This window comes from Dipodomys spectabilis, unplaced genomic scaffold (assembly GCF_019054845.1).
Source record: "Dipodomys spectabilis isolate Male_0828 unplaced genomic scaffold, ASM1905484v1 ptg000569l, whole genome shotgun sequence".
NCBI lineage: Eukaryota > Metazoa > Chordata > Mammalia > Rodentia > Heteromyidae > Dipodomys > Dipodomys spectabilis.
Window position 1 is genome coordinate 616079 of NW_024871246.1, and position 576716 is coordinate 1192794.

At 41.8% G+C, this 576716-nt stretch overlaps 2 protein-coding genes and 1 pseudogene across 2 annotated transcripts; 1 reads left to right on the plus strand and 2 right to left on the minus strand.

The window, feature by feature from the left end:
* Positions 1-423990: 423990 nt before the first annotated feature.
* On the minus strand, positions 423991-429500 carry LOC122100192. Its single transcript, XM_042670549.1, has 2 exons — positions 429305-429500; positions 423991-426940 (listed from the first exon to the last, which is right to left on the minus strand). Exon 2 carries the CDS (start codon positions 426203-426205, stop codon positions 424124-424126), a length of 2082 nt encoding a protein of 693 aa, XP_042526483.1. The 5' UTR covers positions 426206-426940; positions 429305-429500; the 3' UTR covers positions 423991-424123.
* On the minus strand, positions 426927-429317 carry LOC122100193 (endogenous retrovirus group K member 5 Gag polyprotein-like). The gene is made up of 2 exons (XM_042670551.1): positions 427780-429317; positions 426927-427701 (listed from the first exon to the last, which is right to left on the minus strand). Exons 1-2 carry the CDS (start codon positions 429218-429220, stop codon positions 427697-427699), a joined length of 1446 nt encoding a protein of 481 aa, XP_042526485.1. The 5' UTR covers positions 429221-429317; the 3' UTR covers positions 426927-427696.
* Positions 429501-464271: 34771 nt separating the features above from the next.
* LOC122100194 lies at positions 464272-472761 on the plus strand (annotated as a pseudogene).
* Positions 472762-576716: the final 103955 nt, after the last annotated feature.

The window sequence follows — 576716 nt, forward strand, 5'->3', positions numbered from 1 at the left end:
CATTCACGTATTCCTAAAATAAAAATTATAAGAGGGAAAAAAATGTTACTGGAAAACAATTATTTTTTCAAAAAAGGCAAAGATTAAAGATTAATAAAAGTTTTAGAAAAGGAAAAAAAAATTTTTATATATATAAGGTACCAAAAAAAAAAAAAAAAAGAAAAAAGAAGAGAAGAAAAAAAAGTTCTTTGATTTTTTTTTTTTGATTTTTTTTGGGAGGGGTGGGAAGAATCCTGTATCTCCCTTTTGTCTGTAACCAGCCTCTTGTTGGAGTCTCTGGTCAGCTTGAGGTCCTGTGGCTTGATTGGTTTCTTAAGTCAGTTTCTTCGAACAGGCAGAAAAATGCTCTGCTTTACCCAAGATTTTGAGATCCCCCTCCCAGGTTAGTTTAATGGGAGGGTGATCTGCTTTGAGAATCACAAAAGAGGGGTGATGAGGCTAGGTTCTGGTAGAGTTGAGGCCTTTTAACAAACAGTAGCTTTTCCCTGGGGCTATTTTGTGAAAAATTCACAGAGCCCACCCTGGAGCCATTCTCAGGGTTTCTGTTTTTCATTTGATTGTGGAGGCTGCTAGAGGGAGGGGCAGCCTCTGGCTCTGGTTACCCAGTGAGGAAAGCCACTCCAATGGCTGGTGCCTGAGCTGGGTGACTTTTCCCTGGATGGAGCTGAGTCTGGCAGGTCACTTTGACGTTAAGTTCTTGTGACCTGTTAAATGACTCGTTTTATTCCAAGGCCTGAGTTGGAGCTAGCAGTTCCTCCGAGCTTTGTCGGTATCCAAGATGGAGATCACCGGTGCTGGGGGGGGAGGGGTGGCCTTCCCTCCTCTGCTCCCTGAGAAGGAGTGAGGATGTCGGGCTTCTACTTATGCCGAGTCTTGGATCCTGGGTCGTCTCCGGTCTGCAAAGTGCAGGCTGAAGATGTCCGCTCCTTGTCGGTTCTTGCTGGTGTTGAGTAGAATCCTCTCGCCTCCTGCGTCTGGCTCCTTCGTCCCGGACTCTCTGTGTGAGCGCTCAGGTATGGCCGCGGCTGTGGTCGCCGCTGCGACCCTGCCGCCACCGCGGCGGCTGCTGGCAGGCGCTCAGATGTGTCTCCTTGTCTTGGTTTCCCCTCTCTTGTCTAACTGTCTGTCCTGTGATGGCACACTTGGTGTGATTCTCTGGCTTAGGACTGTTCACTGGAACTCTAAAACTGCTTTCTATGCAAGAGCTTGTTCAGATTCCAGCTTCTCCTCCGCCATCTTCCCGGAACACCTCACCTATATAATATTTTAAGCATTTTTTTAAGTTTTTCACATCTTCTCTATGTCCCTACCCTTCTCTCAATATATTCACATTCCTTTCTAAATAGATTGACTTTAATCTCCATAATAATATTAATTTTTATGTTTCTATTTTTTTCTGGTCTCTTTTCATTTCCCTTTCCCTTTCTTCTTTTTCTCTCCCTCTCTACTTGCATCCTACCCAACCTATTTCCTGCATTGAGATTAGGACATACTTAACTCTCCCTGCGCCTCCCCACACCAATCTATTCCTATTTTTTACCCACATCTCTCCCTAACCCTAAAAATTTCTGGTTTTCCAAATTCTTCTCTGCGGTTCGAAGCCCATTAACATATAGTTGTTTGATGTTGAATAGATGTATCTGTTGAACTAGATTGTATCTGTAGACTATTGACTGTACAAATGCAAACTTTGGTTGATGGTTGCCTTAAGATAGTGTCCTAGCACAAAACTGGTGCTATTTTCATCTCAAATGGGCAGTGTAAGCCGGAAAAACACAAGAAAAATGGCAAATCCGGGTATCTCAATTCCCAATCTTGATAATCAGGGGTCAGAACAAATAATGAATAATCCAGAGGAGAGTTCTCAAATAGCTCTACAAACACTGCTGGCAAACATGATAAATGAGAAGTTTGACAACTTACAAAGGACTCTGTATGAGCGTGACAGGGAGAGAGAGGAGGCATCCCAAAAGTTTAAACAGGAATATCATAAGCATGAGGAAGCTACTCAAAAACTGTTACAGGATTTGCGTGAGCAACTTGAGAATACTCAAAGAGTAATGGTGTGAGCAGGCTGAGAACACTCAAAGAGAACTACAGGAATCCCACGAACGGGAGGAAGCTAATCAAAGAGTAATACAGGAATTGAGAGACCAGGTAGAGAATACACAAAGATCACTAAATGCATTCATGGAATCCATTAACAAAGAGCTGAAGGAAGTCAGGGAGACCACAAAGGGAATGCTGAATAGAACCCAACAGAAGGAATGGGAGTCCAAAGAAACCATGATCAATCAACTAAGTGGTTTGAGAACAAACACTGAACACCAAATTACAGAAGTAAAGAAATTCATACAAGACCTAAAACAGAGCTTCAACAAAGAATTTGAAGCCATCAAAGCTGACCAATTAGAAGGAAAAGAGATAAAAAACAAAGTAGAGAGTCTTGACAGCTGGTTAGACCATGCAGAAGATCGAATCTCAGGGATTGAAGACAGCCTAGATATTATAGAGAAAGAACATACAACCATCCAAGACAAGTCCAAAAAATATGATAGATCAATCCAACCCCTGGGAGACACAATCAGAAGGCCTAATCTAAGGATAATGGGTGTAGAGGAGCACCTAGAAACAGAAGTTAATGGTCTAGGAAATTTGTTTAACAGGATCCTAGCAGAGAACTTCCCAAACATGCAAAAAGATAGGCCTATTCAGATACACGAAGATTTCGAACCCCAAATAGACCAGACCAGAATAGGACATCCCACCGTCACATTATAATCCACACAGGATCAACTCAGACCAAGGAAAAGATCCTTAAAGCTGTCAAGGAGAAAAGACTATTCACCTATAAAGGTAAACCAATTAAAATCATCTCAGATTTCTCAGCAGAGACAATCAAAGCAAGAAGAGCTTAGAATGATGTATGCCATGCCCTAAAAACAAACAACTATCAACCAGGAATACTGTACCCAGCTAAACTCTCCTTCATAACTGAAGGCCAAATAAAAACCTTCCATAGCAAAGAAAAATTGAAACAATACATCTCAACCAAACCAGCCCTACAAAAGATTCTTAAAGATGTCCTACACATTGAAAACCAACAAGACCACAATAAAGGCCAAGAAACTGCACCCAAACTGAGAATCCAAGAACCATAGGAAGAACCCAGTTTTCGCAGCCCCCAAGCAGGTGGATTACATGGCAGGAACTCCCAAATACCTCTCAGTCCTATCTCTTAAGGTTAATGGACTGAACTCTCCAATTAAGAGACATAGACTGTCTAGTTGGATTAAAAAACAATAACCTTCTATCTGCTCCCTGCAGGAGTCACATCTTGCCCGTAAAAACAAACACATTTTCAATGTTAAAGGCTGGAACAAAATCTACCAAGCAAACGGCCCCCATAAACAGGTGAGAGTTGCAATCCTAATATCAGATAAAATAGACTTCAAATTAAAATTCGTGAGAAGAGATAAGGAAGGTCGCTACATACTAATTTAAGGATCTCTGCTTCAGGAGGATATTAAAATTCTAAATATCTATTCGCCAAAAAATGGAGCACCCAAATTTATCAAAGAAACACTACTTTCCCTCAAATCCAGTATAGATTCAAAGACATTAATTGTTGGGGATTTTAACACACCACTCTCCCCACTAGATAGATCAACACGGCAAAAACTCAACAGAGAAACCGCAGATCTAAACAGCTGCATAGATCAACTAGACTATCGAACATTTCACCCAGCATCATCAGAATACACGTTTTTCTCAGCAGCACATGGAACATTTTCTAAAATAGACCACATTTTAGGCCAAACTTGTCTAAATTTAGGCAAACTTGTCTAAATTCAGAAACATTGAATTTATACCTTGCATTCTCTCTGACCACAAGGGAATAAAATTAGAACTCAACACCAAAAGCCACCAAAGAAAGTCCGGTATCATATGGAGGCTGAACAACACACTGCTGAATCATGAGTGGGTCATGGAAGAGATTAGAAAGGAAATTCAAATGTTCATGCTATTCAACAAAAATGAACACACAAATTACCAGCTCCTCTGGGACACAGCAAAGGCAGTACTCAGAGGCAAGTTTATAGCTCTGAGCTCCTACATCAACAAATTGGAGAGATCTGAAACTAGCAATTTAATGACACATCTAAACCTCCTTGAAAAAGAGCAGCAAGATAAACCCCAATCCAGTAGACGGAAAGAAATAATCAAAATTATATCAGAATTAAATGAATTAGAATCCAAAAAAACTATAGAAAGAATCAACAAAACAAAGAGTTGGTTCTTCGAAAAAATTAACAAAATTTCCAGACCCTTAGCAAATCTTATCAGAAAAAGAAGAGAACACACCCAAATTAATAAACTCAGAGATGAGAATGGAAACATCACCACGGAAACAACCAAGATTCAGAACATTATAAGGGAATACTTCTCAAAACTTTATGCTAATAAGTTTGAGAACTTGACAGAAATGGACCTTTTCCTAGCAAATACTGATATGCCAAAACTAAACCAAGATGAGTTAAACTATCTTAACAGGCCCATATCAAGCATTGAAATAGAAACAGCAATAAGAGACCTCCCAGCTAAGAAAAGTCCAGGACCAGATGGTTTTACAGCGGAATTTTACAAGGCCTTCAAAGCAGAGTTCACAACAATACTCCTCCAACTCTTCAATGAAATTGAAAGAGAAAGTTCACTACCGGACACATTCTATGAAGCCATCATAACCCTCATCCCAAAACCAGGCAGGGACTCTTCAAAGAAAGAGAACTATAGACCCATTTCTTTGATGAACATTGATGCAAAACTTCTGAACCAAATTTTGGCCAATCGACTTCAACAATTCATCCAAAAAATCATACACCACGATCAAACAGGATTCATTTCAGGGATGCAAAGCTGGTTCAATACACGCAAATCAATTAATATTATTCATCACATCAACAGGAGCAAGAATAAGAACCACATGGTTATCTCAATAGATGCAGAAAAAGCATTCGACAAGATCCAACACCCCTTTATGATGAAGGTTTTGGAAAAATTAGGAATCCATGGAACATTCCTCAATACAATAAAGGCTGTATATGATAAACCTACAGCCAGCATTATACTCAATGGTGAAAAACCCAAGCCATTTCCTCTTAACTCAGGAACAAGACAAGGATGCCCACTCTCTCCACTTCTCTTCAATCTAGTATTAGAATGCCTAGCTAGAGCAATAAAACAAGATGCAGACATAAAGGGGATCCAAATAGGGAGAGAAGAAATAAAACTCTCCCTCCTTGCAGATGACATGATCTTGTATTTAAAGAATCCCATAGACTCCACTCCCAAATTACTCAAGCTGATTCAAAACTTTGGCAAAGTAGCAGGTTATAAAATTAACCCCCCAAAATCAATGGCTTTTCTGAGAAAAGTGTGGCTGTAATAAGGAAAGCAACTCCATTTGTAATAGCCCCACAAAAAATAAAATACCTAAGAATTAACTTAGAAGTGAATTAACAAAGAAGTGAAGGACCTATGTGATGAAAACGTTAAAATCTTGAAAAAGGAAATCAACACAGAACATAAAAAATGGCAAAACCCCCCATGCTCCTGGATTGGATAGATTAACAAAATTGGTTAACTACTTGTAGAAAACAAAAGCTAGTTCCTTATATATCACCCTGCACCAGAATCAACACCAAATGGATCAAAGACCTTGAACTCAAAGCAGACACTCTGAAAACATTACAGGATGGAATCGGAGAAACCCTAGGTCTCCTTGGCTCAGGCCGAAATTTTCTGAATAGAGACCCGGAAACACAACAAATCAAGGAAAGGTTGGACAAATGGGATTGCATAAAGTTGCAGAGCTTCTGCAGGGCAAATGACATAGCTAGCAAGATCAATAGAAAGCCCACGGATTGGGAGAAGATCTTTACTAGCCATACAACGGACAAGCGTCTCATATCTAAAATATACTTGGAACTAAAAAAATTAAACCCCCCAACAACAAATCCTCAAAGAAACAACTGCCCAATAAATAAGTGGGCGAAAGACTTAAAGAGAAACTTCTCTGAAGAAGAAAGAAGCATGGCCAATAGTCACATGAAGAAATCTTCAACATCCCTAGCCATATAAGAAATGCAAATCAAAACAACATTGAGCTATCACCTCACTCCACTTAGAACGGCAAAAATCAAGAACTCTAACGACAGCAGATGCTGGAGGGGATGTGGACAGAAAGGAACCTTACTTCATTGTTGGTGGGAATGTAAACTTGTTCAACCACTTTGGAAAGCAGTATGGAGGTTCCTCAAATGACTTCACATAGAACTCCCCTATGACCCAGCAATCCCACTTTTGGGCATTTACCCAAATGTTTACAAACAAGACCACACTAAAGCTACCAGCACAACTATGTTTATTGCAGCATTATTTACCATAGCTAATATATGGAACCAACCCTGATGCCCCTCAGTAGATGAATGGATCAAGAAAATGTGGTATATATACACAATGGAATTCTATGCCTCCATCAGAATGGATGACATTTCCCCATTTGTTAGGAAATGGAAAAACTTGGAAAAAGTTGTATTAAATGAAGTAAGCCAGGCCCAAAGAAACATAGGTCCCATGGTTTCCCTTATTTGCAATATCTAGTATATGTATGAGTCAAGCGGAAAAGGTCAGATAATGTGATGTCAGGATAATGAACCCTTAGATATGTATTTTAATGTTTTTTTCTTTCATGCATGTGTTTCTAACGCATTTATAAGATTATCTCTTTGTTGCTTTGTATGTCCCTCCCCCACAGTATAATCCCTGCTTTCACTATATTTGATGTCAGTATAACTTGTGGAGAAGATGGGGGAAAAGCAGTTGTTTAAGGATACAGGTGGACCTGTTGCAACAATGAGAAGTAAAAGTTGTCATGTCCACAATGAGCTTTACAACATCGGTTCGGGGGGGGGGGTGGGAAAGGGGGAGAAGGAGCAGGATTGGGATTGTGGGGGGAGGGGGAAAGCTGGGATGGGGTGTGAAGGGTAAACAAAGGAGGAGGCTGCAATGCTTGGTAAGAAATGTATGCATTATCCTGCCCACTTAATTGTAACCCCTCTGTACATTATGTTCACAAATAAAATAAAATAAAATTTAAAAAAAAAGAAGTCTTGAAGGACATTGCCTAGGCCCAGAGTTCAGGCCCTTTGACTGGCCAAAATAAAAACAAACAAACAAACAAAAAAGCTTCCAAACATCTTTTCTTATAATTGAGGAGAGCCTCCTTTTATAGGAATTCTCTTTATGTAGCTCAAGGTCATCAGAACTTCAGTAGATTTTCCTGTTGAGATGTAATGCACCTAACTCTACTGAACCTAATCATGGTTAGGAAAGTATGGACATTGATACGTTTGCTGTATTTTTCCTTATGAATATATAATTCTGTCAGCTATTATATATAATATAATATACAATATATTATATATTAAATATATTATAATATAATATATATGATGTATTAACAGACTTCCTAAATTTAGAGTTAGGAACAAGCAACATATTGAAAGAAAAATACTTGAATCTCTGAGTAATTTCTCTACCACAGGACAATACCAGGTTTCATTCTTATTACCCAAAGAGCAACATCGGAAAGCGATGGGCAGATGCGCATGGATGTGATTCTCTGCATTTTGGAAACTGTGATCAATATATATATATATGTGTGTGTGTGTGTGTGTGTGTGTGTGTGTGTGTGTGTGTGTTTGTGTGTGTGTGTACATATATTAAGTATTGTTTTATAATAGTGAATGTGTAAAACTATAGCAACAGATAAATAAGTGAACACCTATGTGCACACACACTCAATCACTTTCAAGTGTAAGAATTTCTATGCTCCCTATCCACCTACACAGAGAGTACATGAGGTGCCCTTGAATTGTTCTGGAAGTTCTTTATCTGGCTAGTGTCCCTTCACATCCTTTGTTCTCTAAGTAGCCAGATGTTATGTATTCAACAATACTTGCTACAGACAAAAGTATCCACCTTGGCACACAGAGGAACTTAGATTTCAGAAATGCCACAAATAAGTGGGAGGTACAGCAGTACTTTTCAAAATTGAGTAGATAACATATTTATTAGAAATCTTGTAAGAAAAAAACTTCACTGTAGAATAAAATACTTGAAGAAAACTACACTTTAATTACACATAGCCAGGTGCTGCAATAGAATATAAATAAAAATAAAAAAATAAATTACATATAATTTATTACCAAGTCTGTACAAGGAAAATAGGATATGACACATGGCCACATATGACTTCAAGTTACAAAATTCCAGGGCATTTCCCCACTCTTGAGAACTAGGATTAATCCATATTAAAAAAAAAAAAAAGACAAACATTTTATTCCAAATTTCAAAACATACAAAGTAAATGCAATAAGCATGCATTTCATAGTCTAGTAACATCATATGGTATAAAGAATCTGATTAACTGATTCATAAAAATTGATACAATGCAGTTAAAACATCCAATATCTCAAGTGTCAACTTAGCAGATTACTTTCAATCTATGATGTCTATTTTGTATATTATCCAGCCTTATCCATCCCACAATGGCAGAAGAATCTTCCTGAGAAATTCCAGAGACCTGTCTACTGTGAGTGCTCAATGTAGACCTGTTCCCATTCTCTATTATTTGGGCATGTAATAGACTGAATATCTGATAACTTGCCAAAAGCAAAATTTGGGCATGGCTTCCAGTAATGAAATTTTGGTTCTCAGAATAAAAAAAGGAAAATTGAAGACAGATTGAAAATCTATCAGATCCCTGAAAGATTTCTATCATTGTACTAAAACTGTACCCTTCTATTGACACTTGAACAAACTGCAGTAATTGTCACTCCAACCACATGTCCAAAAATTGGCTTTCCAAATATTGGCCTGTTTTCACTTTGGTAAATCAAGACACACTATTGTGGCCCCGTTTTACTTTAATTATCAGCTATGGTTGGCCCAAGGTTTAGTTGACCTTACCAATTTCTTAAATTTTAGGTCATCACACAATCACTTCATAGGCCATAAACATTAAAAATACCTATCCATATAAGTCTGCATTACGTACTTATTACTGTTTTTCTTCATTTGTCATGTTTTACATATTTGTATCCCAGGGTTTAGGTCCATAATATTCCTTCTCATGGCTGTTACCACTGAGTATATGTAATAATTTATTTTTTCTCCAGCTCTGTTCTTTCTTTAATTCAAGTCCTTAATAGCATCCTGTCTACTGAAAACTCCTAGCTACTGATTTAAACAAACTATGAAGATCCCCAAATGAGCTTTGATCTTTATCTACAAACCAATCCTTCATTACTATTTGATTATCAAAATACCTCGGAGTCATTTCAGACTTACATACTTTTGCACACCTCATATTTAAACTATGACCAGGTTTCGAATACTTTAGGAACCATATATATATATGGTATATGTGTGCTAGTACTATGACTTAAATTTGGGGCCTAGATTCTTTTATTTTTCTTTTCTGCTCAGGCTGGCAGTTTTCCATTTGAACCACAGCTCCACTTTTACCTTTTTGGTTCTTAGTTGAAGATAAGTGACTCATGGTCTATTTACCTGTTCTAGCTTGAAACTATGATCCTCTGTTTTCAGCCATCTAAATAGCTGGATTTAAATAGCTCTACTAAAACCACCCCTATTATATTTGAATTAAAAAAATCAAAGAATGAATATTTGTAGTATTTTCATATCAGTATGTTTTCATTTACCGTAAAACATATTGCCTTAAATGTTTTTCATTATTCCAGCTCACTTGCCAAGAAAGGAAAGCAAAATTTCACAACCAAAGAACTTCTGAATGTACCAATGTTCAAGCCTGCTAGCCACAATTTCTTTGCTGGGAAATAACAAAGGATGATACCATCTACAGGCTAAGCAGGAGAAAATGCCCTGCATTGAAGTTGCTGAAAGGTTGATGAGGATGAGGACAAGCAACTTTATCCAGAAAGTACCACAAAGTGTTTGCAGTGGTAAGCTGACTCTAGTGGATAAGTGTAGCCAATCTTAGAAGATGTTTATAGCGATGAAGATTGTACATGTGCTTACTTGAAGATATATTTTTATAGCATAGTTTGTCTACCGTTGAAAATGAGAAAGTTAAGATAGGAATATTGTCATTCCATCTATACTTCACAGTATAATATTAAAACCAGTTTTATACATATATTATTTATAGTAATTATAGAATATCACTAATTATGCATATATTATAAATGTATCATTTACATGTTATGTAATATATTATGAACACTTAATTTAAATTTTCTACTTGTCTGTCCAGGAATTAAACTAGCAATATCTTTGAAAATTGATAGTAAAGTAGGGTCCTTACAATTTTTATTGCAATATATAGTTTTACCCAATAAGTAGTTATTTATTCTGAATTGGTTTAGAAATGAAATATCATATCATAATATAATTTAACATTCAAAAATAATTACATAAGAACATGCCAAGGATGGAATTAAAAAAAAAATAATATGACTCATGTCTGGAATCCCAGCTACTTAGGGGCTGAAATCTGAAGATAGCTATGTGAAGCCAGTCTGAGTGAAATGGCTCAGGGAAAACACGCATACCATAGTTCAAGCCTCAGTATTGGCACACAAAAAATGTGACTAAAGCATACAAATATATTTATTTAAATAAAGTTGTCATTCTTTGTATCCTTCACAGTATAATACTAAAATCAGTTTTATACATATATTATTTATAGTTGTTATAGAATATCAGTAATTATACATATATTATAAATATATCATTTATATGTTATATAATATAGTACATTACATATATTATTCATGCATAATTTATACTGATAGCACTAATATCCATTAAATTTATATATGTTTTAGAATAGGAAATAGATTTTCTTTGGTACAACAAGAAAGTAATTACTCACAAAAATTATTCCTTTTGGATTATATATCCATAACAAACTATACCCTGTGTATTCAAGGTACTTAATAATAAAAAGCCTGTGCTCATCAGCACAGGTGTCTTTTACATGAATTTGTTCTCCTTAAGTAATCACTCCAGGAATGCTAAACAGTGGAAGCTGAATGATGTTCATTCAGGTATTTCTTTAGACGTTAAACTGATCTTTATTTGGTATAAAGATCACATACAATGTCATTACCCACACACTTTTCATTTTAAATATATATATATATATATATATATTCTGTAGCAATGTTATTGCCGTTATAACCATAATTAGGAAGATAATGTGGGCTCATCTGCTCCATAGGTCTTGAAAGATAATGAATGTGACACTTACAGAATATCCTCAGATATGTCTGGTGGAAACCTGGATTTGAATTATGGGTCTACAACTGATCAGTATTAGGTACTTGGGAAATTTGTTTGGTCTTGTTGCCTACTTCTGTTTTTAATAAATTACTTAATTAATTTCCTAACTTGAAGAACTGTCAAGGGCACTAAAGTTACCCTAATGCAGGTGCAATGTTTGGAATGGTGTCTGCACATAGTGTAGTAGGTCCCAGAGAAGTCAGCTTCTATCAACATGGTCACAGCATCCTTCCTGAAGGCCTTAAGAAATATATAGCCAATTGATGTTAATAACTGTGAAAATTTGCCTTTACTAAAAAAAGTCAGTAATATTGGAGCTATTCTGTGGCTTTTACTCTGGAGTAGTTTTATCTAAATTTCATTCTTACTCTATTAGTAGTAGCAGTAGCATTCTTTAGTGCTACTCTTCATGTTTCTAATTCTGTGTTCCATTTGGAATACTATTGTAACTTAGTTTATAATCTTTGTTATCAGAATAAATAAACTACAAGTGCTGAAGTTTTCAATAAAGAGAAAATTTTAGGTATGCATTACATTTTATGTGCTGAATAATTCCCTAAAATTATTCATTTTAGGTTATATATCCCTAACAAATATTGTTTATGCTTTCTTATATGATTTATATAGATTTTTATATGATTTTTATGTGATTTCTTAGAGATCCATAAATAAAACAGTTCAGAAGAGGAAAAGAGTAGGTAAGAAGTCATAAAAATTACTATTATGGTGTTTTTAATGGCTAAGTATAAAGAACATGTAACAAAACAGTTGGAAGATTCATTTGCTCTTTTTGCTATGCTCTCACCCTTCTTGGAGAAAGGTTTTCACTATGAAGTGTCAAGTGGTCTGAACGTTTCAAGCCTTGTCTCAGTGACAGATGTGATGGGATTTGGGATATGTGCTCCCATGACAGACTTTTAGGAAGTTCACAATAAAGCAATACCAGTACATATAAAGAAACTTTTGTGAGTGATGTGTATTCACTTCTTCAATTGTCAAAATTAAATTCATATGTCAAAATTATTTATATTAGATGCAGTTCAACTGGCATCACTAACACCTCCATAAATCAAATGCAAACTAAAAGTTCTACTTCAAAAACCAACATCTAAGGCAGTGTTGGAAATACAAGAATATACACAATAAGTCTAAAGGAGTAAGATCTTTAACTCTGGCAATGAGCAATGATAGCTGAATTTTTAACCAGGCTTGAAAATTTTAGGTGTCCACTATATGATTAGAGTTGCGGAGTTGACCTTGGTATCAACATTGGAGGTAAAATTCAAGGACAGCTAAGGTTGCTGCAGTATTGTAGCTAGGTAGAGTGTGACTGTCCCTGATAATGGTAAAACACAGAGTAGAAGCTAAGTCAGTAAAATGTATAGGAAAGATTCTCCACTGAGAATAATTGCAGGGAGTGATCATCACACTTGCATTGAAAATGTACAGCTCATCATTTTAGATTAAGCTCTAGCATATTTCTGATCTGAAGACAATTATAACACACCAATGTCCCATGAGTGCTGAGCAGTGTAGGTATATAGTACTCTAATATATGTGAAATCCTTAGAAGTATGGAAAGGCCTGACCCTCACACTTCATTCTGTGCTGTTGAGTTTCATGAAGAAATGTTCATAATTAGGCAATTCACACTCATCTAAGTCTGAATCAAGCAACTGAGATAAGACAGGGTCATCATTCCAGTGACGAAGTTTGTGACCTATAAAATAAATAACATTATTTCACAATGTATATGAATCCTGAAAATTTATGCAATACCAAATAACAAATGTACAAAAGGGACAATTGTCCATCTCTTATATTATTAGAAGTAAAAATACTCCTGAATTATACTTTATTGCTAGAGGATCACAGGATGACTGCTGATGTATGGTATCTTTCTAGGTGCTCCCATAAGTTTGTGATTCTTCTCTGAGGAAGTGTTTTTCCATAGTTTGTTTTGAAGTGTTCAGAATATCTGTACTGTCACTAACCTCAACCATGGAACAGCAAAGATGGTGGGATACCTGGCCAAAGAACTGAGAAATCACAGGAAGTGATAAGAAAGAAGACACCAGAGGATCCAAAGCCTCATTGCTAGATTCTGGATCCCAAAATCCTGCTTAACATGTTTTACATTCATTCTACTAGAGTGGTGGAAGGTGAGAGGCTACAGGTATGTCCACAAACTGAGGCATCAATCTAGCTTGTGGTTATAACTTTTTTTGGGGGGGTCCAGTCGTGGGGCCTGAACTCTGGGCCTGGGCACTGTCCCTCAGCTCTTCAGCTCAAGGCTAGCACTCTACCACTTGAGCCACAGCGCCACTTCTGGCTTTTTTCTTTTATCTGCTTATGTGGTGCTGAAGAATCGAACCCAGGGCCTCAGGCATGCAAGGCAAGCGCTCTATCACTGAGCCACGTTCCCAGCCCCTACTTGTGATTATAACTTTTAACATGTGTTATTGTTTGTATACATATTGATCATTGAATCCGTTATTGTTAGGGAGCAGAAGGGAGCAATAGTCATTACAACCATAGCACAGACATCCATCTTGTCTCCAAATTCTTAAACTTTTAGTGTCCAACAGATCTAACTTAAATACTCTTGAGGTAATAAATCATACCCATGTCTTCCCTTGACTGTTTGACCTTTCCAGAGCACAGCTCTCAGCCTTTTGATTGCTGTTTGAGATGGCTTCTCAATCTATCCCTTTCCAGGCTCTAACAGCTTGACTCTAGAATCCCTCACAAGTACAGTTACAGATGTATTATTTTGAAAAGGATATTTTTTCTAGGGTAGACTCACTTTTAAAATTTTTATTTTATTTAAAGGTAATGTACAGAGTGGTTACAGTTACATGAGTAAGGTATATACTTGTTGAATAGTTACCCACTCTATTGTTGTCCTCCTATCTCTTTGACCACCCCACCTCCTCTGACCCCAAAGTTGTTAATTCATGGCCAGTATAGAGTCTTGTGAATATCATTGTTACAATGGGTCACTCTTGGTACTTCTTTTATTATTATGTTATTTCCCTTTCCTTCTCAAAATCAGATAATGTATATACAAGATGGAAGGTACCAGAATCAAGACAGAAATTGCCAGGGATAAGCCAATGGCAAAAGACAAATAAAATAAAATAAGATCTAGATACACTACTTTAGCGACATCAAGGTTGACATCTGAAAAAAAAGACTTGTTGATTCCATGTCTTGGAGTTCATTTCAATTAGCATCATTTTGTATGGTCAAATGTACCTAACCCTGGAGCCAGCAATCCCACTCCTGGGCATTTGTCTAAATGATCTCGAGCTAAAACACACTAAAACTACAAGCACAACTATGTTTTTTGCAGCATTACAACCATAGCTAAGATATGGAACCAATCCAGATGCCCCTCAATAGATGAATGTATCAAGAAAATATGGGGCTGGGAAGGTGTCTCAGTGGTAGAGTGCTTGCCTTGCATGCATGACGCCCTGGGTTCGATTCCTCAGCAGCACATAAGGAAAAAGAAAAAAGCCGGAAGTTGTACTGTGGCTCAAGTGATAGAGCGCTAGCCCTTGAGCTGAAGAGCTGAGGGACAGCACCCTGGCCCAAAGTTCACGCCCCACGACCGGATCCTCCACCCTCAAAAAACAAAAGAAAATGTGATATATATCCACAATGAAATTTCATGCTTCAATCAGAAAGAATGACACAGCCCCTTTCTTAAGAAAATGGAAAGTCTTGAAAAAAATCATATTATGTGAAGGAAGCCAGACTCTAAGAAACATAGGCTCTATGGTTTCCCTCATTTTTTATTAATTAAAATATGCTTAGGATAGTCCTGCATATAGGTTCACTTTTTAAGCACATAATATTCCTTTTTTTCTCTCCCTCTTCCTCTCCCATTTCATGTGTGTGTGTGTGTGTGTGTGTGTGTGTGTGTGTGTGTGACTGACTGAGTCTGTAATATTTGAACCAAGCTTTCACTCTGTTTGCTTGAACAATTGAACATAAATGTTTCGTGGATTGCTACCCCAGCTATCTGTGAATCATGATCTTCCAATATCAGCCTCATGAGATGAGATACTGGCATCCACCTCTATTGCCAAGTGTCATTTGCTTTGTATTGTTTTTGTTGTTGTTGTTGTTGTTTTTGTGCATCCAAAATCTGTAAGGAAAACAAATCTTTTATAATCAGGACTATTCACCTAAAATGTGTGTTGTTTACAGATTGCTTTAATAATGTTTCCCTTTTGCATCCACATTATATGATTTGATTATTTTGAACTCTATTCTTGCAGTCAAGTCATTTATATATAATTTAAATTGTCTTTGTTTTGTAGTGTGTTAGGTGTTTCAAAATAGAATTTATCAAGGTTTAACTCTGCACTACTGAAGCAAGACCTTTATGGTTATTCAGTGTCCTGTAAATCATAAGTTTATCACTTCTCATGGCACCATTTGAGCACAAGTAGTTTCCCATAATATCTCCACATATTTTAGACCACAATGCCATGCACTCTACTGCCAAATATGCTAGGGCATCCTTTGTAATTCTCCTTGGATTTTCACTGTTATTCTCTCTTCTCTCCAGTGCTAAGTCCAGTGATGGTCATGTTGATTTTCTCCGCTGTTTCATTCATCATTGCATCTTGGGAACTACTGGAATGCACTAATGTACTTCTGTCTATTCTCCTTGTGCTTTGACTTGTACCCCTCTCAACTCGAAGGGCCAGAAACTGGGGATATTTTCTTCAATCTTTATCTCAGACATCTATCTTTACTTTCTAGCAATACATTCATTGAATTCTTCCTGTAAGCTCTAATGCCTTGAAAATGATTACTGCATTTTCATGTCTTTGTTATTTGGCATTAGGGAAGAACATACATCAGTAACTGTAACAGGTAAAAGAAGCTTATGATCATGCCTCAATAGATGTTGTTCATTGGATAATTTTACCTCAAGGTTTGCCTACCTGATTCCTTTTCATTGTTTTGTTTATTTTTCAATGTAGACTTTTCTTCTGGAAAATATTTATGGGCCTAGTGAAGATCAATTCCTACTGTAATTAGTCATTAATTTCATTACAACATCATTTCATAGATCCTTCTGAGTTTCTTCAGGGTCTGTATAGTAGTGCTTCACATTCTTAGATATGTTTTAACATCGATGTATCCAATGATAAAGACACATTGCTTAAGTCACCATTTTGATGATGGAAAGGAAACCATGCTGCAATCTCACTATATGATAATTTTCTAGTTTTAAATTCTTTTACATTAAAATTGATTATGGAGAACAAACATTCTGCATACAAATTTATATTTTCCTAATTATTTTTAGTATACTTGCCAATATTATATAAAGTTAAAACATTACTTCTTACTTAGTATTAGGATTTCTAAAATGATCAGAGTAAAAGTTCTATTCATTCACAGTTTTAAGACAATAGAGTGTCCATTATGACCAAGTGAGTCATTTTAAAATTTTTATTTGTGGTCCTTAAAGGTTGTGCTTGGGAACCAAGTCCAGTGCTTCCTGTGTCTTAGTCTACTTTGTGCCTCTGAACCTGATGTGATTTTATTTTCACTGAACTGGAATAAAAAAATTTCACTAGGAAGGAATTATTGCCTGGTTACTTTCTCCAATATCTCTCGCATACATAAAAGGAATATAATTCTACACTGACAGAAAATGGTGATCCTATTAAGAGTAACTGTTTATTTTTTGTAGCCTCACTCTTCACTCTCTTGCCCCTTTCCTATTCCCCCTTCCCATAGAAATTGACTGGATCCTCTGGAAACCCACTTCCAGTCAGCCTCTTCCTTAAAATCCCATCCTTAACTAACCTATCCCCTAGTAGTCCTGCTATAAACTTTCAAAGGCCTGATTGCAGCCAGACTCCTTCCTGAAAGCCCTCCTCTGCTATAGGGAAAGCTTTCTTCTACGCCCCTTCCTGGAATCCCTGCTCTGCACCACCAGAAACCAGGCCACATCCATATCTCCTCCTATGTCCCGAATTGCTGCACCAAGCACCCCACCTACATCAGGCTCATCCCTCAAATCCTCACTTCATCCACCAGATACCCCACTCCTAACTACTCTAGTCACTCATAGTCCCATTACTCCCATATCCTAGTACCTCCAAGCTCCTCCCTTCCCTACCCTACCCCCAACCAGAGTTCTCCCTCGAGCCCCTCCTGGTTTCATCAGAAACTCTGCCCATAAGTAGGCTACTTCTAAGTGGCCTAACCTCTCAAACTCGGCCTTGAAACTACCTCTTCCCACAAAGCCCATCATGCTACACCAAAAACCCTCCACCTCACTATAACTGTTCTTAAAGCCCCCCCCCTCTTGTTTGGCTAGAAGCTTCTCACACAGCCCATCTCCTACCAGGAAAACCAGCCCTGCTTCACCACAAACCTCTCCACCTTCCATATCTACTCTCTCAATGCCCTGTATTGCTCCCCAGATAATCCCGCCCCCTATTGCATCCTCCCTCAGATCCACACCGTACTCCACCAGATACCCTCCCCATAATTATCCTACACCTTTGTAGACCTTCCACTCCTTCTCAAAGCCGTCCTCCAATTAGCCCCATGGCTCCAAGTCCTGACCTGCTCTAGAAAACCCTCACTAGAAAATGCCCGTCACACTATCTCATCTCTCAACACCCACATTGCTCCACTGTAAACCAATGCAACAGTTGGCCTCCATCTGGAAGCCTCACCAAGCTCAACTGTTAATCCCTGTCCCACTGAAGTCCCTTTTTGAAGGTTGTCTTGCCCTACTGGAAACCCTGTCCAAAATCCTTTTCCTGCCTTGCAACACTGAAATCCCCACCCAAACTTACTCCTCTTTTCAAAGTGGTGACTGGCTACACCAGAAAGCCTATCCTAACTAGTCTAGTCCACTGGATCCTATCCCTGCTCTCACAAAGCCCTGGTCCTGAAAAACTCCTCCATACATTATGACTACATCCTGTTCGGCCAGAAACCCTACTTCCACCCTCACACACTTCCCAAAGGCCTGCCATTTTCCACAAGAATCCCCTCCCCTTACTAGCTTACTTCTTCCTAGCACCGCTCTGCCCTCTCAAACCAGACCCTGAAAAGCCTCTCCCTCATAGCTCCACATTCTGGCACCAGAAACCCCACCTTTTGTCAGCCTCTTGTCTCCATACCCTTCCCTGCCTTATGGGAAACCCTACCCTACATATCCCAAAAGGGCTCACAGTACTCCACCAGAAACCCTCCTCTAAGTAACCTCCTCCCTTGTAGCCTTGTTCTTCCTTCTCAAAGCTTTGCCCCAAAGAGCCTCCTCCCCAATGACCCCACTTTCTTCCACAGAAAACCCATCCACCTGCCAGCCTCCATCCTAAAGTCGCACCTACTCCACAAGAGACCCTGCCGCTAACAATCTAGTCCTTCCTGTCCCCTCCCTGCTGTCTCAAATCCCTACACAGATGCTTTCACCCTCAAAGCCTTGCCCTACTCCACCACAGATGCTCTGCCAGTACCAACTCCACCTTTGAACCAGACAGGGCTCTATCAGAAACACCACACCACCTCATCCATGAATGTCCCACCTAGTAACTTTTATAACAAATGTGATTTTATACTGATCATAGAATTTATACTAATCAATATGATAAGAAAGCAGTATTGCAAAAAGACAACAAAATTTAGATAGCTATTAGCTGCCTTAGTCTCGCTTGTGGTTCTGTTACCAGGCAGATTCACATTGTGTGAAAAAGTGTGAAGATTATTCCTCTAATTGGAAAGCATTTTTTGAAGTACCAGTAAGGTTTCATGAGTGATCATTTTATTTCTAGAAAATTCGTGCACATTTGTGCCCATTAACATAAAAAATATTAGTTATTTTAAATCCTCTGGTTTTGTTGAGGAAAGAGTATTAGTGTGTAAAATGTTGAATTTCAACTCATCTCTTCAATGAATAATTTTGGATTTGCTTGCCTTACTATTCCATTGGTTCTGAGGTCTGTTCCTGTACCAATACCAAGTTGTTTTGATTATTATGGCTTTATAGTAGAGTTTGAAATTTGGTATTGCTATTCTTCCAGCACTGTTATTTCTGTTTATGATCATTTTTGCTATTCAGGGTCTTTTATTATTCCATATGGATTTTTGGATTGACTGTTCTATTTCCTTGAAGAATAATGTTGGAATATTGATAGGTATCGCATTGAATTTGTAGATAGCCTTTGGCACTTTTGCCATTTTCACCATACTGATCCTTTCAATCCAGGAGCATGGGAGTTTTTGCAACTTTCTAAGTTCTGTTTTGATTTCTTTTCTCAAGTTTTTAAACTTTTCATCATAGAGGTCCTTCACTTCTATGGTTAAGTTACTTCCTAGATACTTTATTTTTTGTGGGGCTATTCTGAATGGAGTTGCTTTCCTAATTTCAGCTACACTTTTCTCATTTTTGGCATGTAGAGAAGCCATTGGTTTTTGCGGGTTAATTTTATACCCTACTACTTTGCCAAAGTTTGAATCAGCTTGAGTAATTGGGAGTGGAGTCTATGGGATTCTTTAAATAGAAGATCCTGTCATCTGCAAAGTGGGAGAGTTTTAATTCTTCTTTCCCTACTCGGATCCCCTTTATGTTTGCATCTTGTCTTATTGCTGTAGATAGGCATTCCAATAGTAGATTGAAGAGAAGAGGAGAGAGTGGATATCCTTGTCTCCTTCCTGTGTTAAGAGGAAATGGCTTTAGTTTTTCACAATTAAGTATAATGCTGGCTGTAGGTTTGTCATATATAGCCTTTAGTGTATTGAGGAATGTCCCATGGATTACTAATTTTTCCAGAACCTTCATCATAAAGGAGTGTTGGATCTTGTCAAGTGCTTTTTCTGCATTTATTGAGATAACCATGTGGTTCTTATCCTTGCTCCTGTTGATGCGATGAATTATATTAATTCATTTGCATATATTGAACCAGCTTTGCATCCCTGAAATGAATCGAGTTTGACCTTTGGATGAATTGTTGAAGTCGATTGGCCAAAAATTTGTTGAGAAGTTTTGCATCAATGTTCAACAAAAAAAAATGGGTCTACAATTCTCTTTCTTTGATGAGTCCCTGCCTGGTTTTGGGATGAGGGTTATGATGCCTTCATAGAATGAGTTCAGTAGTGAACTTTCTCTTTTAATTTCATTGAAAAGTTGGAGGAGTATGGGTGTGACCTCTGCTTTGAAGGCCTTGTAGAATTCCACTGTAAAACCATCTGCTCCTGGGCTTTTCTTAGGTGGGAGGTCTCTTATTGCTGTTTCTATTTCAATTCTTTTTTTTTTTTTAATTTAATTTTATTTTATTTGAGAACATACTGTACAGAGGGGTTACAATTACATGGGCAGGATAATGCATACATTTCTTACCAAGCATTGCAGCCTCCTCCTTTGTTTACCCTTCACCTCCCTTCCCAGCCTCCCCCCTCCCCCCCACCCAATCATACCCCCCTCCCCCCCCACACCGGCAATTCTTGATATGGGCCTGTTAAAATGGTTTAACTCATCTTGGTTTAGTTTTGGCATTTCGATATTTGCTAAGAAAAGGTCCATTTCTGTCAAGTTCTCAAAATTATTAACATAAAGTTTTGAGAAGTATTCCCTTATAATGTTCTGCATCTAGGTTGTTTCTCTGGTGATGTTTCCATTCTCATCTCTGAGTTTATTTATTTGGGTGTGTTCTCCTGTTTTCTAATAAGGATTTGTTAAGGGTATGCCAATTTTGTTAATTTATTCGAAAAACCAATTCTTTGTTTTGTTGATACTTTCTATGTTTTTTTTTTAAATTTTAATTCATTTAAGAATTTTTGTAGGGTTGGTTTGGTGGAGATATGTTTCAATTTTTCTTTGCTATGGAAGTTTTTTTATTTCACCTTTGTTATGAAGGAGAGTTTAGTAGGGTACAGAATTCTTGTTTGATAGGTGTTTGTCTTTAGGGCCTGCATACCTCATTCCAGGCTCTTGTGGTTTTGATTGTCACCGCTCAGACATCTGAGGTGATTCTAATTGGTTTCGCTTTATAGGCTATTGATCTTTTCTTCTTGACAGCTTTAAGGATGTTTTCCTTGGTCTGAATTGATCCTGTGTGGATTATAATGTGATGGTGGGATGTGCTATTCTCGTCTGGTCTATTTGGAGTTCTAAAAGCTTCTTGTATATGAATAGGCTTATCTTTTTGCATGTTTGGGAAGTTCTCTGCTAGGATCTTGTGAAACAAATTTGCTAGATCATTAATTTCTGCCTTTATATCCATTATCCTCAGATTAGGCCTTCTGATGGTGTCTTCCAAGTGTTAAACAGATCTATCATATTTCTTGGATTGGTGTATGTTCTTTCTCTACAATATCTAGGCTGTGTTCAATCCCCGAAATTTGGTCTTCTGAATAGTCTAACCCTATTATCAAGACTTTCTACTTTGTTTTTTCTTTTCCTTCGAGTTGTTCAGCTTTGATGGCTTCAAATTTTTTGTTGGAGCTTTGTTTTAGATCTTGTATGAACTTCTTTACTTCCTTAATTTGGTGTTCAGTGTTTTTTCACAAATCACTTAGTTGATTGGTTATGGTTTCTTTGAACTCCCATTCCTTCTGTTTGGTTCCATTCAGCGTTCCCTTTGTGGTCTCCCTGACTTCTTTCAGCTCTCAGTTTATGGATTCCATGAATGCCTTTAGTGATCTTTCTGTATTCTCATCCTGCTCTCTCAATTCCTGCATTACTCTTTGATTAGCCTCCTCATGTTCATGCAATTCCTGTAGTTCTCTTTGAGTATTCTCAGCCTACTCACGCCATTCTTGACTTTCTCTTTGAATGTGCTCAGCCTGCTCACGCCATTACTTTATCAATCTTTGAGTAGCTTCCTCATGCTGATATTCCTGTATTGACCTTTGACCTCCTCTCTCCCTATCACGCTCATACAGAGTCCTTTGCAGGTTTTCAATCTTTTCATTTATCATGTTTATCAGTAGTGTTTGTTGAGCTTTTTTGGAACTCTCCAATGGATTATTCACTATCTGTTCTGTCCCGTGATTATTATGAGTGGGAGTTGAGATAACCGGACTTGCCATTTTTCTTGTTTTTTTTTCCGGCTTACTCTGCCCATTTAGGATGAAAGTAAAACCAGTTTTGTGCTAGCACACTATTTTAAGGCAAGAATCAACCAAAGCCTGTAGTTGCACAGTCAAAAGTCTGCAGATACAATCTAGCTAAACAGATATAGCTGTTCAACATCAATCAACTATGTATTAATGGGCTACGAACAGCAAAGAAGAATTTGGCAAACAGAAATTATTAGGTTTAGGGAGAAATGTGGTTAAAAATAAGAATAGAGGGATGTGGAAAGTCCGAGGGAGAGTTTACTTAACTAAGTCCTAATCTCAAAGCGGGAAATAGGTTGGATAGAATGATAATAAAGAGAGAGAGAGGAAAAGAAGAAAGAGAAAGAAAAAAGACAAGAAAAAATAGAAAAACAAAAATTAAAAAGTGCAACATTTACAAATTATGCAAAATGAATATGTAATATTCAGAGAAGACTGTGGATAGGATAAGAGAAGGGGAGGGATAGAAAGGGGACATGTAAAACTCAAAAATAAAAATGTTTGAAATATTATATAGGTATAAAGAGGTAGTACTTCTATTAAGGAATTTAAGTCTAAGAGGTTTTAAATTGAGTAATAAATTTCTGGATTAAATGTATATACAACAGGGAGTTAAAGTCTAATAATCTGCTATGGGTTTATCTGAAGATGAGCAGAACAGCAATTAAGTCATGCAAAGAAGAATGAAAGAGAAGAAAAAGTGAAAAGAATGAGAAGGAAAGAAAAAAAGGGTCAAAAGGTCAGTAGAGCTAAACAAAAACAAATTTTCATAAAGAAAAAAAAGTACACACACATATACCCCTAAAACAAATGTTATAGGAGGAAGAAAAAAAAGTTAATAGAAAACAAAATTTTTTAATGTTAAAAATTAAAATTTTAAAAAAAATTAGAATTTTTTTTATAAACGGTACAAAAAATGCTCTTTGATTTTTTTTGGGGGGGGATGGGAATATCCTGTATCTCCCTTGTGTATGTAACTAGTCTCTTGTTGGAGTCTCTGGTATGCTTGTGGTGTTTGATTTTCCTGTGGCTTAGATGGTTTCTTAAGTCAGTTTGTTCGAGCAGGCAGAAAATTCTCTGCTTTACCCGGGATTTTGTGATCCCCTCCCAAGTTTGTTCAATGGGAGGGAGATCTCCTTTGAGTATCTCAAAAGAGGGTGATGGCTGTTTCCTCTAGTTTGAAGATGCTGTGTTGAGGCTAGGTTCTGGGTAGAGTTGAGTCCTTTCAGCAAACAGCAACTTTTCCCTGAGGAGTTAGCTCCTGAGATACTCACAGAGCCCAGCCTGGAGCCATTCTCAGGGTTTATGTTTACTGAATTTCAATTGGTTGTCAAGGATGCTGTAGGGAGGGGCAGCCTCTGGCTCTGTTTACCCAGTGAAGAAATCCACTCCTGGGCTGGTGGAGCTTGCTCAGCCAGGCTGGGTGACTTTTCCCTGGGTAGAGCTAAGACTGGCAGCTCAGGTTAGGTTTCTGTGACCTGCTAAATGACTCTTGTTTTCTTCCAAGGCCTGAGATGGAGCTAGCTACTCATCCAGACCTTTGTCAGTATCAAATATGGAGATCTCTTATAGTGGGGATCTGGAAGGGTGGCCTTCCCTCCTCTGCTCCCTCAGAATGGGTGAGGATGTCAGGCTTCTACTAACGCCGGAGTCTTAGTTCCTGGGTCCTCTCTGTCTACAAATTTCAGAATGAAGATGTCTGCTCCTTGTCAGTTCTTGCTGGTGTTGTGTAAAATCTGCTTGCCTGCCACATTTTGTGCCTTTGTCCCGGACTCTCTGTGTTACCGTTATGGTGGCAACAGCCGCTGCTACTGAGGCTACAGCCGCGGCTGCTGGCAAATGGTCAGATTTGTCTCCTTGCCTGGATTTTCCCTCTCTGGCCTAACTCTCTGTCCTGTGATGGCACACTTGGTGTGATTCTCTGGCTTAGGACTGTTTCCTGGAACACTAAAACTGTTTTCTATGTGAGAGCTTGTTTAGCCAGCTTCTCCTCCTCCATCTTCCCAGAACTCCCACCCTATTTTTTGTACATGCCTTTCAACCATGTATGGCATGGGCAGCAGTTCAGTAAATAAACTACTTTACCAGACTGAATTCCGTGTGGTGTTCCATTCATTGGCTATCTTATGAAACTCACCTAATTAATATACTTAACACTACAGAATTTCTAGTTATAAATCCATGGATATTTTTGTGACATATGTAAGATCAGTATCGACAAAATATATGTACTAACTCCTCGTTTAACAGTATAATTCTGCCTGGAATCTTCAATAGCAGCTTAATTAACCATAAATTCTATTTTGTACTAACTCATCGTTTAACAGTATAATTCTGCCTGGAATCTTTAATAGCAGCTTAATTAACCATAAAGTCTATTTTGTTTGCTTTCCTTTGTTTTGTTTTTTGCTTAAAGTAATATAAGAGTGGGTGGGATAATCTGAAAGGATCTCTAGCTTCATATTTTCTCATTACCCTCTAAGGACCTCTATGATGAAAACTTTAAAAACCTGAAAAAGGAAATCAAAACAGAACTTAGAAAGTGGCAAAACTTCCCATTCTCCTGGATTAGAAGGATCAACATCGTGAAAATGTCAATACTTCCCAAGGCTATCTACAAATTCAATGCGATAACTATCAATACTCCAAACTCATTCTTCAAGGGAATAGAAGAAGCAGTCCAAAAATTCATATGGAACAGTAAAAGACACCGAATAGCAAAAATGATCCTTAATAGAATGAACAGTGCTAGAGGAATATCAATACCAAATTTCAAACTCTACTACAAAGCCATAGTAATCAAAACAGCTTTGTTCTGGCACAAGAACAGACCTCAGTTCTAATGGAATAGAATTGATATCCCAGAAATGAACCTACAGACCTATAGCCATCTAATCTTCTGTAATGGAGCTAGAAAAATAGAATGGAAGAAAGACAGCCTTTTCAATAAATGGTGCTGGCAAAATTGGTTATCTACTTGTAGAAGACTAAAGCTAGATCCCTGCACCAGAATCAACTCCAAATCGATCAAAGACCTCGGAGTCAAAGCAGACACTCAAATAGTAATTTTTAAAATAATGAACTGCCTAGTGCCTCTGGCTCACATATATAATCCTAGCTATAGTTAGGATTACAGGTATGAGAAACAAACACTAGGTGCGTGTTGTTCATGATGGTTTGTATTGGCATGTTTTAATATTGTTTGTTTCTTATACTACAATGCTCTTATTTTTATTTTCACTTAGGTGGGGGAGTGTTGAACCTTCTTTGGTTGAGATGGAGCCATGTGGAAGTTCTTGCCTAGTATAGCATGGAATTGAAATTCTCCTGCTCTAAGCTGCCAATGGACCTGGGATGATAGACGTATTCCATCACACAGAGCCAGGGGTTGTGAAGCATTGCAGGTAAAACTACACTGGTCTTGAAGTGATGTCCTAAATAGCTAGCTTTACAGGCATATGTCTTCAAAACCTTGTTGTATTTCGTTTCACTTTGAAGTAGTGTTTGTACATACTTAGAGATACAATGATAACAGACTACATGTTTAATATATAAAATAGTCAATATAATTAGCAAGTTTATCTCCTAACACTTTGAAGCTAATATATTTTGGTAACTCCTGCCTCTGATAGTTATTTTTTGGAATATACCATAAACATGAATGCATTGATAATGTGCACTTGAAGACTGGAAGTTGATAGAGATAGACAAGTTAAACTATGTGCAGTAAATATATATTTATGTATTGCTGTTTTGAAGAACATTATCATATATTCACCATAATAATACCACCATATATTAACCATGACAATAATTTTCCTGCAGTGTAGAAGTTCCTATTTCATAATCTGCCATCTTTTATCATTTTTACATTCTCCTTATGAGTATGAATGTTTTCTTGTTCCCTCTTATTAAGATGGAATTAAAAAATTTTAGAATCTACTGAAATTATCTAATTTATTTGGTTTTGTGTTGTTAAATCATTACAACCAAGGTTTCATGAAAGTTATGCTAGCAGACTATATCACTAAATTTTATTCTAATTACATCTTATTATTGTATTTTGATATTGGGTTTTGCTGTTGTTGTTTTATGATATTGAGTGTTGTGAAGCTGGACTGAAACATGCAACCCCACTACCTCCAGTAACAATGTTTTATCACCAGGTTTTGGAGGCTCTCTCCTCTACAGTTCACTACAAAAACTTGCAGTGGAACTTTGGCACAATTGGTAGAGCACTACAGTGAAGGGCAAGATCCTTGGGATTGTCATATAGTCCTTGCTCAAATCCTAAAACACCTTTATGCACAGACACACGTTCACCAACATACACACACACACACACACATACACACACATGTACACGCACAAAATGGCAGGCAATGTTTGTTGTCTCTTAAATTCTTATCCAGATATTGGACAACATCAGACTTATTTGTGAAGGGTTTTCCTTGATCATTTTGAAGGAGGAGGATAGTTCATGGGACACAAACGACAAGACTTTAGTGAGGAATGCTTTATAAATGACTAGCTTATAAAAAGAACAGGAGTACAGTTTTTATCTTTAAATATTACATTCCTTCAAATATAGCATTTTAAAATAGTAACCATTGAATTATGAGAAGACAATGCAGCACCTCTTCCCTTCTCCCCTTCCCCTCGTTCATAAAATATAATAAAAGTTTCAAAAATGCTCTTCTGTCTTACAAAATGTTTGACTACATGTATAATGTTTGTTTTTCAATACTTTTTTGATTTTCCCACCTCTAGGTACTTAGCTTTTTTCCAGGTGACAGCACACAGAGCCTTTAAGAGCAAACAGAAGATTAGGAAACAAAAAACCTAACAATGTCCTAGGAAGTGGATGTAAAAATACATGCAAGAAGCACATGGCAGGCTGAGAGGGCCCTGAGAGGCAAAATGATTTGTGAAGGATGAGAAGAATAATGACAAATAAGGCCTGGATCTGAGCTAGGAAGGGCTCTTTGAGGCTGAGACCATGACTTTATCTAGGCCTAGCTGAGGATGTTGGGATTTGACAATATCCACATGTGTATAGAGTGATGTGGGAAGGGAGATTTTAGCCTACAGTTTGTCTTTGGGATGGTCTTATGTGAGCAAGCAGCTTAGATGATTAGGCTCTGAGATATGACACTACCTCCCTCATAATGGAATAGAATATGGAACTTATGACACTACCTCCCTCATAATGGAATAGAATATGGAACTCTGAGAGCCAAGCAACTGTAACTAAAAGTCAACTCAAGCCAGTTCACTTGGCCTGTGGCTCAGGAACAAGAAAGATGCTCCTGTGTTGTTTTCAAAGTTCAAGAGATTCAGGTCTCAGGCATGAGTTGTGTGAGTGCCTCACTCGATGCTGCAGACATTGGATCAGTGCTAAACCACGAAACCAATGTCTCAGGCCTTGTTATAAGAAGAAACCAAGGGAAACACCAGGCAACTCCGGCAAGGTAAAACTATGAAGGAAACCTATTTAATCTCATCCTAGCCCACACTAGAACCTTCTTCTTGTGTGCTTTTATATGAGTAGACTGAGAAAATATTTACTGTATAGTTTTCAATCCACTCTATTATAATTACTCAATTTAAGTGTACTCCCATTTCCATGTTTCAAAGATCCATTCTTTTTTTACCACCTCAATGTGACAATGAGTCAGCCCAAACCCTGAATATGTCTTATAATATATGGTGCCTGGACTCAGGTTTGCTGGAAATTCTAGTAATGGACCTGGTCCCTGCCTACCAGAAAGGTGATCTCTTCTATGTTGGAAACTTCCTCCACCACTATAGAAAGCGGGGACAATAGAGCAGTTTGTTGGATATTCTGTTTAAAAAGTGAGTGTTCCTAAGCCGGGTGCCGGTGGCCCACACCTGTAATCCTAGCTACTCAGGATGCTGAGATCTGAGGATCAAGGTTCAAATCCAGCCCGGACAGGAAAGTCCATGAGACTCATCTCCAATAAACCACTAGAAAACCGGAAGTGATGCTGTGGCTCAACTGGTAGAGTGCTCACATTGAGTTGAAGGCTGAGGGATAACATCCAAACCCAGAGTTCAAGTCCCACGACTAAAAAAAAAAGTGAGATTTCCTCCTTCAAACCCAAGACTGATGAGACCCCCTCCAGAATATTGGAATAATTGGTACCTCTCTGAGACTGTTTCACTGGGGTCTTATCAAAGGAGCTTGGCTTGAGACAAAGAAGGGCAGTCTTCGACTAATTCCTTAGGACTGGGCTGCCAGAACATTTCATTTGCCTCATAAGCTAGTGGAGCCTTAATGATTTTCTTGCTGAAAGAATAGGATTAAAGGAATGAGCCAGTTTCATCCAACATCCACTCTCACCTAGGAAATCACTATCTTGGAGGCCTTTGAAGGAATATAGACAGAAGAAAGGATGAAACTTGAACTTGAATTTGGGGCCTGAGTTCTGTAACATTCGTAGCACTCTACCAATTGAGCCCCAAGTCCAGTTCCGGCCTTTGGCTGGTTAAATGAAGATAAGTGTCTTTAGATTTTACAAACTAGACTGGGTTCAAACTGAGTTCAATCTGATCCTCAGATCTCACCCTCCTGATTACTAGGGTTAGAGGCATGAACCATTCTGCAGTTATTTGGAAAGATGTATACTCACAGATAAGCATACTCACAGTATTTCCATGAAATTGTATAGACATATCTTCACTTTTTGTCTGTCATGTTTACATTACCATTTGTGACTTAGACAGTCCCATGTGTGTCCTGTTCAGAACAGGAGAAACAAAGAGTTAACTTCCTTCTCCCATTGGTACAGATCCTTCTACCGTAACTAGAAGGAAGATGAACAAGTGAAAAAATAAGTGGACATTGGCACAAAGAGAAATTTTGTCCTTTGAAACTTGGTATCTTTGACGTTTCTGAATCAAAGTCAATTTTCTTCTTTGCACACCAGTTGTTATTTTCATCAGAGGGTTGAGGTTTGGCACAACAGTGGATAGCAGATTACACAGTTGTGGATGTGGTTGTGGTTTTGGACTTTCATGGATGCCAGAGAGGGCTGTATATAACAAGTCAGATCCATTGGGGAAACAACTTTCTCTTCCTATCACAGGGAGAAATTTTTAAGATTATATTTGAGAAATTTCTAGAAGTGGGTTGTTAGGAGCATCCTGCTTGCAGGAGTCTCTTCCCACTTCCCAACATGCAAGTCCTGCCAGAGAGAGGCTATAGTACAAGGTTCAGGATGGAGAGGGTGGGCTCTCATTTTCCTTGTCACTAATCTTCCCACAGCATTGTTTGTTCTATCTTCCCTATGTGGATGGACTTCTACCTTGATTATTTCTATGTGCCTAAGAACCATGACACCCTGAAAGAACTTACACAGAATGTCAAGATCAACATGGTCTCTTCAGACATATTCTTCTGGACCAGCTGGAGGAACCCATGACCTGTGAGACCAAGAAAAAGAGGAAGAACTTGTTTAGATGCTTCAGGGCTCGTGAGGAAGGATGGAAGCTGGGTCTCTAGGGATGGGCCCAATTGGTCACGAGACCTTAGTACTCCTCAGTTTGGCAAAATGTCCTTTTATGGATATTCTATGCCAGGTATAATCTGTTCTCCTTTTGAAAGAACTTGGAAGTAGCCACTCATTAGAAACACCCTACATTCTAATCAGTGTTCAGTACAACCTCAAATTCTACAGCTTCTCCCATTAGATCCTCAGAAGTTTAGTCACACCTTAACTTCTAGGGTCTACTCTAAGATTTCTGTACCTATTTCCATTCTCAGGTTTGCATCACCGTAAAGCAGCTCCTGCAGAACTCCAGATAAAGAACCCATCAGTGATGTCGTCTATGGTGACTGACTGAGATTGGAAGATCTCCAGAAAGCATGTGAACATAGAGGTTTTTTTTTTCAATTTGTAGAAAGGCCCAAGTAGGTTTTCAGTCCTGTGGACATCCCACTGGTTCTGAACCCCACATGTGATGCAGGCGTACCTGCACATAACACCAAGGACGAAGACAATTCAGAATGTCTTCCATTGATGTTCACAATCCAAGTAGATCGCCACCAAGCCAGTAAAAAAAAACACGTCTTGGTGTGCAGGGTAAATGTGTGCTAATGGAAAATGACCCCAGTCTATGTTCAGGAAAACCAATGAGTGAGGTCCAAAATCTAGATTCAGTTGAGGAAAGGGAATCTTTCCTCACAATACCCAGACCAATCTGACCTCTTGCAGGGGATTCAATTTCCAATTAAGAAATTAGAATCTGTCCCTACCTGGACTCAGGAAGAAAATCCTGTCTTTAATGAGGAAGTAGACCTCTTTGAGGACTCTGAGGGAGAATTTCTGATTCCTTCTCCTTTTCCTGAGACAATCCTTATTTTTCTTTATGTCCTGATGTAAAAGGTTCACCCTATTTATTTTTTAACTTTATTAAAATAATATTTTTGACATATTCTAAAATTCATGAATTCTAAATATATTTCTTTTTAATCCTACAATCTGAAACATTGTGCATATGTATTCTGGGGGGGAACACAGAGAGACAGGGGGCTGTATTAGAGAGCCTACTGGATATAATGGGAAATGTTAAATGCACAGGTAGTGGCAAGGAAGCCAAGCCATGCCTGCATGGGGTCATAAGGTGGCTACTAAAGGTCTAGTACATAGAAGATCAGATGTCCTAGAAGGCTATCCTGTCAAATGGGGCAAATGCCACAATATTTATAGTGGTATGTGGGCTCTCTGCCAACAGTGAGTTCGAATTTGAATACAACTTCATTGTGCTTTGGACAAATATGGAAGAAAAATTTGGCTCCAATATTATAAAATGTCTACTTGGGGCTGAAAATATTTGACAAAATATATCAAAATATGTATACTGGAAAGCAAAAGCCATAATAGGAAAAAGAAGGTTTACATAGATGAACAAATACAAAATCAGGAAGAAAAAATACTCCACATTTAAATCAGTTATATGTAAATATATGTTATATTCTTGATGTTATATATAGTATATTACATAATATATAAGACTGAATATGATTTTTCCAACTACAATGGCATTTAAATTTTAGACTTGAGTTTTTTGCACAAAATATTAGTGTAAATATTATTGGGGAAAGTAGTGATATAATTTGATTATAATTATAAGAATATATTTGTGTGTTTCTAGATATAACACTGATTATAAATAGATGAATAAACATATACATATATTTGTATATATCTGTCTATGATGTGAATAAAATGAAAGTGAATGTAATGAAACTGACTATAGTATGTATAAAAAAGTTGAGTCCATGAGACTCAGTCCTGTAATCTTAGTGATGTGGGAAGCTGGGTTCTGAGATTTAGTATCTCTTACAACCAAGTCGTAGATTTTCAGAGGAGGTCTGGTCCCTCCAGTGTAGCAAATAAACACATAGGCAGTGGGATCACACACCCTGACCCCAGAGGAAAGTCAGTAGAAATCAGGACAAGCCTCTTATCTTATGACAGTCTACTCAGTTCCTGTACCAATATGGCAATTTGTAGAACATCAGATGGAAAGTTGGCATTCCCTTCAAAAGGTTCCAAACTGTAGTCTCTGAGCATACTGAATTAAACTTTATTTCCCTTCCCAAGATGCAAACACATAGAAATATGGCAAGGGCTCAAGAGAGATGGTCAAAGACTTACAAATACATAAAATTATCTACTCTGTTTCAGTAATTCATTGACAAATCATCAAAGGCATGTCTTGAATTTTTTTAAAGGAAATGGAAACATACTCTGAGTTTATCAGGAACTGGGTGATAATTTGGTTGTTGAATTGTTGAATGCACTCCTGGGCAAAGGAGACACATATCTTGGGGAAATTGTTTGGGGGTTGGTGTCCTCACACAGCTTCACAATACAATGGCCAAAACTTCTATGTTGTCATAGCCATCTTTGCCATAGCAGCAAATAGGTCTCAGGCACTGATTTTGCCCTAAAGTGGGCTCAACAACAGCAAAAGGCACAAAGAATGAGAGGGAATGAATACTAGCCACTAAACTTCAGCTTGAACAGCTGTCCTGACCAGAATCTAGGATAAATTGAGCTGGGGAAGGCTGATCTCCATGTAAGGCCCCTGAGCACTAAGGACTAGGCACTATTACAGGTGTTGGAGAAACAGAATGTGGCTCTCTCCTCAGCAATTTCATGAGGTAAAGAAAACCAGAAATCATAATGATAATTTCTATATATCAGAGACATGAAATTGGTGATTTTGTGGCAACAACTTCATATTGGGGATGTTGATATGAGAGCCAACATCCAGGCAATTATCTAGGAGCAGTTACTCCAGACAGTAAGGACAGCAAATACATCGCCCATTGATGGGAATGGAGCTGATTTGGTTCAGAAAAGGAAAACAGCACTGACATGCTTGCTTGTGAAGAAAGAATGGAAAGGTACAAAGAAGAAAAAGATCCAAAATGAAGATAGGTATAAATTAGATAGATTTTGGATGCTGCCGGTTACAAGAAGAAAAGTTCTGATTTTAGTTTAAATCTAACAACCCACTCTAACCAAAGTGCTACAATAGTAGTCAGACACATCTGATTCAGTAAAGAATACTTTTAAAATGTGATTCTACCTGGGCTCTGGTGGCTCACAACTGGAATCCTAGTTACTCAGTTGGCTGATATCTGAGGATCAGGTTTGAAGCAAGTCCAAGGAGGAAATTTGGTAAGACTGATTTCCAATTAACTACAAGAAATATGGACATGAAGCTGTGGTTCAACTGGTAGAGCACTAGCCTTTAGGAAAAAACGAAAGGACAGCACCCAGGCCCTAGGTCAAATCCCAGGACTTCCAAAACAAAGAAGCCAACAAATAAAATTTGGTGCTGTCATTCATCACTTAGGATTCTAATTCAATATATTTGGTATGAGCCTTGGAAATTGTATCCTTAGCAAATGTTCGCCCCTGATATTTTGCTGCATTACCAGCTTTCAAAGCCCTGGCATCACCACTGTCTCCTCCTAGTTAGCATAGCATTCTACCACTGGAAATTTGAAGATATATTTTATTAATCAGAATTCTGATCATCTTTCCACATACATCAAATGAGTAATAGCCACATTCTACTATTCTGAATATTTTCAATCCTCCTTTGAGTTAATAAGCATTAAGGCTTAAAAATTCTACAGTGGTTATCAAGTTAATTCAATATTCATTCTTCCACCCAATCTTGTAACATATCTTTATAAAAGGCGAGACTATATGAAAGTGTGCACATTATACCTTCTTACTATAATACTCTCAAGAAGTAGGGTTTTACAGAAACGTCCTGATTGCTTTGCCAAATGAAAGTATAAGAGATTTAAATAAGCTACCTAACATCTAAGAAGGAAAATGCTATTGGCTTTACAACAAATTCATTTGACTGAGGAAATGGGTTTCAGAAATGCCAGAGGCAAAGAGTATTATTCAAATCACCTTATCATGAGGTACAAACAGCCTGTCTAGATCAACCTTCCAGGAAAAAAGCAATGAATGAAAAACAATTAATGCTTCTAAAACAAGCCAGTTGATGGTGGTTCATGCTTGTTATCCTAGCTACTTTGAAGTTTAAGAAGAAAGGATCTCAATTCAACGCCTGCCCAGGAAGAAAACCTTCCTCTCTGCCACCAGTAGACAGGAATCATCAGCTCTGTGCCTGAAGCCCAGCTGGATGGCCTCTGTCCACAGACATCCAGACACACAAGACCACCCCCATCTTAAGTATTATCAAAACATTCAAATAATATCTCCTGTTCGGGAGATAACATTTAAAAGATATATCAAAAACATTTCATGAGTTCCAGTTAAAATGTCAGAGTTAAAGTGGAAATATGTACTTACTCACTCACTTAAAGGAAAGTTACTGACAAGAATGGTGTTAATGGGGCTAGAGGCCCATTTGGTAACTTATCCACTCCACCATGTTTCCTCACAACCTGTCAGTCAGCCTGAACTGTGAAATTTTTGAGTGCAAGGAATGTGTTTGAGCATGTAGCTTGTGAAAGTAATAATGAAAAGCTAAACACTGGAAGCTCAGGCCTGTAAAACTAGCTACTCAGGACCCTGAGATATGAGAAACAGTTCAAAGACAACTGAGCAAAAAAGACTTCTATCTCCAATTAAACAGTAAATGAAGAAAGCTGAGCTGTGCTTCAAATGGTAGAGAACTAGAATCACATGAAATGCTAAGGGACAGTGTCTAGGTCCTAAATTCAAGAGACAGTACTGGCTCTCATACACAGCTCAGGAGGCTGAGATCTGAGGATCGTGGTTCAAAGCCAGCCCGGGCAGGAAAGACTGTGAGACTCCTATCTCCAATAAACCACCAAAAAACCAGAAGTGGCGCTGTAGCACAAGTGGTAGAGCGCTCGCCTTGAGCTGAAGAGCTGAGGGACAGCGCCCAGGCCCAGAGTTCAAGCCCCACTACCGACAAAAAAAAAAAAAAGAATCTTGAGGATTTATTAGCTTGTGTTGGCATCAAACTGTGATCCTCAGATCCTACCCTCCTGAGCATCTAAGATTACAGGCGTGAGCCACCAGCACCCGGCATCCTCAAGATTCTTATATTCAATTAAGTAGCAAAAAACCAGAAGTGCAGATGTGGTTCGAGTGACACAGTGACAGCATTGAGTAAAATAACCTAAGCAAGAGCTCTAGACCCTCAGTTCAAGCTTGAGTACTGGCCCAATGGTCCTCCAAAATTAAAAAAAAAACCCAAAACACCAAATCAAATATATGTCAAAATATTTTGTAACTTTTGTAGCAAAATCCAATGACACAACATAGTTTCTGGTTTGTTGAAGATTTGGTGGGAAAACCCCAAATTCAACATGTGTTTAAGTGATGTAACAAACAAGCAACCAAATAAAATTTCCCAGTAAAGAATCTTCCTTAGTATTCACTGGAACCACTGACAAAGGGATTTTTTCCTATGTTTTTTGAAAATCAGTGTTGTTTTTTTTCAGTAAGGGAAATAGTATAAACCTTTACTATAAGTTTAAGAGTCATTGGAAGCGCCAAGTGAAGTGAATGTACAACAAAAAGCATACAATATTATAATTTTCTATGCCTCTGTTGAGACACTACAAACCTGTCATAGTGTGGCCTCTCAGAAAGAGAAGGGGGATGCTCAGCATCACTGGTCATAAAAGAAATGCAAATCAAAACCAAAACCACATTTTGATGCCTCTTACCCCAGTTAGAATGGCCATTATCAAGAGAGCAAATAATAACAGATGTGAGGGTGGATGTGGCTAAATGGAAACACACTAAACTGATGGTAGGAATGTAAGCTGGTTCAACCACTCTGGAAGGCAGAATGGAGGTTCCTCCAAAGGCTAAACATAGAACTCCCCTAAGATCTGAAGTAGGTCCTGAGAGGAGACTTGAGCTGGTACAGTTTCTTTCATGGCTTCGCCTTTGTTTTAGGGATTTTAGAAGAAGAAAAACTTTTAATCAAGGTTTACTAGAACTTGGTTCCAACCAGCCCAGTTCCTGGAATGGACAGAATTGCCCTATGTCCCCTCCCCTTAACAACCTAAGTCACCTTGATTGTTCTGTTACAGACTGACCAATAAAACAGATAGATTGTAAACTGGCTCCTACTGGCAACATCTCGAGCTTACCGAGCTTACCGTAAACTGCACATTTTTCAAGTGCTTATGGTAAACTCCACTAAACTCCTCCTTTGTGTATTCTTACCGTAAACTCTGCTTTTTGCGCGTACTTCACCTTACCCACTGAATTAGTGAGTCATTTAAGCCAAAAGTTATAGGCGCGTTTAAACAGCCGTTACGTGACAAACTAACCTCCTTGGCCACCTCCATGTGGTCTAGTATAATTGTGCAATCTTTTGTATGTGTGTCAATCTCATTGGTTACCTGCATGACCAGGTTTGGCCTCCTGAATTTTGCCTTTAAAAACCAAAGTACATGGGCCCCTAGGGGTCACAGTATCAGCTCCCAAGCCTGTGCTGCGGCCCTGACCAGTCAGTGTAGGCGCCTTATTAATAAAGTCGCTTCTTTGTTAACAACTTTGTTGCAGTGGGCTCTGTCACTCTGGACGAATAGGTGGTCTGGCCTGCCTGAGTAGGGATCTTCCTACTACAGATCCAACAATCCTACTCCTCAGCATTTATCCAAATGATCTCAAACTAAGGCACAATAAGCTACCAGCACAACTATGTTCATTTCATCATTGTTTACCATAGCTAAGATACAGATCCAACACAATTGACTCAATAGATGAATGAATCAAGAAAATGTGGTATATTTACACAATGGAATTTTATGCTTCTATCAGAAAGAATGAGAGAGTCCTTTTTGTAAGAAAATGGAAAGACTTGGAAAAAAATCATATTAAGTGAAGCAAGCCAGGCCAAAAGCAACATGAGCTCTATGATTTCCCTCATTTGCAATGATTAGCACTGGCCTGTTACTCCTGAAAGGGGATTATAATAGCTCAGGAGTCATGAACATATATATGACCATACAAAATGATGCTAATTGAAATGAACACCAAGACATAGAAACAGCAGGTCTTCTTTTGTTTAATTGTCAAGCTTGATGTAGCCAATGTACCGCAGCTAGTTCTTTCTTCTTACTTTATGTCATTTTTCTTTTCCTATGTTTTATCCATGGCAATTCCTGTCTTTGATTCTGGTACCCTGCATCCAGTATGTGCATTTATTTGATTGGGGAAAGGGAAGGGAAATACCAAATTGCTGAAAGAAGTACAAAAGGTGAACCATTGCAACAATGATACTCACAGGACACTATGGTGGAAATTAACTTTACAATGTAATGGTGGGAGAGGGGCAGTGGGTGGAAGGGACAAAGGGAGAAAAAAACTGAAGTGGGTAACAATGTTCAATGAGAAATGTAACTAACTCATGTAAATGTAACCCCTCTGTACAGCATCTCTATTATAAAATATATTTTTAGAAATATAAAAATTAAAAAAGTGTTTTTCCCATAAAATCTCAATCTGATACCAATGGAACTACTGAGTTCATGTCAAAGAGTGTTTGGGGCCTTTTAAGAAGCTAGTACTAAGTACATATAACCACAATTAAGTCATAATAAGAAAAGTAGCTCTTTTTATTGTATTATATGAGTAAGGAAAATTTCATTTCTGTTTCCTTATAATTTATGTTTGTGATCTGTGTTGTTCCCAAGTCAGACTAATGTCTTGTTCTTCGCTTTCTTTGGTATGTATAGCTTGGACATGTAATCTGAGGTATAAGAAGTATTCATTGTTCAATTTGGAGGCCTAGCATAGAAGCACTCCTCCCTGGCGAAGAAGTTAGACTGGAGGACCCCTAACACTCACTGTGGTTTCTCTCCCACAGCTCACTGAGGAATTTAGAAGTTTGAGACTGTGACTGCTAATTAAGTGGCTCTTATGATTAAGAATTATTGGTAGAATTTGAAAACATATTTTGGTAATAAATAGACTAGAAAAAATGTTATTTGCTATTTTTTTATCACTGTATTTCTTTTTGTCTAAGTATAAAAGCCAGCCTTAAACTAATGGCCTAGAATAAGCAAAATGACTTATAGAGCTCAGATCATTTCTTTCCACAGAAGATGACAGCAGCAGAAGAAATACAGGTCCACAACTGGCACAAGGAAGAGAGAGTGATGTCTCCTTAACTCTTAGGATCGAATGCTCAATGAGGAGCATTCAGAACTGATGACAGCTTAAGGACCTAACATTCCCTGTGTTGTTCCATCATAGGAAGCAGTCACCAGTCTCCCATCATACTGTAGCTGCCACACCTGACTGGTGACCTTGGCTGTGTACTGAGAACTCCCAGCAGGGCTTTGTCATGGCCACTGGAGAGTCAGGATTGCACTCGAAGAGGACATAGAGGAAGGTGGTAACATGGCCTGAGTCAGAGTTTTGTCAGATATATATGATTTGTAACAGGCACTACTGTCTTCTGGCTAAGAATGTGGGGTCCTGCACATGAATTTATCACAAGTGTTAGCTTCCACCATTTCCTTATGAAAGCCAAAAGAAGGTCATTAATGCCCAGAGGGCATTATTTTCATCAATATTTAGTAGGTAAAAAGCTATATAAATTCAAGTTCATCATGAGGAAAAGAATCCAGATGAAAACCAAATTGCAGGAGCATTTACAAAAAAATGTTTTTCTGTACAAATCAAATGTGACAAAATATTTAAAGTTATTGAAGCTTGGAAAGTTAATTTGATTTCATTTTTACTATGATTGCAATTGTCTTTTATATTTCAACTACTTAACGAAAAGAAGGTAGGCCAAGCACCACCAGTGGCTCACACCTGTAAGTCTAGCTATTTAGAAATCTGAGATTTGAGGAAAGTGAATTGAAGCTAGACTAGGTAGGAAAAACCTGTGATACTTGATCTCCAATTAACCATTCAAAATCAAGAAGTGGAAGTTTGGTTCAAGTTGTATTCTTTTACCCTTGAGTAAGAAAGCTAAAGGTCAGCTCCTTGAGTTCAAGCCCCAGTATTCACACACACACACACACACACACACACATACACACACACACACACACTCACAGACCCTATCTCAAAAATAACCAGTGACCAGGAATCAGACACAAGATGGTATTTTTCTTACACTTTTCATTTTTTTGTCATTTTTAAAAAATTTATCTCTCTTTGAGAAGTTAAAGGATAATCATGTGAAATAGCGGTATTGAATTGGTACTATTTTGAAAATGATCTATGCAACTTGTTTGTGTGGAAGGATGGGAAAACTGGAAGAGATGAGAGAAAGGATGACATTGTCCAAAAAGAAATATCCTCAGGGAAGTAGAGCTGTGGCTCAATATGAGTGCCATTCATCAGCAAAAGAGCTCAAAGACAGTGTCCAGGCCCTGGGTTCAAGCCTCATTACTGACTAAAACAAAAACAAAGACAAAAGAAATGTAATCACTACCACATGAATGTAACTAAAACCTCCACAGCACAACAACAACAGCAACAACAACGATAATAGTAACAGAAGAAGAAGAAGAAGAAGAAGAAGAAGAAGAAGAAGAAGAAGAAGAAGAAGAAGAAGAAGAAGAAGAAGAAGAAGAAGAAGAAGAAGAAGAAGAAGAAGAAGAAGAAGAAGAAGAAGAAGAAGAAGAAGAAAGAAGAAGCAGAAGAAGAAGAAGAAGAAGAAGAAGAAGAAGAAGAAGAAGAAGAAGAAGAAGAAGAAGAAGAAGAAGAAGAAGAAGAAGAAGAAGAAGAAGAAGAAGAAGAAGAAGAAGAAGAAGAAGAAGAAGAAGAAGAAGAAGAAGAAGAAGAAAGTTAATAAAACCAAACCAATGAGAGAGAAAAATTGAGAGAGCAAAGGAAGGGGTGACCTTTCAAAAAAAAAGAAATATATCCATACCTGATTTATATTACTGTATCATCTGTGTAATTTACTTTTAGGATAATAATACAAACGAAAAAAAAATAGTGCGAGAGGCATAACTCAAATGGGAGGTCAGACTAATATGTATGTGATACCAACGTCAAACCCCATTACCAATTTCCCCTTCCAAAATGAATCTTCTCATCACTTGTGCTTTCCCTAGCTTATGAAAGGGAGTGCAAACAGTTAAAGAGAGAGAAAGATAATCATATAATGCTCTAAGCTGGGGCCACATACTCTTATGCACCAGCTGTAAATAGTCAAGCTTACACAGAAATTCAGTATCATCCAAATCAGCAAGCAATTCAGTCTGAAGGATAGGGATAATAGGTGGAGTAAAGCCAAGCTGATAGGGTGAATTTCTTACTCTAAACAGGGCAAAAGGAAGGGGAGATACCCAGTCTGTGCCAGTCTCCAAGGCCAATTTAGTTAAGGTATCTTTTAGAGACCGATTCATTTTTTCTACCTGCCCTAAACTCTGAGGTCTATGAGCACAGTGCAATTTCCAATTCATCCCCAGTGCTGCAGTTATTCCCTGACTTACTTTTGAGACGAAGGCCAGTCTGACCTGATGGTGGATGGGAAGCCATAAACCTGGGTAGGATTTCTTCCAGGATCTTCTTAGCCATGGCATTCAGGGTCTCATGCTTTTTTGGGTAGGCTTCAACCCATCCTGAAAAGGCATCTACGAAAACTAGCAAATATTTATATCCAAATTTTCCAGTTTTAATTTCTGGGAAGTCTACTTCCCAATATACACCTAGCCTATCTCCACGGAGTAGAGCTCCTTTTGCAGCTGGTTGATTAGGGGCATTGGTAAGCTGACAGGCTTTACAATTTTTAACTATGTCTTCAATGAGTTGATTTCCTTGCTTAATTTTTACTTCTGAGTGCCGGAGCAAGTCCTGCATTCTTCGGGTTCCCATGTGAGAGACCCGATGGATTCTCTTAAGAATCACCTTGCCCCATCTTTGTGGCAAGATAAGTTTCCCCTCATGAGTTTTCCACCAGTCTTTGTTTCCTTCTCTCTCCAGGGGTTTATAGGCCATGAGAATTTTCTTTATCCCGCCAAGTCTTCTTGGGAGTACTGAGGCTCAGAAGGCAAAGCTCATGGCCCTGGGTCTTCTAGAATCAATACTTCTGCTCTGGGCTGGAGGGCCGCCTCCCTAGCTGCCTGATCGGTCAAGTTATTTCCTTTGGTTATAGAATCAGTTCCCTTTTGATGGCCAGGGCAGTGCATAATGGCAATATTTGCTGGTTCCCATATGGCCTGGATGAGGCTTAAAATTTCTTGTTTGGTTCTAATAGTCTTCCCTTAGCTATCAGTAGCCCGCTCTCTTGGTAAATGGCTCCATTGACATGCACGGTGGCAAAAGCATACTGACTGTCTGTGTAAATGTTTAGTCTCTTCCCTTTTCCCACTTGTAGGGCTTTTGTTAGTTCCACTAGTTCTGCTCTTTGTGCAGACGTTCCCTGAGGGAGTATTTCTGCCCACACTATCTCAGTGTCCGTGGTGACTGCTGTACCCTTGTACCCTTCTCCATCTCAAATGAAACTGCTGCTGTCTGTGAACCAAGTAAGCTCGACATACGATGGTGGCATGTCCAACAAGTCTGGCCTCTTTTCTTGGCCCGGTCTCTCTTTTCACGTTCAATTTCATGTTCTCTGTCTTTCCTTTCCTGTCTTTGCTCCTCTGTCTCTCTTATTGTAAACCTTTTCCACCGCTGCTACTAGATCCCTAATACACTTTTTACCAAGTCTGTCTAGAGCCTGCAACTTTCGCTGTATATCTGGTGCAGCCTGATTTATATAGACAAACATAACCATCTGAGCCAACTCCTGGGCCTCAAGATCATATGGGGTATATTGACTAAAAGCTTCAATGAGCCACTCAAGATATGCTGCTGGACTTTCCCTTCCTCCCTGTCTAACATCATAAACTTTGGCCATATTTGTAGGTCTGCGAGCTGCGGCCTGGAGAACTGCCAACAGAGCCTGGCGGTAGATGAGGAGTCGCTCCCTACCTTCAACCTTATTGTAGACCCATGTTGGTTGGATCTCAGGAAAAATGGCAGCGATCAGGACAGGATCCATTATGGGCGCTCCTGTGGGGCCAGTGATATGTTTCTGGGCTGCCTCTCAGATACCGTCTCTCTCTTCCGTTGTAAAAAGGACCTGTAAAAGTTGACTACAATTATCCCAAGTAGGCTAATAAGTAAAGAGCATAGTTTCAAGCAAACAAATTAAATCCTGGGGTTTCTCAGAAAAGGGGGCATTTTGGGTGCACGAATTGTATAGATCACTGGTAGAAAATGGCCAATGTTGGCGTTGCTGTTGACCATCCACATCCACAAGACCTACAGCGCCTAAGGGAAAAACAGCTGCACTAGAAGGTGAGCTGATCCCATGGCATCGTCGAGTGACTGGCACCTCAGAAACTTTAAGGGCGGGTGCCGAGGGTTCGGCTGCTCATTCTACAGCTCCCTCCTTCTCTTGATCATTCTCCGGCTCTGCAGAAGGAACCTGGGAACGGGAGTATGGGGGAAGGAAACATTTCTTCTTCCAAGTTATCTCCCTGAAAAATCAGGGGGGAACAATTTCTTTTCCTCTTTCTTAGTTTCTTTTTGTAAGTCTAGGGGGCTAGATGGAGTGTTGCCAATGGTTTCCAGTACAGTCCAAAAAACAATAAACAGTAGAAACAAAAAACATGCAGGCCTGACGGTTACGAAAAAAAAAAACAAAAAAACTTACAAAGTGGAGATCTCCTGAATTGGTCCACTGACTCCTGTCACGTCGGGGTTCCACACCTACACCCCACAACAGAAGGAACAGACCCACAGTGGTGAGTTGGACCTCAGTTAGGAGGCCATCTTGGTCAATTCTGGCCCAACACAGAACCCACCCCCTCTCCATAATTCACACGGCGGGGTTCCAAGGACCCCCACCCCACATGGTGGGCTTCCAAGTAATCCCGCTCCACATGGCAGGGTTACTCCCGCACCACAATAGGATCTGGGATGTCTCCCAGTTCCTCCAAGGTTGTCGTGCAAGCAAGTACGCTTCCACAACCCTTTATGAATCTGAGGGCCATCCTCACAAGGGAAAACGAAAGTAAAACAGACAAATGACAGGTCAAGACAAATTAACAAAGACAGTGCTGTTTTACCTTTGGAGTCTGAGGTCTTGGGGGCCTTTGGGGGATCCCGGATGAGCCCCAACTAATATGTTGTTCCAAGCTCGCAGGACACCCACTAAGAAGACCATTGAGAGTCAGACTTTACAGCTGTTTTGAGGTTTTATTTAAATGGGCTGCAGTTCTTGCCTCGTCCTACACTCTGAAACAGCAGAGCCTAGGAGGAGAGCCCCCAGCTAAAGATTGGCGGGGGTTATAAAGCACACAACCAACCAGGTGTTTGGATTACCACCTTGTGTTGCTTGGCTAGAAACAAGCAACAAGTGGTCACTGCCTCAAAACTTTAACCCTTCATAAGTTTTGGGCCAGAGCCACAAGATTGTTTCTCAGGACCATAAATCAAGGGGGGGAATGAAGGGTTAAAGTACTTGAAGCAGTGACCATTTGTTGCTTGTTTCAGAGCAAAGCAACACGTGGTGCTAAACCACCTGACGGTGTGCCTTTATAAGACCTGCAAATCCTTAGCTTGGGGATCTATTCTTGGGCTCTACTGTGTCTGAATGTAGGACGAGGCCGAGCTGCAGCCCATTTAAATAAAACAGTCTGACTCTCAGTGGTCTTCTTGGTGGGGGTCCTACGACCTTGGCATAACAATTCTACTGAACAAAATTTAAATAAGATAGCTAGACATGGTACTATCCTACTATATGGTAATGCCAGCCAATACTCAAGAACCTGACACAGCAGAATAAGGAGTTGAGGAATTCTTAAATAGTAATCTACTATGAAACATACAATATCTTAAATTTATATAATGGAACAAATAGATCATTGTTAATGGAAGTAAAATCTTGGCAGAAATTTTAAATACATACATATGCATATATATTTAAACTTGGAGAAATAAAATTTCAAGTGGTATTATCTGCATCTTTCAGTCTACATGTCACATACATATTTACTGACACATTGGTTTCTGTTTAGTCTTTACAAAACACTGTTCTGTCACATAAGTTCACAAAATTGCAAAACAAAATGTACAAAAATGTACATTATCATAAATACAAATGTAGTTTAATCCCTACCATAATAATTTGGTGAAAATATGCATTAAGTTAATGGGATTGAATACTGTTCAAGAAGGGGAGTTCAGGAGAATGTAAATTGTGTGTGTGTGTGTGTGTGTGTGTGTGTGTGTGTGTGTGTGTGTGTGTGTGTGTTTGTTTTCTATGAGTAAATAATGGAGTTAGAATTAGACCTATTATTCTTGCTTTGTCTTTTTGCTCAAAGCTAACACTCTACCACTTGAGCCACATCTCCACTTCTGAATTTTGCTTTCTTAATTGGAGAAATATCTCAGATTTTTTGCATAGGCTGATTTAAACCTGAATCCTCAGTTTTTGATCTCCTAAATAGCTAGGTTTTAAAACATGAGCCACTGGTGGACAGCAACTATGTTAACATTTTTGCATGTTTGAATGAATTTTAAAGTAAGACATATATGTTACTTTTGAGAATGGCAGGAAATAGTAATTAATGTTTAACAGAATTTAAGACATACAAAGCTGAGAATGGCAAGTAGTTGAGAATAGAGTGGAATAAATCAAAATTACCTATGACAGTATTCAGTCTGTGCACAGAAATGATTCCATTGTTGGAGCCCAATGCCATCAGATAGCTGAACTCAATCTGGCTGCTATGCTTTTGAGGCCAGCTAGTGCTATTCACAAGAATCTGATGTTGTTGGATGCCAAGGATCAGCTTCAAGTTCAGAACCTGAAATATTTCTATTGATCTAGAAGGGGAAACATACCAGGACAAGAAATGTGATTAACAGTGCTGAATGCAAAAAACATCCAGTCCAAGGAAGACAGAATAGCTCCTTTCATTTTTTTTAAATTCAAGTCTTTTTTTTTTAGTTGTGATAAATTTCATACAGATGGGTTACAATTACATGAGCAAGACAGTGAGTACATTTCTTATCAAGCATTGTTGCCTCCTCCTTTGTTTCCCCTTTCCATCCCTTCCCCTCTTCACCCCCCTACCCCCACACCACCACCACCATCACTACCCCGCAACCTCTGCCAAAGTTGTAATCTTCTTTTTTGACATCTTGTACATCTCATTGTTGTAATGGGTTCACCTGTAACCCTATTCAAATGGTTTGTTTTTTCCCTTCCACTCCACAAATTATATCAACATCAAATAGAGTGAAAGCAGGGCTTATATCATGGGGGAGGTACATACAAAGCAACAAAGAAATCATCTTATAAATATATTGGAAACAATTGCAAGAAAGGAAAAAGAAAAACATTTGAAACCTGATCTTGGGGTTCATTTCACCTAACATCAACTTGTCTGACAATTTCTGTTTGTCTCAGACATATACTAGTTATTTTATTAAGTGAAGTAAGCCAGGCTCAAAGAAATATAGATCCCATGGTTTCCCTTATATGCAGAATAACTCTTTGTATATGTGAAAATTGTATTCTCTCGCAAAGAATCCTGAGCTGAATATGGTAACCATTGTTTGTAATCTCTGAACTTGGGAGGCTAATTTAGAAGTTAGCTTGAGACCAGCCTAAGTTTTAGGCCAACTGAAGGACATATAGTAAAATGCAACCTTAAAACAACAACAACAAAAGGCCCAGTGACTGGGAATGTGGTTAGTGGTAGAGTGCTGGCCTCGCATGCATGAAGCACTTGATTTGATTCATCAGTATTATGTAAGCAGAAAAACTGGAAGTGGTGCTGTGGCTCAATTGGTAGTGTGCTAGGCTTGAGTAAAAGAAGTTAAGAGAGAGTGCCCAGGTCCTGATTTCAAGCTCCACCTCTGGCAAAATTTAAAAAAAAAAAACCAACCAAGTGCAAAATGCAGTTTGTTGAAATAAATATGTTGAAGAAAATTGTGCTGTTGAGCATTCATAATGAACTTTGTTAGGAAAAATTAAAATTAAAATTAATTGATGAAATATTATCTGGCATTGGACAGAACATAGTGAGATCTAAAAATGATTGCTGCCTATGGTTACTTTGATACAACAACGTTAGAGATACAATTGCCAAATTGTGATTTTTTTAAGTATACAATCGTGGGTTTTTTTCTTTTTCAAAATAATTTTACTGCCAGGCCCCAGTGGCTCAACACCTGTAATCCTAGCTACTAAGGAGGCTGATAAGTGAGGGTCTCTGTTCAAAGCCAGCCAGGGCAGGAAAGTCTGTGAGACCCAGATCTCCAACTAAAGGTTCAGAAAATGTGAAGTGGCACTGTGGCTCAAGTGGTAGAGTGCTAGCCTTGAGCTGAAGAGCTGAGGGACAATACCCAGACCCAGAGTTCAAGCTCCACAAGAGACAAAAAACATAGCAATAATATTAATTTTATTGTTACTATTAAGGTGTTATATATAAAGGCTACCATTTCATAAGTTTGTTACTTTCCTAAAAGTAACACATATCCATCTTCATTGCCAAGAGCTAAGATTTGGCTATCTGCTTTCCAGCTGATCTCTGAGTGTAGAGGCAATGGATAATACAAAGCAATACAAACCAGTTCTGACTATAATTTTTCTTTGCACATCTTAAAAATCAATGCTGGGGGCTGGGAAGGTGGCTCAGTGGTAGAGCGCTTGCCTTGCATGCTCGAGGCCCTGGGTTCGATTCCTCAGCACCACATAAGCAAAAAGAAAAAAGCCGGAAGTGGTGCTGTGGCTCAAGTGGTAGAGAGCTAGCCTTGAGCTGAAGAGCTGAGGGACAGCGCCCAGGCCCAGAGTTCAGGCCCCACGACCGGACCCAAAAAAAAAAAAAAAAAAAAAAAAAAAAAAAAAAAAATCAATGCTGACAACATGAAATAAAAAATCCCTAAGTTTAAAACATTCTTCTAGACACATTGAACAGTGGGAACAAGTATTTTAAGAATAATGTCAGAGAGCTTGAACTCAGGGCCTGGGTTCTGTGTCTGAGATTTATTACTCAAGACTATCTCTGCTACTTTGAGCCATAGAGTGCCACTTCCAATTTTCTCGTGGTTAATTGAACAGAAAATCTCACCAAATTTCCTCTCCAACCTGGCTTTGAACTAGGATCTAGAGATCTCAGCCCTCTGAGTAGCTAGGATTATAGGCATAAGGGCCTGGCACCTGGGTAGAATAATTGTTTCCCTGAGACATAAGCCAGTTAGTATTAAATGTCAATCATGTTTAACTTTGTTAAATAAAGTTAACTGAAATGCCTTCCACTAGAAATAAGGAATCAAATGTGTAGGTGGGTTAAAAAGAGTTACCAAAAGATACATATTTTCCTTGTTGTGTTTTTCTTCCAAAATTGTGTGCTTTCCAGAATCAAACCTTCTCTTTCCTTGCTGGTTCCTTTAGTTTATTTCATACATGCCAACAGCTTCTTCAACTATCATTGATTTATGTGAAGAGCTTGCAAATATCTATTTTCAGTCCAAACACCTTGTATGCACCGCTCATCCATATATTCAACTGCCATAAAAAACTTGTGAAACAGTAATAATCTCTTACCATTACTGGATATTAATGTGTAAATAAAATGTACGAAAATAAAGAATAACATCAGGAAATATAACATGATTTTAATAGTAATGCTAACCATAAATACAATGTTGATTATTATCTGAGCAATTAATAAAAACCTCAAGAAAATATCAACTTTTTTGAGTGCTTATGTTATGGTTTAAACTAAGGACTTTACCTTCTTAATTAAGCTTGTTCCCTCAAAGGTTGTGCTCTGTATTTGATCCACAGCTCTCCTGCCAATTTGGGGGATTATATAGAGATAAGAATCTCATGGAATAAAAACTCATTTGTGTCATAACATCCTCTTATATGGTTATATGGTACCATGTACTAATTACTGCAAGTAAGGTTAACCATGGGACCTGTGGTTGTTTGAGCCTGGCTTATTTCACTTAATATAATTGTTTCTGCATCTTTCTATTTCCTAGCAAATGAGGCGATGTCAATCTCTCTGATGGAGGCATAGAATTCCATTGTGTGTGTGTGTATATATAAAGATATATATATATATATATATATATATATATATATATATATATATATATATATATATAATATCATATTTTCTTGATCAATTCATCTACTGAGGGGCAGCTGGGTTGGTTCCATATCTTAGCTATGGTAAATAATGCTGCAATAAACGTAGTTGTGCTGGTAGCTTAGTATGGTCTTGTGTATGGTCATTTGGTAAATGCCCAAAAGTGGGATTGCTGGGTCATAGGGGAGCTCTACGTGGAGTCTTGGAAAAAATTATATTAAAATCCACACACAAAGAAACATAGGTCCTATTGTTTCCCTTATTTGCAACAACTAGTATATGGCTGGACAAGCATAAAAGTTCAAAAGCTATGTACATATGACCAGATAAGATGATGTTAAGTGAAATGAACCCTAAGATAGGGTTTATAATCTACCATGTGATTTGTTTGTTTCTTTGTATGATCGTCCCCCATGATATAACGCCTGTTTTCACTGTATTTAAGGTTGGTGCCCTGCATCTTGTATACACCCTTCTCTAGCTTGGGGAGAGGAAGGGAAAAAAATGTTTAAATAGGGTACAGGCTGACCCATTGTAACAATGAGATGCACAAGACACTATGTTGAGAAAGGAACTTTACAATATAGGCGGGGAAGCAGGGATGGGAGGAGAGGGGGAGTGTAGTTGTGGAGGTGGGAGGGAAGGGAGGGTAGGGGAAAAACAAAGTAGGAGGTATATATAACACCTCTATAAAGTATTTTTACAATAAAAACCTCTTTTTTAAAAAAGAAGGTGTTATGTACACCAAATATTGTAGCCCACATCTGTAATCCCAGCTGATTGGGAAGCAGAAATGAAAATGATCATGGTCTGAGGCCAGGCCAGATAAAAAACTGCCATGACAGCCATCTCAACAAATGAGCTTGCCATAGTAGTTCACATCTGTAATCCTAGCTAATTATGTGGGAGGCATAGTTATCAAGTCTCAGTCAATCTAAGATCAGACCCTGGCAAAAAGTTCAGGACCTCAAGTAAATCAAACGGATTAGAAGTATAGCAAAAGTAGTTGAGCTGCTAAGTGCGATACAAGCAAATCCTATCTAGCAAGCAGAGAACCCCTGAATACTAGTAATACTTCTCTCTTCTACCAAAAAGCCTAAACAACTTTGTCCTATTTGAACATCTAATTTCAAGGCCACTGACAGATCAGAGATGATGACATTCTCTTCTTTAAAATTAGGTATTCAAAAGAGACAAAGTTATTTAGGTTTTGAAAAAATGAAAAGGAAGAAAAATGCATGTGATTTTTGTTAGCTCCATAATTTTGAAAACATAAAATGTACTCAAGTATTTAATATATATCCATATGTGTGCATATATCCATGTATGTATGTTTATATACATATATAAACATACAAGTGGTTCATCTCTTTTCTGTGTAGCAAATGGTACAAATGAATCTGTACAATAACTACTCAAAGGCATGAATAGACAAAGAGCATGAGCAGAAAACTCATATTCAGGAATGTATGGCTAGCCGATAACCTTGAAAATCTTTTCCATCAGTTTGCCTATGTTGGTTACTGCAGTACAGGGACAGTATGATGACAATGGGATACCAGGTAGATGAAATGAGAAATGAGAAATACAAATGGTAAAATATTCTTTCTGATCAATAAGTAGAATTTCGTGTGTGTGTGTTACATATACTTGATTCATTTCTCTCTTGAAGGCTATCTGGGCTGATTCAGTAAGCATGGTTTTGCTGAAACCTTTACTATATCCTGGTTTGTAATCTTTCAGGTAAATGCTCAGGAGTAGAGTTGCTGGATCATATGGAAGTGGGTAGTAAAAGAGGGGTGAAGTTAGAAATGGTAGAAGAATGAACAGGAAAAAGGGGGGAGGAATGCAGAGGAATCCAGTAAATATGTTATAAAATTAAGCAGAGTGAAGGAAGAGGTGCATAGGGGAGGGATGGATGAGAATGTTGAAGTGTTGGCATTGACCAAGGTATATTGTACGCATAAATGGCATTGTTTAATGAGAACTCCTTTGCTACTTAAACTAATAATTAAAAATCATGTCCCTAAAATGTTCTGCAATTAGAAGCAAAACATGAGAATCTCCTCAGATCATCTCTAGGGTCTATAAATCTTTTTTTAGTTAGGATAAGTTTTAGAACAACACTAATGATACATATCATCTGAAGAAAATTTAATCATTTCCAGCTATTTAAAATAATCATTTTTGGAGATATGACTCCAGTGGCAGTGCTACCTAGTGAGCAAAGCGGTCAGATATTGAATTTATGTCTCGATCTCGACCAAAAGTAAAAGCAATTAGTAAGTCAGGCACTTTCCTGAGCTCTGGTAGCTCATGCCTTTAATCCTACCTTTAATCAGAAGGAAGAGATCTGGGGATCTCAGTTCAGTGTCAGCTCGGATAGGAATGTCTGTGAGACTCTCATCTCCAATTCACTGCTAAAGAAAGCTGGAAGTGGACTCGTGGCTCAAGTGTAGAATGTTAGCCTACAGCAAAAAGCTCAGGGACAGAACCCAAGCCTTGGATCCAAGCCTTAGATAGTGCATATACATACACAAAGGAAATAAGGCATTCAAGTTCTCAACCTTCCATTGCTCTAATCCTAACTCTAATCCTGGTCAGAACCTTAAGAGTAACCTTAATGCTAATAGTAACCCAATCCTAAAATTAATGGAAAATACTCAAGTTTAGACACATCCTAACAGATGCTCATTGTCTTTGAAATGATTTGCAGTTTGCTCCAATTCTTATAGATTCCCTGAGTTGGACTCTGAAATCGTTCCCTATTATGAATCATTAGCCTCAAATCTTCATATCATGAAAAGTACCATAATTTCCACTGATCTTAACTTTTACTGAACTCCTAGATCTCCAAAAAGAAGTTGCAGATTTGCTTAAAATCTACTCTAGTTCCTAACCCTAACTATATATCTAAACCTTACTAGAAACCTAACTCTAAATTTAACCCTATTGAACCCTGTATAGGAAACAGGAAAACTCTGTAGTTTTTGTTAAATTTCAAACTTAGGTTAGCAGAAAACTGTTTTCCCTTAAAGCTTACCCTTTCCTAAGCCTAAGTCTAACCTGAACTAGAAATGTAACCATAACCATAGACCTAAATAGCGTTTGGATTCTAAAAGCCATACAAAGACATTAGTTTTTACTCATTCTAACTTTGATTCAATTCATCTTCAAAAAAAAATTGTTCATAGTTTTACTCAATATCTTGCCATTTTTTTAACCCTAAACCTAACTGGAATATTGAGACTAACCCTCACACTAATCATACTAATAATAATCACACTAATCATATTAATCATAATATTGAGACTAACACTCACACTAATCTGAATATTGTCAGCATTTTCCTATTTCACATTCATCCTAATTCTAATTCGATTTGTTATTAAAAGATTTAGTATCAGTTTGACCCTAAATTTTCCCTTTCCCTAACTCTAAAACTAACTCCAGCTGGAACTGAAACCTAACTTTCACGCTAATGATAGTCCAATTCTAATATTTAAGAATAATACTCTCGTTCTTATTCATTCTAATGAACACTCCAGTTTGCACTCTGGAAATGGGTTTCAGTTTTACCTAATTCCCACAATTTTCTGCCTCTGCCTCTGAAGTTATCTTCTTCCCTAACATGAACCATTATATTATTTGTCTTCCAGTTCTCTTATCAGGAAAAATACTGTAGTTTCCATCGATTGATACTACCTTTTCCTGGACCTCTGTACCCTAAATCAATTTCAGATTACTTATCATCTAGTCCATTACTTAACGCTAACTCTCAACCTAAACCTGGCTGGAAAACTCTCATTAATCATTGCAAGAATGATCACTGGGAAATAAATATAATGATAATACTCTAGTTACTATTCATTATCATTTTTCCCTCTACTTGTTAGTGAAAACTGAATTTTATACTAAAAGTTTTCCTATTTATAAAACTAATAATAATCAGAACATAATACTGACCCTAATCTTAATCCAAATTATATGTCAATACTAACACAAACACAAGTACACTAGTTTTCACTCATCCTAACTTGATTCAAATAAGCCTTCAAAAAATAGGTTTCAATTTTTTTTTTTGGGGGGGGGGTCCGGTTGTGGGGCCTGGACTCTGGGCCTGGGCCCTGTCCCTCAGCTCTTTAGCTCAAAGCTAGTGCTCTACCACTTGAGCCAAAGCGCCACTTCTGGCTTTTTTTCTTTTTGCTTATGTGTTGCTGAGGAATTGAAAACGGCCTTATACATACAAGGCAAGTGCTCTACCACTGAGCCACCTTCCCATCCCAGGTTTCAATTTTTTTTCCAATATCTTAGTCATTTTCTAACCCTAAACTTAATCTAAACTGGAACATTGAGAATAACCATAAGGCTAATTGTAAGTAGATACTAATATTAGTAGCAATACTCTAGTTCATATTCATTCTAATTCCTACCAGACTTATTCTAAAATTTACCTTCAATTTGACTCTCATTTTTTTTTCTCCCTTCCTCTAACTCTAACTATGGCTAGAATCCTAACCATATCCTTGACACTAATAGTATCCCAGTTCTAAAATTTATGAGAAATGCTCATTTTGTGTCATCCTAACTGAAATTCCACTTGTAATTCTTGAAATAAATTGCAGGTTTTCCTAAGCCCTACAGATTTTCTCACTCTTAACTCTGAATCTATCTTGTTCCATAACAGGCATCATTATATCTATTGATCTCAAATCCTGATATTATGAAATACATTGTACTTCCATTATCCCAGCTTTTCCTGCATTCCTAGAAAGTAAAATAAGTTCAGTTTTACTTAACATTTAACACATTTTTTTTTTCTTTTTGTTGGGCGTGGGGCTTGAACTTTGGGCCAGGGCACTATCCCTGATCTCTAGGAATGGATACGATCCCTGAGTTCTTAGCTCAAAGTGTTTGCTTTACCACTTGAGGCACAGCACCACTTTTTTGTTTTCTGGTGGTTAATTGGACATAAAAGACTCATGGACTTTCCTGCCTCCGATGGCTTTGAACTGGGTTCCTCAGAAATCAGCTTCCTGGGTAGCTAAGATAATAGGCGCGAGCCGCTAGTTTAACCAATTTTTTTTTTTTTAGGTCCAGTCGTGGGGCCTGAACTCTGGGACTGGGCGCTGTCCCTCAACTCTTCAGCTCAAGCCTAGCGCTCTACCACCTGAGCCACAATGCCACTTCCAGCTTTTTTCTTTTTGTTTATGTGGTGCTGAGGAATAGAACCCAGGGCCTCAGGCATGCAAGGCAAGCGCTCTACTACTGAACCACCTTCTCAGCCCATTTAACCAATTTCTTTATCCTATTCTCAACCCCCTTTAGCCAGAAATCTAATCCTAATCATAATTTGATGTAACACCAAATGGTTAATGTAAGAAAATTGTCTAGATTTTATTCAATCACACTTTATTTTTGCTTCTACTTCTTATTGGAAAACTAAATTTTACCGTAAAGCTTATTCTTCCCTAACCCTAACCAGAACAAAAAAGTAACTCACACTTTAAGCCAAATTATATCTGAATGTTTAATGTTACAGACAATGGTGTTCATTCATTCTAACCTGATGCCATTCATTATTCTTAAAATATGTTGCAGTTTTACACCTTTTTATATCTTAAATCTTATTTACACCTTACTTATATACACATTTTTATAACTTACATCTTTTTCTTATTCTAACCCCAGCTCTAACTGGAACACCTTTCCTAAGCCTAAGCCTACATATAACTGAATCATATTGTTAATAGCACACCTCTATTGCACATTTATTCTCTTGCTCAGCATATATATAGGTCTAAATTTTACTTGCATTTTGAGCATAAATTTTTAAGTGTTTTTCTATGTCCTGTCAGGTTTTCTTTGTTTTTTTTTTCTTTTTTTTTGTTTTTTTGTTTTTGTTTTTGTTTTTTGGTCAGCCGTGGGGCCTGAACTCTGGCATTGGGCCCTGTCCCTGTGCTCTTCAGCTCAAGGTGAGCGTTCAACTGCTTGAGCCACAGCGCCATTTCTGGTTTTCTAGTGGTTTATTGGAGATGAGTCTCAGGGACTTTACTGCTGGGCTGGCTTTGAACCATGATTCTCAGATATCAGCCTCTTTATTAGCTAGGATTACAGGCGTGAGCCCCCGGCTCTTGTCTTCATTTTTTTTAAATTTTATTTTATTGTAAAGATGCTTTAAAGAGGGATTAGTTACATGTGTAAGGTAATGAGTACGTTTCTTGTTGAGCATTATTAGCCCCTTCTTTTTTGTTCTCCTACTCCCCTACTTCTCTTACTCCTCCCTCCCCATGGTGTAAAGTTCATTTTTAACATATTGTCTTGTGACTATCATTGTTGCAATGTGTCATCCTATGTTGAAGTTAAATTTTCTATTTATCTAACCCTAATTCTAATTCTGTCTGTGATCCTAACCCTAACTATAATAATAATGATAGCTCAATTCAGAAGTTAACAAAAAATATTCAAGTTTTTATTCATCCTGTTAATCCACTGTCCTTCTTGAATGAAGTTGCAGTTTAGCTTAAATCTTTTTTTCCCCCAAATTAGATTATATGTGCTTATATAAAGATGTAATTTTATGTAAAACACAGAAGATTTTTGGGAGTAGGAGTAATGAAAAGGAAATAGAGGGAGTAAAATCAAATGCTTTAAATATATTATGGAATTGCCACTTCTGACAATTAATAACCATTAACAAAATAACTAAAATTTAATAAAAAACACACTGGATTCTAGCGTTCTTTAAGAGAGCCATGATATGTCTTGTGAATAAAATACTGTGTTAGGTAAACTTTGTTCTTGCATATTTTATATTATTATTGGCCAATTATTTAACTTAATCAACACAATAAGATTCCATGACAAAAAATATTAAACAATTACTTAGTAATTGTTTGAGAAAGTTATAATCATGAGTTTTAGGAAACTAAATTTCTATTTCCTTACAAAGCAATGATTTAGGTTTACTAATCTAGTACTTCTAGTAAGTTTAGAGAACATAACTGACATGAAAATCAACTAACTGTACATCTTGTTTCTTGAATGAGTGATATTTTAAACATTGTCTTTTATTAGGTTTAGTTATCAAAATAAATGCAATTTTATCTCCTTTCAGAACAAGTATTTTCCCTGCAATGAAATGTATTAGTATAGTCAGGTGTTTAAAAGCTAAATTTTCTATGTTTGATATGAAGCTATACATATTCAGAATGACACGATTTTTTTATTTGTAAATGTCTAACCTCTGGGATTTTTGCTTCATCAATATAAATTATCTCATGAGGTTGTTGTGAAGACTCCAGTAACCAGTGTGGTCAAAAACATTTCCTGAGTTCTAAATTTTAAATTTAATCATTTTAACCTTTGATTATATCACTTATTGTCTCTTCAGAGCAATTAAGCTAAAATAAATACTACTTTTTAATCATTTCACTTACATAGTAAATAATATCAACACACATCACAAAGTATTTCAGACTCATCAGATTTGGTAAACTTAGTGTGAAGAATGTAGAGAGTAGAAGGTTCTTATACTCAATATATATGTTTGGTTAAAGTAAATTAAATTATATATCTGGGTTTCTAATTTGAAGGTTAATCACATGGAAACAGGAAAATAATTTAAAAAGTAATTACTTTGGGACCATTTTTCTTCTTAAAATTATGAAGCAAAAATATCTCTAAGAAATATATCTTTCAATAAAATGTTTCAACCCTTTAGCAAAAGGGTTTATAAAGTTTATCTCAAATATAAATATATATATAAAGTTTATATATAAACTTCAATATAAAGTTTATCTCAAAATAGAAATTCTGCAACTAATCTAATGTATGTTTTCATGCACAAAATGCTGTGATTTCTAGTCTTGTTATATGATTTTAATTACATTTTTTAGTTGTGACATGATCTCTACTTATATTTATTACAAAATTTTGTAATTATGCAAATCATGTCTGTACACACTAACTTACATAAGATAATATTCAAACAAAATTATCTTTTTTCCTGTCTCCAACAGGGAAAGATGATGTGCTGAAGTATATTAAATGAAAGCACTCTAACAAAGAGTCTTTATAAAATCGAAATTTGCAATATGAGGATGGGAACAGGAGCACTTTCTACTTGGCTGAACAGGAATTCTTGTTTCTACAGTACTTTCTTACCTATTAATCACACAGGGAAAGCCATAAAATTTGAAGTTCATATGAAGGAATTACATTCCTAAAAGATGTGGCAACCCTGCTCAAAAGCTCCATCTTATCACTAGTTCTTTGTGCTTGTTGGCTGATCTATTTTTCTATCATATGTTTCATATTATCAAGCATAGTAGTAATTCAGCTGTAAGTACATTACAGAAGACTCCTGAAAATCACAGCTATTGTGGTGTAATAATCAGAAGAGAGATTATATCACTCTCCAATTCCTCCCTTTGGCATTCAATATGCCAATTAATTTTCAAAATAATCATGTATGATATTTGTATATATTTCCCTTTTTAGGGATTAAGCAAGTGCTTTTTGAAGCAAAAAGTGATGACAGTGGCATCAAAGCTCTGGTATGAGCACGTTGTCCCTAACAAGTAATGCTCTATGGGCTGTAAATATGGAAGCCACACTAAAATTCTCTACTCTCTCTGTCTCTCTCTCTCTGTCTCTCTGTCTCTGTCTCTCTGTCTCTCTGTCTCTCTGTCTCTCTGTCTCTCTGTCTCTCTCTCTCTCTCTCTCTCTCTCTCTCTCACACACACACACACACACACATACAAACACACACACAGTTGTCACCCAGACACATCAGAGATCAGTTCCATTCCTTTATTATGATAGTTGATTGATGTTTGCTCCATTTCTTTATCTCGACTACAAGGTCTTGCCTGGACCTTTATCTTTCCCTGAAATCAAGTCTCTAGTTCTTAGTATACTGTGTATCTGTGTATTCATAATATGTTCCTCGCTGCTTCAGGCCAATTAACAATACCCTGAATACAGTATCCTCAAACTTGACATTCAAGACAAACTCCATGAATTTATACTACTGTTTCAAAATACTAAAATTTATTCGATCTAGAAACCAAGAAAACACCCACCTTGTTACTTTAGTAGCAATTAACGTCATGAAAGTAGAGGAATATAGAGCAAGAACTGAGGTAAGGGAATTGGAGTATGTCTAAAATGTAGAATACTGGTTGTGTCTTACAGATACAAAATTATCATCTATAGGCTCATTTATTGAAAACTTGTCATCCTATATTGAATGCACAATTTACATACAGTTTTCCAGTTACTTTGCTTACCTATCACTTCTGATCACAAATCCTCTCATGAATTTTTATAGTATCTTTGAATAAATCACACAATTTGCATGTACTTATCATCTTAAGGAAAGACAGTCTGCTTTTACATCTTTCATTCTATATGACAAACCCTTATTTTTTTGTTTCCCTGTTTGCTGAATAAATGTATTCCTGGAAACAGGATATTCACATCTAATCTGGGTGTAATTTTCATTTTTAAAATTTGAAATATTATATAAACATTGTTGTGACTAGTCATGTTCTAAAAATGAGTGATATTCATGAACACTTATATTTTGGTGCCTTTAAGTAAATTGAGACTTGATGTGGTATGGTAGTTCTTGTGTCTAATTGACTTAACCATTAGATTATTCATGAATAAACATGTGCATTGCACTTTTTTATTTTTATATATAAAATAGTCCCCAAGGATTTACTTTAAAGTGATAAAGGGGGTTGTCTTCATGTTCCATACTTTATATTTATTTCAGTAAAAGTACTAGAAATACATGATGTTTACTAGAGCAATTTAAAAGATGAGAATATATTTCTAAAGAGAATAGATTTATTGATTAAAATATAGAAAAGAGTAAAATAGTCAGGTTTCTTGCTTGAGAATGTATAAATTTCATATGAATGTAGCTCAAGATGAGAATCAGAGATAAATTCATATTAATATTATTGAGATTTCAATCACATATAAGCAATATAGGTATTTTAAGGAATTGGTCATTCAAAGCCTTAGATTCCTAATGGATGAAGAATGGTATTGAAAACAACAGAGGAAAACAATTCAACATGCAGATATTATGATTTTATAATACTAATATGAAAGAAATGGAGGTTTTGCCTTTCTGAAGAAGAAAATTTAGCCAGTAATTTCAATGTAAGGCATCAATTGTAATGGGTCTAAAGTCTTTTCCTCCAAGATATCCAAGAGTACTATACTCATTCTCTGGAGTAAATAAGTAATTATTTTAATTAGCTTTGCTTAATATTAACTTACTTGTAGCAAATACGTTAAAATATCTGCTCGCTTTCTTTCAATGTAATAACGTACATTTTTGTACCTGTACTCGAGTCACCCCCACCCTGAAGACCACCAGAGACCACGACCAATACAAATAACAAAGGAGTCGTTTATTTGCAAATTCGAGGTTGGTCCTCCACGCACTCAGTAACCAGTGAAGCTAAGAGGCCCCCAGCATAGAATCAGCACAGTTTTTATAGTATTGAACAAACAACTTTAAAGAAGTTTTACATGAGAAATTACACGATTGGCTAAAATTTTAAGCAAACTAAGCTATGCATATGTGATTGGTAATATTATTATTGATGTTATTAATGGGAATTGTCTGGCCACTGGGTCACTGTGTCCTGCAAGAACACCCAGTGTTTGGTCAACGCATCTGGAGAAAATTCCTGTGGCTTTCCCAAGTATAGTTTATGTCTCAGTTGTCTGGGAATTGTTTTTTTGTGTCATTTCTGGGTAAAACCCATGGTTATTTTTATAATTCATACCTCACAAGATGGTTGCTAGTGTGTAATGGAGTTACTTAGGCCTTCATTGTGCCTCTTTATGCTTTAGGCTCTTCATTTCTCCCCTTTCTAATATGCACCTTAAGGGCCAATCATGGTCCTTACGGGGCTGCACTATATCTTTTGTCAGGAATCAGTTGATATTGTGTTCTCAATACCATCAGCTGCATGTTATTAACGCATTCCTTAACAAACATCACTAGTAGATTGACAACGCAAAGCCTTACTGTGAACACAAGTACCAGAATGATAATGGGGCCATCAGATTGGATATTAAGATGGTTATCCAAGGGGAATAATTAAACCATGATTCAAACCATCCTTCTTGTTTTTCTCTATCTCTTTTTCATTTTGCTAGTCCATCTCTTACTTTAGCTAAAGATTCTTTTACAATTCTGGAATGATTGGCGTAGAAGCATCACTCTTCCCCGAGGGCAGCACATAGACCTCCTTGTTGTAAGAAAATTAAGTCCAGCTCCCATCTGTTCTGTAACACTACCACAGCTAAGGAGTCATGTGATTTTTGAAGGTAGGCTATAGTGTTTTCCAGGTTTTTGATATCCTCAACTATAGTGGCAAGAAGGCTAACGTAAAATGTTCTCTGAGTAATTAGGGATGCCACCCAAGTTCCTAGTCCAGCTAAGCCCACTAGAATCTCAACTGTTACTGCTGTTCCTATTTCTTTTTTAGCTTTTCGTGGCCAATAGCTTGCTGCAGACATCTTTTTAATCATGTCTTCCTGAGAATGGTAGAGCAGTTGTGGGATAAGTTGTACTATGACACAAAAACTGTTAGTCCTATTTCAAACTTCTAAATGGACGCAGGGGGTTAGGCTAGTTGAACATGCCCACCAAGCATCTTGAGGAGGTAATAGGTATCCCTCCTCTGGAATCCATTCTTGAGTCTGATTACTTAAGTGAGTAAAGTTAGTTGGTAATCGTTCCACACATAACTCTTGTCCTATAACTGTCTGTAGAATAAGTTTTGCTTCCTTTTGTTCCCACCTGCATGATTTACTTGTTTTAACATTAGTCACATTCTATATCAAGGCAATACTCTCATAAAATGGAGGTCTCATTCAGAACACATCCAACCAGAGCTTGTAATATCAGAACAGGTCTGATTGATCACATTGTAAGTTTGAACCAACAGCTGCCATAGGGAATCCTCTGCCCAGGGGATGCACTCCCCACGTCTAGTCTCTCTTTTTCGAAGGAGATGGGGTCACTACAGCCCAGGGCTCTTTCTTGTTGTCTACTTTGGGCTTACGGCAGAGACTGGTTTTGGTCCCATTGCTGAAGGGGAATAACTGGCTGTGGCAATTGCTTGTAGGGTTATGAGAATGCCATCATGTGTCTCTCCCCATCTGTACAATCTTAGTCCCCAAGTCTTTCCAAATTCCCATCCTAGGGCTTGTTTACCCTTGTCTGTGAACTGAACTTGCACTCTGGCATCATACTCCTGGGAGACCCTAATTTGTTTACGTACAGACATCCCATTAAAATGGATGGCCATTGGTCCTGGTTTGTTAAACATAACAAGGTCTCCTCCTTTTCCTTTCCATTTTCCTGAGGTACTTGTTTTACAGCCCCAGCTCTTACAGTAAAAGTCCTCTGGTCCTCCCACAATTACTAGTCCTTCCTTGCCCTGGGCATACATACCATTGCCTCCATCTACATTTCATAAACTTATGTCCTTCCCATACACCATCAGCAAGCTGACACAAGTTAAATGTAAGCTTGTCGGGGAACCATAGGGACAGTCCCTCTTTCATGGCCAAAGGTAAACGTTTACCCATTACCTGATTACTAACAGTCTAAGTCCAATTATATGGGCAGTGGGGATTGCCGGCACTTACTACTATGCTAATACAATTTCCACTTAAGATATACACCAATAACCAATTCATGACTAAGTCCTTTTACGGTTCAATTTGAGCTTTAAAGGATTTTCTTTGGAGCACAAGACTTGGCACACTGGGTCCTCAACGAGATCTGCTATAGTATCTGCAGGCTTTGCATGAGAATGGTGGATCCAGGTAGTGATGCCATCGACTCTGAGGGCCGTTGGAGTCATCAAGACGATCACATAAGTTCCTTTCCACCTTGGCTCCAGGTTTTCCTGTTGGTGTCTTTTCACCAGGACCCAGTCTCCAGGGTGGAAGTGATGTGGGATTGGTGGAGGGCCCAACTTGTACAGCACCTTCAGTCCATCTGTAAGGAGAACAAAATTTCTGAGTAATCATCTTCTCTAAGCAACTGTTCTAACAAATTAAGAATTTTGGGAAAGGGGCACTCCGAATACAATCTCATAAGGAATTGCATACACTGTATAAGGCAAAGGGAAGGAGAGTTACCCAGTCACCGCCAGTCTCCATGGTCAATTTGTTCAGGGTCTCTGTTAGAGTTCTATGCATCCTTTCCATCTTTACTGAACTTTGGGGTCTACAAGTACAATGCAATTTCCAATCTCCCCCAAGAGTACTTGCAAGTCCCCGACTTACCTTGGACAAGAAAGCTGGTCCATTATCTGATCCTATCATAATAGGGAAGCCAAACCTGGGTAAGATCTCTTCTAGTAACTTCTTAGCCACCACTTGTAACGTTTCATGCTTTGTAGGAAAGGCTTCTACCCATACAGAAAAGGTATCTATGAAAACTAACATGTTTATATCCATACTTGCCAAGTTTAATTTCCGTGAATTCCACTTTCCAGTAAGTTCTGGGTCTATCTCCTCTTATTTGACTGCCTGTTCCTCTCTGGTTCTTCCTTTCATTTGTCAGTTGACATGCCTTACGGTCCCTGACAATCTGTTCTATTTTAGCATGACTATTTTTGATCCTAAGTCCAGCATTTCTCACCAGATCTTGCATCTTCCTAGCACCCACGTGGGTGCTTTGATGCAACTTAAGCAGTACTTTCCTCCCTAACTACTTGATAAGATAATGATGCTCCTAGAATCTCTCCACCAACCATTTAGGCATTGTGCCATCAGCAGTTGATCAATCCATTTCATGTCCTCAGTGGTGTATATTGGAGTGTCCAGAAGAGTTCTTGTACCAGAGTCTGGGAGGTTAATCATCATTATAGATTACCTTTGTATTGCCAACTTCCAGGCTGTTCTGTCGGCCAGGTTATTGCCTTTACACACAGCATCTTTAGGTATTTTATGTCCAGGGCAATGAACAATGGCTAACTTAGGCAGCCAAACAGCAGTAATTAAAGGCAAGATTTCATCTTTATTTTTGATGACTTTTCCTTCAGCTGTCAGTAATCCTCTTTCTTTGTAAATAACTCTGTGTACATGAGACATTGCAAATGCATACCGACTGTCAGTGTACACAGTTAGTCTTTTGTCCTTTCCCAGTGTTAGAGGTTGGGTCAGGGCTATTAACTTGGCTCTCAAGGTTGATGTGCCTACTTGTAGAGGTTCAGCCCAGACCACATCAGTCTCAGTCACTACTACCGCTCCCGCATAACTCTGTCTCTGATGAACAAAGCTGCTTTCATCTGTAAACCACATGAGTTCAGTGTCTGGCAACAGCTGGTTCCTTAAGTCCTCTTGGATATTATGGCCTTGGGCCAGGATCTCTGACAGTTATGTAGCAGCATGTTTAGGTCCGGATCTGGTAGCAGAGTCGCCGGGTTGAGAGCCGAGGGAGCCTGTAAATTGATTCTGAGAGGGTTGATTAGCAGTCCTTGGTAATGGGTTAATCAGGCATTGCTGAGCCACCGATCTGGTGGTTGCTTTAACAAACCCTCAATAGTGTGTGTGTGTGGGGGGGGTGGTCACATAGAGTTACTTTCCCATGGTTAGCTTATCTGTGTCTTTTTCCATCAGAGCAGTAGCCGCTATCATTCACAGACATTATGGCCATCCTGCTGTTAGTGAGTCTAATTTGTTTGACAAGTAAGCTACTGGTCTCCTCCATAGCCCAAATATTGGGTTAGGACTCCTTTTGCTATCCCATTATGTTCATTCACATATAAGTTAAAGGATTTAGTGGCATCAGGGAGTCCCAACACTGGAGCTGATAATAAGGCAGTTTTTATCTGTTCAAAGGCTCGTTCAGGTTCTTCTGTCCATTGAGACAGTTGCTTCTCCTTGGTAGCCTCGTAAAGAGGTTTAGCCAGCTCCATAAACCCGAGAATCCACAGACGGCAAAAGCTGGCTGATCCCAAAAACTCCCTTAATTGGTGCTGTGACCAGGGTGTTGGAAATTTAAGGACAGTTTCTTTTCTGGCTTTCATGAGCCACGACTGCCTCCTTTCAATAAATAACCCCAGTAAGTTACCTCTGATTTGCAGGTTTGAGCTTTCTTGGCCGATGCTCGTTAACCAAGGTTTCCCAAAGTCTGGAGTAAATTTCTGTTCCTTGCATGCATTCTTCATCGGTTTCAGTGGCAATTAATAAGTCATCCACATGTTGCAACAAAGTCAGACCAGGTTGGCTTCCCCTAAACTCACCCAAGACCTCATGCAGAGCTTCATTAAAGAGTGCTGGTGAGTTTTTGAATCCTTGAACGAGCCTGTCCAGGTCAGTTGTCTGTTGATACCTCCTTTGACATCTGTCCACTCAAAGGCAAAGAGATCTTGAATTTTGGGTGCCAAGGGTAGGCTGAAAAAGGCATCTTTTAAATCTAATATCGTATACTACTGCTTATTTGGAGGCAGGGTGCTCAGGAGAGTGTAGGGTTTGGGTACAGTAAGGTGAATTTCCTTTACCCTTTTATTGACTTCCCTTAAGTCCTGTACTGGCCTATATTCATTACACTTGGGCTTGCAGATCGGTAGCAGGGGAGTGTTCCACACCAACTGGCAGGGTCACAATATACCCAGTTCTAGCAAACACCTAATGTGGGGTGTTATTCCATCCATGCCACATGGACATAGGGTACTGAACCCTAACTGGGTCTGCCCCTGGTTTTACCTCGATGAAGAAAGCTGGTCTATGTTTCGCTAGTCCCACTCCGCCAGTCTCTGCCCAACCTTCCAGATACCTTTCCAGCCAATAGGTGATTTCTTGTTCAGGAGGCTGGGGTGGAGCAACCGGTACTCATCTTCCAGGTCCAGAGTCAATACTTGTATTGGTCTTCCTTGAGCATCCTCCACCTGGGGGCCTTCTGGATAGAAGTGAATCTGTGCCTCCACCTTGATTAATAAGTCTCTTCCTAAAAAGGGATAAGGGCTTTCTGGAATAACCAAGAATGAATGGGACACTGGTCCCATCCCCAGGTTCACTCTTCTTTTGGTGGTCCATGAGTATTGTTTAATCCCCATGACTGCTTGCACCCAAAAGGTTTTATTTGAGATTTTTCATTGAGGCTTTATTAAAGCCGAGTATTAAGCCTGGCTATCCATTAAAAATTTTACTGGAGTCCCCTCCACTTTTAGCGTTACCCTGGGTTGAAGGAGGGTAACTGAACCCTGAGGTCCCTATTCATTATTAGCAAGACTGTTAACCATTAGTGTCCAGGTTCTATGCAGCTGGCACTGCTTTGTTCAAAGTTCCCTTTTCTTAGGACATTCTTTGGCCTAATGCCTATTTCTTGGCAGTAAGTGCACTGATCTCTGCATAGTCCTCGACTATTTGGGCCTTGTAGGGTTTCCTTCCTTGCAAGACCATGTATAATTTAGCCAAAATGGTATGATTGCAGGCTGCTGCCCTGAGACACGCCATTAGAATCTTGCGATAGACCCATTATCTCCCCCTAACTTCTGCCGTGTTTTAGTCCCAACTGTTGCTTGGAGCCTGGTTAATGGAAAAGATGCATTGATTAAATTAGGATTAGCAGTAGGCTGCCCATCATCACCAGGAACTAGTTTCTTGGCCTCGGTTTGAATCATTTCTCTTTCTTTCGAGATGAGCAAGACCCAACATAACTGCTGGCAATCATCCCTGGTCGGCAGGTGCATGAACATTACACTATGTAGGAGAGAAATCAAATCTTTGGGATTATTTCAAAATTCTGCATTTTGTGTTTTCCAATTATATAAGTCACTCATTGAGAAGGGCCAATAGTGAAGACGGGGGTCTCCAGTTTCATCCAGTCGTCCAATTTCTCTGAGCGGCAGAATCACTGTGGTGTCAGGGAGTCTCAGGCTGGCAGCTCTCTGAATGTGACCACAAGTTCTTACTGCTGGCCCATCCAAGTTGCTGCTGGCTCCTTGATCCTTGCCTCCTGCTGCCTCCTCTTGCTCCATGGGGGGTGGAGGAGGCAGCAGTGAAGGGTATGGGGGGAGATCGGAGTCTAATGAGAGAAGAAGATCCTCACTCCCTTCTTGTAAAATGGGGTATTTGGGGACTGAGGGGGTAGTTGACGTATCTTTTATTGGTGCTAAAATCTTGTTTTTATCCACAGAAAGGGGTAGAAAGGGAGACAGACACTTTGGGGGGTTCCTAGACCAAATTCTGCATACTAAAGTATAGGGAATCTGATCGGGGTTCCCTGTGCTATCTGTTAAAAAAAAAACCCTTCGTTTAACCTTCCAAATAGTATTTAGACCAAAAGTTCCTTGGTGGGGGGGGCATCCAACCTCAAAAGTAGGCCACTCTGACTTATACAAAGTAAGTAATTTTTCTTTTTTAACTTCAACATCTAAATTGTTAACTCTTTCCTTATCATCTTTAAAATTAGCTGTCAGAAAGGTAAGAGGTATACTTTGGTTCTGACCCATTTCAACATACATCAATCCAAACACAAGACCAGAAAAAAGGAGGAAGGCAATTACAAATGTCACAAAATGAAACAACTTGTGCTTTCGGGGATTTAGGATATAACCACAACTCAGAGTGTCCCAAGGAGAAAAGTGTGGATTGGTTGGCCTGTCTCCAATCCCAAAGGGGTAGAGGGAGATACTTGATGTTTCAGCAGTGTCATCTGGTAAAAGACTACCCTACTCCCTCTTTGCTTCAAGTAGGCCAACTTTCTAAGACAAATTTCACCCTTCGAGGAGGAAGACAAGAGCGTCTGAAAGAGAAAGTAATTATTGTTGGACAAGGAACAGAACAAAGAGTAACAATTTTAAATGGAGGCGAATAGAGTTTCCAGACATCCACGTCAGAATGAATGTGAAAGAGGAAATGTTCCACGAAAGCCACAATACAGACAGACACACAGATATTAAGACAAGACACATTAACAGCATGTGCATGGTAGTCTGTCAGACAGAAAGTGATGGATTACAGACAGGAAAACTCCCAAATGTCCGCACTAGTGGACAGTCTACCTTGTAAGCTATCAAACAGAAATTGGCAGGCTACAGGCAGGCCCAAATGCCCGCACTAGTGGATAGTTTACCTCTCCAGGGCATCCAGAAGATGTCTCCCACTGGTTCTGTTGGCTGCTTTATAGTGCATCCACCAAGATTTCTTGCCAACTCCAATACCCAAACTGCAAGCTACTAAAAAATACCATACATGGGGCTGGGAAGGTGACTCAGTGGTAGAGCACTTGCCTTGCATGCATGAGGCCCTGGGTTTGATTCCTCAGCACCACATAAGCAAAAAGGAAAGAGCTGGAAGTGGCGCTGTGGCTCAAGTGGAAGAGTGCTAGCCTTGAGCTGAAGAGGGGAGGGACAGTGCCCAAGCCCAGAGTTCAGGCCCCACGACTGGACCCACCTCCCAAAAAAAATACCGGATAGTTACAAAGGGGCAATGCCTTAACTTACCAACCGTTCTTTGCTATTCCCTGATCAGGTGTCAGGGTGGGCTTATGAGGGAGATCCCGGATGCGCACCTATCTGTTGTACCTGGATTCAAGACCCACCGAAGACTACCAGAGACCACAACCAATTCAAATGACAAAGGAGTCGTTTATTTGCAAGCTCGAGCTTGGTCCTCCACACACTCAGTAACTGGTGAGGCTAAGAGGATCCAAGCATAGAATCAGCACAGTTTTTGTAGTATTGAACAAACAACTTTAAAGAAGTTTTACATGAGAATTTACATGATTGGCTAAAATTTTAAGCAAACTCAGCTATGCATATGTGATTGGCTAATATTATTATTGACATGTTATTGACAGGATTTCTCTGGCCACTGGGTCATTGTGTCCTGCATGGCCACCCGGTGTTGGGTCAACGCATCTGGAGAAAATTCCTGTGGCTTTCCAAAGGATAGCTTATGTCTCAGTTGTCTGGGAATTGTTTTTCTTTTTGTGTCATTTCTGGGTCAAGCCCATGGTTATTTTTATAATTCATACTTCACAAGATGGTTGCTGGTGTGTAATGGAGTTACTAGGCCTTCCTTGTGCCTCTTTAAGCCTTAGGCTCTTCAGATTTCATATTATTACTGTCTCTTCATACATGCCTGAAATCACTATTTCAAAGTAACACAAACAGAAAAACAAAAATACCCTGATAAAACCATCACAAATCCTAAATTATGTGAAAAAATTCACAATATAAAAAATAAACCTGAGGAAGAGGAAAAACAATGGCAGAATAACAACAGAAAATTACGCTAGCTCTCTCTAATGAAACAGAGATTTAGAGTCCTAGCAGGTACTCCAATTCTAGAGGATCACACCAAGTCAGCTATAATTATATGTAGATATAGAATCCAAAAGAAGATATTATACTGTCTTCACAAGCACACAAAAATCTAGGAAAAGTTACCCAGCCAGGAAAGTGACTGCTGTGACTGTGTTGGCCAACATACTCAAAAGCACAAATGCAGTGTGGAAATAAAAGGTCCACGTGGGAAAACATCACGAACAGAGTCAGTCATATTTAAACACAGACACAATTCACCTTATCACTGGACAGTCAGAACTGTCATTGGAACCACAAGTATTAACATCACAACATCTCATCACAACTGATCTCTTCTCCTGCACTTAATGGTCTAGACAAAAACCTAATTCCAGAAAAAAAAAATCACAACAGAAGACCAAAGCAACACCTGGCAATTCAACCAAGAACATAGATAGTCACCTGTTAAGATCATAGATCCCACAAATGAAAGCCAAGAAATCTTCCAAATGGACAGAACAAATCAGAAAAATATGAGGAAAGTGATGCCAAGGTAATATAATTCAGACAGTAAATAAAAAGGCATTAGAACAGACAATCAAGGACCTAGAAGATAGTTTTCAAAATACATTACAAATACTGCTGAAAAATATAGTTAATGAAAAGATACAAAACCTCTACAAGGAAACTTGTGGACAAGATGAGCCCTACCAAAGATTAGCAAAATAATTCATGGAGACTCCAAACAGAAAGAAAAATAAATTCTGAGAAAGCAAGAGTGTCCAAGGAAAAAAATAGATACCTAGTTAAACGATATGAGAGAAGTCACAGCTAAAACCCATATCCCCCAGCCCCCCACCCAAAGAATAGTTTAAAAAAGTCCATACAAGATCTAAAAAAAGCTTTACTAAAGAGATAGAAGCCCTAAAAAATAACCAATTATAAAAAAGGAAATAAAAATCAAAATAGAATGTCTCCACAGAAATAGATGATATAGAAGATAATCTCAGGGATCACAGACAGAATAGGTCTAATAGGAAAGAGGAAATAATCATTTAGAACAAATCCAAGAAATAAGAAATGATCTTGCTGGAAGTTCAAGACTCAGAAGATCAAATTGGGGGAGATAAGTATCAAGAAGATGAAGAGCAGGAAACTAAATGGATGGGAAACATATTACAGAATTCTAGCAAAGATCATTCCAAATATCCAAAGAGATAGGCTCATTCAGAGAAGAGAAGCCTTTAGAACACCAAACAGAGAATACCAGAACAGAACAAACCACCACCACGTCATAATCTATTAGAGGATCATTAGAGACCAAAGAAAGGATTCTTAAATCTATCAGGAGAAAAGACGGATTATTTATAAAGGATATACAGTCAGAATAAATACAGGTTTCTTAGCTGATATGGTCAAAAGGAGAGCCTGGCATGATATATGACAAACATTAAAAGCAAGCAACTACCAACCATGATTATGGTCCCAAGCCAAACTCTCCTTTACATTAAAAGGATATGTAAAAATATTTCATGACAAAGAAAACTTGAAACAATGTATCTCTACCAATCATCAGGATAGAAGTTATTCAAATATATCCTACATAGAGAAGATCAAGAAGAACAGGAACTGGTTATATAAAATGTTCCCTACCCGAGAACAAGGTAAATATATTAAGAGTAGATGAGGCACAGCCCCTAACAGCAGGTGCATAACATAGCAGGACTTATCAGATATTTCACAGTCTTAACCTTTAATATAAATGGACATAATTTTCCAATTAGAAAACATAGATTAAATATTAGTATCAAAAAAGATGCATTCTATCTAGTATCTACAAGAGACACATTTTATTGACAAAAACAAACACATACTTAAACTGAAAGGCTGTAAGGAAAATTTTCAAGCAAATGGACACCATAAAAAGGTCACAGAATTACTAACATAAGATAAAATAGAATTCAAATTAAAATTAGTAGGAAGAGACATTATATATTGATAAAAGCAACTCTCCATTAGGAGGATATAACAAGTCTAAATATCAATGTCCTGAATCCTGGAGCACCCCCACTTCATCAACCAAATACTACTTAACCTAAAAACACATCTCAACACATCATTGTTATCAATGGATAGGTCATCTAAGCAAAACTCAACCAAGAAACTGAAGACCTAAATAACTACATTGACCACCTAGCCCTAACAGATATCTACAGAATATACATTCAGTGTCAGAATATAAATTCTTCGCAGCAGCTCATGGAAGAGTCTCCAAAATAGAACATATCCAGTGGTAGAGTGCTTGCTTTGCATTCATGAGGCCCTGGGTTCGATTCCTCAGCACCACATAAACAAAAGAAAAAAGCCTGAAATGGTGCTGTGGCTCAAGTGGTAGAGCACTAGCCTTGAGCTGAAGAGCTGAAGGACAACGCCCAGGCCCAGAGTTCAAGCCCCACAACCGGACCCCACCACAAAAAAAAGAAATTTTATCTAAATTGAAAAAAAATTAATCAAATTCCCAAATCTTGTCAGAACACAACAGAATAAACAGAATTAAACAGCTAAAGTAAAAAAAAAAATTCTCAAACCCATGAAGACTGAACAACACATTGCTGAATGACCAATGGGGCACTGAATACATTAGCATGAAAATCTGAAAGTTTCTGAAATTTAACAAATTGAACACACAAAATACCAAGCCCTCTGGGACACAGAAATGCAGTACTTCGAGGAAAATTTATAGCTCTGAGTGCCTACATCAAGCAATTGGGGAAATCTCAAGCCTGTATATTAATTATATACCTCAAATTTCTTGAAAACAGGAATAAGCCCAAATTCATAGCAGTAGACAGAAACAAACAAAAAAATTAAATCAGAAATAACTAAATAAAGACAAAATAAAGCATAAAAAGATCAACAAAATAGAGTTGGTTCTTTCAATAAATTAACATACTTGACAGACCCTTGACAAATCTGACTAAGAAGAGAACTCTTATATATAGAAAGATAAATAGAAAGTCCACATATTGGGAGAAGATTGTTACTTGCTCTGCAACAGGCAATGGCCTCATATATAAAATATATTTAGATCCCCAAAAGTTAACCCCCCCAAAAAAACAAATCCTCAAAAAACAACAACCTTGGGCTGGGAAGATGGCTCAGTGGTAGAGCGCTTGCCTTGAATGCCTGAGGCCCTGGGTTGGATTGCTCAGCACCACATAGGCAAAAAGAAAAAAGCCAGAAGTGGCGCTGTGGCTCAAGTGGTAGAGCACTAGCCTTGAGCTGAAGAACTGAGGGGCAGCGACCAGGCCCACAGATCAGGCCCCACGACCGGGCACCCCCCCCAAAAAAAAGAAACAACAACCCTCTGAATAAGTGGACTAAAGATTTAAAGAGAGACCTCTCTGAAGCAGAAATATGAATGGCCAATAGACACATGAAGAAATATGCAACATTTCTGGCCATAGAAATGCAAATCAAAGCAACATTGTGATTCCACCACACCCCAGTTAGAATGACAATTATGAAGAAAATTAATAACAACAGATGCTGGGCTGGTGGGGATGTAGCCAAAAAGGAACATTACTACACTATTGGTGGAAATGTAAACTTGTTCAAAAACTCCAGAAAGAATTATAGAGATTCCTCCAAAGAGTTTCCCTATAACTCAGCAAACCCACTCCTGGGCATTTACCCAAATGACCACAAACAAGGACACACTAAAGCTACAATCCAACTATGTCCATTGTAGCATTATTTACCATAGCTAAGAAATGGAACCAACACAGATGCCCCTGTGTAGATGAATCGATCAAGAAAATGTCATATATATTCACAATAAAAATTCTATGCTTCCGTCAGAAAGAATGACATTGCCCCATTAGTAAGGAAATGGAATCACTTGGAAAACATAATAAGTCAAACAAGCCAGACCTAAAGAATCATAGGCTACATGTTTTCATTCATTTGGAAAAACTAGAATATGCCTAGGATATTCTTAGAAAAGATCACAATATCTTAATAGCTATATGTATATCACCATAAAAAATGATGCTTATTGAAATGAGCTCCAAGAAATGAATACAAGATAATTTTTTGTTCTAATTTCTTTTTATTTTATTTTTTTGTGAACATACTGTACAGAGGGGTTACAATTACATGGGCAGGATAATGCATACATTTCTTATCAAGCATTGCAGCCTCCTCCTTTGTTTACCCTTCACATCCCTTCCCAGCTTCCCCGCCCCCAACCTCTCAACTAATAAAGCTCATTTTTGACATGACAACTTGTGCTTCTCATTATTGCAACAGGTCCACTTGTATCCTTAAACGACTTGTTTTTCTCCATCCCCTCCACAAGTTATACTGACATCAAATATAGTGAAAGCAGGAGTTATACTGTGGGCGAGGGACATACAAAGCACCAAAGAGATAATCTTATAATTGCCTTAGAAACAAATGCATGAAAGAAAAAAAACATTAAAATACATACCTAAGGGTTCATTTTCCTAACATCACATTATCTGACCTTTTCTGCTTGACTCATACATATACTAGATATTGAAAATAAGGGAAACCATGGGAGCTATGTTTCTTTGGGCCTGGATTACTTCACTTAATATAATTTTTTCCAAGTTTTTCCATTTCCTAACAAATGGGGCAATGTCATTCTTTCTGATGGAGGCATAGAATTCCATTGTGTATATATACCACATTTTCTTGATCCATTCATCTACTGAGGGGCATCTGAGTTGGTTCCATATCTTAGCTATGGTAAATAATGCTGCAATAAACATAGTTGTGCTGGTAGCTTTAGTGTGGTCTTGTTTGTAAACATTTGGGTAAATGCCCAAAAGTGGGATTGCTGGGTCATAGGGGAGTTCTACGTGAAGTCTTTTGAGGAACCTTCACACTGCTTTCCAAAGTGGTTAAACAAGTTTACACTCCCACCAACAATGCAGTAAGGTTCCCTTCTGTCCACATCCCCTCCAGCATCTGTTGTTGTTAGAGTTCTTGATTTTTCCCATTCTAACTGGAGTGAGGTGATATCTCAATGTTGTTTTAATTTGCATTTCTTTTATGGCTAGGGATGTTGAGCATTTCTTCATGTGTCTGTTGGTCATCCTTTTTCTTCTTCAGAGAAGTTTCTCTTCAAGTCTTTAGCCCACTTATTTATTGGGCTGTTGTTTCTTTGAGAATTTGTTGTTGGGGGATTTATATTTTTGAGTTCCAAGTATATTTTAGATATGAGACCCTTATAGTGAACTGTTTTTAGTAATTTTTTTCTATTTACTTTTTCCCCTTTGGTTTATTCCCTTAAGTCACTATTTTTGATTTCTGTACCCTTTGTCTTATATATAAGTTAATCTGATTTGGGGAAGGGAAGGGAAATCACAGAAATGGTGGGACAAAGATTAAACAAAGCAACAGTGATATACACTAGACACTATGTTAGAAATGAAGTTTACAACTTTGGGGGAATGGGATGTCAGGGTTGGTGGAAGCAGGAAAAAAATGAGGAAGCAGTAACAAAAAATGTACTCATTACTTATGTAACTGTAATGCACTTCTCTGAATATCACCTTCATAACAAAAAACACCGAACAACCAATAAGAGAACTCAACCAAATATAGAAAACTAGAGAAAAAATGAGGCATCACAACATAAATAAGGAAAATTGAGAATATTATAAGAAAATACTTTGAAAACTGTATGCCAATCACCTGGAGAATCCTGGAGAAATTGATGCTTTCCTATTCTCGAGCTGAGCCAAGAAGTGATACACAAGAAGTAATGAAAATTAAATTTCAATAAAAAATTTCCCATACCAGAAAAATCTAGTACTCAATGGATTTATCATGAAATTAAGGGCTGAAAAAAACTTACAATACTCAGATTTAACTCTTCAATGGAATAGAAAGGGAAATGGAATTATTAAACCTATTCTATGAAGCTAGAATTAGACTCTTTCCCAAATCGGTAGGGACTCATCAAAGAAAGAGAACTATGAACCCAACTTCTTGATAAGCATTGATGCAAACTTCTCAATAAATTTCTCACCAACCAATTTCAGCAACTAACAAAAAAATCATATGCTATGATCAAACAGTATTCATCCTAGGATACAATTGGATTCAATATGCTTGTCAATAAACATAACACACATCATCAGTAGAAGCAGGGAAAAGAACCTCATGATCATCTATATGGGTGTAGAAATAGCTTTTAACAAGCTCCAATACCCCTTTATGATTAAAGGTCTGAGAAGCTAGGAATGCATGGAAGTTTCTTAAATATAATAGAGTATATGTATGATTAGAGATAATAAGCATGTTCTTAATGGTGGAAGCATGAAGACATGAAAACCAGGAATGAGAAAAGGATGTCCACTCTATCTACTATTCTTCAATATAGTAGTGGACTTTCTAGCAAGAGCAATAGGCAAGAGAAATACATAAAGGGGATCCAAATAGGGAAGAAGTAAAACTATCCCTTTTTTCAGATGAAATGATCCTGTATTTAAAGGACACTATAGCTTCCTCCCCCACGTTAGTAAAGGTGATGCTAACCTTCAGCAATGTAACAGGGTATAAAACCCACAACAATCAGTAGTTTTTCTTTGTTACCAACAATGGGAAGATCCATGATGAAATCAAAAAAACAACCTCATATGTATTAACCTCAAAATAAAATCAAATCTATACAAAACAAAACAACAAAACTAGGAATTAATAAATTTAACTAAAAATTTGAAAGACCTCTGCTCTGAAAACTTTACAACACTAAAATAGGAAATTTAAGGAGATTCAAGGAAATGGAAATTCTTTCAATGCTCCTGGTTGGAAGAATTAACATCGTGAAAACTGCAATACTGCCCCCAAACAATTGACAATGCAATACCCATCAAAATCCCAACAATATTCTTCAATGCAGTAGAGAAAGCAATCTGACTGTAATAAGAAATTACAAAATTACAGATGAAACCAAATGCTTAGAAATGAAATCATGGGCCAATTTACACACACACACACACACAATGGAATTCTATTCACCCAACAGAAAGGATGACTTTTCACCAGTCTTAAGGAAAATGAAAGTCTTGGGAAAATTATACTAAAAGAAAGGAATGCATACTCAGAGCAATATAGTTTTCATAGATTCATTCATTTATGGTAGCTAGAAGGTGCCTACAAATCTACAAGTACAAGACAGATTCTACATCGTCCCAGATAGAATGGCCATTTTCAAGAAAACTGACAATAGCGAATGCTGACAGGGATGTAACCAAATGGGAACTTATTACAAAAGGTGGGAAATTAAACTTGTTCAACCACTCAGGAATGTAGTACAGACGTTCCTCAAAAGACTAAACATAGATCGCCCTTAAGACCCAGTAATTCCTGTCTTGGGCAGTAATGCAATAAATAACAAGCAAGCTCACATGAAAGCTACCAGCATAACTATGTCCTGGGCCCCGACCCAGAGTTCAAAGACTGGAAAACAAGTTACCACTGCTGGCATTTTTTCCCGAAATAGGAACCTTTTTTGGGGGGAGGGGGGGTCTGGTCATGGGTCCTGAACTTTGGGCCTGAGTGCTGTCCCTCAACTCTTCAGCTTAAGGCTAGCGCTCTACTACTTGAGCCACAGCGCCACTTCCAGCTTTTTTTCTTTTTGCTTATGTGGTGCTGAGTAATCCAACCCAGGGCCTCATGCATATAAGGCAAGCCCTCTACCACTGAACCACCTTCCCAGCCCTAAATATGAATCTTTTGACATAAGATACCAAATCATTCTATTTGTAGCAGCTAGGATAGGACTTAAATGTACTGGGTGATAAAATGGCTTCTTTATTGAATGTTAGGAAAAGATGTAAGCAGTCCAAGAAAAGGGAGATTTGTTGTTGTTGTTGTTATAGGGGCTTGAAATCTGGGCTTAGGCACTGTCCCTGAGCTCTTCAACTCAAGGTAAGGGCTCTACCTTTTGAGCCACAGTGCCATTTCTGTTTTTCTGGTGGTTAAATGGAAATGAATCTCTGAGACTTTCCTGCCCATGGGGGCTTTGAACTACAGTCCTCAGATCTCAGCTTCCTTAGTAGCTAGGATTACAGCTGTGAGCCACTGGCAGCAGGCTAAAAATGGGAGACTTTTATAAAAGAAAATCTACCACTTCACCTGTGTCTAAACCTCAGATATCACTATTAGAACACTTCATCGTTGACTCATTTCATCAGACATTTGTAAATTTTCTCTTTTCCTTCATGTTGGAATACTGCAGTCAATATCAACTCAGCTGTGGGACTGGATCAATTGTATGGTAATTGCTAGCACCTAAATCAAGAACATTTACATCAAAACAAATGAAACCCTCATTTGGAATAATTGTTTTCTCTTTTTATTACAAATCTGTGCTTTATTACTTCCTAATGTGATATTGGAACTCCTAACAGAGTGATGATATTTTCTTTTTCTTCAGCAATTGGCCTTCTCCCAAATGTGGTCAAATATTTAAGAATTCAAAGATTTCCATTAAGCTGATGTCTAAGAAAATGTGCATATCTGGAATGTGGTCTGCTGTCGTCTTCTTACATGTACAGGACTTCTATGATTTATTTGTCCTACAAGGAATACTATTTTCCAATCTTTGTGTGACCAATTTTAATCTCTCTGATCAATCTTTCTGACCCTCTCTCTGGAGTCTCATTTCAGTCTGCCTCATCAAAAATATCTTATTTATCAACTAAATTACTCTCAGCTTCTGTTTTTTGCCTGACTTCATATAGGCTGTGATAGCAGATTTGACTGACAGTGCTTACTGGAGTTATTTGTTTGTTTGTTTTATTTTTAGAGGTCTAGGATTACTCTTTGATGTATTAGCTTCTCTGGGCCCCAGTGATCCGCTGGCCTAGAGTCAATGGGTTTTTCTCCTAAACATACAAATACAGCCGACTAAATTCCTGTTTTAATTGTCTCAAAATGAGGCAATCTGGCATCCTTGGAAATCCAGGAATAATCCATTGTACCACTTACAGAAATGGTCTATCAAGATGGCTTTTCAATGTTGACTGTAAAAAATGTTCATTTCCAACTCACCACCATAAAACAGATCACATCCCTGGGAACAAAATTTTGGAAAGAAGGTTCCCCTTCCTTCCTTCTCTTATGATAGATCAAACCATAATATTCTGCAGTTGTGGCCAGCCTGGAGCACATTTTCCCAAGAATATTCTGTAATGTAAAAGAGGATTAACTATCAAAATAAAGGTGAAAATACTTGTCTATTACAGACAGATTTATCTGGCTTATATCTGTTGTTATTTTCATTACTAAAAACACATGGATAATTTATATTGAGATTAGAAAAGTGGCAAAGGATGAATGGAATAAACATTGAGTTTATTTTCATATATCCAATATAATACACTTATCCTCTTATACAAAATTAAATCCAACTGTAGAAACAATGTCAGAAATATAAAATAAGCCTTAATACGTATAATCTGGCACACATACACCATCATCTACTCAGAAATTCAGTCTCTCTATAAATATTTATTTGGTACAAAACAATAAAAATTTAATTAATGAATATGACTTTTAAGTATCATCTGAAATACTCCTCGTGTCTATAATTGCATATAATTGTATAGCTCTCACCTAGACAAGAATTTAACATGCATGTAGAAATCAAGTTTCTAGAATATAAGCTAGATGAGAGGATTCATACCCTCATGTAATGTGTGGTGAATTTTTGCCACAATTCTGAACCGTTCCACCTAATACCAAGAGTCATGAGCAATAATTTATTATTTGATGTTAAGATGATTTCTAAGTGCAGAATACACTTTGAATTATTACATTAATTCACAGAAATGAAACAATAATGACATATTGTGTGTTAAAATTCTAATGCTTCTCAATTTTACAATTCATAAAATATATTGTTAAAATTAATTTCATTTTCTTCTTTTCTGTAGGTGCTGAAATTAAAATTATATATTTAACATTGAATATTAAGAAATCAATAATAAGTAACCTACTATTAAAATGATATACTATTAAACTGTGATTTGAATTATATTTCTAACAAATTGTGATGTAAACAACATTTGTCATTTGTTATTGTTAGTCCAAGTCATCTCTTCACCTTAATTTTTTAGTTTTCTATTTTATCTCTATTGGTTTGCTGATTGTGCATTTTATTTTCCCTTTTCAGTGACTGACATTAGGCTGAAAATCTGTATGCTAGTTTATTACTTCCTATGGTAAAGTCAAATTATTGCTCTCCACAGCTGTTCTACTCTACTATACTACAGTACTTCTCCCACTCCCATTTCCTGTATTGCTGCTCTCATATATTTTATTTTTATTTAAATTTGATTGTCAAGGTAATGTACAGAGGGGTTATAGTTACATAAGTAAAGTAATCAATTCATTTCTTTTCTAACTTTTTTACCCCTTCTCCAATGTCTCTCCCTCTTCACTGCCAACAACCCCCCCAAGATCATTTCCAACATATTGTCTTGTGAGTACATTGTTGCATAGGTTCCCCCTTTGTCCTTTGTCTCACCATTTTATTTTTTCCCTTTCCTTTCCCTATTTCCCTAGTTCCCTAGTTTTAATACCCAGGGTATCAAAATCAAATACAATGACTACAGGGGATAAACCATTGCTGGGGAAAACACAAAAGGATGAAAAGAAATCACGTAGTACATTAAGAACAACAATAACAAAGAACATGTCTTGGAGTTCATTTCACCTTATACAGTCATATGAACATAGCTATTGAGTTATTCTGCTCATCTAATAAGATTATCCTTATGTGCACAATAATGCTCCCCTTTTTACCCAATAATCCTACTTCTGGGCATTTAACCATGTGACTACAAACAAGACCACACTGAAGCTACCAGCACAATTATGTTTATCACAGTATTATTTACCATAGCTAAGATATGGAATCAACCCAGATGCCCTTCAGTAGAAAAATGGATCAAGAAAATGTGACACACACATACACACATACACATATATGGAATACTATGCTTCCATCAGAAACAATGATACTACCTTATCTGTAAGGAAATGGAAGATCTTGGAACAAATCATATTAACTGAAGTAAGCCAGACTTAAAGGAACATAGGTCTCAAGGTTTCCCTTATTTGTAATAATTAGTTTACTTCAAGGAAAATTTCCTTTATTTTAATTTGACATTTTGTTCTATGTTGAGCATACATTATTGCTATATTGTTTGTTATTATTTCCTTTTTTGAGGAGGCCTAACATTTATTTAACTAATAAAGTGAAGTATGTAGCCACTGTATCAGGTGTAATATAATATATCTTCTTAATATTTTTTATTGTGAAAATACCGTACAGAGGGGTTACAATTACATGGGCAAGGTAATGAGTGCATTTCTTATCAAGCACTGTTGATTCCTCCTTTGTTTCCCCTTGCCATCCCTTCCTATCACTCCCCCTGTCCTGTGCCAAAGCTGTAAAGTCAGTTTTTTGACATAACATCTTGTACATCTCACTGTTGAAATGGGTCCACCTGTATCCCTATTTAAACAATTTTTTCCTTCCCCTCCACAAATTATACCTACATCAAATACAGTGCAAACCAGGGGTTATACCGTGGGGGAGGGACATACAAAGCAGCACAGAAATACCTTATAAATATGTTAGAAACAATAGCAAGAAAGATAAAAAAAACAAAAGAGTTCTTATCTTGATGTACTTTTCACCTAACATCAACTTATCTGACAATTTCTGTTTGTCTCAGATATATACTAGTTATTAAAAATAAGGGAAACCATGGGACCTACGTTTCTTTGTACCTAGGTTATTTCACTTAATATAATTTTGTTTTTTTTGTCGGTCATGGGGCTTGAACTCTGGGCCTGGGTGCTGTCCCTCAGCTCTTCAGCTTAAGGCGAGCACTCTACCACCTGAGCTACAGCGCCACTTCCGGTTTTCTGGTGGTTTATTGGAGATAAGAGTCTCACAGTCTCTCCTGCCCGGGCTGGCTTTGAACCGCGATCCTCAGATCTCAGCCTCCTGAGTAGCTAGGATTACAGGCGTGAGCCAACAGTGCCCGGCTTAAATATCTTTTTTTTTTTTTTTTGGTCCAGTCGTGGGGCCTGAACTCTAGGCCTGTCCCTTAGCTCTTCAGCTCAAGGCTAGCGCTCTACCACTTGAGCCACAGTGCCGCTTCTGGCTTTTTTCTTTTTCCTTATGTGGTGCTGAGGAATCGAACCCAGTGCCTCAAGCATGCAAGGCAGGCGCTCTACCGCTGAGCCACCTTCCCAGCCCTTAATATAATTTTTTTCAAGTCTTTTAATTTCCTGACAAATGGGGCAACAGGCAGTTATACTTAAAGGCTTATGTTCATCTTATCCATTACTGAAGGAAGAACAACTGAAAGAGCAACCCCTATGAGGAAGAACAACTCCTACTTACTTATCTTCATTCCTATGTAAGGCCAGTGTTGTCCCCTGTATGTATCCTCATGTTGTATATTACAACTCTCTTCTTGGTCATCCTGTATATCTACTATCTTCTACATTGTGACCTAAATGCCCCAGCAATTCCACTTTGCTTTACTTTTTAAAAAATTCTCTCTAAATGTTTGAGGTTGGTGTGTGTGTGTGTGTGTGTGTGTGTGTGTGTGTGTGTTGTTTTACAAAGATAACGAAGACAATATTTTTCTTGATATGAATACATTTTTTAGGTTATTGTAAGTTGTGGCTAATGGGAGAAGTCTCTTGCTATTCTAAGTATGAAACAGAAAAATGTATTTGTGCATGCACCACAGTTGCTTTATTATTCTGTACTTGAACACTTAACTTCGATTTTTATCTTGGCTGTTGTTGTGAATAATGTGAATAATAATGAACTACAGATACATTTATCAGTTACCCATAGAGAAATAATCACATTATCAGTGGATCAGATGATATTTCAAGTTTGCATTTCTTAGAAAACTACATACTACTTTCTATAATGAGAATACTAACCTGTATTTTGACCAAGAGTGTAGAAAATTTTCTTTTTTTCTACACTCTCACCAACATTATTACCTTCTTAGTTTTTTGAAAGGGCATGTTTTTACTATGTGTAGTACCCTAGACTGGCCTTAGACTCAAATCCCCTTACTCCAACCTCTCAAATACTTGGAATTACAAGCCTTTACCACCACACCAGGTTCCTCTGATTTTTTAATGAGTATAATAGTTATGAAGTAGTATCATATTAATTTTGAATTGCATTTCTCTAAGGACTTCTGTTCAGAAAACATTAAGCCAGAATAGAAGTGGTATTAAACATAACTTTATAAAGCCACTGGCGATTTTCAGGCTATTGGAAAACATGTCTATTCAGAACTTTTGTCTATTCCTGTACATGTAAAAGATTGTAAAAGATTTACCTTTTCTTTACCACAAATAAATCAACAAGTCCCTCATCAGTGCTTCCAATGGAAGGTGTTGCCCCAAGGAATGATGAATTCCCCAACTATATGTCAGATATATGTTGATAAGGCCTTAAAACCTGTTAGACAAAAATGGCCTCACATTTATATTTCTCATTATATGGATGATAATTTATTTGCAGTACCAAATATGACAGAATTAGAATTGCTGTTACAGTGCTTACCCTCTATATTTAAAGATTTTGGATTAATAATAGCACCTGAAAAAATACAAAAAGATACGGTGGTAAAATATTTAGAATATGTTGTTTCTAGACAAACAGTGACACCTCAAAAAATTTCTTTACGACGTGATCAATTACATATGTTAAATGATTTTCAAAATCTATTAGGAGATATTAATTGGAAGCGAATGGCCTTAGGAATTCCTACTTATAAATTACATAATTTGTTTTCATTGTTACAAGGGGAGCCTGATTTTCATAGCAAAAGAACTTTAAGGAAGCTGAAAGAGAATTATAATTTGTAAAATAAAAGTAATGTTTTTACATCGAGTAACACTGAATCATCCCATAAATTTATATATTTTGGATACATAAAAATACCCAACAGGAATTATAGGACAAAATGAGCTACCATTAGAATGGATTTATACAAGGCATGGATTTACAAAAAATATTATGCCTTATGAACAACAGTTGGCAATTATTATTCAACAGGCCTAGCAATGGGTATTGACCCTATCGGGGTATGATTTATTTGAAATTATTTTCCCTTTGCCAAAAGACCAAGTAGAATATTTGTTAAACATTTCTGAAATGCTATAAATAGCATTAGTAAATTTTACTGGGCAATTTTGCTACCATTTTCTCAAAGGTAGATTGTGGGATTGCTGGCGTAAACAACAATTTGTCATTAATGATATAATTACCAAGACCCCTATTCCCACTGTTCTTACCATTTTTACATATGGCTCCAAAACAAAAAGTGCTTCCTGGACAACAAATAAATATTGAGTACAGACAACTACTTTAGCATCAGTTCAACAAAATGAACTTTTTGCTGTTATTAAGGTGTTGCAAGATTTTGTGGGAGATATTAATATTGTTACTGATTTTGCCTGTGCTGTAGGAATTGTGACTAATGTAGTCACTGTGACTAATGTAGTCACTGCTGTTACATACTCATCTAAACCCCAGCTAAATTAATTATTTAAACAATTACAAGCATTACTGCAACAACTTAATGCCAAAATATTTGTACATCACATTAGGGCTCATTCCTGGTTACCTGGGTACCTTGTATATGGCAATAATCAGGTTGATAAATTAGTTAGTTTTGCTTCTGCTGAACAGGATCATGCCCATTTACATACAAATGCTGGCCTTTTACATATTCATCATAAAATACCTTATTCTCAAACTAAACAAATTATAAAAAGGTGTCCTATCTGCAGACCAATACATTTGAGAGTTGTACCTGCTGGAGTAAATCTTCGAGGATTACAACCTAATGAGCTCTGGCAAATGGATATAACCCATATACAAGCCTTTGGCTGTTTTTCCTTTGTACATGTTACAATAGATACTTATTCCAAATTTGTTTGGGCTTCTGCCCTTACGGGAGAAACTATTAACCATGTAATAGAACCCTTATTGGAAGTTTTTGCCATTATGGGAGTGACTGCCAAATAAAGACTGATAATGGATCAGCCTATAAAAGTATCAAATTTAAATGATTTTGTGAACTTTATGATTTGGTACATACATTTGGAACAGAATATAACCCCCAAGGACAAGCCATTATTGAACATGTTCATGGCACACTAAAACAACAAATTAAAAAATGAAAAAGGAGGAAAAGGTTGGATGAAGGTATGGATATGTTGTGGTTTCGCATGCAAAATACTAAAATAATTTTACATCAAGCTCTTTTTGTTCTTAATTTTTTTAAACTTAGCACAAGGAGATATTTTTAACTAGAGCTGAGCGCCATTTTGAACAAATATCAGAAAAACCTTATTTAAATATTCCTGTATGGATTAATATTACATTGGACACAGAATGGCAACTAGGAACATTATTACATAATGGGCGATGATATGGTTTTGTGTCTACACAGGATGGCAAACAATACTGGCTTCCTGCCCGATGGATAAAGATGCAGCCAGTGAGGACAGATCTGTATCCTGTAAGGAATCGGCCGCCAGTTGAGGAAGAAGAAATCCCCACTGCCCACCTGGGGACAGGTAAAAAAGTTGACTGGAGAAGGAACAAAAGATGTTACAACACACTGGTAAACCTGTCATGGCCGAGAACTTGTTCCTGGCCATGTGTGCCCTGTTTACTGTAAACTCTGTCCATACTAATGCTAGGGTAAGTTATTGGGCCTTTGTTCCTTACCCTCCTTCATTGGAACCTGTTGTTTGTGGAGACATGGATATAACTGTCTATACTGTTTCTGCTGTTTTATCTCCTCCTTGGAATAATTTGACATTTTACAGTAAGGATGATGGTAGCTTTTTTAATTTTACTTACTATACTCATTCCTTGCCTGTTTGTCTGGGGCCTCTTCCATGTTTAGTTATAAATTGGCAACATTTGGTTTTACCTGGGAAACTCACTTCCAATTCTAGAACACAGCTGCAGTGATTAACTACTTGGTCCATTAATAGTAGCTGGGAAAGTGTCAATTTGATGGCGAGTTATCCTTACCTATGTGCCCTGATTTTACTTATATTGATTTAAAATATCAGCCTTTTGTGTGGCAACAGTGTAGAGGAACATTTGGAAAAACGTTCAATAATTTTACTAATTGGGGACCTTTTGGACAGTTTATTAACCCATGTTCAAAATGGAATATTACTAGATGTGATTTATCTAATGTTACTAGGATGTCAGATGCCGTTAATGGATCGCTTACTGGAGCTCGATTGATGGCCTGGGGAGAAGGAGGCATTGCAGATGCTCGATGGACTTTCATGGCTGCATCCACTGCTGTTCAGATTCATCTTTGGAAGGTCGCAGCAGAGCGGAAACCCATGATGCTATCAAATGGATTGTTTTCGGGGACAGCTAATTCTGGGTCCACTTATAATTTTATTTTGTACAAATGTTATGATGTAACTGCTTGTGTACCTCTGCCTTATGTATTTTTAGTGGGAAATTTTACATTATCTCCTACTATTTCTTGTTTTAATTGTCGCCTGTATTCTTGTGTTAATTCCTCTCTTAATTTTAATGACAGTGATAGTATTATGATTTTACAACAAAGAACTCATATTTGGCTACCTGTTAAATTAGGAAGAGAATGGTCCCAAAATCCTTTGGATAATGTTGTTATTGAACTTTTTACCAAACTACTAAAACGTACAAAGCATATGATTGGAGCCATTGTAGAGATGATTTTAAGCTTAATTGCTATTACCATTGTTGCTGCGGTGTCTGGAATTGCCCTACACACTTCCTTACAAATTAAACACTTTGTGGAAGAATGGCACCGGGAGTCACATGAATTGTGGGTCTCACAGGTAGAAATTGATGCTCGACTACAAACACAGATTAATATTCTTAAACAGACAGTGGGATGGTTAGGAAAAAAGTTATTGGTTGTGGAAAAACAGTTATTGTTAAAATGTGATTGAAATTCTACTACCTTTTGCATTACTAAAGTAAAATATAATGAATCTATTCAAGATTGGAATGTAATACAGCAGTATTTGTCTGGAAATTCTACTGCTGCTCCATTGATTGCTTAGTTACAATTTAATATACATGATATTTTTTGTAAACAATTTGCAAATGATGACGCTTCTACTATCACTGATGATGCATTTCTTAAACATTTGGAAGGGTTGGATCTGAAAGGAATACTATAAACTATTTCATATACTACTAGTGGCATGGGAATTATGATTGTTATTATTTTGTTACACTTGTACTGTTATATTTCATTTTTATGAATCCAATGCAAGCTTCTATGATAACCCTGTGAAAACCTTTACTTTTAAAACAAAAGAAAAAAAGAAACTGTGAAGAATCAGCGTTTATGTTGAAGAGGCAGAATGATGCAGGCTCCAGCCTCAGGATTATCTGAGGACTGTGTTTGAGTATTAGGAAAGCTCTTGGCATGCCAGGCTAGAGAGGGAAAATGTTCTCTCTCCCTATCTCAAAACACATGTCACAGACTCCTGGGAGCTGAGGAAGTAGCTCTTCTGCTTGCTTAAACACAGATGAACAGCTGGTCAAACATGTTCCTGATATTGGAAAAGTGGTTTGAGCTTGCTCTAATATAGTTTAGATAATAATATACCAAGATATTGTCTCATAGTTTAAGTAAAAATGTATCTGTTGAAATTTTTGTGTGAATGTCTTGTGACTAAATCTTGGCAAAGATCCTGCTTACTTGTCTTTAAATACCCACTAACAATAAAGCACAGCATGCAGTGGCAATTGCTGTTTGTACTCTGCATCCCCTGTGTTTTGGTGATTTCGTGACCCTTACCCAGGGACCCCAACGCACTAGACGTTGACTCCCCATGACTGACCAAAGAAGAGAAAAAAAATATATATACACACATATATGATGCGATGAATTACATTTAAATATAAATGAATATTTATGGTACACATTTAAATATAATTAATGTATATTCCCTTATATAAATAATTTACATATATAAGATCATATTATATTTATATGTTTATAAATAGATTTGTAATTAATATCCAAAGAGTACATCTGAAGATTTTGGGGAAAATGTAGAGTTTCTAAAGGCTTACTACTGACGCATCATACTTTCAAGCAATTTTTCCACTTATTACAATGTCTGGAGTACTAAGATTGGATGATTATGAAACAGAGTAGCTCTTTTATTCCTTATGATTTTGGATTAGAAACATCTACTTACTTGATATGAAACCTACAAAAATGTGATCTTGAAATCACACTCCACATACTGGACATATACATCAATTTAGCAACTTACAGGTCTGAAAACTTTATTTGAATCCTGTATCTCACATAAATTCAGATTCCTTAGAGTCAGCTACATATAAAAACATGCATGCATTTTCATGCTCACATACATCCCCACACTTACATGACACGCTAAATGTATCACTGTAATAGGTAATAATATAGATACTGAAAAAGAACACCTTTTCAAATGTAATTACATTTTATTTTTTAGATATAATACATTATTGAAATAGTTATAAAAAATCAGCTGAGATGATGTTTCAAATACTAGAGTGCCTGCCTAAAGAGCATGTTTCTCAGTCCAAACCTCATTATTTCCTTTCTTCCTTCTCCCATGTAAAAAACATAAATAACTACAGAATTAAGCTACATGTTCCTTAATCATTAATTGAATAAAGAAATTGTAATGTATATGCATATATACATAAGATATATTAGTTAGCCAGACATAATAATGAAATTATAGCATCTTAAAGAAAATAGATAAAACTGGAAACCTTCATATTGAAGCAATAAGCCATACTGTGAAAAACAAATACTAGATTTCTCATATGCAGACTCTAGACCTAGAAAATAAAATGAATGACTAAGATAAAAAGGATGGAACTGATTAAATTTAGAAAAAAAGTAAGAGAGGAGATAAAGAGAAATATTGTGGAGTATATATATTTTCAAATAGTTTATGTTAGTATGATGGCATAATAAAAGTATAAAAATAGGATTATGAAATTAATAAAATGAATAAAATTTATCAAGCTACATTATATGAACCTATGTGTATAACATAATAAAATACTTTTTGAAATTAATATTTGCTAATAAAAAGACAAAAATTCATTCCAGTTGTTATAGATTTATATGTTAATTTCCAATTTTTGTTCAGTTTTTTCCCTGATAAAGTGAAAGGAGAAATTGGTTTTGCTCCTTTAGAAAGATAATCTTGTCGATTTAGCATTAAAATATTCTAGTTAGTTGTTGTCAATGTGAAATTGGTCAATCCAATTAATTATTATATTAGAATATTTTCAATACACTCTTCAAAATATTATCGCTATAAGTATATACTTTTTGCTATTGAATATGTTTTCATTACTTAATCGCTACATACCATTTTCTGAATGTAGTTTGGTATATGCAACTAGGATATGTTATACCTGACATGGAAATCAATTAATCAAACAGTTTTTATCCAAAAAGCCTATAATGAAATAAAGAGGTACATCCAAATTATTTGTATTCAAAGACAATACTTGGTTAGTCTTCTTCTCACATTCCCATTTCCCGTATTGAGAATAATACACATTGTGAGGAAATGATAAGAATGTTTTGGGGAAATAGGTTGGCTTTAAACCAATGAGTTACTCTGTGCTGGATTTTTCTTTACTTTATATTCAGAAAAGCTAAATTCTTACCTTATCATTTTCCTTAGGCTTTATACTCAGGTTAAATCTCTGATGAGTGACAAAGATATAAACATTTTTTAACAGTGATTAAATTTAGGCTGAGGAACCTATGTACAACTATACTCATGCAGATCTGCCTCATCAGTCATGAGACCGTGATATCAAAATGTTAACCTATGCTTACTGAAATCATGCTTATGAGATTCTGTGTATTATAAACAGTGGTTATAAGCATTTGTTTTGTAATCAACATCATTTCATGGGTAGGAACTGAAGTGAGACATTATACTCAGAACAAAATTTAAGGAAGCATCCAAAATTAGTTACCAACTTATACACCATTTAACACAATGTTTTAAAAATGCAAGCTAAAGGAAATAATTTATGGAAAAAATTATTTAAAATAAATACTGAATTAGTATGATTGATTTTTCTTATACGCCAGTTTGCAATACAGCTTGCATGATAAGTTTTCTGATTATATGTTTAGTAGGTCTTGATATGTAGTTGGAGAAGTTATGTTCTTTCATATCTTCATTTGTCAGATCAAAGAGGAAATGAATTCCATGCCCGAGTCAAATCCGTAATAATGTTACAATTGTATCCTGCTACTTTGCCAAAGTTTCAAATCAGCTCGAGTAACTTGGGTCTTTTTTGGATATAACCAATTAGGTGTGCAATTTTGTCAGTGCTAGAAAGATTTTGACCACCATTTATTAAAATAATATTTTTCCAGAAATTACTTCTATTGTCTGTTTTCATTAGATTTTTTATTTCATTTATATCATGTGTTTATGGTTTCCTTTAGGTAACCCACATTCAGTCTTCTACACTGTAATTTAGAGTAGTTTTAAATTATGTACACTCATGTATGCTCCTCAGATTCTATCATTTGCTCATTTTGTTCTTGTTACATCAGTAGATAGTTCTCAATATGGATACTATTGGACTTATTCATTGCATTTCTGAACTTTTCAAGTAAGTCATGCTGTTTGTGATTTGATACTGTAGCATTTTTTCCTTTTAAATATGTGCAGATCTTACTTCACATAGTTACTTTTGTTTTAAACAATTTGATCCATTCAAGGGATTTGACATATTACGTTCATCTAGATGAATTTAATTATAAATTAACACAACCTTATTTCTGAGAGATAGTTATCCTTATACTCTACTCAAATTAACATGTATTTGAGGTTTTAGTACTTTAAAAAACTGGGTATAACATGTTTTTGTTCCTGGGGGAATTCCAATCTCTTGGAATTCCAATCTCCAGCTGTGGTGACTTCAACATATGTGTGCATTTTATTTCAATTGTTTTGTGTCTAAATTTTGTCTCATATAACACAAAGTAGAAAAAGAATCAGTGACTTAGAACTTTTCCACATAGAATTCTAAGAGAGACACTTGAAGTTCTGTGACAACTGGGACCAGGGAGGTCTTGTTAGTGGAAGATGAGGGAGAATAACAGATAATGTTTGACGTGATTTGAATTCTGCCTCCTCTTGCCTCATTATTCCAATGGTAATAATTTTGTCTGTATGAACTCAGAATTTTTGGTTTATTTGGGACACACTTCACATTTTTATTGGATTTTAACTCTAAAATCTTCTTTCCTTCATTTAAAACCACAGATGTGACTTTATAATGCTAAAATAGCATCTACTAATTTATATGAAATTATTCAAACTATTTTCTATTTTCGCTTCACATGATATGCAATATAGAATATAATAATAATAATGTGAGATAGTATGAAATAATTGACTTTGGAGAAAATCAATTACACTGGATTTTTGTGAGATACTTAGTAATAGTAAAAATTGTATTTGTTTCTATTAAAAAATTCCCAGTTACATCTAAAAATAACTCATAGTTATAAACTAATGTTGAAAAAATCGATTTTTATTGGAAAAAAGCCAGAAGTTTCACTAAGATTGCTGTTTAAAATTGACTTGGATCTGAGATTTGGTGGCTCATGCCTGTAATCCTAGATACTCAGGAATCTGACATCTGAGTATAGTGGTTCAAAGCCAGCGTGGGCAGAAAAGTCTGTGAGACAATTGTCTCCAATAAACCACCTAAAAACCAGAAACAGCATTGTGGCTTAAGTGGTGCAGTGGTAGCCTTGAACTGAAGAGCTGAGGACAGTGACCAGGCCCAGAATTCAAGCCCCACAACTGACAAAAAAAAATTGACATGGACTTGGACTTTATTATTTCATGATTTTTTATGAGTGGTTGTTCAGTGAAAATGTAATTAGTGTTTATATTTTGTGTTGGCATAAAATGAGCCTACTATTGTGTTAATTTATTCAAAAAAACTCTCTGATTATATGACAGCATAAACTTGGTGGATAATGATTAAAACCAGGTTGCTTTTCTGGAAAAAAATATTTATATCACCACCACAAAAAGAAGTACAAAAGAAAATATATGCCAGGAAACTTATTCTGTAAATCACAATGGACTAATATTCTGTTATTGGTGAAGATGTTGCCATTTGATTTTAGTATGCCCCAGAAAGACCTATGTGTGAAAGAAAAATGGCTTTCCATTCCCTCCCAGACTGTGGAGAATACCTGAATAGTTATTCTGGAGATTGAGTTCTTCAGAGTGAAACCCATGAAAACATAGTCTCTCATCTACTTTCTTCTTTTATATTTTAATCATTCTAGGTCACAAACATTTCTCTTTGACATACTCCCCACCTTGACATAGTCTTGGCACAGGCCACCAAAGCAATAAAACCAACTGAACATACACTGAAATCTTCAAACTTGTAAATCTGAGTAAGCCTTTCTGCTTAATACGTGGACAATATCACTTATTATGGTAGGTTATAAAGCTAACAGAGAAGTCTAGTCTTTCTAACAATGTAGAGTACATAAAAATGTGCCTCATTATAAAATATCTAACTGCATGTTGTATTATGTGTTTTTGTTTCTTTTGATCCTAGGGCTTAAACTCAGGGTCTGAATGGTGCTTTTGTGGTCAAGGCCAATGATCGACATACAATTTGAACTGGAACTCCATTTGCCTCTATGGTTAATTGGAGATAAGAGTCAGAAGAACTTTCCTACTCTTGCTGGCTTCAAATTGTAATCTTCAGATCTCAATCTCTTAACTAGTTAAGATTAAATCCTGGAACGACCAGTGCCTACCCATGTTGCATATTGTGTGTAATTCCAATTCTCAGCATTGTAGAGATGTTCCTACCACAATGTAAAAATACTTAAAACATACTAAGGGTATGTGTAAAGTATATTATGAAGAAAGAATTTTCATCCTTTAAAAAAATCTATGCAAAATCTGTGCTAACTCTTGATATTTTTCTGTACCTTTCCTGCTACCAGTGTAATATAATTTAATAATTGTCAGGTCAAGTTTCTCTATATTCAAATGGAGATTTACTATTTCATGCATGCAAATAAATGTATATGTATACGTATCTATCTATATATCTTCCAATGTGGATCATCAGATTTGATACTTAGCTTTGTTTTGCTGTTCAGCAGTTGAACCTGGTTGGCTCATTCTGTGAAAATATCTGTGCTCATTCTCATCATTCCTTATTACCACACCATCAGCCTTCTAAAATCAGCCTCATTTCCTGGAGAGGGTAACCAATCAGTCCAACCCACAGGGTTGTAATAAAGCAAGCTTTAAGAAAGGAAGTTAACATGAAGTGACAACTACAGAATTTCTACAGAGACTTAGTAGGTTATCAAAATTATATCTGACATCCTTCCATTTCTGCCTTTCTTCTCTTCTCATACTTAAGAAAGCATTGACTAACACTATAAATATATTGCATTTATAACTTAAGGATCAATTTTTTTCCAACCTGCAGCCTTTTTTCCATGATTTTTGACATAAACTTTTGGGAGATTTTTTTTGGATTCTTATGGAATTCCATCCAAAACAAAGCCATGTATATCAAGTAAACCAATGTTTTCAACTCAGAGTATTAAACAAAAGAGGGAGAAATTTAAGGTTAGTTACGTATGTTAATCACAAATATAGGCAATATCACGATATTTTCAAATAATATACTTTTACTGGATAAAGTGGCTCAAATCTGTAATCTTATCTACTTGGGAAACAGATTAGAGATTCCAGTTCCAGGCAAGCCTAGCACAAAAAGAAGTTTCAGAAACTCTAACCATTTGCTGGGTGCAATCTTTTTTACTTGTGTTAAGATTACCACAGTCCAGTCAGGCCCAGGCATAGTGATACTACCTCAAAATAAGCAATCCAATTACAATCTGCAAGTATGGCAGTAGTAGAAATGCTGTTTCACAAGTACAGGGTTTTGGGTTCAATCCCCCAGTACCGCTAGAAATTTAAGTGTGTGCCAGGGTAAGAATTTGGCATGTCTAAGGTCAAGACTTCATACTGGTTTGACAAGCTCTAATAAAACATTTACCTCTCCTGCTAATTGTTTTAAAAGTACAAACATAACTTCTGTGTCCAAACCAAATAATTTCTTATTAGAGATTTTCTTCTATCCATTAAGTAATTTGTTATGTGTTGGATACTGTCCCACTGACATCATACTAAAGATCAAAAACCCATTGCCTCAGAAAGTGACTGCATTTGGAAAAAGAATCTCAAAGGTAGCATTTAAGTTGAAGTGTCCTCCAAGAGAAGCAGAAGGCCTTGAATATGCCAAGGAAAGAGGACTCAGAAGAAGCCAACTCTGACGTTGGAGTTCTAGTTCCACAAACTCAGAGGCAATGTATTTACAGTGTTAACTCTACCCAATCTATAGTAGTTTATTATTACAATTACTAGCAAACATGTGGAATCTATAAGACATGAAAAGTCATTGCTTCTTGGGGTCCATGACTCATCTCTATAATCCTAGCGATTAAGAAGGATGAGACTTGGAGGATAATGGTTTTCAGGCTGGTAGTAAAGTTCATAAGGTTCTATCGCCAATTAACTACAAAAATTTCTGGGCGGGAGACATGGTTCAAAGGTAGACTGACTACTGTTAGCAAACAAACAGAGCATGAGGTATGTTGAAGCCTAAAAGGGAAGAAAGAAAAAGTCCTTAGAAGAATAGTATGAGAAACAGAGTTATGAATAGGAAAGCAGAACCAAAAGAAATAAACTTATTGATACAGACAAAGCTTCCCAATGAAATATGGCACGAACTGTAATATTTAGGGTTTTCCTTCCTATACAGTTGAAATAAAGGTATTTTGACAATGAAACTAAAGTGTAATACTGTAATCGCATTACTTTTATGTTTCCATAATTTAACTGGTTTCCTACAAATTTATAGAATACTGTAGCTATGGAAAAAAATCAATAAATATTGCATTTCCATATAAGATTACATATTCTTGCAAGTGTTGTCTAAAATTGATCTACAATGAAAAGATTGCCATTGATATCTTTCTGATGATTCCAAATGTTTATAATTTCAGCTTACCTTTCACAAAACTCATACCCCAAACATAACTTTTTAGTTTTTTCATGCAATCATATGAACACAAACATATGGCACAAAATGTTAATTACTTTTATCTGCTGTCATTAATGTAGTATACCTAATAGAATTTAATATATACCCTGAGCATAATAAGATTCTTCCTTCTAAACACAGACTTGCAGGCACACACACAGACACACAGATACACACACACACAAACACACAAACACACACATATTTATCACTCTGATTAGGTTCCTTACATTGGATATCAGACAATGTTCTAATAATCAAACTTTCCTGCCCAGACATAAAATACATTCATAATTCCACACATACAAAAAACACCAGATCATTCAAAATAATGAGAATATTTAACAAACCACCCAGCTCCTGAGCCATCTACTTCCTGATTTCATTCATTCATGACGATGCATTTTTCATATCATATTTAAAAATCTTTTTGAGTCTCTCTGATTAGCAGATAAAAATATGCTATCATATAATAAGAAATGTAGGTAAAATTACTTGTCCCTAGATAATCTTTAATATCTTATCAAAGACTTCTGTTTATTTCTTGCAGATTCTTTTTCTGGCATTTTGCTCTAATGTCTAATATTAAATTACAAAGTACATGCCATATTCCTTAATTCATTTTTCCTAAAGGTTATGCTATGGAGTTGAATCTGATTTGTTTGCTGATTGTAAATTAAATTTTCTCAAAAACTGGAATTATTGTTTATGTTACTCATAAGCCATTTGAAATATCTAAAAGAACTGCAAATTCACCTTGGCAATGATTTGTGAATGGCAGTAATGGTTGTGGGGAGATGAAGGACTTGAATTGTCTAGAGTGCCTTAAAAATGGCACTGTTGTTTAAAGGGCTGATCGTTTAGTAAGCTTTTAAAGTGTGGTCTTCATATTTCATCTAAGAAGAGAACAGTATGCTTTTCATCACATTCTTGCCTGCAAAGTAGTAGAATTATTTCCTTTGCACATTTTATGCCCTGCTGCTACTGTAATGAAACCAACAAGCAACTGCACAGCTGTGTTAGCTGCACTATATTTTGAAATTTCCTTCCAGTAGCCGTAGTGATTTTAGCCGAGATTCATGGGATAGTCACATAATCCACAATTACAAAGAACCACAATATACAAAGACCATTTCAAAATGAGGTTCAATTTTTATGTTTGTTGTTTCCTTTCTTATTGATTGTCTTTTAAAGAGCTAGGGGCTGATTATTTCTCATTATTATTGATGTGACTTAAATAAATTTACCATATTTTTGAAATAAAATAAAGAGATATAAAAAAACATATTTAGTCACAAAATAAAAGTAAATATTTGAGTGATTCTTTCCATTCTAGTCCTGTTCTCGGTTATCTTCAATTAACGTTGAGATGAGCAAAGCATATGTGTAAATTGACACGTATTAAGCACACAGGACACTGGAATCTTTGGGCTTTAATTTCTTTATCCACTTCACCTAGAAAAGAAAATTATCAATTGTTTCATGTGTTAAGTAATCTCGTTAAAACAAGTTTTATTAATTTTACCAATAGTTCTCATAACCTATGGAATTGATGCATTGCAATTGTATTTGATTTATTACTTCCACAAAATTAATATTACATTTATTTTACCTTTTTGTACATGAAGTTATTTAATTCTTGAGGATAAAACTTTCCTGTTTTTCATTTTGGCTGCCAAAATAGAACTATTAGACATTTTGAAAATTTAACTTTAAATCTAAACCTTCAGATTACACTAGGACTTGAATTGTGTTACACATTTAATGTTAAAATAAAAAGCATTACTTAAATAGAAAGTAAATTTATAAGTTATCACACTTCAATCCCTGAATTGACTTTACAATAAACAATAATTATATTTATATAACATGATTTACATAACTAAAACAAACTATGAGATATGGAAACAGAAGACTCCTTTTTTGTTTTGTGTCTGTTGTTGTTGTTTATAGTTTGTGATGATTCTGTCTTCTTTACCTTATGTCTGGTATATTCATTTTACGTCTTCAAGAAGGTGGAGGGTGGGCACAGAGCTTTAGGGAAATCGGTGACAAATGGCACCAGTGGAGTTCATTGAACATTGATGAAAGTGAACGATCTAACACATGGGTGAGGACAGTAGCGTAGGACTGGGAACAAGTAAAGGAACTGAAGACATTCCATAAAAGGAAATGTACTCATTACCTGACTCATATAATTATAATCACTCTTAAATCACCTTAATAATAAAAACAGAATAAATCTATTTAAAGGCAAACAAATCTTTGTTTCTTAGAATCCTAGTAGTTTGTTTTGTTCACTGGTTTGAGCGGTTGAGTCTATCTCTGAAAATAGCTACACTGACATTCATTGGGCAAATTTGTGAGCTACTAGTAGATAAAAGTCAATTATGATTATTTGTATGTTTTTTGAGACTCTGATTCATGTATTTCTTTAATCTAATTTGTATTATTTCTGTCTACCGTTTTTGGTTTGGTTTGTTCCTGTTTTTCAAGGACCTAGTAGTGCATCATTAGTGTTGATTCAAGATTGTTCTAGTTTGTTGCGACACATACTCAAAGCTATAAATTTTCCTCTGAGTATTGCCTGAGTTGTTGTGTCCCAGAGGAGGCAGTATTTTGTGTGTTCACTTTCACTGAATTCCATGAACGTTAGAACTGCCCTCCATATCCCATCAGTGACTCACTGATGATTTAACAATGTGTTATTTAGTCTCTGTGAGTTTCAGAATTTTCTGTGATGCCTTTTGACGTTGATATCTAATTTGGTCCCATTGTGGTCTGTCAGTATTCAAGGAGAATTTCATTTTTATTTTTGAATTTCACAGATTTTCCTTGTGATCTAAGATATGATCTATTTTGGAGAACATACCATGGGTTGTGGAGAACATTCCATGGGTTGCTGAGAGGAATATATATTGTGATGCTGCTAGGTTAAATAATCTGTAGATATCTGTTAGTTATAGCTTGTCAATGCAGTTATTTATCTCTAAAGTTTTTTTGCTAAGTTTTTACCTGGATGGCCTGTCTAGAAGTAAAATGATGTGTTCAATCAACCAACAATCTGTTTGGATGTATGCATGATTTTAGGGTAAGTGGTATTGGTACAAAAATTTAGAAGCTCTAGGATTCAGGGCATTGATATTTAGAATTCTTCTTTTGTTGTTGTTTTTTGGGTCCGGTCATGGGTCCTGAACTCTGGGCCTGGCACTATCCCTAAGCTCTTCATCTCAAAGTGAGTGCTCTACCACTTGAGCCACAGCGCCACTTCCGGCTTTTTTCTGCTTATGTGGTGCTGAGGAATCAAACCCAGGGCCTCATGCATGCAAGGCAAGTCCTATACCTCTGAGCCACATTCCCAGCCCAGAATTCTTATATCCCCCTGATGGAGACTTTTCTTTATCAATATTTAAGGTCCCTCTTTGCCTCTTTTTACTTTCATAGCACTTTTAATTTAAAGCTTATTTTATCTAATATTAGTATAGCTACTCTGGCCTGTTTATGAGGTCCATTTTTAATTTGTAAAAATGATGTACCGAAGGGATACAATTACATAAGTCAGATAATGAGCACATTTCTTTTTGAACAGTGTCACCTCTTCCCTCATCTTCTCCCAGTTTTTCCCTTTCAACCTCCCTGCCCCCAAGTTGTATAGTTCAATTTTAATGTAGTGTCTATTGAGTAGCACTGCTGCATTTGTTCACCCTTTGTCCCATCATTTCTGTTCCCCCTTGCACTTTTCAAACTTACATATAAGACCAAAGGTGCAAAAAAACAACCAGCTTCAGAAGACAGAAGGAAAAATCAAAACAATAAAAGAACTCTCATTATCATTTCTTGAAAGTCATTTTGATGAACATTATTTTATATGATAATAGTCATATAACTATTGAGAATTTGTGATCCTCTCCAAAGAGCATCCTCCTTTGAGCTCACTGTATAAATGTTTAGAATCTTTTGTAATTTATGATGTCTAAATGTAATGTTCTTTCTTTTACCATCCAACTGTGTTTACTTGTAGAATTATAGGCACATTCTAATACAACAAATGAGGGAAATCAGACAACCTATATATATTTGAGTCTTTCTATAAGTTTTGTTTTCTAAATTTTCTTTCTATAAGTTTGTTCCAAGTCTTTCCATTTCCTTATGATTGGTGTAATATTATTTTTTCTGGATAAATGGAATTGCTTCATACTGAAGTTGTTTCTTCATAGCAAAAGAAAAGTTAGCAGGATATAAAGAGAACAGAATGGAAGAATATTTTTACTAGCTAAGCATCAGACAAGGGTTTTCATAACTAACCCATAGTTAGAGATCAATAAGTTAAACCCAACAAAAATAAACCCTCAAACAAACAAGAACACAATTAATATATGGGATAAAGATTTAAAGATAACTTCTTAGAAGTAGTAAGAATGACAAATATACACATCTCTCTCCATAAAAGAAATGCAAATCCAAACACAACTGAGATTCATCTCACCCCTGTTACAATGTCATGAAAAAATGAACAATCACAGATACTGATAGGGTTGTGGCCCAAAGGAAACTCTATTACACTGTTTGTGGGAATGTGGTCTTGTTCACCCACTTTGGAAAACACTGGAAGTTGCCAACAGAACCGAATAGAGAGCTAACTAAGATCCAGCAATTCCACTTAAGAGCATTTATCCAATAGAGCAGAAACAAGGCCGCACTGAAGCTATCAGAACAAACATGTTTATGTTACATTATTTTCTGTAGCCAACATATGGAATCAGCTCAGATGACTCTCATTGTAAAAAGAGATCAAGAATTACATATGCATATATGTATTATATATACATATAAGTTATATATATATATAATTTTATTGATCCCTAATCACAAGTATGTATGTATATACATATATATGTATACATACATACATACATATATACATATGCATATATACACATAAATGCATACATATATACATACATAATGGAGTTCTGTTCATCCATAAGAAAGAATAATATAGCACCATTCGTAAGGAAAATGAAACACTTAGAAATAATCATATTCAGTGAAATAAAGCAGACCCAGAAAAACTTAGGTTGCATGATTTTCCTCATTTGTGGTAGGTACAACGTGCCTATTAATGTAAAAGTAAACACACTGAATGGTATGCAAGGAGGTACAAATGAATTATCTGAAGTGTCAGAGTTCATGGAGAGTGAAAATACCCTAAGTTTCTTAAAAGACTAATCAAAACCCAACAAAATAATTTCCAGTAAATGTGTACTGCAAGAGAGGACGGGGGGGGGGGGGCAATTTGAGAGGGGTAGGAAATTGAAGGTGAAAAGAATAGAATACAGGCAAGAATCCATTGTTTACTTCCCAGAATAGAAATATACAAAGGAAGGCATAGTGTTAAATGAGAGTGAAGATGTTGAATTGATAACACAATTCCAGGTGCTTGTACACATAAACTGCTTTGCTAAATGGCAAGTAATTCGATAACATAATATTGAGATATATAAGGACTTTTGTTGATTGGGAGGGGTGGATGAGAATGTTTAAAGTGATGACATTGATCAAGATGCACTGTATCCATAAATTTCAAATAATAAAATATTATGAATCCTTTTTTATCAGAATTTTTGATATTTAACTCAAACTACTGTGCTTTCTGTCAACCATTGGGGTTTTATAAGTGAATTCTTCAAGGTTTGTGGCATAAAACCATCAGAAATATATTACCTATATTCTAGAAGCTTGAACATTGATTATAAAAATGGTTGTTCAAAGCCATTCCTTGTCTTATGGGGTTCTACTTTCTGGTTCATCTTAATCTATTTGCTGGACATCCACATGGCAGAGTAATTATATTGGGCTCCTTTTATCAGGATGATTATTGTGGTGTCATCTATGAAAGGCTGATTCTAATGTCACCAGAAAGGGAAATAGAATTTCAACATGTGTAACTGAAAGGAATTACATAGTCCAATACACTTTGCAACTTTTGCTTTAACTCAGTGTAGTGTATCATTTGGATATTTTTTCATAGAAGATAATAACTTAAGGACAAGCTTATATCATGTGACTTAGTGAATGATTCTTCTTACAATGGGAATAATTATCGTGATGGCAAGGTGAAGTATGATAATTTAGTGGCTCTTGAACCACATTATATGTAGCCATGTTATGCCATGTACAGCCTTTCTAAGGTCCTTCTGATGTATTTGAACAATCTCCGATGAGTTAATTGCTTTCAGAAATATTCATTTGAACCAACAAATACAGACCTCCTTTGATTGTAATTACTTTCTACTATTAGGCCTCCCACAGACACCAAAATCAGAGGATTCTAATTTCTCTGATAAAATACATAATAAAATTTTTATAATTAATATAATATGAAGAGTGTAATATTAATAGCATTATAAATACAGTATTCACATTATATAATATATTAACATCCTTTGGTTACATCAATTTTTAGAATATTTATAACTAAGTGTAAATTGCTTGCAATGTATAGAAAATGAGAAAAAGATTCGCATGCATATTACTACAGATGCAAACAGATTCACCAGGATATTTATGATGCTTCATTTGTTGGTTTCATTCATGCATGGAGAACAAGAGAAGAATTGAAAATTGCAAACTTAAATTTACTAAAGAGTTACTTACATGAAGTTTATGTTGGACTAATAACAGATTTTATAAATTAAATTGTTTTGTCCCTTCCTTTCTCCCTCCCTTCCTTCGTTCCTTCGTTCTTTCATTCCCTCCTTCTTTCCTTCCTTCCTTTTTTCCTTCCTTCCTTCTTTGTTTCCGCCCTCCTTCCCTCCATCCCTACCTCTCTCTCTTTCTCTCCTTTCGTTCTTTCTTTCTTCCTTCCTTCCTTTCTTTTTTTCTTTCTTTCTTTCTTCCAATCTTCCCTTCTTTCTTTTACTCAGAATATTTCTTATGGCTATGGAAAAAATACCTACTGTTGTACTCCAAGGTGTTATGAGTAATTATATATATTAACTAGTTTAATATTAATTTTAATAACCTATGTTTATCTTAAGACAAATTATACTAAAACAACTTCACAAACATTGCAAGATATATGACAAATATTACTTTTCATGATATTGTTTATTTCTTCAAACTAAAATAAAAATTTTGGTATAATATTTTGTGTGTGTTTCTTGTGATTTGAACTCAAGACGTATCCCTTAGGTTTTTTTTTTCCCCCACAAAGATATTGCTCTATCATTTGTGTCACAGTTCCATTTTTGGCTTTGTGAATGTGTGTGTGTATATGTGTGTGTGTGTGTTTGTGTGTTGTGATGCATGTGTGATTTGTGTGTGATATATGTATGTGTGTTGTGATGTGTGTGGGCTTTGAACCCCAGCGTACTGAGTAGCGAGGATTATAAGCTTGAGACACCCATATTCAGCACAGATTTAATATATCCAAGACTAAATTAAATTTCATATTATTTGAGTTCTAAGGGCTCAAATTAACAAATTAACATTTAGATATTTATTGTTTTTAACCTGAACCTGCAATTTGAAAAATAGTTTTCATTTTTTTTTTAAAAACATACACTCAAAAGTTGAAATGACAGAATCTTTGGACAAATTGAAATATTCTATTATTTAAAAGCAAAAAAGGGATAGTTAATCAAATTTTTCATGTCAGCTAAAAGCAATAGGCTCTGTCATGCTGAATGAAGCAATTTTACATTGAATTAAATATTATCTACTGTGGTCACATGATTTTCTCTTCCTTTAAACCTAAACTATATTTGACATAAAAATGTAGATTCATAAAATTTTTGAGTATATAAAAATCTCAGTTATTGGTCATGTATTTCTGAGGTTTGAGTAACAAGTAATTTCAGAGAAACACTGAATTTTGTGTATTTTATGTCAACAGTTATTTTTATAAATTGAATTAATCTCAATATGAGATAACTAAAGCAAAATAATCCATCACTTATCCAATAATTCCAATAGACTTGAATATAACTTATTTTTGAATGGCAGGAAATTCATAATATGCCTGCTCTCTATAAAATAACTAAGAAATAAATGATCGTGATAATATTCACTTTTGTTTCAACTGGCAAGAAAGAACCTCACTATAGAGGACAAATACTTGATTGGAAATGCCATAAAATTATGAAAAATTCAAGTCATTATGAGTTAGATGAAATAGTCATTTTTGAAGGTTAAAAATGAAATCTCTTGAAGCTTCTTTATCTGTTAAATAAAAGGTATTTGCACTCAAAATATTTCATTCATCTCTCCAGCAATGATAAAACCAAACGACCTCTATGCCAAATAGCTTCTCTGCTTAATTCAAGTAAATATTTAGGTGTCCCTAAATATTCTGTTGTAGTTATCACAATTGTATAGAAATATTATGCACCACTCTAGAAATTAAATCTGAAATCATAAAGGATTGGGATTAATAATTAGCTTTCACTATGTTGCCATAAAGAGGTGAACCCTTTCAAGTGGGCATAGTCGTGGAGATTTGGTCACTGAGAAAGAGTGATCAAAAAGGATGCTAAGATCAAAATTCTTTCTTCCTCTTCCTTCTTTTACTTCCCTGTCTCCTTCTACCTTTCCCTCTTCCCCTCCTCCACTTTCTCCCTTTCCTGACTTCAATTCCTCCTCTTCGTTACTTCCTGGTTTCCGTGAATACACATACTCCATCACATGTTCCTGACATTGGGTAATGTGCCACCACCAAACCAAAGCAATGATGATAAGAAACATAAACTGAAATGTATAAAAGCAGAAGTCAAGATTAATCTTTCCTTCTTTTATGTTAATTATGTAAAGTATTTTGTTTATATTATTAGGAGATTGACACAGCATGCTTTCATTTATTATAAGGGATAAAATTTCCTGGAAAAAAATCTGACCAACATCCCCCTAATGGAATGATTGATTAAATTAATATTATATTAGGACAAATCTACTTTAAAATATTAGATATACTTCAATAAGAGGCAAACAATTCAACACTATTGTTTGCTATGAAAAGACAGCAGAATTCACCCTGTTCCTCAAGGAAATTGACCTATTATTGGCAGTATTGTCAATTTAATAAATGATGTAAGAAGACTGAAGAACATTTCAACCCAAACTGCATGATATAAAATTTACTTTGTCCCCTGTAAACAACCTTTTAATTCTATGTCTTGTTCCCAAAATGACTTGTATTTTATTCTAATCACATTTTTTAATTAACTTGAAGTGGTTTTATGGAAATTGCTGTTTGACAAAGCAGTTTATGAATAGTGTTTATTGAGGTTTTTTTTAATTTTTTTCTCTCCTGAGGTTTGAACTTTGGGTCTGGGCGATGTCCCTGAGCTCCTCTGAATGAACGCTAGAACTCTACCACTTGAGGCACAGCAGCACTTTCAGATTTTTCTGAGATTTAATTGGAGATAAGAATCTCACAGACTTTCCTGGCTGGGGTGGCTTCAAACCTCAATCCTCAGCCTCCTGAGTATCTAGGACAGCAGGTGTGAGCTGCTAGTGCCTGGCTTAATACAATGCATCTTTTTTTATTTTTAGGCTAGCCCTGGGGTTTGAACTCAGGGCCTTGGCAATGTCCTTGTGCTTCTTTTCCTCATGCTAACACTCTACAACTTGTGTCATAGTGCCAATTCCATCTCTTTTTTTTTTTGTTTAAGTAGTACTGAGGAATCAAACCCAGGGCTTCACACATGCAAGGCAAGCAGTCTACCACTAAGCTACATTCCATGGCCAGTACAATGCATCTTGATGATCATTATCCCTCATCCCTTTCAATTCTCTCTCATCCCTATATTTACATAATTTTTTAGAATATTCACTCACTCACAATATCATGTATAGTCACTCAGAGAATATATCACAGATCACATTTTCTTGATAGTCTCATTCATCAACATACTAAACTTATACATTACAGAATTCTGTGCTTTTAAATTCTAAATTATCACACAGATTCACTGACTACTATTCTAAAATTTTTCCTAAGGTTAATGCAAATATACTCTGTAATTCTTCGATAAAATACAATGATTCTTAGAATGTTAAAGAGTTGGTGTAAGAACATCACCCTCAGTTCTAGAACATTTTATCATCACTACTCTGTCAAAGTACTGCAATATTTATCAGTAATTACTTCCTGTCATTTCAACCTACCCTCCCCTTGAGCAGCTATTATTTCATATTCTACATCTACAGATGTGCCAACATTAAAAAGCTCATGTGATCAGAAAATATAATCTATTTTATCCATTTAGCCCATGTAATATTACTGTTTCCAAAGTAAGTCCATGCAAATTTTTCTCATGGATAGAGCATATTGTTTTATATGCATGTGTATATTGGTATAACATCTTCAATGGGGATTTCAATATTTTATTATATGGTATTGTAAAAAGTTTTGCTATGTATATTCTTGTACATGTGTCTCATTGGACTTATGTTGAAACATATTTTGTATATAAAATTATGATTCAACATCCTGGATCATAGAGGTAACTCTATGTGTACTCTATGTGTAATATCTTAAAGATCACCAGTATGTTTAAGAAACTGACTGTATCATTTTAAGTGTCAAGCACCAATGTATAAGGATTCCAATTTCTAAATAATGGTTGTGCAGGGCTATCTTATTGTTGTTTCTAATTCCCCTAATCTCTATATGTATGCAATGTCTAGGTATGTTATGATCTTTCCATGTCTCCCTTTGTTGTTGTTATATTACTATAGAGATATGTCTTTGGACTTTTTGATAACTTATTCAGGATGGCTAAAGTTTTTCATTGTCATTAATATGCTCTTAATATATTTCTGATTCGTCTCTTTAAATAAATGTATATGTATACATATTATGTGTACATATACATATATTCATACTTAATATGTGTATATATACAAATACCTATAGATATGTATACATATATATGAATATACAGATGTGTATGTACATGTATATAGACATATGTATATTATTATTTTCATTTGTCTGTAAGTTATCATTTAATTTTATTTGCCAAACATATCCTTTATTGATTTTACTTTATTTTATTTTATGGTTAAGATGTTGTACAGAAGGGTTACAGTTACATGAGTAAGGCAATGAGTACATTACTTGTTGACCATTGTTACCCCTTCCTTTCCTTGTTGTTGTCCCACTATTCCTTCCTTCCCCCAGCTCCTACATTCTTATCATCCCACCACTCGCAGCATGAAGTGGTGAGTTCGTTTCCAATATACTGTCTTTGTGGGTATTTTTGTTGCAGTGGGTCATCCTGTGTCCTTGTTTCAGCATTTTGGAATTCACCTTCCTCTCCCCAGATTTTATATGTGTGTGTGTGTGTGTGTGTATGTGTGTGTGTGTGTGTGCGTATACAAGATGCACAGTATCAAAATCGAGTATAGTGGCAACAGGGGATATGCCATAGGGGAAAGAACATACAAAGGAAACAACAAAAATGAATAAAATGACGTTGTACATTACAACAGTAACAATAAAGACAGAACGCTCAAACATGTTCTTTACTAACAAGGTAATTATTACAGTCATGTCCTTAACATTTTTGGAATTCGCAAAAATGTTTTTTAGCATTCCATGTGGACTTATATGTTCAATTTTTGCTAAATCTATTTACTCATAAGGTACCTGACAGCTCTCTTCTGAAACCAAAAAGACAGTCTTCTATAGCTTGGTTCCAAACCACTTCTATTTTTAACTTATACTAAGAATACTGTCTCAAGCCCAGTGCTGATCGCTCACACCTTTAATCCAAGCTACTCAGGAGGCTGAGATGTGAGGATCACGGTTCAAAGCCAGCCTGGGCAGGAAAAGTCCATGAGACTCTTATCTCCAATAAACAATCAGAAAACCAGATGTGGCTCTATGGCTCAAGTGGTAGAGCTCTAGCCTTGAGGAGAATAGCTGAGGGACAGCACCCAGGCTCAGATTTCAAGGCCCACGACCAAGACCACCACCACCAACAACAACAACACCACCACCACCAACAACAACAACAAAGAGAATACTGACTCTAAGAAACAATAGAATTAAGCAGTCTTAAAGATAGGCTCAAGTTTAACATTTTATTATTATCTTAGATACCAACAGACTTCTAGTCTGATGAGCCATGAGCCCTCAGAATGTTGACCAAATGTTTTAGTTTGTTTACACAATTACTATAAGTATTTGGACTTTTTGATAACTTATTCAGGATGGCTAAAGTTTTTCATTGTCATTAATATGCTCTTAACATATTTCTGATTCGTCTCTTTAAATAAATGTATATGTATACACATTATGTGTACATATACATATATTCATACTTAATATGTGTATATATACAAATACCTATAGATATGCATACATATATATGAATATACAGATGTGTATGTACATGTATATAGACATATGTGTATTATTATTTTCATTTGTCTGTATCTTATCTGTATCTTTCTTTCATTTCACCACAGAAACTATATTTATCCTTTATGTCATATTGAATACCAATGCCTTTGGAAGATATTTATTAATTGGCGTATATTAATTGTACAAAGAAATCTTATTGAAATATTTTACACACTCACATATTGATCAAGGGCCTGATTAACCTGTTTCTGTCTTTCTCCATTCCCATTGTCCCTTACTTCTCAACTGTTTACTGTGAATTTCTTTGTGCTAACTCTACACACTGTCAAAATGTATTAAAGTGATATTCACCCACCGTCATTGAAAATTATACAATGCTGAATATAAAAGCAAAATTAAAAAATCTAAATAAAAATCTGAATAAATGGGGATATATCATTTTTGTGGATTGGAGGATACAATTGAACAAAGATATAAATTGCCTCCCTAATTTTTGATCATTCATGGGGCTTGAAATCTGGGCCTAGGTGCTGTCCCTCAGCTCTTCAGCTCAAAGTGAGGGCTCTACCTATTGTGCAACTGTGCCACTTCTGGCTTTCTGGCGGTTAATTGGACGTAAGAGTCTTTCAGACATTCTTGTTCTGCAATCCTCAGATCTCAGCCTTGTATACAGCTCGAATTACAAGCATGAGCTAACAGCACCCAGCATCACAGTTTTATTTATAGGTTTATGACAATTTCTAAAAACACCTGACCAGCACTCTTTGACTCATTGACAAAGGAAAATAAACTGGAACATATTTCTCTGTCGAATATTAAACCTGTTAGCGTAAAATGTTATGTTTGTAGAGGAAAGATTACACAGCTCAATGTGTCTGTAAGGCACCATATTAGAACCACATAATTATTATCAAGGAATATTTAATAAGGGGTAAAACTAAGTATTTGTGGAATGAAATTCTCTTTAATAAGTGGTGATAGGTTAGACAGTATTGAGGAGAATTAAAGAGTGAAAATTGACTTATTGAAATATTACCTTCAAGCAGGATTTAAACATGAATATAAAACAAAAGGAGTGATGTAAACGTAAAGCAAAGAAAGATGTCTTGACAATTTTGGAGATGAAGCATTCTTAACTTACAGATTAAAATTATAGGAAAGGAAAACTTGATATAGTCGAACTCAATAAAAGTGTAAAATAATTTGGTCTGTGAAAGCTCATATACAATTAGTGAATAGAATTTGGGAGCAGGGTCTCATCAATTTCGTCCTAGCTACTTGGGACGCTGTGATTTGAGTATTGCTGTTTGAAGCCAGACCACAAAATAAAGTCCCTGAGAATCTTAACTCTGATTAATCAGCAAAACACAGATGTGAGGTATGACTCAAAGGGTTAATTGTTAACAAAATGCAACAAATCTCAGGGACCCTGAGTTCAAGCCCCAAGACGGTACATACATGTACAAAAGTAATGGTAGTAATTCTAATAGTGAGGAAGATGATGATGATGATGATGATGTTGATAATGATGATGAAGGGTACTCATAGTCAAGGATAAAATATTTGCAAATCTTATAACTGAAGAATGCCTCAAATCTAGACTGTGCATAGAACTCTCAAAAACTAATAAGAACATCAATTCAAAACCAGCAAAATACATCTTGTGTAAAAGAAACACAAGAAAAACATCATCAATCCTCAAATAAATGCACATTAAAATAAAATGACATCACAAAACATGTATGAGAATTACTTAACATAAAACAATAATGACCTTAATACTGATAGCAAGAAACAGAGAAACTGAATGCTGGTAGAAATGTCAAATTGGAAAGCTAATTCTGAAAACATTTTGACAGGTTCCTAGAATATGAAATATGCAACCACCCACACCATAGCACAGGAATTGAGCTCTTCAGGCTTTGTCTCATAGAAACAAAATGTAACATTCACCCAAAAGCCAAAACATAGGATAATAACAGCATTATTTCCTCTAGTCACAGGATAATAACAGCATTATTTCCTCTAGTCAAAGAAATGGAAATCAATTCAGGCTTTCTTCAGGTAAATGGGAAACGAATTTTGCTACATTCTCTAATAACAGAACCCAAAGGCAACTCGAGTGAGTACAATACAATATTAAGGCGTAAAATAACTGGGAATAATCTACCATAGATTTGAAGGTAATCTTAAAAGCTTATTTATTGCATGGTATAGAAGTCGGTTGCCAGGATGAAACAGGTTTGGGATGGGACAAAGAGAAGTAGTGGGTTTAATCATTAATGGGAAGCATGAAACAGACTTATTTTTGGTAAAGTAACGTATCTGTAGATATGGGATATTCATATAATTGATAAAAATATATTGGACTTAATATGTGCACAAAGTAATTAAAATAACTGAAGTATTTGTGAAATATTAATGTCATACTTGTGATGTCATACTATATATAAATAAGTTAGAAAAAGTATTCAACGGATTTATCTGTGTTATCATAACATCATACAGATCCATATTAACCTCAGTAGACTTTAATGATATCTAGAAAACAGAAGTCAACATTGAATGTTTACATTGAAAAATAGTCTAGGTTCAAGTTTCAGATGAATCATACCTTGCTAATCATAAGACAGATTTAGAAGACTGATATCAGGGCCAGTTTTGACAAAATTCATGAAAAATTACCAAAAAATAAGCTAGATATAGTGTAAATTCCCTGTTATCTCACACTTTTGGAAGCCATAGGTAGATATCACCGCTCATGGAGATTTAGCCTGAAAAATAATCTAAAGTGGTTAGATCCTTAGAAACTTCAAGCACCAGTAGTGCCAAAGGAACAAAGAAAAGAAGAAAACAGAAAGGAAAGGATAGAAAAGGAAACTATTTCCTCTTCATACTTGTAGTTTCATGTCGTCATTAGGTAAAGAATTAAGAGTATTTGTTTACTGTCTGAGGATTCAGGCCTCTCTAATATGAAAGCATTTATTTCAAATAATTATTGTATTAATACTATTTATTAACTTATTGTTTTGGAGATTGAACCCATGGCTTTGTACATATTAGTCTAGTTCTACAACTGAGCAGTATTCCAGCTCTCGTACAGTTTTGGAAATTGTTTATGAATTCTTCAATAGTTAGCTATTCTACTTTTCATCTTATCTTTTCTCTCCCACCTTTTCCACTACATATTTTAGTTCATGTGTTGAAAACTTTCCTCAATTTTATCTTCTATACATAGAATCTTGCTGCTGAGTTTACAGAGAAGTCGGTTTTTTATGACACCTTTTAAAAATATATACATATATATGTAATTCACATGTATGATTGATTCTTAGAGTTCATTACAATAAGCAACATTTATCTCATCATATGCACATTGGTATTGAGCCATTATGATCCTCTCGTAAGAATAGCTTCCCTTCTTCTTGCCATGCGAATGCTTAGAGGGCTGTTATTTAATCATGTCCAAGTGTAATTATTTGTCTTTTACTATCTGTTGTATTAAATTGTAGATTTATGGACATGGTGCAATTATTACAAATGAGGAAAACCATGCAGCATATATTTAATTGGACCTGGCTTATTTCACTTAATATCATTTTTTTCCAGTCTTTCCATTTCCTCAGGTATAGTGTAATGCCATTCTTTCAAATGGAAGCACAGAATTCCATCAATACAAGAGAATTGAAAACCCAGAAATGAATCCACTCCTATAGGCACTTAATCTTTAATAAGGGAGCCAGAAACACAGGATGGATGAAAGACAGCCTCTTCAAAAAATTGTGCTGGTAGAATTGGCTTTACTCAGAAAACTGAAGTTAGATCCTTATATATCCCCCTGCACCAGAATTGATGCCAAATGGATCGCAGACCTCAATGTAAGTCCAGATACCTTGAGAATGTTACAGGAAGAGTTAGAGGAAACTCGAGGGCCCATTGGCACAGGTCACAACTTCGAAAGTAAGTCTGGATAAATGAGATTACATCAAACCAAATCAATCATTTGTCAGACTCAAAAGCCATGAAGAAAAAAGTGATAGTGTAGCACAGATTTATTAGGGAGCAAACCTATAGATGAGAGTCTCAGCCAATGCTAAACCCTTACTGCATTTTATAACTAGGTTATTTATTATGGTTTTACATGAATACAAGTGTTTTCTGATGGGGATTAGTAAGAAAACAACTAATGCTAAAACTCAGATAACATGTAGAATGAGTTGTAGCTGGAGAAAGGGCGGGATTAAGGCGGGAGGGGGGGGGTGTAGTTCAAAGACTTGGTTTGGTGCCAGCAAAGTAATGTAAAGCTGCACAATGGAAGAGGTGTAAAGCAGGAGTGGTTATAAACAAAAGCACTGGTCTTAAGCTTCAAAATAAGGACCCCAGTCGTTTGAACAAAACAGTCTCTAACATGAGATTCTTTTTAAATTAACAAGAACGATTTTAGATTTTTAGAGTGGGATGGTGCATAGTCACAGGCAATGTTTGCTATGTCAGGTAATCCAGTCTGCTCTTTCAAATATTACCCAATAGCCAGATTTCAATTGAAATGACTACAATGAGATTGTACAAATGAGACTGTGACTTTTCCCTCTCATGAATCAAAATTCTGTCAAATGATTTCTGTCTTCCAGATGTTTGCACAACATTTCTCATGATCTTTTCTACTATTTTGTCTTCATTATTGATGTTCATAATATTTTTTGTAGTTGTCTTGTGTGTGTATGACATTTATAGGGCTTGAACTCAATGTTTATTGTATCCCTTGTATTTTTTTGTTCATGGTTGATGACAATCTTTTCCTTGAGCCACATCTTCACCTGCTGCTTCTTGTCTATTTAGACTGACATTTAACCCAAATCTACAGGTCTTAGCCTCCTGAGTTTCTAGGATTCTACACATGAGCCGCAAACACCAAGTTTTACTTTACCATTATTTTAATTATGTGTTAGAAGAAAGTGGAAGCATATTTGTGTTAAGTGTGCAATTTTCAAATATGAGTTTGAATCAATTTGATATAATATAACTGTTATCAATTTTAAGGTAAATCAATGAATATTACACATTCCCAAAGAAATATAATTGGAAACAAAAGGCATAATTTTGTTCTTAAAACAAGTAATGGAACCATTAATTTCTTTCACTTTACAAATCATGTTTTATATAACTTTAATTAGCAGACTTCCATGACTATAAGTAAATCTAATTATTGTATACCACAAGATGTAAAATGATTATAGTTAAGAGTAGATATTTCATCAGAGCCAGAAGATAAGGTTTTGAGCATTCTCACTAAAAAGAAATGTTACACACCATATACATGAATGGGATTACCATTGAATACTTCATAAATATGTAAAAACCAATTGTGTAGCTAGGTGCTAGCCGCTCATGCATGTAATCTTAGCTACTAAGGAGGCTGAGAGCTGAGAATCATGGTTCAAAGCCAGCCTAGACAGGAAAGTCCATGAGACTCTTATCTCCAATGAGCCACCAGAAAACTGGCAGTTGCTCAAGACAGAGAGCACTAGTTTTGAGCTGAAGAGATGAGGGACAGTGTCCAGGCCCAGATTTCAAGCCCCATGACTGAAAATGAACTAAAAAAGTTAAAAATAAACATATTTTGACATAAATATTAAAATATATTCTAAAAAATTTAATTTCCTTTTTCAAGTTTTTAAAGTTTTCATCATAGAGGTCCTTCACTTCTTTGGTTAAGTTAATTCCAAGGTATTTTGTTTTTGAGAGCTATTACAAATGGAGTTACTTTCCTAATTTCAGCCACACTTTTCTCATTGTTGGCATACAGAAAAGCCAGTGATTTTTGAGGGATAATTTTATACCCTGCTACTTTGCCAAAGTTTTGAATCAGCTTGAGTAATTTGGGAGTGGAGTCTATGGGATACTTTAAATACAAGATCATGTCATCTGCAAAGAGGGAGAGTTTTATTTCTTCTTTCCCTATTTGGATACCCTTTATGTCTGCATCATGTCTTATGGTTGTAGCTAGGCATTCTAATAGTAGGTTGAAGAGAAGTGGAGAGTGTGGACATGCTCCTGGATTGGAAAGATTAACATCGTGAAAATAGCAATACTTCCCAAGGCTATCTACAAATTCAATGCGATACCTATCAAAATTCCAACCTCATTCTTCAAGGAAATAGAAGAGACAATCCAAAAATTCATATGGAACAATAAAAGACCCAGAATAGCAAAAACGCTCCTCAATGGAAAGAACACTGCTGGAGGAATATCAATACCAAATTTCAAACTCTACTATAAAGCCATAGTAATCAAAACAGCTTGGTACTGGCACAAAAACAGACCTCGGTACCAATGGAATAGAATTAAAAACCCAGAAATGAATCTACAGACCTATAGCCATCTAATAGTTGATAAGGGAGCTAAAAAAATAGAACGGAAGAAAGACAGCCTCTTCAGGAAATGGGGCTGACAAAATTGGTTAACTACTTGTAGAAAACTAAAGTTGGATCCTTCTATATCACCCTGTACCAGAATCAACTCCAAATGGATCAAAGACCTCAGAGTCAAAGCAGACACTCTAAAAACATTACAGGATGGAATAGGAGAAACCCTAGGTCTCCTTGGCTCAGGTCGAAATCTTCTTAAAAGAGACCCGGAAACACAACAAATCAAAGAAAGGTTGGACAAATGGGATTGCATGAAGTTGCAGAGCTTCTGCATGGCAAAGGACATAGCTAGCAATATTAATAGAAAGCACACACATTGGGAGAAGATCTTCACTAGTCATACAGTGGACAAGGGTCCCATATCTAGAATATACTTGGAACTAAAAAAATTAAATCCCCCAGGAACAAATCCTCAAAGAAACAACTGCCCAATAAATAAGTGGGCTAATTACTTAAAGAGAAACTTCTCTGAAGAAGAAAGAAGGATGGCTAATAGACAAATGAAGAAAAGCTCAACCTCCCTACCCATAAAGAAATGCAAATCAAAACAACATTGAGATACCACCTCACCCCAGTTAGAATGGCAAAAATCAAGAAATCTAATAACAACAGATGCTGGAGATGATGTGGACAGAAGGGAACCTTACTGCATTGTTGGTGGGAGTTTAAACTTGTCCAAACTCTTTGGAAAGTATTATGTAGGTTCCTCAAAAGACTCCACATAGAGCTCCCCTATGACCCAGCAGTCCCACTTTTGGGCATTTACCCAAATGTTTACACACAAGACCACACTAAAGCTACCAGCACAACTATGTTTATTGCAGCATTATTTACCATAGCTAAGATATGAAACCAACCCAGATGCCCTTCAGTAGATGAATGGATCAAGAAAATGTGGTATATATCACAATGAAATTCTATGCCTCCATCAGAAAGAATGACATTGCCCCATTTGTTAGGAAATGGAAAGACTTTGAAAAATTATATTAAGTGAAGTAAGCCAAGCCCAAAGAAACATAGGTCCCATGATTTCCCTTATTTACAATATCTAGTATATGTATGAGTCAAGCAGAAAAGGTCAGATAAGGTGATGTTAGGAAAATGAACCCTAAGATATGTATTTTAAATGTTTTTTTTTTCTTTAATGCATTTGTTTCTAACGCAATTATAAGATTATTTCATTGTTGCTTTGTATGTCCCTCCCTTACAGTATAACCACTGCTTTCACTGTATTTGATGTCGGTATAATTTGTGGAGGGGAAGGGGAAAAACAAGTCGTTTAAATAAGGATACATGGGGACCTGTTGCAACAATGAGAAGTAAAAGATGTCATGTAGAAAACGAACTTTACAACTTGGGGTGGGGAGGATTGTGTGGGGAGGGAGGGAGCATGGGAAGGGATGGGAAGGTTAAACAAAGGAGGAGGCTACAATGCTGGATAAGAAATTTACTCACTATCTTGCCCATGTGATTGTAACCCCTCTGTACAATATTAAACTAAAATAACAAAAAAAGAGAAAAAAATATTCTAAAAAATTTAAATCTTCACTAGATATAATAGTTTATATAAATGTAGAGCTGTGTTTTCTGGTTTTAGTTGTCATTGAATCAATTGTGTAAATCACACATTTCTCAGTCAATTCATATTTGTATGTTTATACACTTATATGCCATAAGTATAATTAACTGATAAGCGATAGGCAGTGCTGTTTTATTAATCTCCCTAGGGTTTCTAACATTAACCCATCTACCCTAAAATCGATATGTCTTCAAACCTTGTAAAAGGTTTCATCTCATTAGATCAGAAAAGTATAAGCCATAATCATTGTTTGGAACAAGTGTAACATTTTACATGCATTTCACTTAGTTTAAGAACCAAAACATTCAAATCATCTTAACCATACCAGTAATAGCAAAATGTCTTCTGAGCTTTTCCGTCTCTTAAGAGATGAAAATCTTTAATTATACATCTTTTTTTCTGTCCAACATCTTATATCTTAGGAAGATCTTTTTGTGTAACCCTGTGTTCCTGATTAGAAGACTGGAACAAAGGCAATAATGAAAATAGCCAAGGAAAATACTTGAAAACAATGAAAAACAATCGCATACACTCCTGTTTTCACCGGTTTCAATGAGAATATGCCTTAAAGTTTCATGCTTTTTATTATCATTCAAAGAGAAATAATTAAACTTGAATTAGCAATGAAGAAGAGAAAAGAAAATTTTGTTTGAAAACAGCTTGACTGAACAATCCAACATAAGCATAATGAATTTATATTGTTTTTCTATGTTGTTGCCAAAATAATAGAGAGCAACACCCAAAAGCAGGAAAGTAACTAAGCCAAAGCAATAACGTTTTGCTATAAAATAATTGTGAGGTTCTGACTCTTTCAAAGTCAGGCTTGCAAAGAGGAAAAGTGTATTTGATTTAGTGTGAATGATAAAAAATATAAAATTCCTTTATTAATGTTTTACATATCTTGACTAGGATTTCTCATGTTGGAGAAGAGGAAAGATACGTAAAAGTTAAGATTGTTTGACTATTCCCCAAGATCATTCTTATTTATCAGCTATAGCAACACAAGTAGCTTTGGTTACTCTTAGAATCATGCTTGTTTACATTTAGAAGTTTTATTAGTTGCTGGGTTATAACTGCAAACCCTTGAGTATTAATAAAAAGTCATTTCCTAAGTGTGGAAAGTTGCTGTGAAAAGAAACATAAAATATCAAAGACTTAGCACAGTGGAAACTATTTTCTAGCTATATCACAATCTGTAGGTGTAGATTTTGTTTCACATTGTTCCAGGGGACCCATTTTTGTTATCTTCTTTTTCAACATCTAGTGATCCTATGACATCCTATGACATCCTGGGAATCTATATCTTCACTGGATTCTCTAATTTCTGTTGGAAAGTTAGGAAGAATAGGAAATTTAGTTTTTGTTTCTGTCATCATATTTTGTATTACTTTACACACTATAATTCAAAATGACATAAATTTTCTTTATAATATTAGGAGACAGATTTCATTTGAATATTCTTACGCTAGCCTTCTACATAAGTTTAGTAGTTAGTAATCCCAAAACGTGAAAATAAAGTTAGGGAGCTTCTTATTTGGATATTATTTAGAATTTTCAGACTTCATTAATGAAGGCCTTTAGTAGAATTTACATCATACACGTGTACAAAGCCGGTGGCAACTTTTTCTTATTCTCAGAAACTAGGACATGTGGTGTCCCTGTAGTTGCATCAGGAAAAGGCCGAAATTTAGTTAGTTTACAAAACCAAATCTCCTGCAAAAAAATTTCTACAAGTTAATTGGCTTGAATAATGAATATTTTCATTTTACACTTCTAAAGGACAGAAATCTAAAAGAAGTCTCACTAGATTAAAATCAAGCCATCTACAGAGCTAAAATATTTTTCAGATGATTCTAGTGGAAAAGTCATTTACTTCCTGTTCTGCTTTCCACAAACTTCAGAATCTGGGTGGTTTTGCTTTATCTTCTAATGTAGCATCATTACATCTTTCTGATGGTTCTTACCTAATCATGTCCCTTTGAACTGCAGCTGGGACTTTTAAGTACCCGTTTGAGTATACTTTCCCCATCGGATAATTATTCAAATTTGTGTTCCTTGGGTAATGAAAGGTGATTGTTTTACAAAATTATATATAAAATGTAAATCTACATTTGAGGGATTAGATGTATGGGGACTATGTATATTTTGGGAAGGTATTTTACTGCCTACCAAAATGAGTGTGTAAGCATTCTTTCTACTATCATATGTTATCCTTTCATTAATTTTGAACAACATATTTCTTCAATGAAATATAACTAGAAAAAATTTAGTTCCTGAAAGCATTTAATCCTGATTAAAACATTGCCATGTAAAAGAAATCTTAAACGCTAAAGAGCAGCCCTTGAAACAGTTCTGGAACTATCACTTTTTATACACTTTGCTTAAAAATCTCTTTTCAAGAGCATTTGATTGTTATTATTTTGGGATTATGGTTAATATTTATTTGACTGCTATTTTTAAAGAACGCACCACCCAATACTGGTTCTTTTCTTCTAACATTTTTGGGTCTAATCTAGTTCTGAAAGAAACAGTTATTTGAATTACATGAACTGCTTGTTGAAGTTGAATCAATGTGGAGAAGAAAAGAAGAAAAAAGATGTCTCTGTGTGTATGTCACGTTAAAAATGTATCTAAAAACTATGTATATTAAAATCATCTATTTTTCATTATGTTTAGATTCTGATAAAATTTAGCCTCTCAACTCACACAATGTTAATGCAGTCTTATTTCATACCTCCTAAAAGCAAACGACAAATTACTATTTATTTTAGAAATATTCTTTTTAATTTTTAAAATTCTATTTATTTAAAAAACTGTATTTTTAAAAAGTTAGCCAAAGCAAATGGTGTATTAGTTATTTAGAGTCATGTTCAGACTCTATGATGGAAGCCAGAAAGGGAAAATATTCATGTTTTTATTCTTCCTCTTGCCACTCTGATTTACTTCATCTATTTCTGAAAGAATGAAATTCTGGCTTTGAAGCCTTTTGCTTGATATCCACAATGTGTCATTCTTCCTTTATTAATAGGAGAATTTGGAGATAGGATGAGAATTCACACTAGAAAAAGGAGAAGAGCAAAAGAGAAGGTGAAATCTAAATATTTTGTTCTTCCTCATCTCAATTACAAGGTCTGGATAATGATTGTGGATATTAGATACAATGGTCTAAAGTGATTAAACACATTTATAAAAAAGTTAGCCCCACAAGTGATCACATAGATAATGCTTATTTATTAAAAAATGTAATGTAATAGCATAAAACAGAAAGTGTTATCTATTTGTTTAGTACTTATTTATTATTTGTTAAATTTTGGTGTGCTGTAGTCAACTATCATAAAGGTATACAAGAATGGTGAGAAACTAATATCTTATATATCATATTCTAATATTAGCTTAATTCTTGCTGTGTTTGAGTTTTGCCTCAATTTCACATGCGATATTCTCCCAGTATATAAGTTGAAAGAAGATTTCCTCTGTATATATGCTATTTTTATAGCTAAGCGAAAAGAAGTTAGTTCTTAGACAGAGACAAGGGGATAGAAATCTTCCCCTAGAAATAACCTTTGACCACTTCTGGTTCATTTTTGTAAGCTTAAGTATGTCACATGACCCATCTTGACATTGCAGAGTAGAGGTAAATCTCACCTACAAGAAGCTGATGCAGGACAGTATAATATGCCAAGGTATTCAACACTTGAGATAAAGAAGAAAAAGAAGAGAACTATAATACAATCAATCATACTTGCCATCACATGTCTTTGCAGGAAGGGAGGTATTATGTACCTTTGTTTCTAAAACTACTGATATCTTCAAATTATGTCTTTCATGCTTGGATATTACTAGAATTAGAGAACATTTTGATACTGAGACAGCGTAAAATATCAAAGAAATCTGGAGTAATCATTTCAATATTACATTTTTGTTTTGCTAGGAACAATACTTTGTACTTTCTTACCTAGTCTCTTTTGTTTCCAGAACTGGATTTTGTTAATATATGTGACTATCCACCAGAAGAAATATCTTCATTTATCTGCATCTTGTGCCGATAGCATAGCCAACTATATTTATGTGCGAATTCATCAGTAGCACTTTTTAAAAATGCAAAAAATGTGGACAGGGAGCCAATATACATATTTTCCCACCATCAACTTCCACATCCTCCTTCTTCCTTCCTTGGAATCACACTCAATCAATAAAAGGCTGAGATATTTGACTCTTTTTTATTTTTTTATTGTGAAAATACTGCACAGAGGGGTTACAATGACATGGACAAGATAATGAGTATATTTCTTATCAAGCATTGTAGCCTCCTTCTTTGTTTCCCCTTCCCATCCCTTCCCATCCTCCCCCAGCCCCCCACCCAATCCTTCCCACCGCCCCACACCAAAGTGGTAAAGTTCATTTTCCACATAACGACTTGTACATCTCATTGTTGCAAAGGGCACAGCTGTATCCCTAGATAAACGATTTGATTTTGCCCTTCCCCTTCACAAATTATACCAACATAAAATACAGTGAAAACAGGGGTTATGCTGTGGGGGAGCGACATACAAAGCAACACAGAAATCACCTTATAAATATGTTAGAAACAATTGTGTGAAAGGAAAAAAAACATTTAAATACTTATCTTGGGGTTCATTCACCTAACATCAAGAAAAAGTGGTATATATGCACAATGGAATTCTATGCCTCTATCAGAAAGAATGGCACTTGTTAGGAAATGGAAAGAATTGGAAAAAAATTATATTAAGTGAAGTAAGCCAGGCCCAAAGAAACAGGTCCCATGGTTTCCCTTATATGCAACAACTAGTATTTGTCTGAGTCAAGCAGAAAAGTTCAGATAAGTTGATGTTAGGGAAATGAACCCTAAGATATGTATTCAAATGTTTTTTTTTACTTTCATGCCATTGTTTCTAACACATTTATAAGATTATTTCTTTGTTGTTTTGTATGTCCCTCGTCCACAGTATAACCCCTGCTTTCACTGTATTTGATGTCGGCATAATTTGTGGAGGGGAAGAGGAAAAACAAATCATTTGGCTCTTGACCTTGAAAGTGAAGCAGTATGTTTTGGATATCGGAGATGACTGTTAAATGTTTTTTTCCCCCCCATAATAATGTTACATGAAACAGCCTTATGAGTCCTACAGTTCTTAACACTGTACTTCCTTAGTGATGTGATAGGAATGTCAACCTTACTGGACTTAGTATTGGTTTCCACTTCCTTTTCTACCATCCAGTCTAAATTAAAATAATGGAATGAAAAAGTAATGCCATCTTAAGAAAGTCATTTAAGGCTATGAAAATGTGGCTTCATGGCAGAGATTGCTTATCATGCATGAAGCCCTGGGTTCAATTCCTCAGTACCACATAAACAGAAAAAGAAGTGGTAATGCGCCTCAAGTTGTAGAGTGCTAGACTTGAGCAAAAAAACTGAAAAGCTCCGGGACAGTTCCATGGTCCTGAGTTCAAGCCCCAGGACTGGCAAAAAAAAGTCATTTAGCTAGTAAATGACAAATAAAGAAAGTATACTTGAAATATATAAATGTTCTTCCCAACTATGTCTAACAATCGTCCTTAATTCATATACTTTACCTATATTAGAATACTGTGTTGAAAACAAAATAAAAAAAGGTTTGCTAATAGGTCACGACAATTAATGTTAGGAATGTGCTTAGATATCAGGTGAGGATTAATCCTGGAAATTCAAAGATTCCAGGCTTCTGAGTGGTCACTGCTAATAACAATGAGGATAGTCTAAGTGAGATTTGGAAAACTTTTTGTTCAGTTATGGCACCAAAAAGCACAGGATAAGTAATAGTTTTGACAGAAGTGAAGAAATAACTCCAGATGGAAGAAATAAATGATAATAAAAAATAATTATACCGGAAACTGTTCTAGGGAACCAGTTTTGGTTATTGAAGAACTAGTTATCAACTATGCTTATTCCTCATTGCCTTTAGCATTCTAATCTCTTAAGCTAGTTCTTAATCTCTGTGGGATAAGTTGTATCTATTTCTATGTTGTTTTTTCATACCAGATCTTCTTTGCTTTCTAAAAATCTGTCTTTCTCTATTTCTCTATTAACAATTATTGATACTAAGTCCACATTCACAGACAGCAGAGGATGCTAATGTAAGAGTCCCATAACTCATGAGTCATTAATGTAACAACATGGAAAAGGAGGACATATTTATTGCTACCTCAATTTTTCCGAAAACCTGCAATGTTACATCATTTGATTCAAATTTCCATTCTTTGTCTACATAGTGTCATTAAGTGCACATAAATGCAAATATGAGCCGGGTGCTGGTGGTTCACGCCTGTAATCCTAACTACTCAGGAGGTTGAGACAAGAGGATTGTAGATCAAAGCCAGCCTGGTCAGCAAAGTCCACGAGATTCTTATATTCAATTAACCAACAGAAACTCGGAAGTGGTGCTGTAGCTAAAGTGATAAAGCACTCAACTGGAGCTGAAGAGCTGAGGGACATTGCCCAGAATCAGAGTCCAAGCCTCACGACCAATAAACAAAAGTGCAAATATGACATTAACTTTCCCCAAAAAGAACTACAAAGTCAATAGTAATCTTCCCAAGCAGAAAAACTAATTCCAAAATGATTCAGTGTACCTACTTTTGCTGTTATTTGTTATGGCTTCTTTGTTGGACATATTCTCTTCTTTTAAAAATTGTCAAATATTAGCTTTATAATAAACTTCATCTAATATTTCTCAAATGAGAAGTCCATATAGTTGATGTCACTTGGGTTTCTTACTATCACAGTTCAAAGCCAACCCTGGCAAGAGAGGTCTGTCAAATTCTTATCTCTAATTAAACACCAAAAAAAAAAACAGAAGTGGAGTTTTTGTTGAAGAAATAGTGTACTAGCTTTGGGGTCAGGTGGGCAGGAAAGACAATTGTTCAGGGACAGGGTCCAGCCTCTGAGTTCAAGCCCCAGAACTAGCACAAACTAAACAAAAAAAATAACGCCACATATTTCTTTGGGACCATCGTTTAACACTGTTTGAGAAGAGGCTCTTTTTGCTGATCATACACACTGCATCCTTCTTTTTAGAATCTTTATTGCTATGGCAAACTCAGGACCAGATTAGAGGAATGGATAAAGGACTTCTGCAACAAGACAATCATGTCAGGAGTGAAATATCCATGCATAAGAAATTTTAAAACCTCCATGTCTTTCTTTCTTTGCAGTAGAACACCTTAAAACAAAGTTATTTCGTGTTTTTTTTTCTATGCTGGCCTGCGAATGGCATATTGTTTCTTTTTGTAATACTCTCAACTAGAAGTTTAGAGAAAAGTTTTATATGAGTAAAGAACACACTCGAAAAAGTCAGGGACAGATTTTCCTTCTAGTCTTGGATTATTTTCTTGTTCAGTAAAAAGAACAGCACAAATTATCTTGAACTTTGTCATTTCTCTATGTTCAATTCCTGTCTTGGAATCATTTACCACTGCCCATAACAGTTCCTTCCATCTACTTCCAATAACAATCTATGATGCTGCTCCCAGTAAAAATGAATATTTTCTAGCTTCATTGAAATAGCACAAGTACATCTTTGGACATGAGGTAACACATGTTTCAGAAACAACTTAGAAATGAGAAAATATGGCATTTACATGGCTTATAAAAATTATCCATGTACATATCGCCATAGAAGATGATGCTAAGTGAAATGAATCCCAAGATAGGGACACAACTTTTTTTTGCTTTCTTGCAATTTTTTAATGTATCTAACATGTACTATGTCTTTTTTTGGGAGGGGGTTCCGATGGTGGGTCCTGAACTCTGGGCCTGGGCGCTGTCCCTCAGCTCTTCAGCTCAAGGCTAGCACTCTACCACTTGAGTCACAGCACCACTTTCAGCTTTTTTCTTTTTGGTTCTGTGGTTCTGAGGAATCGAACCCAGGGCCTCATGCATGCAAGGCAAGCACTATACCACTGAACCACCTTCCCAGCCCTACTATGTCGTTTGTTTGTTTCTGTTCTATTTTCATCCTCCACGGTATTTTTTCACTGTATTTGAGTTTGGTGATCTGCTTCTTGCACTTACATTTTCCTAATGTGGGGATGGGAAGGGAAATATCAAAATGCTGAAACAAGGATAAAGTATAATCAATTGTAACAATAAGATGAACAAGACACCATGTAGAGAACAAACTTTACAACTTGGGGAGGGGAGGAAGGAGTTGGGGAGGGGGAGAGAAAAGGGATGGCAGGGGGCAAATAAAAGAGGAGCTAACAATGCTCGTTAGATAATGTATTCATTAGCTTACTTATGTAACAAACCCACAATAAAAAACATGAAAGAAAACATTATCCTGGAGTACATTAAGTATAAATTTCCTAAATGCTCTGTAAATTAAGCCCAATATTAATTGGGAAGAAGGTTCTCAGAAACATTTTATTGTGAGTGTGGGTGTTGTTGATTCTTTCCCAAGGGTACATAGGTTAACATTAGGAGAAACAATAGGAATAATAGGAGAAAGAGAATTTCTGTGTTTAAGTATAATGGTTCAAACACTATAGAAGACTCTGCAAATAAGACAACTTTGAAACAATAAGGCCAAGGCCAACATGTCAATCTATGAGTGTGATATAGAGAAAGCATTACTACTAAGTGGAACATGACTTATGAGGCTCTTTCATCTCTTTCATCATGGTAGCTAATCATGTAAACTAGTGAAAATTACAGTGGAGGTATAATTTCGGTTCCTAGCAAGTCAGATATAAGAGCATGGACATAACTGGAACAAAAAGGCCATGTTGAGAGAGCAGGAATGATACTAGCAATGAACTGGTGGCTAAGATCACTTTTCTTTTTCTTTTTTTCTTTCTTTTCCTTTCTCTCTCTTTTTTATGGTAGTGGGGCTTAAACTCTGGGCTTGGGAACTGTCCCTCTGCTATTAAGCTCAAGGCTAGTGCTCTACCACTTGAGTCACAGTGCCATGTCAGGATTCTGGTAGTTAATTGGAGAAAAGAGTCTCTGGGCCTTTCCTAGCTGGGCTGGCTTTGAACCCCATCCTCAGATCTCACTGCCAACGGGCTTAAGATCACATTTTTAACAGTGTACACTCAGGATATGTAATGTGTATGTTCATCTATCTTTATATGTATTCTTGAGTTAAAAATTTGGGCTACAGCTCAGACTTTATACTCACAAAAATGTTTGTCGTTTAAAAGTTGATACTCCTGGAGAAATAAAACCTAAGACTATAAAGGAGTCTGGGAAGTTCAGTTTATATCCAGCCTGAGAAAACAGGCTTTGAGACACTACCTATAATTATCCAGGCAAAAGCTGAATTGGAAGAAGCGCTCACGAGATGGAATACCAGTCATGAGCAAGATGGCTGAATAAGAGATTGAGGCTTTTGCATACATACATACAAACATACATATACACATACACTTAGAGGCACTTATATGTGCACAAACAAATGCACAAATGAAACAACTCTCAGAATATGTAGAAAAGTTAGAAAACAATAGAAAATATTTCCTGAGTAAGACTAGAATCAAGTGATAATTTTTAATATTAGAAAGTATTCAAGTGAACTTCCTTCAAAAAAGTTTGAGACTATTACATAGGTAGGGACTAGAGATAGTAAGAGAGTCAAGTAATCATTATTAATGGGATCAGATCCATGGAGGAATGAATCAGAGACCCCTGCAGGTGCATCTGAAAATGTTCATATCTTGTGTCAAATGTTAGAACATCTTTCAAAACTGTACATAAACAGTCTGAGCAGTCAATCTCATGGATAATATCATCAGAGAAGTTCAGAATTGCTAGTCTGTATCTAGATTAAATAAACCAACAAACCATGGTAGGACAATGTGATACAAGACAAAAATTCTAGCACTGAGACTAAGACAGGAGATTAGAGAGTGGAATTACATAGCAATACCTTCCCTGGACCAGGTAGCATAATTTTGTCTCAATAAAACAAACCAAACAACAAGAAAGAAATACACAGTTTGAAGTTTGGGCTAATTTTGTCACTATGTTTTGAGATAAGTTTCCTATTGACATGCAACTCATATATAGTCCTCAGTTGTGTTTTAAATACTCTTTTCATTACAGAACAATCCCAGATGTAAAATGGCTCATGATTTCCAACGAAAAATTTGAAAAAGTAAGCATCATTCTGTTGGATTCCAAAGAAATTATGAAGGATTATGAAAGCCTAAGCCAGGAGAAATAGCAAAGTTCATCTAATGTTGGACTTAGTAGACCTGGCTAAATTAGAATTTAGATTTAAAATAATGTTTTTTGTTTGTAATTTCATATTCTATAGGATATTACAAAATGCTTTTCAAGTAGATGATTTAATCCCGTCCCTGGCCCCTGGCTCCTGAAGGCTTCTGGGTACGGACAGGAAAGTTCATTTATATCTGTCCCCAGAGGTCTCCTCCCATCCCAGCATGTAGGGCCATGCCCCAGCCATCACTCTGGGCCTGGAACTGGCTCCAGAGCCGGGCCAACCCACCCCTCCTTCTCTCCTTGTGCCAGGACTCGTGTGGGAGTTAGAGTCCACCTGGCCTTCTGTTTCCATGGCCTCATGCTCTCCAGCCATTCCCACCCCCTGTCCCATGCCCCCGAGCTTGGATGCAAACTGCTCCCCCCTTTCCTGTTTCTCCAGGCCCCAGTTCCTACACGTCCAGCAGTCCAGGCCATAAGTGTACCTGCCCCTAAGATAACAGGCCCACTGGAGCCTTCCCACACTTCTGTGCCCAGCACCAGATGGGGCTTTTCACAACTCTCTCCCTCCCCCCCACCCCGCCAGCTCTTCCCTGCTCCACTGCTGAGCCAGAGGGTGCTCCCTGTACACCATGCATCCATCCTCCATTGCTCCTTTCTGGGCTTGATTCTGCACTGTGCTCGCCCTCTCCACCTTCCCCGTGCAGGAAGGACCTCTCCATGGCTGGATAAGGCTTGTGGGACATGTCCCTGCCCCCTCCCCACCTAGGGAGCCAAAGGCACAATCCCACCCCTCCCTCCACTCCAGGGAGACAGCTCACTAGGAGAGATGGACTCCCTGGTGGGGCATGGGTAGGCCCAAGCACCTGGCTCACGTTTCCCCCTCTTCCTTCCTGGCCTGTTTCTGCTGTGGTCTCTGCAGGTGCACGTTGCCTCCCCCAACCCCTTTCCTCTGGAGATGCCTTTCCTCACCCCACATGGGGAGGTCACCAGCTGATTCCCCAACCCCCCCCCCCCACTCATCCCCAGCTCCTTCTTGGCTCCCTCTTGGCTGCCCAGCCCTATGCAACCAAGTCTGATCTGTGTGGGAAATCCAGAAGCTGGGCTGCATTCACGTGGGAGGCTCCCCCCTCCACTGCTCCCAGATATGACTTGAGTTCACTCCCCCAGGCTCGCCCATTTCCCCAGGAATGACCTCTCAATGCCATAGCCACACACAGAGCCAAGGCTCTCTGTTGGCTCCTGGGCCATGTCAGTCACAGTGGGTCTGAATTAGAGAGGCCTCAGGAGTCAGAAGGGACCCACAGGTTGAGGGCAGCCTTTCCTATCTCCTACATTCCCCCTTCCCAGGATGTTTTGCTGGGAGGAGGTAGGCCTCACCCACTGATGCTGCTGGTGCCCCGTGGCCCCATTGGTATGGTCGGATGTGCTGTAGCAAAGCCTGCTGGAGGCCTACCCCCCCCCCAGGCAGATGGCAGCAGCCCCGAGTTCCCCCTTCCACACTGCTGGGTTGGCCTGCTCCCCATTTGCTGCCCCTCACTGGCAGCCCTGGTTGGTTCTCATTGAGAAAGCCCAGAACTCCTGCCTTCCTCTTCCCCACTTGGCCAGCCCTTTCTCACTGACTGCTCCTGCCTCTCCTGCCCCGCCAGTCCCTCTCCTGCTTCTCCGAACCATAGGGGCCTAGGGGCCCAGCAGGCACAACACCAAGACTCCCTCCCCATCTGCTCCCTCCTTGCTCCTACATTTCCCCCATCGGCCCCACCTCCTCCATTCCTGGCCTACCCCTGTCCTAAGTTTCATGCCCCTTCCACTTATCCCAACCCTCCTGGGCAGCCCGGCCCTCTCAGAATGGCAAATGCTCCATGGGCCATCAAGAGTCCTGGAGCTTGCTCCAACCTCATCCCTTCCGGGCATGCTACTTCCAAAGCAGTCTTTCCTGGGGCAAAGTTTCCAGGTGCAGGCCCCCGTTCCCCCTTCTACTCCCAACCCACAAATCTCTACTGAGGGCCCCACTCCCCAAGGGTGCAAAAGCACACTTGGCTGGCTCAGCTCCTCATTCCTCTGTCAAGGGCTCTGTACCAGTTCTCACTGGGTCTGGATAGGAAAGCCCACGGGATTCAGAGGCCATGCAGGACAGTAGCACCATGGATCACCCATGTCTTACCTTCCAGCTTCCCAGCCTGTTCCCAGCATGACTTCCTGTGGTGCAGGGCCATATGCTGCTTTCCAGAAAATGACTTCTGGAGCTGTCCCACTCTCATGGGCTGACATGGGAAGGAGGAAGAGTTGCTGGGTCCTCAGCCTGGAGGTCTTGCCTGGGGTACCAGGGCTGCAAAAGGCCTCCTGGGAACAAGGCACTGGTTTGTGGGTCTTAACTGAGATCCGAGCAGCAGCAGGAAAAATGGGGTGGGACCAAGCTCAGGAAACAGATGTCAGCAAGCCTGAAAGGGCAGGGCCCTGGCACAAGTCTGTCCTGTGATGCAGGTGGGAGCAGGAGGAAGTGGGTGGGCCCGGTCAGGCTCCTGCATCTGTTCTGCTCTGAATCCAGGGGATGGCGGGAGACCTAAAGGATGAGTCCTGCCCAAGGTGCGGGTACTGGTGGGCAAACCGATGGGATGGGGCCCTAGTTAGGGTGCTGCCCAAGGCACTCCTGCGAGAGAGTCCCATGGCAGAAACTGCCCCAAGCACCTCTGCTGGCAAGTGAGCTAGGAGGCTGAGCCCTGGGGCTGGTCTTGTCAAATGATGCTGGTGCCTGCAGGCAAGAATGGATAGGTGGAGCCCAAGTGTCAGCAGGTGCCAGCGAAGGGGTGGAGCCCCATGCTGACTCCTCCAAGGCAGGGGATTCTGGAGGCTGAACTAGGGGGTGGAGCCCAGGTGTAGTTGCCGGTCCCTCCTAAGACACCTCTGCTTGTGAGTGAATTGAGAGGCAGAGCCCGGGTGCAGGTCCTGCCCCAGGCAGGGGGTGCAAGCAGGCAATATTAGGAACAGAGCCCCAGTGCCAGCGGGCTACATAAGGGACAGATCCCTACTGCGGGTCCCACCCTAGGCAGCCGAAGGGGCAGATTCCAGGTGTGAACCTCCTCTAAAGCGCTGGTGCTGGTGCTGGCAGGCGAACTAAGGGGCGGAACCCTTGTGCAGATCTCGGTTACTGGGCAGTGCAGGAATGTGAACAAATGGGCAGAGCCAAGGCGTGGATGTTGTCAAAAGGGCCGCTGCTGGTGGGCAGTCTGAGGGGCAGAGCCCCAGTGCTGATGTCGCCCAAGGCACCACCACCATCAACTGATTAAGGGGCGGAGCCCACTGGCCGTCTCTCCAGGTTGCCAGTACTGGGGGCTGAGCCAAGGGGCGGAGCCCCGATGAAGGTGTCACCCAAAGCACCTCTGCCTGCAGCCAAACAGAGGGGCGGAGCTCCTGTGTTAGTCCCACCCAAGGCGCCAGTACTGGCCATCGAATGGAGGGGTGGTGCAGGTCTTGCCCAAGGGTCAAGCCCCAGTGAGGGTCGTGACCTAATGCAGGGAGCAGGGGTGGTTGTGACTGAATGCGGGGAGTCCGCGGTTGGTCTTGCCAAAGGCCTGGGGACTGGTGGGCAAACCAAGTGGTGGAGCCTCCCTGCAGTTCTGTCAGAAAATTAGAAAACAATATAAACTTGAAAGGTTCATGGAACAGGGACTTTGAAGCCCCGACTGGATTCAAACTCCTCTCCATGTCAGCTTCCTGAGTAACAGTTTGGGTAGCAGGCCTGAGCAGGTTCAAATGTCTTTCCATACTACCACTTCTTTGAACTCCACTCTGCTGCTGGAACTCCCCTAATGTGCATGACACCAGGGCCTGGGTCCTGGGACTATGCACCTCTCTCCTCTCTCTATGTATATTCGCATCAATATATTTGCCATATGTGTATGTATTTATACATGCCCTTTTTCTGTACTGGACTTTTTTGACTTTGGTCATGCAGACTATAAATACACACGAGTATATATACATACACACATTCATGCATTTTGTCTCCGATGAATGATAGAAAAGTGAGGTTGCCCAACATTAGTAAGCTAGGACCCGACTTGGGTAGGGCTTTTCTCCCATAGAAACTCTGTAGGGGACTCAGGTTTCTCCTGAGATCTAAATATTGACAGGGAGAGAGTCCAAGATGACTGTGGACCTAGATCTTCTCTTGGTTCCATAATTAGGGATTCAGATGGCATTCTGAGGAGGTTGCCTGCACCTGCACTAGCCACTAATCCCAGTTCAGAGGAGAGAAGGCACTCAGACCTGATTTGCTTGAGCTCCCCCTTCCCCTCACCCCTCACATTGGCCCCTTTCAGTGGCCATGTCAAGTGGGTGCATTCCTTTACACCGGAGGGAGAAGGTCAGGGGGGGGGATCTATGAGGAATGTGCCTTTCCCCTCCAGTGACCTGAGCCCTGTGGCCAGTATGGGCTCCAGAACAGGACTGAGAAGGGCTAACACAAAGGGTCTTGCTCCTTGAGTCCTTCCTTCAGCCAAACAGACCTGTTTCCTTCCATGCTAGCAAGCCAACTGAATCACTTCTGGAAGAAACCCCTTAGAAGACAGTCTAGGATAGGGGCTTAGTTCCTTCTGGAAGAGAAAGACCAGCCCGTTGGAACACTCCAACTGGAAAGGCAAATGATAGAGAGATCCAGGCACCAGTTCTTGTTTGAAAGGAAGGGAGAGTTTACACACCAGAGATGTTGGAGGTCTTCTCTCTTTCTCTAAGAGTCCCTAGTGTTAGGATGGAATGGGATTGTATGAAGCCAAGCCTGACACATCTCTGAGAGGCCATGAATGTCTGAAATCAGGAATGGTATATCTCTAATTTCTGGGCAGGGTGTGTGTGTCTTAGCACCTCATTCTGCACAGACCCCCATGGATAGTTCTTCACTGGCCTCTCAAACTCTTCCACATGGCGACGCCGTGCTTTCCGACTGCTCCAGTGCATATACCAATCCCATATCAAGTAGCCTTAACTGGAGAAACCTGAGGCATCATGAGACCAGGAGGTGGTTCATGGTTTCTGAGCCAAGAAAGGAATTTAAGCTGAGTAAACCCAACAAGGAAGTCTGGATATGAACACATATGTTTTCATGAGTTCATGTGCACGTGTGCACATGTGCTAGTACTTGGACTTGAACTGAGGGTCTGGATGCTGTCCCTGAGCTCTTTTGCTCAAGGCTGGCAGTCTAACACTTGAACGATACCTCCCTCCACCTTTGGCATATATATGTGTATATATATATATATATATATATATATATATATATATATATATATATATATATATATATATATATATACTTGGTGCTTCATTGAAGAAGAAATACTTGTGAACTTCATTCCCTGGCTGGATTTGAACCACGATGCTCAGATCTCAGCCTGCTCACTAGCTGGGTATTACAGACACGAATCATCGGTGCCAGGCCATGTACATATGTTATAAGGGAGAAGCTGGTGGCCCACTGAAAAGATGCGGTTCAGGGACAGAAAGCTGAAATGAGATGTGCAGCCTATTAGAGTGCATGGGAGAATGTTCTAATCTAGACACCCAGCACAGATAGAGAACAGGCCCTCTTAGAACACTTGAGAGGAGCTTAGGGTTGGCTCAAAGGGCATGGACCATGCACTACACACCAGCAATCTGGTGAATGCAAGAATACTGAAGAGGGAGGCCTTTGGAATGAAAGCCCTGATGTAGGAAACACAAGAGGGCAGGGTGGGGCTCTAGAGTACCAGGCAAGGCTTCTGGGGGGACCAAAAGGAAAAAGGCCCAGCCACTAGGGCAGGATGAACTTTTCTGCCAGGGGCCTAAAGGTGCTTGCTTTTGAATTTCCGCCTTGTGAGCCACATCCCCAATATAGCTTCTCAGCCAACATGTCTGCCCATCTGTGTGACTGCTGATCATGGTAGTCACTCTGGTTGACTGTCATGTCTTTTTGACTGTTCAGGTACATGAGCCTTAGTCATGTCTTTTTGACTGTTCATGTACATGAGCCTTAGGTGTTAGCTGCAGGTTCCTTAAGCTTCCTAGCTGAGCTTGGTCTTACACGAACAAGGTTGGCACTGACTGGCAGTGTACCTGGGGGAAGCATAGCCCCACCCTAGGGAGACATAGAGAGGAGGTAGTGGCCTTCACATGGCTTCTGGGGGTTCTGCCTGGTTGTCTTCCCAGAGCCCACTGGGCCCACTGTCACCAAGAAAAGGCACCTTACTTCCCTCTCTCCTCCTTGAATTTTCTGGGGCTCTCTGAGTCTTTCATGACATGCACCTCTGCCATCTCTTGCTCTGTTTGTCTCTCCAGCTGATTGTTTCTGATTGGTCGGCCAGTGCTTTTTCTCTCAGTGCTCTGGCTGTCTTTGTCTTTGTCTCCCTGTCTGAATGCCTATCCATCTATCAATGAATGTTTTTTGTCTGTTCTCCTCTAATTGTGTCCCATCCATCTTGCTCCTGGGCCTCTGTTCTGTCTAGTTCAGTATGTGTCATGGTGTGTGTGTGTGTGTGTGTGTGTGTGTGTGTGTGTGTGTGTGTGTGTGCGTGTGTGTGTGTTTGTGTGTGTGTATTTTTCCCTCGTCTTTCTCTGTCCCCTCTCTGGGTGCCTGTCTGTCTCTTTCTGACCTCTGATGGGGCCCCACCTCCATGCCGACCTTGCCTTTAGCGCCCTATCAGGGTCTACAATGAATCCTAAATTGCCAGAGACCCGCATTCCAGATATTCATTGGGGTCCAAGTCTGGCCTGTCCAAATCATTGGCCGCCTCCTGGAGATTCTGGGTCAGGAAGGCCAGCTGGAATTAGGGTATCCCTGGGTCTTGGCGTGGGGCTTAGTCATGGGCTGTCCTGTCCTTTCCTTAGCTGGATTTTTGGCTGCGCAGCCCTCCCAGCAGGCTGGCAGTGGAGTGGGGGAAGGCAGGGGGATTGCCAGGGGCTCTAGTCAACTCAATCTTGATAGCTGACTGAAGACCACCCAAGCAAATAGGATCCAGTGCTACATGGGAGGTGAGGCCAAGGTGGCTTGGAAGTGTATCCGTAGGTGTCTAGGAAATGTCAGCATACCTTATCACAGGCAAGTCTATCTCCTGGCCCCAGCTGGGCCTCTCAGGTCCTTCTAGACATTTCCAGATGCCCAGAATACAGAGGCATAGACTTTAGATTCCAGGGCCATTGAACTGGGGAATGAGAGAGTGGTATGGACAATGCCTTAATTTTCTGGGGCATTAGCCTTGACCTGGCTATGCTCCCCTTGTGTATGCTCACTTCTTAACCCAGTGCTGGCCACACACCAGCCACTTCTGGCAGTGCTATGGAAGTGAGATCTAGGGTGACTGAAGTCTGGATTTATGGCCTGATTGGGGGTGGGGTGGAGGCAAAGGGTGTCTTAAAAATAATCTTAGAGCTGGAACTCAGGGTTGAGGCACTGTCCCTGAGCTTCCTTTGCTCAAAGCTAACAATCTACCACTTGAATCACAGCTCACCTTTCATCTTTTTTAGTAGTTTAGTAGAGAGAAGAGTCTCACATACTTTCCTGCCTAAGCTGGCTTCAAGTTGCCATCCTAAGAGCATAGTTTCTTGAGTAGCTAGGATTGCTTTTTTGACCACTTGGCACCTACTAAGGATGTCAGCGTGTGTGTGTGTGTGTGTGTGTGTGTGTGTGTGTGTGTGTGTGTGTGTGTGTGTGTGTGTTCAGTGAGGCTTGAACTCAGAACGTAGGTGGGTATCCTTTAGCTTGTTTGCACAAGGATGTTGCTGTACCACTTGAACTACAGTAGCTCTGCTTCCCACCTTTTTGATGATTTATTGGAGATAAGAGTCTGCCCAGGCTAGCTTTGAATCTTGATTGATCCTCAGGTGTAAGCCTTGGATAGCTAGGATGATAGGCATGAGCCACTGGCACCCAGCTGCAAGGATGTCTTTTCATCCTCTCTTCTGTTATAACAGCTGTCTACTTGCCCTGGCCTAGATCAAGGATGGGTATGTTTCATCTGAAGCCTGGGATAGGAGGGGTAGCTTTAGATGGGTGCTTGGCTGGGAGAAAGGTAGTGTGTTTTAGCCAAGAAGGAAAGCATGGCAAGATATTAATAGCTCATATTCTCATATTCCTAGCTCCTCAAGAGGCTGAGATGTGAGGATTGCCATTCAGAGGCAGCCCAGCTAGAAAAGTCTGTGAGACTCCATTTTGCAAATAACCACCTGAAAGCTGGAAGAAAAGCTGTGGCTCAAGTGGTAGAGTGCTAGCCTTGAACAAAAAACTATGGAACAGAGCTCAGGTCCTGAGTTTAAGCCCTAGTACCAAGATGTGTGCACAAGCACACACACACACACACACACACACACAGAGGAAGGTAGTAATGATGAGCTGAGCTAGAACTGTGGGCAGTCCTGAGGCATAGACATAGTAAACTCTCAAGGCAAATCAAGTAGTTTCTCCCTATCCTTTTTGGGCTGAGGGTTCTGGGCCACGGCAGTTAGTGCCATGGAACCTGCCCCTCAATCCATGCATGGGCCACAGGACCAAGGGAAGGACACTATGGATGCTCTTTGTAGTCGGCCCACCATTGCAGACCTTCATATACCCCCAAGCACTGGTGAGGAAAGCAGGGCTCTGAGCCCTGGGACTCCAGAGATAGCCACTGCTACAAGCAGCAGCCAGCTGGCTTTAGATTCCTGAGCCTAAAAGTCTATCATGAGCCCAACTTAACACCCGCTCAAGGTGTGCTTGATGATTCACACTGTTATGATACTCATGTGAGTGGATGTTATCTGTTGTGCCATTTTGCAGCCCTTGCCCCTCCTGGCCCAGAACTATGATCTGAGATGTCAATTGCATGGTCTGATGCACACTGCACCCATGACAGATGCCGTTCTGATGACCCGACTGATGACCTCCGTATCCCAGGGCTCGATCCTTCCCTGATGCTGTGGCCTGCTCTATAGGAAAAGGCTTCAGAAGAGGCTGCACTCAAGACTTGTAAGACACCAAGACATTGGGAGATCCTCAGGGGCCCACTGGAAAATACTCTGCCTAGAGTCACAGAGTGAGGTCCAAGAAGGCCAGGTGTTGGTCATGGGGCTTGAACGCTGGTCCTGAGTGCTGTCCCCCAGCTCTTCAGCTTACCACTTGAGTTACAGGGCCAATTCCGGTATTCAGGACGTTCCTTTTAGATCATAGTCTCCCAGAATTCCTGCCTGGGGTTGGTTTTGAACCCTGATCCTCATATCTCAGCTTCCTGCGAAGCTAGGAGGAGAGGTGTGAGTCACTAGCACCTGGCTGATCTGACCTTTCAGGAGCTCCCGAAAGTTTTATTTTTTAGGTGTCAATGCTGGGCTTGAACTCAGGGTCTGGCCTCTGGTCTCTTAACATTTTCCCTCAAAGCTGGCACTCTACCATTTGAGCCACAGCTCTATTTCTGGCTCTTGGTAGTTCATCGGCAAGAAGAGTCTCACTAACTTTTCTCACCTGAGCTGGCTTGACCCATGATCTCTGATCTCAGTCTTCTGAGTAGCTAGGATTTACAGGGGTTGAGCCACTTCTGGCATTGTGTTAGAAGCTTTTCTTAAGCAAGCATTCTTCCCTGTGTTTACTTTGAATCCTCCATGCAAAGGAGGCCTGAGGGTCAGGAGGTGTGAAAAATAAGCTTCCAGCCACAGGAAATGGCTGGGGTCCATGGTGAAAAACCAAGCTAATCTTCCCCCGGGCCCCATTCTGGTACCCCACCATTTGCCCTACCTGTGTCTCAACAAACCTTGACCCAGCCTTGAATGTTCTGCCAGAATGTCTGAAGCCACAGAACCTTCATTCCACCTACACCACTTGCTCCATACGACACCTAAGGACCGTTGTCCAGCCATGATGGACCTTCTGCCTGAGGCTCTCTGTCCTATTCCATGCCTTAGAACTCTTGTGGAATTTTGGCATTGGTTATATCACCTCCTGGAGCAAGTCGTTCCTTCCCTTCTACCTCTTTTTTTTTTTTTATTATTGAGTTGCTATAGATGGAACTTTGTGCAGGTGACTGGCAAATGCTCTATCTTGGTGTGTTGAGTGTGTGTGTGTGTGTGTGTGTGTGTGTGTGTGCGTGCATGCACACACACGTGCACAGGTGCGAGCATGTGCGTGTGTGTGTGCCAGTCCTGATGTTTGAATTTATGGCCTGGACATTGTCCTATCCCTAAGCTTTTGTGCTCAAGGCTAGCACTCTTCTACTAGAACCACTGCTCTACTTCTCGGTTTTTGGCTGTTTAATTGGAGAAAAATGTCTCATATAGACTTTTCTGTTTGTAATTGGGATCCTCAGATATCAACTTCCTGAGTAGCTAAGATTACAGGGGTGAGCCAGCAGCACCTGCCTTCTACCTTACCTCTTACCTATAACCTCGGCCCTCCTCTGTGTCCCAGAAGAATATGTCTCACCAGACTCACTTTTTTTTTCTTTTTGCCAGTCTTGGGGCTTAAACTTAGGGTCTGGGTATGTTCCTGAGCTTCTTTTGCTCAAGACTAGCACTCTCTCACTTAAGCCATAGTGCCACTTTTGGCTTTTTCTGTTTCTGTGGTAGTAAGGAATGGAACTCAGGGCTTCGTGCATGCTATGTAAGCATTCTACCACTAAGCCACATTCGCAGACCAAGGTTCACTTCTAACAGGAGTTATGACGGTGAGATTTATTGACTTACCCCTTTTGGCAAAGAAATCGCTGATTATTTCATGTTTATGCCAAGATTTGGGACTAGCCTTTGACTTGGCAATGAGGAATGATAGATGAGTGATAGCCACCAGGCCCCAGAGCTCTAGGCTCACATCCTGCAGAGGGATAGAGACTATGGAGAGAGAACCTTGGACAACTCCTACAGTTTACGGACTGTGGACTCTCTGGAAGCAGTGGCTGGCTGCAAAGTGTCCCAATGGGATGCTTCAGCCAGAACATTATGCACGCGTTCCACACACTAGCCCAGGCAAAGCCTTCAGGGCTTCAGTTATTAAATGGAAGAGGGTGCTTTCTTCAAGCTGCCAGCTCACACTTAGTACTCTATGAAGGCTTGTCCCAGTTTGCCCAGGTTGGGACGGCTGGGCATGGGCAACCTGCTGAATGCCCATCATCCATACAGAGATCCATGCATGGAGTTATTGCAGCCTTTTGGGGGGGAGGGCATGTACACTGCTGTACTATGATCCTAGCCCCTGTTCTTGAGTTCTTTTTTCTCAAGGGTAGCACTCTGCCCTTGAGTCACAGCCCTATTCATGTTTATTTTTCCGGTGATCTCTTAGAAAGAAGAGTGTCCTAGACTTTCCCACCCCAGCTGAATTTAAATTGGCATTTTCTACATCTCAGTATCCTGAGGAGCTAGGGTTATAGGCAGGAGCCACTGGCACCTTACTTTCTTCTTGTTGTTCTTTTTTCAATCATAACAGTCTGAAATTTTCAATGGGTCATTCCAATGGTTTGCATTCAAAGTAAACTACCCAGGCCTGGAGTTCGAATGCTAGGACTGCCACCCACAAATGGAGCGAGATCCTGACAAACTCATTCCTGTTCCTGTGAATGCTAATGGAATGTTATAAAAGTAATAAATGTGGGGCTGGGAAGATGGCTCAGTGGTAGAGCCCTTGCCTTGCATGCCTGAGGCCCTGGGTTCAAAGCACCACGTAAGCAAAAAGAAAAAAAAGCCAGAAGTGGTGCTGTGGCTCAAGTGGTAGAGCGCTAGCCTTGAGCTGAAGAGCTGAGGGACAGGGTCCAGGCCCAGAGTTCAGGCCCCACGACTGGACCCCCCCAAAAAAAGTAATAAATGTGCCATTGATTCATGATTTTATTTTAGAATGCCACACAAAAAATAGTGGATTGATGTCTTCCATTCTAGAACCATGGTATGATTAAGGATATTGAATAATTTTAATTAATATTTTTATAAGTATTCAACAGTGATATTTCATTAAATGGAGGCATAATTTAATAACTAATAATTGGTAATAATATATATAATTTAAATTCCTCACAGTCCCTCTCTTTGTGTGTGTATATATATATATATATATATATATATATCCATGTACGCATATCTCTATCTATATCTATCTATCAATCAACCTATCTATCTATTTATCTATCTATCTAAGTATCAGGCACTCCTGTGGCTTGATCACAGGTCCTCAGAACTTCCTGGCAGCTCAGTTTGCCAGAGGCTGGTCTGCTAAGACTGTGACCCCATTTATGGTTTGGGCATTCTAGGCTGTGAGTTGAAATCCCAGGATGGCTAAAAATTTATTCATGCAGTAAGAAGCCAATATTAGCACATTGTTTTCCTTTTCTGTGAAAGTCCATGGTCTCAGAATGATGTATAACCCATATTTACATATATCCTATGTGATATGATATAATAAAAGAAATGTTATATGTGTAATAATGCTAAATAAGTAAGGGTAATAAATGTCATATTTCTACAAAATTTTGGTCAATCGACTTCAACAATTCATCCAAAAAATCATACACCACGATCAAACAGGATTCATTTCAGGGATGCACAGCTGGTTCAATATATGCAAATCAATTAATATAATTCTTCACATCAAAAGGAGCAAGGATAAGAACCACATGATTATCTCAATAGATGCAGAAAAAGCATTTGCCAAGATCTAACACCCCTTTATGATGAAGGTTCTGGAAAAATTAGGAATCCATGGAACATTCCTCAATACAATAAAGGGTGTATATAACAAACCTACAGCCAGCATTATACTTAATGATGAAAAACTAACGCCATTTCCTCTTAACTCAGGAAGGAGACAAGGAGGTCCACTCTCTCCTCTTCTTTTGAATCTAGTATTAGAATACCTAGCTACAGGAATAAGACCAGATGTAAACATAAGGGAATCCAAATAGGAAAAGAAGAAGTAAAACTCTCCCTCTTTGCAGATGACATGATCTTGTATTTAAAAAATCCCACAGACTCCACTCCCAGATTACTCAAGCTGATTCAAAACTTTGGCAAAGTAGCAGGGTATAAAATTAACCCTCAAAAATCATTGGCTTTTCTGTATGCCAACAATGAGAAAAGTGTGGCTGAAATTAGAAAAGCAACTCCATTCGTAATAGCACCACAAAAAATAAAATACCTAGGAATTAACCAAAGAAGTGAAGGACCTCTATGATGAAAACTTTGCAAAACTGAAAAAGGAAATCAAAACAGAATTTAGAAAGTGGCAAAAACTCTGATGCTCCTGGATTGGAAAGATCAATATCATGAAAATGGCAATACTTCCCAAGGCTATCTACAAATTCAATGCGATACCCATCAATATTCCAACCTCATTCTTCAAGGATATAGAAGACGCAATCCAAAAATTTATATGGAACAATAAATGACCCAAATAGCAAAAACGATCCTCAACAGAAAGAACAGTGCTGGAGGAATATCAATACCAAATTTCAAACTCTACTACAAGGCCATAGTAATCAAAACAGCTTGGTACTGGCACAAGAACAGACCTCAGAACCAATGGAATAGAATTGAAAACCCAGAAATGAACTTACAGATTTATTGCCATCTAATCTTCAAAGAGGGAGCTAAAAAATAGAATGGAAAAAAGACAGCCTCTTCAGTAAATTGTGCTTGCAAAATTGGGTAACTACTTGGAGAAAACTAAAGCTAGATCCTTATATATCACACTGAACCAGAATCAACTCCAAAAAGATCAAAGACCTCTGAGTCAAAGCAGACACTCTGAAAACATTAGAAGGTATAATAGGAGAAACCCTAGTTCTCCTTGGGACAGACCAAAATTTTCTTAATAGAGACCCAGAAACGCAACAAATCAAAGAAAGGTTGGACAAATGGGATTGCATGGAATTGCAGAGCTTCTGCATGGCAAAGGACATAGCTAGTAAGATCAATCAAAAGTCCACGGATTGGGAGAAAATCTTCAGTAGCCATACAACGGACAAGGGCCTCATATCTAAAATGTACCTGGAACTCAAAAAATTGACTCCTCCAAGAACAAATCTTCAAAGAAACAACTGCCCAATAAATAAGTGGGCTAAAGACTTTAAGAGAAACTTTTCTGAAGAGGAAAGAAGGATGGCCAATAGACACATGAAGAAATGCTCAACCTCCCTAGCCATTAAAGAAATGCAAATCGAAACAACATTGAGATACCACCTCACCCCAGTTAGAAAGGCTATAATGAAGAACAATAATAACAACAGGTGCTGGAGGGGATGTGTACAGAAGGGAACCTCACTGCATTGTTGGTGGGAATGTAAACTTGTTCAACCACTTGGGAAAGCAGTATGGAGTTTCCTCAAAAGACTCCACATAGAGCCTCCCTATGACCCAGCAATCCCACTTTTGGGCATTCACCCAAATTTTCATAAACAAGACCACACTAAGCTACCTGCACGACTATGTTTATGCAGCATTATTTACCATAGCTAAGATATGGAACCAGCCCAGATGCCCCTTAGTAGATGAATGGATCAACAAAATGTGGTATATATACACAATGGAATTCTATACCTCTATCAGAAAGAATGACATTGCCCCATTTGTTAGGAAATGGAAAGACTTGGAAAAATTATATTAAGTGAAGTAATCCATGCCCAAAGAAACATAGGTCCCATGGTTTCCCTTACTTGCAATAACTAGCATATGTCTGAGTCAAGCAGAAAAGGTCAGACAAGTTGATGTTAGGAAAATGAACCCTATGATATGTATTCAAATGTTTTTTTTTTCTTTCATGTGATTGTTTCTAACGCATTTATAAGATTATTTCTTTGTTTTTCCCCCATGGTATAACCCCTGCTTTCACTGTATTTGATGTTGGTGTATTTTGTGGAGGGGAAGGGAAAAATCAAATCAAATAATTTAAGTAGGGATACAGGTGGACCCATTGCAACAATGAGATGTACAAGTCGTTATGTCAAAATACGATCTTTACAACTGTGGTGGGGGTGGGGGGCATTGGGGGATGATTGTGTAGGGGGGTGGGGGCGGGGAGAGAATGGGAAAGGACAGGGAGGGGAAACAAAAAAGGAAGAGGCTACGATGCTTGATAAGAAATGTACCCATTATCTTGCCCATGTAATTGCAAACCCTCTGTACAGTATTTTCACAATTTAAAATAAAAGAAAAAAGGAACAATTAAATTTTGGATTATATAAAATTATACACAACAGTTATACTACATTGACTAATTTTCAATTAATACTTTATTAGTTATTCAATCATGTTACTTAAAAAGGAAGGAACAATTTAAATAGCAATAATCGGTAGTAAAATTTTATATGAAATTTCCTAGTATACAGATATCTCTCTCTTGTTTTATACATATGCATCTATTTATCTATCTACCAATCTACATATTTATGTGTTCATACACTTGTCAGTCATGGGGCTCATTTGTAGATTGCTCACCTACTACGTACAAAGCCCTGGGTTCGATTCCTCACTACCTTGTGCACCGAAAAATCTAGAAGTCGTGCTGTTGCTTAAGCAGTTGAGCACTCGCTTTGAGCATAAAATCTTCGGGACTGTGTCTAGACCCTTTCTCAAGACCCAGGATTGGCACCAAAAAAAAAAAAAATAGAATGTTCTGACTGTAACAATATAAGGATAGTACTGCAAATACCTCATCACAGAACAAGCATGGAGTCTGGTGCTTGCAGCTGCCATCTTACCTGACTTAGCCAGATATAAACCACTGCAACCCAGCTCCACGGAACAAGAAGCTGCTGGTTCACTCACCACTGTCATCCAAGCTACTCGGGGGCTGATCTGTGAAACTCTGAGCTGTGTTTCACAGTAGTAGAGATCTAGCCTTGAGCAAGAGATCTTAGAACAGTACCCCCAAATTTTCAGTGCATTCCCCGTGGCTCCTTGCAACAGAGAGTTATGATCTAGACGTCTGTAGCTGAGGTCTGTCACCCTGCCTACTCAAGAATCTGAGATGTGAGGATCTGGGTTCCAAAGTATCCCAGACACAAAAGTTCCCATGAGACTATTATCTCCTATTTACCACTTAGAAACTTGAAATGGAAGCTGGGCACCAGTGATTAATGCCTGTCATCCAAATTACTCAGGAGCCTGAGAGATGAGGATCATGGTCCAAAGCCAGCCTGGGCAGGAAATTCCTTGAGATAGACAATTCTCACCAGTGACCCACCAAAAACCTGAAGGGGTGCTGTAGCTTAATTGGTAGAGTGCTTGGTTTTAGCTGAAGAGCTCTAGGATAGATGGCACCCAGGCCTAGACTTCAACTCTTCCAACTTACAAGAAAAGAAAAGAAAGAAAGAAACCTAAAGAGGAGGGTTTAGACTGCTTTGCATGTATGAATCCCTGGATTTGAATCCTCACTACCACATCACTAGAAAAAAGCCTGAAGTGGCCCTGTGGCTCAAGTGGTAGAGTGCTATCTTTGTACAGGAGAAACTCAGGAACCATGCTCAGGTCCTGAGGTCAAGTTCCAGGACAAGTGTATGCGTGCGTGCGCGCGCACACACACACACACACACACACACACACACACACACACAGAAGTGAAGCTGTGACACCAAATGGTGGTAAAGCACTGAGCTTCTCTTCTGAGCTCATGGTCAGCACCCTGGCCCTGTGTTCAACCCCGAAACCTAGCCATCCAGGGCTCAATTAGGATAGGTCAAAGGTTTCAAAATCTGATGCACTTCACCAGCCCTAGATGACAGGAAACTTTGGGATTTTGCACAAATGCTTAGATTAGCAAGCTTCTGGAAACCTAGGGATGCACCATTGCCAATTAGGAATCTTTTCATTAGGTTCAGCTCCCTTATTATCTGCAAGAAGGACCCATGAATTAATTGTAGCAGGTTATTTCAATACTGGAACATAATCTAACAAAGACAGGATAAGTGCAGGGAACTTGGCCTGTCACAGGAGGTGGCACAAATGAAAGCTTCCTGGGGAGAAAGATAGCTTAGAGTACAAAGAGGCCTTTTTCTCCTGGCCTTCAAATTCTGCCTACACTCTTCCTCACTAATTGGCTCAGATGGAGTCGTTTGTTACACAGCTGTACAGGAATGAGGCCTTTTTGTCTGTCTGTCCAGACCATGAGGCAGACTTCCTCCAATAGCCTGGAGTGCACAGAAACCCTCAGGCAACACTGGGAACAGTGAGGGAAGCCCCGGAACAGGCACTGTCTTGAAAGCACTCTCTGTGCTATGAAATCATTCTATTCAAAGCAAATTTCCTAGCTGGGTGCCTTTCAACATAGCGACTCTGGATCTTCACCAATAGAAATACATGCATACATACATGGGGAGACATGGATTTACTGGCTTTTTCTTTTTTGGCAGGTCCAGGGCTTGTACTATGAGCCTAGGCACTCTCCCAGAGCTCCTTTTGTTCAAGGGTGGTGCTCAGCCCTTGAGTTTCAGTCCCACTCATGGGTTTTTATATTCCTGTGATCCCTTAGAAATAAGAGTGTCCTGAACTTTCCTGTCCCGACTGAATTCAAGCTGCCATTCTCTAACTCTTAGCCTCCTGAAGAGCTACGATTACAAGTATGAGCCTCTGAGACTTGGCTTTCTTTTATTCTTGTTGTTCTATGTTTTATCATGACAATCTGAAATCTTCACAGTGTCATACTAATGGTTTGCATTTCAAAGTAAACTACCCAGGCCTGGAGTTCAAATGCCAGGACTGACACCTACAAATGGAGGGAGATCTTGAGAAAATAATTCCTATTCATGGGAGTGCTTAATGGAATGTTATAAAAGTAACAATTAAATCCTCAATTTTTCATGATTCTCTTAAAGAATGCCAAAAAGTGTTGGATTATGTCTTTAATTCTAGCACCATGGTATGATTCTCCTAATTAAAGAATACTGAGTACTTTTACATTAGTGCTTTAATAAGTATTCAACCATGATACTTCATTAAATGGAGGCTTAATTTAATAACTAATAATTCACAATATATGTTATTCAATATCCTCATATTGTCTCTCTCATATATATATAGAGAGAGCAAACTACACATCTATCTATCTATCTATCTATCTATCTATCTATCTATCTATCAATATCTATATTTAAATCTATATCTAGGCCACTACTATGGCTTGATCACACGTCCTCAGAACTGGCTGGCAGCTCAATTTGCCAAAGGCTTTGTCTACAACTGACACTTTCATGAATTGGGCATTGTGAGCTGTGAGTTCATATCCCAGAATGGCCAAAAGTTTATAGGTGGAGTAAGAAGCCTCTTTTGACACATTTTTTTCCTTTTCTGTAAAAGTCCTGGGTCTCAGGATGATGTAAAATCCACGTGCAAATATATCCATGTGATACGATTTAATAAATCTAATAAATATTATATATGTAATAATAATAAAATAAAGAATAAATAAATAAGGGTAATAAATGTCATATGGGGTAAATCCATGTATGTAAAAAGATCTCATACATGAATATTATTTTTTCCAGTGCCGTGGCTTGAATTCGGCCCTGGAAATTGGTCTGAATTTCTTGTTTTCAATGATGGTGAGTTTCCTCTCCCCCACAGAGCCACAGAGTTACCCAGACCCTGAGTTCAAATCCCAGGCCTGACAGAAAAATGGTACAAATTCCAACTTATTTTTCTTTGGCCAGGCCCGGGGCTTGAACTCAGCTTGTATCAACTCTGCCTCAGCTTTGATTATCCTAGGCTGTGGTGCAACCTCTGGACCCACAGTCCATCCTGAGATCCCAGGACCCAAGTTTAAATCTCGGGCTGGCAAAAAAAAAAAAAAAGGTGAAGGGCTGGGAACGTGGCTCAATAGTAGAGTGCTTGCCTTGCATGCATAAGGCCCTGGGTTCGATTCCTCCGCACCACATAAGCAGAAACAAGCTGGAAGTGGTGTTATGGCTCAAATGGTAGAACGATAGCCTTGAGCTGAAGATTTGAGGTACAGCGCCCAGACCCAGATTTCTGGCCCCACAACAGACAAAAAAAAAAAATAGATGGGGGAAAAAAGGAGAAGTATAAAACTGGGAAGTTCTGGAAGGCAGATTTACATTTTTTTTTCCTTTGCATTGTGACCATCCTGTGTCTAAATGACAGGACCCGAAAACTGTACATGGCCTTGCATTGTTGAAGTTTGGTGGGCTATCAGGGAAGCCACAGCCTGAACCAGCAACCTAGGTCCAGGGTTCGGATCCCGGGACTGCTACCTACAAATGGCAGGAGATCCTAAGAAACATATTCCGATAGACATTCATATGAATGGAATGTTGTAAAAGTAACAATTGTATTAGTATTTAGTATATGATTATATTAAAATTATACACAATAATCATAGTACATTGACTAATTTTCAATAAATACTTTATTATGTATTTAACCATGATACTTAAATAAAGGAAGAAATAATTTATTTTGGTTTAGTTTTCTCCATCATGAACATTCAACTTAGAGCCTAGGCATTGACTTTCCTCTTGGGCTCATGGGTAGCACTCTACCTCGTAGCTAAGGACCCCCTTGGAGCAAAGTGTGTCTTTAGCTGAGGTCTGTCCTCCTGCCTTCTCAGGAAGCTGATGATCTGAGTTCCAAACTATCCCAGACACAAAAGGTCCCATGAGGATATTATCTCCTATTCACCACTTAGAAACTTGAAGTGGAAGCTGGGCACTGGTGACTCATGCCTGTCATCCTAGCTACTCAGGATCCTGAGAGCTGAGGATCACAGTCCAAAGCCAGTCTGGGCAGGAGATTCGTTGAGATGCTTATCTCCAGTGAACCACCAGAAAGCCAGAAGGGGCGCTGTAGCTCAAGTGGTAGAGTGCTAGACTTGAGCACCCAGTCCCAGACTTCAACTCCTCCAACTACAAGAAGAGAAAGAAAGAAACCTGAAGTGGAGTGCTGGAAATGTGTCTTAGGGGTAGAGTGCTTTGCATGTATGAAACCCTGGGTTTGAATCCTCAGTACTTCATCCCTAGAAAAAAAAAGCCTGAAGTGGTTTTATGGCTCAAGTGGTAATGCACTATCCTTGTACAGGAGAAACTCAGGTACAGAGCTGAGGTACTGAGTTCAAGCTCCAGGACTGGTGTTTGCACACACACACACAGATACAGACACATACACACACCTACACACACACAGACATACACACACACACACACACACACACACACACACACACACACACACACACACAGATACCATAAGTGAAGCTGTGACACTAAATGGTAAAGAAAAGAGCTTCTGCTCTGAGCTCTTGGTCAGCACCCTGGCCCTGTGTTAAACCCCATAATATAAACACCCAGAGCCCAACTAGGAGAAGGCAAAGGGTTCAAAATCTGATGAGTTTCACCAGCACTAGATGACAGGAAGCATTGTGATTTTCCACAAGTGCTTAGATTTAGCAAGCATCCGGAAAACTAGGGAGGCACCTTTGCCAATTAGGAATCTTTTCATTAGGTTCAGCTCACTTGTTTTCTGCCAGAAGGACCCTTGAATTAATTGTAGCCGTTTTTTTCAACACTGGAACATAGTCTAACAAAGACAGGGTGAGTGCAGGAAACATGGACTGCCCCGAGAGGCAGCACAAATGAAGTCTTCCTGTCAAAACAGAGCACTGGGAGGAGAGATAGCTTGGGGTACAAAGAGGCCTTTTCCTCCTGGTCTTCAGAGTCTGCCCTCATCCTCACTCTTTGCTCATCCTCACTAATTGGTACAGATGAATTGTTTGTTACACAGATGTTCAAGAGGGAGGCCTTTTGTCTGCCTGTTCCAACATTGAGGCAGACTTCCTCCAGCAGTCTGGGGTGCACAGAAGCCCTCAGGGTACACTGGGAACAGTGAGGGGAGCCCTGGAACATGCACTGTCTTGAAAGCATTCTCTGTGCTATGAAATCATTCCATTCATACCTTTCTTCATAGCAACTCTAGATATTCACTGCTAGAAATACATGCATACATACACAGACACATGGAGTTACTGGCTCTATTCTTGTAGCAGGTCCTGAGGCTTGAACTGTGACCCTAGACACTATCCCTGAATTTCTTTTTCTCAAGGAAGCACCGTACTGTGTCTTAACCCATGATTACCCTAGGCTGGTTTGCCGCATTTACACCCACAGATGATCCAGTCATCCTAGGACCCCAGTTCAACTCCCAGCACTGGCAAAAATACATCAAACCAACAAAAATGGAGGAGGAAAAATCCAGCAAGTTTTACACAACCATTTTACCTTTGTTTCCTTTGCACTGTGACCACCACGGGTCTTAATGTCTCGGCTTGAAAATTGTTTGTGACCTTGCATGGCCGAAGGCTCACGGATTGTTCGTGAAGCCTGAGCCCAACCCAGATATCTAGACTGTGAGTTCGATCCTCGGACTGCCACCTACACACAACTGAAGATCCTAGGAAACTCGTTCCTATCTATAGGAACATTAATAGTATGTTTGACATGTACAAATTGAATTACTATTTAGCTAGACTTTCTAGTATAATATTGTATGCATAAATATATGGCATTGAATAATTTAATTAATAACTTATTAAGTCTTCTACCGTGATTAATTTATGGAGGCATAATTTTAGACCAACTAATTGGTAGTAATAGAATATATAATTGGTAGTAATAGAATATACAAAAATAAGATATAGACATCACTTTATATAGAGTTATACACTAGAATCTACATAAATGTCTGTCTCTTTATACAATTATTTATAGATCCATATTCATATGTAAATACACACACTGCAATCTACATATCTATCTTTTTATATATTGGCCACTCCTAGGGCTTGATCTCAGGTCCTCAAATTTGCCCGACAACTTCATTTGCATCAGACTGGTGTGCTAACATTGAGCCATTCATGAAGTTGGCCTTCTAGGGCCGGAGTTCAAATCACAGAACTACCAAAAACTTAATCCTGGTGGAAGAAGTCAATTGTCCCACTAGTTTTCCTTATGGGTGTCAAAATTCCTGGGGCTCAGGAATAATGTATAATACATAGGCAAATTTATGTCCTATTAATAGGATGTAAAAAATGTTATATATGTAATCATACTCACTAAAATACACAAGAAATACATAAAAATAAAATAAAACGAATAACTACACTAACTGCAATATAAGTAAACATGTGTATGCAAATATAAATCATGTATTTAAAATGTATATGAATATTACTTTTTGAGGGCTAAGACTTGAATTCAGGCCCTGGGAACAGGCCTGACTTTCTTGTCTTCCAGCACGGTGAGCTTCCCCTTCCCTGACAATCCTGCAGATTTACTCAGACTCTGAATTCAAATCCCAGGCCTGGCAGAAAAAATGGCGTGAATTCCAAGCCAAGGAGCCTCATAATTTTTAAAATATTTTTAATGAATTTATTTATATATTTTTAGTTTGTCAAGCACAGGGCTTGAACTCAGGTTGTGGCAACTCTGCCTCATCTTTGATCACTCTAGGCTGGGGTGCAACCACTGGACCCACAACCGAACCTGGGTTCCTGGGCCCCAAAGATTTACAGGAAAAATATAAATAAAATGACACAGATAAAAATCTGGCAACTTGCAGATGGCTGTCTGTTTTACATTTTTTTTTTTTCAAGGTGACCATCTTAGGTCTGAATGACATTGCTGAAAATTTTCTAACCTGATATTGCTGAAGGCTGGTGGGCTACCAGGCAAGCCATAGGTCAACACTGCAACATAGGCCCTGTGGTCGAGACCCGGTCTCGACCCCTACCAATGGTGGGAGATCCTAAGAGTCTCATTCCTATTCATAGGAATACTGATGGAAGATTATGAATGTCAAGATTAAATCAATTGTTCCTGAATGATACTACCATAAAATTAGTGATTTTAGGAGGCCGATGGATTTTAAAGAATATTTTGAAACATTAAAGAATACTATTAATTACATGGACACAATAGTTTTGTGATAGTGGTTAACTAAATTAATAATTCATTAAGGATGAACACAATAATATTAATTACATGAGGGCATAATAAATACCGAAGGATTGTTAAAAATGTAGTCTATTTAACTGAAGAATGTATAAACATCTCTGGCACTCTACAAAGATCTATATTTATTTGTGTACTACCATCTGCATGTCAATCTATCTTATTTTGTCAACCCCTGGGGCTGGATCTCAGGTGCTGGGAACTGCTTGTCAGCTCCATATGGCCCAGGCTGGCCATACTGACACTTACCCATTCTTGAATTGGGCCTTGTAGGCTTTGAGTTCAGATGCCAGCACTCACAAAAATTGAATCGTGGAGTAAGAAGCACTGGTGACACATGTTTTCCTTTTCTGTGAGTGTCTGGTGTCCGGTGTGAAGTTTCTTACATAGGCAAATCTATATCCCATGTAATAAATGTAATAAATGTTCTATGAGTAATACCAGTCAATAAAATAAATGGTAAATAAATGAATAAAACAACAAATAAAATGCATAACTACACTAAGCGCAATATGGGTCAACATATGAGGCTCAGTCTCATGGCATGGGAACTGCCTGGCAGCTGAATTCGCTAGAGGCTGCTGGGCTGACAGTCACACATTCATGAACTGAGCCTTCTAGGCCCTGAGTTTAGATCCCAGCCCTGCCAAAAATGCAATCTTGGTGTAAGAAGCTGAGAGTGACACATATTTTCCTTTTCTATGAAATTGCTCGGTGTCAGGTACAATGTATAATTCATATGCAAATCAATATGTTATGTAATAGGGTATCATAAAGGTAAAAATGTCATAGGTGGAAGAATTGTCACTATAATAAATGAAAAACAGATTGAATTAGTAGTGAATCATTCTGGGATAATATTAGACAAAATAATTATAGGATGTGGATTAAGTTTGGTTACTATATTATTAAGCATTAACAGAATGAAAAGTAAATGGAGACATAGTTAAATACCTAATAATTGGTAGTAACACATGATGCATAAATTAATTATAAACAGACGTCTAATTCTATAAAATATGTAATCCTATGTATGGATGTATGTACATATATGATAAACAATAACAGTATATCGAGTAATAATGAATGTTTTATTAATTGTTCAACTGGGATCCATCATTAAATGGAGACATCATTTAATACCTAATAATTGGTAGTACTATTAGCTATAATTTAATAATATGCATACCTCTGTCTCTCTTTATTTTTTTGGGGGGGGTCCAGTCGTGGGCCTGAAGTCTGGGCCTGGGCGCTGTCCCTCAGCCCTTCAGCTCAAGGCTAGCACTCTACCACTTGAGCCACAGCACCACTTCCGGCTTTTTTTCTGCTTATGTGGTGCTGAGGAATCGAACTCAGGGCCTCATGCTTGCAAGACAAGCGCTCTATCACTGAGTCACCTTCCCAGACCACATATCTCTTTTTGTATATATAATATTTATATACAGCAATTTCTATTTATACCTCATGCACTCCTGGGACTGGGTGATTGAGTGCTGGCCTAGTAAGCAGGAAGCTCTGGCTTCCATTCCTCAGTACCACAAACAAAGAAAAACCGGAAGTTCTGCTTTCTTTCAATCAATTGTGTACTAGCCTGGAGCACAAATGCTTGGGGAGAGTGTCTAAGCCCTTACTAAAGGCCCAGGACTGCCGCCAAAAAAGGTAGACTGTTCTAACTGCAACTATAGAAGGTCAAGACATCAAATACCTCATCACAGAGCAAGGTAGGAGTCTGGTGCTGACAGCTTCCACCTAACCTGACTTATCCAGATGTAAATCGCTGCAACCCAGCTCCACCGAACCAGACGCTGCTGGCTACCTCAGTCATTCTAGCTGCTCATGGGCTTTACAACCCAGCCCTGGCAGGAAGTCTGTGAGACTTTTCAAAACGTAGTTCCAAGTGGTAGGGCTGTAGCCTTGAGCAAATGTTATTAGAACAGTATCCCTATATTTGAGTTCAAGCCCCATGGGTAACCTCCCCCCCTAAAAAAAAACACCCCACTAAACTATTGGATGTGAACTTGTGTGGTTTGTGAAATGTTCCTCAAAGAATGGTGATACTGAAGAAAGCACGCTGATTTTAATGACAGCTTGTGGAATAGAGCTATGTGCTGAGTCCTTCATAGGGTGCTCTGTGCTGAGTAATGCACAGGGTGCTATGTGCTGAGTCCTTCACAGGTTACAGTGTGCTGAGTCCTGCATTGGGTTCTGGGTGCTGAGTCTTTCACATGATGCTGTGTGCTGAGTCCTTCAAACAGTGTCATGTGCTGTGTCCTTCACAGGTGCATTCGTTCATCTGGTTCTTATAAGAGCTCCATAACTGAGATGCTTACGCAGATAAGAATATTGAGGCTCAGATATATCCCCATGGAAGGGACAAAATTAAGTATTACTGAAGACTAGTCAGTTGTCTCCTGCAGACCATTGTTTTGCTTTGTTTTTTTTCTCAGTCATGAACCTTGATCTCAGGACCTAGATTCTGACCCTTACCTCTTGGGCTCAAGGCTAGCACTCCACACGTGGAGCCAAGGATCCCTTTGCAGCAGAGTGCCATGGCCAAGGGGTCGATAGCTGAGGTCTGTCATCCTGCCTTCTCAGCAAGCTGAGATCTGAGGATCTGGGTTCTAAACTATCCCAGACACAAAAAGTCCCATGAGACTATTATCTCCAATTCACCACTAAGAAACATCAAGTGGAAGCTTGGTGCTTGTGGCTCATGACTATCATCCTAGGTTCTCAGGAGGATGAGAACTAAGGATCATGGTTCAAAGCTGGAAAAGCTGTTGCTGCTATTGATGCATAACATACTGCTATTATTGGTCTATATATATAATTTGAATTTTTGGAAACTTTACCTGTGCTGTCAACTTTGGAAAAAGTATCCCAGTTTACCGTGTTGAGTTGGCATTGTACAGAAATTAATAGCCATATTGGTCTAGAAATGTTAAACTTAATTTTTTTCCATTTGTACAGGGGTAAATGCACTGTATTAAATATGTAAGGTCTTATCTACATGGGTTTGGTTACAGAAACTAATAAAGTATTCTCTAAATAAGGAGAAAAAAAAAGAACTAAGGATCATGGTTCAAAGCTAGCCAGGGCAGGAATGTCCTTGAGACACTTAGCTCCAATGGACCACCAGAAAACCTGAAGTGGAGCTGTGACTCAAGTGATAGAGCACAAGACTTGAACTGAAGAGCTCAGGGACAGCACCCAGGCCCAGACTTCAACTCCTACAACCAACAACATAAAAAAAAAAAAAACCAGAAACAATCTAACAAACCTGAAATACAAGGCTGGGAATGTGCCTTAGGGGTAGAGTGCTTTGCATATATGAAACCCTGGGCTTGATTATTCAGGACCACATCACTAGAAAAAGTATGAAGTGGTTCTGTGGCTCAAGTGAGAGAAGGCTATCCTTGTACAAGAGAAATTAGGTACAGTGCTGAGTTCAAGCTCCATGACTGTATGTGTGCACACACATGGACATACACACACAGACACACAGACACACATACACATAGACCAGAAGTGAAGCTCTGACACAAAATGGTAAAGCACTGGACTTCTCCACTGAACTTATGGTCAGCACCCAGGCCCTGTGTTTAACCCCCAAACCTACCCACCCAAGGCCCAATTAGGAGAGGTCAAAATTTCAGAACCTGATGATCTTCACCAGCCCTAGATGACAGGAAGCTTTGTTATATCAGACATGTGCTTAGATTTCTCAAGCTTCCAGAAAACCAAGGAGAGGTATCATAGGCCTATCATCGCCGGCAATGTAATATTTCATTATATATTTCATTATATATTATATGGAGCACTGTATCTGAGCACCAGAATATAGTCTCACAAAGGCAGGATAAGTGCAGGGAACTTGGACTGCCACGGGAGGTGGCACAAATGAAGACTTCCTGTAAAAACAGAGCACTGGGAAGAGAGATAGCTTGTAGTGCAAAGAGGCCTTTTTCTCCTGGCCTTCAGAGCCCACCCACACTCATCCTATCTAATTGGCCTAGATGGAGTTGTTATTACAAACTGTACAGGACTGAGGCCTTTTGTCTGCCTGTACAGACAATGAGGGAGACTTCTTCCAGCAGGCCTGGGATGCAGAGAAACCCTCAGGCTACACTGGGAACAGTGAAGGGAGCCCTGGAACATACATTGTCATAAAAGTAGTCTCTGTTATGAAATCATTGTATTGAAAAAAATTCCTTGCTTGGTGCCATTCATCATATCTACTCTGGAGATTTGCCTATAGGAATACATCCATACATACACAAAGACATGGAGGTATAGGCTCTATTGGGGGTGGGCAGGTCCAGGGGTTGAACATTGAGCCTAGATGTTGCACCTGAATTCCTTTTACTCAAGGGTAGTGCATTAACCTTGAGTCACAGCCTCACTTCTGGGTTTTTCTGGGATCTCTTAGAAATAAAAATGTCATGTCCTTTCCTATGCTGGCTGGGTTCAAACTAAGATTCTCTACATCTCAGCCTCTTAAGAAGCTGGGATTACACTGACACCTGCCTTACTTTTCTTCTTCATTTTTTTAATCTTCACAATCTGACTTCTTAACAGGATCATTCCAATAGTTTGAATTTATAAGTAAACTACCACAATATTCTTTATAGCTGCTTTCTCTGAGAAGGATTTTCTCTCCTCATCTTCTCTGGTCACAGATTTGAAGCCAAAAGTGAGAAATGAGTGTCACAGGATTTGGGAGCATATTCCACAGGACATGCCAGTTCTGTCACTTAGTATTGAGCTGAAATGAATTTACTGTCTCAAGATGAGAGGACCGAAGCTGGAGCGATCCTCATACTGTCTGCATTGCTCCTTTTGCCTATAAAATGATCTAATAATTATGAGTGTTTTGTGTCTCCAACCTTAAGTATCTGGAGAATACTAGAAGCAACTGCATGTTTCTGTTTTCTCTAGTACCTCCCGAGATTTAGACTAAGGGTTTGTGTGGAGAGTCTCCTCGGCGAATCCCTGAGAAAAGCCGCTTGAAACCTCCTCAGGAGATCGCCATCCAAAGCCAGCTCGACCAGGAAAATCTGTGAGACTCTTATCTCCAATAAACCACCAGAAAACCAGAAGTGGAGCAGTGGCCCAGAGGGTAGAGCTCGAGCTTTAAGAGAACAAGCTGAGTGGGAGATTCAGTTCAGACCAGGCAGGAAAGCCTGGGAGGTGCTTATGTACAATTAACAACCAGATGGCTGGAGCTGTGGTGGTGGTAGAGCCTCAGCCTTGAGCAAAACAGCTCAGGAACGCATCGGGCCCTGAGTTTAAGCCCTGGGATGGCCAAAAAGAAAATTCAAAAAGGGGAGGCCAAGTTTATGAATCAGTGCCCTACCTGCTTATGTGTGTAAATTACCTCCCTGAATGTAAACAGAGCACATGTAATGCTTCTGCTTTTATTTACTGATTTATTCTTCAGATATATTCATTGTGAATACTACATAATTCCCTTCACTTAAGGCGCATCTCTTTTCTCTTCTAGGGTTCCTGGCCTCTGTCTTTATATGATGCACACTTAAGCTTTTAGCAGCCTTTATTTACATTTTATTAAGAGGCCAATGCCACAAATTAGGCAGGGAAAGAGAAGATCAGGTTTCATAGTAGTAAACGGTATTCAGAAAATTAAACGTAAAATTAAACGTGAAATGAAAGCATGCTTAAGTAAAAATTACCATTAAGAAAAGATGAGGGGGCTGGGAATGTGGATTAGTGAGAGTGCCTAACATGCAAGAAGCCCTGTGTTTGATTTCTGAATAGCACATACACAGAAAAAGCCAGAATTGATGCTGTGGCTCAAGTAGTAGAGTGCTATAGACAGTGCCCAGGTCTTGAGTTCAACCCAAGAACTGGCAAAAAGATACCTAGCTGGCTAGGTAGGTAGATTGATGATAGATAGATAGATAGATAGATAGGTAGATAGATAGATAGATAGATAGATAGATAGATAGATAGATAGATAGATAGATAGATAGATACATAGATACATAGATACATAGATAGATACATAGATAGATACATAGATAGATACATAGATAGATACATAGATACATAATTACAGAGATACATAGATAGATGATAAATGAAGCTGATCTTGGTCGTTAGAAGGAAAGAAAGGAACAATCCTGTCATAAGGCCTTTTACAGTGTGCCAGGACACCAGCATCGCCTTCACACAATCACAGAGCAAGAAGACAATCTCTATCCCACTTCTCAGGCATCCGAAGGCCCCAGAGCCAAGAGGGCACAGCCAGATTCTAACTCAGGTGCTTGGAGGCAGAAGAGAAATGGCATTGCCTCTCCTTGGACTGGGGATTTGCATTAATGATGTGGAGAATGAAGGAAGGAGAATGGCCTGGAAGAGGTAGAAGAGGGCCTTCAAATCTGACAGATGGAGAGTCAAAAACCCACTCCCTAAGACCAGAGAGCATGGTGTTTCTACTCTGTTCCTGCCCTCTCCCCCACTAAACTGGCTCACTATTATGAACTTAATGATAGCTTGAAGCTCGGTTCACCTGAGGGAGGAAGGTTAATTAGTCATTGTTTGAAGAGGCTGAGAAAAGCCTGACCCTAGTGTAAGTCTAACAAATATTTCAGGTTTCCCCCTATCTGGCTGTGCCTGGAATGAATGAAGTGGTTTTGCAGCTCACTTCACTGTTGAGTGTGTACATTCTGCCTTGTAATCCTGCAGGCCTATGTCTCTTCACCTAGCCCGGCTTTTGAAACTGTTTACTGTCCTCCAAATATAGCATTTTAGTGGAGTTCTTCCTGCCAACAGGGCTAAGACTTGGATCCTGAGAACTTCATTTGAACCCAGGATGGGTCAATGATGTGTCCTTCCTGCTTCTATAGCTCAAGAATTCTAAGAACATTTAGAATTCTTGAGCTATAGAAGCAGGAAAGACACATCATAAGAACATTTAGAGTGCGAGTAACTTCTCATCACCAACCGAAACACAGGAAGCTCTTGAACATCTGACCTTTCAGAAGTGGAAGTCAGAGTGTCATAGACTTTCCTGCCCTGGCTGGCTTCAGCCTGAGACCTCAGCCTCATGTGCTAGGGTGATGGGCTTGAGCTACTGGTACTCTGCTAGCTTCAGAACTGTAATAGTAGTCAACTGCTTATCACAAAGGGCTTGGGGATCATATTAATCTCTTCAACATTGGACCTTTCAGAACCCTGTAGGACACAAAGTTATAATGCTAGAGTCAGAGAAGCTGGGTATATGGATGTGTTCACTTGAACCTTGAGCTCTAACTCCAATTCTGGTTACATCTGTGTTCATTTTCCACAGGATGTTCTCATAATTAGCAAATAGAAAAAGTACTTTCATTAATCCTCACTTTTTTTCCAGTTGTGTGTCTTGTATCAAGCCTGGGCAGTGTCCCTGAGCCCTTCAGTTCAAGGTGAACACTCTACCACTTGAACCACAGCACCATATGAAGCCTTTTGGTGGTTCATTCGAGATAAGAGTCTAATAGGCTTTCCTTGTGTAGGCTGTCTTTGAACTGTGGTATTCAAATCTCAGCCTCCTGAGAAGCTAGGTTTCCAGGAGTGAGCCACTGGCATCTAGCCTATTGTTTTTGACAGTCCTGGGGCTTGAACTTAGGGCCTGGGTACTGTCTCTGAGCTTCTTTTTCTCAAGCCTAGGACTGTACCACTTGAGCCACTCCACAGCTTCTGGCTTTTTCTGAGTATGTGGCTCTGAGAATTCAAATCTTGGCATTCATGCATGCTGAGCGAGCTCTTTACCACTAAGCCACATTTTAACCCCACCCTTGCAATTTTATCCCTCAATTTGCCTATCCTCAAGAAAAGGCTTCTGAGTATAAATTATGTAAAGAAATCCCTATAGGAAGATGTCCATAGATAAGTAAGACAAGGATCATACTGGGGACAGATTCTAAACATCTTAAGACTGTGACAAATACCTCCATTTAATTATGTATTTTGTTTCAACACGTAATATAATATTAATGAAAAATGAGTCAATGTCCTAATTTATTTTGTATATTTTTATAATACATGTACAACATGTAAAATATGTGTACAATAACACTAAATACAATAAACAATAAATGAATCAAATAAATACAAAATCAATAATAAAAATAATAATATGTAATAAATATACATATGTAAGTATATATCATATATTACACATGCATGGAAATATTTTTTCCATTGCAGGGCCTTCATTTAGTTCCTGGGAACTCTAGCCTGAATTTCTTTTCCTCAAGTAGAGTGAGCTTCACCTTCACCCTTGTTGCAAAAGAGTTACTGGGCAATGCAATCAAATCCCAGCAATGGCAGAAATACTGGCCCAGTTCCAAGACAGTGACTTGATTTTTTTTAATGGAAGGAGTTATGTTTCAGTTCCATACTGAGCATTAAAAGCAAAGCAGTGTAGAATTTTGTACAGCTATTTAGACATCTTTCCCTTACACCCCAAATGCTTCTCTGAGCATTATATTTTTTCGGGTTTTTTTGAACATTTTTAATTGTAAAAATGTTGTACTGAGAGTTACAGTTACATGAACAAGGTAATGAGTACATTTCCTACTGAGCATTGTTGCTTCCTCCTTTGTTTTCCTCCTACCATCCCTTCCCTCCAATCTCCACAATTGCTCCCCATGCCAAGGTCAGTGACTTAATTTTTTATTTTTGGCTTTGCATGGGGTTTGAACTCAAGTATTGGCAATTCTGAACCTTCCCTGACATTGCTACAGATATACCAAAACACTGAGTTCAAATCCCAGGCTAGGAAAGAAAATTAGCAGATATTTCAAACCAGGGAGATTTTTTTTATTTAGTTAAATAATTAATTAATTTTGTATTTATTCTTTTTGCTTTTGCCAGCCATGGGGATTGAACTCGGGGCGTGGAAACTCTGTCTCAGCTTTAATCACCCTAGGCTGGGGTGCAGCTTCCAGACCCACAGCCAGTCCTGGGATCCTAGGCCCAGAGGGCTTGCAGGACGAAATAAAAAGTGGGATAGCACAAAAAGTCACAAGCTGCAGAGGAATGGAGGTTTTGCTTTTTTTTTCTTTGCACGGTGACTCAGTTGCAAAGTGGACCTGACCTGCCATAGCTGAAGGCTGGTGGACTATCAGGAAAGCTACAGGCCGACCTGTCAACATAGGCCTCATTTTCAAATCCCAGTCCTGACAACTACCAATGGCAGGAGATCACAAGAGACTCGATTGAGAGAGTAGTTTGTGCATCACTCAAGTCTAAAATTGGATGCAATAATCCAAGCATGCTGATGGATCTTTTTTGGGGGGAGGGGGGGCGTCCAGTCATGGAGCCTGAAAACTGGGCCTGGGCAATGTCCTTCAGCTCTTCTCTCAAGGCTAGCACTCTACCCATTGAACCACAGCACCACTTCCAGGTTTTTCTTTTTTCTGCTTATGTGGTGCTGAGGAATCAAATTCATGCCTCATGCATGCAAGACGAGCGCTCTACCACTGAGCCACCTTCCGAGCACCTGATTGATCTTAATTAATAGTTTATTCCTTCAATGGCAGTATAATAAATACCTAAGAGTTGGTCGGAATGTAGTAGAGGTCATTCAGTCATAGATAGACAGCTCTGGCACTCTTTACCAATATATATTTATTTGTATACCACCATCTGGCTATTCATATATTGCTGTTTTGGCCAAACCTGGGACTCGATCTCAGTATGTGGGAACCACCTGACAGTTTCATTGTCTAGCTGCTGCCGCGCTCACACTCACCCATTCATGAATTGGGCCTGCTAGACACTGACTTCAGATCCCAGCACTGCCAAAAATTTAATCTTGGAGTAAGAAGCTGAGTATGATACATGTTTTCCTTTTCTGGGAGAGTCCTGGGTGTCAGGCATAATGGAGACCACATCTGCCAATCTAGATGCTATGTGATAGGATGTAAACAATGTAATAAATGGTATTGGTGTCATCAGAGTCAATAAGATATATGGTAAATAAATGAATAAAACAAGAAATAAAATGAATAACCACATCAAACATGATATGGACTGAATATCTGTATGGAAGTATAAATCCTATCTTTAAAATCTATATAAAGAGTATGTTTTCGAGGACTGAGGCTTGAATTCAGGCCTAGGGAACAGTCCTGACTTTTTCTCTTCAAGCATGGTGAGAATCTCCTTCCCCCACAGTGCTGCATATTTACCCTGACCTTGAGTTCAAATTTCAGGCCTGGCAGAAAAAAATACCACGAATTGCAAACCAGGGAGTTAAGTAATTTTTTTTTTTTTTTACTTTTTTTAGTTGTCTTATTTTTTTTTCTTTTTCCTTTTCTTTTTCTTTTCTTTTTTTTTTTCTTGGCCATGCATGTGGCTTGAACTCAGATCGTGGCAGCTCTGCCTAAGCTTCTATCACACTACCCTCCGGAACCAAAGCTGATCCTGGAATCCTAAGACCCGAGGTCTGACAGGAAAACAAAATGAAAATGGCACCAAAAAGAAAAAAAGCCGCGAGCCGCACATGGTAGGTGGTTTCTTGACTTTGGTTCCTTGCACGGTGACCATCATAGGTCTGAATGACATGCCTTCAACACAGAGGTGACCTGTCATTGCTGAAGGCTGGCTGGCTGTCAGAAAAGCCATAGGCCAACCACACAACAGAATGCCTGAGTTCAAATCCCCGTCCTGACACCTACCAATGGCAGAAGATCCCAAGAGACTCCTGCCCATTCATAGAAGTTCAGATGGAGTGGTATCCAACTCATGATTGAATGAGTAGTCCGTGCAGTGGTCTAGTCTCAAATTAGACACAATAATCCTAGGATGCATATTGAATTTAATTAATGGCTAATTAGGCACAAAAAGAATAATATTCCTACAATTGAGGCATAACAAATACCAAAGACTTGGTAGGAATGTAGTAGATGTCGTTGAATACTAGACACATGGCTATGGCACTCTGTACTAATACAAATTTATTGATATACTACCACCTGCCTATCCATCTATGGCTATTTTGGTCACCCCTGATGCTCGATCTCACCTCCTGACAAAAATTTCATCCTGGAGTTATAAGCCAAGTGTGACATCTGTTTTTCGTTTCTGTGAGAGTGCTGGGTGTCAGGCATGATGGATAACAAGTCTACAAATCTAAATGCTATGTGATAGGATGTTAGGTATACATGGTTAGTTATATAATACATGGTTAGGTATCATCAAAGTCAATAAAATTAATGTCAAATAAATGAATAAAACAAAAAATACAATGAATAACCACACCAAACATAATATAGAATGAACATCTGTATAGAAGATCAATCCTATCTTTAAAATATATATAAGGAGTATGTTTTACAGGGCTAGGGCCTGAATTCAGGCCTAGGGAACAGGCCTGACTTTCTGGTCTTCAAGCACAGTGAGCTTCCCCTTCCCCCACAGTGCAACAGAGGTACCTGGACGCCAAGCTCAAATCCCAGGCCTTGGAGACAAAAAATGTCACACATTCCAAGCCAGGGAGCTTCATTAGCATTTTTAATATTTTTTTAAAGTTCACTTTGCCTTTATTTGATACATTTTGATTTTAAAACATGAGAGTTTTTCAAAAAGGGGTTTAAACTTTTACATTTTAGCATAGCACATTGGTGTTTCTATTTTGGTCATCTGCCATGAAGGGTGAGAATGAAAATGAGGACATTATTTCTCCCTAGAAGGTTGGGAGAGTTGATGTTATTTCTTTTTTTTTTTTTTTGGTTGGTCCTGGGGCTTGAACTCTGGGCTTGGGCGCTGTCCCTGCACTCTTCAGATCAAGGCGAGCACTCTACCTCTTGAGCCTCAGCACCACTTCCGGTTTTCTAGTGGTTTATTGGAGATAAGAGTCTCATGGACTTTCTTGCCTGGGCTGGCTTTTAACTGTGACCCTCAGATCTTAGCCTCCTGAGTAGGTAGGATTACAGGCTTGAGTCATCGGCACCTGGCAACTGATGTTTTTTCTATTCAGAGTTACTTTTGTAATTATAAACTGTCTGCAATTTGTGTGAGTTTTCCTCAGTGCCTACCACAAAATACACTAGGGTGTCTTCATACCACAAAAGGTTGGGTTTGTGGATTAAAAACTCACTTGTGTGAGGAGAGTAGGAACTTTTAAGCATTTTGGGAATAAACTGGATTTTAAAATTAAAAGCAAAAACATTGGGACTGGGATGTAGCCCAGCAGTGGAGTAGTTGCCTAAGGAGCATAAGACCCTGGAAGAAAAGTTTCCTAAATCTTAGAACATTAGAATTTTTTATGAACAAACTTTTTCTTCGGTGGTGGGGCTTGAACTCTTGGCTTGGGCTTTATCCCTGTGCTTTTCAGACCAAAGGCTTGCAATCTACTGATTGAGCTACAGCACCACTTCCAGTTTTCTAGTGGTTTAATGGAGATAAGAGTTTCACGGCCTTTCCTGCCAGAGCAGGCCTTGAACCACCATTTTCAGATCTCTGCCTCCTGAGTAACTAGGATCATAGGCATGGGCCTCATGTGCCTGGCACATGAACAAACGTCTTAAAGATTGATTCTGAAGAAAGAAACTTGGAATATACTTTTAGTACAAATAATTTATAATGCCATGGTTAAGGCACTAATTCAGAAGTATTTATTCATTGGCTGGTTTCTTAGTTTATTCACATATATATACATTATTAATATATATACACAATATATACATTATTAACATATACATATATATTAGTAGAAACATAGCTTTGAAGTGTACCTAAGAACATATGTGATCATGTAAAGTTATACAACTGCACAAGCTTGATCTTTTTTTCCCTTTGTTTGGTACCCTAAATTAGGTGGGATTTGTGTACTGTTGTTTGTTCTCTGTTTTTGGAGGAGTTCTCTCCCCTTTATGCCCCAAACCCCCTCTCCCTGCACTTGAACTCAACTTGCTCTTTCTTGGCTTTGTTTTTCATAGCTGATTTTCTACCAATTCAGCCATCCCTGTTGCCTGGTTTTTGGCCAGTTAATTGGAGATGACATCTCTCAGGCTTTTCTGCTTGGATTGGCTTTGAAACTTAGTCTTCCACTTCTCACCTCTGAGTAGCTGGGATTACAGATGTGAGCCACTGGGGTACCTATGGATAAATTAGACTTTGGTTGATGTATTCATTCTGTTTTTCTATGCATGGGATGATCTACTGTAGAATTTCTGTGAATGTCCTGGGTCTGAATTAAGATATATAATGCATATGTAAATCTGTATAGTTCTCAGAAGAGGTAATCAATTTAACATATAAGTATAATAATAGTCAACAAAAATAATGAAGGAATGAATAATACAAAAAGTAAAATAAATATACTCAAAGCAATATGCAATAAGCATAAGTATGTAGATATTAATCATTATTTCAAATGTGGATGAATATTACTTTAACAGGGCTGGGGATTGAATTCAGGCCTAGGGAACAGGCCTGAATTGCTTGTGTTCAAAGTGGGTAAGTTTCTCTGTCCCCAACAGTGCATTAGAGTTACCCAGTCTCCGAGTTCAATTCCCAGGCCTGGCAGAAAAAAAAAAAGGCATGAATTCCAAGCCAGGGAGCTTCATTAGTAATATATATATATATATATATATATATATATATATCTCATGGGACTTGAACTCTGGCCTTGGAAGATGTCCTTGGGCTCTTCAGCTCAAGGCGAGCACTCTACCACTTGAACTACAGCGCTACTTCGCTACTTCGGGTTTTATAGTGGTTTAATGGAGATAAGAGTCTCAAGGACTTTCCTGCTCGGGTTGGCTTTGAACCGCAATTTTCAGATCTCAGCCTCCTGAGTAGCTAAGATTACAGGCGTGAGCCTTTGGTGCCTGACTATTTTTAATATTTTAAAATTATTTCATGTATTTATTCATTCATTCATTCATTATTTATTGCCAAGCACAGGGATTGAACTCAGGTCGTGGCAACTCTGCCTCAACTAATATCACCCTAGGCTGGGATGGTGCAATATCTGAACCCATAGCCCATCTTGGGATCCCAGGCCTCGGGGGCTGACAGGAAAACAAAATGAAAACTGCAGTGAAAAAAAGTCACAAACTGTGGATGGATGGCGGTTTCTTGGTTTTCCTTACTTGCATGGTGACCATCCTCGGTCCAAATGACAAGGCTGCAACCTGTATGTCACCTAGCATTGCTGAAGGCTGGCAGGCTGTTAACGAAGTCATAGGCCAACCTGGACACATAGGCCCTGAGTTTGAATCCCGGTCATGCCAGTATAAAGGGCTGGAGAGCCTAAGAAACTCTTGTCTGTCCCTAGGAACACCAGAGGAATGTGATCAATGTTATGTTTGGATGATTGGTTGAATAGTTCATAAATCAGTCTAGCATAAAATTAGACCTAATAATCACAGGACACAAATTGATTTTAATTCATAGTTTATTATGCATTAAAAGAATACTATTCATTAAATGGAGTCCTCACTAAAGACCTGAGAATCCGTAGGAACACAGAATATGTCATTTAATACAAGATAGACACCACTGGCAGTATGTAAATACCTAAATATATATTTATCTGTATGCCACTGTCTGCATAGAAAGGTATTGCTCTATTGGCCAAACCTGTGGCTCCATCCCAGGTCCTGGGATTCACTTGGCAGCTGAATGGGCTAGAGGCTGCCATGCTGACACTCAGCCATTCATGAATTGAGCCTCTTTGGCCCTCAGTTCAGGTCCCAGCATTGCCAAAAATTTCATCTTGCAGTAAGATTCCAAGTGTGATACCTGTTTTCCTTTTCTGTGCAAATGCTGGGTGTCAGGTATGATGTATATAGTATTAGTATGTCTGCAAAGCTACGTGCTATGGAATAGATTGGAATAAATGTAATAAATATTATAGGTGTACTCAGGATCAATAAAATAATTGGTAAATAAATAAATACTAAAATATAATGAAACACTCCAGCAAACACGATATGGACTGAACATATGGATGTTAGTATAAATCATATACTAAAAATTACTATAAATGTTATGTTCTCCAGGATTGGGGCTAGAATTCAGGCCTAGGGAACTGTCCTGAATTTCTTATCTTCGAGGAAGGTAAACTTCCCCTTTTCCCCACAGTGCACCAGATTAACTCAGACTCCGAGTTCAAACCTCAAGACTAGCAGGAAAAAAAAAGGCACAAATTCCAAGCCAGGGAGCTTCATTAGTCCTTTTAATATTTTTAGGTTTTATTTATTTATTTATTTATTTGCCAATCACAGGGCTTGAACTCAGGTCGTGGAAACTCTGCCTCTGCTAACATCACCCTAGGCTGGGATGGTGCAACCTCTGGACCCACAGCCCATCCTAGGATCCTAGGCCTTGGGGGCTGACAGGAAATCAAAATGAAAATGGCATTGAAAAAAACTGTGAACTGCGGATGGTCAGTAGTTTCTCGGGTTTCCCTTCCTTTCATGGTGACCATTCCCGTGTCCAAGTGACATGGCTGCAACCTGTAGTTCACCTGGCATTGCTGAAGGCTGTCGGGCTGTCAGCGAAGCCATAGGCCAACCTGGACACCTAGGCCCTGAGTTTGAATCCCGATTATGACACTTACAAAGGGCTGGAGAGCCTACAAAATTATTGCCTGTCCCTAGGAGCACCAAAGGAATGTGATCAATGTCATGGTTGGATGAGTAGTTCATGAATCAGTCTAGCATAAAATTAGACCCAATAATCACAGGACACAGATTGATTAAAATTCATAGTTTATTTTGCATTAAAAGAATACCATTGATTAAATGGAATCCTCACTGAAGACCTGAGAATCCATCGGAATGTAGTATATATCATTGAATACCAGATAGACATTTCTAACAGTATCTAAATATCTAAATTTATATGTATTTATATACCATCATCTGCATAGAGAGTTATTGCTATTTTGGCCAAACCTGGGGCTTGATCCCAGACACTGGGATCCACTTGGCAGTTGAATGGGCTAGCGGCTGCCATGATGACACTCACCCATTCATGAATTGGGCCTCCTTGGCCCTTAGTCTAGTTTCCATCATTGCCAAAAGTTTCTTCCTGGTGTAAGATTCCATGTGTGACACCTGTTTTCCTTTTCTGTGCAAGTACTGGGTGTCAGGTATGATGTACATAATATATCTGCAAAGCTACATGCTATGGAATAGATTGGAATAAATGTAATAAATGTTATAGGTGCACTCACAGCCCATAAAATAAATGCTAAATCAATCTATCAATAATAAAATATAATGAATCACTCCAACAAACACGATATAGACTGAATATATAGATGTAAGTATAAATCATATATTTAAGATGTCTATAAATGTTACGTTTTTAGGGCTGGTGCTTGAATTCAGGTCTAGGGAAGAGTTGAGAAGTTAATGCATGATTCACATAGGAAATGATAGACAAGACCTTTGGCACAATGATTATTTTAAATTAAGACTTCATGAAGTGTGACAATAATACTTACGTTCAGGAAATCAAGGCATTGGGAAAGATCCAAGAATCGGTACTCACATGGTAGATAGGATCCAACACAGTTCGCCACATCTCCTACTGTACACAAATAGGTATTTAGTAGCACACAAGTTTCAGCATAAGAATGGATGAATATGGTGCACCAGCCCCACCCTGGGGCTCAAGCTCAAGTTATGGGAACGCCCTAGCACCTTAGTGGCTCACAGGCTGATGTGCTCACCTTGACCCATTCACCAATTTTGCCTGCTAGGCCCTGAGTTCAAATACCAGTACTGACAAAAGATACATCCTGATGTGAGAAGTCCATCAATCTACCAGTTTTCCTGACCTGTGAAAGTCCTGCACCTAAGCGAGGATGGAGAATGCTATATAGGCAATTCTATAGCCATGGGAATAGGTTGGCATCCATGGCAGCACAGATATACCTGTCACCATACTCAATAAAATACACAATACATCCATGAATAAGACTGAAAATAAAAAAAAAAACTACATTGAATGGAAGATGCATACCACAACTGTATGTAAATAGAGATCTTATGTTTAAAAGAGATGAGCTTTATATTTTGTCCAGTGCTGGGGCTTCAAATCAAGCCCTGGACCAGGCCTGACATTCTAGTCTTCAAGGATGGTGAGCTCCCCTTCCCCCACAGTGTAATGGAGTTAACCAGACCTGAGTTCAAATGACAGCACTGACAAAAGTTTCATCCTGATGTCAGAAGCCAGTCATTGCACCTGTTTTCCTCTCATGTGGAAGTCCTGGGTCTCAGCTAGGATAGAGAATGAATACATAGGCAACCCTATAACCATGGGAACAGGTCATCATCCATGTCAGCACAGTTATATCTGACACCATACTCAGCAAAATGCACAATACCTCCATAAATAAGACCCAAAATAAGGAAAAGGAGTGCACTGAATGCAAGGTGCTGTTCACACATATATGTCAATATAGATCGATACTATGTTTCAAGCATGAATCTATGCCTATCCTGGCCCTCCCTGGGGCTCGATGTCAGGTCCTGGGAACAGCCTAGCTCCTCAGTTGCTCACAGGCCAGTGACCTCTCCTTGACCCTTTCGCCAATTGGCCTGCTGGGTTCTGAGTTCTAATCACAACAGTACCAAAACATGAATGCTGATATTAGAAGCCCATAGATCCACCTGCTTTCCTGTCCTGTGAAAGTCCTAGGTCTCAGCTAAGATGGAGAAAGCATAGGTAACTTCATGGACATGGGAATCGGTTGCCATCCATGTCAGTATAGTTATATCTGTCATCATACTCAATAAAATACAAAATGCAGTCTTGACTAAGACACACGCTGAAAGCATGAAGCATTCCACACATATATGTAAATAGAGATCCCATGTGTAAAATAAGTGGGCATATGATTTTTGCCAGTGTTGGGGCTTCAGTTCAGGCCCTGGGAGCAGGCCTGACCGTGTAGTCTTCAAGGATGGTGATCTTCCCCTTCCCCCACAGCGCAACAAAGTTACCCAGACCTGAATTTAAATCCCAGGTCTGGCAATAAAATGGCGTGAATTCTGAGCGAGGGTGCTTCATTCATAATTTTTTATTTATTTATGTTTTTTTCACCAGACCCAGGCCTTGAACTCAAGTCGAGGTAACACTGCCTTGGCTGCAATCATCCTAGGCTGTAGCCCCCGGACCCACCGCCCATCCTCGGACCCTAGGAGCCCGGGGCTTGCAGGAAAACAAAAAACAAAAAACGGCCAGAAGGGGAAAAAAGCAGCAGGAATTTCCACCTCGTGCTTGTACGTTTATTTTCCTTTGCATAGTGACCATGTTGGTCTGAACACGGTGGCCTACAGAGTGAAGGTGACCTGGCATGGCTGAAGGCCTGCTGGCTATCGGGGAAGTTACAGCCAACCGTGCAATGGAGGCCATGGGTTGGAATCCGGGTCAGCCCCCCTACATTGTGGGAATGGTGGAAGATCCTGAAGTACTTGTTTCCGGACCTAGGAAGTGTGGAATATGATCATCTCATCCTTGAATGAGTAGTTCCTGCAGGATGCAAGTAGGAAATGATAAGCAAGACTCATGGGGTATCCATTATTTTTTATGAAGGGTTGATGAAGTGTGACAATAATCATCACAGTCAAGAAATGGAGGCATTGGGGAAGATCTGAGAATTGGTAGTCACAGGGTAAATTGGATTCCATCACAGGTCGCCATGTCTCCTACTTTATTCAAATATGTACTTATTTGCATATTACCTTCAGCTTATAAATGGACAACGATTGTGCTCCACCTCACTCTGGGCCTCGATCTCAGGTCCTGGGAATGGCCTAGATCCTTAGTGGCTCACAGGCTGGTGTGCTCACGTGGACCCATTCGCCTATTGGGCCTGCTAGGCGCCAAGTTCAGATTCCAGCAGTGCCAAAAGATTCATCCTGATGTCTGAAGCCAATCATTGCACCTGTTTTCCTTTCCTGTGCGAGTCCTGGGTCTCCTCTAAGATGGAGAATGCATGGGCCACCCTGTGGCCATAGGAATAGGTTGTCATCCATGCCAGCCCAGTTATACCTGTCATCATATACTCAAGAACATACACAATACATCCATGAATAACACACAAAATGGAGAGGATAACTAACCTCAATGCAGGAGGAAGTCCACACATGGATGTGAATAGACATCCCATGTTTCAATGATGCATTGAGGATTATTGTGGGCTCCCTAGGGCTAGATCTCAGTTCCTGGGAAAGGCCCAGCTCCTTAGTGGTTCACAGGCTGGTTTGCTCACATGGATCTATTGGTCAGTTGGGTCTCCTAGGCCCCAAGTTTGAATCCCAGCCCTGCCAAAAATTCACCCTGATGTGAGAAACCAGTTGTTGCACCTGTTCTTCTGTGCTGTGCAAGTTCTGGGTCTCAGCTACGATGGAGAATGCATAGGCAACTCTCTACTCATGGGAATCAGTTGTCATCCAGGGCAGCACAGATATACCTGTCACCATACTCAATAAAATACAGAACACATCTATGAATAAGACTCAAAATTTTTAAAAAAACTACCTTGAAGGCAAGATGCATACCACCCCAGTATGGAAGTAGAGATCCTATGTTTAAAAGAGGTGGGCTTATTATTTTGTCCAGTGCTGGGGCTTCAAATCAGGCCCTGGACCAGGCCTGACATCCTAGTCTTCAAGGATGGTGAGCTTCCCCTTTCCCCACAGTGCAATGGGGTTACCCAGATTTGAGTTCAAATAGCAGCACTGACAAAGTTTCATCCTGATGTCAGAAGCCAGTCTTTGCACCTGTTTTTCTCTCATGTGGAAGTCCTTGGTCTCAGCTAGGATGGAGAATGAATGCATAGGCAACTCTATAAACATGGGAACAGGTTGCCATCAATGTCAGCACAGTTATATCTGTCACCATACTCAGTAAAATACACAATACCTCCATGAATTAGACACAAATTAAGGAGAAGTGCACCGAACGCAAGATGCTGTCCAAACATGTATATAAATAGAGGTCCTATGTTTAAATTATGAATTTATGCCTATCCGGGGCCTCCCTGGTGCTCAATGTCAGGTCCTGGAAACGGTTTAGCTCCTCAGTTGCTCACAGGCCAGTGTCCTCACCTTGACCCTTTCGCCAAATGGGCCTGCTAGGTTCTGAGTTCAAATCACAACATTGCCAAAACATGAATCCTGATGTGAGCAGTACATCAGTTCACCTGCTTTCCGGCCCTGTGAAAGTCCTGGGTCTCATCTAGGATGGACAAGGCATAGGCAACTCTATAGACAAGGGAATAGGTTGTCATGCATGTCAGCACATTTATATCTGTCATCATACACAATAAAATACAAAATGCATCTCTAAGACACACAATAAAATAAATAACTACACTGAAAGCATGATGCATTTCACACATGTATGTAAATAGATCCTATGTGTAAAATAGGTGGACATATGATTTTTGCCAGTGTTGGGGTTTCAATTCAGGCACTGAGAGCAGGCCTGAACTTGTAGTCTTCAAGGATGGTGATCTTCTCCTTCCCCCACAGTGTAACAGTTACCCAGACCTGAGTTCAAATCCCAGCTCTGGCAGTAAAATGGGGCGAATTTGGAGCTAGGGTGCTTCCTTCAAAATTTTTTAACAGACTCAGAGCTTGAACACAAGTCGTGGCAACTCTGCTTCAGTTCCAATCATCCTGGGCTGCAGCCTCTGGACCTACAACTCATCATCGCATCCTAGGATCCCAGGGCTTGCAGAGAAAAAAAGCCACGAAGGGGAAAAAAAAAGTGGCAGGAAGTTCCACCTGGCGCTTTTATGTTCATTTTCCTTTGCATGTTGACCATGCTGGGTCCGAACTCGGCGGTCTGCAGAGTGAAGGTGACCTGGGCTTCAATTCAGCCCCTGGGAGCAGACCTGACCTTGTAGGCTTCAAGGATGGTGAGCTTCCCCTTCACCCACTGTGCTATAGTGTTACCCAGATCTGAGTTGGAATCCCAGCTGTGGCAGAAAAAATGGTGCTAATTCTGAGCTAGGGTGGTTTATTATTTTTTTTTTTATTTTATTTTATTTTTTGCCAACCAAGCAATTTGAACTCAGTTCAGGGCAACTCTGCCTCAGCTTCGATCACTTTAGGCTGGTGGGCTGCCATAGGCGCAGAGCCGATCCTGTGATCCTAGGCCCGGAAGCCTTGCAGGAGAAAGAAAAAAAAAACCGCACTGGAAAATAGCTGCGGGATGGATTTTTTACATTTTATTCCTTTGCATGGTGACCAACCTGGGTCTGAATGACAAAGCTACAAGTTTATTTCACTTTGCATTGGCCAAGGCTAGCGGCCTATTGCGGAAGCCACAGGCCCATATGTCATCGAAGTCCCTGATATTGAATCCTGGTCCTGACACCTACCAGTGGGGAGATTTCCCAAGAGAATTGTTCCTATGCACGGGAATAACGATAGAATGTTTGCAAACTCATGAATGTATAAGTTTCTGCGGGCATCGGTCTAATCTAAAATGGGATGTAATGATCCTAGGATGCTGATTGATCTTAATGAATGGTTTATTAAGCATGAAACAATACTACTCCTTCAATGGCAGCATAATAATACATAACAGTTGGTAGGAATGTAGTTGATGTCATTGAATCCTAAGTAGATGTCTCTGGAATTCTATACAAATATATATTTATTGGTATACTGCCACCTGCCTATCCATGTATGGCTATTTTGTCCACCCTTGTGGCTCAATCTCAGGGACTGGGAACTGTCTGGCAGCTTCCTTGGCTAGAGGTTGCTGTGTTGAATTAGGTCTGCTGGGCCCTGAGTTCAGATCCCAGCACTGCAAACAATTGAATTGTGGAATAAGAAGTCAAGTGTGACACCTGTTTTCCTTTTCTCTGAGAGTCCTGGGTGTCAGACATGATGAAGAACACGTCTACAAATTTAGATACTATGTGATGGGATGCCATCAGTATAATAAATGGAATGCATATCATCACAGTCAATAAATGGTAAATAATTGAATAAAACAAAAATACAATCAATAACCACAACTAACAGGATATGGACTGAACATCTATAGTAAATACAAATACTATCTTTACAATAAATATAAATAGTATGTTTTCCAGGGCTGAGGCTTGAATTCAGGCCTAGGGACCAGGCCCAACTTTATTATCTTCAAGCATGGTGAGCTTCCCCTTCGTCCACAGTGCTACAGAGTTACCCAGACTCTGAGTTCAAATCCAAAGCCTGGTAGAAAAAACAGCGTGAATTGCAAGCCAAGGAGCTAATTTTTTTTTTTTTTTTTTTTTTTTTTGCGAAGCAAGGTCTTGAACTCAGGTCATGGCAACTCTGCCTCAGCTTCCATCATCCTAAGCTGGGGTGCAGCCACTGGAGCCACAGCCAATCCTGGGATCCTAGATCTCCAAGCCTTGCAAGTGGAAAAAATATGCACAGAAAAAAAGTGGCAGAGCCGGGTGCCGGTGGCTCACAACTGAATTCCAAGCTACACAAAGGCTGAGATCTGAGTATCGGAGTTCAAAGCCAGCCTGAGAAAGAAAGTCCGTGAGAATCTTATCTCCAATAAACCACTAGAAACCCGGAAGTAACACTGTGACTCAAGCGGTAGAGTGTTCGCCTTGAGCTGAAGAGCACAGGGACAGTACCCAGGCCGAGTTCAAGCCCTATGACCGACCAAAGAAAAAAATGTTGCATGATTGCATTTTTACATTTTCTTCTTTTGCACCATGACGATCTGGATCTGAATGACAGGGCTCCAAAGGGTACTTTATCTTGCATTGCTGAAGGCTAGCAGGCTATTGAGGAAGCCATAGTCCCGCACAGGAACATAGGTCTAGAGTTCAAATCCCAGTCATGCCACTTCCAAATAGTGGAAGATCTTAAGAGACTCATTCCCATCCATAGGAATAACGATGGAATGTTATCAATGTCACAGTTGAATGAGCTAATTGTGAATGCTACTCATATAAAATTAGACATCATAATTTCAGTACACTGATTTTATTTAATATGAAGCATTAAAAGAATATAATTTCTTACAGGGATATAATAATTTCAGGACCTTGATTTACTTAATAGTTTATTAAGGATGAAAACAATACCATTAATTACATAGAGGCATAATAAATAGCCAAGAATTGGTAGAAATGTAGTCTATATAACTGAATAATGTGTTGACATCTCTGGCACTCTATAAAGATATATATTTATTAGCATAATACCATCTACATGTCAATCTGTTCTTATTTTGTCAACCCTAGGGACTTGATCTCATACCCTGGGAACTGCCTGTCAGCTCAATTTGCCCCAGGATGGCGTGCTGACATGCACCCATTAAGGAATTTGGCCTTATAGGCTTTGTGTTCAGACACCAATACTCCCAAACAATGAATCATGGAGTAAGAAGCTGATGGTGACACATTTTCTTTTTCTGTGAAATTCCTGGGTGTCAGGTATGAAGTGGAATACATATGCAGACCTATATCCTATGTAATCAATGTTCTATGTGCCATAATACTCAATAAAATAAATGGCCAATACATGAATAAAACAAAAAATAAAATGAATAACTACACTGAATGCAATAAAGAGTCAACACATGTATGTAAACATAAATAATGTATGTAAAATATACATGAAAAAGATGTTTTCTAGTGCTGGGGATCAATTTCAGGTCTAAGAAACAGACTTGAATTTCTTGACTTCACAGAGGTGAGCTTCCCCTTCCCACACAGTGCAACAGAGTTACCCAGACCATGAGTTCCAATCCCAGTCCTGGCAAAAAAAATGGCACATTCATACAATGTGACACCCAATTCTTAGATATTTCATTATGCCTCCATTTAATGAATATGATTGTTTAAATGCTTCATAAAGTGTTAGTTTAAAATTGATCAGAGTTCTAGGATATAATTGTGTATTATTTTATCCTAGAATCGTTCAAGAACTTCCCATTCAATCATGACATATATCACATTCCATTGGTATTCATATGGATAGGAATGAGTTTCTTAGGATCTCCTGCCATTTGGAGGTGGCAGGAACAGGATTCAAACTGTGGGCTCCAGCTTCCACCATTTAATCCTCAGGATAGGGAACTCACAAGTCTGTCCAAGAACAACAGCAATACCAATGATTAGGCAGGCACCCATGGCTCTCAGTAGTTCTCCTTAATACTTACAAGTCTGTGATAGGAGGATCATGGTCAAAGTCACCCCTGTCCAACTTCAATGCCAACAAAGTCAGAAGTAGAGTCGTGTGGCTACAGAGGTTGAGGGCTAGCCTTGAGCAAAAGCAGCTCACAGACTGTGCCCAGATCCAGAGTTAAAGGTCCAGGACTGGCAACAAACAGACATACAGAACAATCTGTGCAGCCATCCAGCTAAAGCAGGTCACCTTCGTGTCCCCAGCAGGATTGGACAGTTTCCTTGGAAAGCAGCTGCTCTCATCTTGACTCCGCCCATTCTGCCTGCATCACAGTATTCTGGTCACACCCCCATTCTTTCATGGTTCTTTCTGAACAATGGGATACAAGAATGGTGGCCACACCCAAATTCCATGCTGCCTGGAAGCACCAGGATTCCCTCTGTTGGTTGACACCACTACTAGCAGTGAGGAAGGTAGAGGTGGCTAAGTGGTGAGCAAGAGACTCCAGGCGACTTTGGAGTACAGTACGAAATTGACATCCTAATCAGTGAATGGGAGAAGAGAGGATTTCCCAGAGCCTGGGATGGTGGCCAGCCCATCTTTCCCATCCCAGCTGTCAGATGTCTGAAACAACAAGACTCCATGAGAAAGCTGTGGGGATGAAACTGCCACCAGAACACCGATAGAAGAATCCTCCTGACAGACCTGCAACATTCAAGAAAACAAAAAACATGAAAAAGGGAAGGGTCCGGCCAAAGGTGATGCCCACCACGGGCCTCCCGTGCCTTTGGACACAGTCACAGCCACGAGGTTCCAGAATGTCAATGGTCCTGATACCACCAAGGATCTGCAGAGGTGCTACCGACACGTGGTGCCCACCCTGGACCCCAGCAAAAGAAGAAAACAGGCACTCTATGCCAAGATCCAACCACTGAAGCAGGAAAAGTCAGACCTGCAGGATCAATGGAAGAAAGAGAGGGAGAAGATAGCCCAGGTGCATGCAGCACCTAAAATGGAGCTAGAGATCCACAAGGCACCCATACAGAGGTTGATTTCTGCAGAAAGCAATTTACAATGTGCACCCGCCTGCATGCAGCAGGTGGCCAATGACACAGAAAGGGAGCACGAAGCTCTCACCAGCTGCCTGCAGGCCACAGAGCAGTGCGTGGCAGAGCTGGAGATGTCGGCTTCTGTGGTTACTGATCACAGAATGAGACTGAAATGTTCTTTGAACAGCTGCATGAGGTGACCCTTCTGCTAAAGGAAGGCGAGAAGCTTCGATGACCTGGAGCAAGTGAACTCAAAGTTACAGGAGAAGTTGGACGTGCTCTGGACAACAGGGAGAAAGGAATCTGCAAGTTCCAACAAGCACTTGTGGGGCATGAGGAACTGAAGAGACTACTAGACAACGTGAGCTGACTGGTAAGCACAGCGAATCTAGAGATAGACAACTTCACAGAAGACCTGAGCATTGAGAGGACCACGTGGAAGGAGGAGGCCCGGCAGCTGACCCAGCAGGTGAACCAACTGACCAAGGAGAAGGAGCAAGGGTCGAGGCAGGTGTTCGGCCTAGAGAATACTGGAAGAACCATGGCCCATCTCAGGCTGAGTGGCGGTTGCAGGCCCAGGCCTACTGCACCCAGATGGAGTTGAAAAACCTGGAGGAATAACTTCACATCCAGATCCAGGAAAACCAGAGGCTCCATCTCCAGAACGCAGAGCAGCAGGAGCAATTGTGCAGACTGGAGAAGGTCAAGGATTGGCAGGAGATCCCCGAGACCCCATGATGTGCATATGTGTGTGACAGACAGCTGGAGGAACAGCTGGCCCTGCTGTGGGAGGCTCTCCACAGGGTGAGTGGTGAGGAGGAGGAGCTCGCCAGTATCCTGGACACAGAGCAGCGGGTGAAGAAACACCTGCGGGAACAGCTGGTCCACACAGAGGAGAAGAGAGAGGAATGGAAAGAAGTGGCTGAGAGAGAAAGAAAGCCAAGCATCTCAGGACCAGCAGGAGCAGTCCCTGGCCCCGCTGCAGGAGCTCAGAGCCATCTATGAGCAGTACATCACCACCAATTAGTGGCTTAGCTCCAAGAAGGAGGCCCTGCAGCAGCACATAGAGAGGCAGACCCAACTCCTGGAGCAGCTGAAGAAAGTGCACAGCCCGACCAACTGGGGAGACCAGGTGGTGCCCTCAAAGTGGCAAGACACTCTCAAGTGCCTGAAAGTAATCAGACCACAGGAGGAGCGGCTGCAGGCCCAGCTGAGCTTCCTGGCGTTCCCTGGGAAAGAGGAAGTCTAAAACCCTGGAGAAGCAAAAGGTGAGGAGTCGACTCCCCCCGACATGACCATTGCAGAGGATGGAGACATTCCCCAAACCGAGAGGGACATGGATTTGTGAGCACTCTTAGTGGCTGAAATCCACAGGAGGAAACTCCTGCAGCAGGAGTGGCAGGCCTGCTGCAGGCACCAGGTTCACCTGGCAGTTCAGTGCCAGAGAAAGATTGAGCCACAGGCACTCCATCCATGTGCTGGCACCACAGCTGTGTGGGGATGGGAAACAGAACACGTGGGAGTCCGAGAAGAAAATATACTTTGTCCACTACCTGCCTGATAAGATGGACTTCCATAGTCCAGCGGGTGATCTTCAACATAGATGCAGCCAGCTGTCGGCACACATCGCACTGTTGAGGAATCCCTCGTGGCATGTAAAGAGCAGATGTTCATTCTGGCTGAGCTGTGTCAGAAGAAACCTGAGCGTGTGTACCAGCTGTCCTAGGAGAAGATGGAGAAATGGAGAGAGCTGTGGGAGCCGTTGTCACTCCTCACAGGGGAAGACATGGACAACAGGCTCCAGATGCCAGCACAGACTGAGCCTCCTGTCACTGCCGCCGCTTTGGATGACTCCAGGCTCCAGGGCTGGTGAAAAGAGGGAGGAGCAGAAAGGTTTTAAAGAATTGCCACTTCAACACAGTATGGAAACTAGCAGAAGGGAGATCAAGATTCCCAATCAGGACTCCCCCACAAAGCACATCCTGGCGCAACTGCCCCACATCCAGAGCCACCCACAGCTCATGGGCTCAGGTGAGGAACGGTCCCTCCCTTTCTTCTGTAGACTGATGTAGATGATGACTATGTGACATGGTGATTCTCCAAAGCCTCAGCAGCCACCATAAGTAGGTGGCCAGGTGGCCTTCTCTCAGGCCTCCATCTGCTGGGTCATGGAAAGGGTAAACTGTGGGTTGGGTAGGGCAAAGGCTGCTGGGAGGTGGCCCATATTCAAGGGACATCTATTGGTGGCCAGGGAAGAAGCCCATTCTATGCTTATCACAAAGAAGGAATTGTTTTCAAAGGGAAAACAAGCCTCCAATAAAGATTTGTTTTTCCAGTCCTGGAGCTTGAACTCAGGTCCTGGTCACTGTCCCTGAGCTCTTTCTCTCATGGCTAGCACTCTACCACTTGAGACACAGGGCCACTTCTTGTTTTCTGATGGTTCATTGATGATAAGAGTCTCACACACTTTCCTGCCCAGGCTGGCTTTGAACCGTGATCCTCCAGATCTCAGCTTCCAGATTAGCTAGGATGACAGGCATGAGCCACCAGTGCCCAGCATTTGATACCTTTTGAAGGCATCTTGGCGAGTCTGTAAAAGGAGACCTAAAGGGCCTGGATAGACCTTGACCCAGTCAAGGAGCTGGGTGGGCGAAGGCTGACCTTCTAGCCATTCTCTTCCCCAAAATTAAAGATGCCAGGTGGTGTTGGATGCATCAAACACCTAGGCCAATAGCCACCAATAGACTCAGTGGGGAAAAGGTAGAGAATACCCAAAGATTTCAGTGTAGAAATCTTTGATTTTGCATGCATGTGGTGTGCGCGCGTGCGTGCGTGCGTGTGTGTGTGTGTGTGTGTGTGTGTGTGTGTGTGTGTGTGTGAACTCAGGGCCAAGGCTCTATCCCTGAGTTTTCTTGCTCAAGGCTAGTGCTCTGCCACTTGTGCCGCAGCCCCACTTTCGATGGTTAATTGTAGGTAAGTCTCAAGGACTTTCCTGTCCAGGGTGGCTTCAAAGCATGATGGGAGCCCCAGGGAAACAAGAGTAAATACAACTGATACAATCCTTATGGTGGACAAATCCTGCCTCCTGGTGGCTAGAGGTGGAACATGCGTCCCTCTGCCATCATGGAGGACTATCGTCCTCTAGAGTTCAATTTGGGGAAGTGACCAGGGCCAACCTGACTTTCGCTCACCCTGAGTGATGATTCCAGAGCAGATCTGTTCCACCCTAGGCCAAGAGAGCTCCAGGAGGCCCTGCTCCCAGGGGCACAAGGAAGTGAGAAGTCAGCTCCAGGCCCAGCTAAGAGCCTTTGCCCAGGGAAACCCCAACTTGGCCTTCCTGATTACCATAAGGCCTGTCAAAGAACAACCCTCCAAAAAAAACAAACCAAAATTGGATCTGTGAATCAAAGTGGTAGAGCTCTAGCATTGAACCAAAGAGCTCAGGGACAGAGGCCCCAAGCTTTGAGTTCAAGACCCCCAGCTGACCTTCCTCCATATAAAACACACATTAACTAAATGTGAACTAGTAGGATTTGTGAAGTGTTTCTGAAGAATGATGATACTGCAGAAAGCACCCTAATTCTAATGACAGCTGAACTTGTGACATACAGGTATGTGCTGAGTCCTTCACAGGGTGCTGTTTTCTGAGTCCTTCCCACATAGGGTGTTTTTTCTGAGTCTTCAAATACCATTCTGTGTGCTGAGTCATCCCAAAGGGTGTTATGTTCTGAGTCCTTGAGAAGAGTAGGCTGTACTGGATTTTTCAAAGGGTGCTGTGTGCTGAGTCCATTACACAATGTACTTTATTCTGAGTCCTTCAAAAGTGTGGTATGCTAATTCATCCCAAATGGTGCTATGTGCTGACCCCTTGAGAAGGGAGGGACAGGTGAATTTTTCAATGGGTGCTGTGGGCCCAGTCCTTTACACAGGGTACTTTTGCTGAGTGCTTCAAAGAGGGTTGTGTGCTGAGTTATCTCAATGGGTGTAATGTGCTGCATCCTTGAGAAGAGAGGATGAGGTGAGTGCTATGTGCCGAGTCCTGTAGACAGTGATCTGTACTGTCTTTCAAATAGCGGTGTATGTTGAGTTCTTCCACAAGGTGGTATGTGCTGAGTCCTTCAAAACTGTGCTATGTGCTGAGTTTTTCAAAGGGTGCTCTGCACTGAGTGTTTTACACAGGGTGCTACATACTCAGCCCTTCAAAGGGTGGTGTGTATGGAGACTTAACACAGGATGCTCTATGCTGAGTCCTGGGAAAGAGTGCTACGTGCTGAGTTTTTCAAAGTGTGCCATGCACTGAGTCCTATACACTGCATGCTATGGATTCCCTCCTTCAAAGGGTGCTGTGTGCTGAGCCATCCCAAAGGCTATTATATGCTAAGTCCTTCAAAGGGCACATTGTGCTGTCTTTTACTCAGGGTGCTTTGTGATGTTTTTTGAAGTATGCTGTGTGCTGAGTCATCCAAAAGGGTGCTATGTTCTGATTCCTTGAGAGGTAGTTTTCCCCAACAATCTCTTTCAGTCTCTCAGTCTCTCTCTGTCTCTGTCTCTGTCTCTGTCTCTCTCTCTCTCACTGGGTCACTGTGCATGTGCTTGATATGTGGAGTGGAGAGGCTTTGAGGAGAGTCTCCTCTTGTCGTGGGGCTGAGGGGAGACTCGATCCCCTGAGCAAGTGCTAGGGTAGGTGGGGAGTGCTGAGCTGAGGTGAGGCTGTAATTCCCATGGCCTGGAAGCCTTAGGGCCCAGTCAGGGCTGCTCTTGTGGGCAAGGGTAGGGGGCGGAGCCAAGGGGAAGAGGGGACTGGGCCAAGGGGAGGAGGAGGCAGGGCTCAGGGGCCTCACTGTGGAGGCAGCAGTGGCCAGGGTCTCGCAGGGGCAGGTGCGCATGTGCAAAGGGTGTGAGGCAGCCTGCGAGAGAAGTGGAGTTAGAGAGAGAGAGCAGAGAGTAGCGAGGACAGGCACGAGGGGAAGTGGCTTCACAAGCTCTGTTCGTGGATCAATAGAAAAATAGCCAAAACGAGAAAAAGGCAACAAATGTACAGCCAAGAAGAATATAGTTAGAATAAAGGTAGAGGCAATAAAGGTGCAGCCAAGTGTATAGGAAGCCTTGAACCAACACCCCCCTCTTGCAGGCATGCTTCCATGAAGCTTATGCTTTGTCTGGCGTGATCTCTCACGTAGATTCAGCAGGAGGTGTCATGGAATTTCTTTCTTTTTTATTTTTTAATTGAAGCTCATGAATGTCTTGGTGCACAGAAGAGACAAATGTAAATATCATCCAGAAAATGACTGGAAATATAAGAATAAGAATTGGGTGAATTGATCTGACAATGGCAATTATAATTATTACATGAATCCAATCCAGAGGATTGAGGACCCCCACGTTATGCTTAACGCTGCCAAAGATTGTAAAATTTTTACAACTGAATGAACTTTACTAACTGCTGTAATTTTGTCCTGTAGATCCTCCATAACATTAGAGATATCTTTATCTATCCAAACTCTAACAAATGATTTTTGGTGGCATTCCAATTAAAAGAAAAGTTATATTTTAGAGCAGTAACACAGATATATTTAAAACTAGCCTGACATTTAACTGAGAGTTGTGTTTTTAAATGTTGAACTTCCTGACCTATAGACAGAACCACTTCCTCCAGAGCATTTATTTTCCTTTCTAACTTTTTATCTATAATTTATTGTTTTAGTAGGGCTAATGAAATATTTTTGCTTAAATCAGTAACAAAATGAGCAGTGTTTACTTCATTTACTAAGGCTGCTGTAGAAATCCCTAAAGAGCTAATTATTGTTATTAAAGCACTTATTCCTAAAATCAAGGCCGCAAAAAAGAGTTTTGGCTGCAACATAATATCCAGAGTTTTCAACATTTGTAAAGCAGAATTTTTAAACCAAGGGTCATTTTATAGATCTACATGTAACATTACATACGAAGGTCTTTTTAAAATAAAAATTACAGAATATGTTTTACCCAGAGAAGAAGTAAAACAATTAGTAAAAATAAAATCCTTACAGCTAATATAATAAGATTTTCCTTGATTAATAATGATTAAATTATCTAGTTTTCCAGCTAAAATTCCCATAGGATAACCCACACATGCTCTTACCCCAATTGCAGTACTCTTAGTTTCCTTGGGCTTTTTCAGTAAAATCATCTTTTTTGCTGCAAAAAGTCTGAACAAATCCAGCTGAATGCCCGTTTTATTGTGAAAGGGAGAGTGACTCACCAAAATGGAAGCCACCCACCCTGGATTGAGCCATCTTTTCAGGGGTTCCCCGTGCATATCAGGAGCATAGCCATTAAACTTTGATGAATTATGTTTTAAGTAGGAGGCATAATCATAATCAGGGTTAGCAATGGAAAAATCAAAAATACTATCTGGAGCCCAATAGGGTTATAAAAAAGAAGCCTTTTGAAATCCATATTCCGACCATTTTGGTGAGGTAATTAATGCATCCCCAAACTGATCCTTGTCATGATATTTTTGTAGGCAGTTACCTAAATGTATATTCCTCTTGGGAATGAAAAAGGATTCATTATAAGTATGAAAGTCTAATGTCATCATGCCAATTTCCCACATCAATCTTTTTTGAACTTTTTATCATTGGATTGATCAAGGGCATCAGTCAAAAAAGTTCTATATTTTATAGGCAAACACCCAGGGAGATTTTCTCCTCATAGCGTTATACAAATTGGAGTGGTATCTGTCATTCCTTCATAATTAATTGTTTGAGAAGTCATATGAGAATTAGAATAGTCCTCCAAACCCCCTAGCAGGTCACTATTATTTGTCATTACTTATATCTTCATCCCTCCCATCCCACGGGATATAGAAGAGGAGGATTAGGAACATATGCCCAGTATTGTTCTCCGGAAACAGACACTGACTGCATAGCAATAATGGCAAGCATAGGAAGAAACATATTTTCAACAGTGATAGTCTTTCCCGTAGAAACCACAATCTCCTCCGCAGAATGGGTGAGCTTCTTAATTTGTTCCCAGGTTGGTGGTTGAGCTTCTTTTGTTGTCTTTGCCTGTTGAGGAGAAAGGTGAAGACTTTTGAGCTTCTGCATCGTTTTCTTCATTTGCATCTTCTGTTTTTTTTTGTTTTTTGCTGGGTTTCTCTTATCTTTGTAGGGGTACACGAGTCGGTTGAGATTCCAGATGGGTGACTCGGCATCCTGTGGAAACACACATGTATACCCTCTTCCCGAGGTGATTAATACATCAGGCCCTTTCCAGGTGCCTGTGAGCAAATCTTTCCTTTTAACTTTTGGCTGAACTTTAAATCCAATTTCGCTCCAATGTTTTTGCATAAGTGTAAGTTTTTGTTCATTAGTATTAAGGTGATTAATTACAAATAAAGCATGATGGTTTCTCTAGTTAATAAGTCAGCCATCATATTTCCAAATGAAAGAGGTGGGAAACCACCATCTATTCCCTATAACGTAAGCTGGACCAAACTTAGTCAAACTGTTGTGGCAATCTTTCTTTTCCTTTTATTATCAGAGGTCCCTTTTTCTATAACTCTCTGTGCTTTTGGGATAAGTCCTTCTGGTTTAGTTTAATTCATTAATTCTGCCTATTGTAACATATCTGGAAATTTTATATTTCTATATTTACTATGAGGGAGCCGCAAAACTGCTTTTGAAGTTGCAGGAGTTTCTGGAGGCAGCGTCACATCAGATGATATATTGAATGGGGAATTGTCCACATCTAATCTTTGGTCCTAGTCTTTATTATTTAGAGAAGCCGTCTCTATTGGACTGGAAAGAAACAACATGCTCTGTTCGCGGATCAATAGAAAAATAGCCAAAACCAGAATAAAGGCAGCAAATGCACAGCCAAGAAGAATACAGTAAGAATAAAGGTAGAGGCAATAAAGGTGCAGCCAAGTGTATAGGAAGCCTTGAACCAACACCCCCTTTTGCAGTCATGCTTCCATGAAGCTTATGCTTTGCCTGGCATGATCTCTCAGGGAGATTCTGCGGGAGGTAATGTGGCAGATGGGGTCTGCTCTTAATCATGCAATAGGTGTGGGATAATGAAACAGAACATGGTTCTCTTTCATCATTACCCAATTTCTATGATGAAGGAAATCCTTCACTCTATTCAGTTTTGCAGCTGGGGAAAATGAGGCATGGAGAAGCCAGGTGATGTACTCATGACCCCCAGCGCACAGGAAGCTTGGCCTGACTTCTCTGCCATGCTCCCTAGGACAGTAGGTGCTATGCAGTCCACTTCTTATGGTGGGAAGTCCACTGCTTGTCAGTCGTGGGGCTTGAACTCTGGGCCAGGGCACTATACCCAAGCTCCTCAGATCAAGGCTAGTGCTCTACCACATGAGCCACAGAATCACTTCCGGTTTTCTGGTGGTTCTTTGAGGATAATAGTCTCACAGACATTCCTGCCTGGGCCAGCTCTGAACCATGATCTTCATATCTCAGCCTCCTGTGTAGTTAGGATTATAGGCCTGAGCCACTGGCACCGGGCATAAGTGTAATTTTGGCCTTATTTCTCTCTCTGTCTCTCTCTCACACAGGAACTGGTTGCATGGGTGTTGGAGCAGGTGGCCCAGCATCCCTATCTGGCTGGAACCCAAAGTGGACCTCTCATTCTGGATGTGGGCTGTGGTTTCAGGAGCTGTGTCGGTCACCCTGTTGAACCAGCTTCATGAGGTAAGCCCCTCTGTGCACTGGCTGGACCATGATGGTTATGCATTGTCCATCCCATGAGTGCTTCCCCAAATCCCTCTGCTAGACCATTGAAGGAAATTGGATGAGGAGGCATTGTCCCCCTACCCAGCACTATCCTGGGTCTCTGACCCTCACCCGCACCTATCTGGTCAGACCCTGGTTATAAGGCAATGAAAACACTCAGTGTCTACTATCCTTTGCTAGGGTGTGTCATTTCGGTTAGGGGGGCGGAGTGTAGAAAAAAAAAATCCCTAGACCTGAAACCTCCCGGGAGACGTTTGTTCTTGTGACAGAGCCAAGTCATTGCTGTGGATAAGGAGGAAGCCACCATCAGACTGACCCAGAACAATGCTCAAAGATAGGAAGGCTGTTAAAGTATCAAACCCACTCATGTCTGCTTCCCACTCCCAACAATGGGGTGCACTGTGGGTGGCTCAGCCCTGGGCCTAAGGGATTATAAATGGATGGTGGCGGTCAGGAGCTGGTGGCTCCTGCCCATGATCCTGGCTATTTGGGAAGCTGAGGTCTGATGGTCGTGACTCAGAGCCAGCCTGGGCAGGGGAGTCCGTGAGATTCTTATCTCCCAAGAACAACCTCCCCCTCAAAACCCACACACAAAAAAGCCAGATTTGCTGTTGTGGCTCAAGTGGTAGAGCCTCAGCCTTGAACAAAAGAAGCTCAAAGATAACCTGAATCCAAGCCCTAGGACTCACAAAATAATAATAAAATAAATGAAATGTGTATACCTTTTATCTGACGACCAAGACAGATGGATTCAGTCTTCTCGCTGGTACCTGTAGCCAAAGATAAGGGGCTTCCCTTGATGTTCCCCAAAACTTCTCTTTCTCTCCTTTATCTGTCCAGGTTCAGTTGCAGTGCATAATTCGGATCATCCCCCTGGATGTGACCTTAGGTACCCTCCCCCATTCGTCTTCCTTGGGGTGACTATTCTGGATGCACTCCCTGCTGGAAAGATGAGGTACCAGAGAGATGGGGGTAGGTATCCCTGACACACTCCCACACACCCACACCCACACACCCACACACACCACTAGGCCTACTCAGACTAGCCTTTTCCAAAGACACTTTATCTCCTTGGATTAACTGACCTGGGAGAGGATCTTGATCCCCTGAAACTGATTATTTTAACTTGGGCTTGCTAGTTGAAATGGGAGCAAAAAAAAAAAGCCTTTGGTGCCCGTCACCCGGGGCTAAGGCTCACACTGTCATCCTAGCTACTCGGGAGGCTGAGATCTGAGGATCACAGTTTGAAGCCAACCATAAGCTAGAAAGCCTGTGAGACTCTACTTTCCATGGAACCACCAAAAAGCCTGAAGTGGAACTGGGGCTCAAGTGGTAGAGCCCCAACCTTGAGCATGGAAATTCAGAGACAGCTCCCAGATCCTGAGTTCAACCCCACACAAATTGGCCCCATCTTGTTGCCCACAGACTGCCTTAGCTTCGAGGGCCCTATCTCGGAGTGTGGTACTACACCTGTCCCTGGGTGGTGTATCAGTGCCTTCAGAAATCCGGTGGTGGAAGCCAGCCCTTCCCCTTTGTGCATTCTCAACCCACACTGGACAGAAGGCAGGGTATGATAAGGCCAGAAGCCTGCAGAGCAGAGAGGTTCCAGCTCTGCCAAGGTGATCAGAATGGGCTTCTTAGAGGCATTACTTGAAAAGGGGGTCTTGCTTAACAAGGAGGAGCTGACAGGAAGCACAGAGAGCAAAGTTGCAGCAGATCATGGACAACATAGCAGAGCGTGTTCATTTCCAGCCAGGACTGTTGGTGAGAAACACGGTAGAGATGTGCAAGACTGTCTGGAAACAGGCCTGATGGGTCACAGAAGAATAGCTATGCAGGGCTGGGATTGTGTCTTAGAGATAGAGGGCTTGCCTAGCATGCAGGAAACCTCGGGTTCGATTCCTAGGTCCTGCATACAAAGAAAATCTCAGAAGTGGCATCGTGGCTCAGGTGGAAGTGCTCACCTGGAGCCAAAGAAACTTGAGGATACCACCCAGGCCCCAAGGCTAAGCCCAAGGGCTGTCAACATAAAACAGCTCTCCAAGGGACCTTGGTGACCGGTGGATGGCTATGCCCTGTAGCTCTTAATAGATCATGCATGCTTTGTGTTTCCTTCTTTGACAGAAGTGAGCTAGACACTCCTTCTGCCCTGGACACCCCGGGACACATTATCAGCAACCCTCCCCACATCTTCCACTGGGACATGCAACAGCTGGCCCCAGAAATTCTCAGGTACTGGTTGATTGGGGCAGGGGGATACAGGGAAGGCACCAGAACTCCTAGTGGGTCTGATCTGTCCTGGACAACCAGGCCATCGATAGGAGGCAAATGGTAGCTTAGACAGGGCTAGTGATGTGGATGGGGCCCTTTAATGCCCATGGCCCCACCCAGATTCTGAGCCTCCCTTTGCTATCCCTGAGGGAGGTAGAGGGGTGTCTAGGTGGTAGCATCTAGAGGAGGACTAGCTGGAAATTCTGAAGGACAAGACACCTTAAGCCGTGTGCAGGTGGCTCACACCTGTCATATCACGCCTGTCATGCTGGCCACTCGGGAGGCTGAGATCCAGAGGATCTCATTTCCCAGCCCAGGCAGGAAAGTCCCATGAGAGCCTCATCTCCAATCTGCAACTGGCAGTGGTACTGTGGCTCAAGTGGTAGAGCACTGGCCTTAAGGAAAATTAGAATTCAGGGACAGTACCGAAGCCCTGAGTTCAAACCCTGCAACCAAAAATCAAAGAAAGGAAGGAAGAAAGACACCCCTTCCTTGCTTGCAAAAGATGTTGAAATAGTGAGGTTGCTGTGGTTGGGAGACCAGGTGCTGGCCTCACTGTACAGACATTTCTAAGAACTCCCCAGGTTTGCCCCAGAGTGAAACCACAGTAGGATGGGTGGTGCCTTACCAAGAACTCCATAGGTCGTGGCCTGTGGCAGGCAGGGAGTGGGTGAATGGGAGCAGGGGTGGGATATTAGGGTCAATTATATGCTCTCCATCCATGGAAGAATGGTTTTGGATGCTGGTGTCAAAGTCTGAACTGAAGGGTTGCATGTGGTTTGTGGCCTGACCAGATGGGTTTTCCCTGGGTCTAAGAAGGTGGCTGAAGCCAGGCGCCGGTGGTGGCTCACACTGTGTCATCCTAGATACTCAGGAGGCTGAGATCTGATTGATGATCGTGGTTCAAAGCCAGCTTGGGAAGGAAAATCTGTGAGACTTTATCTCCAGTGAACCACCAGAAAGCCAGAAGTGGCACTGTGGCTCCAGTGGTAGAGGGCCCACCTACAGCTGAATAGCTGAGGGATTGTGCACAGGCCCAGAGTTCAAACCCCATGACAGACAACCAAAAATAAGGTAGCTGAGATTTCTGCATAGTCGTGTGTACATTTAGGAAATTCCAGGCTGTGTTATGAGCCATTCCAGATGTGTGAGAGGCCATGAGTTTTGTCTACAGTTGGTCTGAGGATAGTAGTACCATCTTCTTGGGGGTGGGATGTTCAGATTGCTCAGGGACTTCTGAGGCCTTGGGCTACTTGTGTGTGTGTGTGTGTGTGTGTGTGTGTGTGTGTGTGTGTGTGTGTGTGTGTGTGTATTTTCCCCTCTTCTTTCTCTGACCACTTCCTGGGTGCCTGTTTGACTCTTTCTGCCTCAGATGGTGCCCCTCCTCCATGACGACCTTGTCCTTTAGCACTCTATCAAGGTCAACAATGAGTCCTAAATTGCCAGAGGCCTGCATTTCAGCTTTACTTTGAGACCCAAGTCTGGCCTGTCCAAATCTTTGGGCACCTCCAGGGGATTCTGGGCAAGCAGGGCCGGCTGGCATAGTGTCTCCCCTGCCTCTGGGGGTCCTTAGTCATGCGATGTCCTGTTCTTTTTCTCAGCTGGGTCTCTGGCTGCATGTCCCTCTTTTTAGGCTGGCAGTGAAGTGGAGGAAAGGGGGTTTCTGGTGGCTCTGGCCAACTTGAGTTTGATAGCTGAATGAAGGCTGCCCATGCAAGGAGGGTCCGGGGATACATGGGAGGTGAGGCCAAAGTGGCTTGGAAGTTTCCGTTGGTGTCTAGGAAATGTCAACGTAACTTGTCGCAGGAAAGTCTAACTTCCTTCCCCAGCTTGGCCTCTCAGGTCGTTCTAGACTATTCTGGATGCCCAGAATACAGAGGCACAGACTTTAGATTCTACGTACAGGGAACTGGGGCATGAGAAACTGGTATGGCCAATACCTCAATGTTCTGGGGCATTAGCCTTGACCTGGCTATGCCCCTCTTGTTAAAAGTTCTCTTAATCCAGTGCTGGCCACACACCGGCCACTTGTGGCAGTGCTATGAAAGTGGCAGGAGTGGAAGTGAGATCAAGGGTGACCGAAATCTGGATTTATGGCCTGATTGGGTGTGAGGTAGAGGCAAAGGGTGTCTGTAAAAAAAATCTTAGAGCTGGAACTCAGGGCCTAGGCACTTTTCCTGAGCTTCCTTTGTTCAAAGCTAAAACTGTGCCACTTGAACCACATCTCACCTTTCATCTTTTTTAGTAGTTTACTGGAGAGAAGAGTCTCACATACTTTCCTGCCTGGGCTGGCTTCAAGCTGCCATCCTAAGAGCTCAACATCGTAAGTAGGTACGATTGCTGGTATGAACCATTGGGACCTGCTAAGGATGTTGTTGTGTGTGCATTTTTGTGCATGCGTGTGTGTGTGTGTGTGTGTGTGTGTGTATTTGCGTGTGTGTGTGTGTATGTGTGTGTTCGTGTGTCTACCGAGGCTTGAACTCAGAGTCTATGTGGTATCCTTTAGCTTGTATGATCAAGGTTGGTGCTCTACCACTTGAACTACAGTACACATCAGCTCCCAGCAGCCCCTGACTGTGTCTGGGCCATGGCAGTAAGTTCCATGGGACCTGCCCCTCCATCCGTGCACAGGGCCACAGGACCAAGGGAAATGTCACTATGGATGCTCTTTTGTAGTCGGCCCACGACTGAAGACCTTCATTGGACCTCATGCACTGGTGAGCCCTGGAACTCCAGGGATAGCGAATGCTACAAGCACCAGCCAGCCGGCTGTGGATTCCTGAACCCACAACTCTTTCATGAGCCCAACTCAACACCCACCAGAGGTGTGCCTGACAGATTTGCACTCTTGTGATATCTACATGAGTAGGCTTTACCTGCCATGCCACCTTCTTCTGCCCCTCCTGGCCCAGAACCGTGGTCTGAGACATTGATTTACTGCTCAGACCCACACTGCACCCATGACAGATTTCATTCTGATGAGCCAGACAATGACCTTCATGCCCCAAGGCTGGACACTTCTCTGATAATGTGGCTCAATCTGTAGGCAAAAGCCTCCAAATGGGCTGCTTTCAAGACTTGTAGGATACCTAGACATTGGGAGAAACTCAGGGGCCCACTGGAAAATACTCTGTTTAGAGCCACAAAGTGAGATCCAAGCAGGCCAAGTGTTGGTCATGGGTTGCTGTCACCTAGCTTCAACTTACCACTTGAGCCAGAGGGCCACTTCCAGGTTTCTGGAGTTTCAGACTCCCCGGACTTTCCTGCCTGGGCTGGCTTTGAACCGCGACCCTCACATCTCAGCTTCCTGAGGAGCTAGGCGGATTGGCATGAGCCACCAGTGCCTGGCTGATCTGGCCTTTCACAACAGTCGACTAGGAGCTCCTGAAAGCTTTTCTTTATTTTTTTGCCAGAACTGGCCTTGAACTCAAGGCTAGGCTCTGGTCTCCTAACTTTTTCCCTCGAGGTTGGCACTTTACCACTTGAGCCATAGCGCAATTTCTAGCTTTGGGTAGTTCACTGGCAAGAAGAGTCTCACTAAGTTTCCTCCTCTGAGCTGGCTTTGACCCACGATCTCTGAACCCAGTCTCCTGATTAGCTAGGATTTACAGGAGTTGAACCACTGTTAACATTGGGCTAGAAGCTTTTCTTAAGCAAGAGTTCTTCCCTGCGTTTGCCTTGACTCCTCAGTGCAAAGGATGCCTGAGTGTCAGGAGCTGTGAAAAATAGGCTTCCAGCCACAAGTAATGGCTGAGGTACATGGAGAAAAGTCAAGCTAAACTTCCCCCTGGGCCTCATTCTGGGACCCCATCCTCTTCCGTACCAGTGACTCAAGTACAAACCTTGACCCAGACTCGCATGTCCTGCCAGATTTGTCTGAAGCCACAGAACCTCCATTCCACCCACACCACCTGCTCTACACCACACCTCAGGACCTTTGCCCATGTTGTACCTTCTGCATTAGGCTCTCTATCCTGTTTCACGCCTTAGAACTTCTGTGGAATTTTGGCACTGGTTATATCACCTGCTGGAGCAAGTCTTCCCTTCCTTTTTCCCTCGAGATATGGAAATTGTGCAGGCTAACTGGCAAATGCTCTATCTTGGTGTGTGTGTGTGTGTGTGTGTGTGTGTGTGTGTGTGTGTGTGTGTGTGTGTGTGTGTGTGTGTGTGTGTGTGTGTGTGTGTGTCTGTGTGTGTGTCTGTGTGTCTGTGCCAGTCCTGGGGTTTGAATTCATGGCCTGGACACTATCCCTGAGTGTTTGTGCTCAAAGCTAGCACTCTACTCCTTGAATCCCAACTCTTCTTCTGGATTTTTGGGTGTTTAATTGGACAAAATTGTTCATATAGACTTTGTGCTTGTAATTGTCATCCTCAGAACTCAGCCTCCTGAGTAGCTTGAGATTACTGGGGTGAACCACAAGCACCTGCCCCTCTACCTCTTTCCTCTAACCTTGGCCCTCCTGAGTCCCAGAAGAATATGTCTCACCATGCTCCCTTTTATTTTTTTGCCAGTGTTGGGGCATGAACTCAGGGTCTGGGCATGTTCCTTAGCTTCTTTTGCTCAAGGCTAGTCACAGTGCCACGTTTGGCTTTTTCTGTTTCTGTGGTACTGAGGAATTGAACCCAGGGCTTCCTGCCTATTAGGTAAGCACTCTACCGCTAAGCCATATTTGAAGCCCAAGGCTGACTTGTAACAGGAGTTATGAGGGTGGGATTTATTGGCTTACCCTTTGGCATAGAAATCGCTGACTATTTCATAACTTTGCCAAGATTTGGGACCAGTCCATGACTCGGCAATGAGGAATGATGAATGAGTGAGAGCCACCAGGCCCCACAGGCCTAGGCTCACATCCTACAGAGGGATAGAGAATATAGATCCAGAAACTTCGACTACTCCTGGAGGCAGTGGCTGGCTGCTAGGTGTCCCAATGGGACACCTCAGCTAGAACATAATGCATCCATTGCACACACCAGCCCAGGCAAAGCCTTCGGGGCTTCAGTTATTAAATGGCAGAGGGATGCTTTGTTCAAGCTGCCGGCTCATACTTAATATTCTCTGAGGGCTTGTCCCAGCCAGCCCAGGGGCGGCTGGGCATGGGCAACCTGCTGAATGCCCATCATCCATACATCATCCATCCATACACAGAGACATGGAGTTACTGCTCCCTTTTTTTGGGGGGGGGGTGCAGGTGTGGTGTTTAACTATGAGCCTAGGCCTTGTCCCTTAGCTACTTTTGCTCAGGGGAAGCACTCTGCAACTTGAGCTACAGCCCCACTCATGGTGTTATTTTTTTTTCCTGTGATCTCTTAGAAATAAGACTGTTGCCGACTTTTTTGCCCTGGCTGAATTCAAATTGGCATTCGCTACATCTCAGCATCCTAAGGAGCTAGGATTACAGGCAGAAACCGCTGACACCTGGGTTTCTTTTCTTCCTGTTGTTCTTTTTTTAATCGTGACAATTTGAAATCTTCAAGGTGTCATTCCAATGGTTTGCATTCGAAGTAAACTACCGAGTCCTGGAGTTCAAATGCTAGGACTGCTACCCACAAATGGAGGGAGATCCTGACAAACTCATTCCTATTTTTGTGAATGCTAATGGAATGTTATAAAAGAAATAATTAAATTTGCAGTTAATGCATGATTCTATTTTAGAATGACACACAAATATCATTGGATTTATGTCTTCCATTCTAGCACCATAGTATGATTCCCGAAATGGAAGGATATTGACTAATTTTTAATTAATGCTTTTATAAGTATTCTACCATGATACTTCATTAAATAGTGGCATAATGTAATAACTAATTATTGGTAATAATATACATAATTGAATATCCTCACATTCCCTCTTTTTCTCTATATTACACACACACACATATATATATTTTTATATATATATATATATATACACACACACACATACATATCTATCAATGTGTATATTGGGCACTACTCTGGCTTGATCTAAGGTCCTCAGAATTTCCTGGCAGCTCAGTTTGCTAGAGGCTGGTGTGTTAAGACTGAGACCCCATTTATGAATTGGGCATTCTAGGCTGTGAGTTAAAATCCAGCAAGGCCAAAAATTTATTCATGAAATAAGAAGCCAATTTGACAAATTTTTGTCTTTTCTGTGAAAGTCCTGGGTCTCAGTATGATGTATAATCCATATGCAAATATAATCTAGATGAAATGATGTAATAAATGAAGTGTTATATGTATAATACTAAATAAATAAGGGTAATAAACCTTATACGCATTAAACCCATGTATGTAAATAGATCTCATATATGAATATTATGCTAAGGCTTTAATTCAGACCCTGGGAACTGGTCTGAATTTCTTGTATTTAAGGTCAGTAAGCTTCCCCTTCACCCACAATGCTACAGAGTTACCCAGACCCTGAGTTCAATCCCAGGCCTGCCAGATCAATGATGCAAATTGCACGCCAGAGCCTTATTATTTATTTATTTACTTACTTACTTATTTGCCAAGCACGGGGCTTGATCTTAGGTCTTGGCACCTCTGCCACAGCCAACCCTGGTTTCCTAGGACCCGAGTTCAAATCTCAAGGCTGGCAAAAATAATAAGGAAAAGGATAAAATTGAGAAGTTCAAGAAGGAGGTATTACTTTTTTTTTTTTCCTTTGAATTGTGACCATCCTGGGTCTAAATGACAAGGCCCAGAAAGTACACATGACCTTGCATTGCTGATGTTTGGTGGGCTATTAGGGAAGCCATAGCCGAAACCGGCAACTTAGACCTGGAGGTCGAATCCTGGGACTGCCACTAATGAATGGCGGGATGGTCTAAGAAATGCATTCTGATGTTACATCCGTACAAATGGAATGTTATAAAAGTAAGAATTGATTTAGTATTAGATAGCTAGCTCATTAGGTAGGTAGGTAAGTAGGTAGGTAGATGATAGATAGATAGATAGATGGATAGATAGATAGATAGATAGATAGATAGATAGATAGATAGATAGATAGATAGATGATAGGCAAATCTGGTCTTAGACATCAGGAGGAAAGAAGGAGACAATTCCCAGTCATGAGACCTTCTGCAGTGCTCTAAGCCACCAACATCGCCATCACACACCACAGAGCAGGAAGACTGTCCCTATCCCACTTCTCAGGCAGCAGAAGAGCCAAGAGGGCAGAGCCAGGTTCTAACTCAGGTGCTTGGAGATAGTAGAGAAAGGGCCCTGCCTCTCCTTGGACTGGGGATTTGCATTAATGATGTGGAGAATGAAGGAAGGAGAATGGACTGGAAGAGGTAGAAGAGGGGCCTTCAAATCTGACAGAGAGTCAAAAACCTACTCCCTAAGATCAGAGAGAAGGGTTTTTCTACTCTGTTCCTCCCCTCTCCCCCATGAAACTGGCTCTCTATTATTACTTAAAGATACACTGAGGCTCCCTTCACTTGAGGGAAAAATGTTAATTAGTCATTGTTTGAAGAGGCTGAGAAAAGCCTGACCCTGGTGTAACTCTAACAAATGATTGAGGTTTCCTCTTTGCAGGCTATGCCTGGAATGAGTAAAGGGGTTTTGCAGCTCACTTCCCTGTTGAGTGTGTACATTCTGCCTCCTAATCCTGCAGGCCTAGGTCTCTTCACCTAGCCCGGCTTTTGAAACTGTTTTCTGTCCTTCAAATTCAGTGTTACACTGGAGTTCTTCCTGCTAAAAGGGCTAAGGCTTGGATCCTGAGAACTTCATTTGAACCCAGGATGGGTCAACAATGTTTCTTTCCTGTTTCTATAGCTTGAGAACTCTAAGAACATTTAGAGTGCAAGTAACCTCTCATCAACAAGGGAAACACACAGGAAGCTCTTGAACTTCTGACCTTTCAGAAGTGGAAGTCAGAGTGTCGTAGACTTTCCTACCCTGGCTGGCTTCACCCTGTGACCTCAGTCTCCTGAGCTAGAGTTATGGGCCTGAGCTACTGGTGCTGTGCTAGGTTCAGAACTGTAATGACATTGACAATATAAGTCAAGTGCTTATCACAAAGGGCTTGGGGAGCATATTATGCCTTTCAACATTGGACCTTTCAGATCTCTGTAGGACACAAGGTTATAATGTTAGAGTCTGAGAGGCTGGGCATATGGATCTGCTATACTTGAACCTTGAGCCCTGACTCCAACTCTGGTGTATATCAATGTTCATTTTCCAGAAAATGTTCTCATAATTAGCAAATAGGAAAAGTACTTTGATTATCCCTCACTCTTTTTCCAGTTGTTTTTCTCATACTGAAGCCTGGGTGCTCTCCCTGCACCCTTCAGCTCAAGGCGAACACTCTACTACTTGAGCCACAGTGCCATGTGAGGTCTTTTGGTGATTCATTGGAGATAAGAGTCTAACAGGCTTTCCTTGTGTAGGCTGTCTTGGAACTGTGGTCTTCAGATCTCAGTCTCCTGAGAAGCTAGGGTTCCAAGAATTCCCCACCAGCAACTGGCCTATTGTTTTTGCCAGTCCTGGGGCTTGATCTAAGGGCCTGGGTACTGTCTCTGAGCTTCTTTTTCTCAAGGCTATCACTCTATCACTTGAGCCACTCCACAGCTTCTGGGTTTTTCTGAGTATGTGGCACTGAGGATTCAAACCCTGGCATTCATGCATGCTGAGCAAGCTCTATACCACTAAGCCACATTTCCAGCCCCACTCTGAAAATTTTATCCCGCAACTTGCCTATCCTCAAGAAAAGGCTTCTGAGTATAAATCATCTAAAGGAATCCCTATAGTAAGTTGTCAAAAGATAACTAAGACAAAGCTCACACTTGGGAGAGACTCTAAACATGTGATGACTGTGACTAATGCCTCCATTTAATTATGTATCATTAAATGTTTCAACATTTAATATAGTATTAATGAATAACAAGTCAATGATCTGATTTATTGTGTATAATTTTATACTAGATGTACAAAACATAATAAATATTATGTGTATAATAATACTAAATACAATAAATTATAAAATGAATAAAATAAAATAAATACAAAATCAATAATTATAATAATCAATATATAATATGCATGCATATGTACATATATATCATATATTACACATGTATAGAAATATTTTTTACATTGCACGGCCTCAATGCAGGCCCTGGGAACTCTAGCTTGAATTTCTTTTCCTCAAGGACAGTGAGCTTCCCCTTCACCAATAGAGTAAAAGAGTTACCTGGAAATGAGCTCAAATCCCTTCAATGGCAGAAATACTGGCTCCAATTCCAAGACAATGACTTTAATTTTTAATGGAAGCACTTATGTTTATTCAGTTCCATACTGAATATTAAAAAAAAGCAATGTAGAATTTTGTACAGTTATTCAGATATCCTTCCCTTACCCCCAAAGTGCTTCTTTGAGCACTACATTATTTATGTATGTTTTTTATTATAAAAACGTTGCACAGAGGGGTTACAGTTACATTAACAAAGTAATGAGTACATTTCCTATTGAGGATTGTTGCTTCCTCCTTTGTTCTCCTCCTACCTGTTTGATCTTCATCTGTCCCGCGGAAAATGAATGGGGTCCATGGAAAGGTAAGTGTGCTGCTAGCCCATTCACCAGCTTCCCGTATCCCCGGACACAGTCAGATGCAGCAGGGAGTCAAGTCAAGCAGGAACTCGTTTATCACCATGCAGCAAGCAATTTTTAAAGCAAAAAACCGGGTGGCATGGAAGGGGAAGAAAAGGAACCAACCAATCACTGTAGAGGTCACCCTATCATGCACCTAAGCTTTCTCGACTTTCTCTGCTGTCTTTCTAGCTATTCAACTACAGACGTCACTTTGCCTGGTTGTGGTACACAGTCAGATTTTAACATAAACAACTCCGACTCTGCCCACTCAACTGCCTCTCAGCGCCACCTTTGCTGTCCATGTGCCCTACAGATTCCCCCTTTTATAATGGCAAACCCACCTCTTTGCTGAGGTTCAGGTCAGGGCACCTCTTATGAGGTTCGCCCAATTGGCACCTCCTCTTTCCGTGGTTCACCTAAAATATGGAGTAATCTTCAGCACTGAGCTTATCATAATAGACACGGAGAGCCATGCGTTGGATCTCTTGGGCTCCACCCTTTTCGATATAACCGCAACCCCCACATCCTGCTCATCTCCCAGTTAGTTATCCTTTTTCCCTCCTCAGTAAAGTTAATAAACGTCATCCCCACCACAGTTAGAAATGTCCGAAGCAGTTCGATTACTTCTGGGACATATATAAAGTCACTATCTTATAAGGTTGACCTCTTTAAAGCATGGGAGCAGCCTGGATATTGGGGGTACCACACATGAGGCACAGTGTATCCTCGTGGGCCCCCACACTCAGGCCATCCTTGGTAAAGGGGGTCTCAATCTCCAACATCCCAGGATCCTCTAGCCAGGTCAAAGATGTCAAAATGAAGCCCAGGCCACCAGGTCGAAGGGACAGCTTCTCCATTGGTGCTGTTGATGATTTCTCCATTTGATCACTGCCCAGGTGAGTCATTGAGGTTGATGTGGATTCCGTAGCGCCATTGCCAGGACTAGGAGAGTCAGGACAGCCAACAGCTGGAGTATCACCATCTGCAATTGTTAAAGAACGCAAGAGCTTCTCAAGGGCTGATTGCCCTTGGAGATGGTCAGTAATTATCTTTTTAGCTTTCCCTCTTTTAAACACAAGCCTCGACCAGCATAGCCATTTTACTTTCCTTGTTGGTTAGTTTATCCTTGGGCTTCTTCCTGTATAGAAGAAATGGGTAAAACTTAAAGTTCCTGGCTGGGATCCAAATGGGGGCTGTCTCTACTATGGGAAAAACATATCTGAATCCCCTGCCCATGGTAACTAGGGGGTCAGGTCTGCTCCATTGTTGTGTCAGGGGGTCCTTCCACCTGACTTTCACTTAGGGCTTAGGATTTAGTTGTCCCCAGTGCTTCTAAAACCTGGATTCAATTGCCCCTTTTGAAAAATTTAAAATGTTAATGGTAAAGAAAGCTATCTGTAACTATATATGGGGGTTAACTCTCACTTAATTCTATAATTGTTTGGCCTTGGAGATTATAGGGATTTCTGTATGAGTAATATGCCATCTGTCAAAGAACTATGACATTGCTTTACTAACAAAACAATGCCCATTATAGTTTTAACTTGTGCTAGTAGACCCAAGGTAGCAAAGCATTGAAGAAAATGTGCTTCTGAATGTTTAGTTCTTTCTCCTGTATGTGCTGTAGCCCAACATGCTCCTGAATAGGTATCTATAGAAACAAATATATATTTAAGCTTACCAAAGGCTGGAAAATGAGTCACATCAGTTTGCCAGAGGACATTGGGTTTGAGGCCTCTGGGATTTACCCCTGGTGGTTGGAGCGGGGGTTCTTTTAAGAAGGGCTGGCATGTTTTACGGGTATGTACTATCCTTTTGAGGTCCTTTACAGGAATCTGAGGAAATCTATGTTGAAAACCTCTCCAATTATTGTGGGTTAAATCATGTAAACGGGTGGCCTCTTGTAACATTAAAGCTTGTGGGCCAGTAGCTAACTGGTCTGTCCAATTATTGCCCATAGATAGAAACCCAGGAAGTTTTGAATGCCCTCTCAAATGTTGAATATGAATAGGGGCTCCCCGTCCATCTAATAGGCAATTAAGGGTGTCAAAAATGGGAAAACAGGGTTTCCATCCAGCTTAATATGTCCCTGGGGAATATGAGGGAGCAAGTTAATCATATAAACTATCAGAATACAAATCAAGGGGTTTTTGAATGTCCTGAAGGACCATAATTACAGCAAACATTTCTTTTTATTGTGCTGACCCTTGACAAGGTTGAAATCTTTGTTGGCTTGGGGTCTTTTGCTCCTCCTCAAAGGCTGCATACGCAGAGCCTGTTTTACCTCCATCAGTAAAAACATGGAAAGCGCCAGGAATAGGTGTAGGAGAAAATAGAGAAGGCATTATGAGGGGAAGACACCATAACATGACGGTCCATTTAGATTACCCATTATGGCAGTCAATTTGACCTAGAAACCCTTCCAGGGAGAGAGCAAGTTGAGCATTGGCTCAAGTGAACACTCAACGTCTGCCATCCGAATAGGAAAAACAATGGAGTGAGGGTCAAGGCCATAATGCCTTTGGGATTGGGTCCTTCCCTTGACAATAGCATCGGCAAGTTGGTCTGCCTGAGAGTACACCTGAGGTGTGCCCCCAAGGGGAGTGTGAACCCACTCTAATGGCTCCCCCCCCTTTGACTTAAAACTGCAGAAATCAATGTGACACCTGCAAACAACGAGAGGGAAATGGGCTTAAGAATAGACTACCTTTTCAGGGAAACTTCATCTAGGGCTCTTTGGAACTGTAAAAATATTGCCCGATGGCTGCTTGTAATTATAATAACTTCTTGGGGTGTCCTGTCTTTTAGTAGGGTGAATAAGGGCACAAGACTATTTTAGGGATGGGAACCCATGGAAACAGCCAATTTATTTCCCCTAAAAGACTTTGAAGTTGGGTTAGGGACAGAGATGCTGGAATATCCAGCAAAGGCTTAAGGGGGCAGGCCTGAGTCAAGGTAAGGTGGGATCCGAACACCTAAAAGGAGGTACCATTTGAATTTTATTTAGGGCTATGGTAAAAACCCCCTTTTTTAATATGGTGAGAACCTGGGCTAGAAGGCCCTCCAGGCGGCCCAGGTCTTGGTGCCCCAGAATTATGTCATCCATGTAGGCATAGGCAAGGGAGGTGTCTGAACCCAGCACAGGCCCTAAAAGTGTGGCCAAGTATTATTAGCAAAAGGCCAGGCTATTGGCCATTCCCTGTGGCAGCAACGTCCATTCAAACCCCCGATCAGGATGGGAAAAAATTAAGAGAAGGGATGGAGAAGGCAAATTTCTTGTAGTCATCCAGATGCAAGGGGATCAAAAAAAAACTATCTTTAATATCAATTACAACCAAGGTATATTCTGAAGCGGGAGTCCAGGGCATTCCTCTTAGGGAATTCCTACTAGCTCTATCCTTTCAGTTACCTTATGTAGACCTTGGAGCATGAACTAAGCCCGGATGCTTTTCGGATAACAAATATACAGGTGCGTTCCAAGGACTCACAGAAGGAAGTATGTGCCCAAGTTTTATCTGTTCCTCCACCAAAAAGTGGCGTGCTACAAGTTTAGGTTAGGTCAATGGCCACTGCTCCACCCAAATAGGGCTTCTAGGTTTCCACCTAATGGGAGGTACTTGGGGGACAATTGCCTTTAGGATTGGGGGTGCACCCAAGTGGGTTCCTTATGTTCTTCTCTGTATTTATGGAATTTAAAAAATTCTTTTTCTTAACTCCCTCTAGATCCTGTTTAAGTCTTTGTGATTTTACTCCATCCAGGATATCATCATAGGATGCTCGATCGTCTGTAGTGACCACAGCATCCATTTGTCTTAGCATGTCTTGCCCTAGTAAATTGGCGGTGAGGTTTTTTGTCACTAAAGGGCATATCTTTCCCTGCTCTCCATCTAAGCTAGTCCATTTCATAAGGGTGACCAACTCTTTGGACTGGGATTTGCCCCCTACACCCAATATCGGGGGCCCGTGTGCAAGCTTCCAGTCCTAGGGAACTTCCTCCTCCCTGAGTATGGTTCAATATGCCCTCACGTCAATTAGGCAGTGAAACTGCTTTACACCTATGAAATTACTCATTTTAGGGTGGAGTCCTTCCCTCAGGGGGATGGTCCAATGGGCCTGGGTCTCCTGCCATGAGGCTGCCTGGGCCTTACAGCAGAGGGGGATCCTCCTTGAGCTAACGGGGCTGGAGGATGCCCCTCCCCTAGCTTAAAGGCTTCCTATCTAAATCAAATTTGGATCGACAATCCTTTTTCCAACGGTATCCCTTCCTGCACCTTTGGCAGGGTGTAGGGAGTGGTTTGGACCCCCCGGGCTGGTTGGCAATGGGTGGAGGGCAGGGGGGATTGTTTTGAACAGTCCCGCTTAAAGGAGACCTCCTGTTGGCATTTAAAACAAGTCCCTCTCACTGATGGCCTTGGGGTTCCTTGGCCCTGGGATGCCAGAGCCTGGGTAAAAGCCTGCAGATGTCTGAGCCTGTAAAGGTAAAGATAGTGATTGGGCCTGAGGCTGTTGTGTTCCACATCCTGGGAGGCCACCACCCATGTGCTCAGGGAACACTCTCTCAATCTCATGCAGGCTGTGTGGTGGTCTGCATTCATCCCTTCCGAAACCAGTAGCTTTACAAACTGATCTCGGAGGTCCCCTGCTGGTGACTTGCGGTGAACACTCTGTTGGACTCGGTCTATAATATCAGGTAGAAGCTCACTCAGGTTTTGTCTCACTCCTGCTATGGGGAACTTAGTGGGTCCTTCATCCAATTAGTACCACTCGGCAAGTCTGTCCTGCCTCACGTGGTCGCAGTACGGGCCAGTTATTGAGTGATGTCTGTATCTTATTTTTATATATTATATTATTACCAATTATTTGGTATAAAATTATACCTCCATTAATTAATCACAGAAGGAGACTTAATAAAGTATTAATTAATCAATGACCTATATTTATTGCTTACAATCATATACTGGAATGACTAGCTAATTTGTAATTTAATTAGTACATTTCAAACATTGTATTTGTATTCCTATAGATAGGAACAAGTTTCCTAGATCTTCAGCCGTGTGCAGTCCCGGGATTGAACTCAGGGCCTAGGTGTCTGGGTTGGACTCAGGCTTCACTGACAGCCTCCAGCCTGCGACCATGCAAGGTCATGTACAATTTTCAAGCCAAGTAATTGAGACCCAGGAGGGTCACAGTACTAAGGAATCAAAGGTAAAACTGTTGTATAAAACTTCCTGGTCTTTTCCTCCTCTGTTTTTGTTGGTTTGATGGGGTTTTTTGGGTTTTTTTTTTGTTTTGTTTTTGTTTTTGTTTTTTTGCAAGAACTGGGAGTTGAACTTGGGTCCTAGGATACCTGAATCATCTGTGGGTGTAAAAGCTGGACCCAGCCTAGGGTAATCATGGTTTAAGACACAATAAAATGCTTCCTTGAGCAAAAGATGCTCAGGGAAAATGTCTAGGCTCACAGTTCAAGCCTCAGGAATTGCCACAAAAAAAGAGCCAGTAGCTTCATGTGTCTGTGAATGTATCCATGTATTTGTATCGGTGAACATCCAGATTCTCTATGAAGAAAGGCACCCAGATAAGAAATTTGCTTTGAATAGAAAGATTTCATAGCACAGAGAGTACTTTCAAGATGGTGCATGTTCCTTGGCACCCCTCAATGTTCCCAGTGTAGCCTGAGGGGTTCTTCATACCCCAGGCTGCTGGAGAAAGTCTGCCTCATTGTTGGAACAGGCAGAGAAAAAGCCACACTCCTGTACAGCTCTGTAACAAACAATTCATGTGGGGCAATTAGTGAGGGTATGTGTGGGCAGGTTCTGAAGGTCAGGAGGAAAAGGCCTCTTATTACCCCAATGTTGGGTCTTCGTCTGTCCCACAAAAGATGGAAGGGGTCCTAGGAAAGGTAAGTGTGGCGCTCGCCCGTTCCCCAGCCTCCCTCAGCCCAGGAGACAATCAGACACAGCGGGGAGCCAAATCCAGCAAGTAGAAAAACTCTTTTATTCCATCCTGTAATGTTTTCAGAGTGTCTGCTTTGATTTCGAGGTCTTTGATCCATTTGGAGTTGATTCTGGTGCAGGGTGATATATAAGGATCTAGCTTTAGTTTTCTACATATAGTTAACCAATTTTGCCAGCACCATTTACTGAAGAGGCTGTCTTTCTTCCATTCTATTGTTTTAGCTCCCTTATCGAAGATTAGTTGGCTATAGGTCTTTAGGTTCATTTCTGGGTTTCAATTCTATTCCATTGGTCCTGATATCTGTTCTTATGCCAGTACCAAGCTGTTTTGATTACTATGGCTTTATAGTAGAGTTTGAAATTTGGTATTGATATTCCTCCAGGAGTGTTCTTTCTGTTGAAGAGCGTTTTTGCTATTTGGGGTCTTTTATGTTCCATATAAATTTTTGGATTGCCTCTTCTATTTCCTTGAAGAATGAGGTTGGAATTTTGAGAGGTATTGCGATGAATTTGTAGATAGCCTTGGGAAGTATTGCCATTTCCACGATGTTAATCTTCCCAATCCAGGAGCATGGGATGGTTTGGCTATTTTCTAAGTTCTTTTTCAAGATTTTAAAGTTTTCATCATAGAGGTCCTTCACTTTTTGGTTAAGTTAATTCCTAGGTATTTTATTTTTTGTGGGGCTATTACAAATGGAGTTGCTTTCCTAATTTCAGCCACACTTTTCTAATTGTTAACATACAGAAAAGCCATTGATTTTGGGGGGTTAATTTTATACCCTGCTACTTTGCCAAAGTTTTGAATCAGCTTGAGTAATTTGGGAGTGGAGTCTATGGGATTCTTTAAATACATGATCATGTCATCTGCAAAGAGGGTTTTCTGAATAGAGACCGGAAACACAACAAATCAAAGGAAGTTTGGACAAATGGGATTGCATGAAGTTGCAGAGCTTCTGCATGGCAAAGGACATAGCTAGCAAGATCAACAGAAAGTCCACGGATTGGGAGATGATCTTCACTAGCCATACAACAGAAAACGGTCTCATATCTAAAATAAACTTGGAACTCAAAAAATTAAATCCCCCAACAACAAATCTTCAAAGAAACAACTGCCCAATAAATAAGTGGGCTAAAGACTTGAAGAAAAACTTCTCTGAAGAAGAAAGAAGGATGGCCAATAGACACATGAAGAAATGCTCAACATCCCTAGGCATAAAAGAAATGCAAGTCAAAACAACATTGAGATACCACCTCACTCCAGTTAGAATGGCAAAAATCAAGAACTCTAACAACAACAGATGCTGGAAGGAATGTGGACTGAAGGGAACCTTACTTCATTGTTGGTGGGAATGTAAACTTGTTCAACCACTTTGGAAAGCAGTATGGAGGTTCCTCAAAAGACTTCACGTAGAGCTCCCATATGACCCAGCAATCCCACTTTTGGGCATTTACCCAAATGTTTACAAACAAGACCACACTACAGCTACCAGCACAACTATGTTTATTGCAGCATTATTTACCATAGCTAAGATATGGAACCAACCCAGATGCCCCTCAGTAGATGAATGGATCAAGAAAATGTGGTATATATACACAATGGAATTCTATGCCTCCATCAGAAAGAATGACATTTCCCCATTTGTTTCGAAATGGAAAGGCTTGGAAAAAATTATATTAAGTGAAGTAAGCCAGGCCCAAAGAAACATAGGTCCCATGGTTTCCCTTATTTGCAATATCTAGTATATGTATGAGTCAAGCAGAAAAGGTCAGATAATATGATGTTAGAAAAATGAACCCTTAGATATGTATTTTAATGTTTTTTTTCTTTCATGCATTTGTTTCTAATGCATTTATAAGATTATCTCTTTGTTGCTTTGTATGTCCCTCCCCCACAGTATAACCCCTGTTTTCACTATATTTGATGTCAGTATAACTTGTAGAGGAGATGGGGAAAAACAAGTCGTTTAAGGTTACAGGTGGACCTGTTGCAACAATGAGAAGTACAAGTTGTCATGTCGAAAACGAGCTTTATAACGTTGGTGGGGGGGGGGAGGGGGGAGATTGGGGCGGAGGCCAAGAAGGGATGTGAAGGGTAAACAAAGAGGTGGCTGCAATGCTTGATAAGAAATGTACGCATTATGCTGCCGATGTAATTGTAACCCCTCTGTACAGTATGTTCACAAAAAATTAAATTAAATTAAACAAAAAAGAAAAACTCTTTTATTAACAGAGAGCAGCCCTTTTTAAAGCCAAAAAGGGCGGGTGGCATGGCAAGGGTGGAAGACGAACCAATCACTGTCAAGGTCACCCCCTATCATTAACCTGAGCCTTCACGGGCTGGTTAGGCACTGATCGGAAGATCAATTTGGGCTCTGCCCAATCTACTCTCTCTCAGCGCCATCTTGGCTGCCCACGTGCACTACAGTAAATTTGGCTCTGCTCACTCTACTCTTTCCCAGTGCCATCTTTGCTGCCCATGTGCTCTACAGTAAATTAGGCTCTGTCCACTCAACCCCCTCTCAGCGTCATCTTTGCTGTCCATGTGCTCTACACCACAAGCTATCTTTCCTCCCAGTGCTCTGTTTTGACAGGAAGTCTTCATTTGTGCCATCTCTCGTGGCAGGCAATGTTCTCTGCACTCATCCTGTCTTTGTAAGCCTATGTTTCAGTGTTGAAACAAACTGCTACCACTAATTCAAAAGTCCTTCTGGCAGACAATTAGGGAGCTGAACTTAATGAAATTATTCATTATTGGCAACGGTGCCTCCGTGTGTGTGTGTGTGTGTGTGTGTGTGTGTGTGTGTGTGTGTGTGTGTGTGTGTGTGTATGTGTGCATACACCAGTCATGGTGCTTGAACTCAGTTCCTAACCACTCTGAGTTTTTCTCCTGTACAAGGACAGCACTCTACCAATTGAGCCACACAGCCACTTCAGGCTTTTTTTTCCCTTGGGATGTGGTACTGTGAATTTAACCCTGGGTTTCACACATGCAAAGCAGTCTACCTCTAAGAAAATTTCCCAGTGCTCCACTTCTGGTTTCTTTCTTTCTTTTCTTGTAAGTTGGAGGAGTTGAAGTCTCGGCCTCTGACCTCTTCAGCTCATGTGTAGTGCTCTACCACTTGAGCTACAGCACCCCTTTAGGCTTTCTGGTAGTTTATTGGAAATAACCATCTCAAGGAATTTCCTGCCCAGGCTGGCTTTGGACCATGATCTGGGATAATTTTGAACCAAGATCTTCAGCATCCTGAGCAGGCAGGATGATAGACCTCAGCTAAAGACACCTAAGCCTTGACACTTTCCTGCAAAGATGTCCTAGGCTCCACATGGTAGAACGTTAGCCATGAGCCCAAGAAGAAAGTCAGCAACTAGGCTCTGAGTTCAAGATTCATGATGGAGAAAACTAAACCAAAACAATTGTCTGCAGGAGACAAGTCACTAGAGCTCGGTGTACACATAAATTCGGCCCTGCCTTGTGGACATATATGAGCCTCTGCACAATTATCTTACTTCTGTAGCTCTTATAAGGACCAGATGAACCAATAAAACTCATGAAGGACTCAGTATATAGGACCCTGTGAAGGATTCAGCACACAGTACCCCATGAACGACCTAGCACCCCTGGAAGGACTCATCACATAGCTGTATCCCACAAACTGTCATTAGAATTAGGGTGCTTTCATCAGTATCACCATTCTTTCAGATACATGTCACAAACCACACAAGTTCACATCTAACGGTTTAGAAAGGTCTTTTATGTGGATAGGGTCATCAGCCTCGGGGATTGCACTCATAGGTTGGAGGTACTGTCCTGAGATCTTTTCCTCAAGCCTACATCTCTACCACTTTGAGGCATAGCTTATAGTCTGGCAGACTTCCTGCCAGGGCTGAGTTTTCAACCTACCAGTGTCTGATCTCATCCCCCGAGCAGCCAAGGGTGAGCCAGCAGTGTCTGGTTCCATGGTGCTGGGTTGCAGCTGTTAACTTCTGGCTAAGTCAGGTTAGATGCCAACCATCAGCTTCAGACTCCCAGCTTGCTCTGTGATGAGGTATTTGCAGTGTTATCCTTATATAGTTGCAGTCAGAACAGTCTATCTTTTTTTTATGCCATTCCTGGGTCTTGAGTAAGAGTCTAGACACAGTCCCTAAGCTTTTATGCTAAGCTAATGCTCGGCTGTTTGAGTAACAGCATGACTTCTGGATGTTTCTGTGCACACAGTAGAGAGGAATAGAACCCAGGGCTTTGTATGTACTAGGCAAGCACTCTACCACTGAGCCCCAGGAATGACAAATGTAGAAACAGATATATATATATATATATATATATATATATATATATATGCTTGTATGTATAAAACAAGACAAGGATATCTGTATATTATTTGATTTTATATACTATATTACTACCACTTATCGATAAATTATTCCTTCCTTTATTTAAGAATGGTGGTTGAATACATAACAAAGTATTAATTGAAAATTAGTCAGTGTACTATAATTATTGTGCATAATTTTATAATATAATCATACACTACTAATGTAATTGTTACTTTACAACATTCCATTCGTATGGATGTATATCGGAATGTATTTCATAGGATCTCCCACCATTCGTAGGTGGCAGTCCAGAGATTCGCACCCCGGGCCTAGGTTGCTGGTTTTGGCTATGGCTTCCATGATAGTCCACCAAACTTCAGCAGTACAAGGTCATGTACACTTTCTGGGCCCTTTCTGGGCCCTGTCATTTAGAAGCAGGATGGTTGCAATGCAAAGGAATAAACTATGTAAAACCGCCTTCTGGAAATTCTCAGTTGTATCCTTCTCCTTTTTCACCCCCACTCTTTGTTCTTCTTTTTTTTTTCGGTATTGGGCCCAGAACTCTGAATCTGGGTGCTGTCCATCAACTATTCAGCTCAAGACTATCGCTCTACCACTTGAGCCATAGCACTACCTCCACCTTTTTTCTGCTTATTTGGTGCTGAGGAATCAAACCCAGGGCCTTGTGCATGCAAGCTAATCACTCTATTACTGACCCACCTTCCCAGCACTTCTCCCTTTTTTTTTTTTTCCGAGTCCCAAGATTTGAACTCGGGTCATAGGGTCTTAGGATGGGCTGTGGGTCCAGAGGCTGCACCCCAGCTTAGGATGATAGAATTTGAGACAGAGTTGCCACGAGCTGAGTTCAAGCTCCAGGCCTGGTCAAAAAAAATTAAGGCCCTGGCTTGGAATTTGCACCATTTTTCTGGAAGACCTGGAATTTGAACTCAGGGCCTGGGCAATTCTGTGTCACTGTGGGGCAGAAGAAACTCACTATCATTGAATACAACAATTTCAGCCCAGTCTCCAGGGCCTGAATTCAAGCCCCCAGCACTGATAAATAATATTCATATATGAGGTCTATTTACATACATGGGTTTATTCCCTATGACATTTATTACCCTTATTTTTTCATGAAAAGGTCAGTGTAGAGAAAAAGCCCTTTGCAAACTGAGCTGCCAGCCAGTTCTGAGGACAAGCCATAGTAGTGGTTGATAGATATAGATATAGATATAGAGATTGAGATTGATATAGAGATAGATAGATAGATGTGTAGTTGGCTATATATGAGAGAGAGACTATGTGCGGATATTAAATTATATATATTATGAATTATTATTAAATTATACCTCCATTTAATGAAGTATCATGGTTGAATACTTATTGAAGCATTAATGTAAATGTAGTCAGTATTCCTTAATTGGGACTATCACACCGTGGTGCTAGAATGGAAGACATAATCCAATACTTTTTGTGTGGCATTGTATGAGAGAATCATGAATTAACTGCAAATATAATTATTACTTTTATAACACTCCATTAAACATTCACATGATTAGTGAAGATTTTCTCAAGATCTCCCTCCATTTGTAGGAGGCAGTCCTGGCATTCGAACTCCAGGCCTGGGTAGTTTACTTCAAAATGCAAACCATTATAATGACACTGTGAAGATTTCAGTTTGTCACAATGAAAAAAGAACAAGAAGAAAAGAAAGCCAGGTGTCATTTGTGCCTGCCTGTAATCCTAGCTCTTCATAAGTCTGAGAGGTAGAGAAAGCCAGTTTGAATTCAGCCAGGACAAGAAAGTCCACAGCACTGTTATTTCTATGGGATCCCAGAAATAAAAAAAATTGCCATGAGTGTGGCTGTGGCTCAAGGACAGAGCGATACCTTTGAGCAAAAGGAGCTCAAGAAATGTGCCTAGGCTCATAATACAACCCCTGAACCTGCCAAAAAAAAAAGTAACTCCCTGTCTCCCCATATATGTATGCATGTATTTCTATCGGTGAAGGTCCAGAATCCCTATGATGAAAGGCACCAAGCTAGGAAAATTGCTTTGAATAAAATGATTTGGTAGCACAGACAGTGCTTTCAAGACAGTGCATGTTCCGGGGCTCCCCGATACCAGTGTAGCCTGAGGTTTTCTCGACACCAGGGATTGCTGGAGGAAGTCTGCCTCATTGTTGGAACAGGCAGACAAAATCATCACACCTGTACAACTGTGTAACAAACAACTCCATCTAGGCCAATTAGTGAGCAGGAGTGTGGGTGGGCTCTGAAACCTAGGAGAAAAAATGCCCCTTTGAAACTCAAGCTATCTCTCTCCTCAGTGCTATTTTGACAGGAAGCCTCCATTTGTGCCACCTCCTGTGGAAGGCCAAGTTCCCTGCACTTATCCTGTCTTTGTTAGTCTATGTTCCAGAGTTGAAATAACTTGCTACAATAAATTCAAGGGTCTTTCTGGCAGACAACAAGGAAGCTGAACCTTATAAAATGATTCATGATTGGCAACGGTGCCTTCCCAGTTTCTGGAAGCTTGCTAAATCTAAGCACATGTGTAATATCACAATACTTCCTGTCATCTAGAGCTGGTGAAGCTCATCAAGTTTTAAAACCTTTGACCTATCCTAGTTGGGCCCTGGGTGGCTAGGTTTTGGGGTTGAACACAGGGCCTGGGTGCTGACCATGAGCTCAGAACAGAAGCTCAGTGCTTTACCATTTGGTGTCACAACATCACTTCTGGTATCTGTGTGTGTGTGTGTGTGTGTGTGTGTGTGTGTGTGTGTGTGTGTGTGTGTGTGCACGAATATGTGTGCATACACTTGTCCTGGAGCTTGAACTCAGGACCTGAACACTGTACCTGAGTTTCTCCTGTACAAAGATAGCACTCTACCACTTTAGCCACAAAGCCACTTCAGGCTTTATTCTAGTGATGTGGTACTAAATAATCAAGCCCAGGTATTCATACAATGAAAGCACTCTACCCTAAGACACATTCCCAACAATGGACTTCAGGTTTCTTTCTTTATTTTCTTGTAAGTCAGAAGAATTGAAGTCTAGGCCTGGGTGCTGTCCTTGCCCTCTTCAGCTAAATACAAGTGCTCTATCACTTGAGCTACAGCACCCCTGCAGGTTTTTGTTAATTCACTGGAGAGAAGCCTCTCAAGGAATTCCATGCCCAGGCTGGCTTTGGAAAGTGATCCTCAGCTCTCAGGCTCCTGAGTAGCTAGGATGACGGTGTGAGTTATTGGCACCCAGCTGCCACCTCGTTTCTAAGTGGTGAATAGGAGATAATAGTCTCATGGGACCATTTGTGTCTGGGATAGTTTGGAACCGAGGTTGTCAAATACCAGCTTCCTGAGTAGGTAGGATGACAGACCTCAGCTACAGATGCCTAGACTGTAACACTCTGTTGCAAGGGGGTTCTTGGCTCCACATGGTTCAGTGGCTAGGTCCTGAGTTCAAGGTTCACGACCAAGAAAAATAAACCAAAACAATTTTCTGCAGGAGACAACTCAGTAGAGTTAGGTACATACACAATTGGCACTGACATTGGGACATATTTGAGCCTCAAGATTCTCATCTGCACAATCATCTGACTTCTGGAGCCCTTACAAGGACCAAGTGAAAGAATTTACCCCGTGAAGGACTCAGCACACAACACCTCATGAAGGACTCATCACATAGCTGTATCCCACAAGCTCTCAGTGTTAGGGTGCTTTCCTCAGTACCACCATTCTTTCAGAAACACATAACAAACCACATAAAGTTCACATCTAATGATTAAGAGGGATGGGTTTTTGGGGGGAGGTGGAGTCAGCCACGGGAATTTCACTGAAAGTTTGGGAGTACTGTCCTATGATCTTTTGCTCAAGGCTAGAACTCTACCACTGTGTGCCACAGCTCAGAATTTCACCGACTTCCTATCAGGGCTGGGTTTTAAACCCACCAGTGTCAGATCTCAGCCCCCGAGTATCTTGCATGACAAAGGTGATGGAGCCAGCACCATTTGGTTCTGTGGAGCTGGGTTTCAGCCGTTTACCTCTGTCTAAGTCAGGTTAGATGGCAGTTGTCAGCATCAGACTTCTGGCTTGCTCTGTGATGAGGTATTTGCAGTGCAATCGTTATATAGTTGCAGTCAGAACATTCTATCTTTTTTTGGTGCCATTCCTGGGTGTTGAGTAAGAGTCTAGACACAGTCCCTAAGCTTTTATGCTCAAAGCTAGTGCTCCGTTGCTTGAGTGACAGCACAACTTCTGGATTTTTCTATGCACATTGTAGTGAGGATTGAACCCAAGGCTTTGTATGTACTAGGCAAGCACTATACCACTGAGCCCCAGTAGTGCCAGTAGTGACAAAAGGATAAACAGATCAATTGTGTAGATTGGTAGATAGATAGGTAGATAGAGAGATACATAGATAGATACATAGATAGATGTGTATATACATATATATGCATAAAGTGAGAGGGAATGTGAGGATATTAAATTATATACATTATTACCGATTATTAGTTATGAAATTATGCCTTCATTTAATAAAGTATCCTGGTTTTATACTTATAGAAGCATTAATTAAAAAGTATTCAATATCCTTCCATTAGGGGAAATCACAACATGGTGCTACAATGGCTGATATAAATCCAATAATTTTTGCATGGCATTCTAAAATAGAATCATGAATTAACTGCATATTTAATTATTACTTTTATAACATTCCATTAGCATTCACATGAATAGGAATGAGTTTGTCAGGATCTCCTTCCATTTGTGGGTGGCAGTCCTGGCATTCAAACTCCAAGCCTGGGTAGTTTTCTTCGAATGCAAACCATTGGAATAACACCGTGAAGATTTCAGATTGTTATGATTACAAAAAGAAGAAGAAGAAAAGAAAACTAGGACCCAGGGGCTCCTGCCTGTAATCCTAGCTCCTCAGGAGGCTGAGATGTAGAGAATGCCAATTTGAATTCAACCGGGGCAGGAATGTCCGCGACCCTCTTATTTCTAAGAGATTACAGAAAAAAAAAAAAAAAAAAAAACATGAATGGGGCAGTGGCAATACCCTTGAGCAAAAGGAGCTCAGGGACAGGGCCAAGGCTGATAGTACAACACGGAACTGCCCCCCCAAAAGGAGGCAATAACTCCATGTCTCTGTGTATGGATGGATGATGCATGGATGATGGGCATTCAGCAAGTTGCCAATGCCCAGACCCCCAACCTGGGCAAGCTGAGACAAGCCCTGAAGAGTACTAAGTGTGAGCCGGCAGCTTGAACAAAGCATCCTTGTATGCCATTTAATAACTGAAGCTTGATGTTCTGGCTGAGGTGTCCCATTGGGATAATTAGAAGCCGGCCACTGCCTCCAGGGAGACCACAGTTCCTAGACTGTAGGAGTTGTCAAAGTTTCTGGCTCCATATTCTCTATCCCTCTGTAGGCTGTCAGCCTAGACCTCTGGTGCCTGGTCACTATCACTCACTTATCATTCCTCATTGCCTAGTCACAGGCTGCTCCCAAATCTTGGTAAAGATATGAAATAGTCAGCGATTTCTATGCCGAAAGAGGTATGTCAATAAATCCCACCCTCATAACTCTCGTTAGAAGTGAGCCTTGGGCTGCGAATGTGGCTTAGTTGTAGAGTGCTTGCCTAGCATGCACTAAATCCTCGGTTCGATTCCTCAGTACCACAGAAACAGCAAAAGCCAAAAGTCGCATTGTGGCTTAAGTGATACCCTTGAGCAAAAGAAGCTCAGGAACTTGCCCAGACCCTGATTTCAAGCTACAAGACTGGCACAGAAAGATGTGAACATGGTGAGACATATTTTTTCTGGGACTCAGAGGAAGGCCAAGGTTATATGTAAGAGGTAGGGTAGAAGGCAGGTGCTGGTGGCTCACCCTTGGAAGTTACTCAGGAAGCTGAGATCTAAGGATCCGAATTGCAGGCCAGAAAGTCTATATGAGAACCTTTTCTCCAATTAAACACACCCAAAGTCAGAAATAGAACTGTAGTTCAAGTAGTAAAGTGCTAGCCTTGAACACAAAAGCTTAGGGATAGGATAGCATCCAGGCCATTAATTCAAACCCAGGAGAGGCACACACACACACACACACACACACACACACACACACACACACACCACACACACACACACACACACCACACACACACACACACACCACACACACACACACCAAGACAGAGCATTTGCCAGTCAGCCTGCAAAAATTCCATCTCTACCAACTCAATATAACAAAAGAGGTAGAAGGGAAGCAAAGACTTGTTCCAGGAGGTGATATATCCAGTGCCAAAATTCTACAGGAGTTCTAAGATGTGGATACAGGAAAGAGAGCCTCAGGCAGTAGGTACAGCATGGACAAAGGTCCTAAGGTGTGCTGTAGAGCAGGTGGTGTTGTTGGAATGAAGGCTCTGTGGCTTCAGAAAAGTCTGTTAGGACATTCAAGGCTGGGTCAAGGTTTGTACTTGAGTCACAGGGCAGAGGGTGGGGTCCTAGAATGGGGCCCAGGGGGAAGATTAGCTTGGCTTTACACCAGAGACCCCAGCCATTTCCTGTGGCTGGAAGCCTATTTTTCACAGCTCCTAACCCTCAGGCATCCATTGCATGGAGGAGTCAGGGCAAACGCAGGGAAGAACTCTTGCTTAAGAAAAGCTTCTAGCCCAATGCCACCAGTGGCTCAAATCCTAGTTACTCAGGAGACTGAGTTAGAGATCGAGGGTCAAGCCAGATCAGGAGAGGAAAGTTAGTGAGACTCTTCTTGCAAATGAACTACCAAAAACCAGAAATGGAGCTGAGGCTCAAGTGGGAGAGTGCTAACCTTGAGGGAAAAAGTTAAGAGACCAGAGACCAGACCCTGAGTTCAAGCCCAGTACTGGCACAGAAAAATAAAGAATAGCTTTCAGGAGCTCCTAGTCCACTCTGGTGAAAGGCCAGATCAGCTGGGCACCTGTGGCTCATACCTGTCCTCCTACCTCCTCAGGAGGCTGAGATCTGAGGATCGCAGTTCAATTCCAGCCTAGGCAGGATAGTCCGGGAGACTCTGATCTTCAAGGAACCTCCAGAGGACTGGACGTAGTTCTGTAGCTCAAGTGGTAAGCTTAAGAGCTGGGACAGAGCCCAGGTCCAGTGTTCGAGCCCTGTGACCAACACCTGGTCTGCTTGGACCTCACTGTGTGGCTCTAGGCAAAGTAGTTTCCTGTTGGCCCTCTGAGGTTCTCCCAATGTGTAGGTGTTCTACAAGTCTTGAGTGGAGCCTGTTTGGAGGCCATTGCCTACAGAGCGGGCCACAGTAACAGAGAAAGATCAAGCCTTGGGGCATGGAGATCATCAGAATTGCATCTGTCATGGGTGCAATGTGGATCTGAGCAGTAAATCGCCATCTCAGACCAGGATTCTGGGCCAGGAGGGGCAGGAGGTGCAAGATGTCACACCAAGTAACGTCCACTCATTCGGGTATCACAAATGCATGAATTTGTCAGGCACACCTTGGGCAGGTGTTGAGTTGGGCTCGTGAAAGCCTTGTAGGCTCAGGAATCCACAGCCAACTGGCTGCTGCTTGTAGCAGTCGCTATCCCAGGAATCCCAGGGCTCGGAGTCCTGCTTTCCTCACCAGTGCTTGGGTGCAGATTAAGATCTGAAATCGTGCGCCAACTACAAACGAGCATCCCTAGTGTCCTTCCCTTGGTCCTATGGCCCCATGCACAGATGGAGGGGTAGGTTCTATGGAATTTACTGCCATGGCCGAGACCCTTCAGCCCAAGAAAGACTTAGGGAGAAACCACTTGATTTGGCTTGAGAGTTTACTTTGACTATGCCTCAGGACTGCCCCCAGTTCTAGCTCAGCTCATCATTACTACCTTCCTCTGTATGTGTGTGTATGTGTGTGTATGTGTGTGTGTTTGTGTGTGTGTGGTGTGTGTTCGTGTGTGGATGAGCAATTATGCATCTTGGTACTAAGGCTTGAACTCAGGGCCCAGGCTCTGTCCCTCACTTTTTTCATTCAGGGCTAGCTCTCTACCACTTGAGCCACATCTTTTCTTCCAGCTTTCAGGTGGTTCTTGGGAGAGGAGAGTCTCACAGACATTTCTTGCTGCACTTCCTCTGAATGGCAATCCTCAGATTTCAGACTCCTGAAGAGCTAGGAATATGAGACATGAGCTATTAGCATTTGGCCACACTTACCTTCTTGGCTAAATCAGACTACCTCTCTCCCAGCTAAGCACCAATCTACAGCCACCACTCCTATCCCAGGCTTCAGACGAAACATAACCTTCTCCCCTGAGGACAAAGAAATGGGATCAGTTTGACCTTTGTGGTTTCCACACAATCAGAGGCTGGTGGGAGCTGTTATGGAGGTCAGAGATCTTGGCCAGGGCAAGTAGACAGCTGTTACAATAGAAGAGAGTATGAAAAGATACCCTTGCAGCTGGATGCCAGTGGCTATAATCCTGGCTACTCAAGGCTGAAACCAGAGGATCAATCAAGATTAAAAGCTAGCCTGGGCAGATTCTTATCTCCAATAAATCACCAAAAAGATGGGAAGTGAGCTACTGTAGTTCATGTGGCACAGCACCAACCTTGTGCAAACAAGCTAAAGGATAGCACCTAGGCTCTGAGTTTAAGCCCCGGGAAACACACACACACACACACACACACATACACACACACACACACACACACACACACACAACCTTAGCAGGTGCCCGTGGCTCATACCAGCAATCCTAGCTACTCAAGGGGCTGAGCTCTTAGGGTGGCAACATAAAGCCATCCCAGGTAGGAAAATATGTGAGAAACTTCTGTCTACTAAACTACTAAAAAAGATAAAAGGTAAGTTGTGTTTCAAGTGTTAGAGTGTTAGCTTTGAGCAAAGGAAGCTCAGGGACAGTGCTAAGCTCTGAGTTCCAGCTCTAAGATTTTTTAAAGACACCCCCCCCCCCCACCCGACTCCGGCCATAAATCCAGATTTTGGTCATCTTAGATCTCATTTCTGATCCTGCCACTTCCACAGCAGAAGTAGCTGGTGTGTGGCCATGGGCTAAGAAGTGAACTTACACAAGTGGGGCATAGCCAGGTCAAGGCTAATGCCCCAGTACATTGAGGTACTGGTACATACCAGTCCCTTATCCCAGTTACCTGGTCCTGGAATCTAAAGTCTGTGCCTCTGTATTCTGGGCATCCGGAATTGTCTAGAAGGACCTGAGAGGCCCAGCTGGGCCCAGAAGATAGACTTGCCTGTGATAAGGTACCTTGACTTTTCTTTGATACTGACTAACACTTCCAAGCAACCTTGGCTTCACCTCCCATGTAGCCCCAGATCATCCTTGCTTGGGCAGCCTTCAGTAAGCTATCAAGGTCGATCTGGCCAGAGCCACTGGAAACCACCCTTCCCCCACTCCACTGCCAGCCTGCTGGGAGTGGGATATGCAGCCAGAGGAAAATGACTGAACAACGCATGACTGACCCTGTCACCCCAGAGGCAGGGGAGAACACATGCCAGCTGACCCTGCTGATTCAGAATCCCCTGGAGGCGGCCAAAGATATGGACAGCCGGACTTGGGCCCCAAAGAAAAGCTGGTATATGCAGGTCTCTGGCAATTTAGGACTCATTGTAGACCCTGATAGGGGGCTGAATGCAAGGTTGCTAGGGAGGAGGGGCGCCATCCGAGTTCAGGAAGAGGCAGACAGGCACCCTGGAAGTGGACAGAGATGAGGGAAATACACACACACACACACACACACACACACACACACACACACGAGTAAGGCAAGGCCTCAGCAGTCCCTGATCACCTGAACATCCTAACCCCCAGAAAGATGGCTCTACAGTCCTCATATCAAATGTAGACAAAACTCAGAGTCTCTCACACATCTGGAATGGCTCATAACTCAGCACGGCACTTCCTACTGTACTCACTGCTATGAAGAAAAGTCAGCCACCTTATTTTTGGTTGTCGGTCATGGGGTTTGAACTTTGGGCCTGTGTGTAGTCCCTCAGCTCTTCAGCTGAAGGTGTGCGCTCTACCACTGGAGCCATAGCATCACTTCCGATTTTCTGGTGGTTCACTGGAGATAAAGTCTCTCAGACTTTCCTGCTCAACCTGGCTTTGAACTGTCATCCTCAGATCTCAGCCTCCTGAGTAGCTAGGATGTCATTTGTGAGCCACCAGCGGCGCCTGGCTTCAACCACCTTCTTAGACCCAGGGGAAACCCAACTTGTCAGGCCACAAAGCACATGCAACCCTTCACTTCAGACTTTGGCACCAGCATCCAAAACCATTCTTCCTTGGATGGAGAGAATAAAATTGACACTACCCTCCCACCCCTGCTCTCATTCGTCCACTCCTTAGGTAAGATAGGACACAACCTCTTGAGTTCTTGGTAAGGCAATGCACACCCTGCTGTGACTTTGCATTGGGGCAAACCTGGGGAGTTCTTAGAAATGTCTGTACAGTGAGGCCAGCACCTGTTCTTCCAACCACAGCAACCGCACTCCTTCACCATCTCTTGCAAGCAAGGGGTGCATTCTTTTTTGTTTTTTGTTTTTTGGTTGAGGGGATTGAAATCATGGCTTGGGTACTGTCCCCGATGATGATTTTTGCTCAAGGACAGTGCTCTACCACTTGAGCCATGGCGCCACTTTTGGTTGGAGATTGGAGATGAGACTCTCATGGGACTTTCCTGCCTGGGCTGGGAAACAAGATCTCTGGATCTCAGCCTCCCAAGTAACCAGGATGACAGGTGTGAGCCACCAGAGCGGGACTTATGGTTTCTCATTCCTTAGAATTTCCAACTCATTCTCCTCTAAACACTACCACCTAGACACTCCTCTACCTCCCTCAGGCATGGCAAATGGAGGCTCAGAATTGGGGTAGGGCCATGGGTATTAAAGGGCCCCCTTCACATCACTACCCCTCTCTAACATCTCATCCGCCTCCTCTGGATGGCCTGGTCTTCCGGGGCAGATCAGACCACTAGGTGTTCGGCAGCCTGCCCTGTATCCCCCCGCTGAACCCCACCAGTACCTGAGAATTTCTGGGGCCAGCTGCTCCATGTCCCAGTGGAAAATGGTGGGAGGGTTGCTGATACGTGGGTCCAGGAGTGCTCAGGACAGAAGGAGTGTCCAGATCCCCGCTGTCAAAGAAGGAGACACAATGCATGGATTGATCTACTAAGAGCTACAGGGCATAGCCATCCACCTGTCACCCAGGTCCCGTGGAATGCTGTTTTATATTGACAGTCCTGGGGCTTGACCTCGTGGCCCAGGCGCTGTCCCCGAGTTGCTTTTGCTCGAGGCCAGCACTCTTCCACCTGAGCCAAGGTGCGACTTCTGGCTTTTTCTGTGTATGCGGAACCTAGTAATCAAAACTAGGGTTTCCTGTGTGCCATGCAAGCCCATTACTGCTAAGACACAATCCCAATCTTGGAAAGCTGTTCTTCTGTGACCCCTTGGACTTGTCTCAGCACAGTCTTGCACACATTTACCGAGTTTCTCAACAGCAGCCCTGGCTGGAAATGAACACACTCTGCTATGTTGTCCTTGATTTACAGCATCTTTGCTCTCTGTGCTTCTTGACAGATCCTCCTTGTTAAGCAATACCCCATTTCAAGTGCTGTCTCTATGAAGCCCACTCCAAAAACCCTGGCAGAGGAGGATCTTTTCCACTCTGCAAGCTGCCAGTATTGTCATGCTCTGCCTTCAGTTGATGTGGGTTGAGAGCACACAAAGGGGAAGGCCTGGCTTCCACCATCCAATTTCTTTCTGAAGGCTCTGATATACTACCCAAGGACCGGTGCTGTATTTAACTCTGTGACAAGGCACTCGAGGCCCAGGCAATCTGGGGGCAACAAATGGGGCCATTTCTTTGTGTGGGCTTGAACTGAGGGTCTGGAAGCTGTCTCTCTGAGTTTTTGTGCTCAAGGCTGGTACTCTATCACTTGAGCCACAGCTCCACTTCTGGCTTTTTGGTGGTTCCATGGAGAGTAGAGTCTCACTGACTTTGCAGCTTATGGCTGGCTTCAATTTTTGATCCTCAGATCTCTGCCTCTAGAGTAGCCAGGTTGTTAGGTGTGATCCTGAGCCAGAGGTGATAGGCACCAGGGCCTTTCTTTTGAGATTTTGTTTATCTCATGTCAACTAGCAAGCCCTAGTTAAAATAATCATTTACAGGGGATCAAGTTCCTCTCCTAGGTCAGTTAATCCAAGGAGATAAAGTGCCTTTGGAAAAGGTTAGTCTGAGTTGGCTAGGTGAGTGTGTGTATGTGTTTGAGTTTCGGGGATACCTACCCACATCACTCTGGTGCTTCATTCTCCCAGTGGTGAATATATCCAGGATCTCCACCCCAAGGAAGGTGGGTAGGATAGGGTACATAAGGTCACACCAAGTATGATGATCTGAATTCTATCCCAGAACTGAAGCCGGGAGAGATTTAATAGAGAGAAGGAGAGGTTTAGTGGAACATCAAGGGAAGCCCCTTACCTTTGGCTACAAGTACCGGCGAGAAGACTGAATCCATCCTTTTTGGTTGTAAGATAACAGGAGCCCATTATTCATTTATTTTTTTTTGTGAGTCCTAGGTCTTGAATTCATGCCCTGAGCTTCTTTTACTCAAGGCTGAGGCTCTAACCCTTGAGCGACAGCACCACATCTGCCTTTTTGTGGGGGAAGAGGTGGTTTATGGGAGTTTAGAATCCCTCAGACTCTCCTGCCTGGGCTGGCTCTTAGTCATAACCATCAGTCCTCAGCCTTCCGAATAGCCAGGATGACGGGTGAGAGCCACTGGCACCTGACTGCCACCATCCATGTATAATCCCCTAGGGCCAGTGCCGGGCCACCCTCACTGCACCCACCTTGTTGTGAGTGGGAAGCAGACATGGATGGGTTTGATACTTCAACAGCCTACCTACCTTTGAGCATTGTTCTGGGTCAGTCTGATGGCGGATTCTTCCTTATCCACAGCAATGACTTGGCTCTGTCACAAGAACAAATGTTCCCCAGGAGATATTAGTTCTCAGGTCTTTCCGCTGCACACCGCCCCCCCTCCCCGAAACAACACACCCCAGCAAAGCGAAGTAGACATAGAGTGAATTCATTTTCTTATAAATCAGGGTCTGGCCAGATAGGTGGCGGTGAAGATCAGAGGCCTGGGATTGTGCTGTGCAGTTGGACAATGGAACACTTCCTCATCCACTTTCCTTTAAATGTCTTAGCAGAGGGTAGTGGGGAAGGTCTCACCAGATGGACTGACAAGGAATAACCATCACAGTCTATCCCGGGCTCCTCCTTGAGGAGCTTACCTCAAGGAGCTAGTTCAACAGGCTGAGTGAGACAGCTCCTAAACCACAGCCCACTTCCAGAATGAGAGGGACACCGTGAGGCACAGCCACATGGAGACCCTGGGCCACCTCCTCCAACACCCATTCAACCAGTTCCTGTGAGAGAGTGAGAGAGAGAGAGAGTCAGAAATACACTTTAGCCGGGTGTCTGTGGCACAGGCCTATAATGGTAATACACAGGAGGCTGAGATATGAGGACCATGGTTCATAGCAGCCCAGGCAGGAATGTCTGTGAGACTCTTATCTCCAAAGAACCACCAGGAAACCGGAAGTGGTGCTGTGGCTCAAGTGGTAGAGTGCTAGCCTTTATCTGAGGAGCTTGGAGACAGCGTCCAAGCCCAGAGTTCAAGCCCCACAACTGAAATTAAGTGGACTTCCCACCACAAGAAGTGGACTGAATAGCACTCATTGTCCTAGGGAGCATGGCAGAGAAGTCAGGCCGAGCTTCCTGTAAGCTGGGGGAAATGAGTAGGCCATCCAGCTTCTCCGTGCCTCGTTTTCCCCAGCTGCAAAACTGAACACAGTGAAAGATCCTTTTCCTCATGGGCATAGGGTAAGGATGAAAGAGAGCCATGTTTTGTTTCATAATCCCATACCTGCATCACGATAAATAATAGGCCCCATCTGAGCTCTTTCCAGGTATCTTCCTGTCATATGCTCACATAATTGCCAAGAACCATATCTGATGACCACTCCCTCAATGCCTGGTTCTGCCCCACAGATCCCCCTGTATTGATCCCTTCTTTCCTCACAACTGTCCTGTGAGGAGACTGAGGTCAGAGGGTTGAGGCCCAATGCAGAGCTTCAACTGTGGTCAAGAATCAGCTGCCATGGATTAAGAGTTTGGGACAATCCATCTAACCAACCGATGACTGAGCATGGCGTTATATGTCTAGCATCCCAACTAGAGAAGGACCAGGCATGGTGACCAATTCCTGTCACAGGAGGACCGCAATCCAGCCCAGCCTGAGCATATATTGAGTCTCTATCTCAGAAATGACCAAGACAGAAAGGCTTGGCTCCTGTGGTAGAAGACCTGACTGGAAAGCCTAAGGCCTTGAGTTCAAACCCTAATATACCGAAAATAATCAGAGGCCCTCTGCCAGAGGCTCATGCCTATAATGCTAGATACTTAGGAGGCTGAGATCTGAAGATCACAGGTCAATATTTAAAATAGGGTTGGCCTCTCCCATCAGACGTCATGATGAGAAGACCCAGAGTCTGACCCATGCAAATATGCTCCATACTAACGGGGCTCACATCCGTACTAAGTGCTGGCCAGGTTCCCTGTTGCCCTGGGGAGCCACCCCCTGTCGGCCCCAACCCCAGGTCCTCCCAATCTCCCTCTGTCACCAAACAGGCCCAAGGGAGTGAACAGTTCCAGGGCACAAAAATCCCTTCATCTTATAATTTAGCGGTCCTGAGTCCCCTTCAAGTCTCACCCTTCCAGGCCCCCAGACCTCAGCCATAAAGCCCATTCACCCCCCCAAAGACAGCGGTTAGAAGTTATCAAAGATTCAGTTGCTCCTTGTTACAACCCACTTCTACACACACACACACACACACACACACACACACAAAGCCAGCTCAAGTGGCTCCTGTCTGTCATCCTAGTTACTTAGGAGGCTGACATCTGAGGATCACTGTTCAAAGCCAGCTCATGCAGGAAAGTCTGTGAGGTTCTTTATCTACAGTGAACCACCAAATAGCCAGAGGTGGAGCTGTGGCTCAAGAGTCAGAGCACTAGCTTTGAGCACAAAACTCAGGCACAGCACCTAAGCTCTGAATTCAAGGACACTTTTTCTACCTCCAAACACACACAGACGCAGACACAGACAGACGGACACACACACACAGACATAGACACAGACACAGACACAGATACACACACACACACACACACACACACACGTATAGCCCAAGGCTTCAGCAGTCCCTGAGAACGGAACCATGAACTCCCTCCATTAGGGTCACATCCCATCCCCAAGAAGCTGGCACTCTCGACTTCAGACCCACTGTAGACAAAACAATGAGCCTCTCACATATCTGAAATATCTCACAACCCAGCATAGAATTTCCTACTATACACACAGCTATACAGAAAACTTAGTCACCTCTTATTTTGTTGTTGGTCATGGGGTTTGAACTCCAGGCCAGGGTAGTGTCCCTCAGCTCTTCAGCTGAAGATGAGCACTCCCCAATTGAACCACAGCACTACTTCCTGTTCTCTGGTGGTCCATTGGCCATCGAATCTCACAGACTTTCCTGCCCAAGCTGGCTTTGAACCATGATCTTTACAGCTTTATGAGTAGCTAGGATGACAGTTCTGAGCACCGGCGGTGCCCAGCTTCAGCCACCTTTATATACCCAGAGGAAACCCAATTTGTCAGGCCACAAACTTCTTGCAAACCGTCACTTCAGACTCTGACACCCAGCATCCAAATCCAACCTTCAATGGAGAGAATACAGACACAACAATCCCACCCCTGCACCCATTCACCCAATCCCTGCCTGCTACAGGCCACGTCCTCCTGAAGCTGTGGCTTCAAACTGGGGCAAAATTGGGGAGTTCATAGAAATGTCTGTACAGTGATGCCATCGCCTAGTCTCCCAAACACAGCATCCGCCTGCCTGCCCCCCCCCCACCTCCCCCACCCTTTGCAGGCAAAGATGTCTTACTTTCTTCCTTGTTTTCTGTTGTGGGGGCTTGAACTCTGGGTATGGGTGCTGTCCCTCATCTCTTCAGCTCAAAGCAAGCACTCAACTACTAGAGCTACAGCACCACTTCCGGTTTTCTGTCAGTTCCTTTTGACAAGAGTCTCAGGGTCTATCCAGACCCGGCTGGCTTTGACATATGGTCCTCAGATCTCAGCTCCTGAGTACCTAGGATGACAGCCATGAGCTACTGGCATCCAGTGAAAGATATTTTCCATGCTTGTCATCCTATCCCCTCAGGAGACTGAGATCTGAGGACTGTAGTTGCATGCCACCCTTGGCAGCAAAGTCCATGAGAACTCGTTATCTTCAATTAAACACCCCAAAAAAGTTGGACGTGGAGCTGTGGCTCAAATGGTAGTGTGCTAGCTTTCAGCATCAAAGCCAAGGGATAGGACCCAGTTCCTAGTTTCATGCTTTTTCTAGCAGAGACCCACCCAAGAAAGAGAAGCAGTTGGGCACATGGGAGCTCAAAGTTAACATATAATACTCAAAACCCCCAGAACAGGCCCCATCATGCCCTGATTCTTTAGATTGTATGTCCTACATCATGAAAGTCTTAGATGGGACTGACCATGCACCTAGTTAGGACATTCAATACAATCTCATACTGAGGATCCCCTGACCTTATCAAAGACTCAGGATCTCTCACTGTACTGCCTCAATACTGAGCAGTGAGGTGAGTTCTAGTTATCCAACCACAAGATGTGGGAACGAAAGGATTTCTGGGCCAATGGTCCCTCTCTCTTGGAAAGGAGAAAAGGGCTCATCCATCCCAGGAATGTTCCTAGGTGGTGAGTATCCTCAAAGAAACAACAATGCTCAGAGCCTAGTGCCTCTAGTTTTCCCACCAGCCTCTACCCAACCTTTCCCCACCTTCAGTTGGCCCTCTCTGAGTCCCAGATCTGCCATCTAGACTAAAGGCTGAGCCAGCAAAGACACCCACCTCTGCCTCTGAGAATGGCAATCACAGGGTCTTAACGCCCACTCGAGGAAGACTTGGGGCACCACTGAACCCGACTCCCTCCCTCATTCCCTGTCTGTCCTGTGCCAGTGGCATGCTTACCTCTTTCTCTGGTCGAGAAATGAACACCGGGGATGTGACCTTCAGATTGAGCCTGGAAATCCCAGTCCCCAAAGTCATACTGCACAGGCATCCTGAGGTGGATGATAGCCAGGTGGTCAACGGGCACCAAGACATTTAATTGCAATGTGGCTGGGTCAAAAGCTCTATCAGTGATGGTCTAGGTTGACAGGCGAAGTCCTGACACACCTGAACTGGGATCATCCTCTCTCTTCATCTTCCTTTTTATCCCTTGCTCCCCCCTCTTGACACTCCATCACCCCAACACCTCCCTAGCCCTTACACATTTCCTTCTTATCTGACCAGAAAATAAACTCCTTGGGGCCGGAGATGATTGAAACCTGGTGACCCACCCTGAGCCCAAGGGTCTAATCGAGGCTGCTTCCCTCTGCAGTCGGTGACCACCAGGCTTCTGGATGTTATGAAGTTGCTGAGGGGTCTGTGGTTTGGTCCTACATACTGCCTTTATGCTCTGAAACTGTCCCCACAGAGATGTGAATGGTTGGCTCCTTGATCCAGGGACTCCAAACCAAGGCTTGCATGTTCTTCCTTCTTCCTTCCTTTCTTCCTTTTCTCTCTCTGTAATTCCCTCCTCTTTCTCTTTCCTTTCTTTCTCTCACTCCTGGGCCTTGAACTCAGAACCTGGGTTATGTGACTGAGCCTTTTTACTCAAGGCCAACAGACTACAGCTTCAGCCACACATCCACTTCTGTTGTTTTCTTTTTGTTAGTTAGTTGGACATAACAGTCTTACAGGCTTTCCTGCCCCGGCCTTAAGCCTCTATCCTCCCATCTCAGCCTCTTAGTAGCTAGGATGACAGGTGTGAAGCATCGGCATCCAGCTCAAACCAAGGATTCTTCATGTACTGTGGAACCAGCACTGGAACCTTTCATTGTCTATGGACCCCCCCAGAGCCTGGCTCACACTCTAACTGCTTTTTGGATAAATAAATGAGCATCTTCCTACGACAATACTACAGAAAAGTCCCATCTGATACAGCTAAGCATCCTGGTGGGGGGGAAGCCTGATGTAGCTCTCCCACAGTTCTCTGTCCTCCCACTTCCCGCCATCCTGGTGCCACTGCACTTAACAGTTTTGGCTCCAAGGAAGTGAGCCACGATGTACTCGCTGGATTCCGGGGCCTCTGGGATGCCTATCTTCTCAAAGATCTCTGTCCAGTGGCTGAACATCTCTGTGGCACTCAATTCCCCACACAGGTGTGAACGAGGTTGCCCTGAGCTGAAGGCCTGGCTGAAGGGGCCTCCTCTTCTCCCCCTGGGGCTAGCCAGGATGGTCTACCATATCCGGCCCCCAAGATTCATGTTTCAGAGAAAGGATCCTCGAAGGATCCTGGGTTTCTGAATCTCCAAGAGTCCAGTGCAGATGCTGGGAATCATCTCTGCTCACAGCGGGCAAGCTGGGGATGGTGTGGTCACAATCTCTGCCCCCCCTCGATGTCCTCGATTTTGGTGGTCACCCTAGAGAGAGCAGGAATAGAATCAACAGCTGCCAGAGAAATGCAGTCAAGGCATGAGACCATGGTCTCATAGCAGGAGACCATCTGGCTAGGGAACTCTGCCTGTGGTGCTTTGAATGTCATTGTTTGGTGGCTGAAATGGTCAGTCTAATTTGGCCCATAATCCCAGGTGTTAGTGGAAATTGCCAGCTTCATGATAAAACCCTGGAAAATATGGTATTTAATTTGTCCCAATCAAAGGATTCCAAAGTCAACTGTCCCCTTTTCCTTCTAGACAGCCTACAGCAGGTTACAGAAACTGGCATTCAGAGGAGTTCCTGGAAGATGGCGGAGGAGAAGCTTGAGGCTCAACAAGCTCTCGCATAGAAAGCAGTTTTAGAGTTCCAGTGAACAGTCCTAAGCCAGAGAATCACACCAAGTGTGCCATCACAGGACAGAGAGTTAGGCCAGAGAGGGAAAATTCAGGCAAGGAGACAGATCTGAGCTCTTGCCAGCAGCGGCCGCCGCTTCCTCTGCAGCGGTGGCCGTACCACCATACCTGAAAGAGAGAGAGTCTCAGACAAAAGAGCCAAACGTGGCCGGCGAGCGGATTCCACTCAACACCAGCAAGAACCGACAAGGAGCAGCCATCTTCATCCTGCAGTTTGCAGACCAGAGACGACCCAGGAACCAAGACTCGGCGTGAATAGAAGCCTGACGTCCTCACTCCTTCGCAGGGAGCAGAGGAGGGAAGGCCACCCCTCCCCCCCCAGTACCGGAGATCTCCATCTTGGATACCAACAAAGCTTGGCGGAGCTGCTAGCTCCAACTCAGGCCTTGGAATAAAAGGAGTCATTTATCAGGTCACAAGAACTTAATGGCGTGAACTGCCAGACTCAGCTCCACCCAGGGAAAAGTCACCCAGTTCGGGTGCCAGCCTTAGGGGTGGTTTTCTTCACTGGGAAATCAGAACCAGAGGCTTCCCCTACCTTTAGCAGCGTCTACATCAGTAAACAGAAACCCTGAGAGTGTCTCCAGGCTGGGCTCTGTGAGTTTCTCACAGACTAGCCCCTGGGAAAAGCTACTGTTTGCTGAAAGGCCTCAACTCTACCCAGAACCTAGCCTCATCACAGCATCTCCAAACTTGAGGAAAAAGCCATCTCCCTCTTTTGTGATAATAGAAGCAGACCCCCCTCCCATTGAACTAACTTGGGAGGAGGATCGCAAAATCCTGGGTAAAATAGAGCATTTTTCTGCCTGTCCAAACAAACTGACTTAAGAAATCAACCAAGCCACAGGACCACAAGCAGACCATAGACTGCAACCAGAGGCTGATTACAGACACAAGGGAGATACAGGATATTTCCTAACGCTCCCCCAAAAAATCAAAGAACGTTTTTTTTCTTCTTCTTCTCCTTTATACGTTTTACAATTTTTTTTCTTTTCTAAAACTTTATTTTAATTTTTAACTTTTTTGAAAAAAATTGTTTTCTAGAAACTTTTTTTCCCCCTTATAATCTTTATTTTACTGATACATGTGTGTGTGCGTTTTTCTTTCTTTTTATTTCCCTTTAATTTTTTTTTCTTTTTGTTTTTTGCTTAGCTTGACTGAACTTCTGATCTTTTTTTTCTTTCTTCCTTATCTTTCTGACCTTCTTCTCTCTTTTGTTCTTCTTTATGGGAGATAATTGTTGTTCTGTATATCCTCACATAAACCCGTAGTTGACTCTAAAACCCTATCCCCCATTGTGTACACACTTAAGCCACAAATTTATTACTCAATTCAAAACCTCTGAGACTTAAATTCCTTAATAGCAGTACTACCTCTTTATAACTATATAATATTTTAAGTATTTTTATTTTTAAGTTTTTCACATCTCCTTTATATCCCTCCCTTTCTCTCATTATATTCACGTTCTTTGAATAGTTTGTTCTCGTTTCTGCATATTATTAATTTTTATTTTTCTATTTTTTTCCTGGTCTCTTTTTTTATTCCTTTCTCTTTCTTCTTGCTTTCTATCTCTCTACTTTCATCCTATCCAACCTATTTCCTGCTTTGAGTCTAGGACTTAGTTAAGTTACTCTCCCTGTACCTTCCCACATCACACTATTCCTATTTTTTACCCACAACTCTCCCTAACCCTAATAATTTCTGGTTTATCAAATTCTTAGTTGTGGTTCATTGCCAATTAATATATAGAAGTTTGATGTTGAATAGAGGTATCAGTTGAACTAGATTGTATCTGCAGACTATTGACTGTGCAAATTCAGACTTTGGTTGATGCTTGCCTTAAGTTACTGTTCTAGCACAAAACTGGTGTTATTTTCATCGCAAATGGGCAGAGTAAGCCGGAAAACCACAAGAAAAATCGCATTATAATCAGGGGACAGAACAGATAATGAATAATTCAGAGGAGAGTTCCCAAATAGCTCTACAAACACTGCTGACAAACATGATAAATGAAAACATTGAAAACATACAAAGAACCCTGTATGAGTGTGATAGGGAGAGAGAGGAGGCAAACAAAAGGTTAATGCAAGAAAAGATTGAAAATCTACAAAAGACTCTGTATGAGCTTGATAGGGAGAGAGAGGAGGCAATCAATAGGTCAATGCAGGAAAAGATTGAAATCCTGCAAAGGACTCTGTATGAGAGTGAAAGGGAGAGAGAGGAGGCAATCCAAAGGTTTATACAGGAATATCATGAGCGTGAAGAAGCTACTCAAAAACTGATACAGGATTTTCGTGAGCAGCTTGAGAATACTCAAAGAGAAAGGCAGGAATGGCGTGAACAGGATGACAACATTCAAAAAGAACTACAGGAATGGCATGAATGGCAGGAAGCTAAGCAAAGAGGAATACAGGAATTGAGAGAGCAGTATGAGAATACACAAAGATAACTAAAGGCATTCATGGGATCCATTAACAAAGAGCTGAAGGAAGTCAGGGAGACCACAAAGGGAATGCTGAATGGAACCCAACAAAAGGAATGGGAGTCCAAGGAAACCATAACCAATCAACTAAGGGATTTGAGAATAAACACTAAACACCAAATTAAGGAAGTAAAGAAGTTCATACAAGATGTAAAACAAAGCTTCAACAAAGAATTTGAAGCCATTAAAGCTGACCAATTGGAAGGAAAAGAAATAAAAAACAGAGTAGAAAGTCTTGAGAGCAGGTTAGAGCATGCAGAAGATCGAATCTCAGGGATTGAAGACAGCCTAGATATTATAGAGAAAGAACATCCATCCATCCAAGACAAGTCCAAGAAATATGATAGATCTATCCAACATTTGGAAGACACCATCAGAAGGCCTAATCTAAGGATAATGGGTGTAGAGGAGCACCTAGAAACAGAAGTTAATGGTCTAGGAAATTTGTTTAACAGGATCTTAGCAAAGAACTTCCCAAACATGCAAAAAGATAGGCCTATTCAGATACAAGAAGCTTTTAGAACTCCAAATAGACCAGATCAGAATAGGACATCCCAATGTCACATTATAATCCCCACAGGATCAACTCAGACCAAGGAAAAGATCCTTAAAGCTGGGAAGGAGAAAAGATTAATCACCTATAAAGGGAAACCAATTAGAATCACCTCAGATTTCTCAGCAGAGACAATCAAAGCAAGAAGAGCCTGGAATGATGTATGCCAAGCCCTAAAAACAAACAACTATCAACCAAGAATACTGTACCCATTCAAACTCTCCTTCATAATCTAAGGCCAAATAAAAGCCTTCCATAGCAAAGAATAATTGAAACAATATATCTCCACCAAACCAGCCCTACAAAAGATTCTTAAAGATGTCCTACATATAGAAAACCAACAAGACCAAAATAAAGGCCAAGAAACTGCACCCAAACTGAGAATCCAAGAACCATAGGAAGAACCCAGTTTTTGCAACGCCCAAGAAGGTGGATAACATGGCAGGAACTCCCAAATACCTCTCAGTCCTATCTCTTAACATTAACAGACTTAACTCTCCAATTAAGCGACATAGACTGTCTAGTTTGATTAAAAACAAGATCCATCTATCTGCTGCTTTCAGGAGTCACATGTTGCCCATAAAAACAAACACAATTTCAATTTTAAAGACTGGAGAAAAATCTACCAAGCAAACGGCCCCCATAAACAGGCAGGAGTTGCAATCCTAATATCAGATAAAATAGACTTCAAATTAAAATTCGTGAGAATAGATAAATAAGGTCGCTACATACTAATTTAGGGATCTCTCCTTCAGGAGGATATTACAATTCTAAATATCTATTCGCCAAACAATGGAGCACCAAAATTTATCCAAGAAACACTACTTTCCCTCAAATCCCACATAGATCCAAAGACATCAATTGTTGGGGATTTTAACACACCGCTCTCCCCACTAGAGAGATCAACTTGGCAAAAACTCAACAGAGAAACCGCAGATTTAAACACCTGCAAAATCAACTATATTTAACAGACATCTACGGAATATTTCACACAGTAACATCATAACACACGTTTTTCTCAGCATCACATGGAACATTTTCAAAAATAGACCGCATTTTAGGCCACAAAGCAAACTTGTCCAAATTCAGAAACATTAAAGTAATACCTTGCATTCTCTCTGAATACAAGGAAATAAAATTAGAACTCAACAGCAAAAGCCACCAAAGAAAGTCCGGTAACACATGGAGGCTGAACAACACACTGCTGAATCACGAGTGGGTCATGGTAGAGATTAGAAAGGAAATTCAAATTTTCATGCTATTCAACAAAAATGAGCACACAAATTACCAGCTCCTCTGGGACACAGCAAAGGAAGTACTCAGAGGCAATTTTATAGCTCTGAGCTCCTATATCAACATACTGGAGAGATCTGAAACCAACAATTTAATGACACATCTGAAACTCCTTGGAAAAGAGCAGCAAGATAAACTCCAATCCAGTAGATGGAAAGAAATAATCAAAATTAAATCAGAATTAAATGAATTAGAATCCACAAAAACTACAGAAAGAATCAACAAAACAAAGAGTTGGTTCTTCGAAAAAATTAACAAAATTGACAGACTCTTAGCAAATCTTATCAGAAAAAGAAGAGAACACACTCAAATAAATAAACTCAGAGACGAGAATGGAAACATCACCACGGAAACAACCAAGATTCAGAACAACATAAGGGAATACTTCTCAAAACTTTATGCTAATAAGTTTGAGAACTTGACAGAAATGGACCTTTTCCTAGCAAATATTGACATGCCAAAACTAAACCAAGATGAGTTAAACCATCTTAACAGGCCCATATCAAGCATTGAAATAGAAACAGCAATAAGAGACCTCCCAGCTAAGAAAAGTCCAGGACCAGATGGTTTTACAGCGGAATTCTACAAGGCCTTCAAAGCAGAGCTCACACCAGTACTCCTCCAACTCTTCAATGAAATTGAAAGAGAAAGTTCACTACCGAACACATTCTATGAAGCCATCATAAACCTCATCCAAAAACCAGGCAGGGACACATCAAATAAAGAGAACGATAGACCCATTTCTTTGTGAACATTGATGCAAAACTTCTCAAGAAAGTTTTGGCCAATCGACTCGAACAATTCATCCAAAAAATCGTACACCACGATCAAACAGGATTCATTTCAGGGATGCACAGCTGGTTCAATATACACAAAACACTTAATATTATTCAGCACATCAACAGGAGCAAGGATAAGAACCACATGGTTATCTCAATAGATGCAGAAAATACATTTGACAAGATCCAACGCCCCTTTATGATGAAGGTTTTGGGAAAATTAGGAATCCATGGAACAATCCTCAATACAATAAAGGCTGTATATGACAAACCTACAGTCAGCATTATACTTAATGGTGAAAAAATAAAGCCATTTCCTTTTAACTCAGGAACAATACAAGGATGACCACTCTCTCCACTTCTCTTCTTCAATCTAGTATTAGAATGCCTCGCTACAGCAATAAGACAAGATGCAAACATAAAAGGGATCCAAAGAGGGAAAGAAGAAAAAAAAACTCTCCCTTTTTTGCAGGTGATATGATCTTGTATTTAAAGAACCCCATAGACTCCAATCCCAAATTACTCAAGCTGATTCAAAACTTTGGCAAATTAGCAAGGTATAAAATTAACCCCCCAAAATCAATGGCTTTTCTGTATGCCAACAATGAGAAAAGTGTGGCTGCAATTAGGAAAGTAACTCCATTTGTAATAGCCCCTCAAAAAATAAAATACTTAGGAGTTAACTTAACCAAAGAAGAGAACGACGTCTATGATGAAAACTTTACAATCTTGAACAAGGAAATCAAAACAGAACTTAGAAAATGGCAAAACCTCCCATGATCCTTGATTGGAAAGATTAACATCGTGAAAATGGCAGTACTTCCCAAGGCTATCTACAAATTCAATGAGATACCTATCAAAATTCCAAACACATTCTTCAAGGAAATAGAAGAGGCAATCCAAAAATTTATATGGAATAATAAAAGACCCAGAATAGCAAAAACGCTCCTCAAGGCAAAGAACACTGCTGGTCGAATATCAATACTAAATTTCAAACTCTACTATAAAGCCATAGTAATCAAAACAGCTTGGTATTGGCAAAAGAACAGACCTCAGGACCAATGGAATAGAATTCAAAACCCAGAAATGAACCTACAGACCTATAGGCATCTAATCTTCGATAAGGGAGCTAAAATAATAGAATGGAAGAAAGACAGCCTCTTCAGTAAATGGTGCTGGCAAAATTGGTTAACTACTTGTAGAAAACTAAAGCTAGATCCTTATATATCACCCTGCACCAGAATCAACTCCAAATGGATCAAAGACCTCGGAGTCATAGCAGACCCTCTGAAAACGTTACAGGATGGAATAGGAGAAACCCTAGGTCTCCTTGGCTCAGGCTGAAATTTTCTTATTAGAGACCCGGACACACAACAAATCAAAGAAAGGTTTGACAAATGGGATTGCATGAATTTGCAGAGCTTCTGCATGGCAAAGGACATATCTTGCAAGATCAATAGAAAGCCCACAGATTGGAAGAAGATCTTCACTAGCCATACGACGGAGAAGGGTCTCATTTCTAAAATATACTTGGAACCCAAAAAATTAAATCCCCCAACAACAAATCCTCAAACAACTGCCCAATAAATAAGTGGGCGAAAGAATTAAAGAGAAATTTCTCTGAAGAAGAAAGAAGGATGGCCAATAGACACATGAAGAAATGCTCAACAACCCTAGCCACAAATGAAATGCAAATCAAAACAACATTGAAATATCACCTCACCCCAGTTAGAATGGTTATAATCAAGAACTCTAACAACAACAGATGCTGGAGGGGATGTGGACAGAAGGGAACCTTACTTCATTGTTGGTGTGAGTGTAAACTTGTTCAACCACTTTGGAAAGCAGTATGGAGGTTCCTCAAAAGACTCCACATAGAGCTCCCCTATGACCCAGCAATCCCACTTTTGGGCATTTACCCAAATGTTTACAAACAAGACCACACTAAAGCTACCAGCACAACTATGTTTATTGCAGCATTATTTACCATAGCTAAGATATGGAACCAACCCAGATGCCCCTCAGTAGATTAATGGATCAAGAAAATGTGGTATATATATTCAAAATGGAATTCTCTGTCTCCATCAGAAAGAATGACATTTCCCCATTTTTTAGGAAATGGAAAGGCTTGGAAAAATTGTATTAAGTGAAGTAAGCCAAGCCCAAAAAAACATAGGTCTAATGGTTTCCCTTATTTGCAATATCTACTACATGTATGAGTCAAGCAGAAAAGGTCAGATAATGTGATGTTAGGAAAATGAACCCTTAGATATGTATTTCAATGTTCTTTTTCATGCATTTGTTTCTAACTCATTTATAAGATTATTTCTTTGTTGCTTTGTGTGTCCCTCCTCCAGAGTATAACCCCTGCTTTCACTATATTTGATGTCGGTGTAATTTGTGGAGGAGATGGGGAAAAACAAGTCGTTTAAGGATACAGGTGGACCCGTTGCAACTTTGAGAAGTAGAAGTTGTCATGTTGAAAACGAACTTTACAACTTTGGTGCGGGAGGGGTGGAGTGGGTTGGGTGGGGGGGCAGGGGGAGGTTGGGAAGGGATGTGAAGGGTAAACAAAGGAGGAGGCTGCAATGCTTGGTAAGAAATGTACTCATTATCTTGCCTATGTAATTGTAACCCCTCTGTTCAGTATGTTCACAAAAAATAACAATTAAAATTTAAAAAAAAGGAACTGGCATTCAGAGAGCCCTTGCTAACTGCCACGGCCTGATACTGGGTGGGCTCCGCAGGGGGAATGCACGTGCCTACCACTGCCCAGCTGGAAACTGCCCAGGCGGGACAGAGATTGGAGTTTTCAGAACCCCAGAGATGATTGACCACTGGTACAATGCCGCGGGAGGGAATCCATGTCATCAGTGGGGGTCCAGAGCTCCCTGCCCAGATTCCCACGGACACAGTCAATGCCCTGGGTAAGTTTGCCTTCTCATCCTTGGTCGTGGTGAACCATGTGCCATGTCACACCGTTCACCACTCTCCAGACCCTCCTAGCCTCACAGCCCCTGCCCTCCTCACCCCCCCCCCGCATTTAATTCCTTAATTATGTTTGGCAGACACATTCCCAACCCTTGAATTAGCTCCAACTATACACACGAGAGCAGACTGTCTGGCTAGAAGAGTATGGCTGCATTCACACTTGCCTCATGATCCTTCTGGCTGAAGACAGAAGGACAGGTGTCCACTCTGGTCTGTAATTCACACAGGCCTCCTAGCGGAGACCCACACAGGCCCAGCAGCTACTGTGGGCTAGAGGAAATAGGGAAGAGGTAGGTGGAAAGGAACGTCTACTGAAAATTTCTCCAAAGGAGCCATGAAACGTTCAAGGAGAAAACAAAAATTATGGCTGGACTCATATTTGGCATTGATGAAAAAAGAATACACACATACACACATACATATAAAATGTTTTTGCTATTTTTAGACACAATGACTTAAATATGTTTTCATTGTTCTCCCTGTTCTCCGAACACACACACACACACACACACACACACACACACACACACACGCATACACACGTAAATCCAGACCTGTGACAGAAGACTCCTCCATGCAGCACCTGCAATTTGCCAACTGATCACTCACCTGAGCACAGACAGGCAAGTATAAGGAGAAAGATGATCTCTCTCTCCTTCTCTCTCTCCCTCTCTGTCTCTCTTCCTCTCTCTCTCACTCTCTCTCTCTGTCTCTCTCTCTCCCTCCATCCCCCTCTCTCTCTTGCATACACACACACACACACACAGACTCACACACAAATAGACCCAGCAGTGTCTCTCCTGAGTTTGTTGGTTCCTCCTCTGGGACAAGGTACAAGCTGGAGCACAGGGATTCCCTTGTCAAACTAGTGGCTCCCACCCAAAGGAGCACCGCTCTAATAACGCAGAACCACTCTGCCTCTCCATTTCTCAAGGTTGTTCCCTTGGGAACAACCAGCATTTACTCACCATTCACCCAAATCCCAGGCCAGGATTCTGTGTGAAGGTGTCCTGAGATAGGTGGATCCTCAGAGCCAGGACTCAAAACAAGCAGGGGGGTCACAGTGTCCCAGAGGGGTGTCTGACATGGACAGACTCCCTATTTCCAGCCTAGATGCTTCTGGGTGACTTCAGGGATTCTTGTGAAGGACTAGGAGAGCAGATGGACTGTGAGCTAGCAGATGCTGGGAGAGCTAGGAAATGTGATCACCCTGTGAGAACTGTTGACAGCTGACGTGGTGGGCACAGGTCAGGTATATGTGTGTCGGATGGGGTGTGTTCTTCCCAGGTATTCACCTTCTACCTGACTCCAAGTGCCCTCACATAACTAGTGGGCTTTTCTGGGACCCTCCTCAGGTGAAAGGGTGACCGAGCACAGAAGACAACGGCTCACACAGCAAGGAGGGCCTATCTTTTGCATCCAACACCCACCACCCTCAGCAAAAAGCAAAAGACCCAAGAAGGCAGGTGTGGAGGTGATGCTCCCCACCTCTGACTAAAGCCACCAGGTTCCCAACAGGAAGAGGAAGGGTGCAGATGAGCAGCTGTGTAGCTCCCACTGTTCCAGGCCACAAGCTCTGTTGCGACCCCTCCTCACCCATTCCTGCATCACTCCATTTCCTGGTACACCGTTTACTAGTGTGGGGGTGGGATCCCGGGGTCAACACCCACTCCCACTCTCCAACCCTGGGGTACATTTGTGGCAGGGACATGACAGGCTGTGGGGCATGGGGCACACAATAGCAGGACAGGAGAGGGGAGGTAGGAGGGGCGGGTCCATGTCAGCAGGAGAGGGTTTTTTGGCAGGAGGGTTCCCAGGGTGCAGGCCCATGGGGCAGCCACTCATGTGTGCTACTGGGAGAAGCTGTAGGCAGAGGCTCCAGAGGCATGCAGGCCCAGAGTACGAGGACAGGGATCTGAGACCTGCTAGGGGCTGCAAGCAAGCCAGGGGCGTGCCATCTCTGCTGGGCGACTTCTAGAGGCACCATGGGTCTGAGCCAAAAACACCATGTTTGAAACGCGATGCTGCAGGAAGTGGGCAGGCTGGCGTCTGCGGGGCATGTAGGGGCTGCACATGGCCTCTGCTCCTCCTCATCAGCCAACACTGCCCCTGCCTTAGCCACCTTCACTGCCATACTCCCTGGGCAGGGACCTCAGACTCAGGCCTGCCATGGCCACCACACCTCTGAGTAGCTGCCTGTGGCAATATCCTGCTGCACAGGCTACACATGCTCTGTGCTCCTCGCCAGGATCTGCACTAAGATTTTGGAGGTTGCCAGCTATAAAGCTGCTTGCCTTTGTGTGTGTGCTCACTCTTCGATCTGCTCTCTCTCTCTCTCTGCCCTCACTCCTCTCCTGGGCTGCCTTGCCCCCACGGAGTTCACCGGCCCCGCACTGCAAACACAGTGTGCCCTGGGTCCTACCCCTCCTCCCCTTGCCATGCTCCCTTCTCCTTTGCCCCCACCCCCACCCCTGCTGAAAGCCCAGCCCTGACTGGGCCCTAAGTCTTCCAGGCCACGCAATTGTAGCCTCACCTCAGCTCATCACACCCCCCTAACCCCAGTACCTGCCCGGGGGATCAAATCTCCCCTCAGCCCCACCACGGGAGGACACTCTCCTCCTTCCCCCTCCACTCTACACACCAAGCAGGTGTACAGTGACCCTTGTGTGTGTGTGTGTGTGTGTGTGTGTGTGTGTGTTTGTGTGTGTTTGTGTGTGTGTGCTTGTTGGGGATAACTGCCTCTCAAGGACTCAGAACATAGCACCCTTTGAGATGACTCAGCACACAGCACACTTCAAAAAACAGCCCAAAGCACCCTGTGTAAAGGACTCAGTACACAGCTCCCTTTGAATGACTCAGTATATAGTACACTGTGTAGAGTACTCAGCACACAGCATCCTTTGAAAGAGGGAGTCCATAGCCCACAGTGTAAAGGACTCAGCACATGGCATGCTTTGAAAAACTCAAGCGTACAGCACTGTTTCCCAGGGACTCAGTACATAGCATCCTGTGTTAAGAAACACACAGCCCCCTTTGAAGGACTGAGTACATTGCACTCTGTGTAAAGCACTCAGTGCATAGCACCCTTCAAAAAACTGAGCAGATAGCACAATTTTGAAAGACTCAGAATATATCACAGTGTGGAAGGACTCAGTACATACCACACTGTCAAAGGACTCAGCCCAGAGCACCATTTGCAGGACAGTACAGAGCACCCTATTTTAAGGTCTTGATACAAAGCACTTGAAAAATTCACCTCCTCCCTCACTTCTCAAAGGCTCAGCACATAGCAGCACCCTTTGAGGTGAATTAGCACACGGCACCTTTTGATGGACTCAGCATATAGTACGTTGTGTAAGGGACACAGCACCCTTTAAAAAACCCAGCATGGCCCACTCTTCTCAGAGACTCAGCACATAGCACCCTTTGGGATGACTCAGAAAACAGCACCTTTTTGAGGACTCAGCACAAAACTCCATGTGGGAAGGCCCCAGCAAACAGCACCCTGTGAAGGACTCAGCACATAGCTGTCATTAGAATTAGGGTGCTTTCTTTAGTATCACCATTCTTCAGAAACACTTTACAAATCCTACAAGTTTACTTTAGTAAACCTGTGTTTTATGGGGCAGGGTCTTGAACTCAAATCTTGGGGCTCTGTCCCTGATCTCTTTGGTTCAATGCTAGACCTGTAGCACTTTGACCCACAGCTCCAATTTTGTTTTTTTGGGGGTTGTTCTTTGTCAGATCTTATGGTGATCAGGAAGGCCATGTTGGGGTGTCTGTGGGCAAAGCCTCTTAGCTCGGCCTGGAGCTGACCTCTCCCTTCCTTGTGCCCCTGGGATCTGAGACTCCTGGCGCTCTCTTGGCCTAGGGTGGAGCAGATCTGCTCTGGCATCAGCACCCATGGTGAGCAAAAGTCCGTTTGTCCTTGGTCACTTCCCCCAATTGAAATCTAGAGGACAATGGCACGGCCTCTCATGTTCCACGTCTGGCCAGCAGGGGGCAGGAGTTGCCCACCATGGGGATTGTACCTGTGAGTTGTGTTTACTCTTTTTTTTATTTTTTTTTTATTTGTGAACATACTGTACAGGGAGGTTACAATTACATGGACAGGATAATGCGTACATTTCATACCAAGCATTGCAGCCTCCTCCTTTGTTTACCCTTCACCTCTCTTCCCAGCCTCCCCCCTCCCCCCCAATCCCAATCTCTCCTTTCCCCCTCCCCACCCCCCACCCCCCCCCCCCCCGCACCGACATTGTAAAGCTCATTATGGACATGACAACTTTTACTTCTCATTGTTGCAACAGGTCCACCTGTATCCTTAAACAACTGGTTTTTCCCCATCTCCTCCACAAGTTATACTGACAGCAAATATAGTGAAAGCAGGGCTTATACTGTGGGGGAGGGACATACAAAGCAACAAAGAGATAATCTTATAAATGTGTTAGAAACACATGCATGAAAGAAAAAAACATTAAAATACATATCTAAGGGTTCATTTTCCTGACATCACATTATCTGACCTTTTCCGCTTGACTCATACATATACTAGATATTGCAAATAAGGGAAACCATGGGACCTATGTTTCTGTGGGCCTGGCTTACTTCACTTAATATAATTTTTTCCAAGTTTTTCCATTTCCTAACAAATGGGGCAATGTCATTCTTTCTGAGTTGTGTTTACTCTTGATCCAAGCCACCTTGGACAGGAAAGTGCTTGAGATTCCTACCTACAATTAACCATCATAAAGCAAGTGGAACTGTTTCTCAAGTGGCAGAGTACTAGGCTTGACCAAGAAAACTCAGGGATAGAGCCTAGGCCCTGAGTTCACACACACACACACACACACAGACACACACACACACACACACACACGCACACACACGCACACACACACCACATGCATGCAAAATCAGAGATTTCTACACTGCAATCTTTGGGTATTCTCTACCTATTCCCCACTAAGCCTGATGGCTGTTGGCCTAGGTATTTGATGCCTACAACACCAACTGGCATCTTTAATTTTGGAGAACAGAATGGCTAGAAGGTGAGCCTTCCCCCATCCCAGCTCCTTGATTGGGTCATGGTCTATCCAGGCCATTTGAGACTCCTTTTACAGACTTGACAAAATGCCTTCAAAAGTCATCACAAGCTGGGCACTGGGGGCTCATACCTGTCATCCTAGATACTCAGGAAGCTGCGATCTGGAGGATCATGGTGCCAAGCCAGCTTGGGCAGGAAAGTGTGTGAGACTCTTATCTTCGATGAACTATCAGAAAACACTCAACTGGTAGAGTGCCAGCCTTAACCAATAAGAACTCAGGGACAGGGGCCAGGCCCTGAGTTGAAGCCAGAGGACTTGAAGAACAAATCTTTGTTGGAGGCTTTTCTTTCCTTTGAAAACAATTTATTGTTTGAGATAAGCATAACATGGGTCTCTTCCCTGGCCACCAATGGGCTATTAGATGTCCTTTGAATTCGGGCCCCTTCCCAGCAGCCTCTGCCCTACCTGACCTTCAGTTTACCCTTCCCATCACACTGCTGATGGAGGCCTGAGAGAAGGCTGACTGGCCACTTATTTCTGGTGGCTGACGTGGCTTTTGAGAATCAGTATGTCACATAGAAAGTCATCATCCACATCAGTCTACAGAAGATAGAAAGGGAACGCTCCTTGACCAAGCCTACCAGCTGTAGGTGGCTCTGGATGTGGGGCATCTGCTGCAGGATGTGCTCCACAGGGGAGGCATCTACAGGGTCGGGAACCCAGACCTCTCCTCTGGCAGTTTCCAAGATGTCTTGAAGTTGCAATTCTTCAAAACCTTTCTGTTCCTCCCTCATTTTGCCCACCCCAGAGCCTGAGGCATCTGAAGCAGCTGCAGTGGTGGGGGCTCATCCTGTGCCGGCATCTGGAGCCTTCTATCCGCTCTTTCCCCTGCAAGAAGGAACAGCAGCTCCCCCAGCTCTCTTTTCTCCATCTTCTCCTGGGAGAGCCAGCACACGCGCTTGGCTTTCTCCAGACACAGTTCATCCAGGATGAACATCTGCTCTTTACACGCCATGAGGGACTCCAACACAGTGCAGATGTGTGCCAACAGCTGGCTGCATCAATGGTGGTGCTCATCCGCTGGACTATGGAAGTCCACGTCATCATGCAGGTCATGGATGAAGCAGATTTTGTTCTCGGATGCCCCCTGTCCCACTTCCCATCCCCACGCCTGCTCTGGTGGCAGCTCATGGGGCAGGAGGCCTGTGGTTCCAGCTCTGTCTGCCACTGAGCTGCTGTGTGGTGCTCCCTACAAAGGGGTCACCACTCCTGCAGTGGGAGTTTCCCCCTGTGGATTTCAGCCTCTGAGAGTGCTCGCAGAGCCACATCCCTCTAGGTCTGGGGCATGTCTCCATCCTCTGCGATGCTCAATTTGTGGAGGTGTCACCTCCTCAACTTTTGCTTCTCCAGGGCTCACAACCTATGTTGTCATGCAGGACAATGGCTTCCACAATAACCCGCCATTAAAAAAATTAGCCCCCTGGTTTGCAATTCGTGCCATTTTTTCTGCCAGGCCTGGTATTTGAACTCAAGGTCTGGGTAAATATGCAGCACTGTGAGAGCAGGGAATCTGACCATGCTTGAAGACAAGAAAGTCAGGCCTGTTCCCTAGGTCTGAATTCAAGCTTCAGGCTGGGAAAACATACTCTTTATATCCATTTTAAACATAGGATTTATAATTCCATACAAATATTCAGTACATACTGTGTTTGGTGTAGTTATTCATTGTATTTCTGGTTTTATCAATTTATTTAGCAATTATTTTATTGACTCTGATGACATCGCTACCATTTATTACATTGTTTACATCCTATCACAGCATCCAGATTTGTAGATATGATATCCATCATGCCTGACACTCAGGACTCTCCCAGAAAAGGAAAACATGTGTCATACTCGGCTTCTTACTGCAAGATTATATTTTTGGCAGTGCTTGGATCTGAAGTCAGGGCCTAGCAGTCCCAATTCATGAATGGATGAGTGTGAGCACAGCAGCCTCTAGCCAATGAAGCTCTCAGGTGGTTCCCAAGTGCTGAGATCCAGCCCCAGTTTTAGAGAAACAGTGATACCTGGATAGGCAGATGGTGGTATACAAATAAATACATATTGGAAAGGAGCACCAGGTCTGTTTGTCTATGATTGAATGAAACCTACTATGTTCCTACCAACTTTTAGGCATTTATTATACTGCCACTGAAGGAATATTATTCTTTTTATGTTCAATAAACTATTAATTAAGATCAATCCGTATGATAGTATTATTGCTTCCAATTTTATTCTACACTGAAGCATGAAGTTCTCTTTCAATAGGTATTCCTATGCACAGGAATTAGTCTCTTGTGATCTCCTGCCATTGGTAGGTGTCAGGATCGGGATTTGAACCCAGGGCCTATGGTTGACAGGTAGGCCTATGGTTTCCCTGATAGCCCACCAGCCTTCAGCAATGGCTGGTCAGGTCCAATTGCAGCTGTGTCATTCAGAACCAAGATGGTCACCGTGTAAAGATAAAAAATGTAAATCCCCAGCCCTCTGCAGCTCGGCACTTTTTGTGGTATCCTACTTTTTTTTCTTTGTGCATGCCCTCTGGGCCTAGGATCCCAAGATCGGCTATGGGTCCAGAGATTGTACTCCAGCCTAGGGCGATTGAAGCTGAGGCAGTGTTGCACGACCTGAGTTCAACCCCTGTGTTGGCAAAATAAAGATTAAATTAAAAAATTAATTAATCATTTAACTAAATAAAAAATAAAGCTCCCTGGTTTGGAATTTCTGCCATTTTTCTTTCCTAGCCTGGAATTTGAACTCAGGGTCTTGGTAAATGTGTCGCAATGTGAGGGAAAGTTCAGAGTTGCCACTACTTGAGATCAAACCCTGTGCAAAGCCAAAAATAATAAGTTAAGTCACTGAGATCGGCAGGGGGAGTAGATATGGAGATGGGAGGGAAGGGATGGTATGGGGAAAACAAAGGAGGAGGCAACAATGTTCAATAGGAAATGTGCCTTGCTCATTTAACTGTAACCCATCTGTATGATATTTTTACAATAAAAAAATGAAAAAAGTCATGCTCAGAGAAGCCTTTTGGGGGTAAGGGAAAAATGTCTGAATAGATGTACAAAATTCTACACTGCTTTTTCTTAATGTTCAGTATGGAACTGAATAAGCATAACTGCTTGATTTTAAAAAATTTAGTCACTGTCTTGGAACTGGGGGCAGTATTTCCATCATTGCTGGGATTTGATCTCACATTCCAGGTAACTCTTTTGCACCATGGGTGAATGAGAAACTCACTGTCCTAGAGGAAAAGAAATTCAGACTAGAGCTCTGAATGAAGGACCTGCAATAGAAAAAATATTTCTATATATGTGTAATATATTACATATTTACATGTGTATGTTTATTACATATTATGATTTTAATTGATTTTGTATTTAATTTTTTTATACATTTTATAGTTTATTGTATTTAGTATTATTATACACATAATATTTATTATGTTTTGTACATCTATTACAAAATTATACAAAATAAATTAGGTCACTGACTCGTTTTTCATTAATACTTTATTAAGTGTTGAAACATGATACATAATTAAATGGAGGCATTAGTCACAGTCATCACGTTTAGAGTCTCTCCCAAGTGTGAGCTTTTTCTTATTTATCTTTTGACAACTTCCTAAGGGATTTCTTTAGATGATTTACACTCAGAAACCTTTTCTTGAGGATAGGCAAGTTGCGGGATAAAATTTTAAGGGTGGGGCTGGGAATGTGGCTTAGTGGTATAGAGCTTGCTCAGCATCCATGAATGCCAGGGTTTGAATCCTCAATGCCACATACTCAGAAAAACCTAGAAGCTGTGGAGTGGTTCAAGTGGTAGAGTGCTAGCCTTGAGAAAAAGAAGCTCAGAGATAGTACCCATACCCTAAGATCAAGCCCCAGGACTGTGAGAAACAATAGGCCAGATGCCAGTGGCTCACAACTGGATACCTAGCTTCTCAGGAGGCTGAGATCTGAAGACCACAGTTCAAATACAGCCTAGGCAAGGAAAACCTGTTAGACTCTTATCTCCAATGAACCACAAAAAGACCACATGTGGCACTATGACTCAAGTGGTAGAGTGTTCACCTTGAACTGAAGGGCTCAGGGACAGTGCCCAGGTTTGAGTTCCAGACAGACAACTGGAAAAAAGTGAGGGTCAATCAAATTACTTTTCTTATTTGCTGATTAGGAGAACATTCTCTGGAAATGAACGCTGATGTACACCAGAATTGGAGTCAGAGCTCCAGGTTCAAGCGTAGCACATCCATATGCCCAGCCTCTCAGACTCTAGAATTACAACATTGTGTCCTACAGGGTTCTGAAAGGTCCATTGTTGAAAGGTTTAATATGCTCCCCAAACCCTTTGTGATGAGCCTTGACTTGTATTGTCAATGTCATTACAGTTCTGAACCTAGCAGAGCACCAGTACCTCACACCTGTCATCCTAGCTGAGGTCTCAGGATCACAGGGTGAAGCCAGCCAGGGCAGGAAAGTCTATGACACTCAGACTTCCACTGCTGAAATGTCAAAAGTTCAAGAGTTTCCTGTGTTTCCGTTGGTGATAAGTACTTGCACTCTAAATGTTCTTAGAGTTCTCCAGCTATAGAAGCAGGAAAGAAACATTAGTGACCCATCCTGGGTTCAAATGAAGTTCTCAGGATCTGAGCCCTAGCCTTGTTAGCAGGAAGAACTCCAGGGTAACATCGTATTTGAAGGTAGAAAACAGTTACGAAAGCCCTTCTTTCCTCCTGACATCCAAACCAGATTCATCTATCATCTTTCTATGTATCTATCTATGTATCTATGTTTCTATGTATCTATGTATCTACTTACCTACCTACGTACCTACCTACCTAGCTATCTCTTTGACAGTTCTTGGGTTAAACACAAGGCCTTGGCACTCTCTGTAGCTCTCTACTACTTGAGCCACAGAACTAATTCTGGCTTTTTCTGTGTATGTGCTACTGAGGAATCGAACCCAGGTCTTCTTGCATGGTAGGAAATGACTATCAGTAATCCACATTCCCATCCCCTTCACCTTTTTTTTAATGGTAGTTTTTACATAAGTATGCTACCATTTTATGTTCCCAAGTTTAATTTTCTGAATATTGATTACTTCTAAGAAACCTCATCTTCTCTTTCCCTGCCTGGTTTGTGCTTGTTCCTGCATTGGCCTCAGTATAAAATGTAAATAAAGGCTGCTGAGGGTGACCTGCTTTAGCTGGATGGCTGCACAGATTGTTCTGTATGTCTGTTTGTTGCCAGTTCCAGATATTGAACTAAGGATCTGGGCACAGTCGATGAGCTGCTTTTGCTTAAGGCTAGCCTTCTACAACTGGAGCCATACGGCCTGACTTCTGGTTTGTTGGCACTGAAGTAGGAAAGGGAGCTCCAGGACTTTTCTGCTTAGGGTGACATTGACAATGATCCTCCTATCACAGCCTTATAAGTATCAAGGAGGAATGCTGAGAGACACTTGTGCCTGCCTTATCACTGGTCTTGTTGATGTTCTTGCACAGACAGGTGAGTTCCCTATCCTCAAGTTTAAGTGGTGGGAGCTGGAGCCCACAGTTCGAATCCTGATCCTGCCACATTCAAATGGCAGGAGAGCCTAAGAAACTCATTCCTATCCATATGAATACCAATGGAATGTGATGTTTGTCCTGATTGAATGGGCACTCCTTGAATCATTGTAGGATAAAATCAAACACGATTATATTATAGGACACTGATTGATTTTAATTAATAAATTATGAAGGATTTAAACAATCACATTCATTAAATGGAGGCAGGATGAAATACCTAAGAATTGGGCATCACATAGTATAGAGATGCCATTTTTTCTTCCAGGACTTTCTTTTTTTTTTTTTGTTAGTTTAATTTTATTTTATTTGAGAACATACTGTACAGAGGGGTTACAATTACATGGGCAGGATAATGCGTGCATTTCTTACCAAGCATTGCGGCCTCCTCCTTTGTTACCCTTCACATCCCATCACAGCTTCCCCCTTCCCCCCCCCAATCCCAATCCTTCCCTTGCCCCTCCCTTCCTCCCCCCTCGCCCCCCCCCCCCCCCGCACCGATATTGTAAAGCTCGTTTTGGACATGACAACTTGTATTTCTCATTGTTGCAACAGGTCCACCTGTATCCTTAAACAACTGGTTTTTCCCCATCTCCTCCACAAGTTATACTGAGAGCAAACATAGTGAAAGCAGGGGTTATACTGTGGGGGAGGGACATGCAAAGCAACAAAGAAATAATCTTATAAATGCATTAGAAACACATTATAGCCATTCTAATTGGGGTGAAGTGGTATCTCAATTTTACCCCAGTTGCAATGCGGCTTACATGATGACTTTTCTGGTTATATGTTTAGTTAGGTCTTGATATTTAGTTGTAGAAGTTATGTTCTTTCATATATTTATTTGTCAGATCAAAGAGGAAATGAATTCCTTGCCAGAGTCAACATCCATAGAAATGTTACAGATGTATCCTGCAACTTTGCCAAAGTTTCAAATCAGCTCGAGTAACTTGGGTCTTTTTCAGGATCTAACTAAATAGGAGTGCAATTTTTTCAGTACTAGAAAGATTTTGACCACCATTTATTAAACTAGTATTTTCCAGTAACTACTTCTCTCTTTTCATGAGATTTTTATTTCATTTATATCATGTGTTGAAGTTTTCCTTTAGATAACCCACATTCAGTCTTCTACAAAGTGTAATTTGGAGTAGTTTAAAATTATGTAGACTCATGTACACTGCTCAGATTGTATAGTTGCATATTTTTTTCTTGTTAAATCAGTAGGAATCAGTTTTCAATATGGATATTATTGGACTTATTCATTGCATTTTTGAATTTTTTAAATATGTCATGATTTTGTTATTTTATTCTTTTAATTTTGTGCCGATCTCAATTCTCATACAGTCACATTTGTTTTAAACAATTTTATCCATTCAAGGGATTTGCTATATTAGGTTCATCTAGATGAATTTAATTACAAATTAACACAACCGTATTTTTGAGACATAGTTATCTTTATGGCTGTACTCCAAGTTAACATATATTTGAGTTATTTGTACTTTCAAAAAAAAACTGGACACAACATGTTTTTGTTCCTGGGGGAGTTCTACTTTGTTGGTTGTTTTTTCAGTTGTGGTGACTTCAACATATGTGTGCATTATATATAAATTGTTTTGTGTCTATATTTTGTTTCATATAACAGAAAGTACAAAAAGAATCAGTGATTGAGAACTTTTCCAAATTGAATTCTAAGAGAGACACTTGAAGCTTTGTGACAACTGGGAATTGGCAGGTCATCAAAGAGGAGGGGTTAGCAGAATAACGGAGACGTTGTTTGCCATGATTTTAATTCTTCCTCCTCTTGCCTCACTATTTCTAATAGTGTTACTTCAAAGTCTTTAGTGGAAAGAAAATAATTTTGTCTGTATGAACTCAGAATTTTAGGTTCAGTTGGGACACACTAGACATTCATATTTCATTTTAACTTGAAAAATTTTCTTTCCTTCGTTTAAAATCACAGATGTGAATTTATAATGCTAAAATAGCATCTACAAATTTATATGAAATGGTTCACTTCACACTATATGTAACATAGACTCTAACAATAATAGTGAGTAATATAGTATGTAATAATTGACTTTGGGGGAAATCAATTAGAGTGGATTTTTGTGAGATACTTAGTAATAATAAAACTTATATTTGATTCTATTGAAAAACTCACAGTTACATCTAAAAGTAACTCATAGTTATAAACTAATGCTGATAAAGTAAGATTGTTTCTTGGAAAAAGCCAGAAGTTTCAATAAGCTTGCTTTTTTAAAATTGTCTTGGATCTGCGCTTTGTTGACTCATGCCTGTAATCCTAGCTACACAAAAGTCTGAGATCTGAGGATAGTAGTTCAAAGCCAGCCTGGGCAGAAAAGTCTGTGAGACTCTTATCTCCAACATAACTCTTGAAAACTAGAAATGGTTCCGTGGCTCAAGTGGTATAGTGGTATCCTTGAACTGAAGAGCTGAGGGACAGTGCCAAGGCTCAGAGTTCAAGCCCCATGACCGACAAAATAAAAAGTGACATGGATTTTTACTTTATAATTTCATGATTTTTATTGTAAAAATACACACAGAGGTTTTACAATTACATGAATAAGGTAATGAGTACATTTCTTATCAATCATTGTTGCCTCCTCCTTTGTTTCCCCTTCCCATCCCTTCCCATCTCCCCCTCTGCACCTCCCCACCCCACGCCAAAGTTATAAAGTTTGCTTTTCGACATAATATCTTGTACATATCATTGTTGCAATGGGTCACCCTGTATCCCTATTTGTTTTTCCCTTCCCCTCCCAAAATTATACCAATATCAAATATACTGAAAACAGGGGTTAAACCGTGGAGTAGGAACAAGCAAAGCAACAGAGAAATAATCTTATAAATACACTAGTAAAAAGAAAAGAAAAACAATTTGAGTCCTTACCAAGGGGTTCATTTCGCCTAACATCAACATATGTGACCGTTTCTGCTTGTCTCAGACATAAATTAGTTTTTGCAAATAAGCGAAACCATGGGACCTATATTTCTTTGGGTCTGGTTTACTTCACTTAATTTTTTCCAAGTCTTTCCATTTCCTAACAAATGGGGAAATGTCATTCTTTCTGATGGAGGCTTAGAATTTCATTGTGTATATATACCACATTTTCTTGATCCATTCATCTACTGAGGGGCATCTGGGTTGGTTCCATAGCTTAGCTATGGTAAATAATGCTGCAATGAACATAGTTTGCTGGTAGTTTTAATATGTTCTTGTTTGTGATCACTTGGGTAAATGTCAAAAGTGGGATTGCTGGGTCATCAAGGAGCTCTATGTAGAGTCTTTTGAGGAACCTCCATACTACTTTCCAAAGTGGTTGAACAAGTTTACAATCTCACCAACATCCCGTCCAGGATCTGTTATTATTAGAGTTCTTGATTATAGCCATTCTAACCAGAGTGATGTTGTATTTCAGTGTTGTTTAGATTTGCATTTCTTTTATGGCTAGGGAGGCTGAGCATTTCTTCATGTGTCTATTGGCGATCCTACTTTCCTCTTCGGAGAAGATTCTCTGTAAGTCTTTAGCCAACTTATTTATTGGGCAGTGGTTTCTTTGAGTATTTGTTGTTGGGGGATTTAATTTTTTGAGTTCCAGGTATATTTTAGATATGAGACCCTTGTCCCTTTTATGGCTAGTGAAGATCTTCTCCGAATCCATGGGCTTTCTATTGATCTTGCCAGCTTTGTCCTTTGCCATGCAGAAGCTCTGCAATTTCATGCAATCCCATTTGTCCAACCTTTCTTTGATTTGTTGTATTTATGGGTACCTATTAAGAAAATTTAGTCCTGTTCCAAGGATATCTAGAGTATCTCCTATTTTGTCTTGTAATGTTTTTAGGGTGTTTGCTTTGACTCCGAGGTCTTTGATCCATTTGGAATTGATTCTGGTGCGGGGTGATATATAAGGATGTAGCTTTAGTTTTCTACAAGTGATTAACCAACTTTGCCAACACAATTTACTAAAGAGGCTGTCTTTCTTCCATTCTATTTTTTAGCTCCTTTTTCCAAGATTAGGTGGCTATAGTTCTGTGTGTTCATTTTCTGGGTGTTCAATTCTATTCCATTGATCCTGAGGTCTTTTTTTGTGCAAGTACCAAGCTGTTTTGATTACTATGGTTTTGTAGTAGTTTGAAATTTGGTATTGATATTCCTTCAGCACTGTTGTTTCTGTGGAGGATTGTTTTTGCTATTCGGGGTCTTTTATTGTTCCATATGAATTTTTGGATTGCTTCTTCTATTTCCTTGAAGAATGAGTTTGGAAGATTGATAGGTATCACATTGAATTTGTAGATAGCCTTGGGAAGTATTACCATTTTCATGATGTTGATCTTTCTAATCCAGGAGCATGGGAGGCTTTTTTTTTTTTTTTTTTTTTACCACTTTCTAAGTTCTGATTTGATTTCCTTTTAAAGTTTTCATCATAAAGATCCTTCACTTCTTTGATTAAGTTAATTCCTAGGTATTTTATTTTTTGTGGGGTATTATGAATGGAGTTGCTTTCCTAATTTCAGCCACGCTTTTCTCATTGTTGGCATACAGAAAAGTCATTGATTTCTGAGAGTTAATTTTATACCCTGCTACTTTGCCAAAGTTTTGAATCATCATGAGTAATTTCTGAGTGGGTCCATGGGATTCTTTAAATACAAGATCATGTCATCTCAAAGAGGGAGAATTTTACTTCATCTTTCCCTATTTGGATCCCTTTTTTATTTGTATCTTTTCTTATTGCTGTAGATAGTCATTCTAATACTAGATTTAAGAGAAGCAGACGGAGTGGACATCCTTGTCTCCTTCCTATGTTAAGAGAAAATGGCTTTAGTTTTTCACCATTAAGTATAATGCTGGCTGTAAGTTTGTCATATACAGCCATTATTGTATTGAGGAATTTTCCCTGGATTCATAGTTTTCCCAGAGCCTTCATTATAAAGGGGTGTTGGAGCTTGTCAAATGCTTTCACTGCATCTATTGAGATAACAATGTGGTTCTCACCCTTGCTCTTGTTGATGTGATGAGTTACATTAACTGATTTGCATATATTGAACCAGCTTTTCATCACTGAAATAAATACTGATTGATCGTTGTGTGTGAGTTTTGGATGAAATGTTGATGTCGATTGGCCAATATTTTGTTGAGGTGTTTTACATCAATGTTCATCAAAGAAATGGGTTTATAGTTCTCTTTCTTTGATGAGTCCCTGCCTCGCTTTGGGATGAGGATTATGATGGCTTAATAGAAAGATTTCTGTAGCGAACTTTCTCTGTCAATTTCATTGAAGAGTTTTTGGTGTATTCGTGTGAGCTCTGGTTTGATGGCCTTGTAATATTCCTTTTTAAATCCATCTGGTCCTGGGCTTTCCTTAGATGGGAGGTTTCTTATTGCTCTTTCTATTTCTATGCTTGTTATGGTCATGTTGCTTAATTTATCTCATCTTGGTTGAGTTTCTGCAAGTTGATATTAGCTAGGAAAATGTCCATTTCTGCCAGGTTCTCAAACTTATTAGCATAATGGTTTGAGAAGTATTCCCTTATAATGTTCTGAATCTTGGTTGTTTCTGTGGTGATGTTTCCATTCTCATCTTTGAGCTTATTTGGGTGTTTTGTCTTCTTTGGTAAGAATTGCTAAGGGTCTATCAATTTTGTTAGATTTTTTGAAGAACCAATTCTTTGTTTTGTTGATTCTTTATATGGTGTTTTTGGATTCTAATTCATTTAATTCTGATTTAATTTTAATTATTTCTTTCCATTTCTTGGATTGGGGTTTATCTTTGCTGCTCTTTTTTAAGGAGGTTCAGATGTCTTATTAAATTGTTGGTTTCAGATCTCTCTAATTTATTGATGTAGGAAATCACAGCTATAAACTTGAATCTCTGTACTGCCTTTGCTGTGTCCCAGAGGAGCTGGTAATTTGTGTGTTTATTTTTGTTGATTATCATGAACAGTTGTATTTCCTTTCTAATTTCTTCCATGACCCATTTGTGATTCAACAGTGTTGTTCAACCTCCATGTGTTACAGGACTTCATTTGTGGCTTTTGGTGTTGACTTCTAATTTTATTCCCTTGAATGCAGTTTCTCACCCTTTACTGTGGTCTTGTTCATTTTCTATGTGTAGGACATCTTTAAGTGTCTTTTGTACAGCTGGTTTGGTGGAGATTTATTGTTTCAATTTTTCTTTGCAATGGACTCTTTTTATTTGACCTTCAGTTATGAAGGAGGGTTTAGCTGGGAACAGTATTCTTGGCTGATACTTATCTTTAGGGCATGGCATACATCATGCCAGGCTTTTGCTTTATTCATCTCTGCTGAGAAATCTGAGGTTATTCTAATTGTTTTCCTTTTAGAGGTGACTGATCTGTTCTCCTTGACAGCTTTAAGGATCCTTTCCTTGGTATGAATTGATCCTGTGCAGATTACAATGTGACGGTTGGATGTTCTGTTCTGGTCTGGTCTACATGGGGTTCTAAAAGCTTCTTGTATTTGAATAGGCCTATATTTTTGCATGTTTGGGAAGTTCTCTGCTAGGATTCTCTTAAATAAATTTCCTAGACCATAAACTTCTGTCTCTAGGTGCTCCTCTACACCCAGTATCCTCACATTCGCCTTCTAATGGTCTCTTCCAAGTGTTGAATAGATCATATTTCTAGGATTTGTCTTGGATAATTGTATGTTCTTTCTCTATAATATCCAGACTGTCTTCAATCCCTGAGATTCGATATTCTGCATGGTCTAACTTACTGTCAAGTCTATCTACTTTGTTTTTTATTTCTTTTCCTTCTAATTGGTTTACTTTGATGGCTTCAAATTCTTTGTTGGAGATTTGTTTTAGATATAGTTTCAACTTTACTTGCTTAATTTGGTGTTCAGTGTTTACTCTCAAATCACTTAGTTGATTGGTTATGGTTTCCTTGGACTCCCATTCCTTATGTTGGGCTCCATTCACCATTCCTTTTGTGGTCTCTCTGAATTGTTTCAGCTGTCTGTTTATGGATTCCATGAATGCCTGTATTGATCTTCGTCTATACTCATCCCGCCCTCTCAATTCCTGTATTATACTTTGATAAGTTTCCTCACATTCACACAATTCCTGTAATTCTCTATGACTGTTTTTAGCCTTCTCATGTTATCCCTGTATTTCTCTTTAACCGTTCTCAACCGGCTTATGCAATTCTTGTTTTAATCTTTAAGTAGCTCCATAATGCTCACAAGATTCCTGTATTAATTTTTGTTTGCCTCCTCTCGCTCTCTATCATACTCACACTGAGTCCTTTGCAAGTTTTCAATTATTTCATTCACCATGTTTACCAGCAGTGTTTGTAGAGCTTTTGATAATTCTCCTCTGAATTATTCATTAACTGTTCTGTCACCTGATTATCATGAGTGGGAGTTCAGACACCTGGACTTGCCATTTTTCTTGTGTTATTCCAGCTTATTCTGCCAATTTGGTATGAAAGTAACACCAATTTTGTGCTAGAATACTATTTTAAGGTAAGCATCAACCAGAGTCCTGTAGTCGCACAATCAAAATGGCTTCAAATACAATATAGTTCAACAGATACAATCTATTCAACATCAAACAACCATGGATTAATGGGTTACAAACAGCAAAGAAGGATTTGGCAAACCAGAAATTATTAGCTTTAGGTAGAAATGTGGGGAAAAATAAGACTAGAGGGATGTGGATAGATTAAAGGAGAGTAAATTTAACCAAGTCCTAATCTCTGAGAGGGAAATGGATTGGGCAGAATTATAGGAGAGATATTTTAAAGCAAAAATGGGAAAACAAAAATTCAAGTTTAAGAAGTGAAACACAATTTATGTAAGTTTAAAGAAATGATATTAAGAGAAGAAAAGAATAGGACAAGAAGAGGGGAGGAGAGAAAGGAGACATGAAAAATTAAAAAATAATTTTTTATATTGGTTACTAGAAAATTATGTAGATTTAAAGAGATAAGACTGCTCGTAAAGAATTTAAGCCTAAGAGGTTGTGAATTGAGTAATAAATTTCTGTATTAATTATGTACAAAATGGGGGATAAGGTGTAATAATTGACAACAGGTATATATCTGGGGATGAGCAGAACAGCAATTAAGCCATGCAAAAAGAAAGAGAAAATATGAAAATATTAAAAAGGACCAAAAGGTCAAAAGATATTAAACACACATACACACATACACAAAAAAATATTATGAGAAAAATATTTACAGAAAACACTTTAAAAATTCAAATTTTAAAAAATCATAAAAGAGTTCGTTGGTTTTTTGAGTTTTTTTAGGGGGGTGGGGAATGGGAAGAACCTGTATCTCCCCTGTGTCCATAACCAGTCTCTTCATCGAGTCTCTGGTCTGTTTGTGGTGTTTGGTTTTCCTATAGCTTGATTGGTTTCTTAAGTCAGTTTGTTTGGGCAGAAAATGCTCTGTGTTAGGCAGGATTTTGTGATCCTCCTCCCAGGCTAGTTCAATGGGAGGGAGATCTGCTTTGAGTATCCCAAAAGAGGGAAATGGCAATTTCCTCTAGTTTGGAGAAGCTGTGATGAGGCTAGGTTCTGGGTAGATTTGAGGCCTTTCAGCAAACAGTAGCTTTTCCCTGAGAGGCTAGCTCCTGAGACACAGAGTCCAGCTTTGAGCCATTCTCAGGATTTATGTTTACTGAATTTCAATTGTTTGTCTAGGCTTCTGTAGGGAGGGACAGACTCTGGCTCTGTTTACATGGTGAAGAAAGTCAATTCTCTGAGGGCCGAGCTCTCCCTGCCTGGGCGGGGTGACTTTCCCCTGGGTGGAACTGAGCCTGGCAGGTCCCTTCTAGTTCCTGTGACTTGCAAAATGACTCTTTTGTTTTCTTCCAAGGCCTGAGTTGGAGCTACCTGCTCAGTGGGGCCTTTGTCAGTATCAAAGATGGAGATTTCCAGTGGTGGAAGGGGAGATGGCTGGCATTCCCACCTCTGCTTCCTGAGAAGGTGTGAGTATTTCAGGGTTCTACTCCTGTCAGAATCTTAGTTCCTGGGCACTCTCTGGTCTGCAATCTGAAGGATGAAGGTATCTGCTCCTTCTCAGTTCTTGCTGGTGTTGAGTAAAATCCCCTGTCCCCTGTGTCTGGCACCTTTGTCCTGGGATCTCTCTGCTGTAGAGATGATGGCTATGGCCGCCGCTGCTGCTGCTGAAGACACAGCAGATAGCAAGTGCTCAGATCTGTCTCTTTGATTGGATTTTCCCTTTCTGGACACACTCTCTGTACTGTGATGGCACATTTGGTGTGATTCTCTACCCTAGGATTGTTCACTGGAACACTAAAACTGCTATCTATGAGAAAGCTTGTTTAGCTTCCAGCTTCTCCTCCACCATCTTCTTCAGAATTTCCTTAACACTTTATTATGACATGATATTGTGACATCATATTGACATTGTGATATTACTCTACCATTCTGTTTTCACACACCTATTATGACATCACATGTTAGAAAACTCATGGGTTTTAGGACTTCTATCTCCTTCCTTGAATTCTTTCCCTCATTGTAAACTAGTAGCAATTGAAATCAGACATGTGATTGTAATATTACAAACTCATAATGACATCACTATTCCATGGGTGACCTCATGACCACAGTGATATCCCAGACCTATTGCATCATCACATTGCCATTGTGACATCATCATCACATTGTGACGTTTTAATCAGTTATGAGCTCTTAGCATCTCTGAAACAGCATATGGCTTTTGTGACAAAAAAATTCAGTTGTTTACCCATGTATTCATTGTGGTCTAACAATTGAGATCAGTTATACCATTGTAATATTACAAACCCTTCGAAGCAGAATCACCAGTGTGACATCATTAACCAGTCCTCTCCTCATAACTTTGACATGATGCCCTTGTGATACATAAACCCTTTTTGATCTGATAATCTGTTTTTTTTTACTTATTTCAGGTATGACATGTGATATTAGAAATGCACTCTGATATCATGAAAATTATGTCATCACTTTGTCAGATATCATGCACATTGTAATCCATTGTGACATTACATACTTGTTGGGAGTTCATAACGTTTGGGCTAATGCATAACTTTGTAGATCTCACAATCCCATTCTGGATTCATATTCTCATTTGAAGTTAAGGAAAATTGAAGTCTAGCATGCCATTGTGACATCATCAATCCATTGTGACATCATAAACCTATTGTGACCTCACCACCATTATGGCATCACCAACTAATTATGACATCAAAATATTATTATGACTTGATATTGTGACATCATATTGCCATTGTGATATCATTGTCCCGTTGGGTTTTGCAAACCTATTATGACCTCATAACATTTTACTAAATTCGTGGCCTTTGACACTATTAACTTGTAAACTCGTATACTTACGTTGCATAAAACACAAGACAATCTAATAAGGCACATTGAGGATAACTTTATTTACGCTAGTAATGGGCCTGCATTTACCTTGTCCTGTGCTGTACAGTCATTGACAAGCCAGCCCCAAACACCACATCTCAGACCTCCAATGGGCAGCCCTGCACATAGATAATTAGTGTGCAAACCACCAACCCCCCAAATTATCATCTCGAAACTCCACACTTCAATAGGTAAGGCTTTTTCCTTTTCTCTTACTCCCTCCTTCTTTATAGACATGTCCTTCATTTCCCTTTTCCCTTCCATCACTTCCTTCTTCTCTTTAGGCCTCTCCACTATCCACAGGCCTATACTTCTCTGGCCTGGTGGCCAATTGGCATCCTTCTCCTCCTGCACTCCCTCAAATTCCTCTTCTCCCAAGTCTTTCCCCTCCTGCTATCTCACCACTTCCTTCCTTCAAGGTCTTCACTTGATTTTCTCCAATTCCATTGCGCTGACCATGCAGCCCATATATAGGTTGAACCCCTCCAGACCCAGTGGGTCTCTTGCCTAACAGTTTCCAACCATCACTTCATGAACTGCACATTCCTCAATAACTTCTTCACAGCTCATTTGAGGATGAAATCCTACCTCTTCCAGCAGCATGCCCTGTCCCCGTTTGTGGCATGACCCATGCTCTCCTGTGGGCCAGGACATGGGGCCACATTGATTAGTGGGTCATGCTGATTATTAGGGCTTTGCTGCTTTATACATCCCCTACTGGTTTTCATGTCAAATCAAATCCTTGATTCCTTCTTACCAAATCCTAAAAATTCGCATCTCTCCACCCAATGAACAGCCTTAAAATGAAATTTCATTGTAAACAAGTAAATTATAGAAACCACACTAGTTATTACTAATTAACACTTAGTAAGTCTTATCCTTAAGGGATCCTCTGAGTGTCTGCACAGTCCATCTTGTAGCCTTCTCTGTATATGGGTCCACTGCCTATTTCACTAGAGACTGATGGATCTAATGCTGTTTTTCGTGCTAATATAATAGGCAACAGTGAAGTTAGCACGACCAAGTAAGGTCCTTGCTACTTCGGTTCCAATTCAGGAGTATGATGCAGTTTTACACACACCAACTGTCCAGGCAAGGAAGAGTGGGTGGAGTTTCTTTCTTTTCTTTTTTCAACTCAATTTCTTAGTTTATTTCATTTACTTGAGGTCTAGCGTTTGAATTTAATGCTGAAGTGAGACTTGCTATAGAATACACTACATTACTCTCCCCAAAGAAATTTTCCTTCCAACTGGATTTAATTTCTTATTTTATATTTGAGCTTTTTTATCGTCATCCTAATGTTTATTTATTTTTAAACAGTTTTCATTATTATTATCTTTAAGTAGTTTTACAAAGAAGTTCCCATCCTACAAAACAGTACATGAATACAAGGTGTCTGACAACATTGTCACTCATCCCTCATAACCCTTCCCTTCTCACACGTTTTGGAAAATTGAGATAGGTGATTACATATATTTCACATATTTCACAGTATAGGGGAATTGTGATACTTAGTAAAGTCACAAACACTTTTTAATCTTGACAAGGCAAATTATTGTTATCATGGTCTAAAGTTTGTTAATTCTATGAGCTTTGACAATCCAAATTATTTTTCCCACCTCAGATGATGTTTACATTTTTTCCTTTTGCTTAGTGTAGGCTATTCCCTCTTTCCCTCTTTCCCACTCATTCCTCCCTTCCCATCACTGTGTTTGGGTTGGTTAGTTATTTTTCTTCTATGTCCAGTGCAACTGATGGGCCACTTTGTTGTATGTTGTTCCATTTTCCACTTATTGTGTTCCTCCTCCTGGCTTCCCTCCATTGTGCGCATGTTTCTACCATCTACATGGTCAAGAACATGGAGTCATTAATGGTGATACAACAAAATGAGTGGCTGTCCTTTATTTCTCGAGTCCTGTTTACTTCGTCATACCTTCTTGCATTTTGGCTTTAGCATCCACATATCAGGTAGACCCTGTGCCGTTTGTCTTGTTGTTCTTGGTTTACCTCACTCAAATAATTTGGTCTAGTTCCATTCATTTCCCTGCAAATGCCATCATTTTGTCCTTTTTAAAGGCTGTATAGTATTCCATTGTATATAGGTACCACAATTTTTGGAAACACTTATCAGTAGTGGCTCATCTGGGTTGTTTCCAAATCTTGGCTATTGTGAACAGTGCTGCAATAATCAATGAGTTGTGTGTCTTTGCATACTGGTTCCTGTTGTTCATAGTAGATTCCCAGGAGTGGTATGACCAGTTCATAGGAGAGGTCGATATTTAGCTTTCTGAGGTACCTCCAGACTGCTTTCCAATGTGGTTGTATTAATATACATTACCGCCAGCAATGCAGTAATGTTTCTCTTTCTTTGCATCCCTTCCAGCATTTGTCACTGGCTAAATTTAGGATATGGGTCATTCTGAATGGAGTAAGGTGGTATCTCAGATTTGTTTTTATTTGCATTTCTTTTACAACAAGGGATTATGAACATTTCCTCATGTGTTTCTTTGCTGTTTTTTATCTCTTCTTTTGAGGAGTATCTGTTTAGCTCTCTTGACCATTTTAAGATTGGTTTGTTAGATTTATGAAGAGTTAATTTCTTAAGTTCATCATATATAATGGCTATTAGACCCTTGTCTAATATATTGCTGGCAAATATTTATTTTATTTTATTTTTATTGTGAAAAAACTGTACAGAGGGGTTACAATTACATGGGCAAGATAATTGCTCGTAAATATTTTTCCCCAATTATTTGGCTTTCTTTCTAGTTTGGTTGCTATTTTTTATCTGTGCAGAAACTATTTATTTCAAGGTAGTACCATCAAGTCATTCTCAAATTTGTAGTGACCCTGGAAATCTTTTCTGGAAGTTCCTGCCTATGCCTATAAGCTCAAGTGTCACTCATACTCAGTCCTGAAGTAGTTTCAGAGTTTCAGGCTTGATGTTAAGATCTTTAATTCATTTTCAGTTGATGTTAGTGCATTGTGATAGGCTAGGATCCACTTTTAGTTTTCTGCATGTGGCCAGTTTTCCCAACACCAGTAGTTGAAGAGGTTGTGCTTCTTCCACTGTATGTCTTTGGCTCCTTTGTCAAATATCAACTGACTGTCCATATGTGGCTATATTTCTGGTTCCTCTTACCTGTCTCATTTATTTTTGGGTCTCTTTTTGTGCCAGTACCAAGCTGTCTTTGTTAATATGGCTCTATTGTATAGCTTGAAGTCCTGTATCATGATCTCTCCTGCATTCTTTCTTTTGCCTAAAATTGTTTTGGCTTTGCTAGGTCTTTTGTTGTTCCATATGAATTTTTGGACTATTTTCTCTATTTCAGGAAAGTAGGGCACTGGAATTTTCCTGGAAATAGCATTGAATGTGTTTATTAATTTTGGCAGTATGGCCATTTTCACCATATTAATTCTGCCTATCTAGGAATACGGGAAATCTTTCGATTCCTGGTATCCTCTATTGTCAAGGTCTAGTGTGTTGGGATCCCTGGGTAAGGGTCAGGAAATCACCAGGACACAGGGGATGCAGAGTGAAAACAGCAATTGCCACTGCATGCTGTGCTTTATTGTTACTGGGTATTTAAAGACAAGAAAGCATGATCTTTGCCAAGATTTGGTCAGAAAACCTTCACACAAAAATTTCAACAGATATATTTTTACTTGACATATGAGACAATGTCTTGGTATATTATTATCTAAACTATTTAAGAGCAAGCTCAAACCACTTCTCCAATCTCAGGAAAATGCTTGACCAGCTGTTTATCTATGCTTAAGCAAGCAGAAAAGCTACTTCCTCAGCTTCCAGGAGTCTGTGACATGTGTTTTGAGATAGGGAGAGAGAAAATTTTCCCTCTCTAGCCTGGCGTGCCAAGAGCTTTCCCAATCCCAAACACAGTCCTCAGATAATCCTGAGGCTGGGGCCTGTATCATTCTGCCCCCTCAACATAGACCCTGAGTCTTCACAATTTCCTTCTTTTTTCTTTTGTTTTAAAAGTAAAGCTTTCCACAGGGTTATCATAGAAACTTGCATTGGGTTCATAAAAATCAAATATAACAGCACAAGTGCAAACAGAATAATCACAATCATAATTCCCATACCACTAGCAGTATGTGACTTGGTTTGTAGCATTCCTTTCAGATCCAATCCTTCCAACTGTTTAATAAATGTATCAGCAATATTAGAAGCATCATCATTGGCAAATTATTTACCAAAAATATCATGTACATTAAATTGTAACTGAGCAATCAATTGAGCAGCAGTAGAATTTCCAGATAAATACTGCTGTAGTCCATTTCAATCATGTATAGATTTATTATATTTTACATTAGTAATTCAAAAGGTTGTAGAATTCCAATCACATTTTAACAATAACTATTTTTCCAAAACCAATAACTTTTTCCTAACCATCCCACTGTCTGTTTAAGAATATTAATCTGTGTTTGTAATTGAGCATCAATTTTTGCCTGTAAGACCCACAATTTATGTGAATCCCAGTGCCATTCTTTCACAAAGTGTTTAGTTTGTAAGGAAGTGTGTAGGTCAATTCCAGACACCACAGCAACAGTGGTAATAACAATTTGGCTTAAAATCACAGCTATAATGGCTCCAATCATATGCTTTGTACGTTTTAGTAGTTTGGTAAAAAATTCATTAACAACACTATCCAAAGGATTTTGGGACCATTCTCTTCCTAATTTAACAGGTAGCCAAATATGACTTCTTTGTGGAGAATCATAATACTATCACTGTCATTAAAATTAAGAGAGGAATTAATGCAAGAATATAGGCGACAATTAAAACAAAAAATAGTAGGATAACATGTAAAATTTCCCACTAAAAATACATAAGGCAGAGGTACACAAGCAGTTACATTTTAATATTTGTACAAAGTAAAATTATAAGTGGATGCAGAGTTCGCCATCCCCGAAAACAATCCATCTGGTAGCATCACGGGTTTCAGCGCCACTGCGACCTTCCAAAGATGTGTTTGATAAGCAGTGGGTAGACATGAAAGCCCATCGAGCATCTATAATGCCCCCATCTCCCCAGGCCATCAATTGAGCTCCAGTAAGCGATCCATTAATGGCATCTGGCATCCTAGTAACGTTTGATAAATCACATCTGGTAATATTCCATTCTGAACATGTGTTAATAAATTGTCCAAAAGTTCCCCAATTAATACAATTATTGAACATTTTTCCAAATGTTCCTCTACACTCTTGCCACACAAAAGGCTAATATTTTAAATCAATATAAGTAAAATCAGGGCACATTGGTAAGGATAACTCGCCATCAAAGGTGACGCTTTCCCAGCTACTATTAATGGACTAAGTAGTTAATCGCTGCAGCTGTGTTTTAGAATTGGAAGTGTGTTTCCCAGGTAAAACCCAATGTTGCCAATTCATAAGTAAACTTGGAGGAGGCTCCAGAAAAACAGGCAAGGAATGAGTATAGTAAGTAAAATTTAAAAAGCTGTCATTATCCTTATTGTAAAGTGTCAAATTATTCCAAGGAGGAGATAAAACAGCAGGAACAGTATAGACGTTTATATCCATGTCTCCACAAACAACAGGTTCCAATAAAGGAGGGTTAGGAATAAAGGCCCAATAACTTACATTAGCATTATCATGGACAGAATTTACAGTAAGCAGGGCACACATGGCCAGAACAAGTTCTCAGCTGTGACAGGTTTACCAGTGTGTTGTAACGTCTTTTGTCCTTCTCCAGTCAACTTTTAAACCTGCCCCCAGGTGGGCAGTGGCGATTTATTCTTCCTCAACTGGTGGCCGATTCCTTGCAGGATATGGGGCTGTCCTCACTGGGCCGCGTCTGTATCCATCATGCAGGAAGCCAGTATTGTTTGCCATCCCGTGTAGACACAAAACTCTATCCTCGCCCGTTATGTAATAATTTTCCTAGTTGCCATTCTGCTTTCAATGTAATCTTAATCCATGTGGGAGCATTTAAATAATGTCTTTTTGATATTTGTTCAAAATGGCACTCAGCTCTAGTTAAAATATCTCCTTGTGGTAAGTTTAAAAGTTAAGAACAAAAAGAGCTTGATGTAAAATTATTTTAGGTTTTTGCATGGAAAACCACAAGTTATTCATACCTTCATCCAACCTTTTCCTCCTTTTTAATTTTTTAATTTGTTGTTTTAGTGTGCCATGAACTCGTTTAATAATAGTTTGTCCTTGGGGGTTATACTCTATTCCTGTAATATGTACCACATCATAAAGTTCTCAAAATCTTTTAAATTTGATATTTTTAGGCTGGTCCATTATCAGTCTTTATTTTGGCAAGCAATCCCATAATGTCAAAAGCTTCCAAGAAGTATTCTATTACATGGTTAACAGTTTCTCCAATAAGGGCAGAAGGCCAAACAAATTTGGAATAAGTATCTATTGTAACACGTACAAACGAAAAATGGTCAAAGGCTTGTACATGGGTTATATCCATTTGTCAGAGCTTGTTAGGTGGTAATCCTCGAGTATTTACTCTAGCAGGTACAACTCTCAAATGCATTGGTCTGCAGATAGGACACCTTTTAATAAATTGTTTAGCTTGAGAATAAGGTATTTTATAATGCATATGTGAATGGCCAGCATTTGTATGTAAATGAGCATGATCCTGTTCAGCAGAAGCAAAACTAACTAATTTATCAACCTGATTATTGCCATACACAAGGTACCCAGGTAACGAAGAATGACCCTTAATGTGAGTTACAAACCCTTTGGCTTTACATTGTTTCATTAATGCTTGTAATTGTTTAAATAACTGATTTAGCTGGGGTTTAGATGAATATGTAATAGCAGTGACTATATTAGTCACATCTACTACAGCATAGGCAGAATCAGTAACAATATTAATATGTCCCACAAAATCTTGCAACACCTTAATAATAGCAAAAGTTCATTTTGTTGAACTGATGCTAAAGTAGTTGTTTGTACCCAATATTTATTTGTTGCACAATAAGCACTTTTTGTTTTGGAGCCATATGTAAAACCGGTAAGAGCAGTGGGAATAGGGGCCTTGGTAATTATATCATTAATGACAAATTGTTGTTTATGCAAGCAATCCCACAATCTACCTTTGGGAAAATGATAGGAAAATTGTCCACTAAACTTTACTAATGCTATTTGTAGCATTTCAGACATGTTTAACAAATATATTACTTGGTCTTTTGGCAAAGGAAAAATAATTTTAAATAAATCATACCCCGATAGGGTAAATACCCGTTGCCTGGCCTGTTGAATAATAATTGTCAACTGTTGCTCATAAGGCATAATATTCTTTGTAAATCTATGCCGTGTATAAATCCATTCTAATCGTAGCTCATTTTGTCCTATAATTCCTGTTGGGTATTTCCATGTATCCAAAATATATAAATTTATGGGTTGATTCAGTGTTACTCGATGTAAAAACATTTCGTTTTTATTTTTTGCTCTACAAATTGTAATTTATTTTTAGCCTCCTTAGTTAAAGTTTTTTGCTATGTAAATCAGGCTCCCCTTGTAACAATTAAACCAAACTATGTAATTGATAATTAGGAATTTCTAAGGCTGGTCGCATCCAATTAATATCTCCTAATAGCTTTTGAATATCATTTAACGTATGTAATTGATCATGTCATAAAGATATTTTTGAGGTGTCACATTTTGTCTGGAAATAACATATCCTAAATATTTAACCACTGTATCTTTTTGTATTTGTTAGGTGCTATTTTAATTGTGATAAAAATTTAACACAGGGTTTATTAGTTTTTTTAATTACTTTAGTCCAAGAGCCATAATGCTCTTCTACTGTCCGAATCCTTTCCCATGCTATGTCTTGTAATTGCTCATGGATCTCTTTCGGAGAGTTCACTTGCATACAAGCATCCACATATTGTTCTGTTACACTCAACATGGGAAAGGTTATGACCTGTAGGCGTGGATTACTGCTCTGCGCATTTTGTCTAGACCTTTCTGTACATAACTAAGTAAACCACATTTGCCATTGTAGGTATTTAGGTTTCTTAAGCAAGGCTCTACAAAGCATCTTCCAATCCTCGGGAGCAAAATTATTGTAATGTCGAGCAAGCCCATTAAGCAATTTCTTAACATAATGATACTGAGGTCTATACAAATCACTGCCTTTTTAAGTTCACCAATATCATAAACAGCAACACCTTCATATCTGGCTGGTTGAGCTATACCATTCATAGGGGGTGGTTGAATTACAGCATAAGAAAAAATAGGCATTTCATCATCAAACTCACTGTCTGTGTCCTCTGTTTTGTGAGGGAGTGACGCTGTAAAAATTGTATCAGCCAGTGGAGGAGCCGAAGGCTGCTTTACTTTCACTTTATCAGGTTCTTCTTTCACTCTGCTAACTTCCAACTCCATATGTTGTAATTTTGATAAAATCAATTCCATTTGCCCAGACATTTTATTTACACTTTCAGTTTGTTCCTATTCAGCCCATATTTACCTCTAGTTTTTTCTCTGTTAATTGCAATGCATCCTTATCTATTGAGTCCTTAACCTCAGAGTCCAATTGTAAATCTACAATAGAAGGGGTGGCCTCTTTCTTTAAGTCTGCTATTAATGTTTCCTCAATCAAAGCTTTAAAAAGGGTATGTAAAATAGCCCAAATGGACCAAAATCTAATCTCTTCCCCTTCTCAAACAGCTCTTTCTACATTATTCTTCACTCTTTCCAATTATCAACATCTAATGTTCCTTTATCGGGGAACCAAGGATTCCATTCCCTAAGTACATTAATATACATTTCTATGTGAAAAGAAGAAATATTTACGCCATAGGCCGCAAGTAAATGTTTAAGCATATGTAAGTACAGAGTAGATTTAACTTGTCCCATCACCCTGCAATTAAAAGTACTTACCTGAATATCCCTTCCTGAATTCAACAATGCATGGTCCCTGTTTGGGCGCCAATTGTCAACGTATAGTTCACTGGGGTCCCTTGGTAAGGGTCAGGAAATCACCAGGACACAGGGGATGCAGAGTGAAAACAGCAATTGCCACTGCATGCTGTGCTTTATTGTTACTGGGTATTTAAAGACAAGCAAGCATGATCTTTGCCAAGATTTCATCAGAAAACATTTACACAAAAATTTCAACAGATATATTTTACTTGACATATGAGACAATGTCTTGGTATATTATTATCTAAACTATTTTAGAGCAAGCTCAAACCACTTCACCAATCTCAGGAAAATGTTTGACCAGCTGTTCATCTATGCTTAAGAAAGCAGAAGAGCTACTTCCTCCGCTCCCAGGAGTCTGTGACATGTGTTTTGAGATAGGGAGAGAGAACATTTTCCCTCTCTAGCCCGGCGTGCCAAGAGCTTTCCTAATCCCAAACACAGTCCTCAGATAATCCTGAGACTGGAGCCTGTATCATTCTGCCCCCTCAACATAGGCACTGAGTCTTCAAACTCTATGATTCATTTTTTAAGGCTTTTACACTTTCCATGAAATAGACCCTTTACATCTTTGGTGAGTTTAATTCCTAGATACTTTTTTATTGTGAATAGGGTTGTTTCCTTGATTTCCATTCCTGCTTGTATATTGTTGGTGTGCAGAAAGACGACTGATTTTTGTGGGTTAATTTTGTATCCTGCTACTTTGCCAAATTGGTTTATAAGCTCTAAGAGTTTGGGGCTGAGCTTTAGGGATCATTAATTTATAAAATAATGCCATCTGAAAAAAAATAGATAGTTTGTCTTCTTCCTCTCCTGTGTGGATCCCTTTAATGTCTTCTTCTTGCCTTATTGCTCTGGCTAAGAATTCCAGAATTACATTGAAGAAGAGTGGAGATATTGGGCATTCTTGCCTTTTTCCTGTTTTTAGGGGAATTGGTTGTAGTTTTTCCTCATTATAATATTGGCCTTTGATCTGCCGTGTAAGGCTTTTATGGTCTTTTCAAATGTTCCATATATTCCTATTTTTTTCCAGAACTTTTAGCATGAATGAGTGCTGAATTTCATCAAAAACCTTTTCTGCATCAATGTTGATATTCATGTGGTTCTTGACCTTGGATCTGTTGATGTAATGGATTACATTTATTGACTTACATATGTTAAACCATCCCTGCATCTCTGGGATGGAGCCTACTTGGTTATAATGTATGATTTTTTTGTGAGGTTTCTGGATTCTGTTGTCTGCAATTTTATTGAGGAGCTTTGCATCTGTCTTAATAAAAGAGATTGGTGTATAGTTCTTTTTTTGTTGAGTCTTTGCCTGGTTTGGGTATGAAGGTGATATTGGCTTCATAGAATGAGTTTGGGATTACTCCCTCTGTTTCTATTTCTCTGAAGAGCTTGAGGAGTATGGGAATTAGTTCCTCTTTAAAGGCCATATAGAATTCTGTAGTGAATCCATCAGGTCCTGGGCTTTTACAGTTGGAAGACTTCTGATTACTTCTATTATCTCTTTGTAGGTTATTGACATGTTTAATTGATTTATTTCTTCTTGTTCTGTTTGGGCAATTTTTTTTCAGGCAGGAAAAGAATTTATTTACCGAACTGCTGCCCCCACAATGCATGGTTAAGAAGCATGGCTGAAAAGGAAGGGGTGACCCACCTTTGGACCAGGATTTATCTAGGCCATGGACAGGAGAAGGTGTGGCCAGGTGGGGGAAATGTGTGGCCACACTGGATCCAGATGTGACCTCAGGGTCTGGTACCCTCTTAAGATCAGATGGGAGGCATGTGACCACAGGTGGCCCAGGATGTGACCTAGCAGGAGGGGAAAGTGACTGCTTCCAGGTCTGCCAGTTACCTATGTAACAGATACTGGGCTGAAACTTAGCCACGAGGGAGGAAGGTGTCCCTGTTCCGACCTTATATTCCAGCCTTTTGATAATTATGAAAAAAGGGTGAAGATTCTCTCTGGCTACTTCCTGTTTTCACGGGTGTCAACAGTAAGGGTAAAAGGCTGAGATATGGTCCCCTCTAGGAGAAGGCAGCAGGAAACAGCTGTCACTTGGACATTGAGTGCTTAGATGAAGTCGAGAGGAAGCAAGTCTCTTGGATGAAGTCTGGAGAAGACTCAGGCATTGAGGGACTGAAAAAATACTATAGAGCAAATAAATAACAAGAGGAAGGACTTGGGGCTGAAAGTGTTGGTACAAATGTCGCTAGCTATTTCTGACATCTGGTGACTAGGTAGAGGATAAGTCAAGTAACAAAGACAAGAATATAAATTCCTTTCCAGTTGAAATTTAGACAGGTATTGACATTAGATGGGCAGTCTTCTTTCTTCTATTGATCTCCCGGCTCTGGTTAATTTTCAAAGGGCAGGCACAAAATGAATGATGTGATAATATCTCCTCTTACTCCTTTCCATTTTTCCTTGTTCCCCAGACTGGCTGAATCTAGGTGCTTGTTACTGGGATGGTTTGTCCAAGTTGGTGTTCAAGGAGGTTTGAACTCAAGACCTGGCACTGTCCCTGAGCACTTCTGCTTAAAGCTAGCTCCTACCACATTGAGTTATAGTACCACTTGCAGTGTTTGCTGGTTAGAGATAAGAGGTTTGAGCAAATGCTTCCTGCCTGGCTGATTGCAGGTTATTTGGGAGATGGAGTCTGAGGGATTTTTCAGCCCTGCCTGGCTTTAAACTGCAATCTTTGCCACAAAAACCCTTTGTTATTTCCAACTAAAGTAATAAGGAGATCAAATAGAATAAGTAGAGCTTACCTGGTCCTTATCAAGAATTGACCAAATATTCTGCAATGAAAAAACTCATTAGATGAGAGAATCTTAGGACACATATGCCCAATATTTTAGAATCATGTTGTCAGTACAAGAACACAACACAAAACAAAAAAGGCAAAATGCAAAACCTAAATATTTTGACAGAATTTTTTAGACATCTTTGCTAACAAAGCACATCAGATGGTTGGGCCTCAGTTACCAGAGTCTGTGAAAAGAGCAACTTGATAGCAAGGCACATTAGAATAGGTGGTTGGAGGAGTAGTAAGCTTGGTGGAGCGGTAAGTGTTGGATGGGGCCAAACCCTTAATCCACCATGTGGCCAAGACGGTGAACTCAAGATGGCGAATTTCGGAAAAAAAGCAAAGAAAGCCTAAACAAAAAATCAAGCTTAGTTTGGCAAGCCTTTGAGAGGGAACCCAGAGGGGGTCCCTGGAACCCAGCCCATATTCCATTCTTCAGGACACAATCCAAAAAGTTGTAGAAAAGAAAGACAGAGATATAGAAGTTGGACATGAATAGCAGAGAGCATAGAGAACCTGAAAGTAACCAGACTTCTGACCATGTACCATTGCAGAGGCAATAATTGTCTAAATCTGAGAATAGCATTAAAACATTAGGTGCTCTGGCTATCCAGAGAGCACAGGGGACATATCAAAGGGGTTTCACGGCTCGGGCATGACTCACAGCACCCAGTAAATGTGTAGGAGAGTCAGTCTGGTGAATGAAGAAGAGCTGACCAGGCAGAAGCAGCATCTCGACTTTCCACAGAGACCTCTAAAGAGAAATGGCCAAGCCCCACAAACCTAGGATCCTCTGCTTCATAGGTGACCAGCCTTTCGTCTAAAGACCATACGAGCTATCTGTCATGGTGCCACATCTGCAGAGAGATTGACCAACAGAGAGCCATAGAGAGTAGTTTCACTCACCAGACTGGACAAGTAATGCGGATGTGCATGTGAAGGCCAACAATGGTATTGGTTAAAAGTCTCAAGGCAGTTTGGTTCACAGAAAAGTGGTGGTTAGGAAATTCTAACATTTCTGACTCAAAAACCACATCCGAATCATGACACCATATGTAAGCTATATGAAATAGGTAGGTTTCATTAGGAAGCCAATGAAGAGAACACCACATGCTATTCAGGCAGGAAAAGATGTTTGTTTACCGAAATGCTGCCCCCACAATACATGGTAGAGAAGCATGGCTGAAAAGGAAAGGGCGGAATAGAAATTTGAATTTCTGTAGAAATTTATCCCTCTCTGCTAGGTTTTCCTTCCTTTGTGATTAGAGTCTGGAATTACTTCTTTACGATTGTTTGGATATCTTGGATGTCTGTTGTAATTTTCCTGGGATATCTCTGGTATTATTGATTTGGGTCTCCTCTCTTATTTTGTTAGTTACTTTTGCCAGTGGTCCCTCAGTTTTATTGACTTTAAAAAAAACTTTTCATTTTATTAATTTTATTTATAATTTTCTTAGTCTCTACCTCATTAATTTCAGCTCTTATTTCAGTTATCTCTTTCTGTCTAGCAAATTTAGGTTCAAATTTTTCTTGTTTCTCTAGCAGTTTTAGTTGCATCATAAGATTGTTTACTTGATCTTTGTTTTCTTTTTTTCTTTTTTCTTTTTTTGGAGGGTGGGGTCTGGTCATGGGGCCTGAACTCTGGGCCTGGGCGCTGTCCCTCAGCTCTTCAGCTCAAGGCTACTACTCTACCACTTGAACCACAGTGCTACTTCTGGCTTTTTTTCTTTTTGCTTATGTGGTGCTGAGGAATTGAACACAGGGCCTCATGCATGCAAGACAAGTATTCTACCACTGAGCCACTTTCCCAATCCGGTCTTTGTTTTCTTGATGTGTGCACTGAGAGCAATAAATTTGCTCCTCAGGACTGCTTTTGCTGTGTCCCATAGATTTCGTTGTGATGTTTCTTCATTTTCATTGAATTGTAGGAAGTTTTTAATTTCTTCTTTAATTTCTTCTGTGACCCATGTATTGGTCAACTGAGTTCTGTTTAATTTCCATGTGTTTAAGTTTTTTCTACTTCATGCCATATTATTGAGAACTAGTTTGATTCCAGTATGAACTAAGAAATGATCTATTTCAGAAAAAAATAGGGGGTTGGCAAGAATAAGACCTTGCTGGTGTGAATGCCTGTAATTCTAACTATTCAGGCGGCTCAGATATGTGTATTCAGGTTCAAAGCCAGTCCAGGCAGGAAAGTTCAGGAGACTTTTCTGGGGTTGTTCAGCACCACACCCTGCCTCTAGTCTGGGGTTGTTCACCCCCTTTGCCACCATTGGCCTGGCTGGGCTGCTTATGAAAACCAGTATGGAGGAGCGCTGCACCCCACTATGGGTCCGGAGTTGTTCACTGCTGCTGTTGATGCCGCTGCTGCTGCCACAGCTGTTGCCACTGCCTCAGCTGCTGCCACTGCCCCAGGATCAGCTGGGCAACTTATGCAAGCCAGGGACCCCACCACAAGTCAGGTGTTAACCACTGCTGCTGCCTCAGGTTAGGCTGGGCTCCTTATGTGGACCAGTATGGAGAGGCACAAACCGTCACGGATGTGGAGTTGTTCACTGCAGCTGTCCCCACCCTATTCACTGCTGCCGCCCCGGGCTGGTCTGGGCTCTTCCTGTGGGCTAGTGTCAAGAGGCATTGTGCGCAGAGTCTGGGTTGTTTGCCAACACTGCCAGCTGCCGTTGCTTCTCCTGGTTAGGCTAAGCTGTTTAAACCACCAGGACAGAGGTGCCACGCTGCCAGTCTTGGGTCATTCGCCACTGCTGACAGCTGCTGCTGCTCCTGATTGGAATGGGCTGCTTGTACCAGCCAGGAAGAGCTATGCCAGGGAGGGTGAGGCGAGTTTTCGTGCTGGCTCTGCCTTCTGAGATTTCTGCTTGTATTCTCTAGGTTGGCACCACCTCTTGGCAGTCTTCTGAGAGCCTTGGGATGCTTGTGAGTGTGTGGTCCACAGACAGTCCAGTGCCTGGCCACTTATGGAGCCTGGCATGAAACCCCACCAATTAAGCTGCTTAGAGTGGAGCCCCATCACCAACTACGGGTGGGGGAAGGGTCTTCCCACTTTACTGTCTGTGTAGGGTTTTCCCTTTTCTTTTTTCACTTCCTGTATCTCTCTGAGTAATTGTCTTTTTTGTGGGTCATTTGGAGAAACAGAGCATTGAAATCTGAACTCTTTATTTGGTTGGAGAGAGCTGAGGTGTTTCCCTGCTGTTCCATCACCATCTTGGCCCCTCCCTTTCAGGTGGAGTTTTTCTTAGGTGGCCAGTGGGCCTTGATTACCAAAGGATAGGTACATAAAAGAATATGTTTTAATGCCTGCAGTCTGTAGTTAGACATTTCTGTTAATATAACCTTCCCAAGTTTAGGAACCAAAGGGGGTGGTCTACACTAAAGTATTTCAAAGGGATTAAATCCTTTAACATAGAAGCTACATCTTGCTCAAAGGAGAGCAAAGTGGAGGAGGCTTACATAGCCATGGCCAGTATCTGTATTTAATTTAGTTAGTTTCCTTTAAGGTCATATTCATTCTTTCTAGTGTCTTGGACTCTAAGGTCTATAAATGGATTGTAACTTCCAATTTATTCCTAGGATGTTAGTTAATAATTAAGAACTTGGACCATGATTGCAGGGCCATCTCTGGACCCCAAAGCTAAGGGTAAGCCAAATCAAGGAATTATTACACACCTCAGCTCAGCCTGAAAAATTGTCCACTATTACTAACAGATACCAATAGCTGTACTTTCCAGGCTTTACATCTGTGGAGTCCACTTTCCCAAATTCATGATCTGAGGTTCCTCATATATGAATTCTTTCCATAGGTTCCAGCTTTTCAGCATTTACCTGATGGAAATTACCTACAAGCATTACAAAGAATTGTCAGGCTGAGGGCCCACTGGTTTTCAGAAGTTTTAGGCAGTGGCCTCATTCAATTTACTTGGGTGCAAATATCTATATGTAAACTGACAGAAAGATTGAACCTGTATGTTATTTTCACAAGTTCAGTATCAACATTTGCACACTTATTAATACTGTGTTTGCTTCTTCTTTTAATCTTAACGACTAGTAGTTTTAGAGAACCAACTGGTTTTGGAGTGGTCTCCCAAGCTACGTGATCAGCTCAGATGTTTCCCTGTATCTTAGGGTCTCTAGTTTCTTTACTTCCTGTATTGTACTCTGAACCTTGGAGTCTTCTTCCATTTTATTCTCCTCCTTTTCTCTCAAACTTGCTTTCGTGATCCCACTCTAGTTCTCAATGTGCTCCTTAACCTGCAAGTGTTTTGGCAGGGTCACAGGAGAGTTCCTTTGACTAGCCAACTGCTGCTCCTTCTCACAACACCTTTGCTTGCTCTTCAGCTCCTCCCTTAAGTTCACAAAGGTGCTATTGAGAGGTAATTTTTCCCACCTCCACCTGTTCCATTGGGACATGAAGTTTCTGCATTATGGTGAAGATCTCAGCAGTCTTTTTGGCTTTTTATTCTAGTAGTCTCTCTTTCTAGTTTTCCACTTTAGTGTATTTTTGTGACAGATCTTCCAACTGTTTGTTTAGCTCTTCTGTTTTTGTTCCTAATGTTCTTTTCCTTTCCCCGGCACTCTCTGTCAGAGCATGTGGTCCTTTAACTCTTTCTGAATAGTACCAATCTCTTTCTTGAGCCTGATATTTTCCAGTTCATTTTTCCTGACCTCCTCTTCTATGACACAGCACTTCCCCATCTTCTCTGCTAATTACTCTTTCCTTCTTTCTCTGTTGCTTTGAATTTCTGGTGACACTATTCAAAGCTTATAATCAACATGTACTTCAGCCTAATACATTCTTATATCAGGTCCAGCTCCTTTGTCATGGCGATGATTTCTTAATGCATCATTAGGATCTCTTCTTGGCCTCACTTGTGGTTAGCAAGGATGGCAGCATTGCTGTCCTGTGCCTATTTGCCTCTGACCTGTGGTCCCCTAATTTGCCTCATGCTCACCCAGGCTAATGTACTTGAATTTCATTTAATTTTGAGTGTTTTCGAGGTTCCTTTTGAGGATTTTCTTCTCATTTTTGACTCGCACATGTTCCTAATTTATATCTTCAAATCTTTTCTTCACGTCAAATAATTTTCTCTGTTTTCTCCAATGTGCTCTTCTATGTGCTTTTAATCTCTTGGTGGGTTTTGACTCGTACATATTGGAGACTCAGTCTTTTATTAGACTATGTTTAGAGATAGAAGGGTGGAATTTTTTCTTTGCCACATTTCTTAAGTTCAGAGGGCTGCCTTTTAAATTGAACATAGTTGGAATTCACAGCCCCAAGCCCCTTTGCATGTTTCTCCAGAGATATGAACACATTTTCCAGGTGGTTAATGTGATTAATTAACCTGTCCTTTTCTATCTTTCTCCTCCTTGGGCATTCCTTTTCCCAATGTCTATTTTGTTTGCAATAAGCACACTGATGTAGTCCTAGAGGTTCCCTATTGCCATTTGCAAATGAATTGTACTGTCTTTGCCAAGGGTTTCTTGATCCCTATTTTGGTGCTCCTACCAAAACTCAAACCCTCTTCTTAGACTCTTTTTCCCGGGTATCTCTGTTAACAAACACCCTCTGTGTGACTAATTCCAAATTAGAATAAACTTTTCCCTCAAAACCTTCTAACTTTTGAAGCTTTCTTCTAATATTTGGGGCTGTCTGGGTAACAAATGCCATATTTAGGAGGACTCTTTCATTCTCCAGGGCTTCAAGATCTATAGGCCTATATATCCTATAGGCTTCTGGGAGAAGTTTCATAAAAGCATTAGGGTACTCACTGGGGAACTGTAAAATCTCACCCACCTTAGATTGATGATTTGGCTTTTTAGCCACTGCGGTATCCCTGCTAACAGAACCTGGCAATAATAGGTAAGCAGCTCCATACCTCAATTGTTGTTAGTCTCAGCTTGGGTAAGTATGTGCAAATACTTGCTGGTTCAATAGTGGGGCTACTCTCTGGTCGAAGGACCACCTTCAAATCACCAAGCAGGATTCATTCCCTTTTCTACCAGGTGAAAAGTGCCTGTAAAATTTGCTGACACTCATCCCAGATGTGCTTGTGTTTGAAAATTATGGTCTCTAATGAAGTAATGAGCCCCTTTTTGCTGAAAAGGATGGATTTTGCTGTTTCCAGTTATACAGGTCACTAGTTGTAAAGGGAACATATATTAGAAATGGGGCTTGCCCAACATCTCCTCCATGTTCCTATCTCAAAGGTAATAAGGGTAACATACCACATTGTAGCACCTCAGACTGGTACAAGTAACCACTTTTGGTATGGGAGGACTTAACATTAGAGGTGCTGATGGTAAAGAAAAGGAGAGAGAGAACATCAGTGCACCTTCCTCTGAGGAATTCTGTAAACCTGGAGGAGAATATGTTTTGGATATGACACCTTTAGGCCTTGTTCTCCCATCCTGAGAAAAGGAGTAAACAGAGGTGCATACAGGACACAGAACTATCAGCATACACACACAGACCAATAGCCACAGACAACCCACATGTCCCATACCTCTCAATGTTGACCTCTACAGGAGGTCCCAGATGACAGAGAGAATGTCCCAGATTGTCTCTTGAGGAGGCCATAGATGATCTTTGGAGGATGTCACATATGTCATTCCTAGGAGGCCCTAAAAGACCTCTCATGGAGGTTTCAAATGGCTTCCCAAGGAAATGTTAGATGACCTCCAAGGGATGTCCCAGATGTCCTCTCAATGTGGCTGAGATTACCTCTCGAGTAGCTCCCAGATGGCCACTCACAGAGGCCACATATGAACTTCAGAGGAGGTTCCAGATAACCCTCTTGAGAAAGCCACAGATTACATCCAGAGAAGGTCCTATATGGCTTCTCAAGGAAGTCCCAGATGATGTCCAAAGATAGTCATACATTTCTCATCAAGGTAACCCGAGATGACCACCCAAAGAAGCTCCAGATGACCTCAGGTGGTGGTCCTAGATTGCCTCATAACGAAGCCCCAATGACTACTTTTGAAGAGGTCTCAGGTGGCCTCCTGAAGAAGCCCCAGATGACCTCTGGAGAAAGTCCAAGATGGCCCCTGGAGAAGGCCCCAGATGAACTCCAGAGTAGGTCTCAGATGGCTTCTTAAGGAAATCGCAAATGTACTCTTGATGAGGTTCCAGATGGCTTCCTTTGGAAACCCTACACGGCCTCTCAAAGAGTTCCCTCTAGAGGGGGTCCTCAAAACAGGCTGGCAAGCTTGCCCAGACTTGTCCTTAGTGGTACCTAAATGACTTTTGTCCATGTTGGTTCTTTGCAGACAAACACTCGAGGTAGACTCTCAACCCTGAGTGCTGACACTCTCTCCTATGGGGATTTTTCTCTGGGTCCAAGGCCTGATGCAATCCAAATGGATTATGTCAATGGGGTCTCTAAAAATTAGGACCTCTATAGTTGAAGAGAATCCATCGAGACACAGTTAATATAATAAATGTTCTCCAAACCATCAACCCCCAAAATTATGATATCGAAAGCTCCAAACATCAAAGGGCAAGCCTTTTTCTCCCCTTCCGTTGTCTCTCCTTCAGAGTCCTATACTTCTTTCGAGGTCTTTCCCTTTTTCTCTTCTACCAGTTCTTTCTTCTCTTCAGGCCTCTCCACTCTCCACAGGCCTGAACTCCTTTGCCTGGGTCGTCAGTTGCCATTCTTCACCTCCTGCTCTCCCTCAACATCCTCTCCTCCGAGGTTTTCCCCTTATGCTATCATACCACTTTTTTCCTTCCAGGACTTTTCCCTTCTATTGAAGTCTGTACCCTTTCTCCACTCCAACTGCCTAACATTTTTCAACTGTCACATCCCAAACTGCCCACAGCCCAATAAATTCTTAACGTGGAGATTAATGCACCAGCCCGTCCCACCGAATGTCCCACCTTCTTTGGTGGCATATTTTGTCTGCTCCAGCTTGCCAGGAGATGGGGCCACGCTGATTATTGGACCCTATATATTACTGGAACCCTGCTGATTATTACAGTCTCTTCCTTGTGAACTGGTAGCAATTGAAATTGGAAATTTGATTGTGATATTACAAAGTTGTTGTGACATCACAAACCCATTTTGACGCAATCACCACCACGACATCACGAAGCCATTGTGACAACATTGTCATTGTTACATCATGATTCCATTGTGACATCTCAAATCTATTATGACCTCTTAGCTCCTTTGAAAAATCACATGCCCTTTTCAACATCACAGTCCATTTGTGTACCTATATCCTTGTTGTTAAGTAATGACAATTGAGATCAGACATGCCACTATAACATCAAAAAGTGTTTGTGACATCCTCAACAGTGTCACATCACTTTTTCATTATGGAAACATCACCTCATTGTGACATCATCAAACTCAATTCATTGTGACATCATCAAACTCAATGACATATTGCATTATGACAACAATTCTCATTCTAACATCATAGACATATTGTGAATGCCTATTCTGTGATTCTGTGGTATGAGAGTTGATATGAGAAACGCACTTTTGTGCCTACATAACCATTTTGACATCATTATCATTTTGTGACATCACAGTGCCATTGTGCATTCACTAACACAATGTGACATTACAAACTTCTCTTGTCCTCATAACTTTTGTGACATGCTGACATTGTGATATCTTAGAACTTTTGCCCTCATAATTTGTTTTCAACCTCATATTTCATGTATGACATGAGATAGCAGAAATCCACTGTGACATCATGACCATTGTGATATCACACTGACAGATGTCATGATCATCATGTCATATTGTGACCTCACAAAAAGTTTTGTTGTCACAGTTAGTTTCTGATGCCATACAGATAAGGGGTAATCGTAGGTCTATGATGTCATAATTGGTTGGTGATATCAAAATGGTATAAAGGATCCCATTTGTCATGAAATCACAGAGAATAAGAGTTCACAAACAGACTGTGGTGTCTCCAAAGGCAGGTGTTGTCACAAATGTGATGAAGTCCTAAAAGGCTTGTGATGTCACAGTGTGACACAATGTTCATGATGTCTGTCAGTATGATGTCATAATGATCATGATGTCACAGTGGATTTCTGATGTCACATATCATAACTGAAATATTATAAGGTTGAAAGCAGATTACAAGCTTATAAAGGGCCTAAGACATCACAATTGCAGCACATCTCAAGACTTATGAGGACAGGGCAGATTTGTGATGCCACGGTGTGTTAGTGATAGCACCATGGCACTATGATGTCACAAAGTGATTATGATGCCATAAATTTATGAGATCATAATGGTTTTCTGATATCAACCCACATGCCACATTTCAAATAGAATGAAATAAGAGAATAGGCATTTACAATGTGTCTGTAACATCACAATGACAATATAATGTCATAATGCTATGAGGTCAATGTAAATTGGTGATGTTGCAAGGAAGGAATGGTGTCATAATGAATATGTGGTAATGGGGTCACAAAGGTTTTGTGATGTTACAATGGCATATATGAATTCAATCGTCATGTGTTCACAATGAGGATATGGGTACACATATGGACTGTGATGTCACAAATGCCATGTGTGTTTTCAAAGGTTCTTAGGGGTCATGATAGCTTTATGATACAGTTGTGATGAGGTCACCATGGGTTTTTGATATCATGATGATTTTGTAATATCTCAAACACAGGTCCCATTTCAATGGCTAGTATTTCACAATGTGCATAAATTTCACAGAAGGAGCTTGAAGTCCTAATGGACATGAATTTTTAAAAATGTTATGAGGTCATATTAGGTTTGTGAATATACAATGGGACAGTGATATCACCATGGCAATATCAACTCACTACATCATGTCAAAATATTCTTTTGGTGTCACAATTAGTTGATGATGCCACATTGGTGATGAAGGCACAAAAGATTGGTGATGTCACAATGTGTCGGGCATGTCACAATTACATGATGGTTCTCAATTGTCTTTAACTTACAATGAGTATATGAATTCACAAAGGTACTGCAGCTTCTCCAAAAGTATGTGTTGTCACAAATATATTGAAATCCTAAAAGGTTTGTGATGTCAGAATTTGGCACAATGGTTATGACATCTGGCATTGTGATCTCACCATGGTCATGATGTCACGGGGAATTTGTGATATCAAATGTCATATGTGAAATCTAACGAAGTCAACAGATTATGAGGACAAAAAGGCCTAAGGTATCAGAATTGCAGCACACAAAAGTTATGATGACAGGATAGGTTTGGGTTGTCACAGTGGGTTAGTGATATCACAATGGCAACGTGATGTACAAAGGGATTGTGATGTCACAATGGTTATGAGTTCACGATTTGGTTATGATATCAACCTACAGGCACATTTGAAATAGAATAAAATCAGAAAAGGCATTCATACTGTGTCTATGATGTCACAATGACAATGTGAAGTTCTAATTCTATCACATCATTTTTGTTTTGTGATTTCACAATAAGCAGATGGTGTCAAAACTTCAATGTGATGTCACAATTGTGATGATCTCACAAACTGTTTTTGATGTTAAAATGTCATGTATGATTCTCAATTGTTAATATTTCACAGTGGGGATTTGGGTATACAAAGGGACTGTGAAGTCACAGAGCTATGTATTTTTCAAAGGTTATAAGAGGTCATAATAGATTTGGGATGTCACAATGTGATCCTGGTGTCAAAACAGCAATGTGATTTCACAATGGTTTTGTGATGTCACAGTGGTGATGAGGTCACAATGGGTTAGTTATGTCACGAGTTTGTAATATCACAATTATTTGCCCAATTTCATTGTAATAACTATCAGTGCCCCTATAATCCACGGGAACAGATAGTCATCATGGCCTCCTGGTCTAGACCACCGGAGAGGGGAGTGCATGCCACAAGTGGGGGAAGGACATGCTGCTGAAGGAGATAGGATATCAAGCCCCACATGGTGAGCTGCCAAGAAGTGATTTGGCATGGACATTTGGGAAGTTATGTTTGAAAACTCTTATGCAGGAAATATATTTCAGTGGGGGAAGGGTACAGCCTATATGTAGGATGCATGTTCAGAGCAACAGAAGGGGAGAGAAAAGGGGGAAAGTCCTGGAAGGAAAGAAGTGATGAGACTGCAGGAGGGTAAAGACCTGGGAGGAAAGGAAATTGAGGGAGAGCAGGTGGTGAAGGACGGCAACTGGCCACCTGGACAGGGCAGGGCAGGTCTGTCAAGAATAGAGCAGCCTGAAGAAAAGAAGGGAATGGTTGAAGGAAAAAATGGAAAGACCTGAAAGATAGGACAGGTCTGGAGAGAAGGAGGATGAAGAGAAAGGATAAAGCCTTGTCCTTTGAAGTGTAGAGCTTTGGTGTTCATTAGGCTGGTTGTTTGCAGACCAGTTAACAAATGGCTGGGTTGATCTTGGGAGGTGTGAGGATTCATGGTTGAGGCTGCATTTAGCTCTGGGCATCCAGCCCAGGTCAAGGTAGTCGCTTATTACAAAATTTGTAAGATCAAGACAGGTTTGTGATGTTACATTGCATTAATAATATCACATGGTCAATATGAGTTCACAAAGGGATTGTAACATCACAATGGTGATGTGGTCACAATAAGTTTCTGAAATCAACCTATATGCCGCATTTGAGATAGAATGAAATCACAGAATAGGCAATCACATTGTCTCTATGACCTCACAATGAAAATGTGATGTCATAATGCTATGATGTAATTGTCATTTTGGGATGTCACAATGGGCAGTTGGTATCATAACATGATCTCACTCGAGATGATGTCACAAAGCATTTGTAATGATACAATGGCATGCCTGATGTCAGTTGTCCTTTGTTCACAATGAAGACGTGGTTACACAAAGGGACTGTGATGTCACAAACACCATGTGCTTTTTCAAAGGTGCTAAGAGGTCACAACAGGTTTGGGTTGTCACAAGATGGTCATGATATCACTGTGGTAATGTGATGTCACAATGGGTTTGTGATATCACTGTGGTGATAAGGTCACATATGGATAGTGATGTCACAATGAATTTGTAATACCACCATTACATGTCCAATTTCATTCTACTAGATCACAATTAAATACGAGTTCACATAAGGAGCTAGAAATCAGAAAAGCCATGAATTTTGTAAAATACGAGGAAATAATAGATTGGTGAAAATGCAATGGTGAAAATCCCATTGAAAATGTGATATTACCATTACATGAGATAGTATTTTTTTGAAGTCACAAACAGTTGGTGATGCCATACAGGTGAGGAGGTCACATAGGTTTGTGATTTCACAATGGGATGGTGGATGATGTCACAGTCTCATGCCATATCTCTAATTGACAATGAATATATAAGTTCACAAGGGTTAATGATGTCTCCAAAGGAATATATTGGCACAAGTTTAATGAGTTGTAACAGGTTTGTGATGTCAAAATGTGACTCAGTGGTCATGACATATGGCTGTGTGATATCACAGTGGTCATGATGTCACAGTGGATTTCTGATATCACATGTCATACATGAAGTATTATGAGTTAAACAATTTATGAACTCAGAGAGGCCAAAGATAACACACTGGCAGCATGTCAAAAAATTTATGAGGATAGGACAGTTTTATGATGTCACAGTGGGTTAGTGATATCATTATGCCAATATGGTGTCATCAAGGTATTGTAATGTCATAATGGTTATGTGGTCACAATGGATTTCTGATATCAACTCACCTGCCACATTTGATATAGAATGAAATCACAGAATAGGCATTCCAAGGTATCTGTGACATCACAATGACATTGTAATGTCATAATGCTATGATGTCATTGTTGTTTTATGATGTCACGATGGGCTGATGTTGTAATAATGACAATGTGATGTTGCACTGGTGATGATGTCACAAAGATTTTGAGATGTTAAAATGGCATGTCTGAACTCAATTTTCATTAGCTCAAAATGATATGGGTACATAAAGGCCTGTGATGTCACAAAGGCCATGATTTTTTCAATGCTTTTGAGATCACAATAAGTTTGGAAAGTCACAATGTGATCATGGTGGCACAATGGCAATGTGATATCACAATGAGTTTGTGATGTCACCGTTGTGATGAGGTCACAATGTGATAGTGATGTCTCATCAAGATTGTAATATAACAGTGACATATACAACTTCAATTTCTTCTAATTCACTATGAGGATACTGTAATAACCAGTGGGAACAGAATTATCTGTGGGAGCTGATTATCATTTTAAATTCTTGGCCTGGCCCCCCGGAGAGTGTGAGGAATGCTGTCAAAGGTGGAGGTGTCAAACCTCACATGGTGAGCTGTCAAAAATTGATTGAAAATTGGGCAGTTTGGGAAGTGATGGTTGAAAACTGTTAGGCAGGAGACCCGTTGGAGTGAGGAGGGTTACAACCTATATCTAGGTTGCATTTTCAGAGCACTGGAAGGGGAGATAAAAATGGGAACTGCCCGGATGGAAGAAAGTGGTAGGACAGCAGGAAGGAAAAAATCTGAGAAGAGAGGAAGTTGAAGGAGAGCAGAATGTTGGCAAGTGGTCACTGGCACAGAGTAGGGCAGGCCTGTGGAGAGTGGAGTGGCCTGAAGAGAAGAAGAAAGTGGTGGAAGGGAAAAAGGGAAATACCAGGAAGAAAGGACAGGTCTGTGGCGAAGGAGGGAGGAATGGAAAAGTAAAATGCCTTGCCCATTGAAGTTTGGAGTTTTGGAGATGATAATTTTTTGGATGTTGGTTTGCAGACCAATTAAGAAAGGGTGCCCATTGGAGGTCTGAGGTTTTGTGGTTAAGGCTGCTCTTGGACCTGGGTATAAAGTCCAGGATAAGGTAATCACAGACCCCTTTCTAGTGTAAATTGGTTTATTATATTAAATGTGACTCGATGGTTTTTCTCCTTGCCTTAGAGGTCATAAGTACAGGAGTTCACAGAAAGAGATGGAAGTCTCAAAGACCATGAATATTCTAAGATGTGATGTGGCCATAATAGGTTTGTAAAACACAATGGGACAGTGATATCACACTGGCAATACCACAATGTCATGTCAATGCTTTAAGACCACAATTAGTTGTTGATGCCATTCTCATGATGAGGTTACAATAAGTTTGTGATGTCACAAGGGGTTCATGATGCCAGAGGGGCATGGCAGATCTCAATTTTCATTAATTGGCAATGAATATATGAGTTCAAAAAGGGACTGTAATGTCCCCAAAAGCATGTGTTGTCACAAATGTGATGCCATTCTAACAGTTTTGTGATATCACAGTGTGACACAATGGTCATGACCTCTGGCAGTATGATGTCACAGGGGATTTCTGATATCACATGTCATACCAGAAACATGAGATTGAAAACAGATTGTGAACTCACAAAGGGCTTAATATATGACAATGGCAACATGTCACAAAACTTATAAGGACAGGACTGGTTTGTGATGACACAGCAGGTTAATGATATCACAATGGCAATGCGATGTCACAAAGGATTGTGATATCATAATGATTATATGGTAAAAATGGGATTCAGAAATAGAATGAATTCCTAGATTAGGCCTTCACACTGTTACATCTATGTTGTAACAATGTCACTGTGATTTATAATGCTATGATGCCATTATCGTTTGGTGATGTCACAGTGAGTTGATGGTGTGATAATAACAATTTGATGTCATTGCTGATTTATGATGCTACAATGGTTATTAGGTCACATTATGTTTCTGATATCAACACACATGTCAAATTTGAAATACAATGAAAAAGTTGGGCCCCGGTGGCTCACACCTGTAATCCTACCTACTCAGGAGGCTGTGATCTGAGGATAACAGTTCAAAGCAAGCTCAGGCAGGAAAGTCCATGAGACTCTTATATCCAATAAAAACCACTAGAAAACCAGAAGTGGCGCTGTGGCTCAACTGGTAGAGTGCTCGCCTAGAGCTGAAGAGCAGGGAGAGCACCCAAGCTCAGATTTCAAGCTCCACGACCCACGACCCCCACACGCAAAAAAATGATTAAAAACAGACATTCACAATCTGTCTATAACCTCACAATGAAATTATGTCCTCATAGTGCTATCTTATCACTATAGTTTTGTGATGTCAAAAGTAGTTGATGCTGTCATAATGAGAATGTTATGTCACATTGGTGATGTCACAAAGGGTTTGTTATGTTACAATGGCATGTCTGATATCAATTGTCAGTTCATAATGAGGGTATAGTTACAAAAAGGGATTGTGATGTCACAAAGGCCAGGTGTTTTTTCAAAGGTGCTAAGAGGTCCTAATAGGTTTGGGATGTCACAATGTGATAGTGATGTCAAATGACAATGAAAGCTCACAATGGGTTTGTGATGTCACATAGCTTATGAAATCCAATAGTTTTGTGAACTCACATCTCATAATCACATGTCCAATTTCAGTTGCTACTATTTCACAGTGAGGATATGAGTTCATAGAAGAAGACTGAAATATAAAAGGCCATGAATTTTCTAAAATGCTATGAAGACATACTAGATTCTTAAAACACAATGGAACAGTGATATCACAATGGTAATGGATGTTGCAATATGATGATGTAATAATGTTTTGATATCACAATTGGTGAGGCCACATTGGTGATGAATTTACAAGAGGTGTGTGAGGTCACAATAGGTTGGTGCTATCAAAATGATACATGTGATCTCAATTGTCATTCACTCTCAATGAGTATATGAGCTCACAAAGGGACTGTGATGTCTCCAAAGGCATGCATTGTCTCGAAAGTGATGCAGTCCTAACAGGTGTGTGTTGTCAGAATGTGACAAAATACTCATAACATCTATCAGTGTCACCATGATCTAGATGTCAACTGAATTCAGGTATCACATTTCATTCCTGGATTGGGTGTGAGAGGATTGCAATTTCACAGTGGGCTAGTGATATCACAATGGAAATGTGGGATCACAAAGGTATTGTGCTACCCCAATGGCTATTAAAACACAATGTGTTTCTACTATAATAGGTTTATGTTGTCACAATTGGTTGGAAATGTCACCATGCCATACAGAATCTCAAATGTCATTAATTCACAATGAAGATATGAGTTCAAAAAGGGACTGTGTTGTCTGCAAAGTCATGTATTGGCACAAATGTGATGAAGTCCTAACAGATTTGTGAGTTCACAATATGATACCATGGTCTTGATATCTATCAATGTGATGTCACAATGTTCATGATGTCAGAGTCAATTTCGAATATGGTATGTCATACCAGAATTATTATGAGTTTGAAAACATTATAAGCTTACTAAAGGCAGCATATCACACAAGTTATGATTAAAAACTCAAGGTCTTTGGAGCTTAAATTTCTTTCTTCGAAATTGTATCCTCATTGTGAACTAGTAGAAATTGAAATTACACATGTCATTTTGATACTACAAACTCATAGTGACATCACAAACTCATTTGGCCTCATCACCACTGTGACAACACAAACCCATTGTGACATCACATTGCTGTTGGGCCTTCGCAATCACATTGTGACATCACAAAGCTATTGTGAAATCTTAGCACCTTAAAAAAAAACACATGACCTCTGTGGCATCACAGACCCTTTGTGTATCCATATCTTCATAGTGAACTAATGGAAATTGTGATCACACATAGCATTGTATCATCACAAATACTTTGAGCAATAATTATGACTGTGAAATCACATTGTCATCATGACATCATCATCTCATTGTGACATCACCAAACCCCAATGACACCATACCATTTTTTCTTTTTTTTCTTCTGTATGTTATTTATTGTAATTATAGTGTACAGAGAGATTGCAGTTACATTAGCAAGGTAATGAGTACATATCCTATCAAACATTGCTGCCTTGACATCATATTGTCATTTGGATGTCATAGACGCATTATGAATGCCTATTCTTTGATTTCATTCAATTCAAATGTGCCATGTGAGTTGATATCAGGAAACCATTGTGAACCCATAACCTTTGTGACATCAAATCTCTTTGTCACAGCACATTGCCTTTGTTATATCACTAACCCACTGTGACATCAAATTCCTCTCCAGTCCTCATAATTTTTGTGACATGCCATTGTGATATCTTAGGCCCTTTGTGAGTTGAAATACTGTGTTTGACCTCATATTTCAGATATGACATGAGGTATCTAAAATCCAGTGTAACATCATGATATCACACCACTGGACATCATAACCATTGTGTCACTTTGGACATCTCAGATCTGTTAGTTCTTCACCTTTGTGACTACGTATACTTTGGTGACATCAGAATCTCTTCCCAAACTCATATACGCATGATGAGTTAATGACAATTGAGATCCTACAGGCCATTGTGATATCACCAACCCCTTGGGACATCTCAAATCTATTGTGACACCTCATCAGTATGGCGTCACCAATTGTGACCTCAAAACATTATTATAACATGATGTTGAGACATCACATTGTCATTGTAAAATCACTGTCCTATTGGGTTTTCACATGCTATGACCTCATACTATGAAGCTTCTTTTATCACCTTGTATCCTCACATTGAATTATGAGTAATTGAAATTGGATATATCATTCTGATATTACAAATAAACTGACATCACAAAACCATTGTGACCTCATCACCACTGTGACATCAAAAACCCAATAAGACATCTCATTTCCATTGTGACATCTCATTTCCATTGTGACATTATGGATCATATTGTGCCATCACAAACCTATTATGGCCTCTTACCACCTTTGAAAACACACGTGACCTCTGTGACATCACAGGACTTTTTTTGTATCCATATCCTCATGGGGAACTAATGACAACTGACATCAGACATACCATTGAAACATAACAAATCTTTTCTGACATCATAATTGTGACATCATGTTTCCATTATGACACCATCAGCTCATTTTGACATGTAAAACTACAATGACATCATAGCATTGTAACATCACATTGTCATTCTGATGTCATATACACGTTGTGTTTGCCTATTATGTTATTTGATTCTATTTCTAATGTGGCATGTTGGTTGATATCAGAAACCAATTGTGAGTTCATGACCATTGTGATATCAGGGTGCCTTAGTAGCATCACATTGCCTTTGTTATGTCACATTGCCAAATTGATGTCACAAAGGGATTTTGATGTGTCATTGTTTATGACATCACAATGAGTTTCTGATATCAACCCATATGCCCATTTCAAATACAATGAAATCACAGGTCAGGCATTCATAATGTGACTATGATATCACAATGACATAATGGCAAATGCTATAATGTCATTGTCATTTTGTGATGTCACCATAAGCTAAAGATGTCATAATAACAATGTGATGTGACACTGGTTATGATGTCACACAGGGTTTATAATGTTACAATGGCTATGAGGTCACAATGTGTTTCTGATATCAACTGATATGCCACATTTGAAATATTATGAAACCACAGGATATACATTCACAATGTGTCTATGACAGCAAAATGGCAATGCTATGATGTCACTGTAGCTTGGTGATGTCACCATGAGCTGATGGTGTCATAATGACAGTCTGATGTCAAATTGGTGTTGATGTCACAAAGGGTTTGTGATGTCAAAATGGCATGTCAGATCTTAATTGTCATTAGTTTATAGTGAGGATATGAGAATGAAATCATAATGACATACACAAATGAACTGTGATGACACAAAGGCCATGTGTTTTTGTTAAAAGTGCTAAAATTCCTAACAGGTTTGAGTTTTCAAAATGTTAATGATATAAAATTGGATTAGTGATGTCAAAACTAGTTTGTAATGTCACATCTTATTTCAAATTTCAATTGCTACAAGTTCACAATGAAACACGTTCATAGAAAGATCTTGATATCCCAAAGGCCATGCATTTTCTAAGATGTGATGAGGGCATAATAAAGTATGATGGTACAATAATATCACAATTGCAATATGATGTCAAATTATGTCATAAGAGTGTTATGTGACAATTAGTTGGTGATGCCATAATAGTGATGAGTTCAAAATACCTTTGTGATGTCGCAGTAGATTGCTGATGTGATAATGGCATGCCAGACCTCAATTGTCATTAACTCACAATGAGTATATCATTTTAGAATGTGATTGTGAGGATTCCAAAGGCATTTGTTGGCACAAATGTGATGAAGTCAGAACAGATTTGTGATGTGACAATGTGACACAACAGTCATTACATCTAGCAATGTGATGTCACAATATTTATAATGTCACAGTACATTTCAAATATTTCCCTAATTCTAATGACAGCTTGTGGAATAGAGCTAAGTACTGAGTCCTTCATAGGTTGCTCTGTGCTGAGTCTTGCACAGGGAGCTATGTGCAGAGTCTTTCACAGGGTGCAGTATGCCGAGTCCTGCATTGGGTGCTGTTTTCTGAGTCTTTCACAGGATGCTGTGTGCTGAGTCATGTGAAAAGTGCCATGTGCTGTGTCCTTCTCAGGATGCATTCTTTCATTGGGTCCTTGTAAGAGCTACATACTGAGATGATGATTATGCAGACAAGAGATTTGAGCTCAGATATGTCTCCATGGCAGGGACAAAATTATGTATTACTGAAGACTAGAGACTTGTCTCCTGAAGACCTTGAACTCAGGGCCTAGGCTCTGACCATTACCTCTTGGGCACATGGCTACCACTCCAACATGTGGAACCACAGACCACCTTACAGCAGAGTGCCATGACCTAGGGGGTCGATAGCTGCATTCTCAGGAAGCTGAGATCTGAGGATCTGGGTTCCAAACTATCCCATACACAAAAAGTCCTACGAGACTATTATTTCCAATTGACCACTAAGAAACCTGAAGTGGAAGCTTGGTACTTTTGGCTCATGACTGTCATACTAGCTACTCAGGAGGATGAGATCTGAGGATCATGGTTCAAAGCTAGCCTGGGGCAGGAAAGTCCTTGAGACACTTAGCTCCAATGGGCCACCAGAAAAACTGAAGTGGCTCTGTGGCTCAAGTGGTAGAGCACCAGACATCAGCTGAAGAACTCAGGGACAGCACGCAGGCCCATACATCATCTCCTACAACCAACAACAACAAAAGAGCAGAAACAAACTAAGAAATCTGAAGTAGAGGACTGGGAATGTGCCTTGGGGTAGAGTGCTTTGCATATATGAAACCTTGGGCTTGATTTCTCAGGACCACATCACCAGAAAAAAGACTGAAATAGCTCTGTGGTTCAAGTGGGAGAGAGTTATCCTTGTTCAAGAAAAACAAGGTACAGTGCTGAGTTCAAGATCCAGGACTGGTGTATGCACGCACACACAGGGACACACACACACACACACACACACACACACACACAGACCAGAAGTGAAACTGAGACACAGAATGGTAAAGCACTGGGCTTCTGCATTGAGCTCATGTTCAGCACCCAGGCCCTGTGTTGAACCCAAAACCTAGCCACCTAGGGCCCAACAAGGAGAGGTCAAATGTTTCAAAACATGATGAGCTTCACCAGCCCTAGATGACACGAATCTTTCTGATATGCGATATGTGCTTGGATATCCCAAGCTTCCAGAAACCTAGGAAAGGTATCATAGGCCCATCATCGCCTGCAATTAAACATTTCATTAGGTTCAATATCCTAGTTTTTGGTCAGAATAACTCCTGAATTATATTGAGCACTGTATCTGAACACCGGAATATAGTCTCACAATGGCAGGATAAGTGCAGGGAACTTGGCCTGCCAAGGGAGGTTACACAATTGAAGGCATCCTGTCAAAATGGAGAACTAGGGAGAGAGATAGCTTGGGGTACAAAGAGGCCTTTTTCTCCTGGCCTTCAGAGCCTACCCACACTCATCCTCACTAATTGGTCCAGATAGAGTTGTTTCACCGCTGTACAGGGGTAAGGCCTTTTTTGTTTGCCTGTTCAGACAATGACTGAGACTTCTTACCACAGCATGGGGTGGGGAGAAACCCTCAGGCTACACTGGGAACAGTAAGGGGAGTCCCTGAACATGCACTGTTTCAAAAGCACTCTCTATGCTATGAAATCATTGTATTAAAACAAATTTCCTAGTTTGGTGCTGTTCATTATAACTACTCTGGAACTACACCTAAAGGAACATCCATACACACGCAAAGACATGGAGGTACAGGCCCTTTGTGCGGGGGGGCAGGTCCTGGGGTTGGATTATGAGCCTAGGCATTGTCCCTGAGCTGCTTTTGCTCAGGTAATGCATTAACCTTCAGTCGCAGCCACACATTTGGGCTTTTCTCGGATCTCTTAGAAATAACAGTGTCATGGACTTTCTAATACTGGCTGGATTCAAACTAAGGTTCTCTACATCTCAGCCTCCTCAGAGCTGAGATTAGAGTCAGCAGCCACTGGCACTTCCCTTTCTTTCCTTCTTCATGTTTTACTCTGGACAAGCTGACTTCTTAACAGGGTCATTCCATTGGTTTGAATTTATAAGTAAACTACCCAAGTTCTTTATAGCTGCTTTCTCTGAAAACGATTTTCTCTCATCATCTTCTCCTTTGGTCACAGGTTTGCAGTCAAAAGTGAGAAATGAGTGTTACAGGATTTGGGAGCAAATGTCCACAGGACATGCCAGTTCAGTCACTTAGTATTGAGCTGCAGTAAATTTACTGTCTCAGGATGAGTGGATCGAAAGCTGGAACGATCCTCATGCAGTCTGCACTGCTCCTTTTGCCTATAAAATGACCTAATAATTATGAGTGTTTCCGAACTTAAGTATCTAGAACACACTAGAAACATCTTCCTGTTTCTGTTTTTCTCTAGTACCTCTCGAGATTTAGACTAACGGTTTGTGAGGAGCGGTTCCTCAGCGAATCCCTGAGGAAAGTTGCTTGAATCCTCCTCAGGAGATCGCCGTCCAAAGCCAGCCTGAGCAGGAAGTTGTGAGCCTCTTTCTCCAATAAACCACCAGAAAACCAGAAGTGGAGCAGTGACCCAGAGGGTAGAGCTCCAGCTTTGAGAGAGAAAGCTAAGCAGGAGATACTGGCCAGAGCAGGCAGGAAAGCCTGAGAGGTGCTTATGTACAATTTTTATCGACCAGATGGCTGGAAGTGGAGCTGTGGCAGTGGTAGAGCCTCAGCATTGAGTAACACAACTCAGGATTGCATAAGGCCCTGCATTTAAGCCCTGGGATGACCACAAAAAATTCAAAGAGAGAAGGCCAAGTTATGTATCAGTGCCTTACCTACTTATGTTTGTATTACCTCCCTGAGTGCAAACAGATCATATGCAATGCTTCTGCTTTTATTTACTGATTTATTTTTCAGAGATGCCTGTTGCACAAACTGCATCATAATCTTCATTTCAGGCCCATCGCTTTTCTCTTCCAGGGTACCAGGCCTGTGTCCTTATATGATGCACACTTAGGCTCTCAGTAGGGTTTATTTACATTTTACTATGAGGCCAACACAGGAACAATCACAAATCAGGCAAGGGAAGACAAGATCAGGTTTCATAGAAGTAACTGGTATTCACAAAAATTAACTTGGGGACGAAAAACGGCAGCCTACATATGTACAAAATACCATTAATAAAAAGATGAGGGGGCTGGGAATGTGGATTAGTGAGAGACTGTTTGCCTAGCATGCAAGAAGCCCTGGGTTCGATTCCTCAGTAGCACATACACAGAAAAAAGACAGAATTGGTGCTGTGGCTCAAGTAATAGAGTGCTACAGATAGTGCCCAGGCCTTGAGTTCAACCAAGAACTGGCATAGTTAGGTAGGTAGGTAGGTGAGTGGGTAGATAGATAGATAGATAGATAGAGAGAGAGAGAGAGAGAGAGAGAGAGAGATACAAAGATGATAGATGAATCTGGTCTTGGACGTCAAGAGGGAAGAAGGGAACAATTAGCAGTCATGAGGCCTTCGGCAGTGTGCCAGTATACCAGTATTGCATTCACATAACCACAGAGCAGGAAGACTGTCTCTCTCCCACTTCTCAGGCAGCTGAGGGCCCCAGAGCCAAGAGGGGAGAGCCAGGTGCTTGGAGAGAGAAGAGAAACGGCCCTGCTTCTCCTTGGACTGGGGATTGGCATTAATGATTTGCAGAATGAAGGAAGGAGAATGGATTCACCGAGGTAGAAGAAGGGCCTTCAAATCTGACAGATGGAGAGTCAAGAACCCACTTCCTAAGACCAAAAAGCAGGATTTTTCTACTCTGTTCCTCCCCTCTCCCCCACTAAACTGTCTCTCTATTGGTAACCTAAAGATAGCCTGAGGCTGCCTTAACCTGAGGGAGGAAGGTTAATCAGTCATTGTTTGAAGAGGTTGAGAAAAGCCTGACCCTGGTGTAACTCTAACAAATGTTTGAAGCTCCCCCCCCTGCCCGTTGCTGGTTGTGCCTGGAATGAATGAAGTGGTTTTGCAGCTCACTTTCCTGTTGAGTGTGTACATTCTGCCTCCTAATCCTGCAGGCCTTGGTCTCTTCACCTAGCCTGGCTTTTGCAACTATTTTCTGTCCTTCATATACAGTGATACAATGGAGTTCTTCCTGCTAACAGGGCTAGGGCTTGGAACCTGAGAACTTCATTTGAACCCAGGATGGGTCAATAATGTTTCTTTCCTGCTTCTACAGCTTGAGAATTCTAAGAACATTTAGAGTGCAAGTAACTTCTCATCACCAAGGGAAACCCAGGAAGCTCTTGAACATCTCACCTTTCAGAAGTGGAAGTCAGAGTGTCATAGACTTTCCTACTCTGGCTGCCTTTACCCTGTGATCCTGAGACCTCAGCCTCCTAAGATAGGGTGATGGGCGTGAGCTACTGATTCTCTGCTAGGTTCACAACTGTAATGACATTTTCAGTACAAGTCAACTGCTTATCACAAAGGGTTTGGGGAGCATATTAACCCTTTCAACATTGGACCATTCAGAACCCTGTAGCACACAAGGTTATAAGGCTAGAGTCTCAGAGTCTGGGTATATGGATCTACTAAACTTGAACCTTGAGCTCTGACTCCAATTCTGGTATACATCAGCATTCATTTTCCAGAGAATGTTCTCTTAATTGGCAAATAGGAAAAGTACTTTGATTAACCCTCATTTTTTTCCAGTTGTGTGTCTCGAACTCAAGCCAGGGTAATGTCCCTGAGCCCTTCAGCTCAAGGCAAACAGTACCACATGAGCCATAGTGTCTTTTGGTGGTTCATTGGAGATAAGGGTCTAACAGGCTTTCCTTGCTTAGCCTTTCTTTGAACTGTGGTCTTCAGCTCCCAGTCTCCTGAGAAGCTAGTTTTCCAGATGTGAGCCACCAGAATCTAGCCTATTATTTTGAAAGTCCTGGGGCTTGATCTTAGGACCTGGGCACTCTCTCTGAGCTTCTTTTTCTCAAGACTAGAGCTCTACCACTTGAGCCACTCCACAGCTTCTGGGTTTTTCTGAGTATGTGGCACTGAGGATTCAAACCATGGCATTCATGCATGCTGAGCGAGCTCCTTACCACTGTCACATTTCTAGCCCCACCCTTACAGTTTTATCCCTCAACTTGCCTATTCTCAAGAAAAGGCCTCTGATTATAAATCATCTAAAGAAATCCCTATAGGAAGGTGTCCAAAGATGAATAAGACAAAGCTCATCTGTGGGAGAGACTCTAAACATGTGAAGACTGTAACAAATGCTTCCATTTAATTATGTATCATGTTTCAACACTTAATAAAGTATAAATGAAAATGAGTCAATGTCCTAAATTATTGTGAATCATTTTATAATAGATGTAAAACATGTACTAAATATTATGTGTATAATAATACTAAATACAATAAACAATAAATAAATGAATCAAATAAAAAATAAAATACAAAATAAATAATAAAAAATAATATGTAATAAACATACATATGTAAGTATATATCATATATTACACATGTATAGAAATATTTTTTTCCATTGCAAGGTGTTCATTTGGGCCCTCAGAACTCTAGCCTGAATTTGTTTTCCTCAAAGACAGTAAACTTCGCCTTCACCTATGGTGCGAAAGAGTTACCTGGAGGGTGAGATCAAATCACAGCAATTACAGAAATACTGGCCCCAGTTCCAAGACAGTGGCTTAATTTTTTTAATGAAAGCAGTTATGTTCATTCAGTTCCATACAGAGCATTTAAAAAAAAAGCAGTGTAGAATTTTGTACAGCTTTTCAGACATCCTTACCTTACCCCCAAAAGTGCTTCTCTGAGCACTACATTGTTTCTTTTTTTGTACATTTTTATTGCAAAAATGTTGTACAGAGGGTTCACAGTTACATGAGCAAGGTAATGAGTTCATTTCCTATTGAGCATTGTTGCCTCCTCTTTTTTTTGTTTTCCCCCTACCATCCCTTCCCTCCCATCTCCACAACTACTCCCCCTGCCGAGTTCAGTGACTTTTTTTTTTTAATTTTTGGCTTGGCACGGGGTTTGAACTCAAGTAGTGGTAACTCTGCACCTTCCCTCACATTGCTACAGATTTACCAAGACCCTGAGTTCAAATCCCAGGCTTAGGAAGGAAACTGGCAGAAATTCCAAATGAAAGAGCTTTATTTCTTTTTAATTTAGTTAAATAATTAATTAATTGTTTTATTTATTCTTTATTTTGCCAACCACGGGGCTTGAACTTAGGTTGTGGCAACTCTGACTCAGCTTCCATCACCCTAGACTGTGGTGCAGTCTCTGGACCCATAGCTGATCCTGGGATCCTAGGCCCTGAGGATTTGCAGGAAGAAAAAAAAGTAGGATACCACAAAAAGTGGCAAACTTCAGAGGGTTGGGGTATTACATCTTTTTCTTTGTACCATGGGTCTGCATGACAAGGCTACAAAGTGGACATGACCTGCCGTTGCTCAGACATGCAAGGCAAGCACTCTACCACTGAGCCACCTTCTATTTTCTCATTCCTGGAAGAAGCTGCACATGAAGACAACACTGATCCTTATTTTCAGTCTGTACCTTTGAATAAGGAGGAACATCTTTCCTCTGCTCTCCATCAATTCCCTACTTTCTAGTTAGAATGACTTAGAATAATAAAAATGTAAAAAGAGAAAATAAATCATCATGAAAAAAAAACAGATGCAGAAAATTCATTGTATTTTTCCCAATATGAACTATTGGGGAAGTACATGGACAGCTTATTCCCACTGGCACTGAAAGTCCCTAGTTAGGCAATTCTGATGAAGATGAGTAACAAAATGAAAAAGTGAGAAATCGTATCAATTGCAAGAAAAAAAATGGAGTAGGATCCAAGAAAATTTCTTCTTTGGGCTGCTGAAAATAATCGGCTTACTAGAGTGTGGTGACTACTTTCCATAAAAGCTACTCATGTGAATACTAGGGATGACAATGAATATACCCCTCTTCATCGGGAAGCCTACAGTGGACACTTAGACATTGTCCATGAGTTGGTGGCTCAAGCAGCAGATATTCATGCAATAATTGTTAATGGCTGAACACGCCTGCGCAGTGCTTACTCGTGGAATAATACCAGTGTGGCGTCTTTCTTACTTCATCATGATGCAGATACAAATGCCCAAACTAAACGCCCCTTGACTCCCTTGCATCTTGCTGCTGGGAATATAGATAGCAAAGATACAGTGGATCTCCTTCTGTTGAACCATTATATCAAACCAGGTCTGAAGAACATCTTGCAAGAAACTGCCTTTGATATTTCCAAAAGGATAAGTATGTATCACTACCTCTTTGAAGTTGTGGAAGGCTGTACAAATTGTTCTATTAAGTTGTAATGTTTAGGTTAAGTTTCTTTTCTTTTATCTTTTTTTTTGTTGAATTTTATCATTTTACTGTGAAAACACCATACAGAGGGGTTAAAATTACATGGGCAAGGTAATGAGTACATTTCTTATCAAGCATTGTTGCCTCCTCCTTTATTTCCCCTTGCCATACCTTCTCATATCCCCCCCACTCCCCTCCACCCTCCCTACCCCTTCTCCCCAGCCAAAGTTGTAATGTTCGGTTTTCTACATGACGTCTTGTACATCTCATTGTTGCAATGGGTCAACCTGTATCCCTATTTAAATAATTTGTTTTTTCCCTTCCCCTCCACAAATCATACCAATATCAAATACAAATAAAGCAGGGGTTATACGGTGGTGGAGGGACATACAAAGCAATAAAGAAATCTCTTATAAATATGTTAGAAACAATTGCATGAAAGAAAAAAAAATTGAATCCTTATCTTGGGGTTCATTTCGCCTAACATCAACTTACCTGACCATTTCTGCTTGTCTCAGACATATAGTAGTTATTGCAAATACGGGAAACCATGGGATCTATGTTTCTTTGGGCCTGGCTTACTTCACTTAATATATTGTTTTCCAAGTCTTTCCATTTTCTAACAAATGGGGCAATGTCATTCTTTCTGAGGGAGGCATAAAATTCCATTCCATAGACTTCTATTTTCTTAATCCATTCATCTACTTAGGGGCATCAAACAAGACCATACTAAAGCTACCAGAACAACTATGTTTATTGCAGAATTATTTAGCATAGCTAAGATATCAGTTATGTTTCTTAAACATCAAAATGCCAGTCCATTCTTTGTGTCCATATAAAATATTTTCACAATCCAAATAACAGCAATATCTTACTGTAAATATTCCGTGGAATTTTTACAAGTGAATTGCCTGACTTTGATGTCAAAATGTATTTGAGTTGTGTGTGTACATCTATAATGATTTCTGCAGATTTTGTGATTTTTTAATCAGAAATAATTTGATCTTATCTGTTGAAATGAGTGTTATAGAAACTAAAGATATTTCTGGTTCTTCCCTGAAAAAAGTATATTTTAAAATATTCTATATTCTGTGTTTGCATAATATCCATAATCTATTTCATTCTTTCCTAGATATATTTTGAATTCAACATTGTTTTATAATATATATATATATATATATATTTATTAATGAATTCCTTAAGAAGCAGGAATTAGCAGTAAGCAATAGTCAAATGCAAGTCAACTTAAAATGAAGGACGAGATCACAAAATCTAAGAGAAAGTACTGCGATTCAAACTTTCAATTTACAGATGACCAGCCCATATGAGTGAACAAGATCACAGTGTCACAAGATTATTTTTAATACCCCTCCCCTAATGATTAATGAACGATTTCAGTCCAGCATAAATGGGCCAGAAAAATAGCTCCTGGAAGGATAGATCCACAATTTGTCTATAAAGGCCAGGAAAACTTGACTTAGAGGTCAAATGTAATTAAAAAAAATTAATTGAGAAGATCCTTAGTGCTTAATAACACTATGAGATATACAAGTTGCCATGTCAAAAACAAAGTTTACAACTTTGGTGGGGGCGGGGGAGAGGATCGGGGTAGGGGGCAGGGGGAGGATGCAAAGGAATGGGAAGGGGAAACAAAGGAGGAAGCTACAATGCTTGATAAGAAATGTACTCATTATCTTGCCCATGTAATTGTAACCCCTCTGTACAGTATTTTCACAATAAAAAAATACACAGGTACTTCAGTAAAACTTGGTTCTGTGGTATAAAAATGTCATTCTCAAAATATTTAATCTCCTGAAAGTGTATTCTTTTTCAAGTAATCTTTGAAAAATCAAATTCGCAAACCAGGCGCTAGTGGCTCACGCATGTAATCCTAAATACTCAGGAGGCTGAGATCTGAGGATCACGGTTCAAAGCCAGCCCGGGCAGGAAAGTCCGTTAGACTCTTATCTGCAATAAACCACTCGAATATCAGAAGTGGCACTGTGGCTCAAGTGGTAGAGTGCTCGGCTTGAGCTGAAGAGCACAGGGACAGTGCCCAAGCCCAGAATTAAAGCCCCACGACCTACCCCCAAAAAAATCACATTCGCCAAAATAACATTTGACAAATAGATGATACTTAGTGGCAATAGAGTTACAATAGAATTGATTTGCTTACCCAGCACTAATGCCAAACAGGTTCAACCATTCATTAAACTGTAGAAATAGTGCCACCCATCATTTGTGTTATTCATTAGGTGCCTTTCAAAATTTGTTAAATATATCAGCCTCCCATATTTCAAACCCAAACGTTAGCTAATAAAGTAAATTTCATCATTTAATAAGGTACATTTTAAAAAGTCACAAATAGTTGCCTTATCATATGTTATTTTATGTTTTCCTTATCTGTCTAACATAGTAAGTCTTGGATATGGGTACTCGTCAGAGATGTGAAAAACATAAAATCTGTCTTCTATTTCTATCATATTCCTCTATAATAATATATTTTAATTTTCTTTTTTTTCCGAAACTTAAATGTAGTAGAAAATATTATTCCATGTAAAATAAAATAATCACACACCATTGTACAAAGCCATTTGTAAAAATTGGTAATTTGGAATACATTCTAAACCATTTTTAAACTTTCTTGTTGACTAAAGATTAATCTTCCAAATGGATGAGAATTACATCATGTCTAGGTGCTTCACGCCTCCAGTCTTGCAAATTATTATTGCAGATGAATGAATTATGGAAATATAAGCTGACATAAGTTCAAGTATATGCAGGATTAAAACTCCATGGAATGTATATAAACCTTTCAAACTATTAACAGACAGTTTAACAGAATGACTATCAGGAAGTTGAAGCCAGAGAGGAATAATAGTAAATACATAGAATGAATGAAAAATGGAACAAGGGGCAAATACAGCTAGAATTTCAATATACACATGTGATAAAGGAAGTGGTAAAAATGAAATAAATCTTGGAGAGGGAGTTGGTTGACAATGATAGAAGGAGTGAAACTGATCCAGGAGCATTGGACAATTAGATGGACATATTTAATTTTAACACACTTGCACAACCTTTTGAAATTCAGTGAAAAAACACACAAAAATTACAACCAAACAGCAATCTCTAGAGAGTATGAATATAACCTCTCAAAATTTTAAGCAGTTAATGAAGGGCTGTCTTGGGAAAAGCAAACAAAACTATTCAAAGAGGGCAGTTTGGGGTAGGGGAGAAATTTGAACAGATTTAAATAGATTGTCTCAGGTTATAAATCACCTATATATGCTGCAAATGTTATGTTCCTTCTGCGAGTTCCCTCTGTCTGAACTGGATACTCCAGTCCTGAGCCACACTTGATAGCTTGTGAAGATAGAATGCAAGAGAAAAGATCAAGAACCCATTACTCGGCTGGGGAGAAAACAATTCTCTATGTTTTCTTTAATCTCTCTTCACTAGTCTTTCTTCAAATTTTTAAGTCAATTGATTTTGAGTTATATATTTCCTTCTTTGTTCTGGAAAAGTAATTGGTGAAAGTAATTCACTAAATAGTATTTGCCATTTTTTTTTATCATGCGGTTTACTTGTTCAAGAGAGTCCTTTGGTTGCCATAAAAACCAAACATTGATGTTAATCAGGACAAACTGTAATGTAAAACTTTGTCTACAAAAAAACCAGTCCAAGAAACTGTGATCACAAATATTTGGATATCCGTTTTTCTTTTTACTTTTACCTTGAAAGTCTTCTTGTATCGGGCTGGGAAGTGGCTCAGTGGTGGAGCGCTTGCCTTGCATGCTTGAGGCCCTGAGTTCGATTCCTCATCACCACATAAGCAAAAAGAAAAAAACCGGAAGTGGCATTGTGGCTCAAGTGGTAGAGCGCTAGCCTTGAGTTGAAGAGCTGAGGGACAGCGCCCAAGCCCAGAGTTCAGGTCCCACGACCGGACCCAAAAAAAAAAAAGAAAGGAAGAAAGAAAGAAAGGAAGAAAGAAAGAAAGGAAGAAAGAAAGAAAGGAAAAAAGGAAGAAAGGAAGAAAGGAAGAAAGAAAGAAAGAAAGAAAGAAAGAAAGAAAGAAAGGAAGAAAGGAAGAAAGAAAGAAAGAAAGAAAGAAAGAAAGAAAGAAAGAAAGAAAGAAAGAAAGAAAGAAAGAAAGAAAGAAAGAAAGAAAGAAAGAAAGTCTTCTTGTGTCTAAAGTGCCCACAAACATAAGTACTCCACCATTTTTTGGTTCAATCACTTCTAACCTCAAAGATATATTTTGCTAACAAGACGCTTAGAGGAAACTGCATAATACTCCACTTTTATCTTCTCGCTTAAGACTCTCCTTAGATACCACATCAGGAACAGTGAAGTTATTCTTTGCAAAATTATTTCAATAGATTATTTTTCTCTTAATCTTGCATTTGCTCAACAAGATGTATGGAAGAGAATAAAGTTAAATCACCCATACTTTGGAAGACAATGTCTGTTACAAAGGACAATGCTTCTATGTCCTACTTCTATGTCCTCCTCTTAGCTCTTGCCTGATTTCCAATTAATCACAGCTTCTTGGCTCCAAGTGTAGTGAAGCTGAAGGACTCTAAGGCCTCCCCCACTGCTACATCTTCATGGTTTCTCCTTTAAAACTCTTTTAAGTTTCCTCTTTTGGATGTGGGATTTATTTTCATGTCTTCATTAAATCAGTTCTGCATTATAGTGAGCCAAAACTGCTCTGTAAAATCACTTTAGGTAGCAAAAATATTACAATCTATATCAAAAAGTTTTGGCCTCCCTCCACTGCTGAAGCCAATTTGCTCAGCTAGGGCTTCTAAGAACACTGTATTCTTACTTTTTCCATGTGCTCAGTTCTTTTCTGAACCCAAAACTTTTTGGCTTATGTAATAAGAGATGTCTTCACTATCTCATTTTAATAAGGATTTATATTTGTGAGCCACTTAGAAATGTGAAATCACTGGTTTGAAGTATCCAATCAGATTTTTATTCTGTGTTTCAGTGCTTCAGTGCAAAGACATTGTGGAAAGTATTACAAACAAAAAGTGTAAACCCAATACCTTTTTTCATTGTGGAGGGCACTTTCTCCCTAAATATTTTGACCCAAATTATCTTTTTCAGAGAATTACTGTTTGGTAATTAAAGGTCAATTCACAAATTTTGATGTCTCTTTTTAAAGAAATTTGAATTAAATTGCACTATAACCTTGTTTCACACAGTGAGAGAATATTTCCTGGGTAAGGACAGTTTTCAAGGGAAGCTACAGGATTTACAGCAAGGTTTCTGAGGTTTGTTTGTTTAGCGTGAAAATGAGCCATCTTCACTCACATTGCTCCCTCTCCACTAATTATCCAAGGATTTTTTGCATGAAAGCCTATTTTCCTAGGCAATTTTAAATTTTCTTAATAGGCTATGTTGTTTAAAAGTTTGAACAATTAAAATTTACGAGTCATATTTTTAAAACTCTTTTGAAATTCCTATATCAAAACCGTGAATTCACCAATCCTAATTCCACCTTTACCATCAAAAACAGTTAACACGTTGTTTTCACGATATAGTGTCCATGCAACTATTATTTTCCAGTGGCTTTGTTATGCATATATATAACCACATAAGCTGATGTTGAACAAAATGAACTCCAAGATATGGAATCAGAGATTTTTATTTGCGGTTGTTGGTTTTTATGTATTATGTGATTTCTATTTTCTTTGATTTTTCCCCTTTGATTTATCCCTTGCTGTATTTGATTTTGGTACCCTGTGTATTGTGTATACATTTACCTTCATTAGGGAAGGGAAGAAGAACATCACAATGGTGACACAAATGACAAAGGCCAAACCAATGCATTAGCAATACTCACAAGACAATATGTTGGAAATATACATTACAACTTGTGAGGGGTACATAGGTGAAGGAAAACTGTGAGAAAAGTGAGGGAGGGGGTAACAAGTTGGAAAAGTTATCTATTCACTACCTTACAATTACTGTAACCCGACTGTACATCACTGACAATAAAATTAAATTTAAAAAATAAGCTGCATAAAATAAAATTTCACTATATTGGTATAGTTAATATTATTCTTTATATAGTAAAATTTTAAAAATCAATACTATTTGGCATCTAATTTGATTTAATTACCCTTTCTTTATCAGAAGGTCGTCAACTTGAATGTTATCCAACTAGACAATATTTTCACAATATACTTGTATATTTTGGAAAAAATAAATTTAGCACTTTCACACACATAAAACCGAAAACAATTTAATTCTATGGAAACCCATAACTTTTAAAATTAAGTAAGTTGTTAGGACAGAATATATGTGTTGTTCAAAATTCCTATGACTAATAACTACTCATTTTCAAATTCTGAACTTTCCATACCTGAGAGATTCAAAACGGTACTTGTTTTCATGTTATATAATTCTGCAATAGATGCAGTTTCCAATGGAATATTAGAGATTGAGAAGTCAACAGAAAAATAGCCACATTCTTATAGAAGATAAACTATGAAGCATCTGTAATAATTCTTCAAGGGTAAGCATTCCCCAGCTTTATGCCATAAAGTCATCCTAGCCCAACAGTTTCCAACTTGTAAGGTCCACCTTAAAATTCTGTTATTTCACATCATGAATAGCTTATCTTTACTGTGAAAAAATACTGCACCTCTGGTATTGTGATGCCCTCCTTGTTCGGCAAAGAAAACCACAATAAACTCAGTTGAATCAATTTTCCCCCTGTGGTATTCTTGAGATCAGAACTCTTGCAAATATTATTTATATTTATATTTTTTAACTATCATAGATATTGAGGATACTAAGTTAAGAAGATTATGGTTCAAAGCCCATCCAGGCAGGAAGATCCCTTAGAATCTTATCTCCAATAAACTTCTCAGAAAAAGCCAGACACAAGTGGCACTGAGGTTGAATTGGTAGAGAAGGAGCCTTGAGCTCAGAGACAGTGTCAAGGCCCAGAGTTCAAGCCCTAGGTCAAACCTATAAAACAAAAACAAAAATTGGGCTGGGAAGTTGGCTCAGTGGTAGAGCGCTTGCCTTGCATGCGTGAGGCCCTGGGTTCGATTCCTCAGCACCACATAAGCAAAAAGAAATAAAGCCGGAAGATGCGCTGTGGCTCAAGTGGTAGAGCGCTAGCCTTGAGCTGGAGAGATGAGGGACAGCACCGAGGCCCAGAGTTCAGGCCTCACGACCTGACTCCCCTCCAAAAAAATAAAATAAAAATGAACCCAAACCAAGCATTTTTTCTCATTGTATGCAGAAGCACATAACTAAGGAAATTGCTTCCTGTGTAACATATAAGTAGAAGAAAGAAGATGTCACACATTTATTCTCTTCATACCATGTTATACCAAACCCTCAAAAATGCTTTTTCTAAATTTATAAATTAATATCATCCATTTGTTGGCAACTCTGTCTAAATTATTCACATTATCATTTTATACACGAACTGTTGGAATGATCTATTAACTAAGTTCCGATTATAACTCTCTTGAAAGAATATTCTAGGCACAGAGAATGCCAGAATCATTTGTGAATTTGTCAGTTAAAACCTCTACTTAAAAAGAATTTTATAGTATCCAATGGAATATGGAATTACAAAAAAAAGTATTTATTTTGAATCTAAATTCTAATTTTGCAAGGTCCACAAAGTCCTACATTAGATGAACTGTGCTATTTCTTCGGGCTTAAATTTTGTAAACCTTCATCATTTCTTTGGCATCCAACAGAATGATGCTTACTTTCTTTTTCAAATTTTGGATGGGAATCATGAGCTATTTTGCATCTAAGAATGTTCTGTAATGAAGAGAGATTAAAACACAACTGAGGATTATATATCAGTTGCATTTGAATAGGAAATTTGAATTCTCAAATCATAATGACAAAATTAGCCCAAACTTCCAACTGTGTATTCCTTTCTTGTAATTTGGTTTGTTTTATTGAGAGAAAAATTATACTACCTGGTCCAGTGAAGGTATCACTATGTAATTCCACTCTCTAATCTCCTTTCTTAGTCTGAGTGCTAGAATTCCAGGCTTGTATCAGATTGCCCTGCCATAGTTTGTTGGTTTATTTAATCTAGAAACACACTAGCAATTCTGAACTTCTCTGATGATCTTATCCATTGACTGCTCAGATTGTTTATGTACAGTTTTGGAAGATGTTCTAACATTTGACACAGTATATGAACATTTTCAGATGCACATGCAGGAGTCTCTGATTCATTCCTCCATGGATCTGATCCCTTTAATAATGATTACTTGACTTTCTTACTATCTCTGGTCCCTACCTATGTAATAGTCTCAAACTTGTTTGAAGAAAGTTCACTAGAGGACTTTTTAATATTAAAATTTATCACTTGATTATAGTTTTACTCAGAACATATTTTCTATTGCTTTCTAGCTTTTCTACATATTCTGAGAGTTGTTTCATTTGTGTATTCGTAGGTGCACATATAAGTGCCTCTGTGTGTATGCATATGTTTGTATGTATGTATGGAAAACCTCAAGCTCTTATTCAACAATCTTACTCATGAGTGGTATTTCATCACTTGAACTGTTCTTCCAATGCAGCTTTGGCTGGTTAATTATAGATAGTGTCTAAAGACTGTTCTGCCCAGGCTGGATGCAAACTGAATTTCCCAGACTCCTTTACATTCTTAAGTTTTATTTTTCCAGAAGTATCAACTTTTAAACTACAAACATTTTTGTGAGTGTTGTCTAACCTGTAGCCCAGATTTTTAACTCAAGAATTCATATAAGGATAGATGAACATACGCATTACATATGCTAAAAGTACACTGTTAGAAATGTGATCTTAAGCTGGGTGGCGGTGAGATCTGAGGATTGAGGTTCAAAGCCACCCCGCATAGGAAAGTCCCAGAGACTCTTTTCTCTAACTACAAGAAAACTGGAAGTGGCACTGTGGCTCAAGTGGTAGAGCACTAGCCTGGAGCTGAATAGCAGAGGGACAGCGCCCAGGGTTCAAGTGCCACGACCACCACCACCACCAACAATATATATATATATATATATATATATATATATATATATATATATATATATATATATATATATATATATATATAAAGAAATATGATCTTTGCCTCCAGGTTCATTGCTAGTATAATCCCTGCTCTTTCAAGATGGACTTTTTTCCAGTTAAGTCCATTCTCTTATATCTGAATTGCATGGAATCAGAATCATACTTCTATTCTACTTTTTACCAATTTGCACTATTGGAAGTGTGATTTAGAAAGGAAGTGGCCTCATACTTCATTTTCCACTTAGGAGAAATGCTTTCTTTATATCACTTCTGTAAATCTACATACTGAACTTGGCTTCATTGTTTCAATGTTGTCTTATTTGTAGATCCTTCTATATTGTATTGAACCCTAAAACACAGAACTTCTCTTTCTCCTATTATTGCTATTGTTTCTCTTACTGTTAACTCTTGTACACTTGGAAAATAATGCACAGCACATACACTCACAAAATAATTATCTGAGAACCCTCTTCCCATTTAAAATTCACCTTAATTTACAGAGCACTTATGAAGTTTGAACTCAATGTACTCATGGATAATGCATTTATAAGCAATATAAATTTCATATTTTATCTTTACTAAGTTGTCTCTGAAACACTGCTACATGATGTCCAAAGGTGTCCTTGTGCGTTTTCAATGAAGCCAGCAAACATTCATTATACCTCAAGCAGCACCATAAATTGTTGCTAGAAGTAACTATTACTGGAGGCGGAAACTGATCCCAGGGGAGGAATTGAACATAGAGATATGACAAAGTTCAAGTTAATTTGTGCTTTCCTTTTTACTGTACAAGAAAAGGATCCAAGGCTTGAGGGAAACTCTGTCCCTGACTTTTCGAGTGTGTTTTTTACTCATATAAAACTGGCTTATAAACTTCTGGTTGAGAGTATTACAAAAGGAAATAATGTGCCATTTGAGGGCCAGCATAGAACAAAAGGAAATAACGTTGTTTTAAAAGTGTTCTGCAAAGAAAAAAAGACATGGAGATTTTAAAGTGCTTTATGGATGGATATTTCACTTCTGAGATGATTCGTTTGTTGCAGGATTTAGTTATCCATCCCTCTATTCTGGTCCTGAGTTCTCCATAGGAATAAGGATTCCAAAAAGGCAGGATCCAGTGAGTATAATCAGCAAAAGCAGTCTCTTCTCATACCAGTACTCCTTTAAGGAGGGTCCCAAAGAAATACCTGGGTTTTTTTTGTTTGCTTGTTTGTTCAGTTTGTGCTGGTTCTGAGGCTTGCTCTCGGAGGCTGGAACATGTCACTGAATCGATGCTTTTCCTGCCCACCTGTCCCCAAAGCTAATACTTTACTGCTTGAGCAAAATCCTCACTTCTGGACTTTTTGGTGGTTAATTAGCGATAAGAGATTGACAGAATATCCTGCCTGGGTTTGTTTTGAACTGAAATAGTAAGAAAGCTAAGTGATGGGCTGAGAAGGTGGCTGAGGAGTAGAGTGCTTGCCTTGAATGCATGAGGCCCTGGGTTCGATTTCTCAGCACCACAAGAGCAGAAAAAGCTGGATGTGGTACTGTGTCTCAAGTGGTAGAGCACTAGCCCTGAGCTGAAGAGCTTAGGGACAGTGCCCAGGCCTAGAGTTCAGGCACCATGACTGCCAAAAAAACGCCAAGTGACATCAACTGTAACAAGACTTATTTTTTGAACCAAGAAATACTAAATGATGTTTATTATAAAGCTAATATTTGACAATTTTTAAAAGAAGAGAATATGTCCAGTGAAGAAGCCCTAACTTAAATAACAGCAAAAGTAAGTGCACTGAATCATTTTGGTATTATTTTTTTCTGCTTTGGAAGATTACTATTGACCTTGTCCTTCCTTTGGGGGAAACTTAAAGTCATATTTGCACTTTTTGTTGGTCGTGGGGCTTGAATTCTGATCCTGGGTGCTGTCCTTCAGCTATTCATCTCAAGTTCACTGTTCTACCACTTTAGTTATGGCACCACTTCTGGGGTTCTGGTGGTTAATTGAAGATATGGTTCTCATTGACTTTCCAGAGCAGGCTGGCTTTGAACCGCAATCCTGTGGTCTCAACCTCCTGATTAGCTAGGATTACAGGCTTAAGCCAACAGCACCCAGCTCATATTTCCATTTACTGCACTTAATGACACTATGTGGACAAAGAATGTAAATTTGAATCAAATGATGACATGGCAGCTTTTCAGAAAAAATTGAGGTAGCAATAAATAGTCCTCCTATTCCATTTTGTTACATTAATGACTCCTGAGCTATGCAACCCTTACATTAGCAACCCCTTGCCATCTGTGTAGGTGTATTTAGTATCAGGAAAGACTTAGATTTTGAGAAACCAAAAGGGATCAGGTCTGGAAAAACAACATAAGAGAAGATACATTTATCACACAGAGATTAAGAACTAGCCTAAGAGATTTAAAATGCTAAAGGCAATGAAGAATAAGCCTGGTTGATAACTAGTTCTTCAATAACCAAGAATGGTTCCCCAGAATGATTTCTGGTATGCATTAGTTACTATCATTTGTTCCTTCCTTCTAGAGTTATTCCTTCTCTTGTCCCAACTGATAATTTGCCTCTGCCTTTTTGGTTCCATGACTGACCAAAAAGATTTCCAAATCTCACTTAGACTATCCTTCTCATTGTGATTAGCAGTGACCTCTCAAATGCTTGGAATCTTTGAATTTCCAGAATTAATCTTCACCTGACATCTAAGCACATTCCTAGCATTAATTGTTGGGACCTAATGAACAAAACTTTTTTTTCAACACAGTATCCTAATATAGGTAAAGTACATGAATTAGGGAGTATTGTCAGGTATTAGTATGGAAGGAACAATATATATTCCAAGTATGGATTATTTATTTTGCATTTACTAACTAATTTTTTTATGTTTTTTTTTTTTTGCCAGTCCTATAGTCCTGGAACTTAAACTCAGGGCTAGGGAATTATTCCTGAGCTTTTCCTTTCTCTCATGGCTAGCACTCTACCACTTGAGGCACAGCACCACTTCCAGTGTTTCTTTTTCTGTTTATGTGGTACTGAAGAATTGAACTCAAGTTTTCATGCATGGTAGGCAAGCACCGTACCATGAAGCCACATTCCCAGAGCTCTAAATGACTTTCTTAAGATGGTATTATATTTTCTTTCCATAACTATGTATCATAATTTTGGCCAGTTGCTAGAAAAGGACGTAGAAAACAATATTAAGTCCAATAAGGCTGGATGGACAATGAATAACTGTCACGGTCTAGCCAGGGCAAAGAGGGGCTTACCTCATAGGGCTGGTTCAACAGGCTGAGTGAGACAGTTCCTGACCCACAGCCCACCTCCAGAATGAGAGGGCCACCTTGGGTTCCAGCCACATGGGGACACTGGGCTACCTCTTCAGCATCCATACAACCACTTCCTGTGAGAGAAAAAGAGAGAGAGAAAGAAAGTCAGAATTACAATTAAGCTGGGTGCTGGTGGTTCAGGACTAAAGTCCTATGAGATATGATGAACATGGTTCATAGCCAGCCCAGCCGGGAACGTCCATGAGACACTTATCTCCAAAGAACCACCAGAAAACTGGAAGTGGCACTGTGGCTCAAGTGGTAGAGTGCTAGTCTTGAGCTGAGGAGCTCGAGGACAGCACCCAGGCCCAGAGTTCAAGCCCCACGACTGACAAGAAGTGGACTTCCCACCACAAGAAGTGTGCTGAATACCACACATTCTCCTAGAGACCATGGCAGAGAAGTCAGGCTGAGCTTTCTGTCAACTGGAGGTCATGAGATGGTCACCCGCCTTCTCCGTGACTCATTTTCCCCAGCTACAAAACTGAACACAGTGAAGGATCTCCTTCCTCATGGGAATAGGATAAGGCTGAAAGAGAACCATGGTTTGTTTCATAAACCCGTACGTGTGACATGACTAATAACAGGCCCCATCTGAGCCCTTTCCCAGTTATCTTACTGTCGTATGCTCACAGAATTGCCAAGAACCGTATCTGACAGCCGCTCCTTCTGTGCCTGGCCCTGCTCTAGAGATCCCCTTGTATTGATCCCTTGTTTCCTCACATCTGTCCAAGGAGGAGACTGAGGTACAATGGTGGAGGCCCAACCCAGAGCTTTATGGCTGCTGTAAACTAAGTTTGGGATAATCATCTAAACCGATGACTGAGCATGACACTATATGTCTACCATCCCAACTAAGGAGGACCGGGCCTTGTGGCGCACACCTGTCACAGATAGGAGGACCACAATCCAGCCCAGCCTGAGCACATTTTGAGTGAGTCTCTATCTCGGAAATGCCCAAGACAGAAAGGGTTGGATACCATGGTAGAAGACCTGACTGGCAAGCCTAAGGCCTTGAGTTCAAACCCTAATACACCAAAAAGAACGAAAGTCCCAGTGGCAGAGGCTTATATGTATAATCCTAGCTACTCAGGAGGCTGAGATATGAAGATCACAGCAAAAGATTTAAAATAGGTTTGGCCTCACCCATCAGAAGTCATGATGAGAAAACCCGGAGTCTGACTTATACTGGTGCACTCCATACCAGCAGGGCTCACATCCTTACTAAGTGCTGGCCATGCTCTCTGTCCCCCTGAGAAGCCAACCCTTGTGGGCCCCATACTCAGGTCCTCCCAAGCTCCAGCTGCCACCAACCAGGGTCAAAGGAGTAGAAAGCTCCAAGGCACACATGTCCCTTGGTCTTATAATTTAAGGTTGCTGAGTCCCCTTCAAGTGTCTCACACTTCCAGGCCCCAAGACCTCAGCCACAAAGCCCATGCATCCCCCAAAGGTAGCAGGCAGAAGTTACCAAAGGACCCAGCCTCCATATTACAATCCACTTCTACACACACACACACACACACACACACACACACACACACAAATCCAGACCAGTGACAGAAGACTCGCCCATGCAGCACCTGCAATTTTCCAAATGATCACTCACCTGAGTACAGTCAGGTTATACAAGGAGGAAGATGATATATATCTGTCTCTCTCCTTCTCTCTCATGCACACACACAGACACACACACAGACACACACACAGACACACACACACACACACACACACACACACACACACACACACACACACACACACAAAATCTCAGAGCAGTGCCTCTCCGGAGTTTTTTGGTTCCTCATCTGAGACAATGTACAAGCTGGAGCACAGGAGTTCCTTTAGAAGAATCAGGGGTTCCCACCCAAGTGGAGCACCACTCTAATGATGCAGCACCACACACACACACACACACACACACAGATTCCGAGCAGTGCCTCTCCAGAGTTTGTTGGGCAATATACAAGCTAGAGCACGGGGGTTCCCTTGGAGGAATCAGGAGCTCCCACCCAAGGGGAGCACCACTCTAATGATGCAGCATACTGTGCCTATCCCTTTCTCCAGGGCCAGTCCCTTGACTCCCCAATCACCAAAACTCTAGGCCAGGACGCTGGGTAAAGGAGTCCCAAGACAAGCAGGGGGTCATGGTGACCCCAGAGGTGTGTCTGACCTGAGGTGGCGGTGGTATTGGGGAAATGGATGCGGTCCTAAAGGCTACAAACTTGGACTTATTTCCAGCCTACATGCTTCTGGGCCACATGGCAGATTCTTGGGAATCCAGGACCACATGGACTGGGAGCACCAGCAGAAACTAGCAGAGCTGGGAAATGTGATCACTCTGTGAGAACTGTTGACAGTTGGGGGAGGGGACAGGCTGGGTGTATGTGTATGTGTGTTTAGGGGGGTGTTCCTCCCAGATATTCACATTCTGCTCTGACCCCCAGCACTCTCACTTCCCTAATGGGCTCTTCTGGGACCCTCTCTTCAAGTGAAAGGGTGACCAAGCACAGAGGACAAGGGCTCACACAGCAAGAGAGACCTATCTTCTGCATCCAATGCCCCAACCCCCAGAAAAAAGGAAAAGACCCAAGAAGGCAAGTGTGGAGGTGCTGCTCCCCACGTCTGACTAAAGCCACCAGGTTCCCACCAGGAAGATGAAGGGTGCAGATGAGTGGCTGTGTGGCTCCCACTGCTCCAGGCCAGGGGCTCTGTGGTGCCCCCTCCTCACCCATCCCTGCATCTCCCTGTTTCTTGGGACACTGGCAACTAGGGATGGGGGTGGGATACTCTGGTCACCACCCACTCCCACCCCTGGGGCACATTTGTGGCAGAGCCCAGGCCAGACTGTAGGGTATGGGGGAGCTGGAGGTCCAGTCGGGGGGGGGGATCTCATGGTGTGGGGGTCACAGGGTATGGGCCCAGGAGGAGGCCACTCACATGTGCTATTGGGAGAAGCTGTTGGAGGCAGCTCCGGGTGGATTCGAGTAGCGAAGGCAGTAGCAGGGCAAATACTCATGCCTGGAGCAGAGACAGGGGGACCTGGACCAGGTCGGGGCCACAAGCCTGCCTGTGGAGTGCCATCACTTGAGGACTCCAAGAGGTGCCATGGGTCCAAGCAAGCAGTGCTCGGTTTGAAATGCAGTGCCACATGGAATGCTGAAGGGGACCAGGGCGTGGGCATGTGCGTGGCAGGGCTGAGCAAGACCTCTCCTCCTACGGCTTCAGTCTCTTGATCACCACTCAGCCACCTCTACCTTCTTCAACTGTTGGTAGTGGTGTCAACCAACAGAGGAATCCCAGTGCTATCAGGCAGCATAGAATGTGGGTGTGACCACCATTCTTATATCCCATTGGTCAGAAAGAACCATGAAAGAATGGGTGTGTGGCCGGAATCCTGTGATGCAGACAGAATGGGCAGAGTGAAGATGACAGTGGCTCCCCCAGCCCCTTTCCCAGGGAACTCTGTCCAATTCAGTTGGGGACAAGAGGGTGACCGGCTTTAGATTGTTGTGTATGTCTGTTTGTTGCCAGTCCTGGACCTTAAACTCAGTATCTGGGCAGTCTGTAAGCTGCTTTTGCTCAAGACTAGCCCTCTACCACTGGAGCCACACAGCTCTACTTCTGACTTTGTTGGCATTGAAGTTGGACAGGGGTCTCAAGGACTTTCCTGCCTAGGGTGAGTTTGACCATGATCCTCTTATCATAGCCTTGTAAGTATCAAGGCGACTGCTGAGAGCCACTGGTGCCGGCCTGATAATTGGTCTTGCTTATGTTGTGGCACAGACCTGTGATTTGCCTATCCTCGGGTTGAAGTTGTGGGAGCTGGAGCCCACAGTAGGAATCCTGGTCCTGCCACCTCCAAATGGCAAGAGAACCTAAGAAACTCATTCTTATCCATAAGATTACCAATGGAATGTGATCAATGTCAAGATTGAATGATTCTAGGATCAAATTATACACAATTATATCCTAGGACACTGATCGATTTTAGTTAATACTTCATTAAGTATTTAAACAATCACATACATTAAATGGAGGCAGAATGAAATACCTAAGAATTCGACCTCACATAGTATAAAGGTGCAATTTTTTTCTGCCAGGATTGGGATTTGAACTTATTGTCTGGGTAACTCTGTTGCACTGTGTGTTAAGGGGAAGCTTGCCTCCTTGAAATCAGGAAATTCAAGTCTGTTCCTTAGGCCTGAATTGGATCCCCAGCACTAAAAAACATCCTATTCATGTACATTTTAAATATATGATTTATATTCATGTACATATGTTCACTCCATATTACACTCAGTATAGTTATTTTTTTTGTCTTTTTCTTGTATTGACCGTTTATTTTATTGACTATTATGACACATAGAACATTGATTACATTGATTACGTAGGATTATAGGTCTGCATATGTATTCCACTTTATACTTGACACCCAGGACTTTCACAGAAAAGGGAAAAAAAATGTTTCACCATCAGCTTCTTACTCCACGATTAATTGTTTGGGAGTCCTGGCATCTGAATGCATGGCCTACAAGGCCAAATTCATGAATGGGTGAGTGTCAACACGCCATCCTGGGGCAAATTGAGCTGACAGGCAGTTCCCAGGAACTGAGATCAAGCCCCAGGGGTTGACAAAATATGGACAGATTGACTTGCAGATGACAGTACAATAATAAATATATATGTTTATATAGTGCCAGAGATGTCTATACATTATTCAGTTATATAGAATACATTCCTACAAATTTAGGGGTATTTATTATGCCTCCATGTAATTAATGTTACTGTTTCATCCTTAATAAACTATTAATTAAATCAGTGTCCTGAAATTATTGCATTCCTGTAAGTAATAATATTCTTTCAATGCTTCATAAATATTAAATAAAATCAATCAGCTTCTTCAAATCATCTTGTCTAATTTTATAGGAGAATCATTCACGATCAACTCATTCAACCTGACATTGATAACATTCCTATGGATGGGAACGAGTCTCTTAGTATCTCATGCCGTTGGTAGGTGTCAGGATTGGGATTTGAAATCAGGGCCTATGTTGCCACATGGTCCTATGGCTTCCCCGATAGTCCACCAGACTTCAGCAGTGCAAGGTAAAATACCCTTTGCAACAGTGTCATTTGGATCCAGGAGGGTCACCTCACAAAGGAAGAAAACATAAAAAGGCCATCTCCATATTTTCCTGTGATTTTTTTTCCCTTCAAGGCCTAGGGATCTAGGATCCCAGGATGAGCTGTGGGTCCAGTGGCTGCACCTCAGCTTAGGGTGATTGAAGCTGAAGCAGAGTTGCCACGACCCGTGTTCAAGCCCTGCTCTGGGAAAAAATAAAATAAAATAAATTTAGCTGCCTGGCTTGCAATTCCCAACATTTATTCTGCCAGGTTTTGGATTTGAACTCAGGATCTGGGTAAATCTGCAGTGGATGAAGGGGAAGCTCACCGTACTTGAAGATAAGAATTTCAGGCCTGTTCACTAGGCCTGAATTCAAGCCCCAGCCTTTGAAAACATACTATTTATATAAAGATAGGCTTTGTACTTACCTATAGATGTTCAGTCCATACAAGTTTGGCGTGGTTGTTCCTTGTATTTATTGTTGTATTCATTTATTTACCATTGATTTTACTGTCTATGATGACAACCATTCCATTTATTACATTAATGACATCCTATCACATAGCATCTAGATTTGTAGAAGTGTTTTCCATCATGCCTGACACCCAGAACTCTCAGAGAAAAGGAAAACAAGTTTCACACTCAGCTTCTTACTCCATGATCCAATTGTTGGTAGTGCTGGAATCTGAACTCAGAGCCTAGCAGGACTAAGTGGCAAATAGGTCAATATGAACACACCATCTTGTGAGCAACTAAGGAGGAAGCCCATTCCCAGGATATGACATTGATCCCCACGGTGGGCCACAATAGTTATAAATTCATTGTTTAAACATAGGATCTATATTTACATATATGTGTGGATAGCATCTTGTGTTCGGTGTACTTCTTATTTTGTGAGTTATCCATGGAGGTATTATTTATTTTACTGAGTAGTAACAGATATAACAGTGTTTACATGGATGACAACCTATTGCCATGTCTATAGGGTTTCTTATACTTTCTCCATCCTAGTTGAGACACAGGACATTCGCAACACAGGAAAATAGGTGAATCGATTGGCTTCTCACATCAGGATTCATATTTTTGCTGTGTTGGGATTTCAACTCAGAGCCTAGCAGGCCCAATTCAGGAAAGGGTCAAGGTGAGGACACAGGCCTGTGAGCAATGAAGGAGATAGGCCATTCCCAGGACCTGACATCGAGTGCCAGGGAGGGCCAGATAGTCATAAATTCATAATTTAAACATAGGATCTATATTTACATACATGTGTGGGCAGCATCTTGCATTCAGTGCACTTCTTCTCCTTATTTTGTTCCTAATTCATGCTGGTATTGTGTATTTTATTGGTGACAGGTAGTAACTGTGCTGACATGGATGACAACCTGTTCCCATGGTTATAGGGTTGCATATGCTTTCATTCTCCATCCTAGATGAGACCCAGAACTTTCACAGGAGAGGAAAACATTTGCAATGACTGGCTTCTGACATCAGGATGAAAATTTTGTCAGTGCTGGGAAGTGAATTCAGGTCTGGGTAGCTCTCTTGAACTGTGATGGAAGGGGAAGCTCACCATCCTTGAAGACTAGAATGTCAGGGCAGGTCCAGGGCCTGATTTGAAGCCCCAGCACTGGACAAAATAACATGCCCACCTTTTTTAAACATAGGATCTCTCTTTACCTACAGGTATGTTATGCAACTTGCATTGAGTGTAGTTATTCTTTTTATTTTGTGTCTTATTCATGGATGTATTGTATGTTTAATTGAGTACGATGACAGATATAACTGTGCTGACATGGATGTCAACATATTCCCATGGTTATAGAGTTGCCTAGATAGTATTCTCCATCTGCGCTGAAAGCCAGGACTTTAACAGGACAGGAAAGCAGATGGATCAATTGGCTTCTCACATCAGGGTGAAGCTTTTGGCAGTGCTGGGATTTGAACTCAAAGCTTAGCAGGCCCAATTGGTGAATGGGACATGGTGAGCACACCACCCTGTGAGCCACTAAAGAGCTGGGCCGTTCCCAGGACCTGAGATTGATCTCCCCAGGGTGGGGGCCAATATAGTCATAAATTCCCAATTTAAACAGAGGACCTCTATTTCCATACATGGGTGGGCAGTACCTTGCATTCTGTGTAGTCATTCTCATTATTTTGCCTTATTCATAGATGTGGTGTGTATTTTCTTGAGTATAGAATGACAAATATAACTGTGTTGACCTGGATGACAATCTATTCACATAAGTCGAGAGTTGCCTATGCATTGTCCATCCTAGCTGAGACCTAGAACATGCACAGCACAGGAAAGAAAAAAAAAAGGTGCAAATACTGGCTTCTCACATCCGGGTGAATTTTTGGCAGTGCTGGGATTTGAACTTGGGGCCTAGGAGGCCCAACTGGCCAATGGGTCCACGTGCGCACTCCAGCCTGTGAGCCATGAAAGAGCTGGGCCGTTCCCAGGAACTGAGATCAAGCCCCAGGGAGGCCACAATAGACATCAATGCATCATTGAAACATGGGATGTATGTTCACATCTGTGTGTGGACTGCATTGATCATTTAGTGTAGTTATTCTCTATTTTGTATGCTATTCATGTATGTAGTGTGTATTTTCTTGAGTACATGATGACAGGTATAACTGCACTGACATGCATGACTACCAATTCCCATGGCCACAGGGTAACCCATGCATTCTCCATCCTAGCTGAGACCCAGAACTTGCACAGGAAAGGAAAACAGGCGCAACGATTGGCTTCTGACATCAGGATGATTCTTTTGGCAGTGCTGGGTTTTGAACTCAGAGCCTAGCAGGCCCAAGAGGTGAATGGGTCCACGTGAACACAACAGCCTGTGAGCCACTAAGGAGCGGCCTTTCTCAGGACCTGAGATTGAGCCCCCAGGTAGGGGTAGGGGGAGGGTGCACAGCAGTCATCCATTCATAAGCTGAAGGTAGTATGCAAATAAGTACATATAGAGAGAGAGTAGGAGAGATGGCCACCTGTGATGGAATTGAATCTACTGTGTTACTACCGATTCTTGGATCTTTCCTGATGCCTCCATTTCACAACTGATGATTATTGTCATGCTTCATCAAATCTTCATTGCAAATAAGCAATACCCCATGATTCTTGCCTATCATTTCCTACTCCCATCACACATGAACTACTGATTCAAAGATGACATCAATCGCATTCCATAACTCTTCCTAGGTCCATAAACTTGGGATCTCCCTCCATACCATCTTAGTATGGTGGCTGAATTCAAGCCTCAGGCCTGGAAAACATACTCCTTATATACATTTTAAAAATAGCACTTATACTTCCATACAGATTTTCAGTCCATATCGTGTTTAGTGTGATAGGGTTTATACTTCCATATAGACGTTCAGTCCATACCGTGTTTTGTGTGATTATTCATTTTATTTCTTGTTTTATTCATTTATTTACCATTTATTTTACTGACTCTGATGACACCTATGCCATTTATTATATTGTTTATATCCTATCACATAGCATTTAGATTTTTAGATGTGTTCTCATCATGCCTGAAATGCAGAGCTCTCCCAAGAAAGGGAAACATGTGTCACACTCGGCTTCTTAATTCAAGATTAAATTTTCACAGTGCTAGGATATGAACTCAGGGCCTAGCAGGCCCAATTCATGAATGGGTGAGTGTGAGCCTGGCAGCCTCTGGCCAATGAAGCTGTCAGGTGGTTCCCAGGTGCTGAGATTGAGCCCCAGGTTTGGCCAAAACAGTGATACATGGAAAAAGTGCCAGAGCCGACTGTGTATTATTAAACGACATCAACTACTTTCCTACCAACTCTTAGGTATTTATTATACTTCCATTGAAGGAATATTATTCTTTTCATGCTTAATAAACTATTAATTAAGATCAATCAGCATCCTAGGATTCTTGCATCCAATTTTAGACTAACAATACACGAACTACTCTTTTAATCAGTATCCTATGCATAGGAACGAGTCTCTTGGGATCTCCACTACTGGTAGGTGTCAGGACAGGGATTTGAACCTGGGGCCTAGGTTGACAGGTGGGCCTATGGTTTCCCTGATAGCCCACCAGCCTTCAGCAATGGCAGGTCAGGTCCACTTTGCAGCTGTGTGATTCAGAACCAGTAGGATCACCCTGCAAAGAAAAAAATTATAACCACTCCCAACCCTCTGCGGCTCACTACTTTTGGTGCTGTTTCACTTTTTTTTTTCTTCCTTAAAGCCCTCTTGGCTTGGGATCCCAGGATTGGCTATGGGTCTAGAGGCTGCAGCCCAGCCTAGGGATATCAAAGCTTAGGCAGTGTTGCCATGATCTGAGTTCAAGACCTGTGGTTGGCAAAAAAAGAACAAACAAACTAACAAATAAATAAATTATTTATTTATTTATTTAACTAAATTAAAAAAATAAAGCTCCCTGATTTGGAATTTCTGCTAGTTTTATTTCCTATCCTGGGATTTGAACTCAGGGTCTTGGTAAATCCAAACCAATGTGAGGGAGGGTGCAGAGTAGCCACTACTTTAGTTCAAACCCCATGCCAAGCCAAAATTAAAAAATTAAGTCACTGATCTTGGCAGGGGGAGGTAGTTGTGGAGATGGGAGGGAAGGGATCGTAAGGGGAAAATAAAGGAAGAGGCAACAATACTCAATAGGAAATGTACTCATTATTTTGCTCATATAACTGTAACCCCCTGTACATCATTTTTACAATAAACATCATACAAAAAATAAACAATGTAGTGCTAAGAGAAGCACTTTGGGGGTAAAGGAAAGATGTCTGAATAGCTATACAAAATTCTACACTGCTTTTTTTTTTTGAAATGTTCAGTATGGAACTGAATAAACATAACTGCTTTCATCAAAAATATTGTCTCTGTCTTGGAAATGGGGCCAGTATTGCTGCTATTGCTGGGATTTGATCTCACATTCCAGGTAACTCTTTTGCACCATGGGTAAAGGCAAAGTTTACTGTCCTTGAGGAAAACAGATTCAGGCTAGTGTTCCCAAGGCCTGCAGTATGGCCTTGCAATGGAAAAATACTTATGATATATAGTTACATATGTGTGTTTATTACATATTATGATTATTGTCATTGTTTTTTATTCATTTTTTTAATTTTAATTTTTAATTTTTATTGTGAAAATACTGTACAGAGGGGTTACAATTACATGGGCAAGATAGTGAGTACATTTCTTATCAAGCATTGTAGCCTCCTCCTTTGTTTACCCTTCCCATCCTCCCTCCCCACTACCTAGTCCTCCCCCCCAAGTTGTAAAGTTTGTTTTCAACATGACAACTTGTACTTCTCATTGTTGCAACAGGTCCACCTGTATCTTTATTTATTTTATTTTTATTTGATTTATTTATTCATTGTTTAATGTATTTAGTATTATTACATACATATTTATTACATTTTATAAATTTATTATAAAATGATACACAATAATTTAGGACATTGAGTCATTTTTCATTAATACCTTGTTAAGAGTTGAAACATGATACATAATTAAATGGAGGCATTTGTCACAGTCATCACATGTTTAGAGTCTGCCCCAAGTATGAGCTTTGTCTTATTCATCTTTGGACAACTTCTCACAGGGATTTCTTTAAATGTTTTATACTCAGAGGCTTTTTCTTGAGGATAGGCAAGTTGAGGGATAAAATAGTAAGAGTGAAGCTGGGAATGTGGCTTATAGGTAGAAAGCTTGCTCAGCATGCATGAATGCCAGGGTTTAGATCCTCAGTGCCACATACTCAGAAAAAGCCAGAAGCTGTGGAATGGCTCAAGTGGTAGAATCCTAGCCTTGAGAAAAAGAAGCTCAGAGACAGTACCCCGGACCTACGTTCAAGCCCCAGAACTGGCAAAATAATAGGTCAGATGCCGGTGGCTCACACCTACAACCCTAGCTAATCATGAAGCTGAGATCTCAAGACCACAGTTCAGAGACAGCCTAGGCAAGGAAAGCCTGTTAGACTCTTACCTCCAATGAACCACCAAAAGACCCCACGTGGAGCTGTGACTCAAGTGGTAGAGTGTTCACCTTGAGCTGAAGGGCTTAGGGATACTGCCCAGTCTTGAGTTCGAGATACATACCTGGAAAAAAAGTGAGGGTTAATCAAAGTACTTTTCCTATTTGTTAATTATGAGAACATTTTCTGGAAAATGAATGCTGGTGTACACCAGAATTGGAGTCAGAGCTGAATGTTCAATTATAGAAGATCTAAATGCTCAGGCTCTCTGTCTCTAGGAGTATAACCTTGTGTGACAGGGTTCTGAAAGGTCCAATGTTGAAAAGGTTAATATACTCCCCAAGCCCTTTATGATGAGCAGTTTACTTGTATTTTCAATGTCATTATAGTTCTGAACTTAGCAGAGCAAGAGAAGCTCATGCTTGTCACCCTTGCTTAGGAGTCTGAGGTCTGAGGATCACAGGGTGAGGACAGCCAGGGCAGGAATGTCTATGAGGCTCTGACTTCCACTTCACCACAGACAAAGCAGAAAGGGACTCATATGGCAGAGCGATAGCCTTGAGCCAAAGGAGCCCAGGGAAAGAGCCTAGATCCACAATTCAAGCCCAAAGACCTGCAAAACATTTAAAGCAAAGGACAGAAAAAGAAGGAAAAAGACAGCAACTCTCTTTGGGTTTGATCAATCTATTTCTATCTTGGAAGCTCCTGAGGAGCTAACAGGACAAGCAACAAAGAAGGACATGGACTGGGAGAGCAGGCTGAGTTCAAGGTTCAAGTGTAGCAGATCCATCTGCCCAGCCACTCACGTGAAGATTGTAATCATCTTGTGTCCTCGAGTGGTCTTCTGAAAGGTCACATGTTCAAGAATTCCTGGATTTCCCTTGGTGATGAGAAGTTACTTGCACTCTAAATGTTCTTAGAATTCTCAAGCTATAGAAGCAGGAAAGAAACATCATTGACCCATGCTGGGTATAAATGAAGTTCTCAGGATCTAAGACCTAGCCCTGTTAGCAGGAAGAACTCCAATGTAACACTGTATTTGAAGGACAGGAAACAGTTTCAAAAAAACGGACTAGGTGCAGAGATCTAGGCCTGCAGGATTAGTAGGCAGAATGTACACACTCAACAGGGAAGTGAGCTGCAAAACCACTTCATTCATTCCAGGCACAGCCAGCAATGGGGGGAAACCTGAAAAATTTGTTAGAGTCAGAAACCTGAAAAATTTGTTAGAGTCACACAAGGGTCAGGCTTTTCTCAGCCTCTTCAAACAATGACTAATTATCCTTCCTCCCTCAGGTTAAGGGAGCCTCAGGCTATCTTTAGGTTACCAATAGAGAGCCAGTTTAGTGGGGGAGAGGCAAGGAACAAAGTAGAAAAATCCTGCTTTTTGGTCTTAGGGAGTGGGTTCTTGACTCTCCATCTGTCAGATTTGAAGGCCCTTCTTCTACCTCTGCCAGTCCATTCTCCTTCCTTCATTCTTCACATCATTAATGTAAATCCCCAGTCCAAGGAGAGGCAGGGCCCTTTCTCTTCTGCCTCCAAGCACCTGAGTTAGAACCTGGCTCTGCCCTCTTGACTCTGGGGCCCTCCACTGCCTTAGAAGTGGGAGAGAGACAGTCTTCCTGTTCTGTGGTTATGTGAAGGCGATGCTGGTGTCCTGGCACAATGCAGAAGGCCTCATGGTTGGGAAGTGTTCCCTTCTTTCCTACTGAGATCCAAGACCAGATTCACCCATCATATTTCTATCTATGTATCTATGTATCTATGTATCTATGTATCTATGTATCTATGTATCTATGTATGTATGTATGTATGTATGTATGTATGTATGTATGTATCTATCTATCTATCTATCTATCTATCTATCTATCTATCTATCTATCTATCTATCTATCTATCTATCTATCTATCTATCTATCTATCTATCTATCTATCTGTCTGTCTATCTGTCTGTTTGTCTATCTGTCTGTTTGTCTATCTGTCTGTCTGTCTGTCTGTCTGTCTGTCTGTCTGTCTACTTACCTGGTATCTCTTTGGCAGTTCTTGGGCTGAACTCAAGGCCTTGGCACTGTCTCTAGCACTCTGCTACTTGAGTCACAGCACCAATTCTGGCTTTTTCTGTGTATGTGCTATTGAGGAATCAAACCCAGGGCTTCTTGCATGCTAGGCAAACACTCTCTCACTAATCCACATTCCCAGCCCCCTCATCTTTTTCTTAATGGTACTTTTTACATAAGTACCCTACCATTTTTCATCCCCAAGTTAATTTTTCTGAATACCTGTTATAAATATGAATCCTGATCTCTTCCCCTGCCTGATTTGTGACTGTTCCTGCGTTGGCCTCATAATAAAATGTAAATAAAGGCTGCTGAGAGCTTAAGTGTGTCTCATATAAGGATGCAGGTGTGGAGCCCTGGAAGAGAAAAGCGATGGGCTTGAAATGAAGAGAATGGTGCAGTATGCGCAACGAGCATATCTGAAAAATAAATCAGTAAGTAAAAGCAGAAGCATTGCCTATGATCTCTTTGCACTCAGGGAATATACACACGTAAGTAAGTAGGACACTGATACATAACTTGGCCTTCTCTCTTTGAATTTTTTGTGGGCATCCCAGTGCTTAAACACAGGGCCCAATGCAATGAGCTGTTTTGCTCAAGGCTGAGACTCTACCACCGCCAGAGTTCCACGTCCAGCCATCTGGTCTATAATTGGACATAAGCGCCTCCCAGGCTTTCCTGCCTGCTCTGTAAAGTATCTCCTGCTTGGCTTTCTCTCTCAAATCTGGAGCTCTACCCTCTGGGCCACGGCTCCACTTCTGGTTTTCTGGTAGTTTATTAGAGATAAGAGGCTCACATACTTTCCTGCTCAGGCTGGCTTTGAATGGTTATCTCCTGAGGAGGATTTAAGCACCTTTCCTTGGGGATTCGCTGAGATGCCACTCCACAAAACCTTTAGTCTAAATCTTGAGAGGAACTAGAGAAAAACAGAAACAGGAAGATGCTTCTAGTGTGTTCTAGATACTTAAGGGTGTAGACAAAAACATTCATAATTATTAGGTCATTTTATAGACAAAAGGAGCAATGCAGACAGTCTGAAAATCGCTCAAGGTTTCAGTCCTCTCGTCCTGAGATAGTAAATTCACTGCAGCTCAATGCTAAGTGACCGAACTGGCATGTCCTGTGGACATTTGCTCCCAAATCCTGGGACACTCATTTCTCATTTTTGGCTTCAAACCTGTGGCCAGAGGGGAAGATGAGGAGAGAAAACCCTTCTCAGAGATTGCACCTATAAAGAACATTGGGTAGTTTACTTATAAATTCAAACCATTGGAATGACCCTGTTAAGAAGTCAGATGTCCAGAGTAAAAAATGAAGAAGAAAAGAAAGGCAGGTGCCAGTGGCTGCTGACTGTCCCAGCTACTCAGAAGGCTAAGATGTAGAGAACCTTAGTTTGAATCCAGCCAGTGTAGGAAAGTTGACAATATTATATCTATGAGATCAGAGAAAAACCCAGAAATGGGGCTGTGACTCAATTTTAATGTGCTACCTCTGAGCAAAAGGAGTTCAGGGACAACAGCTAGGATTAATGTCCAACCCCAGGACCTGCCCCCCACCAAAAAAAATACCGTGTAGCTCCATGTATTGTACATGGATGGATGTATCCCTATAGGTGAATCTCCAGAGTAGCTATGATGAATGGCACTGAACTAGGAAATTTGTTTGCAATACAATGATTTCATGGCACAGAGAGGGCTTTCAAGACATTGCATGTTCCAGGGCTCCCCTCACTGTTCCCAGTGTACCCTGAGGGTTTCTCTGCATTCCAGGCCTGTTGGAAGAAGTCTCTCATTGTCTGGACAGGCAGACAAAAGGCCTCACTCCTGTACAGCGGTGAAACAAACAACTCCATCTGGGCCAATTAGTGAGGATGAGTGTGGGTAGGATCTGAAGGTCAGGAGAAAAAGGCCTCTTTGTACCCCAAGCTATCTCTCTCACCAGTGCTCTGTTTTGACAAGAAGCCTTCATTTATGCCACCACCCTTGGCAGGCCAAGTTCCCTGCACTTGCACTTATCTTGCCTTTGTGAGACTATATTCCAGTGTTCAGATACCATGTTCAATATAATTCAGGAGTCCTTCTGGCAGAGAACTAGGGCACTGAACCTAATGAAATGTTTAATTTCAGTCGATGATGGGCCTATGATGCCTCTCCTAGGTTTCTGGAACCTTTGGAAATGCAAGCACATGTCGGATATCACAAAGCTTCCTGTCATCTAGGGTTGGTGAAGCTCATCATGTTTTGAAACGTTTGACCTCTCTTAGTTGGGCCCTGGGTGGCTAGGTTTTGCGGTTGAACACAGGGCCTGGGTGCTGAACATGAGCTCAGTGCAGAAGCCCAGTGCTCTACCATTTGGTGTCACAGCTTCACTTCTGGTCTGTGTGTGTGTGTGTGTGTGTGTGTGTGTGTGTGTGTGTTTGTGTGTGTGTGTGTGTGTCCATGTGCATGCATGCATACACCAGTCCTGGAGATTGAACATAGGATCAAAGCAGTATACCTAGTTTCTCTTGTACAAAGATATCTCTCTCCCACTTGAGCCACAGAGACATTTCAGGCTTTTTTCTAGTGATGTGGTCCTGAGAAATCATGCCCAGGGTTTCATATATGCAAAGCACTCTACACCTAAGGCACATTCCCAGCCCCCTACTTCAGGTTTGTTAGTTTGTTTCTGTCTTTTTCTTGTTGTTGTTGTTGTCTGTTGTAGCAGTTAAAGTATGGACCTGGGTGCTGTCCTTGAGTTCTTCAGCTCAAGTCTAGTGCTCTACCACTTGAGCCACAGCACCACTTCAGGTTTCCTTGTGGTTCATTGGAGTTAAGTGTCTCAAGGACTTTCCTGCCCCAGACTAGCTTTGAACCATGATCCTCAGATCTCATCCTCCTGAGTAGCTAGTATGATAGGCATGAGCCACAAGCACCAAACTTCCACTTCAGGTTTCTTAGTGATCAATTGCAGATAATAGTCTCATGGGCCTTTTGTGTCTGAGATAGTTTGGAACCCAGATCCTCAGATCTCAGCTTCCTGAGATGGCAGGATGACAGACCTCAGCTATAGACCCCTAGGCTGTGGCACTATGTTGCAAGGGGGTCCTTGGCTCCACTTGGTGGAGGGCTATCCCTGAGCCCAGTGGTAAGGGTCAGTGCCTAAGCCGCAAGTTCAAGGTTCATGACTGAGAAAAACAAGAACAAAACAATTGTCGGCATGAGACAACTCATTAGCCTTCAGTAATACATAATTTTGTCCATGCCATGGGGACACATCTGAGGCACAATATTTTTTTTTAATCAGACTTCTTTTTTATTTTTTTTTGGTCGGTTGTGGGGCTTGAACTCTGGGCCTGGGTGCTGTCTTTCAGCTCTTCAGCTCAAAGCGAGCACTCTACCACTTGAGCTACAGTGCCACTTCCGGTTTTCTGGTCATTTATTGGAGATAGGAGTCTCACAATCTTTCCTACCCGGGCTGGCTTTGAACCGCGAACCTCAGATCTCAGCCTCCTGAGTAGCTAGGATTACAGGCGTGAGCCACCAGCGCCCGGCTTTTTTTTTTTCTTTATTGTGAAAATACCATACAGAGGGGTTACAATTACATTGGCAAAGTATTGAACACATTTCTTAGTAAGCATTGTTGCCTCCTCCTTTGTTTCCCCTTCCTATCCCTTCCCCCTCACTCCCTCCCACCAAAGTTGTAAAGTTCATTTTTAGACGTAATGAATTCTACATCTCATATTGACAATGGGTCCACCTGTATCTCTATTTAAACGATTTTCTTTTTCTCTTCCCCTCCACAAATTATAGCAACATCAAATTCAGTGAAAACAGGGGTTATGCTGTGGGGGAGAGACCTACAAAGCAACAAATAAATCATCTTACAAATATGTTAGAAACAACCACATGAAAGAAAAATCATTTGAATCCTTACGGTGTGTTTCATTTCACCTAAGAACAACATATCTGACATTTTCTGCTTGTCTCAGGCATATACTAGTTATTGCAAATAAGGAAAACCATGGGACCTATGTTTCTTTGAGCCTGTCTTACTTCACTTAATATAATATTTTCCAAGTCTTTCCATTTACTAACAAATGTGGCAATGTCATTTTTTCTTATGGAGGCATAGAATTCCATATTTTATATATATGTATATATATATACATATATATAAAATATGGAATTCTATATATATATATGTATATATACACATATATATCACATTTTTTGTCTGCAAAATCATCTGTTGTGGAGCTCTTACAAGGACCAGATGAATGAATGCACCCTGTGAAGGCCACAGCACGTGACACTCTTTGCATGACTCAGCACACAGCACCCTGTAAAGAACTCAGCACACTGCACCCTGTAAAGGACTCAGCACATAGCACCCTGTGCAAGACTCAGCACAGAGCACCCTATGAAGGGCTCAGCACATAGCTCTATTCCACAAATTTTCATTAGAATTATGGTGGTTTCATCAGTATCACCCTTCTTTGAGGAACATTTCACAAACCACAAAAGATCACATCTAATGGTTTAGAGGGGTGTTTTTTGTGAGGGGGGTTACCCATGGGGCTTGAACTCAAAGCATGTGCATACTGTTCTAATAACATTTGCTCAGGGCTAGAACTCTGCCACTAGGAGTCACATTTTAAAGAGTCTCACAGACTTCCTGCCACAGCTGGATTTTAAAGCCCCCAAACAGCTAGGATGATGGGGTTAAGCCAGCCATCAGCTTTTGGTTCCGTGCAGCTGGGTTCCAACGGTATACATATGGCTGAGTCAGGTTAGGTGGCAGCTGTCAGCGCCAGACTCCTAGCTTGCTCTGTGATGATGTATTTGAAGTCCTGTCCTTATATCATTGCAGGTAGAACATTCTACCTTGTTTTTGGCGGCAGCCCTGGGGCTTGAGTAAGGGCTTAGAAAATGTTCCTAAGTGTTGGTGCTCCAGGCTAGCATTCAATTGATTGAGAAACAGCAGAACTTCTGGATTTTCTGTTTATGTAGCACTAATAAATCCAACCCAGGGCTTCTTGCTTCCTAGGCGAGCACTCAACCACTGAGCCGCAGGAGTAAGTGAGGTATAAATAGATAGAGCTTCCTGTATATAAGTATTATATACACAAAAGGAGAGATGTCTGTATATTATTGAATTATAGATAATATTACTACTAATTATTGGTTTTAAATTATGTCTCCATTTAATGATATGTCCCAGTTGAACAATTAATAAAGCATTAATGAATAATTACTCAATATCCTGCTATTATTTATCATATATGTGCATACATCCATACATATAATTACATATTTCATAAATGAGACAAATTAACTTATGTATCGTGTGTTACTACTAATTATTAGGTATTTAATTATGTCTCCATATAATTTTTATTCTCTTCATGCTCAATAAAATATTAATTAAACTTAATCCAAGTCCTATAATTATTGCGTCTAATTTTATCCCAGAATGATTCACTACTAATTCAATCTGTTTTTCTTCCACCTATTTCATTTCTTACATTTATGACATCCTATTGCATAGCATATAGATTTGAATAAAATTTATACATCCTACCTGTCACTGAACACTTTCAAAGAAAAGGAAAACATGTCACACTCGGCTTCTCACTCCATGATTACATTTTTGGCAGTGCTGGGATCTAAACTCAGGGCCTAGAGGCTCAGTTCATGAATGGGTGACTGCCAGCACAGCAGCCTCTAGCCAATTCAGCTGCTAGGCAGTTCCCAGGCCCTAAGATCGAGCCCTGTATGTTGATTCCATATTGCACTTAGTGTAGTTATTCATTTTATTTTTTTGTTTTATTCATTTATTTACCATTTATTTTATTGACTCTTATTACACATGAAACATTTACTACATGTATTACATAGGATATAGCTTTGCCTATGTATGAAACTTCACACCTGACACCCAGGCCTTTCACAGAAAAGGAAAACGTGTCACCTTAGGCTTCTTACTCCACCATTCAATTTTGTGAGTGCTGGCATCTGAACTGATAGCCTGCAAGGCCCAATTCATGAATGGGTGAGTTGCAGCACACCAGCCTGGGGCATATAGAGCTTACAAGAAGTTCCCAGCACCTGAGATCGAGCCCCAGGGTTTGACAAAATAAGAACAGATTGACATGCAGGTGGTACTACACAAATAAATATAGGTCTTTAAAGAGTGCCAGAGATGTTTATACATTCTTCAGTTATATAAACTACATTCTTAGCAAGTCTTGGGTATTTATTATGCCTCCATGTAATTAATATTTTCGTTTTCATCCTTAAGGAAATATTAATTAAATCAACTTCTGTCTTGAAACAATTGCATCCATATAATTAATAGTATTCTTTTAATGTGTCAAAAAATATCCATTAAAATCCATCGCTTCCTAAAATCACTCTGTTTAATTTTATAGTAGTATCATTCAGGAACAACTAATTCAACCTTGACATTCATATCCTTCCATCGGTATTCCTATATATAGGAACCAGACTCTTAGGATCTCCCAGCATTAGTAGGGGTTAAGACCGGGCTTCGAACACAGGGCCTATGTGGCCGTGTTGGCCTATGGCTTCCTTGGTAGCCTGCCAGCTTGCACCAATGCCAGGTTAGAAACATTTTTCAGCCATGTCATTCAGACCCAATATGGTCACCTTGCAAAGAAAACAAACGTAAAACCGGAAGCCATCTGAAAGTTGCCGATTTGTTTTTTGTTTTTATTTTTATTTTTTCTGTAAAAATACCGTACAGAGGGGTTACAATTACATGAGCAAGATAATGAGTACATTTCTTTTCAAACATTGTTGCCTCCTCCTACGTTTCCCCTTCCCATCCCTTCCCATACCCTCCCTGCCTCCCCACCAGATCCTCCTCCCCACCAATGTTGAAAAGTTCGTTTTTCGACATAATGACTTGTACATATCATTGTTGTAATAGGTCCACCTGTATCCCTATTTAAACGATTTGTTTTTTCCCTTCCCCTCCACAAATTATACCACCATCAAATACAGTGAAAGCACGGGTTATACTGTGGGGAAGGGACATACAAAGCAACATAGAAATCATCTTATAAATATGTTAGACACAATTGAATGAAATAAAAAAAAAAACCTTTTGAATACTTATCTTTGGGTTCATTTCCCTGACATCAACTTATCTGACCTTTTCTGCTTGACTCAGACATATACTAGTTATTGCAAATAAGGGAAACCTTATCTGTGTCGTTTTATTTATTTTTATTCCTGTCAGTCTTTGGAGCACAGGAACCCAGGTTAGGCTGTGAGTCCAGTGGCTTCAACCCAGCCTGGATTGATCGAAGCTGAGGCAGAGTTGCCATTATCTGAGTTCAAGTCCTGTGCTTGACAAAATAAAAATAAATAAATAAATACATTAAAATATTTAAAAAATTATGAGGCGCCGTGGCTTGGAATTGACGCCATTTTTTCTGCCAGGCCTGGGATTTGAACTCAGGGTCTGGGAAATCTGCAGCATTGTGGGGGAAGGGGAAGCTTACCATGCTGGAAGACAAGAAAGTCAAGCCCTGTTCCCAGGGCCTGAATTCAAGTCCTAGCACTTGAAAACAATAATATTTGTATAAATTTTAAATACATGATTTATATTTACAGGTTTACTGCATATTGTGGTTCAGATAGTTATTGATTTTATTTTGTGTTTTACTTATTTCTTGTGTATTTTAATGAGTATGATTACACATATAATATTTTTACATCCTATTATATAGAACACAGATTTGCCTATGTATTAGCCATCATTCCTGAGACCCAGGACTTGCCGATAATGAAAACAAGTGGGACAATTAGCTTCTTTCACCAGGATTTTTGGCAGTTCTGTGATTTGAACTCTGGGAGTACAAGACCCACTTCATAAATGGGTCAATGTTAGCACACCAGTCTGATGCAAGTGAAGTTGGCGGGCAAATTTAAGGACCAGAGATCAAGCCCTAGGAGTGGCAATATATAAACAGACAGATGTGTAGATTGCAGTGTGTGTGTGTATTTACATATGTATATGCATCTATAAATAAATATATACCGAGACAGATAGATATTTGTGTAGATTCTATTGCATAACTCTATATATAATGTGATGTCTATAACTTATTCTTATATATTCTACTGTTACCAATTTTTTGGTCTAAAATTATGCGTCCATTAATTAATCACGGTGGAAGACTTAATAAAGTATTAATTCAATTAATCAATGACCTATATTTATTGTGTACAATCTTATACTAGATTGACTAGCTAATTAGTAATTCAATTAGTACATGCCAAACATTCTATTTGTCTTCCTATAGATAGGAATAGATAGGAATGAGTTTCCTAGCATCTTCAGCCATGTGTAGGTGGCAGTCCCAGGATCAAACTCAGGGCCTAGGTGTCTGGGTTGCGCTCAGGCTTCACTGAAAGCCCACAGCCTTCAGCCAAGCAAGGTCATGTACAATTTTCAAGCTGAGTCATTGAGACCCAGGATGGCCACAGTGCAAAGGAAACAAAGGTAAAATGGTTGTATAAAACTTCCTTGATTTTTCCTCCTCCATTTTTGTTGCTTTGATGGAATTTTGCCAGTGCTTGGAGTTGAACTCCGGTCCTAGGATCCCTGGATCATCTGTGGGTGTAAATGCTGCACCCCTGCCTAGGGTATTCATGGTTTAAGACACAATAAAGTGCTTCCTTCAGCAAAAGGACCTCAGGGACAATGTTTAGGCTCACAGTTCAAGCTTCAGGAACGGTCAAACAAAAAATGAGCCATTAAGTCTGTGTGTTTGTGTATGTATGCATGTATTTCTATCAGTGAACATCCAGAGTCGCTATGAAGAAAGGCACCCAGCTAGGAAATTTGCTTTGAATAGAATGATTTCATAGCACAGAGAGTGCTTTCAAGACAGTGCGTGTTCCTGGGATCCCTTCACTGTTTCCAGTGTAGCCTGAAGCTTTTTGCACACTCCAGGCTGTTGGAGGAAATCTGCCTCATTGTTAGAACAGGCAGGAAAAAAAGCCTCACTCCTGTACAGTTGTGTAACAAACAATTCATGTGGGCCAATTAGTGAGGATGAGTGTGGGCAGGCTCTGAAGGCCAGGAGAAAAAGGCCTCTTTGCACCCCAAGCTCTTCCTCTCCCAGTGCTCCATTTTGACTGGAAGCCTTCATTTGTGCCATCTCCCATGGCAGGCCAAGTTTCCTGCACTCATCCTGTCTTTGTTAGACTATGTTCCAGTGTTGCAAAAGAACTACAACTACTACAATTAATTCAAGAGTCCTTCTGGCAGACAACTAGGGAGCTGAACCTAATAAGATTCCTAATTGGCAAAGGTGCCTCCCTAGGTTTCTGGGAGCTTGTTAAATCTAAGCACTTGTGCAAAATCATAATGCTTCCTGTCATCTAGGGCTGGTGAAGCTCATCATGTATTGAAACCTTTCCCTTCTCGGAGTTGGGCCCTGGGTAGGTAGATTTTGGGTTAAACACAGGGACAGGGTGCTGACCTTGAGCTCAGAGGAGAAGCTCTTTGCTTTACCATTTGGTGTCACTGATTCATTTCTTGTATCTTTGTGTGTGTGTGTGTGTGTGTGTGTGTGCGTGCGTGTGTGCGTGCGTGTGTGCATGCGTGTGTGCGTGTGCATACACCAGCCCTGGAGCTTTTATTCAGGACCTGACCACTGTACCTTAGTTTCTCCTGTACAAGGACAGCACTCTACCACTTGAGCCACACAGGCTTTTTTTCTAGGGATGTGGTACTGAGGATTCAAACCCAGGGTTTCATACATGCAAAGCATTCTACCCCTAAGGCACATTCCCATCACTCCACTTCAGGTTTCTTGATTTCTTTTCTTGTAAGTTGGAGGAGTTGAAGCCTGGGCCTGGGTGCTGTCTCTAAGCAATTCAGCTCAAGTCTAGAACTCTACCACTTGAGCTACAGTGCTCCTCCATGCTTTCTGGTGTTTCTTTGGAGATAACCATCTCAAGGAATCTCCTGCCGACGCTGGCTTTGGAACATGATACTCAGCTCTCAGGCTCCTGAATAGCTAGGGTGAGAGGTGCGATTCACTGGTGCCCAGCTTCCACTTTAAGTTTCTAAGTGGTGAATATGAGATAATAGTCTCATGGGACCTTTTGTTTCTGGGATAGTTTGGAACCCAAATCCCAGCTTCCTTAGCAGGCAGGATGATAGACCTCAGCTAAAAACAACTAAGCGGTGAAACTTTCTACAAGGGGGTTTTTGGTTCCGCATGGTAGATTGCAAGCCATGAGCCCAAGAGGAAAGTCAAGCGCCTAGGCTCTGGGTTGAAGGTTCATGATGGAGAAAACGAAACCAAACCAATTGTCAGCAGGAGACAAGTCACTAGAGTTCAGTACATACATAAATTTGGCCCTGCCTTGGGGACATATCTGAGCCTCAACTTTCTCATCTGCACAAACATCTTACTTGTGGAGCTCTAACAAGGACCAGATGAAAGAATACACCCCATGAAGGACTCAGCACATAACACCTCAGCAGCCTGCGCACCAGGAGGACTCATCACATAGCTCTATCCCACAAGCTGTCATTAGAATTCGGGTGCTTTCATCAGTATCACCATTCTTTCAGAAAAACATCACAAACCACAAAAGTTCACATCTAATGGTTTAAAGATGTGGTTAATGGAGGGGAGGGTCCTCAGCCTTGGGGATTGCACTCATAGGTTGAGGGTGCTCTCCTAAGACCTTTTCCTCAAGGCTAGGACTCTACCACTTTGAGCCTCAGCTCAAAGTCTCACAGACTTCCTGCCAGGGCTGAGTATGCAAACCACCAGTTTCAGAACTCATCCCCGAGCAGTTAGCGGTGAGACAGCAGCATCTGGTTCCATGGAGTTGGTTTGTAGCTGTTGACCTCTGGGTAAGTCAGGTTAGACGTCAGCCATCAGCTTCAGACTCCTTGCTTGCTCTGTCATGAGGTATTTGAAGCCCTGTCATTCTATAGTTGCAGTCATAACATTCTAACTTGTTTTTGGTGCTTCAGTGACAGCACCACTTCTGGCTTTTTCTTTGCATGTGATAGTGTGGAAATGAACCCAGAGCTTCATACATCCTAGGCAAACACTCTACCACTGAGCTCCAGTAGTGACAAGTGTAGAAATAGATATGGTTTGTTTTATATATATATGTATATATATATAAAACAAGAGAGAGATGTCTGTATATTATTAAGTTATATATACTATATTACTACCAATTATCAATAATTAAATTATTTCTTCCTTTATTGAGGTATCATGTTTGAATTCATAAAGTATTAATTGAAAATTAGGCAATGTACTATGATTATTGTGTATAATTTTATAATATAAACATACACTAAGTACTAATGTAATTGTTACTTTTACAACATTCCATTCATATGGCTGTCTATTGGAATGCATTTTTTAGGATCTCCTGACATTTGTAGGTGGCGGGGATTTGAACCCCGGACCTAGTTTGCTGGTATGGGCTATGGCTTCCCTGATAGCCCATCAAACTTCAGCAGTGCAAGATCACGTACACTTTCTGGGCCCTGTCATTTAGACCCAAGATGGTCACAATTCAAAGGAAAAAAACTATGTAAAACCACCTTCTGGAACTTCCCAGTTTTATCCTTCTACTTCCTTCACCCTCTTTTTTTTGTCAGTTGTCAGGAAGAAGTCTGAGTCTGTACACTGTCCCTCAACTCTTCAGCTCAAGGCTATCATTTTACCACTTGAGCTATAGCAACACTTCCGGCTTTTTTCTGATTATGTGTTGCTGAGGAATTGAACTCAGGACCTTATGCATGCAAGGCAAGCACTCTACTACTGAGCCACCTTCCCAACACTTCACCTTTTTTGCCACTCCAAAGATTTGAACTCAGGTCCTAGGATCTCAGGATGGGCTGTGGGTCTAGAGACTGCACCTCAGCCTAGAGTGATCAAGGCTGAGGCAGAGTTGCCACAAGCTGAGTTCAAGGCCCGGGCCTGGCCAAAAAAATTAAGGCCCTGGCTTGGAATTGGCACCATTTTTCTGGAGGCCTGGGATTTGAACTCAGGGTCTGGGGAACTCTGTGGCACTGTGGGGGAGGGGAAGCTCACCGTCTTTGAAGACAAAAATTTCAGACCAATTTCAAGGGCCTGAATTCAAGCCCCATCACTGGAAAAATAATACTCATATATGAGATCTTTTTACATACATGGGTTTACTCCATATGACATTTATTACCCTTCTTTATTCATTGCTTATTTTATTTAGCATTATTACATATATAATTTTTTTCATTTATTATATCTTATCACATGGATATATTTGCATATGGATTATACATCATACTGAGACACAGGACTTTTACAGAGAAGGAAAAAATGTGTCAAAGTTGACTTCTTACTGCACATATAAACTTTTGGCAATCCTGGGATTTGAACTCACAGGCCACAATGCATAATTTATGAATGGGTCAGTTGTAGAACAAAAGCCATTGGCAAACTGAGCTGCCAGCCAGTTCTGAGGACCTGAGATTAAGCCATAGTAGTGGGCTATATATATATATATATAAATAGATACATTGTTAGATATAGACATAGATAGATAGACATATAAATAGATAGATACATAGATAGAAAGACAGTAGATAGATAGATAGATAGATAGACAGACAGACAGATAGATAGATAGATAGATAGATAGATAGATAGATAGATAGAAAGACAGTAGATAGATAGATAGATAGATAGACAGATAGATAGATAGATAGATAGATAGATAGATAGATAGATAGATAGATAGATAGAAAGACAGTAGATAGATAGATAGATAGATGTGTAGTTGGCTATATATATGAGAGAGACAATGTGAGGATATTAAATTATATATATTAAGAATTATTAGTTATTAAATTAGGTCTCCATTTAATGCAGTCTCATGGTTGAATACTTACTAAAGTATTAATGTAAAAGAAGTCAGTATTCTTTAATTAGGAGAACCAAACCAGGGTGTTAGAATGGAAGACATAATCCAATAATTTTTGTGTGGTATTCTATAAGAGAATCATTAACTCTCAATTTATTTGTAACTTTTATAAATTCCATTAAGCATTCCCATGGATAGGAATGATTTTCTCAAGATCTCCCACCATTTGTAGGTGGCAGACCTGGCATTTCAACTCCAGGCCTGAGTAGTTTACTCAGAAATGCAAACCATTAGAATGACAATGTGAAGATTTCAGATTGTCATGAGAAAAATAGAACAAGAAGAAAAGAAAGCCAAGTGTCAGTGGATCCTGCCTGTAATTCTAGCTCTGCAGGAGTCTGAGAGGTAGAGAATGACAATTTAAATTCAGTCGGGACAGGAAAGCCCAGGACAATCTTATTTCTAAGGAATCACAGGAATCAAAAAATAAACATGAGTGGGGCTGTGGCTCAAGGGCATAGCACTACCTTTGAGCAAAAGGAGCTCAGGGACAGTGCCTAGGCTCATCGTATAACCCCCAGACTTGCCAAAAACCAAAAACAGTAACTCCATGTCTACCCATGTATGTATGCATGTATTTCTATCAGTGAAGATCCAGAGTCCCTATGTTGAAAGGCACTCAGCTAGGAAATTTGCTTTGAATAAATTTTTTTCATAGCACAGAGAGTGCTTTCAAGACAGTGCATATTCTGGGGCTCCCCTCACTGTCCCCAGTGTAACCTGAGGGTTTCTGCAAACCTGAGGCTGCTGAGGAAGTCTGCCTCATTGTTGAAACAGGCAGACAAAAGGCCTCACTCCTGTACAGCTGTGTAATAAACAACTCCATCTGGGCCAATTAGTGAGGATGAGTGTGGGCGGGCTCTGAAGGCCAGGAGAAAAAGACCTCTTTGTATCCAAAACTATCTCTTTCCCCAGTGCTCTTTTTGGACAAGAAACCTTCATTTGTGCCACCTCCTCTGGCAGGCCAAGTTCCTTGTACTTATCCTGTCTTTGTTAGACTATGTCCAAGTGTTGAAACAAACTGCTACAATTAATTCAAGGGTCCTTCTGGCAGACAACTAGAGAGCTGAACCGAATTAAAAGATTCCTAATTGGCAAAGTTGCCCCCTTAGGTTTCCAGAAGCTCACTGAATCTAAGAACATGGGTAATATCACAATGCTTCCTGTCAGCTAGGGCTGGTGAAGCTCATCAGGTTTTGAAACCTTTGACCCCTCCTAGTTGAGCCCTGGATGGCTAGTTTTTGGAGTTGAACACAGGGCCTAGGTGCTAACCATGAGCTCAGAACCGAAGCTCATTGCTTTACCACAATTTGGTGTAACAGCTTCACTTCTGATATCTGTTGTGTGTGTGTGTGTGTGTGTGTGTGTGTGTGTGTGTGCATACACTTGTCTTGGAACTTGAGGACCTGAGCACTGTACCTGAGTTTCTCCTGTACAAGGATAGAACACTAACACTTGAGCCACAGGGCCACTTCAGGCTTTTGTTTTAGTGATGTGGTACTGAGGAATCAAAACCCAAAGATTCATACATGCAAAGCAGTCTAAAGCTTCCTCTTCAGGTTTCTTTCTTTCTCTTCTTGTATGTTGGAGGAGTTGAAGGTCTAGGCCTGGGTGCTGTCCTTGATTCTTCAGCTAAAGCCAAGTGCGCTACCACTTGAGCTACAGCATTTCTTCAGGTTTTTGTTGGGTCACTGGAGAGTAGCATCCATCTCAAGAATTTCCTGCCCAGGCTGGCTTTGGACCCTAATGCTCAGCTCTCAGGCTCCTGAGTAGCTAAGATGACAGGCGTGTGTTAGTGGTGCCCAGCTTCCACTTCAAGTGTCTAAGTGATGAATAGGAGATAATATTCTCATGGGACGCTTTGTGTCTGGGATAGTTTGGAACCCAGATCCTCAGATCTCAGCTTCTTGAGTAGGCAGGGTGACAGACCTCAGCTACAGATGCCTAGATCTAACTCTCTGTTGCAAGAGGGTCCTTGGCTGCACATGGTAGGGCGTTAGCCATGAGCCAACAGGGAAGGGTTAGTGCCTAGGCCCTGAGTTCAAGGTTCACGACTGAGAAAAATAAATAATTGTCTGCAGGAGACAACTCACTAGATTTCAATACATACATAATTTTGGTGAGCCTCAAGTTTCTCATCTGCACCATCATCTTACTTGTGGAGCTCTTACAAGGATCAGATGAAAGAATGAACCCCATGAAGGACTCAGCACACACCTCATGAAGGACTCATCACATAGCTGTATCCTACACGCAGTCATTAGAAGTTGGGTGCTTTCATCGGTATCACCATGCTTTCAGAAACACGTCACAAACCACACAAAATTCACATCTAATGATTTAGAGGGATGGGTCTTTTTGGGAGGGCTGGGAGTCAGCCACAGGGAATGCACTGTTGGTGGTACTGTTGTAAGATCATTTGCTCAATGCTAGAGCTTTACCACTGTGAGCCACAGCTCAGAGTTTTGCAGAATTCCTTCAAGGGCTGGGTTTTAAACCCACCAGTATCAGATTTCAGCCCCTGAGTATCTTGGATGACAGGGTTGAGTGAGCCAGCAGCATCTGGCTCCATGGGGCTGGGTTGCAGTGGTTTACTTCTGGCTAAGTCAAGTTAGATGTCAGCTTTCAGCACCAGACTCCCTGTTTGCTCTGTGATGAGGTATTTGCAGTCCTATCCTTATATCGTTGCAGTTAGAACATTCTATTTTCTTTTTTGGGGTGCCAGTCCTGGGTCTTGAGTAAGGGTCTAGACACAGTCCCTAAGCTTTTATGCTCAAAGCTAGTGCTCGACTGCTTGATGGACAGCATGACTTCCAGATTTTTCTGTGCACGCGGTAGTGAGGAATCAAACCCAGGGCTTTGTACGTACTAGGCAAGCACCCTACCACTGAGCCCCAGGAGTGACAAGAGTATGAACAGATATGGATGTATATGTATACAACAAGAGAGAGATGTCTGTATACTATGTAACTGCATATAGAATATTACTACTGATTATTGGCAATTAAATTCCTTCCTTTTTAAAGTATCATGATTGAATACATAATAAAATATTAATTGAAAAATAGTCAATGTAGTATAATTGTTGTGTATAATTTTATAATATAATCTTACACTAACTACTAATTTAATTGTTACTTTTATAACATTCCATTCCTATGGATGCATATAGAAAAGGGTTTCTTAAAATCCCCCGCCATTCATTAGTGGCAGTCCTGGGATTTGACCTCCAGACCTAATTTGCCTGTTTCAGCTATGGCTTCCTTAATTGCTGCCAAACATCAGCAATGCAAGGTCATGTACACTTTCTGGACTTTGGCATTTAGACCCAGGATGGTTACAATACAAAGGAAATAAAAATGTAAAACTACCTTCTTGAACATCTCAGTATTATGATTCTCCTTTTTATTTTTTATAGGTTTTGCCTGTCCCGAGATTTGAACTCAGGTCCTAGGATCCCAGTGCTGGCAGTGGCAGAGATGCCAAGACCTGACTTCAAGTCCCGTACTTGGCAATAAAAATAATAATAATAATAATACCCTGGCTTGAATTTGCACAATTTTTCTGGCAGGCACAGGATTTGAACTCAGGGTCTGGGTAACTCTGTGACATTGTGGGTAAAGGGGAATGGCTCACTGTCCTTGAAGACAAGAAATTCAGACCAATTCCTAGGGCCTGAATTGAAGCCCCAGCACTGGAAAAAATAATGTTCATATATGAGATCTATTTACATACATGGGTTTACTGCGTTGACATTTATTACCCTTATTTATTTAGTATTATTACACATATAACATTCCTTTTATTATATCATATCACATAGGATATATTTTATACATCATACTGAGACCAAGGACTTTCGCAGAGAAGGAAAACAATGTGTCAAAATTGGCTTCTTATTACAAGGAATAAATTTTTAGCCATCCTGGGATTTCAACTCATGGACTACAATGCCCAATCCATAAATGGGGTCACAGTCTTAGCAGATCGGACTCTGGCAAACTGAGCTGCCAGGAAGTTCTGAGGACCTATGATCGAGCCACATTTGACCCATATATATGGGACTAGTACATATATATATATATTTTTTTTAATGAGACTAGTACATATATATATATATGGGACTAGTATATATATATATATGGGACTAGTGTGGCTTGATCATAGGAATCATGATTTATGTATATTATATACAAATATACATATATGTTGATAGATGTGTAGATTGAGATATATATATATGTATATATAAATATAATACATATATATATATAGAGAGAGAGAGAGGGACTGTGAGGATATTAAATTATATATATTATTTCCAACTATTAGTTATTTGTGCTTCCATTTAATGAAGTATCCTGGTTGAATACTTATGAAGGCATTAATTCAATATCCTCAATCATACCATGATGCTAGAACGGAAGATATAAATCCAATAATTATTTTGTGGCATTCTAAAATAGAATCATGAAGCAACTGCACATTTAATTATTACTTTTATAGCATTCCATTAGCATTCACATGAACAAGAATGAGTTTGTCAGGATGTCCCTCCATTTGTGGGTGGCAGACCTAGCATTCAAACTCCAAGCCAGTGTAATTTAACTTGAATGCAAACCATTGGAAGGACACCATGAAGATTTCAGATTGTTATGATTTAAAAAAAGAACAAGAAGAAAAGAAATTAAGGTGTCAGTGGCTCCTGCTTGTAATCCTAACTCCTTAGGAGCCTGAGATGTAAAGAATGCAAATTTGAATTCAGCCGGGGTGGGAAAGTCCATGATACCCTTCTTTCTAAGAGGTCACATGAAGAAGAAAAACCATGAATGGGTCTATAGCTCAAGGGCAGAGTGCTACACTTGAGCAAAAGGAGCTCAGGGACAGAGCCTAAGCTCATAGTACAACCACAGACCTGCCAAAAAAAAAAGAGGAGGCAATAACTCCTTGTATCATTGTATGGATGATGAACATTCAGCAGGTTGCCCATGCCCAGACACCCAATCTGGGCAAGCTGGGACAAGCCCTCAGAGAGTACTAAGTCTGAGCTGGCAACTTGAACAAAGCATCCTTCTCTGCCATTTAAAGAACTGAAGCATTATGTTCTGGCCGAGGTGTCCCATTGGGACACCTAGAAGCCAGACACTACCTCCAGGGAGACCACAGTTCTAGGCTATAGGAGTTGTCGAAGGTTCTGGCTTCATATTCTCTATCCCTCTGTATGATGTGAGCCTAGACCTCCGGGGCTCATTCCTCATTTCCAAGTCACAGGCTAGTCCCAAATATTGGCAAAGATATGAAATAGTCAGTGATTTCTACAACAAAAGGAGTAAGCTAATAAACCCCACCTTCATAACTCCCATTAGAAGTGAGCCTTGTGTTGTGTATGTGGCTTAGTGGTAGAGTGTTTAGATAGCATGCATGCACGAAGCCTTTGGTTCTATTCCTCAGTACCACAGAAACAGAAAAAGCCAAAAGTGGCACTGGGGCATAAGTAGTAGAGTGCTAGCCTTGAGCAAAAGGAGCTCAGGACCATGACCAGACCCTGAGTTCAAGCCCCAAGACTGGCAAAAAAAAAGTTAGCCTGGTGAGATATATTGTTCTGGGACTCAGAGGAGGGTCGAGGTTATAGGTTAGAGGTAGGGTAGAGGGCAGGTGCTGGTGGCTCACCCCTGTAATCTTAGTTACTTAGGTGGCTGAGATCTGAGGATGACAATTGCAAGCAGGAAAGTCTTTATGAGACACTTTTCTCCAGTTAAACACCCAAAAAGCCAGAAGTAGAGCTGTGGTTCAAGTAGTAGAGTGCTATCCTTGAGCACAAAGGCTCAGGGATAGAATAGCATCCAGGCCATGAATTCAAACCCCAGGAATGGCACACACATGCACACACACACACACATACATACACACACACAACCTCACACACATATACACACACACACACACACACACACACACACACACACACACACACACATCAAGATAGAGAATTTGCCACTCAGCCTGCACAAGAAACTTAATACTAAAAAAAATAGAGGGAGATTGGAAGGAAAGACTTGCTCCATGAGGTGATATAACCAGTGCCAAAATTCCACAGGAGTTCTAAGATGTGAAAGAGGACAGAGAGCCTCAGGCAGAAGGTCCAGCATGGGCAACGGTCCTGAGGTGTGGTTTAGAGCAAGTGGTGTGGGTGGAATGAAGGTACTGTGGCTTCAAACAAGTCTGGCAGGACATTCAAGGCTGTGTCAAGGTTTGTACTTGAGTCACAGGTAGGGCAGTGGTTAGGGTCCCAGAATGGGGCCCAGGGGGAAGATTATCTTGTCTTTTCACCATGGACCCCAGCCATTTCCTGTGGCTGGAAGCCTATTTTTCACAGCTCCTGACCCTCAGACCTCCTTTGCATGGAGGAGTCAGGGCAAATGCAGGGAAGAAATCTTGCTTAAGAAAAGCTTCTAGGGGCTGGGAAGGTGGCTCAGTGGTAGAGCGCTTGCCTTGCATGCCTGAGGCCCTAGGTTCGATTCCTCAGGACCACATAAGCAAAAAAGAAAAAAGCCGGAAGTGGTGCTGTGGATCAATTGGTAAAGCACTCGCCTTGTGCTGAAGAGCTGAGGGACAGCGCCCAGGCCCAGAGTTCAACCCCCAGGACTGGACACCCCCCCCAAAAAAGAAAAGCTTCTAGCCTAATGCCACCAGTGGCTCAACCCCTGTAAATCCTAGCTACTCAGGAAACTGAGATCAGAGGGATGAAATTACTGAGACTCTTCTTGCCGATGAACTACCAAAAGCCAGAAATTGAGCTGTGGCTCAAGCCCCAGTACTGGCACCTAAAAAAATTTAAAAAAAGCTTTCAGGAGCTCCTAGTCCACTGTAGTGAAACTCCAGATCAGCCCGGCACCGGTAGCTCACACCTGACTTCCTAGCTCCTCAGGAGGCTGAGACCTGAGGATCACGGTTCAAAGCCAGCCCAGGCCAGAAAGTCTGGGAGACTCTGAACTCCAGAGAACCTCCAGAAAACTGGAAGTGGCACTGTGGCTCAAGTGGTAAGCTGAAGAGCTGGGGAACAGCAACTAGGCCCAGAGTTCAAGCCCCATGACCAACAACTGGCCTGCTTGGACTTCACTCTGTGGCAGAATATTTTCCAATGGGCCCCTGATGGACTCGCAATGTCTAGGTGTCACACCAGTCTTCAGAGCAGCCTCTTTGGATATCTTTCCCTACAGAGTAGGCCACAGTATCAGAGAAGGGTCAAACCTTGGGGCACGGAGGTCATCAGTCGAGTCATCAGAATGGCATCTATCATGGGTGCAATATGGATCTGAGGAGTAAATCTACGTCTCATACCAGGGTTCTGGGCCAGGAGGGGCAGGAGCTGCAAGATGACACAACAGGTAATGCTCACTCACACAAGTATCACAAAAGTGTGAATCTGTCAGGCACACCTTTGACGGGTGTTGAGTTGGGCTCATGAAAGAAGGAATCCACGGGTGGCTGGTTGCTGCTTGTAGCAGTCACTACTCCTGGAGTCCCAAGGTTTGGAGCCTTGCTTTCCTCACCAGTGCTCAGGGGCAGATGAAGGTCCGAAATCGTGGGCCAACTACAAAGAGCATCCATAGTGTCCTTCTCTTGGTCCTGTGGCCCCGTGCATTAATGGAGGGGCAGGTTCCATGGAACTTACTGCCATGACCCAGACCCCTCAGCTCAAGAAGGACTTAGGGAGAAACAACTTGATCTGCCTTGAGAGTTTACTATGATTATGCCTCAGGACTGCCCACAGTTCTACCTCAGCTCATCATTAATACCTCTGTGTGTGTGTGTGTGTGTGTGTGTGTGTGTGTGTGTGTGTGTGTGTGCATGTGTGTGCATGCATGTGTGCGTGCACATATTTGTACAGGGGTTTGAACTCAGGACTCAGGCTCTGTCCCTGAGTTTTTTCATTGAGGGCTAGTACTTTACCACTTGGGCCAGAGCTTTTCTTCCAGCTTTCTGTGGTTATTTGCAAAAGAGAGTCTCACTGGCTTTTCTAGCTGGGCTGCCACTGAATGGCAATCTGCAGATCTCAGCCTCTGAGGAGATAGGAATATGAAAGAATGAGCTATTAGTATCTAACTGGCCACACATTCCTTCTTGGATAAAACAGAGTACCTCTCTGTCCCAGCCGAACATCCATGTTCAGCTACTTCTCCAACCCAGGCTTCAGACAAAACATACCCTCCACTGAGGACAAAGAAATGGGATCAGGTTTGAGCTTTATGTTCTCCACACAGTCAGGGGCTGCTAGGAGCTGATGTAGAGATCAGAAGTCTAGGCCAGGGCAAGTAGACAGCTGTAGAACAGAAGAGCGTATGAAAAGACATCCTTGCAGCTGGGTGCCATTGGCTTATGCCTGTAATCCTAGCTACTCATGGCTGACACCTGAGGATCGATCAAGATTCAAAGCTAGCCTGGGTAGACTCTTATCTCCAATGAATCATCAAAAAGCTGGGAAGGAAAGTTACACTAGTTCACACGGTACAGCACCAACCTTGTGCAAACAAGCTAAAGGACAGCACCTAGGCTCTGAGTTCAAGTCCCAGTAAACACACACACACACACACACACACACACACACACACACAAACATCTTTAGCAGATGCCAATGTCTCATACCAGCTATCTAGTACTCAATAGGCTGAACTCTTAGAATGGCAGCTTGAAGCCAGCCCAGGCAAGTAAATCCGTGAGACTCTTCTCTCCACTAAACTACTAAAAAAGATGAAAGGTGAGCTGTGATTCAAGTGGTAGAGTGTTAGCTCAGGGACAGTGCCTAGGCCCTGAGTTCCAGTTCTGAGATTTTTTTTTGGGGGGGGGAGGTCCGGTCATGGGGCCTGACCTAAGGGTCTGGGCGCTGTCCCTCAGCTCTTCAGCTCAAGGCTAGCACTCTACCACTTGAGCCACAGCGCCACTTTCGGCTTTTTCCTTTTTGCTTATGTGGTGCTGAGGAATCAAACCCAGGGCCTCAGGCATGTAAGGCAAGCGCTCTACCACTGAGCTACCTTCCAAGCCCTCTGAGTTTTTTTAAAAAAATAAATACCCTTTGCCATCCCCAACCCCACAGGCCATAAATCCAGATTTTGGTCATCCTAGATCTCACTTCCGTTCCTGCTACTTCCACAGCACTGTCACAAGTAGCCTGTGTGTGGCTAGCTCTGGGTTAAGAATTGAACTTACACAAGGGGGACATAACCAGGTCAAGGCTCATGCCCCAGAACATTGAGGTACTGGCCATACCAGTCTCTCACCCCCTCTACCCTGACCCTGGAATCTAGTCTGTGCTCTGTATTATGGTTATCCAGAATTGTTTAGAAGGACTTGAGAGGCTCAACTGGGCGGGGGGGGGGGGGGAGGGGAGGGGAGATAGACTTTCCTGCGATAAGGTACTTTTACGTTTCCTAGACACCAATGGGTACTTCGAAGACAACTTGGCCTCACCTTCCATGTAGCCCCAGGTCCTCTTTTTTGGGCGGCCTTCAGTCAGCTATCAGGGTGATGTTGGCCAGAGGCTTTGGCAACCACCCTTCCCCCACTCCATTGCCAGCCTGCTAGGATGGACATGCATCCAGAGGCCCAGCTGAGGAAAAGGAAAGGACATGCATGACTGAGCCCCTCTCCTCCATGGGCAGGAGAGAACCTATGTCAGCTGGCCCTGCTGACCCAGAAGCCTCTGGAGGTGGCCAAAGTTATGGACAGCCAGACTTGGGCCCCAACAAAAAGCTAGAATATACAGGTCTCTGGCAATTTAGGACTCATTGTAGACCCAGATAGGGGGCTATAGGCAGGGTGCCATGGAGGAGGGGCTCCCTCTGAAGTCAGGAAGAGGCAGACAGGTGCCCAAGAAGGGGACAGAGAAAGATGAGGGAAAAATACACACACACACACACACACACACACACACACACACACACACACACACACACACACACACACACAGGAGTAGCCCAAGGCCTCAGCAGTCCCTGAGCACCTGAACATCCCAACCCCCGAGAAGGTAGCACTATCATCCTCAGACCAACTGTAGAAAAAACACAGAGCATCTCACAAGTCTGGAATGGCTCATAACACAGCATGGCATTTCCTACTTTATACACTCCTATGCAGAAAATTCAGCTACCTTATTTTTGGTTGTTGGTCATGGGGTTTGAACTTTGGGCCTTCACACAGTCCTTTAGCTCTTCAGCTGAAGGTGCGCGCTCTACCACTGGAGCCATACCACCACTTCCAGTTATCTGGTGGTTCAAAGCCAGCCTAAGCTGGCTTTGATCTGCGATCCTAAGATCTCAGTCTCCCAAGTAGCTAGGATTACAGTTGTGAGCCACTGGCAGCACCCGGCTTCAGTTACCTTCTTATACCCAGGGAAACCCAACTTGTCAGGCTATAAATCACATGCAGTCCTTTGCTTCGGACTTTGAACCAGCATCCAAAACCATACTTCCATGGATGGAGAGAATAAAATTGACACTACCCTCCCACCCCTGCTCACATTCACCCCACTCCCTGCCTAAGACAGGAAACATCCTCTGGAGTTCTTGGTAAGGCAACACCCACCCTGCTGTGATTTCATAATCAGGCAAACCTGGGGATATCTTAGAAATTTCTGTACATTGAGGCCAGCACCTGGTCTCCCAACCACAGCACCCCCACTCCTTCACTATCTCTTGCAGGCAAGGGGTGTCTTTCCGTTGGTTTTTTTTTTTTTTTTTTTTTTTTTTGTTGAGGAGCTTTAACTCAGGGATTGGGTACTGTCTCCGATGATTATTTTTGCACAAGGCCAGTGCTCTAACATTTGTGCCATGGAACCACAACCAGTTGGAGATTGGAAATGAGAAGTTTCCTGCCTGAGCTGGGAAACGGGATCCTCTGGATCTCAGCCTCCCAAGTAGCCAGGATGACAGGTGTTGGACACCAGCCCAGGGCTTATGGTGTCTCATTCTTTAGAATTTCCTCCTAGTCCTCTTCTAGACACTACCAACTAGATACTCCTCTACCGCCCTCAGGGACAGAAAAGGGAGGCTTGGAATCTGGGTAGGGCCATGGGCATTAAAGGGTCCCCTCCACATCTCTACCCCTCTCTAAGTTCCCATCTGCCTCCTGTGGATGGTCTGGTCATCCGGAGCAGATCAGACCCACTAGGACTTCTGGGGCCTGCCTGTATCCCCCTGCCCCACCCAACAGGTACCTGAGTATTTCTAGGGCCAGCTGCTTCATGTCCTGGTAGAAGGTGTTGGGAGGGTTGCTGATAACCGGGTCCAGGTTTTCAGGGCAGAAGGAGTGTCCAGTTCCCCACTGTCAAAGAAGGAGACACAAAGCATGGATGGATCTACTAAAAACTACAGGGCATAGCCATCCACCCATCACCAAGGACCCTTGGAGTGCTGTTTTATGTTGACAGTCCTAGGGCTTGACCTCGGGGCCTGAGCACTGTGTAGGAGCTTCTTTTGCTGGAGGCGAGCGCTCTTCCACCAGAGCCAAGGTGCCACTTCCTAATTTTTCTGTGTATGTGGTACCTAGGAATTGAATCAAGGGTTTCCTGTGTGCTAGCGAGCCCAATACTCCTAAGACACAATCCCAACCTTGGATAGCTGTTTTTCTGTGACTCCTTGGACCTGTCTCGGGACAGTCTTGCACATCTGTACCGAGTTTCTCAGCAGCAGCCATGGCTGGAAATGATCATGCCCAGCTATGTTGTCCTTTATCTACAGCATCTTTGCTGGGGAGAGGGAGAAAGAGAGAGAGAGAGAGAGAGAGAGAGAGAGAGAGAGAGAGAGAGAGAGAGAGAGAGAGAATGAGTTTCAGGGATACCTACACCCATCTCTGTGGTGCCTCATCCTCTCAGTGGTGAGTCCATCCTGGATCCCCACCCCAAGGAAGGTGGGTAGGGAGGGTATGTAAGGTCACATCGAGTGGAATGATCTGAATTCTATTCTGCAACTGAAGCCTGGAGAGATAATGAAGAGAAGGAGAGGTTTAGAGGAACATCAAAGGAAGCCCCTTATCTTTGGCTACAAGTACCAGAGAGAAGACTGAATTCATCCTTTTCGGTAGTAAGATAACAGGTAAGATAACATTTATTTTATTATTTTTTGTGAGTCCTAGGTCTCGGATTCAGGGCCCGGGTGTCATCCCTGAGCTTCTTTTTCTCAAGGCTAAGGCTCTACCACTTGAGCCACACCACCACATCTGGCTTTTTTGTGTATGGGGAGAGGTTGTTTATGGGAGATAAGAATCTCACAGACTCTCCTGCCTGGGCTGGTTCTGAGTCACAACCCTCAGACCTCTGCCTCCCAAATAACCATGATGACAGGCAGGAGCCACCAGCACCTGACTGCCACCTTCCATTTATAATCTCCTAGGGCCAGTTCTGGGCTACCCACACTGCACCCCCTTGTGGTGAGTGGGAAGCCGACATGGGTGGGTTTTATACATCAACAGCCTGTGAGCATTGTTCTGGATCAGTCTGATGGCAGCTTCCTCCTTATTGACAGCAATGACTTGGCTCTGTCACAAGAACAAATGTTCCCCAAGAGGTATCAGGCCTAGGGTCTTTCCTCTACATACTGCCCATCCACCCCGAAACAACACACTCCAGCAAAGCAAAGTAGAAATAGAGTGGATTCATTTTCTTATAACCAGGGTCTGGCGAGATAAGTGGTGGTGAGGATCAGAGGCCCAGGATCGTGCTGGGTGGGAAGACAAAGTGACACCTCCTTATATCCACTTTCCTTTAACTGTCTTAGCAGAAGGTAGTGGGGAAGGACTCGCGGGAGGGACAGACGATGAATATCCGACACAGTCTAACCCAGGCACAGAGGGGCTTACCTCAGGGAGCTAGTTCAATAGGCTGAGCGCGGCAGCTCCTGACCCACAGTCCACCTCCAGAATGGGAGGGCCACCTTGACTCCCAGCCACATGGGGACCCTGGGCTACCTCCTCCAGCACCCATTCAACCAGTTCCTGTGTGAGAGAGATAGGTAGGGAGAGAGACAGAGACAGAGAGAGACAGAGAATGTGAGAGAGAGAGAGAGAGAGAGAGAGAAAGAAAGAAAGAAAGAAAGAAAGAAAGAAAGAAAGAAAGAAAGAAAGAAAGAAAGAAAGAAAGAAAGAAAGAAAGAAAGAAAGAAAGAAAGAAAGAAAGAAAGAAAGAAAGAAAGGAAGAAAGGAAGGAAGTAAGGAAGGAAGAAAATCTGAATTGCACTTTAGCCGGGTGTCGGTGGCACAGGACTATAATGCTAACTACACAGGAGGCTGAGATATGAGGATCATGGTTCATAGCCAGCCCAAGCAGGAATGTCTGTGAGACTCTTATCTCCAAAGAACCACCAGAAAATTGGATGTGATGCTGTGGCTCAAGTGGTAGAGTGCTAGCCTTGATCTGAGGAGCTCGGGGACAGTGCCCAGGTCCAGAGTTCAAGCCTCACAACTGACAAGAAGTGGACTTGCCACCACAAGAAGGGGACTGAATAACATTCACTGTCCTAGGGAACATGGCAGATAAGTCAGGCTGAGCTTGCTATCAGCTGGGGATCATGAGAAGGTCACCTAGCATCTCCATGCCTCGTTTTCCCCAGCTACAAAACTGAGCACAGTGAAAGATCCTTTTCCTCATGGGGATAGGGTAAGGATGAAAGAGAGCCATGTTTTGTTTCATAATCCCGTACCTGTTGCATCATAAATAACAGGCCCCATCTGAGCGCTTTCTGGGTATCTTCCTGTCATATGCTCATAGAATTTCCAAGAACCATATCTGACAGCCTCTCCCTCTATGCCTGGCTCTGCCCCAGAGATCCCCTTATATTGATTCCTTGTTTCCTCACAACTGTCGCGGGAGGAGACTGAGGACCAATGGTCGAGGCCCAACGCAGAGCTTCACCTTAGGTCAAGAATCGGCTGCCATGGACTAAGAGTTTGGGACAATCCATCTAAACCAATGACTGAGCATGGCACTACATGTCTAGCATTCCAACTAAAGAAGACCAGGCCTGCTGGTGCATGCTTGTCACAGATAGGAGGCCTGTGATCCAGCCCAGCCTGAGCATATATTATCTATTTCGGAGATGCCCAAGACAGAAAGGCTTAGCTCACATGGTAGAAGACCTGATTGGCAAGCCTAAGGCTTTGAGTACAAAACCTAATATACCAAAAAGAATCAGAGGTTTTGTGCCAGAGGCTCAAGCATGTAATTCTAGCTACTCAGGATACTGAAATCTGAAGATCACAGGTCAAGATTTAAAATAGGGTTGGCCTCACACATGAGACGTCATTATGAGAAGAACCGGTCTCTGACCCATACCAGTGCACTCCATACTAACAGGGCTCACATCCTTACTAAGGGCTGGCTATGCTGTCTGTCTCCCTGGGGAGTCACCCCCTGCGAGCCCCACCCCAAGGTCCTCCTGAACTCTCTCTGCCACCAACCAGGCCTAAGGGAGTAGACATCTCCAGGGCACACAGATCCTTTGGTCTTATAATTTAATGGTGCTGAGTCCCCTTCAAGTGTTCCACCCTTCCAGGCCCCTAAACCTCTGCCAAAAATCCCATGCATCCCCCAAAGATAGCAGTTATAAGTTACCAAAGGGTCCAGTGCTCCGTGTTACAACCTACTTCTACACACAGACACACACACACATACACACAAAGCCGGCACGGGTGGCTCATGTCTGTCATCCTAGCTACGCAGGAGGCTGACATCTGAGGATCACGATTCAAAGCCTGTCTATGCAGGAAGGTCTGTGAGGCAACTATCTACAGTGAACCACCAAATAGCCAGAGGTGGAGCTGTGGCTCAAGTGTCAGAGCACTAGCTTTGAGCACAATAGCTCAGGAACAGCACCTAGCCCCTGAGTTCAAGGCCCAGTTCTTCTACCTCCAAACACACACAAACACAGTCACACACACAGACACACACAGACACAGACACACACACACACACACATACACACATACACACACATACACACACACACACACACACAGATGGACAGCCCAAGGCTTCAGCAGTCTCTGAGAAGAGAACCATGAACTCCCTCCATTAAGATCACATCCCACCCCCGAGAAGATGGCACTCCCGACTTCAGACCCACTGTAGACAAAACATTGAGCTTCTCACATACCTGGAATGTCTCATAGCCCAGCATGGCATTTCCTACTGTACACACTGCTATGTGGAAAACTTAGTCACTTCTTTTTTTTTTGTTGTTGGTCTTGGGGTTTGAACTCTGGGCCAGTGCACTGTCCTTCAGTTCTTCAGCTGAAGGTGAGCACTCTCCCACTTGAGCCACAGCGCCTCTTCCTATTCTCTGGTGGTCCACCGGACATCAAGTCTCACAGAACTTTTCTGCCCAAGCTGGCTTTAAACCGTGATCCTCAGATCTCAGTTCCTGAATAACTAGGATGACACACATGAGTTACTGGCAGCCTGCCAAAGATACTTTTCCATGCCGTTCATCCTATCTCCTCAGGAGACTGAGATCTGAGGACTGCATTTGGATGCATCCTTCTCAGCAAAGTACATGAGAACTCTTTATCTCCAATTAAACGCCCAAAAAAGTTGGAAGTGGAGCTGTGGCTCAAATGGTAGAGTGCTAGCTTTAAGCATCAAAGACAAGGGATAGGACACAGTATCTAGTTTCAAGCTTTTTCTAGCAAAGACCCACCCAAGAAAAGGAAGCAGATGGGCACACTGGAGCTCAAAGCTCACACATAATACTCAAGACTCCCAGAACAGACCCAATCCTGGTCTGATTCTCTAGATTCTATCTCTTACATCATGGCAATCTGAGATGGAACAGACCATGCACCAAGTTAGGACGTTCAAGTACAATCTCATACTGAGGATTCCTGACCTTATAAGAGACTCAGGATCTCTCACTGTCCTGCATTGACACTGGGCAGTGAGGTGAGGTCTAGTTATCCAACCACAGGATGTGGCAACAAAAGGATTTCACAGCCAAGGGAAGCAGACAGGAGGGATCTATGTCCCTCTCTCAGGAAGGAGAAAAGGCCTGATCCATCCCAGTAATGTTCCTGGGTTGTGAGTATACTCAAAAACAACACTGCTCAGAGCGCAGGGCCTCTGGTTTTCCCACCAGCCTCTACCCAAGCCTGCACCACCTTCAGCTGGCCCTCTCTGAATCCCAGATCTGCCATCTAGACTAAAGGCTGAGCCAGAAGAGAAACCCACCTCTGCCTCTGAGAATGGCAGTCAAGAGGTCCTAGTGCCCCCTAGAGGAAGTCTCTGGGCTACATGGGTCCCTACTCCCATCCTCATTCCCTGTCTGTTCTGTGCCAGTGGCACACTTACCTCTGTCTCTGGTGGAGGAATGAACACCGGGGGTGTTGTAAAGCCTAACTCGGAAATCCTTACCCAAAAGACCACCAGAGACTATCACCAATGTAAAAGCAAAGGAGTCTTTATTGGAAGCTTGAGCTTGGTCCCCCCAGTGTCCATGGCAGCAGCCCATGATGTTGAGAGGCCCCGAGCCCATAGTTACAACACTTTTCATACACTTTTTCGGGAAGGTAGGGCTTTGTGTACATCATAATTTCTTGTAAGAAATCACTACAAACCCCAGGAAAATCACCAAATAACTCTATAGTATGATTGGCACACTAAAAAGAAGGAAAGGACCAGAAACAAGTTGTTGGTTAGATCAAGGGGGCTGACGTTCTTTAAACTGGTTGGTATGCACCACAGGAGAGTCTCAAGAGGATACATGCTAAACTGCAGAGTTCCTTTTTTAAACAAACACCACCTGTGGCCTGACTGCAGGGTCACCAAGCACTCCAGCACCTGCCTGCCTGCGGTTTTCCCAAGGATTGTTTATGTTCCTAGTCCCCTGGGAATTGCTTCTTCTGTTCATTCCCAGGTCGGGTTCATTGCCAGCTGCATAACTCATACCTCAGAAGATGCTCACTAGCTCAAGATGGAGTCACCCAGGCCTCAGTCTTCTCAGTATCATCTTCAGATTGAGCCCGGGAATGTCCAAGTCCCCAAGGATGTACTGCACAGGCATCCTGTGGCAGATGACAGCCAGGTGGTCAGTGGTGAACCCAAGGTGCCAGGACTTTTAATAGCCATGTGGCTGGGTCGAAGGCTCTATCACTGACGGTTGAGGTTGTCAGGCGAGGTCATGGCTCCAATGTCCTGACACACCTGACCTGGGATCGTCGTCCCTCTTCATCCTCCTTGCTCCACCTCCCCCGCCTTGACACTCCCTCACCCCAAAACCTCCCTAGATCTTGGACCAGAAAATAAACTTGTTGGGGCTGGGGATGTTTGAAACCTGGTGACACACCCTGAGCCCTACGGTCTACCTGAGGCTGCTTCCCTTTGCAGTCGGTGACCACAAAGCTCCTGGATGTCATAAAGTAGCTGAGGGGTCATTGTCTTGGTCCTACATACTGTCTTTAAGCTCTGAAACTGTCCCCACAGAGATTGTGAATGGTTGGCTGCCTTGATGCAGGGACTCCAAACCAAGGCTCACATTCTCCCTTCTTCCCTTTCTTTCTTCTTTTTCTCCCACCATCCTCCTCTCTCTTTCCTTCCTTTCTCTGACTCCTGGGCCTTGAACTCGGAGCCTGGGTGCTGCCCCTGAGTCTTTGTACTCAAGGCCAATGGACTAAGGCTTGACCCACACATCCACTTCTGGCATTTTCTTTTTGGTAGTTAGTTGGAGATAAAGTCTTACAGGCTTTCCTGCCCAGAACTTAAGCCTCGATCTTCCCATCTCAGCCTCCTAAGTAGCTAGGATGACAGGCATGAAGCACAGGCATCCAGCTCAAACAAAGGTTTCTTTATGTGTTGTGGAACCAGCACTGGAAATTTTCATCATCTATAACCACCCCCCCCCCCCAGAGCCTGGCGCACACTTTAACTCTGTGTTGGATAAATAAATAAGCATCTGTCTATGACAATACTACAGAAAAGTCCCATCTGATTCTGGTAAGCATCTTGGGTGGACAAAATATGATGTAGCTCTCCCACAGTTCTCCCTACTCCCTCTTGCTATCCTTCTCGCGCAAAGCATTTAACTCTTTTGGCTCTGAGGACGTGAGCCATGATGTACGCGCTGGATTCTGGGGCCTCTGGGATGCCTAGCTTCTCAAAGATCTCTGTCCAGCTGCTGACCAGCTTTGTGGCACTCAATTCCCCACTCAGGTATGAACAAGGTTCCCGTGAGCTAAACGCCTGGCTCAAGGGGCATACTCTCCACCACCTGGGGCCAGACAGGATGGTCTACCATATCCGGCCCCCAAGTTTCATGTTGCAGAGAAAGGATCCTTGAGACATCCCAGGTCTCTGAATCTCCCAGAGTCCAGTACAGGTGCTAGGAATCGTCTCTGCTCACAGCTGGCAGGCTGGGGATGGCGAGGTCACAATCTCTGCTCCCCACAACATTCTAGACTGTGGTGTCCACCCTAGAGAGTGCCGGAGCTAATCAGTAACTGCTGGAGAAAGGCAGTCAGGGCACAACGTTCATAGCAGGAGACCATCTGGCTAGGGAACTCTACCTGTGCTGCTTTGAACATCATTGTTTGGCAGCTGAAATGGTCCATCTAATTTGACCCATAATCCCAGGTGTTAGTGGAAATTGCCAAATTCAAGAAAAAACTTTGGAAAAGATGACATTTCACTTGTCCCAATCAAACTTAAAAGGTTCCAAAGTCAGTGGACCCTTTTCCTTCCAGCCTACAGCAGGTTACAGAAACTGGCAGTCAGAGAGCCCTAGATAACTGCCATGTCCTGATACTGAGCAGGCTCCAGCAGAGAGAACACACTTGCCTACCACTGCTCAGCTGGAAATGGCTTAGGCGGGACACAGACTGGAGTCTGCAGGACTCCAGGGAGGACTGCACAACAGTGCACTGACCCGGAAGGGAATCCACACCACCAGTGGGGGCCTGGAGCCCCCTGCCCAGATGCCCACAGACACCATCAATGCCCTGGGTATGGTTCCCCTCTCATCCTTTGTCGCGGTGAGCCATCTGCCATATCACACCATTCACCACTTCCCAGACCCTCCTAGCTTCACAGCCCCTGCTCTCTTCCCCCACATCTCATTCCCTAATTATGTTTGGCAGACACATTCCCAAGCCTTGAATTAGCTCCAACTATACACACGAGAGCAGAGTGTCTGGATGGAAGAGTGCGGCTGTGGTCACACTCATGAGCCTTCTGGCTGAAGACAGAAGGACAGGTGTCCACTCTGGTCTGCGTTTCCCACAGGTCTCCTAGTGGAGACCTACACAGGCCCAGCAGCTACAGTTGGCTACAGGAAAGGGGAAAAGGGAGGTGGAAAGAAGTGGAAAGGAAATCTACTGAAACCTTCTCCAAAATGATGGAGAAAACAGAATTTGTGGCTGGGCTTGTACTGGGCATTCATGATAAAAGAACAACAAATACACACATACACACAAATAAAATGCTTTTGCTCTTTTTAGATATGGTGACTTAAATATATTTTCATTGTTCTCATCTCCTTACTCTCCCAACACACACACACACACACACACACACACACACACACATACACACACACACACACACACACACACACAAATCCAAACCGGTGACAGAAGACTAATCCATGCAGCACTTGCAATTTACCACCTGATCATTCACCTGAGCACATTCAGTCTGTACAAGGAGAAAGATGATCTCTCTCTCTCTCTCCCTCTCTCTCTCTCTCCCTCTCTCCCCCATCTCTCTCTCTCTCTCTCTCTCTCTCTCTCTCTTTCTCACACACACAGACTCAGAGCATTGTCTCTCCTGAGTTAGTTGGTTCCTCATATGGGAAATGTACAAGCTCTAGCATGGAGGTCCCTGGTCAGAACCAGGGGATCCCACCAAGGGGAACATTGCTCTAAAAACACAGAACCACCCTGCCTCTCCCTTTCTCCAGGGACAGACCCTTCCCATTGGGAACAACCAGCATTGAGTCCCCATTCATTAAAACCCTATGCTAAGACTCTGGGTGAAGGCATGCTGAGACTGATGGCTCCTCAGAACCAGGAGAGAAAACAAAGAAGGGGTCATGGTGCCTCCAGAGGGGTGTCTGACCTGGGGTGGGGGCATTGTTGGGGAATTTGATGGGTTCCTAAGGGCTATATACATGGATGGACCTCCCTACTTCCAGACTAGATGCTTCTGGGTGACTTGGTGGATTCTTGAGGAGGACGAGAAGACCAGATGAACCAGGAGCACTAGCAGAGCTGGCAGAGCTGGGAAATGTGATCACCCTGGGAAAACTGTTAACACCTGAGGTGGGGGGGGCAGGACAGGTGTATGTGTGTTGGAGGAACACGCCTCCCAAATATTCACCTCCTATCTGACCCCCAGTGCCCTCACCTCCCTTCTGGGCTCTTCTGGAACCTCCTCAGATGAAGATGTGACTGAGCACAGAAGACAGACAAGGGCTCCCACAGCAATAAGGGGGTTTATCTTCTGCATCCAACACCCTCCACCCCCAGAAAAAAAGGAAAAGACCCGAGAGGTGCTGCTAACCACCTCTGACTAAAGCCATCAGGTTCCCACCAGGGAGAAGAAGGGTGCAGATATGTGGCTGTGTGGCTCACACTGCTCCAGGTCAGGGGCTCTGTGGTGTCTCCTCCTCACTCATTTCTTCATCTCCCCTTTTCCTGGGGACACTGGCCGCTAGGGATGGGGGTGGGATCCCAGGGTCGACACCCCACCCCAGCAACTAGGTCTCATTTGTGGCAGTGCCAGGGTGGACTGTGGGACACGAGGCAGGTGCGGGTGGGACAGGAGAGGGGCGGCAGGAGACGCAGGTCTGGATCCACTGGGGGGGGGTGACAGGGAGTCATGAGGTACAGGGGTCACGGGGTGTGGCCCCAAGGGGCAGCCACTTATGTATGCTACTGGGGAGAAGCTGTAGGTGGCGGCATCTGGTGCTTGAGGGCCCTGGAGTCTGAGGTCGGGGCTGCAAGCAGGCTAGGGCCGGGCCATTTCTGCCAGGCAACTGAGAGAGGCACCAAGGATCCGAGCTGGCAGCACCATGTGTGAAATGCGGCACTGCTGGGAGGGGGCGGGGGCGTCTGAGGGTGCCTGGGAAGGCTGTGAGGTTCCTCTGCTCCTCCTCCTCAGATGCTGCTGCTGCCTGTTCCTCAGCAGACTCTGCCACCACCTCAGCGGCCTCCTCCCCAGGAGACAGTACTTCCACCACCGCCACAGCCTAAGCAGCCACCATCTCCATTGCTGCTCCTCAGCCACTACCACCTTGCTCCCCCCGCCAGGATCTCAGACTCAGGGGCGCCATGGCCGCCTCTTCTCTATGGGGCTGCTCGGCAATGTTCCTGTCGTGCTGGCTCCACGTGCTGTCTGCTCCTGGCCAGGATCTGCACTATGATCCAAGTGGCCATCAGCTGCTGAAGCCGCTTCCCCTCCTGCATGTGATTGCTCTTCTCTCTGACTTCACTCTCTGCCCTCCACTCCTCTCCTCGGCTGCCCCACCCCCGCCCGTGCATTTGCGCCCACCCCCTCGGGTCCCTGGCCTTGGCTGCCACTGCACTGTGCCCCTGGGACCCCCTTCCCCTGGGTTCTCCCCCTCACCCCTGACTGCAATCGCAGCTCTGACTGGGCTCTGAACCTTCCAGGCCAAGGAAGCTTCCTGGCCATGGCAATTGCAGCCTCAGCATAGCACTCCCCACCAACCCCAGTACCTGCCTGGGGGGAACTAATCTCCCCTCAGCCCCATGGCTTGAGGAGACTCTCTTCCATGCCCACCCACTCTACACACCAAGCAGGTGCATGGAGACCCTCGTGTGTGTATATGTGTTTGTGATTGTGTTTGTGTGTGTGTGATTGTTGGGGATAACTACCACTCAAGAACTCAGAACATAGCAACCTTTGGAATGACTCAGTACACAGCACAATTCCAAAAACAGCACAAAGCACCCTGTGTAAAGGATTCAGCACACAGTTAACTTTGAAGGACTCAGCAGATAGTATCCTTTGTAGAGTACTCAGCACACAGCACTTTTTGAAGGAGGGAGACCATAGCCCACAGTGTAAAGGACTCAGTGCATGACATGTTTTGAAAAACTAAGCATGTAGCACTCTTTCCCAGGTACTCATTACATAGCACCCTGGGTTAAGACTCCAAACACAGCACCCTCTAAGGGCTGAGTACGTAGAACACTATGTAAAACACTCAGTGCACAGCACCCTTTGAAAAACTCATCACATAGCACAATTTTTAAGGACTCAGCACAATCAAATTGTGGAAGGTCTTAGCACACAGCACCATTTGAAGGACAGTACAGAGCACCCTGTGTAAAGGACTCAGCACACAGCACTCGAAAAACTCACCTCATCCCTCTCTTCCCAATGGTGCTGCTATGCGCTGAATGGAATGAATTAGCACACCACACTGTTTGAAGGACTCAGCATACAGTACATTGTGTAATGGACTCTGCACACAGTACCTTTGGAAAAACCAGAACAGCCCAACCCTCTTAGGGACTCAGCACATAGCACCTTTTGTGATGACTCAGCAAACAGCACCTTTTTGAGGACTCAGCACAAAACCCCCATGGGGGAAGGACCCAGCAAACAGCACCCTGTGAAGGAATCAGCACATAGCTGTAATGACACAAGTTCAGCTGTCATTAGAATTAGTGTGCTTTCTTCAGTATCACCATTCTTCAGAAATACTTCATAAATCCTACTAGTTCACATTTAGCTAACCTGTATTTTATGGAGGAGGGTCAGCTGGGGGTCTTGAAGTCAAAGCTTGGGAGCCTTGTCTCTGAGCTATTTGGTTCAATGCTAAAGCTTTACCATTTTGAGACACAGCTCCAATTTTGATTTTTTGGGGGGTGGGGGTTGTTCTTTGACAGGCCTTACAGTGATCAGAAAGGCTAAGTAGGGGTGTCCGTGGGCAAAGGCTCTTAGCTTGGCCTGGAGCTGACATCTCCCTTCCTTGTGCCCCTCGGAGCCGGGCCTCCTGGAGCTCTCTTGGCCTAGGGTGGAACAGACCTGCTCTGGCATCAGCACTCATGGTGATCAAAAATCAGCTTGGACCTGGTCACTTTCCCAAATTGAACTGTAGAGGACTATGGGGGGGGGGAGGGGCGATGTCCCGTGTCTGGCCACCAGGGAGCAGGAGTCTCCCACCATAGGGATTGTACCTGTGTTGTGTTTACTCTTGCTTCCCTGGGGCCCCCGTCATGCTTCAAAGCCACCCTGGACAGGAAAGTCCTTGAGGCTCTTACCTACATTTAACCATAGAAAAGCAAGTGGGGCTGTGACTCAAGTGGCAGAGCACTAAGCTTGACCAAGAAAACTCAGGGGTAGAGCTTAGGCCCAGAGTTCACACACACACACACACACACACACACACACACACACACACACACACACACACACACCACATGCATGCAAAATCAAGGATTTCTACACTGCAATCTTCGGGTATTCTCTACCTTTTCCCCACTAAGCCTGGTGGTTGTTGACCTAAGAGTTTGATGCATACAACACTACCTGGCATCTTTGATTTTAGGGAACAGAATGGATAGAAAGTCAGCCTTCCCCCATCCCAGCTCCTTGGTTGTGTCAAGGTTTTTCCAGGCCCTTTGGGGCTCCTTTTACAGACACGACAAGAAGCCTTGAAATGGTATCACATGCTGGACACTGGTAGCTCACTCCTGTCATCCGAGCTACTCAGAAAGCTGAGATATGTAGCATTATGGTTCCAAGCCAGAATGGGCAGGAAAGTGTGTGAGACTCTTATCCTCGCTGACCCTTCAGAAAACAAGAAGTGGCCCTGTGGCTCGTGATGAGTGCCAGCCTCGAGAAAAAGAGTTCAGGGACAATTCTCACAGCCAACAACAACAAGGAGAGGTATTGCATGTTGGCTTTGGGATTAGCATGGGCCAAATGTAATTGGAATTTTCAAGTGCCCCAAGAAAAAGCAGTACCTCCTTTAGTCCCGTGCTCCTCCATCTCATCTCACCCCCTGACCTTGGCCATGCTTTGGATCAGCTTGGTCCTGGCTGGACAGGAGTACTTCAAGGAGGAAGATCCCAGAACAATCTCCCCGCCTCCTTCTGCCCTGCTCACCCTGCTGTTTCTGCTCTTTGCCATAGACCTTCTTCCTGGAATCCATCTGTGAGGTCATCACCACCAACATAGTGGTGAGTGGTGGTGGTCCAGGCTAACACAGGCAGTCAGAGGTGGAAGTGGGTCTGGGACTAAGACCTTCCACCCTAAGTATGGGCTGAGGCCAGGACTGACCTTTATTTCATCCTGAGCCTTGCAGGGGTGGGGAGTCAGTGTAGACTACACATAGAGTCAGGTAAGATTGGAATCTGGAGAACCATTTGTTTGGGGAAAGATGTGGGGCTCAGGGGGGCACTGTTGTTGGTACTCCTCTCTCAGGACTCCCCTCTCCCTCTCTCATCCCTCAATGGTAGAAGAGAAACTTCAACTAAGAGTGTAGGAAGCGAGGGCAGAGGAATATTTCTGTGTGAACCAGACTTGTGCTTCATAGTCATCCTAACCCTACTTCCTATTTATCTGAGGAATGGCCATATGGGTTTGGGAGGACAGGGTATCATCCTAGCTGAGAATGTGTCTTAGCTGTAGAGTGTGTGCCTAGCATGCCTGAAGCCCTGGGTTTGGTTCCACACAGAAAAAGCCAGAAGGAGAGGTGGCGCTCAACTGGTAGAGCAACAGCCTTGATCAAAAAGAGCTCAGGGACAGTGGCCAGGCACTGAGTTCAAGCCCCAGGACTGGAAGAACAAATCTTTGTTGGAGGCTTTTTTCCCTTTGAAAACAAATTATTCTTTGTGATAAGCATAATATGGGCCTCTTCCCTGGCCACCAATGGTCCATTAGATCTCCCTTGAATTTGGGCCACCTCCTGGCTGCCTCTGCCCTACCCGACCCGCAGTTTACCCTTCCCATGACCCAGCAGATTGAGGCCTGAGAGAAGGCAAACTGGCAACCTACTTCTGGTGACTGCTGAAGATTTTGAGAGTCATTATGTCACATAGAGAGTTATCATCCTCATGAGTCTACAGAAGAAAAGGAGGGAGTGCTCCTTGCCCAAGCCCTCCAGCAGCCTACAGCTGTAGGCTGCTCTGGTTGTGGGGCATCTGCCGCAAGACGTGCTCCAGGGGGAGTCCTCTATGTGGTCGGGAACCCCGACCTCTCCTTTAGCAGTTTCCAAGCTGTCTTGAAGTTGCAATTCTTCAAAACCTTTCTGCTCCAGCCTCATTTCACCCACTCCGGAGCCTGAGGTGTCTGAAGGAGCGTGGTGGCAGGGGGCTCAGCCTGTGCAGGCATCTGGAGCATTCTGTCAGCCCCTTCCCCTGCGAGGACCAACAGCAGCTCTCACAGCTCTCTCTTCTTTCTCCATCTTCTTGGAGAGCTGGCACACATGCTTGGCTTTCTCTAAACACAGCTCATGAAGGAGGAACAGCTGCTCTTTACACGCCACTAGGGACTCCTCTATGGTGCAAATGTCTGCCGACAGCTAGCTGCATCGATGGTGGAGTTAATCTGCTGGACTATGGAAGTCCACCTCATCATGCAGGTCATGGACGAAGCAGATTTTCTTCTCGGATGCTCACGTGTCCCACTTCCCATCCTCATGCCTGCTGTGGTAGTAGCTCATGGGGCGGGGTGTTTGTGGCTCCAGATCTACCTTGCACTGAGCTGCTGTGTTGGGAGGGTTCCTGCGATAGGGCTGCCGCTCCTGCAGGAGTTTCCCCCTGTGGAACTCAGCCTCTGAGAGTGCTCGTAGAGCCATGTCACTCTAGGTCTGGGGCATGTCTCCGTCTTCTGCGATGGTCACGTTGGGAGAAGTCACCTCCTCACATTTTGCTTCTCCAGGGCTCACAGCTTCCCCACCCCAAGAAAAGCCAGGAAGCTCAGCAGGGCCTGCAGCCTCTCCTCCTGGCACTTAAAAGTGTCCTGCCAGGCACTTAAAAGTGTCCTGCCACTTTGGGGGCACCACCTGGTCCACCCTGTTGGTTGGGCCATGCACTTGCTTCAGCTGCTCCAGCAGCTGGGTCTGCCTCTGCAGGATCTATTGTAGGGCCTCCTCAGAGTTCAGCCACTCATTGGAGGCAATGTGCTGCTCACAGGTGGCTCTGAGCTCCTGCAGATGGGCCTGGGACTGCTCCTGCCGCTGTTGCAGCTCCCAAGATGCTTGGCTCTCTCTCTCTCTCAGCCACCTCTTTACATTTGTCTATCTTATCCTCTGACTGGACTAGCTGTTCCCACAGATGTTTCTTCACCTGCTGCTCTGAGTCCAGGATGCTGATGAGCTCCTCCTTCTCACCACTTACCCTGTGGAGAGCATCCCACAACAGAGCCAGCTGTTCCTCTTGCTATGGGTTGCACACACATGTGCATCTTGGGGTCTCGGGGATTTCCTGCCAATCCTTGGACTTCTCCTCCAGGCTCTATAATTGCTCCTGCTGCTCAGCATTCTGGAGACAGAGCCGTTGGTTTTCCTTGACCTGGATGTGAAGATGTTTCTCCAGGTTTTTCAACTCCATCTGTCTATGGTATTCCTGGGCCTGCAACTGCCGCTCAGCCTGAGATGGTTTTGCCAGCTTCCTCCTCAGTTCCCCCAGCTCATTCTCTAGGTCCAGAACCTGCCTCATCCTTTGCTCCTTCTCTTCTGTCAGTTGGTTCACCTGGTCGGTGAGCCAAGGAACCTCCTCCTTCCATGCAGACCTGTCAATGCTCAGGTCCTCTGTGAAGGAGTCTCTCTCCAGATTTGCTGAGTTCACCATCCAGCTCAGGTTGTCCAATAGTCTCTTCAGTACCCACGCCCTGCCAGCACTTGTTGGAACTTGCAGATTCTGTTCTTCCTGTTACTCTTCTGTGTCCAGAGCACTTCCAGCTTCTCCTGAAATTCTGTGTTCAATTGCTCCAGGTCATCAAAACTACTGGTCTTTTCCTCGAGCTGAAGTGTCACATCTTTCAGCAGTTTGAAGAATATTTCTATCTCCTTCTGTGCAGTAGTGACCACAGAAGCTGCCATCTCCAGCTCTGCCATGCACCGCTTTTGACCTACAGGTGGCTGGTGAGAACTCATTGCTCTATTTTTCTGCCATTGGCTGCCTGCTTGACTTGGGCTGGTGCAGATTGTAAATCGCTTTCTGCTGAAACCAACCTCTCTGTATGGGTGGCTTGTGGATCTCTAGCTTTGTTTTTGGTGCTTCCTGCACCTGAGCTATCTTCTCCCTCTCTTTCTCCAGTCAGTCCCTCAGGTCTGTCTTTTCCTGCTTCAGTGGTTGTACCTTGGCATAGAGCGCCTGGTTTCTTTTGTTGCAATCCAGATGAGCATCACATGTGGCCAGCACCTCTGCAGATCCTTGGTAGTATCGGGAACATTGACACTCTGACCCTGGTGACTGTGACTGTGTCCAAAGGCAAGGGAGGCCCGCAATCAGCATCAGCTTTGGCCAGGTGCTCCGTTGAATCACGCTCTTCAGTGGTGTTTGTCTTGGGGATCCCTCCCTTTTTTGTGTTCTTTGTTTTTTTGAATGATGCAGGTCTGATGGGAGGATTCTTCTGCCGGTGTTCTGGCAGTAGTTTCTTGTCTGCAGCTCTCTCATGGAGTCTTGTTGTTTCAGACATCTGAGCACTGGGATGGGAAAGATGGGCTGGCCACATTACCAGACTCTGGGAAATCCTCTATTCTCCCACTCACTGACTAGGTCGTCAATTTCCTATTCTACTCCAAAGTCTCCTCCTTGAGTCTCCTGCTCACCACTCAGCAACCTCTACCTTCTTCAACTGCTGGTGGTAGTGTCAACCAACTGAGGGAATCTTGGTGCTGGGCAGCATGGAATGTGGGCATGGCTACAATTCTTGTATCGCATTGGTCAGAAAGAACCATGAAAAAATGGGGGTGTGGCCAGAATTCTGTGATGCAGGCAGCATGGGCGGAGTCAAGATGACAGTGGTGCCCCCAGCCCCTTTCCCAGGGAACTCTGTCCAATTCAGTTGGGTACAAGAGGGTGACCTGCTTTAGCCGGATGGTTGCACAGATTGTTGTGTATGTCTGTTTGTTGCCAGTCCTGGACCTTGAACGCAGGATCTGGGCACATTCCATGAGCTGTTTTTGCTGAAGGCAAAAGCACTACCACTCTACCACTGGAGCCACACAGCTGTACTTCTGGCTTTGTTGACACTGAAGTTGGACCTGGGTTTCAAGGACCTTCCTGCCTAGGGTGAATTTGACCATGATCTTCCTATCACAGCCTTGTAAATATCAAGGAGGACTGCTGAGAGCCACTGGTTCCTGCTGAATCATTGATCTTGCTGTTCTTGGACAGACCAGTGAGTTCCCTATCCTTGCGTTTAAGTGGTGGGAGCTGGAGCTCACAGTTTCAATCCTGGTCCTGCCACCTCCAAATGGCAGGAGAGCCTTAGAAATTCATTCCTATCTATACGAATATCAATGGAATGTGATGTATGTTATGACTGAATGGGCAGTTCTTGAATGATTCTACGATAAAATTATACACAATTTTATTATAGAAGACTGAATTTTATTCAATACTTTATGAAGCATTTAAACAATCACATTCATTAAATGGAGGCATAATGAAATACCTAAGAATTGGGCCTCACATAGTATAAAGGTATCATTTTTTTCTGCCAGGACTGAGATTGGAACTCTTAGTCTGGGTAACTCTGTTGCACAGTGTAGAATGGGGAAGCTGGCCTCCTTGAAGTCAAGAAATTCATGTGTACACCTCAGGTCTGAAATCGATCCCCAGCACTAGAAAACATCCTATTTATGTACACTTTAAATATGTGATTTATATTTACATACATATGTTGACTCCATATTGCTTTCAGTGCAGTTATTCATTTTATGTTTTGTTTCATTTATGTAGTGACTGTTTATTTTATTGATTATTATGGCACATAGAACATTGATTACATTTATTACATAGGATATAGGTCTGCATACGTATTACACTTATACCTGACACCCAGGATATTCACAGGAAAGGAAAACATGTGTCACCATCAGCTTCTTACTCCACGATTCATTTTGTGGGAGGGCTGGCATCTGAACTCACGGCCTACAAGGCCCAATTCATAAATGGGTGAGTGTCAACACACCAACCTGTGGCAAATTGTATTGACAGGCATTTCCTAGGACCTTAACACAAGCCACAGGTTTTGAAAAAATAAGAACAGAGTGACACCCAGATGGTAGTATGCTAATAAATATATGTCTTTATAGAGTGTCAGAGATGTCTATCCATAATTCAGATATAAAGACTACATTCCTATCAATTCTTGGATATTTATTATGCCTCCATGTAATTAATATTATTATTTTCATCCTTAATAAACTATTAAGTAAATCAGTGTCCTGAAATTATTGCATCCCTGTGAGAAATAGTATTCTTTTAATGCTTCATAAGATAATTAAATAAAATCAATCAGCTGACTGAAATCATGAAGTCTAATTTTATTCAAGTATCATTCATGAACAACCTATTCATCCGTGACATTGATAACATTCAAGCGTTATTCCTGTGAATGGGAATGCATCTCTCAGGATCTCCCACCATCCAGAAGTGGCATGACTGGGATTCGCACTGTAGGCCTATGTTGCTATACGGGAACTATGGCTTCCTCAAAAGCCCACAATTTAAAAAAAACATTTAGCTCCCTGGTTCGCAATTCATGCCATTTTTTCTGCCAGGCCAAGGATTTGTACTCAAGGTCTGGGTAAATATGCAGCACTGTGAGGGATGGGAATCTGACCATGCTTAAAGACAAGAAAGTCAGTCCTGTTCCCTAGGCCTGAATTCAAGCCTCAGGCCTGGAAAACATACTCCTTATAACCATTTTAAAGATAGAATTTATATTTTCATACAGATATTCAGTCCATATTGTGTTTGGTGTGGTTATTCATTTTATGTCTTGTTTTATTCATTTATTTACCAATTATTTTATTGACTCGGATGACACCTCTACCATTTATTACATTGTTTACATCCTATCACATAGCATCTAGATTTGTAGATATGCTCTCTATCATATCTGACACCCAGGACTTTCCCAGAAAAGGAAATCATGTGTTACACTCGGCTTCTTACTCCAAAATTAAATATTTGGCAGTGCTAAGATCTGAACTCAGGGCCTAGCAGGCCCAATTCATGAATGGATGAGTGTGAGCATGGCAGCCTCTAGCCAATGAAGCTGGCAAGTGGTTCCCAGGTGCTGAGATCCAGCCCCAGGTTTGGCCAAAACAGTGATACATGGATAGGCAGATGGTGCTATACAAATAAATACATATTGGTAAAGAGCACCAGAGCTGTCTATCTACGATTGAATGACACCTACTACATTCCTACCAACTCTTAGGCATGTATTATACCACCATTGAAGGAATATTATTCTTTTCATGCTTAATAAACTATTAATTAGTATCAATTAGCTTCCTAGGATTATTGCATCCAATTTTAGACTAGACCGAAGCATGAACTACTCTTTCAATTGGTATTCCTATGCATAGGAACGAGTCTCTTGTGATCTCCTGCCATTGGTAGGTGTCAGGACCGGGATTTGAACCCGGGACCTATGTCTTCCCTGATACCCCACTAGCCTTCAGCAATGGCAGGTCAGGTCCACTTTGCAACCGTTTCCTTCAGACCCAGGATAGTCACTGTGCAAAGAAAAAAAATGTAAAATCCCCAGCCCTCTGCAGCTCACCACTTTTTTTCTATGCTACTTTTTTTTTCGTCCTGCAAGCCCTGTGGGCCTAGGATCCCAGGATCGGCTATGGGTCCAGAGGCTACACTCCAGCCTTGGGCGATCGAAGCTGAGGCAGAGTTGCCACGACCTGAGTTCATGCCCTCTGTTGGCAAAATAAAGAATAAATTAAAAATTAATTATTTAACTAAATTAAAAAAGAAAGAAAGCTCCCTGATTTTGAATTTCTGCCAGTTTTGTTTCCTAGCCTAGGATTTGAACTCAGGTCTCAGTAACTCTGTAGCAGTGTGCACGAAAGTGAAGAGTTGCCACTTCTTGAATTCAAGCCTGGTGCAAAGCCAAAAATAAAAATTAAGTCACTGAGCTCGGCAGGGGGAGTAGATGTGGAGATGGGAGCGGGGGGATGGTAGGTGGAACACAAAGGAGGAGGCTACAATCCTCAATAGGAAATATAATCATTACCTTGCTCATTTAACTGTTATCTCTCTGTACAAAATTTTTACAATAAAAAATGAAAAAAAAGTAGTGCTCAGAGAAGCAGTTTGGGGGTAAGGGAAAGAGGTTTGAATAGATTTACAAAATTCCACACTGATTTTATTTTAATGTTCAGTATGGAACTGAATAATCATAGCTGCTTCCATTAAAAAGAATTAAGTCACTGTCTTGGAAATGGTGCCAGTATTTCCTTCAGTGCTTGGATTTGATCTCACCATCCAGATAACTCTTTTGCACCTTGGGTGAAAGCAAAGCTTATTGTCCCTGAGTAAAAGAAATCCAGGTTAGAGTTACCAGGGTCTGAATGAAGGACCTGCAATGGAAAAATATTTCTATATGTGTGTAATATATTATATATATTTTCTTATGTATGTTTATAACATATTATGATTTTTATTATTGATTTTGTATTTATTTTACTTTTTACTTGATTCATTTATTTTAGTTTTTACTTGATTCATTTACTTATTGTCTATTGTATTTAGTATTTTTGGTGGGGGAGTCCAGTCGTGGGCCTAAACTCTGGGCCTGGGCTCTGTCCCTCAGATCTTCAGCTCAAGGCTAGCGCTCTACCACTTGAGCCCACAGTGCCGCTTCTGGCTTTTTTTCTGCTTATGTGGTGCTGAGGAATTGAACCCAGGACCTCATGCATGCAAGGCAAACTCTCTACCAGTGAGCCACCTTCCCAGTCCCTATTTAGTATTATTACACACATAATATTTAATATATGTTGTACAACTATTATAAAATTATACACAATAATATAGGGCTGAGTTCTGGGAAGATGGTGGAGGCGAAGCTGGGGGCAAAACAACTCTCCTATAGAAAGCAGTTTTAGTGCTCCAATGAACAGTCCTAAGCCAGAGAATCACAAAGTTTGCCATCACAGTAAAGAGTGTTAGGCTAGAGGGGAAAATCCAGGCAAAGAGACAGATCTGAGCACTTGCCAACAGCCGTGGCTGCGGTGGCAGTGGCAGTGGCAGTGGCAGCAGCGTTGGCGGTGGCCATAGACCCCATACCTGCAACACAGAGAGTCCAGGACAAATTTTGCCAGATGCGTAAAGTGAGTGCATTCTACTCAGCACCAGCAAGAACCGACAAGGAGCACACATCATCATCCTGCAGTTCACAGACCAGAGATGTCCCAGGAACCAAGACTCTGGCTCGAGTAGAAGCCTGACATCCTCTCAGGGAGCAGAGGAGGGAAGGCCACCCCTCCCCCCCACTATGGGAGATCTCAAGGCTGAGCAGCTAGCTCCAACTCAGTCCTTGGAAGAAAACAAAAGAGTCATTAAGCAGGTCACAGGAACCTAACTTGACCTGCCAGGCTCAGCTCAACCTAAGGAAAAGTCACCAAGCCTGGGCCGCCAGCCCAGGAGTGTCTTTCTTCACTGGGTAAACAGAGACAGAGGCTTCCCCTCTCTACAGCAGCCTTGACAATCAGTTGAAATTCATTAAACATAAACCCTGAGAATGGCTCCAGGCAGGGCTCTGTGAGTATCTCAGAAGCTAGCCCCTCAGGGAAAAGCTAATGTTTGCTGGAAGGCATCAACTTTACCCAGAACCTAGCCTAATCACAGCATCTCCAAACTAGAGAAAACAGCCATCTTCCTCTTCTGTGATACTCAAAGCAGATTTCCCTCCCATTGAACTAGCCTGGGAGGAGGATCACAAAATCCTGGGTAAAGCAGAGCATTTTTCTGCTTGCTCGAACAAACTGACTTAAGAAACCAACCAAGCCACAGGAAAATCAAACACCACAAGCAGACAAGAGACTCCAACTAGAGACTGGTTACAGACACAAGGGAGATACAGGATCTTCCCATTCCACCCAAAAAACTCAAAGAACTCTTTTTTTTGTACCGTTTATAAAGAATTTTTTTCTAAAACTGTTTTTAATTTTTAATTATTAACTTAAAAAATTTTGTTTTCTTTTAACTTTTTTCTTCCTCTTATAATTTTTATTTTAGGGGTATATGTGTGTGTGCTTTTTTTTCTTTTTTAAAACTTTTTTTGTTTAGCTTTATTGACCTTTTGATCCTTTTTTGTTCTTTCCTTCTCATTCTTTTCACCTTTTCTTCTCTTTCATTCTTCTTTCCGTGACTTAATTGATGTTCTGCTCATCCTGAGATATACGCCTAGTCGATTATTAGACCTTATCCCTCATTGTGTACACATTTAATCCAGAAATTTATTACTCAATTCAAAACCTCTTAGACTTAAATTCCTTAATAGCAGTACCATATCTTTATACTTATATATTTTAAGCATTTTTATTTTTAAGTTTTTCACGTCTCCTTTCTATCCCTACCCTTCTCTTATCCTATCCATGTTCTTCTCTAAATATTATGTTTTTAAATTTGCATAATTTTTTATAAGTGTTTCACTTTTTAACTTTTAATTTTTTTCTATTTTCTTGTCTCTTTTTTCTCTTTCTCTTTCTTTTTTTTCTCTCTCTACTAATATTTTATCCAACTTATTTCCTGCTTTGAGATTAGGACTTAGTTAAGTGAACCTTTTCAGCCTGTCCACATCCCTCTATTCCTATTTTTACTCACATCTCTCCCTAAACCTAATAATTTCTGGTTTGCCAAATTCTTCTTTGTAGTTCGTAACCCATTAATACATAGTTGTTAGATGTTGAATAGATATATCTGTTGAACTAGATTGTATATGCAGACTTTTGACTGTGCAACTACAGAGTTTGGTTGATGCTTCCCTTAAGATAGTGTTCTAGCACAAAACTGGTATTAATTTCATCACAAATGAGCAAGGCTGAGAACACTCAAAGAGAATTACAGGAATTGCATGGGCGTGAAGAAGCTAATCAAAGAGTAATACAGGAATTGAGAGAGCTGGAAGAGAATACACAAAGATCACTAAAGGCATTCATGGAATCCATAAACATAAAGTTGAAAGAAGTCAGGGAGACCACAAAGGGAATGCTGAATGGAAACCAACAGAAGGAATGGGAGTCCAAGGAAACCATAAGCAATCAACTAAGTGATTTGAGAATAAACACTGAACACCAAATTAAGGAAGTAAAGAAGTTCATACAAGAAATAAAACAAAGCTTCAACAAAGAATTTGAAGCAATCAAAACCAACCCACTGGAAGGAAAAGAAATAAAAAACAAAGTAGAAAGTCTTGATAGTAAGTTAGACCATGCAGAAGAACGAATTTCAGAGATTGAAGACAGCCTAGATATTATAGAGAAAGAACATACAACCATCTAAGACAAATCCAAGAAATAGGATAGATCTATTCAACACTTGGAAGACACCATCAGAGGGCCTAATCTGAGGATAATGGGTATAGAGGAGCACCTAGAGACACAAGTTAACGGTCTGGGAAATTTAATAGGATCCTAGCAGAGAACTTCCCAAACATGCAAAAAGATAAGCCTAGTCAGATACAAGAAGCTTTTAGAACTCCAAATAGACCAGACCAGAACAGGACAACCCAGCATCACATTGTAATCCTCACAGGATCAATTCAGACCAAGGAAAACACCCTTAAAGATGTCAAGGAGAAAGGATCAATCACTTATAAAGGGAAACCAATTAGAATCACCTCAGATTTCTCAGCAGAGACGATTAAAGCAGGAAGAGCCGGGAATCATGTATGCCATGCCATAAAGACAAACAAGTATCAACCATGTATATTGTACCCAGATAAACTCTCCTTCATAACCGAAGGTCAAATAAAAACTTTCCATATCAAGGAAAAATTGAAACAATTTATCTCCACCAAACCAGCCGTACAAATGATTCTTAAAGATGTCCTACAAATAGAAAACCAACAAGACTACAAAAAGGCAAAGATACCGCAGCCAAACTGAGAATCCAAGAACCATAGAAAGAACCCAGTTGCCACAGCTCACAAGAAGGTGGATAAAATAGCAGGAAATCCCAAATACTTCTCAGTTCTGTCTCTCAACATTAATGGATTTAACTCTCCAATTAAGCGACATAGACTGCCTAGTTCGATAAAAAACCAAGATCCTTCTATCTCCTTCCTTCAGGAGTCACAATTTGCCCCAAAAAACAAACACATTTTCAATGTGAAAGGCTGGAACAAAATCTACCAAACAAACGGCCCCCATAAAAAGGCGGGACTTCCAATCCTAATATCAGATAAAATAGACTTCAAAGTAAAATTAGTGAGGAGAGATAAAGAAGGTCGCTACATACTTATTAAGGGATCTCTCCTTCAGGAGGATATTACAATTCTAAATATCAATTTGCCAAATAACTGAGCATAAAAATTTATCCAAGAAACACTACTTTCCCTCAAATCCCACATAGATCCAAAGACATTAATTGTTGGGGACTTTAACACACCACTATCCACACTAGATAGATCAACTTGGCAAAAACTCAACAGAGAAACCGCAGATCTAAACACCTGTATAGATCAAGTAGATTTAATAGACATCTACCGAATATTTCACCCAGCAGCATCAGAATACACGTTTTTCTCAGCAGCATATGGAACATTTTCCAAAATAGACCACATTTTAGGCCACAAAGCAAACTTGTCCAAATTCAGAAACATTGAAGTTATACCTTGCATTCTCTCTGACCACAAGGGAATAAAATTAGAACTCAACAGCAAAAGCCACCAAAGAAAGTCCTGTAACACATGGAGGTTGAAAACACACTGCTGAGTCACGAGTGGGTCATGGAAGAGTTTAGAAAGGAAATGCAAAATTTCATGATATTCAGCAAAAATGAACAAACAAATTACCAGCTCCTCTGGGACACAGCAAAGGCAGTACCCAGAGGCAAGTTTATAGCTCTGAGTTCCTACATCAACAAATTGGAGAGGCCTGAAACCAACAACTTAATGAGATATCTGAGCCTTCTTGAAAAAGAGCAGCAAGAAAAACTACAATCCAGTTGATGGAAAGAAATAATTAAAATTAAATCAGAACTCAATGAATTAGAATCCAAATAAACCATAGAAGGAATAAAAAAAAACCGAGTTGGTTCTTGGAAAAAATTAACAAAATTGACAGACCCTTAGCAAATCTTATCAGAAAAAGAAGAGAACACACCCAAATAAATAAACTCAGAGATGAGAATGGAAACATCATCACAGGACAACCAATATTCAAAACATTATAATACTTCTCAAAACTTCTCAAATACTTCTCAAAACTTTATGCTAATAAGTTTGATAACTTGGCAGAAATGGACCTTTTCCTAGCAAATACTGACATGCTGAAACTAAACCAAGATGAGTTAAGCCATTTTAACAGGCCCATATCAAGCATTGAAATAGAAACAGAAATAAGAGACCTCCCTCCTAAGAAAAGCCCAGGCCCAGATGGATTAACAGCAGAATTCTACAAGGCCTTCAAAGCAGAGGTCACACCCATACTCCTCCATCTCTTCAATGAAATTGAAAGAGAAAGTTCACTACGGAACTGATTCAATGAAGCTATCATAACCCTCATCCAAAACCAGGCAGGGGCTCATCAAAGAAAGAGAAGTATAGACCCATTTCTTGGATGAACATTTATGAAAAACTTCTTAACAAAATTTTCACTAATCATCTTCAACAATTTATCCAAAAAAAATAATACACCACAATCAAACAGGATTCATTTCATGGATGCAAAGCTGGTTCAATATATGGAAATCAATAAGGATGATTCATCACATCAACAGGAGCAGGGATAAGAACCACATGGTTATCTCAATAGATGCAGAAAAAGCATTTGACAAGATTCATCACCCCTTTATGATTAGTTCTGGAAAAATTAGTAATTCATGGAACATTGCTCAATACAATGAAGGCTGTTTATTACAAACCTACAGCCAGCATTATACTTAATGGTGAAAAAATAAAGCCATTTCCTCTTAAATCAGGAACAAGACAAGGATGTCCACTCTCTCTATTTCTCTTCAATGTAGTATTAGAATGCCTAGCTACAGTAATAAGAAAAGATGCAAACATAAAGGGGATCCAAATAGGGAAAGAAGAAGTAAAACTCTACCTAGTAGCAGATGACATGATTTTGTATTTAAAGAATCCCACAGACTCCACTCCTAAATTACTCAAGCTGATTCAAAACTAACCCTCACAAATCATTGGCTTTTCTGTATGCCAACAATGAGAAAAATGTGGCTGAAATTAGGAAAGCAACTCCATTTATAATAGCCACTCAAAAAATGAAATAGTTAGGAATTAACTTAACCAAAGAAATGAAGGACCTCGATGATGAAAATTTTAAAAACCTGAAAAAGAAAATAAGAACAGAATTTACAAAGTGGCAAAAACTCCCATTTTCCTGGATTGGGAAGATAAACATCGTGAAAATGGCAATACTTCCCAAGGCTATCTACAAATTCAATGCAATACCTATCAATATTCCAACCTAATTCTTCAAGGGAATAGAAGATGCAATCCAAAAATTCATATGGATTAATTGAAGACCCCGAATGGCAAAAACAATTCTCAACAGAAAGAACAGTGCTGGAGGCATATCAATACCAAATTTCAAACTCTACTAAAAAAAACATAGTAATCAAAACAGCATGGTACTGGCACAAGAACAGACCTCAAGACCAATGGAATAGAACTGAAAATCCAGAAATGAATGCACAGACTTATAGCCATCTAATCTTTGAGAAGGAAGCTAAAAAAATAGAATGGAAGAAAGACATCCTCTACAGTAAATGGTGCTGGCAAAATTGGTTAACTACTTGTAGAAAAGTGTAGCTAGATCCTTATATATCACCCTGCACCAGAATCAACTCCGAATAAATCAAAGACCTCGGAGTCAAAGCAGACACTCTGAAAACATTACAGGATGGAATAGGAGAAACCCTAGGTCTCCTTGGCACAGGGCTAAATTTTCTTAATAAAGACCCAGAAACACAACAAATCAAAGAAAGTTTGGACAAATAGGGTCGCATGAAATTGCAGAGCTTCTGCATGGCAAAGGACATAGCAAGCAAGATTAATAGGAATCACACAGATTGGGAGAAGATCTTCACTTGCCATAGAACAGACAAGGGTCTCATATCTAAAATGTACCTGGAACTCAAAAAATTAAATCCCCCAATAACAAATCTTGAAAAAAACAGCTGCCCAATAAATAAGTGGGCTAAAGACATAAAGAGAAACTTCTCTGAAGAGGAAAGAAGGATGGCCAATAGACACATGAAGAAATGCTCAACCTCCCTAGCATAAAAGAAATACAAATCAAAATAACATTGAGATACCACCTTACCCCAATTAAAATGGCAATAATCAAGAACTCTAATAACAACAGATGCTGGAGGGGATGTGGACAGAAGGGAATCTTACTGCGTTGTTGGTAGGATTGTGAACTTGTTCAACCACTTTGGAAAGCAGTATGGAGTTTCCTCAAAAGACACATAGAACTCACCTATGACCCAGAAATCCCACTTTTGGGCATTTACCCAAATGTTCAAAACAAGAACACACTAAAGCTGCAAGCACAACTATCTTTATTGCTGCATTATTTACCATAGCTATGATACGGAATCAATCCAGATGCCTCTCAGTAGATTAATAGATCAATAAAATGTGGTACATATGCACAATGTAATTCTATGCCTCCATCAGAAAGAATGACATTGCCCCATTTGTGAGGAAATAAAAAGACTTGGAAAAATTATATTAAGTGAAGTAATCCAGGCCCAAAGAAGCATAGGTCCCATGGTTTCCTTTATTTGCAATGATTAGTATATATCTGAGTCAAGCAGAAAAGGTCAGATAAGTTGATGTTAGGGAAATGAACCCTAAGATATGTATTCAAAAGTTTTTTTTTTTCTTTCATGCTATTGTTTCTAACACATTTATAAGATTATTTCTTTGTTGCTTTGTATGTCCCTCCCTGTGGTATAACCCCTGCTTTCACTGTATTTGATGTCAGTGTAATTTGTGGAGGGGAAAGGAAAAAACAAATCGTTTAAATAAGGATATAGGTGGACCCACTGCAACAATGAGATGTACAAGTTGTTATGTTGAAAACAAACTTTACAACTTTGGGGGAGGAGGATTTGGTGGAGGGTCGGGGGGAGGATGGGAAAGGATGGGAAGGGGAAACAAAGGAGGAGGCTACAATGCTTGATAAGAAATGTACTCATTATTTTGCCCATGCAATTGTAACCCCTCTGCACAGTATTTTCACAATAAAAAATATTATACAGCAAAAATTTAATAATATAGGACATTGACTCATTTTTCATTAATACTTTTTTTTGTTGAAACATGATACATAATTAAATGGAAGCATTGTCATGGTCTTCACATGTTTAGAGTCTCTCCCAATTATGAGCTTTGTCTTCTGTGTCTTTGGACACCTTCCTATAGAGATTTCTTTAAATGACTTATACTCAGAAGCAAGTTGAGGCATAAAATTGTAAGGGTGGGGCTAGAAATGTGGCTTAGTGGAAGAGAACTTGCTCAGCATGCATGAATGCCAGGGTTTGAATCCTCAGTGCCACATACAAAGAAAAAGCCAGAAGCTGTGGATTGGCTCAAGTGGTAGAGTGCTACCCTTGAGAAAAAGATGCTCAGAGACAGTACCAAGGCCCTAAGATAAAGTCCCAGAACTGTCAAAAACTATCAGCCAGATGCCAGTGGCTCCCAACTGGAACACTAGCTTCTTAGCAGGCTGAGATCTGAAGACCACAGTTCAAACACAACCTAGGCAAGGAAAGCCTGTTAGCCTCTTACCTTCAATGAACCACCAAAAGACCTCATGTGGTGCTGTGGCTCAAGTCTAGTGTTCGACTTGAGCTAAAGGGCTCAGCAACAGTGCGCAGGCTTGAGTTCAAGACACACAACTGGAAAAAGTGAGGGTTAATCAAAGTACTTTTCCTATCTGATAATTAGGAGAACATTCTCTGGAAAATGAATCCTGATGTACACCAGAATTTGATTCAAAGCTCAAGGTTCAAGTGTAGCTCATCCATATGACCAGACTTTCAGGCTCTAGCATTATATCCTTGTGTCCTACAAGGTTCTGAAAGGTCCAATGTTGAAAGGCTTAATATGCTCCAGAAGCCCTTTGTGATAAGCATTTTGACTTGTATTGTCAATGTAATTACATTTCTGAACCTGGCAGAGAACCAATAGCTCATGAGTGTCACCCTAGATCAGGAAGCTGAGGTCTGAGAATCACAGGGTGAAGTCAACCAGGGAGGGAAAGTCTATGACACTATGAATTCCACTGCTGAAAAGTCAGAGGTTCAAGAGCGTCCTGGGTTTTCCTTGGAGATGTTACTTGTACTCTAAATGTTCTTAGAATTCTTGAGCTATGGAAGCATGAAAGAAACATTATTCTCTGGCTTAGGACTGTTCACTGGAACTCTAAAACTGCTTTCCTTGTGAGAGCTTGGTTAGCCTCCAGCTTCTCCTCCGCCATCTTCCCGGAAGAAGGGATGGGAAGGGTAATCAAAGGAGGAGGCTACAATGCTTGATAAGAAATGTACTCACTAACTTGCTCATATACTTGTAACCACTCTCTACACTATTTTCACAATAAAAAATAAAAAAAAAAAAAAAAACATTATTTACCCATCCTGGGGTCAAATGAAATTCTCAGGATCCAAGCCTTAGCCCTGTTAGCAGGAAGAATTCCAGTGTAACACTGTATTTGAAGGACAGGAAACAGTTTCGAAAGCCAGGCTGGGTGAAGAGACCCAGGCCTCAGGATTAGGAGGCAGATTGTACACACTCAACAGGAAAATGAGTTGCAAAAGCACTTCATTCATTCCAGGCACGCCAGCAATGAGGGGAAACCTGAAACATTTGTTAGAGTTACACCAGGGTTAGGCTTTTCTCAGCCTCTTCAAACAATGAATAATTAACATTCCTCCCTCAGGTGAAGGGAGCTCCAGGCTATCTTTAGGTTAACAATAGAGAGCCAATTCATTGGGGGAGAGGGGAGGAAAAGAATGCAAAACCCTGCCCTCTGAACACACCCACATAAATAAACTCAGAAATGAGAATGGAAACATCACCAGGGAAACAACCAAGATTCAGAACATTATAAGGGAATACTTCTCAAAACTTTATGCTAATGAGTTTGAGAATTTGACAGAAATGGACCTTTTCCTAGCAAATATTGACATGCCAAAACTAAACCAAGATGAGTTAAACCATCTTAACAGGACGATATCAAGCATTGAAATAGAAACAGCAATAAGAGACCTCCACGCTATAAAAGTCCAGGACCAGATGGTTTTACACGGAATTCTACAAGGCCTTCAAAGCAGAGCTCACACCAATACTCCTCCAACTCTTCAATGAAATCGAAAGAGAAAGTTCACTACCGAACACATTCTATGAAGCCATCATAACCCTCATCGCAAAACCAGGCAGGGACTCATCAAAGAAAGAAAACTATAGACCCATTTATTTGATGAACATTGATGCAAATCTTCTCCACAAAATTATGGCCAATCGACTTCAACAATTCATCCAAAAAATCATACACTACGATCAAACAGGATTCATTTCAGGGATGCAAAGCTGGTTCAATATATGAAAATCAATTAATATTATTCATCACATCAACAGGAGCAAGAATAAGAACCACATGGTTATCTCAATAGATACAGAAAAAGCATTCGACAAGATCCAACACCCCTTTATGATGAAGGTTTTGGAAAAATTAGGAATCCATGGGACATTCCTCAATACAATAAAGGCTGTTTATGACAACCTACAGCCAGCATTATACTTAACGGTGAAAAACTAAAGTCATTTCCTCTTAACTCAGGAACAATACAAGGATGTCCACTCTCTCCACTTCTCTTCAATCTAGTATTAGAATGCCTACCTACAGCAATAATACAAGATGCAAACATAAAGGGGATCCAAATAGCGAAAGAAGAGATAAAACTCTCCCTCTTTGCAGATGACATGATCATGTATTTAAAGAATCCCATATACTACACTCCCAAATTACTCAAGCTGACTCAAAATTTTGGCAAAGTAGGAGCGTATAAAATTAACACCCCTCCAATTCAATGGCTTTTCTGAATACCAACAATGAGAAAAGTGTGGCTGAAATTAGGAAAGCAACTCCATTTGTAATAGCCCCACAAAAAATAAAATACCTAGTAATTAACTTCACCAAAGAAGTGAACGACATCTATGATGAAAACTTTAAAAACTTGAAAAAGGAAATGGCAAAACCTCCCATGATCCTGGATTGGAAAGATTAACATCATGAAAATGGCAATACTTCCCAAGGCTATCTACAAATTCAATGCGATACCTATCAAAAGTCCAACCTCATTCTTCAAGGAAATAGTAGAGGCAATCCAAAAATTTATATGGAACAATAAAAGACCCCGAATAGCAAAAACGCTCCTCAATGGAAAGAACACTGCTGGAGGAATATCAATATCAAATTTCAAACTCTACTATAAAGACATAGTAAACAAAACAGCTTGGTACTGGCATTAGAACAGACCTCAAGACCAATGGAATAGAATTGAAAACCCAGAAATGAACCTACAGACCTATAGCCATGTAATCTTCGATAAGGGAGCTAAAAAAAAATAGAATGGAAGAAAGACAGCCTCTTCAGTAAAGGGTGCTGTCAAAATTGGTTTACTACATGTAGTAAACTAAAGCTAGATCCTTATCTATAACCTTCCACCAGAATTAACTCCAAATTGATCAAAGACCTCAGAGTCAAAGCAGACACTCTGAAAACATTACAGGATGTAATAGGAGAAACCCTAGGTCTCCTTGGCACAGGCCGAAATTTTCTTAATAGAGACCTGGAACCGCAAAAATTCAAAGAAAGGTTGGACAAATGGATAAATGGGATTGCATGAAGTTGCAGAGATTCTGCATGGCAAAGGACATAGCTAGCAAGATCAATAGAAAGCCTACAGATTGGGAGAAGATCTTCACTAGCCATACAAGGGACAAGAGTCTCATATGTAAAATATACTTGGAACACAAAAAATTAAATCCTCCAACAACAAATCCTCAAAGAAACAACTGCCCAATAAATAAGTAGGCTAAAGTCTTAAAGAGAAACTTCTCTGAAAAAGAAAGAAGGATGGTCAATAGACACATGAAGAAATGCTAAACCTCCCTAGCCATAAAAGAAATGCAAATAAAAACAACATTGAGATACCACCTCACTCCAGTTAGAATGGCTATAATCAAGAACTCTGGCAACAACAGATGCTCCAGGGGATGTGGACAGAAGGGAACCTTACTTCATTGTTGATGGGAATGTAAACTTGTTCAACCACTTTGTAAAGCAGTATGGAGATTCCTCAAAAGTCTTTACATAGAGCTCCTCTATGACCCAGCAATCCCACTTTTGGGCATTTACCCAAATGTTTACAAACAAGACCACACTAAAGCTACCAGCACAACTATGTTTATTGCAGCATTATTTACTATAGCTAAGATATGGAACCAACCCAGATGCCCCTCAGTAGATGAATGGATCAAGAAAATGTGGTATATATACACACAGGAATTCTATGCCTCCATCAGAAAGAATGACATTGCCCCAATTGTTAGGAACTGGAAAGACTTGGAAAAAATTATATTAAGTGAAGTAAGCCAAGCACAAAGAAACATCTGTCCCATCGTTTCTCTTCTTTGCAATATCTAGTATATGTATGAGTCAAGCAGAAAAGGTCAGATAATGTGATGTGAGGAAAATGAACCCTTAGGTATGTATTTTAATGTTTTTTTTCTCTCATGCATTTGTTTCTAACGATTTATAAGATTATTTCTTTGTTGCTTTGTATGTCCCTCCCCCACAGTATAACCCCTGCTTTCACTCTATTTGATGTCAGTATAATTTGTGGAGGAGATAGGGAAAAACAAGTCGTTTAAGGATACAGGTGGACCTGTTGCAACAATGAGAAGTACAAGTTGTCATGTCGAAAACGAACTTTGCAACTTTGGTTCGGGGGGGTTGGGAGGATTGGTTGGGGGGGCAAGGCGGAAGCTGGGAAGGGATGTAAAGGGTAAACAAAGGAGGAGGCTGCAATGCTTGATAAGAAATGTACTCATCTTGCCCATGTAATTGTAACCCCTCTGTACAGTATGTTCACACAAAAAAAAATAAAATTAAATTAAAAAAACAACAAAAAAAAAAAAACCCTGCTCTCTGATCTTAGCAAGTGGGTTTTTGATTCTCTATCTGTCAGATTTGAAGTCACTTCTTCTACTTTGCCAGTCCATTCTCCTTTCTTCATTCTCCACATAATGAATGCAAATGCCCAGTCCATGGAGAGGCAGGGCCCTTTCTCTACTGACTCCAAGCACCTGAGTTAGAACCTGGTTCTGCCCTCCTGGCTTTGGTGTCTTCTGCTGCCTGAGAAGTGGGTCAGAGACGGTCTTCCTGCTCTGTGTTTGTGTGAAGGCATTGCTGGAGTCCTGGCACACTGCAGAAGACCTCATGACTGGGACTTGTTCCTTCTTTCCTCCTGAAGTCCAAGACCATATTCATCTATCATCTATTTATCTATCTATCTATCTATCTATCTATCTATCTATCTATCTATCTATCTATCTATCTATCTATCTATCTATCTATCTATCTATCTATCTATCTATCTATCTATCTATCCATGTCTCTACCTACATACCTACCAACCTAACTAGCTGTCGCTTTGCCAGTTCTTGGGTTGAACTCAAATCCTGGGCACTGTCTCTAGCAATCTGCTACATGAGTCACAGCATGAATTCTCATGTTATTTGTGTGTGTGCTACTGAGGAATCAAACCCAGGGCTTCTTGCATGCTAGGCAAGCACTCTCTCACTAATCCACATTCCCAGCTCCCTCATCTTTTTCTTAGTTGAAGTTTTTACATAAGTATGCCACCATCTTACATCTCGAAGTTCAATTTTCTGAATACCGGTTATTTCTATGAAATCTAAACTTCTCTTCCCCTACCTGATTTGTGACTGTACCAGCCTTGGCCTCATAATGAAATATAAATAAAGGCTGTTGAGAATTTAAGTGCATCATATAAGGACCCAAGCCTGGAACCCTAGAAGAGAAAATCGATGGGTGTGAAATGAAGAGAATGATGTGGTATGTGCAAGAATCATATCTGAAAAATTAATCAGTAAATAAAAGCAGAAGCATTGCATATGATCTGTTTGCCCTCAGGGAGATAATATACACACATAAGTAGGTAGAGCACTGATACATAACATGACCTTCTCTTTTTGAATTTTTATGGCCATCCCAGGGCCAAAAGTCAAGCCTCATGTATTCCTCAGATGTTTTGCTCAAGGCTGAGGCTATACCACCACCACAGCTCCACTTCCAGCCATCTGGAAATTAATTGGATATAAGGACCACCCAGGCTTGCCTGGTTGGGCCTGTATTTCCTGCTCAGCTCTCTCAAACCTGGAGCTCTTCTGTCTGGGCCACTGCTCCACTTCTGGTTTTCTCGTGGTTTATTGGTGATAAGAATCTCACAGACTTTTCTGCTTGGGCTGGCTTTGGATGGCGATCTCCTGAGGAGGCTTCAAGCAGCTTTCCTCAGGGATTCGCCAAGGAGCCGCTCCACACAAAACCTTAGTCTAAATCTCAGGAGGTACTAGAGAAAAACAGAAACATGAAGATGTTTCTAGTGTGTTCTAGATATTTAAGGTTGGAGACACATAACACTCATAACAATTACATCATTTTATAGGCAAAAGGACCAATGAAGACAGTGTGAGAATCACTTCAGCTTTTGGTCCTATTATCCCGAGACAGTAAATTCACTGCAGCTCAAAGCTAAGTGACAGAGCTGGCATGAGCTGTGGACTTTAGCTCCCAAATCCTATGGCATTCATTTCTCACTTTTGGCTTCTAATCTGTTACCAGAGGGGAAGATAAGGATAGCCAATCCTTCTCAGAGAAAGCAGCTATAAAGAACATTGGGTAGTTTACTTATAAAATCAAACCATTGGAATGACCCTGTGAAGAAGTCAGATTGTCCAGATTAAAAAATGATGAAGAAAAGAAAGGCAGGTGCCAGTGTCTGCTGACTATAATCCCAGCTCCTCAGACGGAGGAGATGTAGAGATTATCAGTTTGAATCCAGCCCAGGCAGGAAAGTCCTTAACATGCTTATTTCTAAGAAATCACAGAAAAACCCAGATGTGGGACTGTGATTCAAGGGTAATGAGCGACCCTGGAGCAAAAGGAGCTCAGGGACAACCCCTAGGCTCATAGTTCAACCCCAGGACCTGCCCCACCAAAAGAGCCTGTACCTCCATGTCTTTGTGTATGTATGGATGCATTCCTATAGGGGAATCTCCAGAGTAGCTTTTGTGAATGGCACCAAGCTAGGAAATTTGTTTTCAATACAATGATTTCATAGCACAGAGATGGCTTTCATGACAATGTATGTTCTGGGGATCCCCTCACTGGGCCCAGTGTAGCTTGAGTGTTTCTCTGCACCCCAGGCCTGCTGGAAGAAGTCTCTCACATTGTCTGAACAGGCAGGCTAAAGGCATCACTCCTGTACAGCTATGTAACAAACAATTCCATCTGGGCCAATTAGTGAGGATGAGTGTAGGTGGGCTCTGAAGGTAAGGAGAAAAAGGCCTCTTTGTACCCCAAGCTCTCTCTTTCCCCAGTGTTCTGATTTGACAGGAAGCCTTCATCTGTGCCACCTCCCGTGGCAGGCCAAGTTCCCTGCACTTATTCTGCCTTTGTGAGGCTATGTTCTGGTGTTCATATAGAGTGCTAAATGTAATTCAGGAGTCCTTCAGGAACACAACTAGGGCACTGAACCTAAGGAAATGTTTCATTGCAGATGATGATGAGCCTATGATCCCTCTCCTAAGTTTCCGGAAGCTTGGGAAATACAAGCACATGTCATATATCACAATACTTCCTGTCATATGGGGCTGGCAAAGCTCATCTGTTTTTGAAACCTTTGACATCTCCTAGTTGGGCCGTGGATGCCTAGGTATAGTTGTGAACACAGGGCCTGGGGGCTGACAATGAGATCAGAGCAAAGACTAGTGCTTTACCATTTTGTGTCACAGCTTCACTTCTGCTTCCTGTGTGTGTGTGTGTGTGTGTGTGTGTGTGTGTGTGTGTGTGTGTGTGAATACACTAGTCCTTGAACTTGAACTCAGGACTTGAGCACTGTACCTAGTTTCTCTTGTATAAGGATAGCCCTTTCCCACTTGAGCCACAGAGCCAGTTCAGGCTTTTTCCTGGTAATGTGGTACTGATAGCCCAGAGTTTCATATATGCAAAGCACTCTACCCCTAGTGCACATTCCCAGCCCTGTACTTCAGGTTTGTTAGTTTGTGTTTGTCTTTTTTTGTTGTTGTTGTTGGTTGTGAGAATTGAAGTCTGGGCCTAGGGGCTGTCCCTGAATTCTTCAGCTAATGTCTGGTGCCTTACCATTTGAGCCAGAGGCCACTTCAGGTTTTCTAGTGGTTCATTGGAGCTAAATGTCTCAAGGACTTTCTTGCCCAGGCTAGCTTTGAACCATGATCTTCAGATCTCATCCTTCTGAGTAGCTAGGATAACAGGCATAAGCCACAAACACCCAGCTTCAACTTCAGTTTTCATAGTGGTGAATTGAAGATAAAATCTCATGGGACCTTTTGTGTTTGGAATAGTTTGGAAACCTGATCCTCAGATTTCAGCTTCCTGGGAAGGCAGGATGACAGACCTCAGCTATCCACCCCTAGGCCATGGCACTCTGCTGCAAGGGGGTCCTTGGCTCCACATGGTGGAATGCTATCTATGAGCCCAAGAGGTAAGGGTCAGTGCTGAGGCTGCAATTTCAAGGTTCATGTCTGAGAAAAAACAAAACAAAACAATTGTCTGCAGGAGAGAACTCACCCACTCTTTAGTAATACAAAATTTTGTCCCTGCTATGGGAACATATCTGAGTCTCAATATTCTTGTCTGCATAATCATCTCAATTGTAGAGCTTTACAAGGACCAGATGAAAGAATGCACCCTGTGAAGGACACAGCACATGGCACTTTTTGAAGGACTCAGCACACAGCATCGTGTGATAGACTCAGCACACAGCACCCAATGCAGGACTCAGCACACTGCACCCTATGAAGAACTCTGCACATAGCTCTATTAACCAACCTCTCATTAGAATTAGGGTGCTTTCATCAGTATCTCCATTCTTTGAGGAACATTTCATAAACCATACAAGTTCAAATCTAATGGTTTAGTGGGGTAGTTTTTTGTGGGGATTACCAATGGGGTTTGAACTCAATGCATGGGCATACTGTTCTAATTACATTTGTTCAAAGTTAGAGATTTACCACTTTGAGCCACATTTCCAGGAGTCTCACAGACTTCCTGTCAGGGCTGGGTTTTAAAGCCCCCTAGCAGCCAGGGTGACGGCGGTAAACCAGCAGCGTCTGATTTCTTGGAGCTGTGTTGCAGCGGTTTACATCTGGCTAAGTCAGTCTAGGCGGCAGCTGTCAGCGCCAGACTCCTAGCTTGCTCTGTGGTGATGTATTTGAAGTCCTGGCCTTCTATACTTGCAGTTAGAACATTCTACCTTTTTTTGGCAGCAGTCCTGGGCCTTGAGTAAGGGCTTAGACACTATCCCTAAGCATTTGTGCTCCAGGCTAGCACTCAATTGTTTGAATGACAGCAGAACTTCTGGATTTTCTGTTTATGTGTCACTGAGGAATTGAACCCAGGGCTTCCTGCTTACTAGGGAAGCACTCAACCACCGAGCGCCAGGAGTGAACAAGGTATAAACAGCTGGAGATTGCTGTATATAAATATCATGTACACAAAAAGAGAGATATCCCTATATTATTAACTTATAGATATTACTGCCAATTACTAGATATTAAATTATGTCTTCACTTAATGATGTGTCCTAGTTGAACAATTAATAAAGCATTAATTAAAATTACTCAATATCCTGTTATTATCATATGTGTACATATATACATACATATATTTACATATTTTATAGAATGAGACAGATGTCTATATATAATTAAATTATGCATCATGTGTCACAACCAAATAATAGGTATTTAATTATGACTCCATGCAATTTTTATTCTGTTAATTCTTAATAAAATATTAATAAAACTTAATAAGCATCCTATAATTATTGCATCTAATTTATTTACAATGATACACTAATACAACCCTTCATCATTTATTATAGTGACAATTATTCCACTTTTGACATCCTATTACATAGCATATAGATTTGCACCTGTATTATACATCCTACCTGACACCGAGCACTTTCAAAGAGAAAGAAAATGTGTCATGCTCGGCTTCTAACTCCAATATTACATTTTTGGCAGTGCTGGGATCTAAACTCAGGGCCTAGAATTTCATAATGGGTGATTTTCAGTGCAGCAGCCTCTAGCCAATTCAGCTCTTAGGCAGTTCCCAGGCCCTGAGATCAAGCCCCATATTCTGACTCCATATTGTGCTTAGTGTAGTTATTCATTTAATTTTTTTGTTTTATTCATCTATTTACCATTGATTTTATTGACTGTTATTACACATGGAATATTTATTACATTTATTACAGAGAATATAGATTTGCCTATGTATGAAACTTCACACCTGACACCCAGGACTTTCACAAGAAAGGAAAATGTGTCACCATGGGCTTCTTACTCCACGATTCAATTTTTGTGAGTGCTGGCTTCTGAACTCACAGTCTACAAGGCTCAATGCATGAATGGGTGATTGTCAGCATGCCAGCCTGGTGCACATTGAGCTGACAAGTAGTTCACAGCACCTGAGATGGAGCCCCAGGAGTTGACAAAATAAGAACAGATTGACATGCAGATGGTAGTACACAAATAAATATAGATCTTTATAGAGTGCCAGAGATTTCTATACACTATTCAGTGATATATGCTACATTCCTACCAAATCATAGGTATTTAGTATGCCTCCATGTAATTAATATTGTTTTCATCCTTAATGAATTATTAATTAAGTCAATCACTGTCCTGGAATTATTGTGTCCATATGATTAATAGTATTCTTTTAATATGTAAAAAATATTCATTAAAATCCATCGGTATCCTAAAATCACTCTAATTTTATAGTAGTATCATTCAGTAATGACTAATTCAACCTTGACATTCACAACCTTCCAATGGTATTCCTATGAATAGGAATGAGACCCTTAGGAACTCCCTCCATTGGTAGAGATCAGGACCCTGCTTCAAACCCAGGGCCTATGTTGCCATGTTGGCCTGTGGCTTCCCTGGGAGCCCACCAGCCTTCAGCAATGCCAGGTTACCAACACTTTTCAGCCATGTCATTCAAACCGAGGAAGGTCACCTTGCAAAGAAAACAAATGTAAAACCTGCAGCTATCTGCAAGTTGCTGGTTTTTATTTTTTCCTGTGTCGTTTTATTTTTTTTTCCTGTCAGCCTTTGGGGCCCAGGATCCAGGTTCGGCTGTGGGCCCAGTGGCTGCACCCTAGCCTAGAGTGATCGAAGCTGAGGCAGAGTTGCCACCACCTGAGTTCAAGCCCTGTCCTTGACAAAATAAAAAAATATACATACATACATACATACATACATGCATACATACATACATACGTTGAAAATATTTAAAAATTTTTGAGGCTCTTGGCTTGGAATTCATGCTATTTTTTTCTGTCAGAACTGGGATTTGAACTCAGGGTCTGGGTAACTCTGCAGCATAGTGGGGGAAGGAGAAGCTCACCATGCTGGAAGACAAGAAAGTCAGCCCTGTTCCCAGGGCCTGAATTCAAGTCCTAGCATTCATATACATTTTAAATCCATGGTTTATATTTACATACACATGTTTACTGCATATTGCAGTTAGTATAGTTATTCATTTTATTTTGTGTTTTATTTATTTATTATGTATTTTAGTATGATTACACATATAAAAATATTTTTTACATCCTATTACATAGGATATAGATTTGCCTATGTATTATACATCATTTCTGAGGCCCAGGATTTTCACCAATAAGGAAAATAAGTGAGACAATTGGCTTCTTCCACCAGGATTTTTTGGCAGTTCTATGATTTGAACTCAGGGCCTAGGAAGCCCACTTCATGAATGGTCAATGTTAGCCCACCAGTCTGATGCAAGTGAAGTTGTTGAGCTAATTTGAGGACCTGAGATCAAGCCCTAGGAGTGGCCAATATATAAACACATAGATGTGTAGAATGAAGTGTGTGTGTGTGTATTTACATATGTATATGCATCTATAAATGTATACAGAGACACATAAGTATTTATGTAGATTCTAGTGTATAACTCTATATAAAGAGTGATGTCTATATCTTATTTTTATATGTCCTATTACTACCAATTATTTGGTCTAAAATTATGCCTCCATTAATTAATCACGGTAGAAGACTTAATAAAGTATTAATTCAATTAATCAATGACCTATATTTATTGTGTACAATCTTATACTAGATTGACTAGCTAATTAGTAATTCAATTAGTACATTTCAAACATTCTATTACTGTTCCTATACATAGGAATGAGTATCCTAGGATCTTCAGCAGTGTATAGGTGCCAGTCCAGGGTCGAACTCAGGGCCTAGGTGTCTGGGTTGAGCTCAGGCTTCACTGACAGCCCACCAGCCTTCAGCCATGCAAGGTCACGTTCAATTTTCAATTTTTAAGCTGAGTCACTGAGATCCAGGATGGTCAAGTGCAAAGGAACAAAGGTAAAGCGGTTGTCTAAAACTTCCTGGTTTTTTCCTTCTCCATTTGTGTTGGTTTGATGTTTTTTTGCCAGTGTTGGGAGTTGAACTCAGGCCCTAGGATCCCTGGATCATCTGTGGGTGTAAACGCTGCACCCTATCCTAGGGTAATCATGGTTTAACACACAATAAAATGCTTCCTTGAGCAAAATCAGTTCAAGGACAATGTCTAGCATAACAGTTCAAGTCTCAGGATCTGCCACACAAAAATAGAGCCAGTAACCCCATGTGTATGTATGAATGTATTTCTATTGGTGAACATCCCGAGTCTCTATGAAGAAAGGCACCCAGCTAGGAAATTTGCTTTGAATAGAATGATTTCATATCACAGAGAGTGCTTTCAAGACAGTGTATGTTCAGAGGCTTTCCTCACTGTTCCCAGTGAAGCCGAGGGTTTCTCCATACCCCAGGCTGCTGGAGGAAGTCTGCCTCATTGTTGGAACAGGCAGACAAAAAGACTCACTCCTGTAAAGGTATGAAACAAACAATTCATCCGGGGGCATTTAGTGAGGATGAATGTGTGTGAGCTCTGAAGTCCAGGAGAAAAAGGCCTCTTTGTAACCCAAGCTCTTTCTCTCCCAGTGCTCTGTTTTGACAGGAAGCATTCATTTGTGCCACCTCCCATGGCAGGCCAAGTTCCCTGCACTTATCCTGTCTTTGTTAGATTATGTCCCAGTGTTGAAACAAATTGCTACAATTAATTCAAGAGTCCTTATGGCAGACAACTAGGGAGCTGAACCTAATGAAATGATTCATTATTGGCAACGGTGCATCCCTAGGTTTCCAGAAGCTTGCTAAATCTAAGTACATGTGTAATATCACAATGTTTCTGGTCATCTAGGGCTGGTGAAGCTCACCAGGTTTTGAAACCTTTGACCTCTCCTAGTTGGGCCCTGGGTGGCTAGGTTTTGCAGTTGAACACAGGACCAGGGTGCTGATCATGAGCTCAGAGCAGAAGAACTTTGCTTTACCATTTGGTGTCACAGTTTCACTTCTGGTATCTTCGTGTGTGTGTGTGTGTGTGTGTGTGTGTGTGTGTATGCATACTCCAGTCCTGGAGATTGAACTCAGGACCTGTGCACTATACCTGGGTTTCTCCTGTACGAAGATAGCACTTTCCCACTTGAGCCACAGAGACATTTCAGGCTTTTTTTCTAGAGATGTGGTACTGAGGATTCAAACCCAGGGTTTCATATATGCAAAGCACTCTACCCATAAGACACATTCTCAACACTCCACTTCAGGTTTCTTGCTTTCTTTTCTTGTAAGTTGAAGCAGTTAAAGTCTGGGCCTGGGTGCTGTCTCTGAGCACTTCAGCTCAAGTCTAGCACTCTACCACTTGAGCTACAGCACCCCTTCAGGCTTTTTGGTGGTTCCCTGGAGATAACCTGCCCAGGCTGGTTTGGACCCTGATCCTCGCTCGCTGCCTCCTGAGCAGCTAGTAATACACGCGTGAGTCTGTGGCACCTGGCTTCCATTTCAAATTGCTAAATGGTGAGTAGGGGATAATAGTCTCATGGGACCTTTTGTGTCAGCGATAGTTTGAACCCAGATTGTCAGATCTCAGCTTCCTGAGTAGGCAGGATGACAGACCTCAGCTACAGATGCCTAGGGTCCTTGACTCCACATGATACACACTAGCCATGAACCCAACAGGGAAAGTTCAATGCCCTGAGTTCAATATTTACAACCAAGAAAAATAAACCAAAACAATTGTCTGCAGAAGACAACTCATTAGAGTTCAGTACATACATAATTTTGGCCCTGACATGGGGATATATCTGAGCCTCAACTTTCTCATGTGCACAATCATCTTACTTGTGGAGCTTTTATAAGGACCAGATGAAAGAATGCACCCCGTGAAGGACTCAGCACACAACACCTCATGAAGGACTCATCACATAGCTGTATCCCACAAGCTGTCATTAGAATTAGGGTGTTTTCATCAGTATCACCATTATTTCAGAAACACTTCACAAACTGCACAAACTTCACATCTAATGGTTTAAAGGGGTGGGGTTGTTTTAGGGGGGAGTTAGCCACGGGGATTGCACTCAAAGTTTGGGGCTACTGTCCTAAGACCTTTAACTCAAGGCTAGAGCTCTAACTCTTTGAGCCACATCTCAGAGTTTTGCAGATTCCTGCCAGGGCTGGGTATTAAACCCACCTGGGCTATCTTGGATGATAGGGGTGAGTGAGCCAGCAGCATCTGATTCCATGGAGCTGGGTTGCCTGGCTAAGTCAGGTTAGATAGCAGCTGTCAGCACCAGATTCTCAGCTTGCTCTGTGATGAGATATTTGTAGTCCTATCCTTATATCGTTGAGGTCAGAACATTCCTTTATTTTTTTATTGTTGGTGCCAGTCTTGGGTCTTGAGTAAGGGTCTAGACACAGTCCCTAAGCTTTTATGCTCAAAGCTAGTGCTCACTGCTTGTGCGATGGCAAAACTTCCGGATTTTTCTGTGCATGTGGTAGTGAGGAATTGAACCCAGGGCTTTGTATGTATTAGGGGAGGAGTCTACCACTGAGCCCCAGGAGTGACAAGTGTATAAACAGATAAATGTGTAGATTGGTAGATAGATAGATAGATGTATATGAGTAAACTAAGAGAGATGTCTATATTATGAAATTGTATATACCATATTACTACTAATTATTGGTAACTAAATTGTTCTTTCCTTTTTTAATTATCATGATTGAATACATAATAAAGTATTAATTGAAAATTATTCAATGTAGTATAATTGTGTAAAATTTTATGATATGAAAACAATACACTACTAATTTAATTGTTACTTTTATAACATTCCATTTGTATGGATATATCATCAGAATGGGTTTCTCAGAACCTCCCACCATTCATTAATGGAAGTCCCGGGATTAGAACTCCAGGCTGGTTTTGGCTATATAGCCCGACAAACATCAGCAATGCAAGGTCATGTGCACTTTCTGGGCCTTGTCATTTAGACCCAAGATGGTCACAATACAAAGAAAAAAAAAGTAATATCACCTTCTTGAACTTCTCAGTTTTATCCTTCTCTTTGTTTTTGTTTTTGTTTTTGTCGCCCTGATTGAACTTTGGTCCTAGAATGCCAGGGTTGATTGTGGCAGAGGTGCCAAGACCTAAATTCAAGCCTCGTGCTTGGCCAAAAATAAATAAATAATAATAATAAGGCCCTGGCTTGGAATTTGCACCATTTTTCTAGCAGGCCTGGGAGTGAAGGGGAAGCTCACAGTCTTTGAAGACAAGAAATTCAGACCAGTTCCCAGGGCCTGATTTCAAGCCTCAGCACTGGAAAAAATAATATTCATATATGAGATGTTTACATAAATGGGTTTACTGCATATGATGTTTATTACCCTTATTTATGTATTATTATTACACATATAACACTTCATTTACTACATCATATCACCTAGATTATATTTGCATATGGATTATACATTGTACTGAGACCCAGGACTTTCACAGAGAAGGAAAAAAATGTGTCAAAATTGTCTTCTTACTCCACGAATAAATTTTTGGCCATGTTGGGATTTCAACTCACTGCCTACAATGCCCAATCCATAAATGGGGTCACAGTCTTAACATACCAGCCTCCAGGAAACTGAGGACTTTTGATCAAGCTACAGTAGTGCCCAATATATACATTGATAGATATGTATATGTGTATGTGTCTCTCTCTCTCTATATATATATGCATATATATATATTACATTATGCCACCATTTAATGAAGTATCATGGTTGAATACTTATAAAAGCATTCATTAAAAATTAGTTAATATCCATCCATTAGGGGAATCATACCATGGTGCGAAAATGGAAGATATAAATCCAATAATATTTGTGTGGTATTCTAAAATAAACTCATGAATTAACTGCAAATTTAATGATTACTTTTATAGCATTCCATTACCATGCACATGAATAGGAATGAGTTTGTCAGGATCTCCCTCCATTTGTGGGTGGCAGTCCTAGCATTCGAACTCCAAGCCTGGGTAGTTTACTTCTAATGCAAACCATTGGAATGACACTGTGTAGATTTCAGACTATCACAATTAAAAAAAGAACAACAAAAAGAAAAGAATTCAGGTGTCAATGGCTCCTACCTGTAATCCTACCTCCTCAGGAGGCTGAGAATGTAGAGAATGCCATTTTGAATTCAGCCAGGGCAGGAAAGTCGGTGACACTCTTATTTCTAACAGATTGCCAGAAAAAAAAAAACGTGAGTGGGATTGTGGCTCAATTGCAGAGTGCTATCCTTGAGCAAAAGGAGCTCAGGGAGAGGGCCTAGGCTCATAGTACAAACACGGAACTGCTCCCCTCCCCAAAAGCAGGCAATCACTCCATGTCTCTGTGTATGGATGGATGATGTATGGATGATGGGCATTCAGCAGATTGCCCATGCTCAGCCCACTCAACTTGGGCAAGCTAGGACAAGCCCTCAGAATTCCTAGGCTGTAGGAGTGGTTGAAGGTTCTAGATCCATATTATCTATCCCTATGTAGTATGTGAGCCTAGACCTCTAGGGCCTGCTGGCTCTCACTCATTCCTCATTCCTCATTGCAGAGTCACAAACTGGTCCAAAATCTCGGCAAAGATATGAAATAGTCAGCGATTTCTATGCTGAAAGGGGTAAGCCAATAAATCCCACCATCATAACTCCTGTTACAAGTCAGCCTTGGGCTACGAATGTGGATTAGCGGTAGAGTGGTTACCTAGCATGCACGAAGCCCTGGGTTCGATTCCTCAGTAATACAGAAACAGAAAAAGCCAAAAGTGGCACTGTGGCTAGCCTTGAGCAAAAGAAGCTAAGGAACATGCCCAGACCCTGAGTTAAAGCCCGATGACTGACAAAAAAAAAGTGAGCCTGGTGATACATATTCTTCAGGGACTCAGGAGGGCCGAGGTGAGAGGTAAGAGGTAGAGGGCAGCTGCTGGTGGCTCACCCCTGTAATCTCAGCTATTCAGGAGGCTGAGATCTGAGGATCACAATTACAAGCAAGAAAGTCTTTATGAGACACTTTTCTCCAATTAAACACCCAAAAAGTCAGAAGTAGAGCTGTGGTTCAAGTAGTAGACTGCTAACCTTGAGCAGAAAAGCTAACGGATAGTTTCCAGGCCATGAATTCAAACCCCAGAACTGACACTCACACACATACACACACACACACACACACACACACACCAAGATAGTGCATTTACCAGTAAGCCTGCACAAGTTCCACCTCTAGAGAGAGAAAGGAAGGAAAGATTTGCTCCAGGAGGTGATATAACCAGTGCCAAAATTCAACAGGAGTTCTAAGGCTTGGAACAGGACAGAGAGCCTCAGGCAGAAGGTACAGAATGGGAAAAGGTCCTGAGGTGTGGTGTAGAACAGGTGCTGTGTGTGGAATGAAGGTTCTGTGGCTTCAGACAAGTCTGGCAGGACATTCAAGGCTGGGTCAAGGTTTGTACTTGCGTCACAGGTATGAAAGAGGGTGGAGTCCCAGAATGGGGCCCAGAGGGAAGATTAGCTTTTCTTTTCACCATGGCTGGAAGCCTATTTTTCACAGCTCCTGACCCTTAGGTCTCCTTTGCATTGAGGAGTCAGGGCAAGTGCAGGGACGAACACTTGCTTAAGAAAAGCTTCTGGGCTGGGAAGGTAGCTAAGTGGTAGAGCACTTGCCTTGCATGCATGAGGCTCTGGGTTTGATTCCTCAGCACCACATAAGCAAAAAGAATAAAAATGGAAGGGGCGTTGTGGCTCAAGTGTTAGAGTGCTAGTCTTGAGCTGAAGATATGCGGGACATTGCCCTGGCCCAGAGTTCAGGCCCATGACCGGACCCACCCCCCAAAAAAAAGAAAAGAAAGAAAAGAAAAGCTTCTAACCCAATGCCATCAGTGGCTCAACCCCTTTAAATCCTAGCTACTCAGGAGACTGGGATCAGAGACTGCGGACCAAAACCAGCTCAGGGAAGGAAAGTCAGTGAAAATCTTCTTGCCAGTGAACTTCCAAAAGCCAGAAATGGTGCTGTGGCTCAAGTGGTAGAGTGCCAGCCTTGAGAGAAAAGTTAAGTGACTGGAGACCAGACCCTGAGTTCAAGGCCAGTAATTGCATTAAGAAAACGCTTTCAGGAGCTCCTTTTCTACTGTGGTGAATGGCCAGATGAGCTGGGCGTCGGTAGCTCACACCTGTCCCCCTAGCTCCTCAGGAGGCTGAGATCTGAGGAGCATGGATTAAAGCCAGCCCATACAGGAAAGTCCGGGAGACTCTGATCTCTAAGGAAGCACCAGAAAACTGGAAGTGATGCTCTAGCTTAAGCAATAAGCTGAAGAGCTGAGGGGACAGCGCCCAGGCCCAGAGTTCCAGTCCCATGACCAACTCCCCTGGCCTGCTTGGAACTCACTTTTTGGCTCTAGCCAGAGTACTTTCCAGTGGGCACCTGAGTTTCTCCCAATGTCTAGGTGTCCTACAAGTCTTGAGAGCAGCCCATTTGGAGGCCTTTGCTTACAGTGTGGGCCACATTATCAGAGAAGTGTCCAGCCTTGGGGAACGGAGGTCATCGTCTGGGTCATCAGAATGACATATGTCATGGGTGCAGTTTCGATCTGAGCAGTAAATCAACTTCTCAGACCATGGTTTGGGGCAAGGAGGGCCATAAGCTGCATGGCAGGTAACGCCTGCTCATGTGGTATCACAAGAGTGCAAATCTGTCAGGCACACCCCGAGAGGGTGTTGAGTTGGGCTCATGAAAGACCTGTGGACTCACAAATCCACAGCCAGCTGGCTGCTGCTTGTAGCAGTTGCTATCCCAGGAGTCCCAGGGCTCAGAGCCCTGTTTTCCTCACCACTGCTTGGGGGCAGATGAAGGTCTGCAATCGTTGGCCTACTACAAAGGAGAATACCTAGTGTCCTTTCCCTTGGTCCTGTGGCCCCATTCATGGATGGAGGGGCAGGTTCCATTGAACTTACTGCCATGGCGCAGACATTTCAGCCCAAGAAGGACTTAGGGAGAAACCACGTGAACTGGCTTAAGAGTTTACTACTACTTTGCCTCAGGACTCCCCCAATTCTGGCTCAGCTCATCATTACCACCTTTCTGTGTGTGCACGCATCTTGGTATTAGGGCTTGAACTCAGGGCCCGGGCTCTGTCCCTCAGTTTTTTTCATTCAAGGCTAGCAATCTACCACTTGAGCCACAGCTTTCCTTTCAGCTTTTGGGTAGTTATTGGGAGAGAAAAATCTCACACACTTTTCTAGCTGGGCTGCCTCTGAATGGCAATCCTCAGATCTCAGCCTTCTGAGTAGCTAGGAATATGAGAGCATGACCTATTAGCACCTGGCCACACTGTCCTTGGTAAAGACGAAGTGCCTCTCTCCCAGCCTAGCACCCATGTACAGTTACCCCTCCTACCCCACCCCTAATCCTCCAGGCTTCACAGGAATCATACCCTCCCCTGAGGACAAAGAAATAGAATCAGGTTTGAGCTTTTTGTTCTCCACACAGTCAGGGGCTGCAGGGAGCTGATGTGTACTGTAGTTCAAGTGGTTGAGCGCCAACATTGTGCAAACCAGCTAAAGGATACCACCTAGGCTCCGAGTTCAAGCCGGCAACCTCACACACACACACACACACACACACACACACACACACACACACAAAACACACACACACACAAATATCCTTAGCAGGGCCCAATGTCTCATACCAGAAATTCTAGCTACTTAAGAAACTGAGCTCTTAGGATAGCAGCTTGAAGCCATCCCAGGCAGTGAAATCCGTGACTCTTCTCTCCATTAAATTACTTAAAAAGATGAAATTTGGGCTGTGGTTCAAGTGGTAGTGTGTCAGCTTTGAGCAAAAGAAGCTCAGAGACTGCACCTAGGCCCTGAGTTCCAGCTCTAAGATTTTTTAAGATACCCTTTGCCCCCACTCCACCCCGAATCAGGCCATAAATCCAGATTTTGGTCACCCTGGATCTCACTTCCATTCCTGCCGCTTTTACAGCACTGCCACAAGTGGCCAGTGTGTGGCCAGCACTGGATTAAGAAGTGAACGTACAACAAGGGGGGCATAGCCAGGTCAAGGCTAATGTCCCAGAATATTGAGGTATTGGCCATACTAGTCTCTAATCCTCCCAGTTTCCTGGACCTAGAATTTAAAGTGTGTGCATCTGTATTCTGGGCATCCAGAATTTTCTAGAAGGACATAAGAGGCTAAGCTGGGGTGGGAAGATAGACTTTGCTGCAACAAGTTACGTTGACAATTCCTAGACACCGATGGATACTTCCAAGCCACCTTGACCTCAAATCCCATGTAACACCGGATCCTCCTTGCTTGGGCAGCCTTCAGTCAGCTATCAAGCTCGAGTTGGCCAGAGCCACCACAAACCCTCCTTCCCCCACTCCACTGCCAGCATGCAGGGAGGGATGTGAGCCAGAGACCCAGCTGAGGAAAAGGACAGGACATCACATGACTAAGGCCCCCCCAGAGGCAGGGGAGAACTTATGCCAGCCGGCCCTGCTGACCCAGAATCCCCTGGAGGCACCCAAATATTTGGACCGGCTGGATTTGAGCCCCAAAGAAAAGCTGGAATCCAGGCCTCTGGCAATTTAGGACTCACTGTTGACTCTGATAGGAGGCTAAAGGGCAAGGTCAGTGTGGAGGAGGGGCACCATCCGAGGTCAGAAAGAGGCAGCTCAGGAAGGGGGCAGAGGAAGATGAGGGAAATACACACACACACACACACACACACACACACACACACACACACACACACACACACACACAAACATGCACACAGGTAGCCCAAGGCCTCAGCAGTCCCTGAACACCCTTACAATCCCACCCTCAAGAAGATGGCACTACTATCCTCAGACCAACTGTAGACAAAACTCAGGGCCTCTCACAAGTCTGGAATGGCTCATAACATAGCTTGGTATTTCCTAAATGTACACACCATTATGCAGAAATCTCAGCTACCTTATTTTTGGTTGTCGGTCATGGGGTTTGAACTCTGGGCCTGTGCGCAGTCCCTCAGCTCCTCAACTAAAGGTGAGTGCTCTACCCCTGGAGCCACAGTGCCACTTCTGGCTTTCTGGTGGTTCAATGGAGATAAAGTCTCAGAAATTTTCCTGCCCAAGCTGGCTTTGAACCGCGATCCTCAGATCTCAGCCTCTACCATCCCACACCTGCTACAATTCATCCAGTCCCTGCCTGCCACAGGCCATGACCTCTGGAGTTCTTGGTAAGGCACTGCCCACTGTGCTGTGGCTTCACATTGGGGCAAACCTGGGGAGTTCTTAGAAATGTCTGTACAGTGAGGCCAGCACCTGTTCTCCCAACCACAGCACCCCTACTACTTCACCATCTCTTATAAGCAAAGAAGGGGTGGCTTTCTTTCCTTCTTTCTTTCCTTCTTTCTTTCTTTCCTTCCTTCTTTCTTTCCTTCCTTCTTTCTTTCTTTCTTTCTTTCTTTCTTTCTTTCTTTCTTTCTTTCTTTCTTTCTTTCTTTCTTTCTGTCTTTCTTTCTTTCTTTCTTTCTTTCTGTCTTTCTTTCTTTCCTTCTTTCTTTCTTTCCTTCTTTCTTTCTTTCTTTCTTTCTTTCTTTCTTTCTTTCTTTCTTTCTTTCTTCTTTCTTTCTTTCCTTCTTTCTTTCTTTCCTTCTTTCTTTCTTTCTTTTCTTTCTTTCTTTCTTTCTTTCTTTCTTTCTTTCTTTCTTTCTTTCTTTCTTTCTTTCTTTCTTTCTTTCTTTCTTTCTTTCTGTCTTTCTTTCTTTCTTCTTCTTTCTTCTTCTGTCTTTCTTTCTTTCTTTCTTTCTTGTTGAGGGGCTTGAACTCAATGCTTGGCTACTGTCTCTGATGTCTATTATTCCTCAAGGCCAGTGCTCTAACACTTGAGCCACAGCTCCATTTCCAGTTGGATTGGAGATGAGGCTCTCGTGGTACTTTACTGCCTGGGCTGGGAAATGAGATCCTCTGGATCTCAGCCTCCCGAGTGGCCAGGATGATAGGCATGGGATGACAGGCATGAGCCACTGGCACACAACTTATGGTATCTCGTCCTTCAGAATTTCCATTAGTTCTCCTCTAGATGCCCCCACCTAGACACTCCTCTACCTCCCTCAGGGACAGCAAAGGGAGGCTGAGAATTTGGGTAGGGCCATAGGCTTTAAAGGGCCCCCTCCACATCACTAGCCCTCTCTAAGTTCCCATCTGCCTCCTCTGGATGGACTGGTCGTCCAGGGAAGATCAGACCCACTAGGAGTTCTGGGGCCTGACCTGTATCCCCCCACACCACCCAACAGGACCTGCGGATTTCTGGGGCCAGCTGCTCCATGTCCTGGTGGAAGACGTTGGGAGGGTTGCTGATAACTGGGTCCAGGGGTGTTCAGGGCAGAAGATTGTCCAGCTCTCCTCTGTCAAAGAAGGAGACACAAAGCATAGATGGATTTACTAAGAGCTTCAGGGCATAGACATCCACATGTCACTAAGATCCCTTGGAGAACTGTATCAGGACAATCTCGCACATCTATACCAAGACTCACACAACTGTACCGAGTCTGTCACCTGCAGCCCTAGCTGGAAATGAACATGCTCTGCTATGCTGTCCATCATCTGCAGCACCTTTGCTCTCTGTGTTTCCTGTCAGATCCTCCTTCTTAAGCAGGACCCCCTTTTCAAGTGCTGCCTCCAAGAAGCCCATTTCGATCACCTTGGCAGAGCTGGAGCCTCTCCGCTCTGCAGGCTGCCGGCTTTGTCACACTCTGCCTTCTGGCCAGTGTGGGTTGAGAGTACACAAAGAGGCCAGGCCTGGGTTCCACTGCTGGATTTCTGAAGGCCCTGATACACCACACAGGGACAGGTGTTTTATCACACTCTGTGAGAGGGCACTCGAAGCCCACGTAGTCTGTGGTCATAAGACAGGGCCATTTCTTTGTGTGGGCTTGAACTGAAGATCTGGGAGCAGACTTTCTGAGTTTTATTGCTCAAGGCTGGTTCTCTACCTTTTGAGCCACAGCTCCACTTCTGGCTTTTTGGTGATTCCATGGAGAGTAGAGTCTCACGGGCTTTTCAGCTTATGGCTGGGTTCAAATAGTGATCCTCAGATCTCAGCCTCCTGAGTAGCCAGTATGACAGGGATGAGCCTGAGCCCCAGGTGAGAGGCACCAAATGCTTTTTTTTTTTTTTTGCTCTTGTTTATCTCCAGTCAACTAGCAAGCCCAATTTAAAATAATCAGTTACTGGGGATCAAAACCCTCTCCTATGTCAGTTAATCCAAAGAGATAAAGTGTCTTTGGAAAAGGCTAGTCTGAGTTGGCTAGGGGTATTTGTGTGTGTGTGTGTGTGTGTGTGTGTGTGTGTGTGTGTGTAAGTGTCAGGGATATCTACCTTTATCTCTGTGGTGCCTCATCCTCCCAGCAGGGAGTGCATAAAGGTTCCTGACCCCAAGGAAGGTGGATGGGCAAGGGTACTTAAAGTCATATCCAGGGGGAAGATCCGAATTCTGTCCTGCAATGGAAGCCTGGACAGATAATGGCGAGAAGGAGAGGTTAATGGGAACATTAAGGGAAGCCCCTTACCTTTGGCTAGAAGTACCAACCAGCTCGAAGACTGAATCCATCTTTCTTGGTAGTCAGATAAAAGGTGGACACTGTTCATTTATTTTATTATGATTGTGTGAGCCCTAGGGCTTGGATTCAGGGCCTGGGTGTTATCCCTGAGCTTCTTTGTTGAAGGCTGAGGCTCTACCACTTGAGCTACACCACCACATCTGGCTTTTTTGTGTGTGTGGGATTGGGGGAGATAGGTGGTTTATGGGAGATAAGAATCTCACGGACTTTTCTGCCTGGGCTGGTTTGAGTCACGACCATCAGCCCTCAGACTCCTGAATAGCCAGGATGATGGGTGGGAGCCACAAGCTCCTGACCACCATCATCCATTTATAATCCATTAGGCCCAGGGTTGGGCCACCCACACTGCACCTCCTTGTTGGGAGTGGGAAGCAGACATGAGTGGATTTGATACTTCAACAGCCTACCTATCTTTGAGCATTGTTCCAGGTCAGTCTGATGGCAGCTTCCACCTTATCCACAGCAATGACTTGGCTCTGTCACAAGAACAAATGTCCCCCGGGAGGTGTCAGGTCTGGGGTCTTTCCTCTGCACCCAATCCCCCCAAGCTGGCTTTGAGTTGAACCGTGATCCTCAGATTTCTGCTCTTGAGTACTTAGGATGATAGCCATGAGACACCGGCACCTGGCCAAAGATACTTTTCCAAGCCTGTCATCCTATCCCTTCAGGAGACTGAGATCTGAGGACTGCAGTTGGATGCACCCTTCTCAGCAAAGTCCATGAGAACTCTTATCTCTAATTAAACACCCCAAAAAATTGGAAGTGGAGCTGTGGCTCAAATGGCAGTGTGCTAGCTTTGAGCGTAACACAAGGGATGGGACCCAGGCCCTAGCTATAAACTTTTTCTAGCATAGATCTACCCAAGAAAGGGAAGCAGGTAGGCACACGGGAGCTCAAAGCTCACATGTAATACTCAAGACTCACAGAATAGACCCCATCCTGCTCTGATTCTCTACATTCTATGTCCTAGATTATGTCAGTCTTAGATGGGACAGACCATGCACCAAGTCAGGACGTTCAAGTACAATCTCATACTGAGGATCCCGTGACCTCATCAAGGCCTCAAGATCCCTCGACACTGGGCGGGCATTCAGTTGAGGTCTAGTTATCCAGCCACAAAATATGGGATTGAAAGGATTTCTTGGTCAAGGGATGCAGACTGAAGGGCTGTAGGTCCCTCTCTCTCGGGAAGGAGAAAAGGCCTATCCATCCCAGGAATGTTCCTGGGTTGTGACTATCCTCACTGAAACAACCCTGCTCAGAGCTCAGTGCCTCTGGTTTTCCCACCACCCCCTACCCAGCCCTGCCCCACCTTCAGTCGGCCCCCTCTGAATCCCAGATCTGCCATCTGGACTAAAGTTTGAGCCAGCAAAGGGACCCACCTCTATCTCTGAGAATGGCAGTCACGGGGCTCTACAGTCCCCTAGAGGAAGTCTTGGGGCAACAAGGGTCTGACTTCCCCCCTCATTCTCTGGATGTCCTGTGCCAGTGGCAGGCTTACCTCTGTCTCTGGTTGAGGAATGAACACTGGGGGTGTCATCTTCAGATTGAGCCAGCAAAAGTCCCAGTCCCCAAGGATGTACCACACAGGCATCCAGCAGTGGATGACAGCCAGCTGGTCAATGGTAAACCCAAAGTGCCAAGACTTTTAACAGCCATGTGGCTGGGTCAAAGTCTCTATCACTGATGGTCTAAGTTGTTAGATGAGGTTATGGCTCCAATGGCCTGACACACCTGACCTGGGATCATCCTCCCTCTTCATCTTCTTGCTTAGCACTTGCCACCCTCCTCTTGACACTCCCTCAGCCTATACCTCCCCATACTTTGGACAATTTCTTCTTATCTGACTAGAAAATAAACTCGGTGGCCCAGGGGAGACTGAAATTTGGTGACACACCCTGAGGCCTAGGGTCTACCCAAGGCTGTTTCCCTCTGCAGTCGGCGACCACACAGCTCCTGGATGTCATGAAGTTCCTGAGGGGTCCTACATACTGGCTTTAGGCTCTGAAACTGTCCCCACAGAGATTGTGAGTGGTTGGCTCCTTTGATCCAGGGACTCCAAACCAAGGCTTACATATTCCGTTCTTCTTTCCTTTCCTCCTTTTCTCCCTCCATCCTTCCCTCCTCTTTCTCTTTCCTTTCTTTGTGTCACTCCTGGGCCTTGAACTCAGAGCCTGGGTGCTGTCCCTAAGCCTTTTTACTCAAGGCCAACAGTCTACAGCTTGAGCCACTCATCCACTTCTGGCGTTTTCTTTTTGGTAGTTTGTTGGAGATAAGAGTTTTACAGGCTTTTCTTCCTGGGACTTAAGCCTCAGTCCTCCCATCTCAGCCTCCTAAGTAGCTAGTATGACAGGTGTGAAGCACCAGCATCTAGATCAAACCAAGATTTCTTCATGTGCTGTGGAACCAGCACTAGAACATTTCATCATCTATGATTCCTGGACATGGCACACACTTTAACGGTCTGTTGGATAAATAAATGAGCATCTCTCTATGACAATACTACAGAAAACTCCCATCCAACTCAGATAAGCATCCTGGGGGTGGAGGGGTTAGTGGGGGATTTGTTGAAGCCTGAAGTAGCTCTTCTACAGTTCTCCCTCGCCCCACTTCCTGCCCTCCTGGAGCCACCGCACTTAACTCTTTTGGCTCTGAGGATGTGAGCCACGATGTACTTGCTGGATTCTGGGGCTCTTCGATGCCTCTCTTCTCAAAAATCTTTGTCCAGCGGCTAACTCACAGTTTGGCACTCAATTCCGCCCTCAGGTGTGAATGAGGCACATGAAGTGAAAGCCTGGCTCAAGGAGCCTCCTCTCCTCCCCCTGGGGCCAGACAGGATGGTCTACCACATCCGGCCCCCAAGTTTCATGTTGCAGAGAAAGAATCCTTGAGGGTTCCCAGTTCTCTGAATCTCCAAGATTCTAGTGCAGTGCTGGGAATCGTCTCTGCTCACAGTTGGCAACCTGGGGATTGCGAGGTCACGATCTCTGCTCCCCATGATGTCCTTGACTGTGGTGGTCACCCTAGAGAGAACCAGAGGAGAATCAGTAACTTCTGGAGGAAGGGAGTCAAAGCAGGATGTTCCTGACAGGAGACGATCTGGCTTGGGAACTCTGCCTATGCCGCCTTGTACATCATTGTTTGGCAGCTGAAATGGTCCATCTAATTTGACCCATAATCCCAATCATTAGTAGTAATTGCCAGCTTAAAGAAAAAATCCTGGAAAAGCTGGCATTTCAGTTGTCCCAATCAAACTTAAAGGCTTCCAAAGTCAGTGGTCCCCTTTTCCTTCCAGACAGCCTACAGCAGGTAACAGAAAGTGGCATTCAGCCAGCCCTACCTAATTGCCCATGGCCTGATACCGTGCAGGCTTCAGCAGGGGGAACGCACTTGCCTACCACTGCCCAGCTGGAAACAGCTGAGGCAGGACACAGATTGGAGTCTACAGGACTCCAGGGAGGACTGCCCACTGGTGCACTGCCCTAGGAGGGAATCCAGGCCACCAGTGGGGGTCTGAAGCCCCCTGCCCAGATTCCCATGGACACCGACAAAGCCCTGGGTAAGGTTCCCCTCTCATCCTTGTTTGTGGTGAACCATCTGCTATGTCACACCATTCGCCACCCACCAGACCCTCCTAGCTTCACATCTTCTGCACTACTCCCCCCATCTCATTCCCTAATTATGTTTGGCAGACACATTCCCAACCCTTGAATTAGCTCCAACTCTACACACCAGAGCAGGTTGTCTGGCTGTATGAGTTTGGCTGTGGTCACACTTGCCTCACCAGCCTGAAGACAGAAGGACAGGTGTCCACTCTGGTTTGTGACTCACACAGACCTCCAAGTGGAGACCCACGCAGACCCAGAAGCTACTGTGAGCTACAGGAAAGGGGAAGAGAGAGGTGGAAAGAGGTGGAAAGGAACATCTACTGAAACCTTCCCCAAACTATTCATGTAACAGTGAAGGAGAAAATAAAAATTGTGGCTGGGATCATACTTGGCATTGATGACAAAAGAACAATACACATGCACAAAAATAAAATGCTTTTGCTCTTTTTAGACATGGTGACTTAAATATGTTTCCATTTTCCTCATATTCCTGCTCTACCAACATGCACGCACGCACACACACACACACACACACACACACACAAAATCCAGATCTGTGACAGAAGACTGGTCCATGCAGCACCTGAAATTTGCCAACTGATCGCTCACCTGAGCAGTCATGCTATACAAGTTGAAAGATGATCTCTCTCTCTCCTCTCCCTCCCTTTCTCTCTCTCTCTCTTTCTTTCTCTCATACACTCACACACACACACACACACACACACACACACACACACACACACTCAGAACAGTGCCTCTCCTGAGTTTGTCAGTTCCTCATCTGGGACAATATACAAGCTGGGGCATGGGGTTCCCTTGTCAGAACCAGGGGATCCCACCAAAGGGGAGAACCACTCTAATAAAAAAGAACCACCCTGCCTCTCCCTTTCTCCAGGGTCAGAATCTTCCTCTTGAGAACAACAAACCTTAACTCCACATAAACCAAAACCCTAGGCCAGGATGCTGGATAAAGGAGTGCTGAGACAGGTGGCTCCTCAGAGCCAGGACAGATAACAAGCAGGGGTTCATGGTTCCCCCAGAGGGGTGTCTGACCTGGGATGGGGGCGGTATTGGGGAAATGGATGGGATCCTAAATGTTACATACATGGATGGACTTCCTACTTCCAGCCTAGATGCTTCTGGGCGACTTGGTGCATTTTGGGGGAGGATGAGGAGACCAGATGGACCGGGAGCACCAGCAGATTCTGGCAGAGCTGGGAAATGTGATCACCCTGTGAGAACTGATGACAGCTGGGGTGGGGAGAATAGGCTGGGAGTGGGTGAGAGGGGGTGTGTTTCTCCCAGATATTCATCTTCTATCTGACCCCCCAGTGTCCTCACCTCCCTAGTGGGCTCTTCTGGGACCCTCCACAGGTGAAAGGGTGACCAAGCATAGAGGACAAGGGCTCACACAGCAAGGGGGTCTATCTTCTACATCCAACACCCCCACCCCCAGAAATAAAGGAAAAGACCTGAGAAGGCAGGTTTGGAGATGCTGCTCCCCACCTCTGACTGAAGCCACCAGGTTCCCACCAAGGTGAGGAAGGGTGCAGATGGGTGGCTGTGTGGCTCCATTACTCCAGGCCAGGATCTCTCTGTCGTCCCCTCCTCACCCAACCCTGCATCTTCCCGTTTCCTGGGACGCTGGCCACTAGGGACATGAGAGGGATCCTCGGGTTTCCACCCCCCCCCACCCCCCACACCTGGGGTGCATTTGCGGCAGAGCCAGGGTGTACTATGGGATGCAGGGGAGGCACAGGTGGGACAGGAGTGGGGAGGCGGGAGGCACGGGTCGGGTCCGGGTTCGCAGAATGGGGGAGACTGTGAGGGGGGGTCGAGGGGTTCACTGGACAATGGGGTCCCAGGGTGTGGGCCCACAGGGTGGCCACTCACGTGTGCTGCTGGGAGAAACTGTAGGCAGTGGCTCCAGGTGTGGCAGGCCCAGAATCCAAGGACCAGGGACCTGGACCGGGTCACTGAAACAAGCCAGCCAGTGGCACATTATCTCAGCTGGGAAACTGAGAGAGGCAAGCCGCGTCTAGGCTAGCAGTGCCATTTTTGAAACACCGCACCTTGGGGAGGGCCTGGGAGGGAGAGGCGGGATCTGAGGGCTCATGGTATGGCAAGCGTGGCCTCTCCTCCCCTTCAGCTGCAGACAACTCAGCTCCTGCCTCATCCACAGCCAGACCTGTTTCCGCCGATGCCGCCATCACCCCTGCCACTGCTGCCTCCAAGGCTGCCTCTTTAGCTACCTCCTCCTCAGTGGCCTCCTCCTCTGTGGCCACTGCCACCACGATAATTGGCACCTTGGACTTGGGACAGCCCATGGCCACCACGCCACCATGGGGCTGCTTGAGGTGATGTGTCTGCTGTGCTAGTTCCTCATGCTCTGCGCTCCCAGTCACGACCTTCACTTCAATTGAGGCCTCAGCCAGCCACTGAAGCCACTTCCTCTCGTGCATGTACTTACTCCTCTCTGCTCTCTCTCTCTCTCTCTGCTTCCACTCCTCTTGTGGGCCACTTCAACCCCTCCACGCAGGCCTGCCTGCCACTGAGAGCCCCTGGCCACTGCTACCACAGTGAGCCCTCTGGGCCCTGCCTCCTCCTACCCTCTCCCCCAACCCCTCCTCTCCTCAACCCCCCCTACTCCCCTCAGCCCCGCCCCCCACCCTTGCCTACAAGAGCAGCCCCGCCTGGGCCCTAAGGCTTCCAGGCCATGGGAATTGCAGCCTCACCTCAGCTCAGCACTCCCCGCCAACCTTAACACTTGCCCAAGGAATCAAATCTCCCCTCAGCCCCACCACTGGAGGGGACTCTCCTCCATTCCTCTCCACTCCACACATCAAGCAGGTACACGGTGACCCCTGTGTGTGTGAATGTAGGTGTCTGTGTGTGTGTGTGTGTGTGTGTGTGTGTGTGAGCGAGAGAGAGAGAGAGAGAGAGAGAGAGAGAGATTGTTGGGGATAACTACCTCAGAACAAAGCACCCTTTGGGATGACTCAGCACACAGAACACTTCAAAAAACAGCACAAAGCACCCTGTGTAAGGACTCAGCACAGTGTGCCCTTTGAAGCACTTAGCATATAGTAACCTTTGGGATAACTCAACATACAGCTCCCTTTGAAGGAGGAAGTCCATAGCATGCAGTGTATAGGACTCAGTTCATGGCACGCTTTGAAAAACTCAGCACGTAGAACTCTTTTCCAGGACTCATCACATAGCACCCTGTGTTAAGGCTCCACACACACCACTCTTTGAAGGGCTGAGTATGTAGCACCCTGTGTAAAGCATTCAGTGCACAGCACCCTTTACAAAACTCAGCACATAGCAGAGTTTTGAAGGACTCAGCATATACCACCCTGTGGAAGGGCTCAACACACAGCACCATTTGAAGGACAGTACAGAGCACCCCATATAAAGGACTCGGCACATAGCACTTGAAAAACTCACCTCAACCGACTCTTCTCAAGGATCCAGCACATTGCACCCATTGGGATGACTCAGCATACAGCCCCCTTTGAAGGACTCAGCAAAAGTACTCTGTGTAAAGGACTCAGCCCACAGCACCCATTGAAAAATTCACCTGTCCCTTCCTTCTCAAGGGCTCAGCACATAGCACCCTTTGGGATGAATTAGCACACTGCACCTTTTGAAGGATTCAGCATAATGTACATTATTTAATGGACTCAGCACACAGCACCCTTTGAAAAACCCAGCAAGGCCCACTCTTCTCAAAGACTCATAATATAGCACCCTTTGTGATGACTCAGCACACAAATGCTTTTGGAGGACTCAGCACAAAACCCCCATGTGGGAAGGACCCAGAAAATAGCACTCTGTGAAGGACTCAGCACATAGCTGTATGTCACAAGTTCAGCTGTCATTAGAATTAGGGTGCTTTCTTCTGTATCACCATTCTTCAGAAACACTTCACAAATCCTACTAGTTCACCTTTAGTTAACCTGTTTTATGGGGGAGGGTCAGCTGGGGGTCTTGAACTCACAGCGTGGGGCCCTGTCTCTGAGCTCTTTGGTTCAATGTTAGAGCTCAACCACTCTGAGACATGGCTCCAATTTTGTTTTTTTGGGAGGTGGGGGTTGTTCTTTGACAGGCCTTACAGTGATCAGGAAGGCCAAGTTGTGGTGTCCATGGCCAAAGGCTCTTAGCTTGGCCTGGAGCTGACCTGTCCTTCTTTGTGTCCCTGGAAGCCAGGCCTCCTGGAGCTCTCGTGGCATAGGATGGAACAGATCTGCTCTGGAATCAGCATTCAGGGTGGGCAAAAGTCAGCTTGGCCCTGGTCACTTCCCCAATTGAACTCTACATGACGATAGTCCCCCACGATGGCACGGGGCCACATGTCCCGCATCTGGCTACAAGGGGGCAGGAGTCACCCACCATAGGGATTGTACCTGGGAGTTGTGTTTACTCTTGCTTCCCTGGGCCCCTATCATGCTTCGGAGCCACCCTGGACAGGAATGTACTTGAGAATCTTACCTACAATTAACCATCAAAAAGCAAGTGGGGCTGTGGCTCAAGTAGAAGAGCACTAACCTTGAGCAAGAAAACTCAGGAATAGAGCCTAGGCCCTAGGCCCTGAGTTCACACACACACACACACACACACACACACACACACACACCACATGCATGCAAAATCAGAGATTTCTACACTGCAATCTTTGGGTATTCTTTACCTTTTCCCCACTAAGCCTGGTGGCTGTTGACCTAGGTATTTGATGCATCAAACACCAGCTGGCATCTTTTATTTTGGGGAACAGAATTGCTAGAACATCAGCCTTCCCCTATCCCAGCTCCTTGACTGGGTCAAGGTCTATCCAGACCCTTTGGGGCTCCTTTTACAGAATAGCCAAGATGCCTTCAAAAGGAATCACATGCTGGGCACTGGTGGCACATGCCTGTCATCCTAGCTACTCTGGAAGTTGAGATCTAGAGGACCTCGGTTCAAAGCCATCTTGGGCAGGAAAGTATGTGAGACTCTTATCCTCGATGAACCATCAGAAAACAAGAAGTGGCACTGTGGCTCAAGTGGTGGAGTGCTAGCCATGAGAAAAAGAGCTCAAGGACAGTGGCCAGGCACTGAGTTCAAGCCCCAGAACGGGAAGAACAAATGTTTGTTGGAGGCTTGTTTTCCCTTTGAAAACTATTCATTCTTTGTGATAAGCATAACATGGGCCTCTTCCCTGGCCACGAATGGTCCATTAGATGTCACTTGAATATGGGCCACCTCCCAGAAGCCTCTGCCCTACCTGACCCTCAGTTTCCCTTCCCATCACCTGGAGATGGAGGACTGAGAGAAGGCCACCTGGCCACCTACTTGTGGTGGCTGCTGAGGCTTTTAAGAGTCAGTATGTCACATAGAGAGTCATCATCTGCATCAGTCTACAGAATAAAGGGAGGGAATACTCCTTGCCTGAGCCTGTGAGCTGTGGGTGATCTGCATGTGTGGCTTCTGTGGCAGGATGTGCTCCATCGGGGAGTCCTCTATGGGGTAGGGTACCCCGACCTGTCCTTTGGCAGTTTCCACACTGCTTTGAAGTGGCAATTCTTCCAAACCTTTCTGCTCCTCCCTCATTTTGACCACCGCGGAGTCTGAGGTGTCTGAAGCGGTGGTGGTGGCGGGGGACTCAGCCTGTGCTGGCATCTGGTGCCTGCTGTCCATGCCTTCCCCTTCACAGGGGCTCCCACAGCTCTCTCCTTTTCATCTTCTCCTGGGACAGCCAGCACATGTGCTCAGCTTTCTCTGGGCACAGCTCACAGGACTAACATCTGCTCTTTACACACCACGAGGGAGTCCTCGATGGTGTGGATGTGTGCCAACAGCTGGGTGCATCAATGGTGGTTCTCATCCACTGGATTCCAGAAGTCCACATCAACAGGCAGGTCGTGGACAAAGCAGATTTTCTTCTCGGATGCCCACGTATCCTGCTTCCCATCCTCACATATGCTGTGGTGCCAGCTCACAGGGTGGGGGGCCAGTGGCTCCAGCTTTCTCTGGCACTGAGCTGCCAAGTGGACTGGGCACCTGCAGTGGGCTTGCCACTCTTGGTGCAGGAGTTTCTCCCTGTGGATTTCAGCCATGGAGAGCGCCCCCAGATCCACGTCCCTCTCGGTTTGGGGGATGTCTCCATCCTCTGCGATGGTCATGTCTGGGGGAGTTGCCTCCTCACCTTTTGCTTCTCCAGGGCTCTCAACTTTCCCTTCCCCATGGAAAGCCAGGAAGCTCAGCTGGGCCTGCAGGCTCTCCTCCTGTGGTCTGGTCACTTTCAGGCACTTGAGGGTGTCCTGCCACTTTGGGGGCACCACCTGGTCCTGACAGTTGGTGGGGCCTGCACTTGCTTCAGCTGCTCCAGCAGCTGGTCTGCCTCTCTAGGTGCTGCTGCAGGGCCTCCTTCTCAGAGCTCAGCTGCTCATTGGAGGTGATGTGCAGCTCACAGGTGGCTCTGAGCTCCTGCATCTGGGCCAGGGACTGCTCCTCCCGCTCCTGCAGCTCCCAAGCTGCTTGGCTCTCTCTCTCTCAGCCACCTCTTTCCATTCCTCTATCTTCTTCACTGTGTTGTCCAGCTGTTCTCACAGATGTTTCTTCACCTGCTGCTCTGAGTCCAAGATGCTGGCCAGCTTCTCCTTCTCACTGCTCATCATGTGGATGAGCAGGCCCTCAGCAGGGCCAGCTGTTCTTCCATCTGTCCGTTGCACACATGCGCATCGTGGGATCTTGCAGATCTCCTGCTGATCCTTGGCCTTCTCCAGTCTCCACAGTTGCTTCTCCTGCTCCGTGTTCTGGAAATGGAGCCTTTGGTTTTCCTGGACCTGGATGTGCAGTTGTTCCTCTGGGTTTTTCAACTCCATCTGCATGCAATAGGCCTGGGCTTTCATCTGCTGCTTGACCGGAAATGGTCCCGAAGGGAGCCATGTCTCTGCCAGCTTCCTTCTCAGTTCCCCCAGCTCCTTCTCTAGGTCAAACACCTGCCTTGCCCCTCGATTCTTCTCCTCTGTCAGTTGGTTCACCCACTGGGTCAGCCGCCGGGCCTCCTCCTTATGCACAGACCTCTCAATGCTCAGGTCTTCTGTGAAGGTGTCTCTCTCTAGATTCGCTGCAGTCACCATCCAACTCAGGTTGTCCAGTAGTCTCTTTAGTACCTCACGCCCAGCCAGCACTTGTTGGAACTTGCAGATTCTGCTCTTCATGTTGCTCCACTGTGTCCAGAGTGCTTCCAGCTTCTCCTGCAACTCAGTGTTCACTTGCTCCAAGTCATTGAAGCTTCTGATCTTTTCCTTGAGCTGAAGGGTCACATCATTCAGCTGTTCAAAGAACATTTCGGTCTCATTCTGTGAGCAGTGACCTCAGAAGCCGCCATCTCCAGCTCTGCCATGTGCTACTCTGCGGTCTGCAGGCACTTGGTGAGAGCTTCATTGTCCCTTTCTCTGTCATTGGTCGCCTGCTGCACGCGGGCTGGTGAACATTGTAAATTACTTTCTTCCCAAACCAACCTCTGTATGGGTGCCTTGTGGATCTCTAGCTCCCTTTTCATTGCTGTGTGCAGTAGGGCTATCTTCTCCTCTCTTACTCCCATTCATCCTGCAAGTCTGTCTTTTCCTGCTTCAATGGTTGGATCTTGGCACGGAGCGCCTCTTTTCTTCTTTTGCTGGGATCCAGGGTGGGCACCACATGTCAGTACACCTCTGCAGATCCTTGGTGTTATCGGGACCATTGACACTCTGGACCCTGGTGGCTGTGGCTGTGTCCAAAGGCAGGGGAGGCCCATGGTCAGCATCACATTTGGCTGGAATATCCTTTGAGTCACACTCCCCAGTGGTGTTTGTCTTGGGGATCCTTCGCTTTTTCAAGTTCTTAGTTTTCTTGAATGTTGCAGATCTGTTGGGAGGATTCTTCTGCCAGTGTTCTTGTGGCAATTTCTTGCCCGCAGCTCTCTCATGGAATCCTGTTGTTTCAGACATCTGAGCACTGGGAAAGATGGGCTGGCCACTTTCCCAAGGTCTGGGAAATCCTCTATTCACCCACTCACTGTCTAGGACTTCAATTTCCTACTCTACTCCAATGTGGCCTAGAGTATCTTGCTCACCAATCAGCCACCTCTACCTTCCTCAACTGCTAGTAGTGGTGTCAACCAACTGAGGGAATCCAGGTGCTACTGGGCAGCATGGAATGTGGGCGTGTCCACCATTCTTGTTTCCCATTGGTCAGAAAGAAACATGAAAGAATGGGGGTGTGGACAGAATCCTGTGATGCAGGCAGAATGGGCAGAGTCAAGATGACAGCACCCCTTTCACGTGAAACTCTGTCCAGACCAGTTGAGGACAAGAGGGTGACCTGCTTTAGCTGGATGGCTGCACAGATTGCTGTGTATGTCTGTTTGTTGCCAGTCCCTGACCTTGAACTCAGGATCTGTGCAGAGCCCTTGAGCTGCTTTTGCTCAAGGCTAGCCCTCAACTATTGAAGCCACATGACTCTACTTCTGGCTTTGTTGGCACTGAAGTTGGACAGGGGTCTCAAGGACTTTCCTGCCTAGGGTGACTTTGACCATGATCCTCCTATCACAGCCTTGTAAGTATCAAGGAGGACTGCTGAGAGCCATTGGTGCCTGCCTAATCATTGATGTTGCTGATGTTCTTGGACAGACCAGTGATTTCCTTATCCTCAGGTTTAAGTGGTGAGAGCTGGAGCCCACATCCTGGTCCTGCCACCTCCAAATGGCAGGTGATCCTAAAAAACTCAATCCTATCCTTATAAATACCAATGGCATGTGATATATGTGATTGAATGGGCAGTTCTTGAATGATTCTCGGATAAAATTATACACAATTATATTATAGGACACTGATAAATTTTAATTAATACTTTATGAAGCATTTAAACAATCACATTCATTAAATGGAGGCAGAATGAAATACCTAAGAATTGGACATCACATAGAATACAGTTGCCATTTTTTCTGTCAGGACTGGGATTGGAACTCATGGTCTGGGTAACTCTTTTGCACTGTGTGGAAAGGGGAAGCTCACCTCCTTGAAGTCATGAAATTCAAGTCTGTTCCTTAGACCTGAAATCAATCCCCAGCACTAGAAAACATCCTATTCATGTACATTTTAAATATTTGATTTATATTTATATACATAGGTTGACTCCATATAGCTTTCAGTGTATTCATTTTTATTTTTTGTTTTATTCATGTATTGGCCATTTATTTTATTGACTATTATGGCACATAGAACATTAATTCCATAGGATATAGATCTGTATATATGTTCCACTTCATACCTGACTCCTAGGACTTTCACAAAAAAGGAAAACGTTTGTCACCATCAGCTTCTTACTCCACGATTCATTTTTTGGAAGTGCTGGCATCTGAACTTCGGCCTACAAGGCCCAATTCATGAATGGGTGAGTGTCAACACGCCATCCTGGGGCAAATTGAGCTGATAGGCAGTACCAAGGACCTTAGATCGAGCCCCAGGGTTTTACAAAATAAGAACAGAGTGACACCCAGTGGTAGTATGCTAATAAATATATATCTTAATAGAGTGCCAGACATGTCTACACATTATTCAGTTATGTAGACTACATTTCTACCAATTCTTGTGTATTTATTATGCCTCTATGTAATTAATGTTATTGTTTTCATCCTTAATAAACTATTAAGTAAATCAGTGTCCTGAAATTGTTGCATCCCTATGAGAAATAGTATTCTTTTAATGCTTCATAAGATAATTAATTATAATCAATCAGCTGACTGAAATCATGAAGTCTAATTTTATTCAAGTATCATTCATGAACAACCTATTCAACCATGACATTGATAACATTCCATCGTTATTCCTGCGAATGGGAATGAGTCTCTTAGGATCTCCACCATCCAGAAGTGGCATGAGTAGGATTCGAACTGTAGGCCTATGTTGCCATGCGGGACTATGGATTCCTCAAAAGCCCACAATTAAAAAATTGTATTTAGCTCCCTGGTTCGCAATTCGAGCCATTTTTTCTGCCAGGCCAAGGATTGGTACTCAAGGTCTGGGTTACCCGATAGTCTGCTAGCCACGACCAATGCAAAGTGAGGTACCCATTGTAGCCGTGTAATTTGGACCCAGGTTGGTCACCATGAAAAGGAAGAAAATGTAAAAAATCCATCCTGTGGCTATTTTTCTGTGTGGGTTTTTTTTTTTTACTCCTGCAAGGCTTCAGGGCCTAGGATCACAGGGTCTACTATGGGCCTATGGCAGCCCACCTGCCTAAAGTGATCGAAGCTGAGGCAGGGTTGCTATGAAGTGAGTTCAAATCCTTTGGTTAGCAAAAAAAAACAAAAAATAAAAAAACCCTAAAAACTAATAAAGCACTCTAGTTCAGAATTTGCACCATTTTTCTGCCACAGCTCAGATTCCAACTCAGGTCTAGGTAACACTATAGCACTGTGGGGGAAGGGGAAGCTTACTATCCTTGAACACTACAAGTCCAGGTCTGCTCCCAGGGCCTAAATTGAACCCCCAGCACTGGCAAAAATCATATGCCCATCTATTTTAAACATAGGATCTCTATTCACATACATTCATTCAGTACAATTATTCTTTTTATTGGGTGTCTTAGTCATGGATGCATTTTGTTTATTGAGCATGATGACAGATATAACTGTGCTATCATGGATGACAATCTATTCCCATGTCTATAGAGTTGCTTAAGTCTTCTCCATCCTAGCTGAGACCCAGAATTTTCACAGGACAGGAAACAGGTGGATTCTCACACCTGCATTCCTCTTTTGGCAGTGTTGGGATTTGAACTCAGAGCCTAGCAGGCCCAATTGGAGAAAGGGTCAAGGTGAGGACACCATGATGTGAGTATCTAAGGAACTAGGCTGTTCCCAGGACCTGAGATTGAACCCTGAGGATAGGGCAGGTGGAGAGGACAATAGTCATCCATTCATAAGCTGAAGATAGTATGCATATTTGTTTAGAGTAGGAGAGATGGCGACCTGTGATGGAATCCAATCTACCTTGTGACTACTGATTCTTGGATCTTTCCTGATGCCTCCATTTCATGACTGTGATGATTATGGTCACGCTTCATCAATTCTACATTAAAAATAATCGATACCCCAGGAATCTTGCCTATCATTTAATACTCACATCCTGCAGGAACTACTCATTCAAGGATGAGATTGATCACATTCCACGACTCTTCCTAGGTCCGGAAACAAGTATCTCAGGATCTCACGCCAATCCTTCAATGTAGGGGGGCTGACTGGGATTCGACCTCTGGGCCTCTTTGCCTGGATGGCCTGGGGCTTCCCCAACAGCTGCAGGCCTTCAGCCATTCCAGGTAACCTTCATTCTGTAGGTCGTTGGGTTCAGACCCACCATGGTCATGGTACAAAGGAAAATGAACGCAAAAGTACCAGGTGGAACTTCCCACAGCTTTTTTTCCCTTGCAGCTTTCTCTTTTTCCTGCAAGCCCTGGGGTCCTAGGATTCGAGGATGGGCTGTAGGCCCAGAGGCCACAGCATAGGATGATCACAGCTGAGGCAGAGTTGCCACTACTTGAGTTCGAGCACCGGGTCTGGTTAAAAAAAAAAAAAAAAAATATATATATATATATATATATATATGTATGTATGTATATATATGAAGGAAGGAAGCACCCTAGCGCAGAAATCGTGCCATTATCCTGCCAGAGCTGAGATTTGAACTCAGGTCTGGGTAACTCTGTTGCACTGTTGGGGAAGGGTAAGCTAACCATCTTTGAAGACTACAAGGTAAGGACTGGTCCCAGGGCCTGAATTGAAGCCCCAGCACTGCCAAAAATCATATGCCCAACTATTTTACACATAGGTTCTCTATTTACATGCATATATGGAATGCATCATGCTTTCAGTGTAGTTATTCTTTTTACTGTGTCTTAGCCAGGGATGCATTTTGTATTTTATTGAGTATGATGACAGATATAACTGTGCTGACATGGATGACAACCTATTCCCATGTCCATGGAGTTGCCTATGTCTTCTCCATTCTAGCTGAGACCAAGGACATTCACAGGACAGGCAAACAGGTCGACCTATGGGTTCTCACATCAGGATTCTGCTTTTGGCAATGTTGGGATTTGAACTGAGATCCTAGCAGGCCCAATTGGTGAAAGAGTCAAGGTGAGGACACCAGCATGTGAACAACTGAGGAGCTAGGCCATTCCCAGGACCTGACAATCAGCCCCAGGGAGGGCCAGGATAGGAATAAATTCATACTTGAAACATAGTATCTGTATTGACATATATGTGTGGGCAGCATCTTGCGTTCGGTGCATTTCTTCTCCTTAATTTATGTCTAATTCATGATGGTATTGAGAACTTTACTGAGTATGGTGACAGATGTAACTGTACTGACATGGATGATGACCTGTTCCCATGGTTAAAAGGTTGCCTATGCATTCATTCTCCATCCTAGCTGAGACCCAGGACTTCCACATTAGAGAAAATCAGGCACAATGACTGGCTTCTGACATCAGGATGAATCTTTTGTCAGGCCTGGGATTTGAACTCAGGTCTGGGTAACCCCGTTGCACTGTGGGGGAAGGGGAAGCTTATCATCCTTGAAGACTAGAATGTCAGGCCTGGTCCAGGGCCTGATTCGAAGCCCCAGCAGTGGACAAAATAACAAGCTTACCTTTTTTAAACATAGGATCTCTATTTACATACAGGTGTGGTATGCATCTTGCTTTCAATGTAGTTATTTTTTAAATTTTGAGTCTTATTCATGGATGTATTGTGTATTTTATTGAGTATGATGACAGGTATATCTGTGCTGCCATGGATGACAACCTATTCCCACAGGATGACAAGGCAACGGAGGCCCCGAGGTCGAATCCTGGTCAGCCATCCTACATTGAGGGAATGGCAGGAGTTCCTGAGATACTCAATTCTGGCATCACTATTACTGTGGATGGGAATGAGTCTCTTAGGATCTCTGCCCTCTGGACGTGACATTAGTGGGATTTAACACTAGGCCTACATTGCCTTGCGAGACTATGGCTTCCCCAATAGCCCGCCATCCTTCAGCAATGCAAGGTGAAGTACCCTTTGGAGCCATGTCATTCAGACCAAATGGTCACAGTGCAACGGAATAAAATGTAAAAACGCAATCGTGCCACTTTTTGGGGGGAAGGGTTTGGTCATAGGGCTTGAACTCTGGGCCTAGGCACTCTGCCTGGGGTCTTCAGCTAAAGGCAAGCACTCTACTGCTTGAGTCACAGCGCCACTTACAGTGTTCTAGTGTTTTCTTGGAGATAAGTGTATCATGGACTTTCCTCGCTTTGAACCGAGATACTCAGATCTCAGCCTCCTGAGTAGCTAAGATTACAGGTGTGAGCCATCGGTGCCCGGCTCTGCCACTATTTTCTGTACATATTTTTTTCCCAGCACAAGGGCTGGAGGTCTAAGATCCCAGGATGGGCAGTGGCTCCAGCGGCTGCACCGCAGCCTAGTGTGATAGAAGCTGAGACAGAGTGCCATCACTGAGTTCAAGACCTTGCTTCGCAAAACAAAACAAAACAACAAAAAAAACCCTCCTCCCACCCCCCCGCACACAAAAAAAAATTTAGCTCACTGGCTTGCAATTCTCGCCATTTTTTTACTTTGGATTTGAACTCAGGGTCTAGGAAACTCTGCAGCACTGTGGACGAAGGGAAGCTCACCAGGCTTGAAGACAAGAAATTCGGGCCTGGTCCCTAGGCCTGAATTCAATCCCCAGCCCTGGAAAACATACTGTTTATATACATTATAAAGATAGGATTTGTACTTACCTATAGATGTTCAGTCCATATTGTGGTTATTGATTGTATTTTTGTTTTATTCATTTATTTACCGTTTATTGACTGTGGTGACACGCATTCCATTTATTATATTGATGACATCCCATCACATAGTATCTAAATTTGTAGGCGTTTTCTCCATCATGTCTGACACCCAGGACTCTCAGAGAAAAGGAAAACAGGTGTCACACTCTGCTTCTTATTCCATGATCCAAATGTTTGCAGTGCTGGTATCTGAACTCAGGGCCTAGCAGACCCAATTCATGAATGGGTGTGTCAACACGGCCACCTCTAGCCAAGGAAGCTGCCAGTCAGTTCCCAGACCCTGAGATTGAGCTCCAGGGGTGGACAAAGTAGCCATACATGGATAGGCATGTGGTATATATCAATAAATATATATTTGTATAGAATTCCAGAGACATCAACCTATGATTCAATGACATCAACTACATTCCTACGAACTCTTAGGTATTTATTATGCCTCCATTGAAGGAATAGTATTGGTTTCACGCTTAGTAAGCCATTCATTAAGATCAATCAACATCTTAGGATCATTGTATATAATTTTAGACTAGAATGATGCCCGCAGAAACTTCTCATGCATTCATGAGTTTGCTCACATTCCATCGTTATTCCCATGCATAGGAAAGAGTCTGGTGGGAAGTCCCCCCATTGGTAGGTATCAGGACCAGGATTCAAAATCAGGGCCTATAATGACATATGGGCCTGTGGCTTACCTGATAGTCTGCTAGCCACGGCCAATGCAAAGTGAAGTACCCTTTGTAGCCGTGTAATTTGGAGCCAGGTTGGTCACCATGCAAAGGAATAAAATGTAAAAAAATCCATCCGGTGGCTATTTTTCTGTGTGCTTTTTTTTTTTTTACTCCTGCAAGGCTTTAGGGCCTAGGATCACAGGGTCGACTATGAGCCTATGGCAGCCTACCTGCCTAAAGTGATCGAACCTGAGGCAGGGTTGCCATGAAGTGAGTTCAAATCCTTTGGTTAGCAAAAGAAAAAAAAACCCTAAAAACTAATAAAGCACTCTACTTCAGAATTCACACCATTTTTCTGCCACAGCTCAGATTCCAACTCAGGTCTAGGTAACACTATAGCACTGTGGGGGAAGGGGAAGCTTACCATCCTTGAAAACTACAAGGTCAGGCCTGCTCCTAGGGCCTAAATTGAAGCCCCAGCACTGGCAAAAATCATATGCCCATCTATTTTAAACATAGGATCTCTATTCACATACATTCGTTCAGTACAATTATTCTTTTTATTGTGTGTCTTAGTCATGGATACATTTTGTTTATTGAAAATGATGACAGATATAACTGTGCTAGCATGGATGACAATCTATTCCCATGTCTATAGAGTTGTTTAAGCCTTCTCCATCCTAGTTGAGACCCAGAACTTTCACAGGACAGGAAACAGGTGGACTGATTGAATTCTCACACCTGCATTCCTCTTTTGGCAGTGTTGGGATTTGAACTCAGAGCCTAGCAGGCCCAATTGGAGAAAGGGTCAAGGTGAGGACAACATGATGTGAGCATCTAAGGAACTAGGCTGTTCCCAGGACCTGAGATTGAGCCCTGGGCGTAGGGCAGGTGGAGAGGACAATAGTCATCCATTCATAAGCTGAAGATAGTATGCATATTTGTTTAGAGTAGGAGAGATGGCGACCTGTGATGGAATCCACTCTACCTTGTGAGTACTGATTCTTGGATCTTTCCCGATGCCTCCATTTCATGACTGTGATGATTATGGTCACGCTTCATCAATTCTTCATTAAAAATAATCGATACCTCAGGAATCTTGCCTATCATTTCCTACTCATATCCTGCAAGAACTACTCATTCAAGCATGAGATTGATCACATTCCACAACTCTTCCTAGATCTGGAAACAAGTATCTCAGGATCTCACGTCAATCCCTCAATGTAGGGGAGATGACCGGGATTCGACCTCTGGGCCTTTTTGCCTGGATGGCCTGGGGCTTCCCCAACAGCTGCAGGCCTTCAGCCACTCCAGGTAACCTTCACTCTGTAGGTCGCCGGGTTCAGATGCACCATGGTCACCGTACAAAGGAAAATGAACGTAAAAGAACCAGGTGGAACTTCCCACCACTTTTTTTGCCCTCACAGCTTTCTTTTTTCCTGCAAGCCCTGGGGTCCTAGGATTCGAGGATGGGCTGTAGGTCCAGAGGCACAGCATAGGATGGTCAGAGGTAAGGCATATATATATATATATATATATGTATATATATATATATATATATATATATGAATATGTATACACACACACACACACACACACACACACACACACACACACACACACGAATGAAGCATTCTAGTGCAGAATTCGCACCATTTTACTGCCAGAGCTGAGATTTGAACTCAGGTCTGGGTAACTCTGTTGCGCTGTTGGGGAAGGGGAAGCTAACCATCTTTGGAGACTACAAGGTCAGAACTGGTCCCAGGGCCTGAATTGAAGCCCTAGCACTGCCAAAAATCATATGCCCAACTATTTTACACATAGGGTGTCTATTTACATACATGTGTGGAATGCATCATAGTTTTTTTAATTGTGTGTCTTAGTCAGGGATGCATTTTGTATTTTATTGAGTATGATGACAGATATAACTGTGCTGACATGGATGACAACCTATTCCCATGTCCATGGAGTTGCCTATGTCTTCTCCATGCCAGCTGAAACTAAGGACTTTCACAGGACAGGAAAACAGGTGGACCTATAAGTTCTCACATCAGGATTCTGCTTTTGGCAGTGTTGGGATTTGAACTGAGAGCCTAGCAGGCCCAATTGGTGAAAGAATCAAGGTGAGGACACCAGCATGTGAGCAATTGAGGAGCTAGGCTGTTCCTAGGACCTGACAATGAGCCCCAGGGAGGGCCAGGATAGGCATAAATTCATACTTGAAACATAGGATCTGTATTGACATATATGTGTGGGAAGCATCTTGCATTTGGTGCATTTCTTCTCCTTAATTTGTGTCTAATTCATGATGGTATTGTGAATTTTACTGAGTATGGTGACAGATACAACTGTACTGATATGGATGACAACCTGTTCCCATGTTTATAGGATTGCCTATGCTTTCATTCTCCATCCTAGCTGAGACCCAGGGCTTCCACATTAGAGGAAATCAGGCACAATAACTGGCTTCTGACATCAGGATGAATCTTTTGTCAGGTCTGGGATTTGAACTCAGATCTGGGTAACTCCGTTGCCCTGTGGGGGAAGGGGAAGCTCATCATCCCTGAAGACTAGAATGTCAGGCCTGGTCCAGGGCCTGATTTGAAGCCCCAGCACTGGACAAAATAACAAGCCTACCTCTTTTAAACATAGGATCTCTATTTACGTACAGGTGTGGTATGCATCTTACTTTTAATTTTGAGTCTTATTCATGGATGTATTTTGTATTTTATTGAGTATGGTGGCAGGTATATCTGTGCTGCTATGGATGACAACCTATTCCCATGGCTATAGAGTTGCCTATATAGCATTCTCCATCCTCGATGAGGCCCAGGACCTTCACAGGACAGAAAATCATGTGGATCCATTGGTTTCTCACATCAGGATGAATCTCTTGGCTCTGCTCGGGTTTGAACTCAGAGCTTAGCAAGCAGAATTGGGGAATGGGTCAAGGTGAGCACACCAGCCTGTGAGCCACTAAGGTGCTAGGCCGTTCAAAGGACATGAGCTCATGCCCCGCGGGCGTCAATATACTCATGAATTCATAATTTAAAGACAGGAGCTATATTTCCATACATGGGTGGGCGGCATCTTGCATTCAGTGTACTCATTCTCTTGATTTCGTGTCTTATTCATGGATGCAATATATATTTTACTAAGTGTGATAACAGTTATAACTATCCTGACATGGCTAGCAACCAATTCCCATGAGTATAGAGTTGCCTATATGACATACTCCATTCTAGTTGAGACCCAGGACTTTCATAGCATAGGAAAACAGGTGCAACCATTGGCTTCTCATATCAGGATGAATCTTTTGGTAATGCTAGGATTTGAACTCAAGGCCTAGCAGGCTCAAGTGGTGGATGAGTCATGGTGAGCACACTAGCACATGTGCCACTAAGCATCTAGGTCTTTCCTAGGACCTGAGATCAAGCCCCGGTGGGCACTATGGTAGTCATAAATTCAGAATTTAAACATAGGATATCTAGTTCCATACATGGGTGGGAGGCATCTTGGCTTCGGTGTAGTCATTGTCTTTATCTGGTGTCTTACTCATTGATGTATTGTGTATTTTCTTGAGTATAGGATGACAGATATAACTGTGGTGAACTGGATAACAAGCTATTTTCATTAGTATAGAGTTGCCCATGCATTTTCCATCCTAGCTGCGACCCAGAACTTGCACAGCACAGAAGAACAGGTGCACCGAATGGTTTCTCACATCAGGGTGAAATTTTGGAAGTGCTGTGATTCGAACTAGGGACCTAGGAGGCCCAACTGCCCAATGGGTACACATGAACAAACCAGCCTGTCAGCCACTAAGGAGCTGGGCTGTTCCCAGGAGCTGAGATCAAGCCCCAGGGAGGCCACAAGAGTCCTCAATGCATCATTGAAACATGGGATGTATATTCACATCCGTGTGTGGACTGCCTCATTAATTGAGCGTAGTTATCCTCTCTATTTTGCATGCCATTCATGGATGTATTATGTATGTTCTTGAGTATATATGACAGGTGTAACTGGGCTGACATGGATGACAACCTTTTCCCATGGCCACAGGGTGGCCTATGCATTCTCCATCCTAGCTGAAACCCAGGACTCACACAGGAAAGGAAAACAGGTGCAACGTCTGGCTTCTGACAGGATGAATATTTTGGCACTGCTGGGATCTGAACTTAGCACCTAGCAGGCCCAGTAGGCAAATGGGTAAGCACACCAGCCTGTGAGCCACTAAGGAGCTAGGCCATTCCCAGGACCTGAGATCGAGTCCCAGGGGTAAGGCAGGGGAAGCACAATAGTCATCCATTCATAAGCTGAAGGTAGTAAGCAAATAAGTACCTATCTGTATAGAGTGGGAGAGATGGTGACCTATGATGGAATCCAATCTACCCTGTGACTACAGATTCTTGGATCTTCCCCAATGCCTCTATTTAATGTCTGTGATGATTATGGTCACGCTTCATCAATTCTTCACTAAAAATAATCGATACCCCATGAGTCTTGACTATCATTTCCTACTCGAATCCTCAGGAACTACTCATTCAAGGAAGAGATTGATCACATTTCACGGCTCTTCCTAGGTCAGGAATTGAGTATCTCAGGAACTCCTGCCATTCCCTCAATGTAGGATGGCTGACCAGGATTCGACATCGGGGCCTCCGTTGCCCGGTCGTCCTGTGGCTCCCCCGATAGCCAGCAGGCCTTCAGCCACACCAGGTCACCTTCAATCTGCAGTCCACCGGATTCGGTCTCACCATGGTCAACATTCAAATGAAAATAAACCTAAAAGAGCCAGGTGGAACTTCCCACCGCTTTTTTCTCCTCCAGCTTTTTATTTTTTCCTACAAACCCTGGGGTCCTAGGATCCGAGGATGGGCTGTGGGTCCAGAGGCTGCAGCCTAGGATGATCAGACCTGAGGCAGAGTTGCTACAACTTGAGTTCAAACCCCAAGTCTGGCAAAAAAATATTAAAAAAATTGAAAAATGATGAATGAAGCACCCTAGCTAAGAATTTTACTGCCAGAGCTGGGATGTGAATTCAGGTCTGGGGAATTCTGTTGCACTGTGGAGGAAGGAGAAGCTCATTATCGTTGAAGACTACAAAGTCAGGCCTAGTCCCAGGGCCTGAATTTAAGCCCCAGCTCAGGCAAAAATCATATGCCCACCTATGTTACACATAGGATCTCTATTCACATACATGTGTGGAATGCATCATGTTTTCAGTGTACTTGTTCTTTTTATTGTGTGTCTTAGTCAGGGATGGATTTTGTATTTTATTGCATATGATGACAGATATAACTGTGCTGACATGGATGGCAACCTATTCCCGTATTTATAGAGTTTCCTACACCTTCTCCATCCTAGCTGAGACTCAGGACATTCTCCGGACAGGAAAACAGGTGGATCAATGGGCTTCTCACATCAGGATTCATGTTTTGGCAGTGTTGGGATTTGAACTGAGAGCCTAGCAGGCCCAATTGGCGAAAGAGTCAAGGTGAGGGCACCGGCATGTGAGTAACTAAGGAGCTAAGTCATAAACAGGCATAAATTCATAATTGAAACATAGGATATGTATTGACATATATTTGTGGATAGCATCTTACGTTCGGTGCAATCCTTCTCCTTATTTTGTGTCTAATACATGGAGGTATTGTGTTTTTTACTGAGTATGGTGAGAGGTATAACTCTGCTGACATGTATGATGACCTGTTCCCATGGTTATAGGGTTGCCTATGCTTTCATTCTCCATCCTAGCTGAGACCCAGGACTTCCATAGGAGAGGAAAACAGGTGTAAAGACTGGCTTCTGACATCAGGATGAATCTTTTGTCAGGCTTGGGATTTGAACTCAGATCTGGGTAACCCCGTTGCACTGTGGGGGAAGGGGAAGCTCATCATCCCTGAAGACTAGAATGTGAGGCCTGGTCCAGGGCCTGATTTGAAGCCCCAGCAGTGGACAAAATATCAAGCCTACCTCTTTTAAACATAGGATCTTTATATACAGGTGTGGTATGCATCTTGCTTTCAATGTAGTTATTTTTTAATTTTGAGTTTTATTCATGGATGTATTTTGTATTTTATTGAGTATGGTGGCATGTATATCTGTGCTGCCATGGATGACAACCTATTCCCATGGCTATGGAATTGCTTATATAGCATTCTCCATCCTTGATGAGGCCCAGGACTTTCACAGGACAGGAAAACAGCTGTAAGGATTAGTTTCTCACATCAGGATGAACCTTTTGGCATTGCTGGGAGTTGAACTCCAGGCCTAGCAGGCCTAACTTTCTAATGGGTCCATATGAGCACACCATCTTTGAGCTATTAAGTATCTAGGCCCTACCCAGGACCTGATATTGAGCTCCGGGGTGGGGTTTGTGCACCATATTCATCCATTCAAAAGCTGAAGCTAGTATGCTAATAAATACCTACTTGTATAGAGAAGATGTGGCAAGCTTTGTTGGAATTCTATCTGCCACGTGACTACCAATTCTTGGATCTTTCCCAATGCCTCGATTTCCTGAATGTAATTATTATTGTCACATTTCGTGAAGTCTTAATGAAAAATAATTGTTGTGCCAGAGGTCTTGCTTATCATTTCCTATGTGAATCATGCATGAACTTCTCAACTCTTTCCTAGGCCTGAATTCAAGCACCAGCCCGAAAAATGTAACATTTATACGCATTTTAAATATGTGATTTATATTTACATCTATATATTCAGTCTGTATCGTGTTTGTTGGAGTGATATATTATTATTGATTGATTGAATTAACCTTTATTTTATGGACTGTGAGTACACCTATATCATTTATTACATTTTTTCCAATCTATTCCGTAACATGTAGCTTTGCACACATATTATGTACACCATACCTGACACCCAGCATTTGCACAGAAATGGAAAACAGGTGTCTCACTTGGAATCTTACTCCGAGATGAAATTTTTGGCAATGCTGGTACCTGAACTGAGGGCCAAGAAGTCCCAATTCATGAATGGGTGAGTGTCAGCATGGCAGCCTCTAGCCCATTCAGCTGCCAAATGGATCCCAGGACCTAGGATGGAGCCACAGGTTTGGCCAAAATAGCAGTACCTTTCTATGCAGATGATGGTATACAGATAAATATATATTTAGATATTTTGATACTGCCAGTGATGTCTATGTAGAATTAAATGACATATACTATGTTCATACAGATTCTCAGGTCTTTAGTGAGGACTCCATTTAATGAATAGTATTCTTTTAATGCATAATAAACTATGAATTAAAATCAATCTGTGTTCTGTGATTATTGGGTCTAAATTTATACTAGACTGATTGATGAACTACTCATCCAACCATGACATTGATCACATTTCTCTGGCGTTCCTATGGACAAACAATAGTTTCTTAGGTTCTCCAGCCCTTTGTAAGTAGCATGACTGGGATTCAAACTCAGGGCCTAGGTGTGCAGGTTGGCCTATGGCTTAGGTAACAGCCTGTCAGCCTTCAGCAATGCCAGATGACCTACAGGTTGCAGCAGTGTTATTTGGACACGGGATGGTCACCATGCAAGGAAGGAAAACCAAGGAACTGCCATCCATAGGTGGTTCCTGGATTTTTTTTTTTTTGGTGCTGTTTTCATTTTGTTTTCCTGTCAACCCCCGAGGCCTAGTATCCCAGGATGGTCTGTGGGTCCAGAGGCTGCACCATCCCAGCCTAAGTTGATGTTAGCTGAGGCAGAGTTGCCACGATATGATTTCAAGCCCCGTGCTGGGCAAATAAATATAAAAAATAAATACTTTAAAAAATATTAAAAATATCCTGGTGCCAGCTATGGTTCATGCCTGTAACCTTAGCTACTCAGGATGCTGAGATCTGAACATCACGGTTAAAAGCCAGCCAGGTCAGGAAGTCTGTGAGATACTTATCTCCAATAAACCACTAGAAAACCAGAAGTGGTGCTGTGGCTCAAGTATTATAGCACTCGCCTTGAGCTGAAGAGCACAAGGACAGCTCCCAAGGCCAGAGTTCAAGTCCCATGATATATATATATGTACATACATACATACATACATATATATATATACAAACATACAATACTAATGAAGCTCCCTGGCTTGGAATTCATGTCCTTTTTTTCTGCCAGTCCTGGGAATTGAAATCAGAGTCTGGGTAACTCTAATTCACTGGGGGGATGGGGAAACTCACCCTCTTGGAAGACAAGCAATTCAGGCCTGTTCCCTAGGCCTGAATTCAATCCCCAGCCCTGTTAATGTAATATTCATCCACGTTTGAAATAATGATTAATATCTACATACTTATGTTTATTGCAATTTTCTTTGAGTGTATTTATTTTATGTTTTGTATTATTCATTCATTATTTTATTGACTATTATTAGACTTATAACATGTATTAAATTGATTACATCTTATGAGAAATATACAGATTTGCATATGTATTATATATCTTACTTCAGACCCAAGACATTCATTGAAATTTTATAGTAGATCATCCCATGCTTAGAAAAACAGAAAGAATACATCAACCAAATTAATTTATCCCTAGGCACCCCAGTGGCTCACATCTCTAATCCCAGCTACTCAGGAGGTGAGAACTGGAAGATGAAGTTTCAAAGCCAATCCAGGCAGCAAAGCCTGAGAGATATCATCTCCAATTAACTAGCAAAAAGCCCATCTACAGGTATGGCTGAAGTGGTAGAAAATTAGCTACGAACAACCAAGCCAAGAAAGAGCAAGCTGAGTTCAAGTGCGGGGAGAGAGGGGTAGGGGGATAAAGGGGAGGGAAATCCTCCAAAAACAGAGAACAAAAAAACAGTACACAAATCCCACTTAATTTATGGTACCAACAAACTGAAAGAAAATCAATCTTGTGCATTTGTATAATTTTACATGAGCCCATATGTTCTTAGGTACACTTCAAAGCTGTTTTTAATAATATGTGTATATATAAATTAATCATGTATATATATAAATAAACTAAGAAACCAGCCAATGAAAAAATACTTCTAAATTAGTGCCTTAACCATGGCATTATAAATTATTTGTACAAAAAGTATGTTCAAAGTTTCTTTCTTTAGAATCAATCTTAAAATGATTGTTCATGTATCAGGCATCAGTGGCTCACACCTATAATCCTAGTTACTCAGGAGGCTGAGAGCTGAGGATGGCAGTTCAAGGCAAGCCCCGGGAGATTCTTACATCCAATAAACCAGTAGAAAACCGGAAGTGGCAATGTGGCTCAAGCTGTAGAGTGCTTGCAAAGAGCTGAAGAGCACAGGGATAATGCCCAATCCCTGAGTTCAAGCCCCACCACCGACAAAAAAAAAAAAAAGGAAAGAAGTTTATTCCTACAAAATCCTAACATTCTGAGCCTTAGGAAACTTTTCTTCCTGGGTCTTATGCTCTTTAGGCAACTATTCCACTACTGAGCTACATCTTAGTACCAATGTTTTTGTTTTTCATTTTAGAATCCATTTATTCCCAAAATGCTTACAAGTAACTACTGTCCTCACAGAAGTGAGTGTTTATTCAGAAACTCAACCTTTGGTGGTATGAGGACTCCCCTAGTCTATTTCGTGGTAGGCACTGAGGAAAACTCACAGGACACAATTGCAAACATTTCATAATTATAAAAATAACTCTAAATAGAAATAACATCAACTGCCAGGCACGGGTGGCTTATGCCTATAATCATAGCTACTCAGCAGGTTGAGATTTGAGGAAGGCGACTCAAGGCTAGCCAGCGAGGAAAGCCTGTGACACTCTTATCTCCAATAAACCTCTAGAAAACTGGAAGTGGTGCTGTGGCTCAAGTACTTGAGCATTTGCCTTGAGCACAGGGACAGCAACCAAGCCCCACAATCGACAAATTAAAAAAAAATAGAAAAAATAAGAAATAACATCAACTGTCCCAAACTTCAAGGGAGAAATGATATCCTCATTTTCATTCTCACTCTTCATGGCAGATGGTCAAAACCACCAATGTGCTATGCTGAAGTGTAAAATTTAAACACGTTTTTTGAAAAAAAAATCTCATGTTATAAAATCAAAATGTTTCAAATAAAGTCAAAGTGAACTTTAAAAAAATATTAAAAATGCTCATGAAACTCCTTGGCTTGGAATGTGTGCTTTTTATCTGCAAGGGCTGGGATTTTAACTTAGGGACAGGGTAACTATGTTGCACTGTGGGGGAAGGGGAAGCTCACGATGCTTGAAGACCAGAAATTCAGGCCTGTTCCCTAGGCCTGAATTCATGCCCCAGTCATACTCCTTATATATATTTTAAAGATAGGATTGAACTTCCATATACATGTTCAGTCTATATCATGTTTGGTGTGGTTATTCATTGTATTTGTTGTTTTATTCATTTATTTACCGTTTATTTTACCGACTATGAGAACACCTAAACATATGTGACATTGTTTACATACTATCAAATTGCATCTAGATTTGTAAACTTGTTCTCCATCATGCCTGACACCCAGCATTCTCCCAGAAAAGGAAAACAGGTGTCACACTTGGCTTCTTACTCGAGGATGAAATTCTTGGCAGGCACTGAGATCAAGCCCTAGAGGTGGTCAAAATAGCCATACATGGATAGGCAGGTGGTACTATGCCAATAAATGTGTATTAGTAGAGAGTGCCAAAGCCATGTATCTAGTATTCAATGATATCTACTATGTTCCTACGAAGACTTAGACATTTAGACAGCCAAGATATTATGGAGAAAGAACATACAACCATCCAAGAAAAGTCCAAGAAATATGATAGATCTTTTCAACAGTTGGAAGACACCATCAGAAGGCTTAATCAGAGGATAATATGTGTAGAGGAACACCTAGAAACAGAAGTTAATGGTCTAGGAAATTTGTTTAACAGGATCCTAGCAGAGAACTTCCCAAACATGCAAAAAGATAAGCCTATTCAGATACAAGAAGCTTTTAGAACTCCAAATAGACAAGACCAGAACAGGACAACACAGCATCACATTATAATCTTCACAGGATCAAATCAGACCAAGGAAAAGAACCATAAAGCTGTCAATGAGAAAAGATCAATCACCTATAAAGGGATACCAGTTAGGATCACCTCAGATTTCTCAGCAGTGACAATCAAAGCAAGAAGAGCCTGGAATGATGTATGCCATACCGTAAAGACAAATAACAATCAACCAAGAAAACTGTACTAAGCTAAACTCTCCTTCATAAACGAAGGTCAAATAAAAACCTTCCATAGCAAAGAAAAAATGAAACAATATATCTGACAAAACCAGCCCTACAAAAGATTCTTAAAGATTTCCTACATATAGAAAACCAACAAGACCACAAAAAGGCCAAGAAACCACAGCCAAACTGAGAATCCAAGAACCTTAGAAAGAATCCAGTTGCCACAACCCCAAAGAAGGTGGATAAAATGGCAGAAACTCCCAAATACTTCTCAGTTCTATCTCTCAACATTAACGGACTTAACTCTCCAATTAAGAGACAGACTGACTAGTTGGATTAAAAAGCAAGAACCTTCTATCTGCTGCCTTCAGGAGTCACATCTTGCCCATAAAAACAAACACATTTTCAATGTTAAAGGCTGGACCAAATTCTACCAAGCAAACGGCCCCCATAAACAGGCATGAGTTGCAATCCTAATATCAGATAAAATAGAATTCAATTTAAAATAAGTGAGAAAAGTTAAAGAAGGTTGCTACATACTAATTAATGTATCTCTCCTTCAGGAGGATATTACAATTCTAAATATCTATTCACCAAATGGAGCACCCAAATTTATCCAAGAAACCCAACTTTCTCTCAAATCCCACATAGATCCAAAGACATTAATTGTTGGGTACTTTAACACACCACTATCCCCACTAGATAGATCAACTTGGCAAAAACTCAACAAAGAACGTGCATATCTAAACAACTGCATAGATCAACTAGATTTAACAGACATCTTCCGAAGATTTGACCCAGCAGCATCAGAATACACGTTTTTCTCAGCAGCATATGGTACATTTTCCAAAATAGACCACATTTTAGGCCACAAAGCAAACTTGTCCAAATTCAGAAACACTGAAGTTATACCTTGCATTCTTTCAGACCACAAGGGATTAAAAGTAGGACTCCACACCAAAAGCCATTAAAGAAAGTCCTGTAACACATGGAGGCTGAACAACACTCTGCTGAATCATGAGTGGGTCATGGAAGATATTAGAAATGAAATTCAAATATTCATGATATTCAACAAAAATGAGCACACAAATTACCAATCCCTCTGGGATACAGCAAAGGTAGTACTCAGAGGCAAGTTTATAGCTCTGAGTTCCTATATCAACATATTGGAGAGATCTGAAACCAACAATTTAATGAGACATCTGAGCCTCCTTCAGAAAGAGCAGCAGAATAAACGCCAGCCCAATGGACAGAGAAATTAAATCAGAATTGAATGAATTAGAATCCAAAAGAGCCATATAAAGAATCAATGAAACAAAGAGTTGGTTCTGCGAAAAAATTAACAAAATTGACAGACCCTTAGCAAATCTTATGAGAAAAAGAAAAGAACATACCCAAATAAATGAACTCAGAGATGAGAATGGAAACATCACCAGAGAAACCACCAAGATTCAGAACATTATAAGGAAATACTTCTCAAAACTTTATGCTAATAAGTTTGATAACTTGGCAGAAATGGACCATTTCCTAGCAAATACTGACATGCCAAAACTAAGCCAAGGTGAGTTAAATCACCTTAACAGGCCCATAACAATCACTGAAATATAAACAGTAATAAGAGATCTCTCATCTAAGAAAAGCCCAGGTCCAGATGGTTTCACAGCGGAATTCTACAAGGTCTTCAAAGCAGAGCTCACATTAATACCCCTCCAAATCTTCAATGAAATTGAAAGAGGAAGTTCACTACGGAACTCATTCTATGAAGCTATCATAGCCCTCATCAAAAACCAGGCAGGGTCTTATCAAAGAAAGAGAACCATAGACCCATTTCTAGGATGAACATTCATGAAAAACTTCTCAACAAAATTTTGGCCAATCGACTTCAACAATTCATCCAAAAAATCATACACCACGATCAAACAGGATTCATTTCAGGGAGGCAAAGCTGGTTCAATATACGCAAATCAATTAGTATAATTCATCACATAAATAGGAGCAGGGATAAGAAACACATGGTTATATCAATAGATGCAGAAAAAGCATTTGACAAGATCAAACACCCCTTTATGATGAAGGTTCTGGAAAAATTAGGAATCCATGGAACATTCCTCAATACTATAAAGGCTGTATATGACAAACCTACAGCCAGCATTACAGTTAATGGTGAAAAACTAAAGCTATTTCCTCTTACCTCAGGAACTAGACAAGGATGTCCACTCTCTCCACTTCTCTTCAATCTAGTATTAGAATGCCTAGCTACAAATAAGACTAGATGCAATTATAAAGGGGATCCAAATAGGGAAAGAAGAAGTAAAACTCTCCTTCTTTGCAGATGACATGATCTTGTTGTTAGGTTTTTAAAAAGAGGTGGCCGAGTAAGAACTGCACCACGCACGTGGTATTCAGGTAAGGGGTAGGTTTATTCAGTAGACCTGCTGGGACCAGGCAAGGTTGGCACTCCACGCGGCTGGCAAAAGGAAAAAAAAAAGGGCGGTCTGGCCGCGGTTTAGGCCTTATATAGGGTAGGGGGTGGGGAAGGGTGTGTCCAGGTAAAGGGAAGTGGGATCAGGTGGGAGAAAGGTGTGGCCACATCAGGTTAAGATGTGACCTCAGCGGATGCGGATGTGACCTCTTCCAGGTATCCCAGTTGCCTAGGTAACGCAGGTACTGGGTGAGGTCTGTTCGCCGTCCAGGAATGGACCTTACATTCCAGCCTTTTGATAATTATGAAAAAGGGCGAAGACTCTCTCTGGCTACTTCCTGCTGGCAAAGGGCGTCGTAGGGGTAAAAGGCTGGGATGTGGTCCATGCTGGGAGAAGGCAGCAGGCTGCAGCTGTCACTTGGGTGTTGAGTCCTTCGATGAAGTCTGGAGGAGGCAAGTCTCTTGGACGAAGTCTGGAGAAGTTTTATGAGGCATTGACGGAAACCTGAACAAATAGGAACTCTGACAATTTTTTTTTTTTTTTTTTTTTTTTTTTTTTAAACCTAGAATGGCTAGCCTTTGAGAGGGAACCTAGAGGGGGGTCCCCGGGACCCAGCCTGCGTCGCATTCTTCAGGGCACAAGCCAAAAAGTTGTAGAGTCAGTCTGGTGAGTGAAGGAGAGCTTACCAGGCAGAAGCGGCGTCCCGACTTCCCCCAGAGCCCTCTAGAGAGAAATGGCCAAGCCCCCAAAGCCAAGCGTCCTCGGCTTCAGAGGTGACCAGCCTTTCAGCTAAAGGCCGTAGGAGCTCTCTGGCGTGGCGCCACGTCTGGACAGAGACTGAGTAACAGAGAGCCGTAGAGTAGTTTCACTCACCAGAGTAGAGAAGTGGTGTGGACGTGGATGTGAAGGCCAGAAATGGTATCGGTGAAAAATCTCGCATAGTGTCAAGGCAGTTCAGTTCACAAAAAAGGGGTGGTTAGGAAATTAGCTGATGAAAAGAACACCATGCACTATTCAGGCAGGAAAAGAAGTTAATTTGACTGAACTGTTGCCCCCACCCAGCATGGTGGAGAAGCATGGCTGAAAAAGGAAAGGGGGGGGGAGGAAGAGGGGTGACCTAGTAGAAGGTGACTGCTTCCAGGTCTGCCAGTTCCATGATGTCTGCAAGAAGCGAGTCTCTTAGATGAAATCTGGAGGAAGTCTTCTCAGGCAGGGGGCTGAACAAAGATGAAAAGCAAATATATTACTGGAAAGAAAAGATTGGATGTCCATGGCTTGGAGGTGTCCTAAGGGATGAGATAGTGAGGTCTTTGGGGAGGAGAGCAGTTAGCTCAGTTTTACTCACCCGGATCTTCAGGGATGCGAGACAGCCTTACCTTGGTAGGCCCGAGGGGGGAACAGGTGTACCTGGAGGTCAGGGTTGGTATAGAAGGGGCAGGAACAGGAGCCCTTTTTATTCTTGACAGGTGAATCCACTGGGGCTGTCCATTGAGCTTGACTGCGGTGGGGGTTGTCAGCAGAACCTGGTGAGGGCCTGTCCACTTAGGGTGTAAACCAGATGGATTAAGGGTCTTGAGAAACACTTGATCACCAGGCAAAATTGGGGGAGTGGGAAAGGGGCCTTGATGAGGCTGAGGGAGACACTGGTCAGCATGTTGGCGCAGCATGTGCCTAAGAAAGGTTAGGACGGGAAGGTAGTCTATTAGTGGAGTCTTGGCATTGTCAGTAGGGAAATTACCTAGGAGAAAAGGTCTTCCATACATTAACTCAAAGGGGCTGAGGAAAGTAGGGCTGCGGGGAGAAACACGTAAGCGGGTGAGCGCCAGGGGTAACAGTTCTGGCCAGGATTGCTGGAGCTCTAGAGAAAGTTTAGTAAGTTGTGTTTTGAGGAGCGCATTAGCTCTTTCAACCTTTCCAGAAGACTGAGGTCTATAAGGAATGTGAAGATTCCACTGGATGTTTAGAGAGGATGCCACCTGTTGGGTCACTTTGGAGATGAAAGCAGGTCCATTGTCAGACTGAAGTGACCTGGGTAAGCCAAACCTAGGAATAATTTCTTTAATAAGGACAGAGGCAACAGTGTCAGCAGTCTCCAACGTTGTGGGATAGGCTTCAATCCATCCTGAAAAGGTATCAACCATAGTTAGAAGGTATTTCAGCCGCTTACATCTGGGCATGTGAGTGAAGTCTATCTGCCAGTCTTCCCCTGGGGTATGTCCCCGTGCTTGGTGTGTGGGGAATGCAGCTGGTCGGAGACCACCCTGTGAGGAGGTAAGAGAACATGTGGGGCAGGCTTGGGTAATAGCCTTTAGTCGAGTAGTTAGGCTAGGGCAATGGATTAAAGGTTTAAGAAGGTGGGAGAGAGGCTTGTATCCAATGTGCAGCGCCTGGTGAACCTGGGAAAGAAAGCTGTCTGCTTGTGCCTCGGGAAGAACAACTCGTCCTTCCAGGGACCACCATCCCTGTGCTTCCTGGGAGGCTCCCTGGTGCGTAAGTTCCTCGAGCTCCTGTGGGGTATAAGAGGGTTGAATTGAAGGCAATACCAGTAGCAAGGGAGCTGGAAGTTGTCCCTGGAGTTGTCTCTGGGCTGCTAGCTTTGCCTCCCGGTCTGCTTTTGAATTGCCGACTGTAATGGCATCCAATCCTGTCTGGTGTCCTCTGCAGTGGATGACCGCTACCTGCTGGGGAAGGGAAGCAGCTTCTAATAGTTTAAGAATAAGTGAGGCATTAGTAATGGGAGTCCCTTTGGTGGTCAGGAAGCCACGCTCCTTCCAGATTGCTGCATGAGAATGGAGAATATGATAGGCATATTTTGAGTCTGTATAAATATTAATCTTCCGACCCTTTGCTAGAATTAAGGCCCTAGTTAAAGCTATAAGTTCTGCCTTTTGTGAGGTAGTGCTAGGGGGCAGAGGGCTGCTTTCAAGAATGGTAGAGTTATTAACGATGGCATAGCCTGCAACTCGGCTTCCTGAAGAGGTAGATATGGAACTGCCATCGATGTACCAGGTGTCTTCTGGGTCAGGAAGAGGAGTTTCCGAGATACCTGTAAAATGGGGTGTGAATTCCTCCAAGGTCTCTGTACAGGAATGGGAAAGAGGGTTAGAATTGGATGGAAGCAAGGTAGCTGGATTGAGCGGGGAGCAGCTTTCCAGTGAAAAGTCAGGGTTTTGAATAAAAGTAACATGAAACAGCTGTAGGCGGGAAGGGGAAAGGGAAGACAGGGATTTATGAGACAAAAGGTCCTTTAGTCTGTGGGGAGAGCGAATGGTAGTGGGTTGGCCAAAAGTGAGTTTTGTGCTCTCCTGTGCTAAGGTGGCTGCTGCTGCCAAAGCTCGAAGACATGCTGGCCAGCCTTTTACCGTTGGGTCTAGCTGTTTTGAGAGGTAGGCCACAGGTCTAAAGGAGGGGCCTGACATTTGTCCAAGAACCCCAAGGCCAATTCCCCACTTCTCAGTGACATAGAGTATAAAGGGTTCCTTGAGGTTGGGTAGAGCCAGTGCTGGAGCCCGAAGAAGCGCTTGCTTCAGAACTTTAAATGGGGTGTCAATGGGCTTTGTGGGGTCTGGTGGCTCCAATAGGGAACCTTTGGATGCCTCATAAAGAGGTTTGGCCAATGTGGCAAAACCGGGTATCCAAATACGAAGGAAGCCTGCAAGTCCCAGGAAAGACAGAATGTCCTCCTTGGTCTGTGGGACAGAGAGAGACTCAATGTAGGCTTTTCTATCAAGAGTAATTCTTCTCTCTGTAGGAGTTATGGACAAACCCAAGTATGTTACCTCTGACTTCGCTATCTGGGCCTTTGAAGGAGAGACTCTATATCCTTTTGTCAACAGGAAGTTGAGGAGGTCAGCTGTATGTTGGCGAGCCAACTCAAAGGAAGGGCTGCAAAGCAAAAGATCATCCACATACTGGAGAACAATGCTAGGAGACACCTGAAGAGAGAGGAGATCCTTTGCTAAAGCCTGTCCAAAGAAATGGGGACTGTCTCGGAACCCTTGAGGGAGGACCGTCCAGGTCAGCTGTTGTGCCCTTGAAGTGTCTGGGTCCACCCAAGTAAAAGCAAAGAAATCTTGGCAGTCGGGATGCAGGGGGATTGTGAAGAATGCATCCTTGAGGTCCAGCACTGAGAAGTGGGTGGTACCAGGAGGTATCTGTGAAAGGAGGGTATATGGGTTAGGCACAACAGGATGAATGGGAAGGACTGCAGCATTAATAGTGCGCAGGTCCTGGACTAGGCGGTAGGTCCCATCAGGTTTAACTACTGGCAGGATAGGGGTGTTAAAGGGGGAGTTAGTGGGTCTGAGAAGTCCTTGTTTAATAAGGCGAAGGATGATGGGTTTTAAACCTTGCCTGTGCCTAAGGGAAATGGGGTATTGGGAAGTACCAGGAAAATGGGTAGGGTTTTTAAGTTTAATCAGGACAGGAGTATGGTGTCTAGCCATAGTAGGAGTGGAAGTATCCCAGATAAGAGGGTTGACAAGATCTGGAGGTAAAGGGAAAGGATCTAGTTGGGAAGTTACAGGTGGAGGTTCATCTAAAGATAAAAGTAGAACAGGTGTAGGCTGTTTGGGGATATGGAATGAAAGGGAGACTTGAAATTTAGAGAGCAAGTCCCTTCCTAGGAGTGGGGTAGGACAGTGAGGTAGGATTAGGAAGGAGTGTGAAAAGGGAAAGTCTTCTATTTTACATGATACTGGTCCTGTAGTTGGGGGACAGGTAGGTAGGCCATCTACACCCACCACCGAGATCTGGGAGGGAAAAGTCTTGCCTGTATATTGACATAGCACCGAGTAAGTCGCTCCCGTATCCAAGAGAAAAGATATTAACTTACCGGCTACATAGAAACACACCCTGGGCTCCGTCATTGTGATGGTCTGGTTGTTGGGAGCAGGTGGCCCTGGGCACCTTCATTCTGTAGCCAAGCAGAAAATCTCCGACCTGTCTGGCTCCGCCTGCCTGGGTGGGCGGGGTGGGGGAGGGGCTGGCCTACCTTGTGGAGGTGAGGAGGGGCAATCGACTCCCCAATGTCCTTGCTGCCCACACCTTGGGCAGGGTCCAGGTGGAGGTCGTGGTGAGGGACAGAATTTCGCCCAGTGGCCCTCTTGCCCACACTTGAAGCATGCTCCAGGTGGTGTATGTTGGGTGCCTCTCCTCAGAGGAGGCCGGATGGCAGCAGCCAGGATTTGATAGTTCTCCCTCTCACGGGCAGTCTTATCGGCAATCTCCTGTTCCTCTCGATTATTGAAAACTTTAAATGCCATACTCACCAGATCTCGTTGAGGGGTCTGAGGACCGTTCTCAGCCTTTTTTAACTTTTTCCTAATATCAGGGGCTGATTGGGCAATAAAATGCGTATTGAGAACCACCTTAGCCTCTGGTGACTCTGGGTCCAGCCTTGTATAGCGCTGGAGCGCTACTGTAAGGCGCTCAAGAAATTCTGCCGGGTTTTCATTGGGCCTTTGAGTAATGTGGTTTAATTTGTCATAATTAACAGGGAGATAGGCTGCCTTTTGAAGGCCAGCCACTAAGCAAGTTATCATCCTATTTCTGCTTTCCCGCCCAGGAGCATTATGTTGATAATTCCAATTGGGCTCTTCCCTAGGCACAGCTGTTGCTCCCACTGGAAAGTTAATATCTAGGCGGTGAGCTTCATCGGCATGTGCCTGGGCTGCAGTCCACACCCTTTCTTTTTCCTCAGCAGTAAGGGTAGAGGATAGTATTAGATATATGTCCTGCCAAGTAAGGTCATAGGTCTGAGCCAGGTTCTTAAACTGCTTAACATAATTATTAGAATCTTGGGCATAAGATCCCAGCCTCTTCTCAATCTGAGCAATATCAAACATTGAGAATGGCGCATGCACCCTAATTACACCTTCAGCCCCTGCCACCTCTCGCAAAGGGCACATGGGGTCTGGTGGAGGTTGTGTGCCACCAGTGCGAGACCGGGTGTGAGCTGCAGGGGGGGAAGAGAGAGAGGGTGAAGGAGAGGAGAGTGAAGAAGGTGGGGAAGGCACCAGATGCTCAGCAGGAAGAGGGGCAGAGTCAAAAAGAGGGTCAGCCACATCAGGCTCCGGATGGGGCCCTGCGCTATCAGAGCTGGGTTCTCCACGTGCCAGGAGGAGTGGAAAGGCCGGGCATGATTGGCATAGGGCAGGGTTGTCCCGGAGAGCAAAGAATGGCTGAATATGAATGACCTCAGACCATTTACCATTACGACGGCAAAAATCGTCTAAATCTCTGAGAATGACGTAGTCAAAAGTCCCGTCTTTGGGCCATCGAGAACGATTATCCAGTTGGTACTGTGGCCAAACTTGAGTGCAATAATAAATCAGTTGTTTCTTGTTGATGCAGTCAATAGACAAGACATCCAGGGAACGCAGGAGGCATTTCAATGGAGTTTCCTCCTTTGGGCGTGACTTACAACAACCCATTGGAAATGTAAAAGAGAAAAACTTAAGAGGAAAATTTAGTGAGTGAAGGAGGGCTTACTGAATGGAAGCGGTGTCCCAACTTACCACCGAGCCCTCTAGAGAGAAGTGACGAGCAACCAGAGTCAAGTAAAGGCCTAGTAGGTTCTCCGGCGTGGTATCTGGAAAGAGACTGAACGACAGAGAACCCTTAGAGAGTAGGTCACTCACCAAAATGTAGAAGTGTGGAGGAAGATGCAGAGGCCAGCAATAGAATTGATGCACTGTGTCCGCAGCAGATAGACGGGTTCATAAAAGGCCGTCAGAACTGTGGGTATTCCTCAGAGCAAAAAGGGGAAAACAAACAAAAAACGAAAAAAAAGAAAAGAAAAGGAAAAAAAACAGAGAGGAATCCAGCTATCCTGACTTTAAGCCCTTTATCCGAGTCACGGCACCATTTATGTTAGGTTTTTAAAAAGAGGTGGCCGAGTAAGAACTGCACCACGCACGTGGTATTCAGGTAAGGGGTAGGTTTATTCAGTAGACCTGCTGGGACCAGGCAAGGTTGGCACTCCACGCGGCTGGCAAAAGGAAAAAAAAAAGGGCGGTCTGGCCGCGGTTTAGGCCTTATATAGGGTAGGGGGTGGGGAAGGGTGTGTCCAGGTAAAGGGAAGTGGGATCAGGTGGGAGAAAGGTGTGGCCACATCAGGTTAAGATGTGACCTCAGCGGATGCGGATGTGACCTCTTCCAGGTATCCCAGTTGCCTAGGTAACGCAGGTACTGGGTGAGGTCTGTTCGCCGTCCAGGAATGGACCTTACACTTGTGTTTAAAGAATCCCACAGACCCCACTCCCAAATTACTCAAGCTGTTTCAAAACTTTGGCAAAGTAGCAGGGTATAAAATTAACCCTCAAAAATCAATGGCTTTTCTGTATGCCAACAAAGAAATAGTGAGGCTGAAATTAAGAAAGCAACTCCATTCGTAATAGCCCCACAAAAAAAAAAAAATACCGAAGAATTAACTTAACCAAAGAATTGAAGGACATCTATGAAGAAAACTTTGAAAACGTGAAAAAGGAAATCAAAACAGAACTTAGAAAGTGGAAAAAACTCCCATGCTTCTGGATTTGAAAGATCAAGATCGGGAAAATGGCCATACTTCCGAAGGATATCTCCAAATTCAATGCAATACCAATCAATATTCCAACCTCATTCTTCAAGGATTTAGAAGAGGCAATCCAAAAATACATATGGTACATTAAAAGACCCCGAATAGCAAAAACAATCCTCAACATAAAGAACAGGGCTGGAAGAATATCAATACCAAATTTCAAACTCTACTACAAAGCCATAGTAATCAAAACAGCATTGTACCTGCATAAGAACAGACCTCAGGTCCAATGGAACAGAATTGAAAACCCAGAAATGAACACACAGACATATAGCCAACTAATCTTCGATAACGGAGCTCAAGAAATAGAATGGAAGGAAGACACCTTCTTCAGTAAATGGTGCTGGCTAAATTGGTTAACTAATTGTAGAAAATGAAAGCTAGATTCTTATATATCATTCTGCACCAGAATCAACTCCAAATGGATCAAAGACCTCAGAGTCAAAGCAGACAATCTGAAAACTTTAAAAGTTGGTATAGGAGAAATCCTAGGTCTCCTTGGCACAGGCCGAAATTTTCTTAATAGAGACCTAGAAACACAACAAGTCAAAGAAAGGTTTAACAAATGGGATTGCACAAAATTGCAGAGCTTCTGCATGGCCAAGCGCATAGCTAGCAAGATCAAAAGAAAGCCCACAGATTGGGAGAAGATCTTCACTAGCCATACAACTGACAAGGGTTTCATATCTAAAATATACCTGGAACTCAAAAAATTAAATCCCCACATAACAAATCTCCAAAGAAACAGTTGACCAATAAATAAGTGGGCTAAAAACTTACAGAGAATCTTCTCTGAAGAGGAAAGAAGGATTGCCAATAGACACATGAAGAAATGCTCAACCTCTCTAGCCATAAAAGAAATGCAAATCAAACCATAGAGATATAACCTCACACCAGTTAGAATGGCAATAATCAAGAACTCTAATAACAACAGATGCTTGAGGGGATGCAGAGAGAAGTGAACATTACTACATTGTTGGTGGGAGTGTAAACTTGTTCAACCACTTTGGAAAGCAATATGGAGGTTCCTCTATTTCCCAGCAATCCCACTTTTGGGCATTTACCCAAATGATCACAAACAAGACCACACTAAAGCTACCAGCATGACTGTTAATTATTGCAGCATTATTTACCATAAGGAAGATATGGAACCAACCCTGATGCCTCTCAGTAGATGAATGGATCAAGAAAATGTGGTATATATACACAATGGAATTCTATGCCTCTATGAAAAATAATGACATTGCTCCATTTATTAGGAAATGAAAAGGCTTGGAAAAAAATATATTAAGTATATTTGTTAGATTGGTAGTTAAACAAATGATATTATTGTTAATATTAATTTTAATGCAATTTCAGGGAACTCTCCTGTCTCTGACCTCCTAACACTTGTATTTTGGGATTTGTCCCTGAAATCTAGGATTCAGCAGGACTCAAAATAAGCCAAGGTCTTGCCCATGTAGTTGTAACTCCTTTGTGTAATATTCTCACAATTAAAAAATAAGCCAAGGGTATTTGAATTCTACTATTAAGTTTTAATGATAGATCTCTACTGATCTTTCTCTTAAGTGTGTTGGAGAAACCAAACCTGAAATTAACTTGGACTTTTGTGGTGGATGTAAATGTCTTAACTACCATTTCTGGTAGTTGGTACCATTAAATTTCAATTAGCCATCACAGGTTCAAGCTTGTAATACTAGCTACTCAGGAGGCTGAGATCTGAGGATCGTTATTCAAAGCCAGCTCGGATAGGAAAATCCATGGGACTCTTACTCTAATTGACAGCCAAAAAGACTAGAGGTGGAGATGTGTCTCAAGTGGTAGAGTGCTAGCCTTGAGGGACAAAGCCCAGGTTCTGAGTTCAAGCCTAGATACTGACCATCAATTAACAAACTCAGAGTTTCCACTATGAGTGCTATATTCTTTTAGAGACTGAAGTATTTTTTTTTCACATAGTCTTTCAAACATCAGCATCTCTAATGGTGAATCATTCTAGATCCTTCTTTTCCACTTGAATAATTGTTATTCTCCAGGTGTAGAGTGGCCAAGAGGCTTGCAGATCAAGAGCTCGGACATTAAATTGGCTAAAAAGAGATCAAATTAAAATTTATTCTTTGGTTGCAAATACCACATTTTTGGTATGTGTTTGCTAGCCCTGGCACTTGAACTGAAGGCCTGGGTGCTGTTCCTGAGCTTTTGTGTCCAAGATTATTGCTCTACCACTTGAACCACAACTCTACTTCAGGCTTATTAGGGGTTATTGGAGATAAAATTCTCACAGACATTCTGGACCTGAGTGGCTTCAAACTAGAATGCTGAGTAGCCAGGATTACAGGTATATGCCACCAGCATCTGGATCAAATACCACCTATAACGTTAAAAGTCAAGGATATCTGTTAACATCTATCTCTAACAGATGTACAATGTTTTACTCCTCACTGAATGAATGTTCCTTTGAACAGTATTACATCAAATGGAGTGGACTCAAGTTAGGTCTTGAACACCAACAATCTGGTTTGGTGGAAGTGGCCTTATTTTTCTACACCTATTTGGCCATTGGTGTGGATTGTAGAAAAAAAGACAATTTCGTAAAAACAAATTCAAATAGTCTGAGACACTTACACAAGTTCTGGACATCACTTCCTCATGGGCTGTTGTTGTGCAGGCCTAATATTTGATCTGAAGAGAAACTTGGAATTACAAAAGTTAAAACCCAAAGTCTAGTAACCTCTAAAACGCCTGTGTAACTCCTTGGTCCTCATACCTGATACTAGCTATTGCAGACTTCTCCCTTAGTGAACAATAAGTTACCAACTTCATTCCTGGTTCCAGCACAGACTTGGCTCAGGTCTGTGAACCTGTGTAGACGTTTGAATCTTCATAGTGTGAATGGAAATTTGGCCTCCTACTAAGATAGCAGTTTGAGGGACTTGGATAGCTGTGGGCAAGTCTCTTTTTAATAGGCTGTTTTTTGTACACATTTGGTTTAGATGTAGGGATGCATAACTAACTAGTCGTAGTGGTCACCTCAGGGTAGAGCAAGAGAGACAGAGTAGAGGGACAGTGATCAAGCTCACACCATCTGCCATTTTATGCTGCTTTAATTGACATGTTCTTCATGTATTTTAGTAATTCAAGAATAAAAATTAACATTGCATATAGATTTTTTAATTGCTTCTTTGTTTCTGACAAAAATTAAAAGTAAAAATGAATTTAAATAGAAAGGCAGTATGATAAGAGCAGGGAAAAGGAATGGAACAATGATCATGGGAAGCTCCTAAAAGACCAACCTGGAGGTTTTATTTACCAACATTGGGGAATAAAATGAAACTATGTAACAAGACAGGCCTGCCTGCTTTTTCTCAGCAACAAGGCAGCCCTGTCTGCTTTCCTTAGCAACACAACAGCCCTGCCTGTGTTCCCTCATTTATGCCAGAGTCAAAGGGGTCAATAGACCATGACTAAGGGAGGAAATTAAAGCTGTCATTTAAAGATCAAAAAGAACAATCCGTGGATATGTCCGGAAACATATAAAGCATCTGAATCCTTAAACACATAGGAATTTCAGCGAGAAAGCCAAGATGTGCTCTGAGGTCTGTAGATTCCCTTACTCAGAGAACACACAGACCTCCCAATGACAGAATCATCCCTGCCAACAATAGAAACTTCCTAGTGAGGCTCAGGGAATAAAAGGCACATTAAACTTTTCTCACTGCCAGAAACCAGCACACACTCAGAGGGCACCAGGACAATACAGGAGGGAGGGCTCAGCCCTATTGCAAATAATGGATGAAGCTCAGAGGCCCACACCTAATGTCATGATGTACTCAGACCTCCTAAAGGTCCAACAGCTTCCAGATGGTGTCTGCAGCCCTTCAAAAAGATCAATCTGTGATGCCCAGCTCTAAAGCCCACCCTGTGTTTAGGAGCCCCCTGAGCTCAGCTTCTGCTCCTGAACCTGCCCATGTATTCTGTAAAGAGCCCAGAGAAACCCTTGGCATTTGTTGTGCCCCAGAAGTCAGGCCACAGTGAGGCTTCTGCATCCCCCACCCTTGCTCCAAGCATAGCCACCAACAAGGGAACACCCCCAGGTTCCACCGAAGACCTCTTATTTGTAATAAAAAGAGACTGTGCTTGTGCTGACACAGTCACCAGTCAGCAGTCCAGGCAAAGGGGCATCTGCTAAGGCCACCCCAAGTAGCTGTGGAGCTCTGACATCAAGACAGAGGCAGGCAGGTGCACCCATACAGGCTCCCCTTCCAAGTGCAGGCCTGCCTGGTGGCCTTTGAAGCAGAATATGACACTGCAAAATTTCACAGCACACTAGAGGAACCAGACAAGCAATGGCCCTGTGCTCAGAGACCTAACCAACGCAGGAAATGAGAGAGAGAGAGAGAGAGAGAGAGAGAGAGAGAGAGAGAGGCTATCTGAGCTTAATAGCTATTTCAATATCCTTGGTGAGTAATGCATATTTTTATCAAGAAATAAAGAGGAAAACTTCAAACTCTAACTCTGATGGAGTAGCTAGGATCAATCTAAACTTCCTACCATAAACAATCACAAAAGTGGAAGCTATGTAAAACTATATATGTATATAAATGTATATATAATATAAACATGTAGGCATATATATGTATATTCACATATACAATGTGAATATATAATGTACTATATATATATATGTATATATATATATATATATATGTATACAGAGGGAAAAATAGAAATACATACTATTTGAAGAAATAAAAACCAATACCTTCCCAATTGTGATTGAAAGCATGAACCCTTCCATGCAGGAATCTATCAGCTCAAAAAAGTCAATTAACATAATTACACAGGTCCACATTAAGACACATTCTAATTAAACAAAAACAGCAAACCCCCCAAAGCACAAAGACACAACTCATCACACACAAGTAATCTTCAATGATATTAAGACAAATTTCTCATCAGAAACTAGATTCACTATTAGACATCAAGGGCAACAAATTTAAAGTGTTAAAAGGACATATCTAAAACCCACCTTTCTAACAAATATACTTGCTCCAAATGTAAGAGATGAGCTAAGTACCTACCGATGGCTCAGGCCTATAATCCTAACTACTCAGGAAGGTGAATTGTGAGGGTGGTGTCTCAAAGCCACCCTGGAACTTGTCCCCTCAGGAGGAAGTTGTAGGACACAGCTCTCCTTGAGAAGGACAGAGGCCTTTGTGCAGTGCTACTGCTGGAAAAAGACATTGGATAAGGTGGCCATGAAGAATGGAGGCTATTAGCTAGTGTCTCCAGAGAAGCAATTTATAAGATTCAGTAGTACTCTAGAAAATCAGAGGATTTTGACCACTGTCCTAGGGGTTTCAGAAATGCCACGAGAATGACCAGAGCAACCTCAATCCACATGGATTCCTTAGCAACAGTCTTTGAGGTCTAAGAGCTAAAGCGTCAATGCTGGCAGGCTGTGATTGGTCCGATATTTCTCTGACCTCACTGGCCCAGACTATGATTGGTCCATTTCTTCTATGACATCACTATGCCTGGTTGTGATTTCTCCATTGTGTGAGGTCATGAAGGATATATAGGAAACCACTGTGCTCCAACCTATGTCAGTTAACAGAACTTGGAGCTCTTGCTTGATGACCCACTGGACTGAATCAAAGTTAAATGATTTTTTTGGTAGTGGGGACGGGCTGTTATTTGCATTTTGGTATTTCTTTTTACTCTTTCTGGGTCTTCCTTTATTTAATTTAATTTATTTAGATAGACTTGCTACCTGCCATTGTAGCAGAAGGATGGAAGTACAGAAAGAATCAATTTCAAGCTCCTTGAAGGAGGAGATCATCAAACAATACCAGAAGAAAGAGCTCTTCGACACCGGTACCTACGGAAAAGTGAAGCTGGCCCATTTCCTCCTCACAGACAAGGTTGTGGCATTTAAAATACTCTGGAAGTGAGAGTCCTCATCATTGGATAAAGAATGAGATGGACATTTTTAAGAATATATGGCACAAACACATCATCAGGTTGTACCAGGTAATGGAGAAGGAAGAGTATGTGTATCTCATAATGGAACTGGCCACTAGGGGATACCTCCTGGGGTGGATCTGAAAATTCTGCCGCCTATATGAGGATGAAGCCAGGAGGCTTGTCACACATGTTGTAAGTGCTGTTCACTACTTACACCAAACAAAATTATACACGAAGACCTTAAGTCCAACAATATCCTTTTGGACACCAAAGACAGTATCAAGGTCAGTGGATTTGGTCTGAGCATCTGGCTCACCCTGGGGCATTTGCTAATGAATGTATATGGTACAGTGCTATTCCATCCCTCTGAAATGTTCTTGGAAGAAATGATGGCCTGGTGCAGGTGTCTCACACCTGTAATTCTAGCTATTCAGGAGACTGAGATCTGAGGATCAGGGATCAAAGCTCTACCCACTGAGCAGACTCGAACTTATACCAAAGACTAATTTGTGTAGGAAACGGCAGAGGATAGAGGTGGCTAGAAAAATAGCTACCATACTTCTCAGAACAAGCTGCTGAATGTGGGCCCAGATGAATTGGTTTATAAAATGTGAGGTGTGCATAAATTATGACTCATCCACAAAAGGCTGCAATTAATATATGCCTGTCATGGATGGACACAAAATTATTTATGTGAAATATATTGACTAAAAAATTTCATAAGGGAAAAAGGGAAGATTAAAGGTTTCTGGGGCTGGGGGACGGTGGTTCACACCTGTAATCCTAACTACTCAGGGGCTGAGATCTGAGGATCACAGTTGAAAGCCAGCCCGGGCAGGAAAGTATGTGAGACTATTATCTCCAATAAAACACTAGAAAACCAGAAGTGGCGCTGTAGCTCAAGCGGTAGAGAACTTGCCTTGAGCTGAAGAGCACAGAGACAGTGCCCAACCCAGAGGTCAAGCCCCATGACCGACCAAAAACAAAACAAAACAAAAGTTGCTGGTACAGGTCATTGTGTGGATTCCATCAGTATTGAAAAGAAAGTTCACAAGCAGAGGTAATGGCTAAAAAGTAGTGTGGATATGGGCTGGGAAGATGGCTCAGTGGTAGAGCACTTGCCTTGCATGACTGAGGCCCTGGGTTCGATTCCTCAGCACCACATAAACAAAAAGAAAAAAGCCGGAAGTGGCGCTATGGCTCATGTGGTAGAGTGCTAGCCTTGAGCTGAAGAGCTGAGGAACAGCGCTCAGGCCCAGAGTTCAGGCCCCACAACCGGACCCAAAAATAACAACAACAACAAAAAAAGTAGTGTGAGTATAATTAATGTCACTGAATTTTATACCCAGCAAGCATGAGGCCCTGTGTTCAAACCCCTGAACTTCCAAAAAAATGCTAAATCTTCCCTCTGTTACCTTCCTTAAGTAGTAGGTGCTCTTCTACTGTTATGATTGTATTGCTCAGAGCTTCTCTGGTGGATGTCTATTCACGCTTTTACACATAAAATCCATTATTTGAATATTGATGTTGACTTTTAAAGTGTAATTTGTGTATTAAAATAAGGGCAAAGCCTGTATTTCTAACTCAAGAGGCTAAAGCAGGAAGATGCCTATTCAGTCAAGGCTGCATAGAGAGGTCCTTCCTAAATCCCCATGCTAGTGCTGAAACTGGAGGGACAATTGTTTGTAAGTAATTACAAGTGAGAGATAAGTTTCTGATCATATTAGGTGTTGGTCATGTCAGTTTGGATTTAATATTTACATGAATTTTAAAATTTTTCCTTTTCCCCTTACTCTCAGTATATCATTTTGAAACTTTGTAGTACATTTTTGTTTGCTGCACTTAAAAAAAAAAACAGTTTTCCTTTGTATCATATTAAATATGATTTTTTCTGTATTACAATTTATTATTTATTTTTGACATTTTTTATGTTTTTTTCTCCATTTAGGGACTGACCACTGTCTCAGATTTTGCTCAGTTCTGTCAATTGAGCCACAGCTCAACTTCCAGCTTCTTTCTTTTTGAAGAGTCTCATTAGAACCCCAGTACTACTAAGGAGGCTGAAATCTGAGGATCTTGGTTGGAAGCCAGTCTGAGCAGCAAAGCATGAGGGTTTTTATTATTATTTTGCCATTGGTTATGGGCCTGAAAACTAGGCTTTGGCGCTGTCCATCAGCATTCCAGCTTAAGGTTAGTGCTCTATCAACTGAGCTGCAGCAACATTTTTGGCTTTTCCTGCTTATGTGGTTCTGAGGAATCAAACCTAGGTCCTCATGTATTCAAGGCTAGCACCCTACCACTGAGCCAACTTCCCAGATGAAGTCTGAGATTCTTATCTCCAATTAATCACCAAAAAGCTGGGGGTTGTAGTACTCTAGACGTGAGTAAAACAGGGCAAGTTCAACCTCTAGTACTGGTAATTACATACACAAATCTCATGGACTTTCTTGGTAGTGCTAGCTTTGAACTGTGCCCAGGGTAGCTAGAATCTACAGGCATGAGCAACCAGCCTCTGACATTTTAATATATTTACTCAGCTCTTTTTTGACTTCAACCCCAATGCTTTTTAATTGCGGTCAGTAGACCTGATCTCTAGGCCTCATTGCTGTTTCTTACCTATTTTTAAGGAGGGTGGAGTTGAACCCTTGGCCTGAATGCTGTCTTTGAGCTCTTCAGCTTAAGGTGAATGCTCTACCATTTCAGCCACAGAGCCACTTCAGGTTTTCTGGTGGTTAATTGGAGATAAGTACTCATTACCTTTCCTTCGCAGGTTGGTTTTGAACCATGATTTTCATATATCAAACCCCTGAATATCTAGGATTACAGGCTAGAGTCTCAGCGCCCTTATGTTTATTAGTTTTTTCACTCAAGGATTATGTTTCACAACTCAAACATAGCTCCACTCCTAACTTTTTGCTGGCTGATTGAACATAAGATTTTAATGTACTTTTCTGGATAGTCTGGCTTCAAACCATGATTCTCAGATTTCAGCTTCCTGAAGTGCTCTGATTATACACATGATTATAAACAAATGGATTGTTCATTTAAAAACGTTACTATGTCATTTTTTCCAATTTTTGTTTTTAAAAATTTCCTTGCTTGTTATTTTTGTTTATGTGCTAGTCCTGGGGCTACAAATCAGGACCTGGATACAATACCAGAGCTTTTTCTTCAAGACTAGTGGCTTACCACATGAGCCAAAATATAACTTGTGGCTACACTTGTTTTGTCTTGGTGCTTGAAATAAGGCCCTGAGTGCTGTCCTAGAAAGTGATTGCCCAGTTTTCCACTTGAGTCACAGCTCAACTCCAGTTTTTTTTTTTTTTTAATTCTTGGTAGCTAATAGGAGATAAGAGTCTTATGCAAAGCCCAGCATTGATCAGTTTTCTGAAATCTGAGGATCATGGCTCAAAACCAACCAAGGCAGGAAAGTCCATGAGAATCCTAGCTCCCATTAATCAATGAAAAGTTGGGAGTGGTGGAGCTCTATCCTTGAACAAAACAGCACAAGTTCAAGCCATAGGACAGCACACTGATGCACACACAGAGAAAGCCCCATGGACTTTCTTGCATGGGCTAGCTTTGAACTATGATCCTCAGATTTCAGCCTCTCTTCATCTTTTCTTCTTTGAAAATTTTATTGGTCCTGTGGTTTGATCTCTAACCCTAGGGCCTATATCTTACCTTTTACACTCAAGGCTGATGCTTTTACAACCTCAGCCACAGCTCAAGGTTTTGTGCTGTGTAGATGAAGATGAGTCTCAAGCACATTCCTGCCCAGGCTGATTTGACATTGCAATCCTCAGAAGTCAGGCTCTTGTATAGTAAGGATTACACATACCCAGCAACATTTGGGTCATTTAAAAAGTTTAATATGTGCTTGATTCCACCTTTTCTTATTTTCTTCATTTTTGCTTGTCCTAGGAGTAGAAATTGAAGCTCAGATGCTGTCTCAGTACATATATGGGACTAACCATAACATTTGGCTTTTGGGAGGAAGTTAACTGGAGAAAAGAGACTCATAGAGGTAGGTCAGATTCGGGAAGCTGAAAATTGAGGAAAGTCCTTACCACTCTTTTCTCCAATTAATCACTAAAAATCTGAAAGTAAGTAGGTCATTGAAGAAAACAGTGCAAGTTCAAACACAAGGATTGGCACAGAGAGAGAGACAGAGAGAGATAGAGAGACAAAGAGATACAGAGAGAGAGAGAGAGAGATCTTATGAACTCATATAACTGAGCTGAGCTTTAAACAGTATCCTCAAATTTCAGCCTGAGTAGCTAGAATCACAGATATAAGCCACCAATGATTGGTGGTATTGCCTCTTTCTTCTCTTCTTCTACCCTTCTTTTCATTTATTTATTTTTCTGTTTGTTGGTCCTGGAGCTTGAACTCATGCAAGGCCTGGCCTGATACACGAGGCTGAAATTTGCCCATCATAGTTTGAAAGCAGCCTGAGCAAGAAAGTCCATAAAACTCTTATTTCCATTCAATCAAAAAAAAATCCTATCTCCAGTGTGGCTACCACACACAAAACAGTCTCCTGGAATTTCTTTTTTTTTCCCTTTTATTGTGAAAATACTGTAGAGAGGGGTTACAATTACATGGGCAAGGTAATGAGTATATTTCTTATCAAGAATTGTAGCCTCCTCCTTTGTTTCCTCTTCCCATCACTTCCCATCATCCCCCTACCCCCCCACCCAATCGTCCCCTCTCCCCCTCCCCCCCCCCCGCACCAAAGTTGTAAAGTTCGTTTTCAACATAACGACTTGTACATCTCATTGTTGCAATGGGTCCAAGTGTATCCCTGTTTAAACGATTTGTTTTTCCCCTTCCCCTTCACAAATTATACCAACATCAAATACAGTGAAAGCAGGGGTTATACTGTGGGGGAGGGACATATAAAGCAACAAAGAAATAATCTTATAAATGTGTTAGAAACAATCGCATGAAAGAAAAAAAAACATTTGAATACATATTTAAGGGTTCATTTCCCTAACATCACCTTATCTGACCTTTTCTGCTTGACTCAGTACACAATGGAATTCTATGCCTCCATCAGAAAGAATGACATTGCCCCATTTGTTAGGAAATGGAAAGACTTGGAAAAAATTATATTCAGTGAAGTAAGCCAGGCCCAAAGAAACATAGGTCCCATGGTTTCCTGGAATTTCTTGACTGGGTTTGCCTTTACACTGGATTTTATATTTCAACCTTCTGCTTTTCTAGAATTACAGACATGAGCCAACAGTCCAAGGTTCCCTACTTTAATCATTTAATTCTCTTATTGTGATCCTGAGTCTGGATCTCTGAGCCAGGGCACTGTTTCATAGGTTTTTCCTCAGAGCTGGTGCTTTCCAACTACAAGCACATCCTCATTTCTGGATTTTGTTGCTGATTAGTTGGAGACTTAGGCACTTTCCTGCCCAGTTTGGCTGTGAACAACAACCTTTAGATTTCAACCTTCTGAATCACTAGAATTAAACACACCAACCAAAAATTCATGGATAATTTTGAAACTTTAATTGGATGTTCTCACACATTTTTTTCCCTACCCTTGAGGCTTGAAATCAGGGCTTGGGCACTGTTCCTGAGTGTCTTTTACTGAAGGTAAGGACTCTATTACTTGAGCCACAGTGCCACTTCCAGCCTTTTCTGTTCATGAGGTACTGAGGAAACAGACCCAGGAATTCAAACATCCTAGGCAAGCACTCTATCACTAAGCCATAATTCCTGCCATTCTTACACCTTTTTATTTGTATTTTTATTTCCTTGTGTATGCTGGTCCTGGGTCTACAAATCAGTCCAGGTGCTATCCCCGAGGGGTTTACTCAAGACTAGCAAATTAAGACATGAGCCACCGCACAACTTGTGGCTATTTTTTGATGTTGTTTGGTTTTAAGTAGCTACTTCGAGTTGAGTATATGAATTCTCCTATCTGGGCTGGCTTTCAACTGTGAGCCTCAAATTTGAGCCTCCTGAGTAGCTACCATCACAGGTGTTTGCCACCTATGCTTGGCTCATTTTAAACTCTGAAATTGGCTCTTTCTTCTCCCACCCTCCTCCACAGTTATTTTATTCTTTGTATGTGTGTTGGCCCTGAAGCTAATATAAAGATCTGGGTGCTGTTTCAGAAATTATTTTCTCATTTCTGCCATTGGAGCCACAGATCAATCCCCAGTTTTTATTTTTCTTCCTTTTGGAAATGAGTCTCATATAAAGCCCAGCAAGCCTCAGGAGGCTGAAATCTGAGTATCCCAGTTTGAAGCCAGCCTGAACAGGAAAGTCCATGTGATTCTTTTCATCAACTACTAAGATGCTGGGAGTGGTAGAGCTCCTACACAAATTCAAACCCTAGGTTGGCACAAAGAAAAAAGCCCCATGTCCTTTCCTGTTTGGACTGGCCTTTCAATACTATCTTCAAACTTCAGCCTCCTGAAAGCTAAAATTATAAGCATGAACCACCAGCGCCAGGCTTATTTTTAAATCTCAAATTGTCATTTCTTCTCTTCTTTCAGTTTTGTTTTTGGTCGACTTTGGGCTGAATTATAGACCAGGAATCCGTTTCCCAGATTTTCGCCATATTTCAGTACTTTACAACTACTATCACACCTTAATTTCCAGCTTTTGCTGGGTAGTTGAAGATAAGAATTTCAATGACTTTCCTACCCAGGCTGGTTTTGAGTTGTGATCCTCATATTTCAACTTCTTCAGTAGCTGAGGATACACAAATAAACCAACAACCCATGGCTCATTTTGAAATGATAATTTTCTCTTTCTCTCATCTTTAATATTTTGTGCTCTTTTTTCTTTGTTTTTGTATACCACATGAACCAGAGCACAGCTAGTGTCATATTTTTGGTGACAAATGAGACATACGGGTCTCATGAATTCTCCTACCTGGGCTGGCCTTCAATGGTGATCCTCAGATTTCATCCTCCTGAGTTGCTGATAGAACATTGGTGAGCTACCAATGCTTGATTTATTTAAACCTTTGTCATTAGATCTTCCTTCTGTACTTCTAGCCTCTCTTTCTTTCTTTTTTTTTGTTTTGGTCCGGTTGTGGGGCCTGAACTCTGGGCCTGGGCGCTGTCCCTCAGATCTTCAGCTCAAGGCTAGCGCTCTACCACTTGAGCAACAGCACCACTCCCGGCTTTTTTTTCTTTTTGCATATGTGGTGCTGAGGAATCGAACCCAGGGCCTCATGCATGCAAGGCAAGCGCTCTACCACTGAGCCATCTTCCCAGCCCACTAGCCTCTCTTTCTTTAATCCTTCTGTGATTGTCATGGGGCTTGAACTCAGGTCCTGGTTGCTGTCCCAGAAACTGATTGCCCAATTCTGCTACTTGAGCAATAACTCAATTCCCAGGCATTTTTTTCTTTTTGACAATCAATTGGAGATAAGAGTCTGAGGAAAGCCTACCATGAATCAAGCCAGGCTGAGAAGGAAAATCCATGAGACCATGACCTCTAATTAACCACTGAAAATCTTGGAGTAGTAGAGCTCTGTCCTTGAACAAATCAGCACAAGTTCAAGGAGGCACACACAAGCTGCAAGATGGCACCCAGATGCACACATACCAGAATGTCTCATGGATTTTCTTGCATGCATTAATTTTGAATTGTGGATCCTCACATTTCAGTCTCTCTTCTTCTGCTCTCCTTTGTATTGATTGTTTGTTGTTTGTAATTTTTAGTGGCCCTGCAGCTTGACCTCTGGCTCTGGGGACTGTTTCTTAGCTTTTTAACTGAAGGCTGTTGTTTACCACCTCAGCTCCAGCTCAGGGCTTTGTGCTTGGAAGCTTGGATAAGTATCTCAAGCATGTTCCTACCCAGGATGACTTGATACCACAATCCTCAGATGTCAGGCTCTTGTGTAGTTAGGATTATCCACAGGACCAACAACCCTTGTGTCATTTTAAAACTTTAATATGTGCTTGCCACTTCCTTCTTTTGTTTACTTTTTATTTTTTGTATGTGTGTGCTGTTCCTGGGTCTACAAATTGGGGCTCATATTCTGTCCTAAATGTTTTTATTCAATGATATCCTCTATTACATGAGAAACATCATAACTTTTTGGCATTTTTTGGGGGGGTTGATTAATTAGAGACAAGAGTCATGGACTCTCCTGCCAAGGCTGGCCATGAACCATCATCCTCAGATTTCAAGCTCTTGAATAGCTAGTAAAACATGTATGAGCCACTGATGCTTGATTGATTTTAGCCTTTGTCACTCGCTCTTCCTTGGTTACTTCTACTCTTCTTTCTTTCTTCTGTGCATGTCCTGGGGCTTGAACTCAGGGTCCGCGTGGAGTTCCAGAAAATATTTGCCCAGTTTGCCACTTAAGCCACAGCTCAACTTCCAGCTAAATAAGGTAGCTGAAATCTGAGGACCATGTTTCAAACCAGCCTGGACAGGAAAGTCCATGACACTCTTATCTCCAATTCACCACCCAAAAGCTGGGAATGCTAGGGCACTAGGTAAAGGATACTACAGAAACACACACATCACACATAGAAACACACACACACACACACACACACACACACACACACACAAACATTCACACATACACACACATACACACACAAAGTCTCTTGGACTTTGCTTTTTGGTTGGCTTTGAAACTTGATCCCAAGATTTTTGTAGCCAGGGATCAACTACAGCCATGATCAACAAACACCAGGCTTATATTTAAATTTACAATTGGCCTTTCTTCACTTCTCCTACAATTTTTTGCACTAAGAATTGAACTCTGGGTCAGCAGTTTTTTAAATTACCTTTTGCACCAAATACAGTGCTTTACATCTACAGTCATATCTGTACTTCCAGCTTTTGGCTGGGTAGTTGGGGTTAACAGTTTCATGTACTTTCCTGCCCAGTCTAGCTTTGAACCTAGAATGGATAGGAATACACACATGAACCAACTTAAACCTTAGTTTTCTTTTTCCCATCATTTTTTTAAGTCATGGGGGTATTTGTTTGTTTGTTTGTTTTGAAATGTATGTCTAGGACTTCAACTCAGGGCCTAGGTTTTGTCCCAAAGTTTCTATTTGAGACTAGCACTCAACCGAATGAGCCAAAGTACAAATTGTAGCTTATTTTTGGTGGCAAATTAGATACATGTGTCTCATGGACTTTCCTGCCTGGGCTGACCATGAACCATGAATCTTAGATTTAATTCTCCTGAGTACCTTGTACAACATGTGTGAGAAACCAATGTTTGATTCATTTCAACCTCTGTCATTGACTCTTCCTTTTGTAATTTTATCCTCTTTTTATTTCTTCTCTTTGTTCACCAGCTTGAACTCAGGGTCTGGGCGCTGTCCCAGAAATTTTCCCAGTTCTGACAATTGAACCACAGCTAAACTCCAGGACTTTTTTTCTGTTTTGGTATTTAATTAGCAATGAATATAATGTAGAGCCAGACCAGATTTATGAAGCTGAAATATGAGATCAAAGTTGGTGCGAGCCTGGGCAGGAAAGTACATGATATCTCCAATTTTAACCACTAAAAAGCTGAGATTAGTAGAGCTTTGAGCAAAACAGTAAAAGTTCAAGCAACAGGACTCACACACAGACATACTTACACACACACAAGTCTTAGATACTTTCCTACTCGGTTTGGCCTTTAAATATTATCCAAACGGGCTGGGAAGGTGGCTCAGTGGTAGAGTGCTTGCCTTGCATGCCTGAGGCCCTGGGTTTGATTCCTCAGCACCATATAAGCAGAAAGAAAAAAGCCAGAAGTGGCGCTGTGGCTCAAGCGGATAGAGTGCTAGCCTTGAGCTGAAGAGCTGAGGGACAGCGTCCAGGCCCAGAGTTCAGGCCCCACAACCGGACCCAAAAATAAAAATAAATAAATAAATAAATATTATCCACACATTTTAGCCTCTTGAGTAAACAGAATTACAGTTATGAACCACCAGTGATGGGCTGATTGGCTCATTGCAGCCTCAGTTATTGGTTCTTATTTCTCTTCTAGTCTTCTTTGCATGTATTCATTTCATTTTTTGTGAGTGTGCTAGTGCTGGAGCCAGAACTCATGCAAGGCCTGGCCTGTTTCAGGAGGCTGAAATCTTACCATCATGGTTCAAAGCCAGGCTGACCAGGAAAGTCTCAGATCCTTACCTCCAATTAACTGCCAGAAATCTGGGAGTACTACAGTTCTAGCCCCAGGATGGCCCACAAGCAACTGTCTTCTGGATTTTCCTGCTAGAATTGGCCTTTACACTGGATACACATATTTCTGCCTCCTGGAGAAGTACAGGCATGAGTCACCAGCCCCAGATTCTCTTCTTATTGACATTTTTGTGATCCTGAGGCTGGATCTCTGAGCAAGGGCACTGTTTCATAGCTTTCTCACTCAAGCCTGGTTCTTTACAACTCCACTGCAGATTCACTACTGTTTTCTTGTTTTGCTGGTGATTTGAAGATGAGAGACCAGAGCCCTCAGATTTAATCTATCTTAGTATGTAGGATTACACACAAAAAGAAGTGGCACTGTAGCTCAAGTGGTAGACCACTAGCCTTGAAATGAAGAGCTGAGGGACCAGCGCTCAGGCCCAGAGTTCAAGCCTTACAACCGACCAAAAAAAGAGGATTACACACAAAAACCAAAAACTCATGACTCATTTTGAAAATTTAATTGGATTTTCTTATACATTTTTTAATTTCTACTTTTTATTTCCATATGTATGCTGCTTGGAGCTATAAATCAGAGCCTAGGTATTGTCCCAGTTCCTTTTTTTTTTTTTTTGCCTGTCTTGGAGCCTGAACTCTGGGCCTGGGGGCTGTCCCTCAGCTCTTCAGCTTGAGGCTAGAACTGTACCACTTGTGCTACTGCTCCACTTCTAGTTTTTCCTGCTTATGTATTGGTGAGGCATTGAGCCCAGGGTCTCATGCATGCAAGGCAAGCACTCTCCCACTGATTCACCTTCCCAGTCCCCTCCCAGTGCATTTTTAATACTAGCCCTCTAATATGTGAGCCACAGCACAATTCAGAGCTTTAAAAAAAAACTGTAGTTGGCTAATTAGAGTAGAGTTCATAGACTCCCCTGCCTTGGCTGGCCTTGAGTAGTGATCCTCAGATGTGAGACTCTTGAGTAAGTACAGTAACAAGTGTAAACTAACTCAATTTTGCTCATTTTAACCTTTGAAATCGGCTCTCCCTTTTCTTCTCCCTTTCTTTTCATTTATTTATTTTATTCTTGTTCGTGCTGGTCCTGGAGCTTGATCTCAAGGTGTGGGTGCTGTCCCAGAAATCATTGTCTCATTTCTGCTATTGGAGCCACATCTCAACCCCAGGTGTTTTTTTTTTTCTTCTTTTTGGTGGTTCATTGGAGATGTGTCTCATGCAAAGCACAGAATGCCTCAGGAAGCTGAAATCTGATTACCAGTTTGAAGTCAGCCTGCACAGAGAATTCCATGAGACTCTTTACCTCCAATTAGCTGGTAGTCATCCCACCGATTAGCTGAGAGTAATAGAACACCAGCCTTGAATAAAGTAGAACAAATTCAACCCCCATGACTGGCACATACAGAAAAAATGTCCCATGTACTTTCCTGCATGGGCTTGATTTTAAATGTTATTTTCTGATGAAGATGGCTGAGGAGAAGCTGGGGGCTAAACAAGCTCTCTCATAGAAAGCAATTTTAGTGTTCCAATAAACAGTCCTAAGCCAGAGAATCACACCAAGTGTGCCATCAAAGGACAGAGAGTTAGGCCAGAGAGGGAAAATCCAGGCAAGGAGACAGATATGAGCACTTTCCAGTGGCCACGGATGTGGCGGCAGCAGCAGCCATAGCCACCATACCTGCAACATAGAGAGTCTGGGACTTAAGCGCCAGACGGGGCAAGTGAGCGGTTTCTACTCAACATCAGCAAGAACTGACAAGGAGCACACATCTTCATCCTGAAGTTCGCAGACCAGAGATGAGCCAGGAACCAAGACTCTGGCATGAGTAGAAGCCTGACATCCTCACTCCTTCTCAGGGAGCAGAGGAGGGAAGGCCAACCCTTCCCACCCATTACCGGAGATCTCCATCTTGGATACTGACAAAGCGTGGCTGTGTAGCTAGCTCCAACTCAGGCCTTGGAAGAAAACAAGAGTCATTTAGCAGGTCACAGGAACCTAAGCTGACCTGCCAGGCTTAGCTCCTCCCTGGGAAAAGTCACCCAGCTTGAGCAGCCAGCCCCAGGAGTGGCTTTATTCACTGGGTAAACAGAGCCAGAGGCAGCCCCTCCCTACAGCAGCCTTGACAATCAATTGAAATTCAGTAAACATAAACCCTGAGAATGGCTCCAGGCTGGGCTCTGTGAGTTTCTCAGAAGCTAACTCCTCAGGAAAAAGCTGCTGTTTGCTGAAAGGCCTCAACTTTACCCAGAACCTAGCCTTATCACAGCACCTCCAAATTAGAGGAAACAGCCATCTTCCTCTTTTGTGAAACTCAAAGTAGATCTCTGTCCCATTGAACTAGCCTGGGAGGAGGATCACAAAATCCTTGGTAAAGCAGAGCATTTTTCTGCTTGCTCAAACAAATTGACTAATGAAACCATACAAACCACAGGAAAATCAAACACCACAAGCCGACCAGATAATCCAACAAGAGACTGGTTATGAACACAAGGAAGATACAGGATTGTCCCATTCCCCCAAAATATCAAATTCTCTTTTTTTGTACTTTTATAAAAAAAATTTTCTGAAACTTTTTTTTAAATTTTAAACTTTCAAAATTTTTGTTTTCTATTAACTTTTTTTTCTTCCTCTTATAATTTTTATTTTGGGGTTATATGTGTGTGTGTTGTTTTCTTTTGTAAATTATTTTATTTTGTTCTTTTTTCTTTTTTTTATTGTGAACATACTGTACAGAGGGGTTACAATTACATGGGCAAGATAATGAGTACAATTCCTATCAAGCTTTGTAGCCTACTCCTTCCTTTACCCTTCACATCCCTTCCCAGCCTCCCACCGCCCTCCCGCCCAATCCTCCCCCCATCACCTGCAACAAAGTTGTAAAGTTCGTTTTCGACATGACAACTTGTACTTCTCATTGATGCAATGGGTCCACATGTGTCCTTATTTAAACGACTTATTTTTCCCCTTCCCTTCCACAAATTATACCGACATCAAATACAGTGAAAGCAGGGGTTATACTGTGGGGGAGGGACATACAAAGCAACAAAGAAATAATCTTATAAATGCAATACAAACAAATGCATAAAAGAAAAAAAACATTTACATACATATTTTAGGGTTCATTTTCCTAACTTCACCTTATATGACCTTTTCTGCTTGACTCATACATGTACTAGATATTGAAAATAAGGGAAACATGGGACCTATGATTCTTTGGGCTTGGCATACTTCACTGAATATAATTTTTCCCAAGTCTTTCCATTTCCTAACAAACGGGGGCAATGTCATTCTTTCCGATGGAGGCATAGAATTCCATTGTGTATGCCACATTTTCTTGATCCATTCATGTACTGAGGGGCATCTGCGTTGGTTCCATATCTTAGCTATGGTAAATAATGCTGTAATAAACATAGTTGTGCTGGTAGCTTTAGAGTGGTCTTGTTTGTAAACTTTTGGGTAAGTGCCCAAAAGTGGGATTGCTGGATCATAGGGGAGCTCTATTTGGAGCCTTTTGGGGAACCTCCATACTGCTTTCCAAAGTGGTTGAACAAGTTTACACTCCCACCAACAATGAAGTAAGGTTCCCTACTGTCCACATTCCCTCCAACATCTGTTGTTATTAGAGTTCTTAATTTTTGCCATTCTAACTGGGGTGAGGTGGTATCTCAATGTTGTTTTGATTTGCATTTCTTTTATGGCTAGGGAGGTTGAGCATTCTACATGTGTTTATTGGCCATGCTTCTTTCTTCTTCAGAGAAGTTTCTCTTTAAGTCTTTAGCTCACTTATTTATTGGGCAGTTGTTTCTTTGAGGATTTGTTATTGGGGTATTTAATTTTTTGAATTGCAAGTATGGTTTACATAAGAGACACTTGTCGGTTGTATGGATAGCGAAGATCTTCCCAATCCGTGGGCTTTCTATTGATCTTGCTAGCTATGTCCTTTGCCATGCGGAAGCTCTGCAACTTCATGCAATCCCATTTGTCCAAACTTTATTTGCTTTGTTTTATTTCCGGGTCTGTATTAAGAAAATTTCGGCCTGCTCCAAGGAGACCTAGGGTTTCCCCTATTCCATCCTGTAATGTTTTCAGAATGTCTGCTTTGACTTCAAGGTCTTTGATCCATTTGGAGTTGATTCTGGTGAAAGGTGATAGATAAGGATCTAGCTTTGGTTTTCTACAAGTAGTTAACCAATTTTGCCTGCAGCATTTACTGAAGAGGCTGTCTTTCTTCCATTCTATTTTTTGAGCTCCCTTATCGAAGATTAGATGGCTATAAGTCTGTAGGTTTATTTCTGGGTTTTCAATTCTATCCTATTGCTCCTGAGGTCTGTTGTTTTGCCAGTGCCAAGCTGTTTTGATTACTATGGCTTTAGAGTAGAGTTTGAAATTTGGTATTGATATTCCTCCAGGAGCGTTCTTTCTGTTGAGGAGCGTTTTTGCTATTCGGGGTCTTTCATTGTTCCATATGAATTTTTGGATTACCTCTTCTATTTCCTTGAAGAATGAGGTTTGAATTTTGATAGGTATTGCATTGAATTTGTAGATAGCCTTGGGAAGTATTGCCATTTTCACGATGTTAATCTTTCCAACCCAGAAGCATGGGAGTTTTGCCATTTTCTAAGTTCTGTTTGGATTTCCTTTTTCAAGTTTTTAAAGTTTTCATCATAGAGATCCTTCACTTATTTGGTATTTCATACCCTGCTACTTTGCCAAAGTTTTGAATCACCTTGAGTAATTTGGGAGTAGAGTCTATGGGATTCTTTAAATACAAGATCAAGTCATCTGCAAAGAGGGAGAGTTTCATTTCTTCTTTCCCTATTTGCATCCCCTTTATGTTTGCATCTTGTCTAATTGCTGTAGCTAGGCATTCTAATACTAGATTGAAGATAAGGGGAGAGAGTGGACATCCTTGTCTTGCTCCTGAGTTAAGAGGGAATGGCTTTAATTTTTCACCATTAAGTATAATGCTGGCTGTAGGTTTGTCATATACAGCCTTTACTGTATTGAGGAATGTCCCATGGATTCCTAATTTTTCCAAAACCTTCATCATAAAGGCGTGTTGAATCTTTTCAAATGCTTTTTCTGCATCTATTGAGATAATCATGTGGTTCTTATTCTTGCTCCTGTTGATGTGATGGATAATATTAATTGATTTGCGTATATTGAACCAGCTTTGCATCCCTGAAATGAATCCTGTTTGATCATGGTGTATGATTTTTTCGATGAATTGTTGAAGTCGATTGGCCAAAATTTTGTTGAGAAGTTTTGCATCAGTGTTCATCAAAAAAATGTGTTTATAGTTCTATTTCTTTGATGAGTCCCTGCCCGGTTTTGGGATGAGGGTTATGATAGCTTCATAGAATGTGTTCAGTAGTGAACTTTCTCTTTGGATTTCATTGAAGATTTGGAGGAGTATTGCTGTGAGCTCTGCTTTGAAGGCCTTGTAGAATTCCGCTGTAAAACCATCTGGTCCTGGAATTTTCTTAGCTAGAAAGTCTCTTATTGCTGTTTCTATTTCAATGCTTGATATGGGCCTGTTAAAATGGTTTAACTCATCTTGGTTTAGTTTTGGCATGTCAATATTTGCTAGGAAAAGGTCCATTTCTGTCAAGTTCTCAAACTTATTAGCATAAAGTTTTGAGAAGTATTCCCTTAAAATGTTCTGAATCTTGGTTGTTTCCGTGGTGATGTTTCCATTCTCATCTATGAGTTTATTTATTTTGGTGTGTTCTCTTCTTTTTCTGATAAGATATGCTAAAGGTCTGGAAATTTTGTTAATTTTTTCGAAGAACTAGCTCTTTGTTTTGTTGATTCTATCTATAGTTTTTTTTGGATTCTAATTCTTTTAATTCTGATTTAATATTAATTATTTCTTTCCGTCTACTGGATTGGGGTTTATTTGCTGGTCTTTTTCAAGGAGGTTCAGATGTCTCATTAAATTGTTGGTTTCACATATCTCCAATATGTTGATGTAGGAACTCAGAGCTATAAACTTGCCTCTGAATACTGCCTTTGCTGTGTCCCAGAGGAGCTGGTTATTTGTGTGCTTATTTTTGTTGAATAGCATGAATATTTGAATTTCCTTTCTAATCTCTTCCATGACCCACTCGTAATTCAGCAGAGTGTTGTTCAACCTCCATATGTTACCGGACTTTCTTTGGTGGCTTTTGCTGTTGAGTTCTAATTTTATTCCCTTGTGGTCAGAGAGAATGCAAGGTATAACTTCAATGTTTCTGAATTTGGACAAGTTTGCTTTGTGGCCTAAAATGTGGTCTATTTTAGAAAACGTTCCATGTGCTCCTGAGAAAAACGTGTATTCTGATGATGCTGCGTGAAATATTGGATAGATGTCTTTTAAATCTAGTTGATGTATGCAGCTGTTTAGATCTGCGGTTTCTCTGTTGAGTTTTTGCCGAGTTGATCTATCTAGTGGGGAGAATGGTGTGTTAAAATCTCCTATAATTAATGTCTTTGGATCTATGTGGGATTTAAGGGAAAGTAGTGTTTCTAGGATAAATTTGGGTGCTCTGTTGCTTGGCAAATAAATATTTAGAATTGTAATATCTTCCTGAAGGAGAGATCCATTAATAAGTATGTAGCGACCTTCTTTATCTCTTCTAACTAATTTTAATTTGAAGTCTATTTTGTCTGATATTAGGATTGCAACTCCAGCTTGTATATGGAGGCCATTTGCTTGGGAGATTTTGTTCTAACCTTTCACATTGAAAATGTGTTTGTTTTTATGGGCAAAATTCCTGAAGGTAGCACAAAGAAGGATCGTGCTTTTTAATCAAGCTAGACAGTCTATGTCGCTTAATTGGAGAGTTAAGTCCGTTAATGTTAAGAGATAGGACTGAGTGGTATTTGGGAGTTCCTGGCATTTTATCTCTTTCTTGGGGGCTGCGGCAACTGGGTTCTTCCTATGGTTCTTGGATTCTCGGTTTGGGTGCAATTTTTGGCCTCTATTGTTGTCTTGTTGGTTTTCTAGGTGTAGGACAACTTTAAGAATCTTTTGTAGGACTGGTTTGGTAGAGATGTATTGTTTCAATTTTTCTTTGTTATGGAAGGTATTTATTTGGCCTTCAGTTATGAAGGAGAGTTTAGCTGGGTACAGTATTCTTGCTTGATAGTTGTTTGTTTCTAAGGCATGGCATGCATCATTCCAGGTTCTTCTTGCTTTGATTGAATCTGCTTAGAAATCTGAGGTGATTCTAATTGGTTTCCATTTACAGGTGATTTATCTTTTCTCCTTGACAGCTTTAAGGATCTGTTCCTTGGTCTAAATTGATCCTGTGTGGATTATAATGTGACGGTGGGATGTCCTATTCTGGTCTGGTCTATTTGGAGTTCTAACAGCTTCTTGTATCTGAATAGGCCTATCTTTTTACATGTTTGGGAAATTCTCTGACAGGGTCCTGTTAAACAAATTTCCTAGACCATTAACTTCTGTTTCTAGGTGCTCCTCTACACCCATTATCCTTAGATTAGGCCTTCTGATGGTGTCTTCCAAGTGTTGGATATTTAATATTTCATATTTCTTGGACTTGTCTTGGATGGTTGTATGTTCTTGCTCTATAATATCTAGGCTGTTTTCAATCCCCAAGATTCGACCTTCTACATGGTCTAACCTGCTGTCAAGACTTTCTACTTTGGTTTTTATTTCTTTTCCTTCTAATTGGTCAGCTTTGATGGCTTCAAATTCTTTGTTGAAGCTTTGTTTTAAATCTTGTATGAACTTCTTTACTTCCTTAAGTTGGTGTTAAGTGTTTGTTCTCAAATCACTTAGCTGATTTGTTATGGTTTCTTTGGACTTCCATTCCTGTTGTTGGGTTCCATTCAGCATTCCCTTTGTGGTCTCCTTGACTTCCATCAGCTCTTTGTTAATGGATCCCATGAATGCCTTTAGCGATCTTTGTGTGTTCTCATCCTGCTCTCTCAATTCCTGTATTACTTTTTGCTTAGCTTCCTTCCGTTCATGTCATTCCTGTAGTTCTCTTTGAGTGTTCTCAGCATGTGCACGCCATTCCTGCCTTTCTCTTGGAGTATTCTCAAGCTGCTCAAGCAAATCCTGTATCAGTTTTTGAGTAGCTTCCTCACGCTCATGATATTCCTGTGTAAACCTTTGGATTGCCTCCTCTCTCTCCCTATCACGCTCATACAGAGTCCTTTGTAGGTTTTCAATCTTTTCATTTATCATGTTTGCCAGCAGTATTTGTAGAGCTTTTTGGGAATTCTCCTCTGGATTATTCATTATCTGTTCTGTCCCCTGATTATCATGAGTGGGAGTTGAGATACCTGGACTTGCCAATTTTCTTGTGTTTTTTCAGGCTTACTCTGCCCATTTGGGATGAAAATAACACCAGTTTTGTGCTAGAGCACTAACTTAAGGCAAACATCAAACAAAGTCTGAATTTGCACATTCCATAGTCTGCAGATACAATCTAGTTCAACAGATACATCTATTCAACATCAAACAACTATGTATTAATGGGCTATGAACCACAAAGAAGAATTTGGAAAACCAGAAATTATTAAGGTTAGGGAGAGATGTGGGTAAAAAATAGGAATAGAGTGATGTGGGAAGGGACAGGGAGAGTAAACTAAGTCCTAATCTCAAAGCAGGAAATAGGTTGGATAGTATGAAAGTAGAGACAGAGAAAAAAAGAAGAAAAAGAAAGGGAAAAAAATAGAGACCAGAAAAAAGAGAAAAGTAAAAATTATTATGCAGAATCGAAAACAAACTATTCAGAGAAGAACATGAATATAATGAGAGAAGGGGAGGGATATAAAGGAGATGTGAAAATCTTAATAATAAAAATACTTAAAATATTATATAGGTATAAATTGGTAGTACTGCTATTAAGGAATTTAAGTCTCAGAGGTTTTGAATTGAGTAATAAATTTGTGGATTAAGTGTGTACAGAATGGGGGATAGGGTCTAATAGTCAACTATGGGTTTATCTGAGGATGTGCAGTACAACAATTAAGTCTCATAAAGAAGAACAAAAGAGAAGAAAATGTGAAAAGCATAAGAGAGAAAGAAAAAAGATAAAAAGTTCAGTTGAACTAAACAAAAACAAAAAGAATTTTTTTTATAAAAAGAAAGAAAAAAAGTAAACGGCACACACACATGTACTCCTAAAATAAAAATTATGAGGAAAAAAAAGTTACTAGAAAACAATTTTTTTCAAAAAACATAAAAATTAAAAATTAAAAAAAAAGTTTTAGAAAAGAAAAAAAAATTATAAAAGGTATAAAAAAAAGAAGAAGAGAAGAAAAATTTCTTTGAATTTTTTGGGAGGGTTGGGAAATATCCTGTATCTCCCATGTTTCCGTAACCAGTCTCTTGTTGGAGACTCTGTCTGCTTGTGGTCCTGTGGCTTGGCTGGTTTCTTAAGTCAGTTTGTTTGAACAGGCAGAAAAATGCTCTACTTTGCCCAGGATTTTGCAATCTTCCTCCCAGTTTATTCCAATGGGAGGGAGATCTGCTTTTAGTATCACAAAAGAGGTAGGTGGCTTTTTCCTCAAATTTGGAGATGCTGTGATGAGGCTAGTTTCTGGGTAGATTTGAGGCTTTTCAGCAAATAGTAGCTTTTCCCGGGGGCTAGTTAGTGAGAAACTCACAGAGCCCTGCCTGGAGCCATTCTCAGGATTTATGTTTACTGAATTTCAATTGATTATCAAGGGTGCTAAAGGGAGGAACAGCCTCTGGCTCTGATTACCCAGTGAAGAAAGCCACTCCTAGCGCTGGCGCCAGAGCTTGGTGAATTTTCCCTGGTAGGAGCTGAGTCTGGCAGGTCTGTTTAGGTTCTTGTGACCTGCTAAATGACTCTAGTTTTCTTCCAAGGCCTGAGTTGGAGCTAGCAGCTCCGCTGAGCTTTGTTGGTATCCAAGATGGAGATCTCCAGTACTGGGGAGAGGAGGGGTGGCCTTCCCTCCTCTGCTCCCTGAGAAGGAGTGAGGATGTCAGGCTTCTACTCACGCCAAGTCTTGGTTCCTGGGTTGTCTCTGGTCTGTGAACTGCATGGTAAAGATGTCCGCTCATTGTTGGTTCTTGCTGGTGTTGAGAAGAATCCGCTCACCCACTGCATCTGGCTCCTTTGTACCAGACTCTCTGTGATTCAGGTATGGTGGGTTCAGTCACCAGCGCCACCGCTGCTGTCGCAGTGGCTGCGGCTGCTGGCAAGAGCTCAGATCTGTCTCCCTGTCTGGATTTTCCCTCTCTGGCACACTTGGTGTGATTCTCTGGCTTAGGACTGTTCACTGGAACTGTAAAACTGCTTTCTATGGGAGAGCTTGTTGTGCCTCCAGAATCTCCTCTGCCATCTTCCCGGAACTCTCTCTTTTTATCTTTTAAAATAAATTTTTTTGTTTAGTTCTAGTGACCGTTTGATCCTTTTTTTTCTTTCCTACTCTTTCTTTTCACGTTTTATTCTCTTTCATTCTTTGCATGATAAATTGCTGTTTGACTTTAGCCCCATTGTGTACACACTTAATCCAGAAATTTATTACTCAGTTTAAAACTGCTTAGACTTAACTTCCGTAATAGCAGTACTACCTCTTAATACCTATATAATATTTTTAGCATTTTTATATTTAAGTTTTCCATATCTCCATTCTATCCCTCGTGTTCTCTTATTCTATCTGCGTTCTTCTCTGAATATTATGTCTTAAAATTTGCATAATTTTTAAGTGTTGCACTTCTAAATTTTTAATGTTTGTTTTTCTGTTTTTTCTTGTCTTTTTTCTTTCTCTTTCTTCTTTTTTTCTCTCTCTACTATCATTCTATCCAAGCTATTTCCTGCTTTGATATTAGGATTTGTTTGAATTAACTCTCCCACTGCCTTTCCACATCCCTCTATGCCTATTTTTACCCACATCTCTCCCTAAACTTAATAATTTCTGTTTGCCAACTTCTTCTTTGCTGTTCGTAGCCCATTAATACTTAGTTGTTTGATGTTGAATAGATATATCTATTGAATTATATTGTATCTGCAGACTTTTGACTGTGCAACTACAGACTTTGGTTGATGCTTGCCTTAAAATAGTGTGCTAGCACAAAACTGGTTTATTTTCATCCCAAATGGGCAGAGCAATCTGGAAAAACACAAGAAAAATGGCAAGTCCAGGTATCTCGACTCCCACTAATAATAATCAGGGGACAAAAAAGATAATGAATAATCCATTGAAGAGTTCCCAAAAAGCTCTACAAATACTACTGGTAAACATGGTAGATTAAAAGATTGAAAATCTGCAAAGGACTCTCTATAAGCGTGATAGGGAGAGAGAGGAGGCAAAACAAAGGATATCATGAGTGTGAGGAAGGTACTCAAAGATTGATACAGGAATTGCGAGAGTAGCTTGAGAACACTTAAAGGGAAATAAAGGAATTGAGTGAGCAGGCTGGGATCAGTCAAAGAGAAAGTCATGAATGTCATGAGCAGGCTGAAAACACTCAAAGAGAACTACAGGAACTGTGTGAATATGAAGAAGCTAATCAAAGAGTAGTAGAGGAATTGAGAGAGGGGGATGAGAATACAGAAAGATCACTAAAGGCATTCAAGGAATCCATAAATAGAGAGCTCAAACAAGTCAGGGAGGCCACAAAAGGGAATGCTGAATGGAACCTAACAGAAGGAATAGGAGTCCAAGGAAACCATAACTAATCAACTAAGTGATTTGAGAATAAATGCTGACACCAAATTAAGGAAGTAAAGAAGTCCATACAAGATCTAAAACAAAGCTCCAACAAAGAATCTGAAGCCATCAAAGCCGACCAACTAGAAGGAAAAATAAAAAACAAAGTAGAAAGACTTGATAGTAGGTTAGAACATGTTGAAGATCGAATTTCAGGGATTGAAGTCAGCCTAGTTATTATAAAGAAAGAACATACAACCATCCAAGACAAATCCAAGAAATATGACAGAGCTATTCAACACTTGGAAGACAACATCAGAAGGCCTAATCTGGGGCTAATGGGTGTAGAGACAGAAGTTAATGGTCTAGGAAATCTGTTTAGCAGGATCCTAGCAGAGAACTTTCCAAACATGCACAAAGATAGGTCTATTCAGATAAAAGAAGCTTTTAGAACACCAAATAGACGGGACCAGGATAGGACATGCCACCGTCACATTATAATATACACACGATCAATTCAGACCAAAGAAAAGTTCCTTAAAGCTGTCAAGGAGAAAAGCTCAATCACCGATAAAGGGAAACCAATTAGAATCACCTCAGATTCCTCAGCAGAAACAATTAATGCCAGAAGAGCCTAGAATGTTGTATGCCATGCCCTAAAGACAAACAACTATCAACCAAGAATACTGTACCCAGATAAACTCTCCTTCAAAACCAACTAGATCACAATAAAGGCCAAGCAACCATACCCAAACTGAGAATCCAAGAACCATAGGAAGAACCAAGTTTTCACAGCCCCCAAGAAGGTGGATAAAATGGCAGCAACTCCCAAACACCTCAGTCCTATCTCTCAACATTAACGGACTTAACTCTCCAATTAAACGACATAGACTCTCTTCTTGGATTAAAAAGCAACATCCTTCTATTTGCTTCTTTCAGGAGTCACATCTTGCCCATAAAAACAAACACATTTTCAATGTGAAAGGTTGAAACAAAATCTACCAAGCAAATGGCCCCCATAACCAGGCGGGAGTTGCAATCCTAATACCAGATAAAATAGACTTCAAATTAAAATTAGTGAGAAAACATAAAGAAGGTTGCCACATACTCATTAAGGGATCTCTCCTTCAGGAGGATATTACAAATCTAAATATCTATTCGCCAAACAACGGAGCACCCAAATTTATCCAAGAAACACTACTTTCCCTCAAATCCCACATAGATCTAAAGACACAGGCCGAAATTTTCTTAATAGTGACCCAGAAGCACAACAAATCTAAGAAGGGTTGAACAAATGGGATTGCATGAAATTGCATAGCTTCTGAATGGCAAAGGACATAACTAGCAAGATCAGTAGAAAGCCCACAGATTGGGAGAAGGTCTTCACTAGCCATATAACAGACAAGGGTCTCATATCTAAAATATACCTGCAACTCAAAAAATTAAACCCCCCAACAACAAACCTTCAAAGAAAAAACTGCCCAATAAATAATTGGGCTAAAGACATAAAGAGAAACTGCTCTGAATAGGAACGAAGGATGGCCAATAGACACATGAAGAAATGCTCAACCTCCCTAGCAATAAAAGAAATGCAAATTAAAACAGCATTGAGATACCACCTCACCGCAGTTAGAATGGCTAGAATCAAGAACTCTAATAACAACAGATGCTGGATGGCATGTGGACAGAAGGGAACCTTAATGCATTGTTGGTGGGAGTATAAACTTGTACAACCACTTTGGGAAGTAGTATGGAGGTTCCTCAAAAGACTCCACATAGAGCTCCCCTATAACCCAGCAATCCCACTATGGAGCATTTAACCAAATGTTCACAAACAAAACTACAAGAAAGTTACCAACACAGCTATGTTTATTGCAGCCTTATTTACCATAGCTAAGATATGGAACCAACCCAGATGCCCCTCAGTAGATGAATGGATCAAGAAAATGTGTTATATATACACAATGTAATTCTATGCTTCCATCAGAAAGAATGACATTGCCCCATTTGTTAGGAAATGGAAAGACTTGGGAAAAATTATATTAAGTGAAGTAAGCCAGGCCCAAAGACACTTAGGTCCCATGGCTTCCCCTATTTGTAATAACTTGTTTAAGTCTGAGTCAAGCAGAAAAGGTCAGATAAGTTGATATTAGGGAAATGAACCCTATGATATTTATTCAAATGATTTTTTTCTTTCATGCAATTGTTTCTGACACATTTATAAGATGATTTCTTTGTTGCTTTACATGTGCCTCCACCACTGTATAACCCCTGCTTTCACTGTATTTGATGTTATCATTTGTGGAGGGGAAGCGAAAAAACAAATCGTTTAAATAGGTGGACCCATTGCAACGAGACATACAAGTCATTATGTCAAAATCGAACTTTACAACTTTGGTGGGGGGGATGAGTGTTGGGTGGTGGGACAGGGGGAGAATGGGAGGGGAAGGGGAAACAAAGGAGGAGGCTACAATGCTTTATCAGAAATGTACTCATTGTCTTGCCCATGTAATTCTAACCCCTCTGTACAGTATTTTCACAATAAAAAAGTGGTCTAATTTGGAAAATGTTCCATGTAATGGTGAGAAAAAATGTATTCTGATGCTGCTGGGTGAAATATTCAGTAGTTTTCTGTTAAATCTAGCTGATCTAGGCAGTTCTTTTGATCTGCAGTTTCTCTGTTGAGTTTTTTCGAGTTGATCTATGTATTGTGGATAGTGGTCTTTTAAAGTCCCCAACAATTCTTATCTTTGGATCTATTTGAGATTTTGGGGAAAGTAGTATCTGTTGGATAAATTTCGGTGATCCATTGTTTGGCGAATAGTATTTATTATTGCAATATCCTCCTGAAAGGAAGATCTCTTAATTCGTATGGAGTGAACTTCTTTATCTCTTCTCACTAATTTTAATTTGAAGTCTATTTTATCTGATGTTATGATTGCAATTCCTGTCTGTTTATGCGGGCCATTTGCTTGGTAGATTTTGTTCCAGACTTTCATGTTCAAAGTGTATTTGTTTTTATGAGCAAGGTGTGATTCCTGAAGGCAGCAGATAGAAGGATGTTGCTTTTTAATCCAACTAGACAGTGTATGTCGCTTAATTGGAGAGTTAAATCCGTTAATATTGAGAGAAAGGACTGAGAAGTGTTTGGTAGTTTCTGCCATTTTATCCGCCTTCTTGGGGGCTGCCTCAACTTGGTTCTTCCTATGGTTTTTGGATTCTCAGTTTGGGTGCCATTTCTTTGTCTTTATTGTGATCTTGTCCGTTCTGTCTGTGTAGGACATCTTTAAGTATCTTTTGTAGGACCGGTTTGGTGGAGATATATTTTTTTTCAGTTTTTCTTTTCTATGGAAGATTTTTATTTCACCTTCGGTTATGAAGGAGAATTTAGTTGTTTACAGTATTCTTGGTTCATACTTTGTCTTTAGGTCATGGCATGCATCATTCCAGGCTCTTCTTGCTTTAATTTACTCTGATGAAAAAAATGAAGTTATTCTAATTGTTTTCCCTTCATAGATGATTGATCTTTTCTCATTGACAGCTTTAAGGATCTTTTCCTTGGTCTGAATTGATCTTGTGCATATTATAATGTGACGGTGGGATGTCCTGCTCTTGTCTGGTCTATTTGGGGCTCTAAACGTTTCTTGTATCTGAATAGGCCTATCCTTTTGCATGTTTGGGAATTTCTCTGCTAGGATCCTGTTAAACAAATTTCCTAGACCATTATCTTCTGTTTCTAGGTGCTACTCTACACCCATTATTCTCAGATTAGGCCTTCTGATGGTGTCTTCCAATTGCTGAATATATCTATCATATTTCTGGATTTGTCATGGATAGTTGTACATTGTTTCTGTATAATATCTAGGCTGTCTTCATTTACCGAGATTCGATCTTCTGCATGGTCTAACCTACTGTCAAGACTTTCTTCTTTGTTTTTTATTCATTTTCCTTCTAATTGTTTGGTTTTGATTACTTCAAATTCTTTGTTGGAGCTTTGTTTTAGATCTTGAATGGACTTCTTTACTTCCTTAATTTGGTGTTCAGTTCTTATTCTCAAATCACTTAGTTGTTTGGTTATGGTTTCCTTATACTCCCATTCCTTCTGTTGGGTTCCATTCAGCATTCCCTTTGTCGTCTTCCTGAATTCTTTCAACTGTCTGTTTATGGATTCCATGAATGCCTCTATTGAACTTTGTTTATTCTTGTCCCTCCCTTGCAATTCCAGTGTTACTCTTTGATTAGCTTCCTCATTTTCATGCAATTCCTGTAGTTCTCTTTGACTGTTCTCAGCTTGTTCATGCAATTCCTGACATTCTCTTTGTCTGTTTTCAGCCTGCTCATGCAATTCCTATAATTCTATGATGGTTCTCAGCCTGCTCACACAATTCCTTTATTTCTCTTTGAGTGTTCTCAACCTATTCATGCATTTCTGTATCAATCTTTGAGTAGCTTCCTCATGGTCATGAGATTACTGTATTGATCTTTGGTTTGCTTCCTTTCTCTCCCTATCATGTTCACACTGAGTCCTTTGCAGGTTTTCTATCTGTTCTTTCACCATGTTTCCAAGTAATATTTATTGAGCTTTTGGGGAACTCTCCTCTGGAATACTGGTTATCATGAGTGGGAATTGAGATACCAGGACTTTCATTTTTCTTGTGTTTTTCTGGCTTGTTCTGCCCATTTGATATGAAAGTTTTCTGCTAGAATACTTTTTGAAGGCATGCATCAACCAAAGTCCTGCAGTTGCACAGGCAAAAGGACACAGATATAATCAAGTTCAACAGATACAATCTATTCAACATCAAACAACTATGGATTAATGGGCTAACAACAGCAAGGACGAATTTGGCAAACTAGAAATTATTATATTTAGGGACAAATGTGAGGAAAAATAGGATTAGAAGAATGTAGAGAGGTAAAAGGAGAGTGAATTTAACCAAGTTCTAATCTCAAAGACGGAAATGGATTGGACAGAATAGTAGGAGAGAGAAAAAAGGACAAGAAAAAATGGGAAAAACAAATATTTTAGTTTAATAAATGAATCTTAAAAATTATCTAAGTTTAAGGTGATATTGAGAGAAGAAAAAGATACGATGAGAAGAGGGGAGGGATAGAAAGGAGACATGAAAAACTAAAAAATAAAAATTCTCAAAAATTATATAGGCCTAAAGAGATAATACTGCTATTACAGAATTTAAGGCTAAGACGTTTTGCTTTGAGTAATAAAATTCTTGATTAATGTGTATACAATGGGGGTAAGGTCTAATATTTGACAATGGGCATATATCTGAAGATGAGCAGAACAGCAAATAAGTCACACACAAAAACAAGGAAACAGAAGAAAAATGAAAAGAATGAAAAAGAAAAAAAAAGATAAAAGGACCAAAAGGTCAGTAGACATTTAAACAAAGCACACTCACACACACATACACCTAAAATAAAAATTAGGAGGGGAAAAAAAATTAATAGAAAACAATTTTTTTAAAAAACTAAAAATTAAAAAAGGTACCAAAAAGAGTTCTTTTTTTTTGCGGGGGGGGGGGGGGGGGGGGAAGTAGATGTGAAGATCCTGTATCTCCCTGTGTCTGTAACCAGTCTCTTGGTGGAGTCTTTAGTCTGCTTGTGGTGTTTGGTTTGCCTGTTGCTTGATTGGTTTCTTAAGTCAATTTGTGGGAGCAGGCAGAAAAATGATCAGGATTTTGTAATCCTCCTCCCAGTATAGTTCAATGAGAGGGAGATCTGCTTTGAGTTTCACAAAAGAGGGAGATGGCTGTTTCCTCTAATTTGAAGATGCTGTGATGAGGCTATGTTCTGGGTAGAATTGAGGCCTTTCAGCAAATTGCAGCTTTTCCCTGAGGGGTAACTTCTGAGACACTCACAGAGCCCAGCCTAGAGCCTTTCTCAGGGTTTATGTTTACTGAATTTCACTTGATTGTCTAGGCTGCTGTAGGGAGGGGCAGCCTCTGGCTCTGTTTACCCAGTGAAGAAAGTCACTCCCCTCAGGGCAGAGCTTTGTCTGCCTGGGCTGGGTGACTTTTCCCAGAGAGGAGCTGAGCCTGGCAGGTCAGGTCAGGTGCCTGAGACCTCCTAAATGACTCTTTTGTTTTTTTTCCAAGGCCTGAGTTGGAGCTTGCTGCTCAGCTGGGCCTTTTCAATATCAAATATGGAGGTCTCCGGGGGTGAGGATGGTAAGGGTGGCCTTCCCTCCTCTGTTCCCTAAGAAGGAGTGAGTATGTCAGGATTCTACTCACGCTGGAGTCTTGGTTCCTGGGTTGTCTCTGGTCTGTGATAAGCAGGATGAAGTATCTGCTACTTATCAGTTCTTTCTGGTTTTAAGTAGAATCCGGTCACCTGCTGTGTCTGGCACCATTGTCCCAGACTCTGTGTTGTTCTTTTGGCGGCTAGGCTGCTGCCGTTGCCGCCACCACCACAGCTGCAGCTAATGGCAAGTGCTCAGATCTGTCTCCTTGCCTGGATTTTCCCTCTCTGGCCAAACTGTACTGTGATGGCACACTTGGTCATTCTCTGACCTAGGACTCTTCAGTGGAACACTACAACTATTTTCTATGTGAGAGCTTGTTTAGCCTCTAGCTTCTTCTCCTCCATCCTCCTCTAAAGTAATCTGTTGTTGCTTTTTAAAAAACTGGTGACAGTTTCTCATGCCTGTAATCATAACAACTCAGGTGGCTGAGATCTGATAATCGAGGATTAATAACAGCCTGGGTAAGAAGGTCTGTGAGACTATTATCTCATTAACTGGTTACCAAGAAACTGAAAGGGCCCTGTGGGCCAAACTAGTAGAGTGATAGCCTTGAGCACAAGAGAATAGGGATTTCAATCAGGCCCTCAGTTCAAGCTTCTCATATTAAAAATTGTTAAAAACAATTTGCCATCATTTGTAATTTCAGCATCCTCAACTAGTGGTTTATTTAAAGCCAATTTGCATCTCATTTTGCACATATTTGGGTGGGGGAACTAAACTTATATAACATTTAAAAGAAAATAAATGAGCACAAGGGTACAGGTGGCTCACGCCTGTAATCCTACCTTCTCAGGAGGCTGAGAAATGAGGATATTGGTTCAAAGCCATTCTTGGGCAGAAAAGTTCCCATGAGACTGCTATTTCCAATTAACCACTAAAAAACAAGAAATGGCACTATGGTTTAATCTTGTATGGCAGAGTGCTAAACTTGAGCAAAGAAGCTCTGGGACAGCACCCATGCCCTGTATTCAAGCCTATGTCTGAAGGAAAAAATAAAGATTTCAGGGCTGGGAAGGTGGCTAAGTGGTAGAGTGCTTGCCTTGCATGTATGAACCTTTGGGTTCGATTTCTCAGTACAACATAAGCAGAAAAGCCAGAAGTGGCACTGTGGTTCAAGTGGTAAAGTGATATCCTTGAGGTGAAGAGCTGAGGGACAGTGCCCAGACCCAGAGTTCAGGACCCATCATGGACAAAAAACAAACAAACAAAAGAGTTCAAACAAACGATGTGCACAATAGACTATACACTAAAGATGAAAGATTAAATTAATACATTAATAATTAAAATGATGAACATTGTTCCAATTTTGTAGGTGGTGAATGTAGCAGAAAAAGTGATAAGATATAATGATTCATTTCTAACAACTCCTCCATTTTTCAAACTCATTTACTACTTTTAAACTAAAGAGGCACGTAAGTATCACTTTACAGAAAAACAAAACTGTACATGTATTTTAGCCTGAATTCCACATTTTATAATTTGCCTTTTAGTGAACAATCTATCTTTTCATATAAAATACTTGTGATACCTTTAATACTTCACATCTTTCCAGTATTTGGTTATATCAAAATTCCTCCCTTCCTTCTTTTCTTCCATCCATTCCTTCATATTCTTTCCTCCTTTCAACCTTAGCAATTAAACTCAGGGCTTCATGAATTTTAGGTAGGTGCTCTACAAAGTGAGCCATACACCTGCTCTTTTCGCTTTAGTCACTTTTGTTTTTGTTGGTCATGTGGTTTGAACTCTGCACCTCTACACTGTCCCTGCACTCTTCAGCTCAAGGCGAGTGCTCTACTGTTTCAGCCACAGTGCCACTTCTAGTTTTCTAGTGGATTATTGAGATAGGAGTCTCACACACTTTCCTGCCTAGAGTTGCTTTGAACTGGGCTCTTCAGATCTCAGCCTCCTGAGTAGCTAAGATTACATGCATGAGCCACCTGTGCTCAGCGCTGCTGTAGCCATTTTTATTACAGGGTTTTCCGTTTATGACCAGGCCAGCATGGATCAAAATCCCTCGATGACAGGGAGGGTTGTGTGTAGCAAGTCAAACACAGTGGGGAAACAACTTTCTCTGCCCATCACAGGGAGAATTTTGGAGGGTTGCATTAGAAATTTCTAGAAGTGGGTTGTGAGGAGAATTCTGCTTCCAGGAGTCTCTTCCCACTTCCCAGCATTCTAGTCCTGCCACAAAGGGTCTATGGTAGAAGGCTCAGGATGGAGAGGGCAGACTCTCATTTTCCTTGTCACCAATCTGCCCACAGCATCAATTGTTCCATCTTAACTATTTCGAAGGACTTCTACCTTGATGATTTTTATGAGCACAAGAAACTTGACATCCTGAAAAAACTTACACAGTATGACAAGCTCAACATGCCCTCTTCAGACTTGCTGTTCTGCTTACATATTCTTCTGGACCAGCTGGAGCAATGCATGACCCGTGAGACCAAGGAAAAGAGTAAATAGTCCTTGTTTAGATGCCTTAGAGCTTTTGAGTAGGGATGGAACCTAGGTCTCAAGGGATGGGCCTGCTTTGCCAAGAGCCCTTTGTACTACCCAGCTTGGCAAAATGTTCTTTTATGGATGTTCTATGCTGGGTAATGTCTGTTCCCTTTTTAAAAGAACTTGGACATAACCACTCATTAGAAACACCCTACCTTCTCATCAGTGTTCAGCCCAAACTCAAGTTCTACAGCTTCTCCTACTAAATCCTCATAGTTTAGTCACACTTTAACTTTTAGAGTCTACTCTAAGACTCCTGTACCTATTTACATTCTTATGTTTGTGTCACTGCAGAGAACTTCCTGCTGAACTCCAGATAAAGAACCCATCAGTGATGTCGCCTACGGTGACTGATGGAGATTGGAAGCCAAAACTGGACTCCAGAAAGTATGTGAACATAGAGACTTTTTTCAATGTGTAGAAAGGCCCAACTAGGTTTTGAGTCCTGTGGATATCCCACTGGTTCTGAACTCCACATGTGATATAGGTGTACCTGCACATACCACCAAGGAAGAAGATGATCCAGAATGTCTTCCATTGATGTTCACAATTCACCTAGATCACATCCAAACCAGTAAAAAATGTTTTGGTCCTGTAGTGCAGGGTAAATATGTGCTAATGGAAAATGACCCCAGTCTATGTTCAAGAAAACCAATGTTAGGTTCAAAGTCTAGATTCAGTTGAGGAAAGGGAATCTGTCCTCACAGAATATCCAGACCAATCTGTCCTTCTGCTGGGGATCCAATTTCCAATTGAGAAATAAGATCTGTCCCTCCCTAGACTCGGGAAGAAAATACTGCCTTTAATGAGGAAGTAGATCCTTTTGAGGACTCTGAGGCAGAATTTGTGTCTGAAGCCAACTTAGAAGACAATCCAGATTTAGAGATTGCTTCCCCCCTTCTTTAGAAAATCGTTATATTTCTTTTTGGTCCTGATTGTTGTAAAATGATCATTCTAGTTATTTTTCTAACGTTATTAAAATGTCAGTATTTATGTTATATTATATAATTCATGAGCCTTAAATGTGTTTTTTTTTCAACCTACAATGTAAAGCACCATGCACATGTGTTCTGTGTGTGGGAAAACAGAGTGACAGTGGGATGATCAAGAGAGCCTACTGGGTATAAAGGGAATGGTTAAATGCACAGGGAGTTGCAAGGAAGCCAGGCCATGCCTGCATGGGGTGATAAGGTGGCTACAAAAGATCTAGGACATACCAGATCAGATGACCTAGAAAGCTGTTCTGTCAATTGGGACAAATGCTACAATACTTATAGTGGTATGTGGGACTTTCTTCCAACAGTGAGTTCAATTCTATATACATATTCATTGTGCTTTGGGAAATATTGAAGAAAAATTTGGCTCCATTAACATAAAAATTCTACTTAGGGCTGAATATATTTGACAAAATACATAAGAAATATCGACACTGGAAAGTATAAGCCATCATCAATAGAAGAAAGAAGGCTTATATAGATCGACAAACACAAAATCAAGAAGCAATTAAATCAGTTATATGGAAATACATGTTATATTCATTACATTTTATACAGTATATTATATGATATATAAGATCAAAAATGATTTTTCATACTACAAGGGCTTTTAACTTTTTCAATCTTAAGTATTTTTTCACATAATATTAGTGCAAAATATTATTGGGGAAAGTGGTAATATAACTTTGATTATAATTATATGAATATATATTTTTGTGTTTCTAGATATAACACTGATTATAAATAGATGGATAAATATAAACATATATTTGTATATCTGTCTATGAGGTGAATATAATGAAACAGGCTACACGATGTATAAAAAGGCAGTTATGAGTTAGTATATGAGACTCAGGCCTGTAATCCTAGTGATGTGGGAAGCTGGGTTCTGAGTTTTAGTTTCTCTTACCCCCATGCCACTAGATTTTCAGAGAAGACCTGGTCCCTCGAGTGTAGCCAAGCGACACGTATGCAGTAGGATCACACTCTGTGACCCCAGAGGAAAGTCAGTAGAAATCAGGACAAGCCTCTTATGCTATGACAGTCTACTCAGTTCCTGTGACAAGATGGCCATCTGTAGAACATCAGATGGAAAGTTGGCATTCCCTCCCAAAATGTTTTTGACTATCCTGAATTAAACCTTATTTCCCTTCCCAAGCTGCAAACACATAGAAATATGCCAAGGGCTCAAGAGAGATGGACAAAGACTTACAAATACATAAAATTATATACTTTTTTTGGGGTCCGGTTGTCAGCTTGAACTCTGGGCCTGGGTGCTATCCATCAGCTCTTCAGCTCAAGGCTAGCGCTCTACCACTTGAGCCACAGGGCCACTTCCAGCTTATTTTCTTTTTGCTTATGTGGTTCTGAGGAATCGAACTCAGAGCCTCATGCATGCAAGGCAAGCACTCTACCACTAAGCCACCTTCCTAGCCCCAAAATTATATACTTTGTTTCAGTAATTCAATGACAAATCATCAAAGGCATATCTTGAATTTTCTTTTTTTAATGGAAATGGGAATATACACTGAGTGCATTAGGGAGTAGGTGATAGTTAGGATGGTGAGTTGTGGAATGGACTCCTGGGCATGGGAGACACTTGCCTTGGAGAACTTGTGTGGAGATGCGTCTCTGCACACAGTTTCACAAAACAATGCCCATAACTTGTATGATGTCATAGCCATCTTTCCATAGCAGCAAATAGGTGTCAGGCACTGATCTTGCTCTGAGGTGGACTCAGCAACACAGAAAGGCACAAAGAATGAGAGGGAATGACTGCTAGCCACCAGACATCAGCTTCAAGTGCTGTCTTGACCAGAAGCTAAGATAAATTGAGTTGGAGAAGGCTGATCCCTATGCAAGGCTCCTGAGCACTAAGGACCAGGCACTATTATAGGTGTTGGAGAAACAAGTGAATGTGGCTCTCTCCTCATCAATTTCATGCTGAAAAGAAAACCAGAAATCATAATGATAATTTTTATAAATCAGAGACATGACATTGGTAGTTTTGTGGCAACAACTTCACAGCGGTTATGTGAGGAGATATTCCTGAGGAGGAGATAGTTAACCTGAGAGCCATCATCCATGCAATTAACTAGAAGCAGGTACTCCAGGCAGTAAGAGCAGCAAGTACATCCCTCATTGATGGGAAAGGATGTAACTTGCTTCAGAAAAGGAAAACATCACTGATGTGCTTGCTTGTGAAGTAAGAATAAAAAGGTACAATGAAGAAAAGAAGATCAGACCTGAATATCTGAATAAATTATATAGATATTGGATGCTGCGAGTTACAAGAAGAAAAATTCTGATGTTATTCTAAATCTGACATAACCCACTGGAACCAAAATGCTCACATAGTACCTAGACACATCTGATTCACCTAGAGAACACTTTTAAAATGTGATTCTAGCCAGGTTCTGGTGGCTCACAACTGGAATGCGAGCTACTCGGGAGGCTGATACCTGAGGATCACGTTTGAAGCAAGCCCAAAGAGAAAATTTGGAAAGACTCATCTCCAATTAACCACCAAAATTATGGACTTGAAGTTGTGGTTCAACTGGTAGAGCACTAGCCTTGAGAAAAAATTAAAGGACAGCACCCATGCTCTAGGTTCAAATCCCTGGACTTCACAAAACAAAAAGTCAACAAATAAAATTTGGTGCTCAGTTGATCATCACTTAGCATTCTACTTCAATGTATTTAGTATGAGCCTAGGAAGTTACATCTTTAGCAAATGCTCTCCCCTCATATTCTGCTTCATTACCAGTATTCAAACCCCTGGCATTACCAAAGTCTCCTCCCAGTTAGCATAGCAGTCTACCACTGGGAATTAATAGATATATTTTTATTAATCATAATCTATCCACACACATCAAATGAGTAGTAGCCACATTCCACTATTCTGAATGTTTTTTCTCCCCCTTTGAGTTAATAAACCTTACCATTAAAAACTATAGAATACTTATTAAATTAAGTCAACAGTCATCATTCTTCCACCCAATCTTGTAACCTAATTTATGTGCTGTTTTTTTTTCTTTGATGTTGGTGCCCTGTATCTTGTATGTACATTTCTCTAGCTTTGGGAGGTGAAGGGAAAAAACCAAATGCTTAACTAGGGATACAGTTTGACCCATTTTAACAATGAGATCAAGACACTATGTTCAAAAACGAACTTTACAATTTAGGCAGGGAGTGGGAAGGAGGGATGGAAAGGAGTAGTTGTGGAGGTGGAAGGGTAGGGATGGTAGGGGAAAAACAAAGGAGGAAGTATCAATGCTTGAGAGGAAATGAACTCATTACCTACCTTATGTAACTGCAATCCCTTTGTACATTATTTTTACAAAAAAAACGTATTAAAAAAGATGAAAAGACCCAGAAATAAAACTACATACTTACAATCATCTGATATTCGACAAAAGAGTGAAAGATGTAATGTGGAAAAAACATAGCCTTGCCGGGTGACTGTGGCTCATGCCTTTAATCTAGCTAATCAGAAGGCTGAGATCTGAGAATGGTTGTTGAAAGCCAGCAGGGCCAGGGAAGTTGATGAGACTCTTAGCTCCAATAAACCACAAGAAAATGGGAAGTGGAACTGTGGTTCAAGTACTAGCCTGGAGATGAAATGCTGAGGGGTAGCTCCGAGGCCGAGAGTTCAAGCCCCACGACCGACACACACAGACACAGACACAGACACAGACACAGACACACACACACACATACACACACACACACACACACACACACACACACACACACACACACACCACATACACAGACATCATAGCCTCTTCAACTATTGGTGTTGGGAAAACTGGACATCAATAGGCAGAAAACTGGAAGTGGATCTCTGCTTGCACTAACATCAACTCAAAATGGATTAACTACATTAAAATCAGCCAAACTACTATAAGACAGAAAAAGGATGACATTAGAACTTATAGGTACTGAGGTGGAAGCTGGACAGCTGCACGCCGAGCACCGGTAGTTGTGTTCCAGATCCTGCAATCTCACACTGCGTGCCTTGACCCAGTAACTGCTTACTCCAGTTGGCCCCTGCAATGGGCGCCATGCTTCCGGCGGCGCCCGACGCTCAGGGCAGCTCTACTCACCGCCCTGGCCCTGCTCCTCAGGCCACCGGTGACGAGGTTCCCATCTTGCAATGCGAGCACTGTGATGGGATCGCTCAGAGCGAGCCTCTGACTGCAGTGCCTGCGTGTGCCGAGCTGGTGCGCGAGCCAGGCTGTGGCAGCTGCCTGACATGTGCTCTGCGGGAGGGCCAGCCGTGAGGTGTCTACACAGAACTCTGCAGCTAGGGGCTCAGCTGCCAGCTGCCACCAACCGAGCCACGCCCACTGCAGGCGCTGCTGGATGGCCGCCTGTTCTGCGCCAATGCCAGCGTCCTGGCCGGCTGAGTGCCTACCTGCTGCTGGCGCCCTCTGCCTCAGGAAATGCTAGTGAGTCAGAGGAGGACCTAAGCACGGGGAGCTTGGAGAGCCATGCCCCTCCCAGCACACATAGGGTGCCTGACTCCAAGTTCCATTCCATTCACGCGAAGCTGAACACCATCACGAAAGGTCACGCAAAGGACAGCCAGCAATACAAAGTCGACTATGAGTCCCAGAGCACGGACACCCAGACCTTCTCCTCGGAGTCCAAACTGGAGATAGAATATGGTCCCTTCCTTAGAGAGATGCAAGACACCCTGAATCACCTGAAGTTCCCCAATGTGCTGAGTCCCAGGGGTGTGCACATCCCCAACTGCGACAAGAAAGGATTTTATAAGAAGAAGCAGTGTCGCCCCTCCAAAGGCAGAAAGCGGGGCATCTGTTGGTGCGTGGACAAGTATGGTCAGCCCCTCCCAGGCTTCAACAGCAAGGGCAGGGACGACTTGCACTGACTCGGCATGCATAGCCAGTAAACCCCACTGCATCAGTAAAATTGGAGCTCCAATACGCCTTACTTTACACAAAAGACTGCCACGGACAGAACAGTACATGCCTACAGCCTCCACTTACATTACTTTTTGTGATGACCTGGTTTTTTGTGTGTTTTTTAAAGAAAACCAAAGTTTAGACAGAGATTTTAGAAATGTCTATTGTTCCTTTAAATGGTAAACTTGAGCATCTTTCCACTTTTCAGTAGTCAGAAAAGAAAATTAATTTCTCTGTTGCTTTCTGTAAAAATAACTGATACTCCTGCCCAAAGCAGCGGACTTGATCCCCTTCTAGAAACCTCTCAACATCTGCCCATTGGAACAGCTGACCTTCTGCCTCCCTAACTTCAGTGGTTATTGTAGAAGACACCTCCTCGTTGCCCTCCGCACTGCTCAGGCCTCATGGAGAACAGGAAGGTCAGAAACTCAAATCACCTAGACATCTCTACCATACACGAGACCCCTGGGCCTCCTGATACTATCTTTGATTCCAAGCCATGGACCCCTGGGCCGCAAAGCTTCTTCATTATCTGCAAGTGACTTGATCTGCTTGGAAAATACTGGAGAGATTGAGGTGGAATATAACTGACCAAGAAAGTTCTATAAAACTGACCCAAAAAAGTTCTAGCACATTCTGGGAAACTTGTAAATGCAGATCTTCCTGACCTCCCTCCATTAGGCAGCTTTTTAAGGATGGAGCCCAGTGGAAGGCCCAGGGTGGCCTTGGCTGTGGTCCAGCAGGGCATGGGGGAGGCTGGGAGTGTACCCCACACCTCACAGGCCTCACCAGTAATGGAGTAATCGCTCTGGAGACAACAACAACAACAACAAAATGTTTTCTAATTTAACTCCTAGTTTGGGGTTGAGGATAATAAACTGTTTAAAGGCAAAAGTTTATTTTCACCCCTCATCTTTATTCTTGACCTAACAAAACAATGGTGTTTAATGTTATCTAAACAGGAAAGATGAACAGCTTGTTGAGAGAGCCTCATAGGGCACTGGGAACATGTAGAGAATACCTTGTGTTTGTTGAACTTGAAGTCCAACTCATACTTTATAATTCACACATATATGCAGAGAGAGAGAGATATGTTCTCAATGGTTAACATTGTATACAGCATAGCCCAACTATAATAGGATTCATACTAGATAATCCTAGATAATTACTAGAAGGTATAACTATGGCTGTGATCAGGAGAGGACACTCAGTCCAGGCTGGGCTTTTCTCTCCCCAAGGCCAAACCCATGGCAGTGTTGGGTGTGTGGCGATTGTCCTGCCCTACACAGCAGAGAGCTCTCCTTAACAACAAAAAGAGGTCTCAAGACAGTCTGCCTACCTATTACGAGCTTTCCTTTATTTTTTAAATTTTTTTGGGGGGAAAGTATTTTTGAAAAATTTTGTCTTGCGATGTATTTATAAAAGTAAATAAAGTTTTACCATCAAAATAATAATTAAAAAAATACTTATAGGTACTGGCAGGAACTTCCTGAATAGAATCCCAGGGGCATAACAGATAGGAAAGAAACCAAAAAAATGGGACTACATCAAAGGAAAAAACCTACACAGGCTAGAGACATAGCCACTAAACTAAAAAGACAGCCAACAAATTGGGAAAAGATATTTACCTGCAATACATCAGACAAAGGGCTAATTTTCAATGTATACATGGATCTCAAGAAACTACCCCTCCCAAAACTAATAAACGAATCACCAAATGGGCAGAGGAGCTAAGGAGAGACTTCTCATAAGAAGAGGTAAGAATGGCAAAGAAACATATCAGGAAAGGTTCATCATCCCTGGCCATAAAGAAAATATAAATCAAAGTAATTCTGAGATACCATCTTATCCAAATATCTTGAATTAGACAACAAATGTTGGTGGGGAAGTGGAGAAATTAGAAAATGGCAAGGACATTTGCACAACCATGTTCCTTGCTGCTCAATTCACAGTGACAAGAAATGTACACAACCCAGATGCCCAACAATAAATGAATGGAACCAATAATTATGCCATCTATATACAATGAAATTTTACAGAGCCATTAGAAAGGATAAAATAATGTCATTTGCAGGGAAATGGATGACTCTAGAATAAATCATGTTAAGAAAGTTTAGCCAACATCAAATTGACAAATGGTACCTGTTCCCCTGATATATGGAAGAGAGGTTTAAAACACCATGGGATATGATATACTGTACAGGATTCTAGACATCATTTACAGTAAGAACAGAAGAGGAAGCATTTGGCAAAAATCACAAAGTTATAATACCCAAGCACCTTTTCTACATAATACTATATATATATTGAATTGCAATGATAAGGAAACAAAGGAACTTTTCTTAATTTGTCTTTTCATTTTCTAATGAGTCTGTATTCTTCACCTAATATACAGGGAAGATGGGGGAAGGGCACAGAATTAGTGGGAAGTGGGTGAAAAAATGCAGCAGCAGAGCCCTCTGGCTCTGCTGGACATTGTTGAAAGTGAACCATGCAAGTCGAGGGTCAAGATGGGAGGGAGGGTATGGAAGAGAATGTGGGAACAGATGAGATTATGTAAAAGGAAGGAAATGTACTAGTTACCTGACATACAGAAAGGTAACCCAGCTCTATATAGCCGCTAAAACATTTTTTTTTTTGAAGAAGAAGAGTGTTCCCAAATGAGAACATATGAGAATAAGAAAATACAGAGCAGATAATTCTTTTTTATGTCCTTGGTACCTGATAGTTTCATTCAATAGCTATTGTCCTACCAACTGAGTCATACCTCTAAACCCAAAAGTCCTTACAATATTCAAATTTTTCATTGATTTCTTCATATTTTCTATTTACTTTTTCGTGTGTGTGTGTGTGTGTGTGTGTGTGTGTGTAAGAAATGGAGTGTGATCACAGGATCTAGGTGCTATCCCTGAGCTTCTTTTTTGCTCAAGAGTACACTCTACCACTTGAGACAAAGCTTCACTTCTGGATTTTCTTGAACAGTTTATGGGAGATAAAAGATTCACAGGGACGTTTTTGCACCACTAGATTCAAATCATCATCTTCAGGTCTCAGCCGCTGGAGTAGGTAGTATTATAGGTATGAGTCAAGGCTTCTGGCTTATGAATTGTTGTCCCTTTTTTAAAAAGATGGTGCCAGTGGCTCATGCCTGTAATCATAGCACCACAGGAAGCTGAGATCTGATAATTGAGGTTTAAAGACAACCTGGGTAAGAAAGTCTATGAGACTATTATCTCATAAACTGGTTAGCAAGAAACCAGAAGGGGCACTGGCTCAAACTGGTAGAGTGATAGCCTTGAGCACAAAAAAACAAGGACTGCCCCCAGGCCCTGAGTTCAAGCCCCACATATAAAAATATGTAAAAAAAAATGCAATCACTTGTAATCTCAACATCTTCAATTGGTGGTGTATTTAAAGTTAATTTGCATCTCACTTCGTATGTATTTGAGGGGGAACTAAACATATAACATTTTTTTTTAAAAAATGAGCAGCTGTGTTCAGGTGGCTCATGCCTGTAATCCTACCTTTTCAGGAGGCTGAGAAATGAATATGGTGGTTTAAAGACAACCTGGGCAGAAAAGTTCCCATGAGACTGCTATTTCCAATTAACCACTAAGTGGTTTAAACTGGTATGGTAGAGTACTAGCATTGAGCAAAGGAGTTCTGGGACAATATCCATGCCTTGTGTTCAAGTCCCATGTCTGAAGGACAAATAGAAATCAGGTCTGGGAAGTTGGCTCAGTGCTAGAGTGTTTGCCTTGCATGTGGAAACTTTGGGTTCAATTCCTCTGTACCACATAAGCAGAAAAATCCATAAGTGGCACTGTTGCTCAAGTGGTAGAGTGCAAGCCTTGAGGTGAAGAGCTACGGGACAGTGTCCAGGCCAGAGTTTAAGATCCATGATGGATAAAAATCAAACAAACAAAAATAATTCAAACATTTAAATGATGATGTGCACAATAGACTATACACTAAAGATGAAAGATTAAATTAATGAATTAATAATTAAAGTGACCAACATTGTTTTGATTTTGTAAGTGGTGAATATAGCAGAAAAAGTGATAAGAAATAATGATTCATTTCTAACCACTCATATTGTTTTAAACTCATTTACTACTTTTAAACTAAAGGGGCACATAAGTATCATTTTACAAAAAAAAACAAAAATTTGTACATGTATTTCAGCCTGAATTCCACATTTTATAATTTTCCTTTTAGTAAATAATCAGTATCTTTTCATATAAAATACCTGTAATCCCTTTATTTAATACTTATCATTCTAGTATTTGATTATATCATAATTCCTCCCTTACTTCTTTTCTTCACATCCTTTCCTCCTTTCTATACTAGCAGTTAAATTAAGGGCTTCATGCACTTAAGGTAGGTCCTCTAAAAGGTGAGCCACATGCCTGCTCTTTTTGCTTTAGTCACTTTTTTTTTTTTTTTGGTCATGTGGCTTGAACTCTGGGCCTGGAGACTGTCCTTGCACTCTTCAGCTCAAGGCAAGTGCTCTACTGTTTGAGCCACAGTGCCACTTCTGATTTTCTGGTGGTTTAATGGAAATAATAGTCTCACAGATTTTCCTGCCTAGACTGGCTTTGAACTGTGATCTTCAGATCTCACGTCCTGAGCAGCTAAGATTACAGGCATGAGCCCCCGGCACCCAGCTCTGCTTTATACTTATTTTTTTTGGGGGGGGCTGAACTCTGGGCCTGGCCACTGTCCCTCAGCTCTTCAGCTCAAGGCTAGCACTCTACCACTTGAGCCACAGTTCCACTTCCGGCTTTTTTTAATTCTGCTTATGTGGTGCTGAGGAATGGAACACAGGGCCTCATGCATGCAAGGCAAGCGCTCTACCACTGAGCCACCTTCCCAGCCCTGCTTTATCCATTTTTATGGCAGGGTTTTCTGTTTATGACCAGGCCAGCATGGTCTACAATCCTTCTTTCTACCTTTTCTGAGTAGATGAAATATAAAGCACAATGCATTGTGTTCAGATATTGATTGAGATCCAATATTGTGAATGTTTCCCTGGGCTAGCCTCAAATCATAATCCTCTCTGTATCAGTCAAGACTTAATAGCTGGCATTACAACTATGAGCTACCATGTGTGGCTCAAATTTCTGACAACTAGAACATATGAACAAAGTTTTAATAATTTTAAATGTTGAATTTGAGGAAAATGAGTGCTTTTATTTGCCTAGTTTCAAATTTCACCAAAAAACACAAATATTAACTTTTGATTTCCTACATTAAATAAGCAGATAAACTTTAAAAAGCAATTAACTATTTAAAGAAAATAGCTAGGACTGGAAAGGTGGCTCAGTGGTAGAGCGCTTGCCTTGCATGCCTGAGGCCCTGGGTTCAATTCCTCAGCACCACATAAGCAAAAAGAAAAAAGCCAGAAGTGGCACTGTGGCTCAAGTGGCAGAGGGCTAGCCTTGAGCTGAAGGACTGAGGGACAGCGCCCAGGCCCAGAGTTCAGGCCTTACTATTGGACACCCCCCCCCCCAAAAAAAAAAGCTAAATAGTAATCATCCTTACCACTGTAACTTTGGACTTAACACCTTGTCAAACATTGTTTACATCATAGTTGGTTTTTATGGGCAGTATATTCCATAAACAGATCATGCCACCCCCAATGTCGATGGTCAAACAGCCTATATGCACAGGAGTGAAAGCCAGGCTGTAGGCCATCACACGATCCATGCTCTTATATCTGACTTGCTTTGGAAACAGGATTATTCTTCTATTCTACTTTCTACAAAGTTGCATGATTAGCAAGCATGATTTAGAATGAGAATGGCCTCATACTCCATGTTCCACGTAGGAGTCTTGCTTTCTGTATATCACTCCCATAAATCTACATACTGGACTTGGCTTTATTGTTTCAATGTTGTCTTATTTTTAGTCTTCTATATTGTATTGAACCCTTATACTTAAACTCAGAACTTCTTTCTTCTATTATTGCTATTGTTTCCCTTACTGTTAGCACATGTAAACTTGGGAAATAATGAACAGCACGTACACTCACAAAACGAATGTTCTGAGCACCTTATTCCCATTTAAAATTTGCCTTAATTTACAGAGAACTTACAAAGTTTGAACTCAATGTACTCATGTATATTGTATTTATAAGCAATATAAATTTCATATTTTCTCTTTAATAAGTTGTCTCTGAAACACGTGTTACCTCAGGTCCAAAGGTGTCCTAGTGTTATTTCAGTGAAGCCCGAAAACATTCATTATACCTCAAGCAGCACCATCGATTGTTACTGGAAGTAACTGTTACTGGATGAGGAAACTGACCCCAGGAGAGCAGTGGAACATAGAGGAATAACAAAGTTCAAATTACCTTGTGCTTTCCTTTTTGCTGTACAAGAAAAGTATCCCAAGCCTTGAAGGAAACTCTATCCCTGGCTTTTCCGAGTGTGTTCTTTACTCATATAAAATTTTTCTGTAAACTTCTAGTTTTGAGAGTATTACAAAAGGAAATAATGTACCATTTGAAGGCCAGCATAGAACAAAATGAAATAACATTGTTTTAAAAGTGTTCTCCTGCAAAGGAACAAAGACATGAATGTTTTAAAGTGTCTTATGGATGGATATTTCACCCCTGAGATGATTCTCTTGATGCAGGAGTCAGTTACCAATTCCTTTGGTCTGGTCCTGAGTTCTTCAGAGCATTAAGGATTCCAAAAAAGCAGGATCCAGTCAATATGATCAGCAAAAGAAGCCTCTTCTCTGATCAGTACAACTTTAAGGAGGGTCCCAAAGAAATATCTGGGCTTTTTGTTTGCTTGTTTGTTTAGCTTGTGCTGGTTCTGGGTCTTGAACCCAGAGGCTGGATCCTGTCCCTGAGCAGTTGTCTTTCCTGCCCACCTGCCCCCAAAGCTAGTACTCTACTGCTTGAGCCAAAACTCCACTTCTGGTTTTTTGGTGTTCAATTTGTGATAAGAGTTTGACACACTCTCCTGCCTGGTTTGGTTTGAATTAAGATAGTAAGAAAGCTAAGTGACATCAACTGTGTGGACTTCTCTTTTGAAACAAAAAATATTAGATGAAGTTTATTGTAAAGCTAATATTTGACAATTTATAAAGGAAGAGAATATGTCTAGCAAAGAAGCCATAATTTAAATAACTCAGCAAAAGGAGGTGCACTGAATCATTTTGAAATTATTTTTTCTGCTTGGGAAGATTATTGATCTTGTCTTTCCTTTTGGGGAAACTTAAGGTAATATTTGCACTTTTTTTTGGTTGTGGGACTTGAACTCTGATCCTGGGCGCACTCCCTCAGCTCTTCAGCTCAAGTTGAGAGCTCTACCGCTTAAGCTATATCACCACTTCTGGGTTTCTGGCAGTTAATTGAAGATAAGGGTCTCATGGACATTCCTGACCATGCTGGCTTTCAACCACAATCCTCTGGTCTCCTGAATAGCTAGGATTCCAGGCGTGATCCACCAGCACCCAACACATATTTGCGTTTATGTGCACTGAATGACACTATATAATGGAACACAATATATATATGGACACAATATATATTGGACAATATATAATGGACACAAATAATGGAAAGTTGAATCGAATGATGGCATTGCAGCTTTTCAGGAAATTTGAGGTAACAATAAATATGTCCTCCTTTCCATGTTGTTTCATTAATCATTAACGACTCATGAGCTATGGGACCCTTACATTAGCATTCTCTGCCATCTGTGTAGGTGTATTTAGTATCAGGAAATGTTTATAGAGAAATATAGAAAGACAATTTTTAGAAAGCAAAGAAGATAAGGTATGAAAGAACAGCACAGAAGGAGATACATCTTTTACACAGAAATTAAGAAGTAGCCTAAGAGATTTAGAATGCTAATGGTAATGAGAAATAAGACTAGTTGATAACTATTTGTTCAATAACCAAAAACGGTTCTCTAAAACAAATTCTGGTATATCTTAGTTACTGTCATTTATTCATTAACTCTGGAATTATACCTTCTCTTCTGTCACAACTGTTAATTTGTCTCTGCTGTTTTGGTGCCATAAATGACCAAAAATATTTCCAAATCTCATTTAGACTTCCCTTCTCATTGTGATTAGCAGTGACCATTCACAAACCTGGAATCTTTGAATTTCGAGAATTAATCTTCACCTGACATCTAAGCACGTTCAAGCCATTAATTGCTGTGACCTAATGAACAAAACTTTTTTTTTTTCAACACAATATACTAATATAAGTAACGTACATGAATTAGGGAATACTACTGTCAGGTGTCAGTATGGCAGGAGCAATTATATATTCCAAGTATGGGTTCCTTATTTTGTATTTACTAACTAATTTTTTTTTCCTAGTCAAGGGGCTTAAACTCAGCGCTAGGGAATAATTCCTGAATTTATTTATTATTTTTGCTCAATTCAATCACTCTACCACTTGAGGCACAGCACCACTTCCAGTGTTTTTCTGTTTAAGTGGTACTGAGGAATTGAACTCAGGGTTTCATGCATGCTAGGCAATCACCGTATCATGAAGCCACATTCCCAGAGCCCTAAATGACTTTCTTAAGTTGATATTATATTTTTATTCCATAACTATGTACCATAATATTGGCCTGGTGCTAGAAAATGATGTAGAATAGAATACAATAAAATAAATCCAGTAAGGCTAGATGGACAATGAATAACCCTCACAGTGTAGCAAGGGCACAGAGGGCTTACCTCATGGAGATGTATCAACACGATGAGTGAGACCACTCCAGACCCCCAGCCCACCTCCAGAACCAGAATGAGTAGGCCATCTTGTGTTCCAGCCACCTGGGGACATTGGGCCACCTCCTACAGCACCCATTCTACCAGTTCCAGTCCCAGAGAGAGAGAGAGAGAGAGAGAGAGAGAGAGAGAGAGAAAGAGAGAGAGAGAGAGAGAGAGAGAGAGAGAGAGAGAGAGAGAGAGAGAGAGAGAACCAGAATTACAGTTAAATCCGGTGCCAGTGGCTTAGAACTCTAAGCCTAACTAAACAGGAGGCTGAGATATGAGGATCATGGTTCATAGACAGCCCAGGCAGGAACATCTGTGAGAATCTTATCTCCAAAGAACCACCAGAAAAGTGGAAGGGGCACTGTGGGCTCAAGTGATAGAGTGCTAGCCTTGAGCTGAGGAGCTCAAGAACAGTTCCCAATCCTAGAGTTCAAGACCCACGACTGAAAAGAAGTGGACTTCCCACCACAAGAAGTGGACTGAATAACACCCACTGTCCTAGGGAGCATGGTAGAGAAGTCAGGCCGAGCTTCCTGTGAACTTGAGGTCATAAGTAGTTCACCTGCCTTCTCTGTGCCTCAGTTTCCCCAGCTGCAAAACTGAACAAAGTGAAGGATCTCCTTCCACATTGGGATAGGGTAATAATGAAAGAGAGCCATGTTTCAGTTCATAATTCCACACCTGTGGCACGATTAATAACAGGCCCCACCTGAGCCCTTACTGGTATCTTCCGGTCATATGCTCACAGAATTGCCAAAAACTTATCTGAAGGCTGCTCCCTCTCTGCCTAGCCATTCTTCAGAGATCTCTCTATATAAATACCTTGTTTCCTCACAACTGTCCTATGAGAAGACTGAGGTCCAATGATTGAGGCCCTACCAAGAGCTTCACGTGTGGTCAAGAATCCTCTGCTGTGGACTGAGTTTGGGATAATCCATCTAAACCAACGACTGCGCATGGTGCCACATGTCTACCATCCCAACTAGAGAGGACCAGGCCTGGTGGAGCATATCTTTCACAGCAGGACCGCGATCCAGCCCAGCCTGAGCATATATTTAGTTTCTATCTCAGAAATGCTCAAGACAGAAATGTGGCTCATCAGAGCCGGGGAGAGGAAGCAAGCATGGGGGTCATGGTGCCCCCAGGGGGGATGTTTGAACCGGGTTGCATTGGTGTTGGGGTGGCCACTCACCTGTGCTGCTGAGAGAATCTATTGGCAGCTGCTCCAAATGGGGCAGCAGCTATGGCAGCAGCATTGTGGACACATGAGCCCAGAGCAGATGACTGGGGGCAGAGACCAGGTCGGGGATTTAGGCCTGCTGGCAGCACGCCATTGCCTGAGGTTTGAAACCTGGCACCGCATGAAGGGAGGGAAGGGGCCGGGTGGGGGTGGGAGCATCAATTTCCTACTATACTCCAAAGTCACCTCGAGTCTCTTCCTCACCACTCAGTCACCTCTACCTTCCTCAACTACTGGTAGTGGTGTAAACTAACAGAGGGAATCCCAGTGCTACCTGGCAGCATGGAATGTGGGCGTGGCCAGCATTCTTGTATCCCATTGGTCAGAAAGAAACATGAAAGAATCGGGGTGTGGCCAGAATCCTGTGAAGCAAGCAGAATGGGTGAGTGTCAACAGGCCATCATGGGGCAATTTGAGCTGCCAGGATGTTCCCAGGACTTGAGAACGAGCCCAAGGAGTTAACAAAATAAAAACAGATTGACATGGAGATGGCAGTATGCTAATAAATATATATATTTATAGAGTGCCAGAGATATCTATACATAATTCAGTTATTTAGACTATATTCCTACCAATTCCTGAGTATTCATTATGCATCCATGTAAGTAATGTTATTGTTTAAATCCTTAAAATATTAATGAAAGCACAGTGTCCTGAAATTATTGGGTTCTTCTAAGTAATAATATTCTTTTAATGCTTCATCAAAATTAAATAAAATCAACCAGCCTTCTGAAATGATGCTGTTTAATTTTATGGGATCACCATGCACCATGAACTCATTCAACTGTGACATTGAGAAAATTCCAGTCTTATTCCTTTGGATGGGAACCAGTTTCTTAGTATCTCCTGCCATTGGCTGGTGTCAAGAAAGGGGATTCGAAACGAGGGCCTATGATGCCACGTGGGCCTATAGCTTCCCTGATAGTCTGTCAGCCTTCAGCAAAGCAAGGTGAAGTACCCTTTGCAACAGTGTCATTCAGACCCAGAAGGGTCACTGCAAAGGAAGAAAACATAAAAGGCCACATTTTTTCTGTGCATTGATTTCCCTGAAAGACCTGGGGTTCTTGGATCACAGGAGCACCTGTGCGTCCAATGGCTTCACCCCAACCTAGGGTGATCGAAACTGAGGTGGACTTGCCACGACCTGAGATCAAGCCCCATGCTGAGAAAAAATTAGCTCCCTGGCTTGCAATTCACACAGTTTATTCTTACAGGCTTTGGATTTGAACTCAGGATCTGGGTAAATCTGCAGCAATGTGGATAAAGGAGAAGATCATCTTACATGAAGATAAAAAAGTCAGTCCTGTTCACTAGTCCTGAATTCAAGACCCAGCCCTGGAAAACATGTTATTTATATATATTGTAAAGATAGGATTTATACTTACCTATAGATGTTCAGTCCATATATGTTTGGTGTGGTTGTTCTTGGTATCTTTTGTTTTACTCATTTATTTATCATTGATTTTACTATGATGAAACCCATTGTGTTTATTATATTAATGACAACCTATCAGAGAACATCTAGATTTGAAAAAATGTTTTCCATGATGCCTGGCCCCCAAGATACTCAGAGAAAAGAAAAAAAAAGTTTCACATGCTCCTTACTCCATGATTCACTTGTTGGTAGTGCTGGGATTTGATCTCAGGGCAGAGAAAAACCAATTGGTCTATCAGTCAAGGTGATCATATGAACCTGTGAGCAAATAAGGAGTGTGGCCAATCCCAGAATCTGACATTGATCCCCAGGGTGGTCGACTATAGTCAGAAATTCATAATTAAAACATAGGATCTATATTGACATACATGTGTGGTCAGCATCTTGTGTTCAGGGCAATTATTCTCCTTATTTTGTCTCTAATTCATGCAGGTATTGTGTACTTTAATAAGCATGGTGACAGGTATAACTGTACTGACATGGATGACAACCTGTTCCCATGTTTACAGAGTTGCCTATGCATTGTCCATCATATTTGAGACCCAGGAGAGGATAAAAGGTACAACAACTGGCTTCTGACATCAGGATGAATCAGTTGTCAGTGCTGGGATTTTAGCTCAGGTCTGGGTAACTCTGTTGCACTGTGGGAGAAGGGGAAGCTCACCATCTTTAAAGAGTAGAATGTCAGGCCTGGTGCAGGACCTGATTTGAAGCTCCAGCACTGGACAAATTAGCAAGCCCACCTTTTTTAAACATAGGATTTCTCTTTACCTGCAGGTGAGGTATGCATCTTGCATTCAGTGTAGTTATTCTTTCTATTTTGTGTCTTTTTCAAGGTTGTATTGTGTATATTATTGCGTATGAGGTGACAGACATAACTGCTGACATGAATGACAACCTATTCACATGGCTAAGAGTTGCCTATGTAGCATTCTCCATCCTCAATGAGACCCAGGACATTCACAGGACAGGAAAACCTGTGCCACCATAGGCTTCTCACATCAGAATGAATCTTTGGTAGTGCAGGAATTTGAACTCAAAGCCTAGCAGGCCCTATTGGGAAATGGGTAATGGTGAGCACATCAGGCTAAGATCCACTAAGGAACTAGGCCATTCCTGGCACCTGAGATGGAACCCTCATGGGGGCCAATATAGTCATAAATTCATAATTAAATAGAGGATCTATATTTCCAAACATGGGTGGGCAGCATCTTGTGTTTGGTGTAGTCATTCTCTTTGTTTTGTGTCTTATTCATTGAGGTATTGTGTATTTCCTTGAGTATAGGATAACAAATATAACTGTGGTGAACTGGATGATAACCTATTCCCTTGAGTATAGAGTAGCGTATACATTCTCTTCCTAGCTGAGCCCCAGAACTTTCCCAGTACAGGAAAACAGGTGCAACGACTGGCTTCTCACATCAGGGTGAATTTTTGGCAGTGATGGGATTCGAACTTTGGGCCTAGGAGGCCCAACTGCCCAATGGGTCCACGTGATCACACCAGACTGTGAGCCACTAAGGAGCTGGGCCGTTCCCAGGAACTGAGATCGAGCCCCAGGGAGGCCAAAATAGTCCTCAATGATCATTGAAACATGGGATGTATGTTCACATCCGTGTGTGGACTGCATCGTGCATTAAGCGTATTCTCTTTATTTTGTATGCTATTCATGGGTGTATTGTGTATTTTCTTGAGTATATGATGACAGGTATAACTGGGCTGACATGGATAACAACTTATTCCCACGGCCACAGGGTGGCCCATGCATTCTATGACCTAGTTGAGATCCAGGACTTGCACAGGAAAGAAAACAGGTGCAACGATTGACTTCTGACATCAAGATGAATCTTTTGGCAGGGCGGGGAATCTGAACTCGGGACCTAGCAGGACCAAGTGGGGAATGGGGTCATATGAGCACACCATCCTTTGAGCCACGAAGGAGCTAGGCTGTTCCAAGGAACTGCGATTGAGCCCCGCCCCCGAGGGGACAGCGGGGTGCACAACAGTCATCCATTCATAAGGTGAAAGTAGTATGCAAATAAGTACACATTTGTATAGAGTAGGAGAGATGGTAACCTGTGGTGGAATCCAATCTGTGTGACTACCGATTCTTGGATCTTTCCTGATGCCTCCATTTCATACTGTGATGATTATTGTCATGCTTCATCAACTGTTCTTTACAAATAATCGATACCCCATGAGTCTTGCCTATCATTTCCTACTTGCATCATGCACAAACTTCTCATTCAAGGTTGAGATCGATTACATTCCATGACTCATCCCAGGTCCAGAAATGAGTATCTCAGGATCTCCCGCCATTTCCTCTGCATTGGGGGGCTGAATTCAAGCCTCAGGCCTGGAAAAGATATTCCTTATATACTTTTTTTTTTTTTTTTTTGGTACACTCGTGCGACTGAACTCTGGGCCTGGGCGCTGTCCCTCAGCTCTTCACCTCAAGGCTAGCACTCTACCACTTGAGCCACGGCTCCACTGCCAGCTTTTTTTTCTGCTTATGTGGTGCTGAGGAATCGAGCCCAGGGCCTCATGCATGCAAGGCAAGCGCTTTACCATTGAGCCACCTTCCCAGCCCTCCTTATGTATATTTTAAAAATAGGATTGATACATGTGTACAGATGTTCAGTCCATATTGTGTTTGGTGTGGCTATTTATTTAATTTCTTATTTCATTCATTTATTTAGAATTTATTTTATTGACTCTGATGACACCTATACCATTTATTACATTGTTTACATCCTGTCACAAAACATCCAGATGTTAGATATGTTCTCCATCATGCCTGGCAGTGCCAGGATCTGAACTTAGTGCCTAGCAGGCCCAATTCATGATTGGGTGAGTTTGATCATGGCAGCCTCCAGTCAATGAAGATGTCAGGTGGTTCCCAGGGTCTGGCCAAAACAGCGATACATGGATAGGCAGACAGAGGTATACAAATAAAAATATATATTAGTAAAGTGTTCCATACCCGTCTATCTATGATGGAATGACACCTACTATGTTCCTTCCAACTCTTAAGTATTTATTATACCGCAATTGAAGGAATATTATTCTTTTCATAGTTAATAAACTATTAATTAAGCTCAATCAGCATTCTAGGATTATTGCATCAAATTTTAGCGTAGACCAACGTATAAATTACTCTTTCAATCAATATTCCTATGCATAGGAATGAGTCTCTTGTGATCTCCTGCAGTTGATGTCAGGACTGCGATTTGAACGCAGGGCCTATGTTGACAGGTTGGACTATGGCTTCAATAATAGCCCACCAGCCACCAGCAATGGCAGGTCAGGTCCACATTGCAGCTTTGTCATTCAGACCCAGGATGGTCACTGTCCTAAGAAAAAAATCGTAATCCCCCAACTCTCTGCAGCCTACCGCTTTTCGTGCTTTCCAAATTGTTTTTCTTCCTGAAAGCCCTCTGGGCCCAGGATCACAGGATCGGCTATGAGACCAGAGACTGCACCCCAGCAAAGGGAGATCCAAGCTGAAGTAGAATTTCCACGACCTGTGTTCAAGCCCCATGCTTGGTCAAAAAAACTATATATATATATATATATATATATATATATATATATATTAATTATTTAAATAAATTTAAAAAATAAAGCTCCCTGGTTTGGAATTTCTGCCAGTTTTCTTTTCTAGCCTGGGATTTGAACTCAGAGTCTTGGTAAATCTGTAGCAATGTGAGTGAAGAGTTGCCATTACTTGAGTTCAAACTCCATGCCAAGCAAAAATGAAAAACTAAGTCATTGACCTCGGCAGGGGAAGGTAGTTGTGGAGATGGGAGGAAAGGGATGGTAGGGGAAAAACACAGGAGGAGTAAACAATGCTCAATAGGAAATGTACTCATTACCTTGCTCCTGGAACTGTAACCCCTCTGTAGAACATTTTTACAATAAAAAATATACAAAAAAAGAGAAACAATGTAGTTCTCAGAGAAGCACTTTTAAGGTAAGGGAAGGATGTTTGAATAGCTGTACAAAACTCTATATTGCTTTTTTTAATATTCAGTATGGAACTGAATAAACATAACTGCTTCCATCAAAAAAATTAGGGAAACAAAGGAGGAGGCTACAATGCTTGATAAGAAATGTACTCATTATCTTGCCCATGTAATTGTTACTCCTCTGTACGGTATTTTCACAATAATAAAAAAAAAAGTACTCCTTTCCTGACATACGCAACCGTAACCCTTCTGTACATCATCTTTACAATAAGAATAGAAAAAAAGAGCTATTTATTGATGCTATTTGTTTCTTTGTGATTGAGCTCTGATAGACGTGACCATACTATAGCTGGCCTTGTGTTCTAATTGTGACAAGACCTCTTCTTTTGGAATCAGTAATGCTGAAAACAAAGGCCATCTTTCTTGCCTCCATGACACTGAATCTTCACCTTATTTATTAAAGGAGGATTAAGTAACATTTAAAAAAAAATAAGTCACTCTCTTAGAACTGGGGCCAGTATTTCTGCCATTGCTAGGTTTTGAGCTCACCGTAGAGGTAACACTTTGCACCATGGGTGAATGCGAAGCTCATTGTCCTTGAGGAAAATAAATCCAGGATAGTGTTCCCAGGGCCTGAATGATGGCCCTGCAATGGAAGAAATATTTCTATACACGTGTAACACATGATATATACATTTATATGGATGTTAATTTCATATTATGAATTTTATAATTGATTTTGTATATTATTTTTCTTTGATTCATTTATTTATGGTATTTAGTATTATTATACACATAATATTATATTTTGCACATCTATTATAAAATTATACACAATAATTTAGGGCATTGACTCATTTTAATTAACATTTTATTAAGTGTTGAAACATGATACATAATTAAATGGAAGCATTTGTCTCAGTCTTCACATGTTTAGAGTCTCTCCTAAGTATGAGCTTTCAGTTCAAGCCCAAGTCTGGCAAAAAAAAAAATTGAGCCTGGTGAGATATATTATTCTTGAACTCAGAGGAGGGCCAAGGTTATAGGTAAGAGGTAGGATAGAAGGCAGGTGCTGGAGGCTCACCCCTGTAATCTACTCAGGAGGATAAGATCTGAATATCCCAATTGCGAGCAGGAAAGTCAATATGAGACACTTTTCTCCACGTAAACACCCCAAAAGACAGAAGTTGAGCTGTGGATCAAGTAGTAGAGTGCTTTCGTGGAGCAAAAAACCTCAGGGATAGGATAACATCCAGGCCCTGAACTCAAACCCCAGGACTGGCACACACACACACACACACACACACACACACACACACACACACCAATATAGAGCATGTGCCAGTCAGCCTACACAAATTCCATTTCTAGCAACTCAATATTAAAAAAAAAATAAAGATGGAGAAGGGAAGGAAAGACTTTCTCCAGGAAGTTTTATACCCAGTGCCAAAATTCCACAGTAGTTCGCATATGTGGGTACAAGACAGAGAGCCTCTGGAAGAAAGTATAGCATGGGCAAAGGTCCTGAGGTGTGCTGTAGTGCAGGTGGTGTGAATGGTATGAAGGTTTTATGGCTTCAGAAAAGTCTGGCAGGATATTCAAGGCTGGGTCAGCGTTGACTTGAGTCACAGGGCAGAGGGTGTGGTCCCAGAATAGCGCCCAGGGGGAAGATTAGCTTTTCTTTTCGCCAGGGACCCAAAGCCATTTCCTGTGGCTTGAAACCTGTTTTCACAACTCCTGACCCTCAGGCCTCCTTTGCATGGAGGAGTCAGGGCAAAAGCAGAGAAAAACTCTTGCTTTAGAAAAGCTTCTAGCCCAATGCCACCAGTGGCTCAACCCCTGTAAATCCTAGCTACTCAGGAGACTCAGATATAGATCGAGGGTCAAGCCAGCTCAGGAGAGGAAAGTTAATGAGACTTTTCTTGCCAATTAACTACCAAAATCCAGAAATGGAGCTGTGGCTCAAGTGGTAAAGTGGTAACCTTGAAGGAAAAAGTTTAGAGACCAGAGCCCAGACCCTGAGTTCAAGCCCCAATACTAGCACAGGAAAATTAAAGAAAAGATTTCAGGAGCTCCTAGTCCACTGTGGTGTAAGGCCAGATCATCGAGGCACAGGTGGCTCAGCCTGTCCTCCTAGCTCCTCAGGAGGCTGAGATGTGAGGATTACTATTCAAAGCCAGCCAAGGCAGGAAAGTCTGGGAGACTCAGATCTCCAAGGAACCTACAGAAAACCGGAAGTAGCTCTGTGGCTCAAGTGGTAAGGTGAAGAGCTGGGGGACAGAGCCCAGGCCCAGAGTTCAAGCCCCATGACCAACACCTGGCCTGCTTAGACCTTACTCTGTAGCTCTACGCAGAGTTCTTTGCAGTGGGCCCCTGAGGGTCCCCTAATGTCTAGGTGTCCTACAAGTCTTGATAGAAGCCTGTTTGGAGGCCATTGCCTACAGAGCAGGCCACAGATTCAGAGAAGTATCAAGCTGTGGGGCATGAAGTTCATCAGAATGGTATCTGTCATGGGTGCAATGTGGATCAGAGCAGTAAGTCACTGTCTCAGACCACAGTTCTGGGCCAGGAGGGGCAGGAGCTGCAAGATGTCATACCAGATAATGCCCAGTCACACGAGTATCACAAGAGTGCAAAATTTTCAGTCAGACCTTGGGCAGGTGTTGAGTTGGGCTCATGAAAATTTTGTAGGCTCAGGAATCCACAGCCAACTGGCTGCTGCTTGTAGCAGTCACTATCCCAGGAGGTCGAGGGCTCAGTGCCCTGCTTTCCTCACCAATTCTTGGGAAAGGGGGGCAGATGAAGGTCTGCAATCATGGGCCAACAACCAAGGAGGAACCCTAGTGTCCTTCCCTTGATCCTGTAGCCCCATGTTGAGATCGAGGGGCAGGTTCCATGGAACTTACTGACATGGCCCAAACCCCTCAGCCCAAGAAAGACTTAGGGAGAAACCACTTGATCTGGCTTGAGAGTTTACTGTGACTATGACTCAGGACTGCCCCCCAGTTGTAGCTCAGCTCATCCAGGTCAAAACTAATGCCCCAGAACATTGAGGTACTATACCAGTCTCTCATCCCCCAGTTCCCTGGGCCTGGAATCTAAAGTATATGCCTCTGTATTCTGCGAATCCAGAATTGTCTAGAAGGACCTGAGAGGCCCAGCTGTTGCCAGAAGATAGATTTGCCTACGATAAGGTATGTTGACATTTCCTAGACATCGAACAATACATCCAAGCCACCTTGGCCTCACCTCTCATGTAGCCCCAGGTTATCCTTGTTTGGGAAGCTTTTAGTCAGCTATCAAGGTCGAGTTGGCCAGAGCCACTTGCAACCACCCTTCCCCCACACCACTACCAGCATGCTGGGAGTGGGAAATGCAGCCAGGGGCCCAGCTGAGAAAAAACAGGACAGAGCATGAGTCACCCTGGCCCCCAGAGGCAGGAAAGAACATATGCCAGCCTGCCCTGAGGACCTAGAATCCCCTGGATGAGGACAAAGATATGGACAGCCAGACTTGGGTCCCAAGGAAAAGCTGGAATATGCAGGTCTCTGGCAATTTGGGACTCATTGTAGACCATGATAGGGGACTAAAGACAAGGTTGCTATTGAGGAAGGGCACCATCCAAGGTCAGGAAGAGGCAGACAAGCAACCAGGAAGTGGGCAGAGAATGATGAGGGAAAAAGACACACACACAGAAACACACACACACACACACACACACACACACACACACACGGGTAGCCCAAGGTCTCAGCAGTCCCTGAGCAACTGAACATCCCAAACTCCAAGAAAATGACACTATCATCCTAAGGCCAAATGTTGACAAAACTCAGCACCTCTCACACATCTGGAATGGCTCATAAAACAGCAGGGCATTTCCTACTGTACACAGCACTATGAAGAAAACTCAGCCACAGCATTTTGGTTGTCAGTCATGGGGTTTGAACTTTGGGCCTGCCTGCTATCCCTCAGCTCTTCAGCTGAAGGTGTGCACTCTACCACTAGAGCCACAGCACCACTTCCAGTTTTCTGGTGCTTCCCTTGAGTTAACGTCTCACAGAGTTTCCTACCCAAGCTGGCTTTGAACAGTGATCTTCAGATCTCAGCCTCCTGAGTAGCTAGGATGACAGTGGTGAGACACAGACATTGCCCAGTTTCAGCCACCTTCTTACAACCAGGGGAAATCCAAATTGTCAGGCCATAAAGCACATGCAACCCTTCGCGTTCAGACTTTGACACCAGTATCCAAAGCCATTCTTCCTTGGTTGGAGAGAATATAATCGACAGTACCCTCCAACCCTACTCCCATTCGCCCACTCCCTACCTAAGATAGGCAACAACCTCTGGAGTTCTTAGTAAGACAACGCCCAGCCTGATGTAAATTTACACTCGGGCAAATTTGGGGAGTTCTTAGAAATGGCTGTACACTGAGGCCAGAAACTGGTGTCCGAACCATAGCAACCCAACTCCTTCACCATTTCTGGCAATCAAGAGGTGTCTTTCTTTCTTGTTTTTTTGGGTGAGGGGCTTGAACTCAGGGCTTGGGTACTGTCTCTGATCATGAATTTGCTCAAGGCAGTGCTCTACCACTTGAGCCATGGCACCACTTCCGGTTGGAGATTGGAGATGAGAATCTCAAAGGAATTTCCTCCTTGTGCTGGGAAACAAGACCCTCTGGATCTCAGCATCCCGAGTAGCCAGGATGACAGGCGTGAGCAATCAGCGCATGGCCTATGGTGTCTCATTCTTTACAATTCCCAACTAGTCTTCCTCTAGACACTACCACCTAGACCCTCCTCTACCTCCCTCAGGGACAGCAAAGGGAGGCTCAGAATCTGGGGAGGGCCATGGGCATTAAAGGGCCCCTTCACATCTCTACCAATTTCTCAGCTCCCATCCACTTCCTCTGGATGGCCTGGTTGTCTGGGGGCATATCAGACCCACTAGGACTTCTTAGGCCTGCCCTGTATCCCCCGCCACATCCAACTGGTACCTGAGAATTTCTGGGGCAAGCTGCTCCATGTCCCAGTGGAAGACCTTGGAAGGTTGCTGAGAACTGGGACCAGGGGTGCCTAAGGCAGAAGGAGTGTCCAGATCCTCTTTGTCAAAGAAGGAGACACAAAGCGTGGATGGATCTACTAAGAGCTACAGGGCACAGCCATCCACCTGTCACCCAGGTCCCTTGGAGTGCAGTTTTACATTGACAATGCTGGGGCTTGAACTTGGTGTCCAGGCGCTATCCCTGAGCTTCTTTTGCTTGATGTGAGCACTCTTCCACACAAGCCACAGTAACACTTCTGGCTTTTTCTGTGTATGTGGGACCTAGGACTCGAACCCAGGGTTTCCTGTGTGCTAGGTGAGCCCACTACTGCTAAGACAAAATCCCAATATTGGATAGCTATTCTTCTGTGACCCCTGGGGCCTGTCTTGGACAGTCTTGCCCAGCTTTACTGAGTTTCTAACCAGCAGCCCTGGCCGGAAAAGAACATGCTCCGCTATGTTGTCCTTTATCTATGGCATCTTTTCTCTTTATGCTTCCTGTCATATCTTCCTTGTTAAGCAAGAACTCCTTTCAACTGCTGCCTCTAAGAAGCCCGCTCCAATCACCCTGGCAGAGGCGGATCTTCTCCAATCTGCAGAATGTTGGCCTTGTCATGCTCTGCCTTCCAGCAGGTGTGGGTTGAGAGTGCACAAAGGCGAAGGCCTAGCTTTCACCACCCAATTTCTGAAGGCTCTGATACACTACCCAGGAACCTGTGCGGTATCACACTCTGTGAGAGGGCACTTGAGGCCCAGGCAGTCTGGGGGCAACAAATGGTGCCATTTCAGGTGTGGGCTTGAACTGAGGATCTGGGAACTGTCTTTCTGAGTTTTCATGCTCAATCAAGGCTGCTACTCTACCATTTGAGCCACAGCTCCACGTCTGGATTTTTGGTGGTTCCATGCAGAGAAGAGTCTTATCAGCCTTCCAGCTTATGGCTGGCTTCGATCTTTGATCCTCAGATCTCTGCCTACCAAGGAGCCAGGATGTCAAGTGTGAGCCTGAGCCAGACAGGCTCCAGAACCTTTCCTTTGAGCTTTAAAATAGTCTTTTTAAAATAGTCATTTATATTGGATCAAGTTCCTCTCCTAGGTCAGTTAATCCAAGGAGATAAAGTATCTTTGGAAATCGCCAGTCAGAGTTGGCCTAGGTGAGTGTGTGTGTGTGTGTGTGTATGTGTGTGTGTGTGTGTGTGTGTGTGTGTGTGTGAGAGAGAGAGAGAGAGAGAGACAGAGAGAGAGAAAGAGTATGTTTCAGGGATACCTACCTCCAACTCTCTGGTGCTTCTTTCACCCAGTGGTGAGTACATCCAGGATCCCCACCCCAAGAAAAGTGGGGAGGGGAGGGTACTTAAGGTTACATCAAGTGGGATGATCTGAATTCTATCCTGCAACTGAAGACAGGGTGATAATAGAGAGAAGGAGAGCTTGAGAGAAACATCAAGGGACGCCCCTTACCTTTGGCTACAAGTACCAGAAAGAAGAATGCATCCATCCTTTTTGGTAGTAAGATAACAAGTGCCCACTATTCATTTATTTTATTTTTTGTGAGTCCCAGGTCTTGGATTCAGGGACTCGGTGTCATCCCTGGGCTTCTTTTACTCAAGGTTGAGGCTATATCACTTGAGCCACAGCACCAAAACTGACATTTTTCAGGGGGGGAGGGAGTTTGTTTATGACAGATATGAATCTCAGACTTGCTGCTGGGAAGGTAGCTCAGTGGCAGAGTGCTTGCCTTGCATGCCTGAGGCCCTGGGTTCGATTCCTCAGCACCACATAAGGAAAAAGAAAAAAAGCCAGAAGTGGCGCTGTGGCTCAAGTGGCAGAGGTGCTAGCCTTGAGCTGAAGAGCTGAGGGACAGTGCTTAGGCACAGAGTTCAGGACCCATGACTGGACCAAAAAAAAAAAAATCTCAGAGACTCTCCCGCTTGGGCTGGCTCTGAGTTACGACCATCAGAACTCAGCCTCCCGAATAGCCAGGATGACAGGTGAGAGCCACTGGCACCTGACCACCACCATCCATTGATAGCTCTCTAGGGCCAGTGCTGGGCTACCTGCATTGCACCCTCCTTGTTGTGAGTGGGAAGCAGACCTGGATGTGTTTGATACTTCAACAGACTATCTACCTTTGAGCATTGTTCTGGCTCAGTCTGATGCTGGCTTCCTCCTTTTCCACAGCAATGACTTTGCGCTGTCACAGAACAAATGTCCCCCAAGAGGTGCTGGACCTGGGGTCTTTACTCTGCACAAGGACTCTATTCCCCAAAACGACACACTGCAGCAACGTGAAGTAGACATAGAGTGAATTCAGTTTCTTCTAATCAGGGTCTGGACAGATAGGTGGAAGTGAGGATCAGAGGCTTGGGATAGTGCTGTGCAGTTGGACAATGAGATGCCTGTTCATCCACTTTCCTTTACCTGTCTTAGCAGAGGGTAGTGGGGAAGGACTCACTGGACAGACTGACAATGAGTAACCATCACGGTCTACCCTAGGCATAGAGGGGCTTACCAAAGGGAGCTAGTTCCACAGTCCAAGCGAGAATGACCCTGACACACAGCCTACCTCCAGAATGAGAGGGTCACATTGGGTCCCAGCCACATGGGGACACTGAGCCAACTCCTCCATGACAAATTCAACAAGTTACTGAGATAGAGACAGAGAGAGAGAGAGAGAGAGAGAGAGAGAGAGAGACTTACACTTAAGCAAGCTGCCGGTGGCACAGGCCTACAATGGTAACTACACATTGAGATATGAGGATCATGGTTCAGAGCTGGCCCAGGCAGGAATGTCTGTAAGACGATTATCTCCAAAGAACAACCAGAAAACCAGAAGTGGTGTTATGGCTCAACTGGTTGAGCCCTAAACTTGATCTGAGCAGCTTGTAAACAGAGTTCAAGCCCCATGACTGACAATAAGTGGACTTCCCACCACAAGAAATGGACTGAATAGCACCCATTGTCCTAGGGAGCATGGCCGAGAAGTCAGGCCAAGCTTCCTGTCACCTGGGGATCATGAGTAGGTCACCCAGCTTTTCCGTGCCTCGTTTTCCCCAGCTGCAAAGCTGAACAGTGAAGGATCCCCTACCTCATGGGGATAGGGTAAGGATGTGGAGAGCCATGTTTTCTTTCATAATCCCATACCTGTTGCATTATAAATAACAGGCCCTTCTGAGTCCTTTCCAGGTATCTTCTTGTTATATGCTCACAGAATTGCCAAGAAACTTATCTGATGATCGTTGCCTCTATGCCTGGCTCTGCCCCAGAGTTCCCCTTGTATTGATCCCTTGTTTCCTCACAACTGTCCTGTGAGGAGACTGAGGACCAATGGTTCCAGGCCGAACCCCAAGCTTCAACTGTGGTCAAAAATCGGCTGCTGTGGATTAAGAGTTTTGGACAGTAATCTAAACCAATGACTGAGCATGGCGCTACATATCTACCATCCCAACTACAGAGGACCAGGCATGGTGACACCTGCCTGTCACAGGAGGACCATGATCCAGCCAAGCCTGAGCATATATGGAGTCTCTATCTCAGAGATGCCCAAGACAGAAAGGCTTGGCCCCCATGGAAGAAAATCTGATTGGAAAGCCTAAGCTCTTCATTTCAAACCCTCATATACCAAAAAGAATCTGAGACCCGGTGCCAGAGGCTCATGCCTATAACCCTACCTACTCAGGAGGCTGAGATCTGAAGATCACTGGTCAAGATTTAAAGTAGGGTTGGCCTTGCCCATCAGACGTCATGATGAGATGACCCAGAGTCTGACCCATGCCAATAAGGTCCATACTAACAGGGCTCAAAACCTTAATAAGTGCTGACCACACTCTCTGTCCCCTGGGGAGCCAACCCCTACGGGCCCCACCCCCAGGTCCTCCCGTGCTCCCTCTGCCACCAACCAGGTCCAAGTTAGTAGACAGTTCCGGGTATACAAAGATCCCTTGCTCTTATAATTTAAAGGTGCTGAGTCCCCTTCAAACGTCTCACCCTTCCAAGCCCCCAGACCTCAGACACAAAGTCCATGCACCCCCCAAGACAGCGGTTAGAAGTTACCAAAGGGTCCAGCACTCCTTGTAACAACCAACTTCTATACACACGCACACACACACACACACACACACACACACACACACACACACACACACACAGAGCCATCATGGGTGGCTCCTGTCTGTCATCCTAGTTATTCAGGAGGCTGAGGTCTGAGGATCACTGTTCAAAGCCAGCCACTCAGGAAAGTTTGTGAGGCTGCTATCTACACTGAACCACCAAATAGCCACAGGTGGAGCTATGGCTCAAGTGTTAGAGCTCTAGCTTTGAGCAAGATATCTCAGGGACAGCACCTTGGCCTTGAATTCAAGGCCCAGTTCTTCTACCTCCAAACACACACAGACACAGACACAGACAGTCTGACAGTCACACACACACACACACACACACACACACACACACACACACACACACACACACACACACACACAAAGGATAGCCCAAGGATTCAGCAGTCCCTGAGAAAAGAAACATGAACTCCCTCAATTAGGATCAGATTCCATGCCCTGGAAGGTGGCAGTCCCGACATCAGACCCACGGTAGACAAACCATTGAGCCTCACACATATCTGGAATATCTCATAGACCATCATGGCATTTCCTATCATACACACTGCTATGTGGAAAACTTAGTCACCTCTTTTTTTGTTGTTGGTCAAGGGGTTTGAACTCTGGGCCAATGTGCTGTCCCTCAGCAATTCAGGTGAAGTTGATCACTCTCCCACTTGAGCCAAAGCAACACTTCCTGTTATCTAGTGGTCTATCATCAAGTCTCACAAACTATTCTGCCCAAGCTGACTTGTAACCAAGGTTCTCACATCTCAGCCTTCTGAGTACCTAGGATGAGAGTTGTGAGACACGCGTGGCTTCCTGCTTCAGCCACCTTCATATACACAGAGGAAACCCATGTCGTCAGGCCACAAACTTTTTGCAAACCTTCACTTCAGATTTTGATACCCAGCATCCAAATCTATCCTTCAATGGAGAAAATAAAGACACAACAATCTCACACCTGCACCCCTTCACCCACTCCCTGCTTGTCACAGGACACGTCCTCTTGAAGCTGTGGCTTCATACTGGAGCAAATTTGGGGAATTATTACAAATATCTGTACAGTGAGGCCAGCACTTGGTCTCCCAAACACAGCACCCTCCCCACACCCCCACACCTCCACCATCATTTGCAGGCAAAGATGTCTTACTTTCTTTCTTTCTTATGTTGTGGGGCTTGAACTCTGGGCCTGGGTGCTGTCGCTGAGCTTTTCAGCTTAAGGCAAGCACTCAATTGCTTGAGCCACAGCACAGCTTCTGGTTTTCTGGCAATTACTTTTAGGTAAGAGACACAGGGTCTTTCCTGACCAGGCTAGCTTTGACCCGTGATCCTCAGATCTCAACTCCTGAGTACCCAGGACAAATGCCATGAGCTACTGGCTCCCAGCCAAACAAACTTTTCAATTCCTGTCATCCTCTCCCCTCAGGAGACAGAAATCTGAGGACTGCAGTTGGATGCCCCTTAGCAGCAAAGCCCGTGAGAAGTCTTTATCTCCAATTAAACACCCCAAGAAGCTGGAAGTGGAGCTGTGATTCAAATGGTAGTGTGGTGTCTTGGAGCATAAAAGACAAGATCCACGCCCTAGTTTCAAGGTTTTTATAGCATAGACCCACCCACAAAACAGAAGCAAGTGGGCACAAGGGAGCTCAAAGCTAACACATAATATTCAGGACTCCCAGAACAGACCCCATCCAGCTTTGATTCTCTAGATTCTATGTCCTACATCATGGCAGACTTAGATGGGACTGAACATGCACCAAGTTGGGACATTCAAGTACAATCTCATACTGAAGATCCCCTGACATTATCAAAGACTCAGGATCTCTCGCTGTCCTGCCTGAACACTGGGCACTGAGGTAAGGTCTAGTTATCCAACCACATGATATGGGAACCAAAGGGATTCCTGGTCAAGGGAATGAGACTGGGGAGATCTAGGCCCCTCTTGGGGAGGTGAAAAGGGCTGCTCTATCCCAGAAATTTTCCTATGTTGTGAGTATTATCAAAGAAACAACCATTCTCAGACCACAGTGCCCCTGATTTTCCCACCAGCTTCTACCCAGCTCTGCCCCACCTTCATCCTGCCCTTTCTGAATCCCAGATCTGCCACGTATACTAAAGAGTGAGCCAGCCAAGAGACACACTTCCTGCCCTCATTCCCAGGCTGTCCTTTGGCAGTGACATGCGTACCTCAGTCTTTGGAGTAGGAATGAACACCAGGAGTGGTATTGTCAGACTGAGCCCTGGAAAGTCCTAGACCCCAAGGATGTACTGCACAGGATTCCTGCAGTGAACCTCAGCCAGGTTGTCAATTAGGAATCCAAGGCACCAGGACTTATATTTGCAGTGTGGCTGGATCAAAGGCTGTTAGTCTATGTTGTCAGGCGAGGTCATGTCTCCAATATCTTGACACACGTGACCTAGGATCATTCTCCCTCTTCAAATTCCTACTTATACTTTGACCCCCCCCCATGAAACTCTCTCACTCCAATACCTCCCTAGACCTTGGAAACTTTCTTCTTATCTGATCAGAAAATAAACTCGATGAGGCTGGGCATAATTGAAACCTGGTGACCCACTCTGAGCCCTAGGTTCTACCCGAGGCTGGTTCCCTCTGTAGTCGGTGACCACACAGCTCCTGGATGGCATGAAGTTTCTGAGGGGTCAGTGGCTTGGTTCTACACACTAGCTTTAGGCTCTGAAACTGTCCTCACAGAGATTGTGAATAATTGGCTCCCTTTATCCAGGGACTCCAAACCAAGGCTTGCATGTTCTCCCTTTTTACTTCCTTCCTCTTTTTCTCCCTCTGTCCTTCTCTCCTCTCTCACTTTACTTTCTTTGTGTCAGTTCTGGGCCTTGTACTAGGCGCCTAGGTTCTGTCCCTAAGCCTTTTCACTCAAGGCTAGCAGTCTATGTCTTGAGCCACACATCCACTTCAGGTGGTTTTTTTTTTTTGGTCGTTAATTGAAGGCAAGAGTCTTACAGGCTTTCCTGCCCTGGCCAAAAGCCTCAATCCTCTCATCTTAGCCTCCTAAGTAACTAGGATGACAGGCTTGAAGCACTGGCATCCAGATCAATCCAAGGTTTCTTCATGGGCTGTGGAACCAGTCCTGGAATTTTTCGTTGTCTAGGACCCCCCAGAGCCTGGTGCACACTGTATTGGTTTGTTGGTTAAATAAATGACCATCTGTCTATGACAATACTACAGAAAATTCCCATCTGATCCAGGTAAGAATCCTCTGTCGAGGAGTGGGGACAAAGCCTGATGTAGCTCTCCAACAGTTCTCCCTCCTCCCTCTTACCCACTCCTGGTGCCACAACACTTAACTGTTTTGGCTCTGAGGGTATGAGCCACTATGTACTCGCTACATTCCAGGGCCTCTGGGAAGCCTATCTTCTCAAAGATCTCTGTCCAGCATTTGACCAGCTCTGTGGCACTCAATTCCCCATGGAGGTGTGAATGAGTTTGCTGTGAGCTGAATGCCTGGTTCAAGGAGACTCCTGTACTCCCCCTGGGGCCAGCCAGGATCATCCACCACATCTGGCCCCTAAATTTCATGTTGGAGAGGAAGGATTCTTGAGGCAGCCTGGGTTCTCTGAATCTCCCAGAGTCCAGTACAGGTGCTGGGAATCATCTCTGGTTTTTGCTGGCATGCTGGGGATGGCAAGGTCACAATCTCTGCTCGCCACAATGTCCTCGAGTGGGGTCATCACTATAGAGAGATTCAACAGCTGCCCGGGAAAGGCAGTCAAGGCACAACGTTCAAAGCAGGAGACAATCTGGCTTGGGAACTCTGCCTGTGCCGCTTTGAACATCATTGTTTGATGGCTGAAATCATCCATCTACTTTGATCCATAATCCCAGGCATTAGTGGAAATTGCCAGCTTAAATTTAAAAAAACCTGGAAAATGTGGTATTTAATTTGTCCCAATCAAACTTAAAGGTTTCCAAAGTCAGTGGTCTCCTTTTCCTTCCACACAGCCTATAGCAGTTTACAGAAACTGGCATTCAGCGAGCCCTAGGTAACTGCCACCTCTTGATACCGAGCGGGCTCCAGCAGAGGGAATGGACTTACCTACCATTGCCCAGCTGGAAACAGCCCAGGTGGGAACACAGATTGGATTCTGCAGGACTCCAGGGAGAACTGACACTGGCACTACCCCAGGAGGGTATCCTCACCACCAGTGAGGGCCTGCATCCCTGTGCCAGGATGCCCACAGAGACCGTTAATGCCCTAGATATGGTTCCCCTCATCCACTGTCATGGTGAACCATCTGCCATGTCACACCATACGCCAGTCCCCAAAACCTCATTGCCTCACATCCCCTGCCTTATCATTTCCCTCATCTCGTTCCCTAATTATGTTAGGCAAACACATTCGAAACCCTTGAATTACCTCCAACTAAACACACAAGAGCAGAGTGTCTGGCTGGAAGAATGTGGCTGTGATCTCATTCGCCTCACCAAACTTCTGGCAGGGGATAGAAGGACAGGCTTCCACACAAGTCCAGGGTTCACACAGTTCTTCTAGGGGAGGCCCACTCAGGCTCAGCAGCTACTGTGGGCTACAGGAAAGGGCGAAGAGAGAGGTGAAACGGGGAGGAAAGTAATGTCTACTGAAATCTTCCATAAAGGAGCCATGGAACTGTGAAGGAGAAGACAAAAATTGTGGCTGGGCTTGTACTTGATATTGATGAAGAAAAACAACAACAAATGCACACACACACAAACAGAGAAATAAAATGCTTTTGCTGTTTTTAGACATGGTGACTTATATATATTTTCATTGTTCTCATCTCCCTGCTCTCCCAACACACACACACACACACACACACACACACACACACACACACCTCCAGAATGGTGACAGATGACTCTTCCATGTAGCACCTACAATTTGCCAACTCATCACTCACGTGAGGACAGTCAGACTGTACAAGGAGAAAGATTCTCTCTCTCTCTCTCTCTCTCTCTCTCTCTCTCTCACACACACACACACACACACACACACACACACACACACAGAGTCATCATGCGTGGCTCCTGTCTGTCATCCTAGTTATTCAGGAGGTTGAAATCTGAGGATCACTGTTCAAAGCCAGCCACTCAGGAAAGTTTGTGAGGCTCCTATCTACACTGAACCACCAAATAACCACAGGTGGAGCTGTGGCTCAAGTGTCAGAGCTCTAGCTTTGAGCAAGATATCTCAGGGACAGCATTTAGGCCTTGAGTTCAAGGCCCAGTTCTTCTACTTCCAAACACACACATATAAAGACACAGGCACACACACACAGACACAGACACACACACACACACACACACACACACACACACACACGGATAGCACAAGGATTCAGCAGTCCCTGAGAACAGAAACATGAACTCCCTCAATTAGGATCACATCCCACCCTTGAGAAGGTGGCAGTACCGACATCAAACCCACGCTAGACAAAACATTGATCCTCTCACATATCTGGAATGACTCATAGACCAGTATGGCATTTCCTACCATACACACTGCTATGTGGATAACTTAATCACCTCTTTTTTTTGTTGTTGTTGGTTAAGGGGCTTGAACTCTGGGCTTTGGTGCTTGCCCTGAGCTCTTTAGCTTAATCAAGCACTCAATTGCTTGAGCCACAGAATTGCTTCTGGTTTTCTGGCAATTCCTCGGAGATAAGAGTCTCAAGGTCTTTCATAACCAGGCTGGCTTTGACCCATGATCCTCAGATCTCACCTCCTGAGTACCTAGGATAAAAGCCATGAGCTACTGGCTCCCAGCCAAACAAACTTTTCCATTCCAGTCATCCTCTCCCCTCAGGAGACTGAAATCTGAGGACTGCAGTTGGATGCCACTTAGCAGCAAAGCCCGTGAGAACTCTTTATCTCCAATTAAACACCCCAAAACGCTGGAAGTGGAGCTGTGATTCAAATGGTAGAGTGCTATCTTGGAGCATAAAAGATAAGATCCATGCCCTAGTTTCAAGCTTTTTCTAGCATAGACCCAACCAAGAAAGGGAAGCAGGTTGTCATATGGGAGCTCAAAGTTAACACATAATACTCAGGACTCCCAGAACAGACCCCATCCAGCTCTGATTCTCTAGATTCTATGTCTACATCATGGCAGACTTAGATGGGACTGAACATGCACCAAGTTGGGACATTCAAGTACAATCTCATACTGAAGATCCCCTGACCTTTTCAAAGACTCAGGATCTCTCACTGTCCTGTCTGAACACTTGGCAGTGAAGTAAGGTCTAGTTATCCAACCACATGATATGGGAACTAAATGGATTCCTGGTCAAGGGATGGAGACTGGGGAGATCTAGGTCTCTCTTGGGGAGGTGAAAAGGGCTGCTCTATCCCAGAAATGTTCCTATGTTGTGAGTATGATCAAAGAAACCGCCCTGCTCAGTGCCCAGTGCCTCTGGTTTTCCCACCAGCCTCTACCCAGCTCTGCCCCACCTTCAGCCTGCCCTCTCTGAATCCCAGATCTGCCATCTAGACTAAAGACTGAGCCAGTCAAGAGATCCATTTCCTGCCCTCATTCCCAAGCTGTCCTGTGGCAGTGGCATGCTTACCTCAGTCTTTGGTGGAGGAATGAACACCGGGGGTGGTATCATCAGTTTGAGACCTGGATAGTCCTAGTCCCCAAGGATGTATTGCAGAGGCATCCTGCAGTGAACCACAGCCAGTTTGTCAATGATGAGACCAAGGTGCCAGGACATTTAATAGAAGCGTGTCTGGATCAAATGCTGGTAGTCTATGTTGTCAGGTGAGGTCATGGCTCCAATTTCCTGACACACCTGACCTGGGTCCATTCTCCCTCTTGAAATTCCTGCTTATCCCTTGCCCCCCCCCCCACGTTGAAACTCTCACCACCCTAGCCCTTGGAAACTTTCTTCTTATCTGACTAGAAAATAAACTCGATGAGGCTGGGCATAATTGAAACCTGGTGACCCACTCTGAGCCCTAGGTTCTACCCGAGGCTGGTTCCCTCTGTAGTCGGTGACCACACAGATCCTGGATGACATGAAGGTGCTGAGGGGTCAGTGGCTTGGTCCTACAGTTCTGAAACTGTCCCCACAGAGATTGTGAATAGTTGGCTCCCTTGACCCAGCGACTCCAAACCAAGGCTTGCATGTTCTCCCTTCTTCCTTTCTTTCCTCTTTGTCTCCTTGTCCTTCCCTCCTCTCTCTCTCTACTTTCTTTGTGTTAGTCCTGGGCCTTGTACTGGGAGCATATGTGCTGTCCCTAAGCCTTTTTATTCAAGGCTAGCAGTGTACGGCTTGAGCCACACATCCACTTCTGACGTTTTGTTTTTGGTCATTAATTGAAGACAAGAGTCTTCCAGGCTTTCCTGCCCGGGCCAAAAGCCTCAATCCTCTCATCTCAGCCTCCTAAATAGGATGACAGACTTGAAGCGCTGGCATCCAGATCAATCCAAGGTTTCTTCATGGTCTGTGGAACCAGTCCTGGAACTTTTCATTGTCTGTGACACCCCAGAGCCTGGTACACACTGTAATGGTTTGTTGGATAAATAAATGAGCATCTGTCTATTACAATACTACAGAACAGTCCCATCTGATCCAGGTAAGAATCCTCTGTGGGGGAGTGGGGACAAAGCCTGATGTAGCTCTCCAACAGTTCTCCCTCCTCCCTCTTACCCCCTCCTGGTTCCACCACACTTAACTGTTTTGGCTCTGAAGATGTGAGCCACCATTTATGTACTCACTACATTCCAGGGCCTCTGGAATGCCTATCTTCTCAAAAATCTCTGTCCAGCAGCTGACCAGCTCTGTGGCACTCAATTTCCCATGTAGGTGTGAATGAGGTTGCTGTTAGCTGAATGCCTGACCCAAGGGGCCTCCTCTCCTCCCCCTGGGGCCAGTCAGGATTACCACATCCGGCCCCCAAGTTTCATGTTGCAGAGAAAATCTCCTCGAGGTATCCCGGGTTTCTGAATCTCCCAGAGTCCAGTGCAGGTGCTGGGAATCGTCTCTGCTCACAGCTGGCAGGCTAAGGATGGTGAGGTCACAATCTCTGCTCCCCACGACATTTTTGGCTGTGGTTTTCACCCTAGAGAGAGCTGGAGGAGAATCAACAACTGCCGAAGAACGTCTGTCAAGGCATGACATTCATTACAGGAGACCATCTGGCTTGGGAACTCTTCCTGTGCTGCTTTGAACGTCATTTTTTGGAGGCTGAAATCGTCTGTCTAATTTGACCCATCATCCCAGGCGTTAGTGGAAATTGCCAGCTTCAAGAAAAAAACGTGGAAAACATTGCATTTCAGTTGTCCCAATCAAACTTGAAGGGTTCTAAATTCAGTGGTCTGCTTTTTCTTCTAGACAGCCTACAGCAGGTTATAGAAAGTGGCATTCATCAAATACAAGATCATGTCATCTGCAAACAGGGAGAGTTTTATTTCTTCTTTCCCTATTTGGATCCCCTTTATGTCTGCATCTTGTCTTATTGCTGTAGCTAGGCATTCTAATACTAGGTTGAAGAGAAGTGGGGAGAGTGGACATCGCCATGGTTTCCCTTATTTGCAATATCTAGTATATATATGAGTCAACCAGAAAAGGTCAGATAAGGTGATGTTAGGAAAATGAACCCTAAGATATGTATTTAAATGTTTTTTTTTCATTCATGCATTTGTTTCTAAAGCATTTATAAGATTATTTCTTCGTTGCTTTGTATGTCCCTCCCTCACAGTATAATCCCTGCTTTCACTATATTTGATGTCGGTATAATTTGTGGAGGGTAAGGGGAAAAACAAGTCGTTTAAATAAGGATATAGGTGGACCCGTTGCAACAATGAGAAGTACAAGTGGTCATGTTGAAAACGAACTTTACAACTTTGGTGTGGGGAGAGGATTAGGTGGGGGTGCGGGGGAGGCTGGGAAGGGATGGGAAGGGTAAACAAAGGAGGAGGCTACAATGCTTGATAAGAAATGTACTCGCTATCTTGCCAATGTAATTGTAACCCCCCTGTACAGTATTTTCACAATAAAAAAAAAAAAGAAAGTGGCATTCAGAGAGCCCAAGCTAACTGCCAGAGCAGTTAGCAAGCAGGCTCCAGCAGGAGGAGCACACTTGCTTACCACTGCCCAGCTGGAAATGGCCCAAGCCAGACACAGACTGGAGTCTGCAGGACTCCAAGGAGGACTGCCCACCAGTACATTGCCCCTGGAGGGAATCCATGCCACCAGAGGGGGCCTAGAATACCCTGCCCAGATGCCAATGGACACAGTCAATGCCCTGGGTAAGTTTCCTTCTCAGTCTCAGTCGTGGTGAACCATCTAACATTTCACAACATTCACCACTTCCCATACCCTCCTAGCCTCACAGCCCCTGCCCTATTCTCCCCTCCCCCCAATCTGTTCCCTAATTACGTTTGGCAGACACATTTCCAACCCTTGAATTAGCTCCAACTATACACACTAGAGCAGACTGGCTGGAAGAGTACGGCTGTGGTCACAGTTGCCTCATGAGCCTTCTGGCTGAAGACAGAAGAACAGGTGTCCACTCTGGTCTGTAGTTCACACAGGCCTCCTAGGGAACACCCATACAGGCCCAGCAGCTACTGTGGGCTACAGGAAAGGGAGAAGAAAGAAGTGGAAAAGAATGTGTACTGAAACCTTCCCCAAAGGAGCCATGAAACGGTGAAAGAGAAATCAAATTATCGCTAGACTCTTACTTGGCATTGATGAAAAAAGAACAACACACACACACACATACACACAAATAAAAGGCTTTTGCTCTTTGTAGACATGGTGCCTTAAATATATTTTCATTGTTCTCATCTCCCTGTTCTCCCAACACACACACAGAAACACACACACACACACACACACACACACACACACACATACACACAAATAAAAGGCTTTTGCTCTTTGTAGACGTGGTGCCTTAAATATATTTTCATTGTTCTCATCTCCCTGTTCTCCCAACACACACACAGAAACACACACACACACACACACACACACACACACACACACACAAATCCAGAACTGTGACAGAAGATTAGTCCATGCAGCACCTGTAATTTGCCAACGGATCACTCACCTGAGCACAGTCAGGCTGTATAAGGAGAAAGATGATCTGTCTGTCTGTCTGTCTGTCTGTCTGTCTGTCTGTCTGACTGTCTCTCTACCTCCCCCATCTCTCTCTCTCTCATGCTCCTTCTCTCTCTGTTATGCACACACACACTCACACACAGACTCAGAGCAGTGACTCTCCTGAGTTTGTTGGTTCCTCCTTTTGGACAAGGTACAAGCTTGAGCACGGGGGTTGCCTGGTCAGAACAGGGGATCCAACCAAAGGGAGCACCACTCTAATAATGCAGAACAACCCTGCCTATCCCTTTCTCCAGAGCCAGACACTTTCCCTTGGGAACAACCAGCCTTGACTCCCCATTCACAAAAACCCTAGGCCAGGACACTTGGTGAAGGTGTCCAGAGATAGGTGGCTTCTCAGAGCCTGGGGTGAAAACAAGCAGAGGGTCATGGTGCCCCAGATGGTTGTCTGACCTGTGTTTGGGACAGTGTTGGGGAAACGGATGGGGTCTTAAAGGATACATACATGGATGGACTCCCTACTTCCAGCCTAGATGCTTCTGGGTGACTTGGTGGATTCTTGGGGGGGACGAGGAGACCAGATGGAAAGGGAGCACCAGCAGATGCTGGGAGAGCTGGGAAATGTGATCACACTGTGAGTACTGTTGACAGCTGGGATGGGGGGTAGGGCAGACAGGCAGGGTGTATGTGAGTCGGAGTGGGTATATACCTCTCAGATATTCATCTTCTGTATGACTCCAAGTGTCCTCACATACCTAGTGGGCTCTTCTGGGACCCTCTTCAGGTGAAAGGGTGACTGAGCACAGAAGACAAGGGCTCACACAGCAAGGAGGGCCTATCTTCTGCATCCAACACCCACCCCCCCCCAAAAAAAGAAAAAGACTCAAAAAGGCAAGTGTGGAGATGCTATTCCCCACCTCTGATTAAAGCCACCAGGTTCCCACCAGAGAGAGGAAGGATGTAGATGTGTGGCTGTGTGGCTCCCACTGCTCCAGGCCAGGTGCTTTGTGGCACCCCTCCTCACCCATTCCTGCATCTCCCTGTTTCCTGGGACATGGCCACTAGGGATGGGGGTGGGATCCCCAGGTCAACACACACCCCTACTCCTGACCCCTGGGGCACGTTTGTGAGAAGGCCATGGCAGACTGTGGGGTGGGAGAGGGTGGACTCGAGGAGGAGACAGGAAAGGGGAGTCAGGAGGTGCAGGTCCGGGTCAGTGGTTGGTTGGCCGGAGTGTTTCCAGACTGTGGGCCCTCAGAGCCACCACACATGTGTACTAATGGGAGAAGCTGTAGGCGGTTGCTCCGGGTGCACATGGGCCCAGAGTCTTAGGACCAGGGGTGGCGACCAATTCAGGGACGCAAGACGGCCATGGGTGTGCCATCTCCTCTGGGCGACTGTGAGAGGCAGCTGGTCGGAGTCGAAAGTGCCATGTTTAAAATGCAATGCTGCTGGGAGGGGGGAGGAGCATCTGCGGGCACATGGCAGGACTGCATGTGGCCTCTGCTCCTCTTCTTCAGCCTACACCACCCCCACCTCAGCTGCTCCTGTGCCCCCCTTGCGGGGATCTCAGTCTCAGGGCCACCATGGCCACCGTGCCTCCGCGTGGCTGCCCGTGGCAATATGCCTGCTGCGCCAGCTCCATGTGCTCTGTTCTCCCCACCAGAACCTGCAATATGATCAGGGAGGCTGCCAGCTGATGAAGCCACTTGCCCTTGTGTATACTCGCTCTTCTCTCTGCTCTCTCTCTGCTCCCACTCCTCTCCTGGGCTGTGTTGCCCCCGCCAGGCATGCCCACTGAAAGATTAAAAATTAGAGATACATTTTACAATTGCTCACTGCTGATTTTGCTTTTGTAAACTTGCTCGCCCTAGCACTAAACCCCCTCCCTTCTGGAAATAAGGAATTGAGTAAAGAGTCTTGGAGCCCAGATGCCGGCCCCTGGACAATATCTGTGGTCATAAATAAAGAACAAACAAGTAAATTCCCCATTTGGTCAAATGGGACCTAAGAATGGGACCCAAGATAAGGACCCAAGATAAGGGCCCAAGATAAGGACCACCTGGCAAGTCCAGCAAACTAGGCCAAATGTTAATCAATCACAAGCCTGTAACTATGTAAATTCCCCCCCCCCCCAGGATGACCGCTCCCCCTAGACTTGCCCTGAGCCAACTGTTTTAAACTTCCCCGCATAGTAAAAATGATTGCTGGAGTACATAGTGACTTTTAAACGGGCCAATCCTGGGGACACCTGGTGTTATATGCTAATCTTGTGGATTTTGCCTTTAAGAATGCCTGTAACCGCTTCTCCGGGCTCTCTCCTGTGCCGAGGCAGAGAGACGTTTGTGCAAACACTGAATAAACTCATGCTTGTTGCATCTACTGGTTTGGAGTCTTGGTTTCTGGGGCGCCCTCCCATTGAAGAAAATATCCCAGGAGTCTGGGGTCTTTCATTTGGTGCATTGGCCAGGAAGCCGGTGCCCCCAGGCCCCAAATTCCAGGACCGGTAGGAGGTAAGATAGAGCTTTTACGTTTTGCATCTTCTGTGTTTGTTATCTCTGTTCTGTATTCTGCCCTCTGGGATCCAAAGAAAAGTGCCTGTACAGGGTCTGTATTGAAGTCAGTGGGGGAGGCAGACGTGCCCTGAAACCCCTGGCCCGGCTCGGGCAGACATGCCCTTGAGGTTTGCTCGGGCAGACGTGCCCTTGAGGTTTGCTTGGGCCTACAGGCCCTTGAGGTTTGCTTGGGCCTACGGGCCCTTGAGGTTTGCTCGGGCCTACGTGCCCTTGAGGTTTGGTGGGCAAGAGGGAACGTGGAGTCTCTCTCCTTCCCGTGTAGAAGGAGGGGACGTGGAGTCTCTCTCCTTCCCGTGAACTGGAGGAGGGGGGAACGTGGAATCTCTCTCCTTCCCGGGGAGTTTAGCCGTGGTGGGCCACTCCCATCTGAAGTTGCTTTCTCTGTTTGCAGTCGTTCGACTGCCGCGCAGCACCTGTCTGGTTTCCTCTGTTTCTGTTTAGTGTTAATTGTCTCTGTTTTGTTGTCCTTAAAGGGATGGGGCAGCAACTAACAATCCCCTTAAGTCTGACTTTAGGTCACTGGAAGGAAGTTACAGCCCAATCCCAGATTGTCAGGTTTTAGGAACTTGCTTGTTTGTCAATTATGAAATTGCCACTGACCACCTGCGAGTGGCCCCAGTTAGATCTCAGCCTCGGGCCTTGGCTTGGGGGGTCTGAGCATGGGGGAGAACCTGTCAGTCTGAGGGGACGGCCGCTGGGGACTTCTTTCCCTTGCCCCAAGATGACTGGCAATTCTCCTCCACCTTGGAAGGCCCCTGGGTCAACGCTTGCAGGAATCTAAAAAAAAAGAAAGAAAGAAAGAAAAGAAAAAACTCCTCCGGAGGTGAGTAGGGGTGTTGAGTCCCCTGCTAAGTGAATGGTGGTGAGATGTCGTCCCATTCACTGAGACCTGATTTTGTCTTTGTGGCCACTTGTCTGTCTTGTTTACTTTGGTGTGTTTGTTTTATGTTTTCTGGGGTAGGGAAGTTCTGGGTGAGTGTGGCAGGCTCATTCAGCAGACTCTGGATTCAGCTTGCTGAGTGGGAGCAGCACAGAGTTCCGGTAGGGATAAACTGGGGCCCATTAGGCCCCAACTCAGCCTTCAGTTCTTGTCTAGTTCTGTTTTAGAATTGGTACCAGTTTAAATGTGAATCCTTGGTTTTTGTGTTTATCTGTGTTTTTGTTATTTATTTATTTTAACATGTCTGGGGGAATAAAAGTTCCAGCTGGGTTCAGTCACAGACCTGCTATGCCCACCCTCCCTGTGAGGCATGGAAGTTTACTGGGCTAGTTTGGTTCCCTTCAAGCCTCAGGCTGCATTTTCTCCTTGTGCAGGCTGCCAGCAGGGAGGGTGTAAAAGGCTGTGTGCCTGGTTTGGACTTTTTCAGCTAGTCCTGACAATGTAACAATTTGTAAAGTGCTCTTGTCTAAAATTGGATTAAAAAAATTCTGGCCAGTTTAGTTTTAGGTGACCCCCTCCCCCAGCCCTCCTCCAACAGAAAGGATTCAAAAGACTAATTAGTGACTTGCCTTGCTAGATAAGCAAGCTCTGGGAAAATAAAGCCCAACATAGGTACCTAGTTTATAAAAAACACTATCTTAAATTTTTGTTTAAAAACTTTAGAAGGTGTACGTACGACTGATTTTGATTTTTGCGTGCTTTAAGATCTGTGTGAGTGTTTTGCGTGTGTCTGTGAACGTGTTCAAAGATAAGAATTGTCAGCATGCTGTAACAATTGGGTGAGTTTTAATTTAAAAATTCAAAAAGTTATGAGGTTTGGACATTACCAAAAATTTTAAAGAATCTTCACATTGTTTTAAATGGCTTTTTAAAGATTTTTTAACTTGCAAATTACAAAATCTGGTATTTTAAAATGCATAAGACTGTTTATACTGTAATCAAGTTATCTGGCTTAGCAAAAATGCATTGGCAGTTTGGGATTTAGTTCCCTTGGTTAAAATTTGGGGATAAATATTAGAAATTTAAATGTAAAGGTTAGTTTAACACTGTCAAAGACAGTACCTGTTTTGCTTAAAACTGTGTATTTCATTCAAGAACCAAGAGAAGAGATGGAGAAAAACTTAGAAGCCAAAAGAAGACCTATCTTTAGGGGTAAGGGGTGAACAAGTCGAAGTGCAGTTCAGCTGGTCATGCATGGTGGGACAGGCCCTAGGAGGAATCCATGCATGGTGAAAGAGGGCAAGCTGGCACAAATGCAGTTCATCTAACCCTAGAGTCAGATTGGGTGTGTGCCCATTCCATAGAAGGGGCTGAGTGGCCCATCTTTGTTCTCTCTTTTCCCTGCAGACAGACACTGAAAACATGATGGTTAAAATGAGTGATGTGATGATCTGATTAGTATTGCTAAAACTTCCCCTTGGATGTGTTAACATTAAAATTAGAAAGGCCTTAAAAAGAGAGTTAAAAGGTTATTTGTATAATGTGACTTGTTTTTAATGTTTTACAATTAAGATGTTTTTAAAAGTCATAAAGATGCTAAGTCTAGCTTTTTGATTCAGTTATGATGATTGTTATTTGTGTGTCTGTTTTAAAACAAGCAGTCAAGAGGCAATGAGTGACACTTGGCCTCAAGATTTCAAGGGATCTTTTCAAAATGAAAATAAAAACTAAAGTATACAATATTAAAAAAAAGATTAATAGGAGACTAAAAAAATAGGGAATGGATTTTTGGATATAAAATTTAAAAGTAAAGTTGTTTTTAACATTGGCTTCATTGTGCACAGAGGAAAAATTAGGATTACCAAAATAATTGCTATTCCAGTTTGCTCTTATAGCTTGTTTCTTAAGTTTCCAGCAAGCCCAGAGCAAAGCACAGAGGATTCTTACAAGTTTGTCAGATGTAACTTTAATAAGTTTCAGGTAAGAGCATGCTTAAAAGCTACTTCTATGTTGACCACCTTGTTGCTTTTAATTGGAGTAAAATGGCCTTTTATAAGATTCATTGATCTGGAACTGGTTCAAAGCCAGCCCGGGCACAAAAAGGTCCCTGTGAGATTGTCACCTCTATTCAGCCAGCAGGGTACTAGCCCTGGACTAAAGAGTCAGGGGACAGTACTCAAGCCCCAAGCTCGAGACTCACAGTGGCAGAGTACTAGCCCTGGACTGAAGAGTTAGGGGACAGCATTCAAGCCCTGAGTCTGGGACTCAAAGTGGCAGAGTGCTAGCCTTGAGCTATAGAGCTGAGGGACAGTGCTCAGGCCCTGAGTTCAAGTCCAGCAACCAGCTAAAGGGAAATGCCAATGAGGCATTTATCCCAATGTGAAGAAGACATTCCTGGGACAAAAGCAATGGAGGAGCATCCAGAGGCAGTAAGCCACTGCTTGGATGGCAGAAATGTCAGATCCTAGAGTCATTTGTGTATGGCCCTTCAAAACTGGTCAGAGCTGGGAGGTCATAAAAAGAGTTTGTAAGCATGCCTAATGTCCATGACTATCTACCTTGTGAGGGACAGGAACTTGCCAGTCCTCTGTGATAGTAAAAAGGTAATGTTATAAAACGTGGGGGATAGTTTAAATCTCAACCCCTTTATGTGCCAAAAGCTCTAATTGGCAGCTCTAATTGAGCTGACACTAGTTACATGAATTTCACCTGCTCAGGAAAAATACAGAGAATGTGTTTCTATTGATATCTGTCTCAGGCATTGTTGGGATCATTAGAGGTCACATTCCTAAGCCATCTAGGAAGATGCTTTTGCAAACCAGAGTGAAAAACAAGCTATACTGCTGTAGCCGGAGAAAAGGTCTGTGCAGTTGTCAAAAGTTAAATATTGTTCTTAATGACATCTAACCCTGATGGCCTCTTTGTAAAATAGGCTAAGGTTATAGGTTCCTTGCTAGGTAGGATTAACGTCCCTGAAGTCAGCTTGAAAAAGTTACAGAAGATGGACTTTCGCCCTTCTACCCCCAATTTAAGATCAAGGGTCCAGAGTCAGTTTTGGAGAAATGAGGCAAAATAGATAAAATAATTTTTAAAAAGGCATAAAGAATAGTGTTAACTGTTGTAGGTGTTCAAGGTGTGGAGACTGCATCTGTCAGAGATGGCTACAAGACTAAGCCTTCTGAGCCTTCTGTGTCTATTTACAAAATATCTGGTTAGTAAAAAGTTGTGATTTTGGTAAATTGTCCTGGGCTATTGTTTAAAGATCTTAAAAACCAGCAGGATCAAAGCCTGCCAAGCCTATGCAATGTATCCTTAACCAGTCTGTGTAGGAATTTACAGCCCAGCATGAGGTGTGACAGTCCCTTGGAGCCACTGAGAAACCCTGCTGCTGCTGCTGCTGCTGCTGCATTCAACTACGGCCTGAAAGCCACCTGGAGGAACTCCTGCCTGATTCCATCACCTGAGTCTGCTTCCTGGTTGACTGCTGCTAAATCTAAGATCTTGTGGGACATTCTTTTGGGTGATATCCAGAAACCCTCTCTTCCCAGAGTGGATATTGAGGACAAGGATATCGCTGGCTTGCTTGCCTTAGGTACTTCAGTGCATAGTGACTAGAAATCCTCTCCATGGTCACAGCCTAGTTTGGCTCTGGTATGGTAATAACCTGAGTGTGTTATCAATGGAGGTAATATTCTTAGCCTTAAAATCTAGCAAGCTTCTGCATCACAGTGGTGTCTTAAGGCTGTTCTAAGATAAAGGTTCCACAAGCCAAAGGAAAAATTGGGCAGTTTTAAACTCCAGCCACAAAGATGCTCAAGGAATTTTAAAAAAAGAGGGTAGTAAAGAAAGCCTTGGAAAAGGAATTGGGGAAATTTGAAAAGTAAGAATTGTCTTTAAGACAAACCTCAGAAAGTTTAAGTACGTAGCAGATGGTATGAGTATGTCTTAAAATTGGAGATTACAAGTAAAGCTAGTATAAAATTAAGTTAACTGTGATACACGGAGTCAGGACTGGTGGGAAAAAAAATGTAAGTGGCCCTGGTACTGTTAATTTTGTTACAATCGGACCTTGTATACTCAACAGACTGGTGTCTTTTGTAAAAGAAAAAGATCAGCGCAGTCCATTTATTAGTTCTGAGATCCAAATATCAAGCATTGAGAACAACTGACACCCCACAAGATAATATAGAGACACCCTAAATTTTAAGATTAAAGTTAGCCCAAAGAAAAAGGAGGGAATGAAAGATTAAAAATTAGAGATACATTTTACAATTGCTCACTGCTGATTTTGCTTTTGTAAACTTGCTCGCCCTAGCACAAACCCCCCTCTCTTCTGGAAATAAGGAATTGAGTAAAGAGTCTTGGAGCCCAGATGCCTGTAACTGCTCCTCCGGGCTCTCTCCTGTGCTGAGGCAGAGAGACCGTTTGCGCAAATGCTGAATAAACTCTTTTTGCTTATTGCATCTACTGGTTTGGAGTCTTGGTTTCTGGGGCGCCCTCCCGTTGAAGAAAATATCCCAGGAGTCTGGGGTCTTTCACCCACCCTGTTGCCCTACCCTGAGCCATGCCCTTGGCCACTGCTGCCATGGGAGTGTGCCTTGGGCCCGGCTCCCTCCTCCTCGTGCCCCCTCCCCCTCTTCCCCTCAGGCCTGGCCCTCACCCCTGGCTGCAAGCCAAGCCCTGACTGGGACCAAAGGCTTCCAGGCCATGGAAATTATAGCCTCACCTCAGCTCATCACTCCCTCTCAACCCCAGTACCTGCCCAAGGTATCAAATCTCCCCTTAGAGCCACGGCTGGAGGAAACTCTCTTCCATGCCCCTCCAATCCACACACCAAAAAGGTGGTGCACGGTGACCCTTGTGTGTATGTTTGTGTATGTATGTTTGTTAGTGGTTATGTTTGTGTGTGTATGTTTGTTTGCGTGTGTTTGCATGTGTGTGATTATTGGGGATAACTACCTCTCAATGACTCAGAACATAGTACCCTTTTAGATGAGTCAGCACACAGTACACTTCAAAAAACAGCACAAAGCACCCTGTGTAAAGGACTCAGCACACAGCTCCCTTTGAAGGACTTAGCATATAGTAAGTACCCTGTGTAGAGTACTCAGCAAACAGCATCCTTTGAAGGAGGGAGTCCATAGCCCACAAGGTAATGGACTAAGTGCATGGCATGCTTTGAAAAACTCAACGCTACCATTCTTTCCCAGGGACTCAGTGCATAGCACCCTGTGTTGAGATCACACACAGCCCCCTTTGAAGGGCTGAGTATGTAGCACACTGTGTAAAATAGTACACAGCACCCTTCAAAAAACTCAGCACATAGCACAATTTTGAAGGACTCAGCACATACTACCCTGTGGAAGGACTCAGCACATAGCACCATTTGAAGGACAGTACAGAGCACCCTGTGTAAAGGACTCGGCACAGAGCACTTGAAAAATTCACCTTATCCATCTCTTCTCAAGGGCTCAGCACACAGCAGTACCCTTTGGGATGAATTAGTACACTGCATCTTTTGAAGGACTCAGCATACAGTAGCTGTGTAATGGACACAGCGCACAGCACCCTTTGAAAAAACCACCAGGGCCCACTCTTCTCAGGGATTCAGCACATAGCACACTTTGGGATGACTCAGCAAACAGGACTTTTTGAGGACTCACACAAAACCCCCATGTCGGAAGGACCCAGCAAACAGACCTTGTGAAGGACTCAGCACATAGCTGTATGTCACAAGTTCAGCTTTCATTAGAATTAGGATGCTTTCTTCAGTATCACCATTCTTCAGAAACACTTGACAAATCCTACTAGTTCATATTTAGCTAAACTGGGGGAGGGTCAGCTGAGGGTCTTGAACTAAAAGCTTGGGGGTCCTGTCCCTGAGCTCTTCGGTTCAATGCTAGAGCTCTAGCACTTGTAGGCACAGCTACAATTTTTTTTTGTTTATTCTTTGACAGTTCTTACGGTGATTAGGAAGGCCAACTTGGGGTATCCGTGAGAAAAGGCTCTTAGCTCAGCCTGGAGCTGACCTCTCCCTTCCTTGTGCCTTTGGGAGCCGGGCCTCCTGGAGCTCTCTTGGCCTAGGGTGGAACATACCTGCTCTGGCATCAGCACTCAGGGTGAGCAAAAGTCAGCTTGGCCCTGGTCACTTCCCCCAATTGAATTCTAGAGGACGATGACACGGGGCTGCATGTCCCGCGTCTGGCCACGAGGAGGCAGGAGTCACCCACCATAGGGATTGTACCTGTGAGTTATGTTTACTCTTACTGCCCTGGGGCCCCCGTCGTGCTATGAAGCCATCCTGGACAGGAAAATCCTTGAGACTCTTATATAAAATTAACCATCAAAAATCAAGTGGGGTTGTGGCTCAAGTGGCAGAACACCAGATTGAGCAAGAAAACTCAGGGATAGAGCCTAGGCCCTGAGTTCACACACACACACAAACACACACACACACACACACACACACACACACACACACACACACACACACACACACACACACCACATGCATGCAAAATCAGAGATTTCTACAGTGCAATCTTTGGGTATTCTCCACGTTTTCCCCACTAAGCCTCACGGGGGTTGACCTAGGTGTTGGATGCATACAAAACCACCTGGCATCTTTAATTTTGGGAAACAGTATGGCTAGAAGGTCAGCCTTCCCCATCCCAGCTACTTGATTGGGTTGTGGTCTATCCAGGCCCTTTGGGGCTCCTTATACAGACTCGCCAAGATTCCTTCAAAAGGCATCACATGCTGGGCACTCGTGGCTCATACCTGTCATCCTAGATACTCAGGAAGCTGAGATCTGGAGGATTATGGTGCCAAGCGAGCCTGGACAGGAAGGTGTGTGAGACTCTTATCCTCGAAGAATTATCAGAAAAAAAGAAGTGTCGCTGTGGCTCAATTGGCAGAGTTCCAGCCTTGAGACAAATAGCTCAGGGACAGTGCTCACAACCAACAACAACAAGGAGAGGCATTGCATGTTGGCTTTGGGATTGATATGGGTCAAATATAATTGGAATTTTAAAGTGCTCCAAGACAAAGCAGTACCTCCTTTAGTCCTGTGTTACTCTATCTCATCTCACACTCTGGCCTTGGCCATGCTTTGGTTAGCATGACTCTGGCTTGACAGGAGGGCTCCAAGGAGGAAGATCTCAGAGCAATCATCCCCACCACATCCTTCTGTCCTGCTCGCTCTGTTGCTTCTGCTCTTTGCTACAGAGCATCTTCTTGGAATCCATACATGAGGTCATGGCCACCAACATTATGGTGAGTGTGAGTCTGGCCTAACTCAGAGCAGTCAGAGATGGAAGTTGGTCTGGGACTAGGAGCTTCTACCCTGTGTGTGGGCTGAGGCCAGGGCCTACATTTATTCATCCTGAGCATTGAAGAGGTGATGAGAAAGTGTAGAATCCACATTGAGCCAGTTAAGTTTGGAATCTAGAGGTTCACTTGTGTGAGGTAGACTGTGGTGTCAGGGGGCCACTGTTCTTGGTACTCCTCTCTCGAGACTCCCCCGTCCCTCTCTCATCCCTCAATGGTAGAAGAGAAACTTCAACTAAGTGTGTCCAAGAGGGGGCAGGGGAGTATTTCTGTGTGAACCAGACTGTGCTTCATATTCATCCTAGCCCCTACTTCCTATTTATCTGAGGAATGGCCATATGGGTTTGGGAGGGGGGGTGGGAGGAATTATCCTAACTGAGAATGTGGCTCACTGCTAGATGGTCGCCTAGCATGACTGACACCCTGAGTTCAATTCCATATAGAAAAAGGGGAGGTGGGGTTCACTGGTAGAGTGCCAGCCTTGACCAAAAGAGATCAGGGACAGTGGCTAGGCCCTGAGCTCAAGCCCCAGGACTGGAAGAACAAATCTTTGTTGGAGGCTTTTCTTCCCTTTGAAAACAATTTATTCTTTGTGATAAGCATAACATGGGCCTCTTCTCTGGCCACCAATGGGCCATTAGATGTCCCTTGAATTTGGACCGCTTCCTGGCAGCCTCTGCCCTACCTGGCCCATAGTTTACCCCCATCTTGTGGCAGATGGAGGCCTGAGAGAAGGCCACCTGCCACCTAATTCTGGTGGCTGCCGAGGCTTTTGAGAGTCAGCATGTCACATAGAGAGTTATCATCCACATCAGTCTACAGAAGAAAGGGAAGGAGTGCTCCTTGCCTGAGACCTCAAGCTGTAGGCGGCTCTGGATGTGAGGCATCTGCCACAGGATGTGCTCCATGGGGGAGTCATCTATGGGGTTGGAACCCCGACCTCTCCTCTGGCAGTTTCCAAGCTGATTGAAGTTGCAATTCTTCAAAACCTTTCTGCTCCTCCCTCATTTCGCCCACCCCAGAGCCTGAGGCATCTGAAGCAGTGGTGGTAGGGGCAGGAGCTCAGCCTGTGCTTGCTCCTGGAGCCGCTGTCCGTGCCTTCCCCTGTGAGGACCCACAGCAGTTCCTGCAGCTCTCTCTTCTTCTCCATCTTCTCCTGGGAGAGCCAGCACACATACTCGGCTTTCTCCTGACACAGCTCATCCAGGACAAACATCTGCTCTTTACATGCCATGAAGGACTCCTCGATGGTGCGGATGTGTGCCGACAGCTGGCTACATTGATGGTGGAGCTCATCCACTGGACTCTGGAAGTCCACCTCATCAGACAGGTCCTGGATGAAGCAGATTTTCTTCTCGGATGCACGTGTCCCACTTGCCATCCCCACGCCAGCTGTGATGGCAGCTCACAGTGCAGGGGGCCTGTGGCTCCAGCTCTGTCTGGCACTGAGCTGCAGGTGGGCTGGACACCTGCAGTAAGGCCGCTGCCCCTGCAGCAGAAGATTTCCCCTGTGGATCTCAGCCTCTGAGAGGGCTCGCAGATCCATGTCCCTCTAGGTCTGGGGCATGTCTCAATCCTCTGGGATGGTCATGTCGGGGGGAGTAACCTCCTCTCCTTTTCTTCCCCAGGACTCACACTTTCCACTTCCCCAGGGAAAGCCAGGAAGCTCAGCTGGACTTGGAGGCGCTCCTCCTATGGTCTGGTCACTTCCAGGCACTTGAGAGTGTACCGCCACTTTGGGGGCACCACCTGGCCCCCCCCAGTTGTTCGGGCCCTACACTTGCTTCAGCAGCTCCAGCAGCTGGGTCTGCCTCTGCAGGTGCTGCTTCAGGGCCTCCTTCTCAAAGTTCAGCCGCTCATTGGAGGCAATGTGCTGCTCACAGGTGTCTCTGAGCACCTGCAGCTGGGCCAGGGACTGCTCCTGGTGCTCCTGCAGCTCCCATGATGCTTGGCCCTGTCTCTCTCTCTCTCTCTCTCTCTCTCCCTCTTTCTCCCTCTCTCTCTCTCTCTCTCTCTCTCTCTCTCTCTCTCTCTCTCTCTCTCTCTCTCTCTCCTCTCTCAGCCACCTCTTTCCATTCCTCTATCTTCTCCTCTGAATGGTCTAGGTTTCCCACAGTTCTTTCTTCACCTGTTGCTCTGAGTCCAGGATGCTGGTGAGCACCTCCTTCTCACCGCTCGCCTTGTGGAGAGTGTTCCACAGCAGGGCCAGCTCTTCCTCTGTCTATGGGTCACACACAAACACATGCACCTTGTGGGGTCTAGGGTATCTCCTGCAGATCCTTGGCCTTATCCTCCAGTCTCTGCAGTTGCTCCTGCTGCTCTGTGTTCTGGAGACAGAGCTTCTGGTTTTCCTGGACTTGGATGTGAAGTTGTTGCTCCAGTTTTTTCAACTCCATCTGTGTGCCGTAGGCCTAGGCCTGGAACTGCAGCTCCACCTGAGATGGTCCTGCGGGGGGCCATGGCTCTGTCAGCTTCGTTCTCAGTTCCCCCAGCTCATTATCCAGCACCTGCCTCGTCCTTCTCTCCTCCTCTATCATTTGGTTCACCTGCTCGTTCAGCCACTGAATCGCCTCTTTCCATGCGGACCTCTCAATGCTCAGGTCCTCTGTGAACGTGTCTCTCACAAGAATTGCTGAGGTCACCATCCAGCTCAGGTTGTCCAGTAGTCTCTTCAGTAACTCATGCGCCACCAGCACTAGTTGGAACTTGCAGATTCTGTTCTTCTGGTGCTGTTCTCTGTCCAGAGCACTTCCAGCTTCTCCTGCAACTCTGTGTTCACTTGCTGCAGGTCATCGAAACTTCTGGTCTTTTCCTCAAGCTGAAGGGTCACATCATTCAGCCGTTCAAAGAACATTTCAGTCTCCTTCTGTGCAGCAGTGTCCGTAGAAGCCACCATATGCAGCTCTGCTACACACCACTCTGCAGCCTGCAGGTGGCTGGTAAGAGCTTCGTGCTCCCATTATCTATCATTGGCCACCTGCTTCACTTGGGCTGGTGCAGATTGTAAATCTCTTTCTGGTGAAACCAACCTCTGTATGGGTGACTTGTGGATCTCTAGCTCTGTTTGTGGTGCTTTATATAACTGGGCTATCTTCTCCCTTTCTTTCTCTAGTCGATCCTGCAGGTCTGTCTTCTCCTGCTTCAGTGGTGGAATCTTGGCACTGAGTGCCTGGTTTCTTCTTTTGCTGCAGTCCAGGGTGAGCACCACGTGTCACTAGCACATCTGCAGATCCTTGATGGTATCAGGACCCTTGAAACTATGGCCCCTGGTGGCTGTGCCTGTGTCCAAAGGCAGGGGAGGCCCACGGTCTGCATCACCTTTGGCCAGACCCTCTGTTGAATCACGCTCCCCAGTGGTGTTTGTCTTGGGGATCCCTCCCTTTTCTGTGTTCTTTTTTATCTCGAATGTTGCAGGTCTGATGGGAGGATTCCTTTGCTGCTGCTCTGGAAGTAGTTTCTTGCCTGTAGCTCTTTCATGGAGTCCTGTTGTTTCAGACATCTGACCACTGGGATGGGAAAGATGGGCTGGCCATGTTCCCAGGCTCTGGGAAATCCTCTATTCTCCCACTCACTGATTAGGATGTCAATTTTCTATTCTCCTCCAAAGTCTCCTCGAGTGTCCTGCTCACCACTCAGCCACCTCTACCTTCCTCAACTGCTGGTGGTAGTGTCAAACACCAAAGGGAATCCTGGTGCTGAGCATCATGGAATGTGGGTGTGGCTACCATTCTTGTGGCCAGAATCCTGTGATGCAGGCAGCATGGATGGATTCAAGATGACAGCGGCTCCCCCAGCCCCTTTCCAAGGGAACTTTGTCCAATCCAATTGGGGACAAGAGGGTGACCTGTTTTAGCTGGATGGCTGCACATATTGTTTTGTATGTCTGTTTGTTGCCAGTCCTGAACCTGAATTCAGGATCTGGGCACAGTCCATGAGCTGCTTTTGCTTAAGGCTAGCCCTCTGCCACTGTAGCCATATGGCTCTACTTCTGGCTTTGCTGGCACTGAAGGTGGAAAGGAGTCTCAAGGACTTTCCTGCCTAGGGTGACTTTGACTATGATCCTCCTATCACAGCCTTGTAAGTATCAAGGAGGACTGCTGAGAGCCACTGGTGACTGCCTAATCACTGGTCTTGCTGATGTTCTTGGACAGACAGGTGAGTTCCCTATCCTCAGGTTTAAGTGGTGGGAGATGGAACCTATAGTTCGAATCCTGGTCCTGCCATCTCCAAATGGCAGAAGATCCTAAATAACTCATTCGTATCCGTATGAATACCAGTGGAATGTGATGTATGTCATGATTGAATGGGTCGTTCTTGAATGATTCTAGGATATAATTATACACAATTATATTATAAGACACTGATCAATTTTAATTAATACTTCATGAATCATTTAAACAATCACATTCATTAAATGGAGGCATAATGAAATACCTAAGAATTGGGCATCACATAATATAGAAATGCCATTTTTCTGCCAATACATTCTTTAGTTAATTGGTATATACCATTTTCTGAATGTAGTTTGGTATATGAAACTAGGATATATTATACCTGACCTGATAATCAATTATTCAGTTTTTATCAGAAATGCTTATATCCAAATGTAGAGGGTAATCCAAATTATGTATATTTGAAGACAATGCTTGGTTAGTCCTCTTCTCACATTACCCATTCCCTTCTTGAGAAAAATACACATTGTAAGGAAATGCTTAGAATGATTTGGAGAAATTGGTTGACTTCAAACCAGTGAGTTACCCTATGCTGAATTTTGTTTACTTTATATCCAGAAAAGCTGAATTCTTGCTTTATCATCTTCCTTAGGCTTTATACTCAGATTTAATCTCTGATAGGTGACAAATAAAGATATAAATATTTTTTAACAGTAGCAAAATTCAAGCTGAGGAATCTAGGTACAATGATACTCATGCAGATAGGCCTCATCAGTCATGAGACCATGATATCAAAATGTTAAACAATGCTTACTGGTGTCATGCTTATGAGATTTTGTGTATTATAAACAGTGGTAATTAGAATTTTTTGTAATCAACATCATTTCATGGGATAGGAACTGAAGTGAGACAATATACTCAGAACAAAATTTAACGAGGCATCCAAAATTAGTTACTAAGATATACATCATGTAACACAATGTTTTAAAAATGCAAGCTAAAGGAAATAATTAATGAAAAAAATAAACATTTACAATAAATACAGAATCAGTATGACTGATTTTACTTTTACCCCAGTTGCAATACGGCTTACATGATGATTTTTCTGGTTATATGTTTAGTTAGGTCTTGATATTTAGTTGGAGAAGTTCTTTCATATATTCATATGTCAGATCGAAGAGGAAATGAATTCCTTGCCAGAGTTAAAACCCATAATAATTTTACAGATGTAAACTGATACTTTGCCAAAGTTTCAAATCCGCACGAGTAACTTGGGATCTTTTTCGGATCTAAATAAATAGATATGCAATTTTGTCAGTACTAGAAAGATTTTGACCAACATTTATTAAACTACTATTTTCCAGAAACTATTTCTCTCTTTTCATGAGATTTTTAATTTCATTCATATCATGAGTTGATGTTTTCCTTTAGATAAGCTACATTCAGTCTTCTACAAAGTGTAATTTGGAGTAGTTTAAAATTATGTACACTCATGTAAAATACTCAGATTCTACTATTTGCATATTTTTTCTTGTTAAATTAGTAGAAATTAGTTCTCAATATGGATACTTTTGGAGTTATTCATTACATTTCTGAATTTTTTAAGTATGTCATGATTTTGTTATTTTATTCTTTTAAATATGTGCAGATCTCACTCCGCATACAGTCACAATTGTTTTATACAATTTGATCCATTCAAGGGATTTGCTATATTAAGTTCATCTAGATGAATTCAATTACAAATTAACACAACCGTATTTCTGAGACACAGTTATCTTTATGGCTCTACGCCATGTTAACATGTGTTTAAAGTTTTTGTGCTTAAAAAAAAAAAACTGGGCACAACATGCTTTTGTTCCTGGGGGAGTTCTACTTTGTTAGTTGTTTTTCCAGTTGTGACTTCAACATATGTGTGCATTTTATTTCAATTGTTTTGTGTCTATATTTTGTTTCGTATAGCAGAAAGTACAAAAAGAATCAATGATTTAGAACTTTTCCAAATAGAATTCTAAGATAGACACTTGAAATTTTGTGACAACTGGGAATAGGCAGGTCTTCATACAGAGACATTGTTTGACATGATTTGAATTCTTCGTCCTTGCTGGGCACTGGTGGCTCACGCCTGTAATCCTAGCTACTCAGGAAGATCAAGGAGATCTGAGGATCACGGTTCAAAGCCAACTCAGGCATCAAAATCTGTGAGGCGCTTATCTCCAATAAACCACTAGAAAACCAAAAGTAGAGCTGGGGCTCAAGCGGTAGAGCACTCACCTTGAGCTGAAAAGCACAGGGACAGGGCTCTAGCCCAGAATTCAAGCCTCATGACTGACAAAAAAAATGATTGAATTCTTCCTCTTCTTGCCTCATTATTTCCAATAGTATTACTACAAAGTCATAAGTGGAAAGAAAATAATTTTCTCTGTATGAATTCAGAATTTTTGTTTCAATTGGGACACACTACACATTCATACTTCATTTTAACTTGAAAATCTTCTTTCCTTCGTTTAAAATCACAGATGTGAATTTATAATGCTAAAATAGCAGCTACTAATTTATCTGAAATGATCCAAGCTATTTTAACTTCATATTATATGTAATATAGAGTGTAATAATAATAGTAAGTAATGTAGTATGTAATAATTGACGTTGGGGAAAGTCAATAACTGTGGATTTTTGTGAGATACTGAGTAATAGTAAAATTATGTATGATTTGATTAAAAAATTCACAGTTTCATCTAAAAATAAATCATACTTATAAACTAATGCTGAAAAAGTAAGATTGTTTATTGGAAAAAGAGAGAAGTTTCAATAAGCTTACTTTTTAAAAATTTTCTTAGATCTGGACTTTGTTGGCTCATGCCTGTAATCTTAGCTACCCAAAAGTCTGAGATCTGGGGATAGTGGTTCAAATTCAGCCTGGGCAGAAAAGTCTGTGAGACTCTTATCTCCAATATATCTCTTGAAAACTAGAAACGGCACTGTAGCTGAAGAGATACAGTGGTATCTTTCAGCCGAAGAGAGGAGGGACAGTGCCCAGGCCCAGAGTTAGAGTCCTACGACTGACAAAACAAGATTGACATGAATTTTACTTTATTAGTTTATGATTTTTTATTGTGAAAATACAACAGGGGGTTTACAATTACATGAACAAGGTAATGAGTACATTTCTTTTCAAGCATTTTTGCCTCCTTGTTTCTCCTTCCCATTCCTTCATATCTCCCCTTCTACCACCCCACCAACCCCTCCGCACCAAAATTGTAAAGTTCATTTTCTACATAATATCTTGTACATGTCATTGTGGTAATTAGTCCACCGGTATAACAATTTGTTTTCCCCTTGCCATCCCCAAATTATACCAACATCAAAAACAGTGAAAACAGGGATTATACCGTGGGGGAGGGACATAAAAATCAACAAATAAATCATGTCATAAATATGGCAGAAACAATAGCAAGAACAGAAAACAATTTGAGTCCTTATCTTAGGGTTCATTTCTCCTAACATCAACTTCTCTGACAGTTTCTGTTTGTCTCAGACATATACTAGTTATTGCAAATAAGGGAAACCATGGCACTTATGTTTCTTTGGGCCTGGATTACTTCACTTAATATAATTTTTTCCAAGACTTTCCATTTCCTAACAAATGGGGCAATGTCAGTCTTTCCGATGGACTCATAGAATTCCATTGTGTATATAAACCACATTTTCTTGGTCCATTCATCTACTGAGGAGCATCTGGGTAGGGACTGTATCTGAGCTATGGTAAATAATGCTGCAATAAACATAGTTTTGTTGGTAGCTTTAGTATGGTATTGTTTGTAATCATTTGGTTAAATGCCAAAAGTGTGAGTGCTGGGTCATCGGGGAGCTCTATGTAGTCTTTTGAGGAAGCTCCATATTGCTTTCCAAAGTGGTTGAACAAGTATACAGTCCCACCAATATCCCCACCAGCTTCTGTTGTTATTAGAGTTCTTGATTATAGCCATTCTAACTAGGGTGAGGTGGTATCTCAATGCTGTTTTGATCTGCATTTCTTTTATGGCTACGGAGTTTGAGCATTTCTTCGTGTGTCTATTCCTTATCCTTATTTCCTCTTCATGGAAGTTTCCCTGTAAGTCATTAGCCCACTTATTTATTGGGGAGTTCTTTCTTTGAGGATTTGTTGTTGGGGGATATAATTTTTTGAGTTCCAGGTATATTTTAGATATAAGACCCTTGTCTGTTGTATGGCTAGTGAAGATCCTCTCCGAATCTGTGGGCTTTCTATTGATCTTGCTAGCTTTATCCTTTGCCAGGCAGAAGCTCTGCAATTTCATGAAATCCCATTTGTCCAACCTTTTTTGATTTTTGGTGTTTCTGGGTCTCTCTTAAGAAAATTTCGGTCTGTGCCAAGGAGACCTAGGATTTCTCATATTCCATCCTGTAAGGTTTTCAGGGTGTCTACTTTGACTCGAGGTCTTTGATCCATTTGGAGTTGATTCTGGTGCAGGGTGATACATAAGGATCTAGCTTTAGTATTCTACAAGTGATTAACCAATTTTGCCAGCACCATTTACTGAACAGGCTGTCTTTCTTCCATGCTGTTTGTTTTTTAGTTACCTTATCAAAGATTTGGTGGCTATAGGTCTGTAGGTTCATTTCTGTGTTTTCAATTCTATTTCATTGGTTCTGAGGTCTGTTCTTGTGCCAATACCAAGCTCTTTTGATTACTATGGCTTTGTAGTAGAGTTTGGAATTTGGTAGTGATATTCCTCAGCACTGTTCTTTCTGTTAAGGATCATTTTTGCTATTCAGGGTCTTCTATTGTTCTGTATGAATTTTTGGATTGCCTCTTCTGTTTTCTTGAAGAATGAGTTTGGAATATTGATAGGTATCACATTGAATTGGTAGATAGCATTGGGAAGTATTGCAATTAGCACAATGTTGATGCTTCCAATCCAGGAGCATGGGAGGTTTTTCCACTTTTTAAGTTCCGTTTTGACTTCCTTTTTCAGGTTTTTAAAGTTTTCATCATAAAGGTCCTTCACTCCTTTGATTAAGTTAATTCCTAGGTATTTCATTTTTTGTGGGGCTATTATGAATGGAGTTGCTTTCCTGATTTCATCCACACTTCTCACTGTTGGCCTGCAGAAAAGCCATTGATTTTTGAGAGTTAATTTTATACTATGCTTCTTTGCCAAAGTTTTGAATCAGCATGAGTAATTTGGGAGTGGAGTCTCTGGGATTTTTTAAATACAAGACCATGTCTTCTGCAAAGAGGGAGTCTTTTACATCATCTTTCTGTATTTGGATCCCTTTTGTGTTTGTATCGTGTCTTATTACTGTAGGTAGGCATTCTAATACTAAATTGAAGAGAAGTGGGGAGAGTGGACATCCTTGTCTCGTTCCTGAGTTAAGAGGAAATAGCTTTCGTTTTTCACCATTATAATGCTGGAAGTAGGTTTGTCATATACAGCCTTTATTGTATTGAGGTGTGTTCTCTGGGTTCATAGTTTTTCCAGAGTCTTCATCATAAAGGGGTGTTGGATCTTGTGAAATTCTTTTTCTGTATCTATTGATATATCCGTGGGGTTCTCATCATTGCTCTTGATGATGTGATGAATTATATTAACTGATTTGCATATATTGAACCAGCTTTGCATCCTGTTTGATCATGGTGTGTGATTTTTTGGATGAATTGTTGAAGGCCAAAATTTTGTTGAGAAGATTTGCATCAATGTTAATCAAAGAAATGGGTCTATAGTTCTCTTTCTTTGATGAGTCCCTGCCTGGTTTGGGATAACGGTTATGTTGGCATCATAGAATGAATTTGGTAGTGAACTTACTCTTTCAATTTTTTTGAATAGTTGGAGGAGGATTGGTATGAGCCCTGCTTTGAATGCCTTGTACAATTCCACTGTAAATCCACCTGGTCCTGGGCTTTTCTTAGATATGAGGTCTCTTATTGCTGTTTCCATTTCTATGCTTGATATGGACATGTTAAGTTGATTTAAATCACTTGGGTTGAGTTTCAGCATGTCCATTTCTGCCAGGTCTCAAACTTATTAGCATAAAGTTTTGAGAAGTATTCCATTATAATGTTCTGATGGTGATGTTCCCATTCTCATCTCTGAGTTTGTTAATGTGGGTGTGTTCACTTCTTTTTCTGATAAGATTTGCTAAGGGTCTGTCAATTTTGCTAATTTTTTCGAAGAACCAACTCTTTGTTTTGTTGATTATTTTTATGGTGTTTTTGGATGATAATTTAGTTAATTCTAATTTAATTTTAATTATTTATTTCTGTCTACTGGATTGGGGTTTATTTTGCTGATCTTTCTGAAGGAGGTTCAGATGTCTTATTAAATTGTTGGTTTCAGATCTCTCTAACTTGTTGATGTAAGAATTTGTGTGTTCATTTTTGTTGAATATCATTAACATTTGCATTTCCTTTCTAATCTCTTCCATGACCCACTGGTGATTCAGCAGTGTGTTGTTCAGCTTCCATGTGTTACAGGACTGTCTTTGGGCGCTTTTCATGTTGAGTTCTAATTTTATTCGCTTAGATGCCATTTCTTGGCCATTGTCTTGTTAGTTTTCTATGTGTAGGATATCTTTAAGTACCTTTGTAGGTCTGGTTTTGTGGAGATATATTGTTCAATTTTTCTTTGCTATGAACAATTTTTATTTGATCTTCAGTTATGAAGGAGAGTTTAGCTGGGTACACTGTTCTTTGTTGTGGTTTTTCTTTAGGGCATGCCATACATCATTCCAGGCTCTTCTTGCTTTCATCATATCTGCTGAGAAATCTGAGGATATTCTAATTGGTTTCCCTGTATAGGTGATTGGTCTTTTCTCCTTGACAGCTTTAAGGATCCTTTCCTTGGTCTGAATTGATCTTGTGTGGATTATAATATGACGGTGACTTGTCCTATTCTGTTCTGGTCTATTTGGGCTTCTGAAAGCATCTTTTATCTGAATAGGCCATAGGCCTATCTTTTTGCATGTTTGGGAAGTTCTCTGCTAGGATTCTGTTAAATAAATTTTCTAGACCATTAACTTCTGTCTCTAGGTGCTCCTCTATATCCATTATCCTCAGATTAGGCCTTCTGATGGTGTCTTCCAAATATAGAATAGATCTATCATATTTCTTGGATTTATCTTGGATATTTGTATGTTATTTCTCTATAATATCTAGGCTGTCTTCAGTCCCTGAGATTTGATCTTCTGCCTGGTCTAACCTGTCAAGAATTTCTAATTGTTTTTAATTTCTTTTCCTTTTATCTGGTCGGCTTTGATAGCTTCAAATTCTTTGTTGGAGCTTTGGTTTAGATCTTGTATGAGCTTTACTTCCTTAATTTGGTGTTCAGTGTTTATTCTCAGATCACTTAGCTGATTGGTTATGGTTTCCTTGGACTCCCATTCCTTCTGGCAGGCTCTATTCTGCATTCCCTTTGTGGTCTCCCTGAATTGTTCCAGCTGTCTCTTTATAGATTTTTTGAATGCCTCTATTTCTCTCTGTCTATTCTGATCACTCTCTCACAATTCCTGTATTACTCTTTGATTAGTTTCCTCAAATTAAAGCAATTCCTGTAATTCTCTATGACGGTTCTCAGCCTGCTTATGCAATTCCTGTATTAATCTTTAAGTAGCTTCCTAATGCTCACAAGATTCCTGTAATACTATTTGGATTGCCTCCTCTTGGTCCCTATCACGCTCACACTGAGACCTTTGCAAATTTTCAATCATTTCATTCACCATGTTTACCAGTAGTGTTTGTAGAGCTGTTGGCGGAACTATTAATTATTATTACTATCATTAACTATTATTATTATTATCATTAACTATTCTCTCACATGATTATCATTAGTGGAAGTTCAGATACCTGGACTTGCCATTTTTCTTGTGTTTTTCCGGCTTGTTCTGCCCATTTGGTATGAAAGTAACAGCAATTTTGTGCTTGAACACTATTTTAAGGTAAGCATCAGCTAGAGTCCTTCAGTTGCACAACCAAAATGGCTGCAGATACAATCTAGTTCAACAGATACAATCTATTCTAAATCAAACAACCATGGATTAATGAGTTAAGAACAACAAGGAAGGATTTGGCAAACCAGAAATTATTAGCTTCAGGGAGAAATGTGGGGAAAAATAGGACTAGAGGGATGTGAATAGGTAAAATGAGACTAAATGTAACCAATTCCTAATCTCTGAGAGGGAAATGGATTGGACAGAATCATAGGAGAGAAATTTTTTAAAAAAAGAAAAAAATGGAAAAATTAAATTTAAATTTAGGAAATGAAACACTTAAAAATTATGTAAGTTTAAAGAAATGATATTGAGAGAAGAAAAGGATAGAATGAGAGGAGGGGAGGGATAGAAAGGAAACGTGAAAACTATAAAATAAAAATTTTAAAATTAGTTACTTGAAAATTATGTAGGTATAAAGAGATAATACTGCTATTATAAAAGTTAAGCCTAACAGGTTGTGAACTGAGTAATAAATTTCTGGCTTAAGTATGTACATAATGGGGGAGAAGGTCTACCAATTGATGACAGGTATGTATCTGGAGTTGAGCAGAACAGCAATTAAGTCATGCAAAAAATAAAGAAAGAGAAAAAATGAAAATAATAAAAAAAGACCAAAAGGTCAAAGAGATTAAACACACACACGCACACACACATACACACACACACACACACACACACACACACACACACACATACACCAAAAATAAAAATTATGAGAAAATAAAGATCAACAGAAAACACTTAAAAAATAAAAAATTAAAAAAATGTTTAAAAAAGAGTTCTTTGGTTTTGGGAGTTTTTTTGGAGGGGGAATGGGAAGAGCCTGTATCTCCCCTGTATCTATAACCAGTGTCTTGGTGGAGTCTCTGGTCTGCTTGTGGTGTTTGGTTTTCCTATGGCTTGATTGGTTTCTTAAGTCAGTTTGGTCAGGCAGAAAATGCCCTGTGTTAGGCAGGATTTTGTGATCCTCCTCTGAGGCTAGTTCAGTGAGAGGGAGATCTTTGAGTATCACAAAAGTGGGAGATGGCTGTTTCCTCTAGTTTGGAGATGCAGTGATGAGGCTAGGTTCTGGGTAGGGTTGAAGCCTTTCATCAAACAGTAGCTTTTCCCTAACGGGCTAGCTCCTGAGACACTCACAGAACCCAGCTTGGAGCCATTCTCAGGGTTTATGTTTACTTAATTTCAATTGTTGTCTAGGCTTCTGTATGGTGGGGCAGCCTCTGGCTCTGTCTACCCAGTGAAGAAAGTCTCTTCCCCGAGGACAAATTTCACTCTGCCTGGGCAGAGTGACTTTCCCCTGGTGGAACTGAGCCTGGCAGGACACTTCTAGTTCCTGTGACCTGCAAAATGACTCTCTTGTTTTTCTCCAAGGCCTGAGTCGGAGTTATCTGCTCAACCGGGCCTTTGTCAGTATCAAAGATGGACACCTCCAGTGGTGGTGAGGGGAGGGGCGGCCTTCCCACATCTGCTCCCTGAGAAGGAGTGAGGAAGTCAGGGTTCTACTCACACCAGATTCTTGGTTCCTGGACCCTCTCTGGTCTGAAAACTGCAGGACGAAGATATCTGCTCCTTCTCAGTTCTTGCTGGTGTTGAGTAGAATCTGCTAGTCTACTGTGTCTGGCTCCTTTGTCCTGGACTCTCTGTTGTAGGTATGGTGTCTATGGCCGCCGCCACTGCCACCCCAGCCCTTGCAGCCGTGGCTACTGGCAAGTGCTCAGATCTCTTTCCTTGCCTGGATTTTCCCTCTCTGGCCATCCTCTTTGTACGGTGATGGCACACTTGGGTGTGATTCTCTAGCCTAAGACTGTTCACAGGAACACTAAAACTGCTTTCTATGCGAGCACTTATTTTGAATCCAACCTCTCCTCAGCAATCTTCTTCTGAAATCCCTTAACACATTATTATGACATGATATTGTGACATAACATTGACATTGTGATATCACTGTGCCATTCTGTTTTCACAAACCTATTATGACATCAACATGTTAGAAAAGTCATGGGTTTTAGGACTTCTAGCTCCTTCCTTGAATTCTTGTCCTCATTGTAAACTAGTAGCAATTGAAATCAGACATGTGATTGTAATATTACAAACTAGTAGTGACATCACTATTCCATGGGTGACCTCATTACCAACGTGATATCACAAAGCTATTGCAGCATCACATTGCCATTGTGACATCACAATCACATTGTGACATTTCAATCGGTTATGACCTCTTATCACCTTTGAAAAAGCATATGGCCTTTGTGACATCAAAGTTAAGTTGTTTACCCATATAATCATTGTGGTCTAACAATTAAGATCAATTATACCATTATATTACAAACCCTTGGAGGCAGGATCACCAGTGTGACATCATTAACCAGTCCTTTCCTCATAACTTTGACACGATGCCCTTGTGATACATAGGCCTTTGTGATCTCATAATGTTTTTGACTTCATATTTCAGGTATGATGTGTGATATTAGAAATGCACTCTACCATGAAAATTATGTCATCACTGTCAGATATCATGAGCATTGTGTTACATTGTGATATCACATACCTGTTGGGAGTTCATCACATTTGGGCCAATGCATGACTTTGTAGATCTTACATTCCTATTCTGAATTCATATTCTCATTGGGAGTTAATGAAAATTGAAGTCCAGCATGCCATTGTGACATCAACAACCCAATTGTGACATCATAAACCTATTATGACCTCATCACCATTATGGAATCACCAACTAATTATTACATCAAAATATTATTATGACTTGATATTGTGACATTATATTACCATCATTGTCCCATTCGGATTTGCAAACTGATTATGAGCTCATAAATTTTACAAATTTCATGGCCTTTGAGACTACTAACGTGAACTAGTATACGTATGATGCATAAAACACAAGACAATCCAATGAGGCACATTGAAAATAACTTTATTTACACTCGAAATGTGCCTTCATTTACCTTGTCCTGGGCTGTACACTCAGTGACAAGCCAACCCAAACACCAAATCTCAGACCTCCAATGGGCAGTCACTCATAGTTAATTGGTCTGCAAAGCACCAACTCCCCAAATTATCATCTCCAAAGTTCCAAACTTCAATAGGAAAGGCTTTGTCCTTTTGCCTTACTCCCTCCTTCTTTATAGACATTCCTTCATTTCCCTTTTTCCCTTGCATCACTTCCTTTTGCTCTTTAGGCCTCTCCACTATCCACAGGCCTACACTCCTCTGGCCTGGTGGCCAATTGGCATACTTTCCCTCCTATTCTCCCTTAAATTCCTCTTCTCCCAAATCTTTCCCCTCCTACTGACTCACCACTTCCTTCTCTTGATTTTCTCAAATTCCATTTCTCTGACCATGCAGCGTATACATAGGTTGAACCCCTCCATCACTCCAGTGGGTCTCCTGCCTAACAGTATTCAACCATCACTTCACAAACTGCCCGTTCCCCAATCACTTCTTCACAGCTAATCATGTGAAGATGACATCCTACCCCTTCCAACAAGATACTCTGGCCCTTTGGTAGTATGTCCCATGCACTCCAGTGGGCCAGGATATGGGGCCTCATTGTACTGCTGATTATTAGGGCCCCGCTGCTTTACACACCCCCCACTGGTTTTCATGTCCAATCAAATCCTTGATTCCTTCTTACCAGATCCTAAAAATTCCCTTCTCTCCACCTAATGAACAGGCTTAAAATGTAAATTTAATAGAAAACAAGTAAATTATAGAAACACACTAGTTAGCAGTAGTTAACAGTAAGTCTTATCCTTAAGGGATCATCTGGGTGTCTCTGAACAGTTCATCTTGCAGCCTTCTCTGTATATTGGTCCTAGCACGACCAAGTATGGTCCTTGCCGCTTTGGTCCTAACTCAGGAGCATGATAAATTTTTACCCACACCAGCTGTCCAGGCAAGAAAGAGTGGGTGAAGTTTTTTTATTTTTTTTTGTATCTCCATTTCTTAGTTTAATTCACTTACTTGAGGTCTAGCTTTTGGAATTATTGCTGAAGGAGGCTTGCTATAGAATAAACTACATTACTCTCGCCAAAGAAATTTGCCTTCCAATTGGATTTAATTTCTTATTTTATATTTGAACTTATCAGTTGCCATCCCTGTTTATTTTTTAAATTCCTTGTATTATTATTTTTAAGTAGTTGTAGAAAGAAGTTCCCATTCTACAAAACAGTATATGAATACAAGGTGTCTGACAACATTGTCATCCATCCCTCATAACCCTTCCCTTCTCACACTTTTTTGTCAAAATTGAAATAGGTGATTACATATATTTCACAATATTGTGGAATTGTGATACTTAAAGTCACAAAAACATTTTAACCTTGACAAGGCAAATTATCGTTATCATGGTCTAAAATTTGTTAATCCTATGAGCTTTGACAATCCAAATTATTTTTCCCAACTCAGGTGATGTTTACATTTTTTCCCTTTTGCTTAGTGTAAGCTATTCCCTCTTTCCCTCTCATTCCTCCCTTCCCATCATTGTGTTTGGGTTACTTAGATATTTTTCTTCTATGTCCAGTGCAGCTGATGGACTACTTTGTTGTATGTTGTTCCATTGCCCACTTTTTCTGTTCCTCCTCCTGGCTTCCCTCCATTGCGTGCATATTTCTACCATCTACATAATCAAGAACATGGAGTCATTAACGGTGATACAACAAAAAGAGTGTCTGTCCTTTGTTTCTCAATCCTGTTTACTTTTTCATACCTTTTTGCATTTTGGCTTTAGAATCCACATATCAGGTAGATCCTGTGCCATTTGTCTCTTTGTTCTTGGCTTACCTCACTCAAATAAATTGGTCTAGTCCCATCCATTTCCCTACAAATGCCATCATTTTGTCCTGTCTAATGGCTGCATAGTATTCCATTGTATATAGGTACCACAATTTTTTGATCCACTTATCAGTAGTGACTCATCTGGGTTGTTTCCAAATTTTGGCTATTGTGAACAGTGCTGCAATAATCATAAAGGAGTGTGTGTCTTTGTATACTGGTTCCTGTTGTTCTGAGTAGATGCCTAGGAGTGGTATGGCCAGTTCATAGGACAAGTCGATATTTAGCTTTCTGAGGTACCTCCATACTTCTTTCCAAGTGGTTGTATTAGTATACATTCCTACCAGCAATGCAGTAATGCTTCTCTTTCTTTGCATTCCTTCCAGCATTTGTCATTGGCTGAATTTAGGATGTGGGCCATTCTGACTGGGGTAAGGTGATATCTCAGAGTTGTTTTTATTTGCATTTCCTTTACAGCCAGGTATGATGGACATTTCCTCATGTGTTTCTTTGCCGTTTTTACCTCTTCTTCTGAGAAGTCTCTCTTTAGCTCCCTTGACCATTTAAAAATTGGTTTGTTAGGTTTGTAAAGGGTTAGTTTCTCGAGTTTACCATATATAATTGATATTAGAGCCTTGTCTGATATATTGCTGGTAAATATTTTTCCCAATTATTTGGCTTTCTTTCTAGATTGGTTGCTATTATTTATTTGTGCAGAAACTTTATTTTAAGGTAGTCCCATTTATCGAGTTATTCTCCAATTTGTTGTGACCCTGGGAATCTGTTCTGGAAGTTCCTGCATTTGCCTATAATTCCAAGTCTCTCTCATACTCGGTCCTGCAATAGTTTCAGAGTTTCAGGCTTGATGTTAAGATCTTTAATCCATTTTGAGTTTATGTTAGTGTATGGTGATAGGCTAGGGTCCACTTTTAGTTTTCTGCATGTGGCCAGTTTTCCCAGCACCAGTAGTTGAAGAGGTTATGATTCTTCCACCGTATGTCTTTGTCTCCTTTGTCAAATATCAACTAACTGTACCTATGTGGCTATATTTCTGGGTCCTCTAACCTGTCTCAATGATTTTTGGGTCTCTTTTTGTGCTGGTACCAAGCTGTCTTTGTGATTATGGCTCTATAATAGAGCTTGAAGTCCTGTATCATGATCCCTCCTGCATCCTTTCTTTTGCCAATAATTGTTTTGGCTGTGCTAGGTCTTTTGTTGTTTCATATGAACTTTTGGAATATTTTCTCTATTTCAGTAAATCAAGTCATTGGAATTTTAATGGGAATTGCATTGAATATGTTTATTAATTTTGGCAGTATGGCCATTTTCCCCACATTAATTCTGCCTATCCAGGAACATGAGAAGTCTTTCCATTTCCTGGTATCCTCTAAGATTCCTTTTTTTAGGCTTTTATAGTTTTCATGAAATAGACCCTTTACATCTTTGGTTAGGTTACTTCCTAAATACTTTTTTTTGAGGTTATTGTGAATGAGGTTGTTCCCTTGATATACATTTCTATTTGTATTTTGTTGGTTTACAGAAAGCCGACTGATTTTTGTGGGTTAATTTTGAATCCTGGTATTTGCCAATTTGGTTTATAAGCTCTAAGTATTTGGGGATGGAGCTTTAGGGATCGTTAACTTATAAAATAATGCCATCTGCAAAAAGAGAGAGTTTATATTCTTCATCTCCTATGTGGATCCCTTCAATGCATTTTTCTTGCCTTATTACTTTGGCTAAAAATTCCAGAACTATATTGAAGAGGAGTGGAGAGAGTGGGCATCATTGCCTTGTTCCTGTTTTTAAGGGAATTGGTTGTAGTTTTTCCCTATAAAGCATAATATTGGCTTTTGATATGCCATGTAACGCTTTTATTGTCTTATGAAATGTTCCTTTTATTCCTATTTTTTCCAGAAATTTTAACATGAATGAGTGCTGAATTTTATCAAAATCCTTTTCCAAATCAATGGAGATAATCATGTGATTCTTGACCTTGGATCAATTTTACATTTTACAATGTAATCCAATTGATTGGATCAATTGGATTGATCTAAACCAATGGATTGATCAATATTACATTTATTGACTTACATATGTTAAATCATCCCTGAATCTCTGGGATGAAGCCTACTTGGTCATAATGTATGATTTTTTTTATATGTTTCTGGATTCTGTTGGCTGCAATTTTATTGAGGAGATTTGCATCTGTCTTAATAAAAGAGATTGGTGTGTAGTTCTTTCTTTGTTGGGTCTTTGCCTGGTTTGGGGATGAATGTGATATTGGCTTCATAAAATGAGTTTGGGATTATTTCCTCTGAAGAGCTTGAGGAGTATGGGTATTAGCTCCTCTTTAAAGGCCTTATAGAATTCTGTAGTGAATCCATCAGGTCCTGGGCTTTTCCTGTTGGAAGATTTCTTATTACTTCTTCTATCTCATTGTAGGTTATTGACATTTGTAATTGATTTATTTCTTCTTGGTTCTGTTTGGACAATTTGCATTTCTTTTTTTTCAGGCAGTAAAAGAAGTTCATTTACCAAAAGGTTGTCCCCACCATGCATGGTGGAGAAGCATGACTGAAAAGGAAGGGTTGTTGACCCACCTCTGATCCAGGACTTATCTAGGTCAGGGACAGGAAGAGGTGTGGCCAGGTGCTGGAAAATTGTGGCCACACTGGATCTGGATGTGACCTCAGGGTCTAGAACCCTCCGAAGGTCAGATGGGAGGCTTGTGACCAGAGGTGGCCTAGGATGTGTCCTAGCAGCAGAAGCAGAAGGTGATTGCTTCCCCGTCTGCCAGTTACCTATGTAACAGATATTGGGTGGAAACTTAGCCAAGAGGGAGTGAGGTGTCCCTGTTCAGAACTTACATTCCAGCCATTTGATAATTATGAAAAAAGGTGAAGATTCTTTCTGGCTACTTGCTGTTTGCAAACAGCATTGACATTAAGGGTAAAAGGCTGATATGTGGTCCCATCTGGGAGAAGGCAGAAGGCAACAGCTGTCACTTGGGCATTGAGTCCTTAGATAAAGTCTGGAGGAGGCAAGTCTCTTGGACGAAGTCTGGAGAAGTTTCATGACGCATTGAGGGACTGAAAAAAAATACTAGAGAGCAAATAAATGGCAAGAGGTAGGACATGGGGCTGAAAATGTTGGTAGAAATGTCCCTACCTTCTTCTGACACCTGGAGACTAGATAGAGAAGAAGTCAAATAACAAGTACAAGAATATGAATTCCTGTCCAGTTGAAAGGTAGACAGGTATGGACATTAGATGGGTAGTGTTCTTACTTCTATTGACCTCCCAGCTCTGGTTAATTTTGATAGGGCAGGCACAAAGTGGATGATGTGATATCATCTCCTCTTATTCTTCTCCATGTTCCTTTCTTCCCCAAACTGGTTGAGTCTAGGTGCTCGTTGCTGGGATGGTTAGTCCCAGTTTGCATTCAAGGAGGCTTGAACTCAAGGCCTGAGCACTCTCCCTGAGCACTTCTGTTCAAGGCTAGCACTCTACCACTTTGAATGATGGTACCACATATAGTGTTTGCTGGTTAGACATAAGAGGCTAGAGCCATGTTTCCAGCCTGGCTCTTTGCAGGTTAGTTGGGAGATGAAGTTTGATGGATTTTTCAGCCCAGGCTGGCTTGCACTACAATCTTTTCCACAAATGCTCTTTGTTATTTCCAATTAAAGCAACAAGGAGATCAACTATAATGAGTAGAGCTTACCTGGTCCTTATCAAGAATTGACCAAATATTCTGCAATGACAAAACTCGTTAGATGTGAGAATCTTAGCACATATATGCCCAATATGTTAGAATCACATAGTCAGTACTAGACTACATAACACAAAACAAAAAAGGCAAAACTCAAAACTTAAAATTTTTGACAACAATATTTAGACATCTTTGCTAACAAAGCACATCAGATGGTTGGGCCTCAGTTACCAGGGTCTGTGAAAAGAGCAACTTGTTAGCAATGCATATTAGAATAGATGGATGGAGGAGTAACAAGCTTCATGGAAGTGTACGGGTTGGATGGGGCCAAACCCTTAACCCACCATGTGGCCAAAATGGTGAACTCAAGTTGGCGAATTTCTGAAAAAAATGCAAAGAAAGCCTGAACAAAAAATCAAGCCTAGTTTGGCTGGCCTTTTTGAGGGAACCTAGAGAGGTTCCCTGGGAACCAGCCCATGTTGCACTCTTCAGGGCACAATCCAAAAAGTTGTAGAGATATAGAAAGTTGGACATGAATAGCAGAGAGCAAAGACAGCCTGATAGTAAAGAGACTTCTGAACATGTACCATTGCAGAGCCATAAATTGTCTAAATCTGTGAACAACAAAAAATATTAGGTCATCTGGCTATCCAGAGAGCACAGGAGGCATGTCAGCGGGGTTTCACAGCTCGGACATGACTCGCACGACCCCATTAAATGTGTTAGAGAGTCAGTTTGGTGAGTGAAGTAGAGCTGACCAGGAAGAAGTGGTGTTCAGGCTTGACCCAGACCCCTATAGAGAGAAATGGCTAAGCCCCCCAAACCAGGCATTCTCGGCTTCAGAGATGACCATCCTTTCTGCTAAAGGCCGTAGGAGCTCTCTGGAATGGCGCCACATCTGAGCAGAGATTGAGTAACAGAGAGTCGTGGAGAGTAGTTTCATTCACCAGAGTAGAGAAGTGGTGTGGACGGTGGAGGTGTGAAGGCCAGCAATGGTATTGGTGAAAAGTCTCACGTGGTGTCTCAAGGCAGTTTGGTTTGCAGAAAAGGGGTGGTTAGAAAATTCTAGCATTTCCAATTCAAAAACCTCATCCCAGTCATGGCACCATTTGTAAGGTATATTAAATAGGTAGGTTTCATTAAGTAGCCCATGAAGAGAACAACACACACTATTCAGGCATGAAAAGAAGTTTATTTACTGAACTGCTGCCCCCACCATACATGGTAGAGAAGAATGGCTGAAAAGGAAAGAGGGGATAGCAATTTGTATTTCTGTAGAAATTCATCCCTCTCTACTAGGTTTTCCTTCCTTTGTGTTGGAGTCTGGAATTATTTCTTTATGATTGTTTTGATGTCTTGGATGTTTGTTGTAATTTTTCCTGTGGTATCTCTCATATTATTGATTTGGGTCTCCTCTCTTATTTTGTTAGTTACTCTTGACAGTGGTCCTTCAGTTTTAGTGACTTTTTTAAGTAGCTTTTAAAAATTAATTTTATTTATAATTTTCGTAAGCTCTGTCTCTTAAATTTCAGCTCTTATTTCGGTTCTCTATCTAGCAACTTTAGGTTCAATTTTTTCTTGTTTCTCTAGCAGTTTTAGTTGCATCATAAGATCATTTACTTGTTCTATGTTTTCTTGATGTGTGCACTGAGAGCAATGAATCTGTCCCTCAGGACTGCTTTCGCTGTATCCCATTGGTTTCTTTGTGATGTATCTTCATTTTCACTGAATTGTAGGAACTTTTTAATTTCTTCTGTGATCCATGTATTGTTCAACAGAGTGCTGTTTAATTTCCATGTTTTTTTCTACTTTATACCTTGTTATTGAGAACTAGTTAGATTCCACTATGCTCACATAGAATACAGAGTATTATGTTGATCCTCTTGTAGTTGCTTAAATTCCATGTATGAAATTATCTATTTTAGAAAAAGTTAGGGGGGTTGCAAGAGGAAGACCCTACTGGGGTGAATACCTTTAATTCTAGCTACTCAGGAGGCTCAGATCTGTGTATTCAGGTTCAAAGCCAGCCCAAGGAGTCTTTTCTGGGGTTGCTCAGCACCACACCCTGCCTCAAGTCTAGGGTTGTTCACCACATTTGCCACCATGGGCTGCTTATGCAAACCAGTATGGAGAGGTGCCACACCCCACTACGGGTCCAGAGTTGTTTGCTGCCGCTGTTGATGCCACTGCTGCTGCCACAGCTGCTGCCACTGCCACAGCTGCTGCCACTGCCCCAGGATCACCTGGGCCACTTATGCAAGCCAGGCACCCCACCACAAGTCAGGTGTTAACCACTGCTGCTGTCTCAGGATAGGCTGGGCCACTTATGGAGGCCAGTATGGAGAGGCACAAACTGCCATGGGTGTGGACTTGTTCACTGCAGCTGTCCCCACCTCAGCCACCGCTGCCGCCCCAGGCTGGTCTGGGCAAGTGCCAAGAGGCATTGTGCCCCAATTCTGGGCGGTTTGCCACCATTGCCAGCTGCTGCTGCTGCTGCGGTTCCAGGTTAGGCTAGGCTATTTGCACCAGCAGGACAGAGGGGCCACCCTGAGAGACTAGGGTCGTTTGCCACTGTTGACAGCTGCTACTTCTCCTGACTGGACTGGACTACTTGTACCAGCCAGGCAAAGGCGCTGTTCCAGGGAGGGTGAGGGGAGTCTTTGTTCCAGCTCTGCCTTCTGAGATTTCTGTTTGTATATTCTGGGTTGGCCCAGCTCTTGGGAGTCTCCTGGGAGACTTGGGATGCTTGTGGATGTGTGGTCCTCAGAGGGTCCAGACCCGCGGCACTTAATCAGCTTGGCACAAAACCCCATCACTTAAGCTGCGCAACGTGGAGTCCCATCACCAACAAAGGGTGGGGGAAGGGTCTTCCCACTTTACTGTCTGTGTAGGTTTTTCCCTTTTCCTTTTGCACTTCCTTTATCTCTCTGAGTAATTGCCTTTTTTTGTGGGTCACTTGGAGAAACAGAGCATTGAAATCCAAACACTGTATTTGGTTGGAGAGAGCTCTGGTGTTTCCCTGCTGTTTCATCACCTTCTTGGTCCCTCCCCTTCAGGTGGAGTTTTTCTTATCCTCAGGTGGAGTTTTTCTTATCTGGCCATTGGGCCTTGGTTAACAAAGGATAGGTACGTAAAAGAATATATTGTAAAGCCTGCAGATTGTAGTTAGAAATTTCTGTTAATATAGCCTTCCTAATTTTAGGAACCCAAGGGAGTGTTCTACACTAAAGTTTTTCAAGGCATTGAATCCTTTAGCATAAGGGCTACATCTTGCTCAAAGGAGAGTGAAGTGCAGGAGGCTTACCTAGCCATGGCTAGTCTCTGTATTTAATTTAGTTAAAGTTTCCTTTAAGGTCATATTCAATCTTTCTAGTGCTTGAACTCTGAGGTTTATAAATGGATTGTAACTTCCAATTTATTCCTCGGGCATTAGTTAATAATTGAGAATTTGGGCCATGAATGCAGGGCCATCTTTGGACACTACAGCTAGGAGGAAACCAAATCAAGGTATTATTACATGCCTCAGCTCAGCCTGAAAAAATGTCCACTATTACTAACAGATACCAATAGCCATACTTTCCAGGCTTTGCCTCTGTGGAGTCCACTTTCCCAAATTCACCATCTGAGGTTCCTCACATATGAATTCTTTCCATGTGTTCCAGAGTTTCAGCATTTACCTGTTGGAAATTACCTACACACATTACAAAGTATTGTCAGGCTAAGGCTCCACCGGTTTTCAGAACAGTTTTAGGCAGTGTCCTTGGGCAATTTACCAGGTTGCAAATATCTACATGTAAACTCACAGAAAGCTTGAGCCTGTATGCATTTTTCACAAGTTTAGTGTCAACATTTGCACACTTATTACCACTGTTTTTGCTTCTTCCTTTAACATTGATGACTAGGAGCTCTAGATAACCAACTTGTTTTAGACTGGTCTCCCAAACTACCTGATCAGCTCAGATGTTTCCCTGTTTCTTATGGTCTCTAGTTCCTTTAAATCCTGCAGAGTACTCTGAACCTTGAAGACTTCTTCCATTTTATTCTCCTGTTCTCTCAAGCTTGCTTTCATGATCCCACTCTCCTTCTCAATGTGCTCCTTAGCCTGCAAGTGCTTTGGCAGGGTCACATGAGAGTTCCCTTGACTGGCCAACTGCTGCTCCTTCTCACAACAACCTTGCTTGCTCTTCAGCTCCTCCCTTAAGTTCACAAAGGTGCTATTGAGAGGTATTTTTTCCCACCTCCACCTGTTCCACTGGGACACGATGCTTCTGCATTATATTCATGGTGAAGATCTCAGCAGTCTTTTGGGGCTTTTACTCTAGTAGTTTCTCTTTCTAGTTTTCAACTTCTGTGTATTTTTGTGACAGATCTTTCAACTGTTTGTTTAGCTCTTCTGTTTTTATTCCTAATGTTCTTTCTCTATCCATGGCATTCTCTATCAAAGCAAGTGGCCCTTTGACACTTTCTGAAGAGAAACAATCTTTTTCTTGAGCCTGATATTTTCCTGTTCTCTTTTCTTGGCCTCATCTTCTATGACACAGCGCTTCCCTGTCTTCTCTGCTAACTACTCTCCTTCCTTCTCTGTTGCTTTGAATTTCTGGTGACACTTTTCAAAGCTTATAATTGACATGTACTTCAACCTAATATATTCTTATATCAGATGCAGCTCCTTTTTCTTTTTCTTTCCTTTTTATTTTGGGTCCGGTCGTGGGACCTGAACTCTGGCCTGGACACTGTCCCTCAGCTTTTCAGCTCAAGGCTAGCGCTCTACCACTTGAGCCACATTGCCAATTCTGGCTTTTTTCTTTTTGCTTATGTGGTACTGAGGATTCGAACCCAGGGCCTCATGCATGCAAGGCAAGCACTCTACCACTGAGCCACCTTCCCAGCCCCCCAGCTCCTTTTTCATAGCCATAATTTCTTAATGGAATTCAGAGGTCCTTTGCATGTTTCTCCAAAGCTATGAACACATTTTCCATGTGGTTAATATGATTACTTAACCTGTCATTTACATTTTCCAGGTGGTTAATGTGCTTACTTAACCTGTCATTTTCTATCATTCTCCACCTTGGACATTCCTTTTCCTAATGTCCATTGTGCTTGCATTAAGCTCACTGATCTAGTCCTAAAGGTTCCCTACTGCCATTTTCAAATGAATTGTGCTGTCTTTGCCAAAGGTTTCTTGATCCTTTTTCTGGTGCTCCTACCAAAACTCAAACTCTCTTCTTAGCCCCCCCCTTTTTTTTTTTTTCAGAGTGTCTCTCTTATCCAACACCAACTGGGCAACCACTTTACCTCAAAACCTTCTAACTTTTCAAGCTTTCTTCTAATATCTGTGGCTGACTGCATAACAAAGGCCATATTAAGGCTCTTTGATTCTCCAGGACTTAAAGATCTATAGCCTGCTTTACAATGTTGGTGTGTGGGGGGGGAAAGGATTGGGCGGGGGGGAGGGGGGAAGCTAGGAAGGGAGGTGAAGGGTAAACAAAGGAGGAGGCTGCAATGCTTGGTAAGAAATGTATGCATTATCCTGCCCATGTAATTGTAACCCCTCTGTACAGTATGTTCTCAAATAAAATAAAATAAAATTAAAAAAAAAAAGATCTATAGCCTATAGGTCATATAGGCTTCTGGGAGAAGTTCAAGAAAAAGCATTAGGGTACTCACTGGGGAACAGTACCATCTCACTCACCTTAGATTGAAGACTTGGCTTTCTAGGCACTGCGATATCCCTGCTAGCTGAACCTGGAAATAATTGGTAAGCACCACCATACCTCGACTGCTGTTAGTCTCAGCTTGAGTAAGTCTCGGGAAAGACTTGCTCCAAATAATCTGGTTCAGTTGAGGGGCTACTGTCTGGTCCAAAGACCACCATCAATTCACCAACAGTATTCACTCCCTTTTCTACCAGGTGAAAAGCACCTGTAAAATTTGCTGACAGTCATCCCAGATGTGCTTGTCTGTGAAAATTACTGTCTCTAATGAGGTAAGAGCCCTTGCTTTTTCTGAAAAGGATGGATTTTTCTGTTTCCAGATATACAGGTTACTACTTGTGAAGGGAACATATATTAGAAATGGGTCCTGCCCACCATCTCCTCCATGTTCCTCTCTCAAGGGTAATAAGGGTAACATACCACATTGTACCACATCAGTCTGGTACAAGTAACCACTTTCGGTGTGGGAGGTCTTATTAGAGTTGCTGATGACAAAGAATAGGAGAGAGAGTACATCAATGCATCTTCCTCTGAGGGATTCTTTAAACCTGGGGGAGAATATTTTTTGGATATGACAACCTAAGGCCTTGTTCTACCATCCTAAGAAAAGGAGTAAACAGGTGCATACAGGACACAGATAGAACTATCAGCATACATACAAAGACCAAGATCCACAGACACTTAACCCACATGTCCCATACCTCTCAATGTTGACCTCTACAGGAGGTCCCAGATGACAGAGAGAACGTTCCAGTTTGCCTCTTGAGGAGGCCACAGATGACCTTTGGAGGATGTCACATATGTCCTCCCTAGGAGGCCCTAGATGACCTCTCATGGAGGTTCCAAATGGATTCCCAAAGGAGTTTCCAGATGTCTTTTCAATGAGGCTGACATTACCTCTCAAGTAGCTCCCAGATGGCCACTCAAGGAGGCCACATATGAACTCCAGAGGAAGTTCCAGATAATCCTCTTGAGAAAGCAACAGATGACCTCCAGAGAAGGTCCTATATAGCTTCTCAAGGAAGTCCCAGATGATGTCCAAAGACGGTCATAGATTTCTCATCATGGTAGCCTGAGATGACCTCCCAGAGAAGCTCCAGATGACCTCAGGAGGTGGTTCTAGATTGCCTCTTAAGAAAGCCCCAATGACTACTTTTGAAGAGGTCTCAGGTGGCCTCCTGAGGAAGCCCCAGTTGACCTCTAGAGAAAGTCCAAGATGGCCCCTGGAGAAGGCCTCAGATGACCTCCAGCGTAGGTCTCAGATGGCTTCTCAAGGTAGTCACAGATTTACTCTTGATGAGGTTCCAGATGCCTTCCCATGGAAGCCCTACATTATCTCTCAAGTAGGTTCCAGATGGTGTCCCAAGGAAGCCACAAATAGATTCCAGAGGAGTTCAAAACAAGCTGGCACCTCTAGAGGTACATAAATGACTTTTGTCCATGTTGGACCTCCAGAGACAAACACTCGAGATAGACTCTCAACCCTGAAGGCTGACACTCTCACCTATGGGGATTTTTCCCTGGGGTCAAGGCCTGATGCAATCCAAATGGATTATCTCGATGGAGTCTTCAAAAATAAGGACCTCTATAGTTCAAGAAAATCCATCGAGACACGTTTTATATAATAAATGTTCTTGGATTCGATTTATTGGATTGATCAATGGATTGATCAATTGGATTGATCCAACCAATTACATTTTACAATGTAATCCAAACCACCAACCCCCAAAATTACAATATCCAAAGTTCCAAACATCAAAGAGAAAGCCTCTTTTCCTCTTCTCTTTATCTCTCCTTCGCTACACACCTATACTTCTTTTGAGGTCTTTTCCTTTTTCCCATCTACTAGTTCCTTTTTCTCTTTAGGACTCTCCACTCTCCACAGACCTGAACTGCTTTGCAAGGCTTGTCAGTTGCCATCCTTCACCTTCTGCCCTCCCTCAACTTCCTCTCCACCCAGGTCTTTCCCCTTAGGCTATCACACCACTTCTTCCTTCCAAGACTTTTTCCTTTTTCTCTCACCTTCTATTGCTCTGAACAAGCAGCCTATATAAAGTCTGTACCCCTTCTCTACCTCAACTGCCTGTTTTCAACTATCACATCCCAAACTTCCCACAGCCCAATCACTTCTTAACAGCTCAACACATGATGATTAATGCACCAGTCCCGCCCACAGGATGCCTCACCTTCTTTGGTGGCATTCTTTGTCCTCTCCAGCTGGCCAGGAGATGGGCCCATGCTGATTATCAGACCCTATAGATTATCGGGCCCTGCTGATTATTACAGTATCCTCCTTGTGAACTAGTAGCAATTGAAATTGTAAATTTGATTGTGATACCTCAAACCCATTTTGACATCATCACCGCCACGACATCACAAAGCCATTGTGACAACATTGTCATTGTTACATCATGATTCCATTGTGACATCTCATATCTATTATGACCTCTTAGCTCTTTTGAAAATCACATGCCCTTTTCAACATCACAGTCCCTTTGTGTATCCATATCCTTGTTGTTAAGTAATGACAATTGAGATCAGACATGCCATTATAACATCAAAAAGTGTTTGTGACATCCTCAACAGTGTGACATCACATTTTCATTATGAGAACATCAGCTCATTGTGACATCACCAAACTCAATGACAGAATCGCATTATGACAATTCTCGTTTTGACATCATAGACACATTGTGAATGCCTATTCTGTGATTTCATTGTATTTCAAATGTAGCATGAGAGTTGATATCAGAAATACAATTTTGTACCTACAAAACATTTTGACATCATAATCACTTTGTGACATCACAGTACCATTGTGATATCACTAACACAATGTGACATCACAAAGCTCTCCTGTCCTCATAACTTTTGTGACTTGCTGACATTGTGGTATCTTAGACCTTTTTGCCCTCATAATTTTTTCAATCTCATATTGCATGTATGACTTGAGATAACAGAAATCAACTGTGACATCATGACCATTGTGACATCACACTGACAGATATCATGATCATCATGTCACATTGTGACATCACAAAAGGTTTTGATGTCACAATTAATTGGTGATGCCATACGGTAAGGGGTCTATGATGTCACAATTGATTAGTGATATCCAAATGGCATAACATATCTCATTTGTCATGAAATCACAGAGAATATGAGTTCACAACAGACTGTGGTATCTCCAACGTCATGTTTTCACAAATGTTATGAAGTCCTAAGAGGATTGTGATGTCACAGTGTGACACAATGATGTCTGTCAGTGTGATGTCACAATGGTCATGTTGTCACAGTGGATTTCTGGTATCATATATCAAAACTGTAATATTATAAGGTTGAAAACAGATTACGAGCTGTAAAGGGCCTAAGACATCACAACTGCTGCACATCACAAGACTTATGAGGACAGGGCAGGTTTGTGATATCACAGTGTGTTAGTGATATCACCATGGCACTGTGTTGTCACAAAGTGATTGTGATGCCATATATTTATGAGATCACAATATATTTCTGACATCAACCCACATGCCACATTTGAAATAGAATGAAATAAGAGAATAGGCATTTACAATGTGTCTATGACATCACAATGACAATAAATGTCATAATGCTATGAGGTCATTGTAAATTGGTGATGTTGCAAGGAGGTAATTGTGTAATAATGAATATGTGTTGTCCCACTGGTGATGGGGTCACAAAGTGTTTGTGATGTTACTATGGCATATATGAATTCAATCGTCATGTATTCACAATGAGGATATGGGTACACAAAAGGACTATGATGTCACATATGCATGTGTGTTTTCAAAGGTACTTAGGGGTCATAATAGCTTTATGATACACAGTTGTGATGAGGTCACAATGGGTTTTTGATGTCACAATGATTTTGTAATATCTCAAACACAATTCCATTTTCAATTGTTACTATTTCACAATGTGCATACATGTTCACAGAATGAGCTGGAAGTACTAATGGACATGAATTTTTAAAAATGTTAGGAGGTCATTTTAGTTTTGTGAATGAACAATGGGACAGTGATATCACCATGACAATGTCAACTCATCACATCATGTCAAAATATTTTTTTGTTGTCACAATTAGTTGATGATTCCACATTGGTGGTGAGGTCACAAAATATTGGTGATGTGTTGGGCATGTCACAATGACATGATGATTCTCATTTGTCCTAACTTACAATGAGTATATGAGTTCCCAAAGGGACTGTGGTTTCTCCAAAAGTATGTGTTGTCACACATATATTGAAATCCTAAAAGGTTTGTGATGTCAGAATTTGACACAATGGATATGACATCTGGCAGTATGATGCCACCATGGTCATGATGTCAGTGGGAATTTGTGATATCAAATGTCATATGTGAAATCTAATGAGGTCAACAACAGATTATGAGGACAAGAAGGCCTAAGGTATCAGAATTGGAGCATGTCACAAAAGTTATCATGAGGTGATAGGTTTGTGATATCATGGCAGGTTAGTAATATCACAATGGCAACATGATATACAAAGGGATTGTGATGTCACAATGATTATGAGTTCCTGATTTGTTTATGATATCAACCTACATGCCACATTTGAAATAGAATGAAATCACAGAAAAGGCATTCATAATGTGTCTATGATGTCACCATGACAATGTGAAGTTATAATTCTATCATATCATTTTAGTTTTGTGATTTCACAATGAGTAGATGGTATAAAAATGATAATGTGATGTCACAATTATGATGATCTCACAAACTGTTTTGGATGTCAAAATGTCATGTCTGATTCTCAATTGTCAATATTTCACAGTGGGGCTTTGGGTACACAAAGAGACTCTGATATCACAAAGCTATGTGTTTTTTAAATGTATAAGAGGTTATAATAGATTTGAAATGTCACAATGTGATCTTGGTATCAAAAACAACAATGTGAAGTCACAATAAGTTTGTGATGGCACAGTGGTGATGAGGTCACAATGGGTTAGTTCTGTCACTAGTTTGTAGTATCACAATTGTTTGTCCAATTTCAATAACTACTAGTTGACCATGAGGACACTGTAATAAACAGCAGTGCCCCTATAATCCACGGGAACAGATAGTCATCATGGCCTCCTAGTCTGGACCAATTGAATGGGGGAGTGCATGACACTGGAGGGGGCAGGACATGCTGCTGAAGGAGATAGGATGTCAAGCCCTACATGGTCAGCTGCCAAGAAGTGATTGGACATGGACATTTTGTAAGTGATCATTGAAAACTGGAAGGCAAGAAATTATTGCTGTTGGGGAAGGGTACAGCCTATATATAAACTGCATTTTCAGAGCAAGAGAAGGGGAGAGAAAAAGGTTAAAGGCCTGGATGGAAAGAAGTGATGAGACTGCTGGAGGGCAAAGACCTGGGAGGACCTGGGAGGAGAGGAAATTGAGAGAGAGCAGGAGGTGAAGGACGGCAACTGGCCACCTGGACAAGTCAGGGCAGTCCTGTCAAGAGCAGAGCAGCCTGAAAAGAATAATGGAATGGTGGAAGGAAAAAAATGAAAAGACCTGAAAGGTAGGACAGATCTGTAGAGAAGGAGAATGAAGAGAAAGGAAAAAGCCTTGTCTTTTGAAGTGTGGAGCTTTGGAGATCATTATTTTGGCGGTTGGTTGTTTGCAGACCAGTTAACAAATGGCTGAACTGCTCTTTGGAGGTCTGAGGGTTCATGGTTGAGACTGAATTTATCTCTCCGCATCCAGCCCAGCCAAGGTAGTCGCTTGTTACAAAATTTATGAGGACAAGACAGTTTTGTGATGTTACATTGCATTAATGATATCACAATGTCAATATGAGGTCAAAAAGGGATTGTAATGTCACAATGATGGTGTGGTCAAAATGGGTTTCTGAAATCAAGCTATATGCCATATTTGTGATACAATGAAATCACAGAATAAGCAATCGCATTGTCTCTAGGAATTCACAATGAAAATGTGATGTCATAATGCCATGATGTCATTGTCATTTTGGGATGTAACAATGGGCTGATGGTATTATAACAACAATGTGATCTCACTCTGGAGATGATGTCACAAAGCGTTTATCATGGTACACTGGCATGTCTGATGTCAGTTGTCTTTGTTCATAATGACAACATTGTTACCCAAAGGGACCATGATATCGCAAACACCACGTGCTTTTTCAAAGTTGCTAAGCGATCACAAGAGTTTTGGGATGTCACACGGTGATCATGATATCACTGTGGCAATATGATGTCACAATGGGTTTGTTATGTCAAGTGGTGATAAGGGCACACTTGGATAGTGATGTCACAATGAACATGTAATATTACCATTACAGGTCCAATTTCATTCTACTAGCTCACAATGAAGATATGAGTTCACATAAGGAGGTAGAAGTCAGAAAGGCCATGAATTTTGTAAAATATCATGAGGACATAATAGGCTGGTGAAAATGCAATGAGACAGAGATATCCCATTGGCAATGTGATGCTACCATTACATGAGATAGTATTGTTTTCAAGTTACAAATGGTGATGCCATACAGGTGATGAGGTCACATAGGTTGGTGATTTCACAATGGGATGGTGATGTCACAATCTCATGCCAGATCTCTAATTGACAATGAATATATAAGTTCACAAGGGAAAATGATGTGTCCAAAGGCATATGTTGGCACAAGTGTAATGAGTCTTAACATGTTTGTGTTGTCCTCATGTGACTCAATGGTCAAGAAATCTGGCAGTGTGATGTCACAGTGGTCATGATATCACAGTGGATTTTTGATATCACATGTCATGCCTGAAGTATTATGAGTTAAACAATTTATGATCTCAGAGAGGCCAAAGAGATCACACTGGCAGCATGTCAAAAAATTTATGAGGATGTCTGTTTTGTGATGTCACAGTGCGTTAGTGATATCATAATGGCAATGTGGTGTCATCAAGGTATTGTGATATTATAATGCTTATGTGGTTACAATGTATTTCTGATATCAACCCACCAGCAATATTTGAAATAGAATGAGATAACAGAATAAGCATTCCAATGTATCTGTGACATCACAATTACATGTGATTTGAGATCATTGTTGTTTTATGATGTCATGATAGGCTGATGTTATCATAATGACAATGTGATGCTACACTGGTGATGATGTCACAAAGGTTTTGCGATGTTAAAATGGCATGTCTGATCTCAATTGTCATTAGCTCAACATGAGGATATTAGTACACAAAAAGCCTGTCATGTCACAAAGGCCATGCTTTCTTTCAAAACTTCTGAGTTCATAATAGTTTTTGGATTTCACAATGTGATCATATTGGTACAATGGCAATGTGATAACACAATGAGTTTGTGATGTCTCCGAGGTGATGAGGTCACAAAGAGTTAAAGATGTCTCATCAAGTTTGTAATATAACAGTGACATATACAATTTCAATTTCTTCTAATTCACTATGAGGATACTACAATAACCAGTGGGGCCAGAATTATCTGTGGGAGCCGATATTCATTGTAAATTCTTGGCTTGGCCCTCCGGAGAGTGTGGGGAATGCCGCCAAAGGTGGAGGTGTCAAGCCTCACACGGTGAGCTGTCAAGAAGTGATTGAGCATTGGGCAGTTTTAGAAGTGATGGCTGAAAACTGTTAAGCTTGAGATCCATTGGAGGGAGGACGGGTACAACCTAAATATAAGTTGCATTTTCAAGGCATTGTAAGGCGAGATAAAAATGGGAGTTACCTGGATGGAAGAAAGTTGTGAGACAGCAGGAAAGTAAAAACCTGAGAAGGGAGGAAGCTGAGGGAGAGCAGAAGTTTGGCAATTGGTCACTGGGGCCAAGTAGGGCAGGCCTGTGGAGAGTAGAGAGGCTTGAAGAGAAGAAGGAAGTGCTGGAAGGGAAAAAGGGAAAGACCAGGAAGGAATGACAGGTCTGTAGAGAAGGAGGGAAGAATGGAAAAGTAAAAATCCTTGCCCATTGAGGTTTGGAGCTTTGGAAATCATAATTTTGTGGTTTGTGGTTTGCAGAACAATTAAGAAAGGGTGTTGCCTATTGGAGGCCTGAGGTTTGGTGGTCAAGGCTGCTCTTGAACCTGGGTATCCAGTCCAGGATAAGTTAATCACAGTCCCCTTTCTAGTGAAAAATGGTTTATTATATTAAATGTGACTCGATGGTTTGTCTCCTTGCCTTAGAGGTCATATGTACATGAGTACAGAGAAAGAGCTTGAAGTCTCAAAGTCCATGAATTTTCTAAGATCTGATGAGGCCATAACAGGTTTGTGAAAACACAATGGGAGAGTGATATCACAACAGCAATACCACAATATCATGTCAAAATAGTGATTTGATATAACAATTAGTTGTTGATGCCATTCTCGTGATGAGGTCACAATAAGTTTGTGATGTCACAATGGGTTCATGATGTCAGAGTGGCATGGGAGATCTCAACTCTCATTAATTGGCAATGAATATATGAGTTCAAAAAGGGACTGTAATGTCTCCAAAGGCATGTTTTGTTAGAAATGTGAGATCACAATGTGACAAAATGGTTATGACATCTGGCAGTTTGTTGTCAATGGGGATTTCTGATATCACTTGTCATACCAGAAATATCAGATTGAAAACAGATTATGAGCTCACAAAGGGCCTAATATATGGCAATGGCAGTATGTCACAAAACTTATAAGGACAGGACTGGTTTGTGATGGCACAGCAGGTTAATGATATCACAATGGCAATGTGATGTTACAAAGGGTTGTGATATCACAATTGTTATATGGTCAAAATGGGTTTCTGATATAGAATGAAATCACAGAATAGGCCTTCACACTGTTAAGTCTATGAATGTAACAATGTCACTGTGATTTATAATGCTATGATGCCATTGTCGTTTGGTTATGTCAAAATGAGCTGATGGTGTCATAATGACAATTTGATGTCATTGCTGATTTATGATGTTACAATGGTTATGAGGTCACATTATGTTTCTGATATTAACAGGCAGGTCAAATTTGAAATAGAATAAAAAAGCTGGGCGCCAGTGCCTCACGCCTGTAATCCTTGCTACTCCAGAGGCTGAGATCTGATGATCGCGGTTCAAAGCCAGCTCAGGCTGGAAAGTCTATGAGAATTTTATTCCCAATAAAAACCATTAGAAAACCGGAAGTGGCTCTGACTCAAGCGATAGAGCACTCGCCTAGAGCTGAAGAGCAGGGATAGCACCCAAGCCCAGAGTTCAAGCCCCACAACTGACAAAAAAAATGTTAAAAACAGGCATTCACAATATAACATCACAATGACAATGTGATCTCATAATGCTATCTTGTCATTGTAGTTTTGTCATGTCAAAAGTAGTTGATGCTGTCATAATGACAATGTTATGACACTCTGGTGATGTCACAAAGGGTTCATGATGTTAAATTGGCATGTCTGATATCAATTGTCAGTTCATAATAAGGGTATAGTTCCACAAAGGGACTGTGTTGTCACAAAGGGCGTGTGTTTTTTCAGTGGTGATAAGAGGTCCTAATAGGTTTGCGATATCACAATGTGATAGTGATGTCAAATGGCAATGAAAGCACACAATGGTTTTGTGATGACACATTGGTGATAATATCAAATAGTTTTGTGAAGTCACATCTCATAATCGCATGTCCAATTTCACATGTCCAATGAGGATATGACTTCACAGAAAAAGACAAGTATAAATGGCCATGAATTTTTGAAAATGCTATGAAGATATACTAGGTTTTTGAAAACACAATGGGACAATGATATCACGATGGCAATGTGATGATGCAATATGATGACAATAATGTTTTGATATCATAATTTGTGATGCCACACTGATGAGTTCACAAGAAGTGTGTGATGTCACAATGGGTTGGTTATATCAAAATGACACATGTGATTTCAATTTTCATTAACTCACAATGAGTACATGAGCTCACAAAGGGACTCTGATGTATCCAAAGGCATGTATTTTCACAAAAGTGATGAAGTCCTAACAGGTGTGTGTTGTCAGAATGTGACAAAATGCTCATAACATCTATCAGTGTGATGTCACCATGATCTAGATGTCAAATTGGATTCGAGTATCACATTTCATACCTGGATTTGGTTTGAGAGGATTGGAATTTCACAGTGGGTTAGTGTTATCATTATGGAAATGTGGGGTCACAAAGGGATTGTGCTATCACAATGGCTATTAGATCACAATGTGTTTCTACTATAATAGGTTTGTGCTGTCACAATTGGTTGGAAATGTCACAATGGCATGCCAGATCTCAAATGTCATTAATTCACAATGAAGATATGAGTTCACAAAGGGACTGTGTTGTCTCTAAAATCATGTGTTTCACAAATATGATGAAGTCCTAACAGATGTGAGTTCATAATGTGCCACCACCGTCTTGATGTCTGTCAATGTGATGTCACAATGGTCATGATGTCACAATGTTCATGATGTCAGAGTCAATTTCTGACATCATATGTCCTACCTGAATTATGAGTTTCAGAACAGATTATAAGCTTACTAAAAGCCTAAAATATCCTAATGGCAGCATATCACAGAAGTTATCACTAAGTTATGACCTCCTCATCAGTATGGCATCACCAATTGTGACATCAGAACATTATTATAACATGATGTTGAGACACCACATCATCATTGTGAAATCACTGTCCTATTGGGTTTTCACATAGTATGACCTCACACTATGAAGCTTCTTCTATCAATTCGTATCCTCATATTGAATTATGAGTAATTGAAATTGGATATATCATTCTGATATTACAAACAAACTGTGACATCACAAAGCCATTGTGACCTCATCACCACTGTGACATCAAAAACCCAAAGGTATATCTCATTCCATTGTGACATTATGGATCATATTGTGCCAGTCCAAAACTATTATAACTTATAACCACTTTTGAAAACACACATGGCCTCTATGACATCACAGAACCTTTTTTGTATCCATAACCTCATGGGGAACTAATGACAACTGACATCAGACATACTAAGGAAACATAACAAATCCTTTCTGACATCATAATTGTGACATCATGTTGCCATTATGACACCATCAGCTCATTTTGACATGTAAAACTACAATGACATAATAGCATTGCAACATCACATTTTTATTCTGATGTCATAGACATTGCGTTTGCCTATTATGTTATTGATTCTATTTCTAATGAGGCATGTCGGTTGATATCAGAAACCCATTGTGTGTTCATGACCATTTTGATATCATGATGCCTTAGTTCCATCCCATTGCCATTGTGATGTCACATTGCCAAATTGATGTCACAAAGGGATTTTGATGTGACAATGGTTGTGAAATCAAAATGAGTTTCTGATATCAACACACATGCCACATTTCAAATGCAATGAAATCACAGATTAGGCATTCATAATGTGACTATGATATCACAATGACAAATATTATAATGTCAGTGCCATTTTGTGTTGACACCATAAGCTAAAGATGTCATAACAACAATGTGATGTTACACCAGTTATGACGTCACACAGGGTTTATAATGTTACAATGGTTATGAGGTCACAATGTGTTTCTGATATCAACTGACATGCCACATTTTAAATAGAATGAAATCACAGTATATACATTAACAATGTGTCTAACACCACAAAATGGCAATGCGATGTCATAATGCTATGAGGTCACTGTAGCTTGTTGATGTCATAATGTGCTGATGGTGTCATAATGATTGATATCACACTGGTGATGATGGCACAAATGGTTTGTGATATCACAATGGTATGTCAGATCTTAATTGCTATTAGTTTACAGTGAGGACATGAGAATGAATTCACCATGACCTATACAAATGAACTGTGATGACACAAACGCCATGTTTTTTGTCAAAAGTGCTTAACTTCCTAACAGGTTTTGGTTGTCAAAATGTTAATGATATAAAAATGGGTTAATGATGTCAAAACTATTGCTACAAGTTCATGATGATACAAATTCACAGAAGGAGATTGATGTCCCAAAGGCCATGCATTTTCTAAGATGTGATTAGGTCATAATAGGTTTGTGAAAGCACGATGGTACAGTAATATCACAATTGCAATATGATGTGAAATTCTAATTAATTGGTGATGCCATAATAGTGACGAGTTCAAAATTGTTTTGTGATGTTGCAGTAGATTGATGATGTGACAATGGCATTCCAGACCTCAATTATCATTAACTCACAATGAGTATATAAATTTAGAATGGGCTTGTGAGGATTCCAAAGCATTTGTTGGCACAAATGTGATGAAGTCAGAACAGGTTTGTGATGTGACAATATGACACAATGGTCATTACATCTAGCAGTGTGATGTCACTATGCTCATGATGTCAAAGTATATTTCTAATATTTCATGTCATTCCTGAAATAATATGAGGTCGAAAATAGATTGAGCTATCAGTGGGCCTAACATAACACAGTGGCAACATGTCACAAAACTTTTGAGGACAGGACATGTTTGAGTTGTCACAGTTGTTTAGAGATATCACAATTTCAATGTTACATCACAAACGGATTGTGATGTCACAATGGTTATGGTCAAAATGTGTTTTTGATATGAACCCACATTCCACATTTGAAATGTAATGAAATCTCATAATAGTCATTCAGACTGTATATATGATGTCACAATGACTATGTAATGTCATAGTGGTATGATGTCATTACAGATTTGTGATGTCACAATGAGCTGATGTTGTCACAATGACATTGTGATGTCACACCCATGATTATATTGTAGATACTTTGTGATATTTCTTTGGCATATCTGATCTCAATTGACATTTCACAATCACAAAGGTCATGTGTTTTTTCAAAGGTGCTAAAGCTGTCATGGGAGGTCTCAAGGTGATTGTAATGTCACAACAGCAATGTGATATCACAATGGCTTTGTGATGTCACCTTGGTGATGAGGTCAAAATGGACAGGACCAGTTTGTGATGACACAACAGGTTACTATCACAATGGCACTGTGATGTCACAAAGAGCTTTTCATGTCACAATGGCTTTGAGGTCACAATGGATTTCTGATATCCACAAATTTTGCTCACTTAAAATAGAATGAAATCACAGAATAGGCATTCACAATATGTCTATAATGTCACTATGACATATGATGTCATAATACTATGATATGTAAGTTTAGTGATGTTAAAATGGCATGTCTTATCTTATTAGTCATTAGATTACCATGAGGATCCCAAAGGTTGCTATGTGCTGAGTCCTTCAAAAGGCTCATTGTGCTGAGTCCATTACACAGGGTTCTTTGTACTAATTTTTTAAATTGTTCTGAGTCCTTGCGAGGTAGGTATCCCCAACAATCACACAAACACACATACACACACACACACACACGTAGAGGGACATCGTGCACCTGCTTGGTGTGTGGGGTGGATGGAGAAGAGTCCCCCAGCATTTGGGCTGAGGGGAGATTCGTTCCCCCCCCCGGGCAGCTGCTGGGGTTGGAGGGAAGCCCGGACCTGAGGTGAGGCTGCTTCTGCCATAGCCTGGTAGCCTTAGGGCAGAGTCATGACAGTACAAAGCCAGGGATGGGGGCGTGGCTGAGGGAGGGAGGAGGCATGACCCAGTGGAGGACAGGGTGTGGCTGAGGGGGTACATATCTGCTGCAGCCAGGGGCACATAGGGGCTAGAGCACTTGTGCAGCTGAGGCAGGGCAGCCCTGGAGAGAAGTCGGGGCAGAGAGAGCAGAGAGAAGAGCAGGCCGATGCACCAGGGATGGCGACCTCAAAGACTCTGCTGCTGTAGGAGCATTGGTCTGGGGCAGGAACACAGAGCACAGAAAGCCAGCACATCAGGCACATCCCTCGCACCATTGCTGAACGCTGCACACAGAACCACAGCCTACAGATTCTACCAGAAGCACAAGTTAGTGGCTGCCCACAGGTCAACACCTTGTGACCTCCCCCTACCACTCCTGTGGAGAGCTGCAGGGGCCACGACCAAAGATGGCGCTGGCTTCCACCTTCTGCCTTCCCGATGGCGAGTGCTTTCTGTGAAAAACAACTCCTTATATGGCTATGGCTTGGCTACTGGCTTGCTTCCATGTTTGCGACCCTATTAGTATATGGACCCTATTAGTATAATGGTCCATTATATGGATGACATTTTGATAGCTCATAAGGAAGAGGTTGGGTTACAAAAGGCCTATGCAGAATTGGTTTTTGCCTTAAGGGAACAGGGTCTTTATCCGGCGCCAGAAAAAATACAGACAGGCAGAGTGGTGGAGTATCTGGGAGCCAAGATACATCCCAGGTCGATCATGCCCCAAAAATTGACCCTGAGAAAAGATAACTTAAAGACTTTAAATGATTTTCAAAAATTGTTGGGGGATATTAATTGGATAAGGGGGTATTTAAAATTGCCAAATTATGAATTAAAACCCTTATTTGATATGCTAAAAGGAGATATAGATTTAAACTCCCCACGAGACCTGACTGAGAGTGCCCGATTTGCTCTCAAAACGGTGGAGGAGGCTTTAAGTGCCGCCTGTTTAAACAGGCTACAAGATGGCCAACCCTTTGATTTATGCATTCTTCCCACTGAGACCCAACCAACTGGGGTACTTTGGCAAAAGGGGCCGTTGATGTGGTTACATTCTCATGTTTCCCCCGGAAAGACGCTGGAGTATTACCCTGAGGCGGTAGCAGACTTAGCTCTGCAAGGAGTTCAACACAGTTTACAATTTTTTGGAGTTTATCCGCACTCCATCATTGTTCCCTATAGTGCCTACCAAGTTCAGACTTTATGTGCCACTATTGATAATTGGTCCATTTTGAGATGCATGTTTCCAGGAGATATTGTTAATCATTTGTCCAAAGACCCCCTACTAAGATTTGTAAAGGAACATCCAGTGATTTTTCCAAAGGTAACTGCCCGAAAGCCTATTAGAGGGGCTATAAATATTTTTACGGATGGCTCCAAAACGGGATGCGGGGTATACGTTGCAGGTAACCAAGACCCCGTGCAGCATCAATTTGTCCCCGGTAACCCACAGATTGTTGAGTTGATGATTGTAATTGAAGTATTTAAAGCTTTCTCCTGTCCCTTTAATTTAATATCAGATTCAGCCTATGTAATAAATGCTTTAAAAATATTGGAAGCAGTTGGTACAATAAAGGCTACCAGTTCTGTTCTAGCTCCCTTTACCCTGCTACAGTCCCTTATATGGCAACGCAAGGAACTCTTTTTTCCAATGCATATTCGAGCACATATGGGCCTCCCAGGACCACTGACAAAGGGTAATGCCCTAGCTGATGCACACACTCGTGCTGAGTGGGCGCTCCATGCTTCTTCTGTTGACTTAGCAAAAGATTTTCATGCCAAATTTCATGTAAACGCCAGGACTTTACAAAGTCGCTTTATCACGTCAAGTGATAAAGGAGTGTCCCCGATGTATTATTTATCATAAGCCCCCTACGTTTGGAGTTAATCCACGAGGTTTAAGACCCTTACAAGTATGGCAGATGGATGTAACTCATGTACCTGAATTTGGCCGCTTAAAATATCTACATGTTTCTGTTGACACCTTTTCGGGTGTTGTACTTGCCACCCCCCTGCCAGGGGAAAAGGTTACAGATGTAATATCTCACTGCTTGGAAGCGTGGGCGGCCTGGGGAATGCCAAAACAGCTAAAAACTGATAATGGTCCGGCCTATACTGGGCAGCACTTTGTTTCCTTTTGCACTCAAATGGGTATTACCCTGGTGCATGGACTGCCCTATAACACTCAAGGACAAGGAATTGTGGAAAGAGCTCATCGCACTATCAAGGAAATGTTACAAAAACAAAAAGTGGGAGCTGGACCCCTGATGGCTACAGCAAGAGAAAGAATAGCCATGACACTTTTCACCCTCAATTTTTTGAATTTGGATAACGCTGGTCGCTCAGCGGCGGATAGGCATAACAGTTCCACTCCTTCGGCCTTAGGATCGGCTTTGTGGAAGGATGTGCTCACGGGGCTCTGGAACGGGCCTGACCCCGTGCTGGTATGGGCACGAGGATCTGTTTGTGTTTTTCCTCAGAATCGTTCGGATCCAGTGTGGGTGCCCGAACGACTTGTGCGGCGAGTCCAAGATGAACGGAACCTGGAAGAAACAAAAGATTGCGTTGCTGATCATACAGCTTCTGATGATCCAACAGGGGCAGCCGGTAGCGAGATGGGGAATACTGTCTGCATTCCCAAGGCCCATGCCTGTGAGACATGACGCCTCTCTTTTCCCTAGATTTTTCACCACAAGTAAGACTCTTAACCTTCCCTTTTACCCAGAGGATAAAATAATGGCAGGGGTTGGTGAAGCTAGAAATATTAGCTTGATGGGCACGCTATGCTTTTGCTTAAGTGATGTGACCCTTAATGGTAGTTGCATAATCTTGACTCGTTCTCCGGCCGCTTATTTTAGATATTGGTATGGGAATCCGGGATCAACTGAGGTTTGGGCAAATGCTACTGGATTTGTTGGTACTGTTTTAGGCAGGGATTATGAAAGCTTAAAGTTAAGCATCGGCCCGTGGAGTGTAAAACAACCTAAATGGGCCCCTTTTTGCTTGCCTGACCGTATGGGGAGGCTTGGCCTTGGACAGGTTGCCAATCATGACAAGTTGTTTCGGCTGATGAGTCTAAGCGTTTTTCTTTCTCCCCTAGTGTTTTGTCCAATGCTAGTTTACTAGTTAGGGCTGGAATTAACCCCTTTAATAATTGGCTGTTATGTGGTCTTAATGGAAGTTGCTTGCAGGCCAAACCTATAGTTATGCTGCAAGGGGGTCACTTTTTTTATAGCAAACATGACTTGCAATTTGACTAGTACTGCCCGTACTGTGGGTGCCAATTGTCATTTTAGTAAAAATTATAAGGTATTTAGCTTTCAGCCTACCCCCGTGTGTGTGGTTTCCCCTTTTGTGTTTTTGGTAATTAACAACACCTCTGTATGTTCAGATGATGTGTGTGCTTGTACTAATGAAACCTGCTTTTATGCTACCTGCTGGAGTTCTCAGTATCCGTTAGCTATAGTTGCACGCATTCCGCGTTGGGTGCCTGTGCCAGTAGATGCTTCTCAAGCTGTAACCTTGTTTAGGCATAAGAGAGATTTTGGCATCACTGCGGCCATTGTAACTGCTATAGCTGTGGCTGCCGCGGGTGCGACGGCTGCCGCTGTTGCCATTTCACATACTGTGCAGACGGCTCAGACTTTAAATAACCTGTCAGCTACTACAGCCAGAGCTCTGGATTTACAACAAGTGACCAATGCACAATTAAAAGGAGGACTGATGCTGTTAAATCAAAGGGTTGACCTTGTGCAGGAGCAGGTTGATATCCTGTGACAGTTGGCTCAGCTGGGATGTGTTCAAAAATATGAAGGGCTTTGTATTACCGCTGTTCAATATTATAACTATACCCAGGCAGCAAATTTGTCTAAACAACTGTCAAGTTATCTTTTAGGCAACTGGACGGGGGAATTCGACCAATTGATGTTACAGCTACGATCGGCCATTGTCGCAGTAAACTCCACCCAGATGGATGATGCCCTGTTACAAGATGTTTCCTCCTGGATTTTGACAGCTGTGGATCATTTGAAGGAGTGGGCAGGAATGGGCTCCCTTATCGGTATCCTGGCATTGGTGATCTTGCTGTGCCTGTGGTGCATATGCCGGATTAGGAGCTCACAGCGCAGGAGTATGGCTATGGTGGTCCAGGCCTTCACTGATATTGAGGCCGGACAGTCCCCCTACGCGTGGCTTGCCACGTTAAAGGAATAGCACAGGGTGTAAGGCAAACGCACTGCACTTGGGAATCACTTCCCGGCGTGAGCCCAAGAAGAGCATGTTGGGTTGCAAGTGGGTTGATGCCCAAGATCCCACCTCTGCAAAAAAGGCATCGGACAGGCCTGGTCGTCACTGGGGAAGGCGCCCCTCAGGCGAAGACCAGTGCAGGGTCCTCTCATTAATGTTTTAGACAGAGGCCCAACCTCTACTCTTACCTGTCGCGTAATAAATCAAAAAGAGGGAGTTGTGGAGAGCTGCAGGGGCCACGACCAAAGATGGCGCTGGCTTCCGCCTTCCGCCTTCCGGATGGCGAGTGCTCTCTGTGAAAAACAGCTCCTTATATGGCTATGGCTTGGCTACTGGCTTGCTTCCGTGTTTGCGACCCTATTAGTATATGCCGCGTGGCACCTCGGGATTGGCCATCCAGGAGGCTTATAACCGGAGCGCGGGTGCGGGGCGGGGAGAAGCTTGCAGACAAGGTTCTTGAATAAACTGCTTTGAGAAGAATCCCGGGTCTTGTCTTCCTTGCTGGTCAAGGTGGTCATGACACACTCCCATTCCCCCCCCTGCAAATCCCGCCTTCCTTCTTGTGTCCCAACCACACCTCCCCAGCACCAGGCAGGCCACCCCTGACTCTTCCACAAATGCACCCCAGGAGGGGGGGGGTTGGGGAGTGGGTGTTACTCTGGGAACTCACCCCCATCCGTAGTGGCCAGTATCCCTGGAAATGGGGAGATGCAGGAATGGGTGAGAAGGGGTCACCACTGAGCCCCTGGCTGGAGCAGTGGGAGTCACACAGTCTCACATCTGCACCCTTCCTCTCCCTGGTCGGACCTGGTGGCTTTAGTCAGAGGTGGGGAATATCACCTCTGCACCTGCCTTATTGGGTCTTTTCCTTTTTTTCTTGGAGTGGGGGATGCTGGAGGCAAAAGATAGGCCTCCTTTGCTGTGTGAGCCCTTGTCCTCTGTGCGCAGTCACCCTTTCATCTGAGGAGCGTCCCAGAAAAGCCCACTAGGGAGGTGAGGGCACTGGGGGTCAGATAGTAGGTGAATATATGGGAGGAACACACGCCCTCAGACACACATATACCAGGCCTATCCCCCACCCCAGGTGTCAACAGTACTCACATGGTGATCACATTTCCCAGCTCTGCCAGCATCTGCGGGTGCTCCCTGTCCATCTGGACTCCTTGTCCTCCCCAAGAATCTTCCCAATTGCCCAGAAGCATCTAGGCTGAAAGTAGGAGTCTGTCCATGTATGTAGCCTTTAGGTCCCCATCCATTTCCTCAACACCGCCTCCACCTTGGGTCAGAAACCCCCCTTGGGAACCCATGACCCACTGCTTGTTTCATTCCTGCTCTGAGGAGCCACCTGTCTGGGGATTCCTTCACCCAGTGTCCTGGCCTAGGGTTTTGGTGAATGGGGAGTTAAGGCTGGTTGTTCCCAAGGGGAAGGGTCTGGCCCTGGAGAAGGGGAAAGGCAAGGTCGTGCTGTGTCATTAGAGTGGTGCTCCCCTTGTGTGGGAGCCCTTGGTTCGGACAAGGGAACGGAGAATGGGAACCCGTGTGCTCTGATGAGGAACCAACAAACTTAGGAGAGGTATTACTCTGAGTCTGTATGTGTGTGTGTGTGTGTGTGTGTGAGAGAGAGAGAGAGAGAGACAGAGAGAGAGACAGAGAGAGAGAGAGAGAGAGAATCTTTCTCCTTCTACAGCCTGACTGTCCTCAGGTGAGTGATCAGGTGGCAAATTGCAGGTGCTGCATGGAAGGGTCATCTGTCACCATTCTGGAGGTGTGTGTGTGTGTGTGTGTGTGTGTGTGTGTGTGTGTGTGTGTGTGTGTTGGTAGAGCAGGGAGATGAGAACAATGAAAATATATTTAAGTCACCATGTCTAAAAACAGCAAAAGCATTATATTTCTCTGTCTCTCCGTGTGTGTGTGTGTATTTGTTGTTTTTCTTCATCAATACCAAGCACAAGCCCAGCCACAATTTTTGTTTTCTCCTTCACAGTTCCATGTCTCCTTTATGGAAGATTTCAGTAGACATTAATTTCCACCTCTCTCTTCCCCCTTTCCTGTAGCCCACAGTAGCTGCTGGGCCTGAGTGGGCCTCCCCTAGAAGAACTGTGTGAACCCTGGACTGGAGTGGACGACCGTCCTTCTATTCCCAGCCAGAAGTTTGGTGAGGCGAATGAGATCACAGCCACATTCTTCCAGCCAGACACTCTGCTCTTGTGTGTTTAGTTGGAGGTAATTCAAGGGTTTCGAATGTGTTTGCCCAACATAATTAGGGAACGAGATGAGGGAAATGATAAGGCAGGGGCTGTGAAGCAATGAGGTTTTGGGGACTGGAGTATGGTGTGACATGGCAGATGGTTCATGATGACAATGTATGAGAGGGAAACCATATCTAGGGCATTAACGGTCTCTGTGGGCATCCTGGCACAGGGCTGTAGGCCCCAACTTGTGGTGAGGATACCCTCCTGGGGTAGTGCCAGTGTCAGTCCTCCCTTGAGTCCTGCAGAATCCAATCTGTGTCCCACCTGGGCTGTTTCCAGCTGGGCAGTGGTAGGCAAGTCAATTCCCTCTGCTGGAGCCTGCTCAGTATCAGGGGATGGCAGTTAGCTAGGGCTCGCTGAATGCCAGTTTCTGTAAACTGCTATAGGCTGTGTGGAAGGAAAAGGGGACCACTGACTTTGGAAACCTTTAAGTTTGATTGGGACAAATTAAATACCACATTTTCCAGGTTCTTTTTAATTCAAACTGGCAATTTCCACTAATGCCTGGGATTATGGATCAAATTAGATGGATGATTTCAGCCATCAAACAATGATGTTCAAAGCGGCACAGGCAGAGTTCCCAAGCCAGATTGTCTCCTGCTTTGAACGTTGTGCCTTGACTGCCTTTCTTTGGCAGCTATTGCATCTCTCTAGGGTGACGACCCCACTCAAGGACATTGTGGGGAGCCATGATTGTGGCCTCCCATCCCCAGCATGCCAGCATTGAGCAGAGATGATTCCCAGCACCTGTACTGGACTCTGGGAGATTCAGAGAACCCAGGCTGCCTCAAGAATCCTTCCTCTCCAACATGAAATTTAGGGGCCAGATGTGGTGGACGATCCCGGCTGGCCCCAGAGGGAGGACAGCAGTCCCCTTGAGCCAGGCATTCAGCTCACAGCAAACTCATTCACACCTCCATGGGGAATTGAGTGCCACAGAGCTGGTCAAATGCTGGACAGAGATCTTTGAGAAGATAGGCATCCCAGAGGCCCTGGAATGTAGCGAGTACATAGTGGCTAACACCCTCAGAGCCAAAACAGTTAAGTGTTGTGGCACCAGGAGTGGGTAAGAGGGAGGAGGGAGAACTGTTGGAGAGCTACATCAGGCTTTGTCCCCACTCCTCGACAGAGGATTCTTACCTGAATCAGATGGGAATTTTCTGTAGTGTTGTCATAGACAGATGCTTATTTATTTAACCAACTAAACAATACAGTGTACACCAGGCTCTTGGGGGTCATAGACAACGAAAAGTTCCAGGACTGGTTCCACAGCCCATGAGGAAACCTTGGATTGATCTGGATGCCAGTGCTTCAAGCCTGTCATCCTACTTACTTAGGAGGCTGAGATCAGAGGATTGAGGCTTTGGCCTGGGCAGGAAAGCTTGTAAGACTCTTGTCTTCAATTAACGACCAAAAAAAAAAAAAAACACCAGAAGAGGATGTGTGGCTCAAGACATAGACTGCTAGCCTTGAGTGAAAAGGCTTAGGGACGGCACCTAGGCTTGCAGTACAAGGCCCAGAACTGACACAAAGAAAGTAAAGAGAGAAAGGAGGGAAGGACAGAGGGAGAACAAGAGGAAAGGAAGGAAGAAGGGAGAACATGCAAGCCTTGGTTTGGAGTCCCTGGATAAAGGGAGCCAATTATTCACAATCTCTGTGGGGACAGTTTCAGAGCCTAAAGCCAGTATGGAGGACCAAGCCACTGACCACTCAGTAACTTTATGCCATCCAGGAGCTGTGTGGTCACCAACTACAGAGGGAACCAGCCTCGGGTAGATCCTAAGGCTCAGAGTGGGTTACCAGGTTTCAATTATGCCCAGCCTCATCGAGTTTATTTTCTGATCAGATAAGAAGAAAGTTTCCAAGGGATAGGGAGGTATTGGAGTGAGAGAGTTTCAAGGGGGGGGGGTTCAAATATAAGTAGGAATTTGAAGAGAGAGAATGATCCTAGGTCACATGTGTCAAGACATTGGAGCCATGACCTCGCCTGACAACATAGACTAACAGCCTTTGATCCAGCCACACTGCTATTAAAAGTCCTGCCACCTTGGATTCATCATTGACAACCTGGCTGCCATTCACTGCAGGATGCCTGTGCAGTACATCCTTAGGGACTAGGACTTTCCAGGGCTCAATCTGATGATAACACTCCCGGTGTTCATTCCTTCACCAAAGACTGAGGTAAGCATGCCACTGCCACAGGACAGCCTAGGAATGAGGGCAAGAAGTGGGTCTCTTGGCTGGCTCACTCTTTATTATAGATGGCAGATCTGGGATTCAGAGAGGGCAGGCTGAAGGTGGGGGAGAGCTGGGTAGAGGCTGGTGGGAAAATCAGAGTCACTGTGGGCTGAGCAGGGTTGTTTCTTTGATAATACTCACAACATAGGAAAATTTCTGGGATAGAGCAGCCCTTTTCACCTACCCAAGATGGAACTATATCCTCCCAGTCTCAATCCCTTGACCAGGAATCCCTTTGGTTCCCATATCATGTGGTGGAAAACTAGACCTTACCTCACTGCCCAGTGTTCAGGCAGGACAAAGAGAGACCTGAGTCTTTGATAAGGACAGGGGATCTTCAGTATGAGATTGTACTTGAATGTCCCAACTTGGTGCATGGTCAGTCCCATCTAAGTCTGCCATGCTGTAGGACATAGAATCTAGATAATCAGAGCTGGATGGGGTCTGTTCTGGGAGTCCTGAGTATTATGTGTCAGCTTTGAGCTCCCGTGTGCCCACTTGCTTCCCTGTCTTCGTTGGGTCTATGCTAGAAAAACGTTGAAACTAGGGCGTGGATCTTGTCTTTTATGCTCCAAGATAGCACTCTACCATTTGAATCACAGCTCCACTTCCAGCTTTTTGGGGTGTTTAATTGGAGATAAAGAGTTCTCATGAGCTTTGCTGCTAAGGGGCATCCAACTGCAGTCCTCAGATTTCCATCTCCTGAGGGGAGAGGATGACAGGAATGGAAAAGTTTGTTTGGCTGGGTGCCAGTAACTCATGGTATTTATCCTAGGTACTCAGGAGGTGAGATCTGAGGATCACGGGTCAAAGCTAGCCTGGTCAGGAAAGACCCTGTGTCTCTTACCTAAAAGTAATTGCCAGAAAACCAGAAGCTGTGCTGTGGCTCAAGCAATTGAGTGCTTGCCTTAAGCTGAAAAGCTCAGCGACAGCACCCAGGCCCAGAGTTCAAGCCCCACAACATAAGAAAGAAAGAAAGTAAGACATCTTTGCCTGCAAATGATGGTGGAGGTGTGGGGGTGTGGGGAGGGTGCTGTGTTTGGGAGACCAAGTGCTGGCCTCACTGTACAGATATTTGTAATAACTCCCCAAATTTGCTCCAGTATGAAGCCACAGCTTCAAGAGGACGTGTCCTGTGACAAGCAGGGAGTGGGTGAAGGGGTGCAGGTGTGAGATTGTTGTGTCTTTATTTTCTCCATTGAAGGATAGATTTGGATGCTGGGTATCAAAATCTGAAGTGAAGGTTTGCAAAAAGTTTGTGGCCTGACGACATGGGTTTCCTCTGTGTATATGAAGGTGGCTGAAGCAGGAAGCCACGCGTGTCTCACAACTCTCATCCTAGGTACTCAGAAGGCTGAGATGTGAGAACCTTGGTTACAAGTCAGCTTGGGCAGAATAGTTTGTGAGACTTGATGATAGACCACTAGATAACAGGAAGTGTTGCTTTGGCTCAAGTGGGAGAGTGATCAACTTCACCTGAATTGCTGAGGGACAGCACATTGGCCCAGAGTTCAAACCCCTTGACCAACAACAAAAAAAGAGGTGACTAAGTTTTCCACATAGCAGTGTGTATGATAGGAAATGCCATGATGGTCTATGAGATATTCCAGATATGTGTGAGGCTCAATGGTTTGTCTACCGTGGGTCTGATGTCGGGACTGCCACCTTCCAGGGCATGGAATCTGATCCTAATTGAGGGAGTTCATGTTTCTTTTCTCAGGGACTGCTGAATCCTTGGGCTATCCTTTGTGTGTGTGTGTGTGTATGTGTGTGTGTGTGACTGTCAGACTGTCTGTGTCTGTGTCTGTGTGTGTTTGGAGGTAGAAGAACTGGGCCTTGAATTCAAGGCCAAGGTGCTGTCCCTGAGATATCTTGCTCAAAGCTAGAGCTCTAACACTTGAGCCATAGCTCCACCTGTGGCTATTTGGTGGTTCAGTGTAGATAGCAGCCTCACAAACTTTCCTGAGTGGCTGGTTTTGAACAGTGATCCTCAGACCTCAGCTTCCTGAATAACTAGGATGACAGACAGGAGCCACCCATGATGGCTCTCTGTGTGTGTGTGTGTGTGTGTGTGTGTGTGTGTGTGTGTGTGTGTGTGTGCGTGTGTATAGAAGTTGGTTGTTACAAGGAGTGCTGGACCCTTTGGTAACTTCTAACCGCTGTCTTGGGGGGTGCATGGACTTTGTGTCTGAGGTCTGGGGGCTTGGAAGGGTGAGACGTTTGAAGGGGACTCAGCACCTTTAAATTATAAGAGCAAGGGATCTTTGTATACCCGGAACTGTCTACTAACTTGGACCTGGTTGGTGGCAGAGGGAGCACGGGAGGACCTGGGGGTGGGGTCTGAAGGAGTTGGCTCCCCAGGGGACAGAGAGTGTGGTCAGCACTTATTAAGGCTGTGGGCCCTGTTAATATGGACCTTATTGGCATGGGTCAGACTCTGGGTCATCTCATCATGACGTCTGATGGGCAAGGCCAACCCTACTTTAAATCTTGACCTGTGATCTTCAGATCTCAGCCTCCTGAGTAGGTAGGGTTATAGGCATGAGCGTCTGGCACCGAGCCTCAGATTCTTTTTGGTATATTAGGGTTTGAAATCAAGAGCTTAGACTTTCCAATCAGGTCTTCTTCCATGGGAGCCAAGCTTTTCTGTCTTGGGCATTTCTGAGATAGAGACTCCATATATGTTCAGGCTTGGCAGGATCATGGTCCTCCTGTGACAGGCTGGTGTCACCATGCCTGGTCCTCTGTAGTTGGGATGGTAGATATGTAGCACCATGTTCAGTCATCAGTTTAGATTACTGTCCCAAACTCTTAGTCCACAGCAGCCGATTTTTGACCACAGTTAAAGCTCGGGGTTCGGCCTGGAACCATTGGTCCTCAGTCTCCTCACAGGACAGTTGTGAGGAAACAAGGGATCAATACAAGGGGAACTCTGGGGCAGAGCCAGGCATAGAGGCAACGATCATCAGATAAGTCCCTTGTCAATTCTGTGAGCATATAACAAGAAGATACCTGGAAAGGACTTAGAAGGGGTCTGTTATTTATCATGCAACAGGTATGGGATTATGAAAGAAAACATGGCTCTCTTTCATTCTTACCCTATCCCCATGAGGAAGGGCATCCTTCACTGTTCAGCTTTGCAGCTGGGGAAAACGAGGCACGGAAAAGCTGGGTGACCTACTCATGATCCCCAGGTGACAGGAAGCTTGGCCTGACTTCTCGGCCATGCTCCCTAGGACAATGGGTGCTATTCAGTCCATTTCTTGTGGTAGGAAGTCCACTTATTGTCAGTCATGGGGCTTGAACTCTGGGCCTGGGCACTGTCCACAAGCTGCTCAGATCAAGTTTATGGCTCAACCAATTGAGCCATAACACCACTTCTGGTTTTCTGGTGGTTCTTTGGAGATAATCGTCTTACAGACATTCCTGCCTGGGCCAGCTATGAACCATGATCCTCATATCTCAATGCGTAGTTACCATTGTAGGCCTGTGCCACTGGAAGCCTGCTTAAGTGTAATTCTCTCTCTCACTCTCTCTGTCTCTCTCTCTGTCTCTCTCTCTGTCTCTGTCTCTGTCTCTATCTCAGTAACTTGTTGAATTTGTCGTGGAGGAGTTGGCTCAGTGTCCCCATGTGGCTGGGACCCAATGCAACCCTCTCATTCTGGAGGTAGGCTGTGTGTCAGGATCATTCTCGCTTGGACTGTGGAACTAGCTCCCTTTGGTAAGCCCCTCTGTGCCTGGGGTAGACCGTGATGGTTACTCATTGTCAGTCTGTCCGGTGAGTCCTTCCCCACTACCCTCTGCTAAGATAGTTAAAGGAAATTGGATGAGCAGGCATCTCATTGCCCAACTGCACAGCACTATCCCGATCCTCTGATCCTCAATTCCACCTATCTGGCCAGACCCTAATTAGAAGAAACTGAATTCACTCTATGTCTACTTCACGATGCTGTAGTGTGTCGTTTTGGGGAATAGACTCAGTGTGCAGAGGAAAGACCCCAGGTCCAGCACCTCTTTGAGGTCATTTGTTCTGTGACAGCGCAAAGTCATTGCTGTGGAAAAGGAGGAAGCCGGCATCAGACTGAGCCAAAACAATGCTCAAAGGTAGGTAGTCTGTTGAAGTACCAAACACACCCAGGTCTGCTTCCCACTCACAACAAGGAGGGTGCAATGCAGGTAGCCCAGCACTGGCCCTAGGGAGCTATCAATGGATGGTGATGGTCAGGTGCCAGTGGCTCTCACTTGTCATCCTGGCTAATTGGGAGGCTGAGTTCTTATGGTCGTAACTCAGAGCCAGCCCAAGTGGTTGAGTCTGTGAGATATTTTTTTTTTTTGGTCCAGTCATGGGTCCTGAACTCTGGGCCTGGGCAATGTCCCTCAGCTCTTCAGCTCAAGGCTAGCACTCTGCCAATTGAGCCACAGCGCCACTTCTGGCTTTTTTTCTTTTTCCTTATGTGGTGCTGAGGAATCGAACCTAGGGCCTCAGGCATTCAAGGCAAGCACTCTGCCACTGAGCTACCTTCCCAGCCACAAGTCTGATATTCATATCTGCCATAAGCTAACTCCCCCCCCCCCGAATAATGCCAGTTTTGCTGCTGTGGCTCAAGTGATAGAGCCTCAGCCTTGAGTAAAAGAAGCCCAGGGATGACACCGAGTCCCTGAATCCAAGACCTGGGACTCACAAAAAATAAAATAAATGAATAGTGGGCACTTGTTATCTTACTACCAAAAAGGATGGATACATTCTTCTTTCTGGTACTTGTAGCCAAAGGTAAGGGGCTTCCCTTGATGTTTCTCTCAAGCTCTCCTTCTCTCTATTATCACCCTGTCTTCAGTTGCAGGATAGAATTCAGATTATCCCACTTGCTGTAACCTTAAGTACCCTCCCCTCCCAGCCTTTTTTGGGGTGGGGATCCTGGATGTACTCACCACTGAGTGAAAGAAGCACCAGAGAGTTGGAGGTAGGTATCCCTGAAACTTATACTCACACACACACACACACACACACTGTCTCTCTCTCTCTCTCTCTCTCTCTCCCTCTCTCTCTCTCTCTCTCTCTCTCTCTCTCTCTCTCTCACCTAGGTCTACTCTGACTAGCGTTTTCCAAAGATATTTTATCTCCTTGGATTAACTGACCTAGGAGAGGAACTTGATCCAATATAAATGACTATTTTAAAAAGGGCTTGCTAGTTGGCACGAGATAAACAGAAGCTCAAAGGAAAGGTTCTGGAGCCTGTCTGGCTCAGGCTCACACTTGAAATCCTGGCTCCTCGGTAGGCAGAGATCTGAGGATCAAAGATCGAAGCCAGCCATAAGCTGGAAGGCTGATAAGACTCTTCTCTGCATGGAACCACCAAAAATCCAGACGTGGAGCTGTGGCTCAAATGGTAGAGTAGCAGCCTTGAGCATGAAAACTCAGAAAGACAGCTCCCAGATCCTCAGTTCAAGCCCACACCTGAAATGGCACCCTTTGTTGCCCCCAGACTGCCTGGGCCTAAAGTGCCCTCTCACAGAGTGTGATAATGCACTGGTTCCTGGGTAGTGTATCAGAGCCTTCAGAAATTGGGTGGTGAAAGCCAGGCCTTCGTCTTTGTGCACTCTCAACCCACACCAGCTGGAAGGCAAAGCATGACAAGGCCAACATTCTGCAGATTGGAGAAGATCCGCCTCTGCCAGGGTGATTGGAGGGGGCTTCTTAGAGGCAGCAGTTGAAAGGAGATCTTGCTTAACAAGGAGGATATGACAGGAAGCATAAAGAGAAGAGATCCCATAGATAAAGGACAACATAGCGAAGCGTGTTCTTTTCTGGCCAGGGCTGCTGGTTAGAAACTCAGTAAAGCTGCGCAAGACTGTCCGAGACAGGCGCCAGGAGTCACAGAAGAACAGCTATCCAATGTTGGGATTTTGACTTAGCAGGAGTGGGCTCACCTAGCACACAGGAAACCCTGGGTTCGAGTCCTAGGTCCAACATACACAGAAAAAGCCAGAAGTGTTACTGTGGCTTGTGTGGAAGAGTGCTCACATCAAGCAAAAGAAGCTGAGGGATAGCGCCTGGATACCAAGTTCAAGCCCCAGCATTGTCAACGTAAAACTGCACTCCAAGGGACCTGGGTGACAGGTGGATGGCTGTGCCCTGTAGCTCTTAGTAGATCCATCCACGCTTTGTGTCTCCTTCTTTGACAAAGAGAATCTGGACACTCCTTCTGCCCTAGGCACCCCTGGACCCAGTTCTCAGCAACCTTCCAAGGTCTTCCACTGGGACATGGAGCAGCTTGCCCCGGAAATTCTCAGGTACCAGTTGGATGTGGCGGGGGATACAGGGCAGGCCTAAGAAGTCCTAGTGGGTCTGATATGCCCCAGACAACCACGCCATCCAGAGGAAGCGGATGGGAACTTAGAAAGGGGTAGAGATGTGAAGGGGGCCCTTTAATGCCCATAGCCCTCCCCAGATTCTGAGCCTCCCTTTGCTGTCCCTGAGGGAGGTAGAGGAGGGTCTAGGTGGTAGTGTCTAGAGGAAGACTAGTTGGAAATTGTAAAGAATGAGACACCATAGGCCATGCGCTGATGGCTCACGCCTGTCATCCTGGCTACTCGGGAGGCTGAAATCCAGAGGGTCATGTTTCCCAGCACATCCAGGGGATTGTAGGTCTCTCCTGCCTCTGGTGGCGAGGGTGACTCATGCTGTGTCCTATCTTTTTCTCAGCTAGGACCCTGGCTGCATTACCCAGCATGCTGGTAGTGGTGTGGGGGAAGCGTGGTTGCCAGTGGCTCTAGCCAACTCGACCTTGATAGCTGACTGAAGGCTCCCCATAAAAGGATAATCTGGGGCTACATGAGAGGTGAGTCCATGGTGGCTTGGATGTATTGTTCGGTGTCTAGGAAATGTCAACATACCTTATCGTAGGCAAATCTAAGTTCTGGAAACAGCTGGGCCTCTCAGGTCCTTCTAGTCAATTCTGGATTCCCAGAATACAGAGGCATACACTTTAGATTCCAGACCCAGGGAACTGGGGGATTAGAGACTGGTATAGTACCTCAATGTTCTGGAGCAGTACTTTTGACCTGGATGAGCTGAGCTACAACTGGGGGGCAGTTCTGAGTCATAGTCAAAGTAAACTCTCAAGCCAGATCAAGTGGTTTCTCCCTAATTCCTTCTTGGGCTGAGGGGTTTGGGCCATGTCAGTAAGTTCCATGGACCCTGCCCCTCGATCTCAACATGGGGCTACAGGATCAAGGGAAGGACACTAGGGTTCCTCCTTGGTTGTCGGCCCATGATTGCAGACCTTCATCTGCCCCCCTTCCCCAAGCACTGGTGAGGAAAGCAGGGCACCGAGTCCTCAGACTCCTGGGATAGTGACTGCTACAAGCAGCAGCCAGTTGGCTGTGGATTCCTGAGCCTACAAAATTTTCATGAGCCCAACTCAACACCTGCCCAAGGTCTGACTGAAAATTTTGCACTCTTGTGATACTCGTGTGACTGGGCATTATCTGGTATGACATCTTACAGCTCCTGCCCCTCCTGGCCCAGAACTGTGGTCTGAGACAGTGACTTACTGCTCTGATCCACATTGCACCCATGACAGATGCCATTCTGATGAACTTCATGCCCCACGGCTTGATACTTCTCTGAATCTGTGGCCTGCTCTGTAGGCAATGGTCTCCAAACAGGCTTCTATCAAGACTTGTAGGACACCTAGACATTAGGGGACCCTCAGGGGCCCACTGCAAAGAACTCTGCGTAGAGCTACAGAGTAAGGTCTAAGCAGGCCAGGTGTTGGTCATGGGGCTTGAACTCTGGGCCTGGGCTCTGTCCCCCAGCTCTTCACCTTACCACTTGAGCCACAGAGCTACTTCCGGTTTTCTGTAGGTTCCTTGGAGATCTGAGTCTCCCAGACTTTCCTGCCTTGGCTGGCTTTGAATAGTAATCCTCACATCTCAGCCTCCTGAGGAGCTAGGAGGACAGGCTGAGCCACCTGTGCCTCGATGATCTGGCCTTACACCACAGTGGACTAGGAGCTCCTGAAATCTTTTCTTTAATTTTCCTGTGCTAGTATTGGGGCTTGAACTCAGGGTCTGGGCTCTGGTCTCTAAACTTTTTCCTTCAAGGTTACCACTTTACCACTTGAGCCACAGCTCCATTTCTGGATTTTGGTAGTTAATTGGCAAGAAAAGTCTCATTAACTTTCCTCTCCTGAGCTGGCTTGACCCTCGATCTATATCTGAGTCTCCTGAGTAGCTAGGATTTACAGGGGTTGAGCCACTGGTGGCATTGGGCTAGAAGCTTTTCTAAAGCAAGAGTTTTTCTCTGTGTTTGCCCTGACTCCTCCATGCAAAGGAGGCCTGAGGGTCAGGAGTTGTGAAAACAGGTTTCAAGCCACAGGAAATGGCTTTGGGTCCCTGGCGAAAAGAAAAGCTAATCTTCCCCCTGGCCACTATTCTGGGACCCCACCCTCTGCCCTGTGACTCAAGTCAACGCTGACCCAGCCTTGAATATCCTGCCAGACTTTTCTGAAGCCATAAAACCTTCATACCATTCACACCACCTGCACTACAGCACACCTCAGGACCTTTGCCCATGCTATACTTTCTTCCAGAGGCTCTCTGTCTTGTACTCACATATGCGAACTACTGTGGAATTTTGGCACTGGGTATATCACTTCCTGGAGAAAGTCTTTCCTTCCCTTCTCCATCTTTATTTTTTTTTTAATATTGAGTTGCTAGAAATGGAATTTGTGTAGGCTGACTGGCAAATGCTCTATATTGGTGTGTGTGTGTGTGTGTGTGTGTGTGTGCTTGTGTGTGTGTGTGTGTGTGTGTGTGTGTGTGTGCCAGTCCTGGGGTTTGAATTCAGGGCATGGATGCTATCCTATCCCTGAGGTTTTGTGCTGCAGGCTAGCACTGTACTACTTGAACCACAGCTATTCTTCTGGCTTTTTGTGTGTTTAATTGGAGAAATGTTTCTTAAATTGACTTTTCTGCTTGCAAATAGGATCCTTAGATCTCTTCCTCCTGAGTAGCTTACAGGGGTGAGGCACTAGCACTGCCCTCTACCCTATCTCTTACGTATAACCTTGGCACTCCTCTGAGTCCCAGAAGAATATGTCTCACCAGGCTCAATTTTTTTTGCTAGTCTTGGTGCTTGAACTCAAAGCTCATACTTGGGAGAGACTCTAAACATGTGAAGACTGTGATAAATGTTTCCATTTAATTATGTATCATGTTTCAACACTTAATATAATGTTAATGAAAAATGAGTCAATGTCCTAAATTATTGTGTGTAATTTTATAATAGATGTGCAAAATATAATATTATGTGTATAATAATACTAAATTCAATAATCAATAAATGAATCAAAGAAAAATAAAATACAAAATCAATAATAAAATTTATAATATGAAATCAACATACATATATAAGTATATATCATGTATTACACATTTTTAGAAATATTTCTTCAATTGCAGGGCCATCATTGAGGGCCTGGGCACTCTATCCTTAATTTCTTTTTTTTTTTTAATTTAGTTTTATTTTTTTTTGTGAACATACTCTACAGAGGGGTTACAATTACATGGGCAGGATGATGCGTACATTTCTTATCAAGCATTGCAGCCTCCTCCTTTGTTTACACTTCACATCTCTTCCCAGCCTCCCCCCCACCCCCCACCAATCCTTCCCCTTCCCCCCACCCCTCACCAACGTTGTAAAGCTCGTTTTCGACATGACAAATATGGAACCAACCCAGATGTCCCTCAGTAGATGAATGGATCAAGAAAATGTGGTGTATATACAC

Coding starts and splice junctions, on each gene's coding strand:
- LOC122100192 (XM_042670549.1), bottom strand. CDS start 426,205: ATGTCAGGCCCCTCCTTTAGACCTGTGGCCTACCTCTCAAAACAGCTA.
- LOC122100193 (XM_042670551.1), bottom strand. CDS start 429,220: ATGGGTTGTTGTAAGTCACGCCCAAAGGAGGAAACTCCATTGAAATGC.